Source organism: Onychostruthus taczanowskii, unplaced genomic scaffold, assembly GCF_017590055.1.
Source record: "Onychostruthus taczanowskii isolate IOZ18803 unplaced genomic scaffold, ASM1759005v1 scaffold31, whole genome shotgun sequence".
Classification (NCBI taxonomy): domain Eukaryota; kingdom Metazoa; phylum Chordata; class Aves; order Passeriformes; family Passeridae; genus Onychostruthus; species Onychostruthus taczanowskii.
In genome coordinates, this window is record NW_024500461.1 from 6,841,356 (window position 1) to 7,418,071 (window position 576,716).

Here is a 576,716-nt window from a genome sequence, read left to right on the forward strand (position 1 = left end):
AGGAGCATCAAGTCAGCAGGAGTCTGCTGAGGCACACGGGGTGGGAGGACTGCGGTCTCCAGTTATCAGCATTCCTTGGGTTGAGCTGTAGACAGCCTGGTTATTTCCCACATTAGCTACTCTGTGCAGTTTTGACCTTTCCCTTAATGTGAGTTAGCACTTTCTCTCTCTATTTAGCAGGCTGAATCTGACTCAAAATGCGTAATGAGAAGTACTTCAAATGAACAGGTTCCATAAAAATCCTTTGACTCTAAAATGGCTTAGTATCTCAGAGGTACTGCTCCTGACTTCACTCAGAGTGACTGTGCTTTTTATGGTGCATGCAGTTTTCTCATCTACTGCTGGGTGGTTTTGTGGCAAAAGCACTCAAGGGGCTCAACGTTTCCTCAAGGCTCTGCCTTTCTCTTTCAGCCATAACACCAAATGTGACACTTTCTCTGCAATAGCTTCTGTAGTTTTGAATAGGGAAAATAATACACTGCCTCTCAGAAGTATTAAAGGGCTCCGATCCTCCTACTTATGAAGTGCTTTCAGTTTTCAAGAGAAGGTGCTGTAAATGCAGATTATTTCTAGGTATTACTCAATGTAAATGAAAGAGAATATTTATTTTGCAGGTCTTGGATGAAGTGGAACAGTAATGTCAAATGTGCTGTGTTAGTAATAACTTGGTGAAAAGAAAACCAAGACCCAAGATGCTGGGATTGCTATCAAATCTATACACAAATGTATTTTTAAAGGCCAGCATTAGGACTAAGGCTCTGCCAAAAGTTAGATGGGATTTTCTAGGTTGTTGCTCTCCTGTCAAGATATATTGCCAAAAGGCTGATTTACTTTTACATCCTTACATTTTGTTGGTTGTTTAAATATTTGTGTGCATTCAGGAGCAGCAATTTCATCTCTGTAACAGAAAAATGTTGCAGCTGGCAATGGCTCTGGGCCAATAATACACAGGATGTTTGAACAGCCCTGTGTTCAGTGTTCCTCTGCCCCAGCAATCTGGATTATGTTTTTGCAAATTTATTTGATCATAGCGCTCATGAAAATTACAAATTAACGTCAGCAAGTAGGAGCTAACATGGTCTCAGTGTATCTTGAGTAGTTTTTGTCCTAGCTCTTTTCAGCTTGGCCCTGACCTGCTGTGCTCCTTCCCTTCTACAGATTATGCTCCTTTCCAGACTGACGGGGGTGGTGCACTACAGAAACTGCAGATACTACAAGAACTGAAGAACTACTCACTTTGTGTAATTTAAGGCAAGTGAACCCACTCGAGTTTCTTATAATGAGAGGAATACGAAATAATAATAATTCAGTGCTGTAGTAGCTGGCCAACAATCAAGAATTTCATTAAAGCTGTGAGCACTTTAGAATATACTTAGGTACATCCCAACTTTGCAATGCATTCCTATGTTAGTTCAAGCCCCCTCATTCACACAGCCATATTAATTGTTTGTGCTTTAGGGGAATGTGATTGTAAGATTCAGTCCTTAGATGAAGGGCGTGTTAGAGACTGAACACTGATACAAAGTGGCAAAATGAACCTGCTTAAGCCTGGAGAACTAATTTTTCCCACCCCCACACCCACATACACCCCCACCCCATCTTTAGTTTTCAACCACTTTAAAAAGTGACTCACTTCTGCTTTTGGAAAAATATCAGTCATCATCATGGATTTTGGCAATACTGAAAGAAAAGAACAAAACCGAAGAGCAACAAAAATTCAGCATCACATAGTAAGCTATACACACTGTGCATGCACTCAGATGACGTCCTAAACATGTCCGAAAGGCATGCAGTGAAGCCATTTACATGAGCAAGTCATTACCTCACAGTGTGTAAGTTTAGATGATGTTCACATATAGCTATCCTAAGGAAAACTGTCAGTTGTCCACTGAGGAGCTGTCCAGTAGGTTAGAGCAAGAGATATCAATAGAATCAGATTTTGCCTTCATTTTCATCATGACTGCTTGCAGGAAATTAAATTGAATTTGATGTAATCTGAAACACACCTTAGTGCCACTTAATTAAATGGTAATATATACTATAAAACACTCCCCAAAGTTGAACCTGCTATTTCATTTGATTAATTGAACATATAGCACTTCCTCCCGTGTTTCCCTACCCTCTGTAAAACAAAAATTGATCAATTCATTCATTATTGGCTCTTGCTACAGAATAATTCCCCGTCCTTTCTGATGCCAATATACAAGTGTTCCCATCTGTTAAAAAAACCCAAATCAACAAACCAACAATAGGAGGATGAAAGATATTTTTTATGGAAATCACAAGCTAAGAACCATAGTGTTTGCAGAGACCAGTACACTTCAAATTTTAACATTATCCTCCACTCCTGTGACGAGGTAAATAAACCCATGGCATCCTAGTGTCCCACCTTTGTGGCTCAGGCTGACCTCCACTCTGCAATTGCTGTACTAGTGGGTTTAATGGGCAGGACAGTTTGCTTCATCACATCCACCTTTCTAGCAGCTGGGCAGGAAGACAGTCTGCCAGCACACTCCCAGTTTGGGGCTGCTGCTGCCTTCTCCTGCCTTGGTGTGAGCCTGAGCGGGGGGCTGGCCTGTGTCCCTCCTCTGCAGCCCTGCTGGCACCCCCCAGCCAGTTCTACCCACTGACATGGGTGCCAGGCACTGCTCCTTCATCAGGAACAGCTTTAAATGCTTCAGCCACTCCTGAGAAGTAAGCTGCTAGCCAGGTGTTCCACTAGGAATGGAAATTTTGTAGTCAAGTCTGGGTCACAATACTTTTTTATAAGAAGAATAGAAAATCTAGGAGCAATGAGGATTCACAGAGATGGATTTCCCCAGACACTTCCCTCTTCCTCTCAGAAATTATGCCCAAATAGATGTTAAGGCTTATCTCAGATGTCCAGATTGATAGCTATAACTGATTGTACTATGACACCACTATGACAGAGCTTGGACTACTAGAAGATTTGACCATACTATTAGAATTTTACCTCACAATTAGAAGATTGCTCTGTACCCTTCTGAGATAGGTCATATGAAATCAAGTGGAAAGCAGAAAACATTGCAAAAAAAAAAAAATTCAATACCATAATAGTATTTTTGCTAATTATTTAAGAACACAAGCCCTCTAAGCCGTGTCCAACACTTTTTGTAACTCAAAATGCTCAGGTAGCAGCAGACATCTGACCCTGGAGTGGCAAACAAATAATTTCTAAAATGTGATATGGGATTTTGCCTCAAATCTCTGCCTGCATAGCATTAAAAACTTCATGAACTGGCAGAAATTAAAGGACCCCATACAGAGGAACTGTGATCATATTCAGTGGAGTGCTTTTGCCAGGTGACAAGATAGGGTAGGTGTGCAAGCTTCACAGAGCCCAATGCACAAGCTGTCTGATTTCCTGTAAGAGCACTGGTCCATTTAGTAAGTAAAGAGAGGATGGTTTATGAAAAGACATTGCCATGTTGCTGCAGTGGCAGCTCAAGATGGGAACAGCAGCACTGTTTATTCTTTTGCTTGAAAGACCACCTGTCCTTCCTGAAATGTAAAAATTGGTTGTAACTTAGTTTTGGCCTCTCTTGGGAGCCTTTGAGCAAGACCAATATGACTACGCCATTCACACAAGGCAGAGCAAAAACATGCAACTGACAAGTTGGAATCTTTTCTTCCTCACCTTGTGGAGAAAGCACCGAGCTCCTTTTAGCTTTGCATTTAAAAATTTAAGTTCTTGCTTTTCACAGTAGATCATTCACATCACAAAGTCCTCCTGTGGGAATCCCATCCTGCTGTGCCTCCTTCCAGGTGGGAATGGAGATGGGAGAGGAAATCCAGCATGATTGCAGAGGCTGCTGATGGGACAGCCCGTGACACCAGGCTCAGGAAAGCCTCCTCACGAGAAGGCAGGAGGGATACCAGCCTCCAGAAAAAAGAGACTATCTGTCCTTCTCCTCCCCTCACCCGTAGGACTAAGCTTTGGAGTAGGCAATGGGGTATTACTGCTTGAAATTCCCTGTTATATGCCCAAAATGCCACTAAAGGAATGCTGAGTTAAAGAAATTAGATTTGCCTTTGGTTTCCTCCTGCAAACCCTGCAGTTGTTCCTGTCTCTGGTGTAGTAAGAGCTATGGTTTAATCTAGTCCTGGCTCTTTCCTCCTCTTGGAAATAACATTGGTGCTCCAAGAGGATGCAAATTTTAAAGCCAGGTGATGTTACAGACAGAAAGGAATGACCTGGTCAGGAAGGACTAAAGGGAGCTTTTTTACCAGTGTGGAAGTACAGGTACACCTACAACAAATTGCAGCTACTGGATGAATTGCTGGTGCTAAAGATGTTCTGACACTGTCCAGAAGTCCAGCTGGAAGCATTTAACAGGGTTGCAATTTTCTCAGCAGCTACAAAGTGAACATGAAGTTTTAGCTGTCTTGAATATTGGGGTTATTCAGAAGAATCCAGGAGTCTAAATAGGTCGACATTCAATAATAGATACTTAGGTCATATGTATAACATTTATCAAGATGGCATCAAGGCACTGGGACGATGCCTTGATGCCATCTTGATTAATGATACATTGGGAGATGATGCTGAATTTTTGTGCTGCATATTCCAGAAAGATTGTGTGAATGTCACCATTCATGCATTGAGTTCAGTCTAAGACAGCCAATTCCTGCCATTTTTTCCTCACTCTGGAGCCTCCTGAAGGACACCTGTACTGAACACCCTGGAGACTTCCTGCAAGATGGAACTGGATGGGGATGACCTGGAAGAGGCCACTCACCGGGATTTCAAGTCCTGTATTTATACCATGTCTCACAGAAATCCACTTGTGAGCAGGGTGTGCTGGCTCCTGGGTTTCAGTACCAGCAGACCTCCTAATGGCAAAGCCCTTTCAGCTCTAAACCAGAAAGGCAAGAGATTTTAGTTGTCTCTGAAGGAGACAGCATTAAATGCCCTCCTTCTGTCTAGGTCCTTTTATCTGTACAAGTTGTGCATTTTTTCTAATGGGAAGAGGTGATATGTAATCAGAACTGGGTTTTGCCATTTTTTTTAGCTCGTAGGAATAAAGTTTAGACTTCCGGAAGGTAATAGTCAACAGATATCACTATCTATTTCACAGGAGTGAAGTACTCAAACGAAAGAGGAAAAAATACATAGTCTAAAACAAAGCTGATGATTGGAAGAAAAGAAACATCAAAAATACAGAATGTACCAATGTTCAGATGTGTTGGCTCATTTGTCAGAACCAGTGATTCTTGGATATAAAAATGACAGATTGAAGGGTTTGTAAATCGCTGTTTAAAGGGTCTGTTTCTTCCCTGTTATGGTGAACAGAATGCTGTGTAAACATCACCCAGTGCCAAAAGATTAAAATGTGTGGTCATTAGAAGAGTTTCATTATTTTTATGTACCACCATCATAGGAGCAATAAAAGAAAGTGATGCAGGAGTACAGGTGGATAGGGAAAAAATGGCTTAGAGGTGTCAAAAAAAGACTGACAACCAATGAACAAGTGCTGAGAAGTGATCAGACTAACAGCAAAGGACACTGAACTGCCTTCCCACTTAAGATGAAAATCCAGCCACAGAATCAGTGGAGATGCCAACATGGCTGCTACCCTTGACAAGCTACCTTAATGAGTCCAGAAAACATTTCAGCTGCCTTCAGCTGGCTCACTTTCCAGTAGACCACACTGCTGCAGACACTCACACACAATTGTGATGTGTGCAACAGAAAAAATATACTTGTTGAAAAGAGCTCTTACTGAATTTCACACTTTGGGCAGCTCATCTGCCACTGTAAGAAGATTAATTGCTTGCATGCTTGGTTATTCTTTTTAATGTTCTTCAGGAGGGGAATTATTTAGAATTAGGAAACAAAAACTGCTGGTCAATTTTGCAGCTCTGACAGCCTCTTCACAGTGATAACATTTTTGAAATCTGCTGAAGGGAAGGTCTCACCCACTGAATCCTGCATCTAATCTAAAATGGTCCATGCTAAAACTTCCTGTAGCTTGAAAACAAAATGAAGCGGGGAAAAAATAAAACATGACCAAGAGGAGAAAAAGGAGAAAAACATAGGAGAGATTTGGTTGTGTTATTAACAAGCCTTTGAATTGCTGTTTTTGACAATCACTTTTTGAGAAAAAAAAATTTTCTCAGGCCTATTTCTAGTATGTCTTACTGTCTTAGAAACTCATGATGAGGATTCAGATATCTGCAGGACAGGTGCCTAATGAAATACAAATGATCATATCTTTGTGGCTGAAGAGATTAAGCCAAATATATTAAAGTCAATAAAAATCTCCTTGTGTTTTCAACAGGCATTGAATCAGGCACAAAGTAGGTGGTGGGGAACTATGGGGTTTCTGCCACCTGTCCAACTCTACCACAGGACTTCCAAGTGATCGCAGCAATTAATTTATGCTTTATGCCTCAGTTTCCCTAGTTTTTCTTCTAAAGTTCCTGCCCAAAGGCATTGTCAGGCTTAATGGCTCATAAGCCTGCAAGGTGCTCCCGCTACCCAGCAAAAATCTTCTTTTATGTCTGGTTACACACTGAATGTTTAAGATATGACGGGCTGGTGAGCACAAGGGTTAATGACAGGTTCCCACAGATTATGTTTTCTCTCATGGGCCTACTTTGAACTTCACTCCCGTGTTTATTTAGCTGTGCGTATGTGTGTGCATGGCCCTGCATGTAGCAAAGGGCCAGAAGGGCCGAGCCCCTCCCTGAGGAAGCTCTGACAGAGGATCTGTGCAAATGTGCTTCCTCTTCCTTTCACTCCCCAACCTTAAGGTCAGAGGATCTGGAAAATCCTCCTCCACCCTGTGACTTGATCTGATGATTGTAAGAGAACTGCGGTTCCCCTGCGCCTTCCTGCTCCTTCCGCTCCCCACCCTTCCCTCTCGGAGCCTGGTAACCCTTTAAAGCCTTCTCCAGAGTGATGCCTATGGAGCCCAGGCGCTGGAGAGGGACACAGGGGAGTTGGCTGCTCGTGTTTTCACAGGATGAGCAGCCCTGGGTTATCCCAGGTGGAAGGCTGTTTCTGTAACCCCATGGGCCAAGGTAACATGTGAAAATTGAAGTTTTTCAGGGACATTGCTTCCTCTTCTCTGGCAGATGAGACAAGCCTGGAAAATGCATCAATTATTAACTCAATTGAGAGGAGCTAACTGCTTTTTAAAGTTTTTTTTATTTTTATTTTAAATCTCAGATTTTTGGATTCAGGACAAGTCAGGAATTCCTTCCTTTGGCTTCCAGCTTCACTGCAGCATGAGGGGCCCCATAGTGGCTAGTGCTGGTGGCTGGCACAGATGGGAGCATCAGGGCTGCAAAGATCCTTCTTCCAGGCTTCCTGCTTTGAGTGGAATGTTCCCATCAAGGTGCTTTCCCACAGCTGCTGGTGCTGCCCTGAAACAACTGCTCTGAGGACTCTTTGAAAGGCCTTCAAGGTCCCCCTGTGGAAATCACAGGAAAAAGGACAGGTGTTTCTCCATGCCCAAAATATGTGCCCAAGTTGGATGCCAGGCAAAACCATGAGCAACCTCAGCTCCAGGCACGCCTCATTCCAAGGCAGCACCCTTTCCACTGCCTGGATTGTGAATATATCCCAGCACTTGGCCTTGGCTGCCATTTTTAATGTAGCTGTAGTAAAATGGAGTGCCCATCTTCCCAGCCGAGAGAAGCCACATCCCTGTCCCACTGCAGCCCAGAGGGCTCTTCTCACCCTGTTCTCTGGAGGAGTGGGATCACATTCCTGCCTGTCTGCATGAACAGACCTCGTGGTGGTGATGTGATCACAGGTTCAGGTCCTGGGTTCACCTCTGTTGGCCGGTCAGCTGGGATGGCTCTTCCTGCATGCCTCTGCTTGCAGCAGCTGGAGGTGCAGGAAGGGACACTGGGGACAGGATGACTTGGTGTGTCACTGATTCCACCCTTTGCAGCTCTGGTTTCATTTCAGCAAGCAAACCACCCGTCCCCTCCAGGACAGGACAAGGGAGGTGGCAGTGTCTCACCTGCTGCTCGTATTTGTGGTGGACAGTCTAGACAGCACTTTCCAGAGATGCTAAATGTGTTCCCAAACTTTAACACACACAAATCTGATTATTTGGTATTAATTTAAATTCTTTTTAAGGAGTCATTTATTAGCACGTGTTGCTTTTGTATGCAGTCTGAATTTCTGATGCCATATGTAGACTTTACCTCCTTAAAAGGATCTGAAGGTGCTCCCAAAGGGCACATTCAATGTGCTCCTTCATTTCCCTGCTCAGTCTAGACTGAGCAAACCTGTTAGGTTCTATCAGTGCTTGCGGTCTGCAATTAAGAAAGCTGAGACAGATACAGGTTAGTCTGGCTCTTCTGCAGGTTGATTCATTACAGACTGACAGGTCAGGCTGCAAACAGCAGCAATGCTGACCCACAGAATAAGAACTTTCTAACACTAGCATTGACCCAGGTATATCACAAAGATACCCACGTAATTATGCCTCATTTTAATGCCTTTCAGTAAGCATATCTATGTATAAAGCATCTTTAATTTAAAGAGCACAAAGTGTCTTGGGTTTTATTCCACTCTGTTTACACTAAGGTGCTATTACTCTATGGAAGTGAAATTATACTGGGCTCCAGCCCGAAGAAAACCACAGGTGTTTGTATCCTGCAGCAAACATTTCTGGATTCCTACACTAATGTTTGTACAGGTAACCATGAAAGCAGTCACCAGGGGGCCACAAACCTGGATATAAATATATTCACAAATTTCACATTTCCTGAAGCAGGGACTGCTGTTTATTGTGTACAGCACCTGACACAATGTAGTTGTGAGCTGATTAGGGCTCCTGTGCGGTCCTGAAGTGAAATGGTAAATAAAAGAGTGATAATGATGTCTTCTCCTTTCCTTCTGCACAGCATTATTGCTGTGGTGTTTTGGTTTTGTGGGTCTAATTAACAAACCTCTGGACTTGCTCCTGAAGGAAAAGGATTTCAAAGAGAGCATGATTTGTCATTTGTGAATCCCATCTATTTTAAAACAGGGCATGCATTTCTTGAAAATTTTAAAGAAACATAACCATGGTTTTTACAATAGTAATGAATTCTGAGCAGTGAAAAAGGTCATATGAAAAGCAGTAGGATGACAGGATGCTGGGATAAAGCACTGAGCAGATTTACTTCCTAAATTAACATTTTTTTCTCTCTCTTTTTTTCCCCCTACTCTCTGTGGGACTTTGTGGAATAACAGCATCTTGTGCTAGACAAAGGAAATGAAAGAGCATTAAGTACAGGTATACTGGAAATGTGGTGGGACATTTCTAAAGAAAAAAAATCAAAAGATCTCAAAAAGGAATGCAGATTTTAAGTGGAAACACGCAATTCAGATTATCAGCAGCTTTACATCTTACTGATTTTTAGATGTACTGGGAAGATATTAAGAGGACAAGTGTATGTAAAAGTTGTCAAATATTATAAAAACAATTAAGAAATTAAATATAAGAGAAACTCGTGTACATCTCTCCATGCAAATATGAAGTAGGGCTATTACACCCATCTATATCCTGATTTTGAAGAGACTGGACCAAATTCCTCTCTATCACAATTTCATCAGTCTTCAGACATTTATTAAGCTCAGATTTGCCTGGTGTAAGTGCCTGAAAATAAAAGCTCCAATAACACTCGAACACAACAGATGTAAGAATGTTTGTTTTAATAACTGTAAGGGTCACAAATTCAAATGTTCAGTATGTGTGGATTATCTTTTAATTAAAGATGAGCTTTGCACTATGCAGAAGCTAAGGATTTGCTAGTACAAGCAAATCATTAGCTGCTGCACAGTGCAAATCAAAGATGAGTTTGACACGTATCTATGGCAAAGCATAAAATGTCACAACATAGACTTTGAAAATATTGCCAAGTTTACCAGAAATGTCCATCTACATTTACCACTTTGCTTTACTAGTTACACCCTTCTGCCTGATCCAAGGTCCCAGGAGGACTCTGCATTCAGCTGCCCCAGGCCAGGAGGAGCACTGGGGCACGCTCACAGTGAGACTCAGCTCCCTGGTTCTGGGAGTAATTTTTCTCACCATCCAGCTGTACATTTTGGCTTTATGTCACCATCCCCCTGTACATGTTGCAACAGGGGGTCAGCACAATTCTTTGCCTTTCCCTGTCTTTGACATGCCAAGGAGATGTCAAATTTGCAGTCCTGGCATCTCTGCCCATTCTTCTCTTTTAGCTTGCTTATCCACAGGACTGTTTCTAATTTCTTGCCTTGCTGTCACACTTACTGGGCACACCCATTTGTCCTCAGGTTTCTGTGGGATAAAAGGAGGATCAAGTTACCTGTTTTCTATTTCTGGCAAGAATTTCAGAGCCTTTTCCTGTCTCGAGTCCCCTGGACTCAGTAAGGATAAGCTCTTGCAGAAGAGAGGAAGCAAAGAAGACTCCCATAGCAACAGCACTCCTTCCCCTATCTCTCTGAATCTGTCTGTGTGCAACCTCTGGATTTTCATCTGTAGAATGGAAAAAGATAAGCTTTGCCCCATTTTCCTTTCCCACAGGCACTGAAAAATTATGAGGAGGGCTGGGGGATGTAAAAAAGCATAAATATAAATAGTTTAGGATAAACAGATCAAAAACAAAAGATAAAAACCCACAAACCAGAGAATACAGGGAGAAAAAAAAAAAAAAAGAAAAGAAAAAAAAGAAAAAAGTATGAAATAAGAAAGAGAAAAAAACAAAGGCACAGAAAAGAAATCATGATCCCAAGTATTTGCATAGCTGAGGCTTTCACTTCCACAGTAATGTGCACTTCCTAGACTGACAATACTGTGCAGGAGTGATCTGTTCCCCATAAACATTGATTTCACAAATAACCAGTTGAAAGGATCACAAAGACCCAGTCTTCTGTGAGGTGTCTGGAAATAGCTATATCCAAGTTACATTTCCAGGGAACAAGGAGAAAAAATCAATAAAGTGTGGTGCACTACAACATGTTTCCACATTCTGCCTGGGATTGCTCCCCAAGTACCTCCTACTGGGATAATTTAAAACTTTTGACATCCATGACCAGTGCATACAAATTGTATTCTCCTTTGCTTTTTCTTTATCATCTTCCTCCCAACCTTCCTCTTAGTTCTTTGGGTCAAAAGGGCATAACTTCCTGTCTGCCTCCTAAAGCCATAGTCTTTTTTATTTTGAAAAAATATTGAGTTGAAGACTAATTTTATTTTGCAGATAACTGAACATGAAAATACTTAAAATCCACAGGAACAGAATTGGAGATATTTTTTAATGAAAAAAGAAACCCCCAAGTATTCCCTAGGAATACTTGCAGATGTGAAAAAACCTAAATATGAATATAAAATAAAATAAAAGCCAGACCTGTAATACTTTTTTTTTTTTAAACGTATCCTCAAAATATGGAAACAACTCACTTGGAAAAGTGAAAAGTAAGGTGAAAATACAGTGTCATAGGCCTAAAAATCCAAAATAAATGAAAAGAGCAAAGTGACTGAGGATTTGGACAAGCCAAATAAATGCTGACGGGACTGGGGGAGAGCAAATAAAATAATCCTACCTACGGAAGGATAGTCTCTGCATGATAGCTGAAAAAAAATTGGAAAGATGACACTTCAAAAGATGATTTGCTATCTTCATCAGGAATTTCCTAAATTCTTACCCTAAACCGGCTGTAGTAAATAATTTTTGCAGCTGATCAGCATGCTACTTAAAAGGATGTTTGTTTTTTTTCTATAAATCAGAGGCCGAGGGTACTTTGAAGTTTCCAGACAGTAACACCACATAGACTCCCTTGCAGTGTGTGGGTTGTTTCCAGGCTGAAAGGTTTAGAAAGATGTACCACTGAACTCCTAAAGAGAAAATTCATCCCAGGCAATTTTGTAAGTTAATCAATTTAATATAATAACACAAACTGTTCTTTTTCTCACTATTTTGAGGAAGAACAGTAAAAGCCACACCTGAAAAATTGTGGGGTTAGAGGTTTCATTCGTATCTGTTGAACACTTAGCACAAACAGCTACAATTCTTATTCCCTCTAGGAAATGAATCCTCATTCTCAGTGAATTTTGATGTTCAAAATACAAGCTCACTCAAAAATCCCAAGTATGTGTCTGACAGAAAGCAGAGATTTGGCTGATTTTCTTCTTCATAATTTTAAGATATGTGAGATGTTGTGCACACAGGTACAGATTCTAATTCTTCAAATTAATTTCGTTTATAATATGAAAGATGTCAAAAAATGGAAAAAAAAGTGACAACAGTTATCATTTTACTTGCAGAAATCTTATTAGTACCATTGAAAAAAAAACAAAAAAAACAAAAAAAAAAAACCAAAAAAAAACAAAAAAAACCCCCAAACTTTTAAAATTAGGACACCAGTACAAGGTCTTTATGAAACTTCCTAAGCAATGATGACAGCCCAAAGCAGACATTTCTAAAATTTCTTCAGTTCATATCTGACAGACCAATAATTTTCTGCAACCTCTAATGTTGGACGCAGTAATGCACTGTAATCTCATACAATAGCACAATCAGTACAGAGCAACCCTGTGCATGAGCATTAATGTTAGTGAACACATAGGATATCCACTGGGTGTATAACTCACAAATATTTGATGGTACAAGTCTCAAACGAGTATATTTGTATACGTAGTGTAAACTGTTAAATATAACTGAACACAGCTTAAATCTCCCCTCCCCTCCCCTCCCCTCCCCTGTTTGCTTTACAGCTCTCTGGAGTAGACATTTTTCATTCTGCATTTGAGGATGCTGGTGATACTAGATGGGGTGTCTTTAGTCTCCTTTCCACTTGTTATTTTTTCTCTTCTACGCCCTGGAAGAATCCCATCCTCATCTCACAGACAGATGACTCCTTGTCATCTGCAGACAGATGACTCAGTGTAAGTCTTGCTTGAAGTCACTCAAATGGCAAATACCTGTTGCAGAGTGACAGTGTGATTGATATTTTACCTGCAGAGTTTGCCTATCCTTTTCTAAGCAATTTCACCGAAAAAAACCCCAGATAACACCAGAAGCCTTAGCTTCAACATCTGGAGCTCTACCTTCTCAAACAGATATTTTCCAGGCAGATAATGTACCTTTTTCTCCAGATCTGAGAAGGCTGACAATGCAAATCAATGCAAGGTAATATCCCCTGAAAGATAAAAAATACTCTCACAATTCGGCAAAGACCTTAAAACAGCTAAGTTCTCCTTTTCTGAAGCAAAGGACCATTATCAATAACTGCTCATCACTTCCTGGAACCCTTGCCAAGAGACCCAGAACATCTCAGTTTCCTGTTTGAACCCACTCAAACATTAGGCAGAACTTTGAAGAGAGGCCATGAAACAACAAGCATCTTGGAAAAAAGACACCACCTCTGTTTCCGTACAGTTCCACGGAAATGAAGCAGTCTTGTGAGAGGAAAAACTCATTAAGAAGGGCCAAAATGCTACAATTCCATATTTGTTTTGTGTGTAGACATCTCTAAGCTACAAGTCCTTCCTTAAAAGTAGCTAGCAAAGCTGCAATGAGGAAAGACAGAGGTGATTCTTGCTGGGAGAAAGACAGGCATCATAGAAGTTGCTGTTTCCTCTTCTATACCACACATCCTTGAGGGCATCTGTTTCTAGATTATTAAATTAATCTTCTGCCTGTGACTCATTTTTGTTTTTTCACAAACATAAATTCACTTGGCAGCTGTTCTGCTCTAGCAGGGAAAGTATCAGACCTCAAAGGAAGGTTTGTGCTGTGGGAGAGAAGTGAAGACTGTGGAACTTGAAGGGGCAGATGTAGCCCTGCTCTAAATATGACTTAGAGCCATGATTTAATGAAGTGGCACTTGAGTGCATGGAGGTCGTGCTGACCATACTAATTGGGAAAGCACAGGGAACAGGAAAGGAACTCTATCATCATCATGGTAAATGCCCAACTTGGACACCTTGCACAGGAGACACAGGTCATGATTCTGACTTCACAGTTTTCAGAACTACACAGGGCACTCATCTTTTCTTTGTGTCTTTACCTCAATAAGCTCCTCACAGAAACACACACATTTTTTTTTAATTGAATGAAATGAAACAGTTTTTCTGGAGTGAAGAAATAATTGTTCAGGAATGCTAATGATGAGGTTCAAACAAACAAACACACCTGAAAATGCAGCCTCTGAAATAGCTATTAAACATTCAAGACACTGTTCTTTACCTTTAGTGAGTCTTTCACTAGATCAGCCCCTTTCTATTTCCATGGAGCCCAGGTCTTATCTGTCTCATCTAATAAAACTGATCAGAAATGTAACTAATAAATTAGGGTAAAATACACATTTCTTCAAGTTTTCACCTATTTTAAATAAAACTTTTTCTCATTAGAATCATGATGGGATTTTACACTGGTGCTCTCAAGGAAAAAAGATGCCTGCAACCTCAAGGGGAAGGTATTGATCAGTTTGCACTGGTTTTGGGGTTAATCCAGAGAGCAGAACAAAATTATGTAAACTCTCTGATATATGGTTTCCTGAGGCTCTGACAGGCAAACCAAGATTATCAGGACAGCCAGAAAGACCAAAGAAGAGGGTGGTTAAAGTCTGTCTATGTTTAACTGGCCTAACACTGGTCCTGAGGACAGTCTGGTCTTGCCTAGTAGCCTCTTGTGTGGGTTAGACAAGAAGAGAGGAATTTATATCTCTGTGGAGCTGTGCAAAAAACCAAGTTGTTCCAGAAAGGAAGAGAAAGTGAAGTCTGGCTTCATATGGCTTTACCTTTTCTGACTGGAGTTCTTTGTTGCCTAATAAGTGCAAACTCCAATTGACTCTACTCATGATGAAGGCATTTATACCTTATCATCATGTGGACTCATTGGTGTCTGTGACTTGTTCAGTTCAGTTACACTTCCTCCTGATTGTAGCATTAACAGGGTCTTCTTCCTAAAAGCTAATTTTCACAGATTTTTTGTGGAGTTTAAAGTAATGTTCATCTCTACCCAACCTCTAGGTGTGTTGGGGCAATCTCAGAGAAACCTGCAGGTTGCGTGGAGAAATGATTGAGAGCAGCCCTGCAGAGAAGGATGATGGCTGCCAAAAAACTCAGCATGACTGGGCATTGTGAACTTGCAGCCCAGAAAGCCAATGGAATCCTGGACTGCATCAAAAGGAGCATGGTCAGCAGGTCAAGGAAGATGATTCTGCCTCTCTGTTCCATTGTGGTGAGACCTCATCTGGAGTGCTCCACACAGCTCTGGGCCTCTCACATAAGAAGAACATGAATTGTTGGAGAAAGTCCAGAGGAAGGAAAGAAGATGATAAGGGGACCAGAACACCTTCCCTATGAAGATAGGCTGAGAAAATTGGGGCTGTGCAGTCTGGAGAAGAAAAGATTGAGTGGAGACCTCATAACAACTTTTCACTCTCTGAAGGGGGCCTTTGGGGAAGCTAGAGAGGTAATCTTTGTTCACAGCTGCAGTGACAGGACAAGGGGGAATGGCTTCAAACAGAAAGTAGCTTTAGATTAGATGTTAGGAAAAGATTCTTTACTAAGAATTTACTGTGAGGGCAGTAAGACACTAGCACAGGTTGCCCAGAGAAGCTGTGGATGCCCCATCCCTGGAAGTGTTCAAGGCCAGGCTGGATGGGGCTTTGAGCAACGTGGTCTAGTGGGAGGTGTCCCTGCCTTTGGCAGGGAATTGTAACCACATGATCTTTAGGTCCCCTCCAACCCAAACCATTCCATGATTCTATGAATCTAAAGTTGGTCAGTTTGGCTGAAGTGGGAAGCCTGGGAGAGCCTGCTAGCAGGGAGAGCTGACAGACGCCATGCAAACTGTATGCAAATCAGTCACACACATTGGTTCTCTGACTCGCACTTGCATGGTCTGTGTTCAGAGAAGACTAATTTTTAAAAAAAATGGGTTAAAGTTATTTCAGTCTCTTTGGGATTGGGAAGCCAGTATTTACTTCTGAAACATCAACAGGGCTCTGAAATTTTTCGTAATTAGCCCAATGAAAATTCAGAGTAACACCAATGATTTCAGTAGTGTTCAGTTAATTTAGACAAGAGGGAGCCTGAGCAGAACAGGAGTTGGAATCAAATCCATTAACTACAGAAGCAGAATGCTCTAACACAATCATAAATATTTGCCACATGCAAAACTACACTTCCCACTGCTAACTGTGATCTTGTGATTTGATTAGAAAAAAACCCACTCCCTAATTTACAGTTTCATTTTATCAGTTTTAAACACAAGGGTTTTTTAGGGACCATTCCTTGCCATGTATTATCCTTGTGCTAAATTACCTATTATTAAAGGCATGATTTTTAGAGAAGTAAAGACCAGACAAGAACATTATCATATAAATAGGTATGATAAATAAAAAAAGGTTAAATTGATGTATACTTCTTAATTATGTGGTAATCAGTGAGGACACAAACATGAAATAATGAATTTTGCTGGTTGCGTTGTTATTTTGCTCTTCATGCTAATTATTTCCTGCAAGTCAAAATATTTCCCTTTTTTCTGTTTGGTTTTCGTATTTAGCACAAAAAGAAAGACAACCACCCCAATAAAATATAAACATTATCAGAAAAGGTAGAGGGAAAATAAAAAACTATAGGGAACTTAACTCAGCAGATCTTATCCATGCAGAGGCAGGAGTTTTGTTCTGGATTATTTTAAAAGTAAATTGTAAACCATCTACTTACTCTTTGCTATGTGTTTCAACAAATTGTCTGAGACCTCAACATATTTTTTAAAGTTTATGCCTTTTTACATTGTTTTTAGCTTGGCAGCCCCATGGATTTTTTTATTATTTAGCATACATGTACTTGAGTTAAAATGCTTGTTTTCTGATCTTCGCTGTCTGTCAGATGATGGAATAATTCTCTTCCATCATACCCAGCAACATGCCTTATTGCTATGGCTAGGAAACAACTGCTGAATAATACAAATGAGAAACACAAATATATACATCTGCATTTGTATGTGCATAGGGTTATAAAACTGGCTTCCAACATACAGAGGAAGAGTAAAATGGTTAAAGCCTATGCTGACTGCTCAGGAACATCATCCATTAGCATTGCCTACACTTTTAAAGTCCAGTTCCTTTATTTTTTTTTAAGTATTAACTTTTAGAATGAATTAGAACTGGAACTTGGATAAAGGCCTTTACTAATTTCTTTATTTATTACTGGGAGTTAGGAAATTCCCCTACAATTCCCCCAAGGATGCAGACAGTCTGGACAGACAAGTGAAAAGTGGGAGCTAATGAATATTGCTCCAGTGTCAGACAGGTAAAGCACTCCCCCCTTCCTGTTAATTCAGTCGAAACAATGAAGAGAAAAACCCAACCCACCCTTGTCTTGTTTGGCTTAGACATGAACCCTTGATAAGACTCTGGAAAACAAGAAACTTTGTAATAGATTTTAGCTACCTTTGGCTGACAAATTCATATGTCATAAAACTTAAAAATAGTGCTGCACTTCTGCCACTCAGCTTGATATGTTGTAGATTACAGAAAGTTACTGAGATGAAGAATTACATAACATTTTTTACTTGAATATTACATACTTTACATTTCTCTACAGAAAGGATATCCCAGCAGGAAGGAGAAAGGTGGAGCACAATCCCTGTAGCATTTCTTGTTCTGCATTGTACAAAACTTTGTAGGGACACAGGAAGAGGATACGGAAGTTTCTACAGGAAAACAGAGAAAAGTTCAAACATAAACAGTATCCAAAAAATTTACTAACACTTTATAACATTTCCTTTTTATTTTTAAATGTTTAAGGACAGTTACATTACAGCATAGTTTACTACACATTTCTATGTCTAAGTATTTTTACAATTTCTCTTATTATATTAATTGCAATAATATCTCAAAGCAATTTTTAAGATGAATTGTGAAAGCTCTATAAGAGTAACATATGCAATAATCTATTTGGGATAGCATCCTCCTTTTAACAGAATGAGCAAGTGTCAGACTAACAAGTTTATAATACAATCTATGCAGAACTTTGAAGAAACTTGGTATTTAACCAAAGTACCCCTGAAGAACACTTCCTCAACAGACCTCTGGAATCCACCACAGCCAAAAGAAACCTAAAATAACTTCTACACCTTTTACAGAAGGATGGGAGATCTTTCTTCAGCAAAGCTTAAGAGCATGCTTCAATCTAGTGTTGCAGGTGGCTGAAATATGTATGAGAAGGTTTAGCCAAAGACCTGTCCTATCACCTGGAGCAGCCAAGGTGGGATGTGCCCGTGGTGGGATACATCCATGTTAGCTGTTCTCATGGGCTTGTACAAAAAGGAACGTCCCTGTGTGAGCATCCAGGCGCCACCCTGGCAGTCATGCTCATAGCTCCTGTGCTGGGACTGAAGCCCCTTCCCGGCCGCGCTCTCCACACGCGCACCAGCTCAACCCCGCGTTTCCTTGAGCAGAGTCTCGGACGATCCTTAAAATAATTTCATCTTGGTGCAATAACTAATTAACAAAACACCAACCTGATCTGGCGTCTCTGGGGAGGGACCAGAGAAAAGGAGCCCCTTTGCTTTTATCTGCTCACGGCCTAGAGCGCCAGCAAGTCTGAGGGTCGTAGGTTTCTGCCGCATCTCTGAGCATCTGGTCCTGCGCCACAGGTGCCTGGGCCCTTTGTTATGCACTTCACAGCCCCCTGCCTGGGGCTCCAGCCACCCAGAGCTCAACCCGCAGCTCTACTGCAGCTGCACCCTGAGCCACCTGCATTAAATGCATTCCTCAACATGTTGTTGCTTGAAGACATTTCGTGTTAAGCAAAACACAGAGCACATGGTAAGCTCCTAAGAATTTGTTTAGTAATAATGGACTTCGGCTTGTGTTTATGGCCTTTTGCTAAGTCTGGCTATGAAGGAGCCTGTGGTTTGCATCAAAATAACTTTCCATATAAATGTGGCATCTTTGGACAGCGCCCAGTCAGGAGCACAAAAGAGCCAAGGCAATATTCACACAACAGTAGATTTGGTTGCACATACTCATTTCTCTTAGAACATCAACTACCACAAGCATGTGATGATAGGGTATCAGCTGGGATAATGGGTATCAGCTTTTCAGTTTGCCTGTTTCAGGTACAGGTAGGACAGTAGTCATGTTCTATTACACAGCAAGGGAGTATATAAAAGATGTATAAACTGGGAATTTTTTTGAGGAACAGGATCAAGTTTGCATTGCAAGCCTACTTTACTTGAGTTTTTAGAGGGATCAAAATGCTGTCACTTTAAAATTACTTAGGTGTGAGTTTGTCTACACTGAAAACCTTTCATACTTGCAGTTAAAATGTATAGCAAATAAAATCCCCTCATTAGCAGCTATTAGGAAAAGTGATTCCACATTTTAGCTGTACAGAAGGCAGAATATGAAACAAATATGTCTTCTAACCCTAAGCACACAGTTAGGGTGGCTGAGTTATGTAGAGAAGCTTCCCAGGATTCCTGCATGGTCAGCAGGGAGAAGCAGGCTCCTCCAGATCATTCATACCAGGGTCCTAAATTACATGCCTTGAATTATTTTCCAAAATCTTTCTCCATTACCATTCAAGAAAAAGGAGTGCACATGAACATGCAAAGTAAAGGTACTAAGACACATTAATTTTTAAATTCCTTTTTGTGTAACATGACTTAGAAAAAAGGATTTTCTAGCAAGAAGAATGGAGCTACAATTATGCTAATAGCCATCATTTCCCATAAGAAACAGGTAATCTGTGTACTTTATGGTCTGCACCAATGACTGGCTAAAGGGTTAGTTTTGACTTCTAAAAACTGAACATTTTGAAGACTTTGCTTTTCCAAAGTATCTTTTATATGAGGTTTATAATTATGGCTATAGAGTAGGAGAACAGGAAGGGCTTTAAGAAAACATCAGTTATTTTATCAAAAAATGCACACCACCAAGAACATGCGTAATTAACTTTGTAACTATAAAATAAAATAAATACATTAATTGGAACATTATAATAAAATACACAGTAATTAGAAGAGAAAAAAATATTGCCATTTTCACCTATCTGAATTTTTTTAAGTAGGCCTGTGCCCCAAAATGTGTGTCATACTGGGAAACATAAAAACTATAAGGTCACATGTTGAAGGTAAAATATGTTTGATTTCATTCACCATTTAAAAATTTTAGAATTAGTGTGGGCTAAGCAGAAGTGGCAGTGAGTTGTGCTCCACTTGACCAAAGGCATTTGAGAACAGTAAAAGCAGTTTAATTATGTTCAGATGCTATGGTGATATTTGTCAGTACAATTACCTTGGATCACTTATATTTAGAGATTAGGTTAGGATAAAATAGACAGATGGGAAATGGCAGGGGGAAGAGACCAATAAAATCCAGCTATAGTTTCAGCTCAGACCTTTAATTAATTAGCTTGGAAAAGGAATTACTGTAGAACAGATTGGAAGATTTGAGAGAAACCTGAAATAGTTAATCTTTGCAGTTAGATTAGACTTCATGGTTAGTCAGAGATTCATGGAATCCTCTTTCGCTGTTTTCATGGGTTGCTCATTAGATGCTCTAGGCTCCTTCAATACAGAGTGACACCACATTCCTTAAACGACAAAAAAACCATCATTGGCAATTACACTGCACACAGGATGTAATTCCTTATAAACCTTTCACTAAGAAGGCAAACCTAATGAAATTGTACACGCAATGATGCTTTTACTTGAAACATGTTGGGTCATGTGCTGTCTTCCACAGCACACAGGGAAAGCAAAACATTCAGGAAAGCAAAATGTGCCAGAGGAAGAGGAGTGTAAAAGCAGTCATTTCCCTCAAACACTCCTTCCTGATCAAGCACCACAGCCTTCCGGGGCTGGATAGGGGCGATGAGGTAAACCTTGGGGTCTCTAAAACATCATTCTCTTAAGACTGAAGGCAGATTTCTAACTGCAACCCAACAACAAATCTCATTCACAGACAGTCACGAGGGACTAGAACATGCTCCCTAAGGGAAAAAGAAGTCCCTGGGAAGACAGAAGAGGCTCCTGCTTCCCTGCCAAAGTCCTACCATCTGTACAGTATACTTGTTTCATGGTGTGAAGAAGCACTTAGCCCTTCTCCTGCCTCTGACAGAAAATATTTTAGGTTAAAACTTGCAGAATTTCTTTGTTTCAGAAAATGTGACATCAAGTTTAGAAGCTTTTGATGGCAACATGCAATTTTTTCCCACTAATCTGAACCAACTTTGAACAAGAAATTTCTCAAGAGCAAACACAGTTCTATTGGCATCTGCCATCCCTCTTCTAAAGTTCACAATTTTACTGTGGATAGCTCAGCAAAAAGCCAGGAAGAAATGCTTGTGGGAAGCACTGTGCAACCTGGTCCCTTGAGTTTCCATGGATTTAGAGTCAGGGTTATATGCTGGAGCCACAGCATTGCACATGGCGCTTTTCTTGCCAGTGAAGCTGCCAGTGAGATGAGATAAAACTGAGGACCTGACCATTTTGTGAGCAGTGTGGATCCCCCAGGGCTTTTTGCAATAATGAAGCTGTTGGCTCTAAAACCTGTGCTGGTTCAGCTACAGGAGAGTGTGAAAGAGAAAAGCCAAAGCTCCTGGAGCAACATCCATCACATTCATCAGTATGGATGCAACATTTGCAAGATATTTAAATAATATGTTGTGAATGGCAACCAAGAATCTTACATGAATTAGATTTATCTCAGGCAATTAGTTTTTATTTACCCAGTTTCCAAAATTCCCTGGACATTCTCCTGTAACCTGTCAGGTGGTTATTCAAGGCAGAATTGCTAGAAAATAAGAGAGGAGAATGGTTAGGAGTGCTTCTCCCACAGAAATATTGTGTTCATTGTCCTAAAGGCAGACACAAATCTTCCTCTTCACTGCAGAGCCTGTAATCTAGAAAGAAATAAAAAAAATTATTAGAGAAGATGAAACAATGTATGCATTCATTAAATATATTAGCACTTAAAATATTAAATGAAACAACAATTATTTCCAACTGCTTTCAACTTTGTTCTTGATAATTACATGTGATTATAAGCATCTATGTACACTTAAGGGAAATTGTATACCAAAAAGTGACATTACAATTATATAATTTAATTTAATAATTTAATTATGGAGGGACTCAAGGCTCAGATTGAAATTACACTAAAACCTAGACCAACCCATTTATGAGTCTCAGCCTGAAGAGCTTTAAAAAGAGATCCAGAGGACAGCAAATCTACCTGTACTTTTTTGTTTCCTTCTCTTAGATTGTTTAATCACAGCAGCACATGAGATTTATTAACAGTTTAAAAATGCAGGAGAAACAATCTGAAAAGACAGACAAAGCCTGGTTTCTTAATTGATGTAATCTAATAAAATGAGGCAGAATTATAGTCACTATTCTTAGGAATGCTTTGGGGCAATTTTTTCAGCAGGAGTGGTTTATAAATACAGGCTCCTTTACAAATCACTCTGTCTCTAGGTAAACAGAGACATCCTGGGTGCATATGTTTGTTCAAGGATTGTCTGAACCCATCAGATTAGGACTCTCAGCAGCAGTAACCTGCCTTACTGGTTGAAGGGGAGCCGTCTCAGTTAAACTTAGTCCTTTATGAGTACAACAGCTGCTGTCTGGACCAAATCTGAGCAAGGAACAACAATTTCCAAAGCTAAACCCTCAGATCTTCATAGCTTGAGGACAGAACTAAGGCTTCACAGTTAACAGTTGTAATGATATCATGTGCTGATGAATGGATGTGAAATGAGACACAGAAGCTGACTAGTGACTCTGCTAAAAATATAACCAGCATTTTAATAACTATGTCAACTGACAGGTTTTTTGAAAAACAGAAGAAGAAAGCTCCTACACAACACAAACACACTGTTTTTCTCATTCATCATCTTGTATTTTTGCATCAAATAATTCTTAAGGTTAACTCAAAGTGTAGATTAATCAAGTCAGGCAGATATTGCAGAGGAGAGTTTCAGCAATAATTTGTAAAGCACTGTGTTTTTATCAAGACACAGATGTAGCTTCCAAAAATACTTTTCCTATGACATCCATAGTGCTACGATCAGTAGCCCTGGCCAAAAGCTCCCATTTTCTTCCACTTCCTGCAGAGCTTTCTGAATTGCTTCTTTTCCAACACATCCCGGTGTCTTCATTCTGTTAAATGAGTTCCGCACTTTTTACTCCAGCTTTTGTAGGGTGATTATGAAGAGCCCTCATCCAGTAGTCATCTGACCTCCAGCATGGCAGCCCTATTTAGATTTCTACCTCACTAGACAAAAAAAGAAGATTGGTGTTACAAAAAACCACAAAAAAAAATAAAAAATGGTGCTGTAAACAGTTACAGCATAGGAAATTGGAGGAAAAAAAAGTTTTAGACGTTTCTAGAGACATAGTGTTATCTGTAGAAGAAAAGGACTTGTACTGTTTTTGAGAGTTTGTTTTTCAGATCTCCACACAATACCTGATCAAGGCAACTGTGGTATATCTGCTTCACCTCTTGGTCAGAAAGACAATAAAAGATAAATGTAGAAGGTGATTACTGGTACTCCTAGCTGTCAGTCCAGCACTTCATTTTGATACCATAAAAACTTCTCTGACTGCCCTGTTTGCAAAACTGGGTCTTCAGCTGTAGTTCCCTAAAAATCCTCATAATTTAAACTAGTGCTAACAGCAAGGACTTTATCCACTGTACACTTAATCTAGGAAATATACTGTCTGAAATTAAAGATTTTAATGCTTGTTTATTTAGAAAACACAAAATGATGATTTATCAGACCTCATATCTCTATTCTGAAATTCAAAATTACTTCTAGAAAGGAATGATTTAAGAAAAATAATAAAGTTCCATTATTTGGTGGGCTGGTACCAAGTTATTCTTGCTTCTCTATGGCATGTTAGAAGAGAAGAAGGAAGAAACCTGATGGACTTCCTCAAGAGACTGAATTTGATCCTATACCTCTGTTCAGATGCTATTGACTGTTGCTTAGTGGCCAACTGTGACAATCTCTTTGACTCCATCAAAACATACTTGTGTTCCCAATGACATTGCAAGCAACAAACCAGTAGAGTGATAAAAAATAATCACAGCTTCTATGTCAGTGCTCATCAAAAACAGTCTGAATAGCAGTTACAGTGCTGGAATGATAAATCTCATTACTATTAAAAGAAATAGCGGTTTTGGTTTTGAAGTATTATGCCTTGAACGTCACTGATGTTCTAGGCAGACAGAAGATAATGTCACTCACTCTGAAAATTTCCAAATAAAGTTAGAAATGCTGATATACGAGACACAAGAATACACAAAATTTACATAAACTCCTAATACTGGAAATGTATCCCTTTTAATAAATTAAACCCAACAGTTTATATCTGAGCTTGAAGGTCAAAACCTAAACCTCAGTCAGCTAACTACCACTGGTCTGACTCTTGAGATATCATGTGGAGTTCCAAGATGCAGCTTGTATTTGATGATTTGCAATAGGAAAAGGGGAAATAATTTTAAACTAAAAGAGGATAGGTTCAGACTGGATATAAGGAAGGTGTTTTTCACAATACCAGTGGTAAGACACTGGCACAGGTTGTTCAGAGACGTGGAGGTGCTCCATTCCTGGAAACATTCAAAGTTAGGTTGGAGCAGTAGCTCTGAACAACCTGATCAAGTTGATGATGCTCATTGCTAGGGAATTGGACAGGACGACCATCAAAGGTCCCTTCCAAACCAAATAAAACCGTTATTCCATGATGTTATGATGTGAGTGCTCCTTGATTTTTAACGTTATTTCCCTCGATTTAAGTCGTACCGTGTTGCTATCTTCTGTACTTTGCCGTCCCTTCGAGGTTCAGCTTGGCAGGGTGGCCAGCGAGCATCCAGTGAGCTACGGCATCCCACCAGCCCCTCAGCCCGCAGTGACCCCACCAGAGGTGCCCAACGCTCCCCTCCACGGTGACCTCAGCCCCAGCACGGTGGGACGAGGGCGGCCGTCTCTCCAGGGCCAAAGCCGTCACCATCCTCCGGGACGGCGAAGCACCGCTCCTACGGGGTTCATTAGCATCTCCCCGGTGTCCCCCGAGGAAACGCGGGTGCATTTTGGCCCGAGCAGCCGGGGCGGCCGGCGGGAAGCTCCTCCCTGGGGGTGTAGCACAGGAAGGGGTGGCGGTCGGGGGAGTCGCGGAGCTCCCTGCGAGCCGGCGGAGTCACCGCTGCCCGCTGTACTATGCGTGTGTCTTGTGTTACAGCCATGCTGCACATCGGCGGCCAGAGCGAGGGGCGCGGGGAGGAAAAGGCTGTTTACACAGACTGCAAACCGCCCGGGGAATAGTGCGGGAGAGGAAGTGAGCCGGGCCGCTGTCTGACTGCCCCGGCTTCCTGCTCGCTCCCTCTCACGGGCAGGCGCTCACACACACACACACACACACACACACACACACCGGCCCGAGGGGAAAAAGAAAAAAAAAAAAAAAGGAAAAAGGGAAAACAAAATCAGGATCTCATTACCAGAGCAACAGAGAGCCTGCAGAAGACTGTCAGCATGGAGAATCAGGGAATTTTACTCAGCTCCCTCTAGACTACCAGGAGAGAGCGGAAAAGTCCCTCAGCCGCTGGGTAGGTACAAGTGCTGCTGCGCCCGCCCTGGCTCCCGCAAAGTTTCGGGGGGCTGCGGGCAGGAGAAGGGGAGGCCGGCGGCTGCTGCGGAGCCGCGCTCCGCTCGCCGGTGGGGTGGCAGCGGGGACAGCCCGCGGGAGGGAGGTGAGGTGCCGGGCACCGCGGGGAGGGGGCTCGGAGCCCCGCACGGGGCCGGGGAGCCCAGGGGTCCTGCCCCGGGGTCGGGCCCGGGCAGCGCGGCGGTAACGAGGCAGAGGGCGGCCGCCGGGGGGGCGGGATGCCCGAGGAGGCTCCCGCCGCCGCAGGGGCCCCCCGGCCCGGTGGAGGGTTTCCCCGGGGGCCCTGCCGCCTCCCGGGAACTGCGGGTGCAGGTGAGGGGACGGACCGTGGCGGGGGTGGGGGCAGATGCGGGAGAAGGAGCCGGAGGGTGAGGAGCGGCAGGGCCGGGAAGGAGGCGCCGGGGATCAAGGGGAACCCCGGGACACCGCTCCGCCCGCAGCCCCTCGGCGGTGCCGGGGCGTTTCGCGTCCTGCTCCCCGGCGGTGCCGGCTGGCGGTGCCGGGGGGCCGCCCCCTCCCAGCGGCATCCCGCGTACGGCGCTCGGGGCGGCGGGGGCCGCCCGCTGCCTGTGAGGGCGGCGGGGGCGCCGCGGGGTCCCCGGCGGCGCTGCGAGGCCGAGCGGGGCCGTGGAGGGCGCGGGGGGAGGGAAGGGAAGGCTCCTGCAGAAACTGCAGAAGGGACTTTAAAAAAAGGGAAAAAAAAAAAAAAAAGGGTCGGGGGGGTTTCTGGCTTGTCTGGAAACAGCAAGACTAATTGCCATGCGCTTCCGGTTTGAAACTGGCAGCAGACAACATCTTGAAAATGAGTCACTGCAGCTCACAAAGAAACTCTGTGGTTTTCTCCCTCTCAGGTTTATGTATTTGCTCCTTTTTACTGTTTCCTTTGTAGTCTTCTGCCTTCTCCCCGGACCTCCCCCCACCCTCTTTTTTTAGCCACCCCCTGCCCCCAGACCCCCTTGGCCGACGTGGATAGTTTCCACCATCAAATGAAAAAAAGAAAAACACAAAAAATGTTTGTAAGGGAAAGGAAAAAAAAAAAAAAAGAGAGAGAGAGAGGGAGAAAGGGAGAGAAAGTGGAGAGTTGTTGTTGGATCTGGCTTTGCTGAAGGTTAGAGGGACTCTGATGCTGCAGGGGGAAAAAGTTCCCTGAATTTTCCACTGGCTGCAGGAAGAGAGCCCATTTAGTCATGGCTAAGTAATGTCTGCACACACACCAACTAATCTCATTAGGAGTTTCCGTTCCCTAACACAGGAGGGTTTTGTGAAGCCCTGTCAGCCTTTCTAACGTTGCAGTTGAAAGGGAGACAAGTTACATCTTTATTTACTTAGGAGTGTGGTGCTATGGCAATTTTATATAATGTAGCATCTTTTAGGTCATGAGGACTCCGAAAGTCAATCGCTGCATTTCATTTCAAGCCGAAAGTCGTGATTCGTCTCGTATTTTGCTCATACAGACTTTTCAATTATTTCAGATTAATTTATGCGTAAATATTTCCATAGGGTGAAGCATATAAATGGGGTAGCAGGATGTCTCTGTTATGATAAACATGTTCTATGCATGTCTGACAATTGCATGTAATTGCAAAGTTAAAAAATCTTGAGGCAAGATACTGAGGTGATGGCCATATTGGAAAAATGTATTCACCCACGTAGCCTTCCTGTGGTGGTGCTTTACGTATGTTGTTTTCAAGTGATTTTATACATACCAGTTTTGATTTAGTGGTTCGTGTAATTACTTTATGATGATTTGCTTTCATAATGGTCATGAAAGAAGTCTGTGTTCAGATGACAAAGATTTTTGCCATGCCCCACCAATCTTTAAATTAGAAGCAACAACTTTTTGCGGTGGAGCAAACAAAGAAAATGGATTCTTGCTTGCAAGTGGATTTTAGCTAAAGGAATTGTCAATAAATGAGAATAAAATTGTATGCATTAGGAAGTAACACTTAGCTACTTACTTGAATTATCATGTGATAGCATTAAACTAATTTGCAAATATTATGCAGAAAAACAGTGCTTGCAGTATATCACGTGTTTACCTCTGAGGATCTACAGTGTTTCCTGCACTTCCTATGTCCAAGTGGCACAGAAAAGTTCTTCATTAACATCACTTCACAGAGGACTTCTATTAGTGGATTAGTGACACAGTCTCCAGACACAGATGTCTCTTGATTTTCTAGTGGGGCAGTGAAGAATTTTTAGAATAGTGTATAAACCAGACAATGCCTAATCTCTGTCTCAATCAAATGCAGCCATCAGGAAGCAAGGGATTATTTTTCAGTTTTGGAGGTTTGTTTCTTTTGTAAAATTCTCAGTTTTAGAGAAAGAAGTGCAATACTGGACATAGCATTCAAAAACCTGTTGAATATGTTATGGAGCAGTTAGTGTGGTGTACAGCACCAAAACTTACTGAGGAGTGTTTCCTGGCTCTCACTATCTCTCTCTGAAATATGGACAATAAATTGTTCACTTATTGTGTTAAATATGCCTGGAATTTTGTGTCCTGTCCACTGAATCGGAGTAGATGAAGCACACACATTCATACATACTTACATACACATACATATATGTAGTTCATCCACAATATATAAATTTTGTATGTTGTGTTTGTTCGAGATAAGTGTGAAACATCTTGATGCCCTCAGGAAAACAGATGTAGTAATAGTGTACTTTGTGTTGTGTGTTCTGTGAGTTTGAAAGGCTGAATGAGAAGTTATCCATAGATGTGTTAAAAACACAACAAGTCTGGACTAGAAAAGAAATCCAAATATTATGTAATGCATGATAGTTTCCACTCAAATAATAAAAAAAGTATTAAAGATGCTTTTATTGTACATAGAATTTTATTCTTCACCGGTCTAAAAATGTATTAGGAGTATATATTGTCTGCTCAGTATTACAATCATTGCTTACATCCTGATTTTTCCTAATCAACTCTGCGAGTTGTTCCTAAAAAGAAAAAAACCCACAGGCTTATATCCTTTCTGATATCATTGACTCCACCTAGATGCAACAGCTGAAATAAGCAACTCAGTCTCAGGGGAGAAACTCAGCTACAGCCTTCCTTGTAACTGTTTATAACTCCACACACATGGACACTTTCATATGTAGAAACAAAAGTGTATTTTGTTTTATTCATTAGTGGTTTTCAGGGCTTACTGATTCACAGTGGTTCTTTGCTCCTGCTACTTAATGTTATTTCATTAAACTTAAGCCATGGGAAGAAATCAAGTACATAATTCCAAAGACTGAAGTGTTTCCCTTTTGCTGTGCATAAAATCCAATTATGTAAACTTTGCCTTCTTCTTGTGGTGCCCTTCTTGGGATGGAGGTATTCATGACAGAGTTATTCTTAGGGGCAGCTATTACTGGTCAAGTGAACACAAATATTGGTCAAAAATTGGTTCTGAAAGACTTGGCACAGAATGAAAGTAAATTTTCAGGTTCACCAAGGTGCACAGAGCTTGTTGCTTGCTCTGAGGCTCATATGTTTGCATGTAGGAAGGTAGCTATGTGCAACACAGACATGGGGGTCCATGAGCTGTACAGAAAATACAAACCTTAGCCTTGGGAGTGCAATCACATGACAACATTTTGCTTCAGAAAAAAGAAATAAGTACCAAACAGACATTTGGCAACTAAAGATAAGGGAGTGTGGGATAAGGGCGGGAGCACCAATACATAGTTACTTGTGATGCATGCATTTATTAAAAAGGATTTTAACTAGTGTGTCGGTGACATCATTTAAAATTTGTAAGTTCATGTAGTTACCATTATCTCTCTGAGTGGTTCTCTGCCATAATGCCAAATAATCTAAGATAATAAAGAACTGATAAATTAGCTACTACCCATAAAGATACGGCAGGTTGGACTCCTTTGTGCAGTGAGGGGATTTATCAGTCCATGGTTTCTTCTGATGGAGGTGGCTCCAGTGCACGACCTGCCTGGATGCTGCTGCTGGAATCCATTTTGGAGCTGTGGCACTGATTATAGGACAGTTATCCTGGGCCAGTTTCAAAGAGCACTGTTGGTTTTGAGCTGCTGTCTGTGCTTGGTAACCACACCCAATGGCTCATGCCACAGACTGTCAGTGACGGGCCTGTGGAAGTGGTGTTGTGCCGTGTATCCTTGGATTGATTCATCGTGGCTTTCTCCTCGGTGTTTCCCACAATAGGGAATCTCATTGTCTTGAATCATTAGACAGATGTTTACTTCATCTGTGGCTTGTTAAATGAATCAATGAGTATTCTGGAGGCTGTTGAGAGCTCTTGAAAGACTGAATATGTCCGTTCTCATGTTGAAGTATTTTGTTGAATAATGAATGATTAAAGATTTAGTCATGATTTTGAGGAGAATGTCAAGGTGTAGGCACAGGAAGTCCACCTCACAGCACCCAAAATACAAGGCTACGTGGATGGAAACAAAGCAGATGAAGCATGAAGTGCCTCTCAGCTATGCACTTCAGAAAAAGAAATTCATCCTTGTCCTTAAAACTTTCTTTAACATATTGTGATTTTATGTGCCAGCAATTATATCAGATTTCAGGTTCTTATGGGTTTGTTGTTAAGAGTGGATTTTAATCCAAAAGCTCTTTGAAGGAGACTTTCTGCTTTTCCAAAAGCAAGAACTAAAGAAAACACCTGCCCACAAGCATGGATACAAAAATATAACGAAAACACTACTTGGCAGCTGATTCAATGCCAGTTAACAATTGTACAGTCAGCTCTGCGTTTTAATTTTTTTATTAATACTGTGGTAGTTTTTTTGCACTACCAAAATGTACCCTGGAGCTGTTGATCTTCTTGGTAGGTGCAATTCCTGGGTAGTATCTCATATTATACCAGACAAATAAATATTTAAGTAACATTTTAAAGTTATATGGCAGCTAAGAAGGTAGGCGGCTAATTTTGCCATGCCTTAGGCAGGTACAAGTCAGCTGAAAATCATAGGGGATTTTTTTACTGTTATGGAGTTCTCACCACATTGTCTGATTTTCAGCTGCTTGCTCAAGTAGCATTGCTGTGATTGTCTACAGCAGTGGGTTTGTCCTTCTTGTATCTGTGGATCCATGATTATTTCTGAGCGGTTGTGCACACAGTGGTGGTGCTGCAGTGCTTCTGCCTCACTGGCAGGAGGAAGGGCCACTGACTCCACATTCATGGGCCAAGTGTTGGAAACTGTTCAACTGTATGATGGCAGTTATCGACACGGCACCTATGGACTTATGATGAACATAAACATCAATCAACTGTGTAAAGAAAGGTTTTTGAAGACTATAGCATGTGATCTGTCTTCATCTGAGCAGTTAGATACAGCTCACTATCTTCAGGACAAGAGTCTCTGTAGGAAGCCACAAACTTACTTTGTTTTGATTTTTTTAAAGCACTTAGGCATGTATTTACTTTTGAGTGTGTCAGCACTTCTGTTAATGCACTGAGCCTAGCTGCATGTTATATGTCACTAAGGCACTGCAGTGGCTCTTGCTTGCTCTGTGAAGGGTCCTCCTAGTCTTCCACAGCTCTGAATTTTGCAGTGTCAGGATGTACTGTGAATGATACTGCCCATTCCATGGCTACCCCAGACCTATTTCAGAGAGTCATTTCAGTCACATCTGTGTCTCTGCTTTCCAATTTACTACGCAGTATTTGAAGATTCAGAATGTAACTTGGATGATCTTTGCAGATACCAGTTTACTACATTAATGTGTTTTGGCTCTTGTGCAAGCAATACTGTCTTAGTTTTTTGAGCTTTAAAGTATACAATTTTCTTATCTTTGTTAGTGGCTCCTAACTTGAAGATCATTTGAAGTACTTTGAGGGGAAAACTCATGTCTCACACATTGTCTTTTATTTTTCATTGTTATTAAATAATGTAATGAATAATACATAATTTTTATTAATATTGCCAATCATGCAAAATTGGTAAAAGATTTATAGGCTCTAACCTAAGTATTAAGTCCAAAGTCCCATTAATACTATTGCACATGATGGGTCTTTTTCTGAAAACATTAGTGAATGAGCAAAAATGTTTGTGTAAAACATGCCTTTGCAGTTGTACACAAAAGCGTAGACTTGGATTATATCCTTCATCTAAAGGATCTAAATGTTTTTAATCAAATGTCCCCCTGTAAGTTTCCCATCCTTATTTTGCAACACGACTGATAGTTCATCTGGAAAACAGATTTCTATTCCACATCCATTTGCCTCTAATGTGGTGACAGCACCTCTTTACTACGTCTCTGTATATTTCTGCTTTTTTGTTGTTCTTTTTTTTAATGAAAATTGATCAGATATGTGTTTCAGTTTAGGCTTTTTGAGAAGGATGCTAATGTGTGTTATTGTTTTTAAATGTTTATGTTGTGGTAGTGTTGAATGGCCTTTGCTGTATCAAGTCACAATACAGCACAAACAAAAAAAATTGTAGACTGAAGTACCACCATTCTCTCTTCCCAGCAATTAAGAGTAATTCATGTGAAGAAACAATCTTTTAAAAGCATTTAGAAAATAAGAACAAATTCCTTTTGCAGCTCTGTTAGTTAAATGTGGAGAAAGTTGATTACCTTCAGAGAATTTCTTTCATGCTACACTAACATAGCTGAGATGGGACTGTGGGTTTAGATTCTGGATATAGACCTCTGTGAAGTCTGGTGACTCAGAGCAGACTCAGAGTAAGTGGTGTGTGTGGTCAGTTTAGCAAACTGTGAGTGTGGAATGGGGCTGGCATAGAAAGTATGACTGCAGACTCCTTCAGTACTGCCACTTCAGTGATAAAAACCCTTACAGAACAGGGCAGTTTGATTCCCTGGGAGCAGGGCACAGTAATGCTGACTGTGCAGTCTCATCCAAGCTGAGAAGAGGGAATAGAGTCTTTGCATTTTATTTAAATGTGTAATCTTATACAGAATTCAATAGGACACAAGTCGAAACAGTGGCTGTTATGTATCCTGAGCAGCAGAGACATTGACAAACCAGTTAGTGCATTGATGTCACTTCTAAACATGTGCAATGTGAGCACTCTGCATACAGCAAAGTTTGCTGTAATCATTGAAATAGTGTCTCATTTCTCTCTCATTCATAGTTTGCAGCAGATGTGCAAATTAGTTTAAGCAGACAGGACACAATACAGGGGAGTGACAAACAGATCTTCTCCTGGCTGAGATCTCAGGTACTCTACGATACATTCTGTGGGGTATTCCAGTGTTTAATGAATGAAGTTAGGTGAAACATGTAGGTGTGACGTGCAGGGCCTTGTTGGTGTAGTAGGAAAGTGAATAATGTCAGAAGATTAAAATATTTTACTTGGGTTTTGGTTTAGCTTAGTGCATGATAAACACACAGAAGTTTCATTAGCACTGAGAAGAATAGCAGATCTTTGAGATTTTTATGTGTAAGAATAGTTCTTAATTTATGTTTTTACTATGAGATAATAAAAATATAGACCTGACTAGTGCTGTGACTCGTTGCTCATTTTTTGTGGCTAAGGAACTTACACTCTGGCTTGTGCTCCAAAACCTATTGCAATAGGGCTAATGTTTTGGGAAGAAACTGTCCAAGTAAAATGATTCCATATTTGTAGGTTACCATCTGCTGAATTGTTTTACACCATTTTTGGTATAATGCTGTAACTGACTCCCCTTGCAAGATGACAATATGCAGGTAAGCCTGAATGTTATTTAATAGTTCAATGGCTCATTTTGCTAATCCAGCAAATTCTGAAAATCCAGTTTGCATGGTAAGGCAAGTCTGACTACCAGTCTATGCTACAATGATCTTGCTGTGCTTCAGGTTTCATGAAAATTGCCAGCCGCCTTGGTTTTCCCTAACAGAACTCCAAGGACTGTTTCCTGTCCTTTTGGCCAGTTTCCTCTCTGCTCACAGCATGAAAAAGACTTGCTTTTTTATCTGAGTTTTAGTCTAGGAAAAATCAGTGGCAAGGGGGAGATTAGTTTAAACATCTGAATATGAAATGCATTAAAGCAGCATTTGAGACAGCAGATAGTAATAGTACACAATTTAACATTTTGGAGCCACTGAATAAGTTACAAAGAATTTGGTCTGTTGTTGCAAAATGGAAAATTTTAATACTTCATTTAAAGAAGGGAATACAGATAAAGCATTTACTTTTGGGAGTAATCATCTCTTGATATATTAAGTAAACTTTCAGAATAGCTGCTGTTCCTGGAGGTTGGAACCTCTGCCTTCTTCAGCTCTGGAAGCATCAGAAATTTTATATAGGACAGTCAGGTAATCATGATCTGTGTCCTACTGTGTCTGATGCTGACAAAACTATAAGAGGAAGTCATATGGGAAAAATAAACATATAGGAGTGTTTTTGAAAGCAGGAGTCCCTCAGATTGCAGTGTAGCATGTTGCCAGCGTGCCACAGATGTGCACCACATGAGCAGACAGAAAGCAGTGTGAGGAGTCTGCACTCATTTTATGTCTGTCCCAAGGTGAAGGGTTGGAGCCATTACAGATTTATGTAGTTTTGTTTATGGCTAGCTTTAGAAATAATTGAGCAGGTTATTTTTTAAGCCTTCACAGGGAAGCAACTAGCCATGTTTCCTCCTGCTAAGGGCTTTTACTCCAGTGGGATTAAAACTGTTTCGTGAACTGCATCCTTACAGAAAATGTGAAAACACTCGTGTTGTAGAGGCGGTGTCATCACACCTCTGCTTGGCAGGCAACCAGTCCTTTGTTTTATTAGTTTGGACATTGCAGAACTTTCTTCCTTTGGACATCTGCCTCCGCTTTTCTTTGACTTAGGTAAAAAAATTAAAAACTGCAAACACTGTATTACCAAACGTACCTACTTGAAGCATTACTGGACATATGTGTGAGTGCTTTCTTCTCTGTGGTGGAACTCGATGTTAGCCCTTAATATTTTGCGAGAATTTGCTGCTGTCTCTTTTGTGTTGCTCTTAACCACAGGAGACTGTTTATTTTTTTTAAACATGCTCGGCCATAACAGTGGGTATTCTTGCTTGAGAAGGAGACCTTGTAAATTTTTACTGTAAATAATCTTTTAAATTAGAATTTAAAGTAAAAAGACAGCTGTTATGCCGGAGTAACAGAGTAGTCATACCTTGTATCACTCTGTTGAGTAGCTCATCCAGCAAAACCCTCTGTGTTTTTTTGGCACATCCTTAAACCAGTCTGTGTTTGTGTGGCAATATTACTGTAGTTTTGCAGTAAATTGGAACTTGTGCGCTGGGGCACCCCTGTGGCTTTCTCTAATGTTTCCACTGGGTGGTGCTGCAGGAATTCCTTTTTTTTTTTTTTTTTCGCTTGAATCTGTATTTCCCAGAAAGACGCCTCTAAAATATAATAGGAGGAAGTCCTGATTTAGAAAGTTTTTGCAGTTTCAACACAATGGAAGGACTTGGAGGATGCTCTGACAGGAAATGTCCTGGTTGCTGGATGTGGAAAAATTACCAGCATTCTGTATCATACACACAGTCGGTTCCCTAAAGTGTCCTGGGTATGGATTGCACATCTAGTTTGATTTATTACCTTTAATAGAGAAAGTTCAAATAAAACCAGGTATATTTACACAGTTAGTTCAGAGCTTATTTTTTCAAGCCCAATTAAATTAGCAGTAAGATCTCCTTTAATGAATATATGAAAGCTTTCTGAGTAAACAAATTGATATTTGTTTTTCCTCTTTTCTGGCAGAATCACTAACTCCTCACCAACCACATCCTATTTATCACCCTTGAAGCATCTCTGTTGAGAAATAAAGTGTTAGGACTGACTCAGCTTTTTCTTTCAAATAGTTCTGAGCAAACATTTGGGCAGATTTGGCAATTGTCTTTAACCTCTCATGATGTAGTCATAGTTATACAGATGAATTTTCAGTGAAAAATGTTATGGCTGACTAATTTTTAAATTATTTTAGGAAAGTTCCTTTTGTTGACTGACACTCTTGCTTCTGTAATTAGACAAAAAACACATGTGCTTCAATTTTTTAAATAAAAACTAAAATGAAAACCAGAAAAATTGTCTTAGAGGATTTATAAGCTCTTAAACTTTTCATATTGACATTCACTTTAGAACTGTGTTTAGGATGTATATAGACACTAACTTGTTCTGTATTTTTGTCTTGCATATACTCTTTGACATTTTATACAGCATGGAATTTATATATGGAATTGTTTGGCCAATTTCCAGCAAGAGTTTTTTTAAAAATCAATTTGTAACTGTTTATTTTCTAAGTATTAATGGACTTCAAAATTAGTTTAGTTAAGTACAAAAATCTCCATTTCTATTATTGAGAAATGGTGGTTAAAAAATAATGGCAAAACAGTCACATTCATGCACATGGCATTGCAGCAGTCATCTCAAGGGTTAAAATGAACCTGAGACACTTAGAAAAATAAAACCAGAGCTGCTATTACAAACTGGGACAGATGTAGGAGGCCAGGTTTCCTGTGGCCCATTTTCCAGTTTCCTGGCTGCAACCTGCAGAAATAAAGGAAGCCAAATGCTAACGTGAATGAGAAACTAACAATGCCCTACGTCACGCTGCTCGGAGAAACGTGCTGGACAGAATTAGAATACAAAAGCAGAAAATGGACGTACAAAAAATGTACACACGTTTTCTGGAGTAGCTGAAAGGGTAAAAAAAGGCATCTATTACTGAGAAATGCTGTGTGCTTGCAAAAGCACACATATGCCTGTAAGGGAAATGTAAGTGGAGGTGTGTGCCTGCTGTGATGGGGCATACAAAAAGGAGCTGGATCTTTTGCAGCTGCTTTGGCTACAGAAGGAATCAGCAGTTTCTTCATATGCTAAGGGAAATTAATTTCCCTGCCCTGACTCAGCCTCTTAATCCTTTTCATGTACATGTCTGATCACCATCTTTCTGTGACTACCTACATGGCGTAATGCTGGCTAACACATTTTATGTCTTCCTGATTTAATTGGTCACCAGCTGGTTTTTTTCAGCCTCTGGGCACCCCAGCCAGTCTGTTCCACTCAGCTGTGCCTCCTCTGCCCCAAGTCCCCTGACCTGGTTTATAGCTCAGGGTCCCAGATGTTGTTCCTTTGCAGACCCTCTAAAGCAAAAGGGACTGGTTTTGATCCTAGTGCCTGGAGGCATTCCTACTTTTAGCCTTCAAAACTTGTCCAATCAATGTTGATTGTCCAGGATCAGCAGTTTCTCTCTTTTAGAAAGGCTGTAGGGGAGCTAACATGGAGAAAAAAATCCAAGTAGGAAACCTGGACTACTTGGGAGAGCAGAGCTGTGTTACAGCTGTAACATAGTTGTGTGAAAGCTAAGGACCTCTGCAGAAGTCCTGAATTGCTACAGAACTGCTTTCCAGCTTTTTATGTGGCTTTTCCTATGCAAGACTCCTACAAAACTTGATGCTTCCAGGACTATCCTGCTTATCTCACAGTTCATGTCATAAATCTTTCCGATACTGAGATTTTGGTTAGCTAGATTTGTCTCTGAGCCTCCTGGTGTTCTACTGCTTCGACTTAAGATGCCTTGCTTATTTGTTTTATTTTGTCCAGCGGGTTAATAACTGGATTTTTGGATCTTAATGCCACCTGACTGACTGACATTTTGTCACATGGAATTTCATTTGTATTGTGTTGTTAAAAAATGAAAAAGCTTATACAGCTCATCAGCACATATATGATCATGTCTTTACTATTTCTAGTGTAACTTGCGTAATGTTTTTATAGTGTTATTTTCATGCTGGTTGAAGCCAGTCCTCATATGCTAAAGGAAGAGAGAGTATTTGGCATGTAGGCCCTTTGCCTAAGTGAGGAATTTGGGTAGACCCTTGACAGGAATATCTCTCAGATGAGACACTTTGTTCTATGGATGTCTCTGTCCATTTCCATTATCCTCTTAGGGATAGCTTATGGTGTTGACTCTGCTGCTGCTCCAGGTTTAGTCACTTCTGTTAGTCCCTCAGTTTGGTTGAAATAGGAGCAGAATTATCAGCACAGATACTCTGATTTGCTGCCTTCTGGCATCAGACCTAAACTTAAAATTTGGTGTATGGAGGGCATGTTGTATCACACCTTGCATTTGCTAGGGTTTGTATGGGTTGAAGCACATTGCAAGGAATGTAAATTGCTAATGCAGATGGTGTCAGTGTGGTTCCCTGTCACAGCTGCCAGAGAAATGGATTTTCAGAAAAATTTTTAGTCCTGAAATACCATTTTTGCTGTCTAACACAGCATTTCCAAGTATAATTTCTTCTAACTATGCCTGTGATTATTTGCGTCAGCAGTAATGGAAGTGATCAGAAAGTAAAATTACTAGGCTATCTAAGTCAGGTCAAACTAGCAAATTTTGTTTCATAGCTTAGAAAGCATCTTTGACTGTCAAATGCATTGTATAGATATTTAAAATAATTTAGAAATTGCCATTTAAATAAGATGGCAAAATCAGATATGTCAGAGTTAATGGATTAAAAAATTGACTCTTTTGTCTGTATGAATTTTGATTAGGCTTTCCATGACACAGGATATATGTTTCTAACATAGGTTGTGTTTCTCATGCTGTACCATTGATACATGTGCCTATCTAAATAAGGGGTTTTATAAAACTATTTTTTCTGCTAATCCATGTAATTCAGTATGTAGTTCCATGTATTATTTATTGCTCTGCATTCAAATCTTGTACTGAGCACAGAAGTAAGAGGAATATTTATTATTACTATTTAATATTAATAAAGAGTTGAATGAAATGTGGTCACTGTAGGAAGTGACCACATCCTAACAACCCTTTCTGTCAAAGTAAGGCAAGACACTGAATTCCCTTTGAGTCAGAAAAAATTCAAAATATTTAGAAAATACATACATGAAATATAATGTTTTCTGAAGATCTCCAACTCCTCACAGTCATAATTTATTATGACTTTTAATACAGGTACCAGGTTTTTGGTTGAATTACATGTCTTCTAATGAATCCAATACATCTGTAGTGATTCTCTTGCTTGACCACTCAAATGAGGCACAAATTAAGCCCTGTGTGGCCATTCTGTCCTCCCAAGGGGACAGTTAGTACCTTGTGGAATTCAAAACAGTTCCCATTGAGAAAGGCAGGTTAATACTTCTGTTGGCCTGTTTGGAAATTACATATTTTGTATCAGTTAAAAAATCCTGTCACTGCAGAATCTTAGATTTTTCTATTGTTGTGGGCAGAATGGGAGTTTGCCATGGGCAGAATGGGAGCTTCAGACAAAGTTTGTTAGAGAAGCCTTCCCTCTGACTCATGGGGTGCAGAAGGGACCCCTTTGCCTTCCAAACTCCTTCTCAGAGAGGAGTCCAGGCAGAGGATCCTCCTACAACTGTTTCCCTGCAAATCACATTTTACAGAATAGAAATGAGATTGATACCAGTTTACCAAATTCAAGAAATCTGAGATTTTACTTCACCATATATACTTACGCCAAGGCTTCTGTTATAGGTAGTTACAGCTGTGAATATTCAGTGCAACTCGGACCTGCACACCTCAAGTTTGGTGGTTAGAAGAGTAGGACCATATAATTAATGATCAGCTGAAAATGTAATTAGCATGATTTGCCTCATGTAGGAATCATACACAGAGTTGCTGTACGAGCAGTATGGCAAGCTTTATACAGGAACTCAGTGGCAGATGGAGGGATGAGGCACAGTGCAGCATTGAGCTGTTTTAATCTCATTTCTGTAGGGGCAGACTTGGGTCATACCAGTAAAGATTTATGCATGTACCAACTGAGCACATTGATGCTGAAGTCTGAGGTACACAGGTCCTTTATAAAGCCTGTTCAGAGCCACAGGCTTGGGAGAGTTTGTGGTCAGGCAAGATAGGTTGTGAGGAGCTGCCTAAATCTAATCCCGCCACAGCCATCTGCCCTGGGTCCAGCACCTGAAGTGACCCCCAGAGATTATCCATGGATCTCAGTAGGAATAACTGAGCCACTTCCAAAAAAGTGGCAGTAACCTTTTCTGTAATAACCCGATGGGAGTCACCCCTCCTTGCTCACCGGGACCTATGGTTTATGGAGTGAGTGTTCCTGTAGGATTCTCTCGCCCAGGCTTGTGCTGTTCTTACATTTTACATTATGCCTATGGCTGAGTCACCTTGAGTGCACCTTGAGTAGATAAAATGGAATCCAAAACTATTTACATTTTACAGATGATACACAGCAGAAAACAGATTCATAATGGAAAGTGTAATACAAAGGTAGCTGTAGATTACTCTGTGAGTTTTCATGGGCAGAGGTGAATGGGCATGGAGCAGGCTGCAGCAAAATGTTCTTTGCTTGGTGTTGAGTTCCACCTAACCTCTCTTCAGAGCCATGAGTGCTGAACTTGTAGTTTAAGATCTGGGCGAGAGAATTGTTTCTCTGGGGTATTACACTGTTTTGGGTGATGCTATAGTGGTGAAGTTTGTATTGGTTCTTCTATAATTCTGAACCCTCTTTACTTTCCTCAGCTGAAGTTCTGCTGACAGGTCTTTGTAGCATGGGATAAATTTTAGTACAATTTTGAAGAAAGATAATTATATGGTACTTGAAATTTTCCAGAGCAACAAAAGTTCTGTTTGTGATTTCTTATTAGGAAGAGTTGTATGATGCAAGTTGAAATTATGCAGGGTATGGCTGCAAAATATGTGATGTAGAGAAAATAGAATTATTTAAGAGGAATATGATTGCATATAAATACACCTTTTTTGCAAAGTAAATTGCAAAACTTACAAGTATTAGAAAGTATATACATATATGATGTGTATCTGTATATTTACGATACCAGATTAATAGGGACACTTTATTATCTATGAAGTTATAGATAAATAATCTGTTAAAGATGCTAATGTCTGCAAAGAGGGTGTAGTTTAAAGGAACTTTTACAGGTTCTAAAGCGAATAACTGTCAGGTATATTTAATCCTAGCTATGAAATTTTTTTCTTGCCTTATTTTTTGTGGAAAAGCATTTGTATAAAATTGTGATGAAGCAAATGCAAACGTTTGAAAGTGCCAGACCTTCCATACAGGCAGTTCTGTTTCCAGCATCCCTAACAGTCCTAGGAGCCTCAAATGACCTCTGAAAGTGCTGCGTAGTCATGGTGTCACTCAGCTGGGCATCAGTGGTTTTGTCTTTGTCCTTCAGACGGGACTCTCAGTTAATTAGAGAAATAAGGATTTTGAAGAGATAGTGAAATCGTCATTGATTCTGCCAACCCTTGTTGGCCAGCTTACTTAAAAAATTACTTGGACCAAAACATAGCTCCAAACCCTGTTTTTCCACACAACTATTGACGGCGTTCTCTAGTATCATTAACTTGCTTTACACTAGTGTAGCTCATGCAATTTGTTTTTCTTTATACTCGTGGACCTTATGCACGGTGATTTCCTTCCTGCTGTGGCAGACCTGAAGCTGTTCCCGCAGCGTCCCTGTGTCCCGTTCCCTGCCGGGGATAGCTGGAAGTCTTGTGCCCTCTTGTGGTACGCACATCCCGGGAAGCGGCAGGCACCAAGCCTGCCATCCTGTCCGTGTCACCTGCTAGGGCACAAACAACAGTGTATTGGGAAACAAAATGAGCGAGGATGCTAAAAATCGTGAGCTTGTCTAGATAAAGACAAAAATACCTATTGTTTCATGCACAGAGGTGAGTCAGGTAATAATTAGTCCCATTAGCACCATAGTAAATTAATCAATACCAGCAATAAATCTCTGTGACACAACACATCCAAGTTAAGAACGAGAAGAGGCCAAAAAGATTATTTGATCCAGTGTTAACATGCTAAGGCTGGGAATGTTTTTGAAAGTGGGTGAAAATCTAATTTAATGATTCTGTAGTGTAAAAGGTCAACTTGAGCTGTATCTTCATTAAAATGACGAGTTGTTAGCAGCTGTAATGCTCCCAATTTTTAAGTTGTGTATATACCTGTGCTGAGTTGGAATACAGCCAGCCTTCAGTTTATCCTTTTATTGCAGTGCCTGAACAAAAGGCTTCTTCTAGGGAGGGCTCAGTAGCACAGGCAGTTAGCAGAGGAAACCGATACTTAAAAAACCTTTAGCAGAGAAAAAAAATTCAGCCAACCTCAGATGTAAGACTCAGGCACTGTTAAAAATATTCCTAATTCTCAGTAGTACGTACAATAATGAAAGAAAAGATCCCTGTTAAAGAGAGGTTCTGGGTAAACATCACTTACTTTACTGTGCTTAAGTGTACTGAACTTCCAGCTTTTTAAAAAATGAAGAATGTCTTTTGAGCTATTTGACTTGGCAAACAGAAGCAGTAAGATTAATTTGAGGCCCTGGAAAAAAACAAAATAGGCAAAGGCTGTCTGGTGGTGGGAGGGATGTAGCTTCTTATCCTGTAATCAAAGGCAATTGCTCTAGTCTTCTCTTCTCCTCCCCTTTTTCACAGTGACGTATCTGAAGAAGTCCAGTAAACTCCTCCTGACAGTAAACAGCAGGTTTTTAGTATCATTTCGGTGGATAGTCATATTAAGTCCTTTTGTGTTCCTGCCTTATGTGTTCCTTTGAGGAGTGATTGCTTACAATGAATGCAAGATGCCAGAACTGGCAGTGACCTTGTGTAATGTGAACTTTGTGGGCGGTGCTTTTCTAAATGCTTCCTCTATTTTATGTGACCCTTCAGAGAACAGCAGTGGGAAGAATACTGGAAAAGCAGTGGAAGACCTGTAGGTCTTGTGGATGTTTGCTTATGAATGATGTGGTAGCTTCCTTTTCTCAATTATGTAGGATGACTCCTGTAAAGAACTTATTACTGAAATGAGCGTTGGGTGGAACACCTGCTCCCAAATGTTTTTCACTCTTGTTTGAAAAACATTTCTCTCCTTTGTCCCTTCTAGGTATGGAGAGTGCAATCACTCTGTGGCAGTTCCTTTTGCAGTTGCTGCTAGACCAGAAACACGAGCACCTCATTTGCTGGACGTCTAATGATGGCGAATTCAAGCTACTCAAGGCAGAAGAAGTGGCTAAGCTGTGGGGACTCAGAAAAAACAAAACTAATATGAATTATGACAAGCTGAGCCGGGCGCTCAGATACTATTATGACAAGGTAAATTTTGTTATTCTCATGCAGACTAAGAAAATAGAAATGCTACCAGATAATATTTCTCCTCTCCGTGGAAGCTACTTAGAAGTTCCTCTAACTAGTCAAGATACTAGAAGGAAAAGATTTTAGAACACAAATATACAAATATTATAGAACACAAATCTTGTGTATTCACATTTCTTGATTTTAGACTCCAGTAAATTCAAGGAGTTTCCAAACTGTTTCCACGCACATTTTTGATGAGTATTATATTGTTTTTACTAATCGATATTAAATCTTCTCAGGATTAGTTCTCCTTAAATGGATATTTTTCAATAAGATATATAAATTCCAAGTTATTAGGTTTTACTCTTTCCTATATTATTGAAGATTAATTATTAATAAAAAAAAGACTGTTACAGGTTTTGTATATTAAAAAGGAGAACTTCATAGCTGTGCTTAGTGGCCTGTTTTCCTCTTGATTTTCAGGAAGAGGGGTGAGATGAGATTATACAGTGAGTTATGCCAGTGTTCAGCACAATTAGGCCATGTTTGCTGCCTGCACAAGGCAGAGGAAAGTAGATACTGTTTCTGGACTGACGTTAGAGTGCTGTTGTCACCTATTATTTGTAGTGCACTAATTCTTGCAGGGCACAGTGCTATGCAGTCAATCTAACACAGTGATCAAAAACCATGGTGACTGCAAATTAACAATGAACAATTGGATGATCAGACTTTCCATGACCCACAGGGGCTTCTTCTCCTGAAAAACATTTCAGTTTCAGATTTAGAGATGTTAGTGTTTTGTCCACTAGAAGTCAGATTTTCCCACTTGATATGTTTCAAAGGTGGCCTGATGGAGAAGGCCTGAAAGGATTCGGTGAGGACAGTGCAGTGCCTGTTCCAAGCGGTTGGTGTGATGCATCCCCTTAGCTAAGTGCTAAAAAGGCTTCTGCTCAGCATGGGGAAGCTTGCTTCATTATTTGACTCCAGCCCCTCTGGTTATAATCTTGACTGGGATCAATGGAGACAGAGTGCCTGCTGGCATAGCCAGGCAGAGCCCAAATATGCTGTTAGTGACTGAACAGACATTGCTTAAAAACAAGGAACAAGATATTTGTAGCACTTACGCTTTGAGATCTCTCTGATCTTTTGAAGTAATAGAATATAATGGCTCCTTACCTGAGACTCTCTTGCTTCTTTTATTCCTTAACCTTTTTTTTTAACCCCTGTTCTGTTTTCAGTTCCCTGCCCCCAGCACACACACACCTTTGTCATCTGTTTTGTCTCTGCTCAAGCAGCATCTGCCAGAGTGGCTGTAGAGTTTCTTCATCACGGTTCTGGCTGAGGCAGCTGCTTGCTGTTTGTAGAGATGGTCTTCTGTCTGACAGTTTTATCTAAGTGTGGCACAGGGATTATGTCCATTTTTTCAGGTGTTCTGCAGTCCAGTGGAGGTCATAGCTCCTAGATGAAAGAAGGATAAGTTCTTTCTTCCCCATGTACTGCAATCAGGGTTTGAACCCCAACCCAAACCTATGGCTATTTCTATTTAAATTAAAAGAGTAACTCCTTTAGAACAAAAAAGTGGGAGCTTCTCACTCTGTGGATATAGTGTTTCATGACATGTAGGTTCCCAGACAGTGGAGAAAGATGGATTATTGGGAGAGTGCAGAGGGACAGAGCAACTGGCTGCAGGTTTCAAAGTGTGAGAGAGAATGGTGTAAGATAACAGAGAGTGAATCCTTGTGGAGTGGCAGGGTGTGCTCAGCAGTGGGTTCAGTCCTGAACGCTTCCTCTGCCTTCAGTTCAGTCTATACTGCATAGCACAGGAGGGAAGAAGTCAAGAAAGGGAGGAAGGGCTCCTTGACATTCTTCCTTCCCCCCTGCAGAACAAAAGGGGAAGGACTGGGGAGGTGAAAAAGCCTCTCTCAACCTTTAATGCTCTTTTCCTTTAGACCATTCACCAATTTGTGAGATAAACCTAAAAGCAGTCTAGACTCTGAGGTAACTTTAAGGAGCCTTCTGAGATCCTTGTCCCCTCTCTGCTTGTATGCAATGATGGATGTGTTGGCAGCTGGGGGTGCTGGGGCAAATGGGATGCACACTGAACAAATGTGACAAACACTGAGCTGCAAAAGGGGGAGTGGCAGCAGGAAAGATGAGGCAGAACTCTGGACAAGACTTCACTTGCACTATGGAATTATTCCTATGGAATATAGGAATTTATCTTCCTATAACCTAAGTGATCTGGCAGCATGTGAGTTTGAGATAAGGGTCAGTGATTTTTTAGAAATTATGGTGGCACATGGGCTGGACCTTCTGTTCTTGGACTGCCCTCTGCTCTTACTGCATATAGTTGACACTGAACTAATGTTTCATGGTCTATCTTTGAAATTATTCACCATGGAGAAATAAAGCCTGATTGCTGGATAAATGGGGGTTTATGAGCTCTGCCTTTTGCTGGGGGGAACACTGGCTTGTTAAAATTCATCATATGATTCATCTGAACTTAAAAGTAAATTAATTCCAGTACTGGAGAAAAATAACACAATTAGGACAAGTTTCTTAGCCTGGCTTTGAAAGCAAGCATGACATGCTGTTTGAGGCTGATGGCTAGATTTATGTTAAATTCACATAAAAGGCACCCCAGGAAATGTAGAGTATGGCATGTCTTGATTATAATTTGCTGCCATGATTATAGTTTCTAAATGTTTGTAGATAATCTGAAGACTCCATTTCCTGTTTCATTTGTTCCCCAAATTCTTCCCCCCTCCCCCTTATTTTATTTAATGCATTTCCCCTATTGCCTCAACAGAGCAGCAGCACAGATGACAGATAACACTGAGGAAAGGCATCCTGCCCTCTACCTATGGTTTGTGTTCACCATGTCACACACTTTTGCCTGTCGGAAATCTCTTGTAATGCTTTCAGGCTAGGAAATGCTTGAGCACTATTCCCATACAGAGCAGTTCAGCTTGAAGTAAAATACCTATGAAAGTAGGGTTGATAAGTTTCTTTTTTTCCCTCAGGTTATCCAGTTATTTTGTTTTTATGGTAGCTGTAATGGCACATATCTTTTGGAAGTCACCAGGGGTTTCAAGACTACTGAAAGTCCCTATGAATATTTCACAATGACACCACAAGAGAGAAGCTAGTGATTTTTCCCATGAGGTTTTTTTTCTGAGGGAAGGAGGGTGAATCCAAGAAATTACATGCGGATACTGACATTAATAGGATGTAGAAGTTGTTGAATTCAAGTCCTCAGAAGTTAGGAAATAAAAGAATCACAGTTCCCTGGATAACCCCAATGTTTGCATGAGTTATGCTGCATTTTTAATTACACAGTCACATAATGTTGTGATGAGCAGCAGAGAATATTTTTGCATCTTCTCTGAACAGTACGTGGCCCGAGGCTTTACTCAGTGAGTGCTATTCAATCTGTTTCAGTTTTAGTTTCAGTTGATGGCTGCCCACTTGTTTAGATGGTTTGGCAGTATGATTTATAGTATTAAAATAATATGGGTTGCTTTGTGCTCATTGCAGTGCAGGGACAGGGCTTCTCAGGTGCTCTCAGGATTCAGAGGTGCCAGTGCATTCACTCCCTCCCATAACAGGTCAAACCCTGTAACCTGGTTACTAGTTTGTATTTTTAATGTCCAAGTGTAGGTGGAAGCATGGAAGTGGGGTGGAAGCATGGAAGAATTGTTTTGGGTGCAGGTCCCTTGCTTGGGTGCTTTCTGAACTTCAGGATATAAATGAGGATATACTTCAGGATAATGAAAAATATTATTTTACTTTTGGGAAGGTCTTCTGTAAGACATCTCAGGGGAAAAAGAATCCTACAATGAAACAACAGCAGTGTGATTGTGCTGGAGTACCAACTATACATTATGTAGTGGTGCAGGTCAGAGGTGTTACAAGGAAATACTTTAAGGGACATTAGAAAGAACCTTTATAGAAAACTGGAAGGAGCTTCATCCAAGAGTGATTTGTAGAAGTCAAGAAGGTGCTTGGCTGAAATGGCATAAATGGTTATATAGTGCTATCCATATGGAAAGATGGGAGTAAAGGATTTGATACTCAGTAAGAGGTGATGGGTAGAGGAGAAAGCCCAAGAACACCTGCCTCAAAAAGAAACATAAAATTGTTCATGTTTGATGTGAGAGGAAAGGGATGTTCAGTGACCTGCAGTAAAGAGAGTGGAGAACCTGGTCTTAGGTGCTAGCCAGAGAAATAGCCTTTATCTTCCAGCTGGAGGTAAGTGAAGAAAGACTGAAATCCTGCTAAATGGGAGCCTTGATCTTCTGAAAGTCAGTACAAGTGCACAGTGCAGTAGCACCTGTGCCTGCATCAAAAATGTTACAGAATCTGGCTTCTGCACACACAGTGTACAAAGCATTACTGCATAACCTGTGATGCTGGCAGAATCTGCCTGCCTGCACATGCTGATGAGGACACACTCCCATTTTTCAGAGCAGACCATCGTGCCACAGGTACCTCCTGCCAGCATATGTACTTCAGACACTGGAGTGTGAGCAGCCCTCTGTCTGGGTAGGTGTCCCAGTAGCTGGAAGCAGCCTGGATAGAGTTCTGGGAGGAATTCATAACCTGTGTTCTTACATGTGTTACAGTAAGAACAGTACTCTTCTCAGTACTCTTAGAGCCAGAGAACTTGCAACACATCCAGGTGGGACTTAGGAGCAGCAGCTACAGCTCTGGTCTTCTTTTCTGACCAGGGATGTTTAGTGCCTACAGACAAGTTCATTCTGCTCTGTCATAAATTTTGACATCTTGGGCATCCTGATTATAGGTCACTTCCTGGAAAGAGGGAAAAATGGTTTTCCTGCTCCTGAGATCCCTCTTTAGTCTGAAATTTGACTAGGAAGTGAATCCTGTCTCCCAGATCAGTCTCCCAAGTGGCTCCTGCAGCCAGCAAACTCGCTAGCAAAGAGGTTTGGGCCAAGCCACTAAAATGCTTCGGTCATCCTAGTTTGCTGTAAATGGCTCAAACTGAGCAGGAGTCAGAGCTGATAAAAACAAAACATGAACACATGGTAGGTTTTAGTGGTGCATATGCATAGTTGCCACAACCCCTCCCCAGTATAGTCTAGTTGAAGCTGCAGGGACAACAGAGGAGAACCATCCCTGCAGCTGGTGATTCAGAGCTCTTGGGTGAGGCTGCTTTTGGAAGGGCTCATAAAGCGAGTTCCTGAAGTGCTGGGGTGTGAATGAGCCAGAGCTCCCTAGCATGGCTGTGTGCTGGAGCAGGCAGCAGGCGCTGCAGCTTTCCAAGCACTTCTCAACAGGGCAGGCTGGGGTGGGCACGTTTGCTGCAGTCACTGTTTTGTACTCTGGGGTAGAGGAGGGGAAGTGGAAAGTGTTCAGGAAGACAACAGAAGAGGGGCATTCCCTGCTGCCTGCCCTCTCTCTGAGTGTCAGAGAGTGCTGTCTATTGGTAAGATTTTTTTTTTAAGCTCTTGGACTGCAGCCCCTGCTCTTGTCCCTGTTGCTCGTTTCTTCTCTGCAGCAGCTGCATGGACCTAGTCCTACCCTGGCTCCCTGCAGCCCTGGCCAGTAGCCACTAGCACTCATTGCAAGGCTGTTCATGAGGGAATATACATAGAAAATTCAAGCAACAATAAAAGAGGGCTAAATGTTCATATACAATTACTTTCCTGCTACCAAGCAAGTGGTCTAGTCTTCCTGCAGATGCAGGAAGGCACAATTCTTTGCCCTTTCAAACTGCTTGTTGTGCTGCCTGTCACTGTCTTCTGTGGTTTGAACTGTCATAGCTCAGAATGATTCTGACAGATCACTTTGGTGATGGTAAAAATATGCTGCTTTTTACCTTCAATTATTTGTCAAAAGAATATGGAAAAGTCAGTGCCTTTCTGAGGCACTTCATTAATTTCTGTCCTTATTTTCTCTTGCATGCCGGTGGAGATTTCCTCAGGCTACACATTTAAGAGAAGCCTGCAAAGTGCTTGAGGGATCTGCACTTGAATCTTTTCATCTCCAGCCATCGTTAAGTGGGCCTTTGCTGCAGGCTGACAGAGTTGGAGGAGCAGCACTGCAATGTTCTTAAAATATAACTGTATTTAATAATAACAAAGGAAGTATAAACTCACCAGTCCGTTCAGTTGCTTTTTATAGTAATGTTCCCCCGTTTCAAGCCTGCATCAATGTAAAAGTGCAATCCTTAAATAAATTGAATCTTGTTCTTCTAGGAGTCACATTTTCCAAGGAGAATCTCAGTTGCTAGTGCTTGATTTAATAATAATTCAAAGTAGCCAGGAGCAGAGGGGAGGCATTATTTTAAATTAAAATATAAATATATATATATATATATATAAAAGAAAGAAAAAAAAATCCAGTTGGGATGGTGGTTTTTTTTTTTTTCATATGTGAGTAGTTGGAGATTTTGCTCTTTGGAAAGAGAATTCAATATCAAGAGTGAAGAAAAAGTGCAATCATCCAATGTTGCACCTAATTAGCAATGAAGAAAAAAAAAAAAATCTAGGCCAAGCCCAAAGCCATAGGAATTAAAGCTCATGCAGATTGAGGTTCTGTGGGCTAACTGTTTGTCCCGAACCTGTGGAGGCCAAAAAAGGACACTGCAGCATCTGCCAGGTGTGTAGATGTGTGTACAATTCAGCATGAAAGAGGGCAGTTTGTGCCTTTAGTCTGAACTTGCTGAATTTAATTCTTCTCTTTGCTACAGATCCCTGTTATCAACTTGGGAAACAACATTCTCTGTTTGTGCCACAGCTCCTGACCTGTGATGCAAAGCTGCATCCCAGGGTTCTTTGTGGGGTTAGTTTTGTATTCAAGAAGGTGCCTGAATTAAATGCCAGGACATTCAGACAGATGAATTACAGAGTGAAGTAGCTCCGCTGAAAGAGAGAAGAGGTTCTGATATTCAAGGTCAGATTCTTCTTTCACAAAACGATCCTTGCTTTTGTGACTGAGCAAGGTGTAGTGCAGGCAGTACAAGCACCCAGCACTACTTGTTTTCTATATATAGAGAAATATGATGTCTCTTTTCCTTTTCCTTAATTTTCTCTTTCATTTTCAGTCAGTTTAACAAATATTTCCACTATTGGTGTCAGAAACTATGGTAGAATGAAAAACCAATTAGATTTTTAGGAAATTTGTAAATATTTACATTCCCATATGTACAGCAAAGCAGATGTCTGCAGAATACCAGCTGGAGGTACAGCAGATGTGCTGGACTAAAGGGAAGCCTCTTGGAAAGGGTTTTTCAGAGGCGACTTAAACTCTCCACCAGGGGTTTCAAGAAGAAAGAAATTAGCACGGAAATCTCAGGATATATATATTGTTTTGTTCTGCAGCACTTGGCTTAGGGTGGTAAATGTTCCAGTCCCTAAGCCAGGCCTGTGCCATGAAATGCCTTTGTGGAGGAGCTCACATATCCTTAGGAATTGTGTTAGAGCAGGCAGCCAGCCTGGGTTTGCAGGAGGAGCACTAGGACTAGAAACAGGCTGCTCTTAAAAAGTCTCAAAAGGAATCAGTTCTTTACATAAAGGGGACACTTAAAACAAAACAAAACAAAACAGTTCTACAAACCTTTGAGAGGTTTGTGACTCTTTCAGTAATTAATTTCCACAGTCAGTTTAGACTGATGAAAGCCTTCTGGCAGCACCACTGAGCATCCTGAGCCTAATTCCAGCCTGGAGATGGTGCAGGGGATATTGCAGGACACAAGTACATTTCCAGCCCCTGCAAGGGGTTGCATTTTTCACAGATGTAAGTTCATGATCACTGACAGAAAGACAGTCACTGTAAGTTTAGCTCAGTCCTTTCCTCATGTGGTAAGGAACAGGGGGTAAATAACTGGTGCCAGGAGGCTGAGGTGGTTTTGTCCCTTGCAGGCATTCTGAGAGTACTTCATCCTCAGGTGTTGGTGTCAGTTTTAGGAGGCATGAATGAAGGAGTTAGCATTTATTGCAGAATGCAAGTGGTGGCATGGCTTGAATCCACAAGGCAGCAGAATTGCTTTTACTGGAAAGAAATTATTCCCAAGCTGCTTCAGGGGAAGCAGAAGTCAAAGAGGCCACCAGTAGGTCTTTGTCACCAAATGATGATGGTTTTGTTGGAAACCATGAGGAGCAAGGAGTGAACTCCCTGGCTGAGCAGAGAGAGGCATTGGAATAAGCCAAGGGTGATCAGCATTTGGAGGCCCACAAAACGACCTGCATAGCTTTATGAGGGAGCAGTGCCCTTGTGTGTGCAGTACTGGGTGCCTCTGAAACGCTGACCTTTCTAGCACCTTCTTTGTATTTGCAGAACATCATCAAGAAAGTGATCGGACAAAAATTTGTATACAAGTTTGTCTCTTTTCCTGAGATTTTAAAAATGGATCCACATGCTGTGGAAATCAGCAGAGAGAGCCTTTTGCTGCAGGACAGCGACTGTAAGATGCCTTCGGAGGGCAGGGATCAGCACAAGCACAGCTTGTCAGCACTGAAAAGCACAAGCCGTAATGAATATATCCACTCTGGCCTGTACTCCTCTTTCACTATCAACTCTCTGCAGAACCAGCCAGACCCTTACAAGACCATCAAAACAGAAAAACTGGAGAAGTCAGAAGGAAACACACCAGTTGAAGAAGTCCGAACTGTTATCAGATTTGTGACAAACAAAACAGACAAACAAGTTACGAGGCCCGTGGTGTCGTTGCCTTCTACTTCTGAAACAGCAGCTGCCTCTGCTTTCCTCAACTCTTCAGTATCAGCTAAAATATCTTCCTTAATGCTACCCAACAGTGCCAGCATTTCATCTCCATCATCGTCCTCCTCCAGATCACCGTCTCTGTCACCCACCTCACCCCTCCCTTCAGAGCACAAGAGCTTCTTCCTTGACTCCAGTTGCCACGACTCAGATTCCCTTGAGCCTCTGAACCTCTCCTCAGGCTCCAAGGCCAAATCCCCATCTCTTCCCCCAAAGGCTAAAAAACCCAAAGGCTTGGAAATCTCTGCCCCACCTATGATTCTCTCCAGCACTGACATCGGTTCCATCGCCCTCAACAGCCCCGCGCTTCCTTCGGGATCCCTGACTCCAGCTTTCTTCACTGCACAGGTAAGACCTGCCTGTCTCCAGGCATTCCCTCATTGTGGCCAAGTGTTAGTTCTGTGGGTCTGTCACCATCTGATGGGAAAAAACCCCAGCATACAGGAAAAAGGGATACACAGCAGTGCTCTGAACAAGGGGTGGAAAGTAGGTTTCTCCTGGGGTTTGTTCCTAATTGAGTGGGAAGAGCCATCACAGTTCACAGACTGCCTGAAAGAATGAGGAGATGAGCAACCATTAGTGAATTGTTTATCAGTTCAAACCAGCCTCCAGATCTACAAAACAAACAGGAAAAAGCCAAAAAGAAAACCACAGGGGTTTTTTAAGTCACAACTTGATCATATAAGATGCTTGGTTAGATTTCTCTACTAGGTGTTGCATCCATTCAGTGTGACCTTTTTGCCAATTTCCAAATATAGAGCACATTAAGTGGTTTCTAAGACAGGCTTTGAAGTCAGTTTTAATTTCTGAAGTTGTACAAATTCACAGAATACTTGCCAGAGCTTCCCTTCAGCAGAGAACTACTGAATAACCAGAAGGTTATTTTGTTCTTTTCAATAACATATTTGTGGTAATGTCAGCAGCGAGTTCTCATTTCCAAGCTAGTCTGTGAAAAAAAGCCTAGGAGTTCAGAGCAGAAGAGTAAAATCACATAGATATGACTCAGTATGTTCATTGGTGAGTTTTGTCTTACAATACCACCTCAAAATTAGACCAAAAAAATTCCAAGAATAAAATTATCCCAATGTGGAATATCTCCCAAGATCCCTAGCCCTGAAGTATCAGTTGATGCAAATACTGGCATTGAATGTAGCAAACTGGACAATAAATAAATGAGGACAAAGGTGTGTTACAAGCCTCTCTCACTTCAGACTGCCTAGAAGACCCATTGTATCCAGAATCCCATCACCTCTTCCCTGTTGGAAGGCGTTGGAGGTATTTGATGTGGGCAGCACTGTGTGCCTGCATGGCACAAGGGCCTGGCAGAAGGGAGTGTTGGCAAGTGCTCAGGCACACCTGTAAGCCACCAAGATACAAAGCTGTGTCACCAAGAAGAGCAGTTTGTGGGCTGACACCTGCCATTTTTGACATCATAAAGCCTTTAAGTGAAGTTATGTTTGGCAGGAAGAAGTGTGGCAAACCAAAACTGAGATGCATTGACAAACTTACAACCTCTAACTGTGGTATAACCACTGTATTTTTTTCGTAGGGAGCATATCTGACAATATCAGATGCCAACCAGACACAAAGTGTGAGTTATTTCAAACCCACTTTAATCTGCTGCTGCCCCCAAACCACAGGATGAACAGAGATTTGTTTCCTGGTTTTGTAATTATTTCTTTGTATATGTAACTTTCCCATGTACCTATGAACTGGTGTACTTACTGCCCTGAAAGATGTAGAAAGGAATTATGTTGAGGATTGTGGCACTGCTTTAGCAGGAGGGATAGCTAAGGCTGTGATGTTATCCAACTTAAAGCCATCACAAATCTTTTTCACAGGTTGTCCTATCACAGAAGAGGCATATGGCATCTGTGTAGGGTAGTTTCTGGGTCTAATTATTTAAACTTTTGACTATATAGCAACATAGCTTTTATCCTCACCTTTAGCCTTCTTTTTCTAGTGTGGATAAGAAGTACCCTGCATCCTAAACACTCATCCTAGTGAATATAAAATAAAAACTACATAGCAGCTCTATTCATATACCTGTAATATCACAATGCAGAATAGCTAAAGCCATAATTTAGACAGGAAATCTGCTGTTCATCCCATTATCCAAGGAAGAACATGCATCATATCTCAAACATTCTCTGATTTACCAGATCCCAGTGTGAAATACCTGCTGCCAGGGGCAGGTGCAGAACAGGATGTCTGCTCCAGGAATGATGTATGTTCTGAGAAGGTCCTGCTGCCTGAGAGGATATTTCAAATGGCTTTCCACTGTGCCTGCTGGTCATGAGGATTATCCTCAGGTGGAATGCTGTGAAAGGGCACTTGATACACACAATCAATATTAGAACAGAAATGCATGTGTGACAGCACTTGTGTGCTTTCTAACAGCTAGAAGTGACAAGATTGTACTTACACACATTGTCACAGAAGTCAGGAGCCATGAGCGTCATTGCTTAACATATTCCTCTCTGTGCAATGAATTATTTCTATTTAAACTGTGCTTAGATTACGATGATGTTTCACAGTAGGCACTTCCCAATGGGTTCCACATCTAATACCAGATGCATGGCTGCATGTGGGCAGAAAATGAAGTGACACATCAATTTCTGTGTGTAATTTAGGGATAGCCTGTCCTGTGGTGGTGTTTACACTTAGGTTTCCTCTGGGTGGTTTTGATACTTGGCCGATGGCAATACTGAGAACAAGCCTGGGATGCCCTGTGCTCTTTTTGCATTAAATATTAAACAGATTTGGAGGCTTCATTTGGCTGGCTCTTGGTTCTGGCAGAACTTGCAGACATTAGTGCTCTGCTCATCAAAGGATATGAGCTTTTGCTTAGCACTGTTTTAGGCATGTTAGCGTGCTTCCAGAGATGAATGGAGGGCAACTCAGTTTTTCAGGTGTCTCTGAGGACTTGCTTTGGCTGCATCTACGAAGGAATAAACATTTCCAAGTCTTCCTCGTTATTTTCAGAAGACCTCCTCAAGAACTGCACTTGGAGTTCTGGATAACTGCAACTTCTTAGAGGAAAAAATAAAGAATGGAGGCTAACCACGGGAGTTCTTCGTACAGTTGCCACAGTACTGTGTCCTTAGTTGAATGTTGTTGGGTCTAGCTACTTATATCTTTGGTTTTAAGGTTAGTAGGCTCTTCTGTAAGTAGATCTGAGTATTTATCCTGACCTAATTCAGTGTGTTGTCAGTCTCATAAATCTCCATCAGTATCCGCCTGCCAATGCAGCATCAGCTTGATATGTGGCACAGGAAAGAGGCTCTTGCTGGTGCTGCCGATTTCCTTCCCCATGAAAGCACCATGCCCCTGGGAAGAGTGTGTTTGTAAAGGACTCTTGACAAGTGCTCACTTGTCAAGTGTTTTTTTGACAAGAGCTGTCACTTGATGAGATCAAGACTGACATATTCTCCTTGCCAGGCCTCCATCCACTCTTTGCCCCTTTTGTTGGCATGCAGATATATCCCAACCCTGACTGGTACTCCTGTGACCAGCTGATTTACTGCATCACCACCTTTTGCTTTCCAGGTGATAGCACAGGTTTATTACTCCTTGGGGTAATACTTATTTATTCTTCCATGGGGTTTGGTGTTTTTGATCCAAAAACAGCACAGTGAAGGTGGCAGGGTCCTTTCCCTGCACATTTCTCCACGAACCCCACTTCATCTGAGATTCCTTAGCAAAACCATTCAAGAGCAGCCAAGGTCTTTGTATTAATGAGCCTTTCAGAATCACCAGGATAACTAATATTTGCTGCTCCTTGTCTTTCCCATCTCTTCTGCTGGTGCCAAACGAGCAGTTTGACCCTGTTGTGAGCTGCAGTGCAGTCCCGTCACAGCAGGTCTGTGCTCCCGCGCGCCTGCACTGAGCCCCAAACACCGCAGCCGATGCCTCGGGCACCGCTCGGCAGAGGAGTCTGACACTCCAAATGCACGGGAGGCATGGCAGTGCCTGGCTGAGCCTGCTGCCTGCAGGGTCTGCCAGAGAGCGGGTGTGATGGGCCCTGCTGTCAGCAGCTGCTAAGGGAGACCCCCGGCTGCAATTGCCCTGTGTGGGAGTTTGTATTTCTGGCCTGGTGGGGAGCACCAGAATACATGACCTGCTGGTTGCTACAGGGAGATGCAGGTACTCTCTGTCTTTGGTCTTCTCTTTACATATTTTAAAATCAGGACAAAAGGATGCCCCAGTTCAGCAGAGCACTGAGACAGCAAAGCATATGCTTGCTTGCTAAGTGTGTACTCAAATTCCATTAAGTGCTTTGCTAAATAGGACTGATTTTGATAATTGGCATCAAGATTACCGGCAAGATTAACTCATTATGCCAAATACTTTTTTCAAAAGTGTCACATGTTCTTTTTTTGGCATGATAAAAGATATTCTGGATACAGAATAATTAACATAATTCTTCATCTGAATGAAGATTTGCATGTGCTCTAACGCTACCTCCCCTCTAATTGTGCTTTAAGAATGCTGTGGGCAATCCCAGCAATTCTTGTGCCTCGTGGCACTGAAAGGAGGCACCTCTGAGCTGGGAAAAGCCTTGGATTCTGGGTTCTTGCCATTTTGGTTCTTCTCAAACAATTAGCTGTGCTCTCTGCTGTCCCCCTGGGCACCCAGCCCATACACCTGACTCTCTCCCTGTTGAACCCTCTTCCATTACAAAGAGGTGCCATCAGGGGAGTGAATGTCAAAGGCCAGCAGTGACTCTTCCAGCTCCACACACAATTGTAGTAATGCTTCAAAAGCTGCAGTCAGGTCAAGGAACTGCTGCCCTTCAAAAGGTAAAAACTGATTCTGAAGGGGAGACTAGGTGGTGTTGGCAGGCACGGGGGCACACATGGTATTATTCTCTATGTTACACAGTTGCATGAGTGTGGTTCAAATAAGCAATAACTGTGCATCTCATTAAGCAAACAGAAACTAAATCAACTTGCTTATGAAGGAATACAAAATGTGCAGGTATCCAGAGACAGGATGCAGGGCTGGATAGGCTGCTGCTGCTGACCACGCTGTGTATCTGCATTCACTGGAAAATACAGCCAGTAGCTGCTGTGTAAGGCTTTAGGGGTGGTGAGTGCTGCATGGTGCTGTAACTCTGAGCTGTGCATCATGGAGTGTTTTTTGTCTTGCAGACCCCCAATGGATTATTGCTGACCCCCAGCCCGCTGCTGTCCAGCATTCACTTCTGGAGCAGCCTGAGTCCTGTTGCTCCCCTGAGTCCTGCCAGGCTGCAGGGACCAAACACTCTGTTCCAGGTAGGTCTTCCCAATGCACAGGTTCATTCATTGCTAAACACACACTTACGAAAGAGACATCGTGGGAACATCTCTTCACATCAATCTGGAGCTTTTCAAACAGATCAAGAAAGGCATTAACAGGCACTTTTACAGAGGTCTGCTTACTTGTACCCTCTTCCAATTCTTGGCAGCACAGTCAGAACCTACAGGGCAGTGTCTGCTGCAGAAAGCAAACATATATTTCCTTCACACATGTGAAGGAAAGAGAAGTAAATGCTGGACCTGGAGAAAGCAGGTAACAGAGCTCAGAGCTGCAGGAAGAGTGCAGACCACTCTGACCTGCCAGGAGAGGGCTGGAACACGGACTCTGGGAAAACCAAGACAGTTTGGTTCTCACCCAGTGAGGTGGGTGTAGGTTTATCCTTTGTCCTAATGAGCTACTTCTCACTCAGAGAGACAAGGCTCTCTGAGCCTGGAGGCTCTATTTCCAGTTCTCCTGCCAATTACCCATGTGTCCTCAACCAAGAACACACCACTGAGCATGACCTTGCCATATGTAACAGCAGAAAGGCAGCATTGTGTCCACTCTCTCCTGAGTATTGGCAGAGTAAAATTCTCAAAGTTTTATAGAGATCTGGTAAATACAAAAGTTACTAAATAACCCACAATAGCCACAGCAGTCAGCTGCAGCATTTGCCTGAAGCTCAGGAAGAAGACAGTGGGTATTTGCAGCTCCAGCTGTAGCTGCTGCAGAACAGCTGATTCATTAAGTCACAGAAGAAATTATGTTGATCTGCTGATTGGCAAGGAACCCAGTGGCCATCTGCACAGCTGAAGGTGCAAGGACACCCCTGGAATGGACACCCTTGGAATGAACACCCTGACAGCTGTGGAGGGCCAACACTAATAGAGGAGAAGGCTACTGCTAGACAGGGACCCTGTATTAGTCTCTGAACCTTCAGGAAGGCTGACTGCTCAAATTCAGAGCTGGGCTTCAGCTCAAGTAGTGGCTCAGGTACTGGGATAGTCAGTCTTTCTACCTCCAGCTGCACATGATGCTCAGGACTCCTTATTTGTGTTTTCAAGAAACTCATTAATCCCTATTGGACCTTAGTTTTGCACACACGGTTAGAAACAGCCAGACATTTCACCTGAGAAGTGCCTGTGCCGAGACCTGGAATGAGCTTGACACGTTGGCCGTTCCCTGGGGGAACTGAAGGAGTGGCCTTGGCTTTCCCTGCTGAGAGACCCAAAGGGCCTTATAAATGATGTTTGATTCAAGCAAAGGCCATGATGACATGTTGTAGAGCACAAAGCCTTGTTTTAACAGAAACAGGAAACGAAAACCACAGCTGAATTCTGGCCAAGCCCACCTAGAACTGATGGGTCAGCCAGTGTAGGCGTCAGGGTAAAGCTCTCCTCAGGCTGCCTGCACAGGCCAGCCCACACTCCATGCATACCCAGGGAAGAGCTTGTAATCAGGTTCTGCATTTTAATGAATCTTGGCAGAAGTGATGGAAGCATTTCCTGGGGTTTGGTGTGGTTAAAGCAGAGGCATCAGCCAGTTTGGGCCACACCAGGAGCACGGTGCCCTGCAGCACCGCGCTGCTCGGCCCGGCTTTACACGGAGTGCTGGAAGACAGGTATCACCAACTACCGTCTGGGTGGAAGAGGAAACTTGTTAGGAGCACGTCATTATATGCATGTGGAGGGCGTGGTCACACCACAGCTGGACTGATCTGATAAGGGGTAAAAATACACCAGATGCTTGAAGTTGTTCAGCTCTATCTTCCTCAAGCCAACAGAAAACCAGCAGAGCTCATGGAGCTGGGCCTCGAGGCCAGATCAGTATCTACCACTGGGATAATTCCTGCCTCCTGCTGCAGCAAGTTTATACCACCTACTTGCTTTACTTTTTCTCAGGTCAGATGTTAAGAACTAGTCAATACCCACCCTGCAGGCAAGGTGCAGTCACCATGCCATCATGAACTACGACTATACAGCTTCTGTAGTGGATAAGTTTTTTGCACAGCACTTCTGAAGCAGCAGGTGACAAAAAATGACTACACGTTCTGCTTTGCATGCTGAATGGTGTAGCTAGTTTGTAGTTTCTGAGTAAATACAGAAACTGTAATTACTTGAGAGTAATTTCCCCCAAACTTTGTATCCCCAGTTGTACTTTTTCTGCCCTAAAACTACATCTGAACTTTCACTTTTGCCAAACTCTTTCCTGCATAAAAGAAAGACAAAAACAATGTATTGTAATTAATAATGTGTAGCCTGAAAAAATATTTTTGGAAACAGAATGGACAGCAAAGATTGTTTTGTAGTGTTTACTTTTCCAGGGTGATGATAAATGTATTATGTGAACTTTCATATAAAAAATAGCCAATAACAGATTTTTATATCCTCGTGCATTTACAGATTATTCAGGTTTTGTCCTCTATCTTGCATTCCTAACAGCTGATGCAGGCATTTGGTAGATGTCTTACTGTATAGACATCACAACTCTTGAAGCCATCTGGAGCCAGTTGCTAATGCTAAAGCCATGTGGCTTCTTGGGCTGAATGTTTTGAGATGAACACTCATTTCTACCTTTTGGCCTCTTACAGTTTCCAACTCTGCTAAATGGTCACATACCAGTGCCACTCCCCAGTCTGGACAGAGCCTCTTCACCAATACTGCTTTCTCCAAATGCTCAGAAATCCTGATGATGCCTCATCACACCAAGGATGTATTGGTGGATTTAACACTTCATTCCTATGGGCTAGTTTTTCCTGTGTCATGAGAAGGACATTGTGAAACCCTTTATTACTTTGGTTTGCACTTTTCATTACATGGATAATATACTTTTATTATGTTAGCATTTTTCAACAGTGTTTATATATAAAAGTATATATAAATCTGTTATGCATTAAATGAATTATAATTTTTTTTATATCATAGCTCTCAAGTGTTGAACACTTCTGTTGTTGATGAAGTACTTTTCTTAATGGATTGCAACAATGTATCTATTAGGGATGTGAAGCTTCTTTTTAATCCCTTTTTCTGCGTATTATGCATTGCGCTTGTGTAAACTATAACCGGCTGTGCCTTCTTTTGCATAAAGTCATGTAAATGATTTATATATTTTCTAGTATTAAGATAAAAAGTTGAAAGAAAAAAAACAAGTATTGAACAGCCCTATGGTAGTATTTCAGTATTTTCTCCACAGATAGGCCATATGATGCAGTGTATTAATGTAACTTTATATTAAGTGCTTTCAAATTGTATAAAAATAGCCTTATAATTTTCCTTTGCTGAAGTGGAAAATATAATCCTTGTTACAGCCACGAGATGTAGTTCAGAGTAACAAAGCCACATTTACACTTTCATGCCCAAGTTCTTCTGTCAAGTTGCAACAAGGATGAACTGGGCTGTGTATGTTCATCAGATGTTTCCAGGATTTGAGAGTACTTCTGTACAAAAGGAGACCTTGCTCAGAATTTATTTGGCCTATACTTCTTATGAACTGTCAACATTATGTCTGGAAAGAGTGCAGGTAATCTTTGTCCTCCCAAGGAATGAGGATCATTCCCGATAATTTCCAGGTGCTTTTTTCAGCTGTGCCAAGTGCCTTCTACTACTTCCCTGGAAAGACTATTGTAGCTGCTCAAGCTCTGAAGGTCACATTTCCCCTTCCCCCAAAGCTGGAAAAGTTACAGGTCTGTAAATTGATGCCTGGTGCTTGCAAAGAGGCAGAGACTCTACATGTGGGATATTTATGTATAAACAGCTGAATTCTGGATGAAAAAACAGCACTGTGTTACTATATACTTGCAACTTGAATTTACTGGGTATGTCCTCTACCTTGAAGGGATGGTTTAGTCATCTAAATGTCAGGTTGGGATTAGGCCAGACTCCCTGGCACCACAGACTCTAATCCTGGCAGGGCTGATGCAAATTTTCAGTTTCCTGATGTGGCTAAATTGGCTTGAATGCAGCTTTACCGTGTCGGTTTTTCAGATGAGATCTTAAAAGCCAACCCCAAATCCGATCCCTGTTTGTGACAGGTCATTCAAACCTCAACTTTGCTTTCTGGCCAAGCAGCTGGCCACGGTCTGTTCTTTTTGAAATGTATGCAGTGAGTTGTCTGCTGATTTTCTGCTTGGATGCATTTCAGTGATGATGTGTGTAGTTATTTGTAAAGTGCTTTTGGATCCTTCAACCTTAAAGGTGCTAAATAAACATTTTATTAATGCAGTTCTGATGTTGAAAAGCCATTTTTGGGGCAGAGGTGGTTGACAAAAGACAGCAGGAATTTTCCTCAGGCTCCTGGGTTGCACAACCAAAAACTACTCAACAGTTCCCCTTGCAGTGATAAAAACCTGCTGCAGCCTGTAGGTACCAGCTGATAAAGACAGCAGTTGAATGCCAGACATGAGGAGAACAATGAAGCACTTGGGACATCATTTGCTCGACTCAGCGTTTCAAGAGCTCAAGATGTGCCACCCCACGGAGTCAAAAACAGAGGATGAACCTACGCTAAACTTATGAGTGAATGCAAATTTTACACACAGTAAAATCAGAATAGGTCGGAACAAAGGGCAGTGTGTAACTGATGGGATTGACGAGGTTAGTGGAGATAAATCACAAGGGCTTGCAGACTGAACATTTCTCTTCCAGTGCATTCCTCCCAGGTACATGGAATATTTTTCAATACGTTACAGAGAGGCAATTATTTCACATAGAGAGCTGACTCCTGCCTCATTTTTAAAAACCCATGAATATCTATGTACACCTGTAAGGCATGAACAGCAGCACAGAGACTTGTCTTGGACCACTTGTACCACTGTGGCTAATGGCAGAACCCGACACTGAGTATGAGTTTAAAAAGATGAAAACATACTAATATGGAACATTACACTGCAAAAAAACAGTGACCATGAGAGGAGGGAGTATGTGACAGAGAAGAGATTCTTAGAAGTACCCAGATTCCTATGATTTTATTTCTTCCAAGGTTTTCCTAAGACAGATTTTTTTTCTTCTCAAAAGGTTCAACATACCCACAGCTTCCCTCCCACCCTCCATCCCTTAAATGATTTTGGACTTTTTTTAAAGACAGCAGAAAACAATAATTCTGGGACAAAATCCTATTTGAAAAAATTACTGGAAAGGATCTGAGAGAATCCAATAAAACAATGGAAGACAGAAAGTGGGAAGAAGTGCTGTCTTCTCATCTCTGAGAGAATAAAAATAGCAAGAGAACACATCTTCTGCTAGTTGTCTTTTCAGCTGAAATAAATAGGCTGTCAAAATCTGCCTTCTAGATTGGTCAATAATGTGGAACAAAAATTTTTGCTATTGGGAGGTATTTATACAAATACAGTCCAGCCTCTCAAGTCTAACACTTACATGAAACACTTGACTGTTATGTCTTATGCTCTCAAGAAAATACTCTATTGGTAATCTACTGAATTTTATTAACAGGTATCTTTTTTAAGTGTAGAGAAAAATCAAATAAATGTTTTTAAATAAATACTGTGGCAGTGTCAATATTTCTGTGGCAGGGAGAGCTCAAAGCCAACAATCCTGGGCAACAAAATGGGAGTTATTGTCTTTTCAGTATTCTTGGTAGTAATTACAATTTGATCATCCTTGGGGGATTTATTACAAGATTTGCACTTCATTCGTGCTTCAGCAATACACAAAAGTTCCCAGCTACTGCACAGGCTGGGTGCACAATTAGGGTATGTTTGGCTTACCTGCACCTTGTTTCTTCAGGAAAGCAAGTATCCTCCAGAAGGGCCTCTGCAACAGGGCAGCTTTGCCAAGAGCTTGTACACACCTTTGGCCCTGGCACAGGTAAGTAGCTTCAGTTCTAAAGAAAACGTCCAAGGTGGAGAAAATAGTGATAGGTGATAAACTATAGCAAAAGACCTGACACACATCCATGTTGTCAAGAAAGAATGATTTGTTTTGTCTGACTAAAACTGGTCTCATCAGACAGGCTCAGTACCCATCTGGAAATACCTACCAAAGAAGTGAAGAACTGTCAGTAAGGTTTCTGTTTAAAGGGAAGGTGGTCCTTTCCAACAAGACTACAGGGTTAATTTTAACAGAACAACCCTCTGCATAAAAAGGCTGTGTGATCTCATGCCTATGGGAAACATCTTCAGAAGCCATCATGACACCCAAATGAATTTAGAAAAGGCACAGTAAGTACAGGTAGTCTTTTATGTAAGGGCATTTCTATTCCCTTCTGATCTTCAGACTGTCTGTATATCCTGTAGGATAAACAAACACAGGCCTCAGATTTAAGCATAACCCTCCAAGGTCATCAGAAAACTACAACTTTTAAAATCCGTTTTAGCCCCAAACTGTAACTGCTCTTACGACTTAATGCGTGAGTGCTCGGCACAGATGGAGTACAAACCTATTTCTTGAGGGCAAAGAGACTGACAGCACCAATGAGAAGCAGTATGAATTTATTTAAATGAAAAAAGCAGAATGAACCTCAAGCAAGGACTCTGAAGCAATCAGCATCATGGCCTGCCTTGGGTAGGGGCTGCTATTTGAAGAAAGATTCCTAGGAGAGAGGATTTAGGATGTGCTGGAGTTCTTTTGTGAAAGATTCCCATCAGTTCACATTCATTCTGCAAGAAGCGCAAATGCATAAATGTAAACTTAATTATTCCTAACACTGCTCCAGGCCAGCTATCCCTCCTGCAAATCAAATAACAAGACAGCAAAGAAAGGAAAAAACAGTCTTTTTTTGAAAAAACTCAGGGTGTGAAAGAGGAGGGGCAGGTGACAGCGCCGACGCTACAATGCAAGGCTTGGAGGGAGGCGCTCTAGAGGAGCACATTGGAGGACAGACAGGGAAGAGCATTTTCCCTGATTTGCAATCCACAGCCGTGGTAATTCCATCAGCAGAAAGATCCCACTGCAACAAATGAAGGAACTTCACAGCTCTCTGGGGAAAAATGTATTCCAAGGCAGGGCATCTGAGCCAAGTAAGACTCATATTTCATTAGGAGGACCGTGAAAGTGATGCGCTCAGGCAGGCCTGCTTCTTTGAGCTTGGAGGATGCAGCCAGCACAAGAAATTCAGCAGTTCTTTACCACAGTAGGACGTGTGTATGTGTGCATTCAGTTTAAGTTTGCTCTAAAGTTACAGAACATAGAGTTTAAGGGATTTCAGAAAACATGCAAAAATAATTGGAAATTGTGCATGTTTTCGGCTGACATCAATTTTACTCAGTTAGTTAGACAGGGACGCTCAGTAAAAGTCACGTACAATAGATTAAAAAAACCAATGTAGAATATATGAACTCTAATCCCAGTTCTGACAACAGGTTCCCACTATGGCTGAGAACGGGACTATGATTTTTGTGCAGCTGAGCTCCACAGATGAAAGAAGGTGCATGGCAGAAATTTCAAAGCCCATGTACCTGCTTGGCTTTTATACTTTTCATGATCATCCCACCCATACAGTCAGAGTTTACCTACAATGTTCCAGCTGATACATACTTCCTTTATGTTTCATAATGGTACTTGTTACCTTGCCAGTCTCCTCAACTGGTATGACATGGATACTGGTGACATACATGGATGTGCACAAAGGCCAAATGAGAGCATTAAATCTTTAACAGCCCAATCTCTGAAAATATAAAAACCCCCAAACGGCATAAAATAAGCATTCAAGTTCCTTCCCAAAATTAAGGCACTTCACAGAGATGTTACATTTGTTTTAAAGCCAAAATATCTGAAGGTAAATAACGTACTGAAATTTGCTAACAAGGTGCAAGAATTCCTTCAACTCTGTTCATCAGACAAAATGATCGTGTCACAGGCAAGGTAAGTTCTGATTTCTCTTCAGTGTCATCATGTGTTGTAGCTCTGTATTTCCATACTGTGATTTGTTCGGATTTTTTAAAGTCTGACCTTAATTCCTAGTATTTCCCGGGTTTATGATACTTAGCCTGCGGGTATTTACAACATACCTTTAATATATTTTGTCCTCAACAACAGAATGTATTCTTAACCTTAATTCCATTTTAACATTGTAGGACAGAAACAATGTACCTTTATTACACTGCAAAACTCACACACAAACAACCAGCAAGCAGCTCAAAGAATGCTACCTTGCAGTTTTTCAAATGATTTGCAAATACAAAGTATGTTGATTCTTTAATAATTGTTTATTTTAACTTTTATTGCCCAATTCAGGGATACACTCTGGCTACTTAATGCTGTGGTAAAGCAGCACAAAAATAACACAGCCATGTTGAGAAGCACGTTCCACTAGAGCATTGCTGAGCTGTTGGTTTGCCCCTTCCATCTCCCACCCTTCCTGTCCATCCCCATCCTCCACCCACCCTCTCTCCCCTTCAACCTTCACCTGCACGTGAATGCAAGCACATCACCAGCACCTGCCTCTGTCCTGGCTTCCAGCCCACCTGACTCTGACACACACCTACACCCACACCTTGCCAGCCCTACCCTGGGCTAGGCAGGACACACCAGTTATCTCCTAAAAATAACTACCTAAAATCAGCCACGACATGCAGGCCATTTCTCATTAACTCATCACTCATCGTCAAGCAAAGGTGGTCATACCAAATGCTGAAAGTCATCAATTTTTAGTGACTCTCTGCTTGGTTTTTGACACTCTTGAGGTCTTCTCCCAAAAAGGCCAACACTCCTACAGTTTTTGGGGACAGTGAAACCAAGTCCGTAGTACCTGACTCTGCCAGATGGGAGGCAGAGCACAGAATTCCATAGAAAGAATGTCAGAGATGCCCAGCAACCTCAGACTTGCTGACTACTGCCCCAAACAGGCAACTGCCACAGAACTGTCTCTGCTGATGCACGAATTTCAGTAACAGACAATTTTAAAAAGCCTCAAACTGGCTTGACAACAGATGCCAAGTTTCTTAAATATGTTCTTTAAAGCTACCTCCTAATGAAAAACACAGATTCACTTGTAGGTCCTTAGAAAAAATTTCTTTATAAACAGACTGCTTTAATTTTACAGAAGATCTTTTCATCTGTAACAAAAAAGCTGAATTCCTACTTAAAATGGAACATCCTTTTGTTAGCTGCGTCTGATCCCTTTCTAAGTTTACTAATGCACTTCATTTTACCAGGTAAACCTTTAAGTCCTTTACTCATTAGTGTCACATTATTACTCGTTCTTTTATGACCTATGAAGTACTACTGTTCTAGAAATGCTAAATCCCACATTTATCCACAGTGAACATTTAGTCTGTCTTCACTACTTCTGTAAAAAAAGATGTTTTTCTGACACTTCTTTCTTCAACACTGTCACGTCTACAACGTCTTTCCTACAAAGTTCATCGGTATAAAATCTAGATCAGATCCATAGCAACTATAAAAATATATATAACAACTATTTCAGGACAAGGTTTTTCATCAGTGCCAGCGGTGCCTCTGCCACACCCGTAGCGCTCGCACTGGGATCAGGGGAGCCCCGCGCGCGTCCGAGCCTGACGCTGCGCTCCCAAGGCCGTGTGACACGCAGGGCTGGCTCACCAGCAGTGAGACTGGACCACGCCACGGAGATGGTCCCGAGCAGCCTCAGCCACGGATGAGCCACGCCACTGCCACTGCCTCTGCAGCAAAGGAACCAAAGGAGCGGCCAGAGGTGACCCTGGGGGCTCGCACAGCACACGGACCTCGCTAAACGCTGCCAACAATGCCCCAAGAACCGCAAGTTCACTTAGTCTGTATTTTTAACAACACAGGGCTTTTGTTATTATAAATTTCAAAACAAAACCAAAGAATTCCACATAATATTTATACTTTCAAAAGTACAATATTAATACAGGTCGGTCAGTTAGAAATAACAGCAGTTTGTTAGATTTAACGTAAAACCGGTTTACAAATGCTGAAAAGCAGTAGTGGTCCAATAGTCACCGTTACACATGAATTTCTCTCTTCCAGAAAATAAAATTAAAAAAAAAATCCCAATTCAAATTTACTAGTATCAATGAAATATTAATAAAACACCCCCAAACATGCCACAATCACTATTCACAAATAAAGTTAAAATGAAATATACAAAAATTCACTTAATACTGTTAAATAACAATAAACTACAAGATTTCCTGAACAGAAATGGTAGGACCCCTGAACGTTTTACAGTGAATGTCAGGAAAAATTAAGTTACCTATGACTATTTTCATGATATACCAGCCAAAGATTTACATGACCATTTCAAAATATACCAATAAAGATTTACAGTCTCTTTAAGATGCACTAAACAAATAGGTTCATAAAGGTGAACACAAATGCTTAAAAATACTGTAACCATCACCAAAGGTGTACTTATGATACTCACTGAGATGCATAAGCATAGTAGTAATATGTTTACTATCTCTGGAAAACAGGTAACATCTAAGATCTGAAAAACTCTCTAAGTTCCCATTGTAAAAGCTCTGTAGCATAGTGAGTTCTTCTCAAGTACAAACTTGCATCTTTCCAGTTGATTTCAAGTGAATAATGCATAAATGGGAGAGGAACAAAGTAGGAAAAGTGTGACATTATTCCCGTATTTGTGTAATTAGTTGTCCTGTTCCTCTGTAATGAAAAGTAAGCCAGGGTCCAACATATATGAATTGTCCTTTTACTATTTGTATTTCTAAGTTAAAAAGAAGGTAAAAAAGTTATTGTTTCTGCAGGCCCCATATGCACAACAATGTGCAAATATGTTATGCTGGAGTAAGCCTGACAAAACGTCCAGCCTCCATGCTCTAATTTATCAATAACTAACATAGGATCTGAGAGCAAATCAAAGTTACTTTTCACTTGTTTGAATCAACCTTCACACTATGTGCTTTTCAAAAACATAATATGCATTATAATTTTTCAACTATTTCAACACATACTTCCAATGTTAAATAAGGAATTAAGTGCCAAGAACTTAGAGCATTAAAGATGGCTCACCTATAGCCAAGCAAAGCTATGTTTACATTCCAGGGAACACTGCAGTTTAAGAAATACAAAAAAACCCCGCAGCAGTAGAACATTTTATCAAGAGAAACAGATGCATTCACATATTATAAAGCCATTGCAACTTCTTCAGGCATGGAACTGTTGTGTTAACTATACAGACAGTAGTTATTTAGCAGCAATGATTCCGCAATAAATAATGCACTGTGTTTCTCAGTCCTGCACAAAAATTGCAGCTACAGTTACATCAACAGCTGTAACCTACTGGCTCTAGTGGCAGAGGAGACCTTAAAACCAACTGTACAAAAAATTGTCACACTGTGACAACAAATATAAAAACATAATTTGCAGGTTGGAAATAAAAAGACTCCACTGTTAAGAGGACAGTGTAGACAAACTGCGATTCCAAGTCCACCAACAGAAAGCACTGCCTTTGGATCCGAGTCCTTGATCGACAGGATAGGCTTGGGCTTGACTCTGCACTGCCCCCTTTAGAAAAGCATGCTCTGCCTTCTGTTCTTCCCATGTCCTGCAACACAACACGGACCATGGTAAGAAACCGAAGCATTTGCACAATGGAGCATTAAGTTATTATCCACATCTTCATCCTTCTTCAAGGCAACACCCCTTGTGCTTCAATCAGCATCAGCGTCTTTCCTTCAACTGCACTCACTGCATTGGTTTTTCACTTGGCCACTTCTAACCCCCATACAGTACTGGTATGAAACTCCAAAATGTTCTCACCTTCACAGTCTCTGCCCATCCCTAGTAAAACTCACATTTTTCTGTGCACTTAGCTTGTGTGTCTCTACAGGAATCTCAGTAAATAATTCTGGATTTTATTTTTCAGTATATTCACACAAATCAATTTAACAAAGCATTTTTCAATTCCAAATGCCTCTGGCACAGCATTCATTTAGCAAGCATGAGAAAATATCAAGCTTTCCATACCGGTCTCTGGGTAAGTGGAATTTCGAAAGCCAGGGTCTTTTTGCAATTGTATCTCTTTTAGACTGAATATTGAAACACCTGGAATGTAACAAAGAAATTAATTCATATACAAATGTAAAACTATGTTTTATTGACCAAAATTATATTCTTAATTATATAGTTTAGATTAAAAAAAAAAATCCAATTCACAAATATTTAAGCCACTAGATATCAGACTTCTTTAATACATTAGAAGGCTTTTCCTTTCACAATGTACTTATTTTTAATGCACTATCTTAACAGTATTCTGCTACTTTACTACTCCTCTTACTTTCAGGCAGAGTGTGTATTCTTGTTCCGAGACTTCTGAAGTATGCATGTTTCATGGCCTCTTCTGCTGAAATTCTCTTCTTTGATTCATACTATTAATAGAAAAGCATACAAGTGTGTTGGTTTCCATTAAAAATCTCTTTGCATCAAGTGATTTCATCAAAGGGAGAAAGAGTTCTATCTGCTTAACATTTCCCATCATTCACTAGGACAATTTTTTTCATTGCTTTCATTTCACACATGACTATCTAATGGTTTATCAAAATCAGTACTGTCAACGCATAACAAGATTGCTAAAATAGTAAAAATAACTTCTGCAATTGGATACAGGTCAAAACTACACCTAATCTTTATTTATGAATGGTACAATGATTAGGTACCTCCTGCTTGGCATCTGTGCAATTCTAGGCAAGGGTGCAGATGTTTAAAAAGCTGCACACAAATAAGTTACAGTGCTGCATCTACTCAGAGATGCAGGAGTTGGCATCTTGCTTCCAGCTCATTTTTAACACAGATTTAAAGATTAAAGCTACATACCACTTCAGCTTTTGAATACAGTTGCAGATCAAGGCGTAATATGATACCTTACTAACTCATTCTCTAGTACCAAGCTCAGTTAATCATTAAAGAAATTTAGCATTTGTATTTAAAAGTCCTGATCTAATACCATATTTCACAAGAGATTTAGTTTTTTTCAGGGCTAACATAGAATAATTCTATTTTTACAAAAGGTAGTAAGAGAAGAAATCAGTTCTGGGGGAAAAAAAACAGCAAGCATTAGTTTTTTTAATTCTCACACTACAGACTTCTTCTCACATCTGTCATCCACTACAGACTTAGCTGCACATTCCACTCTGAGACAGAACTAAATACTTTGGTTTCTAATACGTTTTGTTTGTCAAATATTACAACTCGAAACTTGCGCTTTTATGAAGCAAAGCCACAAAACACATCTTACTTGAAGGAACTTCGCTATCAATTCAATTCCTTCCGTGTCTAGCCTAAAAATAAAGACATTTTAAAAAGTTAAAACAGTTATTGAATTGCATTTACGAAAGTAAAACCGCAGAGGAACTGAATTAAATGATATCAAACGTGAAAATTGTATCTAAACATAGAAATGCTTTCACCTAAACAACATTAACTCATGGTAATGTAAATACATATGAGTCCTAACATCTCAGAACAAGACTATTTGGAGACACACAAATCCTTAGTTCGGATTGTCATTTACTAGACTGACCTGGATAATTTATTGAATATTTTAAATTGTTTAAGATTAATACTACTCATTTACTAGAGGGATACAATGTTAGATCTTCCTCAAAGTAGACAACAAACGTCTTTGTTATTAAGTTTATTTATAATAACTGCACAGACCCTTCATCTTCCTCATTATGGTTTTAAAATTATTACAAGAAACTGCTCAAGGAAACCATTTTAACAAATGGCCTGGATCTAGTATATAACCAGAAGAGAATTTGTGTTCTTCAGGAAATGCTGTGTGAATTCTCCACCTATGGAGACACCATTAATTGGAGTTTATCGTTCCACAGGTCATTAAGGAGCTGTGGTACCTAGAATGATATTAGAGGAAGTAATCACATAGTACCAGGTTCTGCTTTCCATTATCATCTGCCCACACTAACACAACTGATGAATAGTTTTAGACCATTCAGTGGCAGATTGTACTCGGAAATGCATTCCCACTTAGGAATATGCAAAGCCACAGGGATGCTTATGTTCTATTAATAAAACCCAAAGTACCTTGGTGCATGGTTGATGAGAGGTTGTGGTTTATACTTAGGAAAGTTGTAGTTTCTAAATTCATCACTGGAAGAAATGCCTGGCCATGTTTCCTGACATGGAGTTCCTGCATTCAGAAACAGTAACAAATTCAACTCCAAAAATGTAAACAAACAACTTTGACATAAAAAAGAATTTAATCCTGTAATTTAAAGGAGAAAAGGGGGAAAAAAACCCATTCAATATGGCTTTGTTGTGCAAACTCAGCTGTACAGTCAGCTGAATAATTTCTTATCACCTTGATTACAATGCAATATATACTACTGTTCTGAGATAAAGATCCAAAGTTCTCATACAAATCTTGTGCGTTAACATTAACATTACTAAAAGTATCCATTTACCAAGAAGTCTGAAAATTAAGTGCAGTTCATCTTCAACAGTTGAACCAGGAAAAAGAGGTCTTCCTGATGCCATTTCAAAAAATATGCATCCGACGCCCCTTTATAAAGACAGAGAAAAAGATAAAGCAGAAATAATCTTTTAATTTCAGCTTGTAAAGGCTTCCGAGAGTATTCTTCAATTAAAACAAATTATTGGTTGTTAGCCACACACTACTATTAAAATATTTAAAAGATTTATATTAACAGAAGAGCTGTCAAAGACTAAATAAAACCTGTGTCATAGCTATATTATATCCTCTTCCTTCAGATGCTGAGTTAATGAATTTTGTTAAAGTTCATGGTAAAATACCATGTTACCCTGTCATTAGGAGAAGAAGACTTGCTTTTTTCCCTAAACGCAAAAATTCAAAGGCTGTGTATTTGAATGTTACTGTTTAACAGCAAAGCTGACATTTTTTCAGCTTGACTCAGAACAAAAATTTGAGTTAGATAAAGCTATACAAACCACATGTCAATTTGAGTTGAATACTCTGAAGATCCAAGGAGAACATCAGGTGGTCTGTACCATAATGTGACAACTTCATTGGAATAAGTCTTTGTAGGAACAGACTTCGCTCTTGCCAATCCTTGATAAAAAGGGAAATGAAGAGTCATGCACAGCTTGCTGAAATCCTTTTTGTATGAAATTGACAAACTATTTTTAGGACCTCATTATACTTGCTAAATACCATCATTATTATACTTGCCATCTCTTAATGTTATTTAATGCCCTAATGAAGAGATTTCTATTGCCTTTTAGTATTTATGGCAATCTCACGGTCAGCATTTTTAAGCAGAGGAGAAAGGTAAACAGATAAAAACCTGGACTAATCCTGTATATTTCATTAAATAGCATTAGATTGATATGACACACCTCCCTGTTGTGAAAACCTTCTCCACTGTTTCTGGAAAATTACATTGCAAAAGGCAGAAGGCCTAACAAACTATTAACGAAATGGTGGAAACAGACCAAACCAGTGTTGCATCAGCAGGGGTTTTCCATCCTAGCATTGTCAATTTGTCAGCAATATCTCCAATAAAATTCAGGTCTATCATGTTAGATGCAATCTTCTGAGCAACTTTCATTTACACAGAAGGGGTAAAATCAGAGGCACAGAGCACAACTTTCAAAGGATCTTCCAGACACAGAAGGTAACAGGGAAATGTGGATGCCCCCCTCTACTGTAAATCCCAAGGCATTTGGTGTATCAGTGATAGTGCAACACCTGACAATTTAGCACATGAACAAACCCTTCCTCTCTCCTGGCATGGTTACCCTGCTTTAGAATGACTGTGGAGTGTTAGGACAAGCAACATGAGCTCCACCTTAAGGATCTGACTAACTGTCAATTTCACAGGAAGCTGTAAAACTACTTCCAAATTGCAAGTGGAGTGACAGTGTTACCTACAGAGGGATTACACTGATTACTTATGCTCTGTAAAAGGCTGACCTTCATTTTCCATTTGAGAACATCCAAATTCACTACAGACCCAATCCACTCATTTCTACTTTTAAGGAGAAATTATTTTCCTTTGCTGAGAGAAAGAAATAGTTATTACAGAGTAATTTCAGGCCATACCAAAGTCTGCAAGCTTCAGTTCTCCTTTCTCATTAATTAGTAGATTTTGCGGCTTCAAATCTCGATGTAACACCTTTCTCCTATGACAGTACGCCAAACCACGAAGAATCTGATATAAAAATAGCTACAAAAGACAACATTTATGTACGTTAGACAAAAAATTGTAATCTACACATTGCATGACTAGTTGGGCAATGGAGAGTTATGTACTGCAAGCAGGACAAAATGACTTCGCTAAAAAGTGAGTTACTTTCCTTATGAGCAAATTCTGGACATCATCATTATTGTTCTGAGATTTAAAATCATTTTATGCTAATGCACTGCCTTAACACCATACTTTACAACAAAGACATTGAGAGTAATTTGTTCTGTTTAACTGAAGACAAACACAGGGCTGTTTATTTTTAAAGAGCATTTACCACTGCTCTTCCCCACACTAAGGTCTTTAAAATAACTGTCTCTGACTATATACTCAAGTTGCCTTTGGCCACAGAGCCCCTTCTGGAAATGCAGCTCAGCAGCGTTTCCATCCAACTGTGCTGAACCACATAAAGAATGTCTTGGCACGCTACTGGAAAAATACACACAGATTCACAAGCTTAGAGAAGATAGAGAAATGGGTAAAGGAGGATTATTAAAGCAGCCCAACTGCCTCTGGTATTTATATTCATCCCCTCACCTTGACACACACACGTTTATTTTAATCCTCTGGAATAGCAAGCCAAGCAAACAACTTCAGTCATGCATGTCAATGGTGCACATATATAGATATAAAATTAGTATCAGGCAAAAAAAGGTTTAGCAGTGGGCAGCCAAGCAAGTTTAATGCATCACTGCATTAAGGACTAATACTTTGCAGTTTCTGTATGTATAAAGGTCTAATCTCAAACATGGGACTTTTGGGTAGCTATCGCTGGCATTTACTACACAGCAGTACTCAGTCAGCATCAGTAATCGAATGTGCAACGAAAAAATACGAAGCATTGCAGAAAGCAATGTGACAAATTCATCATGTAACAGGACCTCTGAGGAAAAATACTGAAATGTTTTTATATGATCATATTCTGATAAATCCATTTATTTTTGCACCAAGTGACACTACCAAATTCTTTTTCATAAACTGGACAAATACACAGCAGGTGTAGTTACATCCATCTGTTCTCAGTGTGCTGACATGGGATTCATCTGTGCTAGAAAAATAGGAACTGGGATTAATTTCTTTCTCTTTGCTTTCCTTTCTGAAGAGCAGAATGAGAAGCAACAAGTCTTGTTCCATCTACTCAGGCCCATACTGTTGCAGGGCTGTTGCAGGGGTAGTCAGTCCCAAGTTTTATTAGCTCGACTTCAATAGAAGTAAATGGCCCTCCCTAATGTACCCTGGGACTGCAAGGATTAGTCCAGAATGCAAAGCACATTACAGAAATTGTGAATCTTCACCACAGTTGGCAGGGATCCTTTTGGAAACGCACAGGATGCCATCTATTAGCTCAAAGTTTTGGTTAAAACACTAATACCTACAGAGATCACACACACCTTCATTTTGTCAAAACACAAAAACCTAAAATTAGCCGAGGAGTGTGAGGAAGTGATGTCAGGGAGGTCTCTCAAACGTTAATGATGACTCAAACCCCCACAGTTATTGTAAGGTAAGCTACCGCAGCTAGGCAGCTGTTCTGGTTTCCCAGTGCCAAAGGTACTGACCATATAAATTTGATCTCTGAGCATATCCTTACACCACAGGCAAATAAGGAAAAACAATTCCTCTGCTTAGCTCAGATTCTGGCTTGTTCGCTAACTGCACTTATAATAAAAGTCAAGTTCCCACTTACAGCTTTCCCTTATTTTTTTAAGCTTAAAGCACTGGTTATGAACTTGCAGATAATTAAAAACACAAGCGTAATTATGATTTTTGGTTGTCTCTCTGAAGTAGAAACAAATGAAAGAATTTCCCTTTGCAGACTCTCAGAGGAAGCAACAGAGCAGGTTATGGGCAGATGTCTTTCCCTGGAGGTACTTACAGTAATGTGACAACAGAATGAAAGGGAAAGGTCTCCAAACAGTAATCAATATCTAGCCTGTGTGCCAAATCACTTCACTCATTTCACAACAGTACTGTACTCTGTTTGGAAGCTTGTCTCTAAAGCCCTAAGTATTAAAGAACACTAAGAGTTCTGCCAGTTTTCCAAATAAAAGCCTGGTTTTTACAAGAGAAATAGCACCTGACCCTGACTTAGTTTCAGCAGGCCAGATTGGAGACTTGACTCACTTGACCTGGCCACAACCATAACTAGAAGAAAAAGCAAATCAGGCCCTAACGAAAATTTTATTTCCATTTTCTTACTAATGGAAATATGAAAATTACTCATTCTTAAACACATATTTTTGATTTCTTACTCATGTGGTGGGCAGTGGCACCCAAAAACACATTCATGATTGAGGCCACATTTTCCTCAGTGTCCATATAAAAGTCTGAGGCTATATCAAGACTTAGTAAAAGAGTATAAAATAATGGAAGGACAATAAGTCAAAAGATTATGAATGTATTATTTTTCAGGAATTTTAAAATTTTAGATATGTAACTTCAAAGAGAATTAAAACACATGAAATTATATAATCGCTTCTTTTCAATGTTTTAAACATTTAAAACAAAGACATCATCTGATGTCAATGTAGCTAAGTCAGGCTAAAAAGGAAGTTAAGTTTCTTTATTTTATTTTTAAGGAGACTAAACCTTCTAGATCCTGATTATAAAGTTCTCTGAAATTCTTAGGACAAAGCTGGAAGGTGGCCACTGTCACCAAAAACACTCACCTTTACATTGTGCATACTCATGATGTTACCACAGTCATCCATGTACTGCTTCAGGTCCTTGTCCTATCAAAACACCATCATCATGGTTCAGTAAAATTGTGCACAACAAATCACACAAATATTACTTATTGTTGGAACTGAAATGATTCACCAAAAAAGATTTCTGCAGAAGATACTAAATGATAAAACCCTAAAGCCTGGAGACAAATACCCATGGTTTTCCAGAGGATAGAAATACTCTTTTCCCAGCAAGCTGTACTGTCTCAGGCAACACTACTTGCCATTGCCTTCTCCTCCATCTATGTGAGGCACATATATTCTCTAATTATAATGAAAGTCAGCTATGTCACAACAGAAAAATATCATAGGAACAGAAAAATATCATTGGAAAATAATGTGATTACCATTTTATACAGGTCACGATTTTGGACAAGCAGACAGTCTGATCAGGCAGACCACCAGTATCTGCTATTAAGGAAACTCTGAAAATATCACAACAGTATTTACTAATTTACAGCCATTTAAGAACTGAATACACTGTTCTCATTTTTAGTTGAACGATTGTAAATGCAGAAGAAAACTGAAATAGTCCTAGTAGTTTAAAAAAGAGCACAGCATTTTGCTGTGTTTCTGCTTCTTAGAAACAATAAATCAAATGTAAAGCTCACTAATTGTTTAAGCACTTACCAGGTATTCAAAAACAAGAGTCAAAGACTTGTCTGTGTGCACAATATCATGTAACGTAACAATATTTGCATGTTTCAGATCTTTTAATAATGACACTGCAAGAGAGAACAGGAAGAACTAAATAAATAAGTGCAAAACACATGAGGAATAAATGCAACTTCTAGTTAAGACTATCCATATAAGCTATCTGGGGTTCTTAAATTAAAGAGCTATTTTTAAGAACATAAAACTCATACAGATCAAGTTAATAAAAAAGGTATTTAATCAAAACAACAAACACACTTGAGTAACAAGCTTGTATTTCTTAAACTATACATTTCAGACAGAAGTAATTCTGTAAAATGTATTCTGAGTTCCTGAAAGTTACTCACTAACAGCAGTCTAATTAAGTATTTAATCATCCACTTGTAATACTGCATTTGAGATCACAATCACCCCCAATAAAGTAAATAAATTTGAAACAAAACTCTGAATATGCCTGAACTGTAACTTTCCTCATCAGTACTAATAGCAATTTCACTAATGTCCCATGTAGCCTATGTATTTCCAAGTACTGATGGTGATTTGGTCAAAAAGAAATCCAGAAGCATCTGAAATTCTAAGAACTAAAAAAAAAGTTACAACCTTCTCTTATGGCTGTGCATGGTGCTCCCTCTTCATGTTCCAGGCGGATTTCTTTCAGAGCTACCAGATTCTCTGTCAATTTACTTCTCCCCTTATAAACTGTGGCATAAGTACCCTATAAAATGGAAAAAGAAGGGAATTTTTACAAGTTGTTCCTTTATCAAAACATTAGTTAAATAAGAAAATATTAACTTCTGATTGAGGATCTAATAGATTTCATTCTGGATATGAATAGTTTTTACATTATATTCTTTTGACATATGTAAAAGTACAGAAGTGTTCTTTTAAGCACAGGACTGAACTCACAGAAACCACAAGGGATGTATATGCCTAACAGCTCTGAAAGTTACATGGACTAAATACCACAGAGCTACCAAAGAAGTCAGATCAGGTAGCATTAAGTTCACTAAGTTCACTGCTGGGATCATTTACACTCCTCAAAGTCTCTATCTCACTACAGATACCTAGCTCGGGTATCTCTACACTATGCTGCAGTTATGTTTCCAAAGGCTGCAGACATAGTTTTCCACAAACTCAAAGAAAATATGTAACTCCTTTGGATAGCTTCTTGTCTTCATTACACATTTTCAGACAGCAAGGGATACAAAACTCTAGAAGCATATTAAATTAAGACAAAAAATGCTGACAGTACAGTAGGCAAAATGCCACGAAAAAGCAACGAAGGTGCAGAATCTGCCCTGGATCACTATGGTACTGTAAGACTCTGCAGAGGATCTGGACAGGTTGGATCCATGGGCTGACGACAACTTTATGAGGTATAAGAAGACTGAGCACCAGGTCCTGCACTTGGGTCACAACAACCCCAGGCAGTGCTGTGGCCTTGGGGAAGCGACTGGGAAGATGATCCGAAGAAAAAGATTTGGGGGTGCTGGCTGACAGCAGCCGAACATGAGCCAGCGTGTGCCCTGGTGGCTAAAAGGGACAATGGCACCCTGGCCTGTGTCAGCAACAGTGTGGTCAGCAGGGCCAGGGAAGTGACAGTGCTCAGTACTTCCGAGTGACACCTCGAATGAATGCTGTGCCCAGTTCTGGGCCCCTCACTGCAAGAAGGACACTGAAGCACTGGAGTGTCCAGGGAAGGGTAATGGAGCTGGTGAAGGGTCTGGAGCACAAGTCCTATAAGGTGAAGCTAAGGGAGCTGGGGGCGTTCAGCCTGAAGAAAAGGAAGCTCCAGGGGATCTTACTGCTCTCTACAAATGCCTGAAAGGACCTTACAGCCAAGTGGGCATCAGCCTCTCCTCCCAGGTAACAAGCGATAGGACAACAGGAATAGGCTTCACGTTGCATCAGGCAGGCTCAGATTTGATAACAGGAAATTAAAATGTTTTAAATGGAGGACTGACTGCAATATTCAAAGCAGAGATGCTGACCAGCCCTGCTTCTTTCTGCAATGTTCACTGCATCCCATTTCAGTGCCCCTTGTCCATTCTCAATTCTGTTGGTCAACCTCAATCAAACTGGACAGGAATGACGCTTGGCCCCTCCTGAACGGAACTGTTTCTCTGGAAGTCAGAGGATGACTGGAGGGGGAAAGCTGCTGCCCCCTCCAAGTGTTATGTACTTCCCTTGGCAGCACCTGGCTGGCTGCCCAGCTCAGGTGTGAAGGCTTCTTTACCAGAACATGCACACTGCTACTGCCTGCACCTTCCAAGCACTGGTCTCTAATCCATCATGAATGTTCCAACACCTAAGTCATGGCAAGAGGACACCAGACTTAGTGTTATCATCAAAACCACACTGTTACCATCAACAGAATGATTTTGTCTATCTGGAAAAAAAGCCAGCCTACAGAAGAAGGTCACAGCACACTTGCTAATGGAGTCTTGCTCTTCCCCAGCTCTGACAGCTTTCATGCTTTATTTTTTTGCTTGTTTTTTATGCATAAACATTTGTATAATTGTGACATTGTTACACATGTTGAATATGTTTGGTTTACTGAAAAAGTAAATTTAACAGGTATTTTCAGGATCTGGAAAATTTCAGTTAAACTTACACAAAATTTTACATAGGACATTGTCATCATTCCAAAAGAAAGCTATACGTACCTCTCCAAGCTTTTCTAACTTGATATAGGTTTCCATTTTTCCAAATCCAATTTCTGACTGCAATGAAAAGAAATGGTAAATTGATCACTGAAACCAAACACTTCATTTCTACATCATTTAATGAACAAGCTAAATTTAATTTCAGAAAACTACCTGACAATACTTGACTAACACTGCACAACTCCAATATTTTGAAAACAAATTAGCACATTTTGATATAAATGCATCCCAGCATCCAAGCCCAGTGCTCAGCCTGTTGGCCAGTCTACTGTGTATCCTGGAGGGATTGTGAACTGAGTTACGCTTAGACCAAAATCCCACTTTAACCCACCTCCTACTTGGGTTTTCTCTGCTCTTCTGATGTGATTACTACTACTGAGGTTGTTACAGCTTAAAGCATGGAAGTAATCTCAAACTAGGCCATCCTTTCTCTAGCTCAGCATAACCATGCTGCTGCTTTTTTCAAAGCAATCTTATTTGTTCAAGATCTCAGCTTCAAGTTTCCTCTTCCATTCTGACTTGCCAATGCCTTTTGGACTGAAACTTCAGCAAGAAAATCCCTAAGCATCATTCCTCAGCAAGCTTCAGCTTTGTCTCAGCAGTTTGCAATTCATACCTCTTAACTCCAAATCTTTGTGTACTTTACTTGGATTTATTTATTCATCCTCTCTTTTTTTGTCACCAACTTAGCTCTTCAATGCAAGCCAGAAGGGTGTGCCTGCTTATGTAAGACATTTACTTCTGAACACTGTAAGATCATTACTCTTTTCCTGTTCAAATCCACTGCTACTCTCATATAACACAGTTATCTCTTAAAATTATTTTCTCCTAAGACCACTGTGAGTTACACCAAAGCTTTCTATTGTTCCTGCAGTGCTGAAACTCCTGAATGCTAAAAGTAAACATGTAAACGTGAATTCTTGAAACAATTTACAGAACACATATAGCCTGTACCCTGCCAAACCCCCAAACTTACAGGCTTCACAAGGTCATGCTTTACTGACAACTGAACACACACTGCAACAAGAGCCAGGTTTTCTCCCCAGCAGCACCCCTCCCTTCATTTCATAGCTCTTCACTGGCTATTTCTTTCCAAGGAACAATCCTTTGACCCTAAGCTGTCTTCAGCACCTAGATCCAGATGTCACACGCTGATTTGCTCCTAAAAATCTGATGGATTTTAAAATTTTTTACTATTTCATGGCAACACAAGGTAACATAAATACTGTTGACTATATTAAGATTTGAGAACAATATAATATGAAGAGAAAAAAAGTTTAATTAATACTTTGTTTTCAGAACACATGTATGAAAATACATCTGAACTAAGGGTAAGATCTGGTCTTCATATATCTAGGGGGAAAAAATAGGTGTATAATTACATTCATATAACATTAAGAGCAATTCTGCTTCATTAAACTAGTGTTAGAACCGAAATATTTTAACTGTATAAGGAGACTTTAGCATCACACACATTTAAGAGCTTGTCAAAGACAAACCCTTTATCTCAAAATACAATCAAAGTTGATATTTGCTACCCTTGTAGCTGCCGTGAGATTTTAAACATACCACTGATATAGGTGCAATGTTAGCAAAATAAATATTATGTTTCCAAAGTGCATTTTGACCTAGTTAAACAAATATATCTTGAAGTGAGTATTAGATGGTATTAGAATTAAAAAGACAGGTGGCTTAGTTTATTGGAGAAACTAAAGAAGAATACATAGCCATTGGTCTTGCTACCACCAGTCTGGAATTTAAAAGTCAGATTTCTAAGAAACCTCAGTGTTTTTCATTAAGACTCACAAACTTATTATCTGTTTAATAGGAAAAATCATACAATATTTCCTACATACAGAAGACAGATATTCTTCAAGATCTGCTTTATAATGTGTTTAAATTTTTGATCACATCTTGGTTCCTTGTCACTCTTAAGAAAAAAAAGGTTTAAATTCCTCAAACTAAGATCAATTTCATTTTTAGTTCAGAATACTTCTGGAACTGTTTCATCTTTTTCTGCAATATGCATCTATCTTGCCTTACACAGAAAGACTGATGCACAGTATTTATGGTCTTTCACTTCTAGTGACTGTGCAAGCAATACTGTACATGTATACAGAAAAAGGAATCACTGTAAAAACTAGTTTTTCGCTTGTATTTCAAAGAAAAACACCAAACCTAAAGTATAACAAGTCCTCACCTGGTACTTTTGATAGCCTTTTCCCTTTGATCCCTATTAAGTCTTGAAAAGAGACATGCCTTTGAAGCAGAGCACAATACTCATCCATTGTAAGTAGAAGTCTGCTAGCAGGCAACAACAGTTTAAGAACAGTGAGTCCTTGGCTTTCATTTTTGAAAGCTTAGCTTGAAATCATAGCAAACGCATACCTGCATTCCACAGCAGTGCTGGCAGGTTTCATTTTGGACTTTAAAGTCTTTAAAAATGAAAGCATTTTAAAAGGCGAAACCAAACAACCTCGTGATGGGAAGCTGATTCCAAGCACACAACACATTCATTAGAGGGCACTGTTTTTCTGTCAGTCTTCTCAGAGGTAAAGAAGAGAGAACTTCAACTGCTCTCAGGGGTCACCGTTAAATGAGCAAGGGAATTCAGATTTACAGGAAAAATTCTCCCAAATACTTAACTCTACTGGCAAGGTTCTACTGAAAAGGTATTTTGCCAGCATCTGAAGAGAGGTTTAGGGAAGTCTATTCCTCAGTTCCATGCTACAGCAGCAACTAAGTGGTGAATGAGCAACAAAATTCTGGCACAAGTATTTAAGCCTGACACATTATCATTACTTCCAGAGATTCACTCAAATATTTTCGTTTTTTAAAATATTGTTTTTGCAAAAGGTGGCATGCAGATCAGAGCTTTATTAGTCCAGTACACTAATTTTTTTTCTTTCAGGGTAAAAATACTCAAACACTGCTTTGTTATATACCTTATTCACAATGAATAAAGATATTTTACAGTCAATAAACCTATTTCACTATATGCACTTTCTTATTTGTTTTTCAGTAAATAAGTAATTAAATCAAGGAAAGAACAATGTGCACTTCATAAACCTATTCAGAATTTCTGTGACGAATTTCTCACCAATAAATTTACTCAGTATGTCAGTACCAGTCTAGCAGTTCTTTAAGACCTCAACACTAAAGAACACTGATAGCTGAAACTATGACTGAAACACATCCATTCTTTAAAAAATGAGACAATGTTTTTTATTATTCCAGGGATGTGCACGATTTATATGTACAAATATCCAAGTTTTCTAGCACTTATACTCTAATTATAGTACAGGAATACTCATTCTGTCATCTCCAAGGAAAAGACTTATTTTTTCAAGTAACCAATAATCCTAAAAGGTATATGTGAATTTATATTTATTGCTTCGTTCTTTTAGGAAATAACATATGCTTTAAAAAAGAAAACAAAAACAACAACAACAAAAAAAAAAAACTTCACAAAACACCCACAATTGTCTTCACAGCAATTCTGAGAAAAAATTGCTAACAAATGCAAAAAGAGCAGTGAGGAGGACCTGCCTTTATATTATGTTGCTTAGGGCCTTCCTACCAAATCACGAGGGGACCCAGCCTTGACCTAAGACTGTGTGGCCTATTTGCTCAAACAGATCATCCCTGCTCTAAAAAGCAGAAGGATTTAAGTATGTACTTTGGGAGTTGAGTTTAGCCACTGATTTTAATAGGCCAAGACCTTCACTGAGAAATACGAGAGCAAAGAGTTAGCAGAAGAAAAATTATTCAAAGCGTGAAGTTCTTAATTGGATTTTGACAAATACATGTTGATGATCAGGAATAAAAAGTCCAAGCGGAAATGAAGCTGAAATGCACCTATGGAATACTGGCCTGTGTGTTCAGTGGATTCTGAAGCCCCGAGAGGCTGGCTAGAAAGGCAGGTGCATCACACTTACTAGGGATGCCCGACGAGAACGCCGGCTCATGGGCTGGTCGAAGGGCGGGCTGTTAATCTGCAGCTTCTCCAGGTAGCCATCGGGTATCCGGATGTCAGCAGGCAGCGACAAGCGCTTGTTCAAGTCCTGCAGCAAATGATGTTAGAAAGAGAAGGGACAAGTCGAATTCAGAATTTCCCAAAACATGTAACATCTGCAGTGTTACTACAGAAAACTGAAATATTTATACAATGAAAAATAATCTCACAAAAATGGTTTTAAAAGCATATTCTCTTCTTAAAATACCTCAACTTGCTTATATAACAGGTTAAAAAACCTGTGCAAACTTATTACTCTGACAGAGGAATGAAATATTAAAATGCAAATAACTACATTGTGGGTAAATGTATTGAGTTTACTCAAATAGTTATAGAGACCTGGAATATCAGAAACTAAGAATTCAGAGACTTGTGGATGCATTTCTTTTCATACAGCAGTTACTTTAGTATAAGAAGAGGTTTCCATAATTCAAAATGTATTACCCTCTCTTTCTCTCAACTCCAAAAAAGCGACAAACTTAGTCCATTTTTTCCAGTCTCACAAAACAGAATCACTTCATTATTAGAGCCAATTATTACAAATATTATTGCATTTTTAAATTTATGTAATTTGTAAATTATGTAAAAATGATGTTAAAAATATTACATTATTATATTCTTATTTTGTGACTCTTTACAGGATCTTTTGAAAATGAAAATGCTATTACATGAAAGCTATTTTCTCTGCATCACATTCTGTTTTTCCCTACTAAAGTTTTCCAGCAAAAACATACATTATTTCTAAGACAAGAGGGAAACAAAATCACTTAATTTTTTACCAAATGGGAGGGGGGGGAAGAAGACTTGTTTCTGCACATTCTTATTGTTTTTATTTTCAGTTTGGCTTAAATCTCAAACATGGCAAGAAACACAAATATTAAATATTGTCTCAAAATGGCCAGTCACCATCTCACGAGATAAAAGGACATCACAACCAGACTCACAAGAAATGGTAAGTCATTTCTGAAACAGCAGGAATTGTTTTTCAGTGTAGGTAGTTTATCCAAGTAAAGAAAGTCATGCTCAACATCAAAGTGCACAATCCGCCCCCAGAGATCATACCCTGAAGCTGAGGACATCTCTGGAGGCACCACTGTTTTCACACTTTTCTCCAGCACAAGAGTAACTCTGTATTTCTGCTGGTAGACCTGAGATTTAATCAATAGTGACCTGGGGGCAGTAAACCCTTCTTGAAGGTACTCTTCTGTCTTACCTATCACCTCCAGCTGGGCATCCTGAGCTAACACAAATGTTGGCAGCTACATCCCTGTTTGGTTCCCCTCAGGCTTGACCATGTGCTTCTACTCATGTCTGCAGCAGCTTTGAACTATTTCAGCATGCTAAATAATCAAGAAACTCTCAGGCAAAGTGCATAGCTTCCTGCCAGTTTTGTGCTCCAACCAGGTTCAGTGTAAGGTCAGACAAGCTCACAGCCTGAACGCAGGGCAAGGGAGGCACAGCAGGACAAGCCCGGGAAGCCGGCAGCTAAATTGGCTTAGGTTGACAAAGAACTGGATCTTCAGACTTTTCAAGACTTGAGATCTTGGTGAACAACTTGCTAAGCTTTCAGTCATGAGAATGTATTTGAACCGTGTATATACATGACCTGTACACATACCTGGAGCAAAGGCTAAGCAGAAAACAGCCGTTAAAGAGACAGACTTTGAAACACCTAGGTAATTTGGGAATCAGTTGAATCTCAGGTAGGACTGAAGTGCTAATATATATCTCCCTGGATGATTTGCATATGCTATTCATGATGGCTACCCCATACAGGCAGAAATTTTTGAATAGAGGCCAGCAAAGCATGAATTTCTGGCAGCTGATCCTCCTGCTCTCCTTTCGCTTCTCACACATCCTTAGGTACAGAGCACAAAGCCTGTTAGCTTCTGCTTTGCTGCCCAACATGAGCTTCTTTACACAACTGGAAAAATCAGTGTCAATTTTTTACCTAGTACAGAATTTTTAAACTGTCTTTAAACAAAAAAAGTGCTGTTCACAGAACAGCAGCTTTGACCAACATTTTGAAACTAAATTAAAAGAAAACAGAGTATGGCTCCATTCTGGCATACTTTCTGGTTTATTAACTCATTTTCAACTTGCATATTTTAAATTTTTTAAAACACTGGCAATTGTAAAACTGCCTGTGTGGTTTTTGGGAGAGTGGTAGAACCAACAAATAGGACCTGTAAGCATTCCCTAGAGTAAAACAGTATTTTCCACTACAGTATTTTCCTTCTTTTTGCCAGGCTCTGCTAATGCCTCTCTCCCACTGAAGAGGGTTTCAGGTCATGGAAAAAAAGCTCAATATATCCTATAATCTACAGCATTCTTCAGAAAATTCTGGTAGCTGTTCACAACAGTTGAGCACAAAGGAAGGCATGCCATGTTGACTTAAAGAAAGCAGCTTTGACATCTCTTGGAGAGTAAAACCATGAAACTGCTGGAACAAGACAGGGATGACAGGAAAAGGATCAGCATCAGTCTCTACCTCACCTTCCTAATGTAATCCCACATCAGCACTGGGCCAATATAGTGGCTTTTTGCTTTTATTCTGATGGCTCAAGAACAATTTGAAAAACACCAAAAGAACAAAAGAAAATAAAAGTGAGCTGAGTTTTTCAATGTAACTTCCTGAACTAAACAGATATCACCCCTATACTATAAACTCTGTGACAAAATAGCTTTTACCTACTCTTGCCTACTAACTCTTGTGGCACAGAAACCTGTTCTAGTGCTCTCACTGTCACATAGTCCCATTGTCCTTGTTAACAGGAGTGTTTATAGAGATTTTAACAGAAAATGTTTACAGTGACGTTGAAGTTACGGACCTCAACTCAAAGGCCTCAAGAAATCCAGACCTGATAGTATCCCAAAGCTCTCCATATGCATGCTCTCTCCACTCACAGCACTCATGGCTGGCACAGCTGAAGTGGTGCTTCAAACTCACCTTCACAGCCTCCAAAGAAGCATTCCCAAGCATACGAAGTTGATGGGTATATAAGAAGAAGGAAGCAAAGGCAGCCTTTAGGGCTGCAATGGCTATTTGAAAATAATGCCATTTAGTGTGCACTGTGCCTGCCACCAGTGAACATGAACCTTTTCACATCGAATGCGAGGGAAACAAAGAAAGTCTAAGATTCTACACAGTTGCAAAGAATCCCTTACTTTGAAGCCCAGCTATCAAAGAAACAAGATAGAAATATTTTAGACATGGAAAATATGATAATGCGAGGTAGATGTAATTCTATTGCAGAATTCCTATTCCTTCTCAAAACCTCTGCCTATGCCATTTTTGCAACAGGCCCTATGACTTTACTTCAGAGATTCATGTGACATCCTCAGTTATAAACCAAGACCTTCAGCTGCACACTTCCATTTGGTGCTTCACAGCAGGTAGTACAGTCTGAGTCCAAGTACTTACTGCTGGAAAGGCCAAAATCTGTTCCAATTTGGGTAAACCCCCAAAACCAGTAATCCACTTTTACATAAAACAACAACCCTCATCTCCATCCCCTGCAATGTCTTTCTTTAAAAAAACCCTGATCAACACACTCCAACTTGAAAAGGACTTTTTTTTTTAGAATTAGAATACCTGATGTTTGTAACATTTATTTCCCTACATTTGTAATGTAGTAGACAATATATGACAGCAATTGCTCTTTTTTTCTCCCCTCAGAAAAAAAAAAAAGTACTAAGTGCTGAAAGCCTAAATTTTTCCCATGTTATAAATAAAATCAAAACAGTACCTATTCTCCTTAACTTTCTTGAGCTAAAGAAAGGTTCTTTTCTGTGAGAAAACCGTAATGATTTCATGGAAACTGCAGTAGGTAGTTTATAGATTTTTCTTCCTAACGATTTACACTACAATACTTCCAAAACTCATGCTTATTTGGCTATGTTAGAATGTCAACCAAGCCAAGATTGCCTTTTTAAAACCATACATTAAAATTGCTATCTACCAGCCAGAAACCTTTTATGACACCAATATTTGAAAGATTATGGAATTACATATAATAAGTCTTCTTTGTATTACAATTTTCCTTTACCTAACTCCCTAAAATAGACAAAATGGAAGAAAGTAATTTAGACTACAAACCCAAATACCTGAAAGAAGGAAATTATTATATTGCATTTGTCTGTACCCCCTTAATTTCTCCCAGTTTTGGCAATAATTGAAGCAACCACCTCTTGGGAAAAGCAAGCAATTATAATTAAATGCTATACAGTAACACAAAAGGGGTTTCATTAGATGTGCATGAGAGGAATACGCAGAACGTTTCCTAGTGGCTAAATAGAAAAACTGGAAACTAAAATTACATCAGTCTGACACAGCTGAAAAACCCAGTTAATTTAACTGAGATAATGTTAAAAGAAAAGCAAGAACCTACCACACACCTACCAACTTTGAGCCCTAACTGCTCAAGACCAGGCAGCCTGCTGACACTCGGGCAGCCTGGTCATCCAATAACGGCAGCAGGACACCTGCTCTCCCACTGTGGGCCGACCCTGGCAACCAGTCTTCACCCAGTGGAGCGCTTGCTTTCTGCTGCCACAAAACGCAGAGAAGACTGAAGGATGGCGAGGAGACTTGTGGGTGTAGGTAACAGCCATTTAACAGGGAAAGCAAAAGCTGCATGCCCTAGCAGAATGGGAAAAGGAACTGATTCACAGGCTCCTCTCAGCACGCAGGTGTCCAACGGCTTCCCGGAAAGCTGGGCTTCAGCATGCACATGGCTCAAGAAGTGGAAGACAAATGCCACAGCCACAAATGTCCTCCTTCCTCCCTCCTGCTCCAGCTTTTATTTTTTGCCGAGTGCCATGCCAGATGGCACAGAATAGCCCTTTGGCCAGCTGGGTCAGCTGTCAAGCCCAGGGGAATGAACCTGTTTCCCTGCTGGTGCTGAGCAGCCTTTAGGGCGAGTCTGGCCTTGGCGTAGGAAGCCTGGACCTGCCCGTTCCATGAAGTTGCCATCTCTGCTCCCTCTGCTGCTCCTGCAGCCACCCCAGGCAACCCTGCCATGGCTGCTTCACCAGCAGCAAAACCTGCTCCTCTAAACCACATGGCTTGCTGCTGTTTTGGTGTGACACCAGGCTGGAGGGCCAGCAACAGCAGAAAAGAGATTTTTAAGAATTTCTAATTGTCTTAAATCTCTGTGGAATTCTGTGAAGCAATGAGAGACCTTCTGGACAGAGGACTTTGTTCACACTTATTTCAATGATCAACTGAATATAATGACCTGCTAGCACTTCCCATAGAAAAGAAAAAACTAAAAAATTTAAACCAAGGTATAAAATACCTCGCTACAATGCTGTTTAAAGAAGTCACAAGGAAAGATGTAAAATTAATGGCAGCACTGAATTTTCTCTATGCTCTTTGAGACTGTCAATACTACAAAGTTAGAAGTCCTTTTTAACACTAATTTTGCATCCCCTCATAAATCTTCTAAATTTCTGAAGGTAGTAAATTAGAGCAACTCCCTATGTTATTTTATATATCCTTTTTTAAGAACAATAGATCTGTAAGCAGTGTACACAGACCATCAATTCTTAAGAGAGAATCTGGGTACACTACTTGTAACTCTTAAGAAGCAAGGGTTTACTGGAATGCAAAACCTTAGCTTTTAGGGGCAACAAAATACTTCAGGTAAAACAAATAATCTTTTAGAGAATTAAAACTATATTATTTTCTTGTATTTCACTTAAGATTTATTTTTCCAAATGAGGTCTAATTTATGAAAAAGCTTTTGTCAATTCATAGCATTTTCTAGTTAATTCTTTTATGCTTAGCTTTAGGGTCAACTTGCAAAAAAATACATCAGTATTCAATAAATGTGCTACTCTAAATGATCACATACCTATGGTTAACTGTTTGTTATTTAATGAGCTATTTTTTGATCCAGTTCCAGATTATACTCTGGAGAACATATTCAGCCACCATTTGATTTGTTAGGGGAACTGGAATGCTTGTGGCATTTTCCTCCTCCTTCTAAACTTAAAGCCACATTTTCTACCCTCATATGCAATGCTTATTCTCAGTTTTGCTTTACTACTGGTATTACTGGCAGAGAACTGCATCTACTTTTATAATTTGTCTGAAGTGAGTTTCACATCTGTCCTACTGTGCCTCATGGCAGATAAACATGTAAGCACTTGTGACAATAACACCACTTTGTTTTCCGTGGAGATAAACTACCCTAACTTGTGTTTATCTTTGTCATCTATCTCTAATGCCAGCCACAGCAAATGCTCTAAGAAGAGCCACACTTTGTCCAGCCTTTTCTTTCATCTGGCTAACATCCAACTGTGTTGCTGTAACTTGATGTGGAAGTTCCGTCTACCACTGACTACTGACGCTTAGGCACAAGAAAAGGAGGCAGGAATTCCAACTTAAATTGTGCAGGTTCTGTGAGCTGAGGAATTTGACATTTTACGTAAACAAACCTGTCTTCTAAATGAACAAACAAACAAAATACAACCCTGCCCCCAAACTTGGCCTGTTTTCCACACATATAAGTAAATTCCAAAAATCCTAACTTTTTTTTATTTCACTACCTCTGGTCATCTTCTGGATGGCCTCAAATCCTACTGCAAACATCAGCTTCTTCACTTGCCACCCATAGTAAATCATTCACAAGACTTTAATAGTAGAATTTTGTTACCTCATTCTGTTTTTCACCTCTGAATGTCAACTTTTTCCTTAGCTACCTGTCCTTTTCTCCTATTTCCATAATACACACTTACCAGCTCTATTGCCTTTTATAATTGCCTGACTTGACTCATTTAATACTACATAGTGCCACACTGTGACACTTTCCAGGAAGTCTCATTCCTGACCAACAGGTAATTTTCACTCCTCTTCAACCCTGTCAAAAAAATAAACTTATTTTTATTTGTGGAAAGAACACTGTTAACACCTTCCACTTTAAATCAGGTATCATAGTAAAAAAACTTGTGGGTTTTGTTAATTCACCTTTTTTTTTTGGCCAAGATGCACTATACATTTTAGTTAATTTCACTGAAGTTGATAAAGATGATTCTAACTCAGGATAGACAATTTTTGAACTTTACATATTAAAACAGCTCTAAAAAGAAGTAATTTGAAACATTCACATTTTTAATGTGAAGTATGTCTGTCTTCTGTCAAGTCATTATGTCTTTGACTTACATAGCACATTTAGAAAAGAAACACTAATATTTATGATGAAACAGAAAAAAATATCGTTAAACATAAAAAATACATAACCAGAAAATTGCCCCAAGGAAGGCTTTGTTGAGGTCTTCCCAGTCCAATTTTAACTACACTACAAAAAGCAAAAAATGAAAACCAGACTACTTTTATTTTTAACCTGTAACAAATGTGCCAATTTGCAGAGTGCTCCTTTCTTGCTCCAACAGTAAGTCTCTCTTGTACCTACTGGACTACTAGTGCTGCTGATCTTTGAACTGATAGGCCATTTCAGACGGTTACCACACTCACAACTGCAACTGCAGCAAGAGAAGGAAGGTTTGTGTGTCCTGTCAGAAAAACTTGAAGGGAAAACCTTGATAAACATCAGCCTCAGTTCACTCTTACTGAACGTTTAATTTCGCAAACCTAGCAGCTGAGTATCTCCAAAGCCATTATTTCATTGCCTGTGGCCAGATGTTCCCATTGCTTTCGGAGGAGAAAGGGTTGGGTGCAAGAAAGTCTCATAACTACCCCTTCCAAACAAAGGAACTAATAATTCAGTGATACAAGGTTAGGAGCCAAGGGGAGTAGGAAGCTGTCTCTGTCACTGGATGACACACACTATACTGCCAAGCTACAGTCATGACACACCAATCCTTATTGCTTTGGCTATTCCATTTATTGGTGAGCTACATTTCCAGACCAACCATTACTTAAGGTATGTACTTACTACATGGCAACAGACAACTTGCTGGTCACTCCTCCCTTAAATTTTAGTTTATCTTTTGAGAGCTGATTCTGCTAAATTCCATCCATGAAATTTTGTTACAGCCTCACAAAGAAAAAACAATTGTTCTTCTAAGTCTACAGACATCAGTCTGAAGGCCAAACAATTCACTATGGATTAAATGAAAATGCTCTTTTATAAGCATGGGTCTGAATTAGTCTTCTCACCAGCTTTAGTGAGCACCAGTGAGACATCTCAGCTGCAACCACAGGCTGCTCACTAGTAACTCACTGTGCTTTTGTTCACTGGAGAATGCTTAATGACATCTAAGATACTGCATCATATAACCCTCTGTGCAACACAATTCAACTTCATTACATGCCTACTGTAAAAGAACCTCCAAAACCAACCAAATTTTTACACTATTCTTTCCTTGCATATTTTAACTAAGAACGTGTATTATGTGCTACCTCATGGTACACAAAGCAAACAAATTCATTTTCAGGCATTAGCTTGTGCCAGTAAGAATTTAAACATTCTAATATACAACTCTTAAGCATGTATTTACTGAATCATTTTAGTATCAGATACCATGTGGAGTTTTTTCTGAAGGTTGCCTTATCAAACTTCAGTGCATTTTTTTCAAATGACAGTGCAGTTGAAGCCAACTGGATCCTCTACAGAATTATGACATACAAGACTGCTAGAGGCAAAAATAAATATATAAAAAACCCAAAAAAAACAACCCCAAACCAGAGAACATTTTTGCAAAAAACTATTATTTGGTTACAGCTCTGGAGACCTTCAAGGTCTCTAAGAAAAACACCAGCATACACATGCACCAAAAGAAACCTATAGCATCCTTGCAGCACTCTATTTTAATACCTTTATAAATAGGCTTCAATTGCTGTAACCAAAAAGACTATTTTAACAGCTGGGATGAGTTATCTATACTGGTATTCCTTATATGTATATAAAGCCATCATCATTCCCCCATACAACTGACAGGTTTAGCTATAATTTCATTATGATGCATAAAGTGCATTTTTTTCTGCATTAGCAGCGTGATTTATATATGAATATTAGATTTTTCCTTTATACTTGAATGTTGTTATTGTTACAATTTTACTGGAAACATTAAATCACAATTATTCAATTACTTTTCTGCTGAATTTGAGGAAAGGGTCATCAAAAAACCTCTTCTGTTAGCAGCAATAATGAAAATATAATCTTAAGATCCATCTACAAAAGATCATTGCTAGATCTCACACGACAAATCCGTGCGGGTTTTCAGCAAGTCTGTTGAAATGCAGCACAATTTAAGAAAGCATCAATTTTGAGTACTGAACCAAGGGGCTTTTTTTACATTTGGGACAGAATTGACCCTAAATACAGTGGAATTCATTAATCAATTAAATCAAAAGGTTTTTTTCCAAATATGCCAATCGAGTACAGAAAGCACTTTCAGGGATTTTATCGTGAGATTGAGCCCACAGGCCATTCCAGACTCAGAAGAAATATGAGTGACCACAGACAATGCATGTTCTCTGCCTCCTGCCCAACGTAACACAGCTTGTCAGATTGGATTTTGACATGCCAGGCAAAGATAAGGAGCCAAGTGTAATCAGTGAAATATTATTATTATTATTACTACAAATTCTAGGGTTAAATCTCTGGTTTGGGACTAGGTGTCACATTTTCCCAGAACATCTACTATCACCAATCAACAAAGCAAGGACTTGACTGCCAGTAGCTGAAGAAGGTTATTGCCAATATCTACAGTAGCTATGGCCCTCAAATAAGAATGTAAAATAAATAATATAAAAGTGAAAAAATAAAATTATAGAAATATAATAAATATAAAAATTAAAATCATAGAAACCAGTATTGCAAACAGATATCTTTGTTTTTGTTTATTTTAGCACCATGAAAAACTTAGGAAATGTGCTAAGCGTCTTTTCTGTAGTATTTGCAACAATTACTATTTTTGAAGGCACATAATTAGAATTACAGGCCAATAGGTTTTTTAAAGCAGGCAAAAATATGAATTCTGAACACTTTCTTTGCCAAAATACTTTCAGTGAGAACTTTCATTTCATGGATATGCTGCTTAGGCTACCAACTAGCTGAAAAAAACCTGCTCTTTCGCACATTTAAAAAAAACAAAACCACAGGTTGTTATTTTATTTACTTTATCTCTACCATTAATTTTACAGAGAAAGGTTTAAACTGTTCAGCACAAATACAGTGTTCACAAACTGCCTTCCAGGAGCTTCTATTCACATCCAATGAAACCAAACAAAACAAATACATGTGTCAGAAAACCAGTTTTGAAAAATATGAGAAAGGAGAAATGAAAATCAAATGTGAAACATTAACTTTCCTTTCAGCAAGTATATAAATACACAGGAAATTTGTGACAGATTATACCAGAAACACTTGAAAATTCTTCTTCTGTTTTTTTTTTTGGTTGGTTTTTCGCTTTGGTTTTGGTGTGGTTTTTCTTTTGTTTGTTTGTTTTGGTTATTATTTTATTCCATCAGAAAGCTTGTCACAAAGTGAACTTAGAGAATATAAGGAAGAATGTAAAAAATAATAACAACCATGAAGATATCATGTCTGATTTTGTCTGCCTGCTAAATGACCACCTATCAAGGTAGCACTCCGTAGCATTAGCCTCAGTATCAACCCTGCTGGAGTTCAGGGTCTGTGGCTGTGTGACTCTGCTGCAGGTGCTGGGCAGCAACAGAAGCTAAGAAAGCAAGCTCTGCCTCACTTACTACTACACCTTCCTGATTTTTAAACATGGATTTCTGTATGTTTTCATCAGTTTCTGTAATACAGTAACAAGAGAAACTGCGCTGAAAGGAAGAAAGGTACTGTAGGTTACCAGCTTGTAAGAAAAACGAGGCCAAGAGGCAGGAAAAGGAGAAACAGAACACACCACTGCAAAAACACAAACTTGGACCTTTAAAACAGTTCTGTGTAGTATTAATTACTAACACTAGCATTTACATCATCAAAAACGCTTTAAGCACCAAAAAGTAAGTCCCATGAAAAAAGTGGCTAATTAAAACTATGAATATGAAAATGAGAAATCTGACCTTCCTGGATTAAAGTGTGGTGGAGTACACGGTATGAAACTGCACCTCATTACTGAGTTTTCATCTGATGCACTTCTCTAATTATGAGAGATGTGTTTTATAGATGACTGAACACATCCAATGTGATATTCCTAAATGGAACCCAACACACCAAGACACAAAACCAAAAAAGCATATAACCCATCCTTATAGAAAGAACACTGCTTAGTGCAGTAACTTTTCTAAAGGAGTATTTGCAAGTGGAATGCAAGAACTTTAGCACCAGAAAGACACAGGTTCCCAACAAAAGGGCAAAAAAAAAGCATTAACTGCTGATAACAAAGGTAGTTACCCTTTGAAAAAGTCTAGTAAAAACCATGTTAAAGTCATCTGTTGCCTAAGCTGAAATTCTTTTACTTGTTGTAGCGTCAGTGTTCTGTAAAAGAAATGAGTCTGCCAATTGAATAGATCAAAAGGAGGTCCATCAGCTTAATCAAAACCACACTAGTAATTTAGAATATGCACTTGGGTTTCTAGAAGGGGCCTTCTGAAATCATCAAAGGTCATGGAGATGTGAAAGCAGAAGTTTATAAAAAGGGTAACACATTTTCCAGAGTAACCTTGAAAAAGGTTGAGAAAAATGATACAAGCAGGACTGAATGGAGATAGTGCAGTGACCACTGAAAAGCAAAAGAACTCCTGATTGTCTTCAGCTTCTGGTTTTTTTCTGTCTAGTACCAAAATCTTCTGGTAGGTGATCACATGCTTAGATTCATAGACGTGACAATCAGAAGAAAAGCTACTGCTTCTCAGGAGTCAGAGAGAAGCAAGTTCGACAAAGCCCAGTAAATATGGCACAGAGAGCCCTGTTGCTGCCAAGCACAGAAGGAAGGGGGAAGGAAGAAACTTTGCTCAGAGAAGGCCACAAGTAATAATGCAAGGAAGGCTCCTGGATGGCCAGATATCTAGGACTGAATGCTCAGGCTATCTTGGATAAAGTGGCTTCCTCCTTCCAAAACTAATGGCAGAAGAAAATACTGTACTGCCCATGACCAAAAGGCTGGGTCAGTACTGCATCCAGTCTGCAGTTCAAGCATTTAAACAATTGAATGGAGCTGAGAGTGCCCTATTTGCACATGAGAATGGGGACCTGCAAACCACATTCTAATCTGAAGCCTGTGAACAAATTCTTAACACTTTTATCAGCTGAAACATCAATTGATTTTGTGTATTTTTCTTAGAAGAAGGTATGCTTGCCCAGGTGGAACAACAGCACACTGAGTTACTCAGGTTGTGTGTCAAGACCCCCTAAGCAGTTATACCCTGGTAAAGAGTGAAGCTCAAAAAAACCTTATTTTTCATCTACATTCTCACTTTTGGAAGGTGACCATCGCAACACACACCTGCCTACAGCATCAGTTTGTAGCCTTTGTATTTCCTTCTGTTCAGCTACAAGTACTAACCCTGCAGCTAATCCTCACAGGTGAGAATTATCCCCTATAGCAGTGTGGTGGGAGCAGTCTGATCTGGAACACACTTCTGTCACTAATGTGACAGTCAGATGGATAAGAACTGTTTCTCAGGATAAAATATCTGGGAAACAGGCTGGTGAACAGTAGGTTATGGCCCTCTGCCAGTTCACATGCTAAGATAGCTAACAGACCTTGGACTTCTGGGAAAGGGAAACAGATGTTTCAATTTGCACACACTGTTTCTCCTTATTTTTTATCCACCACAGCTCTTAATGATGCACTCACTATCCACTGCATGGGCACAGGGCCCCCAGCGAACACTTACAGCTTGTAACAGGATTTTACATTAATGCATTACTTCTTTATTTATAATAATTCATTACTTCTTTTCCAGCAAAATCAAACAGAAAATGCTTTAAGCTATAGTTCCATGATCTGGAAAAATGTTTCTCATTGCATGACGAAAGCAGCTACACTTAAAATAGAGATATACATGTAGATATTCTTAAACTGTATCACTGACACTTTAAAAAAACTTCTTCTATTTTTTTTTTTTTTTGGACAAAACAAATCTTAGTACACAATCATTAATATTAGCAGGAGAGTAGAAGACATTTAAATTAAAACCTAACAGCTGTTAGAAGCCATACTCTTCACACCTACTGTCAGCATGGTTCCCGCCTGAACGAGTGGCAGGAAGGAGAAAGAAAATGAAAAAGCAACTGCTTTAACCGACAATTTGTAGCCTGTGGATTACAAGCAAAATAAACTTTATCTAGCCAACACAATGAGACTCTGGTATTTTGTCTTCTAAGCACATGATAACAAGGAACAATAATTAAAAAAAACCCAATCTCGAACCACAACTGCAGCATTGTTGAATTCAGAAGCAACCACATTATCATCTGTCACGCTGGCCTAAATTGTAACTGATGGGGGAATGGGGGGGTGGATATAACAGACTGAAAGCTGGTATTTCCATGGCTGTGACTGCGCATGGGAAGTTTTCACCCCAGAAGACTTTTCACTGCAGAGCAGGGTTCTCTCTGTCACGCTGGCCTAAATTATAACTGATGGGGGAATGGGGGGGTGGATATAACAGACTGAAAGCTGGTATTTCCATGGCTGTGACTGCGCATGGGAAGTTTTCACCCCAGAAGACTTTTCACTGCAGAGCAGGGTTCTTTCTCGTTGCACTATCACCACTTCATATTTAACATGTTTCATACTTAGGTTACATTGCAGTATGATGATTTCCTATCTAAAGCAGGACAATTTAATGTTATGAAATTTCTGCTTTCTATTGCTATGGAGATTCTGCTTTAACAAACACATTTTTCATTTCTCTCTCCACTCTCTATTTTGTATTTCTCTATATGAAAATTTTGGAAAGATCAAGTTTTATTTCCCAACAGAATCTTTTATATATTCTGAAGCAGAGAATATGTCTGGTCTTCGACAACATTTTATTTGTAGCTATACATTATTTAACTGCAGTGTGGATGGGCACTAAAATCAGAATGTGTATTCTAATGGACAAAATGTGTCAGGAATAATTTTTTTTTTTTTTTTTTTTTGCTAATTAGCACTTTGAGTACAGTATGCAATTTTTTAGCAAGCATTTAATAAAACCTGGTTGGGTTGCTAATTTTCAGAGTTCTAGAGGAAGTTCAAGCTGAGCATAAAAAATTTGGTTATATACACAAAATTCTTGTAACTAAAAAGGATGTGTCAAAGTTTTTACCTGATTAGTTATCTTCAAAATGAATTAGGACTTCTGTCAACTCAGCAGAAATAACCAAACGTATATAACCAAGAAATAATGTACGAAACCACAATAAATACAGCAAATATTGGTCAAACTAAACCCAAGAAAGGACCAGCCATAGTGTGACAGGCACATTCATCTTAGTGAGGAGGAACAAGGAATATTACTTTATTGCCATTATCAAACTATGGATGTTTAATCAAATACATTCTACACTGGATTTCAGCTGGGGCTAATGACTTCAGCAGACTACAGCAAAAACATTCTGTCACACATGTACTAATTTACTCCAACCTGTAATGTATAAGCATACAGCTATAAGTCATTATAAATGGCTATAAAGGGAGTATGTCCTCAGGCTACCCAATGTCTAGAGACAACAGATCACCATCAAAATAAAACTGAAATAATAGAAACTCACTTCACAACACAGATTGCTTCTTTCTCTTTATATATTCACATTGTTACTACCGAATCAGCCAGCTCCACGGCACAAATCCCACAAGGCACAGAAGCAAAACTCTTTACAAGAGGAAAGAAACCTTGCTTTGGTTCCCTCAAAGGTCAAGGAAACAAGTGATCCCATTCCAAAAAGAGCAAAATGAGTAAAACTGGGTCTTCTGTAGATTTACATCTTTCAAAACACGATGGATATTGTGGTTTTTAACTAGCAGTTGATACATTAGCAATGTCTCCCAGTGCAAAGATTTTTTCATAGAAATTAATAGAGAATAGAAATCTGAGATTTCTAACCATCTGTCAAAACTGACAGAAAATGACCCATGGGATACACAGAAGGAGGTAAATACAGGCAGACAGTGTAAACCCTTAAAGCCTTTTCACTTAGGAAATGAGAAAGTTGACTGAAAAGATTATCATTAGAAAGGTATTTTAACCAAAGCTATGAGATTGTTGCACTTTCCTCCCTCTGGATTATCATTATAATAGTTATAATGATTATATTATCATAGATAATATGTCATTATCATTTTAACCAAAGCTATGAGATTGTTGCACTTTCCTCCCTCTGGAATGCACAAACAGGTACAAGACCAACCTAATCTGCTACAAAGTACTTCTAAAAAGCAAACTTAAGTCGACCAAAACCATATCTTATTCTTAATATTCAGAACTGAGTTTGTTTGCACACAACAGCATGGAATCTAAAGTCACTGTATCAATACTAACAGTGAGGGAAACATTACAATTCTCACAGAATATAGATGAATAGACGCCAAAAAACCATTTGCTCTCTCATTGGCTGAGCAAGTCAATGAAGAAATAAGGCTAATTTCAACAGTCAGAAGCAAGCATTTGGAATTTGGAGGAAAGTGAGAAAATCAGCATTGCATAAACAAAACTTAAAAGCTTCCCAAAGCCTCTTAAACAGTAATATTAGAATTGTTTTAAAATTGAAGAGGCAAATGAAAAGATGCTTTTAGTTGAAAAAAAAATTCTGAAAAATTACACAGGAATTCCCTGACCTTTACTATTCCTGAGATCTTTACTAACTTCTTTTTGAGTTCTTGAATTCCAATACAAAAAGAATCCTTTAATGGTTCTTAGCCCCCTCAGGAAGACTTGACGGATTTCCATTTCAGTTTGTTAGTTTCATTATGAATCATTAATTTCTTTTATTTTTTCCTGTTCTAAATATGCATTTCAAAATGGAGAAGAAACAGACAATGAACAAAAAGTAAATAATCCTTTTAAGTAATTTCCTTGATTTTTAGTTTCTCCTGCATACATTCTGATAAGCAGGTTTTCACAAATGAGTTTTTTCCCTAATTTAAGTATCCTGCATAAACCAGTAAAACCACCTTTGCTCTCACTTCAGCAAGTAAACTTCAGCAAGCAAAGCCAGGAGAACAAATAACAAAGAAATTTAAGAATTTGAATACAAAACCTCCCAGGTGCAAGAAACTATCTAAATAATTAATATAACTAATTCACACATTTTTGAAATAATATCTGCACTATATGCTTGGAGTTCCAAGCATAACGGAACGCTTCACAAATAAAACATTTTTGGCATGGACTCTCTACTGTAACTTATCCAAATCAGTTTCCCAATCCAGTATTTGCTATGAACCTTGAATGGAGATTCAAAATCTTACAGCTTAAGTAAGCTATGCTTATTGCTATGTATACTATAAAGCAGCAACTACAAAATTCTACCCACTTCTGTAACAAAGACATCGTTATAACTGTAACTTTTATACACTCTAGAAAAAGGGAAGTGTTCTGTTTTAGTTCACCAAGGGAAATGACAACAAAGCAAGCACAAGGGTGGCTAGTATTCATAATGACACCCATAAATAAAGGAAATTATGTGCACAGTTATTCATAAGGTACTTTTCCTCCTTTTGTTTACCATCCTGTAAAGTTCCGTTCATGAAAAAAAACAGGAAGAGAGGAAAAGGCTGAAGCAGTCAAGACCATCGCTGCTGCTGTAGCATTAGTTTTGCAAAGACTAGAAAAACAGTGTTAAGTAAAAAATGTCTAAACCATGTATCATCTTGAATACATTCAGTGGCTTGCACACAATGCAACAGAAAGCTGCTCAAATGCTACACTTAAGAAATTCCTCCCAAAAATTCAAGTTTCAAAATATATTTGTATTTTCAAAATTAACAAAATTACATAAACAGTGCAAGGTAACCATCCTTCAGTGTGACAAATGCAGACAAATTTAAATAGTATGAAAATAATGCTCTCTGCATGAAATATATGGCAGAATGGTTGGTTAAAGTTAATTGAGAAGACAATCAGTGACAACAAACAATTCAAGCAACCCCCAACTCTCTTGTCAAATAAATGGTCCTTGTATGAAAAGTGAATTACCTCCATTGAGATTCGTCTGTGTATCCGGTTTCTGAGACAAACTCCTGTGGGAGACTGAACTTCATCAGATGACGTTCCAGAAGCTTGGTCACTTTCTCCATCTGACCCCATTTTCAAATTTTCATGAACAATATCTTAAAAATAATCCAAATAATTGAAAATAGTTAAACAGCAATGCCTCAAACAGCTCTTTTTTACAGATGGAAAAGAATTGAATCATTACTGTGCATTGAGTTACACAGTGAAGTCAAAGACTCATCACAGCCATGGCAGTCTTGATACATACTTTTTATGACTCGGTAATAACCACAAAATGAACAGGATCACTTTGTAGGAACTCCATGCAAACTTACTTGAACTGCAGCAAAACTCCATTTTCCAAAACCACAGGCAGACATACCAACCCCAGTTGTAATTCCAAAAAGCCAACTCCCCCTCCCGGCTTCAGTTCCTAAAATCCCTCAGTACCACTTCTCTTTTAGCTGTTCTTGGATATGCAACATTGCTGAGAATAATTAACATTTTCAAATCAGACTACCTAATGCTGGTAACCCAAATGTATCTTCAGAAAGCTTTAAAGTCCTACCAAGAGGTAGAGGAGTATTTTCAGAAATGGCAAATACAAAGCTTCAAACAGAAAATCCTCTGGCATCCATGTGTGAAGGCAGATGTATTATAACCATCTAAATCAAGGTCCACAACATACAAGTGCATTCAGTAAAAGACTTGACTTTTAAGAGCCATTAAGTGAAATGGGTGACCTCAGGAAGGAATTTACCTAACTGCTTGAGTTATGTGATGCAGGACCTTCATGTCAACTGAAATTGCTAATTTTCACACAATCCTTAAGATTCATGCACATAAATCTTATGTATATCTTATGTACACATACATATATACATTGCTTTTAAGAACCAAAGGATTTTTTAGACTTTGGAGACAAACACTGTAGTGAACAAAAGAAAATCAAGGCAGTGTCATTATAGCATAAAGAGCCAAATGATTTGCAAAAGCACACATGGAAAAGTGGTCATACAAGCAATTCACTATGAGTAATGCTCCATCATCAACGTCAAACTACCTGAACTCCAAAACTACTCCAGAAATGAAATACATATAAAGTAGGTTCTCCAAAAGACACCAGTTTCCCTGCTGTTTCCTGATCCTTGTTGGAAATCATTATCTTCTACAAGGTGTAAAAGAACCTGAGGAACAACTAAAAAATCTCAGAACTCTATCCCTAAAAAATTATAATATTAACTAAACACACAGAGATCAAATTAAGCCTTACCACCAACACACCTGAAAGTATTTAACATTTGCAAAGCAGCACAGCAAATTTAGAAAGCCCCCAAAAAAGAGAAATGGCAAGTTCCACCACCATCAACAAGCAAGAAATTTGGATTTTCTGGGAAAAAAAAGCACCATTAGGGCTATGTTTTGTTATCTGCACATCTTCTAAAATATTTGTCTAGCTTGGCACACATAGAATCATGCACACTTCAAAGGAACAAATTCTTCCTCAGTACAAACAATTTCCTTTTATGGAAAACAGAATGGATATAAAAAGAAAGATTAATTTGTAGTTTATTAGCAACACATATTTTAACTCAGAATACTGTAATTAAACACAAACAAAGCATGCATCTCACGCATAAAGCAAATTTTCCAGCAATGATGCAGATTTATATAGGCTTTCTATTAAAAATCCACACTGAATCAGAATTTTCCCTGCAAGTCATACTCAGATTTGGGCTAAATTAAAAAAAAAAAAAAATTAACCTGCACTCCTTATATAATAAGCAAACTTATGATTTCAAACAAGCTAAATACTCACTTTTAGTTTTTTAGTGCTTCTAAAAGCAGGGCAATTTGACCCACAGGAAAAAAAATTCAGAAAGTGGTTCCTAAAGATCAGCCTTAGCTTTGAAGCTAAGCAGAAAAAATGTGACTCCCTTTTTCTAAGTCTCTAAGAAATGTCTTATTCTCTGTAGTGACTTGACAGCTATCTTTTTAAAAATCTCTAACAAACTGTGGAAAATTTATTTTATTAATATAAAAGCATTACTGAAAACACTACTTGCAGCAAAGCTGTTATGCCAGCACTGTTATATCTGGTATAATACCACACTCAGCATAGCATTTCTTTACAAAAAAACCCTCTTTTAAAATACTTTTCTGAGAGGTCATGTAATCCAATTTAGCAATTACAGCTCTTTAGATTCTGTTAGTAAAATGAAGTGTAACAGCTACTGAAAATTGTTCCCAAATCTATTTATCCTCATGTTAAAACTAGCCCATTGGTTGGGACCCAAAGTCTACTTTCTTTATGGAAGCTAGGCAAGGTACAATTATCACAGCAATCTCACAAAATAAAATCCAACAGAATTAAAGCAGTATTGCATTTTAAGCCATGGTGCAATTACATAATTTCATTTTTAGAGAGACTGATACTTTCAGTAAAGAAATTATGAGACTGATACTGTCGTATTTTCGACATTTAATTCATAAAAGCATTTGTATTATGAAATTACTAGTAAAAAAAGACAATTCGAAATGCAATACTCAGAACTACATAGAGCACCCTAGTTGACAAAGATCATTCTTCTTCTACTAGAAGACTGCCTATGTAATAACCCACAACTAAGCACTATTTCAAGAACCAGTACCGCAAACCCATATATCTGGGACAGATAATGTAGCTGATTCTTTTCTTTATAAATCAGGAATGTGAAGACAAAGAGGGTCTGTACCATTGAAGTCTAAAAATGCATTATTTCAGACTTATATAAGATGATGATTTGAATACTCTTGTGATATGATTAATTCTGGTAAGTCTGGATAAGTTATATATCCAGAACCAAGAAGGTTTATGCAGGGTACTGGCTGCAGCAAGCAAAAATCTATCATTAAGCACAGGCCTTTCCAATGGGCTAAATACCTAACTGCTCCTATCTATAAGGGTTTGCAGATGTTTTAATTATTTTCTAAACAGATGTAATTTTAAGCTTTTTAAAAATAACTTGACTGTACTGTCATCTGATATAAATGCATCCTTTTATTTGATTCAATTACAAAGGCATTAGTAGAGCCTTATGTTCATTATTTTAATGGCATAAACCCCAGACTAAGGCATTAACCCAGACATTTTAATCGTTTTTACACAGGTGCACAATGATGCTTAAATAAGCAATGATGAAAACCATGCAAATATCTCCCTGATTTCTCTAAGCCTTTCTATAGACAAGTTTACCTGCATGAAAGCTTGCTTGCATAGTCTTCAGAGGTTTTAATAATTCAATAATGTATTGAATTGCTTTCACTGCAACACCAAGCCATTCACTTATATAGATATTTATTTTAATGTACCCCACATATCTTATTAAATATCCAGAATGGCCATGTAATGAAAAGCTAGGTGTAGATGACTACAATATAACAGGGAAACTACAAAAGTACGTTTAAAGGAAAAGGCTGTCCTCATTTTTGCTGTGAGGAACGCACCGCAGAAGAAATTAATACAGGGGACCTGCGGTGCAGCAAATGAGAACTCTTCCAAGTGAGCCATAATCAAAGTCACTAATTAGTACTGAGTCAGACTGCATGATCATTCCACCTTACTTCAAATTATTACAGAAATAATCATGTGACTTGCATAACGGATTTCTTCCACGGTGCACTTTTCCAAGGCATACTTTTCTATGCAGTGGCTACACCATAGGATTCATTTCAGTGATAATATAATTCAAATTGAAGAAGACCAGAGTGAGAAATTGCCTTTGCCATTACCATTACTGCACTACGAATTCTCCATAACTGTATCAACACAACTGGCAAAAGCAAGGATTAACTCTCTCCTGGCTGTTACTGCAGTTCACCAGCAGGGCCAGCTACAGCTAGCTCTGCATGTTCCAGAAGCCTCTCTAGAGGTGATGTTAATATAAATATGGAAAAAGGACAATTGGATTCATTCTGCATTCAGCCAGGTCAGGTCCAAAAAAAGTTTATTATATCTGGCTTCATCATGGACTGCAGCAGCTAAATGTTTCCAGAGCTACAAGACTGTAGAATCACCTAGAGTCTGAAAATCACCTCTATTATTTAAAATCATCCTGGTAACTGAATACTGAATTTAAAAATTGCTAAAAATTTTTTTAATGGCATAGCTCAAAAATTTTTCCCTTACACAGCATTTTACAAAGCATAAAGCTAACAGAGAATTTTCAAGTACAAATTATTTTTAAAGTATTTTGGCATTTTACACATTATCACAACTGCAGAAACTCAAGTTCAATGCTCAAAAAGCAAATGAAACTCCAAATTCCTCCTGGGCCTCTCAATCAATTTTTATAGTGATAGTCTCACTCAAACACAGGCAGGTCTCAATTTAACCTGGCTTTCTTCAACAAAATGACCATCCTTTACCTCCCATGACTTTGTATTTCAATGGTATCTTTCTGATACCACTTTTCTACCTACATAATAGAGGAAAAACTGTAAAGAAAAGAGGGTGGATGAAGAAAGCAAAGGGAAGTCTCATGCAGTGTAGCATATTTGACTATTTTGTTTCTGATGTCATTATCCCAACAGGGAAAACCTCAGCTTCCTGATGAGCAATAACCATTCCCATACAGCAGGAACAAAAGAAAGAAAGATGTGAAAAAGGAGCAGAAAAAGGAATTATGATTGCATATACTTGTACTTGTTTTTTACCACTAGATAACATGCACAAGTAGCTTGTATTTCCATCAAATAAGGACTTTAAAAAAAGGCATTATCTTACCCAAAGCAAAAAGATGTGTTTAACATAGACATACAGAGCAACAAGGCCCAATGGAAAGTGTCCCCGCCCATGGCAGAGAGGTTTGAAGTAGGTGATCTTTGAGGTCCCTTCCAACCCAAACCATTCTGTGATTCCATTATACACTCTGCATGTACATCTATTCCATACTACTTAAAAAATTAGAAACTGTTGTTAAGGGCAACACAAGTGAGACAGTACAGGCAACTCTGTACTCAAACACATCTTTGCTGCTCCTGTACTTAGTTTACATATATCTAGTTTAATAAATAAACTATAAAGACTACATATTCAGATAAACACAGATTTCTCTAACTACACAAATTCTTTTTAAACTCTCTCTTCCTGCTAGATTCTTGGCAACTTAACTAGAGCTTGGTTTGGCAAAAAATGAAAAAGCAAATACTGTTTACAGTATTTGAGTGAAATCAGAAACTGATACAGTAGTCAAACCATGCACACTTAAAACCTGTTTTCTTGTGTGATAGCAACAGCTGCTAGAGTAAAGTCAAAAGGATATACACCTTGTTTCAGCTGGAATGGTAACTCAAGCAGTAAAAATGGATTTTTAGAACATGATGAGTGGTTCCAAAGGAGCATATAAGCTGTTTGACTGCTACCTTGAAGATTCATAGCTTAATCTCAGAGATCAGTTTATCACACTTCTAAAGGAGGGCAGGAGATTGAAAAAATAATAAAAACTCTAATTAAGCTGCGACTTGCTCTCATTTTCCAGTATTAATTAATTAAGCATAATTTAAAAAAACATAAAAGCAGGATAAAACATTAATGGTGACTGGAGGCAGCAACATGACAAATTACTTGAAGAAGGAAAACTATTTCATAACTTATTTGCTTCATGGAAGCAAAGAAGCACAAATATAGCTCAGGACCACAACAAAAAGACAATTACAGCTGAGTTGCCTTAATTTGTCACTGAAAAAAAAATTTTTTTCTAAAATAATGAAATATAATACAGCAGTTCTTTTAAAATTCCACATACAGGATGATTACCCTCTGTTTTTTTCATAGTACAGTTATTGTGCTTCTTGCCAGTGCTTAACTGAGGTGGATACATGGGTTCCTTGCAAAATATTCAGAAAGAATATTTTGTTACTTTTGTAACTTTTAAAGTTGTATAAAATTCATGGGTGTTTTCTGTGTTCTCTTCGAACTGCTTTCTTCCTGAAAATCTTAACAGACGTTCAGTGCTTTAAGAACAAATTTCTTGAACTCCAGAAAAAATTTCTGCACACTCAGGGATTTACTAAAGCAGTATCTGTATCTCTTGCTATGAATCAATACCGACATTATTTTTCACAGAAAAATTCTTTGAAACAAACACTGTAGGAAATTACCTAATCTGCTCCCATTTCTGGGCATTGCCATGAAAGAGCCGAGGCTGCCCCCTATGACGCTGTGTGGTCTCCGTAAAGGGGGCTTCTTGAAAGATCCCGTGTATTGGTGGAGAAATGAGTGCATGCTGTGAGATGTTGGAGGCCTGCCATTCTTCACAATGGGCTCTACAGTTCACAAGGATCAAAATATTCATTGCCACAAGTAAGGAGGATTGTCAGGAACATGCCAGAAGAAAAAAAAAAGAAAGAAGAAAAACAGTTAGTAAACAGGAAATCACCAGTCTGGTAAAATTATCTTTCATGCTAACAGCAGACCACCATACTACGGCCATTTCTCTATTGACAAACAAGTACAAAACATGGCATTAAGTGTTACCCAAACTTAATTTTACTAAATCCTGTCACTCTGATGCTGGACGAGTACATGCCCTGAATATACAGTCTTAGAATGTCAATAAAACCAGAACACTGTTATTAGTTTCTTCTGTCTTACTGCACAGTGTTTCATCTTTACTTTTAAACAGGACAGCTGTTAGATCAACTATGATGAGCAAACCCAACTATAAGCCTTCGAAAATATTCTCCCTCTCAAAATTCTTGTGGGTCACTAATACCAAAGCCTTGCCATTGGAGCTCTTTAGAAATAACCATACCTGTCTATACCTCCCAGAGTTGTCATGCCATAATCCAGGTTATTAACTTACAGGGTATAGAAAAAATTAAGCATTCAATTTTTTATTTTGGCTTTCTACTGGTTTGTGTTTCAGATGGTTCACAGAGATTTTTTATAAAAGAAAGTTATTATCATCGATAAGCACCTTCCAAAAGAATGAAGCGTTAGAAATTTTTCAATCTCATTTACAAGTGTGAGCAGTATTTGGGTATTCATGTTCCCTCAGCAACCTGATTCCTCACACATGGACTAGCCCTCAAGGATAGACATGGTTCTGGAAGCAGGCTAACTCTAAAAACATAAGGGGGTTTTTTACCCCCAAAAGAAGCAGAACAGATGCCCACTTGCATTGAATGTCACGACAGCGGACTTAGCAGAACCACCAATGAAGTCATTCATACAAGAAAATAAAGACGAAATACTCTCACTTCAGAAAATGAGATCAGAGTCATCTGGCAGCTACATGCAAAATACTCTCTCTATACTAGCAAAAAGAACAGCAGCTATGCCCAAAGAACAGTTAAGATTCAAGTAATTTTGTTTTTTCCATTATTTCATTCTTATTTACATTACAGGTTCATGTTTGGTATTATTCAGAAGACAGAAAAAGCAGCATCCACACACTGAGCAACCGCAGTGTGAGTGTTACTGAATGGAGCAGCACCCACCAGAGCCACTGCTCCCAGGGTGTGCTCAGAGCTTCACTCATGCCTCTTGGGACAGGGAGCACTCTGGGATGCTATTTCATCACTCCACCTTATATACCCACATGCAGAGATCTCAAAATCTTGCTTTCCCTTCCAAAAAAAGGGAGTAAGAAAAATATACCTGGGAGAACATATTTTATGGAAAGAAGAATTTCAATGGTAAAGGAAAGGAACAGCAACAAATGCCTAATAACCTAAGGAAAACAGAATCCTGAAGGAAACACCCTCTCTCCCCACATATACAAAAACCTTCTACATACATTATTATTAGTCTGAAATAGAGACAGAAGTACACAGACAGAATTACCCAAGGACAGGTCAATGACCCTAAGAAATAATTATGCAAGGAATTTTTTCGTATAAACATGAACAACACAGTGAGATAAAAAAACCCAAAAAACATTAACTCATCTGCTGCAGGGAAAAAAATAAAACCCCTGGGGAAAAAAATATGCTGCAGACCAAAAACAGAAAGGACATGTCAGCACTGTTACAAACCTGCCTGCATCCCTGCATTAGCATCCTTCTTAAGCACAGCATTGGAGTGGGTGAACATGAGAAAACATACACCATACATCTGTGTATATGTTTGTGAAGTATGACGAGGGTATCAGAAAAATTAAGCATTCAATTTTTTGTTGTGGCTTTCTACTGGTTTGTGTTTCAGATGGTTCACAGAGATTTTTTAAAAAAAAAGTTATTATCATCGATAAGCACTTTCTAAAAGAATGAAGTGTTAGAAATTTTTCAATCTCATTTACAAACCTCTGCATATCTCTGTCCCAAATGCTCATTTCTCTTGTAATCTCTTTTGACTTAAGAGTGGTACCAGCTTCTTTGCTGCATGCCTTTAACAACAGATTTATCTTAGGGCAGCAGGCAGCAAATTCTAGATCAATTTTTAATTGATCTATTACTGCTTCCACATGACAGGAAACAGGCTCACATTCAGCACAACTACTCCTTTTGATAAGTTAACGTCTGCTTTTTGCTTTCCAACTTTCTTGTTAATTTGAATTGAATTTGATTAAGTTTCTAGTCTAAACACCTCACATTGAGTTTACATGCAGTGGTGAACAAATGAATAGTACCTTGTATGTTATGGCTTTTGTCTACTCATACTCATGCTAAAAGCAATCTACTTTCATGAACTGTGCAGTATGCAAAAGAGGCCAGAATTTATGAATACATTGAATATCTATGTAGAAATTGAGTTTTATGTTCATTACTAACATGACAGTGTGATGCACAGAGATGATTATTGAAAAGAAATCTGTTTTCCTCAGGGCAGTGGTAAATTTGCATGTATTTTTCAGTCTAAAACAAAATTCCTAAAATATCCTAACATATGCAAAGTTCAGCTCAAATATAAGGATAAATAGAGATCACATTAATAAATAAATTTATATAAAAATGAAAGATAAATGGTTGATATAAGGTCCAATTATACAGAAATAACTTTTGTCATCATAGGCAACTATTACCTTCCTTTACTGTCCTAAGTACCATACTAAATTATGGAGCGCATTAAAAACTTTGCAACAACAATTTAGGTCAAGTAGTAGGACAGGCAGAACCACTGGCAGACAATGAAGTGAAGGTTACAGAAACATCCACATGACACCATATTTCTGACTAAGACAAGTATTAATACTACTTGTTTATAAGGGGGGTTTAAAATCCTGATACATGTTAATTTACAAAAAGGAGGGATTGCACAGCATAGGACAGTATAACACATGGGCTTACATTTTGGAAAGTGTATTTGTTATAAACAATTCAGTGTGCATTGCTGTATGCTAGGAGTTTCTAAAGCAACAGTTGCATGAATTCTGCATTATGTTACCTCCTCCCTGCAAATGTGACAGTAATAGCCAAGAGCTGGAGCAAATATTGAAAATGATCAAGCAAACCTTTGCTAGAAATTAGTGTACAAAACTGTTTATTACAGTTTTCATGCATTTATGAGATACAAGAGTTAAAAAAAGTGCTTTTTAAAAAGCTACTCAACTCCCTCTCTCTCCCCAAAGACTCACAAGTACTTCTTTTGAAGTTACAATTTCATTTAGTTCACATCCATTTTTTCCAGAATTATTAATATGTCGAATCACTGTATTTAAACTACAGCATGGCAGCTTTAAGATGCAAGTTTAGTCAACTGTCTGGCCTTGAATAACATGTCTAAACTGTAAAGTTATATGCCTTTACTACATATATCTATAAAAACTGCTTCTTATAATTTTATTTCTGTGATTATAGCTTTGATTCATCTTTAAAAAATGTTTCCCCTATATAAAACTCATAAACATACCTTATTTCAGTGTCACTGTACTTGGTAAATATAACTCAGTATCCTCATGCTGCTGTTGGTTTAATGCTCAGCTACAGGCAAAATGAATGATGGAAATTAAAAGGCGAGAAAAAAAACACTAAAAAATTCACTGTGCAAGTGTGTGGATCTACTGCATTTTGAGATCATGCACAAATCTGGTATTCCTCTCTCATGTAGATTACAACAGCAGAAGCATGACATAACCCACAGACTCACTGAAGGGCTGAAGAGGGCACCTAGGAATCCGCTGCATCCAGCACCTCCTTCAGCACAAGAGTGAAAAAGCCAGCCATGGCAGGTTGCATACTGTACACAGAATGATTCTTCTGTGGAAACACCCTGCCAAAGGATGCTAAAACTATCCAAACTTGCAAGAGTCAAAGGGAGACTGAACAAGCAATCTGCTCAGGGTTACTAACCACGCAGAGACTTGCCTAGTTCAGTAAGTCTCTGAGCTAGAAACTGATACAGTACACTGGGGAAATGATGCTGTACTTTGTGCTTGTCCTCAAATGTCATCCTCAGAGACTGGAGAACAGACAGGCAGAACTCCAGCTGTCCTTACAGCACAAGACTTCTGCAGCACCTGGGCACTTCACTTGTGTTGGCTGTCACTGGCACAACCATTCCAGTAAGGGTCTTATTAACTGTTTATCTCCAGCTCTCTTTCCTCTCCCTACTCTCCAATGTGTAGCTCCAAACTGATAAAACAAACTGATATGGAAAATAAGCTAAAAGAGAGACTTCTCTTAGTGGTTCTTCTTAAACTCTGTTTTGTCAGCTGTTATTATATTCTCTTCTTACTTTGGCTACAACATCATATAATCTTAGACTCATCTTCCAAGGAATACCATTTCAATGCTTTCATTTCTCAGGCAGCCTACTAAGCTATCATGCAAATCTATTCTTTAGGTGTGAAAGAAGTTAAAAAACATTCTCAATGAGAATATTTGTTAATATACTAATGTACAGGATGACCAGTTTTCTTTACATTGTCCCTGAACAATTCTTGCAATAGACACCTTTAAAAAAGAACATCCACATATCCACATTAATTTTATATCTACAAAAACGCACACCCCCTATTTTAAATGCCATGTCCATGTTATCTTGCTTAAGTGTGCACCTTCAGCAAGGGTTAAAATTGAGCAATGGTGACTGTGCACTGTTGTACTACTTAATGTTCAAGTTTGGTGAGTGCTAAGCTAACTCTTTATATAACTTGGATAATTTTCTTGTACTTCTCACATTCTGTCATTCAAACCTTCATTGCTATTGCCATAACCCAAAATAAATACAACAGCAGTGTTCAAAGAAAGTACTGTTCAAAATACAATCAGCCTGGCTTAATAATGGTTGAAGAGTTGCTAGATCATTAAATGTTTTGGAATACACACACATATTTTAAGAAAACATTGCACCCTGTGAGGTACCACTGCTTTACTAAGTTTGAAATAATGCCAACACCACTGCTAACAAACATACAAAAACAGAAAACAACTCAAATGAGCCACTGAAATAATTCAATTGTGAAGTGGCATAAATGTATGTTTCAATGTAAGTGGAACTGATTTTTTCTTACTTCATAATAATGAAACCTGGCAGAGTCAAGTAGAACAGCAGTGTATATAACCAAGAAACCTGTCCAAGGAATTAACTAAACCCAACAATTTTATAAAGATGCCTCCTCTTCTTCCTTTAACTGCAATTTAAATTAACCAAAAACCTTGACCTGAAATTGTTCCTGAGTTAAGCAATTTTTCAATTAATCCACAAGGTTTTTTTCCTCATCCATCTATGATAATAAAGACCCACACTACCACTTTCTTTCCTGTGCTGGATTTACTTAACTGGATTTACTTAAGCTGAGCTCCAGAGAGCCTGCAGAATTGCCTGGCATTTCTTTGCACAGCTTCAGCAACTGACATAATGTCACACGTCAGTCAGCTGGTGGATTAAAGAGAGAAAGTGTTTTCATTAGGAATGTAAATGCATGTTAAAACACTTTTTATGAATATATATTATCACATACTCAACTAAGTCTTTCTTTTTTTACGGTCCATGAGTATCACTACTATGTGACAAACAGACCAAGCTGTTTTTCAGATTTCACTGCCTAAATTTTGCAATGGTATTTTCTTAAACTAGCTTTAATAAAGAATTATATTACCAGCTATACAAGGTGACATCTTCCCTTAAATCAAACATGACAGAGCTGAGTACGTCTGCAAAAAAAGGTTTGATTCCACAATCACTATCCATTCTGGACATGTAAACCATATAAATATGTATTTTAAATTCACATAAATAAAGTTAAAATACACATGTGGAGATTTTCTAATCAAAGTAAGAGATACTGGAGACTTAGCATGTATGATTACTGATTTGGGTACAGAATGGGGATTGAATCCAGGCATGTTCCATACTCTAACTAAGAATGAATCTTTGTGCCTGCCACAAGTCACTGCTTCTACCAAAAATGTGGATCAAGGTTCTACTCCCTGCCCCCCAACAAGAAAGTAATGTAATTTTCGTTTAGGTTTTTGCACTAGATCACTATGGGGTATATAGAGCACAGCTGCTGGCAGAAGGATGAAGCAGAACCTCACTTGACACTTTTAGCTGTAACTTGACTTTGGACTGGCTCAAGTGCAACAAAATCTCACTAAGTGTCTCGAGAATCCACTACTGGATTTTATAGGACAGGACTCAATGCACTTTCTTTCCATCACCTTGACCTCAACTCTTGCTCCAGAAAACTCCCAAGGGTTTTTTTTTTTTTTTTTTTTTTTTTTTTTTTTTTTTAATAATTTCCAATTTGATAGGGAACGGAAAAGTGTAAAAATCTACACATGTGAAATTCAATATTCATTCTCTGAACAGCTTTGCATTCATGAAGCTTCCAATGCATCATCATAATCTCTTAAAACTATTTAGGTAGGCTCCTCAAACGCTACTGTCATGTAACTTACTCATATTTCAGCATCATCTACTACACATTCCTTTACCTGATCTGAATGTTAGGCTCTGCTAATGATTACTCAGTTTTTACATAATAAAACCTGATTTTTTTTTGGACTTGAAATATAAAATATTTTGAACAAACTGCTGAAGAAGCTGTTGTCAAGAAGCCCTTTTTTTCTGTAAAAGATCTAGAATGTAAGTAGGTGAATTTCTGATATTATAGAATTGGCATGCTGCATGGTATAATATTTAATTACACTGCTGTAAGGCAGCCAGACCCACTCAGTAAAATTAGTTGATTGCAGGTGACAGCTTCCATAGAAGCTACATTTAAATAACCCAAAGCAGCAATATGCTTGCTATATATGTACTCTCCAGGAGCTGGATGAGGAACACTACAAATACTGTGTATTTATAGATTATTTTACAGGGTTGTTTCCTTGCATTCTGTTATGTGATACCCAGGAAAATATTAAGTCACTCTAAAAACAGAGCACCCACTCAATACCATTTAAACCAGTATTTTTCATTAAACAAGAAGATGAAATTATCAAACTGTTGAATATTACAATTTTAAAAACTTGGCAAAACTTCAAGGGATTACTCCCATTGCTCAAATTAATCCATTTGAGTACAGCAGTCATTCCAGAAAAAATGTTCTTCACCTGCACAACACAAGGCAAAAAATATTGGTAGAACATTTGAAAAAATATGTTAATATAACCATGAAGAAATACAGTTGTCAATTTCCTCTGAGAAATGAAGTACCTCAATTATTAAAATGGTAGTGTAAATTCCTACAAACCTCTTTCTTTTTAAATTTAGGACAGAAAGGACAGAAATTTTTCTGCCTGTTTGAACTACAAAAACAAACTACAAATACACAAGGCAAAGAATGAGATCAAGACATCTAAAAAACATTATAGAAAGCCTTTCAAAGTTACTTCATGCAGAGTGAGGTTTTGCCTTCAGTCTGGGTATGAAAACAATAAAGATCACAATCAAGTGAAATATATTCAAAACCAAAACCCTGCCTTGAAGATTTATTTATTTCATAGTGCTCAGAAGATAATTCTCAGATAATATTTTTGGTCATCAGAACCTACACCGGAACATAAGCATGGTAGTTCTGTACCTCAAATCATATTAGGCGTAACACACCATCAGTTTAAAACTGTAACTGCAAAAGGCATCACACTACACCAAATTCTTCAGGAAAATGTTTCAACTACAATTTAATTCAATGCAAGTCAATACCACAGCCAAGATACAAGTACCCCTGGCCTCTATCCTTGCATTCACACAGACAACTCCCAATGCAAACATCTGTGAGACCAGGCTGCCAACCAAACCAGAGAACAGAGGATCTGGCTCCTTTTTGCCCTACTTTCAGAAACAGTGTTGCCTAGTTATCTGTATTTTTCTGTACTTAACGACTCCACCTGAATAGCATTTGAAAAACATCTCTGCATATTCATCAGTGAGCCTACACTAACAGGAATCTGGTGTATTTAGAGAGTTCACTTCTGCGTCTAAACATTATGTTCCCTGCCAAACTTGTATTCTCCTTCTAAGGAAACACTTATGAGTGGACAAAGCCCCCACACAGCCCTCCAAGACTATGGGTCTCTGCAGCATGCTTTCAGGCACTGAATTTTCATGCTCATTTCACTTTATAAGCACTTCCACATATGAACAGAGCCTCTAGGTATTGTGGGAAGAAGCAAATTAAAACAGAAGGGAAGAAAGAACACTATGTTGTGCAGCATACGTGGGATGGAGAAACCATACTGAACAGTAATAACAAAAAAGGATGCAGACCACAGCACAGAAGGGTACATACAGACTATAATAAAAACATTGCCAGTACAGTGTAAGGGACAGTACAAGGATCAGCGTTTAGCTGTGACAGCTACCAATTACTCACAGTAATCTGTAGCTCTTAGAATGAGCTCTAGCAGTTCAGGGGATTTCTTCTCCCTCTACCCACCCACATCTTCATACTGATACTTTCCTCCAACATCAACAGAGAAATTTTACCAATTTATTACCAGTAAGCATTTCTGTGCTCATATTTTCAATTCAAGAACACTGTCTTGAAAATATGTTGCAACACACTGTTTTCCTTCCACACTCAAGGAATTACACATAGCAGATGGAATGGGAATTTCTCAGCTCTGTTGAAGATGACATGAAATGATTAAAACTACAAAGGCGTTTGGATGTTCTGAGACAGTATCGCGATGTGTTAATTTTTATAAACATTTATCCCTCTTATCAGAGTATTAACTAGTCATTAATGCCTTAAACCTAAAAAACACTTACGCACTTTACCGTAGTTGATCCTTCCATTATTACTCACACCTGTAAAATTACAAAAAAATTATGCAAGTGTTCATGAGACTGGATCCTATGATCACATCACTGAGCTAAAAGAGACCAAATGGAGATAAGTATTATTTTACAAATTCATGTAGCCATTTCTATCAGAACGTCACCTTTTTTTATTATGTACATGTGTATTTATCTGTACCAAAAAAACCAACAAAGTAGAATGCTTTCCAAGTTACTTGCAAATTAATGCAAGAGCTGTGGCTGTATTTTGGAATGCGTCTTGCAATTATTCTTAAAAGCATGCTTGGAGTTTGTGATAGTGCATTTCATAATATCAGACAATACAGCCACATTTTTTGCTTTCACTAGAGATCATATGCGTTTGAAGTATTAGCATAAATTTTACACTTAATTAGGCATTAAATATGCATGATTTGGATGTTACTTCTAGCCAAATTTCCTTAGTATGCCATTGCCAAAGAAAAACTGCATGGGCAAATTTAGTTGTCAACTCCTACAAATTACCATTTAATATTGTTAATATTAATTGAAATACATACATTAAGGTAAAATCTAGAATTAAAAAAGCAAGCATTGTTAGTATGAAAAATTAAAAATAAACAACAAATCCACCTAATTGATTTTATATCTTGAAACACCAGAGACCAAGAAAAGCTTTTGTCCTTAGATGAAAGACTAGCCCGAAGTATACTTCACACAGTCCACAGTTCATAAGGCTTCAGATATATTATTAGGTATTTCACTGGTCCCTCTATTTTTATGGTTTATGACCTGATTTGGCAGTGCTTACTCACCCAGAAGCCAATTATGATGAACATAATTTGTATGAAAGATTAAATTATATAAAGGTTTCTGGTCACTAAATAATTTGACTATGTTCCAAAAAACCCAATTCCAATGGTTATTCCATATTCAGTGCAACAGCTCTGTGCTACTGCATTGAACAATATGGGTTGAGCCCTGCTAATCCCATTTTGCTGCTCATGGATGAGTGATGCATACTGAGATTGTACTGACATCACACGATGAAGGAGGCTGTGTATTAAATGAGGCTGCATACAAAAGGGGAGCTGATTCAGTGGCACCAATGCACTGCAAAGACATCAAAAATTATGGATCTATTTTTATGGCTGTGAACTACAAATGGGACAATTTGTTCTGCATTAGGAGTACTGTTCTTTGAGTCTTGAAACAACCCACTCAAAGCTGGAGCTAATGACAAGGTGGGCCTCTGGATGGAAGCTGCAGTTTACTTGAAATCACAGGCAATTGTTTTGGAAGAAAAAACATTTGGCAGGGGGCTGAACAACACAGGTTCTTGCAAAAAGGTGACCATAAGGAAAGGTCCCTAATACTAAGTACAAGTGATCTACGTCTGGAATGGCAGTGCTGAACTGCAACTCATAATATTAAGATTTTTACAGAATATATATATATATATATATATATATATATATATATATATATATACACTTATTTGTATCCATATTCATTCAGATGGAGGGAAGTCTGGATTCTAGGTCAGAACACATGTGGTTTTCTATGGACATGGTCTCTATGATCTCCATAACCCAGTAACACAGCTGCTTCCCAGGAAGGAAAAAAACTAACATGTATAAAATTATAACTCTCAGCAAACACAGCCATCAGCACAGAATGACAGGAGACAAGATGAGCGACTTGCTAGAAAGGAAAATTTAAAACAAAAGAATTGGACAATAACAATGGAATTAAATTCTGCTGTAAAGGCCTTCGGTGTTCAGGATCTAGTCTTGCCTTCTGACCCGAAATGTAGTTTCAATCCCCTTCAACTCTTACTTCCCAAGTTCATCATGTAATGTTTGAAAATAAAGCACATATGAAGAACCACTTTCTGAAGATTATTTGTATCCTTGACTCTGACTCTCTGCAGATTAATGTACTGGCATGCCTCTGATTTACTAGACAGTGCTTTTTAAGTTTCTTTAGGAACAGATTCAAAGCCTTTTAACTGGGCACATTTGTTTCTCTGTTCCACAGGGTAAAGGAGCTGTTTATTCTTAAAAGCAGAACTAAGGAGATGGTTACTCCTGCCTCCTGAGATCAGCACCACCACAGTAAAGGATGCACTTTCAAGATATTAATGCAGCTATCACTTATAAAATATTCTTCAAGTGACTACATCCTCTCATGTGTCTCAGTTGGGTAATTACAGTTAGTGCAGGCTTTTTAGAACTGTGATTTTGTAAGACGCCAATGAAAACCTTTCTCATTAAAGCACTCCTTTGTAAGCAATTTTTTTAAAATGCCCACTGAAGGATGTTTTCCGAGCAATGCTCTTTACTAAACTGATCTTTCACCAAAAGAGAAAAATAATTTCTTGGCTGTTTTTTCAACAATCATTGTTACCCAAAGCCCAATCCCTGTGGTCTGTCTGAAAAATACTCTTTCCAAAATATCTTCATCTGTGGGAAAGCCAGAGCATCCTTTAGAAAAGCAAGACTAGCTAGAGCAACAAGCATTTTCCAACTCTACTTTCTAAGAAAAGTAGGGTCGGAAAGGAAAAACAAAGGACAACAAAAATCCACAATGTAGCATCCTGTTCACATCTGCAAGATCAAAGACAGAACAAGTACTAATAACTGCATTCTGGAAAAATCTGAAAAAAGGTAGCAAGTGTAAGTAAAACTTTTTTTAATGACATGAAATGATGAGTTAAAGATTAGGCATAGCAAAGTACAGTTTATATTCTTTGTCTTCTTTCAAGAGGTTCTACAACACCTTGAGTGTGTCCAAGAAGACTGTACTAAGGCACCAACAATGTTCTGCATGTATAAGCATAGCATGTATCATTATCATAATTTTAAAATGCAAGATTCCCTTTGGCCAATGAATTACCATGGAAAGTAAAATAAAAAGAGCACTAAAAGTAACTTGCAATTAGGAACATTTTCTTGAGTTGTATTTTTTATTTATTTTAACACTTTAATCTACTGACAAGATAAGCTCATCACAGTTTGGTGACAAGCATGCAGACATACAACATTACTCTTTGGGATTATTCTCAGATAAATATTACAAGCTGCAAATGGTTTTATAGATGGTTTAAGATGGCATAAGCTCATGCTTCTGTAAACAAGATATTGTGTTCTCTGTCCCTCGAGCTGACACCCAGCAGATGGTCCAGTTTAAGGTAAAATCCTTTTATTCTTCCTGGATTCAGTTTCAATGAATCAATTCAGCAACCCAGTTCAGTACACTCACTGATGCTGGTAAAAATTTTTTTATGCTCATTTCTCAGCGTGAAAGTAACATTCTTTGCACTTATTTACATAATGAAATCAATCTTGCAGAAGTATACACAGGTCTGAAAAAATATGCATCAGTAACAAAGGCGAATACAAGTGAAATCATGTGGGACAAGCTCAGTGTCTCAAAAACGACTTAACAGATATCAGTGCAAAAATACTGCAATTGTTGCTGCAGAGTAGACCTGTTACATCAACATACAAAAAGTTGTAATAAACCTTGTCTCCCAAATTACTGGGCATGGCCCATATTAAAAACAGGACAACAGCAATGAATATACCACAGATTAAAGGTAAAAATGAAAAATGTTATTAGCTTTGTTTCGCCAAAGGTAAATTCTGCTTCCAAAATCTTGGTATGCAGTGTATCTTGAACAGAGTTTTAAAAATCTGCAGGGCGAATTCCATTGTCTCTACCTCTGCTCAAATTTCCTGGCCCTGTCAGTTTTCAATGGGAAAATTCAGAATCCTTTATTGTTGTGAAGTGGGGCAAAAATAAAATTCAGATCTCTTGATAAACAAAAAAATCTTAGATACCAGCAAAGCAAAAAATAACACTAATCAGCACTGAAGATGAAATATGACTTAAATGCTGCAGCCTGGGAAACAGAACAAGCAACAAAACCTCTTCCACTCATTACTACTGCAGATTGCATCCAAAAGCGGCATCGTCACTAATGCGGACTTTACAGAAGCCAACACATTTATGGGATCAGCCAAAGACTTATGTAAGAATACAGAGACAAGCTGGTTATCCTGAATGTTTCTAGTTACCCTCATACTGGTGAAGAGAAGTATTTCTGAGAGACAAGAAGAGATGACAGAATTTAGACTACTGCACTGCATCACCAATGTAAGGTAAAGGGTTTTATATGAAATGCTTAAGCAATTAGTCAATAAAATCACTAAATGATTTTGAGAAGAGACTGAATTTGAAGCCATATGAAGCTGATGTGAGACTCACGAAATCCATACAATGGATTTCAATATACTGCAAGAGCATCTATAAGCCTTGGTGCACATGACATAAAAAGATAAATTTAGGTAGCTTTCAATAAATGCATAACAGCTCAATACCAAAGCAAACCAAACCAATATGTAATACCATATCAACCTGTTGAAAGAACTAGGATAGTGGAATGCAAGAAAAAAAAAAGGTTAAGGAGAAAATCCCTGGAAATGTGAAAATTGAAATAAATCCCAGCATTGCTCACTTGAGTATCAGGGCCTGACAAAATTCTTACATTTTCTACAAAGTGAAAGACATGCTTACCGTTATCTTTGCTGCTGTTTTCTTCAATTGTCATTTGTTCTGCTAGCTCAGACAGCGATTCATCAATGGTCTGGCTTCCTCGCAAGGTTAAGGAAAGTCTTCTCTTAAATTTTTTCATTCTATCGATATTGAGTCTGGCTTAAGGAAGCCTGAAAACAAAAATAAATAACAAAAAGTGAGAAAAAATTAGTTAATCAGAAAAGGAAGTTTAATTGACTGACATAAAAATGCAGGAAGGCCTGCAGAAAACTTGGGCAATATGCAAGTTATACTTAAAACAACATCCTTGAAGCAAGATTACTTTATTGGACTGAAGGTGAATGCTTTGAGAGGTTGATGTCCATACACTTTTGCATTTTTTATTTTTATTTGGATAAAAAAGAACCTTTGGGTTTGTTTGGGTTTAAAAAAACCCAAACAAACAGCTAACTTCATAACCAATTTTACAGTCCAATAATAAAGGAAACATTCATCTGAAAACTAGATCAGTGTGTGCTCTGTGGCCTCCTCCACAGTGTCTTTCACAAATCCCACTAAGCAGAAGGACACTAACCTTTTCTCTTTTTCAGCCAAATTTTTTTATTATGAAAGCTTACTAAATTCCTCTATATTTTACCTTTTCACAAACAGAAGGGGACAATACTGTAAGTCTTAAACACAAAAGAAGTTCTCAATCCCATCTCACCTAGAGAAGAAGGACAGCCAGGCTGTGATAACAATGGCTAGAATGGATGTTTCTGTTGAGAGCCAAGCAGTAGGATGGAACTAGGAACAAAGCAGAAGGCACTTTGTCCCTGGAGAGTTGTAAGCAACAAACCATAATAACTAAGGTCCAGGTCAATAAACATGCCACAAGTCTGAGCTGTTAAGTGAACTTTGTGGTGTGTCATACATGTGCCCTTGCGTAACAGTACTCCTTACTCTTTCCTTACTCCATATGAACAGTTTACCCTTGATGTTATTTCTCAATAACTTGTTCATCTGCTCATAGACTCCAAGAATCACGTATGCAGTGTTCAACACAAGCACAGCATACTGAAGTCTGAAACGCTCACATACTTTCCCCACTCCCATGAGCTTCTTTGCCTTCCAAAATTCATAATTCACATACAAAGTCAAATTTTCCTTAACGTCCTCATTTAAACAGAGAAATGCAACAAGCAGTACGCCAAAGATCCACATTTAATAACAAATTGTGAATACAATTTTATATTGCCAGCATCCCATTCAGCATACACATTTCAACAAACTTACTCTTTTTTAAGCTGCTTCATAATAAAAAGGAGAACAAATTGGTAGAACAAATCTGAAAGTGGCTGCTTGTGGTAGCAGAAAGCTTACATAGGCTAAACTTTCACAAGATTAGATTGCTTAGGACAGCAAGTAACTCATTAGGGGTGGATAAAAGACGACCTTTGGGATACGAGCTCCAAAGTCTGAGACGAACAGTAAAATCCCTGGCAAAGCAAGAGCTGCGTCCAAGGGGAAAGAGGTGGATTACAAAACAGGTTAACTAACATCTTAGACAATCACAGCTACTATAAAGCAGAATTAGTCAGGCAATAGGTAGAGATACATAGGAAATAAAATATACTGCTGTAGATACAGTTAAGCCAGCAGTGTCTAAATCGCCCTTTAATGCATTGCTGTATGCGCAATAAATCCACACCTTAGTATGAATAATTTTACTCTCCCTAAGTCAAAAGCAAGATATTCTTATTGTGAAGAAACTGCAGTCAGATAGCAATCCAAAGGGAACTTTTCCTGTTCAGAACCAGGCTACAAAGATCTTACTTGAAAGAGTTTTATTCCTGCATTCAAACTCCTTCAAAAGAAACTGCCCATGTTTCTGCAAAACGGCCAATTTTGTACAAAAATTGGAAGGACACATCATTTATGTGTAGTTTACTCAATTCTCCCATGATGTTTTTTGAAACCTGCATCTTCCTACATGTGTTATTCTCAAAAAAAGGATACATGCAATTTTTAGCTATGTAATGCCCTAAAGCTAGCTGACAGCACAACAATTTCTTTCCAATTTTCCACTTGGGCAGTAACTGAAAAAACAGGTGCCTTTAAATGGAAACAGGCTGTTCCTGGCTTTTGATCCTGCAAGTACTTAAACCTACACAATTTTTTAATCAAAAAGAAGGTCTACTGCTGAAGAATATTACATATAAATTATCAGATATATGGATTAGAAAATCCAGGAAACATTCTAAATCTCAAGCTATTAAAAAATCTCAAAGTATTTTGTTAACTATAATTACAACATTTCTGCTGTTATGGCACGCTTTCACAGAATAATGAAGTACCATTTCTGCTAACATTCAGAATTAATCCATGGCTTGATTCTCAAATAATTTAACAGTAAAAAGGAATGAGGAGTGGGAATCCACATGTGACGGAATGCTTTCTTCTATTGAAACGTATGTCAGCTTTTTGAAGGAAAAGATGCTCATCCATATGAAACCAAATCTTTCTCCCTTAAGGCACCAGTATTCTTGCTAGTTCAGAATTGAAAAGAAAAAAAAAAAAAAAAGAGGAAGTACTGTCTACTGTCTAGCACTTAGAAATGTAGAGTTTTCAACTTCTTTATTCTCATGGCCAAAGTTGCAGAACCTGCTCAATATTGGAAGTTTAAGACAAGACATCAGTGAACAGAGCTTTGAAAATATGATCCGTACAGAGCTTTGAAAATATGATCCGTACAGAGCTTTGAAAATATGATCCGTACAATCCAAAACTAACACTGGTTCTCTAAAATTACAGCACTTTCACAGAAAAGTCCAAATTGTCTCATACTCATTTTCACTTTCAGTTAATAGCAGATGCAAACTTCTTATCTCCCTTTAACAGTAAATCTAGTTTAAATCCAAAATGGAGTTACTTGATTAGTAATATACATGTAGAAGCAATGTTTCCCCAAATTCTTAATGACTGTGAAAAGAATACAGTTATCCCTATATTTAGTTCTAGAACAGCACCCACAGGCTTGACTATTCACTACTCTGAGTAAGTCACACCCAAATCAAGTATTTCAGATGTCACAGTAGATAGATGCATACACTTGAATACAACTAATGCAAATTCTAGTCTTCTGCAGACAGAATGAGGACACGCAATCTGATACGACACTATCTGATACAACCTACAAAAGCTGGCAGAGACATATTTGTTCAATCCTTATACCGATATGAAATAAAGGAAGCAACACTGTATTAAAGGAACTGCTGCTTCTTACAAACAATCTGCAGTCTAACCCTGAAAAAACTGTTCTATTGGTCTTTAAAAGTAATGTAAGTTAATCCTTGAAAACAATGCTAAAATCTACCTCTTCTATTTTCCAACATTCACTGTCATTAACTCAGTTCACTTCACTAGTCTTAAACCCGTCTTGAACCCAACATCTTTTAAAAGTGATCTTTATAATACAGTGCTAAAAACAATCTCAGTTTTTTAAAATGATCCAGGTAAGATTAGATTTTGCAGGTGTGTTTTGGTTCACTTTCTCTGATTCACACCAATCCTTCCCACGATGCCTGAAGGACAGCACTTCTCATTTAGCACATACATATGTTCACAATACCCAGGCTGTACTGCAGACAGACATGAAAGCACTTTGCTTCCAAAGCAGTAACTCAGCTACATTCTGCACTCATACAATCACCAAAACTCAGAGGTCTTACACTGCCAATGGCTAAGATTCTCAAAAGCCCTTCCAGTTCCTTCAATTTCCCAGACTCTTTGTTTCTTGGAAGATAAAAAAGTAATGCATTAAGATCTTCATACACAATTACTATGTGTTCTTAATCCTTGTAATTCAGTTAAAATTTTCAAAACCAATAAAGCTATTTAACACTTAAATTTCAGTCAGTTTATTTCACGAGGGCCACAAATACCCAAAAGCTCACTAAGATTTTGCTGATTCAAAGCCCTTTGAAATCAAAGGGAACCTGTCCTTCAACTTCAATTGGCTTTGGATCAGTCTAAGTGCTGACTCTTCTTTTTCCTAAGTTATATTGCATTGAGGTCCATCTACATAGAGATTAAGCATTTTAAAATTACTTTTCCACTTAGATAGACACTGAAGCTGCAGCCAGACTGTTTTTACAGGCTGCTTTATAAGACAGAGGGTATTTTCCAAACATCTAAAGGCAGTTCTTGTTCTGGAAAACTCACCTCTAAGACAGCAGCTGAAGTGGGAGGAAATGAGAGGATCAGAAACCTTAACAGCCTGAGCAATAGCATGGATGCAGCACAGCCCTTACAGATGTGTTAGCAAACTAAAGCCCAGGCACAAGACATCAAAGAAAACAGGTAACAGCACTATATATGAACTCCTTGTGTCAGAAAGAGAGGCCTGAAAAACTCAAGAGTGCTGCAAACAGTATTAATTACAAACAGAAATAGGAAACACCTGTAAAGGATACTGTCCCCTTATTCTAAAAAGAAAACCAGCTTTCCACTATGTTAAACTGTTCTCAATCTACCTGAATTTAAAAAATAAACATAACCATTGACATCAGTATGTTGCACATCAAATACAGGGGAAACTATTAATTACACTGATGAGAAATATATGGATAATTTATCCAAAATAACAAACAACCAGTTTGAGCACTCATAAAATTCACATATAGTACAGATGTACCTCCTTACAATCACAATTCTACTCTACAAGAATGGATTACAAACACACAATTTTAGTCATTGCATCTATTTTTTTGCATCTGTCTCAACTCACATTTCTTCACATCAGGAAAAAAAAATTTCTACTGCATTTTTCCACACTTGGCCTTTGGAAGCAACTAGACTCTCTTGTCAGGAGCACAGTTACTTAAAAATTTACTAGCTTTATGCTGCACTGAGTCAAAGAACTGACACTGTACCAATATAAGCGACACCTGACAAACAAAGCCTTTATTACAGATGAAAGAAAACTGAGAAGTCAAATACCTCAGCTTAGTCTGACCTCCCCAGTGCAAAAAAGGGCAAAAGGACCCTCACAGCTTTTTTCTTTATGAACAATATTCTATATGGAACTAAACTTTCCCAGTGAAGCCCTTTTTTATGTACTTACAGAATCACAGCCAAACAATTACTCAAAATTGGAGGTACAAAGGTATTTACAAAGGTTAACTTCTTATCTGAAGATAGTCTTACTAGTTAATGTAGGCAAGTAGGCTCCTCCCTAAGTGAATGAGAGCATCTATATTCAGCTCCTGATCTAGATCATCAACTGGAAGAACCACTCCAAAGAGAGGAAACATACAGAAATTATCCTGTCCTAATTTAATTTTGAATAAGAATACTTTTCCTTATCTTCACGCCCCTCACCCCCAATCCCTTTGCCCTCAAAGAATAATGAAGGACACAAATTAGTACAAGGGGTTTGTAGCTTGTTTTAAATTAATCTTTTAAGTAAAATTGCCCAAAAGATCAAATTTTACAGTCCTTCTTTCATACCCTATGCTTATCTTCTTTCTCTGGACTCAAAAAGATTTACTTAGGTAGCCACAGCAAGTTTACATTCTTTAAAATGTAGAGATGTATTCGCCCCCACCTAGATTCAAGCAATATGAAACAGCAAAATCAACAGAGATGTACAATTTGATAGATCTCCCTGGATTAGATACGTCGTACTGATTAATAACTCCTTGTTAATTATCAAAGGCTCTGTTCTCTCAACTGCCAAGTGAAAAAACACAGTATGAGTCTGGTTAAATTGGCTGACATTTAAGCCAAGAAAACAAATGAGCTGACTGGCAAAGTTTCTACACTTGCTGTCAGACCCATAAACTGAAAGGCTCTTTTCTATTGAAGGGGAAGGCAAAAACTAAAAGGTTACATGGATGTAACATAAATACTACCGGACAGTCACAGAACTTCTGATCTCAAAAGATGTAATGAGCACTGGAAACCAAAAGCAATGTCTGTAATTTTTTAAGCTTTGATTAATAATCATAAAGTCTTAATAGGGCCCTCAGGAAAAAATATTTTTTAAAAAGAGTTGTGCACACAAAGCTTGCTGCTCCTTAATACTCAGATTATTTTAGCAATAGATTGACAACATTGCACTATCACTTCTGAGACAATCTTCCCCAGTCTTGCAAACAAGCAAGTCTTTGGAAGAACACTGAATTCCTTCTAGGTTCAAGAAGACAATGTTGGTTCTAAGACTGAAAAGCATCTGCAGTCTTTTGTGAGCCTGAGCAATTGTGTCAATAAAAGGCACAGCTTTCAAGGCTGCTTTGTTTTTTTTTTCCATCACAGTTCAGGCACCAAATGAAACGATCTCACACCAAAGAACCTTCTCCCAAAATCCAGCAGCTCTCAGCCCAGAACCACCAGTCCTCTAAGCATCTGAACTCCCACACAAGAGCCTTCAACACTTGCTTCTTATCGTGTTAACAAAAAAGTTTTACTTACAGCCCAAGACCTAAGGCAATGAAAAGCTTTCAACTTATTCTGAGGTTCTTGAATCACACACTAAGAGACAAAGACATCAGAGTAATATAATTTGAGATAAAAACTAAAGACACACCTGTTTGGATGAACAAAGAACAAGGCTACAAGTTTCTAAGCAAGACAAAAAACCAGTTTGGCCTTTTTCTCCTAGAACAGAAATTAACTGCATTGAGGAAGGTGTTGAGGAAACCTTATGAAGGAAATTAACCACCAAGTGAGAACTCATCCCTGGAAAAAAAATTGTAATTGTTAAGACTGAACACAAAATGAAGACTGATATAAAAAAATTAGTTTTCAAGCTCACAATTTTTCTTCAAAATGTCAAATATTTTGTTTATTACTTGTTGAACCTCTATACAGGTTCTGTATAGTGTGAACATAAAAAAAAACCCATCAAGCAACCCAGAAAGTCCTCACAGTAAAGCCAATCAGGCAAATGTCAAATCAAACCCTTCCGTAACTACTGCATGTACAGCTCTGTGCCTAAGAATAATATCAAAGAAGCATGAACAGTTTAAAATCATACAACTTTGGATGCATTTCTCTTACACTTTTGAGTACATGTAGAAGACAAAAAAAAAAAAAAAACCACAACCAAGCTAGGAAAACCAAACTCTTTCACAGTAATTGACTGTTTGTTTTTGAATTATTTTTTCTTAAGGAAGAATGATATAGCAACAGAGGAAGAGTTTTCACTTAGTGAATTAAAGACCGATAAGCATTATGGTACAGAACACATTCTATAGTATTGATGACATATACACCTATTTTTCTAACAGAAAACAGGCCACATAGAAGATCTGATACACTGAAGGCATTACATAGAGACACAAAACAAGACATTAAGAAAAACAATTGTATGATAAAATGGACACTTTTGCGACATTTAATGCCTAAGATTTATCAGTCTCTTCTGTACTCTGTTCTTCTAGAGATTTCTGATGATAATAATACTGTCAATAGTATATATCTACTAGTCCCGAAATAACAGAGAAATAGAATAACTTCACCACAACTAAGAAAGTAAGTACTGACAGACACAACAGCTGAAAGTTTCTTATAGTCAGGCTGAGTAAGTTTAATAGCTCCACTGAGGTATTTCAAAGGTAATTCCAGGAACAGTAAATAAACTCATTCTTGCAATAAATAATCTCTGAACTATGGTTCAAAAAATTGTATGAATACATGAACATCTTTTACCCAAACCTATAAACTTCTCTGATATGATATTTTTTAAAAAATTACAAATTATTGTCTTTTCTTCCCTTCTCCAATCCTGTCATTGGTACAACTTCAGAGATTCCTCAGTAACAGAAAATCTCTGAACAGTTAGTAAATTACAGTATTTCCCTGCTGCATTAATTTTTACATAGCAGTCAAGATTCTCCCAGCACGGCACTATTTTGTTCTGTTACAGCATTCAGACAAATGTCTGTCTGAAGTGTTCATGCTGTCATTTAATGGTCAACCAAATATGCACATCCGAATATAGATCATTTCAGTATTCAATGCCAAGGATACTAAACATGTAAGGCACTACTCCTAATGCAATTGATTGTTTAGATGACAACCTGGGAAAGAAAGTTTTAACATGTTTTTCCAGGCAGCTTTGCAAATAGCTGTGTTGGCAACAAGGTGGTGGCAGTATGCCCTACAAAGCAGGAGAGGAAAGCATGAGGCTGCTTAAGCTAATTTAGTACCTCCATAGAAGCAGAGTACTGATCATTAGTGCACATCAAATCCAAGGTAAGACTGTCCTTACAGGGAGCACTATGATAGAACGGTTGTGTACCAGAAAAAATAGCCTGAAAAACTGCAGTTTTGCCTAAAGCCTATTTAGCTTAGCTAAACAAAACCTGGGATCTGAAATAAAACCAATCTGTGAACAAAATAAAGGACAGCAGCAAATGCTGTTAAGGGAAGATGACAGGGGAAAAGAACAAATGGATAGGAAATAAAGTAAAGCAGAAGTGCCTTCTTCCTCTGCAACAAGTTCTGGCCCCTGTGACTCCCACCACAATAACTACATGCAGACTCTTCTGTCTTGCTCCTGCACCAACATACTGCTCCCAAATTAAGTTACAACAGGTGACAGCCTCACAACAGATATTTTTCGGGATTCAAGAAGCCAGGGAAAAGAAAAAAAAGGTATGACTTAATTTAAACATACGAAAAAAGGCAACTGCCATACATCAAGCTGTCAGAACTGTCACTGTTGGCTCAAGAACAAGAACTCTAAATGCAGACTAACAGATATTAAGATTAAAGATCTCTTGGTATCACTTGATGTTCCTTTTCTTTGCCAGAGCAGATCATTCGTCCCTGCATGTCTTTTACACACAATCTTGCATATTCCTCTTCCTCCAAGTAATTGAGGCTGTCCAGAAAAAGGTTCCCAGATTCTGAAACTAAGCAGAACAATGAAAATACCAGTACGTAATCTGGGCGACTCCAGTTAATCAGCTTGAGAGGCCACTCCCCTCCCAGACTGAGCAAACAGTCTAGCACATCAAAGGACGCTTGCTCAAACTTCACAATACCTCCTTTCAGCATAAACAATTCTCTACCTGAAGGGATCCAAGCAAGGCTTCTGGACCTTGAACAGAGACCAGAGGAAGATTAAGAAACAACAAAAGGTTATACAGAACTGAGTCAGTGACAATACTTCCACTTTGACTCAGTAAAGGAGACAAACAGCAACCACTAAAATAGAAAATTGTGTATCTGCAAGTAAATGTCAGACCAGTAAGACAGCATTAGTACATAGGAAACCTTGGAAAGTAACAAGTATTAATGCCAGTCAATAACCTTAAACCTGACCAGAATAGTTAGGAAACACAACCTGAAGGACATGCAGTCTTCAAATTCAATATAATTATAAAAAGGTGAAATAGCTGCAACTAATGCCAGGCAAGCAACACTGATACCATCAACAAAAGCAGAAATTCCGTAGGATCCTCCTGCAAGCTACATTTTAAAGGCAGAGTAAGGACAGATGCATATTTTACTACAAAATTTCTGTTAAGAAACAGTCAAATAATCAAACAGGATATACAGAATACTGTATATCCAAATATATATATTCCAAATATATATTTGTGCTAGGCAGATACATTTGCCCTCTTTTGTTTCTCAGGCAGAAGAAAGAAGTGAAATTTTACATTCATGTTCAAAATAATTTCTTTCAAACTATAAACACTATCATTCTTCTGCTGTTAGAGCCTAATGCTTACAGAGTCTCATCCTGGCAAGGCCAAACAGTGAGCCAAACCCTTGCATAGCAAACTACTTTCCATTCTGGGTGTTAATTGCGTTGCACAGGCTGATACTGCTATTACTGTCAATGATCTGGATAAAGCTTCCAAACTCTAAGATTTGTCTCACCAACAGAAAATGTTTTATAAAAAGGTGAATTTAAATTTTTAAATTTAAAATCTCTAGATTTTAATACATAGACTAAAATTCCCTACAGAATCTTACTTTAGTATCATATAATTTTATAGTCTAATAAAAATCAGTACTGAAAATAAATTTTTCACTTGGAGAAGTACTGGAGCAGTTTTGCTGTAAAACTCTACAGGAGGGAAAAAGAACCCTGTTATTATAATGTCACCAGATGACATAACTCTCAAACTAGTCCAGTTGAGCAAGAATCACAGAATGGCTTGGGTTGGAAGAGACCCGCAAAGGTCACCCAGGCTAACATCCCTGCAATAAAGAGAGATGTTTTCAACTGGACCAAGCTGCTCAGAGCCCTGACCAACCTGATGGTGCATTTCCAGGGATGGAGCATCTACCACCTCCCAGGCAAACTGCTCCAGTGTTTGACCACTCTCAGCACAAAAAATTTCTTCCTTTTATCCAGTCTGAATCTTTTACTTTAAAAGATTCTGAAATTCTAATCTGAATTTAATAATCTAATCTAATTCTAAATCTGAATTCTTTTATTTAAAACCATTATCCATGATCCTATCACAACAGGATCAAGCACAATTTGGACCACTACCATTCTACAATGACAGAGATGGTCAATTCCTTCCTCTCTCTCCTACTACATTCTTTCAGCAATTTTGTTCCCATAATGCTTTTTCTTTCTGCAATCTGTATGCTGGGAAGAAGAGACACAAAGACAATCCACGCTACAGCGGCACTAACATTCAAATCTAATAAGGCAAGAGTAACAGATGTGTAAGAGCAAGAGATGTTACCTTAGTAATTTTATTTTTTTTTTTAATCTACTTGATTCTTTGTTCCTTAGCCTCTTTTGGAACACCTTGGTTGGTTTTTCCCCCTGTATTCAACCCTTAAATATATAGTACTTACTCTCAATATACAAAGTCCAAGTGATGTCATCTGTCATCTCATAGAGTAAAAGATCATGTTTTGACTGATATAACGGAAGGCCTGCTGCTTTAAAAGTTTGGAATATGCTACTCTTTCACCAAACGACTATTTCTATGTCCAGTACTTGAGCTGATCTTGAATTACACAGTTCAACAGCCTTGGAAAACAGTATCCTTTTGCCAAAATATTCTTTAAAATAATATTACATGCATTCTAAGGGAATGCTTGTATTTGCGTTACCACCCAGGTATGCTGCCTTTCAACATACCAAAGCATGCTGAAGAGTACCCAGAAATCTTCCCACTGCAGTTTATTTCCTTTTGGTAACTAGGATCCATGATCTTGAAATCAAACAGTCCAAGAAGCTTCTACTTTTCACTTGTAGTACTTGTAATTCAGATTTATAGCTTTACTCTCTTTAAAATTAGTCTACATTACTATTTAATAGAAGACAAGACCTTCAGAAGAACCAGCCATCTGTCTTGTTAGTAAAGCATAAAATAATCAGGTGCTACCACAGTGAAATTTACGTTGTGCATCTTGAATACAGTTTCAACACAACACCTAATAACCACATCTATCTTTAAAGTAAATAAAGCAATCTATGTGTTTTAATTAATAAAAACTAACTACACTTGCTCTTAAAGAAGGTTTCTTAACTAAAAACGCCCAATCCTTTAAGATTCTAATTATGCAATTATTTCACTCTTACATTCTGATGAAAACTTAAGAATAAAAATCTGCCAGACTGTTGCTGTGAGTGAGTCTTAATTTTTTATCTCCCTGGACTCTATATTTTTAATACATTTTTGTAACAAGACTTGAGAATGAAACTTCTCATCAGCTGAATGGTAAACCAAAATGGCAGAGGCTTCCATTAGTAGAGGCACTACAACTGTTTACTGAAGAAAACTATAGGTCTGTTTCACAGAGAAACAAAATATACATGCACAATTAGGAAATTTCACACTTGTATTTACTAACAGTAAGCAAACCTTGCTAGTTACAAAGAAAAAGTGGTTTTAGGGAAGGCTGGGTCATAGCAACCATGCAACAGGGAAATAAAAAACTGAATTTTCTGTCTACTGCCTTCCAGTACATAAAAGTGACCTACAGGAGAGCTGGAAAGTGACTTTTAACAGTGGCACATATTGATAGGACAAGGGAGAATGACCTTATAGATGAAGAAGGGTAGATTCAGATTAAACAGTCCAAAGAAATTCTTTAAGGGTGGTGAGGCAGTGGTCGTCCAGAGAAATTGTGGACCACCCCTGGAAGTGTTCAAGGCCAGGTGGGATGGGGCCCTGAGCAATCTGGTCTAGTAGAAGGTGTTCCTTCCCATGGCACATGGGCTGGAACTAGATGATCCTTAAGGTCCCATCCAACCCAAACCATTCTATGATCCTAGAAAATCAAGAGAGCTTTGGACCTTCACAACTTAGCTACTGCTACTGTTGGAAAGAGGGTCCAAAACGAAGCTATTTATCATGAATAAAGATAAAATAGACACAAATAGTTATGTGGTTATGAAGTATTTCCCTTCTGAATTCATTAGTTTTATTAAGAAAAGAGCAGTAGGAGAAATTTGATGATGGCAGCACATGTGGCAGGCATGAAGTTCCTTCTGTCTGATGAATTGCAGCAGAAGCATAACCACCTTTGCTTGATACAAAAAATACAAAATATACTCTAGTTAATGAAAGTGAAGATGATTCCCAAAAAACAAGACCACATTTGCTAAATTAAACAGGGCTTGCTAAAAAAAAATTCAGAGAAATAATTATATATATATATATAAAAAAAAAAAAAATCTTGGTATACTGTTACTGAAACCAACCAAACAAAAGAAACTGAGCAAAATCTCAAACAAAAATCTTTGAAGGTTGCAAGCAACCAAGTAAACATAAAAGAACTGCACAGATTATAATGTTCTCAACACAATCTTAACCTCATTGTGACATCCACCTTAACAGCTCAACCTGTACTTTTTTGCAGTCCACATTATAATTTATATATAAACTACTTCAATTGTCTTTTCAGTTTATCAATCTTCAATTCCACCACAGCATATAAGCTACTGAAGAGAAATTATGTCCTATCACTATGCAGTCTTAGGGAAAAGAAAAAAAGAATCACCTACTTTCATTGTTAGTATCATACCAATATTTAAACATTTACTAAAAAAGACTGTGAAGCAGTACACACAACTTTTTTATTTTTAGGCAAGTTACTCTGGAATCTACAATTAAGAAAACTGCAATAAAACAAGTTCTAAAGCTAAACATATATTGATGCTTCCATGATAAAGCAACTATAACACTGGAGAATGAAGTTTGAGCAAGGAACTGCAGCAGGCAATGAATGACAGACAGATGCAAACTGAAATGATAAGTGAGGAGAAAGTGGAGAGAAGCCTCATAAGGTATCAAAAAGCAGTGCGAGAAAGAACTAGAGTAAGCTGTATGCAACAAGTTCTCTCACCAGTAAAGACATAAAATGACAAAGATCTGATCTACATTTCAAGACAGTAAACTGGGTATTAGGCTGCTTAATTACTAGATCAAAAGCCCACACATTCACATGATGCACCGCACTAGAGTTTTCCAGCTTTTCTGTATGAATTTGTTCAAAACACTCCAAGCGTAACTCCGTTTCAAACCTACGCTGAACAGAGGATCAACTGTGCTACCACAGCCACCACGAAGCTGAAAAGCAGCATTGTTGCATGTTCTGATCAAGTCAACAGAAGTGTTATTATTTGCTTACACTTGATCTGGATCAAGTTTGCACCAATGGGTGATCCTGCAGGGAGAGTAATGAACAAATCCACAATTGCTGGAGGTTCAGCTGGCAGCTGAGGTACAGGAGCCCACAAAGAGTGAGCTGTACTGACAGCTTTCCAGAGTAAAACAGAAACCACAAAACCCTATGGCTCCCTAAGCAGCCTTATTTCACACATCAAAGAAACAAGGATTTGCAAGAAGTCCACTTATGGGTTCACATTCTTATTTTGTATGTTGTTTTAAAAAATCTTCTCTGCCACTGAGTAAAATTTTTTCCTCTTTTTTATTTCTATTGTTGACTTAATTACTCTCCCACTGAAGTCATTAAAATTCCCATCAACTTCCCTAAGAACCATCAGACAAACCTAAACCACCTCAGACTAAAAGCCTTGCTTTAAATTTCATTTGCAAATGGAACTTTTCAGAAGTTTCCATCAGGTCATGAAATTTTATTGTAAAATATGAAATTCTGTTTTCTAAATCTTTACTTTCCCATTTCTCAAGTGTTTTTAAGGAAAAAAGTTCAAGAATCACTTCTAAGTTTGAGAACCAAGACCATCTTGAAACTAAGCCTTTGTCTTGCATAGGAACAAGCATTGTTCAGTCAAGAAACCATTTTCCTCTTTACTCTGACAGTGTCATAGTTTTTGCTTTTTATTTAACTTTACAAAATGAGTCAGAGCTCTATGAAGTGTCCAGCCTCAAGAGGTTGTTTCTTCAGAAATCACTCCTAAGAAGGCCACAAAAGACTTAAGGACAAAGTCTAGGCTAGTTCGTAGTTGTGAAGCCTTCTTATAAAAATAATGCAAGAGAGAATAAAAGTGAAAATATATCTTCATGCTATTGAAAATATGTTAATGGTTTGCCTCATCTAATCAGTGAACCCTAAAGTGCCTATGTCAGGTTTTAATCTATAAAAGGGAATGGCACACAAGATTTCCAGTCCTTCAAAGATCTCTAGTTTTCTTTACTGTGCACAGGAAGCCTTAAGTCAATGCAGTGTTACTATCTCCTAAAAATAATTTGAACATTTAGTCAAAGGAATGATGACTACTGATACCACAGAAACTGATCTCATTCCTCAGAGACACAAATATATTAAGCAAGCTCCAATTTGGTATGGTCTTCATTTATTCCATCCTCAAAAATGGTGGAAAGCCCAAAATGTGATGAAACAGGAAGTCAGGCCTTGGGAAATTGAAGTAAAGAATAAAGTCTAAAAAGATATATCAAAAGCCTTAAAAATCCAAAGTGGAATCTTGTTTTATTCAGAAATAAGGTAATATTCAAAATGGTTTTTTAACAGAATTGTAACTCATCTCCTGCAGATAAACCAACAACAATTTTGTTCTTTTTCAGAAAGAGCAAAAGACAGAGCTGTGATTTATAACAATGCCAGCACAAAACCAAAATCTAACTCTTACACAGAGTAAGAAACACAGAAGTATGCAAACCTCTTACTTACATTGCCTAGGTAAAATTTTCCATGTGTACTGCAAATAAATCTACTGGTTTTGGTAAATCAGATATATTTTAAAGCAAAGGCATAGCACTTGAAAGTTACTCAGTTTTAATATCATGTATTATTTTGGTCTTAAACAGTTTGCTCTGAAAAATTAATTCTTCTAGTCTGTTTTTAACACTACACTTCCTTGCCTGTAAAATTAATGCACTCTTTTTAACTATGAAGTAGATCACTAGCCAGACATTACTCTGCCATCTGTTGTCCAGTCCTTTAGTTTAGATGGCAAACTGAAATTTCACAGAGTAGAAACTACTGAAAGTAAAAATACTGAAGTATGTTATTATTTCTAATTGTCTTGTATGCTGCAAAACAGTTCCTTCAATTTAAAATAACAAAAAGAGAAAAGCTGAGACAAATATGACTCAGCCAATTTGACAGGAACATTTGATATTTTCCATAATTTCAGTCTTGTCCCAATGCATATTTATAACTGGTTTTGAAGCAACTACAACTAAAATTTCGGATATAATAAGATACCAACCAGCAAGGAATTTTTGTTTGACTCCATAAAATATTATATACATATGAATACACTAACAGTTGCACAACAGCACACTGCTTAAGCATACATACTGGAATTCATTTTTTGGAATCAAGATTGATTCTTCTTGACTATGAAAGGTAATACACTACAGTAAAGGGCTGTATGGCCATCACTGATGATTTTTTTGTTTACTTTCACAATGCTTCACATTTTATAAAACTATTTTAACTTCAGCAAAGGAACAAGACTACTTGGAAATAAATGCATTATTACTGAAGGTACAGTTACTTGAAACATTTGCAGTATTTGATCCTAATAGATAAGAGCAGGTATGGCTAAACAATAGATAGAAAAAATATGTAGCAGTATAGACACATTAACCAACTACTAGATCCCTGGAAGTGGACAGTTGCACCATTTTGCCACAAATGGATAAATTTAACAAGAAAAATATTAGTATGAAAAAAATTGTAAATTCACTGTACTTAGATGCCCACTGTTGAAATGTATGCCACCAAAAACAGTACTTCTGGAAAGAAAATAATGTAAACAACGTATCCATAAACTAATCTTCAAAGAAGGATTTGCTCTGGATAAATGTATGTATCAATCTTCAGTTCCCTGCAGGGATCATTTAAGTCATCCAGTAAACAAATTGGGATCCAATGCTAGGATCAAAGTTTTCCAGGAACTGCAACATGAAACACATTCAAAATAGTTACAGACCAAAATTAAACAAAGAACAGTATAAACTGGTCAATAAGTCAACACTACAAAAACATACTCATTTTCCTGACAATTTTCAGGATTGCTTACCTAGCTACAAATTCAGCTACTTGTCCAACATCAAAGCATAAAATATGAATGTTCTTTTAGAATCCAGTTTTTGCATCTTTTCCCCCATTATATAATCTATTATTATCTTTTTAATAGGATTGACAAATATTAAAGACATATTTAGAACTACAGAACAAGAAATTCTATGATTGTATGAATCTTAAAATTATTTGGATTGGAAGAGACCTTAAAAATTATCTAGTTCCAACTCCTCTGCCACAGGAATGGATAACTTTCACTAGACCAGGCTGCTCAAAGCCCCATCCAGCCTGACTTTGAACGCTTCTAGGAATGGGGCATTCACAGCTGCTCTGGGCAAGCTGTTCCAGTAACTACCCCTCCCCACAGTAAAGACTTTCATCCCCATATCTCATCTAAAATGATTATCAATTTTAATCCATTCCCCCTTGACCTGTCACTATATGCCCTTGGAAACATCTCTCCATCTTTCTTGATGTCTCCCTTCAGGTACTGGAAGGCTGCAATCAGGTCACCTTAGAACCTCTTTTCCAGGCTGAACAATCCAAATTCTCTCAGCCTTTCCTCGCAGGAGAGCTGCCCCATCCCTTTGATCACCTTGGTGTCCCTCCTCTGGACTCCCTCCAACAGCTCCGTGTCCTTCCTGTGCTGGGACCCCACAGCTGGATGCAACACTGCAGGGGAAGTCTCACCAGAACACAGCAGAGGCAGAATCCCCTTCCTTGTCCTGCTGGCCACACTCCTTTGGATGCAGCCTAAGGACACAGCTGAAGTTCACATCTTGCTGTTATAACAAAGGAAGAAAGTAAATGCTTTTTACAGGTGCTCCTAGTTTGATCTGGATTCCATTATGATGGACACCACTCAGAAGAGTATTTTCAGAATCTAGAGTATACCTTAGAGGCAGCAAAGTTTTTTTGTGTCTTCACCTTTGTCTCTCCTTTTTTTTTATATTTTAATAAAAGCATCAAAAAAGGAAATTGTGAAGGCTCTTGAAACTTGCGTGCAAGTTGAATCTGGCTGTGAAGTAAAAACTACAACAAAAAACCCCAGTGAATAACCCTCCAACCTTTCAAGTAAAATGAAGAAGACTGACAATGGATTTAGTCTCTCAGCCCTCCATGATCTCTACAGAAAAATTCTCATCCTTAAGACAGTCTTGTTTTTTAACTGCATGTGTTTACAGTACCATGAGTGCCTTTAAAAAATCCATACCACTAAGCCAGCATCATTTAAAAATACCCTCCTTATGTAAGAGTACTTTAATATGCATTTCTGCTGTTTAGCTTACTCTTCCTTGTGTGTCAAAGCTTATTTCTGATTGCACCAGATAGGCGAGGGATTAAGTTCTTCTGAACCAAGGAAGGTAACCTTTCTGGATATAAAGAAATAGATGTAGTCAAATAAGCAAAGTTACAATGAAGGTTTGAAATAAAAAGAACAGAATACTAATCTGTGACAGGCTCTTACCGAAAGCATCAGAAATTGACTACTCTCTCGTTACTGCTTAAATCTTGACAAATATTTTTAGCCTTTTTTCCCACTTTTAGCTTTGATTTTAAAAATTCCCACTTTCATGCTAGCCTAGTTTGTTTAAGTATCAGCTATAAATTTTTATTAGAAATAAAAGTAACCAAAATAGCACAATTACAAATGAAAACTTGCCAAAAAATGGGAAGAATTTCACAGATCTATTTTTAACGTTGAGAGATGCTAAGCGCATTACGTAGGAAATCTTACCCTTTTCATGATACATAGGAAGCATGTAAGAAATCCTATAATTTTTCTGAAGTTCCCAAACTTGAGTCAGGTAAGTTATTGTCAAAAAGAGCTGAAGAAATTAACAGAGATCCTAGCAAAGATATACACAATCAAATTTTTTTGAAAAATAAAAATCACATTTGATTTAGTTTTTCTGGTGAAAATATGCAACTTGCAAATCTAACAAATTGTAACTTAGCAAATCTGAAATATTGAATCAATTTATCAACTAACAAAATGTTCATGAAGCCCGTCTTCATTCCCAAGAATCAATAATTATCATATAGACAGGAAAATCAATAGAATGTGTTAATATTTCACCTTAACCTTAAAAATATGAGTTTTCTGAATCTAAATAAATACAAACCCCCCCCCAAAAAAAACCCAAAACCAAAACAAAAAAAAAACCAAACCAAAACAAAAAACTAAAACAAAAAAAAAACCCCAAAAACAAACAAACAAACAAAACAAAAAAAAACCCAAACCAAAAACAAAACAAAAAAAACCAAAAAAACACCCCAAAAACAAGACAAAAAGGAGTACTTTTTCTTCCCTCTCCATTTTTGGTATTATTTGTCTTTTCTATATAAACTTACATCTAAATCTTGCCATTAGACTGCCAATATCAAAGTCAACTAAAGCTAAAACTCATTATGCTTGTGGACACTGTTGTCTAGAGAAAAACAAAATAACAAGCTAATAAATAAATGAAGAAAAGCGCAGAAGTGGCTTCCTGAAAACCAATTACTTGGCTTTCCAGACTGGGGGGGAGAGGGAAGACAATAAAAGAAAGGCTTGGTTTACAGGCAAGAAGTTGTACGCAATTTTCTCATTCAGTAGAATAAAGTGTCAGCAATGCCACACTGTTTTCTAACATAACTCTCAGCAATGATTCAAATGGAGATCGTGACCATTTAAGCTCATCCCTAATAAGGATGCTTTAAGATGTCTGCCCCCACAAGAAAAAAACCCTACTAGTGTAACAACAGTGGAGAGAAAGGTGTATCAAAAGGATTGTCCAATATTTCTCCTCATGTAACATTTTGATACTGCATATTTCAGGACTGACAGTGGAATACTTTCATTTTAGATTTGAAAACTTGTAATATGATAGCAGGTGCTGACAATCTAATAAAATACACAGTTTTAAAACAAGCCCTTGTTTTGCACTGCCTCAGCAAACATCTCAACTTCAGTGTGACATGGACTATTTTTACTGTGTATTTAGACTGTATGTCAAATCGTATAACAAATAGTTGGGGTGAGGGGGAAATAAACTGACCACTTACTGTCACAGATCATGAAACAGACTAATTGTTGAAAAAACCCATTGACTCCAGTCTCAAAATGTTGAAGTTAAATGGAACATTGAAAAGTGAAAAGTTTTTAACCTGCAGGGAATAAAATACTTCAAGTCATGGAGGGAGGCGGCTTTTAAGACTTCATAGAAAATTTTATAACATTTTCTGCAACCACTTCCAATGAAAGGCTTCTGCCAGTAGCAATGTGCATAACCAATTACTCCATGGCCAGTTCAGGTATCACTGCTGCAGTGACTGCAGTACACAGAAAACAATGAAAAATATATACAATCCACCACAAACTATTTCCCCTCATGCTTTTGTTTAAATTGTTGCCACCTATACTACCCTCACAATTATGCTGAGGCACAAATAGAATTATAAGCTTTCACAGTTTAAGATTTTACTAAGTTTTTAAGTGCCTTAGCCTCTTGCAATGAAGCAACCAAGGCATAGGTGCTTCAGAACTGCAGGTAGTTTTCCATGATGCCTTAATCAAATGTGTAACATCAACACATGCACATACCCTCTGCCCAGCAACAGAGGTGTTGCCTGGCCCCCTGAAGATAGCACTACCAAGAAGAGAGTGATTTTCTTACCTAAAGAAAAAACTGCTGTCTTCCAGAATCAGTGATTAATCTGGCCTATTTGTTCTCACATTTACTTTGATTTTAGCTTCTATCACTTTCTAATTTTCTCTTTTTTCCCTGTGTGTAGGAGGAAATCCTACCCTCTGCTGACAAAAGAGATAGTAGGATGTAGCCATTACTCATGAACTAACAAGACAAGATCCTCTTCATAAAGAAGAATTTGAGAGAATCTCACCAAGGAGAAATACACACACTTTGCTTTACTGGCAGTAGGGATGAAAATACATTTTGGACTCCCCATGATGCCTCTGCCATCACATATCTCACATGCTGGAAATCTGGATAAGAAAGCACAAATGCTGTACGTGTATTCAGAGCATGTTTCCTAGACTCATCCCAATTAGTTCCTTCCCTTCTGTTTCCTATCACTTGAATAAAAACATTGGGAAAGATCCAAATAATGACATTTTGACAGTATAAAAGCAAAGACAGTCGAACGTTACCAAAGTAAATCTGAAACAAAGCAAGCATAGAGGAACCTCTTTTCCCACCACCTAATTCCCCATTATATGCTTCCATGATGAACTTTAATCCGGTCCTTGGAACAAAGACGGTATGACTCCCATATACAAAAAATTCTGTAGGTACAGATCAATTACCTTCCTGAGAATTAATCTGTACCTGCAGCAAGCTTGAAGAACTTCACTAAGTATGAGAGACTAGGAAAAAAAATACTGAGCCTGCAAACCTAATTACATGCAGCTTGCAGATCCCTGATGCATGTAGAGGACAGCACTCATGCAGATACATTTATACTGCAGCTGATAAAGCTATGCCTGAAGAGCAACTTCCCCCTTCAACATGGAACAATTTAAATAGTCACATAGTTAACTTCCAAAGTAAAGTAACTAAACATCCAACTACCTGATAACCTACTAGAAAAAGCTTTAAGCTTTGGATTTAACAAAAAATTAAAATTAGCTACTTGTCTCAAATTAAATATCATCAGAAAAAAAAAAACCCAGCAGGGTTCACAAGCTGAATGTCAGTGCCACACACAGAGCCACAATGCCCTAGGAATAAGACTGACTGATCTATATGAGCTGCCCTTTCCCCCACATCCACCTTCCACACTTACTTATCACTCTAACCACTTTAAAATGAAAAACTCTATAATTCTATCAAAGAATCTCCCCTCTACAGGGTTAACACAAGTACCATTGATTTGCTTTTGAAATATGTATTTATCATTAAATTTGAATTTTAAATATTCAGATCTGATTTACAAAGTCAAGTTGGAACCAACTCTCAAGCCTATTCTTGCTACACATACTGTCTACATGCTGTGGAAATCTATTACAACAGAGCAACACAAACCAGGTATATTGCTTACTTCCACACTAGACTAACTCTTGCTTACTACTGAAATATGACAGAGTTATAAACAAGTACAAAAGTCAAGCAGGAAATAATTTTACTTGATTAGAAATTCCAATATAAAGAAAATTAACCTTATAAAGGCTCATGAGTATCCCAGAAAGATGATGTAAAATATCAAAATGCAGTAGTAAACCTTCATTTGGTATAAGACTTTTGAGATAAAACCCCCGAATCCAAAGATTAATAACTAAGCTACATGTGTGGCATCCTGCTGCAGCTGGCATATACAGTGAGCAAAAAAATTTTGTAAGCCAAACCTGAGGATTTATAAACACTTGAAATAGCTTGTATCAGCCCTTTGAAATAAATATTACTATATTTTCTTTACAGTTAAGAGGTGGCAAAGAATTGAAACAGACACTGCCTGTCACAGACACTGGCAAGACACCTAAAGCAAAACTTTCCATTCTCAGATGAACAAACAAATCCAGTTGTAAATACCATGCTGAACCCCTTGGTACTTCACAATAAAACAAAAGCAAGAATAGCGATCAGAGTCTGTTACTATCAAACCAGTATTACTCTATCTACGGCTCAATGCACTTCTGAAGCTTAATTTCTCGTGCAATTCATGTTTTACAAACCACCACCAAAAATTCTTATTGAATGTATTTCCTTAAGACAGCACAATAAGCCCAAAACCCAGCTTTCCTGGATGTGACTTAAAGTATTGACATAGTTTATTTCACAATTTATTACGATAATTGAGAAATGGTTCAAACAGTTGAATTATGTATAACACTAGCTGACATTTATTAAAACAAGATGAGATTATGCATTAGGTGTAAAGGTAGAATGAATGTTTTTATTAATAAGGCTTGTAATGAACAGGTTTTCACTTCATTTCTGACCAGAGACAAAGTATCCTCTGTGAGAATTACCTAATTTAATCACCAAGTCAACCAAAAGACCTAAGGATTTCCCCTTGTTTTGTAGAACACTGCATGCACTTTGCAGAGCATCTTGGAGGACAAATTGAAAATGTGCCATTTTTGGAATGTATAGGTGTGATGAACAGCAGTCTGACACATTAGTGCTTAAGTCAATGAGCATATACAGGAAAGAACTTTGCAGCAAATGTTATGAGCTCATGTTATGACTTATGTGAATGTTAAATGAGATGACAGAAGGGAAGCCATGGTAGCCACATCACTCTCCATGGCACAGCCAGGCTATGAAGAGCCTGGTCCCCACCATGCCCTGACCCAGTCAGTCTCATACCCTCCAGGACAGGAATACCACTCCCAGATACCCGTGCTCCTGGAGAGACACGACCTCTTGTGAAAAAGACTCAAACTTGGATTTTAGTTCAGATTACTTACGTCGATCTGATTGTATAAATAAAATCACCTATAAGATATTGTTATTCTCTTAAATGATACTAAATTAAGGTGCAGCATTTTGTTAAACATGGTACAGATGACGTTAATTTTAGCATTGTTCACCATTTCATACAAAGAAAGTTCACTTCCCCCTTTAAAATAAAGAATTAATTTTGAATAATGACCAAAAGCTGTTTAAAAGCAACTTTCTCTTTAACCCAACTAGATTTAATCATCTGCTGTTTTGAGACTGGATATCTAAATTTAAGACATCAGTTTCTTTCAGAAAAGAACAGTATTTTAAATTTATTTAGTGCTTGTATTAAACTTCTACTTTAGCGTGACAAAGACTTTAATATTCTTTATTCGCACAGCAGGTAATTTCAAAAAGTGGTCCACGCAGCTGAGAATGTAAACATGGAGATATTGCTGATGACAGCATTTAGGCCTTAGGAGAATTCATTTACTCTCTCAAGTGCTGCTAGACAATTCTGGATAATGAGCAGCAAAAATACTGAATGAAGTATTTATGATTTACACAGTATAAATCATATTCTGATATGCCAGACATGCATTTATAACATGCCCAACACACATTAACTAATCATGAAGTGTGCAACAAAAGTAACTGCAGAAACTGCTGACAGAACATGCTCTTGCATGTGTGAAGAATATGTGGTTGCCTTTCTTTACATCTCATTTGCTATATAAAAATTTCACCCAGGCATAAAATTGCAATTTTAAACCTCCTCCACTCAATATGGATGAAAGTTTCACTAAGAAAATACCTGAAACTTTCAGGGCACCTTTCAAGTAAGAACACTTCCAAATACATCATAAATAGGATTTTCAATAATCCAAAATCCTAAATCCACATTTACTGGAGTTACTTTCAGACTCCTTACGTGAAATATACAAAGGCCTACTAATGCTTAATATAATGTTAAATACTTTCTATTTCTATAAGGTCAGAATGTCTTTCTATCCATCTGCCTTTCTCTATTCTATTAATTTAATTAACATTTAATATAAATAATATTTCCTCCTTTTGTTTGAAATTAACATTTAGCTAGAACACCATTTAAAAAACAAAATTCAAGATAAAACCCCCTTCAATGTAATAGTAGACTGTCCCTAAGTAGCACTTCCAAGTGACACGGAATTAAGTATTTCTGCAGGACAATCTTGTACTGTTTTCACACATAGGTTTTCCCTCATCAGAAGGTACAAGTTTCCATCTTTATTATAACAGTACAAATTCGTATGGCTCATCTCACAGATTTATTTAAGTAAATAAATTTCTGTGCAACATACGTATCCAAACCCAGAAAAGAGTAAGGAAAACCTGGGCGAACACACTCCAGTAATACCAGATTCTGGATGAGTGCACGGAACATCATGCCCTACCTGAAAAGCTCTCTTTTGGTCCTGGTTAAGCACTCCCTCCCCCATTTCTGACGCCTTCTGTCCCCTCTGCTACCCAATAAAACCACTGCTAACCCTAAGGTTTGGTTCAAAAATACAACAGAGCTACTCATCTGAAGCAGGCAAAGGGATATTATTAAAAATAAAGATAGTATCTCTATGCTGTAAAACAGTGCAGCTTTTCTGTATTTCAGACTGCTTAATCAAAAAGCTTCCTAGACTTTCTGATACAGAACCATGATAAGTCAATCCAACTGGAATATTACTACCTAGCAGAAAAAGCAAGGCTTGTGCACACTGTAGAAGGAGCTTTGACAGGAGTTAAATGAGAAGGCCATCATAAATGTCTCCCACTTCTGCACAAAACAGAACATGTTATTTTTCAAAAGCCTCTTATCATCACAGAGAGGCAAACATTTATAGTGTAGAACATAGCACAAGTAACAGAGCCAAACATCACAAAAAAATTTGGAAGAAAATTAACCCACGTGGTTTTCTTAATCCCTTTCAAACCTTTGATTATAAGAGGAAAAAAAAATCTATTATGTCATGAGGATCCACTAACAGTTAAATATATTACCTTTGGGGAGTGGCACTTCTCATAAAAATGACTATACTGAAAAGGAATTTTCTCTGTCAACAATTTTGCTTCCTGTGCTTTATCAGACGTTTCAGGCTTTTTTCCTCCTTCAGTGACAAAGACCTTTGTGGTGGGTTTTTTAACAGCCTACTATTGGAAGCCTTGCATATCAAATGTAGCTAAGAGGAAATATTCCCTATATAAGACAGTTAACGGGGCTGTTTTCCAAGTCTGTGTTTTAGATCAGGCTGGAAACAGTAAGGTTACATATTATGTTAATTCTGTATGAGATATGACTGAAGAGGCCCCATGCAATTAACTACACTGAGACATAAAGCATTAATGTAGATGAAATAATCCAGGTTAGATTCATTTACATTGGTATAAACAGACTGAGAGCAAGATAACATCTAACCATAGAAACAGGAAAAACTAGGCCATTCTGTTAGTATAAAGGTGGCTTAGCAGTATTCTATACATACACTGTCTTTGCTTCTCCTGTAGTTTCTTCTCAGAAATATTTACTAAAATCTATGCTACTAGGTTTTCAGACACTGTCAGGGTATTATTTCTATTGGCAGGTCTCTGCAGACAACTCCAATAAGGCTGATTTTCGAAGCATTCTCAGCACCTATACCCTTAAGATCTTAAAGTATCTTAAAGAAGCCTCAAACTAAACAACAAAAAATTGACATAACCCATCCCTACATGCTTTTTTAGCTAGTGATGCACTATTTTTCATGTCTAATGTCACTACACAAAACCTGTTACAGTTACATTTTAAAATACCTTCAACAACTTATCTAAACTAGCATAGAACTTGGCATATAATGTCAACCAATCCAAGGAAATCATTCTCAAAATTTAACCAGAAGAAAATTTCACATTCTATCTTTCAAGTAAAAACACAAAACAAACAACAAACTCCGAACTAAGATACAATTCCAGTTACCAAAAGCAGATATGACAATCCAATCATGTAAAGATGTAAATTTACCATTAACTTAATGCAGTATAGTATAATTTAAAAGTCAAGAATGAACATCAGCTGCAGGTGTAAGATATGCTCAAATCTTTACTTGTCTTACTTTATCACAGAGCACACATATTCAGAGAACAAGGTTCTCCTGCTACAAAAAACCAGATCATTTTTATTTCTCCTTGCAATCCTAGTTTCTGAAATTGCCAGAAGACATAGCATTAACACAGTTCATTCGGGAACCTATTTCAATATTAAAATATACTATCACTACTACTCACATGACTAGAATTTTAAAATGCTAAACACTTGCCAGCAGCAGTGATGAATAAAGAAAAATCTGCATGTTTTACTGCTTACGTAGTGAAAGACCTAAATGCATAAGTGGGGGAAGCGGAAGGGGGTGTGAGTTGACACTGATCATCTTTAGGTACCTGAAGCACTTAAGAGATCACACCAGCGCTGGAGACATCTTACAGTTTCCCACCAGTAAGAACATGCTTGGCTCCATCCCCCAGCCAGTCTCTCTCTTCCTTCTTCACCATCAACTTTGTAATGCAAACAGGTGTGAAAACCTCTTCAGTTCACTGATGCAACAAAAATGATTTGGAAATAAGCACTTAATTCAACTCAAACTGTAATGCTGCATTACAAAAACAATGGTTCTCATGGGCTCCCTCCAAGGTAAATGTGGAAAGAGAGGTGGCTCTGCATTAAAATCTTTGGATTACCCTCTGAACCATTTCTCTGTACTGGTTACAGAGATACACATTTAAAAAGAAGGCACAATGCAAATCAGTCAATCTGGCATAATTCATATTTTAGATGTGAATAATTTATTTACTGAAAAAAATTTCAGGTTTTATCTACCCATTACTAGAAACAGATGATTAAGAAGAATATAGGTATTTTATTAAGATGCAGCTAGAGGTGAAAATTATCACTAGCTATCCATTCATGCCCAAATTAACTTTTAACAGTGACAACCAACTAATGACTTAAATCCTTCAACTAATGTCTACCTCTTCCACTACCAGAAATATTCACAACTACCAGGAAGCCAAAACTTATTATGTAAGACTAACAGGAGCAATTAAAAAAAAAAAAAAGTCCCTTTTAAAGAAAAAAGGCTCAGAACACTTAATTAACAGCACTGAACACTTTATACACAAACCATACTCAAACACACTTTAAAATACTAAGTATTAGTAACTAAGATGACTACCAAAGCATATCAAATCCCTATCTTCAGAACTCATAATCAGCTTTGTATTGCTTCTAAAATACTAAAATTGCACAATTCAAGAAGAAAGGCATATAACTACTGAAGAAACTAATTACTATACACCATTATGTCGTTTCTCCCATGCAGCCCACAAGAGGAAAAAAAAAAAAAAGACTATGCTTAATAACCAAAGGCCACCTTGTGACTAAATACATTTTAAAGCTATTTTTTGGCTTATGGATCAAACATTTTTGATTTTCAGAATTATACTGAGATGTATCAGAAACAGGCCTCCAAAAGACATTTAGGTTAACTGTATTCCCTGATAAACAACCCAGAATTACAAGCAGCAGGTTTAAAAATACTGTGACTTGTGCAAATGGGAACACTGTTAAGCTCTTTATCTTGTTTAATCCTGAAAGTAAATAGCATCAGCTTCAAAATATTTTTCTTCTTTGCCATAACCTACTGAATCACATTTACAAAGGTAATGAAACATTATGGAAAATCTCACATTTTTTGAACTGCCTCTAAAATTGCTTTACTGAGTATTATACAGGTCATTATCCTCAAGACCACTGTGACTGTAAATTTCACTATAAATTTCAGTGATTTAAATCCAAACTGTGGCTTCAGTGATGCCAACGATCTCATCTCTCCCGAGGTTCAAATCTTCAGAAACAAAACAAGAACCCTGCACAACTCTACTACTGGGCCCATTTTAAAATATGAATACTACAGTTAAGTAATCTTTTTATTGTTGCATCTTCCAAATATTTTCAAATTCCTACTGTAGTTCATTTTCAGCTTTTTTAGTTCAGTTTTTAAATATTATTTGCAAGAAAAAAATGTAATTTTTAGTTTCCTTAGATGTTTTTCATCCAACATTAATTATTTCTACACCAAAAATCCTATTTCATTTCATAACTCTCACCTCAAACATGTACTCATACTAAAAATTAAGAATATATTTTATAAGATGTATCAGTAATTGTTTCCACGCTTCTTACCCAGTACCAAAGTAAGTTTCTGAGCTGCTGTTTTAAACATGATTTTTAAAAGACTTTAATGCAGCATATATGATTGATATATTTAGCAGCTGAGCACCTCCTTTCCTCTCTGTACACAGGAAGTTTCCCCTCCCATCTGCTCAGGATATTTAAAAAAATAAATAATGACAAACTGCTGTTTTTCCATTGATGCTGCAGAAAGTGACTATTATTTACCTGTAAACATGAAAGTAACGTTGAAGCCAAACACACAAGGTAACCTGCACAGGCTCCCTGACAGAGTCACAAGACACCTGCTGGTACCAAGGCAGGAATGTGGGGATGAGAGCAGCAGCCAGCAAAGAGGAAAATCACTGCAGCTTTGAGTGGGAGCGCCAGAGTTATGCCAGGCTGAACTCTTCTGTGGAGCAAATAAGTTAATTCATGGGCAGCAGCAGCCCAGGCTTTGTCTCTCATAGTCATATTGGAAGTCTTCAGTTTTATATTTGGGTTTCAGAGCAAACATAAATAAGGTGAATTATGAAATAGACCCATGCTTTAGAAGCAGATGCTTGAACCATTTAGTACAATATTTATGAGACAGCTTTAAGACTAAACAGCAGCTAAGCAGGCAATAAGCTCCCTGCACACGTAGGTAACTTATTACTGTTTATAACAACCAGATCTCGACAAAGAAAAAGGACAGAGAAGATGCACTGGAAATAAACCAATGACAGACCGAAAAAATCCCTTTTCATTTTTCCCAGTTAAATTACATACAGCCACATCTTTTTTGGCCTACAGAGAATATTTATGAAAGATACACTGAGAAACTCAACTTCGTTTCAAGACATACAGAAAACTGATGAAATATAACATATAATTATTATTTCATAACTGTTTTCCCTCCTCCTGTGTACTACTAATTATATTATTGATTACTATATTTTCAAAATAAAAGCTCTCCCTAAACCCCACATACTGAATGCAGATCAACCCCTAATATCTGTTCTGTATTATACATGAGGAACTATTCCAAACCTTTACAGAAAAAATACCCAAACTAACAGCTAATATTAATAGCTGCATATATTTAATTTACTTATCAAACATAACTATTTTATTTTAAAAGTTAATACACTTATTCAATCTTTTCTTTTAAAGCCTGATATAAAATACTGCATAAAGTAAACAAACAGGAAGCTGCCACTTTTCCAATCATCCATCCTGCCCTAATGACCCATTCTTCAGTATCTATTGTTTTCCCTATTTTCTGGAGCTACAGAAATAATGAGCACTTTTCACAGACTTTCACTTTATTAGTGGCAATGCCCAACAGCTGACACTGAGCAGGTTTCCCAGAGCTTCTTCACCAACGTACTTTGACGATGAGGAGCCCTCATCACACACAGTTACGTAACTGCAACTATTTATAGGCAACCACTTGATTCACATTATCCAGTGGGTTTTAAACCATTTCATATATTGTCATTTGATCTATCATTTTAGTTCCATAATGCAAATGCCACGTAAGAGCCAAGTAAAAAGTTTCAGTGACGCCTGTCTGCAATATCAACAACCTACCACGTGAAGTACTTAATCTTATCAAGAGAACCAGACATTAGTTTCACAAGATTGGTCCTCTATAAATATATGCTGAGCAACAGTTGTTTTCTTTGCTTAACCTCCTGTTCTACCAATATCCATTACTATGCTTATAACTAGCTCCTAAAACCACTGAAAGAAACCTTAGTTGTGCTAAAATCACATACTTTCTCAGTGTTCTGAGACATACTGAATGATATGACCAGCATCTCCACTCCAGAAAGTGCCCTACCAACTTGTACAACTCCTACCTCACAACTTCAGTGCCAGCTGTTCAACACCTTCAGGTTCTCTTAGGAAATGCCTCAGAACCACATACGACTATCAGCTGGTTTACTTAAGAATATAGCAGTATTTAATGAACATCAACTCATTCTAAGAATATTCAAATGCTTACATTTTCTTCAGCTTTTCTAACTGGCTAATGGCTCTCTTAGAACACAATTTCATCCTCAAATACACCTAATTGTAATAGTTGGTGACAGCATAGGCTTTCCTCATCACAGACTTTGGCCTTTCTTATCAATCATATTAATTGATCTCAGTGTCAATTTCTTTATTTTTGTAAACTGGCTTCTTTACACTTTTTGTAAACTAGCCTATAGACCGTAACTTTTTAATCCAAACAGTTTTCTCCCAATTAGAGGACAATGGTTTTGCTGATGACTAATATCCCCCTTTGATAATTCTTAGTAATCCATATTTTGCAAAGATACTTATTTCAGTGAACACCAAGTAACTGCAAACGTCACAAAATGTTAACTTCAATGACTGCTGTATAAAGACACCTTGCACATACCTGAACAACATCTAAACAAAGACGCTTCCATATCATAAGATGACAGGAAGTCAGAAATACTTGAGAAAAGACATTTCTAAAAGACTATACAGGTTAGGACAGTTGACTATGATATTACTGTCTCAGTACAGCTACATGCCTGCAAAATGCTCTAATCAACCAAGTAAAGAAGAGAATGTCATGATTCTGACAACTTTAACACAAATTCAAAGTCCAGGATACTTCCAACTGTCCTTACTGAAGCTGACAAAATGCAGATGTTAAAAATCAGAGACTGTTGTGAAACTCTACCAAACCTTTAAAAACAGCAGCAGTCAGAGAAGAGAGTACAATTACGAGGTACAGATAATAATTAAATGAAATATGATTAGAGGGCACAGAGTAACATTCACTTACGCAAAATCTCTAAGAAGTTCAACCTAAAATCAAAGATAGGCAAGAACTGTAGCTAGGAGTGCAACTGAAAGACATGTCATTTCTTTGTTCTGGTATAATAACACAGCCCCGATCATCACAATGTATGCAAAACTAGTTGTTCCAGAGATTATAAATAAAAAAAGAATACAAAAAGGTCATAATCAAAACATAAGATACAACTGTCCTTCAGTTTACTGCATTTTCAATGTATTCCTGAAATAAGCAAGCAGAAAATTGTCCTGAAATTCAGAGAAACCTTTCAGCATTTAGTTAAAAACATAATAAAGTTGGTATTTTTCAGTCTTCTTAAAATCATTTTGCCTAATTCTGTCTTACTATGTGAAAAATTAAAATGTGACTTGACAGCTGTTTCCTCTACTGATGCATTTACAAATGCTACTCTATCACATTTCTTTTTTTTCCGCCATCCATGCTTAGGCACAGCACCCCAATAAACTGATGTTTCCTAGTGAATGACATTTCTAATCCTTTAAAAGCAAGCACTACACCACAAAAGCCCAAATATCCCATAAAGCATGGCTGCAACAATTTCCAGTATCAATGTGTCTATGATGTTTTATAACACAGCCAGGTACAGACTATAATGGTCTCCAAGGATGTGGCTAAAGCCTTACTATCCAAGGACTGATGTATTAAAAGCTGATTCAACAAAAATTACCTGATTTATGCACTTATTATGTTCATTGTTTTCTATATTACACGATCACAGAATTATAAGAACTCTTTCCTTTTCCAATGTTCTCGTGTTCCAAGTTGGCAAATCAGCTCAAGTACAGGTCTTGTCTATTCCTCATGACTATCAGTGGTTCAAACTGCTGTTGGTACATGTTCTAACGAGCCAGTTCTTACTAAACTGTTGACAGTTGACATCACTGCTCAAAGAAGTTCAGGAAACCAACAACTCTGGAAGAATTGCCAATCCACCGAGTTAGTAAAGAATGAGTATCTATGAATTTGTATTCAGTATAGAATTATAAAAAGTCATTTATCCAAACAAGCATTAACTTTCACTCTTCATCAGATAAAAGCTGTCAAAAGTGCATCATGACTCTTCATAAAATACACAGGAAAAAAAAAAACATCCCACACCACTACTGGGTGTTCCTGGAGAAAGCTCTGTTTCATGGGGAAAAACATTATCAGGGCCCAAAAGGAATAAATAACAGAATATAAAATATTCAGAGTTTTAAAAGGCCCCTAGGCCTAGACTTATTGTAACAAGCTAATTGTTGTCTGATGATTAAAATAAGTAAATAGAAAATACTTTTACCTCTATCATCCAAGTTGCTACATCAGTATGTGAACAGGCACCAAAAAAACCCCCAAATCCCAGTTCTTAGACTAAGAAGGCAAAAGCCATTGCTGTAATTATGTGCATTGCAAAATAAGGCAGTGATGGCCAACAATACACTCCTTTAGTTTGTTCTTTAGATGCGAACTATAATTGTCATATAAACACTTGGCATTTTAGAAGCATTTTTACATGCTGAAGCTGTAGTGTATTATATAAAATTCTGAACTGCTACGATTACAGTGGTGTCCAGCTGCCTCAATAGCTATAAAAGGCTTGCTGAAGAAATAAAAAAAGAGTAAGCATTAGAAAGCATGCAGCTAAAAAGTTAAGATAACTTAAGAACTGTAAGCCACATTTAGTGAGTTTATGCTAGAAAAGCTTTGTAATAATTGATCTTGATTTTTAGACATGATCTTGTCCATTTTCACATTATAACACATAATGCATTCAATAAAGACACAACTAGTACACACAACTTTTTAAAATACAGCTCATTAGCTTTCTTGGACAAAAAAATAAAAAATTATTTGTACGGCGAATATCAACAGCTTCCACTTAACACGAAAAGAGGGTCAAGAGCAAACTCACGGAAAGATTTTAATGTAGACTGTTCAATGAACAAGACTTCAACAAAGCCTTTCCCAACTGCACTTTTTAGGTGCAATTACTCAAACATACTGCTGGACAGAAACTTATTAAGATGAGTATAACATTCGTTTTTTGGTTTTTTTCCCCCTAGCAGCAGGTAGTAATTTAAGAAATTACAAGATTTGGATGTTACTAGGCCATTCAAAATATTCTGCATCCTTTTACTGTAAGAGCTCCACATTGTGACAGTAACACATGCAGAATGAGCATCTTAACATCCCTGTCATAAGCTATACCATATTTACACACTGCAGTGTTAGGCAGAAATTGAAGCCAGAGCCATTGAGGGGAAATATACAGCCATGATCTGTTTCTCAATTTAAATTATATTTGCAATTATAAATTAGGTATCTCACTACACGCTAGTGGCATTTTACATATTAAAAAGATCAATTAATGCGCTACATTCTTAGCCAAGCCCAAAATAAATGACTCCCCACATTCAAACTATAATTTGCTTCAGACAACATGGGCTCTAATTTGCAAACTCTTCAGTACGGATGTAGGCAGAACCCACCTCATGATTTGTGTAGAGCTCCATCCTGGGTAAACACACAGCTACACAGCACAACATGCAAATAAAAGGTATGAACCTCATTGCGTTATCCTTCCTAAAGATTTTTGTAAGTCAGACTCATTATTGTCAAAGCAGTATGTAAATTATGCCAAAAAAAAAAAAAAAAGCTTTCATCTTTCCAATTTAAGTGGCCCTTTTAATGCCAAGTTAACATTACAATGGTTTATCTATGTTGGAGAATTAAATTCAGTTTGTTCTTTCAAGCACAAACAATTTTAAAGGAAAATTTTCTCCATGTATTCAGACATGTGATTTTATGTTTTCATATCTGTTACTTCTACATTAATTATTCAAAACAAGCCTCTCTCATGTCACTTACGGAAGGGCAGATGTAAATAACAAGAGCTGTGTGTGAATATACAGAATTCTTATAACAAAGCAATATGGCAATTTCTTTAACATCTTAAGCACATAAAATACCAGATCACCTACTTCTTTTTTTCCCAATTCTAATTTGAAAAACAAATCTGAATTTGGTACTAAGTCTAATTTAATGAGTGTTTTTTTCTCAGTATTTAACCTTTGGTGACATAGTTTCCAGTTCAATTAATATGACAAAAAAGTGCGGGGAGGAGAGAAGTAATGGAAGAACGTCAAACCAGGCTTGCTCTTGTATCTATACCGTGATACCTACAAGTTGCTATTGATCTTCTGTTAAATTACAAAAGAAATTATTCACCAAAATAAAAAAAAAGGAAAAAAAGAAATGGATGCTTTTTATATCACTGAGTTTGGATTGTAAGTCAGCCCCGTTTTGCTCATAACACTCATAACACTGTTAACAACCATTAGCAAAGTGCCAAAGACAGCAATGAGTTTAAAACAACTAGAGCCAGCTACCAAAATTGCTGCAGGAGAGACAAAGGGGATCAAGGTCAGCATTCTTCTAGCACAACAGCTAATCCACTCATATGAACATGGTATTGGCATGGGTGGGCGTAATACATTTGCAAGAAATACAAAATACACATGATCCCACCTGATTTTCCCCGTCCTTTCGAGAGAACCATTTTGCTCTCACTGGTCTCAAGCCATTACATATGGGAGCGAGCAAGGGGAAGGAGGAGTTCACAGAAGTTCAGGGTCAGACAATGTTCACGTATCCTGTCACCTTCTAACTCAAAACTCAGAGCAGAAGAACTCTTATGCCACGCACTAAAACCTACATATTTCGGGTGTGCGTGTGGGGGGAGACCTGCAATAGGAGCGATGTGTCATACGTGCGGAGGCTGCGAGCAGAAGAGCTGTCAGGAGAACGCTGCCTCGCTTGAAGAGGAGGAGGCGGCGGGGAAAGGACGGTGACGAACGCAGGATCACCAAAAAATCCGGCAGTGCTCAGGGGCTGCCATCCCCGGCTCACCCCTCCGGCCCGGCTTCGCTCGGCCCCCCTCGCAAAGGGCTCAGCCTCTCGGAGCTGCCCCCTAGCCCCCGCGGAGCCGCTCCCAGCCGCCACCGGGCAGCGGAAATCCCCCGCAGCCCGGCCCGACCCTGCCCGGGGGCGCCGAGTGGCGCTCCCCGCGCCCGGGGCTCTCCGGCAGCCCCCGGCCCTCTCGAGGGGAGCTTTCCCACGACCACCATCACTTCCCGCCTGCTCCGGGGCCGCGCTGTCACCTCACCCCCCCCGACGTCCCACGCACCGCAGGCCGAGAGCCAACACCCCGCCGCGAGCCGGACCCGCACCCCTGGGCCGGGAGACAATGAGCAGCCACAACTCACCAGCAGCGCCGGAGCTTCGCGGGTCCGGGGGCGGTTCCTTTGCCCCTTCTCCTTCCCCTTCTCCTCCGCCTAGGAGCGGTATCCGGCCGCCGGGAGCCGAACCCCCCCTCCCCTCGCCGCCCGAGAGCCTTCGCCGGACCGCCGGCCGCGCTCCCTCCCCGAGGAAAGTCACTTTATTCCCCGCTCCAACATGGCTGCTCCCCCCGCCGCCGCCGCCGCAGCGGCAGCCTTCTCCTCGCCGCGGCTCCCCGCCGCCGCCAGCGGAGAGCGGCCGCAGGCCGTGCTCGGGAGCCGCCCGGCCGGCCGCTGGCGGTGCCGAGAGCGTCAGCCGAGCCGGGCCGCGGGGGTGTGCGAGGAAGGGGCGAGCCGAGGCGAGCCGGGCTGGGCTGCGCGTCCCCGCTGCGGGCTGACGCCTCCGCCCGCTCGCACTGAGCCAGCCCCGCCGGCTCCGGGCGCAGGAGGGGCCGCGGGGACGCCCGTGCGCCGGCGACACCTGGTGGCCGAGGCGGCCCCGGCTGAGCCGGCGGCTGCGCGGGGAGCGGGGGGGTCAGGGCGGAGCGCGGGGAATGCCCCGAGCGGCGGCGCGGGGAGCGGGGGCTGCCGCAGCGCTTTTCTGGGCCGCCCTCCCCGCTGCGGGGGAGCCCGGCCGCGCCGAGCCGAGTGGGGCGCTGCTGCCGTTCGCCGATCCTCCAGCGGCCCTGCGCGGCCGCCTCCTCCCGCGGGAGGAAGTGGGTCTCGTCGGCAGAGGCTCCCGGGAAGCCGACCCGGGGCCCTGCGTGCTGCTGGCCGTCCGAGGGGTCTCCCCGAGCCGTTTCGTGTAGGGCAGGGTAGAAAGTGGCGTTTGCTCGCTTCATTTTTACCGGTTCCTTGGCAGCGTTTCCTCTTGGGTTTGCAGGGGGATTTAGCTCATCTCTGAGGCGTCCCCCTGCTCCCCCTTGCTGCGGCTGGCACATTAGTAACCGAAGTTAAGGGAAGCCGGGTGTCTCTTTTGATCAATTTCTAACTCATGTTTTCCGTATTTATTCTTGTGTTTTCTTTCCTTTGTCTCCTGCGTTCAGCGGTGCCCGTACCATCCCCCTTGTCCTCCTTGTGGTCGCTCTGACAGCGCCAGCCGCGCTGCCTCCCTGCGCTTAGAATCCTTCTCCCCTCAGCGATCCAGTCTGTGTTTCCTCACTTCTGAGCCCTTTCCAGCCCTGAATTTCTTAGGCTTTGTGTGTCACCGAAGGAGACCTAGAAGGTGAGCTAGCTGCTCTGCACTATGTTTTTTCACATTTCCATCACAAAGAACAAGATCTGTCAGGAAGGCCAAGTCTGAGCTGATTTTAGCGACATGGTTTTGAATTAAAGTACCAGGGCATAGGTAAACTTGGGCCAGAATTTGGAAAATGGTTTGCTTTTTTTCCCTTTGGACATCTGCTGATCCTTGCTGCCTTCCTGCTGTCTTGCTTTTGTCAGTTCAAATTCGGTGTCATGGGGCCCTTTCCATCTTCATGCAGCCCAGGGTTATGGGTCTTAGCTTCCCCACACTCCCGTGAATGCTGAGTGAGGCCAAAACTGCTTCACTCTGCAGGCAGGTCTGTACTATGCTGTGTCTACGTGGAGACTAGAGTACATTTTAATTTGCAGAAGCAAGCCCCTGAGCTTGAGGAACTCCGTGTGCAGCTTATTCAAGCCAGGCCTTCTCCACAGTAGGGCCAAGAGGGAGCTGCCTTCACAGGAGCAGTGCCAGCCGAAAATTCCCCTGCTTCCAGCTCTGTTGACCCTTCCAACAGCACAAGCAAACCAGAATACAGACAAGTATGTTTCCCAGTAAACAGAAGTCAATTGCTCTTGCCTAAAAAAGGAGTGCAAGCATGAAACCACTTCTTAAATGCACAGAAATTCGCTTTGCCCATGCTGATGTAAATTTCTAGTGAAATCGGTTTACAATAAAAAGAAGTAAATATGACTCAGAAACAAACGTTCTGTTTATACAGACTAAACATGATTACCACGGTGTTTTTGCATGTTTTCAAGATGTAGGATAGCTACCTTACATTTGCAAAACTTGTGGGATTTTTAATAACACAGAGAAAGCAGACACTCAAGCTTTGAACTTTCTGGTAATGCAAAGATACCCCTTACAGATCTCCTTTAAAGCTCAGGACCTACCAGTTCCTGCTAGACCTACCAGTTCTCCTGATCTTTGAATGCTAACTAGATGATGTATGTTTTGTTTTATCTTATTCAATTTGAAGGCTATTTTGGGTACGTAGTAACATTAGAAATGATAGTGTGCAAGTTTATTATGTGCATGATTTTTAAAACAAGCTTCTGAGACAGCACAGTAACGAGTGCAGCATGTCCATTTATTGCAGCACATCCAAGTAAATGCTGTTCTACCTATGAAGTACAGAGAGAACGTGGGTTGGAAGTTTATGAAGCCATGTTTTTATATATTAAAAGTATCAGTAAAATATGCTCATTTTACTTGATTCAAAAGTCTGCTGTTGATACTTCTGTTATTACAGGAAAAGTAATTATGGCAAATAAAGGATGAAACTTAAAAAATGAGCAGTTAGGATGAGTCACCCAAGAAATAAGGGGTCAACACTGATTGCAGTGTAATTAGAGTATTTTAGGGGTTTCCACTTATAATGGGGAGAATTATTAATTTTTAAGAGGGAAGAATTTGTAATGGTAGAACACTTGATACCCATTTGGCCTTTGTATGTGCCACTACCTCATGACCTCAGATGAAGATTTTCACATCTGGGCAAAAGACAATGCAGAAGGAAGACAGAGTGATAGACTTAAGTTTGAAATGTAGGCACTGGTTTTGATTGATTTATCCCATGGGTCTAGTTTTATAACTATAGCTATTGATTTGTTTTATTATTTAGTGGATTATGTAGCAATCAATCATATTTCCATCTAGCTAACCATGATGATTAATATTTTAAACTAGTTTTAAGATGGATTGGCTGGTGAGTGCAATAGGTCTTCTCTCTAATCCAGCTAGAATGGAATACACCCAGATTTCATGGAATGAATTATTGCCACTGGACAATCTGATGAAATTTACATCAGCCATCAGAATCTAAATCCAGCAGTAGGAATACAGTGCTGTCAGGGGACTGAGATTTCCTGCTTTGAAAATGAACATTTTGGCTTTACCTCTACATTTCTTCAAGAAAAGTATGTAGTTATTCTGTGGCAGTAAAAGTATGGGAGTTAAATCAGCGGAGTTCATGTAACGGTAGATGGAAACCCTACAGAAACATGCATTTTAACACAATGTATGTGGAAAGCAGTTACTTCCCTGCCAAGAGGCAAGCTCAGGATTCCGTGTCACTGCATCAGGAGTCAGCGACCTCGCAATCAGCAGCAGTGTGGGAAAGCATTGTGCTAAACTACAAGGGATGTGTTCGTTTGCAGGGGAAGGACTGAAAGCCTTGGCAGGTTATTAAAAGAGGAAATGATTTCCAAATACAATATTCTGTTTTGAAATGCAATTGTTTTTTTCTATTGGATGCCAAGAATTTCTGAAGAATGCAATATCCTCTAACTAATTGTATCTGTGCTCTGAGAAAAGAAACAGGGCTATTGTTCTCCTCACAGCACGAGCTATTTATATGTTAGTCTGTGCAGCACTCCTTTCTGAAATAATTGTCTTCCACCTATGCAAAACTCCAATCCATTTAAAATAATCAAATTAAGATAATTTCTTGCTTTCTTACATCAGGCTGATATTCATATAAAGCATTTTCCAGGTTACTTTGATTTAGTACAAGGCCTCTAGGCTAAATACAGTACAATTCTATTACCTCACGGGACAACCAAACCCCTTCCTTTCTGATGAATGGAAGCAGGAAGTAGTAACACGAAGGAGGTACCCCTTGAAAGAATCAAAAGGGCTATACTTCTGCTAAGAAGAGCTGTAGCCATTTCTGCCATGATTTCTGTAACTGATAGCTGGTCATTGTTTTAGTTGCAATTTGCTTTAGCTGTCTATATTTCACATAAGCACATTGTGGAAAGTTACTATTTGTTCTTGTAAACCTTGTTTTTGGCAAGCAGGAAAGAGTTATCAAACTGAAAATAGTGGGATGTTCATTATCTACACTTGAGATTTTCATTTGCATAGCTATACAGGTGTTTGGAGACTGATTAACTGCTGTAGAAATTACTAGAAGACTAAGCACATTACCTATGCTTAGTTCCTATCTCTATATTACAATTTTTTAGCATGTAAATATTTGTAATATATGACATGACATATACATATGACATATTGTCACTGTTTTCTTCCTTTATATTACTAAACCTTTTAGTTCCTATATGTAACATCACAATATCCTGTTACAATGCTACTTAAATATTGTTTCTCATTTCATCACACCTTGCATCTCTAAATTTTGAAGAATATTTATCAGTCATGTAGTTAATGATTTCAGTATCTTTACAATATCAGAATTGATGCTTTTATTTATATCTGGCATTTGTGGTATTTGTACATACAAAGTATCTACCAGTTGTGTATATTTTTTTGATCTGGAGCACTGCTTAAGTGGAAAATCTAGTTTAATTGCTTGTTTTTTCTTGACTGTTTTTTGCTTCCAGATGGAGATTCCTCCAGCTAATGTAAATGAAGTCTTTCCATTGACTTCAGCAAGAGTCAGCTTAGTCCTTGTAGAATGAAGTTAATAGCATGGAGACAGACTCTTTTTGTACAGTTCTGCCTGGGTTTGCAAACAAACACTAGACACTCCTTTATTTTTCTACTACTGCTCTGAAAGACAGGACATCCTGCTTTTCAAAACAAAAGATATTAAGCCTACTTCAACTAGGTCAATTACTATGCTCAGATAGAAAATGGTGAGGTATTTTCTGTAATTGTCTAAAAATTAGGTTTGTGCCTTGGACAATACATCACTATAATACTCTAGCCTAGTGAAAGAAAGATTATTTTATTCTTTTTCTTAACATTTTGTTTACATTTTGTGTTGGAGACTAAAGGTGGGGAAAAGAATTTGAGCAAAACAATGAAGATCTGCAGGTAATGAAAATTGGTCACTTGTATGTGCACACCTCTGCTGCTTGTCCCTTTCAGGTACCATTCAGGGATACAATTCTCCCTTTGTGAAACAGAAAGCTGAAATGGCAGGGGAAGAGGCTCCTATTTTTCTCTGTTTCTTTCATGCAGGTTCAGTGTCTCAGACCGAATAGCTTCTTCATGGCAAGTAAATTGCTTCATAGAAATTTGCAGTCATTATTCACTGAATTGATTAGAAATGCCATCAGTGAGTCTCAGAATCTTTGTATCATTGCCAATTCGAACTACTTAGTGGATTTGAAATTAAAGCACAAAATACACAGAGACTCCTGCAGTTACAAGACTATAGGTGTCAAACATCTTGTCTTTCCTTATTGTAATGGTTGCTCTCTCCAGAGTGTTTTGGGACTTAAATGATATTGCTTTCATTCATAACAGCTGATTACTTTCCTGTAATACTGTTACATAAAACTTAAGTTTGTTCTAGCAAAGATGGTAGCTGTTCCAATGAAGATGAAACCAGATCATTCTCAAATTTCTGTTTTTAATTCTGGAGAGGAAGGTGTAGAGAGACACGGGAATAAAAGAAGTGGGAGCAGAACTAAAATCCGATGTAGAGAATATGAGGAGTATCAGAAAAGGCACATGAAAATGGAACCAGTGTGCATAGTGAATGCTGGAAATAAAATGAGACACAGGAAATCTAGGAATAGAATGAAATGAGCTGAGGGAAACATAGGCAGTACTCAGCGAGAACTGAGTACTGCACACTTTGCTTTCTGCATGTCACAGGTCAAGGGTACATGATATATTGTTCATGTGCAGAGACTTTCTTATATATTCTAGAGATCCATGTGCATGCTCAGATCAACTACATTTTGGAGTTTTTTGTGCACTGGCAGCTGGTTGGCTGACTGCTTTGAAATTTATAATGGCAGCTTTTGAGATGTCAGTAGGAGATAGGCTTTACAAAACAAGCACTACAGATAGAGAAGGGGGATGGGAGGAGAGCTGGGATGGATGAAAGAGAATACAAGAGAGAAGAAACAGAAAGTAAATTCAGGAAATTAGGAAGGAAGTAGATGTAGGGCTTTATCTGTGAGTCTAGGCCAAAGGCATTTTGTAATCTTAACAACACTTAACTATACAGGGGAGATAGGTAGAATAAAGATGTTATTTTTTTAACTGCCCCAGCTAGTTGCCCTACCCTTCTGCAGAAAGTTGTTACACCCTGAGGGAGAGGAGACAGAACCATATCTATTTCCCTGTATAGTGTGGCAAGTAGCATTAACCACCAGTGAGGACATAGAGGCAGGTGAGTCAGATGCCTGTAGTTTCTTCTGACACACCTCCTAGGGAGGATACCCTCTGGCACAAGGGAGGGACAAAGTGCTGAGGTCTGTAATAACTTTTTAAATTGCAACAGCTAGGTCAGTCAGGCTTTTCTTAACTAATTTTTGCTGTTCTATGAATCCTACTTTAGGCAGCCATGTGTGTATTTATATGTTGGTACTAAATTTGCAAGACTCCATCCAAGTAAGAGAGAAAAAAGTGTGGCATAAAACCAGAAGAATATAGATGGCAGCTCCTATCTGCTCATTGGAAGAAATGCTTCCTCTTAGGTACCAGTGAGAAATTTTACATAGCTACATGTGCATTTAAGGTTGATAAGACAATTGATTAAACTGGTATGTAACCTATAGAATTGTTCTGACACTGAAAATACCAAAGTGCATCTTCAAATGAGGTTAACAATTTCTAAAGATACAAGGATAAGAAAAGAAGAGGTAACTCATAAATTCCAATTGATTTAAGTGTGGAATTCCTCACCAATTTCTTTTTGTGTAGCTGCTTGCTTTGCCAAATTGCTGACTGATCAACTAAACTGTTCTCTAAGTCAAGCACAGCATATTTCAAGTTCTGTTTCAGCACAGTATAAAATAATAGAGCTATTAAAAAACCCCAAAAAAACCTCAACAACCTCCTCAAAAAAAAGCAGGAATGCCACAGTCCCCCACATATCTATTAGTTGTCATTTGTAGAGTCTAGCTGTTACCCAGAACCATGTTAAAATTAAATGGTGAGCTTTATTTAACACACTCATTTGTTCTTTCCTTCTTTACTGTTCTTCATTTCAAAGCTCTTTCCTTCACAACATGGCATATTCCTGGCCATGCAGATACTTATACTGCACAATTATACTTACCTTTTAAAAACAAACAAAAATTCAGGTGGAGATTTTATAGCTCAAACAACATGCATGGCTTTAGAATTAGTTAAGTATTTTGCAGGACAGATAGTAATTTATATCAATTTATAGACCATACAGAATTTAGGATAAATGTCTACTAGAAATTTAAAAAAATAAAAGAAAAAAAAAGAGGAGGTAGCTATGTACTCAAAATTCCATATTGGTGTGCTTTAATCTTATTATCTTCATTCAATATTTTGTTTTGAAAAATTAATTTACCTTTTTTATAATTCATCAAAACAGTTTATTTTGCCCACCAATAAGCTCTCCATAGAAACAGTTGTATCTTAGTAACGTAACAAGAATAGAGTTCAGGGAATACACTGCATCTGTATATACTGCCCTTAAAGAGCCATTTCTAGTTAGAAGGGAAGGTGAGAGTCTCTTTCTGCAATTAGCAGAAAGCACAGCACTGCAATACAACATCTCAGTGCTTCCTAGGTTGATCTCCTTAAATATGAGACATAGGTCATTTCTGCCTCTTGCTCCTTGCCCTTGATAGGAGCATGTCAGCAAAGATGACAGATGGCTGTCCCTTACAGCTGGGGCTTTATTTTTTGGGTTTAGTTTTAATTGGATGCTTGTTGATGAAGTGTGTGAACACTTCTTGCTTTTGGTCCTTGTCAGCTAAATTCAAAACTATTTTACTACCGCCCCTGTTTGTTTGTTTTGGGTTTTTTTCTGTCCCAGGTCTTTCTACATAGAAAAATTTTGAAATTTTTTTTTGCTGGTATCGCCTTGTGTGGATCTGTAGCTGCTCTGTAGGACACTACTTTTCTAGACTCCAGATGACTCTAGCTTTACCAGCTCTCTTCTCATTGTGTTGCCTCTCTCCTTCCTGCTTTTCCTGTGCTTGCTGTAGGGTTCCTGTTTGTCCTCTGGCACCTTTGTTCTCTCTGTCCCTCACAAAGCTGAAGTAATTCAAGGGAACGGTTACAATGACATTTGAGCTTCTCTGCAGCAATGTGTTGATATTTACACTGAGCTGATTATTAGCAAGTGGAGCACATGACAGCCTTGTAAAATCTGCTTAGTTTAACCAGTGCTTCAGGGGAAAAGAAGCGGGAACTGGAGTGATGCAGGGGCTGTGTGTCGCTCCTTACATGGTTGGTGGAGGCTGTGCCATTAATTTGTCTGGGTGGTAAGGGTTGAAGCAAGCTTTTCAGATGATTCCTACACTGCTTTGTAGTTGTTATTTGCTGCATATTCCCTGCCTTGACTGGTACTCTTCTCTGCTTCAAAATAAAGCAGACCATTTAACACTAGGGTAGAGTGGAGGGTGTGCTAACCCCAGCCCTCCACAAGAAGCTTTTAAGATGTCAAATAACAGAACATCCTATCCCAGGTTTTGATTAAGGAAAAGAGTAGTTATCAGCTTTGGTCTCAGGCACAGACTAACTGAGGGAATGAAGGCAGAGGCAAGACACCTCTTGTTTCAGCACACAGTTATTAAAAGAACATGTCTGGAGGCAAAAAAGAGGCCCAGGAACCCAGAGAAACCAGACAGATTTAACAAGAATTTCTCTTACCCTCTGTGTGGGGAGGCAGAGGGAAAGCATCTTGCTGAAACATGGTTTTAGAAATTTTGTATTTGTGTGGTTAATCTAAATTTGCAGCAGTAGCAAGCGAGCTATTTCAGAATATGAAATGGGGACACTGGGAGGGGTCTTTTTTTATGTTTCAGGGAAATGTTAGGGTACTGTGAAGTGCCAGTTATTTTTTAGGAGGATGAAGTAAAAAAAAAAAAAAAAGCAGCAGAGCTTTGGAAGTCATGGGGGCTTTGACCCCCCTCTCTACTAACCTATGTATGCCCACCTAACCCTAGAGATACTCTTTTCTCGCTTCTCTTTGGCTATGGTATCTCCATGCTCATGTCTCAGGCAGCTGTTGGTCCTCATTCTACAGCTTGCATCATTTCTGCAGCCACAGGTCACTTCCTGTACCTTCACGCGGGTGGGAATGGGGCAGGCCAGGGACCTTTTCCAACATGGGAATGGATGTGGGAAAAAGAATAACACAGAGTGCTGATAGAAGAGCAAGAAGGCCTGCAGTGATATTGAAAGGTGGTCTATGTGGAGGGAAGGGATTCAGTCTAAAGCAGCTCATCTTCTCTCCTAGGCCCTAGCAGAACCTGCAGATTGCTCCCTCATCAGCTGTCCAAGAAGGCTGTGTCCATATTAGCAATTCGTTTCAAAGCAACAGTGTGGTTTGGAGGAAAACCTTAGCATTGTCTCCACTTACCATGTGGTGTTTCAGTTCTCAAAATAGTTTTGGTGCATACAAACCAAATTCCTTCAAGAGGAAATGAAAACAAGCTCTGCTTCCAACCTGCTCCACATGCACCCTAGCGCTAATGGGGACAAGAGGTTCCAAAATAGCGTGTGAGCTGCATCATCACAAGGTCCTCTAGCACATACCTAACACTTCTTCTCAGAAAGCTTTGAAACACATGTATAGCGGAGGTGTTTGGCTCCAGTGACCAGGCTAAATATAATCGAGAATAAACCCCCAAAACATATATCATGGAAAAAATGATGTGCCTTAGTGTCAACTATTTCATTCTACCAATCCAGTCCTTATGTGCTGAATTACTTTCTTCTGAAAATACTGCTTATTTTTTCCTGTACCTTGAGCTGGCTTTGGGAAATGCCAAATTTAACCTAAAAATGTACCCTAGAATGTTTCTTGTATCTGGCAATGGGGATGCCCACACAACTTAATTATATATGTTCGCCCTTTAATCACTAAAGACAGCTCTCTAATCACTGTTAAAGAGCTAATGTTGCTCATCTTAACTTGAATGAAAGACATAAAACAAAACCTGCCAGCAATCACAATTGTAGGTATGCTGGTACTGTAGCCAAGGATACAGAGAGAGCTGTGGAATTGTACTCCAGGTTGGGTAAAGGCACATAGGCTGAAAACTGCACTCAGTAAGATGCCTACTCACCAAAACAAAAAAGGCAGACATAGCTGCGTGAATAATGGTGACAATGTCATTCTCTCCGGAGTGGAAACTATTATGTGCCTGCTGTAAGGGTAGAAGAAACCAGTGTTGAAGCCAGAATTATGAAAGACGTAACAGTCTACATTTACCAATATAATTATAAAATTATATAAATTCTTAACTGTTGTATTGTCTTTCCCCCCCCCCACTTTTCCTATGATTTCCATTTATTTATGGGGTTCTTTATTTGCACAGCTCAGTGGCAACACTGATGTAAGCGTCTGCAAGTACCCGGTGCTCTGTGCTGCTATTGTCACTTACAGTCAAGATTTAGTTACAGCTGCTCCCAGGAGCCATAATGTGCCCTCATCCCTCACATATCCTACTGTGAATTGAAAACATGTTCTAACAAAATGTTATGAAATTACATGCAAGTTTATGGAGATATTTTTTCATATGGAAAATTTTAGTGTTCTTTAACAATCTGTAATTTGTACAGTTTAATCTTTTTTTTTTTCTTGCCATGTCAGATAAACCTAGACATTCTGCTCTCAGATGATAGCACGTTTGGAGATATGAGAGAAACAGGGAGCTGCTGGAACATATTGCAGAAGCCTAAAGCACTTAGCAACAGAGAAAGTGTGGGCTGCAGCGACAGAAGCCGGAATGTGGAAACAAGTGACATCGAGGCGGCTGTTTGGGAAAGAAGAGCTTTTACTTTGTTTATAATTTCAGTAGTTCTAAAGAACTTGGCAGTGTGGGAGGTCACTGCAGTCTCTGACTCTGCACATATCCTTTTCTGTGTGCCTGTTTTTCAAATGCCTGTGATAATTATTACCAAGAGTGCTGGATGTTCTAATTTCCTTTTGTATTTCCTGTTTCTCAAAAACTAGAGAAGTAAAATTAAGGTATTTGTTTTGCATCAGTTTATTCTGTTAAGACATACTCATATGGCAGGCACTGTGAATAGTTTTTTAAATTATAGTGATAATGTCTTCTGGAGTGATACAATCATTTACCGTGATGCTTTTTAGTGCTTTGCACTAGAATATCCTGATAGGGTGCACTAATGATAGTGTGGATGTCAAATAACTGCTAAAGAAAACTGCCTGAGGTGCTGAGCAGGGTAAATTGAGTAGAGATAAAATAAAATGTTTTTCTGACATCACGGTGACTTTTACAAGGGCATTCAGAAATCAGTGCATTTCTAAGTCCTGCAGGTCCTACTGAGGTAGAAATTATCTGGAGAACTTTACTCACCACTTACTGGGGATTGTTTTACCTAATGCATATGCACCTGTAAATGCCAAAATTTCCTTTCCTCTGAAAAGTTATTGTGCACATTAAATGCAGGGGCTGCATAGCTCTAAGGTTGATAAAAAGGACTTAGGCAACACAGGACACTTAAGGAACTTGGAAGCCTTACCATAATTGTTACATTTTGTATTTAGTGAAGGTTGAACTAGCCATTAGCTTGTATTTTATTTTTCCTCTCTATAAATATCTCTTGTGGTTTGCATTATTCAGTAATCTAATTGTGTCTGCTTTTGAGGTATTACCACTTGAAAATAACAGTCAAAGTAAATGATAGAGATGTACCAAATTATTATAATAGAGGTGCTACAGGAATTCACAGAACAGAAAAAACCACAAGAAGTGAATTTATATAATAATGATACCTGAGGAACTATTAGTATTGAAGTTTAACAAATTTATCTACTCACTGAACACTATGGTGTTGAATAGCTTCAAGCTACTGTTGATATTCTTTAACTCCACAGGTGACCTGTCATTGGGTAACTGGCCTTTTAAAGAGAATTGGATTTAGCCTAACTACTGATATCAACTATTTACTTCCAAAATGCTATAGCAATTTCAGTTATTAAAATGCAGTAATCACCTCACATTAGATGGCAAATTAAAAAAAAATAGAAAAGTAAAATAAAAAATAATAATAAAAAAAAAATTAACACAAAATGCAGTCACCAGGCCAAAGCTGTGTAACAAATGTATTACTGAGAAAGTTAATAAAGTACACAGACATCCCTGGGCTGTAAGAGAAGTGTAGTGTAGGTGTTACAAATCATCCAGGCTCCAACAGGGTGAACCTGAAAAGTCATCCTATGACACTTACAAACAGCAACATCTTCAAGCCTTCCAAAACACACTGGGACCTCTTACAGCTCACTTATGGAGAGAAGATCATCTTGATCTGAACCTCCCAAGGTCCTTCTGCTTAGGAACAACTCTGAAAATACGTTCCAGCACTTGTAGCCTCAGGGCAAAACACTGTCCCTTGAGGAAGGTTCTCACAGCTCCCTGTCTGCAAACTTCTCAGGGTCAAAGCGCCAGACTGTCTCTCTCCTTTTTAATGTCTCACTTCCATATTAATAGCTCCAGAGTCCTAAGGAGGAAGTATCACCTGTCGAAGGAGTTTAAAGACCTGAAATTCCAGCACCATTGCTAAAATATATGCCTTGACCGACTCCCACTTAATGTTTTTCCTTTCTTCTTGCTTTCTTCCTCTATTGCTCTCAGCTACTGCCTTTCTCTTATTATAAGCAGGACCATTATCTCTTTATCTCAGATCTCTGTTGTACCCAGCATACATAATTGCCACCATCAACCCTTAGTTCTCTGACTCAGAAAATATAAGTCAGAGGCTTGAGGGAGCTCCACCTGCACTGCAGTGATCTGCCAGGGCCCTTCACCTTCCCATTCAGCACTCCCACTCTCTGCCTTCTATTTCAGTTACTGCTCCAAAGAACAGCTCAGATAATGGAAACTGTAGGAACAGTAAGGTTAGCCACCACACTTGCCTCTTCTAGAAGTCTTAATTTTTGTTTTTAAAAAACTGCTCTTCCAAGTGCAAAAGCTTTTCTAAAGATAAGAAAAAAAATCCCCAAACCAATCAACTCCTTCCAAGCTCCCCCTCCCCACCAAAACACCAAAAAAACACCTTGAGAATTAAGACTTTTTTCTCTAGAAAATGAGCCTGGAACTCCCCTTTTAATGTCTGAAGGCAGCCCACATCACTATGAGGCATGGAGCTGGAGCTACATACTAGTCAGTGTTGCTGTTATCAAAGGTAAGTTTATTCAACTTTAGATCTGAGAAATAGAGGCTAGGGACTAAAGTTGCCACAGCTAACTTTATCCTTTTCTTGGCCCAAAACCCATGACAACAACAAACATATATGAAAGTGAAAGTATCTCTTTCAGGAAGGATTCTGAAGAAGGTATTATTTTTAATTTTTCATGTATTTTCATCTTCTGTCCAGACTGTCACTATCCTGAGCAACCTCTGGAGATGTACTTGAGAGACCTACGGCCACCAGTGTTAAAGGCATGATTTTTTTTCCTCTTAAGGGAAGAGTGGCCTCTGGAGGACTCTACACTTAAATATCACAGGCACTTAGGATGCTGCAGACCATTTTCCTTTCATGTCCCTTCACTCCTTTGTTCTGTCTTTGCCTTCTTGCCTCTTGTGCTTTCTGTGAATATCTGTATTCTATCTGGGCTCCCTCCTCTTCTGCCTTGAAAAGAGAGTATCAGTCACATGCTCTTTTCCATCCTGTACAACTATAACAGAAGTTGTACTATCATCTACTATGCTTCCTTCTCCCTGTATGCCAAATGCCACATCTTACAGCCCTTGAGCTTTCCAAGGCAAATCACAGTTTCTGCATCCCATTAACAATAGTCTCTGCCCTCCTGTCATCTCCATGCCTGTACATTCCCAGATCCTTCACTCTGTGCACCTGTGCACCTGTGATACTGGCCATTAAATGTGCATCCACAGTAGGCAAAGTAGCACCCGATCAGAAATGCACAAACAGCATGGTCCCAGATACACTGAGTCTGGAGACAGACTGTTCTGGTACATCCTGCTGTACTTACATTGTTCTGGTATTTCCACAGTGATCAGTGCTATGCCAAGTGGCTAAGCCTGATTAGAGCTGGCTCAGATGCTGCATCTGGTGTCAGGTCAGAACTGGCAAGAGAGTCATCTGACCTCTCACTGAAATGGGCATTTGGCATCATGGCTCTGATCAACTCATTTCCTTTTCTTCTTATGCTTTCCTGAAAACACACCTATTTTCAATGTCCCTGAATGATCAGACTCCTACAAACTATAGATAATATAAATGCTGAAAAGGGCTAGGTGGGTATTGCTGGGACAGCTGAACAAACAGGAGGAACACTATTACAGTAGGATAAACATTACTCTCAGACATGCATCTTAGTATGTGTTTTAAGGAAGTTATTATGTGTTTTCTTGAGGGACCATGCATATCTGCTGCATGCTAAGGGCAGGCTCTCTGTTATCTCAGCCTCTGAAAATGATTGTAATGAAACAGTGTGAACAGAGCCATCACACTGAGTCCTACAGTCAGTGACTGATCTGCTGCCTGCCAGCCAAGCTGCACAGACACAGTGGTCTCTGGCTGAGGGGCAGCATTGCCATGTAGATGGCCTGTGGAGGGTAGTCTAGAAGACATGGAGGCTGCAAGGAAAGTAAATGATCCATTAAGTTTATCATTTTAAAGAAATAAACCAAAGATATAAAGAAAAAGATGAGAACACTTTTTGTAACAGAGCTTAATGAAGTCATCCTTTTTTCTTAACTAAAATAATGAGATGAACAAAATAGGCCATAAGGCCCTATTTGTAAACTTTAACGTGGAAACTGATATGGTACCATACACAGTGCACGGGCATGTTTTCTAAGGTATTTGTAATCACTGCAGTTTTGTCCTCCATGTTAATGGTACTGAGGAGACACTTGAGGAAAATCTTCACCTCCTGAAGACAAACAGAAGATGTAGTTCTGCAACAAGTAAAAAATGTTTAACTTGTGGCTTAAAGTTTGTAAGAATTTCCCTCTCCTCTGTCAACAAAGTGAAGATAGCAGTGGTGTCTTAGGCTGTCTTCAAGTATAGATATTTTAAAAAACAACTCTCCAGAAATGGCTTTCAAATAATTGGTTTTCATCCTGCTTCAAAAGATTTTTTTTTCCCAATTAGCAATGTAGTCTATGGCTATAAAAGAAAAACAGTGTAATCAGAGCAGATCTGTACTGTGAAACAACTAGTCACAGGGACCAGATATTCACATAATGCACATTTTGGGGATTTTACCTAGTCTGTTCCTGGACTGAATGTCTGGTATAGATGGAGGATGTCAGATGTGCTCGTGGAGTGCACACTTCAGCTTAGTTCATTCAGAGCGACTCCAGCCTGTGCACTCAAGATCATTCCGTAACAACAATACTACAAAAGTCTGCTCTTTATCACAACCAAACTACTAATGTAGACGCACCTCCAAATTATCATGGAATATTTCAATTTTTAAATCTAGTGATTATGTTTCTGATGACAAAATTATATCTAAGTTATTTTCTGTGCTAACTTAGATGGATGTATAATGCTTTACTTCAGAGGAGTTCTGCCTTCTTCAAGGAGCCATTCTGTCAGCCTTATAATGGAATTATATAGGCACAGCATAAAATTTTCTTCTTTACGGATAATATATGAAGCAAGTCTATTGCTAACAATACAGAAGAAGGACTACAATCTACCCATTTACTTTGATTCTACGAAGGTAAATACCATGATTTTGTCTCTAAATGTAGTAAATATGCCAGAGTATATCAAGTGGATCCACTGAGTAAAAAACCAGCTATTTTAATGAATCCATATCTAACAGATGAAGAGCCATATGTCCACCTGAAAGCATTTTAGTAAAATTTTCAAAACTTGCTATCAAGGTTTCATCTACATTTGCGAGGCCAAGATCTAGCCACTTTTTATAATTGCATTAATTAAACATGGTAAAGTGCTAATAGCAATTTCTGTTTTTCCTAAGGTGTCATCATGTAGAGAAAAAATAATTGTTCACTTTTGTTAATTTGAAATTCTGAGGGAGCAAAAGGGTAAAGATTACAGTTTTAGTTTTCTTTTCACATGTATGTAATACGCAAAACAATGACTAGTTCTTAATTTTCTAAAATTCTAAAGTATTAAGATAAAAGTTCACAATTGCATAATTACATATATCATTATTAGAAATAATACATATAAAAATCCAAATTGTTTATATTATTAAAGAATTAACTAGAAAATATAATTACATAGAATATTTTTTTAAGTATTGAAAAATATTAAAAATACAAATAACTATGTAGAAAAAAAATGATTTTTTTTTCTACTTCCTTGAATAAGCAATATTTAATAACAAAAAACAAAACTACTCTTCCACATTGTGTCATTTTCTACTGTTGCCCTCCAGGCTGCTAAATCTCCTAGTCCAAGGTCAGGCTATTGTCCAAAACAATTTCTGTCAGCTGCTTGAAAAAACCTCAATCAGCAGATAGTTTGACCTTGGAGTGAAATATTCTTGCAAGCAAGTGCAAAACTAGTAAGAATGGAAAATGGAAGTAATGGTGTCAAAAAGTTTCAAAATTCATACCGTAATGCAGTCAGAAAAGGCCTGAACAGAAATGCATTTATCTAAAAATACTGAAGGGCATAACGAGCTTATTTTAGGTGTCCTTTTGTTGCCAATAGTTTATTCCTAGAAGAGTCTATTTTGATCCTGTGAGTACTCCCAGACCAAATGCACAACAGAGAAAGAGTCACGATAAGGATGCATTTGGCTACTCAGGAGTTATATATACAAACAATAGTGTAATTTCCCCAGGATCATTTCTACCTACAGCATTTGCAGCAGCTCAGAATTATAAACAGCAAATGTGCATCAGGAGAATATGAATAAAAATGCACTGTCATACTTGGCTTCAGGAGAATTTGAGAAGATCTTCAGAACTAATTTATTTCTTGGAATAGGCTATACTTTCTCTCATTTAATGTTTGGCTTGAGGATATTTATGAAATTAAGAAAATGTATTTTAACAAAACATGCCACCACTTTTTTTCCAAAATCAAATGTAACTATGAGATGCCTACCTAGCAATCAGCTTAAGCTGAATGTAGCTAAAATAAAAATAATTCCTACACTCCATCTCTGCTACTTCACATTTCATGGCAAAAAACTACCTTGGCCTTCTCTGCTCAATAAATTGGATGTTTTCTTTAGCTAGGGACTCTCTTTAGCTTTTTTTATACATACATGTAAGCGTTCCACATTTTTAGAGTGTTTCTAAGATGCAGCTTCCATGCACATCACAAAAAATCTTGTGCATACTTTCACTTTTTCATGATTGCAAGGGATTTACAGGGCTTTTATGCAAGATATCTTTACAGCTGCTCTAGACTAGCCTTAGGTGTAGCTTCTTGTTCAGAAGAACCCCTACAGCTTCCTGAGATTTGGGACAAGATCTTTAAGTGAGACATGAACTTTCCTCCATAGTTTGTCTAGTGAACTGAAAATAGTATATCCTCAGATGAAATATTTGCAGGTTCCTAGAAGCCTTTGCAAAATAATCTCATCATCAGCTGACATCTACTTGAGTAGACTTTACTTGTAAACTGGAATGAAGCATGTCTTATAAAAATTAAGAGAACAACATGAACTGTAGGCAAACTCTCTCCTTGAAGCACTATTTGAAAAGTTGCTCACGAGCTTTCATATTTCCAACTGCAACCTTTGGTACATAAGTCCATAATGAAGATCTCAGACCTCTTACAAATTCAAGCAGCTATATAAAACCCGTACTGTATCTCCCTCCCCAAAGACTGCTTAACCCACTCAATGCATAACGATACAACTTGAGGGGGTGAGTCAAACCTCACAGATTGTTCACACAAATATTACACACTCCTACACCTTCTGTGCAGTGGGGGGAAAAATAGCTGAACAAGATCACTTCTCCCAGATTTCTCCCATTCTCTGCAAGTCAACTGAGATTAGTTTATATGCCTGTTGAGGACTCTCCATGTGTGGAGACACAAGGCTTGACTCTATTTCAGAAGGTTGATTTATTATCTTAAGAAATATATTATATTAAAATACTACATTAAAACCATACTAAAAGAACAGAGAGGAAAAGATCATCAGAAGGCTTGAAAGAACAAGAATAGAATAGAATGCATAACAAAATCCTGTGACTGCTCACAGCCTCAACACAAGTGGCTGTGATTGGTCATCAAGTAAAAACAATCCACATAAACTAATGAAAGATGCACCTGTTGCACTCCACAGCAGCAGATAGTTATTGTTTACATTTCTTTCCTGAGGCCCTGAACTCCTCAGGAAGGGAAAATCCTAAAAAATGATTTTTCACAAAACATCATAGGTACATATGCCTAAGAAAATTTTCCTAATGATAAAAACTTAGAAACCCTTTTTGTGAGCATTCACACTCAGATTTTAAAAGAAAAAAACCATTTTAATATACTGTAACCTTGAAAGTGCTCACATCATCTTTAGAGTTTGGCAGTGAAGCCTTTCATAGAATACAATGAAAACACAGAGACAACTGTCACCCCAAGCTTGAACACAGCTCTGTAAGAACCTGGCACTGGCATAGTTCTCAGTCACTGCAGTTCTTTCCTGTGTTGATCACTCTTTTCCCTTCCTGATACAACACTGACGAACTAGATCAGAAAGGAAGCCAAGAACCTTTTTCAAGTAAAAATTTAGCATTTTCTTTCTCTTAGCATTCACTTGCATTAGAACTGTTCCAGATCTGCTTTCATTATATATTAAAAGATCATCAGTTGCTTGTCACAAAAGACACGTATGCCTCAGCTATTGTTAATCTATGTCCCAGAGTTCAGAGACCGTGCCATTGTCTGACAAATTTTGTATACTGCTCACTGACAGGAAGAGCACCGAAATATTTTACAAATATGTGTCACTGTCTGAGTAAAGGACTTGAACTGCTGCTTTGTTTGAAAAGCTGTATGATGTCCTAAGTAAGCCATTCCCAGCACCTTTTCACACTTCCCTACCTTTGCAATCAGGCATCCTGGTAGCTTCCTAGTTCAGGACATGTTTCTTCATGGTACAGCAAAAAAATACAAATGCTGTCAAAAGAGGACAGTGTATGTCTCAGCTCCTTGATAACTTTCCTATGGGAAGGTAGTAACTAGCCCTTAGATAAGGGTGGGAATCCACAAATTTTGATTGAATGTAAATGCAGATTTAAGTAAGGCATCTGAGTCTAGAGACACTTTCAGTAAGCTACAAGCCGCTTTACCAAAAACAGCCCAGAAGCAAGGAGGTGGGAAGGAAATGCTGACTATAATCTCTCATAGCTGCCCATAAAGGTCCAAGATTCCCATGTGTCTCATTAGCTATAGGTACAGACAAGTGCCACAGGGGGTGATAGCAAGAAGCTTGCAGGTCTGCTGCACTGCTCTGCTTCCTGTACAGTTAGTTATTTGGAAGGTACATAAATTCCAGCATGTGTTTTGCCTCTGTAAACTCAGCACAAGTTCTTATTTTTCCCCCTGCCATCAGACAACTTCTTCATATCTATAAAGTGCCAGTGCTCCTGGCATTCAGCAGCTTAGTTCACTTCTTCCTGTATGATGGCTTTTCATGGAGCTTTATCAGGTAACTTAGAGCCATTACTTTGATTTCCCTATAGCATGTGAATGGCAAATGCTGTACTGTCATATAAGATGCTGCGTTTCCTTGACCTTGTTTTGCTTGACTAACTCACAAAGTGAATTTCTCCGTAAGAATCACTACACACCTTCTATTGCTTCTTTCTCTAGATTTTCTTCTATTTTTTGCATCCAACAATTCATTCCTACTCGAAATGGAATACCCTACCCAAAGTGGATTCCCACTGGCTATTAGGACCAGGCAGGCATACTGCAAGTACAGTAAATGCAGATCTCAGTTCTGAATATGTAGTACATAATTGTGTTAAGCATTATTTTAAATTCTCGTGTCTTCATTAGCCTATCAGCCTGAAATACTAAGTGATGGCACAGAATCATTTCAGCTCAGACTATTTTTCTTGAAAGCATAAAAGAAGAGATGACATAAATGTAGCTCTTTCAAAACTCTGGGGACTGTCAAGTTACCCTGCAGAAGTATGGTAATAATTCTGAGGCATCCATGACTGCCTCTTGTCTGTGAATATCAAACAGCAAAGTCTATAGGCACCATAATTCAGGTGTATATTTGCTACAAGCATCCTAGAGACAGACCTGAACATGCATCTCAGAATTATCCATAGGAAACAAACTTTGATTGATGTACTAGATAGGGCTCAGCAGACGTTACCTCAGCCCCTGTACCAAGATATCACTGAACACTCTTCCTGCCCAGCTCTGCTGTGATCATGCAGTGTTTCCCCCCTTTGTTTGCTCTTAGTAAGCACTGCTGTTCACACAAGTGGAACAGACACACAAGAAGTAAGCAGGCAGCTTGATGAGTTAACAGCAAGGTTTTCCTTCTCTACAGGTCAAGCATACTCTTGGCCCCATAGCCATGAGAGCAGACACTTCCTATATGGGTTTTTACTAAGTTAACTCTTTGTGGGTGCTTCTATTTCTGAGGCAGCTTCCTTCTATCTGACCTGGTGGTATTAAAGCACAGGTTGCTATACCCTCTCCGTTTGGGTCAGGGGATTTACCTAAGTTCCATTTCTTGGGATCGTGTCCGTGCCAGTGCTCCATAATCTATCCTACTTTCTCCCTAATGTTATTATAGTTCAAATTACTATCAAAATGTTCACCTACCAATGATAAATAAATCATTATGTTTCCAATCAACAGATCACATATTTTTAGGGTGTGGGGGCTCTAATGTAATATAATTCAAAAAATTACTACAAACTTTCCAAGCCTTACAGGTATGCTCTATCTTTTGAGGAAATGATCCTATCATGATTACAACTTCAGGAGCTATCACTCTTACTGTTTTGTATACACCAAGCTTTTCTCTGTAAAGATCAGGTTATATGAGTTGAATGCTTCTGGAGAATCTACATTCCTTCTGAACTTAAAAAGTTCTAATCATTATCTATAAGCCTTTTTGACTTTTGGACCCAATTAAGTGTCCAACACCCTAAATGTTAGATGGAGACTATCTGAAGTTTAAACTCCAGTCTTCCCCAGAATAGTATAATAGGAATCAATATTGTAAGCATACAAAATTGAAATAACATACATACTGTAGTGTTTGTGGTAGTGTAGTTCCTTGCTATGGTCTACCCTGGATGCTGAGAGGGTCAGAACTGCCCTCCATACATTAAACCTCCACCTAGCAGGGAATGCATACTTTGATCCTGTCGAACTCTGACCCAGGAATTTTAGACTAAACAATCTTCATCTGCTGGCTGACCAACTACACCCTGGTTAACCTCCCAGTGGTTAAAGCTTTATCTTTGCATAGTTCTGCAATCTTGCCCTCTGGGGAATGGCTATCCTCCCTTTCCCCTGTTGTTTTCTGTGACTCAGTTTGTTTCTATGGCTGAAAAGCTAATGCAGATTGCAAATGTTATATTCACTCCACCATCTGCTACCCAAATATTAGAGATATGTAAAGTTTTACTCAGCAGTCTCGTTTCCAGTCTCTCAAGTTCCCCTTGAAGCTTCTAGGCACTGCTGGTGTGAGAACAGCACTCTCTGCATTCCATGAATGTGAATATCAGCCCTTTGGGATGCAGCACCATCTAGTGAGGCAAACTAGCTCAGAACTTCATAGGGACTTGAAACGGATGCCACCAGCAATACTTACAGTGGCACAGGCCACTTTCCCCAAGAGGCCAGTGTTTTATTAGTCATCTGGAATCCATTACAGGGAGTTCTTTGGTTAGCATGGCAAAGCACAGGCAAAATCTGAATGTTGCAGTTGCTGCTCTCCAAGCCAAGTTCTCATATTTCATTTGTTCTGTAAAATTTGTCTCTGAACACAGTGATTTCTAAATCTCTGCTTTGCCATGTCTTTTCATTGCAGACTTCATTTTCTACCTCCTTCACAGATACCTGGGGAACCCACTCCCTCTTGTACTTTGTTTAAATTTGCTCCCACTTAAATGCATAGCCATTGTCACTAGATCTTCCCATAATCTCACAATACCTGTTGGATAATGGATCCACACAACTCCGAGCAGGTAACAATACTAAATGAATGTGTAAAATGAGTCAGACACGTTAGTCATAAATTAATCATATTTTTGCATCTTCCCAATTTTCCAAGGATGAATAGTATTTAAATGATTCCCATGTCATTTCTTTGACTTTGCTAATGCAGTATTTTCTGAGTCCAGTGATTCAGCGTGCTGATGCTGTGTGTCTCCAGCTGTTGGAAGGATAGTTATTTTGCTGTCATCTGTGAATGCACTTTTCAAGTGTTTCTTCGCTTTACCCATCTCTATTGATCCTTTTCCTTGATTCACTGTCGAGAAACTGCCTCCAAAGGCCCTGGTTGCCAGGACACTGCTCACTTACCGTATTTCTCTCACTTTCATATTTTCAGTTCAGCTGTCCCTTATGCTCATCGTGATGATGAACATGGCAACAAAATCAGTTTCCTTCCCATCCCTCCCAAACCTCTTTACCACAGCGTCTGTAAAAACCACACATGTTGCTATAAGCACCTCCTATAACATAAATACGGGCTGGTAGTTTCCTACTTTTCCACCTTTTCTGTTTGTTTGTTTGTTTGTTTTAAAAGACATAACCATTTAGAGGATAAGCACACTTTTATCTTTTATGCATAGCATAAAAGACTGTCGCTTGTGCAGTAGGCCCAGCGACACAACCAGTAGGTGCTGAGTGCCACCGCGGTGAGACAGGCTGTGGAAAAGCCGCCCTGTGCGGTACCTCCCGCCTTGTCCCGGCCGGCCCCGCGGGGCCGCGTTGCCCGGAGACAGCGACGCGTCCGCGCCCGGGCCGAGCCGGGCATGGCGCAGCCCGCCGGGCCGCCGCCCCCCGCCGCCGGGCCGCAGGCTCCGCACGCCGCTTTCTTCGGACCCGTGGCGCGGGGCAACCCGGTGGTGGACAGCTTCGAGACCGAGCTGCGGCGCGTCCTGAGCTCCCTGCGGCGGCTGCGAGGCGCGGGGGAGGCCAAGCCGCCGCAGCACGACCTGCACCGCCACGGGTAGGGCTGCGCCGCCGCCCCTGAGTCCCGCATCGCCGCCCGCCGTTCCCTCTGCCCCTGCCTCAGCTCCCTTTCTCGGCCGCACTCCTCCTCCTTCCCTCCGTTCCTTCAGCCGCCCCGCCGCTCCCGGGCTGCCTTTCCCGGCCCGCCCGGCAGCAGCGGGGCGCCACGCCCGCCCCTGCTCGTCTCCCTCCTCACGCCGCGGGCTGCGCTGGGAGTCAGCGCCCGCTCCACTGGCAGATAGCCGGGAGTTTGCTCGCCAAACAAACTTCCCCAGCAGTGTGCCAAAGCACCGGCAATCCGTTTCCTTTTTTTTTTTTTTTTTTTTTTTTCGTTGTAACGAAAACCCCTTGGAAATCTGAACACCGGTTTGGTTTTTTTTTTTTTTTTTTTTTTCCCAGGGCTTCCTACAAGTCAGTGCTTTAGGGAAAAAGCACAAGGGGCTGTGGAAGTTGGCAGCACCATTGTTGGTTCTGTCAGAGCTGCCTGAGCTTCCTGGTGGGAAAATCCCTTGACACAGCTGCAGGGACTGGCAGCCCACCAGCGAGTGCGGCTGCTTGCTTGTGAGGGTGAGCTCTTGTGGTCACGTACGTGCCTTCAAAAGTAGGGCTACGCGAGGATAACAGCGCACAGCTCTTTTTGTGCATATGTCTCTGTCTACGTTGGTGTATTTTCACACACATAGATGCAGGCAGAGCATATGGCAAGTATAATAGTGCGTATTTGTTTGCTCGCAGACATGCATATCTGTGGGTATGCGTAAGTCGAGATTTTGTAATGCAGTTAAGATAGAGCAACTGGAATCAGTGTATGATTCATAGTGCATGCATATGTCTTTTACAGACTGTGCATTTCTCATGTAGCTCTCCCTGCTGCATTTAGGCACATTGTGATACAAGAGCTCAACTACTTATTTTAAGGTAAATAGTTGATTTTCTATTGTTGTTATCTGAATACTACTCTGTTCTAAGTTTACAGGTCTTTAACATAAGCCCCACAAGTTTCCCAAGGTATCAAAAGTTCCTTCAAAAACAGCATAGGAGTTAGGTTGCAGGGTGGTTACCTTATCGCTTATGTGCAGCTTCTGCCCTTGCATATTTCACTCAGCAGTTTCCTAGAAATAGTCCACAAATCACCCTACTCTGAAGTAGGTGTATACATTTTCAGAAGTTACTCAGATTCTGCAGCTTGACCTTTGTCTGAGCTAGAGATCTTTCCTGTTCTAAGCTTTCTGGCTTCCTGATTTTTTTATGGGGTATGCTCATCATCAGGTCAAGGTCTAGGTGGATCATATGGATATCAGTGTCCACGTTTTTGTCTCTAGTGTTTTGAATCTTGGTATGCTGGCTTTTTATATTGCTTCAGCAGCTGATTTCAGTAGTTTGCTATTTTGGAACCTTTTTGTAGTTTCAGACCTTTTTATTTCAGCTTTAGCTGATAGGTATTATTATATTGAAAGCTATTCTCTCCAGGTCCACTTAGAAGAAGTAACACTACCAAAATTGCCAGCAGTGGTTCTTCTATGTGTTCTTTGTATCTTCTGGTCACGAGGTGGCCATGCTGTATCTAAGCTGTTTGCAATATAGTGCTAAGTTACCAGTTTTTGTGAACAGTGTCTCCAAGCCTTTTTTGCTTTACCTCTCAAAATAAGTAAGTTCTGTCTTATTCAAACTGGTATTTTGTAGATGTGACCCATGACCGTGCATACCTTGGTTGGCATGAGAGCATTTTCACATCTGAAGAAATCTGAAGTGTTCATCATGGAGATGAGAACTTACTCTGTACAGGCCTTGATCTCAGAAGACTCTGGTGGTAATGAGCCCTACCAAAATTCCAGGGGATTAGCAATATTGAGTAACATGAAGCTCCCAGTAGCTGTGCATCCTCAGGGTTTCTTCATTTGTATAGGGACAGCACAGAGGTAAAAGACTGGAATTGTCATTATTAGCATATGTTCAGGCAGTCAGCAAAGTCAAGACTTTATTTATTTGTGATTGTGAAATTTCAGGGTTTTTTCTCACTACTGCTTCATTGTTTGATAAGTCAAAATTGGAGCATGTGCTGCTTGCAGAACCAGCTGTAGTCTGGCTGGTCCTAAGAATTTATGAAGGTAATGACTGTTACAGATGCTTTCCTATATGCTCTAAAGACTTCTTGCTATGCCATTTTTCAGTCTATCTTTTGTAGCATGGATTGAGATCAAAGTGTTCTTGTTCTTCGAGCAGCAAGAAAACCAGCTTCCACTTGGCAAGTATTTTCAGTTTAGAAATATAAAATTAACTGCTTCATTCCTCCAGCTCTTTCTATCTTTGGTGTTTATAGGTCACGAGAAAGGCCATAATTTAGGCATTTAAATGTTCTAATGTAGGAAACACAAATTACTGAGGACTTCTTTTTTATCACAAATATTTTCAGTGGGAAATAGCAATCAAAAGTAATTTTTCCTCAGCTAAACAAGAAGTTGTTTTGCTCCATTTCTCTTGGCAGCAGGGCCATCAAAGCTTTGCCTTGAACTGTTGATTTTATCTCATGTTGTGCGGCTTAGCCACCCTTATTTAATAAGATGGCTTTTGATCAGTATCAGAGAATTCTTTATACTTTTAGTAAAGATTCTAGCCACGTGGGTCTTATCCTGTGCACACAATTATGGGTTGACCTTAGGGAATTTTTTTCTATTATGGATGGCAATAAAGAAATTTCACCTCTGAGCTTCAACAGTCCACCAGTTTTTTTTTAAGAATTCGCTTACTTAACTTGTTACTCTGGTGTCCTAAAGGCTGTTTAAAGGAAAGGCTGAGGAGCTCTTTAGGAAGTGTCTCACTCTCCTCTTTTGTCTGTGTCAAAGAAACATTCCTGTGTCATGAACTCACTTGTAGTTAGTCATGGCATTGTAGCAGATTCACTTTACCTTAACTTTTCCACTGAAGCTGAAGTCTGGTCATGTTCATCAGTACTTTGCTAAACTAGTTTTTTACAGATTTATTACTTGTTTATTATATTATATTATATGGGAATCTCTTGTGTTAACATGAACGTTTGAGAACTTCATCCAGGGTTATTCTTGATATCTCTTTTCCCTCTTTTTCCCCTCTTTCCCTTTTCCTGCTAATATCCATCAAATCTCTTGGTCTCTGAAATTTTCCTAAATTCTTCTTTTAGTAGTCCAAGGGAACTTTGCTCAGCTGCCTAACAGATTCCTTTGCTTTGGAGTCTCTTTGCAGATACTAGCTGGAATATTTTTCTCAGTATAAGAACTCAATACCCACCCAGGCTGTTAGTTGTTATGGATGGACCAGGAGGGGCTCATTCCCATCCATTTGGAAAGTACCCTTCATTTCACTGGGCTATGGTTTCCTTAAAGAAATTCTCCTTAAAATGCCTTAGAACATTTTATTCTGGTTGTTGCTTTTGGCCTAGTTTGTGCTGTTACTGCATTTTTCCTTTAGGATACAACTCTAGGATGCCCTACTTATTTCCTTGCTGCTTACATTCAAGAACTGAGAATTGTGCTGAGATTATACTTTTAGAAAAAAAAAGAAAAGGATTATGACTGTTGCATTTCTTAATTGTTAAGATAACTTTGGCAGATTTCTCATAAAGCCATCTGTTTCACCTAGAAATGTGAAAGTGGCTCACAGCTTTCTGTGTGGAAAAAATACTGTTTACTGTGCTTTTTTGTTTTAATGGAAGTGTTCTTATAAGCTGAAATGAAGAGTTATATAAGAGACTGTGAGAATGCATTCCAAGTGCTTGAATGTCAGAGAACAGTTTAAGAAAGTGTCTTGTGTTCTAACCTACCATCCCAGCCTTAAGAGAAGTTGAAAAGTTCCAGCCACCTCACAGCAGTAAGCATGTGGTTTATGCATGACAATTCAGCTAGAAGGATAGTTTTCAGATGTTAATTTCTTTATATGTTAATTTGTATTTCTTCAGTTGTTTTCTTTCCTCATAAATTGCTACCTATAAAAAATTTGGCTGTAGCAGTACCACAAGGCACTCTGCTGGCATTTCTGTACAAGTGGTTTGTTAAGAGAATAAATATGAGAGATGCCTGGTACTGTGAACACTGTCCATACTGGTAGTGATTTGCTAATGGGATACTTTTTATGAAAAAGTCCCAGTGCTTATTGGCAGTCTGTCTGATCAGTTATTGTTTTCCAGCTAGAATGTAGTTTTCTTAAAGAAGTATAGTGTGGGGAAGTTGTACACATGAGGGCATGAGGCCATGAAACCATGGCTGGTAGGGACTGTAGTACTGGCATGATGTAGTCAGTATCTGTAGCAGAGAGAAACTGCTTAGAATCATTACCATTTCTGGGAAGCTTCTGGTTCAGCAAAATAGGCAATTTGTTACACAAAGATATCTTGATGACAGCTGTGGCTAGAATAAATAGACAGAGGCAACAGAAGAGCATCACAATTATTGCCATAAAATCCTCTCTGTTTTAATAAGTGTGTCATTTGGTTCTCTCTGAAACCTACCCCTTACAATTTAAAATTCCTGAACATTTCTTCTTTCATGACTCATGGTGTAGGTCTGTATACCATGAGCTTTCTATACCATAGCTCTATATACTCTGTAGCTTTATGGTTTATTCCATGGCTACCAGCTTGGAAGGTTGCAGCCACCTGACCATGCATTGTTATTTTGGGATTTTTTTCCTGCTCATAACATTTTCCAGTCCAATAATTGCTGTGAACTGTAATTCATTGAGTCTAAGATATCAAATTGTTTCTTCCAAGAGAACGTCTCAAATACCAGCTGAAAGGTGGGACAGATTTTCTGCTTGTGACTGTGCTTGAACAACACAACGGGATTATTACTGGGACATTTTAATAAGAATTTACATGGGAGAAAAGTCATCCTATTTAAAATGCATGATAACAACTAGAGACAGAAATGAAACCCATAAATGTCCTTGTCTGCCTGTTAAATCTGGTTTTAATGATCACTTCTTTTGAAATATACAGAAGTTCAAATAGATTTGGAAGAAAGGAGTTTTCAAAATTTGAAGCTTTCCTGATTTGTTTACTTGTTATGACAGGTTTACTGCCAGTTTAATCTGAAACCTTTTCTCCTATATCTATTTATTTTTTTTTAGAACAAACACTTTGTTTGACATTTGGATCAAATATAAGCCACGACTACCAGAGTGGTATTACAATGAAAGACTTGTGGAAGTTGGTGATACCCTTGCTCAGATCAAAGTAAGTAATTTGAAATCAGAAAAGGTTCAATCATAGCCTTTGTTTCATTATGTTTCTATGCTACTTTAATTTTTAATCATATTTTACTGAAAGCTATTTAGAAAGTAGCAAAAACTTTTACAAAATAATTCCAGCGACAGTTTGTTTGTATTTTTTGCTTTTTATTGTAAAATTGCCCTGATTTTTGATACATTTTCTATATCTGTATTTTCTATGTGCCCATTGGCTTTTTAAACACCCCAAAATCTTTCTTTTTTTGTTTGATGTTTCAATATGATAGTGTACAATATCTGACTGTGCCTTTAATGCTGTTAAAGTACAAATTGACAATAATAGAGCAGTTCCACTGACTCAATGTTCAGTTAACCAAACGTGAATAAAAAGAATTGTCAGGAGACAAACAGAGAACAAGAACCACAGTGCAATTATATATTGTATGACTATATGTATCAGTGATGCTGCATCTTGAATTATGTGTGTATTTCTGGTCTCCCCAAAAAGGGTAGATCACAACTAAAAGGGATTCAGGAGCTAGATTGTTTGAGACAGAGTATTTGAGAGGTTTCACTATATGATAACTATTTTTATGCTTTTACTTAGTCATATGTTATTGACTACTGTTGGAGATGGGATGCCATGCTAGTAACTGTTATGTGACTCAATAAGGCAAATATATTTCTATATACTATTTGTTCTTTGTGTTTGCTGTGGAAAAAATCCAAGGGTGAGTCATTTACAAGCTCAGTGATATTTGTGTCAGAAGGTCATGTCATAAAATCTGGGGCTTTCAAGGGTAGTTACTAAACAACACTTAGAAGCAGCTCAGACATGTATAGTTAGAAAGCCAGTTCTGTACCTTCTACTTATTTTTTAACATAATGGGAATAAAAGAAAATAAATAAAAAGAAGAAGGCATAACTGGAAATGTATCAAGGTGGTTTGAGGGGCCATCTTTTTGAGACACACATCCAGTGAAACTGTTCTTTCACTCTTATGTCCTTTGCTTACGGAGTGCAGCAAGGAGAGATGTTCTTTGTGCTGTTAATGGAGAGTGTTTTTTTGTGGCTGCCTGGTGAGCTTTTCCACAGGCCATGGCAAAGGCAGGAGTATCATGCAGACGTTATGAAGTCTTCTATATCCTTCATTGCATGTGCTCTGAAGAGTTCCACAAAAGTGGCCTGCTCCTGAGTAAGAAACAGCCAGCTGAAGCTGAGTTTCAGCAGCACTCAGCACTCAGTGGGAGGCAGAAGAAGGAGTATAGAAGAGTCCATAACTGTGGAGCCATTACAATTGAAGGTGCAGGGTCATGGTGTAGGTTTAGACATAAAGAAATTCTTAAGGAAGCTTGAACTGCAGAAATTGTTAATAGCATTGCCTAGACAATTCTGTTTATGTTATCTTCATGTTTATGTATTCGTGAGGTTCTCATAGCTTCCGGGCCCTAGGAATTGCTTGAAACATCACATGAAGCTTTTAGTGCTTGGGAACTGCTGCTCTCACAGAGTACTCAGTAAGGTTATTTCAAAAGTATCAAATACTGCTCTCTGTACTCTGAATTGCCTTCCCAAAGCAGCACTCCAATATAGTTTGTTCCTTATGTTCAAGGTGCTTAATGACCTGACCCTAGATTGCCTGAAAATAATCCACATTTCTGTGTAACGACTTCTGCTTGCAACTTCAATCTTCTGGTGTAATATATTTTTCTACAGTAAAGTTATCGGTGTTGTTGAAGAAGTTGTTTTGCTGGCCAGCCTAATACTTTCAAATTTTTTGGAACTCACACTTTTAAGTGCATTTCTTTAACTTAATTTTAGAATGAAAACCTAATTTTCATTCAATTTTTTTCCCCTGAAAATAAATAAATAGAAACAACAGGGGATGGATGTTGCAAATTTCAAATACATTACAGGAGGGATGAATGTGGTGTAAAACCAAGGTCTATGATAGGTGGGGTAAAGCCTATTCCATAAGTACTCCTTTTGACTCCTAGTTGAAAACTGGTGTTGAATATTTTAAATTTTAATCTGCACATCACATAATACTTAATGACATGTAGTCCTTAAGAAATAATTATTGCATATGAATAGTCAGTGGGTAGGCACCTGCTTAGCTTTCTGTCCTCCTGCTATATTTTTCTAATGCCTTTAGATTCCTTCCTATAATACATCTGCTATGTGTTTTTTAGGACACACCTAAATTCATTAAGTCATATATCTGGAAATTATTCTATTAGTCATCATATGATCAGCACTGACTTGTTTTTTCCCTGCCTCCCATTCTGCCTGTATCTGCCTGTTGTCTTTGGTCACATACAAGTATTTAAAATGGTTTAGGAGAGAAGTTACCTTTTTGTTATGTGTCAATAACTATCTTAATGGTATTCTGATCTGTGGCTTTGGATTCTAAGTGTTATCACAGCCTCAATGTATGTATTAGATTACACAACTGACTGACTGCCTGTAGCTGTCCCTGGAAAGTCAAAATTTCTATGAATGGCTGCTGCTTTCACACAGCAAATAGGACAATAGGGCCATGTGAGTTAGACTCCTCAGATGATAAAAAATTTAAGGTGTTACTGTGGTGGAAAGAATTTATATTGAAAAAAAGAAGGGTATACAAGGAAATAAGAATTTTGTGTGATTAAATATTAAAGGATCATTTTTACCAGTAGTTTGTTACTTTTTCCTCAATAATTTATTTAGTGTGAGTGCTGGGCTTAGTGAAATTGGTAGAGAAACCTAAATGTAATCTTGCTGAAGGAAGTGGTGGTGATGATTCAGTGAATGTCCCTTCCAGATCTGAGTCAGTGCTGAACCATAGAGTCAGCATGATTTTAGAGTGGTTCGACGTGCTGCTGGGGAGCTCTGTTTGGAACGAGACATAAAGCTCAACATCCTCTTTGCTAACAGTTCTTAAAGACCCAGTGGCAGTTTCTGGTCTATTGATGCTGATTTCTTGGCCATATGTAAATTCTAGTTTTCACTTGTTCCAATCTTTTAAAATTCATCTTACTTTTTATTTAAAGAAAGAAAAAGCTTTGACAACATGGAAACAAGGGAGAAGTGATTATATCTATATATTGCTTATAAAGGTCTACATTATGAAGTACTTTTTTCCTGAAGTGTAGTATCATTGTCATTACTGTTGTAAAACTGTAGAGTATTCCACCAACTTGTTAAGTTTATTACATTAGCCCAGGACACTGCTTTATAATTGTTCTCTGATATGTCATATTTATGATTAGAATAAACAAAACTCACCAAAACTGACGAAGCACAAGCCATTCTTTTAAGTATTTCAGCCTTTCCTATGTTGAGTGTTCACACTACATGCTGGATATTTGTATGAAGCTGTAGTGCTTTACTTCCTGTTGCTCCTTCATGTTGATACATTTTTCATAAAGATAATAAAAAACACGTTTTATAGAAATAGAAATGAAATATACAAACTATAAAAAGAACATATGTTTTTTTTTTCCCAGGAATATAAGTTGGCAGTTCTACAGTGTTATGAAAGATACCTTCAGCAGTTCGTTTCTGTAAACCTTGATGATGTCATGGATGATGTGCAGCACTTTAAGTCTGCCTTTTTTCCAAATGGCGTTAGAGACAAAAATGCAGCACTTACGGTAGGTTTTGGGTTTTTAAAATTTTTCTGGACAAAGACATTCACAGATTCAAAGTAAGTAGCCCATTTCATCTTCCACAAATGTACTTCATATTAATTGTATATTAAAATTAACTAATCTTTAATAGTTTGTTGATATAAATTGCATTGTGATTTAATGATCGTTTGTATGCTATAAACATCTTGAGTTGGTGTAGATTTTTAAGAGGATATATGCCTAATGCTTTTGTGGCAGAAGCCAACCACCATCTTTTAACCATTGTGTTAAAACAGCAGTTTTCTCTGAATGTGGTGTTCTGTAACTACTTACAGCTGTTTTTGCTCTGAAATAGTTGCTGTTGTCCACTGTCAGAATCAGGATGTGGGCAAAATTTGATAAATGTCCTGCAGTTTTGGAAATTTCTGTATTGTATAATCTAAGAACCAGGCAGAATGCAAGTCAATTAAAACATTCTCCTGTATTTTGTACCATACGTGTGCAAAATACTACTTGTAATAAAAGGTCATGACAGTTGGAAAGCAGTGTTATGTTTTTTACAGCTTATTTGCTCACTATGAACAAAAAGGGCAGAATGCTGAATAATTTTCTAAGTGCTTTAAGCTTTAGGAAGCTGAGTGACCTTAAGAATGTGTTGGAATCCTTTTGTCTTAATTGCTTATAAGGTAGGGACTTACAGTATACCTTTTGTTATTTGTGGAAGAAAGTGTTTCAGTTGATATAGAGGGAATGCTAAAAACATGTTATATTTTACTTTAAGCATTTCTTTGCTGAGAAGCTCTCCTTTTGTACACAGTGGGTATTTTGAATTAACTAATGCAAGTTACTCTGTGATCAAGAGCAGCAAACAGAAATGGTAGGCAGCACCTGTGTATTGAGCTAATCAAATTCACATCCTCGAGTCAGAGTTAGAGTGTAAATAGGTGTTTAGTGAGGAGAAGAAAGCAGTTTGCTTAAAAGCTAGAAGCAGATATCATTATAGAAGAGATACTTTGTATTATTATTTTTCTTTTTAAAATGTGATTCAACTTCCTAGAAAGAATATGATCAAAGACTATGTTAACACATTTTAAAAAATGTTTTGTAAATAGATTTGAAGTTCCAGAGATGGTCTCCTCTGCTTTCTGTATGTCTGCCTAGACTTTGAACCAGTCCTACTGGTAAATGTTATGGCAACTCTATACTAAAATGCCTGTTTTCTAAGTTAATGTTTACAGACCGAGATATCCTTAAATTTTCAGATACGAAATTTAGTTTGGCAGTTATCCCTACAATTGGAAATGGAAAATGATAATGTGTCAAATGATTAAATCCTAAGGCTTTAAATGTAATTTTTTTGCCATGTTCCCACAGTTAGCTTTTTTTTTTCTTTTTTTTTTTTTTTTTTTTTTTTTTTTTTTTTTACAATATAACACTAAGAAATGGCATTTCAGGACTAGAAACTTCCAGCTTCAGTCAATCAACTGCAACAAAATAATAAAATTTCAAATGTTACCATGTTAGGAAGCTTTTGAGATAATAATAGGTACTGTCTGGTCATGTCCCACTTAGCCCATTTTTTTCACATTGTTTGTTCAGCTGATGCTGTAGTCCAGGCACAAGTGAGGTCACATTATTTTAGGTATTACAAGGAAAAGAAGGAAAAATCTACCTGTGGAAGAGAAAAGTAGCAGATGAGAGTGAGAAATAAGATAGTGGTGATATAGATGGAGAAGTGTAGAAAAGTTAAAAGTAGCCTTAGTTTATGGAAGACATCTACAGAGATGCCAAATGGCAAAGCCAGATTCTTTGAATAGAAGATTAATGCCTCATTTCCCTACACCCCTTCCAGCACTCCTAGTGCACTGGGTGCATTTTAATCCTGTGACACAGTGGACACTGACTCACATTCATGGTACAGCAACCCTGAAGCTTTAGCACTTTCTCCATATTCTAAAGCTCAGTTCAATGTCATGCTGATTTTTTTTGCTGTTATGCATGATCGTTTCTTACTTATCATTTTGTTGTACTTTGTTGATGAAAACTGACATATGCTTACATTAATTAACTTTATATATATTTCTATGTGTTTTAGTTCCGTGCTTTGCAAGCAAGAAATGTTTGCATTTATCAGATGGTTTGCAGCAGAGACAGAAATCTTCAGAATGGAGAGTCCCTGCAGACTTGTCTCAATGCCTTGACCTCATTACGACTCACTATGCAAGTGGCTCTACCTCAGGAGAATTTGTGTTGGCTTATCTACAATGGTACCTCAGGCTTCCCATTTACATTTCTTTGCTAAGCAAAGCTGTGAAGGGAAAATTTTATACTCTTTATACTCTTTAAGGTCAACCTAAGGGTCATGAATAAATCTCTAGTTAGTCTTCAATCACAGTAGGGTTTTTTTAAAAGTAATTTTTTGATTTTCTAATATAAGGGATTTTAAAATTAAGATTTCCACACTGTACATTTTCAGGTGGACTGTTGTAAAAGCATCAACTTTTTCATCATGAATGTGCTTAAGAGTACAAATAAAATCAAAAGTAAGAACATTTTTGGAGTTCATCCTGATTAAGAAAAAACACTCAAGATTTTTCTATCAATAAAATGTTTGTTTTGTTGGATTCATTTTGTCTTGTTTCTTTTGGTTACAGGCCATTTTTTGTTGGTTTTGGTTTGGAGGTTTTTCTGCTTGTTTGTTGTTAGGTTTTGGTTTTGTTTTTTTTTTGAAAAGGGGATTGCAGATCTAAGAGCAGAAAATTATTGTCTGCCATTAGATCTTTGTGTTTTTGAAAGTACTTTGGAAGGAAGAGTTGATAATAGAACCATTCTAAAAATACTATATGGCACTTAAGGATTTTGATCTATGTATAAGATTTCAGGGTGCTGCTTGTAAATGCTTGTATTAGGGAAAAATTGAGAAAAGAGTAGAACTTGTGCAAACTAGATACACAGCGAATGATTTATCAAGATTTTAATTTCAGGAACAAAACCAGTCTATTTTTTGCTTTGAAAGGCAATGTTATTTAGTCAAAAATAAACAGACTAGTATGAATCTCACATAATTGGAATATTGAATATTCTGAATTAGAAGGGCTGTATGAGGATCATCAAGTCCAACTGTTGAGTGAATGGTTCGTAATTGAACTCACAGTCTTGGCATTGTTAACACCATGCCCTGACCAACTGAGCTACTATGGTCAATTGTTGCAATATAAATTGAGAAGATAATAGGTTCTTAATTTCATTTTGAAAAATGTACTTTCTCTGAGCTATGATTGGTAAAAATTGTTATCCTTTTGTTTTCCTGGGACTGCTGTTGCCCTCAGTCCCTACTTTTGAGGTGTGTTTTTTGATTGTATGTTTCTATGGGAGAAGAATTAAAATTAAAATATACTCACCTGCCATTCTTATATCCCACTGCCTGTGTGGTACAGGTCTCTGTACCAATCCTAGCCAATAATCTACTCTAATTATAAGGAGGCAGTAATTCAGATTTTCCCTAGTTCCTGAGCATTTTTCTGCAATTTCAGACAATAGATTTTTTGCCTCATTACACATTTGACTGATAAAAGAAATCTTCCTAATACTTGCTCCATTTGAGCTTATTGGGATAATAGCACCCTTCAATGACAGTTGACATTGTGATGCCTCCTGCTGCCACAGGTGTCTCTTTTTGAACATTCATACAGACAGAAGAATGGGCTTTTTTTTGGTCTCCCAGAACCTCAGCGCCTTTTATACTTTTATACTGGGTTTTGAAAATTTTATGATGTTGCTTGAGTCAAGTACATTTTTGACAGGTTTTTATTTCCAAGTCATTTTGATGCTCTTGGAAACTCTACTCGCTTTCAATTTGCATCATGTCACTTGTCATACTTAATGTAATATTGGTGGTGTCTGCCAGGACAGATGGACTAAAAGAGTCATGTAAGGTAAGGTCTGTGAGGAGAGGTAGTATTTTGTTTTAAAGAGCCTGGCGTTTGGCGATGAAAGTAAGATTTATCTCTCTAGCAGCTACTGAGTAAAAAACGGATTCAGTAAATTTTGAAAATTTCGTTCTTATGAAATCTTATTATTATACTGCTTCACTCTGTAGGTATTTTTGAGACTAATATTGCAGAAGAATTGAATGGTTTCATCTTCTCTAAATTAGAAGTACAGAAAAATCATTAGTTTTTCATTTGTTTAATGAAGTCATTAAATTGTTCTTCTCTGGAAGTAACAACCCAAATGATAAGAAAAAGATTGAGTTGCTTAGCATAACAAATTTCATGTGGAATTATAGAATTTACCTGTTTGTTTATTTGAATTTATTTTTGCAGCTACTATCCATATTTACACCATATGCCGACATTTGATGGTGATGGGTCATTCTGCTAAGGTACGGCAAAATAAATAGGAAGCGTTGTAAAATTTCCAGAAGTTTAGAAAATGCACCTTTTGGGTTTGCATATCAATATACCCTGACTTTTCAATTTCACTGGCATTGCCAATAGTAGTACTTTTATCACAAGGAAATAAGATGTCTGTGTTTCAAAGTGGTTGACTTCTAAGCTCTTATGCCTTCCTGAGTCTGCTCCTTCCTCAGCTGTGGAATGGGGCCCAGCGTAAGCTCTTGCTGGACATTGAGATGCCATTTGTTAGGCTGTTTTGGAGGATTCCAAGTACTTTATTTTGGACATCTGTGTTCAAGAATTGGTCTTTTCCTTCTTAAAATGTGGAAATGTGCTGACACCTGGTGGCGAGGGTTTTAGTTGTGAATACTTGATAAAAATAACCTGGCCTTTCCCCCACACCTTTTCTTATTTCTCAATGTAGTTTTTGTTTGTCTTAGCTTTACTTTTTTCTCTTAAAACTTGAGCAGAATTTGAATCAGCATTAATACAATATATTTTCTTATGTGTTGTTTTATGAATCTTTCACTGAGCAGGAAAAATTTTTGTCTTTGAACATCTTCTGTTAAAAACAGAAGTGATTTAGCACCTCCTTTAGCATAGTCAGGTTTCCACTATACAGGAAACAGAGGGAATTGATTGTAGGTATTTCCAATTCTTGAAATCCAGACTAAAAGAAAATTTGTATATTGGCTTAATTTAGGACAAAGGTTGTGCACATTGTGTACCTCAGGGAACAGCTGACCCAAATAAAATAGCAAGAGAAAGATACAGATATTGTTCATTCAATCAAGAAGGACTAATTGTTAAAATTAGACTGCTGCAATGACTATGTTGCCTGGCAAGTTAGGAGCCAGGAGTTCCATGGGTATATATTAATCTAAGCACAGATTTTCACTGCAAAAGACAGACACCATTGCATCCCAGATAAGCTTGCTGATGCTGTTGAAAAATGATCACTATAGCTGCCAGAAAAGGCAGTTAAAAATGAGTACACTTTCTACAATTTGTAGTGGTTTTTTTTCCCCGCATCTTTCATTTTGTCCTGCCAGGTGAGGATAAGTCTTTGTATCGGTCCTTTAGTAATAGGTAGTATATTTATGTAGGTTAAGATGCATTAATTTTGAAATTAGATCTCTTCAATACAGGTCCTGGAATACTTACTGTGGGCCAGTATATGTATGGAGTCATCCATTCCACTCTTATCTGTGCATTATTTGACATGGAGAGCCACCCTATATACGGCAGTTTCTCAGTGTTATTTTGATTGTCAAGCCGGCATTCATGGAGAGGTATCCTGATTTACCTTACAGAGCATTTCAGATGCAATCAAATAGGAAATATTTATTTAAATATTCCTACTTGTTATCAGATCATATGTATTTAGAGTTCTGTCCATATTCCAAAATTTTACTGGAAAGTGGAGATGTGTTCCCACATGTAAATGCATAATCAACTCAAATGCAATAGCACTCATGTATGTACTCACAGTCACAAACTTCTGGCATTAAAAACTGGCCAGATCCCATGCATATGTACAAAAAGTATTTTGCAAAGGTTTTGTTTTCCTTTTAAATTGTTCAGGATCTAACTTTCATTGGAGATCTTTGCAGTTGTATAAATTCAGGAATGATTTCATTCTAAAATTAGGTATCAACATACAGAATGTGAACACAGAGTATTTGTATATATATTTTTTAATTCTTTGGACAGATATTTGCTCGCCGTGGTTTGATTAAAATTGATGAACTGAAGCAATTAGAAGATATCAGTTCTTCTCTGGAACGTACAGAGACAGAAAAGATTTTTAGAGAGGCCACTTTAAAGGTATCATTCTGCAAGTCATTATGAAAAAGTAGTTACGATCTCTATGAACAGAACATGTAACATAGATGATGACTTACTTTTTTCTTTGTGTCAGATGTCAGTAATGATTTTCAGGAGAGCAGTGTATGAATCCAGAAGAAAGTCAAACAATGTTCGACGTGAGTCAAAAGTTAACCCGAGAAAAGCAGTAAATGTAAGTCTGACATTTCATATAATCCTTCTCTTCCTTTACTCTTGTCATGTGAAGAAACCATGAGTCTTCTAAATACACGTGGTACTATACACAAGCAGAAAGTTTTATCTTTTCAGTTTAATAAGTAACAGAATTTATTAATAAAACTCAGAACAAGCTTGGAAGTAGGGAAGATGTAATAATTATTACTTTAGAAAATTATCAGGAGAGATCTGCATGGATCTAAACTACATGGCTTTAATACTCTCCCACATAATTTCTATTGTACTATTTTTGAAGTGAAATACCATGCAGCAGTGTGTCTAGTTGCTGTGAAATGATTAGTCTGCCTAAGTGCTGTACCCGCTTAGCATGAGGCTTTGTTATGCCTTTGAAGCATGACATTAATAACAGCAATGTATTTTACAGTATGTTATTTTCTGTTTTGAACATGTTCTTGCTTTCTGATGGAGAAATGTTTTGGAAAAAAATCTTGCTTTGTTGCAAGTAGGTTTAAATATCACAAAGCTTAGATTTATCTTTTCTTTCTTAGCTGTCATGGCCTCGCACTGCTACTGAGCGGCTGCTGGTGGCGATGTTTGATGGTGCTGCAGCTCAGTTCCTCGCCATCCTGGAAGCACTGTCTGATCATAGCAGGAATCTATTGCCCCCTCATCCTCCTGTTTCTGAAGAAATGCATATTCGTGATGTCACTTCTGAGCTTTTTTCTGCAGGCCTAGAAATCCTCTCAGGTAACAGCTTAAAGAAGCAAAAACAGTTGCTGAGGAACCTGGACCTTCATTTTATTTTGGTGTTTTTCTATAAAAAAAAAAAAAACAAAAAAAAAAAAGAATGTGCCTGAAAGTATGTATTTGATTTATAGCAATAACACCTGTAAGAGCAGGTAGTCTTTCTTATCTTCACATAATAGAAAATAAAAATCTGAGTTGATCTCTATGTGGTCTATTATAATCAGTAAAAATCTACAGCAGTTTATGCATTTATTTTCTAAGTAAATTGCAGGTCACTTTGTAGGGGCCTTTACAGGCTTCACTGTCCTATATATTTATGTCCAAAACAGTGTTGTTAACACAGTGTTTTCTCTACTGCTGAGCAGTTCCTGCACAGCCTGAGAGAAACTAGGTGGGGGTGGGCAGCCAGGCAGGGTCAAAATAACATGGTATTTGACATATTCTATTTTTTAAAAAAATTCCATTCAAAGTTAGGTGAAAGCACTTGAGAAAAACACTGGACTTGATGGTTCCTTGTGGTGATTTTGGGGTCCCCAGCATGAAGGAGGAATGACTGAACCTGACTCCATGTTCCTAGAAGGCAAATGATTGATATTATATGATATATTATACTATTATATTATGTTACATGATATGATATTACACCATATTACATTATATGATATCATATATGATATGATATAGTATTGTATTATATTATATTATAATTTAGGATAATTTATTATATGATATGATATAATATGATATTACAATATATGATACTATATTACATTATATTATATGATATATTACACAATGTTATATGATATATGATATGATATATTATATGTTATGATAATTTATTATATGGTATGATATACTGTATGATATGATATGATATATCATATTATTATAGAGAAAGGATACAGACAGAGGCTACAAAGAATGATAATGAAAACCAGTGACTCCTTCCAGAGTCCTGACTCAGTCATTAAGTAAAAGCAATTCACATGAAGCCAATCAAAGAACCACCTGTTGAATAAACAATCTCCAGACCACATTCCAATGCAGCAAAACACAGGAGCAGCAAAATAAGATAATTATTGTTTTCATTTTTCTCTGAGGCTTCTCAGCTTCCCAGGAGAAGAAATCCTGATGAAAGGATTTTTCATAAAATATGATAGTGACAGTGCTTTCCACACTTTTTTTTTGCTGGGCTCTGGACTGAATATAGTCCTGGGTATAGAAGTATTTTGTCAGTAAAAGGATTTATAGAGACCAAGTACACTTCAGAATGATATTTTTCTTGGTATGATTACTGGCTAATTAGAACGTAACAAGTCTAATAGATAACAAATTGACTTAATAAGTTGTCTATGTTGAAGGTGGAGAGAGCAATGGCACCAATCACTTTGGTATAATTAATCCATCATCCTCTCTTCTGCAGTTGATGCTAACAGGTAAGCTAGCTTGGAATTTCAAAGGATTTTTTTACCCAGTGATATAAATACTCAGTGGGCAGAATTAATTTTCGTGTTAGTAACATTTCTAGACATAAAGAGTCTGCAAAATTGTGTCCTCTTGGAGTGGTTCTGTGCAGGGCCAGGAGCTGGATTTTGGTGATCTAGCTTGTGGTTCCCTTCCGATTCACAACAGTGACTGTGGCATATTGTTAGGACTGCAGAAGACTGCTGAATATATTAGCTAAAACACTTGCTGGGAGTTCCAAGGACCAGGAAGTCTATTTTCTGCTTTACTGTGGTCTGGATAAACTTGAAAAGTGAGAAAATAAGCTTCCTGCGTGAATATGAACATTTCCTGACACAGTAATGAGAAACTGTCTTGAAAGAAATAGTATGTGTTTCTATGCAATTTTTAAACCAAATTTTGGATAATAAGGGTCTTTACAGGGTGATAAGGCCTTCCTGCAAGGACTAGATCCTTGGTGTTCTCTACACAGGTATGTTAATATCAATAATTGTAGAGCCTCTTTTGAATGTAACAGGACACTGTGATAAAGTTAAGTGGCCATGGTGGTATTTGTTAAAAGTTTGGATTTGATGATCTTGGAGATTTTTTCAAACATTTATGATTCTGTGGTTGCAGATCCATCATTAAAGCAGCCTGTAAGCACAGACATTACTGTGAAAAAATAAGGCTATTGTTTCTTGTAAAGTTACTAAAACATGCTTCGAGATTATGCTGACTACTCAAAAATGTGTGGAGATTTATCTTTATATTTATCAATACCCAAATGATGAAAATAAATGAAATTAAACTTTCAATAAACTTCTGAATACATATATATAAAACAGAGAAAATATTTTTTTCATCACTGCAGGAGAAAAAGGGGTGTCTGGAGAGGCTGCTGTGAAATTTGTAAAATTAGCTTTCAGCTGTGAAGAGTGGAACGTGTTTTATTCTGCTTTTGAATTTGTTGATAATTTTCTTCAGGTAATCTGAATATGATTGAGATGTTATTTATTTAATCTTTTCCTATGACAGTAAGGAATATTCAAAATACATATTTTAAAGACCAATTTCTATGGTTGTTTTAATCTCATTTAGGGTCATGATGACCCAACATGGAAGAAAGCTGAAATAGAACTCAAACTTCTTACATTGATGCAACCTATAGTATTCCCAGGAAAATTTGAACGTAGTTTTTCTATTCGTGATGGTGGTAATATCAAAGAAGGCAGCACACGTCAAGGTTCTGAAAAGACACAGACAATTAGAAGTGAGTGTTGTTCAGTTGTAGTTGTGTTTGAATTTCAAATATTTTTGCAGCAAGAGGTTTTGTTAATTATTTAAAAACTATGTAATATGGTTCATGCAGTAGCCTATGACAAAAAGTAGTAATTGAGAAAATGCCACCTATTTTTTCCAGGTTTCTTTTGTCAAAATATGACTTTATACTGTTTCCCTTAAGTGGGAAATGCATGATATATATTAAACATGCATCAAGTTATAAGCAAAGATGCAAAATGATTGAATGTTTTCAGACAGATTTTCAGGGGAAAAGTGATACAGATCTTCGAGAGTTTAATCTGTTCTTATACCTAATTTATGCAAAATTTCTTTACATAGAAGTAAGAAAAACTTGTTAGAGCAACTGCAGTTTAATTCTATGTCAATCAAAAGCCTGGATATGTCTTGAAAACTTTCCTAGAAATAGAAATGCTCACTTTTCACAGAAGCAAATAAACTTGGAATTATCTGTCCCTCTCTGAATTTAATGTTTCTTAGACCATGTTATCTGCTGGCTTATATTAGTAAATCTGTTGACTCAAATATTTTACAAACTTAGGTTTTAAATTAGATATAATATCTTGCCTTTCCTTTCCCCCCCTTTTTTTGTAAATGCTGAATGTAGAGGAATCCTTAAAGCCTGGAGATCCTTTTCATGATCTTATGATTTTGGCAACAACAGCATTTTCCTATGTCTCCACATTTGAGCAGGTAATAACAGAATTTGAGATATTTCTTCTCAATGTATCACTAAATCTGTGATGAATACCTATAACTGAAGACCAAAGGAATCAGTTGCGTGACTAACAAACTTCAAGAATGTAGAAAGTGAAAAAATGCACTTATGAATGTTACCAGCTTGTGATTTAAAAAATGATTTATTTTTAAAAAATGCTCTGTAATCAGTTACTTTAAAAATGCTTGTTAGACATTAAATCTATATGGAAGACTATAGGGCTGATTGCATGTTTCAGCTCATGAAGCAGAGATGGAATTTCTTTGAATGTTAGATTTAGGTGGGCAAATATGCTTAGCTGTGGAAAACACTTCTGCAATATTTATAGAAACGGGGAAGCTACCCTAAGGAATGATAACGCATTTTTAACAGCACCATATCTGCAATTTAAGGTAAATTCTCACTGCAAAAACCTGAAACAAGCAGCAGCAACAACAAAACCAATGAGAGTGGGACTCTGTGCTAAAATCTCCACTGTAGAAATAATCTCATTGTATATCTGATGATTTATTCCCTGAGTAAGCACTTTTACTTGCTCAAACTGAGATTTCTCCTTAATCTGCTACTGAGAGGGGAAGAAATTATAGTGCAGCGTTGCCACTACTAGCACTTACATTAAAATAGTTTGTGATCCAAAAGACTAATTACAATTTTTCCTTAGAAAAAACCTGTTCTGATAACATGGCATGTATCTTAACTGCAAAATTTATTTTAGATATAATTTGAATATTGCCACAATTTGGATGTAACTGGAGCACACACATTTTTAGCTTTGGTATAGTATATTTAGCCAAAGAATCTTGCCTTATGAGGTACCCCACAGATACCTTTAGATAGCAAGATTTGTCAGTTTTTAATGTGACCTCTGTATGGAGGTCAGTTACCTGGATTTAAACCCTTCTGGTTCTTCTACACTTTCCTGCAAATCTTCTTGATCTTCTGTCCAGAGAAGAAAAACAAATTTGCCCCTGATTAACAGAGCATTCACTGATGGCGAAGTTACATGATATATAGCTGAGGCAACCTAGCAGCTTGCTGCCACCAAACCAGTGGCAAAAATAATTTAGATTTACATTTTTTCCGTTTTTTTCTCCCCCAAGTTTCATTATCAATATCCCATAAATCTTATGCTCAAACGTATGTGGGAATATAAATAGTGTGGATAGATCAGGTTTCACTGCACCTGAGATAATAGTTCAACTCTGCTATAACTGGTGATAAAGAGTGTACTGATCCTTACTCACTGTTCAGAATGTGTTTAACACGTAGATGGACTCTATTGCCTTTTCAAATATGTTAATTAGGAGGTTAACTGACTAGAGTTTTGAATGTGTTAATTATTCTCTTTGCAAGACGCAGATAGGGTTTCTTCTGCAAATATTTTAATATTTTAGTAAAAATAAAGTTTCTCCAGAATCTGTTGATTTCAGCCTTATAGTTAATTTGCTCTCTCATGTAATTTTCATCTCACTGATTTCCTTGTCTGTGTTACTTTTGAGAGCTTGTCAATTAAAAAAAAGAAATAAACTCCCCAAACCTCTAAACCCACTTATATTGTTGAGAGAAGAAAAGCTTGGTACCAGAAATTATTTTAAAAAATTTTCTATAGCTTTCAAAATGTTGTCATCCCTTATAAGAAAGTGACATATTTTATTTACTTGTGTTGAAAAATATTGAGACTGTTTATGTACTGGGTTGTTTGTGTGTTTATGTGCCTACCCATTTCCACAATTATATTGTTTTTTCTTTCCAGAATGTTCATCCTGACAAAGAAATACTCGTTGATGTAGTAATGTGTTTGTGGCAGAAGTGTAAAAAGGAACTTCAGCAAATCCAAATGAGTGGAAGTCACTGCTTAGAATATATCCACAAACACCAAGCTTACCAAGTACTTCTTCATTATAATGTATTTCTCTTAATGTGGGTGCAGTCTGTTACAGTAAAGGCAGTGAAATACTGCTATCTAGTCTAAGTACTTTTTCTTATGGTAAAGTGCAGATAAATCTACTTCAAAAATGTGAATTATGTGTACACTTTGAAGACACTGTGCTCACATATGCCAGTACCAAAATATTCTCTTAGTCTTTTTGCAGTAAAGTAACCCCACTGTCTGCCAGGGGGCCACAGTGGTAAGAAGCTAAGTTTGTGAAAACATTTGGACAGGATGTAAAAAGAAGAATTTGAGATGTTGTGGGAGAAAATATCAATGTATTTCAAGAAAATTCCCTAAATCAGTTGAATGAAGTGGCAAAAACCTTACAACTTAAGACAAGGGAGATGGGAATTAATGGTAGAATAGTCTTCAGCACATGGATAGAGTCACCGCCTTACCTTGAATTTGTCCTGTGGGTGAGAGGCTCTTAGTGAAATGGGCTCTCTGGGCTGCCACTTGGTGCTAACCAGGCAGTTTCTGGAGGAGTTAACTTTGTGACCCTATATAGTAAAATTGTTTGGAGGTTCCCCAGAAGGTTATTTTGCTCTGTATGCACAACAGTAGTGTTTGGGTCTCTTTTATTCTAAGTGGGAAGACATGGAGATAAATGAGAGGCATGTAATAAAATCTTCTGGAAGGCTTACTGCACTAGAGCGGGGTATAAAAATTATGGCTGTAGAACATTCATAAAACTTTCCAAAAGGAATGTCAGGAATAATAATGTTCTAAAATAAAAAAAAGTCTGGTGTCTGGAGGAACAGGAGATATGGAGCAGTATAAATTCAGCATCTTAGTCTGGTGACATTTAAAAAAAAAGAAGCCAGATCCAGGAAAGGAGTTGTGTGCATGCTTGTGAATATTTTTAGACAACTTTGAGGGCAAAACCCTGTCTACCTCTTTAATACATAAAGGTCATCTAAAGATTTGATTTATCTCTGTCTTGATTATTTTTCTCCCCCATTTCCTAATTTTTAGTGGGTTCATGTACTCTGGATAATGAATGAAATAATTAAGAAGAGCAACATAGCAGACACTAATGTAATGTTTGCGGAGATAACTTTATGTCTAGCTGCAATACTGGAAAATGTAGCTGATTCTACAAGTGAATCTAAGGACAGAGAAGGTAAAGCTTTCAAGAAAAATGAGTTTTCTTTCAAGAATGACTTTTAAGATTGGAACTTTTGTGAGCTGAAAACTAACAGGCATATTCAAAAAGTACTGTAAAGAGATTGTTGAGAGTAGAAGAACAGTGTTTTTAGTACAACATTTCACCCATTATTGGAGCTAACAAAACCTGTTTTTCCAAGGATTTATGATTTCTTCCTTACATTTCCAGTTCTACCAAAGTAACCCTGTTTTGAATTACATCTCTTATTACTCACTTTTCTCACAGGTCTTGTACATGTCTCTTAGCCCCTTCAGAGTAGCTTCAGATTCACTGCTATTTTCTCTGAGTATGGGCAAGGCAAAAGGCAGTACATGCTGTGGGTCATTTGGAGATTTCAAATGCTGGTTGATTAGTTGCAGGCCAAACAAAAGGGGAAAATATTTAGGTCATACTGAAGCTTTTGCATTTATTGAGTCATCAGTTTGGTTTTCTTCTCTACATATTCTTGAATAGTAATTAAATTGTTTTTGAAGTTGAACTTGGCTGACATTATTGGGATATGCTATCACAATCGCATTAAACAAATTTCCTTCCAAAACCTGACTAATGCTGTAAAATATTAATATTTAGACATACTTTAAAAGCTCTCTGTTGTGTATTTTGGAATATGAATCATAATTCTCATAAATGTTTTACAGTAACTAGAGAGTAAATGTTAAGGATCTTATTAGACCATATCTAGAAACAGAAAGAAATTATAATAGTTTTGCACTTTTGAAAATAAAAAAATATTGGGAAATTAGGATTTGTTGTTGAGGTAGAGTAGGTATTGGTTTTGGTGGTGTTATGAAAATTATAAGGTTCTCAGGAAGACTAAATGAGAGCCTCATTGTAGAATTCCTTCTTTTTCATTCAGTTTAAATATGTCTTTTTTGAGGAAAAAAAAGCTGAATTTGAGTCATTGGTCAAAACAGGCTGACAGGCAGGCACATGCTTGTGTTGAAAAGAACCTATTTACTAAATGAATACTGAGTGAATACATATTCTCTTTTTTATGAGGAAGAGGCAGTGAACAGGCAAAAACAAGCATGCAAAAGTGGCACAGGAGTGACTAGAAGGTTGTTCCTCTGAAAGCACAAAAAAAATTATTTCAGCAAAGAAATGAAATTAGAGGGTTTAACCAAGAACTAAAAAATTGTTTTCTCTTGTTTTGAAGAGGGAAACATAGGCTTCGGTGCATTCTTTATAAATGAAAGTAATTTAAACAATCAAACCAAACTTTTAATGGGCTAATACTGCTTCAAGAAATATTAAAATGAAATAGTATTTATCATAATAATATTGCCTCTTATTCTTAAAAATTGTTCTATAAGTGAAATTGACTGTGAGTTAGGTAATAATACTAGGTTGGAATTGATATGAATGCTACAAAAATACAAGGAACTCCAGAATGAGTCCTAGTTTCATTAGCTTGGATATGATGTGGCTATGAAATATGTGGTACCTTTAAAATACAACATTATTGGCTAGTAATATCATGCATTAGTGTAACTGTACTTACATCGCTGTGTGTCTAAGCCCTGGAAAGCTCTTCACAAAACAATATCATTACCTCTCATAGTCAAACACTGAAGAACAGAATTATTGCCAGACCCCGAAATTAGAATTAGAGCTGATTAAATGGTACTAAAATTTTCTGGATTTGATTTTCACTTCTGCTTTTTTTTTTCTTTAAAAAAGGAGGAAGTGATTCTCTTTTGCAAGATGAAAGCTATGATATGCCTGAAATACTGATGGTAATGTCCAGTTTATCTTCATTGATACATTGATTTTTAATAGAATAGGAGTACTTCTGCTTGAAGCTTTTTATATGATTTTGGTATAGTTATGTATTTAGTTTTACAAAGATGAAATATTTCACTCAATCCTACTAGTGCAGAAGAAAAAGAGCAAAAGATAGTTTTTCAAATTAAATGAAATTTGAAAATTTTCCCTGTGTCTTTTTTATCAATCTTTTCCTGGAAGGGATTGTATTTGAAAGTTTTTTTACAGCATGAGCAGTGATTTCCACTGTACACCTTTTTATGGTAGTCTGTAGTACCAGCCTTAAATGGTTTAATATCACATTTTATTAAGATGGTGGGAACTTTAGTCCTTGCTTAATTTAGGAAAATATTTTGGGTTGTGTTTTTACTTCCTTCTTTTTGTAAGGATCATGTGGAATAGATGAAACATCCTGAGTGTCCTTGCTTTGTTCAGCACTTTTGCAGAATTTTCCAGTCAAATGACTTACTAAGGACAAATGATATGTGTTAGCCTGAGGATTTAGGAGTGTTGTCAGTCATGTGTCTTAATGCTTACACACATGGACAGGATTCAGTTCAGTGCCAGTCTACTTAAAAGTGATGTTTCCTGAAAAAACTGTTTTCTTAGTAGTGTTTAATGGACTATTGAAAAACTGCAAATACTATGTTTTCAATTAATTCTTTAAGTTCAATTTCATTCTGCTATAAGCTACCTCTGAGTAATTTCTTTTTTTTTTGAGCTGAAGAAAAATCAGTCCTACTTGAAATTCAAAATATTGACATTAGTATATTAAAGTATGGGAAGCAGTATCTATGTAAAGATTATCTGACAGTTTTAAACTTCAACAGCTAAAAAGAAAAGCATGTTACTTTTGATCGTCTATATTATAGTTTTTTAAGGAAATATGTTTATATGGGTTTTCATTTCAGAAAACACCTACAGAACAATTACAAATTGCTTATGAAATTCTTGAAAAAGCAATAGATGACATGAACACATCTCGGTTAAGGACCCTTTTGCCAGATGGAAAGTCGATATTTGACAGCTGCTGTACAAAGGTAAAGTTTATGAAAAGCTACACTGCAACAAAATCTATCAGTAATATATTATATTTTGATGACACAAACCTCATATTTTCTTCATACTTAGAAATCTTAGCACTGTCAAATGTACCTTATCTTCCTGGCCCATGTAAGAAGAGAATAGAAAAAATATATCTCTGTGTATTAGTGTTGTGATTTAACCCCAGCTGGCAACTGAGCCTCTCACAGCTGCTTACCCAGTCCCTCTCGGTGTCCTGGGGAAAGCCAGAAAACTCATGGGTTGAGATAAGGCCAGTTTAATGGGGAAAGCAAAAGCTGTGCACACAGGCAAAGCAAAACAAGGAATTAATTCATCACTTCCCACGGGCAGGCAGGCATTCAGCCAGCTCCAGGAGTCCCCATCTCACGTAGCTTGGGTGACTGGGAGGACAAATGCTATCACTTGAACATCTGCCCCTTCCTCCCTCCCCAAGGTTCATGTACTGACTGTGGTGTTGTAGGGGCTGGAACATCCCTTTGGTCAGTGGGATCACCTGCCCTGGTTGTGCCTCCTCCCAACTTCTTGTCCCTCTCTCCCTTCGTATCGCAGCCTTGATGCTGTGTGAGCATTGCTCATCAGTAATGAAGGCATCCCTGACATTATCAGCATTATTTGCAGCACAAATCCAAACCTCTGCTCCATACCAGCTACTATGAAGAAAACTAACTCTGCCTAAGCCAAAGCCAGCACAAGTTGAAAGGGCATTTTTGTCTTTCAATAATAAACAATGAACTCCTTTGGCCTTCTACAACATTTTCTTTTGAAATAATGATAGTATATTAATTTGTTATATAAAATAATAGCAGAAATCCTTTTTTATATTTATTGCTTGCAAGTGTTTGTTATTAAAATCAATTTTTGTTCTTGATATGACTTCAGATTTTCTAAATATTTTCATTCTATATCAATACGATATTTGTTGTATGGATTGGTAACACAGTAAAAGATAGTTTTTACAGTTTTGTCTTTACTATTGATCCAGTTTTCTATTGATTCTCAGATTTTATCTAGTTCTCTTTGTCCATTATCTGTGCTCGCTCTGTCTGGTCACTTTCCTTTCCATGCTTTCTTGATTGACAGCATGTTACACAAATATGACAAATTTCATTGTTTGTCAGTTTACTGAAATAATATCAATAAAAATACAGTAAACTAAGTAGTGGAAGTTTGTATTTGCTTAATTGCCACTTCCTATTTATTAGGTGGACTCAAATTATCTGAATTTGAATTCTGTTTTGGGATGTGGTGATGATAAAACTGGAACAGATAATGGTTTTGTAACAGATTTACACTTGGAGCTCATTCAGGCCCAACATCGAGTAGCTGTGAAAATTCTTAAAATTACACAAGGTAGGTTTCAATAAAATTAAATAATCGTCATAACTTGATTAGAATATGTTTTGCTAATATGTGCTATAGTACTAAGAAATAAAGGAGTATCTGCTTTCTGGAGAGGAGCTGATGTTCGGCAGTTTGTATACCACGTATAGACAGAAATAATGTACTGAATTTGCAGAATTTAGATTTACATTATACTAGTCTGCAACTTCAACTCAACCTGTGGGAGTTAAACTAATGGAATTCATTCCTAGACAGTTGGTTGTTGTATTTTAGTTATAATATTTTAGTTACATATTTTAGTTATTATATTAACTTTTACAATACCAGAAGAAAAATGTTCTGCAGATTTTTTTTCTGTCATGCAAATTTTCTCTCTAGAGAACGACTTGAATATTTTATTCAGTGCTCTTCGTAATTGGAACTTCTCCTGTGAAGTTGTCTCTGTATGTCAGCAGATAGTCCATTCTTGCCAAATGGCTTCTGAAAAAAACTCAGCTTGTTCTCTCATTCTTAGTGTTGTTTTGGTTTTTTAAAATTAAAACCTAGTATTAGTTTGACACTGCAGAGCTACACTGTGCCCTGCTTGCTATGATCAAACAAAACCTCTCTTTTTCTGTGGTGTTAATATAACTACAAAAGATGTTATGCAGGAGGGTGGAATATTTTTAGTGGCATGATCTGTACAAGAAATTCTGCTTGAACCAAATAAAGAATGTGAGATAGAGCAGAGTTTTACTATAAGACTACATATTAACCTCTCACTCAAATTTTTGCAATAGCACTATCAAGTAACTCAGTATTTCTTTCCCACACAGGTGCTCCAGTTGTTGACAGAAGTCCTAAGTCTAGTAAGTCTCATGAGAAGAATATTGAAGATTTCCAATATTTATCAGGTAAGACATTACTTAAAATTTTAGAACTATAATAAATTATTACCACGGTTTTATAAATGTCTTAAAATATCTGTTTTTTAGAGGAACTTATAATGAAAAAAATTAAAAGGAATAAGCTATCCAGAGCAATCTTTTTGATGCAAAAGGCTGCACAGAAGTTCCCTGAAGATTTAAGTACTACTTCCCAAAGGCAGCTACTGGAGGTAATAAGAAAAACCTTATGATAGAACTTCTTTACCTTTAGCACAGTTTTTCATGTTCTGTGTAATTAAGACGCATAAAATGCTTCTTATAAAAACAAGAAAAATGGAAGGAACTTGAGAGTCATCGTATATTTTTAACTTCTATTGTCAGTTTTTTTTCCTGAAAAGTTTCAAAGAATAAAGTGATCTCAAAACAAGAAAAGAGTACATCCCCAAATTTTGTGCATACATACAAATTTCAGGAAACCTGAGAGTGGATAATATCTTTTCTTCTATACTGTATCTCCTGGACTTTGCAGTTATGAACGCAGACCTTGTCAAAATGTCATTCAGGTTTCCTTACTGTAACCTTTGACATTGTTCTTTTTCCCAGATCTCCAAGTCTTAGAATACTTTAGCTGGTGATGATGACATGGGCTTTATTTTATTAATTCTAAAAAATCAGTTTATATATTGGGATTTTGGAATCTATTGGAATTAAAAGCAGAGTCTTCCTGGGTTCATTTCAGTCTCTTGAAATCAATGAAAGTATTTCCATTGACATTTGTGCCAGCATCTGTCCATGAAAATTGCCTGCTCATCAACAGGGCTTGAAATTTCTTTATAGTCTGTACAACAGATAGCAAAATCTGTATTTTTCACTATATAATATATAAAAGTGTATTTTAATGTTACTAGAAGTTGTTTTCCTTTTAAGTGCCACAAATTTGGAAGCATGATAAGTAATACATATATTTATCACATCAGAAGTATGCAAGAACTGATCTCTAATATATTTGTAAAATATGTGTTATTTATGAAAATCATATCAAATGTTGTGATATGGTATGCAAATGGTAACTGTAGTCACCAGTGAATACTTACAAGCATTTCCCAAGAAGTATCTGGTTATCCCAAACAAACATTTACCAAGCTCTTACACTGACCTTCACTACCTTTTGCTTCTGTGCACTTTTCACCAAGAAAGATGTAGATAAAAAAAATATAATATATCTGCAGATCGTTGGCAGAAAGCATCAGAATTCATTTTGTCTGGACAAACTTGGCATGATCTCTTCTGATATTTGTTTTATCATGAACTATTTATTTATATGCTCAAATAGTTTTCCTGCTTGAGGTGGATGGTGCTCACTTAATAAGCAGCATATCCATACTTTTATTTTCATTATTTTGCTTTTTTTTGTATTGTAGAGTTTTATATAGAATTGCATCTTCAGGTCTTTTCTCCTGTAATCAGCACGATATGCTACAAATCTGTTTTTGCTTGTAGCAAAATAAGAAGCAGTTTATTTTATTTTGAGAAGCTTACAAATAACCATTTCTCATGCAGTAAGCAACTGAGTAGATATGGAAGCTTCTGAGTCATATGTGTTTACTCAATGGCATCAAGCTGCTTAACAAGCTGCTGAGCATTTTTTTTATTTCTTTTGCAGTTGTTTGATTCTTCCTGTCCTACATGTCTTGTTGGACATCCAAGTTTTTACAGAATTGGATACACTGGTAGTTCTCATTGGCCAGTTGTTATATTGAATTTATGTGATTAAGTTAATATCATGGTATAAGTCTGTGACAGAGGCAGGGATAAAATGTATTTTATCACAGGTCAACATTCATTTGGGGTTTTTATGGTGACATTTGGCTTCCTCAACTGCAAGATTATTCTTGCTTATCTTGCAACGCTACCACATTTATTATCTTCCAAATTCTGCAATTCCTGAAGTACAGGTCATGCAGTACCACTCTCAGTTGCAACACCATCTTTATTCAGCCTGGGAGCATTTTCACCCTTGCACTAATCAGAAATATATCCTCAGACAAGAATGAGTCCCTGATACTTTTAATTAAAAATTGTGTCAGAGGACTGCTTACAGTGGAGAAGTATAGTTTTAAAGGAAGCAATAAAGCTTCAAACTGCTGATTGCAAAAGTTGAATGGTTGTGTGATGTAAAGAGTCACTCTATATCTTGTTCTTTATCTTATAGCCATCCTGTAATGTGTCTCACTAGTGCGGATGCAACCCTAATCTAAAGGGTGAGGGAATGAGGTAGAGTGGTAGGGCTGTGAAAATGATTAGCTATGCAAAAAGGGTCTATTAAATCTTAGCTCCCTGTTTCACTCATTTAACCATAAACCTGAAATATTTTCAGAATTTTTGGACATGAGATTCCAGGCTTACTCAGTCTGTGATCTGACCCACTACGGTGTAATCTTCTAAATGTATGAGGACAGAAAAAGGAACTGTTAAGGTGCAAGATTATAGGATTGTCACTGAATTACCAATAACTTGGAATTTATTTTTCATTTTATCTTTCAGACTCAGCTCAGCCTAAATCCTTGGTCCAGTGTAGGGTACTAAAAGGTGTCAAATAAAATTTCTAGTTGTAGGAATGTGTCATTTCTTGTCTCTACACAAAATGTAATCCTTGTTCATGTCAGTGAGTTGGCCTTTTTGGCTTTGATATGCACTGAACAGCTGCCACAAGTAAAGATGCAGAAATACTAAGTTTTTAATATTAGATTTCCAAGTTAAGTTTCTCTTGAACTGGCAGTGAAATCAAGGTGAAGAAACCTAACAATTTGCTATTCAATCAAGTAAGAAAAAAGTGTAGCTTTAATCTCCAGCCAAATGGCCACATAATCACTGTATTCAGGATGTCCCCACATCTTTGACACCTGACTGTCAGTCAGCTTTCAACTATCTACAGTCAACCAAGGGAAAAATGGCTTAGCCCTACTTTTTCTGGACCCACATTCTCCTCCTTTTCTTTATTTGTAGACTTTATTTTTTCCCTCTGTTTCTGAAGTACAAAAAATTCAGTCCCACTGCTTCTACAGCTCCTCTAGAAATTCCACAGATTAGGTTTCCAGCTCTCTCGCAAATATGAGTTGGTATCTTTTTTGTTTCTTGTTGGAGTTAACCACTGGCTGACACTGATTGCTAATCAACATCATATGTGATCACTCTCTTTTCCTTTAGGTTCTTTCAAAATTGGATATGCTTCTTTCATAGGTAGCCGTGCATTCTCTAATTATGAAATTAATCTGCATATATAAGCTTACACAAAGTACCATTCATCCTCATTTAGGATGTAGGATAAGATGAAAAGCTACTGAAAGTTTTCTACATAGCAGTGAAATTTTCTATGACAATTTGAAAACAATGTATAAGATTTAAATCTGTCTGATTGTTATATTTTAATAGTTTTCTCTTTTGTTTTCATTTCCATCATAGGAAGCACTAACTTTAATTGAGCAAGTTGAAGCTGAACAAAGTGCATTGTATCACAGTCTCAAAGAAGCTACGAGCAGCAAGAAAAAAAGCAGGACTCCTCCTCCTCCTCTGTTACTTTCTAGATCACATTGCTCCATGACATTTAAACCAGCCCCATTTGATTCAGACATTCAGGTAATGTTTTTCATGATGACTGCATAAGAAATAGCTAAACCATACACAAGAGGAAAAGTTGTTTCAACAGTGCTATACCAACACATTTTTCTTTGTTCCTGAGAGGATTATGTTCTTCTGACTTAATTAAGTATCCCTTTTTTTTTTCCCTCTGTGAGTCAGTTTTCCTCTGTGACTCACTGTTTTGATGTTCACATTTGCATGAGACTTTCTTAATCTCGTGCATCATGTTCCTTGGTGCTTCTGTTGTCTAATACTTACCTATTCCACTAATCAAAAGCAAATTTTCTTGCTTAGGGATTGACATACTCGTAGTGACCCTCTGAAGAGAGACAAGACTCTTGCATCATGTGATGCAAAAAAGGACCATACTGATGTTGCTGTTAATGAAGTGTTGAAGTGACACAGTTCAGGTGGAAATAATCCACTTTTTGTCGAACATTTAGAGTCACAGGAGTATGTGGATCCTCGGGGGTATTAGGAGAGGTCTCTTGTCCAACTTTCTGCTCGAAGTAGGGTTGGCTGTGAGACTAAAGCACTTTGCTCAGAGCTTTATGCAGTCAGTTCTGGTTCTGCAAACTTCCAAGAATGGAGACAGCTTCTCTGGAAAATGTGTTCTAAAAGGATAACATGTTCATAGAAAACTTTTTTTCTTATGTACAGTTGGAATCTCCCTTGCTTCAATTTAGATCTGTTGTTTTTCCTTCTCCTACTATGCACTACTGTGGAAGGTAAATGGCATCTACTGTCTCCCTTCCTTTGCTAATCAAATAATTGTATCAAAGAGAGGCCAGTCACGGTGGTCAGCCCTGATTTGCCCTTGGTAAATCCCTTCTTACTGTTCTAAATCACCTTATTCTCCTGCCCTTGTCCAGGAAGGATTCAAACAGGCTGAAGCATGAAAAATTCACTAGCTGCAGTTTTCTTGAGAGAGAAATTTTCATAGTGATTTTGCAAGCTTCTTCAAAATAATAATTTGTATATACCCAGTAGAAGCTCAAATCTTACTAATTAGTGGTAAGAATATTTCTGTGAACAGATGTTTTATAACCTGCGGTTTTATTGCGGTTTTATTGCCGTTTTATCAGTAAATTTCAAACAGTTTAATTAGGGAAAAGTTTATAATTTTTGTCTTTACTGAATCTAAAATAAAATTTTAAAAAACCCAAACTTTAAACTTTGGTGGCTTATTTGTTTTAGTGTGCGTTCCAACTCAATTTTGTTTGCTACATGAGAGTGAATGCAGCATCTTGGGCCACTAGATGGCGAAGTGTGATTAGTATTATTATTTGAGTCCTGATAGTCTAGAAGATATTTTTTTCTGAAGTTAACACATAGCTGCTGAGCAGACAGGAAAGGTATTTTTTTAATGTAGAAGTTATTAACTGAATACTTTAGATTTTGTTAGTTTCTTAGGATAAATGTGTGCCTCGTATTTAATTAGACATCTATAGTTTTGTACTAGGAGTCAAAATACCTGTGAGACTTTCAGATCTTAAGGCTCATTTGCTGAAAATAGTCTCCTCCATTTCAATAACCCTTGTGAAAAACAGTCCATAGGGAAACACCAACAAATGTCATCATTTAGACTTCTGTAAGCCTTTGATACAGTCCCACATGACATGCTGATCTCCAGATTGAAGAGACATGGGTTTGATGGATGAATCATCATTCAGTGGATAAGGAATTGGCTGGATGGACACAGCCAGAGTTGTAGTCCATGGCTCTATGTCCAGGTAGAGGGTGGTGATGAGTGGGATCCCTCAGAGCTCACTCTTGGGACTGATGCTCTTCAGTACCTTCACTGCTGACAGACAGTGAAAGTGAGTGCAGCCTCAGCAGGGTTGATGGCACAACAGAAGGAAGGGATGTCATACCTGCATTTCTTTTGCCTGTTTTTAAGGATCTGTCCTCAAGTAGTTTACTAAATTGGAACCCACTGCCAACTTTAGAAGAATACAATGGCAGGGATAAGAATGAAGGAAGGATGAATAATGGATCTAAGTGACTTTAAATCTATGACCTGTAGAGTTTGTGCTTTGGGATAGCTTTGAGGAATAGGGTAACTCAAGGTGGGGTTAGGATAATGGAGAATGATCTGTTTTTATTGCCACTAGTAGTACATCTAGTTTTCCAGCTAAATAAATTAATTGATGTTTTTAGTGCAGTTAGGCTATACTTTTTTATAACTAAGCCGAGTTTTTTTGCAGAGACTGTTTTCACAAAATTTGTACATTCTACATTAGGCAAAAATTGGAAATAATACTTTGCATCAACTAATATTGTTCTCATTTTCTTCAAAGGTTTCATGGTACTGTATTTTGGGCTGTGTAGCAGGAGGAAGTAATACGAAAGTAAGGTTAAATAACAATAAACTTCAAAATTCAGGAGAACAGGTAAGACAGAGGTAAAACTTGTTTAGTTAATTCTCTCTTCCTGTTAAAAAATCCAACTCTCTGAATCTCTAACCGACACATTTTTTAAAATCATGTAACTGGCTAAGCCTTTGACAAACTCTTGTATCTTTAGACCAAAAATCTTCCAGGAATCTTGTTTGAATAAGAAAATAAATTACTAAAAAGCTTCAAGATTTAAACAAATCTGTATCTTGTTATAGTTGGTTTTTTGAGTGATATCTAAGAAATGCAAAAGTAAAAGGAAGTATATGAAGTATTTCTAGAGTGTGCTCCAGACACTACTCTTTCCAGGAATTAAAAAAAAAAAAAAAGAAATTCTAAACAGTTAAAAATTCATTATTCTTCTTAATTGTGTAACTTCTATCAGCAATTTCTTCTAAACAAGACACTGCCTTACTTATTGCTGGCAGCATGATAATATAACTTTTTCAATAGCCTTCACATTCAGACACAGTTTATTTCTAAGTTCATGCTCTTTCCCTTTCATTCTGTGAACAGGTGGTGAATCATCCCATACATCTTTAACTACTTGTCACTGATCATGTTGACTGTGCTGGTACTTCTACATTATTTGTTCACTACAATTTGACCTTTAATTGTTTTGATTTTTGTTTGATTGTTTGTTTGTTGGTTTGGTTGTGCATTTTTAGGTAGGTTTTTTTCTTTCCTTTGGATCCCAATCTGATGTTTCGGCACAGACTGAGAAGGTTCTGGTTTTCATTCACTCATGCCTGCTATTGCATTGTCCTCCTGTATGACAACAATGAACCATCCAAATACTGTGCATTTTGTAATTTAAGAAAGAAGCAAGAAAACTTCAGCATGTCCACATCAGCTTCTGTAATCTGAACTTCACTGATCACCTCAGTGATCATTTATGTATCTGGAAATCTTTATTAAGAGTTCTGTTCTTTGCAGGGCAGGTCTCTTGTGCTTTGTGACAGAAGAATGATGTCAACCTCTTTTGCCTGATGTTTCAGGCTTTCCTGGCTTTGTAAGCAAGCTCTATGCTAACACTGATAGACTTGTGTTTGGTGATGGAGAGGGAATCTGCATCCTTCGGTCCCCTGGCTCCTCTCCTTAAAGGAAAGTGTATGAAAAGAGAAGATGTGTGTAGCTACTGGCAGTAGAGGCTTTGATGTTATTCCTGATACTCTGATCATCAAATCCACAAACACAAGCTTCCTGTGATGTTTAGTGAGTTAGTTTCAATATTCCATCCCTTATCAGGATTAATTAAGTGTTTGACAGGTGACTTTCACCCTACTGCCTGCTGTTTTTTCTGTGAATTTGCTGCAGTCCATCCAAGCCACTGACCTTCTTAGCTCTGACAGGCACTGGAGACACACAGACCTGAGGTTACCCGTACACTTCTGCAATGGAACTCCTGTTTGCTTTAGGATATGCTGATCTGCAGACAAAGTCTCTATCTGCTGACTTCAATAAAAAGTTTAGAGTTCTTGGGGATAGAATGATCTATCAACTTATCATAAAGGGCTGTTGCAGACTGTTGTACACTTATTTCTGGTCTGCTGGTTCAGGGTTCAGCCCCAGCATCCTGAAGGAATTTCTGTTGTTCAGAGGTCTCCTTATGAAGGACAGACTGTTTGAATAAGAGCATTGTGTTGCTGCTGCATTATGATGATCTCGATTCTCATATTATCCTTCCATCACTGGCACTTGTTTCAAGACCCTTGAAGTCTTGAAATCTTCCTTGTGTAAGTCAGCTTGGTCACAGAGAGGAAGGTGGAAAATCCTCTTAGGAGTGAGCCATGATGTTAAAGTGCAGGTATACAATTACTTGAAGGAAAAATTAAGATCTTGAAAGTTTGTTGTTTGCTTCACAGACTCTGAAGTGCTATTAATGGTGCTGAAAAGAGCCAGAGATATCTCTGCCTATATCTGATACAAGAAGGTGGCATGTATGAAGGAGAGCAATATGGTCTTTGTCTGGAAGCACAGCTCAGGGACAGAGCATTTTAGCTTAGTGACTGGAAGCATGGACAATCACTGTGTGAATGTTCAAATGGACACAAGTGTCTTAGAAAAACATCAGATTCTGGTACTTAACTGTTCTCTTAGGTTATGTGCCCTGTGTACATATCAGCATTCCAGAGAAGACATCCTTTTTCTCACCTATCATTTCATTGTTTTCTCATAGTTTTCAAGAATTTAATACCAGAATCTAGTACATTACATGCTATTAATCTGGATTGTACTTTGATTGTATCCAAGATCATTAAATAGTTTGTTTAATAATTAAAGTTTAGAATTTGATATTTGTTTTTGGTATGTAAAGTGAGTCTTAACTAGAAAAATATTTTTATTGGTAGATACCAGCGGATGGGAAAATTCTCTTAGAAGTACAAGGGTTAGATGCCAATGAGAAATACATATTTGCCGTGGCAGCATATTCTTCAGATGGAAAACTTATTGGGGATGCCATTGGGCAAATGACTAAGCCAATCCTTGCCTATCCACCCCTTTCTGCTACTACTGTTCGAGCATATCTAACTCAGGTAGGGTTGGAATACGATAATGAACACCTACTTTCATTTGGTTGTAATTATTTGTTTTCAGTGGTTGTTCTAAAACTGCATCTGGTAACAGCCTGAGACCTCCTTGTGCTTTGATAAGCACAAATCACAATTTTAACATAAAAATAGTATATCTAACTAAGTTCATTCTTAATTCAAAATTATTGAAAATGTCAGGTTAAGTGGAAAGGACTCAGATAGCTTTCTTACCCATCTCTGTTTTACAGTCTGCATTTAACTTTTTTCTTTTTTTTTTTTTTTTAATAATTTGAGGTTTTTATTTTTGTGATTGAGACTAAGTACTAGAAATCCTTTTGTTAGTCATTATGGAATAAAAAATGTTATTGAATTTAGCAGATATCAAAGCCAACCATTTTCATATTGAAATTAGTTTTGTAGTATCATGTGAAAGACCACAAAGGTTGTCAGATGATTATAATTTTGTATTCTTACAAAAGGATATTTAAAACAGATTGTGACACAGAGAAAAGTGAAATTGTCTAGCCCTATGGATAGATCATGGGGAAGAGTTAGAAACTTTCCCAAAATATTCCAGTGTAAGATGTATCCCCGTGAATTTATGCCTACTTATTTGGCTTGGTTTACACCCTGTTATTCAGAGCAGAAGGGCATTCTGCAGTATTAGCAAAAGAACAGTGAACCTAGATGAATTTATATGCCTTCAAGAACTGCAGCAAAATGCCTGTAAAGTTTTCCGCACTGGGCTGTTAGAGCACTGGTCAGCAGTCCAGGAACCCCTTTGCTTTCTCTGATGCTAAATCTGAGCCACACTAATATTAGCAGAATCTGATTATTGCTGCATGTATTTTATTCAACTGTGTTGGGATATTCTTAGAGAAATTGTAAATGAACATATATATATATCCTGTAATTTTGTCTGGCTTGGTTGTTCCATGAGCATGTCAACTCACTGTTTGTTTGTTTTGTAGGTAGCCTATCAGACGGGCAACTTTAAATTAGCCAGAGCAGCATTTTCACCAATGTGGGATTACTTTGTTTCAGATTCTTCTGCACTGCCTCCCAATGCAGCTGTAATTTCTGCAAATAGTAATTTGGCTATATCTGGAAAAAGGTAATTGGTGAAACAAATTAAAATAGTAATGAATTATCTAGAATTATTTTTTAATTATAGATGTGCACATTTTATTTAGAAGAGTTCCAAGTTGTGGAATTTTGTTCAGTCTTGTGATATGAAAAACGTTCTGAAAAAAAGGTTTATAATTAGCAGAGGATTTTTGTTATTTATGACACTGCTAACATTTACACACCGAATTCTTTGTAATGGCTGTTTTCTTAAGATAACTGTGAAACATTTCCACAGTGGGTACTAGTTTTGTGTGGTGCATTTTCATATACAAAATGTATCATATGCACTGGGTGCTTGAATTTTCAATTTATAGAGCAATAGATCTCACAAATTGTGAACATTTTGTCAAGAACACCAACCAAACAGGTAAATTCTTGCTAATTTTGTTTTGGAGTAGCTATGTAATGTGCCAATAATCATTGCATATGCTAAAGGTCTTTAGAAATATTTAAGATTAATTATTTTATGAAAAAAAATCATAATTATAGAAGTTTTTCATCACCCAGCTAGAAATACTGTGCTTACATTTACTGAAATTCAATAGATCCAGGTTCAGAAATATATCAAAACTGAATTTATTCCCAGATAAAAGAATTGTCAATGAAATAACAGACATGAAATATTATAAGAAAAATAATTTTATATGTAAGTGATTTATGATTTGATAATGAATTAACATCCAATATAACTGAATAGAAATAATCAACTTCAGTGTCTGCCCTTCAAGTGCCACCACATGCCTGATAGCAGGCAAACAAATGCACCAAGGGTCTCGATGTTACATGCCATAGTCATAGCAGCACTTGGGATTTACAGCCTGTGGATTGCATTGATGCTGTCAGAAAATCACTATATATACTATTTCATGACTATGTGGGGTTTTTTAATCTACCCCTGGCCAGTCAACAAAGCAGGAATAGTCATTGTGCTGTTTTCTGCATTTGTTTTGTCATTACTGTTTTTTCTTATGCAATTTTTTTTTAATACATCCATCTCTAGGGGTGACATTGTAATGAGTCTATTTTCAGATAAATCAGATGAAGACAGAAAATGTTAAGCAGCTGTGCAAAGAAGTTCTGGAGATTTTACTTTTCTGACAGTTATGGCCAAGCCTCCCCCCCACCCCCGCCCTTTTTTTTTCCCAATTAACATGGAAGATTCTCACTGCTGCGGTATCAAGCAGCTTCAGGTTTACGAGCAGTAGGTAAGAAATTGGACTCGCTAAAGGGACAGCAGAGGGAGCTTGAAGGAAAGGAAACCTGTGTTTCCAGCCAGAAGCCTTGGTGGTGGTAGCTTGGTAATTTCAAGTGAGTGAATGTGTCTATTTGATCTTCCTTCTCGAGTTTCAGTCTCTTTCAGGAAATACAATCGAGGAGAAGAAGGAATTTATTTATTGCACTTCAAAATCATAGGATTTTTCCTGTAACAAAAATATTCAAAAATACAGCAAGTACAAATGCTCCTCTGTCTCCAAGGAAGGGAAAAAAAACAACCAAAAATATCTTGACAGAAAAGCAGACAAAAGAGAAGGGATTCTTTTGAGACTTGTAATACAAGACATAAGTGTTGAAAAGGGGTCTGTTAGTAATACTTAGTAATGGACTTCACAACTGAGTGCATCATTGTCAGAATACAGAAGAACAATGTGTAAAAGGAGACAGTGAAAACAAGCTGTAGCATCTGAAGTTTTCAAAGACAGTTCAAAATTAGTTTCATTGGATTACATGATGCAAATAAGGAAAAGTTGTCTTAGATTAGTAGAAAGTGGATAGCAATTTCAAAAGCCGTCATATTTTTATTTATTTAGTTTTTAATTTAGAAATTTTAAGCAAATTTTTCAGTTTTCTATGTAACTGTTATTTCTAGAAGAAGTTATAGTAATCCATTTTGTCCATAATTTTAAAACTAAAGACTTCAGTTTATTATAATGCAGTGTCAGGCATGCAAGATCTGAATCATAACTAACATGATTTTGCTGTTCTTTTGCTTTTGTATTTTGTAGGTTACATTTTGAAGCTGTATCTCAGACTTCTCCTATTACCTTGCACCTCTTTTTGCGGAATATATTTGCTGTTTCTGATATTAGTGTCATGGAAGGAGCACTCTTCTGTGATTCCATCTGTTCCAATGAGATACTTTATAAAGAGCAAGTATGTGTGATTTAAAATAATATACTGGATTATATTTTACTTTTTCATCACCTTTATTTCATCATTGCAAGATAGATGTGGCAATCAACTAATCCTATTTACAGAATACTCCATTTTCTGTGGGTTACATGGCCTTTCTTTCTGAAGTATTTCAGAAGCTGTTGGTTATTTACATCCTGCTGGAAAGATGGTTTCTGAGTCAGTTATTTTCTAATCCAAAGCCCATTGAGGAAGGATTTTTCTTGACTTCAGTGGTGGTAGACTATAATATAAGAAAGAAGTATAATAATTGTTATTTTTGTCCCTTTAAGATCTACCTTGAATTTTTGATTTTCAACATTTATGCTACCTAATACATGTATTTTAATTAAGATGTGACTTCTAACAGGGCTTCTTGGTTTCAATATAGTAATATTTCATTTCAGAGTTTTTTAATAATATAATGGCATGTTAATGACAAAAAAGACCCTTTCTTTTTTATTTGGATAGTCAAGCTTTGCCTCCTATTTTATTGCATTCCTATTCTATTCCTTTCTTTGCTGAAGTACTTGTAAAAAATGTGAGCAGTTGATTACTCCATGACTTTACAAGATTAACTTTCACTTGCAAGGACTGCAGCAGATAACTTGAAGGGAAGGGAAGGATTTATCCTTCCTTTACCGACTCTGAAAAGCTAGCATGTGAAATTTCCACTCCACATAGTTTGAGGTTATTAATCAGCCACGATTTGTAAATCATATGGGCAAACTCAGAGGGCACAATTAGATCAAGAGCAATCATTTCCTTTAGTATCAGGAATAAAGTGTTTTGTAATATACTTCTAAGAGGTGTAAATTTAAATTCATTCTTAAACTTTCATCTTATTTGCTGCTTATCCTGCTTTTTAAATGGCAGTAACATCTGTCTTCTTCCACTCTCAAATGATTTAAACAACAGAATGAATATTTAAATCAAAATGTGTTTTTCTTTTACAGGTAGCTAGATTAGCAGAATGTGAAAGAATGACTGTGGCAATTGAACTTAGCAACTGGTTGAACGATCCAAGTTACGCCCTGCAGTCTGTTGTACAATGTTATGGTCTCCTCGCCCCACTTATTTATCACAAGATTTTTTTAGTGCCAGTAGTTCAGGTGAGAGCATTTTAAGACAAAGCAGCTGTCAGGTCCTGCATTTATAGTTATTCAAATTAAACTTATAATAGGCAGTACAGTTGGAGAGCTAAATATCTAGGCTCTGACTTCTTAATAGCTGAGGAAAGAAAAGCCTTTTGGAGTTTTATACATCCCCAATGCATCGAAGTTCGGTGTAAGCTGCACACATTCTGCTCTCAGATATGGTGAAGTAACTGCAGAGTATCGATTGTTTCTTCAGGGTGATTGTTGGTATTTTAAATTAGCAGAAATTACTATGTAATTTCTACTTGAATGTTATTTGCAGATGGCAACTTTGAGGAAAGAAAAGCAGCATTTGCCTGTGTTTTTTTTTTTGTTTGGTTGTTGGTTTGTTGTTTTTTTATTTTTTTTTAAATTCAGACTGTTTGCTTCAGATAAAGTTTTGTTTTCTTCTTAAAGAAAAGAAAGCTATTCAGTGTTTTGACAATGCAGTCTTTAGTTTTCAGGCATGTGCTCCTTTCCAGAAGCAAGCACCTTCTCTTCAAAAACAGAGTACATTTTATGAAGCAGCAGATGTAGTTTTTAGATTCAGCAAGCATACAGTAGAAACATGCAAATGTTTTTCCTGTAGTTAGGTAGCCTTTTTAGGTAGCAGCAATAAGAGTATATTTGCACTGTGAGAAAGGATGAGGTGACTGCACTGCAGGTGAGGCACAGACCAGCAGCATCTGAATATGGCAGACAGAACAGGGTGGTGGTAAGAGGATTCAGAACAGCCCAGGGAACGTGAGGTTATTGGGCTGGCCGAGGGTCCATCCAAGAGAAAAAACCAGGAGGTGCAGGAATTGAAGCTAGAGGCTGGAGACAAGGCTACAGCCCAGGTCCAAGGTCCATCCAGGAGAAAGAACTGAAGAGCAGCACAGCAGTACCACAGCTCAAGCAGGGACTGAAGGCTTGTGCCTGAGCTTGATTGCCACTCTTGGGCTCCTGGGTAGAGGGTATGAGGAGAGGTCTCAAGTGAGGATGCTCAGGGAAGGACAGCTGGAACACTTAGGGCCCTGAGAAGTTTTCAGGAGTGATTAGGGAAAAAAAATAATTTTCTTGCTTAAGATGCCATTGGCTGTGGTGTCCTGCTAAAGGTACAGCTAGCCACTGGAAAAAGTGAAAAATAATTTAGCCACATGCTCTTTTCATTTCTGATGGACAAAAATGGGGAAAAAAAGTATTTTTTTTACAGCTTACTGGAAATACATTTTTTTTTCATTTGAAATTCTTGCCATCTCAATATATTTTTAAACAGTCCTCCAGTAGGATTATGTTCTTAAATTATTAAATTATTCTTAAATATTAAATTATTCTTAAACATTCTTGGATTTCATGTTAGTTAAATCAGCAAAAATATCCATCATGTATCTATATATTAATATCTGGGATTTTATGTGAACATGTCATTTATTCCAAAGGGCTGGGGTTGAAATCTTGACATTGTTCAGTTAAATGGAAATTTAATTATTGGTATTTGTACAGCTAATGTTTTATCCTGTGCATTAGATTTCAAAGTATTTTTAAAGTTCACCATGAAATACAATGGGATCTACAGAGGTACAAACTTGTAAGTATGCTCCAGACTATAATTTTGTTTTAACCCTTGTATTTACAGATCCTCATTAAATGCTTGGCTGTTCTCCAAGAAATTCCAAGTGCTGCTTTGCAAAGGAAAGAGGAAGGATGTTATGAGAGTATTCAGCATATGATAGCTTGTGCTTCATATCATACAGCAAAGGTATGGTGTGTGTTTTTGTGGTTACAGCTTAATTTGAGATACAGCTCTTGTCATTTCGAGGGGAAAAAAAAGAGATTTAGTAAGCTGGCCTTCAGAATGCTATCTTAGAGAGCTAGCATTCTTAAACAGTAAAGGCATACAAATATTTATTAGTATTATGAATCTGCATTTTTATAACAATGACATTTTGACTTTTTACTATTTATTCAGAAAATAGTCTATTAGTCCATGTCATCAGATCTAAATTTATATGATTGTGTGTCATTTTACATTTAAGGTAGTACTATTTTCAATGAGACATACATGTAATATATAAGTTTGAAAGTTTATTTATTGCAAATAAGCCATATTTGTAGTTTTAATCAGATTAACATACCTGTTTTAGCTGCTAATTAGATACAAGAGACTTTATACTGTTTAGTCTTGCATGCTGGCAAAAATAAAAACACCTTGACTTTCAAACATAATATGTATCTGTAGATGACATTTGTGATTCAGATACTCAGTCTATTTAGTGAGATAAGGAGAAACAGGTACTGGATTTTTTCCCCTCATGTATAGGGACATGCTGCAGTTAATTACTTGCTACTATAAATGTGCAATACTGAAAAAGCCAGCTTTCCTCTAGCTTTGGGTGCACCTCAACTAAGAGCTCGTGCTGAAGCTGAGCTGTGGCTAAGGATTTGAGGGGTTGCCCTGTGTTGGTTCTTTATAGGAGCAGAATCTCTGTGCTAACCTCACAAGATCAGATCAGAACCAAATAACCCTAAAAATGCTCTGCAAGGCCAGCATGGCTGTGAGACCAGGAGCCAAGGGCAATGCCATGGCTGGCAGAGCAGCACTGGTACTGAGGTTCAGCCAGGCATGCACATTATCAGGCAAATTTGTTGTGATGTGGCAGGTCAGATTTGAAGCTGGGAAGGCAGTCCACAGGTGAGGATAAGGCCTGGTGAGGTGGCTACGGTCAGACAGAACCCAGCAGGCTGGTCCATCATGATGGGAACAGTCTGAGGTCAAGCTCAGAAGTTGGTCCGTGGGCCAGGTGCCGAGTCTAGTGGATCCATTGCCACACCCAGGCATGACTTGCACCAGGCTGGAGACCAACATTCCTGCCAAATAGGAGCCAGCAGGGACTGTAGGCTTAGACTTGAGCTGAGAGGCCCCACAGGCATAGGCCCCACGTGAATGCTATCAGGGCCAATAAAGCCTATTAGAAGCCTTGAAACCTTGATTAAGTGTTTGTTTGTTGTTGGATTCCTCAGCTAATTGACTACCACTTATATTGCTGATTTTTTTCCCTTAGCGATAGCATTTCAACAGGATAGCATGCAAAATAGCAAAGAGAATGAGTGAATTGAAAACGCTTCTCATTAAAGCATGGTATATATTTTTCTTTTGACTTACAGTCAGGGCATGTACTGTGTTTATCCTGAGGTAAATCTGTACACTTACTTAGGATCACAAAGGCAAAGATCCTAATGTGAAGTTAGCTTGCGCATAGCAGAAGCACTTGTGCCTTTTGAGCTCTATCTAAAGAAGATAAAGCCATCGAAAAACATTCGCTACACTGTTAATTTATAAATTTTGCAATTTGAAAATAAATTTCACCAGTCATTTCACTAATACAGTTGGGATTTTAAAATGTGTGCTTGATACCAGAGAGGCAAATGAGGATCATTTAGTTACCCTTTTTGTTCTTTGATAGCAGTACTGCCTGAGAAGAGGGAGAGTGTCAATCACAGCAATAGATACTTCTGGGTAAATCTTTCTATTCTCTGAGGGATAAGGCTAAGCAGAATAGAACACATGGATAACATCTGCAATTCCAATTATTTTACATGTCTACAGTCCTGGGTTTTTTATTAAAAGAAACTTGAATATTGAATAATTAATTTATATTTATAATATTCATGCATTTTGACAATTACAAGTAGACAGTAATGAAATATTACATATTATGTAAACAAAAAGTGTATAACAGATTATTCTTTTATAGGTACTACATTCATGGAAAGAGTATGAACTTTCAGCAATTATCATTAACTATGGGAAAAAATTGTTGATCTTACCAGGAGTTTCACCTGGCCAGTCAGGAGATGTGAAAACTGAAAAAACACACACTGGCAAAGAGGTAAAGGTAGGTGCTCTGTTTTTTACTTTTTCTTTTCTCTAAATTCTGTATTTATTATTTTGAAGAGTAGATTTATTAATTTTTTTGTTCTAGAATCGTAGAATGGTTTGGGTTGGAAGGGACCTCAAAGATCATCTAGCTCCAACCCCCAGCCTTGGGCAGGGACACCTTCTACTAGATTGGGTTGCTCAGTGCTTCATCCAGCCCAGTCTTGAACACCTCCAGAGAATGGGAATCCCCATGCTTGACAAAATATGCTGTGCTAAAAAAATGACGAACACAATTCCTATTTCATCAGAAATGAAAAATAATACAATTTTGATGAAATTATAAGATGTAGATTTAGAATACTTGTGATCTAAGCTAAACTCCATTATTGACAATCTGGTTTTAGTTAAGTTAAAACTAAGCTTTCATAACAAAGTATTCAATATTTCAGAGACGTTCCTCAAAGGCATCCCATTTAGCTGCAATGGCAAAAGCAGCAGAAAATCTAAATAGTCTTGAATCAAGTCTCTTCAAACTGACAGAACCAGGTGGGTGGACTGTTGAAAGATGTCTTACCACGTCTATGGAATTTTCTATGGTTTGTTTGTAAAAAACTACATTTACTGAAGTACTTTTATTTCTTCTATCTTCCATGATGACTTAACCAAAGCAATAATGATCTTGGTAATGATCACCTGGCAGTGATGTGTGTATTCATATTTTTTCTAATTTCCACTGGAACACTAATTTCTTCTTTCAAAGGAATATTCCTTTGTGAATGGCTCTGCAAATATTTATGTTCTTCCAATCTGTTTAAATTGGATTCCCTGTTATTTAGGCTTGCTTTATCTTCTTTAATCAGAAAATGCAGTGGCAAAGACCACTGTCCATTTATAGCGTGTCTTAATACCCTGCCAATGCTGGTAGTAATGACCCCTGCAGGAAATTTTAGTGGAGAAAACTCTCCCTGAAGAAAGTTAACAGAAATTGTCCTTTTTGGGAGGGAATTGCATGCATACCAGTATTTAACTAATGAATAAATGAATGAATAAACATATTCATTATTTATGAATGGATAAACATATGTTAAAATATCTTGGAGTCTGGATCAAGCACAATAATTTTATGGCTAATAATCCTGCCAAAGTTAGAAGAATTAACAAGTAAGAATTATAAAGAAAATTTGGTTAGAATTTAATCTCAGAGACACCACTGATTTGTACTCCTTGGAGCCTGGATAGAATGTAGAGTAGTATAGGTTAGAAGGTATTTATTCCAACCCCCTTCTCAAAAGAGGTACAATTAGATTAGCTTGCTCTGAGGCTTGTCCAGATTTTTAAAAAAGCTGCTTTCTGGAGAAAGAGATTTCATAACCTTTATGGGCACCCTGTTCTGATATTTAACCACTCTTATGGTTAGAGAGGTTTTCTTTACATGTGTTTGGAATTTTCTGATTTCCGGCGTGTTTCAATTGCCTATTGTGCCATCAGTGAGAAGAGTCTGTCTCCACATTCTCTATTCCCCCTGTTAGGTAAGTGGAGATTCCTCTTAGATTTCTCTTCCTAAGAAGAGAAATAATAATAATAATAATAATAATAATAATAATAATAATAATAATCCCAGTTCCCTCAGCCTCTTCATGCACTATAGCTCCTTGTCATCTTGGCTGTTCTTCCCTCGACTTCGCTGTGTTGGTGTCTTGTACTACAGTGCCCAAACCCAGGCACAGTAACCTAGACGTGGTCTCACAAGTGCTGAATAGAGGGGAATAGTCATGTCCCCTCACCTGCTGGCCATGCTCTTTCTAGTATAGCCCAGAATGCAGCTGCAAGACCACACCACTCATGTTCCAGTTATCATCCATCACCTCTGTACATGCATTTGTTCAGAAGAGAAAGCATTCTTGTGAAAAATAGGATAAGGGGTGATGGAAAAATTCCATTAATCTGTGAAATAATCTTTCAGTTTTGCTCACATTGATGCCTACATTCCTGCAGAACAAGTCACATAAGGAAAAAGTTCTGCAAGTTAATTGAAAGTCATGTTAGTTACTTAATAGAAAGTTAAATGAATGGATTGTTAGAAAAACCTCACATATTCAATAGCTGGCAAATAATTGATCACTAAAGTCTGCTCTGCTTTTGAAATAGCCTATTTGTCAATAGTTTCAGGATACAAATTGAGAAGAAGCCTTTTGGTGTGGCCATGTAAAGCTTACAGCTGTCCTTACAAATATGTATTAATGGTTTAGGACAATGTGCACACCTGTAGGGCATGCTGTTAATAATGCTTTGGAAAAAGCCTTGTCATAGGAAATCCTTATAATTGGATCAACACTTAGCATTCCACTGATGATAGTCTCCAAGAAAAATGGAAAAGAGCTGAATCTGCTTCTTTCAAAAGAAGAGGAAACAAAATTATTTCGTACACGGTACAATTTAAATTCTGAAATTTCAAATATTTTCCTATTAAAAAATTTTGGGACATATTTTTCTTTGTGAAAATGCTTATTTGGAGCAACATATTTTTGAACTTGTCAAATGGGAGAGAGTACAAAGAAAGGATGTCCTAAAAAGGAATTTTTAAAAAGTCTGCTTTTCCTGCTGGCTGTCCTACTTAGTTGGACATTATTTACATTCAGCAGTCCTAAACTGATTGCTCTCACTGGAGGTTGTAGCTATTGATCCACAATTACAACTGGTTCCAGAGTGCATTTTTAATCTTGCTTTTTTCAGGGATTTGTTGCATTGATGTTTTTCAACCACAGGACTTGTCTAAGCACAAAATTTGTAGATTGTTTTTCTTTATTAAAGAAAAATAACAAGCAGTATGTGTAACATTGTTTTGGTGCTCGTCAGCTGATGATGTTTAATCAGCTGTTGTGTTTAACTGCCAGAAGCTTGAATCCAAGTTATTGTCCTATATATTCTGTATAATGTTCATATCTGTGTATTCCATATAAAGTATATTATTTATAGAATATAACTGAATAACATCTATTTTTGTTAATATTTAGCTTAAGAAAAAAGAATCCTCTACCTACTTACATTGTACGTACACAGAATATGAATGTAAGCATTAGTCAATAGCAGTATCATGGGATCTGTTCTTGCTGTATAGCCTTAAATACATTTTTGACATGTCCTTTCCGCACATTCTTCTCCACGTATGATTTTCATGGCTCTTTAAGACCTCTGATGAACTCCAGACATCCTCTCTCATGACAGTGAGAGATTTAAAAGCAGACTCACTCTGTGCTGGAGAAGGATTTTTTTTGTTAGTTATAAGTGGAGTTTTTTGCATATTCTCACTGCTTTTCATAATGGATTTCATTTGGTTATTGATGCAGGTCCTGGAAAACAGCTTACAGGAAAGGAATCTCCTTTGCTCCTCTACCCTGTAATTTCATGTTGGACATCAGAGAGTGCTTATCGAGAAGGTAGGGTAGTTGGTGTTTATATTAATTGTAAGGGCTCCTTTACTTCAGAAGTTGCCAGTAAAGCAATCTCATTCCTGCTTGGAATAAGCTCTTGAGAATGTTACCTTCATTTGGTTCTCCAATATACAAAATCAAGTGAAACATAGCTTATAAAAAGTTCTCGGTATAAACACATTGAGAAGTGAATGCAACCAATTATTTGGGGTGTTGTCATGGATTGACTCTGGCACAGTGCCAGTGCCCCCATGAAAAGTGTATTTCCAAAATGGTTACTGTGAGATGTGACCCGGGAACAGAACAAAGCAGGCTCTAACTTTGGAATGGAGGAAAAAGACAACACTTTATTAATCCACATAGACACAAAAAGGAAGGGAAAAAAAACGTAACAATCCACAATGGAACACTTTCAAAACACTCTTCCTCCCCCCAGTCCTCCAACACTCAAATCCCCTCTAACACATCAATTCTCAATCCAATACCCTCCTTTCACACAAGCACCCCCCCATGCTAAGTATGTAAAATATTAATATTTTAAATTGAATCATGTTTGTTCTCTAATAACCTTAGAAACAAGTAAATTTAAAAAATGTGCCAAGTTTTCAAAGATTCTCTTTGTATGGAATGTTCTTTTAAAATTGAGATACCCCATTTCCACATTAAATTATTTCACTGAAAGAGGAATTCACAGAAATCTGTCTCTATATTGTTTGTAATTCTAAGAGTATATTAAATAGAGTGAGCTTATGATTCTGTATGCCAAATCAAAAGAAGCATTTAGCAACTGCCATTGTGTATCCCTGATTTCAGTGTCACTATGAGTACACAACATGACATAAATAAGTGCTTTGAGGCATATGTAGCTGTACTTCTGGCTGGATTCAGTATTCTGTTAGAGCATGCACACCTATGTTATTTGTTACCTTATTGCAGTGCTTAAATTCAGAGGCCAAAGACGTTTCCTTGAGTTCTTCGTTCAACTTTTGCGCAGAGTCCTGAATGAAGAGAAGTTTGAATGTGTTCTGGAGTGGGCAGAGAGTGTGGAAAATAACTTGAAAAGGTAGATCTCTGTTACAGTAGTAGTGTAACACCTAATTAGCCTACTTAGGCTCATGAGAGTCACAGTTACAAAAGAAACTCTTAAGTTTTACCCTTCAGAAGACCCATCAGGAGTAATTTCCGTGACTCCTAGAACACAGAGGATTACGCAGCTATTATTGTGGGGTGGTGACATAGTTTGGGGAGGTATGATGAGTTAAATCCAAAGCAAACTGATCAGGGCCTACTATAGTGTCAAAAAAATTCTGTGCGGAAAAGATAAATGGAGCCAAAGTGTAGACACTTACCTGAGAAGATCCCGTTTTTAAAAAAGCACATCAGTATTTCTAAAATATGAAAGGCAAATAATCAAATCTAAAATATGAAAGGCAAATATCAGTGAAAATGAGATATATATTTTAGGGAACAGGAATTGTGGTTACAAGAGACCAAAACAATAGGACATGAAGAAATTATTTGCAAAATCTGTAATATAATTTGGATAATGAAGAAAACTATTTTATTTTACTGGGCATTAGGAAGGTGATTTAGTTGTTACTCATAAATCCAGACTTCTATAATAAACCTTGAAAATTAACACTTCCTATTTTCTTAAGAGGATAAAGAAAAGAAAGTCTTTTGAATTTAAAATTGCAAATGAAATAGGAATTGCTTGATGTGCTCTATATCTTCCCAAAGATAATCTTTTACTATGAAAGGAGTTTAACATGATTATGATTACAATGATGGTTTAAAAAACATTTTTTTCAGGAGGAATGAGACTTTCCTCGGTGCTGATGGAATTTCAGCACAAGTAAAATCTCTCACTCTGGGAGAAAGCACAAGTGCTGCAGGAGTTCAGAAAGTGAGTTCTATTTTTAAGGAGTTGTATATTTTTACTGGGTAGCAATACCATAAGAACAAAGTAAATTTAAAAAAATCATCTCATGAAAATCTCATCTAGAGACATCCACAGTTCCTAAAATTTGGAATACAAACTTAGTCCTCAGCTGACCTCTGCACTTCTGAAACCAGGAAGAAAAGTTGGCATGGGATTCATCTGAAAGACCAACAATTGTGGGAATTTGAGATGAGTCAGAATAAGGAATTCCGAAATCAGAAGAAACTTGCCTTTCCTTACTCCCTTTAAAAGAACATGGTGGTAATAGGAAATGTCTTGGGTATCATCACATTCAGAAAAGGAGATCAGCTCAGGCCTTTTTGTGCAATGCATACTTAGACTTTTTTGTGAGTAATTGTTCGTGGTTGACTCCTTGTGCAGATGTTTTAATTGCACAATAAAGGATTTTTGTTCAGAATTAATTTAAAATAAATTTTTATTTTACTGGAAGATACAAATAATCTCAATGGATTTGTATTATTTTGGAGGAAGAGTTTTCTCCCTCATAATCCTCTAGTAATGTTGAAATACTTCTAGCATCTGAGATAGATTTTTAGATAGATAGAGAGGATAAGGGTTTTTCTGTCTCCATTTTTGCATTACAAAGTTTTACTGTTTCTAATATTAGGAAAAGAATTGTCGTTATTTCTGTGATGAAAACACTGGTATATAAAAGAAAATGTTTAGAGACCTGGCTGACTTTTTTGTGTCAGGCATTTGACATGTACTTTGCAGAAAAATTGTGACATTTTCAGGAATTTTTTTAGGTATTTCTTTTGCAGTGTTATTTTGACAACCATTTCCAGGATTTATTTTTTTATGTTCTGTTCCTACATAAGCCAAACTGCTCTATACCTCAAGTGGTTGGTAGTGTAGGTGTAAATAATTATTTGAAGTATATTTAAGATTTTGATGCAAGATTTTTATTTTAAAGGGAAAGAATACCCCACCTTCAAAGCAACCAAAGGCATCACCTTCAAATAAACCAACAAAAAATGCTGTGCCTAAGACAGGACCTCTCAGAGAGTATTTTATGAAAAATCCAGATGTAATGAATTCTCCAGAAACACAAAAGTAAGGAGTCGTCAGGCTCATATACAGAAAAAATATTTTGACTGAAATTTAGTTTACAATTAAGTGTGTATTTTATTTTTTTTATTGTATCAAAAAGACTAAGTTATGCGCATCCCTCTCTGCACATTTTTCTGATGCAGTTTAGTATAAAATTGGTTTCCACTCAAGGAAACAAAATGTGTTGCATTTCTGTTTAATAGCTGTTAACAATTTCAAGTCTTTGTATTAATAATCAAAAATTGTATTTCAGTTGTGTTAGCTTGAGCATGTTGATTCATCAAGGTGGAAAAGCTCAGGTAATCTGTGTATTATAGTGCTTTTCAAACTGTGTTGGCGAGTTTATCTTTTACAAAGCTAATAAAATATTTACTACTAAATATATTTATTATTAAATAAATAATTTAGTAGTAGTAGTAGTTTCAGAATGATTTTTGTGGTCCTTGTGCTAGACTTTTTGGACTATCTGTTCTGCACCTTCCAGAAAACTGGTTTTTGATTAAAAAAAATATCACTTCTTCTTTTGGCAGATATTTGTTTATGTTTGGTTAACTTGCCAATAACATTACCTTCTGACCTAAAAGAATGTGTAGTGTTCATAACTTGGTCCTTTGGTCACTTACGATTTCAGTAATTAGCAAACAGAAAACTATAAATATTTGCATATAAGCAATCATGTAACTGATTCTGGAAGTGTTTTAAATAACCTAAAAAAAGTTTCCATATAATCTAAATCTTCACCTAAACCATCCAAAAATGTTATTATTCCTCTTTGCCAGAAGAAACCCTACCTTGCTTAAAATGATTTTCATGGCTTTCAGCAGAAGGGGGGATGTTAAACCTGTCTTGGGTTTTTATCAGCTGCTCTTTTGTGTCTTACATAACAGTAATGCTGTATAGCATAATCAAAATTGTATGTGGTATACTATTCTGCCCACATTTTAAAGGTGAAAAACAGGCAGAAAAATAATTTAGATTAATAAAGAAATCAGTTTACAGTTAATTTTTAAAAAATGAGATTTGGTTTGAATATAGCATTATATGTTTGTGAAATAATACAGAATTTTTTAATCTCTCAGGGAAACCTTAAAAAACTTTGGCTGGAAATTAAAGGCAGGAATCCGGATTTGAAATATTGTGTTCTCTTCATACTGGATGTGCTTAACTACCAAAGCAAAGCAATAAAAAAAAAAAAAATCCAGATTTATAGTATAATAGAAGACCCTCCTGAATTGACTTGGAAGCACATTATATTTGCTATAATAATCTGTACAATTCAGGGACAAATAACTTCAAAATGATCTAAACTCTTCAAAGTACTAAGACAATTATCTTATAGAAGCTGGTAAAATATGGAATAGGATTTATTGTGTGTTAAGTACACTTAAAGAGGGAAAGCACTGTTGCTTTTCTTGACTAAAGCAAAAGTATTTTATTTAGAAATATGTCATGTGCTTATGTGCTTATGCATATAAATCTGGAGATATGCAAGGGACTATTGGCGTATCTTTACCAGGACATTTTTTTCTAGAGCTTCAAGAAAACAGATTTTCATTTTTTACTACTTCATATGTTTTTGTTTAGGAAAATTAGGGATAAGTTGACGAAATTAGCTCATCAAACGTTAGTGATGCTGCTGAGTAAATACGTAACTCGGAGTCAGTTCTGTCAATTGTGTCTTGAAGAGATGCCCTGGAAGTCTCAGATGAATATCTATCTGGCAGTTGCACACTACCACCTATTTAAAAGGAACCTGGAAGAGCAATATAACATTGGAATTAGTGGTTCACAGCATCTGGACAGGTACATCTTACTGCACAATCAGTGCTTGCTATTAATAGAGATAATTGTGTTATTGCTGTTAATGCAGACAGATCTGAATTACAATATATTCATAGGAACAGTTCAGCTTTTAAATAGAAATTACTTTTTACTATGTGAAAAGTTTTGCTTTCCATCCTGTGGACATCAGGCACAGTTTTGGTTGCTGACTTCATTGGTGAGATGAAAGCTTTGAAATATACTACACCAACTTATTTTTTTGTTCCTTATAATATTTGGCTATCATTCATTATTTTTTATTCCTAAAGCTGCTGGAAAGTAATCACTTCTGAGACACTGAATTTTGTGTATGTACATAAAAAAAATCTTTTTCATACTGTACATGGGGGTTTTTTTTGTGTTTTCTTCTCTTTCTCCCATTCTGCAGTTACAATATTTTGGATCCTGAGATATTCTCATTAAACAATTCTGGCACTGTACTGGCAAGGGAGGCTGCAGATGATAACTTGGGAAAACCAACAGCTCCTCTCCTTACAAAGTCAGAAGAGACTGAAACCCAAACATGTAAGAATTTTTATTGGTGCACAGCTGAAATCAGTTGCAACTTAACTTTTTGTTTTTCTTGGTTTCTGTCTGTCTTGATCTCCATCATTAGTTGTCCACCTCACCTTTGGAAAAACAGTCAGTCTTGCCAAGTTAATAGAAGACATTTCTAAGTTTCAATTGTCCTCCATATTTGTTTGGCATACCTAGTATAAAAGAAGTGATACTGAATAGTAAGTGATGTGGCATATCTAGTCATTCTGAGCATTGTTTACTCTATTAATAAATATGTTACATTTTATCAATCAGGTATTCTTTATCCTATAATTTATTAGTAAGTTTGTAAGTTTAAAAAAGAATAATGATACTAGCTTTAATTTGCAGATACCACACTACCTACACATATTAAATTGATAATATTCTCAATTATTCTGCATGCATTGATAATTTCTTTCAGTTTCTGAGGTTTGTAATTGGTTGGTAGTTTCCTTTACATTTCCTAGCAGGTCAAAATTTTCCTGGGTTTTTCTGTAAGTAGTTTTTAAAATTATAGACTGAAGCTTATTATTATCTTTCAATTTTTAAGTAGAATTTAATTTTCCTTCTCTACTGCTTTCTCCCCAGTGTTTCCCTGTGTCAGATGCTACCTCAGGAACAATTTATTTTCTACCACTTTTATTTAATTTCTCTGTCTTTCACATTTAACATTTATTATTATTCTAGCTATTTTTACTCTATGAGGTTTCAACAGGGAGCCAAAAGGCTCCTATCTCTGGGTAATTGTGAAATGCAGGACTTTGATTTCCTCAGATGTCAGTGGTAGTGTACAAGTCAGCACAAAGTCTGCATAGGCACCAGAAATTCAACAAGTCGTCACAGGCCTGGTCTTTTCAATGGCTCTACAGCCATGGCTGTAAATATCAAACCCGATAAAAGTCCTCTTTACTATCTCCTAGCATTTGCAACAGTTATGATTAAAAGAATTATGTAAAATGTGTAGTTTGCCAGAGAGTTCAAGTATTATATAGCTTGGAATTAGCTTCCGCCTGAATCCTGTAGTTCAGATATTACCATATTCCACTACCATGAACCTTTGCCTTTCCTCTTGGAGGATATTTGATAGTGAATTAAATAATGAAGGAATTCCACACATACCACAGAATTTATCAGAAATCCTTGTTTCTTCCTAACATCTCTTTTAAGAGGTTTCTGTTTAAGAAAATTCTTGCAAGCTTGCCAGGAGATTTCTTGTCGTGGTGATTTCTTCCTAGAACTTAAATGAGGATTGTGTTTTGACTTTGAGACTGAAAGCTATTTGTGAGCCATTATTATTTTGCTCAAACTTGTTTTCATCCCAATTCCTAAGTAAAAGCATCTTGTATTTGAAATACCATAACCTTACAAACATGATAACCTTAACATTGGCATTTCCTAACATTTAAGTATTTAGCTGCCACAGGAAAAACGTATCTGACTGTTTTTTTCTTTTTTTTTTGAGAACTTAAACTCAATTTTAAGAGTTTAGTGAAAAGCGAACTTTTCATTTTCAGTTACAGGTAAATCTCCTAAAACCAGAAATAAACAGAGTCGAGGTCCTCGAAGTCGAACAGCAAAGACTGAAAAACAGGACCAGTTTCCATCAAATACCCTTTTACTGAAGCATTTTACAAGCATCTTCTTGCATTTGAAAAGAGCAATGGTAACATGTGGTTGGTTTCTTATTACACTATATATTTCTAAGCATTAGTAATTAATGCATTAAGCATGTCTTGCAATACTTACTACTTTTTACATGAAAAGACCTCAGAAAATTTAAAAAAAATCACTGTTTAAAAGTAATGTTTTTTCATCTTCTGAAGAATATCCAAGTACAATGTATGAAATGTCAGCCATATCACCTATCATAATCTATATTTCTATCAAACATTCAATAATTTATGTAGTTGTTCTATTTTTCATTCCACCTTTGTAATTTTCCTTCTCACGTTTGTTGAATTTTTCTGAAAATACTTGCAGATTTAACTTTCTTTTTACAGGTCTTAGTGAATCTCACACTAGAAACAGGACAACGAGTGGTTGAAGGGAAATGCAGACTAACTACTCTTCCCATAAAACCTTCTAAAACCAAGTAAAAGCACACATATGGTGGTGTGAATTATTTTTTATTTCTTATTCTCACACCAAAACCTACAATTAAATTCAGTCCTAAATTAGTCCTTCTATGAAAAGGTAAAAAATAAGGTTCTGTAGTGCCTAGACTGTAATTCTGAAAGATTACTTATGCCTAAGTTTTGCAATAAAAGAATGAAGCTTTTAATTTCTGCCTTTCCAAGGTAATATATAGTGCCTAGGCACTATATAAATATAGTGCCTAGACTGTAATTCTGAAAGATTACTTATGCCTAAGTTTTGCAATAAAAGAATGAAGCTTTTAATTTCTGCCTTTCCAAGGTATATTTATATTTTGAATGGTATACACAGGTTCTTGCTCACCGTGGTGGCCACTGGACTTTGCTTCAAAATGCTTGTCGAGAGCTTTGGAACTATACTCAAGAATGTCAATTGATTGCTAACCAGTCACATTCCCATATGGATGCATTTCCCATCACCTGGGATTTTCTTTGCAATACCATCTGGTTGCCATTTTATTTTGCGTCAGACATGATCATTGATATGATAATTGACCTACAAGCAAGCAGTTCTCTTAAGGTAAAAATTATTTTATTAAGGTAACTCTTGATTATCACATTTTCTCTGGAGAGAGTTTTCTCTTTCTTGCATTATATTCTGGTTATCTTCAAGTGCTAACAAGTCTAACAAGTTTTTTAGATGATTACAGTACTTTCTGATCTCTGTAACTGATTTGTCCTGAAAGCACATTTGAAAATAACAGGTATAATAATGTTTCTTCACTGTAGATTGTGGATCCCGAAGGAGACTTTTGCATTCCCAGTTGTTTGGGAGGTATTGTGGATGAGAATGGTGGTTCTAGTCTTCATCCCCAGCCTCCCATGGATGATGTGAACGTGGTTGACCTGAGATGGATATGTAATCTGTTTCTTAAAACAATAGAATTGTTGTATCAAATGAAGAAATGGGAAGCACTGGTGCACATAGCTGTTCAGTTTAACATATTTACACAGTAAGTTACACCAGGTTTAATAAAAACGGAAGAAGTTAACATTATATAGTTTAATATACCATTATATTGCTTAATTACTACACTTTGTTTTTTTTCTAGTGAGAGGTTCACAGAACAAGTGAGTCCACTGCTGGTGTATGCTCAGAGGCAGCTGCTGGAGAGGATACAGCAGTTCAGTGGCTCAGACAGCCATGAATCTCATTTCACAAAATATCTGTCTGATGATGCACAAAAGGTGAAACGCAGATTTCTTGTTGGGGCACTGACTCTTAATGTGAGCTAAATGTGGAGAAGCACATTCACTGATTAGCTTAATATGCTTTCTTATGTGTTCCCAAATAGTCAATTATAACAAATTAATGAACATAATTGACTGAAGTGCATGAAAAGGCTTGTATGACATGATTCCAAGAGCAGCAGGTGATCCAGAGGACATTTCTTCCATGCACAACATACCCATTCTATATAATAAGCCTAAGTCTAATTTCATGTCATTTCTTGATGCCACTCTTTTAACCTTAAAATATTTATTTGGATATTGCTTTGTTTCTGCATTGGAACACTGCTCCAAAAGTTAATAAAATTGAGTTAAACCAAACACTGACATTGCGGATAAAAAAACTTTTAAAAACTTGATTATCACCAAAAGGACCCCTAAGCAAGTTCCTCTCATTAAAAGCCATGGCTCTATATATTTACTTAACAGTGCCACTTGGAAATTTTTCATTGAATTATCTATTAGAAATTAGAGTTTTCCATTTTTTAAATGTAAAGTTTATTTCTAAGAAGTTTTGCTGAAGTCTGTCTCACTGTGGATATTTTTAGGATGTTTCTATCAGTAAAGAAAGGACTTGAAGGAGAGGAGGGTGAAGTGGGATTTGGAATATCAAAGAGGTTTGTTCTGAACATGAACATGGGGTTACCACAGCACAGCGGTGCCCAGGGCATGCAGGGACTCAGAAGGCATCCGTGGCTCACAAGGGCAGCTGAGGAGCTCTGTGTTCTCCATTTCCTGCTGACTCTCTCTGGCCCAGCCATTCAAACATGGTCTTTGTCTATAGAAGGGCACCATAGCAAACCCCTTCACGGTGCTGATAACTGAGCTGTGGAAAGTAATCATAGTTTTGAAAGACAGCTTACAGATTAAAGACTAGGGTTAGCTAATAGTAATAAGGATTTCAGGTATGAAATTTGGAGTTTATGGTTACATTTCATAAGTAAATGCCATTCAGAGAATTCTAGAACTAGTTCTGTTGGTCCTTCTGCTTCTGAAGTGGTGTAACTACATTAACAAAATAAAAAGTCATTTGTGGATTAGTCCTTTATAGAAGTCTGTAAGTTTGCTTCTCTGCCAGAGTTAGGCTGCTGTTGCTACTTGCTTTGGAGCTATTTTGTACCTCTGTATTTAGCATTCCATTGTGTTTCCCAGGCAACATGTCCTTTAGGCATGCTTAGTGACAGGTTCTGTGCAAGCAGGCATTCATCTGGAGAAAAAAAGGTGGAATATTTGCAGAACATCAAGGAGTTGCTAATGATTATGGCAAATACCAAGTGAGAGACGAGTTTAGTGCAGTAACTTTGAAACACTTATATCCAATATTTAGGTGTGAATGTTTCACCTCTTACTGACAGGAGTACTAGTTATGGGCCACTGGTGTCTTTCTTAATTAGTCCTCTTTTTACTTTGTCATATGACTGAGTATATAGATATTTAACTGTGAGAACCAAATGTTAATTTTTCTTAATATTATTCAGTTCTTATTAAACAAATCCTGCTTTTTAGATGAGATGCAGAAACTACATAGGGTACAAATTACAGCTGCCTGTTGCTCGTTCTGCCAGTGAAGGGGTTTTTCGTGGATGCTTTTTCAATCTTCCAAAGAATACTGATTCCACAGGTCAGAGCACAAATCAGTGTTGTGTGTTCTCTTTTCTCCCAGAGTTTGGTCTTTGTATCATACTGAATTTTTTAAAAATTCTGTTTCCTTTCCTTATCATAGTCTTCCATTTCTCCTACAAATTTTCTTTTATTATAAACTGAGCTTTGTCTTCAGATTAGTGTTCTTGATATTTTGGATGGATTGTAATGTTGTCAAGATCTTTCAAAATATATTCAGACTATGTCTGAAATCAGAGAAAAGCAGGTACCAGATAACCTACAGCCTATGAGGCAGCATGTTGGTCTTGGTCCAGTTTTGTTATTTTCGGATATCCAGCAATATACCCATAGGTTAATGTGAATCAGCATTGTTATTGACAGAATTAATGTTCCTGTTGGTTAATAATTTGCTTTAATTCATAAAGCAACAGGGAAAAAGGGGGAATATTTTAATATACTTTAGTTTTGGATTTATGAAAATGTTCAAATATGTTTTACAGGGTGATTTACTGAAAATATTTATTTACATATTATAATATTTGTCTCCATAATTACTAATTCCTTTTAGATCACAATCAAGCAAAAGCCCTAGTTTGTGTGCCTCTTGATGTGAATGATACACTGAAATGTTTTAAAGAAACTCTAGAAAAATCTAAATATCAAAGCAGAGCACTGAGACACAGCAGGAAACTACTTTCATTATTTCTTGCACACACACAAGGTAAGTGATCCATTGAAGTGTTTCACCGTTAATAAAGTGTATATGCAGTTAAAATAGCAAAGAGTGAAAGGAACAGATTTTTCTAAATTCAAGTTTTAGTTACTGACAATTAGAAAAAATATAGAATATGAAGTTAATTTCGAAGTTCTATAAGCACAAGCTCTAAGCCTTATTTCCTATGATTTGTCTAGTAGTTGGATGATAATTTGTTTTTCATGCAGCTGTGTCACCTGTCTGTCTGCAGCCATACCTCTGTCAGAGGACTGACTGGCAGATCTTCCCAAATTTGTTTTGCCTAACAGAGCACATACCCTTTGGTTGCACTGACCATTGAATTATGTCCAATGAGTGTAATTAGGAGACACACAGAATCAGAGCATAGAAAACCAAATGGAAATAGGGTACACAGGAATTTTATATTTGTTTGATTAACATGGTGTGGAAATATTTGGGGTGCTAGAAATAGTATAATACTTTTCCAAACTGATCATATAAATCACTTTTCTAATCTAGAAAATACTGGAAGAGCAATTAGCAGTCATATCTCTTCAAGCAGAAAGCTGAAATTTAATGCAGTAGATGAAGTGATATTTCTACCGACACCATGTGACCTTTCTCAAGAAAAATATAATTTCTCCAGTACGGTTGAAAGTAGACCAATACCAAAGTCACACCTTTCAGTAATTATATCTTCCTATGAACAAACTATAGGTAATTTTTTTTCATAAATTTCTGCTTACAGATAAGAAGTAACAACATTCTGCCTATCTGTGTATATATGTTTATTCTGTTGTTATTTTTCCTCTGTCAGGCAGCTGTAACTGTCTGAAGGCTGGTTTCCAGGGATGTTCGACCTTCTTCTTCTTGATTGAGGAAATCTGCATTAGATCCTAGTTGGTTCATAATTGCTATGGTTATCTCATTTTATGAAGAAGAATTACTTCAGTGGTGTTATGCTGATTAATCCCCAATTCAGAATTTGATATAATGTTTAGCAGATTAATTTTAATTCCATGACAGTTTTTTTTCCTAGCAAACAAGCTTTAGATTCTTTGCATTTGGATATCTGATCTAGTTACTTGGCTTGCATCTTACATTCTGGTATGGCTTTACTCATATAGTCCCAGCTCCTCACTATTTACCTGATTTTGCTGTGTGGCTAAACAGGTCAAGTGTAGTAGCTCTAAGTGGTTTTATTTGCAGCACAGGTTACAAAAATGTGTCTGTGAGAGTGCTACTGGGCTGTATGCAGGCAGAGTTGTTTAGCAGGGCCAGTGATCTGCTTTCCAGTTTATCTTGTGAACAGGAAGAAATTTGAGAGTCTGACAAAACAAAAATACAAACGATTATGTAAACAGGTCCATATATCTTATTTTTGCTTTCAAAGTTAGTTGTAATAAGAAATGGTACATTTGAAGGTAAAATATACAAGACCAACAAATTAAAAAAATATTTGTGCATTGAATTACATGTGAATTCATGTCTACTCATGCCAAACTTGTTCAAGGTTCCGTAACCGATTTAATGATATGACAATGTGGGTTTTTTTTAATTGATTAAAAACAAATTACAGGAATCCTTGAAATGAGTAACCAGAGAGACCTCAAGGTACAGGCTCTACATGAACTTGGAAATCTTCACTTTTATATTGGAAATAAAAGGTACATAGTTACTGGTTAAAAAATGAGCAGAGTTTCATTTTTTTAAATTGTCAGTCCTATTTCTCTCAACTGTCTTGTAAGTTCTTGTGCTGTCCACTAGTCCATATAACTTCTTTCATCTAATTTATTATTAGCTGTGTTTTGAGAGGGCTTTTTCCTATACATTGTTTATTTATCTTAACTACCTAATTGCCAGTAAGCAAATTAATTATATGTTTTTGTGTTTTAAAGAAGTAATGTCTATGGCTTGAGGATTTAATTTGAGTCCAAATAAATGTCTTGACCAGGAATGGTATCTCTTTTTTTTGTGTTGTAGAAACTGTATTTCAGTTTTTGATCCAATCAGAGTTAGTTAAATCTCAAGTAATAAAGGAAAAATGAAGCAGGTCTTATCTTCCACTTTGGAAAATGTCAGCAATGTGATGTTATTTTTTATTACAGAGCTGCTTTTAAATACTGGTGTCAATCCTTTGATGAAACACTCGACATTGCTGATGCTCTTAACACCTGGCAAGAGTTAAGTTTTCCAAAAGATGCTACAGACTGCTTTGCAGTTGGAAGATCAAATGATGTGAGTCAGAAATTTCTTTCTCAGGCTGGAGCTTGGGGATGTTTACATGCAGCAGTCCTAGTGGCTAAGATAGCTCAGTAAGTATCTTACCCATATGTGTATTTCTATAGTATTTTAAACAAATTGCTCATCCAAGATATGAGGCAACTTCAAATTAATTAAAAACCAATAATGAGTCGTTATAAAAAGGACTCATCAAAAGCAGAGTAATTTTTCCTTTCAGGGAGAAATTTGCTTCTTTGGAGAATATTGTTTGTTCTCTTTTCTAGAGTGCTCATCTTTGATCATAAATGCAGCTGTATGTTATATGGAGAGATCATTAAAGGAAAACAAAATGATAAAAAGTCATAAGTGCAAGGATTTTACAATTGTATTGATTTTCAATCAAAATGTCACATTTCCCAAGTTACTGCACATATTAAATATTAATGTATCTTGAGGTCAGATTTACGGCCTAAAGTACTAGTTTTATGATGAATTATAACTAAATGAAATTTGAATTACTGTATAAAAATCTACCATCAATAAATATTTCCATCCAGTAGTCCTTGACTGCTGGTAAAACACTGTGAATGTATTCTGAGCTGTTCCTCAATGTATGTACAAAATATAAATCTAGAGGTACCCAAGACAGCATTAAATGACCTTAGAAACACTATAACCATGAAAGGGCAGAGTTCCATCCTTAAGTAAATTGCCTTACCTGTGAAGCAGGTCGTATTAATAGCACTGTAAAATATCTGTAAGCCAAGGTAGCTTTGCAAGTACTAGCATGGGTATTTCAGGATGAAGTGGCATTGCCACACTTAGAATTAGCACCCAAAAGGAAAAGGAGTGAGTTTAACTTCATTACAAATGACGTCTCTTCTAATCCAGAGCTGTGGTTCAGTCTTGGGTCCAGTTTGGTGAGACCAAGTCCCCAGCTGCTTTTACAGGTGTTTGTGGCACCTGTTTGCTGCACTGGATACTATCCCTTGCTGCTAAATATGTCCATTCCAAATCCTGGCAGGATTTGGAGGGAGCTGTCTTCCTGGCTTCTCTCTCAGGTGGTTCTTTTGTTTAGACCTGACTTGGACAGTTAAACAGCTTTCTCTTGAGTTGCTCTTTCTACAGCAACTTGGTCATAGGACGTAGAAGGCAGATTAAAGGATTCTAATATTGAAGTAAAGATTTCTAGGATTGTTAATCATAGGAGTATCCTGCTACCAGGATGGTTTAAGGCTCTGGTGAGGTACTGTGGGAATCATTGCATTCAGCTAGATACCTGCCATGTTAAACTCCATGTATTAGTTATCTTTGGCTTCTTTTTTGGAAAGAAATACTTTAAAGTGTGAGTTGCCTAATCTGCTTTATCTTTTTAGTTTTCTATGAGATGGAGTTTGCCCTTAGATTGCTTGTGTTTCTCCTGTAAGTTTGAAGATAATCTAGACAACTCCCTTTGTCTAGGTATGTCTTCAGTCAAAAATGTCTTTGCATGGTGTGGCTGAGCACCTATTTAAAAGCAGGCAGTTGTTTTCCAGTAGGAAAAACATCTAGATTGTGTTAGTATTATTATCACATTAGACTAAAATCCTAAGGATTTGAATAGTTTATATTGATGGGTACATTCATATTTCTTATTATTTGTTGTGCTTTAGGTATATAACAACATCAAAGATGAGATTAAGAACAAAATACTGCTATTTTTCTGCAACACTTTTTAAGGTAAGAATGCAATTTCAGTTCATATTTATGAAGTTAACAAATTGCTTCTAAAATGACCCTCTGTTAAAATAATTCTTTTTGTGTTTTGGTTGTAAAGGAAAAATGGAGATCAGAGGTAGTTGACAATTTATGCATATTAGATACAATGTTTTTATTCTTTGTTTTTTAACATTATTTCTGTATTATAGCCTAAAAATTATCACTTCAATAGGAGGCTAGAGTGTCTCAGAGAAAAAATACTGAAAAGGGAAGATGACTAAAACATTTGATAGTCAAATATATTTTTCTTCTCTGCTCAGGAAGAGCTGGATGGCATCAACAACAGCAGAGTGCTGTCTTTTAGATCTGTAGAGTCTTCACAGATTATCTTAAATTTTCAATCAAGAGCACAGACTCTTTAGAAAAAAAGAAATTTTTGAATATTTTTTAGCACTGAAAAATAGTAGTTTGTAATACTAAAATCTGAACTCTATAATAATAAGTTTGCTCTAAAACCAGAGGATATTAAAAATGATCCCGTTTCACTCACAAAGAAAATAAGATCATTAGAATTAAGTTTGCAGACTTTCAGAAAAAAAAGACCTATAGAGAAAAAAAAACAACGTTTCAGTTTGCTTTTAAATGGAAGTTAAGATGTCAGTGTCAAAAGTAGCACAGGAAAAAGAACTGCAAGTATTCTGCCAGTTATGCTCTACTGGGATCAATGGTTACTCATCCCAGTGCAGCTTCAGGAAGTTATCTGGCTTCTTCCAAAACCAAGCAATGACACCATCTGATATCTCGTGTCATGATTGTGACTCTGAGACCTGTCCTAGGCCAAACTGGAAAACTTGTTAAGTTCACCAAAGGGAGAACAAGTTGAAGAAACAAAGGTAAAGGAAAATTTTGACTTGTTTCTAGCTCTGTAATTGCTGAACAATTACAAAGCTGAACAATGGTGATTCCTCCTTTTGACAGAAACGGTAGCAAGCATTTTGTTCCAGTTGTATAACAGTAGAAATAATTGTGACTTGACTGAAGTGAGTCTGATATTAATTGGATAGAAGCAGCTTGCAGGGTGATTGTCTTGAAAAATATAATCAATTACTGTCACTACACTGCAAGAAGTTCAAGCCATAATTTGTTCCTTGAATTGGAAAGCTTCTATAACCTTGTTTAAATTCCACCTCTGGTGTAGGCTTTAGGCTTGTTAATATCTCCGAACTGAGTGTAAATGCATATTTCTCTAGCACATCATTGCTAATTATACCAAGATAAACACAATTGGGAAGGAATATCCAACATCAGATACAATGTTAGCATTCTTCCCTTTTTAAGAGAGAACATTTAAATTATTTCCTTGAATTTCCTATCAGTTTTTAGTTATATGATTTAGGCTATGCTAGCTGACCTAGTTAAAGGTGTAGCTAGAGTGGCCATATATAGTCAGCAACTCTCCCAGAAATTATTAAATTTCATATTAGCTTTAAATTAAATTATTTAAGCTGCACTAGCTGATAAGCTGCACTACCTGACCTAGTTAAAGGTGGAACTAGCTTTTAACTGGCCCTAAAGTCTGCAGCTCTCTCAGAAACAATGGGAGGCATACTGTCCTTATCCTATTTACAGCTTGTTTATTTCTCCATCAACTTCACACATAAAATATTTTCTCTAAAAATGTATTCAATATTGTGGCTGGAAACAGCTGAATAATTAAGGCATTGATGGAGTTGTGCTTATGAAGTAATTTATGAGTTGGAGTTTATGGTGTCTCACTAATACCTGTACACCTTTTCACAAATAATTCATTGTTATTACTTTCAGACCTTGTTTAGAGCTTCCCTTCCACATCCAGCATCTGACTATGACTTTGCACAATATGAAACAAATATTCTTATTCCTGGTATTGACCTGTTCTCTGATCGCTACAGAGCTGATATCTCTACTGTAGTTGCAAGTCTGAATTTCATTATGTTTGAACTACATTGTGCAAAACAAAATTTAATAGTAAGTATTGTTTTTATGATCTGGAAATTATTTTTAGGACACCTAGTCTTACTTTCTTGTGTGGGTGTACTTACAAGATAACCTCAGAACTTGTAGCAAAATATCCCTATGGCTAGGCTATGTGGCACTTAAGGTATAGCTTGCTGCATACAAGTTTTAGAAAACAGAGGAAAATTTTGTATTCTGGAAGATGACAACGCATGCTTCATTTAGCTTAGGCATTTTAGAGGAAATTTTCTATTATATGCTACTTAAAATACACACTACAGAAAAATACTTTAAATGTAGCATGTCCAAAATGCTTTCAATACTTCAGCTTCCAGTAGATAAAAGTCCCTTCTGCCTTTGTCCTTTCATTGTTCTCTTATTTCTCTGTATGAAGTGTTTTTATAACTTCCCTCCTATGCTGGTCATATTCCTATTTCCTCCATTTAATGTCTGACCATTTCCACTTTAATCCAGCTTCCTTCAAAGGTGCAGTGCTGTACATTAGAATAAACAGATTGAATTGATTACTAGTGCTGAAAAAGGTGCAATACTCTCTCTTTTCTAATTTGATCCTGTATGCACCAACAGAATTTCCTGTCAGGGGATTATTTTATACCTCTGTAAATCAAGCATGACAGAAAACTCTCCATCTGAAAAAGTAGATAGATTTTTCCTGCTTTGATGAGTTGAATCCAGTTATGACAAGGTCCTGCAAGTGGCAGAACCAGTGCCAGGGAAGAGAAAAGATTGCAGGGCTGGCAGCAAGGAGTAACAAGGGTTAGGAGGTAGGAATGGAAGAGGAATTAGGCAGGAGGAGGCAGAAAGATGTTATACTTTTTTTGTCAGCAAACCATTTATTGGATTGATTTCTTTTGGAACTTCAGGCTAACTGCCATTGTTGCTTTTCCCCATCCTGCATTACTGGAGTTCACTTTGTTATTTGGCTTTGTGTAACTGTCCTGGCTGTCCTCCAGTAAAATCCAGGAGCAGACAATTACCTGGAGGCAGAGGCACTTAATTTGACTGCTTGCTTCACATGGCCATGCACATCTTTGATACTTTCTGCACTTTTGCCAGCAGAATATAGATCCAGTTCATGGATCATCGTCAAAGCAATTGCAGTTTTAGCTGAATGAGAGCTTCATTTCCCCTGAATGCTTGTTGTGTGGGAATGTTTTGGATGGTGGGTGCTAAGTTGATTTGACACTTAAATCAAAATATATCAAGATTCAAGTTTTATTAAAAATAAAACTTCAAAGACTAATTTTGTTGAACTACTTCAGATATCAATAGGAAACTGTATGGGTACAATTAAAACATTTGCCTCAAGCATTTGTAATCCAAATTCAGAAGTATTAAGCTACATTATGAAAACTTCAAGCGAATTTGACAAAAATCTAACAATGCTGTTAGCATTTTCTAAGCTCGGGGACATTTTAAAGTGAAGAAAAATGTAAAAACTGAACAGTAATTAAATTTTCAAAGTTCTTTCATTTTCAATAAACACATAAATCTGTTAGGAAAGAATCTCCTTTTTCAGAAATATTGTATAACGATAGATCATAGAACCATAGAATGTTTAGGTTTGGAAGGGATATTTAAAGATCATATAGTTTCAACCTCCCATGCTGAGGGCAGGGATGCCTCCCACTAGAGCAGGTTCCTCAGCACCTCATCCAGCCTGGCCTTGAACACCTGCATGGCTGGGGCATCCACAAGCTCACAGGTAACCTGCTCCAGTGTCTCACCACCCTTGCAGTAAAGAGCTCCTTCCTCATATCTAACCTAAATTTCCCCTCTTTCACTTTGTACCCATTACTCCTTGTCCTATCACTACAGTTCCTGAGGAAGAGTCCCTCTCCAGCTTCCCTGTAGTCTCCCTTCAGATACTGGAAGGATATACAGTGTCTCTATAATAGAGACACTTCTCTCTTTAATAGAGCTCCGTTTTAAAATGGTTTTTTTGTTAGTTGTCCCTACAAAAAAATTAAAGTTAAAATGAATGTAAATAAATTTGTCAATAAGTCTCATCACCATCAACTTTATTTTACAAATGGTATAATTTCACTTAGTTGCAGGACTTCATTGTGTTTATTTTAAAATCTTACAGAATTCTATTCTTCTGTTAATTGCATTGAAAAAAATATGGCATCAAAATGCAGACAGTTTTAGAAATCCCTTGTATCAACCTATTTCTGGTAGGTTTACTCTGTAATGATGTGGTAAAGTACCCCACCTTGAACACAGAGAATAATTTGGATAAACTTCACTTCCTACATTGTGAATCACGTACAAGGTAGTATCAGGGGTTAGCTTTAGTGAGCTGAAGAACTTTTTAACACCTTAATCTTTCAGAAACAATAAAAGAAGTAGTGATGGTGTGTGATGCTCAAGGCAGTAATTTTATATTATCTATATACTTTGGATATGTAATTGCAATGTGTATTTCTATAATTGTACCCTGTATGATGTTTATAGCTGCATGACCTACTATTTTGCTACAGATTTTACCTCTGTTCACATTATACCAATATATTGTATCTGAGATTTGTAAGGACCCAGTTAAATGTATTGAAGGAAGAATCCTCAAGGTAATCAAATAAGCTTTCTCTTTCTCAAAACACATCGTATTTCAAGTAAGCTTTTCAATTCTTTGTTTAATGTACTGAACTTAATAGTCATATATTTCTACTATTAAAAGTAATGCTTTAAAGTTCAGCTGTTGCTTAGTGCTTCTTTGCACAGCAGATGGTAGGGGTACTGTCTAAATGCAATTATTATTTATATTCTCAATTTTAGTAGCATGCAGAGTAATTTACACAGTATACTGTTAATTTTCTACATAGGCTGTTGAGTGCTTCCACAAATTCTTTCTACTCTCTATTTAATGAAGAGGAGGTTTTTCTTCTTTGGTCCAGACTTCTCACTTGGTATTTCCTATCGTGTTCCACTTTTCTTTTAAATATTTTTTCAGTGCACAATGTGAATGACTTTTTTTTCCCCAGATGTTCACTTCTGGATGTGTTCTTACTATCATGGTAGAACAAGGTTCCATGAAATCTAGGAAAAGATTTTTGTCATTTCACTAATGTTCACCTTTTGTTGTTGTTTAAATAATTTGGGAGTTTTGGGGGTTTTTTCAAGGCATCTAATTATGAAGAGTTTTTAAGAGTATTAAGCGTCAAAGTGATATTGGTTTTAGATATTTTCAGGAAATGTTGATATGGGTTAGGTAGAGTAGCTGAGTACTACAAGACTAAGATGAGTAAAATCTACGAAACAGATTTTGTTGAGGGGCTGATCTTGGACAGGCAGTCAAAACTCTTACCAGATGAAGCAACTTCTTTCCCTTTGTCAGGAGGAAGTTTTTAAAGAATTTATTTTTAAAGGTGAAAGACCCATCTTTGAAATTACTCGCTATAATATGTAAAATATTTGTTTCCATTGAAGATCATTCTTCATCAATGTACTATTCTGGTAGCCCAATCTATTTGAAAATTAACTTTAAATGTATTTGATTTTGAGCAAAAAGAATAATGAATAACATTCAAATCAAAGGCTTTGTTATTTTTTGATAGATTAAAGTACTTACAGATTTAGGGTTTTTTACGGAGGCATTTCATGAGCTGTCTTTGCTTATTTTGGGAGAGAAAATTCCATGGAAAATACCAGCAGGATACAGATGTACTGAACAAATGCAGGTAAACACCAGAAAAGTATGACATGGAGCTGTAACAATCCATTTTCTTCATGAAACTGCACATACTCCATATCTGCAAGTTGTTACATGTTCCTAAGAAATTCCTAAGTTTCTTTCAATAGATTAATCAAATAGTAGGCTTTGAATGGCATTAAAATCTCTCACTAAAGAGCAGGAACAAAAATCAATTTTGAAACGTATGTTTTATACACTGAGTACTGCAGATACTACTGTAGAAAAAAACAATGTGTGATTTCATGTGCAGGCATGAAAAGTATGGATAAAGCTGACGTGGGGTCTGGGGACCTGGGGAGGGTGAGGGCAGCCTCAGGAGATGCTGTGCCATAATGGCTCTTGCTGCCCACAGAGCCTTGAGCTCACATCACCCCAGATCAGTTTGATTTCTCCTCTGTCTGGTCACTAATGTGCTACAAGTGTGGGAAGCTGTTAACAGTTGACCGGGACTCTTGTCTTGCTGTGAGCATACCTGTGCAGGCAGATCTGGCTGTTGGGCAAGCCTCCCCCATGACCAGCCTTTCCTTGCCAAAATAACCTAATGATTTAATCCTGGATGAATGTAATCAAGGTCTCCCTTATCTGAGTGGTGCTTTTGGGTAGGTGACATGACAAAAGACTTCTGGACAGAGCACCAGGTGAAATTCAACATAAACAGTAGGAAAAATTTCGTCACCAAAAGGGTTGTCAAGCATTGGACAAACTTCCTGTTTGCTTTCTTTACCCAGTGTTACACACAGTGAAGCAGAGCAAATTGAGTTTCATGAGCTGATTTGAAGGGAAATTTCCCTCCTCCTACCTCTATTAACTCATTGGTTTTATACTCATGTTGTAACACATTACTTTTGTTTTTTTTTTTCATTTTACAGCCCTCACAGAAATTTGATTCCTCAAAATCTGTCATGACTGATACAAATTTGAAGGTAAAAAAAGCTGAAGAGGTAAACTGTCTTAAGAGAAAATATCTTTGTTATCATTAAAAAATCCAGTAAATAGAAGACATATTCTTCTCAATGGATTACTGTTTCCTAAATTTTCCATTTTATGGCTGATCTCTCAAAGGAAGGGCAACTACCATTTTCACCATTTTTCAGATGGGAGATTTAGTGTGTACAAATCTGTGGCTCTTCTGTGCAAAACACACTAATGGAAGTATTCAGGCTTTGTTGTGATATGGAAGGTCAGGTGCTTATCTTGCTAAAATACTGAGAGTGTCAGGCTTTTAATGTTATAATTTATATCAATCAGAGTTGTCATCATAGATTTGTCCTAATTCAGATGGGGGTTGAAGTCCATTTCTGGGGGGGGAAAAAAATTAAAATGGTGGCTCTATAAACCAATGTCTAAACAGTAATTTTCTCATTTTATTTAAAATCAGCTACTCATCACTAACTTCTTTTATGTTTTTCAGTTTTAATAATTTCCATTTATTAAACTTCTCACAGATCCATTGAGCTGGTAGGGGTAAATGTTAGCAGAATGTGAAAAAGTTGTACCATTAAAACAATTGGTAAATTACAATCCCTAGCTTTTCCCCTCCACTTTTCTCTCTTGTTTACAGTAAGCTTGTGTGTCTCCTACAACAGTTGGTATTACAGGATGAAAATGAGAATTGTGTCTTAACAGCTTTTGATCTCACTAGTTTCTGATTTATTTTGAAGTTGTGCATTATCTTGAGCTTTTGATTTGAATGCTTCACAGTATATGTGGCGCTGGTCTCATGATCTTGCAAATCTGTGTAGACTTTCAACTTCTAAATTTATTAATCTGAAGTGAAACTATTAAATTCATGACAAAACAAGGACGCTATAATGAATAACAGAGTCTATGAAAAATGCTAGAATGATGATGCAATACAAGAATTTTTTTCCTTTCTTAACGGCAGACTTTTCTTTGAGATTTTTGAACTACAGATTGACCGACAATGCAGAAAACTAGAACTTGCAGTGATAATAGCTATAACTTCATAGATGCACCTTCTGCTTGAAAACCAATCTCTGAGGCTCATTCATAATAAATGAATATTGAATATTCATAAAAATGAGAATATTACTAATATTATTAACTTTAATTGTTCATTTGTATCACTATTAATAGAAACAGAATATGTCTTGAACAAGAAAAATGTAAAATGTGTCATTTCAAATAATCCCAATTGTTAACCTTCTTATAGGTACTGGAAGATGCATTTAATTGGAGTCTGTCTTTAACAGTGTCGCCACTGTGCAACCAGCAAATTAGGAATAAATTAACCTTAGCCAAAATGCATCTCATCATTTGTCTTTCTGCCACAATAAATAATATACCTGAAAAAGTTGAAAAAAATTTATATTCTGTTGACAACAACAACTTGCCAGAGCCAAGCAAGACTGCAGCATCAAATCTAAAAGGTAATTATAAGGATGGTGGAAAAGTTTATTTATATTGTTTCAAGCATTTTTTTTTTCACTTTTAACTGCATATGAGTTAATATGTCATATTATGAACAATATTAATTTTAAATGTTGCTGAAAAATTCAGTCATTATTGAAATAAGCAGTAAGACTTGGTAAGGTTCTTTTATTATTATTCTACTACTATTATTATTATTAATTTGTTCCATTATTAGCTATTTTGATGTTGAAAGTCCCAGTTGTAAGTAGAGAGAAAAGGACTATGTTCTTCAAATTACTGAGAATGCTTTGGTTCTGCATCTGTTATCTGAAATTTTATCTGCAATGCTTTTGACAGCTGATGCTGATCAGGATTCAAGACAACAGGAACAGAGAAACAGAACAGTGCATCTTGTTGACCATAAAGATGAATTAAATATGGCCATGCTGAAGGTAATTTTAATTTTTAGGAGAAAAGGATTAAGAAAATCCAGATTGATCCAAAAAATAGTGTTAATGCTTTCAATGTAACAGAGATTATGATGAGAGGATGGTCTGAAAAAGGAGACTAATATTTCTGTTTCTAATTTGACTGTAGTCTTACTAGCTGTGCATGAAGGGTTGACTATTTGGTGCAATAATTTTTCATTTTTGGTGCAATCATTTTTCAAATGATGTGACATATTTCCACAATTAGATCTCAGTATTACTATTTCAGCATAAAGGGTAAAGACAGTGGAATTTCAAGATAAAATCATATCCTTTCGGAGGGTTCCATCTGTAGAGCATGTCAGAGACTCTTTGATGAGGCAATATGCTATATAAATAAAAAAACCATTCTCTACCATTCTCATTTGTGAAATATTTCAAATTTTTCATGTAGTTCTTTCTGGTACTTTATTTTGAAGAAAACATACCACAGCTTATTAGCTTTGTTTGAAGGGGGTTTGTTTAGTTGGATTTTGTTTTGTTTAATTGTAAACTTTATGCTTATCAGTTTCACATTACAAAAAGCCCAAAATGAAGGGCTGACATATTCAGAGAGGCCTTCCGCTTTGGAAGTATCCACTTTTGGCCGTTGTTACATACCAACAAATACAAAATGTATTTCTGGAGAAGGGAGGATGATTTTGTGTGGCAGTTGGTATAGGTTATACACTAGAAACTTGAAAGTTTCATTATAATTTGAAAATAGCAACTTGAAAATAACTAAAATATAAATGTTCATTTGAATTGAATAAGGCTCATTTAAGAGGCATAATGTATTTCTTACTCTTATTTTTTCTTTAACTATTCTGTTCTTTTGGAGGAGTTTTTATGGTTTGGGTTTTTTGTGATTCTTTTTTAGTCGAGCTCTGAATTTTAATCAAAGTAATGTATTGGATGATAGAAACCTTTAAATAAATTTTTAATTCTGCTGAAAGCTCCACAATTGAGATTTAATTTAAAATTAGCTTCTTTTTAGATTTTTTTTATAGCTTCCTACAGATTTTTTTATCAGAAAGACTGTAAATTATAGTTGAACTTTCAGGATACAAACTGCACACAAGGATATCAAAATATATCTAATAAAGAATGTAATATTTCTTTTGACATCTTTGATGTTGTTTTTGATGTTGTGTTTATTGTTTAAAATTACTAAGCATAGTGAGAAGTACAGTATAACATTATCAAGTATAGCTATTAGATAAAGAATGGGAAATTAGTGAATAGCATTGCTAAGCCTTAAAACATATTTAAGCATGCTTGGCAACAGTACATGCATTGCTAAGATGTTGCTGATTTAAACACAGTGATTCTGAATACCTAACAGAAGCAGAATTACCACCCCACCCCCATTTATAGAAAAGGCCTATTGCACTTAAGTTGATTTATTTTAGGATGCAGTGATAGCAGGCTATACCGAAAAAAAAAATACAAATACTTCTAAAGAAAATTTTTGTTCCTTTAGTTTTTGAAATCCTACAACCCTATGTTCTTTAGGGGATTTTATTGACAGAAGCTGAAGAAAGTCTTAGCTGTCTTATACAGGACATACAGGAAAAATATGATGGGGACATATCTCGATATTCTGTGGAAGATTTAGAGGCTCTTATTGAGGCCAAACTTGAACTTGCTTCTATTTCTCAGCAAAGGCATCAATCACCTCTCAGGTAAGTAACACTATGAACAACCTTACCTTGCACAGCATTCACCACCAATCATTAAAAAAATAATTTCTTTATTACTACATCAATATAGTAAATCTTAGTAGTTATGTGTAACAACTCCATTAGTATATTAACAAATGTGAGATACACAGGCATTTAATTTTTTTATTGTTGCTTTCTTTTGCTTTTTAAAAGATGATCAGTTATAGGGCCAGAGATTCCGTTGGCCCAGAGAATCAGTTGCAATTTTTCTGTGAGATGTTTTTGTGATAAAAGTGTTGTATAAAACCAAAGAAAATTTGCAATCTTCATGGTTTTGGTTAAAGTCTGGATATGTTAGATCATGCAAGTTCTTATCAATTTAAATTGTACAGCAGAGCAGTGATTGTATCTCTGAACTACTGAATTCTACTTTGTTCTAGAATGCCCCATGTTTCTGTCCTAAAGGAACATTTCTTCTTGATGTACTTATTGGTTTAAAATTAAAACATCAAAATTATATTTTTTAAATTACAGTGATTAAAAAGCATTGAAGTAAACATTAACAGAATAGATTTCAGCAGCATTATGTTGTTAGTCATAGAGTCTAAAATACTGTTGTGTTATTTCTATGTATATGTCTGCCTGATATTTTCTCTAAATTAATGTTCCCAAATTCTGTGATTTTTTTTCTCTATGGCTGAATCATCTCTATGTATCTGTATATGTCTGCCTGATATTTTCTCTAAATTAATGTTCCCAAATTCTGTGATTTTTTTTTTTGAGATTCTGATTTCTTTTGGAGAATTTAATGAAGTTACAGTTTTAAAATTCTTGGAATATACTTGACGTACAGAAATATATTAACTCTTTGTAGATGTTAAATTCCAAGCATTGTTTTGGTTTTTTACTTAGGAGGATTTGTTTGTTTAGCATACCTGTAATTTTACATTAATATTTGTAAGAAGGATGTTAGTTTAACAATGCATGATAATTTTATCAGTGTGAATCTCTTTTTATCTCATCTTTTATTAGATGGAAAAAATCTTTGAGTGTACAAATTGTGAACTACAGATGGAGCATCCTCAGGTGTAGCACCATCACCTGCCAGACTAGATTGAGATTTGGTACAATATAATCAGTATTTGTCATGTTTGTTAGGTCTAATCTAGCTAAACATGCCAGAATTGCTACAATAAATCTTATAGCACAGTAAGCATAAAAAAAAAGAATAAAAATAACCCCTTTCTTTCTTGTTGAAATAGTGGTGAAGATTGCTGATGAAGTGGTAGGTGGCTCATCAGGCCAATAGATAAATCAGTCTCAATGGGGTTTTCTTACCCAATTAAAAAAATTGTTTATTCTGTGACAAAACAAGCCACCTTCCTTCTCTCAGCTGAACACTGTCAAAATCAATGCCTTTTAAATAGCACACTTTCTTTTGCATTGTTATGGTACAGCAGTAAAAATAATTAACAAGGACAGAAGCTTCACGTGCTGTACAGCCTTACTGTACTGAAAACAGTAACAGTCTGCAGTGTGGTCTTTCCCCCAGGTTTTATGTATGTTATTTTAAAAGAAAGCTGTTTCCAAAAATTCAGATATTAGGACTGTAATAATTTAGCAATAATGTCATTAGGGAAGATGCAAAGTAAGAACTTGTAGGTTATTTGTGGACATTTCTCAACATGAAATGTTAATCCATTTCAGTACTTTTTGAATTAGATTAATTTACTGTAAAATGTCAAGGAGAAATCCACCAGTTGCTGACAGTCACCTCATCGTACTTTTGAGTGTCCTGAATTTTTTATAAAGTCACTGTGCTGGTGATCAGGGAGCAGAATGCACACTTCTGAAATATCCTGTGTGTAATCTTAGCTTGATACTAGGCTTGGTAAAACCTGCATTAGTAGAGTCCTCTCTCAGACATTCTCACCCTGCCGAAGTGATTCCAGTATATGCAAGACACTTCAGTGCAGGACCCTTCATTTTGCCATGCCGTTTATATCCTAGAGATAGAAACTAGTTTATATCCTAGAGATAGAAACTAGTTTCTCTGTTGATTTGTAACTTGTCTCAGATTGAAGAAAATTTTTTAGAATATCGAGGATTTCAATGGATGTCAAACATTGTATAGATCACTTTTTGTGACTCTCAGATTTTTGATGGGTGTTTGTTTAGTGGGTCTTATATATTGATAGTGGTCAGTATCAGGGAAAAAAAAACATTAAAAAAAAGGAAAAGTTTGGGGGTTTTTAACCTATTTTGCAGTTTTATTGCACTGGCATGGAAGCTGTTGATATGTCTGCCTCAGATACAAATGAAACATTTCTTCAGACAGCTGAATGTTTCCTGCCTGCCAGCCTGGAAATCAAACTTTGCATGATATTACAGAAATTCATCTTTTTTTTTCTCCTTTGGCGAAATGACCTAGTGGTGAAATTGTTATAGTCAGCTGTACTTTCCTATTTTGATCATCTTGTCACTTTCTGATTCAGCTGATAAAAGGATGTGTATTTTGTCAAGGGAAATATATAGATACATCACTCTTGCTGACAGCAGAAGAGGGTCACAAAAATTTCATCAAGGGAAGCTTCTGCATTACAAGCTTCTGTCTTGCAAAAAAATGTATGCTTCAGAATAACTTTATGTATAGGATTAATCCCATTGATCTCAAGGAGACTACTTACATTGTGTCTGTCCTATAAATGTGAACTTTTTAATTACCCAAATGTGTGCTTCTCTGCTTATGTGAATAAATTGTGACTCAAGGCATATATGAATCTTTGGGCTTGTGGTCTATATTTTAGTTAAGAAATTTATGTGTAAGCATATAGGTAAAAATAGGCTCATTTTCAATATTGCTGAATGTTGACAAGAGCAGTTAACTCGAGGCAGTGGTGCTGAGGAATTTAGTTTAGTATTTGCTAATAACCTGTATATACTCCTAGGTGCTGTACCTTCTCCAAGGTATTTGAGATGTGAACCATAGCATCTCAAGCAATGTTTGAAGTTAGATTGTGCTTTAATTTTAACTTTGATGCCTTGGTTTCAGGGGACAACTCTTAAAAGAAGCTGCTGGGGTACATCATTGCATTATCCTTTTTTCTGTTTGCTTTTATAAGCAAATTCTGTTTCACCTTTTCTGTTCTTAGAGAGAAACTTATCATCCAATAGAACATTGATTTATTGTGTTTTCATTTTGTTGAATAAAACTGAAGTAAAGGGATGATGAAGGAGATTCATGAGGATTGAATTCTGAAATGTAAAAGCTGAGATATTAACGGCTTTGGTTCTTGTTGTTACTTTGGGGTCTACTTGTGCTGAATTGGTGTAATCCATCCAGGTCTGCATCACAAAAACAACAAGGAGGATAGAATCAGAAATGACAGGAAGACTTTAACTGCTCTCTTATCTTAACAGGAGGTTATCCATCCTGTGGTTATACATATGTTGACAGATTAATGTGTGTAACTTAGAAGTAGTTCAGCTCGTGTTCAGAATTCTTGGTGCAAGATCTTTGCCTTCACAACCATTAGTCTAGAACATCTCAAAAGCAGTAAATTCACACAGACCCTGAATCTTTCTTGCATTAAAAGATCTTTGCATTGTTCTGACAGTGTAAAAAGAACTTAAAGGTGTTAATAATTATTTTCTATTTTTTAATATGCTTCATAACAACCAGTCTTTGTGTAAAGAGATTGTATGTAAAAAACCAGCATAGATAAGATCTTTGGTTATACCTTTTTAACAATTAACCTAATGAAAAATGTCTTTTAAGTAGTGAGCTAGGCATACTCTTTGGTAGCTTATAATTATTAGAAAAATGGTTCTGTGATCAGAGAACATGTAGAATTGTAAAAAAATTCCAAACAAACAGCACCCAAAACCAAACTCAAAAAATGTTTTAGAGAAGATGTGGGAAAGTAAAGATTTACAGAGGAAAATGTGCAATTGGAAACCAAGACAAAGGAAAAAAAAACCCCAATACAAAGAAATATTGATTTTGGCACTTCTCAGAATATTTTGAATAGTGTGTTCTCTGGACAACAATTCCTAGTACGAGAGAGGTCTTCTTCTTTTGCAGATGTCTTCTTATGAAATAATTGTATTCACAAAGTCTGCTGCTGTAGATACACATTTTTGTACATGTAATGAAAATTGAACATTTTCTGAGGATATGTGAGTGCTTATAAAGACTGCAAAAAAAGAAAAACCCAGTAGTTCATATTTTAAGAAACATGACAATATTTTGAGATCTAAGCCCATCATTTTTTGACTCATAGGGTTGAATGCTGCACCAGCCCTAATGGTGTCTGTATCTTTCAAAGGTGCTGTTCAAAGTGAACTCCAGAACAGAATTTAGGATATGGGTCAGGGAGTACAATAGATGCAATGTCATGAGATTTCTTACTGATGAGGTTTTGTCTTATCATCTTGGTGGTGTTCACTAAGATCCTGTGAGTATCTGACCATGTGAGTTTAACAGGAGGATTAATGCATAGCCTGTAAAAGTTTTAAGGAGAAAGGTATTAACCTTAGTTGTGGATGATATCGAACTCTTCTAATATATCTTGTAATTTTCAGTATATTTACATCTTCTAATTTCTCAGAACTTATCCCTGATGACAGATATGCTGTGGTTGGTCTCGATCTACTGATTTGACTAGATCTACAAGTTGGACTTGACAATCTTAGAGGTCTTTGCCAGGCAAAATGATTCTATGACTCTGTGTGTAACTGAAAATTACAATGGAGTTCTGTTTTGATTGCTCCAACAGAATATGATATATTTGAGCTTATATGCTATTGATCAAATAATAGAATCATTGAGCTCATCAAGTCCAACCATCAACCCAGCATCACCACTGTGACCCCTAAACCACTAAATTGTATCACCCAGATGCCTCTTAAACTCCTCCAGGCACGGTGACTCCACCACGAACCTGGGCAACCTATTCCAATGCCTAACCACCCTAACAGTGAAATATTATCAGGTTATGTCTGTTATTGGCAAAATTTATTCTCTTAGTGCTCTTCTGTCACTTTCATAATGCAATGCCTACAAATTCGGAAAATAGTTTGAGTGTAACCATGTTTTACTGAAGAAAAAATTGGTAACTGGTGATTTACATCTCTGGCATAGTAAAAAATGAAGTTATCTACACTAATAAAATCATAAAGTGGAAAACATAATTAGTATTTTTAAAATAATATTGCTCTATACCACAGTGTTGCTTTGGCTTTCTCTGCAATTCGACTTCTCCAAGATGCAAAAGTTTTTTGCGTGGATGTGGCACATTTCCAAGAAAAGGATGAAAGGGAGTGTTTGGTATGTGTGGGTATTTGTTTTAAACTTATCTTTCTCTGTATATGAATCTTTTTTGTATTACATGTTGAGTGATTTTCATAATATTAGAACATAGCAGTCATTTGTATTATGTGGTAACCATTAACCTGGGGAAAAGATGATCTTTGACATGCTTCAGATACCTGCTTGCTTAAGGTGTGCTCATTGTGTCTATAATAATCATTATAATTTATATGAGGTTAGAAATTACAGTTTTTATTTCTATTACTCTCAAATGGCAGCACTGAAAATCTTTTGTTTAAAACCCCTCAAGCAAAAAGGAAGTGAAAAAAATAGCTATCAGCTGAAAATCTTGTATTATCCAGTTAAGGTGCTTTAGATTTTCTGATTGAAAACTGAATTCTCTTTCAAAGAGCCAGATGGACCATTTCACATCATTGTTGTGTTCCACATGGAGCAAGATTTCAGCTGACTTCTGTTGTCCAATATCAGGGATTCTGACCTCTGCTTTGGAAATCAAGTTGGTCACACACCACACAGTCAGTCTTGAGTGCACAGTGAGTCAAATTGACTCACATGGACAAGCAACACTGTTTATGTCACATATCAGGGGCTCCTGTCTCTCTGCACCTGCTCCTCTCTTTTCTTAGGATGGTCCTGTAGCCAGTAACTGAGCTATAGATATTTTTTCCTCATTTGTATAGATGCAAATCAGTCATGATGATTTTTTTGTATGAGTTAAATGCAAGTGGTGCATTATCCAGTGTTTGCGTGCTGAAGCAAATAGTAGAACATGGAGTGTAGAATTTTAGCAATAGAAAGAGTTTTTAAAATATATGAAGATAGCACAAGGAGTTGAGCTGAGAATTCTCGCTAACACTTGTACTACTACATTACACTCAACAGAAACATAAAAAACTAGAAATTTCTTTCTAGTCATTATTGAGATACCAGAAATTGATACTGATGTCCTCTAAAATTAGACTTTCATGTGGCTCAGAAGTTTGTGTAATCTTCCTGTTTGAGGGGAATATAATCAAAACTCTTAGAATTATTCTTCATAATAAATATAGTATATAGATATATTTATGGAGTCTCACATAAAAAGTGGTTTAATATTCAATGCTAAAAATTATTTTATATCTATTAAAATTTAAAAAATAAATTGCCTCCTCTTATTACAAATATATGTATCTAACCTTCAAATAAACTTCTGTTTAAAATGTTACTATTATTTGTAATATATTTGTAATAATTTATTTTAGACTGGTGCTGCCCTGTTGCCTCGTTTGTGGTAAAGTATGTTACTCAGACAGTAACATTTTTCTTGCTTTTGGGACTTAATAGGACTCCACCATGGAAGTTGTTTCACTCCCTCCCCAGGTAACAGCCCAAGGGCACGTGAATGTACATTTGTGGCTGAGGTGTCGAGCAATGTTAGTGACTGCACTCGTGACACAGATACATGGTGTTGGTGGCATGAAAGGTACTACACTTTCTTGCTTTAGATTTTGGGGTTATAATGGGCAAATGAGCCTATACAGACACAATTCTTATTCATCGTTAAAAAATACTGACATTAAGTCTGGGACTGTATTATCACTGAACAATTATTTTATTACATTCATCCAATCCAATAAGGAAAATATATTTATGAGCACATTCTCTCCTAGAACATGAAACCAGAAAGTATTATATTAATTTTCATTTAATAGTCATTACCTTTTGATAACTGTGCCTAAAATTTCAAATGTTCTAGTGTAATTAAGAAAGTATGGTCATTTTAAAAAGTGCTGTTGCTGAGTGCTTCTGATTTTAAAAGCCTCAAATATTTTTAGTTTTCTTTATCTCCAATAAATGAAATATCCCTACATAGCTCCTAAAAATGTTCCAGGTTGTTTTTTAAGGATTTAAGAGAGCGATTGCAAAATACATTTTTTGAAGTTTGGTTATGAATAAAATGTTTTTTATTCCTTGGTTCTGTGAACAACTCTGACACTCACTTAAGTACCAAAATCAGTCTAAGTCTGTTGCCAAACTCTTACTTAATTATTTCTGGATAATTTCTCTGCAGGCTGTTTACTATTTTGCAGTTTTAACTGAAATCAGATTTTTGGATAAGCAGAACAGATCTCAAATACCTTAATATTTATGTTGGTGGCTTGCATTAAAAGCATGCATTTGGATGAACTTACATCTAGAAACTGTTTAGAAGCTGTTTAGAAACGAAGTGATTTTTCTTTCTTTTAAAAGTAAATTTGACACAAAATTGATGACATGGTGCACATGCATATGGAATAATGTCATGTTTTCTGTAACTTCTTAGTGTAGAAATACTTAAGAAAGGTAGAACACACAATGAAGTATTTTCTATTGTATTTTTGCTCTTCATATGTTCTCTCCTTTTAGGAAATGATGTAGCTGAGCGCAGAAGTGTGATAAAAGAAGTAATATTAGAGGCAGAAGCCTTTGGTGATGTTGAGACTCAGGCTGAAATGATGCTGCAAGCTGCTATTCTTGACCTGCAAGAAAAACGTCCCGTGGCAGACATTAAACTTCTTTTGCAGGTTTGAACACAAAGGAAAAACTGTTCACTTTTCTTTGACTAATTTTTTGTGTAGTCAGGACAGCTGATGGCAGCATTAAATAAGTTTGAAATAGTGCCTCTAAAATTGATTTTTTTTTCACTTTGTGTGCTTTGTCCTCATAAATAGAGAGGAATATAGTAACTACTTTGGTTTATGTTGTCTGTGTCCAAACAGAGTATCATCGGTTTACTCCAAGAAGATACATTTATTTCCCTGCCAGCTTCTTTGACTCTTGTGAAAAGCATGCTTCTGCTGGCAGACATACTGTCACGGCAAATAGTAGAGGACTCAGAACATTGCTCTTCTGCAGTGGAACCATTTAACTTGCTTGTTGTGGCACACAAGTTTACCATTAAAGCAGTGAGTACATGTCGGTGCATTTCCAAATCCTTCCAACAGCCTGAATTATTCATCTTGGAAGCTATTTTATCAGTTATTAAGTGATCAGTTGAGTTTTAAATACATTGGAATAATGTGAAGAAGTCTTTCATTTTACCAAACTCTTTATCCATACTCATTATGCATGTTCACATATGAAGTCTGGTGTTTTGACAGAATTTAAAAATATTGAATAGTTGCAAAATACACATCCAGATGTTAAAAAATAAATAGGTAGTTTGACTTTTGAGGAGATGCAGAACACACTTTTCCCATTTGCAATGAGGGATGTGTTCAAACTCAACACCTCAGGGAGAATGCAGATCTCATTAAATTCCTAACTCTTAAGCATCCAAGAATTTAGCTTTGTGTCTTAGAATAATTTGAATCAGGACAATCTATTTAAAGTAGCATGATATTTTAGGTTGATGGATTGTTACAATTGGTATGAAGAAATAATTTCCATGTAAAAATTTAAATTTGTAATTAAAAAAATAAATCTAAAGACATGAACTTTGTGAGAGCACTAAACCATTTACCTATTTGGGATCCAAAACCAGGCATTTTTATCTGAACTTGGTACAGGTTACAGAGGAAAGTTTTTAGATCAAACTCTTTCCTCATATTTTCTAAAATGGAAGTTTAATCCACCAAAATATTTATTTCCCTAAGCAGTAAAGAATCATATGATTCACTTCAGACTCAAACTTCCAACTGTGAGACTTGCTAACCTTCAAGTGACTTGACACTTTACAATGTCTCCCCATTGTCTTATCTCCATGAATGAAAGGTTTGACTGGCCCCTACATGCTAATTTCTTTTTCTTTTCTGGCCTTTGCTGGATGTCAGATTTCTTTGTAGAAATGACAGTTTCTTGCCAGGGCTTGGGTTACTTGTGAGATCTATTTCTAAAAGACTGATTTTAGTGAGTTTTCTTTTAAAAACCAAAGTCTAACATTACTAAGTTCAATCAAGAATTCATTAAAATTGTTTGTTTGCATCACAAGACTCTTCTGCAAGACAAGTACACACTAAAGTAAAGGAATTCAGGAATATTGAATCCTTTTCTAGTGCTCTTTCCAAGACATTTCAGTTTCTCAATACCTAACTTACTTTCTCAAACTGCTATTTAATTTGCTGTCTGCAACTTGATTTTACTGAGCATGCTCTTTTCATAGATTTTTGATTGTGGTGAATCCATTGAAAGGCAAGGAGAAGACAGCACATTGACTTGCCTGGTCTTACCCACGAAGAATATCTACCTGCCACATATTAACTTGCTAGCCCTAGTCAAAATGAAAATTGGTAAGAAAAACACAACTCATTATTATTTTTAAATGTTAGTAAATTTTCACTCATATTTTATGAATGGGTTGATTGGTGTAGCTTGGGCTTCTTTTGTGTGGCCTAGGTAAACCTCAATGGCATGATAGTGAACACTATTATAGCTTTGTATTTATATGTATCAGTCACTTGAATTTTTGAGAATTGGATAGTAACAGTAAATATGTAGCAGCATTTCTTCTCAGGAATTAGCTTATTTTTGCTATCTGCTAAATAATTTACAAATAACTGTTTAATTTTTTTCTTCAGGTAATATGTAGCAGCATTTCTTGTCAGGAATTAGCTTATTTTTGCATAAATTGGCTGTCTGCTAAATAATTTACAAATAACTGTTTAATTTTTTTCTTCAGGATACACATTAGCTGAAAAATTAGCTTCTACAGCTGCAAGACATCCCTTGCAATGGCTACATGCTCTCAGGCATTTAGAATCAGCATTGAATCTTTGCAGAGCAGCTGCAACAAAAAAAATAGATATGGAAGCTGAAATTCTTTTTCAGATAGGTAAATAAACCCCTGTTTGTACATCCCAAGTGCCATCCTGGGAAATGTTATGCATGGTGTCTCTGAAAATGGAGACATTTTACTGTAAAACTAGAATAAGTTTGGACATATCTCAGTGTCTCTAGATGCAAATCTTTCTCCTGTGTTTAGTGCCACACCACAGGAGTTCAGGATGCATTATTCTACAAATAATTTCAAAACTGAATTAGAACTACTTTCATCTGTATGTTATCAGGGATCCAAGGGTGTGGCCAACAAGATTAAGAACATTATGTTATGCACCAGGAAGTATTGGTTTATGAGGACCCCAGCCTGAAAAACATTGAAGACTTTGTAATGTTTCTCTTAAAGTGCCATTTTTTGGAGTTAACACTATAAAAGAAAATGTGACAGTGTAAATAATCTCCTGTTACTGCAGAGGCTGAGAACTCCAAGTTGTGCAGTATTGAACGTGCTTCCAATCAGGATGCAGCACAACATGCAAATCCCGTCGGTGAAAAAAGTTTACTCATTTTGGTCTTTTAGCTGTTCTTGAGCAAAAACAATGCTATTCATTATTTCTACTGCCAGACAAAATGCATGTTCACATAAGAACCTCTTGCTTCACTTTCGCAGAAAGGTACTGCCATCACAGAAGATGCTGCCAACAGACTCTTCTGTTACAGCAAGCTGGCTGCGTTTGTCCTGTGGGATGTGCCCAGCACAACACGAGCCTGGGGGCCACTCTGTGTGTGCAGCTCAGCACAGAACAGGCCTGTGCCTGCTCATTACCTCCTCACATACCGTGCTCTGCTAGCTGGGATCGGGAAATGTTAGGGGTCATTGTGATTCCCAAGTTCGGTTATTTCAGCTACTCTGTGAAGAGAACTGTTATACAAGCATTGTGCATTACCTTTTAAACAAACTGGAAAAGATCTTCCTTAACAGCGGGAGAATATATCATGTATTGTGTTGTTTAACTTTTCTGGAGGGAAAAAGATTGGGTGGGTCTTACAGAAGAAAAATTATAAACATCTTGAAAATCTACTTTCTGTATTTCTTTCTAAGGTAAGGTAGAACGCCAGATAACTGAAAGAGGCAATAACAAGTCATCTCAAGCTGTTGAAACCCTGTTGGAAGCTATTAAGCTCAGCCAGCAACATGGTCAAAAATATGAGTAAGAATCTAGCTATATAACTTTGAAAAGAATTTAAATCATACATGAATATAATTTTTAAACAGTTTTTTGAGATTTAGTCTGGGACTCCTGTTATGGAGTATCTTTTATGTTTTATTTCAGTAGAGAAGAGCTAGTGGATATTTATTCTCTTATTTAAAATAAATGATAAGAACAATTAAAAGCATTTTTTAATGCTACACAAAAATTACAGCTTTCTGTTCTATTTCCAAATTTGTGCCCTATCTGTCAACACTGAGAACAGAGCTATCAATTAAACAGGAGGTTTATTCATATTTCAGAATATGAGCTATGGTCTGCCCCCTTCCAGATAACAGAAATCCAGCTTGAAAAGGTTACCAGCCAGAAATAGTCAGAAGAGCAGAGGCAGAAGGAGCGTAGGAAATGTGTTTGTAACAGATATCAGGACAGTGACTTTGGCATTAGTTATCAGCCTAGAAGATGCCTGAAGAGCTGAGCCAAGACAGCCAATAAATTCTGTCAAGCAGCTCTGATACATTGGACTTTAGTTTTTTGTTTCTTGACCAGTCTAAATGAATAATGTGCCACATCTAGTTAGAGACAGTGTAAAGGCAGCAATTTACCTCGCTTGTTTGGGTATTCTGTTACTTAAGTTAATGAACCAGAACTCTGAATGTAGAAGTAGTAGCATAGTAATAAACCTCAGCAAGCAGCCAGCATGATGGAAGATGGTGCAGAAATGGACTGTGGTGAAGTTTTGCAAGTTTAATTTGCTACACTCTCATTTAATTTGCTACCATCTTTCTAAAAGAATGTACAGCGACATCAACGGACCATGGCTTTCTTGTTTTAGAGAACTTAACATCCTGGTCACATTTATACAAGCCCTGTGATATCTGTGGTATTATTTAATTAAAGTTGTTTCTTGATGTCTCACATCCTTTTTTCTTAGCAAGACTAGAAATTTAACTAAATTGTTGCCAACCAAGTGTAGAATTTGCCATCTTTTCAGCTAGTTTGCTCAGTCTTTAACTGTGCAGTACTCTGACTTTTGTATTTTGCTTTACACAAATTGTACTAAAGCTGGAATTTATTTTACCATATAAACAACCAGCTCTGTGCAATATGTGTCTGCCCAGAATAGTAACGATGTGAGCAGGAGTTTGTTGCTATGCTTGGGGAGGTTAATTCATAAGTGAGATTGGAAGAAATCTGCAGAGCCAGGGGGAATCTGCATAAGAAGACAGTTATAAACCTATTGGGAACAGAAACGTTGGAGAAATTCTCCAGGTATAGTGATTTTCAGCAGGTTGAGGGGAATAATTCTGCCTCTCTGCTCTGATATGATGAAATCCTTCATGGAGTACTGCACGTAACTCTGGAGTTCTCAGCACAGGAGAGACATCAGCCTGTTGGAGTGGGTCCAGCAGAGTCCCACAAAAATTACGAGAGGCTGGAAAACCTCTCCTGTGAGAAAAGGCTGAGAGAATTGGAATTTTTCAGCCTGGAGAAGAAAAGGTTTCAGGGTGACATTTTGGCAGCCTTTCAGTACTTAAAAGGGGCTTATAGGATGGAGATAGTTTCTAATAGTGCTTGGAGTGAGTAATGTTTTTAAACCAAAAGAGGGTAGATTCAGACTAGATATTAGGAAGAAATTTTTTACAATGGTGATTCACTGGAATAGGTTGCCAGGAGAGGTGATAAATGCCCTGTACCTCAAAACATTCAAGATAAGGTTGAAGGGTGCTCTGAGCAACCTGATCTGGTTGAAGGTGTCCCTGCTGCTTGCAGGGGAGTGGGACTAGATGACCTTTAAAGGCCCCTTCCAACCCAAACTATTCTATGATTCTATTATTTTTGCTTAGTTTACAATACTACTGTAAAAATCACTGAAAAGAGATGGAGAGTGGGAATAGGTGAGCACAATACTACTGTAAAAATCACTGAAAAGAGATGGAGAGTGGGAATAGGTGAAGATGTTCTGGTACAGAACTCAAAACTAAGAAGGTTAGTATCTGAGCCCAGTTAGGAAACATAAGGCTGGTTTGGTCACTGTTGGTATCTTTGCTGATTATCGGGAGAGTTTGACTGGGGACACAATTTGATTGATATCTAAATTCAGCTACCTATGTTTCAGGGAAACCAGGGCAATGGATAAATGCCTTAACTTGAGCAAGGAAGACAAACAGTACAAGAAGATCATTTCCCTTGCAGAATTAGGGTTTCCTTACTAAAAATTAGCAATTTATTTATGGAATATTTGTTTCAAATAATGAAAACTATATTTGATGTACTGTTAAATGAAGGTGTTATTTGTTAAGCACACCACAGCGATGTGTGACTTTAAAACAGGAACCCATGGATTTCTGAATTCCTGAATTTCTGACAGAAGTTGCACTTAAAGTAGATTATGGGGGCTGGATGAATGATTTATTTGGTGAGGTATCTAGCTAGTCCTATGCAGGAGACAGATTTTATCACTGTAATGCTTATTTTGATATTTAAACTGATTATTCTGTGTGCTGTTTCTTACAGGTTAATCAGATGGTCGTACCTTGAAATAGCACTATTATATTTATATTTTGCTGAAAATATTGAGGATGAATCAGAAACAGATAATTCAGTACCTTCCAAATCAAGTGTATGTTTTCTATCTTTTGGACAGTTGCCCCTTCAAAACAGGAAATATGTATTGTGCCATATTATTATTTGCAGTGACTTATACATCATACTGATACTAAAAATCCTTCTAGAAAAATCACATAAAGAAATCATATAATAGAATTTGATCTTGTTTGATGTTATCTCTCACATTTATTGCATTGAATGATAATATTTTAAATATTTTTCTATATAAAATAGGAAGAAACAGAACCAGCAGTGTTTTCATTTCCCATTATGTACAAATTAATTTATACCTTGGAAAATGTACTTAAAATTCAAACCTGTTTTTTTAAATGCTAACTTCATCAAATCTCAAATTTTCTTACAAATATGAATGACAGCATGAGAAATAGAAGTGTCTTTAACCACATGAAAGTTCCTGTGAGCCATAGATGGAAAGCAAAATGTGTAATATAAGAGAAAAGAGATAATTAAGATTCTAAAAAAGGGACTATGATAGCAACACTGTATACAGTAGTGACCACAGTATAAGCTGCTCTGAAAAACTTTTTCCAGGAGCAGCCAATTAGTATGCTCTGGATTTTTTTTTTTATTATTTTTAGCAATTAATGCATGCATTTACATTCAATGCCAGTTTTTACAACTTACAAATAAAACAATTACTTTATAAATTGGAGGACTTTGTTCTATGTTTAGAATGTATTTTACTTTAATATATTTGTAATCCTGATTCTGGTATATAATTTTTAGACCTCTTCTGTAGCTCGTTCCTCTGAGGAGGCTATGAAATCAGAAGTCTACAAAGCACAAGCCTGGGTTGCAATAAGAGCAGCTTCACAGGTTGGTGCAATATTCTGAAGAGACAATATTTTATTTTTTTTACATTTCATCTTATTCTACTTACACAAGCAAATAAGGCTGTGCAAACAAGAGTGTTAAGGTTTCCTGAAGTTTCTGGCATAGTTCTTGTTTAATAAAATTAAAATGGACACTGAATAATACATTTAATCTTTCTTGGACAGATATGACTGTGTTTGCCTTAACTTTGATTCAGTGCAAATAAAACGGCACATGACCTGATATGTGTGCACATGTATTTGACATGTGGACAGACATCAGTTGCATCCAGATGAGGATATCTGGTTTGAAATCACTATGTAGTAATTAAGCTGTCAGCAGTGATTATTTATTTTGATAGAATGTGTACCTTATCAGAAAGAAATAGAATATTTTCTTAACTTTTAAAAATATAGTATGTTGAATAATTAATTTTTTGTCATCTTCCTACTCTAAGATATTGACATCTATATGAACTTTATAGTGAATAAGTCCTGAATAAAATAAATGTTATTTTTAGGTCAGTGAAGCTGTGCTTGCTTCTCAGCTGTTAATTGGAATGAAGAGTGTTAAAGAACAGAACATGAAGGATGAAGTGCAACAAAAAATCCCAGAATTTGCTTCTATGGATCTTTGTTCTTCCTACAGAGATTTCATATCTGGTATTCCTTTATACCTAGTAATATCAGAAAATTAATAAAGAATGATCTATATATGCCATGTAATATAGTAATACATTGAATATCTAGTTTTAATTTATGAAAAATTATATACCAGTTTTGTAAAGTAAAAGCAAAAAGTCTCATCATGCATAGCAATGCAAAATATTAAGTAGAGACTTCATAGATCATTAAATATCAGCCTGTGCATGTGTTCAATATGTTAAGAAAATTTCATTGTTTGCATACTGTGGCTCAGAAAGAGTGCACATACTGCCATAATTTTGGAAAAGCAGATGGTCCTTTATTACAGACATATAAAGTAGATATTGGCCTCCCTATCAGTCATCACTGCTGGTTTTTTTTTTTCCTCCAAACATTGACTTATAACTGATGTTTTTCCCTAGGTGTATTAGCTTTCCCTTGGAGAGTTTCAGTTTTGCTCTTGATTTTGCAGAGAGATGTTGGTGTTGGATAGCTTCTCTCACAGCATCATCCCCCAAAAAACCCAACCCAACCAATGAAATAAAAACAAAATCACAAACAACAAAACTCACCAAAACTGACAAACTGAAACTCTTGCAAAGTGTTCTGTCTGTGTACTGTATTCTAAAAGTCAAAGTCAGTAAAAGAAAATTTTCACTGTCTTTCCAGTACAATGGATTATTATGTAGATATGCTTCCACTAGCTTGGTAGAACTTTTCCTGGTTTATTTCTAAATTATGCATTTATTTTTCAGCTAAAGGAGTTGATGAAATGGAAGTTTTTCATCTAAAAAAAACCTCAGCAGTGAAACTAGGAATGCTGAGATAATGACTGCTAGATGTTATGTAAACACTAAGGCAAAATATTCATGTTTATTTTTAAACAAGGAACCATTAATTTAGTGATAAAATTTTGGTTCAGTGACTTAATTTCAATTATCCCAAGTGACTGACAACGACTGAATTGCGCTGCCTGATAGGTGCTGGCAAAGCTGAGCCACGTCTGCACACTGTACAGTGTTTAAACATATGTGTTTTGATTGGTTTATGAAAACAAGTGTTGTATGCTAAGACTTTCCATCTGATTGTTTTGTACTAGCTCCATTTGCTTATAATTACAGATAATTTCTTTCTTTTAGCAAATCCAACAGGTGTTTCTCCTGATAGTTCTGTTAGCCAATACCAAGAATAATAGAAAATGTAGAAAAGCAATAGTAGGCAAAAATACAAAAATGTAAATTCAAATGTAAATTCTCAGCATAGCACACGAAATATCTTCTGTAAAACTCTTGGTAAAAAACATATTTAAATTTTCATATATAAGAAAATATGGCCATTTTGACATTGACAGTGAAATGTCAGGAATAACAGAGACATTCAGATTTTATAGAAGCACTCATAATTATTGTCTGGAAGTTTACTGTTAGGAATCACTCTAACAATGTTTGTTCGATTTGGAGTGAGAAACAGAGCTCAAGAATTGTGCTTTTGAAAGAGCCATGTACTAATACAGTGAAAACCAGTATTGAATGTAAGCACTGATGCAGTGATATCTGTACTGATAATTTTTTCCTCTTTCTGCATAAGTATAACTTTTAGGCAGCGCAAAAGAAAATATTATCTTTTGTTTTATTTCATAGTTAAGAGCGTATTTCATTGAAAATGAGCTTAATATCTAAAATGGATGAAGGATTAAAACTAACTATGAATACTTCAGAGTACCTGACTCTTCTGATTTTGGGTCAACATAACTGAGAAGTTCAGCTGTCTCAGTTATGATTGATGACTCCTTGTGTTGTTTCCATTTAGTAAATAACTAGTGTAGAAATAATGGTTGCATATTCATATTCAGAGAGAGAGAGTGCACCTTGCTCTCTACTCCTTTTGAATTTCTTGCAAGGATTAATAAGATTCCTGCCCATGATCTGAGAAACAATCTTCAACTAATTTTAAGGCTATTTGCTATTTCAACTCTTATTAAAAAATAGTAAAAATCATTTTTGTTGTATGAAAAATATAAGCAGTTTCACAAGTTATACTTCTAGTTACAGATTAATCAGTTCCAACACAATGCAGAAATAGCTTTTGAATTCCAACCATTTCGTGTGAGTTCTTGAACTCTTATTGGATTGCAGATGGATACAATGTTGTCTCTGAAACTCCCGAAGTATCCTCTCCTGAAAACAAGGAAATCACAGAAGACTGTCAGAATCAAAGTGAAGTAACAGAAAGTCTTGTCACCAAGGCCAGCCAGAAGAAAGAAACAATAACATGGGTTCTCATGATTCGCTACCACAATCATATGAAAAGAATTTATAACACAAACTTATTTGGTATGCATTTTTAATTCCTTCTAGAAAACTGCTATAGGTGAGATACTGTTCTTTGGGGCAAACAGTGTCAGATTTAAAGGCTGTCATCTAAAAAAGCCTAATTTTTAGTTCCTTTGAATTATATAAATGCAAAAAAAAAAAAAAAGAAAAAAAGGAAATCCAGATTTACGTCAGTTTACACATGCTGCAAGTGAATATATTCCTACCTTTCTTCATAGTTGTTCATAAGCCTCCACAATACAAGGAGGGCCTCCCTCAAAACTTGTCATTAATTGTTATTGTCAATAGTTATTACTTAATTGTTATTATCTTAATTATTATTACTATATCTGAAGTATTTCTAAAAAATTGATAATCTATATTTATTTTTAGTTGTATAAAAATCAAGCTTAAGTCACATCATAAATAAATCTTCAATTTGGGGTTCTGTTTTGGAGACCTGACTGTAGGGTAAATTGGAAGGCTGAGCATTATTACATGCGTTTTGACTGAAACCCCAGATGTGATTTGCAAGCTTGGGTTATTTCACTGCAAATAGAACATGGTAATAGATAGGACCTTTCAAACAGACTAATAATCCCTTAATTGCAAGGCCTTAATACTGTGCACCTACATGTGATGGCCAGCTTTTGGATTTACAAGTGCTGACCCAATAGGTGAGAACATTGTGCATGTAGGTGTTGTTTAGAGAGAAACCTAGCAACTCTGAAAATAACAGTTCCAGAGAGGACTGGGTTTTCTCCCTGCAACATCAAATGAAACTATTCTGGCTCACCACTGAACTGTAAGGAAGGTATCTAGAATTAGGTGTCAAAATGTGCAATCTCAGCTTTAGTTACCTGTTGGGGAGCCTAGGGGGAACCTCAGCTGATCAGCCCCTAGCTGTCTAAACTCGGGTCTTAAGAGCTCTTAAAGCTTATTTTGACTGTGTTGAATAAATATGTGTTTATTCTAGTGGGTGCTTAGGCCTCTAGAGAACATACTGATGCTTACACTTCAAATTTAAGTACCTACACCTCAAAATTACGCCTCCCATTTGATGCTACTTTATAATGTCTGGAGAGAGTTTGTTTCATTATCTGATCACTGGTGAAAAATTACAAATAGCATAAGCTAGTAATATTTAAGGGCAATCAGTATAATTGTTGGAAATGCATTTATGTGATATTGAATCTATTTACATATTTTATGATGCTTTCAAAATTTATGAATATAGTGTATATGTAGTAATTTGACATTTTAATGGCAAATAATGATGTAATTTTTAAAATCTCTTTAAAAACTGCCCCTAACCCAGGACCTGGATCACTTTCTGCAAGAGATGGACACCTTGGTTTGATTTCTGACACAGGAGTTGTTCTACGCATAGCAGAAATGCATTCCTTCTTTGAAAAGAATTTGTTTGAATATTCATTCTGTTGTCTTGAGAATCTTCCAGAAGAACTACATGATGCAGAAATGCCACTCAGTATTGCAACTGATTCTTCAGAGGTACTTGTATTCTTTCTGATGTTTCAAAAATATTATACTGGTATTTCATTCAGATTCCTGGTAATTACAATATTGGTAATATTTCTGGAGCACTATAGAAGAATGAAATTATATGCAGAGGATCAGTAGAAAACCAAAATCCTGCGCATGCAGTGAATTATATAGTTAACAAATGCAGATATCCTTGTGTTATTCATTCCTTCAAAAGTAATCTCCCTCCCATAGCCAGTGTATTTAGACCCTAGAAGATTAAGTAGAATGATATTTAAAAAGGTGTTTTTATTGGTTAATAAAGTTGGCTGTTAGTAAGAGCTGAGATTTTAAATCTTGTAGAACTTCATCTTTCATACCAAAAATGTCCTGTTTTGTAATATGTATGTACAAGTCTCTATATTTAATTTAGTCTATAATAAAAACATGACTTTCAAGAAATATGTATGTTATATTTTCTCAAAATTTTTTAAGGTCTTGTGTGCCAATTTTTTCACTAATTATCAGCTGGCTAGAAAATAAACCTTTTTAGATCTCTGGCTCATGAGCAACCTATTTGAGCTTTCAAATGTAGGCAGCTCAGAATACATTACTCAGATAAATTTTGAATTAGAATTCTGGACTCTACACTGACCATAGCACATGTTTTGAAAATGGAATGAAATTTGTCTTTGAAGATCCACTGTAAAAATAATGGTGTTCAAAGTTTCTCAGTCTCACTTCTCACATTAATAATTACCCTAATACTAAAAATTAAAATGAAAGCTCAGTCTTTCTGGCTTATTTTTTAGTTATTATATTCAGTATTAAATGGAGACAGGGGAGCCTTGAGGAGGGAGAACTTGGTATGTTATAAAAATGAATAAAAATTCTTCTGTGAAAGTAGCTTGTCTAGAGTTGGTGAACTTTCTGCAGTGTTGGACAGCATATCATTACTCATTTCCCAACAAAGAGCTGACTGTGCCACTGAATAAATTGTAAATATATGGTATGTGACATTTATAACAGCCATCATATATCAAAAATTATTTTCCTCTGTCTGCTCGTTTTTTGACATAATTAGTATTACAGTATCCTAGAATAATAAGCTTCAGAGCTCACTGTCATGTTCATGACGGGTGCAAGCTGCATAATCATAATCATGTGTTAACTTCACTGTTGTAGACAGCTAACAAGCATAAAGCTCTTACTTTTTTAATTCTAAGATTCATTGATTTTTATCACAACATTTTTAGAAGCTTTAACTATCCAGAAGGCTAGAGATGTTATTTTAAAAATGTAACTGTAATTGATTACTTTGAGTTTTAACAGTACAAGTAGACATACTTTTGGAAAGAATGAGTTTTATGTATGAAGTTGTTTCACTTATACCTATCTCTGTAACCTATTTTTGACTCTAGAAAGTCTGCTGACCAAAGAATCCAAATTACATTAGGTCTGTAATTAAAATTCTGGGCCATGTTACATTCTTCATGCTTGTTTTTTGTTCTGCTCCGTGATAGTAAGTAGGTCTGGAAATACTTGACTAAGACCATTTGTTTTCAGGATTTTGAGAAAGTTGAATAGACAAGTATTTATGTATGTTATTCAGCAACCTACCAGTTTGACAACAGCAGTTGTAATGTCCTTCAAAAAGATTCAATATGACTAGAAACCCAAGGGATGCAGTTCAGTGAAAAAAAACCCCATAACAAACATTTTAGAAAGAGATCTATAGCATAAAATGGAATTTTAAGAGCTCTAGTTCAGGGGCAGAGAATAAATTAGGTCCCATGTCCATATATGTATTTTCTCCTAGTTTTGTTTGCAGTCCATGCTAGCAGGACAGTGATTCATTACTGAATTAGAAGAAGGCTGTAGTGCGTGGGTCCTCAATGCCTCCAAGCTCATGGCTTACCATGGGTTATGGCCACTAAAGCCACATCCATGTGCTCCAGTTTATGACTTCCACACACCTGGATTCATTCTTACCTTCACTTCTACTAAAGTTTCATGTGGGATGGTAATGGGCTTAATGGCGAAAAATCAGATTATTGTGAAAAATCCATCTTGTGCTCACTTGGATTTACCGCCCTGTAGTTGTCATGTGCTGAATTTTCTGTAGAGAAAGTAGGTAAAATTCTCAATTTTTTTAGCATTGAACATTCAAAATTTGAAAAGAACTCACTCTCCACAGAGCTGTTTTCAGTCTTCACATTTTGGAACCAATGATGGAGGTATTAGGACTTTTTCAAATAGCCTCCACATTCCCTGAAAATGTGACTGTTTGACCCGTGTTCTTTGCAGATCTGTGTAATACTTTAAAAAATAGAGATGGTGTGTTACTGTTCAGCCTTTAAATCTAATATTTCACAGTTTTAAGAAAAGGTTTTGTTCATGCATGAATGTTGGCTGACAGTGTTCCTGCATTAATTCCCTGGTGAATGACAGCCAACAGTAGCTATTTGATGAATGCCCTGCTAATGTTCCATATGTATTTTATAAAATACAACAAATCCTCACAAATTAAGTGATTGAATTTTCAGCAGGTGTCACCCTTTGTTAGTTGCACAGCTGAGAAAACAGATAGGTAAACATAAATAAAGCATTAGTCTAACATTCAGGATCCTATTTTAATTATCAATATGTGTACTTGACAAATTATGATTTAATCATTAAATTTTGTATTATCAGTATGCCAAATAATAGATTTGAACCGAACCCATAATGCCATAATGTTTTTAAGTCAAAGGCAAAAATCATTGTGACTGTGGGTGTCTCTAAGACAGCCTACAGATTCTTTGTATTACCTTTAGAAATGTGTAAGCATTGAAAGACTTAACCTGGTAAAAAGGACACTTTTAAAAACCACCCATTTACCTAAATAAACATATATTTATGCTGGAATGAAAGTCATACCAATTCCAGTAGACACTAGATTATAACAGATTTTTCCTCTTTCACTACAGAAAATATAGTTTAAACTTAACATTTATTTAAATGATATAATTTAAATATTATTAAATATAATGATTTACTAAAAACTTAAAATTTATTTTGTGTTTCAGATGTCTCTTGATGTTTCTGAAACTGCATCAGAAGTGTCACATGTGAGAGTAGCTTCTCCAGCTTCTGTCACTGCAGAAGACATTGAGAAGACAGAGAGTAGGGCAGCATGTGCTCCAGATAAGGAAATTAACATTCAGTGGTATATTCCTTCTATGGCAAAGCCATCAAAGGATACAGAAACTAAGGTATAACTAGAGCAAAGCAGTTCCTTAGGTAGTGGAGCAAATTATGTCTCATTTCCAATGAATATTTGTTACCAGCTTTTTTTATAGAATTATGGTGATAGGAAGAATTTATTTACTCTGCTGCAAACCTGCTTTTTAAAAAAACAGAATGCCCTGGCAGTTTTTTGTTGGCAGGCCAAAAAAACACCTTTTTTTTTCCCATATAGAGCTTCCAGGCTATACTGTATTTATGCCTGTTGTAAATCCCTGATGTCTTCAAGACCTCCACTCTTTGTTTGGGTAGACCTGACTGATACATTTGAATATTAGTTTGGTGGGAGACTCTTGGAAAAGCAAAGATACACATATACAGGGAAAATGGGATTTTGTAAGCCTCATTTTCCTAAAAGATCAGACTGAACAGTGAAAGATAAAAGAAATGAGAAGGTTGCAGGAATGTGAGAAACTATGACATGGAATTTGTTTTATCTTTACACAAGGGAACAATGTGAAGGTAAAATTTCTGTTACAGCAATAAAAATCCATGCTCTTACACTTTCCGGCATAGCAGATCTGTTTCTAAATTTCTATTAGACCCATTTATCTTTATTAGGAAATTGATAGAAGCACTGTGAAATTAATGTAAATAATGTACCTTTTAATGTGCTTTTGCAGGTTACTTTAGCATGGCCATACAGATCAGTAGAGGACCAGAGAGAACTCTTAAAACCAAATAATGCATGAATGCCATATATTTCACATTTTCCATATAGTCAAAATATTCAGCTACCATTAGGAAGCATATTTTCAATTGCACTAAATACTTGCAGTGAAAGATGAGAACATTTTACTTAATTTTCTTATAATGGTGTGGTGAGTTATGCACACCTCATGGATTTAAACCTAGCATGATGACAGCCATGCATATGATTGACCAGGATCAGGACAATGCTGGGATTTTGACGGTGACATCGTGTGGTATACCTAATTTTCAAACCCATAGTAATAATATCCAATTAAATTAATTAAATTAATCTAAAACCTATAAAAAGTGAGTGTAGTACAAATTCATATGAAGTCACACTCCTCTCTTTTTGAAGGTCAGTTATCTAAGGCTTCATCAGTACACTGTATTTGATATTTATTGTACTCTTGTATCACAGAAATAGCTCAGGTCTGCTGCATTACAGTTCACCCATCCCATCTCTTTTGCAGGTTTTGTTGCTTTATGCTTATAATACAAACCCTATCAAGATTAGTGACATCACTTCAGCGTCTATGTTTTCAGGCCGCTTGTGGATTCCACTGGCTAGGTAAATAATCACTGACTCTGTCCTGTTATTTCATGCTGTATTAAAGATCAATCAGCCATTTAGGATGAGGGAAAATAAAGTACAAAATATCAAAGAGCTGTAAATCTTTAAAAGCATTCATTTTTGCTTTTCAAAGATTTTTCACTGTAAAAACTGTAAGATGTCGTACATGTGTTAAACCCATCTAAACAGTTGCTTTTTCAATGCATTCATTAGCATTTTAGTTTTGATTCTTAAAGAACCAAGTAAAATATGCTAATTATATTACACTGGCATAGCAATGTAGCAGATCTAAAAAGCACTCCCAGCAGTTATTCATTCCCATTCTCTCAGTGGATCATCTACTTTCTCCATCCTATATTACAACTCTGAGAAAGGAGTTTTTCCTCAGTTGTAGCACTGGACTCTGCCCTTAATTTTGGATCCTATGGCATTTTTCATTATTTCTTTCTTGTCTTTCATCTAGTCTTAAAATTTTTGGAACCGCTTAGTGGGTAGAAGGGAAGAAATAATGGGCAGCCTCTGCCACCCTGGTTGGATGGAAAAGCCGTCTCTTAGAGAGGCATTCCTAAAATAATACCTCCCATTTTTAATGTAAAAAGCTAATGCATTCTATATCTCCACTTTATTAAATGGAAAACTTATTTTTGTAAAATTATGAGATCAGTCTTGAAATAAAAGAAAATGTAGAGTCTAGTCAATATGTAATAAAAGCTAGGTCAGCTTAATTAAAACCTGGAAGCAGCAAATATTGTTGTTTTACAGCAGTAATAATTAAAAACTTCGTCTTCTTTTAGACTTATTTCTGTACAGGAGAAATTGTCTGATCTGAAGGAGCAAGTTGAAATATTGATGCACAGTTCTAAGAGATTTTCAACTTCAGTGCGTACAAGTATTCGTGAGAAAAATGAAACTTTGAAAATAAGTCCTTCATATAAACCCAAAAGAAGTGATGCAAAAGTGCATCTTGATGTTAAAATAGAAGTAAGTGAGAAAAGCTTGGCTCTTATATATGTTTGACTTGATTGAAGATGCCTGTTTTGGGGAAATAAATGATGGCCAACTTGGAAGGCAGACTTAAGGGCGGTGTTAAGCTTCCCTCACCTCTAAAAAAAAGTTGAAATACTTTTGCTCTTTATTTAGTATTTAACTTTTCCTTATATATTGCTTGTCACTTTAGAAAAAAACCCAAGCATTTTCAACCTTCTACTTGAAAATAGAGACTACCTCTTCAGGTACATAGATTTGGAAACTGATACATAATTTATAGTAATCTACATCTGAAAATCCTTGGCAGTGTGCTAAATTAGCATGGTGATCAACCCAAAAGAGCTTTTTAAACACAGTTCCTTCAATGTAAAATGGGCAGTGGTGGTTTCTGAAATAAGAACCTGCTAATAACATTATTGAGAGATGACTAAAATTGGCACAGAGTTTATTTTAATTTTCTCTATGCCATCCTCTTTTCTTTTCATGAGCAAGGTTGAATATGGTCCACAAGCCAATACTTTCCCCACATACACACACACACAAAAGGTAATTTCAGAACTTTCCATGTGCTCTGTTTGAGATAATGTCATTGGAATAGAATGTTGCCACAGCGTAAGTGCTGCTTGATAAATGCCAAGGCAAAATAGACGTTTATTTTCAAACTGGGAGACATTTATCATGTGACAGGATTCTCTTTATATCTATTATGTGAAATGATTAATGATGTAGAGGCTGTCATTTTGTCTGATGGATGCTGTGAAACAGTGACAATTGTGCACTATGCCATTATTACGAGGCTGTATTTTGACCAGCTTGGAGAACAAATGATATTTTGGCCAATCACTGTGTTCAGGAGGGTAGACAGAGCTGTCTTTTAGTGGGGGTTTCTAATTACCTGAAGGTGTTTGCTCAAAATTTCATTAATATATGTCAGTAATTGGTAAAAAAATGTTTAGAATACTAATAAGATTAACATGCCATGCATTATACATGTATAAATATCATCTTGTCAGGGTGTTTGTTTATCATATCTTCAGTAAACACATAGCAAAAAGTATGCTCAGTCACTGGATTTAAAACATGAACCAGGAGCAATTTTGTCTCAGTAGAAACTGCAAGATTTGGCCATTTTGTTTGTACAGGAAACACTACTATTTGTGTTGCAGAAAATTTATATTCATCAGCTAAGGTTTACTTTGCTGTGAATTCAATTAGAATAACCTAAACCTTGAATACTCTGAAAAATTTTGTAAGGCTGAGCCATCTGTTAGCTTATCGGAGGAGACTGATAGTAGAGCATATGTTTGTAGTACACAGATAGTACAAATTTTTTCTTGTTTTATACCATTAGGAAATTGCTAAAAGGTATTTATCTGAAGTCAAAGCACTGCTGTCTGTTGTTCCAGCCCCATCCGCTCCATTAACTGAGGTATGTTGTTCTCATTAAGAGTAAAAATCTGTTTTCTAAAATAAAACAATTTTTCAATTAAACTGAAACATGGATTTTACCACTAAGCATCTTCCCATTTTTTCCCTTATTTTGTTTTGGTTTTATTTTATCATCTTTACAAATAAAATACAAATGTGCATGATTACAAACTGTGAATATCTTCACTGTTCATTAGAATCAACTTTTCATACACATAAAAATGTAATAAAAGGGGATTTTTGCTCACAATGTTTAATACAGATTATCCACCCCTCTCTGGTCATTGTTTACACAGACTCCAGTGAATTTTCATGATGGAATCACCAAATGTAATTTCTTTCCATTCTCCCATTTTTGCAGTTATTCAGGCTTGATTATTCCATTTTCTTTAGCTTTCTCTGCCTTGCCCATGACATGTTTTGAGAGATAGCATGCCATTTTTTTGTCCATGCTGATGGACAAAGCATCTTATTCATGCTGTTACCCAGTGCAGTCAGTATCCCAGAGGAGACTGTGGGAACTGGCCCTTGGTGGGGAGCAGTGCTGTTCAGTGTTCTCAGCCACCTTGGGGACATCAGGGAAGGACCACAGCTGCCAGGGCTCAAGGGACTCCATGTGAAATTCTGCAATCCACTGTAACATATCACTCCCTCACCTGATCCTCAAATATCTCGCCAGTAATTGCTCACAATGGAACGATAATGGAAAAGGCATCCACTGGCACCAGTCAGAGAGCTCTTCCTAGCAGAACAGAATGTGACTTTTACCTGAGAACAGCTGGGTAGTGCCTGTTATACCAGAGAGTCTGTCCTGTGTGTCCTGCAGCCCGGTCCCTGCAAGCACACCCTTCCTTTTGCACACATTGCGCCATTCTCGCCACCCCTCGTTATCCATCCTGAAGTTCTCTCTCAAATGACTCCCAGGCCTTCATATCACACAATCTGGCTTTATCAATGCATCAGAATACACCCACATCTCTTCTGCAAAGCTGTACTTTTCTGAGTCCCACTGAAGTATCTTCCATGGTAGGAAGATTTGATAGATTCCTAGGGAAAGATAGAAACTTTCACAGAATCATGGAAAAATTCTGAAACTGTTTACATTCTTGTGAATTCCTTTCACTTTGCCTGCTTCTGTTTGTGGATCTACGATGGAAGTGAGGGAGCAGATTTAGTGGTGTTCTTCTATTAAGAATATGATGTTTACTGCACTGTTTTATTCTCTCTACATTCCACAACCAGGTGGAACATCACAGAACTTTTCATCATGAAGTTTCAAATACAAATTTCAAACTAAGATGCTTTGAGATATGGTAGTTTTGGTTGAGCAGCTGAAGCCTAATCCTTCAAGATGCTGAGTATCTTTGTTCTTCACTGAAGCCAACAGAACTTGTAGGGTGCTTAGCACTTCCTTATGTATAGCATATTTCAAAGTAGCATTTCCAAACTTTCATATAAGCTGTATGTGTGCAATACTTTGTCTCAGCCAGAGACAGAAACCTCAGGGAGGGACTATGTCCACCACAGAATACATTCCCTTTATTTTCAAGCATGCAGGAGAAGGCTGCAGATACATTTCTTATATGTACTTTTTCACCATTTTCCCACCAAACACTTTTCTGTTGCTCATCTTCTGGTGAATTAATTGGGCAAAGTCAGTTGTAATTTGTAGTCTTTTTCTCATTGTCTGAGCTGTCACTCTTTGTCGTGTTGCCACTCTCTTCTTTGTTTTTTCTCTCTGTGTGTCTCTGTGTGTCTCTGTGTTTTTTCTCTCAGTGCTTTTGATTCAGCCCTGAATTATATTTATAAATGGAAAAAGTGCATTTTCATTGAATTATTAATGTAAAATGATTTGACTCTTCATGTTTTAAGAATAAAAAATTATCAGCCTACTTGTTTTTAATGCTGTTTAATGTCCTTGAGGGAGATAGAGTATAGTGTTTGGAAGCTCCAATCTTAAATGTTAGAAGTAAATTTATAAATAAAATAATTGCATTAAAAATTAACCTCCCTATGTAACTTATTCCAGTCATCTTTGTCTTCAATTGTTTTTTGTTGATACTTAAATCAGTTAAATAGTTCTCCGTGTTCAATGGACACTCAAACCAGTTTATGACTGCCCTCTATGTCACCTTTCACTGTTAGCTCAATTCCTTCAATTTTTCATCTTAGAAAAAGCCTTCCAAATCACTAGCCATACTTGCCACTCTTCATTTTACCTACAGATGACCATGATAAACTTTGTGAGCAAGTCTGTTCATAAAGGTTTCCTCCCTTGAATCCTTTTTACTAGTTTCCTGCAAGAGATGTAATTAACCACAAATTTATACCCAGGCAATAAATATTTCTAACGTACTCATTGGTTGTAGTTCAGAAATCTGGCTTTATATGAAACTATTGGTATGTATGTGTATGTGTATTGGTATATACATGTATAAATTTAAAAAAAATATATATATATATATCTGTATATTGGTATATATGTACTTTTTGGTACCTCTAACCTTAATAAAGTTATTAATTTAGTATTTTTTTTTTCAGATCCCATTTGATGTTACTTTGCAATCAATAACAAATTTGAAAGATATGTTTGATCTCGCAAATGGATGTGTAATAACTGATGGAAGTCTTTTCAATTGGATCATTTCTCTGCTTCACTAAATGCTATTTTGCAATAACTCAATCAGCTAGTAGCTGAATGTTACAGACTTAGACTTAACTTCTAGTGTTAATGTAAGAATTTCATTTAATCACACCAGGATTTGGCTCCTGTTATGTTTTATAATTTTCACTTTTAGGTTATTTCCAATTATTTCAGCATTAGTCGTTTTTAAAATAAAAATAATTTCTTAGGAATTTAATATTTTGTAAGTAGTTTCTTTATAAGAGGATGCTCTAGCTATTCAAAAATTTTTTATTGCTTAGAAAAGCTGAATAGGTTTGTAGCCTTCTAGTTCCTCTAGTGCTAACAGATATTAATTTTTCCCCTTGAAGTTTTATTCTTATCAGCAATTTTTAAATTGCTTTTGCAGTTATCAAAAGTTGGTATTATTTCTGAAGTTGTGAATTTTTGAAAAATCACTGAGTTTGTTCTTTTATTCATCTATTTGGAATCTATCATTTCAGGTTGTTGAGGGTGCAAGTGATCATTCAGATGTCTTCATAATTTTAAAGCTTTTTTCAAAAAAACCAGACAAAACCCCCCGACAAATAAACAACTCCCCTCCCCCCACCCCCAACAAGGCAGTACAAATAATAAAATGGTACAATACAGAATATTTCTTATATAATTCTAAAATGCTAAGGGAACCTTTCTGAATGTTGCTGTTAATATTATTTTAAAGTACTCAAGAAATACAAATGAGTCCTGACAACAGGCACCTGAGGCAATATGCTCGCGCATATACTCCATCTTAATGGGTGGAGTATCTGAAACTGAGAGGGAGAATTTGACATGAACAAGTGAATTAGCAGACCAGGGAGGGTTTTGCTCACATCCCAAAGCCAGGCACTCCTTTGTTAGTTGTATTGATTTGTTTGCAACAAACAGCAAAAAAACCCAGGACATTTGGGCAGGAATCCTGTGAGACATGTCCTATAAGTAGTTATGGTTTTTAATTTCCAGGAAAATTCAGCACTAATGGTTACCATTCCTGGGCTCATTTCCTGTGAAAAATGCCAGTGCCTTTCACTTCCCTTCCCTGTACTGTAGCCCAGTGATAAAACAATAAACTTTTTTGAGCTATTTGGAAATTGCAGATTTACCTTGGCTTGTGCTTTTCAGAAAAATGTTACCTGGTTGAGTTTCTTTTAGGGAGGAAGAGGGAGAGAGAGGTAAAATTCTGAATAATGGGTATCCTAGATGTGATCAGTGCAGGAAGAAAGGGAATAAAGTTCTCTCCTATTTCTCTTCATTCCTATAAAAGAAAGAAGACTGGATGAATTTCTGTTATGTGCAGCTGTTTAAAAGTTGTGCTGTTTTTTATTTTGTGGAATGCTCTAGGTAGTAGGAAAATTAGGAGAATAATGATACAATGATGAAAAGAAAGGAAAAAGTAATTGACAGGGCAGTTATTTTTGCAAGACAATTTTAAAACTGAGTTAGTATGATTATTTAACTCGACTGCCTAACAGCCGGTTTGGAGGAGACGCTCAGCATTATTCTTTCATTAAAATAATTTATTATTCTGCAGTTGTTCAAAAAGCAGGAAAGATAAAAATTTACATTACTCATTTTTCTTTTACAAGGAACAAGTAGGGAGTTGCAGCTTTTAAACAACAAACAAACAAACAGGGTGTTCTGTCTTTTGTTGTGTGTTGTACAAACTAAAAAACCTATCTTTTTTTATTTGGGGTCACCTTGAGGATTATCATAGGACTTTTATGCAGCTTAATTAATATTTGTAAAACATGCTATAGGCATCAGATGAGAATGGAAGTGAAGTTCTATTACAGACAAGGCATTTTTTCAGTGCTGCCTGTCTGGACCTTGTTATATTTCCTATACTTGAAAGAGAAATATTAAATAAAAGCCTTTACCTATTCATTTAAAATACATTACTATACTTACTTTCCTGTAATACATATTTTCTAAGATTTTTGTTTTAAAGAAAAATATTATCCTTTAACACAGCACAGTGAAATAATAACATTGAAATGTTGACCTCACTGTATCCATAGCAGCAGATTTTATTCTCACAAGCACAAAGTATTCAATGCAGGTTTAAGAAGATAAATTGGAAAAACATTTTTCTTTTAGCATATAATTAAACTCTTTAGTTAAAATCTGCCTGTATAGAGGGAAGTTCATATCTGAATGTCTCCAGTAATCACACAGAAAAGAAGTATAAAAGCAATTGTAAAGCAAATTGTTTCTTGATTATGTATTGCAGTAGTTGGGTGGGGTTTTTGTCCTTACCAGTAAATGGAGACTAAATATGTGAAACCAGAATGGAGACTTCAATATGTGAAACCAGAATAGATTTGTGTCAGCACCATGCTGACTTAGATTTGCATAGAATACTTGTCTGTGTCACTGTCTCCAAAATTAAAAAGGAAGAGGAGGAAGGAGGATTTCACTTTGTAAGGGAAGACCTCCCTGCTATGGCAAGTTCTTCTCTATGATTTGCCCCATACAACAATGCCAAAGAGCTACTTACCATACTGACAGCTTTGAACCCCTGGCATGTTTGCCAATTCTTTTCAAATTTTAACTGAAATATTTCTCCATTCTACACCTGTGGAAGGAATGGATAATGCTTCCCTATGTGACAAATCGTGGGATGGGGCAAGGAAAAAGAGAGAGAGAAAGAGAGAGGTAGAGGGAGAGCACACTGTGGGGAGAAATTGAAAGATTCTGAAAAGAATGACATTTTATCTTCAGTGCATCCCCTTGGATGAGGAACAAGAAAGACCTATGCAAAACTAAAGAATAGTAAAAAGAGGTGTTTGGGGTTTTTAAATTATTTCAGTATTTTCCATTATGTGAACTGAATGAAGCAAAAATGTTGAGAAAAAAAACAGCTTCTGGTCCTGTAATGACAAATTGGATCATCAAGAACATGCTGGAGCTCAAATGCAATTTGAACAGGGAGCTTAACAGTGAAAGGTCTGAATGGATTTTGGAATATTTCAGTTTTCAAATACTGTTTCAATATAGTTTTAAGTTATGTTGGTGCCTTGAAAGATGTTCTATATTCAAAGCATTCACAGGATTTCTCATGCCTACAAATACAGAGTAACTTGAAATTATTTCTGGTTAAATTAAGTTTGTGATGTGGAAATCAGTAATTTCACACAGATTTATCCAATTGTATGTGACTGGTTTTTAAATTCCACTACAGCTCCAATTCACAATAATTTTTTGTTGTCCAAAGTATATATCCATTTTCTGGATTACATCAATCTAACAAAATAATCCTAGTAATTACCCTCACTATGCCTCAGTTTCTTTATCTGAAGATAACAGTAATCCCCTCATCAGTGAGGGATTTTACACTTTCTGCATCAACATTTGGAAAATATTTTCAGATCCTTGAATGAAAGAGGAAGGCTGTTTATGTTATTATTCAGTTGTGACACACTGTAATGGAACAGTCATTTGTTTCCAGTCCATTTCAGTGAAATCCAAGAAGGAAGATTCTTTAAAAAAATAATGATGGAGTTAGAATTAATTGTTGGCTAATATGCTGAACTAATTAAGCCAGCAGAGAGATCCATTTATGCTTGCCAAAGGTTTTCTTTGAGTTAAAGATACTGAGATCATCATTAAATGAGAGAAGTGAAAATATGAAGCATAGGTTAATCTTTAAAACAGAGTGGGTGAAAGGGTCCAGAGGCAAGTGCTGAAGTCAAATATTTACCACTGCAATTTAATTTTCCACTTTGAAACCCCAGAGATAATTAGAATTATTCTCATTTATCTACCATCTCAGCATGATTTAGGATTCTACTTAATGTGCAAAGAAAAAAAGAAGGGCTCTGCTGAAGCAAATGGCATCAAAACTCTCAGTGTGGAACCAGAATGCACTAGCTAAGAAATAATCACAAGCTGACCGAGCCAGCCCTATGGTCCTGTGTGGAGGGTGAAAGTCTCTGAAAACACAGAGCACCTACAGGGCTGGTTTAGCTCCAGGCCAGACATTCAGAGTTGAAAAGTACATTTCAGCAGCCACCAAAAAACTTCAATGCCCTAGGCAAAGCTCCTTGCTTCTTGGCAGTGATGCTTGCTTCATTCCATGTGAGATCTGGCATCATACAGCTGCTACACAGCAGAGATCTTGACAGTGAAAGTCAAGATCCTGTCCATCATGTGAAATTACTGTATATATTTCATCATCATACAATGTGCAGTGTATTAATTATCTCTGTCACATTCCTATGATTCCACTACCAAATGGGATAATACCCACTTTAAAGTGGTTTCCAAAACACTCTTAAGAAACAATTATAACCATAAAGAAATGCAGGCCTTTTTTTCCCTAGTGTCCTGATGGGTCTCACTCCCCTGGAACTCTGTGGCTCATCCTTCAGAATCTAATGTCACTGCCCCTACAGTGAAAACCTTGTTTACGGGCAAAGAGGAAACCTATCTATGTTTAAAGGCAAAAATATATTAGCATAATTGAAATTGTAGCCTAATCCAAGAATTGTTATCAATCCACATCGGTCTAATTATTATGGGAAAAGAAAATTTCTAGGTGCAAAAGGTTTTAATAATAATAGTAGTAACAATACAGTTAAAAATATTATATAAACTATTTTTGCTCTCTTCACTTGTGTATTGCTCACACTTCCACTGCTTTTACATCCTTGCACAATTGCTGGGAATGCCCTGTCTTGCACAGGAGGCCTTTCAGCAACACGACTTTGGCTTTAAGGATTGGGCTTTTAGCTGCAGTCCTTTCCCCAAACAGGATACACCAGCGTGTCCCAATGGTTCCTGACAAATACCAGGAACAAGCACAGCACAGACACTGGCATGAAAAAATGCCAGCAAAGGTCCTACCAGCAGGAACAACTGATTTAACTGAGGGGCTGTTAGAAAATGAAGCACAACATGCCAATCATATTTACTTAAAATCCCCCAAATTTTTAATTGTTCAAGGCTTCAGGGCTTGTCAGGCAGGTGCTCACCTGTCTGTAAAAACTGTTGTGCTCCTCAAGGAGATAAGGAAAAAAGCCAGAGGATATGGCTGTGGTGAAGAAAAGGCTTTGGGTTCTCTCTGTTTAGATTCGGTTTTAGATTCTGAATCTGTTTAGATTGTCTCTGCTGAAGCTAGGATGGAATAGCAAGTGCTGGCCTCAGAAGTAAAACACGACAGGTTTAGCAGCAAATTAGGACTATGAAGTGGAGTGAGGGTAGAAGACTTGCAGGAACACTGTGGATCCCTTAACACTAAGCTGAGAAGGCAGGAGGTTGAAGATATAAATTATGAAGATATAAATTATGACTAATGATTGGTTAATGAAGATTAATAGATGCAATAAATACATGATCCTCATTGCTGTAGGGAAATAATGGCATTTTCGGTAATAGTGGCATGATTTCTCCTGATTCTGAGTTCACTTCTACAGACTAGATATTAAATGAACTTGGCAAATCAAGACTCCACAGCAAAGGGAAGTAAATCAGGCATTTCAGCTCGACAGGCTCTGAGGGGCCATAGGGTAAAGACTCACTCAAAGGCAGGTCTCTACAGAAAGTTTTGCTACAGGTTAGTAAATAATTTTGTGTTTAGGGGTAGAAAGCAGGAGTGCAAACACGTATCGCCTTAAAGGAACTGCTACCTTTTATTTTACCGGATGAAAATAACAAAAAACTCCCGCCTTCTGTAAAATTCAGCATGACCGGGGTAACAGTTCTATTGCAAGTCGGGAAACAGACGCCGCAATTCTCTATTGCTTGGTGTTACTCTTAGTAATGTGTTAACCGCTGTCCTTTATTTCGCTCTGTCGCCATGGTGTCCCCGTGTCCCGACGTTCGGACACCCCAGATGCCGGCAGCGCTGGATGCCTTTCGCTCAGCACTGGAACAACTGGATGCCTTTTGCTCAGCACTGCAATCTGCGTTTCCAGTTCAAAACGGGGCAGAGGTGGTGCCCCTCGAACCCAGTCTCGGCGGGTTTATTTTGTGGCCGGTGCCCGGGAGCAGCTCGGTGCCGTGCGGACTCAGGGCTCGTCCCGGGCCGGCCCCGCTGAGTGCTCCGGGCGCGTCGCGGCCCTGCCGGCCGCGGGACCCCTCCGGGCGCGGCGCTGGGCCGGGCCGAGGGGCCAGCAGCGGGGGCTCGGCCCGGTGCCCGCCCCGCCAGGTGCGCAGCGCCGCGGGGAGCGCGGGAGAAGGGCCGGGGCCGGGCGGTGGCGATGCCGAGGGGCGGGGTGCGCCGAGCGGCCTCCAGGGTTCAATTGCGGGGCGGGAGACGAGCTCTGTGTGAGGAGCGGCTCCGCGAGCCGCTGCCCGGGGAAGGCTATGCGGACCCTCAATTTCTTGTGTAGTTTTGCGAGTGTTAACAGTCCCGGCGGTAAGAATGAATGGCCTAAAGCTGTGTGGAAGCGTCCCGCAAACTTTAGAAGCTGTGGAATGGTTGCGTTCTCAGCTGAAGCGAAGGCTCACGTTTACAGTCCTTGTTTGTTGATAGTTTAGAATTACCAGGAATAAAAACCGAGAGTCACCGTTTCAAACCGGGCACCGGTTAACCTGGCTTTAAGTCTTAAAAGGTGTCAGTCAAAATAAGTAGTAGTAGTACATTGTTCTTGGCCTTTTTGCTTCTTAATGTTTTGTAAGGTGCGATGGAAGGTGACTCCTTGTCGCTCGTATTCTGCTGTCAGAGGTTTAGTTTAGAGGATTCTCGCATGTCTTTGGAGTGATGAGATGAAGGCTGAAGCGAGTCCTTTAGGTCCGTGCTGCCGGCCTTGCCCCGCAGTTTGATTCTGGTTTGTATGTCCCCATCTGCTGGTGGGAAATGGCTCCTTCAGACACTCAGGGCTTCCTGGTAGGCAGCTGTGAACTGCGGGCATAAAGGCTTCCTTTTAGTCTCTTGGTGCCGGACAGGGGCTGGCTTTGTGAAAAAGAAACCGTGCATTTCCTGCCAGAGTTCAAGCAGCAGAAGCTTGGAGTGTCTGCTGCTTTCACTCGTGTGAGCAGCTGAACGGTACTAACTGTTTAACTTGCCAAGTAAACGTTGCAGTTATCAAGAAAACGTCAGCTGTACCATTTAAAATTGTGTCATTTTGAATTGTTAGGTTGCCTGGTTTATTTTTTTATTCTATATATTTTCACTTACTCATTTATTTTTGCCAGAACAGGTGCAGCCATGCAAGAAAGCATACGTTTTGCATCATCAGGAGATGACATTAAAATATGGGATTCCTCATCTTTCACTGTGGTGGAGCAGTTCAACCCACATACGCCCTCACACCCAGTCAGTTCACTGTGCTGGGCCAGCAACAGTATCCTTTACAGTTTCAGCCATATTTCTGTGGGTGTTCTGCAAAATTCCAAGTTTTTTTCCTTTCCTTTTTTTACTGGAGTGTTTGTAAAACACAGGCCTGATGCGTTTTGAAGCCTTGCATAAAAATATTGGTATGTATTTTGACCAAAGTTTTGTGGCTCCCTGTGCTGAAGGGATTTACAGAATGAGTTCATGATGGTAAATAATTGTGAAGAAGTTTCTCATCTTGGGAGCCAGCACTTTTCTAATGGCTGTAATAGGCCTGAATTGCCTGCCAACTGTAAAGCTTACTCATTTGTTTTTTCAGTGTTTGATTATGATACTCGCTTTCAAGACAGGGCTTAATTAACTGACAAGCTTGAGCAAAGCAACTGCTGGTAGTAAAATTCTGTACATAGTACAGTGAGGAAAATCGCAATCAACGATGTCTTTTTTAATAGGACAGCTTCTTGTTGGTTCTGATAGTCTTTGATAGTGTCCACTTACCTCTGAGCACTGGTTTTCTTTCTATTGCTTGTAGCAGTTAAGAGGAAGCACAAACATATTGTTGTGGAGGCTAACATTCATGGGATGGAGGTGGTTTGTCATCAAAATGCATCTGACTCATTTAGGTCTTTCACCCCTGACTTGGAAGCCAAGGAAGTCTTGGATAATGATAAGAGGGGCCAAGTGTTAGATGAAGGTATGAGAAATCTCAGTGGGCTGCTAGGCTTGTATAGCTGTCACAGGAGAAGGTGGTGGTGCCTCATCTTGGTGTAGAAGGAGGACAGGATGCTGGCACACAGCACATGAGTCCTGCAAGTTCTGAATGTCTGTCCTCAAAGTTAATGCATGAGAAAAAAAGTTACACCAGTTGGAACACAAATATTTTTGGCTGTGGGGCTTGCAGAGAATTTGAAGCACAGATATAATGTTTTCATGTGTATGCATACACACTAGTATGTGTTTAGTAAACTTTATCTACAGACAGTCTGTCTTATGTGCTTTCTTATTCCAAGTCTCCTCTTCATCTCCCAAGGCTAAAACAATGACGTACTTTATAGACTGTCAGCTTGTTAGGGATAACACATTAGTTCTGGTTACACACAGTTCTGTAAAATGATACAAAAGTGTCTTAAAATAATGAAAGCAATAGCAAGCACTGCTCTGCCTGCTGGTTCTGTTGTGTTAAATCCAGTCAATTAACCTGTGTTCTTCTTTAATGAGCAAATACAAAATCACAATGGGCATTGGCCAGAGGACTGAATGATTACTCCGTTTGTTTGTTGGCAGTGCAGATGCAGTTTTCCTGCTCTGTAATTCTATAAATGTTCTTATTACTTTGGGGTGCTTGGTTTCATAAAAGGTTCTTTTTGGGCTTTTGTTTTTCTTTTCTCAGTACAGAGTGGGAGAACCTGGCAACTGCTCTTTGTACTCTAGAAGCTGTATAGTGAGGTAATCTAACATTTGTCATGACCAGGACTGTTCTTTAAATCCATAGTCTGCTAACAGCCACAGACATTCCTTTGAACTAGTGATAAATGGGGCTCTTACTTGGGGGTGTGGGGAAACAGAATTGTAGACTGGATAAGCTGCCTTAGTGGTAAAGAGCTCTTAAATAATACCTGGCAGATATTTTTCATCTTTTCTATCAAAGAAATTGCTGTCTGTCTTGTATTGGCAAGTAAGAGCTGTAGTTAATTCAAGAGCTTCTTAATGAAAGCTTGGAAAATAGCCTTATGTTTCTGTTTCTAAGTCCCTTCAAGGTCCAGTGCTTTAGACTGTTCAGCCAACCTGTCTTCTGTTCAATAAGGGAAACTTCCTGTTGCTTTTATTAATCACCAGTATCTTACAATTATGTTCCTTAACTTGTGACAAAGATAGATACCTGGCTACTGCTTCTGCTGCTGGTGATAAAATAGTTGTTTCAAGCTGTAAAAGCAAACCTGTCCCACTCTTTGAAATAGCTGAAGGAGTAAGTATGAGTAATGCTTTTCCCTCATTTTTTCCCCAGTTCACTTGGTATCCTGTGTGTCTCACATCTGTTCTGCATATTGGGATCAATGTAATTTTAGTATTGTTAGAATTGTGACACATACGTAAAAACATTTCCTCGTGTATCGATAAACACATATAAAGAGTGGGGCAATAGTGCTTTTAAAATACTTCTGTCAGTAAGAAGATACAGATGCAGTTATGCAAATGTGATAAGCTGAGGCAGTCGGTGGTTCAGATGTGACCTGATGTGTAGGAGATGGAATAGCTCAAGTTTGAACTCCATTTTCCAGCTTGTGCGTGCCTATGAATCGTACACTGGAAAACAAGAGTCGTTGGAGGGGTTGTTCTTGGAGCATACATGTGCCAGCTGGTATTGCAAGAAACAAGAGAATTTGTGTTGTCTTCAAGGCTTTTTTTTCTCTAGTTAAAAGGAAGTGTGGCACTTCAAAAAGCTGGACTTAGTTTTAGAAGAGTCTCTTCACATGGTCACTTAAATGGCTTGTTAGTGTTCCAAACCATTCTAATTATTCTCCTTGGATAGCTGTTGTAATGCTAATTTGGACTGGAAATTTTCTGAAAAGTTGTTCAAACCTTGCATTTAGGCTGCTGAAGTGTTGCAGCAAACCCTTTCAAAGGTTGAGTGTTTGTCCTGAAGATTTCACATTTGATCTATAAATAATGCAATCCATTGCAATTTTATCATGTCAATAATTAGATGGACGTGTTTTTTCTTCATTCAAATCTTGAAAACTTAAAAGTGAATTTTCAGCTTGATGGAACTGAATAATAATTTGTCCTCAATGTAGACCTATCATTAAGATTGACCTTTTTTTTAAAAAAATGGGTACTTCAGTGATTATTTTAAAAAGATCCACTTAACTGAATTATGAGGTTTGCTGCTATAATATTCCCTGTAATGTTTAGAGAATGTGAAGTATGTAACTTAGACAACTTCTTGATTTTCTTCTAACAGTTTTTTTTCTTTAACTTAGGATTTCTTTAAAAAAACCTAGGTACCTGAATAAAATACTATGATTGCTCCTTTTGGAGTTTTAAAGGGAAAATACTTACTGGAGGAAAAGGTGCCAAAAATTTTAAAATGGCACGGGAATGAGGAAATGCGAGTATTTTAAGGTTTATTAATTAATATCTTTATATGTTAAAGTATATTAAATATATGTCCAGACTGGACTTGATTTTAAATGCCTTTTGATAGGAAATGGGTGTAGAGTATGAATAGGTCTGTCTGTCAGTGGGACTGTTTGCACAGATGAAAATGGAAACACACATCAATATGCTTTGAAGTAGATTTGAATAAATCCCTTAATTATCTTTAGCATACATTTTCTTCTTTCTGCATTAGGCAAAACAGACTTGTGTGAGCTTGAATTCTAGTTCTTCGTATCTTGTCAGCGGAGGCCTTGATAACACAGTTAATATCTGGGATTTGAAGTCCAGAAAGATTTACCGCAGCCTAAAGGTAAGTTTGGCTGAGAAAGAGCTGTAGTTTTTCACTCCCAGGTTTTGCTGGCAACTGTAAAAAATGTACTTTCTCTAAGTCTGGTGTCTGTCTGGCTCAAGGTCACAGATAGGAGCTAACACACATCTGAGTCTCGTTCAAGTTTCTGTTCTTTATGTGCTGTAAATAGCAAATTTAACAAGCGTGTGTAACTTGGTCTTTTCAGAGTACAATTCTGAAATTAAATTTACAATTTAAACACATAATAATATGTGTTGAAATTTCCAGAATAGACTTCTTATTTTTGCAAATTTTTGTTGGTGTTGTCTGATGGGGATTTTTTTCCAGGAGTTACATTCCAGATAATTGCTGTTTCTGATACGTTGAATGAGAAAACACGTTCGTATTTGTGGAATACTGTAGCAGAACTAAAGTTGTGCAAAACTGGGATATGGTTCTCTTCTAACTGATTCAGTATGAATTCTCTAGAATTTTTTGTGATGCATGAATTGTAGGATGGCTTAGTGTCTTTCCCACATGCCTTCAGTAGATGGTTTGCCTTTGTTTAGCGCCGCTTTTTAAGAGGCTATAAAACTTCAGCTTTGATTTATCCTTTTTTTCTTGGACTTTCAGAGTTACAGTTGGAAACAAAACCTCTAGGTATCTAATACAGTACTTTAATTATCTACTCCTAACTTTTGGGTGAGAAATACTCCATTGTCTTCTCCTACATAGGAATATAGGGGAAAAAAGAATATGTTCATTATACACAATATTATCACTACAAATGACTGTACTGAAAAGCTGGTTAGTAAATGTGTGTGTTAGGTCTGAAAGTGACAAAAGGGGAAGTTGTCAGTAGTACGTCAGTTTAACTTATATAAAGTATATTCAAATATCACTGGTTTCTGGGAGACTTCACTTTTAAAATAATGTTCATAACGCCTGTGGTAAATATGTCTGTGGTTGTCATGTTAAAATATTGCATATAATTATATGTTCATCTTTACTAATTCATTAAAACCACCCAATGCAAACAATCAGAGAATGGTTATGATTCATCTTTGGTATGTATGTTTTGGTGCTGTTTCCTGTGATATTCTATAACAACTCTTAAGTCTTTAATGTTACAGATAGTCAGAAAAAATAAGCTGAAGTTTTTTTGCAAAAGCATAAATTAGGAAGAATGTTTTTAACAGTCTGCCTCTAACCTCCCTTTCCCACAGGAACATAAAGATGAAATCACATGTGTTGCATATAATTGGAATGATGGCTATGTTGTTTCTGGATCTTTGAGTGGCGAAATCATCCTACACAGTGTTACCACCAATCTATCCAGTAGTCCCTTTGGTTATGGCAGCAGACAGGTAGGCTGTGTTAAGTTCCTTTCAGGTACTAGCCTTAATTTGCAATCTTCAGAAACTGAAAGTACACTTCAAGAGCTTTTAAGTTTTGGTATTCTGTTTCATTTTAATTTTTAAGAGTGCCCTTAAGGAAAGGAGAAAGCAGACTGCTGTGTGCATTATAGCCTTAAATACTAGGTAGCATTGAAATACAGATTTCTCAAGTGCCTTTTTTTTATATACAGGATACAGAAAATTTTACTTGGTAGACACTGGCTCCTCAAGAATAAACTTATAGGTATCTTAGAAGTGATTAAAACACAGTTGACTTTATAAACCAAAGCAGGATTTCAATTCACCACTCAGTATATTGTTGCAGAGGGCAAAGAGTTCTAACTTATTCAAAGCTATCTGTACAGAAGGGGTGAATACAAGTCTGTATTTGGATATAAGTTTATTTAATCTGGAGATTAAAATTGCACAGATGCTCAAAGAGAAAAATAATGAGGTTTTATCTTACCTACTTAGGTATTTAGTTAGTATTTGGGAGAACTAGTTTGAAGGAAGATTGTGCGTAAGGCAAACACAAAGCATATGTACTACCTAAGAACCTTGGTAGGGTTTGTCACTGCAAATCCCTTCTTCAGACTCAAAAGATATTAAAAGAATTAGTGGGTATCACAAGGGGAGTTCCTTGATACAAGAGCATTTGCTGTAGTAAATGAGCTGTGTTGTCCCACTGGAAATTCCAATGTGTGCTCTTAGTGTGAATTGTCTTGTCTTATGGATAGCCACGTATTTGAGTTCTAGGCATGCTTTCATTTTTTAGTGCTTCATTTTTACAGAGATAGGAGCTGCCTAGAGGGTGCAGAACTGTTACTTTGGTCCTAAACCTGACCTTTAATGTTGCAAGGAATGCTGAAGTTGTGACTTATTCCTTTTCTGTTACTGCAACAGCTTTTTCATTCTTAGATTGCAGATAGTGTCAAATTAAATTCTTCTCCTGTCTCGCATGAAGAGTAGAACGTGGTGAAAAATCTCTTACATTCTCACAGCATCTCGGGAATGATGGTATACTTTCTGATGAAAAATCTCTGTTAAGTTTAAACTATTTCTGCTCCTAGGTGCTGCAGTGTCTTTGATCCATCGCCAATCTCATACTTATATTGAAGCAAAATTGTACTTCATACTTGGTTTGATCTTAAAAATCCATCTGTATAGTCAGGTCATTTTTCTGATTTGATTGTTGCCATCTTATGAAGAGTGTGTATGTGAGGCAGGAGCAGGGAGGTCCATGGCTGGATTATGGAGCTGAGGTGAATATCCAGAGTGCAGACTATGCTTCTAGTTAATTGGAAAATGAGGAAATTCTTGTGAGGATGATTTGCATGGACCTGTTTGATATATTCAGTTCTTTCCACCAGAAAGTGATTAGGAGTAAGAGATATGCCATGAATAACTATTTTGTCAGATGAAATCAAGAAGTCTGCTGCAAAGCTGAGTGACCTTTAGGATGGATAAAGCTATTTGATGTGTTAAAGTAATTGCAAACAAAGAGCTCCTGTTCACATTCTAAAGGGTCTACAACATTTTCTTAGGGAGGGCAGTTATTTGATTATAGCTTTCACTTAAAGTGGAATTGAGGTATGATTTTGGAATGAGATCGCTAGTTGGATGTCCCAGTTTACCAGCTTGTCTGTGATCCTAAAAATGTTCTTTACTTCTATGTGCAGAAATGGCTCTATCATTGTTTTGGGTATTAATTGGAGAATTGATTCTACAGTGAAGAAAATATCTGAAGAATTGTGTAATTCTGTTAAATTCAAAAAGCATTTACTTGATTTATACTTAGGGGCTGGCTTTCCTTAAGAGTAAACTTTAATAGATAAACAGTGTATTATACTGTTTGATCCTGGTACTAGTTTTCTGGCTAAGGAAGGGTCACCACACTGTAGTGACTTTTTTTAGAATTGAGGAATGGGAAGTCTAACTAACCTTAAAAATTTTAGCTTGTCTGTGCTTGATTCAGCATGCTGGAATGCAGTTTCCGTGCCAGTTAATTTCTCATGTTGTGTAGATTCTACAAGTAGTAGAAAGCTCAAGGTTGCCGTGCTTTCTCTGGCTTTAAACAAAATTCTTTTCATAGGAGCGTTGGTCTATAGTCTGTTAATTGATTTTAATTTAGAACACCTTTGTATTTTATTAGAATTGAGTTCTTGCAGAGTTGTTTGCAGATCCCATAATTTGTCTTTGCTATTGGCATTCATTTAGACTACCAGATTCTTATCTGCTTGCTGTTGTGAGGATAAATTAAGGTTTGTTTCAAAATACAATGTTTGTTCAAGTCTTCACTGCCTGGTGCAATTCTCCTAGCAACAGGATTTAGTTTAGCTGTTTGAACAGCTGGCTAATTTGTAAAGGAGTCTGATGGATTCTGGCCACTCCATATAGTGAAAAGTTTGTCAGCTTTTAAAGCTAAAAGTGGGGAGCAGTGGTAATATGGGGAATGTAGACATAGGAAAGAAAACAGAGAACTTGTCCAGACCTGTGAGATTAAGGAGAGGATAAAGGAGAAAAGGAAATGGCTGACTTGGTAAGATAGCAAAAGAGGTTTGAGAAGACCTAGAAGTGAGTAATCTTGGGCAGAAAAACAAGAATGAGAAAATGAAACATGAGCAGATGCCAGGGCAGTAAGGAGGAAGGTATTTGGAGGTAAAGAATTGAGAGAACTGTGAGGGTCAGGAATATTTCCCATGTAGATTCTGTTTGTAATTAAAGCTGTTATTCCTGAATCTCTCAGTATTTTTTTCAATGTAAACAAACAGAAAAACGATGATAAAGTTGTGTCCAGTAGAGGACCATATTAGTGATGAAGAGTTGTAGTCGTTCCTGTGTGAATATGTGGTTGAAGGTGCCACCTCTTTAAAGCAGGTTGAGGCAATTTGGCTTCCAGCAAGACTCACAATACAAGTGCTGGAAATGATGCTGGAGGAATATGGAGCAACACATATCTCCATCAAAAGGAAGTTAAAGACAGAAGTAGGATAAAGGCCAGTACAATGTGTTGTGGTGTGGTCTATGCCAGAATAAAACAATAGCTTTTTGAGAGCATTTTCAGGCAAATAAAATATTTCAGCACTCATTGGACTGGACTTGAGTAAAGTACTTGATTCCGTGCTTTGTGAGAAAATACTAGATAGGATGGCTAAGAAACTCATTATATTGATAAATCAAACAAATATTTTCTTTCGTTATCTGTCTTTCTTTGATATTTTCAGTAGTGCTTTATGATAGTAGAAGTAAGGTCTGCAAAACTGGGTAAGGGTCTGTAGCGCAGGTCTTGTGAGGAGCAGCTGAGGGGGTTGGGATTGTTCAGCCTGGAGAAAAGGAGTCACGAGAGAACCTTACTGCTCTTTACAGTCACCTGAAAAATAGGTACTAGCAAGGTGGGGATTGACCTCTTCTCACAGGTAACAAGCAATAGGAGAAGAGAAAATGGTCTCAAGTTGCACCAGTTTAGATTGGATATTAGGACAAAATTCTTCTCTGCAAGGGTAGTGAGTGAGGCATTGAAACAGACTCCCCAGGGAAGCGTAGAATTATCATCCCTGGAGGCATTCAAAAAACACACAGTATTTAGGGACAAGTTTAGTGGTGAGCATGGCAGTGCTGGGGTAAGGCTTGGACTTGATGGTCTTTGTGATCTTTTCCAGCTTTAACAATTCTGTGATTCTAGGTGGAGCTATGATGAAACCCAGTGGGAAGGCATTTGCCCATAAGAGAGGATTGTGCCAGTATCAAAAAATGATTAAAACTATAGGCACAGGAATAACTGTGACAGAGTAGAAGTCAAGATTCCAGATTTAGGAGACAACTGAGGCTCTGTATTAGAGTAGGATTTTAAAATTCCTGAGGGAAAGTAGTTGGATTTCTTAATATAAAATGACAATGATTAAAGCAGACTCAAATAAGAGCAAAATATTTTGAGGATCATAAAAGACTTTAGTTGGCCATATTCAAGAAGGATTCATACTGGGAGAGTTGCAAAAGACTGATGGTACTGAAAAAACAGTCCTGGGGGACTCTGATTTTTTTCAATTGCAAAATAGGGCCCGAAGGAGAGCGAGCTCACTGTTCTTTAAAACGGGATAGCAGCACTGGGGAGTTAGGAAACTGTTTAAGTGTAAGGACATTATGGCCCTAGGAGTGAATTGGTGCAGCTGGGTCATAAGTAAAGTTAATCAGGAAATTGAGTACTGTAGTATTAGGGCAGTGAGCTTCTGAAACATCCTCTGAAGCAATGTGGTGGAAACAAAATATCTTTTCTGAAAGGCAAGTCAAGTTCCTGATTCTGCTATAGCAAAGCTGCCTGTGATAAAGCACATATTATCCTCTTCCATGGTCTTGGTCCACAGGTTGAAGTCTGTTCTGCAGGACCTACATACTTGCTTAACTCTGGAGTCAGTGTGTCTTATCAAATTGGAAGATATACAAGTACCTCAAGTCAGTGAAGGGGAATTAAGTTTAACATTCTTGGCAGAAGGCTACTTGGTGAAATAATGTACCTTTTCACTCTTATAATTTTAGATGTGTTGTGGGGATTTTTTGTATGAAGGCATGATATTTGCTGAAAATTTGAGAAACTTTTCTGGAAGTTTTAGTTTTCTTCTTAATTTTGCTGATCAGCTCCTATGGTACCCCATAATAGTAGAAAAGGAAAGTCTCACCCCCAATAGCAAAAATGGCATTTTAATGTGAAATTATTTTTTCTGGTTTTACTATTTATATTTCAGAGTTGGAAGCCTTTGTAGATTACTTTAAGTTTGTATTCCTAATATGTTTGTGTCTTTAGAAAATAATATAATATTTAATATTGCTATTAAAATTAATTTTTATGTGTGTTTTACAGCCTATTCGACACTTGAAATATTCATCCCTTAAGAAATCCTTGCTGGGCACTGTTTCTGACAGTGGAAATGTAACTCTCTGGGATGTAAATAGCCAGAACCCGTATCATAATTTTGAAAATACTCATAAAGCACCAGCCTCAGAAATCTGCTTTTCTCCAGTCAATGAGCTGCTGTTTGTAACTGTAGGTTTGGATAAAAGAATTATTTTCTATGATGCTATAAGTAAAAAGTGAGTATATGAAAGATCTTTTGATTTTAGAAGATTGCTTATTTTGGTTTCGTAAACTGAAAAAACATGCCTAATTATGACATTAATTATTTCATTCAGCCCCCATGCAGAATGGCTGAAGTGCCTGGCATATTGCTACTGGAGAACCTGTCCCATAGTCTGTTTTGCTTTCTAAGTTAACAAACAAAGAACTGAAAAACGCCAAGGCATGTGGGAGCTAATTGAAGTCCAGTTTATGGGTGATGCTTTCCAGTGCTTGTGCATGGGCTTTTCTTGTTGGTAGAGAGCAGTTAACTTCTGTGAGGGGCAGTACAGCCTGTGCCAGCCACCTGAGCTTAGCTTGCCTGCTTTTCTAGTTAAGATAAAAGATGTAACTGTGGTGCACAGAACTGCTGAGATAGGGGGGGAATGTTTGATGAAGAAGCAGGAAGGATGGGAAGTAGGTGGTGGGGCTGTGTAGTGAGAGGATGGGATGGCAAGTGGTTTTTGGGACACTGGTTTTAGCGTGAGTAGTGCTTTTGCTCCAGCTCCTTCTAGCAGCAGGAGTCTGTTTGCATTTTGGAATGGTGCAGTAGAAGGATGCAAACTAAGACCTGAAGTTTTTCCTAGAGCTGTTGGAGGGATAAAGTTGATAGGCTTGGAAAGTTAGAGGATGAGAGGATGTATATAGTATGATTGCTGCTGCAAATGATGATACCAGTAAATAATGTTGGCGTTTGCCATTAAGAAGGCAATGTGATCCTGTTGTCATGAAGTCTGTTGGGGCATAGGCAGTTTTTTTCTTGTTAAGTCTGAATGCTTAGTGTAAGCCTGTTTCTTAAACATTTAGTTCACTGAATCTACTTGGTACTGGAGAAGTTGAACTATTGACCTGTAGCAGAATTATGAAAGTGTATATATATATATATATATATATATATATATATAATTTCTTTTAGATATTCTGTGTTGAAAAGACCAACTTGTGAATTCTAAAAGCTTCATCCTGTCCCTTCTCATATTTGAAGGTTACTGAAAACAATTGTAGCTGATTTTCCTCTGACCACAGTAGACTTCATGCCTGACGGTACTACTTTGGCTATAGGATGTTCCCGAGGAAAGATCTGCCAGTATGACTTAAGACAGCTGACATCACCAGTGAAAGCAGTTACTGCTCACAAAGGCTGTGTGAAATGCATACGTCTTCAGTTCAGCAGCACTTTTTCCAAGGTACTTTTAGTGTTCAGTATGCAGATTAATGAAAGCAAAGCATAAGCTTAAGTTTTGAAAAAAGTTTAACATTCACTTCCTAAGCATTACAGATGCCAACAAAATGGGATCATACCAATGTAGGAATTATAAACTGCTTAGTCTTAACTGCTGTTTTAGGCACTATTAGTGTGTAATTCTCCCCACTCCTGGCCTCAGTGTAGAAATAAGTGGAACTTGCAGTCTTCTGGGTTTTCTGGTGTGGATATGCTGCCTTTGCAGATCATGCAAATTATGGCACCTCTGGTTATTTGTAGGCAGTAGCAGAAAGGTCTGTAATGGCCCTTCTGCTTAAGGAGAAGACACAGGGCTGCTCATCTGAAGATACTTTGTATGTCCTATATATGGACTTTTGCTAGCACATATAAACAATGTAGAAGGTAATTAAGTAATAGAGAAGACTTAAGAGGTTCTTCCAAGACTTAATTAGGCTCTACTGTAATCAAGAAACCCTGTGCTTCCATTTAGTGGACACTGAGGGGACCTTTGAAATGGATTCTTTTACCACTCAGAGACTTTCCTTCTCCTCTAGCATGCTTGCTGCTAGTGGTTAACTATTCCTGTAACATTTGGAGTCCCTAATATTGTAATCTCTTTTTTCTGCTATGTCTAATCCTGGGATCAAAATTGAATCATGCAGGGTCACTCCACTGTTAAATTGTTACTATCCTTGTGGAGGTCCTCACAGATGTTTCCCATGCTCTTTGAAGTTACATGAAGATACCTCTTTTTTATATTTATAAAGGCATATCTCCTAGGCAACCTTTGCAACTTGAACTGATTTTTTTTTTACTGTTTTTAAAAAGGAAAGTATATTGTCTTGTATTTTTTCCTTTGGGCTGAAGGAATAATAACTTCTTGTAATTGGTTCTATTTTTTTCTTCAGTCTAACATAATAGGTTCTTCAAATAAACCTGTGTCCAAAAGAGTAGAAGCCAAAGCTGGTAGTAATCCTGGAGGAATTCAAAATACTGGCATCAAAAACATTGCCTCGCAAGCATCAGCAACAGTTTCCTCTCATCTTACATTGACAAATGAGAATAAGGGAGGAGAGATTTTTCAGGAGAAAACAGGTAATGTTGTGTTCCTACTCTTAGAATAGTTGGCCTAATGGGGAAGATGGAAGCAGTGTTTCATGTTTTGACCATTACAGTATAAAAATTTCACTGAGGGAAGGGCATTTGTTAGGAAGTACTGTGTTTGTGTACCTGCACATACAAATACTTTTTTTCCCTCCCCACTGTGTAGCACATTCTATGAGACTGTAGGAGGTAAATTGGGTCCTACTGTAAGCTTAAGACACATGAAGTCTTAAAAGTGTGGTGGTACTGTGGGACTACCTCTTGCATTCTGACTTGTTGCAGATTATGTACCTAATGTAGTTTCTGATGCAATGTCTGCATGAACTGCAGAGCTAAAGATTTGTAATTCTCGTAATTAACAGAAATAGCAGACCTCATCCAGAAAAACAAAACCAAAAAAAACCACCCAACCTAACCTAGGAAAACACAGGGGAAAAAAGCAACCTAGTCCAAAAACCCAAGTGACAACTGAACTGTATTTTTGTGAGAGGCATGATTCCAGTATCACATGGTAGGAAAGATGTTAAATATAGTTACAAGTATGATTAGTTGTATAACTGTACTTGCTATCTATGCCTCTGAAATTAGCAAGTTCTTTGTAAGAATTCTGAGCATTCCAAAACTGCCACTGTGTGACATGTACTCTAAATTAAATTTTGTTTAATTCAAGAGTTCTGAAAATATCAAATCAGTAACACTGCTTGTTTGATTCTTTGAAAAAATCCTCAATCCATTTTAATGTAACAGCACTTTCCCCCCTCCCTTTTAAAATAAGGAGAAATAGATTTAGTAACAATAATTAGGCAATAAGCCACTGCAGTCCAGAGGGATGTGTATTAATGACCTCCCTTGGGTATGCAGTGAAGTATGAGGTGAAGTAGGTTTCCTGTGTATGCAAGAAGTGTTGCTAATCAACATTACTGAATGGTGTGGAAAATTTTATTTTGCTTAAAACATACAATTTATTACCTTTATTTGAAGATGTTGTGGCTGTTACCCCTTAAAGGGAACCGTGCATAATAAATAAGTGTTTTAAGAAAGTAAAGGCTTACCAAACAAAACAGTTTTCCTTACTCTGAGTATTCAATTTGAAAGTAAAAACCTCTGAATACTGCAGAAGATAGGGTCTTTAAGGTTAAAAATGGGAATGGATGAGATACCACAAATTTCATTTGTTGTCTGGAGTTTTTCCTAGAATCTGTTCATGGGATTTAACTTTGGAGAAATAAGGGGCATTCAGTAAAGTAATCTGATAACATATTTAAACACAATTGAGGCTTTTTGTCACAGGTATTTTTAAGGTACAAAAGTATAAATGAAGTCAGAATGTGATGAGAAACTTGGATGTACTTTGAGCTGGCTTCCCATAAACTCCCATTTACCAACTGTTCTCTTCTTTAAGTACCTTACTGCATTTGTATTTCTGGGAATGGGTAAAAGTGCACGAGATATTTTGGCCCAATTTTATTTTACATTTTTTTGGCGTAGATCCTCTAAATTCTGATGCACAGGTTGATACTGCACTTCTGATTTGACTCAGTATACCAAGTATTTACTTAACTAGCAAGTTCAATCCTATGTTGATGTCACAACTGACACATCTGAAGGAGTGAAAACTGTAATATATTAACACATTTAAATGTGAAATCTTAATATGACTCAAGTTCCACTTAATGTAAATACTTGGACATGATTAATTGCAGTCACCCACACAGTCATATTTGGATCACTTCAACAAGTAATCCCATCTAAAGAAGTAGTTGTAGGTTTTATGGACATTTTGTGAAATTATGAAAGTTATTCTGCTGGTTGTCTGAGCAGTTTAATTCTCTTCCTAAAAACTGTAGTTTGAATAACTACTGGGGATTTTTTTGGGCTTAAGATATGCTTCCATTCTTCAGACAACTGTCCTTGTTGCCATGCATATAAAAAGCTTTTTCCCACTTGGATTAGGTCAGGGAAGGGGCTTGAGGGTAGAGTGAAGAAAGGTCTAGGAACAAGTTTGGTTGGTTGTTTATTTTTTGTGCCTGCAATTATAACTTCAATTTGATTTTCTAATACTAGAATACGTACGCTAATCTTCTAATATTAGAAGTAAGCAGAGAATGTACTAACACTAGATAAGCTTTAAAAAAGGTGTTTCATATAATTTCCCTTGGAATGCTTAATGGCCCTAGTACAGCAATTTTTTTTTTCTTGCAGAACAAATTTAATTTTTTATCATCTGAATGTGGTTACCTTATTAGCAGAAGGTTTAGTCACTAGTTTCACTTCACCTGATCCACCATAAAATTGCTGCGCCCATCACAGAGATTTCTCTGTGCATGAGTGGGTTCTCCAATTCTACAACCCTCCTCTTGAGCTTTTAGTTGTAGTCACCTTTGTTGACAGCCTGAATGAGGAAGTTAATACTGACCCTCTAACTGGCATCTGCAGACGTTCTGAAGCGCTTACTGGACTTCCCAGGTATCATGCTTGGTGTGAGATTGTTTAGCCATAATGTATGTTATTTTTGGAAAAGGTCAATTACTAATGGAATGATCTTGCCCTTTGAAGGTTTTCCCCATAGTTCCAGCTTGGATGTCATTCCATCTAAAGAGGCAGATCATGGGAAAAGTGCTGAATTAAGCAATTTTGATGATTTTAGTCGAAGTAGTTTAGGAGACGTGTTTTCTCCAGTCAGAGATGGTAAGTTACTAATACTGGAATTTGTAAAGCATCATTCCTCTGCATGTAGTGTGAAAAAATGTCACTTGTGACTTACTAACTGCTGTACCTACTTTATATTTTAATTTGTCTTTGATTATGAACTTGATGCAGTGATACAAATTTTTCTGTGTTCTGCTGTTTTGTAGATATTATTACAAATAAAGTGACTGAAGATCCTCAAGGAAATGGTAAGCATATGCCAGTGATAGGTCTTTGGAGGTCTGTGCTAGTTTTCACATGCTGATTTTGTCATACCAGTGGAAAAAAAAAAACCAAATTACCAAAGCAGACAGTGAAACAACTTTTCTGGGAATTGTCTGACACATTGAGAGACACAACATGGTAACAGGGAGTCAAGAGTGTGGTCATAAAATGATTGGATTTTTTCCTTTATACAATTTATAGTGATACACAGAAGCTTTTCATGTTTTATTACTTTGTAAGGATGGGGACACCATAAGTTGTATGGAAGGATGTAGTTTTTTGTGAAGTACATTTTTTTGTGATTTCTTTTGTCAATCAGTTTTCTATGAGTGTGCAGGCATTTTAACTGTGGGATAGATGTGGTGTGTGTGTTTATTGACCTGTGTGTTTCATCTTTCCATTTTCATTTTAGGCCTGGATTTCCAGTCCTACCTGTTGGGTTTGGATTTTCTCCCACAGCCAACCATTGCCTTTCCAGTGAAAAGAAACCTGGTGGGCAGTAGTGCACAAGGGACACAGTCTAGCCCATTACATGCACTTGTGGGATCTCCAATTAAAGAAGAAGAGGAACATCCAGAGACTGACTCCAAGAAAATAAGTCTTGGGAAACAAGAATCTAAAGATGTCTTAAAGCAGGTGTTCTTATTATGAGTGCTCTTTTTAGAATCTTGACAGAATATTACTGCCTGAAGAAAAGAATACTGAATGCTGCCCAATCTGATTTTATTTTGCAACTCTGTTCACGCACTGTTAACACAAATCCATAAAACCTTGTGTGATTTAGATTAATTGGCCTTCAGCAATGGAATATAAATGTATGTTTGTCTTAAATAAGATCAGGTTATATAAGTTCCCATGAAACAAAACAGGTAGCCTGAGGAGTATTTGGATTTTTCTAGAAAATCAAGAAGGATCACTAGATGATTGTACCAGTATGATCAGTTGTTGTTTGTTAGGTCAGTTCCACTCTCTTCTTTCCCCGTTCTCCAGCTCCCTCTTTTTCTTGAGATATCTTTGATATGTCTCTGCACAGAGCTTAGCTACTTTTGTATTGCTCTTGAGAAGTCTAAGTTTGCTAGGAGTGATATAACTTAGTCACAATATTTTTGATGTGAAAATTAGAGGCCCCCGCCTTTTGCACTTGCTTCTTTATGCCTACTTGAGGCAATTTGGAATGTTTTAGCAATCCATTTTTCAGATATCTTGCTAGGAAATGAAAAGCATGTATTTCTGAGCAGATTCCTAAAAGCAAAAATGTTTGAAGGTGCATTTCAGAAAACTTAGTCTTCAAGTGCAATTAGACAATTGTAACAAGTAGATTTAATGTTTAAAATAAAAAAAAAATGTTTCTCTTGTCAGGTTTCAAAATCAAGCTTATCGAGCATAGAACCTTCTCCACCATCATCTACTCCTGATGCAAATGAGAAACCAATGAAGAATATTCAGGCCCATCCTGCATATGATCTACCAGTAAATGGTACTACCTCAACAAGTAAGTTGATAATTTTGGCCCTGTCCTAGGTGTGGTTGATTGTAAGTGACGTGAAATCTGATAAAATGGACTTGATCTCGGTTCTTTAAATCAAGTCAGCCCTCCTAAAATGTCTCTAGTTGCCTCTGAAAAAGTCTCATTCTAAATCTGATTGGTTTTTTTTTACCAAGCAATATTTGAGGTAAAATTAAATAAATAATTATTTTTTAGAAAGTATCAGTGTAATGTGGTATATGAGTGGTTTTTATTTGTCTTGAGGGTTCTCAGTATTTTATTTTCAATTGTAAAGGTTCAAGGATAACATCACCTGTCACTGCTGGAGTTGCAAGTTCGTTGTCAGAAAAAATAGTAGAAACCATTGGAAGTAGCAGAACAAATGCACCTCTGACAGCGCTTCAAATAAACTTCATTCAGAATATGATACAAGAAACAATGGATGACTTCAGGTACTGGTGTTCCTGCAGAGTCTTTTGTTTTCAATGACATGTTTTCTTAATGAGGTGTTTCAGCATCTGCTCAAACAAATTTCTCTTTGGATTAGAAAATGACACCATTTATAGCCCTATTTCTGAAAAACTAGGGATGAAACTTAGTTTTTACTAGCTCTGATGTCTAATTAGACTGATGCCTCTGAGGGCTGTTGGTGTATGACTTTGCTGACGTTTCCAGAATGAGTGAATATTTCTCAGATGGTAAATTCAGTCTGCATAGCAAGATCTCTACTCTTTTTCTGAAGCTTTGCACTGATTTCTTTTCCTTCTTGCTCATCTCCCTATCCCAGCAGGAGAAATTTCAAGTTGACAGTGAGGAGAATTTGACATAGCCAGTTGACTTGTGTTGTTGTTGTTTTTGGCTTTGATTGTTGTTAGCTTGGCATGTTAAGGTAAAACTGTGTATTTCTGCTGGTGGAGCTTTGCTTTGAAATCACATCTGTGCTGTAAGTGATGGTTGGTGTCAGCTTACCTTGTGGATGTCTAACCAACATAGCAGTTGTCTTGAAAGAAGTCAAATTAGCATGGTTCTATTTAGGGTGGAGTTTGAAGAAGGTGAAAAAGTTAAGAAAATCTTATCTAGGGCATCACTTCCCTTCCCATGTTTAAGATGAAGTAGGTTGAATGGAGATGGTGGAGAAGAATTGCAGGGCAGGGGGACTGCTGCTGTCTTGACAAAAAGCAAAGCAAAACCAGTTTAGTAGGTCTGTGTACTATGGCTGCTCTGTATCTGCCAACAGAAAAAATACATTGAATGTTATTTAATGTCTTTACATAAATGTAGTATGGTAAAACTCCCCTGGGATTTTTTGGTAATAAACACATATCTGATGAACACATGTAATTGATGTAACTTAAAATGCAGTCTATGTATTGCAGATGTGTTTTCTTTAAAATCTATGCTCAGGCACTCCAGAGCTGGAAATTATGCTTGCCAGTCTTTTACTTCCAATACCTCAGATCTGGAGCCTTAAATATTGTGTGTCTCCTCTGGCCTATACTTTCTGGAGTGGCTGGAAGGCTCTGCTGGCCCTTTTCCCAGTTTTTAGTTACAGATACATTTAAACTGATTATGAAAGATTGTTAGTACTGTGGTCAGTAAGAGGGAAGGGAACTGTTGTAAGCTTCCCATTGATGTAACTACCTTTCACCTGTTGGAACCTGAGGAAAGGATTTTTATCTTCCTTGCCTGAAATTCATTCCTCTTCAAGTAAAAGGGAGTGGGGGGCGGGGGAAACCACGAACCTTCAGGAAAGGACCAGGAATAATATATAATTCATTTGGCTCCAAAAAGATGTTTGTTTCTTGATCTCCCTGTCTTTGGGAGATAACCTACATCTTTGGATTTACAGGATGCTAGCTGGCATATATTCTTGATACACTCGAAGAAGTAGGAATTCTGTAGCACAATAACCTGTGGAAAGTGAAGATTGCCTTTGGGTTTGCTGTATGTTTGAGGAAAGGAAAATGAAGTAAGATCTGTGTGTGTCCACTAAAGAAACACCTTACTTTGTCAGACCAGTGGTACCCGTAGCACAGTACTCAATCCCAGACAACTGCACTGTGCTGCACTGTGCAGGAAGAACTGGTCAGCTTGCCTGCTTTTCTGTGAGCTGTTCTCCTGGTTCTTCCTCAGCTCCTGGAACTATTGTATTAGTGTCATGATCAGAGGCTATTTTCAAGCCTGGTTTTGGTAGTGTGGAATGGTTGTCCATGAATTAACAAATTCATGTCCACTTCACAGACAACACTGCCACTGCTTTTTGTGTAGATTAACCTGGATTATTCCATGGTATTGAGAATAATGTATCACTTACTCAGTTGATGTTTTGGGCCTTTTACAAAAGACTGTTGAAAGTCATATATTGAAAAGGTGTATCTTCAAGTACAGATAAATATCCTTCTCTGCGGTGCTTATGATCAAGGGATGAAAATTAGCTTTGAATGGTAAAAATGAGAGGAGCTTATAGCTTGCAAGTGAAAAAGAATATTGATATTACCATGTATATATTTGTTTCTAAATTGAAAAGTCCTGCATCTTCTTATGTGCTGAAAAAAAATGGTACTTATAAAAATCAATATCATAACAAACATATTCCAAAATAAGCTGTAGAAGATAATGTTTCATGGTCTAAGGGTTCTAGACTTCTGATGAGAGTGAAGGGGAGGAATTGTGGAGTTTTGGGTGCTGAGGGTATGAGAGAGGCTGCTTCCTAAGTAAGTCTGAGCATCTTCCTTTTGCAATTCTTCCCCCAGAGAAGCATGCCATCGAGATATTGTGAATTTGCAAGTGGAGATGATCAAGCAATTCCATATGCAGTTGGTATGTACAAGGACCATGATGGGAAATGTATTCAGTGTTCAATTTTAGTAATACTAAGGCATGCCACCTTCTCTCAAAACTGAAAATATATTTTGTTTATTAGGACAAAGGGAGGATTTCATGTGAAGGAGGGGGAAAGTAGGAATGGGAATCTGTTAAATTGCTTTTTCTTTTGTTAATAAAGGGAATCTAGGGGTTGAGTAGTATGAATTCCATATTTCAGGATATATAAACAAATTCAGCTGTCCTTCAGAAGGGGTAAGGAGAAGATAGATGGAATTCAAATAGAAAGCTTTACTTGTAGATACTGTATATGTACTGAGCTGTTCTGTATTCTTTAGCTTCACCTTTTTATGAATCTTTGTTCTTTTGATCTGCATTAAAAAGACCTTGTCTGGGTGCTGAGCATTTTAATGGAATCTGCATTAGTAGACTCTCATCCTGAAGAACTGCAAAATATCCTTTGATAAAATATTCACTAATGTATTAATGATCAAAATACTGTATATCAGCTTAAAAGGGAAAATCTTACTTTTCTTATCAAAAGTTTTTCAAAACAGAATTATCTACGTTATTTCATTTTTAAAAGAAATATGAAAGCCAATAGGATAAATCTGGAATTATTAACTTTATTACTACTGATTGAGACTTTTTTCTTTTCTGTAGAATGAAATGCATGCTTTACTTGAAAGATACTCTGTAAATGAAAGCTTAGTAGCTGAAATTGAGAGACTTCGAGAGGAAAACAAAAGACTGAGGACTCACTTCTGAAAGATTTACATTGCTAATTTTATTAGCGTGAGCTCACTACAGGTGGTTTGTTGTCTCTGACAGATCATCTGTCATCACTGAAGTATTGTCTGAAGACCTGTTATTATTTTGAACACGAATCTATTCTTCTAAATAACTGGTGTAAGATACTTTGTGTAATTATACAATTTGTAGCAAATAGGCACTGTATAAAGAACATTTGCCTCCTCATGCTGACCACCTTGCAACTTAGCCTTCTAACAGAAAAACTCCAAGGGCAAGTACAGTACTGGAGTTTTAGCAATACATAAAGTGCCTTTTTGTAAACAAAATCAAACCAGGACAGATGCTTTTAAAGAACTTTTTTATATATACCTACTTTTCTATCTGCTTCTTTATTCTACTGATGTCAGAAACAATCACTACAGCTTGCCTTTCAGATACTTTCCTTGAAGAAAAAGGGGAGTGAAAGCTCCTGTTTTGTGCACAACATGGAGTCTTGTTTACAAAGAGCTGGAAAGTACAGTAGTCAGTTAAGTTGATTCAGCTGGCAACTCTTCTGTCCTGAGTAAAACTAGAGCTTAAAAATAGTCCCAAATTTGGTGCCACAGTCTTTCTTACTGATTTCATAAGTTTGTTGTTGCACATGCTACATCAACTGCACAGTGAGATTTTTTTGCTACTGCTTTGGCTATGAATCTAGAATTCTTTTTATTTACATGTATTTGAATGTTGTCATAGCTTGTCTGATTTGAATGCAACTTTTGTCTTCAAAATGTAAGTATATTAATAATATAGCCATTAATAATACAGCAGTGTGTAATTGAAATCTTTCAGTCTGACTCAAGCACCTTTTGTGCCCAACCTCCTCTGTATTGGTAGTGAACAACACTTGATATTGAGCAGTCATGTTGTAGTTTTGAGTTTTGTTGGTTTAGCGTTATTGTGGCCTTTTTCAGATAGCTGCATACCAAATCTATTATCTTCTATTCTTAACAGCCATTAAAGAGCAATCATTACTTCAGTAACAAAATAGTATCATACTGGTATGTCAACATTTCTGAAATGAAGCTCAGTAGGAAGTCTTGACTATTGAAGTGATGGGATATTTGGCTTGGCCTTTATTTTGCCAAGAAGATTAAAACTTCAATTTTAAATTGCTTTAAAAATCAAATTAAAATTTTAAATTGAGTTAAAAATTTCTCTGAAAGACTTCTTCTACAGGTGCTTCTTGCTATTTAAGTTTTTCTGGAGGCTTCTTAATTTTCCCTCTAATATTTGCTTGTTTCTTTTCACAAATTCAAAACTCAAGCAAAGTCTGAAGAACATGGCAGGTTAATTATTTACAACATCTAGTGTTTAAATCCGCTATAACACTGCTACTAAATGAGTAGATAAATAAATGAGAGCCATGATATATAGTGTAATTTATTTTTATATGTTGCAAAACTGAAGAAAAGCTTCAAACGTCTATAATGTTTCCTTACCTTTAACTTTTTTTAAAAAAGAGACTTCCTTTTTTGATGTCATTTAATGAAATACAGTCTTGTAGCAAAATGAGGGTGTTCAAGTAGCCTTTAATATTAGGGAAATGACTTTAAATGTCTGTAGTTCTACTGCTTTTAAAAGCTTTTAAAAATATTTCTATATCACATATAACTTCATATTGAAAGGAAGCAAAGAAAGTTGGGGTTTTTTTACTAACTTAACACACAGTATAGAGAACTCTTCATTAAGTTCATAGGATGATATGTAAGCTTGACACACAGACCACGCAGTTCATGAAGACAGTAGTAGCTGAAGGTAGCAAAAATATCTTAGCATCCTTCTGTGTATGCTTTTCAGTGTTAATGAAGTAACCTTGCATATTTCCATTGCTTAATTTGTTCAAGTTCTGAACTCTTGCTGGTGTACCTGGATGACAGCAGGGAGTTAGAACATTACCTTGGGTATTTTGCTTATAGGTCATTTATTTTCCTGACACCAAACTGTATAATGTTTTTAATTCCCAAATGGAGGTGACTATAGCAAGAGTGATTAAAAGGACTTTTAGGGCTTTTGTCCATGTCTCAGGATTACTGTAGTGCAAGTGGCTACACATGGTGTGTGGAGATCCACTCTGCCTATCTCTATAAGGGTATGTTTTGCCTTGTATACAATCTGATTTGTATGTTAAAATAAAGCTTGTTTCAACCCTTTTGAGAAAAAAAGCTGTGGTGACCTGCTTAATAAAGAGAACAATCTGTCTTGCAATTGTTATGCCTCATCAGGCACCATCTACCTGTAATTCTGTAGTAATCTCTCTTCTGCCTCTGTGGGTTTGTATAGACCATCCAGGCATTTCCACAGAAATGTTCACAGTACCTCATGCTCTTGGAGTAAAGGACTGATGAGCAGTTCCCCCTTCCCAATTGAAGACTGTTACAGTCATGCCAGAGAGATCATGTTCATAGCTAAAAATGACGTTCAAACAGATATTTTGGGTAGGAGGAATAAAGTTGTTTCCTAAAATCCTGGTGAGTTGGTCATCCTGTGTCTTATTCATGTTAAACTTATGGATGTTTAATTTTTTTAATTCCCTTCTCTCGTGCTAATGCAGACTTTCTGTGATGAGAAGTTTATTTGCAGTATCAAGGTATGTAGGGTTTGAAAACTGATTTTGACGAATTGATTTATTCTCATAAAAATGGAAAATGCCAGCATGTTCTTATTTCCTGGCATCACTCCACCAGTGCCTGATACACACACCGTGTTCTTCATAAGCACGACAAGGATGAATTTGGAAGTTGCACATTGCCCCTCCTGCAAAGGAGCATGGCATACTAGAAGAAAGAACATGCTTTACAGACTGCATTGCCAAACTGTACAGTTCCTTGCCAGCAGATATTCTAGATACTAAAACTGAAGATGCAAAATGGTTGTAGATTTTTTTTTATATAAAGGTAACAGATCTGATACTGCTGAGTGCTGAAGGCTGACAGGGCCTGTGTCTGTGCTTTCCACCAGTGCACTTGTGTCTGTATGTCATTTTGGTGCTTGTCAAGCACCTTCTGGTCAGGCTGAGTACAGCCATTTTCACATCATCTCAGGCCATGCATCTGGGCAAAGGTGATAAACAAATTCTCAGCTGTGGGAACAATCTTGTACTCTTCCTTGAGCATCCTGTACCAGGCGCTGCCAAAGTTACAAGGCCAGAGGGACAAGAGTAAAAAATTCTGAGGTGTTTTTAGGATTAACTGTGAAATTAGCTGTGATTCTGGATGTCTCTCTCTAGCCATGGAAGTACAGACAGTACTGGTGCACTTCACAGTTTTGTATTTGTCTGGCACAGCTTTAGGACAGGAAAACTTAACAGTGGAATCATACTCAATAACTATTTTAAAAATCATGGAAAGCACATCTCTTGTCAGCTGATTTTGGCAGTTGAAATGATACATTTGTGGGACTGAGAGCCACAATCCTTCAGATGTTCAGATGTGGACAATGTCATATCTAGTATGGTGTGTACCACAGTTGCTAATAACATTTTTTGTTACATAGCCACTTGTACTAATGTTAGGGGCTTATATGTGATGTTTCCTTTTTTTTTTTTTTTTTTTTTTTTGTGTGTGTGGAAAGGTATCCTAGGGCTAGAATGAATAATATTTTCAAAATAAACAGAGAAATTTTTGAGGCAGTGCATATTTAATAAACTGTGGATTATTAAGAGCACCTTTGAGATGGCCGGGGGGGGGTGATGACCCACAAAAACCTATTCTTGGTCCAGAAGGCACTTGATTTTGAGAGCAAGTTAAGAATCCACTAAATAGTAGAAACTTACAGGTTATTCTGTCTTCACCTGGATATAAACATCAGCTGACTGAAAATGAAGGAAAGAGAAGTGTAGACTGCTGATACTTATTCCTTAGCTTCATTACTACTCAAAACATCCAGACCTGAACTCAAGTAGGAAGTAGCATTCCCCTTTCCAGAGAGACTCTATCATGACTGAAGATGTTTGGTGGAGTAACAACTGTCCTGTTTATTTTGGACTGTGCCTATGCTGAAGTTCAGGCCTCCAAATGCTGTTGCAGCAGAAACAGTAATGCCCGTGTTGTTTTGGGGCTAAATCATGTTAGAATTTTCTGGCTTGGGGCTCTAAAATTGGTTGATGAGTGTCGGAAACCAACCACTGTCTGTCGCCCTGATTTTTTAAGATTTTCTAAGCCTTCTGATGTTTGCATTCTTGTATCAAATTTTCTCACATACTTTCTATAAACAACTTATTGTTTTGCATTCTTTTATGGAGGAGGAGAAACTTGATGGACTGTTGGTTTGTCCAGTGTCACTGGAGAGGTGGCACTTTCACTCTCCAACCTCTCTAATCCACTGTCTCCTTTGGAAAACTATAAACGTTGGAGTCAAAAAATAAACTTCCCTTTTTTCCTGCCTTGAGAGCAACAGTGTGTCTGCGTCATGTTGTCTTGTGTCCTATAGTGACAACTGTCCATCACGTACTGGAACAGGAGTTCTCTGAAACAACTGCCAAGCTCTGTATTACCAGTTGTACTATGTAGCCATTGGCCTAGCTGCAGACATAATTTTGGAGGGAGTTTAAAATTGTCATTGTGACTCTGAGGATCACTTGGGATGTGTTCTGGTAGTAGAAGCTTCTGTTCTCCCTAGCAGAATATTTTTCTCCTTTAGTTCTATCATGTGTGAATTGCAGGAAAAATGCTCATGCCTTGAGCTCTCTCTCTTGAATTCCTCATTTGTTCTCTCATTCTAACTAAAAATACCAAGGCTCATATAATGGAAAGTTATTATGGTTCTTTTCCAATATCTTACACCACAAAGTTCTGTCTCTTTATGGGAATCACTGAGAGACAATGCTTTTTCAGCCTGTTATTTTGCAGGAATGATAATTTTGATTTATTCTTTTCATCCCTACTTGTTCTCTGAGTAATGGAGAAGGAATGAAATTACAGAGAGAAAAGGACGCATGAGAAAAGAACACAATTTCCTATACAGGTTATCTACATACAGGTGCCTTTACTGGTTGTAAAAATACACATTAACTAACACAGGGCAGAAGTGTTCCTGAATTAATTTAAAAAAATTAGTACTATAAATAAATATTAGTGCTTGGTTGCATTACTCTAATACTACTTACCAGAATGCCTAATACCCAGAGGTGTCCAGCTGGTGATATTTTTTATAATTACCAGGTTGCAGAGGGTGAGCTGTGTTTTCTGAACAGCAATTCTTCATGTTTTCATAAGGTCTTAGACTGGCCAATCAAAAACTAGGGCGAACCAACTCAATTCATCACTTTCAAAAGTTTTGGGCTATGTAGATGGAATTGTCCCTCTAATTTTGTAGCATCTAAACTGAAGCAGTTCTGGATATCTGCTGTTCCAATTCTTATCACTGGAATTTTTTATGAGTCAAGAAGCTGATGCAATTTATCCAAGTCCACCTGAATAAACAGAAGGGTGCAAGATTTACCTAAAGCTTTAAGAGTCAAAGCACTTTGGTCTGCCACTTACTGCCATCCACTCAAGTTTTAAATTTCCAACATTACACAAGTGTCTGCATATTTTATCCTCTAGTTTTGTTACTGAAATACATCCTCTTGACAAGAGAAGTCAGCAAATTAAGGCAAGCTTAAATTAAAGAGACCCTATGTCCTCATGCCATGATACTTAAAATTATTTCCTTTACATATTTGTCCAAAAGAAATTGCATGTGGTGCTGGAGGTCACACTCCTGCTTGTCCCCATTGGGTGGGGAAAAAAATGTCACTGCACTGTGTCCAAAATACTTGTCCCCAGAGTCCTATCTCTTACCAGCTTCTCGACCTTTGAGAAAGCTGTTGACTCCTGCCACTCAGCAACAGCAAAAAGAATTGCAAGTTTCCATCCCCTGGAGGCACTTGGCCCCACTCCTAGAGCCCCTCCGCGGTGGTGCTCAGCACTGTCTCGTTCTGCCAGTGCCCATATCCCACTGCAGGGTGTCCTTCCACAGGGATGTGCTCCACCAGATGCAGGTCACACCATTAACTGGGACTGGCTTCACATGCCGTGTATGGGGAAAGCTCACGAATATACATAAATGCCACTGCTTGTTTCCATGGTAACTCTGATGCTTCAGAATGGAAAAGACAAAAAAGCCAGGAACAACAGGAGACACGCAGGGAGGTAACAGCACTTCAGTCACATATATTTGAGTTGCCCTGTGTATTCTGCAATGCCAGGAATCCCAGGTATGCCAGACAATCATGCTATGATCATACACCAGTGATACTATGATTTCTATATTTACCCATCTCATAGTTGATTTGATATTTTTTGTAGTCTTGGGGTTTGTTTTGAAGGTTACTGTCTACACCAGCTATTAGGCAAAAGCAGTGGCATCGGTGTGACTGCTATGTGTCCTCTAAGTACAGTATCAGTGGTATGAGTGCTTTGAAAGCTATGCCACACTTTTTAGAAATACAGGGATTTATGTATGAAACCCACATGGGAGTACAACTGGGATCAAACAAGATAAACATTACTCCACCTTTTGAAAAGTGTTTGTCTTTGTAAAGTTGAAAAGCACTTTGATCTCATTTTGTTAATTGACAGTGCTTAATTGTGTTAATAAGTTTAATGCCTAGTCATGTAGTGTTTGCATTCATTTCACTGTTGAAAGCTGGTTTTGTTTCCGTTTCACTTAAGTGGCAATTGTGTGGCAAACTCCGTGGGAAGACTAATCTTGTACTGAGAGAATTGGTAGCTCATCACCACCACCACCTGATCATCATCATCTTGTCAAGAGGTCTCCTCAGGATAAGGTAAATGTTAAGGAAACTCTCCTGTCCGAGCATCCAGGAGGTGCGGTGGCAGTCACACATGCACCACATGAGCTGGGACCTTTCACAGCTACGCACCCCACACTCAACACGGTCACAGTCGCAGCAGCTTTCCTTACCTCCTTACCGGCTGGTCCCTAGCTTTCCTATAGCAGAGTCTCAGACGTCCCGACCCTTAAAATAATTTAGTCTCGGTGCTATAACAAAATAACAACTCGAGCTGGTGCTTCCGAGGAGAGACTATGAACAAAGGAAACCCTGGGCTTTTATCCCTGGAGAGTCTCAGCGCATCAAGCGAGGGGATCGTGGGCTGCCGCCGTGTCTCTGAGGGCCCGGTCCCCTGGCCGGCGCCACAGGTGCCCCGGCCCTTTGTTACGCACAGGGTTGGCACTTCACGGCCCCTTGCCTCAGGCTCTCTCAGCTTACAAACCGGCCTACCTGCACTGAATGTATTCCTCAGTAGTAAAGAAACCAAAATATTTGGTATCTAGTCCTCAGATTTCACCGACGATTTACTCTGCTCGTGACTTTCGCCTCCTTCCATCAGTTCAGTCTCTGCATACGTCGTCGCACCAGAGTCATTAGGGGAGTGTGAGGATCTGTCTTTCTGAGGGAGTTGATTGCTATGCTGTCAATCAGTTCAGCAGTGTCCTTTCTGGACAGAGAGTGTGACTACCGGGGAGAGTCTACATTGCAAATTACTGTGTTGTGTTGTGTCTTTCCCAGGAATAACACTGAGCTTGGGAAACCCGGACTACTTGATCATAGCATGCTTAGGAAGGAGGGAGAAACAGACCTAATGGTGCCTGAGCAATTAACCTGATTCACCTGCTAATCTCCTTTGACGATGGGGACCTTGAAGCTGATCTACAATTGAAGAGAAAACCCGGACAACTAGCGCCTGTTCCTCTCAGCTAACACACTTTTAAAAATTCCCTCTAATGCCTCCATTACACAGCAGATGAGCTGTTTCATATTTTTCTTCACTGAAACTGCTCTTCCTAGTAAATTGATAGGTAGTAGCTTAACCTAGGGACCACAAGGCTTGGCTAATAGAAGTCAGTCCAGCTGCATCAGAAAAGATGGAGACATTTCTTGCCACTGTTGCTGTGTGTTAAGAGCATCGAAGAATGAAAACAACTCTCAGAGGATTTACAGCCCTTACCACACACTGAGTCACAGCACTGAGGATTCAATAACAGGAGCCCTCCAGGCCCTTGAAATGCTTCTTTCAATGAGCATCCACTCCATCACACCAAGGCTAAGCGTAAACAAACTTTTCTATCCATATACTTGTCTCGGCCACATATTGGGTTTTCCTGATAATGCCACGGCAAACTCTGAAGGAGAAAGCATTACAGCTACTCCTTGTACTATTTCTGTATCGGGGATCAGATTAGCATCCCCGAGGGTGGGATAGCTTAATAAGACTTCAGGAGGCTTGTCTGAGGGCTCTTTTTAAAAACAAGAAAATAATTTGGTACCTGTGGGGTTGTGCAATGAAAACTGACATGGAAAAGGTGGAGGGAAGGATGGAGCTAAGGGGCAACGTGTGGGAGCTCGCTCAGCTTTACGGGACATGAGACACTCAGGCCGCGGCCGCGGAGGGGGCAGCAGATCTGGCTCTCTCTGCTGCCGCCCACCTTTCCCGGGGCCGCCCGAGCACAGCCTGCTCCGTGCACGGAGCTGGGCTGACAAGCCCGGGATGGGGGCGCGAAGGCGGCCCCGGGAGCAGCGCACGGGGCCCTTCCCGCCGGCGCTGACCGGGGACGGAGGGCCGGGGCCGCTCGATGGCGGGCCGGGAGCGGCAGGTGCGCTGCCTGCCGAGCACCGCTCCGCGGCGATCCCGCCCGTGCCTGGCGAAGAAGGCGGCCGCGGGTCCCCGGCGCAGCGCTATACCCCGAGGCAGGGCCGGGGAGCGGAGCCGCCCCGCCGGAGGCTCGGCGTGGCCGCGGATGCGGCGGGAGGCCGGCAGTACCTCCGGGCCCCCGCAGAGGGCAGGGCCGCCCCGCGCTGGGCCCGGCTCGGCCCGGCCTCACTCCGGGCGGCGAGCGGGGCGAGCCTCGGCCGAGCCGAGCCAAGCCGAGCGGTAAGTGACCCACTGGCGTGGGCCGGGACCACCGCGGGCCGAAGGCCGTCCCGCGGCCCGTGCCCATCCTCCTGAGGTGGGCTCGTCACGGCGGTGGTCCGGCGTAGCCAGATAGGTCCGTTTTGAAGAAGCTTGATAAATAGGTTTTCATCCCAACAGGTTACGGTGAAGAGATGAAAAGCGATTTAAATTTCATTTCAGAGCTACATGAAAGCAATATCCCTTTAATGAATTTTTTTAACTGATAATTATTCTCGGTAATTAAGATATGAAATATTCACTAGGACCTACATTACATTCTAGGGGCAGAAGGAAGATGTGAAAGAATAGGATGCTATCAGATGACCTCTTTTGTGGTGGCTCATTTCCTTCTACTGTGAAAATAGTAAACTTCCTAAAGCTAAAAGCAAGGGGAAAAGTAGTTTGAACTATTTCAGTGAGTATTTCTAACCTCTTAGAGGACCAGACCTTCTCTAACCCAGTGTTGTCGTAGCTATGCATCTCTAATAGGAATGTGAGACTTCACATGACCCCATAGTCAGAGGTCTGAGTGACTTTGACATTGTGGGGTGCCCTGCTTCACCTCCCTGCTGCAAGAAAATGTTACTAGTGGAGATCAAGACAGCCAAACAGAAAGATTAGTCAGTATTTCTGTTTCAATTTGGGAAGAGCAGGGACTAGAGGTAAAATTCTCCTCTGTCATGATAAGTAGCCTATGAACATGTCGTCTTTGTCATAAGCTTTTAGTCATTGTTGAATTCACTTTCATTTGCCAGGAAAGTTACCTTAAGTCTTGAAATAGTCACCTCAACACAAGATCTGACAGCTGTTGGAGAACAGCAATCCTTGCTAATGCCACACCTGTGCAAGATAACCCTGAGAGAGTGCTAGACGTGACTCCAGGGTGGCTGGGCTGTATCAGCATGTGTGCAGGTGCAAACTGTGGGGGAATTAAGGCTCTTTGTAGTTCAGTCCTTTCTTTTAAAGGAGTGAGAACATACAGTCTCCTCTTCCCATTCCCTTTGATGTGGGTTTTGGAAGAATTTGGAGACGGCAGCACTCATCTGCAAAAGGATTCTTACGAACCTTGATGGCCACCTTTGCGTGGACTATATACATATATATGTATATATACACTTTTTGTGTTGTTTCTGGTCCTGTGAATGATGCCACTCATGGGACAATCTCATTTGTTGCCTTTCAAAGCTTGGCTAGAAGCCATGGAGTAAGGTAACTCAGTGTTGTCAGATTTTAGCAGTTTTTCATGTGCCTTGCAGCAGAGAACCCGGGTCTGCCAGGTGCTTACAGAAGCCAGGTGGCAACTTTAGCTCTTACCTTTTATACTCAGATGCAGTTAAGTACTTAAATGTCTTGGAGTTTTAGCCTGGATTCATGTGCTTATTTTTACTTGTTGGAAGTTCAGGCCAGGCTATTCTTTATAAGTTAAAGTAATATGATAGGAAAAGAAATACCAAGATTAGGGCCAGATGACCTTCAAGCTACAGGGTGTGGAATTGTGATTAGACTTGTTATTTGTGGCCACAATGTAAGGTATCAATTGGATTCTGTATTATTTTGACTACCTTGTTTGTGTCTTTTAACAATAACAGAATTTCCTATCTGCCTGTGGTCAGTAGGAGTGGAAATAAGAAGTAAAGGCAACAATGAGGTTTTAAAGCCTCTGACTCACTAGCTGCTACCCTTTTAGGCTTCAGTGCACAGCAGAGCATGTTCCTCAGAGACAAATCACCTTTTTCTTCTTTTGTAGCTGTTTCAATTTGACAAGAGTTCTTCTGAGATGGTGTTTATGTGTGAAACGGCTGTAGTTCAGGAAGGGAGAGGAAATTTCTTGTTAATTTCTAAAGGCAGTGGACTCTGGTCATTTGCACGTTTCTCATGAGTGAGTTACATGGCTTTGTGGATGCCATGAAGGGTACTGGTTTCTCCTGGGGTAGACTGTTAGTTTTGATAGCATACAGCTGTGGTCCTTGGGTAAAAAAAGTCTCAATAAGTGGCATAGATGTTATAGATACCTTTGTTTCTCTGCTCTTCATTGAGAGAGAGACTTCCAACCAGTTGTGTTCAGTGCAGAGCTGAGAGATGGAGGCTAGAGCAACATCCTTGGGCAACATCCTGTAGAGGGTCTCCTCTTCATCCAGTGAAGATGTGTTTCTCTCCATCGAGGGTATGACTGGAAGTCCAGGTCAATAATTTAAGAGCTCAGAGTTGGGTAGTGCATGAACATCCTGCCCTTCATCCATTTGCAGGCACATCCAAGTTCATTTCAGGCTGCTGCCTGCGCTGAACATTGCTGTAGGGTTGTGTGCTTAAAGGAGTGAGGGCATGGGAAGAGCAAGGGGCCTGTGAAGTCATGAAAGAGTGATTTTCATATGACTGAAATACTTTTCCTTCCCTTTTTCCTATTCTTCCCTACAGTCTGTGGACTGTTTTTATCTTTAATTTGTTTACTAGTGGTAATGCCCATTGGCATTTACATCAGAAAGAAGGGAACACCCACATTTCATATGACACTGAGCAAAAGCAGTTTGAGGTTTGGATTTTAATAATGTTGGTTAAAGAAGTGTCTGTGCACAGTTCTTTATAAGACATTGGGAATATTTATTTTTAAAATATTTTTCTTCATGTTAGCTACTTTGAGATGGCTTTTATTTATTCTTCATCTATGACTGTACTGATGTTGAACTTCTGCTTTATTTATTTATTTATTTATTTTTTTTTTTTTTTTCCTTGAAAATGTAGAAGAGGGCTATTCTGTTTATTTGGAGAAAAGCAGTATGTTCCTGACTAATAGGCTGAAATAAAGCAGTAAATAACATTGTCAAAAATTTACATAGAAGTGTGAGACACGGTATGGTGAGTGATTATTGAATAGCCAGGCCAGAAGGAAGGTTTTCCTTGTGATTATTGAATAGCCAGGCCAGAAGGAAGGTTTTCCTTGAGTCTGTTGGGTAAAGACTTGCTTTAAAAAAAAAACAAAACAACACCAACTTATTTTAAAACAGCATAATGAGGAATTTTTCACATTCAATGTAAATTACTTTCTCTTGTTAATCTTAACTGTTGTCTATAGGAATATGGTGTTATATGACAATTAATTTGGAGTTTAGGGCTTTTGTTTTTCCTTAAAACAATGTCTTCTCAAGTGATGATATTTTCACTGTGTGCATTTTCTGTTGAAACAGAGGAGAATGACACTTTGTTTTCTCTGTATTTTTTTCTTATTGTGCATTTTGGATGTATGCTCTCTTACTTATTTCTGTTTATTTTGGCCTCTGGTTGCCATGTAATGGGGGATCAAGCTTGAAATGGCTTCAAGAGACCATTTCTTCATGTGAAGACTCTCCAGGGCTGCCAGGAATAACCAACAATTAATGCAAGCACTGTTCTAATACTTGTTTGGAGTTGAGTCACACTGATGCTTGTAGCATGAATTTGTAGCACAGGAAAAACAAACATTGTGTGCTTGGCACCAGACAGCTTCAGGTTGGAAGAACCATAAGGGAGATATAAGTGGGTGAAACCCAGGAGGAGGTAGTAAATAAAACAAGACTGGATGGTAATCAGTGTTTGGTATGAGAGAATTAATCTGAGGAGGTGTTGAAACAGAGGAAAACAAAAACAAAGTCAAAAGTATGCTTGAGACCATATGTGAAGGTTGATGGTTATTTGGTTTGAAATGTATTAGGAAAGCAAGCAGAGATGAACCTGTGGTTTCAGCTGAAAATAAAGTACCTAGCATGTGGCTGAGGGAGGGCTGAGTAATGAACCTCTCATTTTATTGAGCTGCATGAGTTGGATAAACAACTTGTAAATAAATTTGAAACAAGTATTACCCCATTTTAAGGAACAGTAGCTTTTAAAAGTGAAACTTATGATGTTCATTGTGTTCCTTGATTGCTTGGCTGAAGATGAATGGCTGGATTTTACTCTGAGATCATAAAGCTGCATTATGTGTTATCCTGAAATTAAGGGAAAGGCATAACCAACAGGTACAAAGCGTAGGAGTTTCATAGTCTGGGAATAACTGTGATAATGGAAAGACTCAGGAAAATGCTTTAACTTCTAGACAGTGTTTTACTGTTTGCTTACAGAGAATAAGTATAGTCTCACTGCTACAACACTGGAAACCATGAAAACCACCAAGGCTGAGGTAGAAAACCTGTGATTAATTTTATTATCTTAATAATCATGTGGTGATTCACAGAAAGTGCCGGGGATTTTTTCCATTTCAAATGGATTGCTATTTTACTTGCATACATTCTAAGTAATAAAGCTGAAATTATTTGTAACAGAGCTCAGCTGAACTAGATGGAGCTATACCAGCCAAGGATTTGTTCCAGTTTCTCTTCTGTATTCATTAGAACAATTGGGAAACTGTTATTTTCATGATGTAATGCACTGGTTGTTTTAAGAGCTAATTCCCAAACAACGTGCTAATTGGCCTGAAATAGTGCAGTGCATGTGGTGCCCCCTTGGGATTTGAAGTTAAGGACGATCCTGTTTGTTAGTGGCTTCAGAAATTAAACCTCTCATGAGTGTTCTAACTGTGCTTTTGTAAGGACTGAGTGAATAAGTGCATGATAGTTCCAAACGCAGTGTTCAGAGCTATTGTTCTATATTACATGATTGCTGGGCAAATTAGACTTGCAGTGGAAATTTCCTTGCAGGCTACTGTGCTGCAGTTTTCAGCTCACCAGCACAGGGTTGCAAATATGTGATAGAAGGTATGACATCTACCCTGGTTTAATTTTGCAGTAAACTAGAAACCATTTAGCAACTTCTGATGGAAAAGCAAGACAGATATTTAGAAAGAGGAGAGCAACATATAAACAGAGGCTTGAAACTTATGAACTGAATTGCATTTCATGTAATTTTTCTGTATGTTCTATTGCCAAGGTGCTGTGCTTTTATATTGACACTGCTTTACAACATTGCTGAGTGGTGGAAGAGGAGTTGGAAAGAGTTTTGACTTTTTACAGCTTTGTAAATGATGGTGAACACTTCAGCAGTTTGGAATTTAGATTGACAATTTTAACTGGATGTGCCTGAGCAGCTCATCGGGGACACAAAATTGATTAAGATCTTGCTACCTCCCCACCTGCCCTCCCTCATTTAGGCTTCTGCATCAACTTGATTAGCTGAACAACTCTGTTCTTAATTTTTCAGATTTGCTCAGGATGTCTCCAGAGTAGGGAAGATGATATTGTGCTGGATTTCATTTGATCCGTGTCGGTGGTTTCATGACTGTGAGAACAGGGAATGTGTTTTGTTTTCAAATTAAAGGTTATGTTTTTGTGTGGTGAGATCCCAAACTCAAGGAGAAATTTCTGCAGTGATTTCTACAGTGAGCTAAGACCTACTGAGTGGTTGTGGGCCAAGATCAATGGTTGCATTCCTGCTGCTGAGACTCTCCTGCCTTGGGACTCATCTCTGGGCTGAGTCTACCACGAGAGACATCGAAGGTATAAAACTGGTGAGTAACTAGATGCTTTACTGATGAATAATGATTCAATTACATAACTTAACTATAATACCTGCTAATGGGAGTGAAGTGCAGAGTAAAAGAGGCATTGTAGGCCAGTATATGTGAAATGTGAATTAATTCAAACAATGTAGAGAACATTGGAGACTTCTGCAGTATTTTTGTGAGTGTTATATGTGCCTCATTTTAATTGCTGGATGTTATTCTGCCAAGCTGCATGAAATTAAATAAAAGGAAACTTACAATGGAACAAACAGGAAATGAAATAATAAGTGGAGTAAGATGTCTCTGGAGAGAATGGCAAGGGATTTGCAGTAATATTTGAGAAGTTATTAGATGTGAGAGTCCCACCTGTGTGCTCCAGCAGCCTTGTTTTTCTTACACCCATATAAAATTATATAAACTACATCATGGAGAGAAGTGAAGGTGGGAAAGCCTGCATGCATGAGAAACAGAGGCTGGATGCAGAGGCATTTGGAGGGGGATACAGAAGGAATATTATGTGGTATTTCTTCCCCTCTCTATACCCCTCACTACAGCAAGTTTGGATTGGATGGCACATAACCACAACAACTGAAGAAACATTAATTTGTGAATATTTGAGTCAATGAAGTGTGGTCTCCTACAGTGTTTTCTCTGCCTATTCACTGAAGTTGATGCACATCATCCATCACTCCCCAGCTGCCCTTATACTTCAGTATATCTCATTTTGCTCTTGCTGCTCACCATTACTTGCAGCCCCCTCATGCATACCTGAAATCATGGAGCAGAACTCCAGCTCTGCCTCCTTGAATTCTGTGGGCCCTGTGCTGTAGGTGGTTGAACTCATGCTAGGCTCAGAATTTACTAGAGAAGCACTGTCAGATGGCATGGTCTGTTTTTCAGCCAGTTTGGGAGAGGGGCTAATTTTGGCTAACTTGGTATATTGTGGGCAAGATCTTCTTGCTATGCAGTCACCAGCAGCAATAAAGGCTTTTCTGGTTCCGTCTTCTGTACTGTGTGGGTACTACTATTGTTTTTAGACTCTTTCCTCTAGTGCTACTTCACCTCTAGCCTTGCCATCAAAAATGGAAGCACTTGCATAGGCTACTCATCATTACATTTACTGTTACACTGCCTAACCCTGGTCAAATGGGAGAAATTTGTCCCTTCATAAGTGGAATTTTAGTGTAATATGCATTGGCCAGCCTTGGTCCTTCTTTAGTGTGTAGGCTTTGCAGTGCTGCAGGTTGGTCAAAGCAGTGTGTTTTCAGCATGCTACTGTGATTTCAAATATACAGAAAGAACCAGTCTGCTGGTTACCAGGCTGGCATATACTATCAGTTTTTTGAACACAGTGCCTTCTTTTTTTTATCTTTTTTCCCCCCCACTTAATACAATGGAGTTAGCATTTTTGCTGACTGTGGCTCCCACTAGAGCTGATATTTCTGTTCTCTAAGTCTCATTTGTGGTTTCCATAAAGTTGAAATTAGTTCTTGGTGCTGATTATGTTTTTTTCTGGCCTAAAATTTCATCCCAATTTCATCTGTACCAGATAAGCCTTCTTGGATTTATTGAATGTTTTCAAAAATTATAAAGAAAGCATTCTCTGTGAAGTTTTCTTAATTTGAAATAGTCTGATGTTTCTGCTAGAGTAAACACCTTTTGCTCTACATGTAGTCAGTTTTTTGATATGGGACTCAGGACATCAAAATAATTTGGCTTATTGAACTGTAAGATGGGAATACTCTTTTTCTGTCAGGGCTGTGAGCTCCCTCCTGGTAAGCTGTAGTAAACTCTTAAATATTAGTATTGAAATTTTTCATGCCGTCTGCCTTTTTATTTGACGCCACATCAAAATGTTTAGGGTTATTTTTAAAAATGAATGCATGGGGGAAAATGTATTGTTTTGCCACTTGCAAAAGCCCCTTCTGTCATGGCATTGCAGGGTAAGTTTGGCAGAAGTCGGCATTTTTAGAGGAAAATGCTCTGCTGCTTTTATTTAATTCTTGCCAAGTTTAGAAGCCTCTGAAAAATGTGTCAGTAATAAAATTCTGGAAGCTTACCTGTCATCTCTGTGCAATTAAGGAGCGGATGTCCCGTCCTGGCTGAGCAAGCAAGAATGTTGGAGCCCAGGGTTTCAGTGTGTTTGAACAGACCTCCCTAAGCAGCTCCTTGTTGCTGCAGGCTCAGCTTAAACCACATCCTGAAATGAAAAAGAGCTTCTGTTTCCAAAGTACCTGGTGACCAGCAGGCTATTTAAATGCAGATGAAACACATGGCAGGCTGTGTCAGGAGGTGGAAAGAGGGAAGGAAGGAAGCAGGAGGAATTTGGACATGGATCCTGGTGACTCAGGGGTGGGAAAGGAAGTTACATGGGAAGATAGGAGTTCTACTGGAAGATGCTGTGCTTGCTCAGAGATGTCTCTGAACCTCTTTTTTAGGTCCTCAAGCCTTATCCTTTCCTGGTTTCTATAAAGAGCTACATGAGCATAGGATCCCTGTGAGAACCTAAAGTCTGTCTTATGGAGCAGGGGCTGGGCTCCAGGTTTTGTGCATTGGTTTCTGCTGGTCTGCATAACACAAACCCTGCCACCACATTTGCACTTGGAGCTCTGTCACACAGAGATTAGTGTCTGTTGGCACTGAGATTGAGACAATGTTTGTACTTTTTGTCTTGTAAAATGTTCATGTGTACCTTTTTTCAGTTTTGAGTTTATATATATATTTACTCCATCCTTGCATTGTTTTGGGAGAACAAGTTGTTAGAAGATGTAAACCTGAGACATGATTTAAATGGCATGAAAGTTATTCAAAATAGGAATTGTCTAGAGGTATTTTTTTCTTATGTCTTCAAATATTAATTCTTTGATTAATATTTTATGTGATTGAGTTTGTAGTACAAATTTTACCAGCTCCATACAGGAGGCAGCAAATACAAATTGTGTGATCTAACAGCTCAACAGATCTAACAGCTTTAAATTCCCCCTACACTGCTGTGTTAGACATCAGTTTCACAGACTGTCCTCATGGATCCTGCCCACCTGCTAAGCCTCACTGCTTCATCCATGGCTGCATCATTTCTAACCAAAGCCTTGAGGCTTCAGTGGGGCTCCTGTCAGGAACCATATGTATACCTGATAAGTCACAGTCACAGTCCTGGAGGGCTTGCCACCTGAATGGAGAAAGACACAGCAGGTAAGTGACACACCCAAGCAGAGAAAAAAGAGGAGGCAAGAGTGGGATGGTTTGGTCAGATGTGGCTTGGTTTGGCGTGGAGTTGGTGGGCAGTGCTACTCCTTCACCAGGTTCAGTCTCTGCTGACACTGTCAGGTGCAACATACAGTCCTCTGCTGGTGAAGCTTCTCCGCAGAATCAGCTTGGCTTCATCCTCACGTCAGTCAAACAATTCCCTATGGTTCCTTTTACTGAAAAGCTGCTCTAGAACCAAACCCTTTAGCAGACAAATCCTTGTCATTTTCAGTTTCAAGTAATTAAAATAATTTGTTCTGATATTAACAAATGGCCGTGCATTCCTTGTTGTCCTCTGGTTTGAAGGACAGTTTTGTGTTTTTCATTTTGGCTTAGACCAATCACAGTGTTTCTTGCATGAAAAGGCATGGCTTTTATCTTATGAGCATGCTTACAATGAAGTTGCTGCTGCTAGTGTGCCTCTGTAGACACACCTGACATACCTTTGAGCTTCCTCATTGACACACTCTTAGCAACACAGTTGCCACAGTTTAAAGGTCATTACCAGGTGACCAGATTAATTTTGAGTATTCTAGTTTTTGGGATTTTTTTTATAGAACCTAGGTTTCTGGAGATTGAAGACCTAAGTCTGCTGTAGAAAACTTGTGGTCTTTAGAATTTTCAGATTCTTCTTTAGAATTCTTTAGATTTGCCTCTGGTTAATGGCAGGGCCCCTCTTCAAAACAGTTCTGAAAGCAGCATCAGTTTCCTGGTCTCAGGATGGAACCACAGTGATAGTTTGGAATCATCCTGCCCTCACAGTTCTTACAGGCATTGCATCTTGCACTGCTAAACCATGTTTTGTGTTCATTGACATGCCTTTCTTCACTCCTGATGTTCAACTCGATCCTGAAAGACCACTTTGAAGGACTTCCTTAATAATGAGCTTTTTGCCTGGTAATTTCCCTTTGCTCCTGTTTATCTTTTAAATAGTTTATCTGATTTATACATCTTATACTTTTGCTGACTTCTCCCACTTTTTCCAGTTTAGCCTGTGGAGTATTTTGCCAAATGATTTATTAAAATACAAACAAATTGCATTCACATTTTTTTTGTTGGAATAAAATAGAAAAGATACATTTTGGATTAGTATGCTATGATCAGTCTTCTGTAATGTATTTAATCTGCTTTTTTCCCCCATTATTTTGTCAAGATCTGTGTCTATCTGTAGATGACTGATGTGTCTGTGCTACCAAAATGACTTTTTTCCCTCTTTCCTTCCAAGTATAGATACCATATTTGGCTTTCTTCAGTCATGAGGTACTCCCTCATTTGATGGATTTATTTAATATCTGTGCTATCAGACTTAAAATTTCATGTACCAGTTCGTTTGGTGTTCTGTGATTAAGATGGTTCTGCCACCCAGACTTGACAGCAATAAGCTCTTTGGATTTTCCTTCTATCTCAGTAATTTCTATCCCTGAGAACTCATTCTTATTAGCTGTCATGTGTCTGCTCCACTGTTCAGCATCTGTTTAGGGTTTTTTGAAAGTGAATGGAGATAGTAATTTCTTTTGGGAGGTATGTGTACTTTTAACATGAAGTCTGCCCTACTCCAGTGAAGAACTTAATGATTCTTTCATGTGCTTACTGTGGTAATTCCTTTGCTGTTGTGGGTTTTTGTTTTATTGGCAATTTTTTTTTTGCTTGTTTCTTTTCGTATTTAAAATGTATCTGAAGGACTGTCTCATTGCCTGTATTCTCTTAGCAGTCTGGTTCATCTTCAGCAATACTGCTGCTATCTGTTATCTGTCTCATGTGCTTGTGGGTTTTGGGACAGCAGAACACATTCAGCAGTTACAGTTTTCATTGTGTAAGACCTCTTTTTACTGTTTCTCCTTGAAGTTATCTTGTGCTGGACCCTTCTCTTACCAGATTTTCTGCCCTTGGGGTAAAAGCTGTTATAATAAATCTGTCACTGCTTCCTTCAGGAAATTCAGCATTGCTGCACGTCTTGAAGGGTCTCTGCTTTTTTAGTGACTTTGTGGAAGTAAAGAAAAGGATTGTGGGAGAATAGAATGGTGATGTAGGTTGTCTTTCAAACAATAAAAGAGAAGACAATAAAAGCATTTATGTCTGTAAAAAGTACTACAGACTGTAGGTAGAACATATAATTAATCTGAAGCTAGATACATTTTAGTATTGGGCCTTTTGTCCCCTACTGAGGAAGAGGCTCAATATTTCTGAAGTATTCCAAAGTAATTCCATTGCCAGTGACACAGATGATAAAACAAACCCCATAGTTTTACAGTGGTTTTCTTGGGGAGAATTTAAATTGATCTATCTTTCTGGTTTCTTTTAGAAGTCTAGCAATTAGGAGCTTTGCAGACTTTCAATGTCAGCTTTTTCTTTCTGAAGATAGTTCACATAACAAAGAGTGACCCAGTCTTGGAGTGGGTGCAGAAGCAGCGTGGATTTTGAAAAATTTTAGCCAGCTCTAATTGCTCCATGCCAAGGATGTAACTATACAGTGAGTTTTTGAATTCATCTAAACTGCACCAATTAAATTCTGTGTGGACAATTCGTGAACTCTTTGTTATCTTCTGAAAAAAATTGAAACTGCAAAGCAGCAGGGATGTATTTTTAGTTGTCTTCTAGTGCTTCTGCGGGGCACAGGTATTAAATAAGGGCACCTTGCTTAAAAGGGCACAGATAAAATTGTACATGGTGTGCTGCCATTGCTAGCTTTACTCAAAAATCTGTGTCTGCTGCCACGTGTGAGATGCACTTGCTGTGAACCCTCCACCTGACAAACTGTAGCAGTCTGGAAGCTGAAGCAGTGTGTGACCTGAGGAGATAGTGCTGAGGGGTGAAGGAAGGTGTCCACATCTTTTGTCCTGGTGCAGGGATACAGTGGAGTTCCAGCTGCCAGTGTGTGATCAGACAACAAACAAAGTAGAGCTGCCCTTGTGAAGAACCTGCTCAGGTCTGGCAGGGTTTGATAGCAGCCGTGGGATTCAGGCTGAACTTAGCCCTTCTGGAGTCATCTCAGTAGTACTGCTCCCTGTGGACATTGCCTGACCATGTGGGTCTGATAGGGCCACACTGGCTCCACAAAGAGCTGCTTGGCTTTTGAGGGTGTCCATTAGGTTGGAGCACTAGACTTGAATCCAGACTTTCATGCTATGCTAATGCCAAGTTAGCCAGTCTTCCTAGAACTGGAATGCTAAAGTGCAGATCCACTGGTGTCTTTGCAGGCATCAGAACCAACCTGTTAGGACTAAATGAGGGCAGGAGACCCCGTGAACCTGAGCTGACTCCATGTACCTTGTGATTTTGCTCAGAAAGCCACAGCTTTTTACCATAAAGGTTTGGTACCCTGGTACTGTAATCTCAGTTTTTAAAAAAATTAATTCCCAAAGTAACCAGCTGGGGAAAGCAGCATTCCCAGGGCAAACTGCAGACCTTATAATACATAGGTAGGTTGGATTAGCTGGAACTACATGTGCAGCAGGTGGCTGTTTCACCTTGCCAAGGCTGGTGTATGTATTTGTGTGATGGCATTTTTTTAAGATGACATTCAGTTTGTTCTGGCAGGTGGGGGGAGCCTATATCCAGAGCTTTAAGCTACATGTTTTTAGCTATCTGTTTACTAAGTATTTGGGAAAGGAATAAATGTTTTATTATGTGTGTCTGTGCCATGATGATATTATAAAAAATTCTAGGTAGGCTTCAAGCATTCTGCTGCTTGCTTACTGGGAGCCAGCAGGACTAAATAAGATTTTGCCTGGTTTTTCACTATAGATGAAATCCTAGATGTCTTTCTATATTGAGAATCATTACAGAAAGCAAATTTAACTAGCCCCCTGCTACTGCAGGTCCTCCGTGCCCATTTGACAGTGTTCTTGATTCCTGACTCTTTTGTTCCTCAGCAGATTTGTGTCTTCTATTGTTCTGTTCTATAACTGGAGATTTTTTTAGGGTGTTGGGAAGTCTTAAGTCTGTGCTGAATCTGAGCATAAAGAATAGATTGTGAATGCAGAAAAAATGGACTTGTTTTCCAGTTACTTGTTTTCCATTTGAGTATCAAAACGCAGTTTCAGCATGTATGCACACTGGTGTCCTACCATACCCCTTCAGGCATGAATTGACATCCTTACTTAATTTTTAACTTTTTTTTTTTTGTTTGTTTTTAATGTCAGTCCAACTGACTCAGTTTCAAGTTGACTAAATTTTAGCCACTCTTCTCAGCCAAAACTATAAAATCAGTTAGCTGCCCCTCTGGATGATTAGGTCAGACATGTTAGGGAAACATGATGAGAAATTGTCACTGCGAGTGCTGCAGCACTCATCATCTTTGTGTGTGCATTGACAGAAATGGATGTCCAGGGAAAACAATACCTTTAAGAGCTCTTGGTTGAAAATATTACCTTTACAGGTGTCTGCAACTGTCTCTTGCTGTGAAGAAAGATATTTGAAGTAACTGCAATTCTTACATTTTCAGACACTGAAACTATGGAAGACAATTAGATTTCATAGTTGGCTTATTTTTTTTTCCCTGTTAGTGGGAGGAAATAGTGGAGCAGTTTTGTAAACACTGCTAATGCTCAGTTTCTGGAGTGGCACTGGATTTGATAAAAAAAACTTATCAGAAATCCTCCAGTTTAACTCTGCAGGATTCAATAGAACTATGAGGTTGATTATGTAAAAGGTATTTGAAAGGCTGGAGAGGATGAACAGCAATGTTTACTCTCTTTCATTAAAGAAGAATCAACAGCAGGATGCAGAACTTAGTGTTTTGCAATTCAGGCTATGGTAATAAATTAGAAGATTAAATTACAGCAGTGCTTTGATTTAAAAAACAAAACAAAAAACCCACCCAAAACATACGGAAAAGTGGTACTATTGGATATTATAATTTATTTTGCCTGAAAAATATCACTTTGAGCTATAAACAGTATCATTTATGAAAGAGAAGTTGCTGAGTTGTATTTATGTTAGTGTGAAAATTTAATTTCTCTTCCAGTTTGTTTACTGGAGGCCATCACAGTTAGTACAAGCAGCTATGTGTGTGTGATAATGACTAATAGGATGGTTGTTGATGGTATTGAATGCTTTAAAGCTGTTAGTTTAAATGCTTTGGGTTTATTATTAAAAATGAGGAATTAGATTCTTAAATAGATAACATATATAACCTCAAGAAAATGAAATACAACATACTGGAGTCTTATGGAAGCTTAAGCTAAAATTGTCTGCCAACAAGTTTTTTTTAAAATCAGATTAGCTCTTAGTTGAAGTCTCTGCTCTACAATGTTTGGATTGCCAGAGACCACTGGGAATATCTCTTTCCGTTGTAATTAAGTTGAACAGAGTCATGTTTATGTTACATCTTTGAAAGCCCTGTAAGGGGCCTGTAGAGCCCCCTTTAGCAAGGGAAGTGCCTTTGAAGGCCTGTAAGAGCCCCCTTTAGCAAGGGAAGTGCTGTAGGCAAATGCAGTGGATATTGATACAAATATATGCTGTTTAATGAAGAAATCTTAGAGACCAAAGTTCAACAACTGCAGAAGTGAAATGAGAAACACTTGGGCAAGTGCACCAACCTAAAACCTACATAATTGATCATGATATGAGCACAATAACATAAAGGTTAAGAAACACAAAATCTCATAAAGCAATGTCTCTGAAGTGGCTGGAGCAGAGTGGGTAATTATTCACAGGCCTATGATCTCTCCAGCACAAACTGTTCTGTGCTGCTACTGAGGTCAGCGCTGCTTAGCCTTTTGCAGTGCTACTGCTGTAAACGCAGTTGAGAAATTGTGGTTATATTGTGAAGATGAGTGAATTTTAAGTTCAGTAAACTTTCTCCCTCATCCCTAAGAGCTAAAATGAAGTGGTGTTCTTTATGGTCCTATTTCAAATGAGGTAACTCTTCTCTTGCTCCTTAATATCCCCAGAGCTTTATTGCTATATCACAAGGGTTGTTTTCCTCTCTTAGCCCACTCTAATCTCTAATTTCTTGCGGATGATGTCACAGCATTTGATTTTTGGCTGAGATTTGAGACTTTGATATGCTGTTCAATCTCTATCTCTTTCCAAGAACTTCTAGGTGTTTAACATTGCTCTGGGTGTCCCTGGAGAGTTTTGAAGGTGGTGAGCTGCAGTGGTGGTCTCTGTGAGAAGGACCCAGAGGCTGCTCCAAGCTGTACATAGCCAGCTCCAGTGGACTCACCACAGGACACAGCAGAACCCATCAGCCACAAGTGTGGCACCTCTGTAAAACCTTTAAAAAGGGGCAAAAAATGGGGGACAGAAAAAGGAAGGGGGGAAAAGTGTGACTAACAGTAGAGGGAAACAGAGGTCAGAGAAGGAGGAGGCGGACAAAGAGGTGTTTCTTGATACCTTAGCAAATGCTGTAGCCTGAGGAGGAGCCCACATTGCAAATTTTTTCCTTAAGAACAGCAGCCTTTGGGAATAGGCTGGGCTGGAGCAAGGGAGAAGAGCAAAGAGGAAAGGGATGGTAGAGAGGAACCCTTGTGTACTGACTGTAATGCCCCTATTTCCCCTGTGCTGCTCAGGGGTTGGAGGGTGGAGGAGTGTGAGGAGTGAAATTGAGTCTGGAACAGAAAGGAGGAAGGATGTTGTTTTAATGTTTGTCTGTGTTTCCCTTGACAATAAATTGAAGGAGTTTTCATCTGTCAAATCTGTCTTGCCTGTGAAGGTAATTGGTAAGCAATACCTCTGCCTTTATCTCCACCCACAAGCTTTGTCATCCTATTTTCTCCCCCTTTCCTGCTGAAGAGGAGTGAGCAAGCAGCTAGGTGGGCATTTGGCTGTTTGATGAGGTTTCTCCAGCACTTTATGTTTGGTCTTTATGGTTTCTCCAGGACTTTATGGCGAGTCAAGATGTACATGGTGGTCTACATCCTAATGACAAGAAACTTTAGTTGTGTGTTATGCCACTGTTTTGCTGTTAGGCACAAATATTCTGTGAAGAGCAATAGGTGCAGAGAACTCGTTGATTCTTTAAAAATTACACTATGAAATAGACTTGTTGAATTTTAAATTTCATTACATTTTATTTTATCTGGAATTTTGATAGTCTGTATCTGCCCTGTCTCTTATCTGCCCTCCTTACTGGGTAGTGGCCCAGGCTGTGGGGTGAAAAAAATTAATTCTACTGTAAAGTCTCTGTGGCTTCAGTGAGCTTATGGAGGCATTAACCCTACGAGAGTCTCTTTGCATGGTTGGATCTTTGATTTTAACAAGTATTTATCCTGAATTCAGTATCAAGCCAGGAGAGACATTAGGGGAGTTTGCAACATGAAACAGATGGCTGTTTCTTTGGAGGAAGCTAGTCTGAGAATTGAAATTCAGTCTAATTAAGCAGTTGACAGGTTGAGTCTCTCATCTTTTCTGGGCAGGCTGCAGCAAAATTAAAAATGCGAATCCTGGAAATAGTTAATTAAAAGCATCATTTTGGCCATGCAAGTTTCTTCACTGAACTGAATGAGGTTTCTTCGGTGATCAGTCACCTGTGCTGAAGTGTTTCCAGGGTTTGCATTTTTTGTCTGTGAAGATCTAGACTAAGGTTCTTCAAGCTCAGGGAGTCTAATTTTTGTTGATTTTGTGATACTGAAAGCCCAAAAGTCACACTACTGAGAAATACATAAACACTTTTCTTCATCCCCACGAACTTCAACACCTTAAGTCTGTTTTTAAGTACTCAGCTATTGAGGTGCTACTCTTAACCCTAGAGAAGAACTGTTGAGATTCTTCCCTCCTACCCTTAGATCCTGGGTGTGCAGATTTTTCAAAGGCATCTTTGTTTTTATCAGGTCTTTCAGAGGCACCAGGACAGGTGAGTTATCTAGCCACTAGGTGTTTCAATTACTAGAAGTGCTTATAATACCCACCACGTTCCTCTGTATCTTCTGTACTCAGTGAAAAGTTTGAAATTGAATAAAACCTAAATAATTTCAATTGTTTTGTGGAGATCTGATTCTGAAACATACCTGAAAATGTTTTTTTGAGGCAGAATAAGTGTTGCTACACTTTTGGGCAAGGGTAGGCAGTTTGCTCATAGCTGGAAGCAGTTACAGTATAGAAGGAGGATGAAAAGCACATGAACTTGTCTTTTCTGTTCTTCTTTGCCTTTAAAAAGCCCAGGTGTATCCATTAAAATACATCTGGTTTTATCTTCCTCGTTTTGAAATCTACGAATTTAAAGTGATGACACTTGAACCTTTTGCTCCTACTTTCAGTCCTAGAAATACCTGTTGCAAAGACCATTTCTCCTTTATGTTGCAGAAAACAGAATGACAGTAGCACTTAACATTTTCCATCTACATGAGGAAACTTCAGCATTTCTCCCTCTCATATTATGGATGATTGTCATGGGTAAAGTGGAGATTGAGGTTTGCTGAATTATAAAATGCAGCTGTTTGATCTTGTATGTAGTGGATCAAAAAGAGCCATTTCTCATTATTTTGTGCTTTTCTCTCCACATTTTGGTGCAGCTGAAATGTGCTATTACTGTGAGAAGTATGGAGGAAGCCATAGGTTTTCTGTCCTCTGGCAGTATGTATAAAATAAAAATGAAGCATTAAAATTAGGATGTGGTGATATATATTCAAATCTCTGTAAAGGTTTTGTTTTGAATAAGTACATTTCAAATTGTCTCTAAGAACATAAAGACATTTTAAAATGTGGTTTCTATTTACTTGTGCTCATTTCTTTTATTAAAGGTTGTTGGTTAACATTGTAATTCATAGTTTGTTGATAAAACAATTTAGAATGTTCTGCAGTGCTTTCCACAGTTTAACAAAACAGATTTAAGACGTTGCTAAAGGACTGGTATCTGTCACTAGAGCAATGAGGTGAGAATTACTGCAAAGACATGCCTTGTCGAAGTACTCAGCTTTCTTGCTGAAGTGGTTGTATATCTGATAGAGTTCTGATGCATTTCTTCATCTCACTTTTGTTTTTATAAATGTCTCTTTCTTGGTGCTTAGTTCTTCTAAATGTAAGGTGTAGGAAATGGAACAGATGTTTGTATAACTACTTATTGAGCTCATAGAAGAAATGCGTAAAATGGTATTTTCATTGTTATAATGAAACTATAATTACATTTGCTTGTGAGGTTTGAATTAGGTTCTTAACAGGAGCATGTTCAACAGGCAAAAAAATATTAAATGGCATAAAACATCATGTGATATTCGAATAATGAAAAATGTATCACTTAGCAATGTTTGCATTATTCAGAGTTATACACATACAAGTGTCTGCTCTAATCCCTTGCCAGTATGTTGTCTTGGTAACCAGCTACCTGCACACCTGCTCAGCTTCTGCAAGTGAGGAAAAATGGATGGTTATTGGCCACAAATATATTGAAATGGAATATAAAAATCCAGCAGAATGTTAATATTTAATAAGGCTGTGCCTTGAAACTTCAGTGTTCTAGCTAGTCTGTAGCGGCAAGTTTTATACCTGAACAAAAAGAGATTTGACATCATTTGTGTTCTTTCTGTAAAGCAGGAAGAAGTCAAATTCAAATTCATACCCAAAGATCCTATAACACAAAGAAGAACGTAAGCAGTATGTATATTAAAAATAGTGGTATTCTAGTGAGAGTCTATTGTCTGTTGAGTAACTGCTTTGGAGTACGTAATAACTGCAGAGGAATTAATCCCTTTTCAAAAAACTTCCTGTTTGCCACTGAACTGAGCTATCAGTTCCATACAGGTACATGGACCTGAAAACCAGAAATGGGTGGCAGGGGACTGGGGGGAGGAGGGCAGGTAGATAAAATGCTGTTATGATTGGACCTGAAAATACCCTTTCTTTGGCTGAACTTCATTGGCAGACTTTTACCTTAACTTGAAATAATTTCTCCTGCTTGCTTTATAATTGCAACCTTCTAATGAACATGAAGAACTTAACACTGGGATTTTAAGAGCTGGTATAGAAGGCATAAAGGGCTCATATGGGCATTTTTATTTTTCAACTCCAACTTTATGAATAACTGTAGAAAAATGGGATTTTTGACTAATTAGTATTTTATAACTGTAGCTGGAAAAATCTAAAAAGGCAAAAAGCTGAGTAAAATATGTACATAAAATATAAGAATAGGTACCAAAACTTTTTTTATTTTTTGGCATAGGGGTGCCTGGTGCACAGCTGGAGCCAGAAATAAACCAGAATGGGTATGGGACTGTATGATGCATGAAGCTGTGTGCAAACTGATAGTGTCCCAGTAAGAAATGTCTTCCCAGTGCATGGACAGAGTGAGCTTGTACTTGCCTACTGCTGTAGTTGTAAACCTTTGCTGAGAGGTATCTCTCTATACAGATATATGTATAGTCAGAGATGACAAAGAAAAATTGTAATCCTAAAAAAGACAACCACTTGATGTTAACCAGATGCATATTTGGCAGGTTGTCTCCTGGGTGGGATAATGCATGTCACTCCAGCATTTCTTGTTGAGACTATTCTAGGCATCCATTGGTAGGGTGTTACCTGAATCACAAAGTGGGACCACATTGCTTTAGAGGGATTTCTCCTTGTAGTATAAGAATTGGATGTGTTTTGCTTTTTTTCTTTCTCCAGTCTTTTTTATAATGCAGGGTCTTACACACATTTGTGGTACAAAGAGTTGAACTGTGTGAGCTGGTAAGGTGGAGTTCAGCCTTTAAAAAAAAAAAAAGGCAGAAAGCTTTTATTCTAAATAACATGTAAAATATCCTGAGTTCAAAAGCTGGTTTTAATCTTTTTGTTTCTGCTTGTGTTTCAGTAGCCTTGACAGCACGCTATGTTCTGCCCACGCAGAGGAAGGATGCTTCATTGTCCTAGTGTGTAGATCCTATTGCACAAGACACATGGCAAAAACAAATGAATCACCACAGGAAAAGTTTTAAACTTAGCTATATTTACTCCTGTGCTTACTCAGAAGTTGATCTAAGATGAACTGGGCCTCTTTTTAGAATCATGTGTATGGATATGTGTGTAATTTATATACATAAAATATAAAAATGGTGTCCTCTAGATTTCTCATTAGCTGCTCTTACTATTAGCTGTTAGGTTAAGTATTAGTAAAAGTCTCTAAGGGTAAATTTGATGCTATTGTATTGGCAGTTCTGAAGGCTGGAGTTCACAACAGTTTTATATGAAATAAAATTTGCTTTTGTTTTGTAATTCTCTTATATTTTAGGAACATACTTTTCCATGCTTTTGGCATCAGCATGATAAGCTTGGACAAGTGAAAGGACAGTTGTGATTGTGTTTTACTTCATAGATTGTGTAACAAGTCCAGAGATTTTGCTAATTTAGATTTACACCTCAGGATGAAAGTGGGTTTACTTTCACAGCAATGTGAACTTGATAAATTGACAACATTTTGAAGTGGAAATTCAAATTCTGTATTACAGAAGTATGAGAAAGGATTGCTCTCTCTGTTAGACTGGTTATTTCGTTATTCCCTCTCAGCCATGTGGGAAGGGTATGTGCAACACTGAGTCTAGTTAAAATTGCATGCTCACTTGTGCTGCTCCCCTCTGCTCAGCGCTGGCGAGGCACAGCAGGAGGGTTGTGTCTAGTACTGCCTATCTCACTCCAAGAGAGTAGAGTGTGTCCAGCAAAGCATCGTGGAGAGGATCAAAGGTCTTGGAGCATCTGACATACAAAGAGAGGCTGAAAGAGCCAGGAGCATTCAGACTGGAGAAGGGAAGCTCAGGGCAATCTTATCCATGTGTGTCATGGCCCCATGGGGAAGTGAGTGAAGCCAGGCTCTTTTCAGTGTGCCCAGTGACAGGATGGGAGGCAATGGGCACTAACTTTGAAATAAGGCAAAATCTGTTTGAATAAAGTAAAGATTTATTCTTTTTGGGGTGGCTGAGCACTGGACCAGGCTGCCCAGAGGGTTTGTGACATCTCCATACTTGGGAGATACTCAAAGCCTGATTGGATGCAGCACTGAGCAACCTACTGTAGTTGGCCCTCCTTTGAGTAGGGGGTTGGACCAGATGACTTCCAGAGTTCCCTTCCAACATGAATGCTTTTGTTAAATTGATCAGAAATAAATTGCTAATTGTTTATAGGTTCTCTTTACTCTTTCATCCTGACTGATGGTGAATGCTGTTAATGTAACACTGGCATCCAGAAGTTATGTTTAAAGGCAAGAACTATGCATCAAACAAATGCTTTTTTCCAACATGTTTGGATGGTGCACTTAAATTCTAGGGTCCTTTGATTCCTAAAAGCTGAATATATACTTGCTTCATTGAGAGCTTCAGAAATTAGTCTGTCCAGCACACTGAAGTGCTCCACCGGCACACAGCTACGAACAGAGAGCACGGCAGTGTTGCACAGGTGACTTTGAGCACAGGTGTGTGTCTAACCTTGGGAAATTCTAGTTATTATCACCCGAGGACATGATAAATTCCCATCCAACAGCACTCTGCCTGTTGCTGGGTAAAGCAGGCAAGGCAGGGTTTTAGAGACTGCCAACCCCATGATAAACGCAAAGGTTTTTTTTTCCTACGTTCTGTTGAACTATTTCTGCCTGCATCTGTAATTAAAATATGAAAGCTTTTAAAATTGTCTGTTGATCATAAACTGCAGATGCCAAGGGTCAGATCAGAAGGTAAACAGTTAAATAAAAAGGGTAATTATTTAGGTCTGTATTTCAGAACCAGCCTCTGCTGTTTCATCTTGAGCCTGCAATCAGCAGCAGCTGTGAGGGAGAGGGAATATGAACATTATTATTTTAGTGTAAAAACCTAGTTCTGAATAAACCCTTTCTTGCAGGTGTGTTTCTGGGCACCAACAGAAAATCTCATTGTAAAGACTTAATACCATTTTAGTATGCAGGATTGTCATTGAGAGTGCACTCTGGAAAGGAGCAATTTGCTTTACTAAGGGTAAAGTGCTTTTCAAGCTAAAAGCAACAAAAAAAGCCCAATCAACAAAACAAAACAAAAGCCAAAACAGAAGTCATGGGTATAGTGTCTGAAATGCTGCCCAGGACAGAAAGTTTTTTCTAAGATGGATGTTAGGTGTGTATATATCAAGAGGAATGTATATTTTTACAGTGGTGATCTTTGAAGTTCCACTGTACACACAGAAACGACTGGCAGCTTCAGGTGGGCATCTTTGGCAAATTAAAATTAATTTGCTTCCCACAAGTCATCATATTGTTGGGTATTCCTCTGCAGCTTTGCTCAGATTTTAAAGAACATTGAGATTATTGGAGTGTTTTGATGGATCTCCTTCTGGACTTGTGAACAAATAAACCTCTAGAAGTAACTTAAGATGCACTTTGTTCCAGAAGAGAACTTCTGAAGTGATGCATAATGGGGGAAAGGGTGTGGGTAGATTAGATCTTTGGACTTCAGCTGTTTTTGAGACATGAGGAGGTACTAGTGATTATTCACAGGTTCTGTATGCACAGTATAGGAACAGCTTTACCTTTAAAGCAGTTGTAAACCATGCTGTAACACAGAGCCTTTCTGAAACAGTGAAGTATAAACTTCTTTTCTTAAATACATTTTAATCCATGTGATAATACTTGTATTAATCAAAACTCCAAAGATGAAATTTGGTGGCTGTGCATGGAAAATTGAGATATGGGAAGAAGTGGAACAGTCAGCATGCTGTAATTTTGGTCAGTGGTGCAGAAAGTGATGCAGGTGTGAAGATCAGGTTCAACAGAACTACCTCCATACCAATTTTCTATTGGACTAATTGATGTAAGGGAAGTAAGATTAGCCTTCAACTTTTGTGTGACGTGATATTTAAGCACGTATTTGCGTTTCTTCCTGTTACCAAGATATTAGCAAGATAGGTGATAACCACCAAATTAGAGCAATTTTCAGTGATGGCTGTATATCTGCTGATTGCTGCACTGGAGTGGCACATGCCATTAGCTGCACAGCTGTCCTCTGCTCCCTCCTGACTGAACACTCCTCTGGTGCTGGGATCTGCCACCCCACATCTGACAGTCAAGGGTGAGGCTGGTTAGATATTATTAATCTCTTAATCTTATGGATGCATTAGATGTGCTGGCCTTATTTCTTCTCCATTTCCAGTTACTTAAATTTGACATTACTGCCTGAAGGATGTTTATTTTCTTTAAGGAGAAATGCTTTTGAAAAAGAGTTGTTTTTTTTTTTTTTTAAAGATGAGGTCTTGAGTGAAAATAGCACTGCTCCTATTTTACTGCTGATTGTACTGATAAGCTTTATATATATTTTCTTTGGTCATCACTGTGGTAAATTTGTTAGGATTAAAAATGAAATTATCTGTACAATCTGTAAAAGAAAAAATGACAGTTATGAGTTTGTGTCAGTCCATGAGCAAAGTCTGAGTGAAATGTTGAAGGTGGAAAAGTTTTTAACTGCTGATTCTAGAAGGTCTTTGGTTTGATTTTGAGACCAAGCTAAACTTTGATTTTAATGCTGTATCTTGTAACCACACAGCACAGCTGAAGCCTTTATAAGTTGGTGTTATTTTACTGTAGTTATGTTCTTCCCTGCACTGCTTTTCTCTCCATGACTACTGTGGAAATGGTTGATATAAATCACTGGTCATGCAATGGAAGCAAAAATGGTACTTTCAAATGAAATTTAAATGTTTCAAAAAGGCCATTGTTTGTGGAAGCTCTACACCTTTAAGTCACTCAGTTATAAAAGTTAGTTATATTGATTCTCAATTAGCATATTTATGGGATATGCAGGGATATTAGCAGACCTTGAGAAAGCATGAAAAAATCTCTCCCCCCCTTTCAGATTAGCATATAGTTAAAATCTAATTAAGGCAGTACCCATTATACAGGGTCATAATTTACAATTTAAAACAATTGCCTGGTAAAATAACTAAATATGCATTAAAAGAAACAAAAAAACCTTAGGAATTCATGACCTTTTAAAATTGGAGTAATCAATCCAGACTTGTTTTCCACTTTAATGAATCCTGGCACCTCAAGTTTAAATGCCAAATGGTGTTTCTTTTCTCTCCTGTGGGTCTGAGGACATTTGTTGTAGAAGTTAAGCAGAATGACAGCTGGTTTTGTCTGATGGGCAGAGCTCGTGATTATTCTGTTTTTACTTTCCTCCATAAGAAGTCGCTAACAGAAATTCACTTGGCTGCAGGGTAGAGTTAATTTGTCACAGGTATTGGGCTGATGTAACAGCAGTGGAAGGCAGCAAAATAGGGAGGGTATTTTTCTGTGTGGGCTCTTTTTGACTTGCAGATGTCAAACATTTTCCAGTAAAGAAGTTCTGTCTTAATGCACTAAAATTTTAAGTAATCATGCTGTGTTTGAAAAAGCATGTTCACAGCTAAATATTAGAACAAAGAGAAAATTTGAGAGTTTTTTCCCTTATGTGTCTCTGTTGCATAGTCAAATATTTCAATGCTATTGAAAATAGTTTTGCTTATGAAACAGTGTATCATAAGATCTACTATTAATAAAGTAATATTCTGAGAGGAAATAGCAAACTTGGGGTTTTGGTCGTATCCCAGATGGAAAATCACATTTTCTTTTTCAGGGTGTAAATTATCCAGATGCTTTTCCCCTCAATTTGAGTAGTCTAATGCTATGGTCAAAATTTCCTTGTGATTTTTTGCAGTTGGCACTGCACCTTGGGAATCTCAGCATAAGGAACTAGCAAAAGGACAGATGAACAGTAAATATTACTTCAGAATGGCATATGACAAGGCAAATTAGTTTGATAGTGGCTTGCATTTATTTAGAATTCCAATTCACTATACATACCTCAATTAGGAAAGAAAATCTTTCTTTTCAAGAAGTATCTCAAAGAGCAAGATGTTTAGAAAGTAATCCTGGCACCAGGGTAACCTTTACCAGTTTTGGTAGCACATTAAATATTTCCCTAAGTTTGCTTTTATTTTTTGCTTCTTATAATCTGTGTTCTTGATGGTAATTCTGTAATACACAACTAGAAGCTGGCATGCCTTCCCACAGCTTGATATAAATCTCCTCTGATACAAAATGAGTTGAGCTGCAGTGAACTTAAATGCTAATGCTGAAGACAGCAGGCAACCTGCTGTTTAGTATCAGAAAGTTTTAACTTTGGCTTACTCCCACATCTTCCTTATTCCAGTATGAGTTAAAATGGCACCTTACCATGTCTGTTGACAAAAAGCTGTCCTTATTTGCAAACAAAGTAGTTGTATGATCAAAACACTCACTAATAATGAGCATTGCACAAAGTTGTACACACCACAGTGCAGGCTTCAATCAGCTAATGAATAATCCCAGTCCTACTTAAAGATATAAAAATTATCAAATAGGTTTGACTGTATGGGCATAACGTTCTGTCTTTAGAAGAAACAGTATTTTTCTCAGCCTCATAACCTGTATACTGTCAGAATGTATTCGATCTATAGTACTGCATATTTTATGACATAATTATTTTCTGCAATACATACTATTCATTAATTACCTTTAATTTTAAAATAAGGGCCTTGCAATGATAAGGTATCACAATTTCCTTCCTTTCTCCACTATATAAACTTTCATGTAACAAACTGAACGAACTAAATAACAAGGAGTCTTCATTTAAGTCTTTCATAGGCTTAAATGTTCTAAGTTGTTCTCCTTTACATCTAATCAGGAGAAGAAAATTTTTATGTCTACCTTTTTTGCTACAAATCTGATCCTGCTAAATAGTTCTGCTTCTTAAACTTTGCAGGATGTAGATGATTTGCTATATGTGGGAGGATTCATGAGAAATGTTTCTTAGTTGGGGCAGGTGTAGTTTATCATAGTGGGCTGCCTTGTGTCCCTTCCACCTATGGAATGGGGGCATGTAATCCTGATCTGTCTCCACAGTATCTGAAAGAAAGTGCTGAAATCAGGCACTGCGTCTGGTGAATGTCAGACCTTGTAATGGGGAAGATGAAGGGCTAAAGAAACATGAAACTCTGTCTCATAGCCAGTGGGGTGTTTTGCAGCTCTTGGTTGGAAGCTGTCATTTCTTGGTTTACTGCACAAAGCAGGTATAGATTGACACTAAAAAATATTGCCTGCTTGCTTGCCCTTGGTATTACTTTGTTTTCTTTATCACTTGAGGTTCTAATTCTTCTGTAAGACTGAAGTAATGAGGTCTTAAGTCTTCCATCCCCTTTTTCCCACAGCAATTTTTCATCCTCTATTTCTAAATCCCATTGTTTAGAGCCTATGAATTTATGTGGGGTTATGTGTTGGGCAGAGCCCATCATGTGATGATCATGTGATTGAAGGGAACGTGCTCAAATCTGACCCTGAGCAGGATGAAGAAGATCCATCTCTTGTGAGAAGGAGGTTCTTTAAATGCATTGGGAATTCTGTGGTGTGCTTCTTAGTTCATTTAGAAGAGTTACTTATAGCCCTGGGCTAAGCTAGTTGCAAGGCTGATTTATTTATATTTCTGTTATTCATCTGATAGGGCACTAATTTTATATTAAAATTAAATCCTTGGTTTACATCGGGAGATTGAGAAATGAAAAGTTTTGAAAGTATAATGAGACTCTCCTACTCTGTTATTTTTTTCCTAGTTTTTTTGTTTTTTTTTTTTTTTTTTTTTTTTTTTTTTTTTTTTTTTTGTTTTGGTTTTTTTTTTTTGGATATTACATTAGTGAGCTGTATTGAGTGCTAATTTTTTTCAGTTTTTTTGATTATTGTTCAGGTTGTATTTCTCTGAAGGTGGTCCTACATCCTATATAGCTGTAATTTTAGCTAAGGTTTTCTGACCTGTTGGTATTTGCCTCCTAGCAAAAGTCTCACCTTGGGAAAAGAAGGCTTCTCCACTTGATTCTGATTTTAATCACAGAATCTCAGAGTAAACTAAGTTGGGAGGGACCCACAAGGATCATCTAGTCTAATTCTTGGCCCTGCACAGGACCGTCTCCAAGAGCCATGTCATGTGGCTAAGAGTAGCTGCTATTCTGAAATATTACAGAAAGGGTAAGAGAGTTTCTTAGTCAAAGTCTCAGTAAAGCATCCTGTTCTGTGATTGACAATGTCTTGCAAATAAGAAGGAAAAGTGTTTGTGTCCTTTCATGTTGCATAAATTAGTGTGTTGCTATAATTTTTTGAAACCAATATGTGTTTTATGGTCGAAATTTTAAATGTTTTGATGTGCTATACATATGGACAGTGTCCCAGGGTATTGGCATCATAGTTTAAACAAATTATGGTAGTTACTGTGGTTTAATAAATTGTTTTGAGCAAATTGGTTTGTTTGGACTTTGTAGACCTGCTTTCAGCATGTGGGATAAGGAGGTGCAGCTTCATGTTTTGTTGTTGCAAGTACTGGAAACAGTTTCAAGAAACTGCAGTGAGGATGTGATGAACAACAAAAAGATTGAACGAAAAGTATCTGTGCAGTTTTCTAATTGCAGATGTAAGGGTTTTGCTAATCTGTCTGCACAGATTACTAGATTGGACGGCTGGAATGGAACAGTTGTCTATATTCATTTCCTCTTTGATGTTATCTGCAAAATGGGAGATACAGCTAACTTTTCTTGTTGTTAATAATATTTGTGTTATTTCTCTGGCAATGTTCCATATTAGTTGTTAATGTTCCAATTTAGCTATTTTTAAAATAGTTTTTCTTATGTTGGAAATGATGGAAACATGATGCTTTTGAATATTCAAACAGTGGTATTTTCCTTCTATTTATAACGTTTCTTTGGTCATTGGATCCTTGTTCTGAATATATTTATTTATTTTTGAGATGTTTGTAAAGAACACCTCCAGAGATTGTTAACATTTGTCAGCTCTTGGAATGACAGCTCCAGTCACTACAGAAGACAAGTAATTTTCCTCTTGAAGAAAAGGGATGCTAATCTCCACCTACAGTAACATGTTTTGAGAAACATAATGCACTAAGAAAATGTACCAATTACTTGGCTGAAAATTGCTTCCCTTCTGCAAAATAGACAATCATAACATTTTTGGACTTTTTTTTACTAGTTTCATAACATAACTCCCTCTTCTACAAAGTTGGAAACGTGAAGTTTTAGAGCAGACTAGTGTTCTAACAGGTATGGGAGCAGCATTGTACTGTGGCGTGGCATTTCAGATTCTGAATCATGTCCAGGCTCTGTAGCTGGAAAACAAATAGGATTTGATTTATTAGGAAAATTAAGTACATATATGCTCCCATGTGTTTTACTTACACAGCCAAAGGGTGATTCTTACACTGTTGTCCAGGATGGGAAGTTATTTTTTAGGTGTGGTTTCTTAACTGGCTTTCAGAAACACATTACTGATTCTCACCTGCAAATAATGTGGAGGCTGTAGGTGGAAATCATATGTATGTGCATGAATGAGTGTATGTCTCCATATAATTATTGGCATATACTAAGCCAAAAGACAGGAAAATGGCAATTATCTTAATAAAGTTGCTTAATTGCATATCATGAAAATTTTAATTTACTGCAACCTATTGAAACTATCACTGACCTAATAAAGATTATACCCTTTTACTTCTATTGTTTTCTGTTTAAATTAGCAGGAGTATATTAAAGCAAACTGCTTAATTGTTGAGAAATTAGATTATTTGGGATGTAGAAGGAAAACAAAAAGATGGTAATATAAAAATTGACTCTATTTAATAAGCAGTTAGACAAAACTGTATTTTTTTAAGATGTTTTGTGCCACAGGCTTATGACATTAGCAAGTGAGTCATATCAAGTCACTTTATTGAAAAGACTTCTAATATTTCAGCTGGAAGCCATTTGCAGTTATGTCTTCTGAAAATACAGAACTCTGCTGCTTTCATTCCCAGTCTTGTGGGACTCCAGTGGGGCAGAAAGGTATGCAGTAAGTGGCCTTTAAGGACACGGAGGAATAAAGGAGAGAAAAGGCTTAATTACAGCTCATTCTGAAGGTACACTCTTAAACTAGGACAGTGGATTTCTGAAATGTAAACAGGATACTGTGGCTGTGTCCGGCCCCTTTCCTACTCAGTGCTCCATCCCATCCCACCACTGTGCTTTCCTGGTGCTCAGACCCACCTGTGAAAAATGTCCCTCCTGTGCCCTGCTGCCATCACTTGTCTCTCCATCCCCGTGTGAGACCTTGCTCTGTTAGCAGCACAGGTGTGAGCTGCTGCTGCCCTCTGTGAGGGAGTTGGCAGAAGGAATTGCACAGGTGGGAGTTGATCAGAAAAGTTTGGGATGAAGTTCAAGTCTTGTGCGGAGTTGCCAAAACAACAGGTTTCTGGTTCAGAGGCAACTAGGAAAAAAGTCATGCTAGCATAAAGGCTGGAACATCTGTTCAATGGCTTAGAAAAAGTGTAATGTTCGACTTCACTAATGGCACTAAAACTTGCTACCACTAATGTGAATGATAAAGAGTGACTCACTTCAATGTCTGATGAGTTTTAAGAGGGATGATTCGAGCTGGAGCTCTGCAACTACTGCACTTGAAGTCATGGCACTTTGCTGGAGAATTCCAGCAGGACAAAACCTATTTTGAGGTGTGTTGTTATGCATGGTTTTGGCATCTGACTAATCCAGTTCTATTTTTTGTTACTGGCCCTGGTTATTGCCTGTATTGGTATTGTGTACTAGTGCTTAACTCCATCATGAGTACTAAAATGTCTCAAATGTTAAAGTTTTATTTACATCCTCTTGTACTTGGCTTGTACATGGTGAAATACACAGCCTAAGTAAAGACTTTGTGTAAGGAGGATTGTTGTATTAAATGTAAGCATGGAAATCCAATTAACTTCTCAACAATTTGAATTTTTTTTCCCAAAAACACTCTGTTTTTTTGGTTTGATTTTTTTTTCCCCGCTCTGAGCGATTTTCATCATCCCTCTCTTACTTTTAAGCTAGTTGTATCTTTGGAAAAGTAATAAAAGCTTATTTCCTTTGTAACTTGGTTTGTATACTCATGGCTGTCACATTAATCTGGTGTAAGTATTAGATTTTAATAAAAGGCTCTACATAGTAAGAAGAAAGAGCCTTGCTGATATTATAGTGTATTTCGTATAATTTAATTTTTTGTTTCTAATATTTATGCTTTTGGTATATTGTGAGTGATATTGGACTTTGCCAAACATCTTTTATAAAAAAACAACAAACAAAACCCCAAATACAGGAGTTACATAGAAGCAATACTAAGACAGTGACAAAAGAGAATCTCTGAAAGGGTAGAAATCTGCGAAGTGCTTCTCTTTTGCCTGGCTTTGAGATTCAGGGAATGGAAGTGAACATTAACAGTGAACTAATGTTTTTTTTTATTAGCAATTGCATTTTGCATTAACAGTTTCAATTAAGTTTTGTGTATTTGGTGGAGTTAACATAACACAGCATTTGAGAATGGATTGTGGGGGTGTGGGTGTTAGAATCCCCTTGGAAGATTTCTATGGGGCATGTTTGTATAATTAATTACTACAGGTGGGCTAGAGGCAATCCAATGGCTTTCCACATCTTGATAAACAAATTAATCAGTTCAGGTTGCTTCCCACCTTTGGGGCTAAGTTTTGGCTGGTCTCATGATTGAGACGACAGCTACATATTATTGGGTGAGGCAATAATGGAAAAGAATATGGCAAAAGAAAAGGATAGTGCTACTTCAAACAAACAAGAAATTCCCATATCCTGTGCTCTTGCAGGCAAGAAAAATTTGCCCATTAGTAATTCCTAACAGTTATTGCCATTGCCTTATTTGTTATCCATCATATAATTTCTCATGGCTTTTTTCTAAATTACAGTATTCTAGTTTTAATGAGAAAAAGGGGGAACCCTTCCTCCCTTCCCAAAGAAGCAGTATTTTTATATGTAAACTTGATTTAATGTGTATTATTGGGGAAGGGGAAAAACAAGAAGAAATTTGGTTGTCTGTAAAATTTCCTGTGCCCACCAGTTCACAAATCTAAACCCTGCCATTACTGAATGTTCAAATTTAATATGGCTCCTGAAGATCCTAGTTTTAACACTGCTGATTATACTTGCCACCCCAAATTCCACTGAAGCCAATTTTTTTCAGTACAGCACCTCTGGAAATTGAGATAAAGGTGTTAGGTAAACTTAGGCCATGTGCAGAGTAACAGGCTTGTGATACCCTCAGGCTGGATACTGTGATTAGTGCAGATGCTTTTTTCCTACTCACCAGGCTGGACCTTGATCTTGTACAGGCTTACAAAAAAATGAGCTTGGGCACGCACCACAGGTACCCAACAGCCTACAGGAGAGAACAATGGCATTTGCTATGAATTCCCAATGATTCAGTTTATTATTAAGAAAATTAGGTGTGGATTTCTGTGTGTACACATCCATATGTGTACTCTGTCTAGGGTTTATGGATGCTTGTAAAGAGTATATGTGCTTTTTCTGTTAAAAAAAGGTTTTGGAGATACCTCTCGCTGTTTACAGGCTCTTGTCACTCTCTTTATAGACATTGGTTTCTGACCTTGGGAAATTTGCTGTAATTATTTAGTAAGTGTAGTGTGTGAAGTAATGTAGAGAAAAAAAGCCCACAAAGTCATAATTAACTACAGCTTCAATAAGTTCTACATGTTTCTAAAAGTCTAATAGCAGAGATAAAGTCTGCGGCTGTGTTGCTTTTTTATTCCTCTCTCTTTTTCTTTTTCTTTTTTTTTTTTTTTTTATTTTAAACAGAATTAAGGTTATTTGAGCAGCATTTCTTGGGATATGGCTTCTTGGAAGTGTCAAGGTTTAAAAAAAAAAACCCCAAACAACAAAACAACAAGCTCTAATTTTATTTCCTTTTATCTTTTTCGACAACAAGAATTGAAGACTAATTGTTTAGTTTTTCTAACATACTTTCATAAGAATTTAAATCCAAATACAATTGAATATATTCTTGAGAGAGATTTACTTTTGAATTATGTTTTCAGTTTTGGAGGTCTCAGTACTCTCTGCAAAGTGACTACTGCTGATCCATTCCAATTTCAATGAAAAATATTTCTAGTTGCTTACATCTGAGAGTGCACACCACATGTAGTTTTTTGCCTGGGAGCCTGAAAAGTGGAATTCTTGTATGTGAGGGAGGAAGGACAGGGTAGAAGTGTCACATATAGTTTGTGTCTCTCCTTTCTTGGAGATGAAAAACTGCTTCAGTTTCATCACAGGCAGATCCAGTTTGGGTCAGGAGACACTACTGTTGTTGCAGCCAAGATTTACATTTGCATTTTTCACCTGGTATTTTGGTTTCTGGTGTTCTTATTGTTAAAATTTAGTTTGGTAGGTAAGGCAGAATGATGCTGGTTAGGATGCTTTGAGTTAGTGGTTGTTGGGATGGGAATGTGGCTTTTATCTCTTCTGGGAACTTGATATGACGGTCAGTGTAGTGTTGTAAAAAAATGGCATAATGACGCTGAAATATGTATCTTTGGGAACATTAGGACATATCTCATGATTTCTGGGCTAATGTGGGAGAGAAGAGAAAAAAGCAGCAGTCTGCTGCCCATCTTAAATTTCTAAGTGCCATACAAGATATGCAAGAAATAAAGAGGAAGAACTGTCAAAGTTACCCGCTATAAAAAATCTGGTAAAGTGATACAGGGGCTTGAATATTTATGTTGCCTTATTAACAGGAGTGACATTAGTCTGTCAAGGTTGTACATGCTCTGAGGTCCAGACTGCCACTTAATTTGAGCGTGGATATGTGTGGATAATCATTATAGGTGGAAAAGGGAATTAACGGTGATCTTCTCACGTAGCTAGCACGATTACTGTCAATGAGTAGGTGTAGAAAGAGGAAGAAAGAGATTACTGTTTTATTGCCTGATCCTGATGAATGTTATCCCATTTAGAGAAATGGGTAAAATATTCCTGTTGAAGAAAACATTGACAGAGTTTTCAGTGAAGATGGTGAATTTTCAGAAAGATGGAAAAAGTAAGAGAATGGAAGAGGAAGATCAGGGAGTTGCAGACAATTTACCTAACTGAAGTTAAAGTAAAGTGCTGGAGCTTACAATCTTTGACAAAATTAAATAAATCCAACCCATACAAGGCATCTTGACTGAGGGCAACTCTTTTAAAACCAATCTAATTTAATTTTATAAAAGTGGCAGGCCTTTTAGAGTCAGAGAGACTATAGATGAGATGCAACTTGCCTTTAATACCTGGACATTTCCTTTTGCATGCTGCAATTTTAAGCAAAAAAAAAAAAAAAAAAAAAAAAGGCATGAGAGATGAAACAGCTGCAAACTGAATCAACTAGTAGTTAGGAATCTGTGAAGCATCTGCTGTTGAATAGGGGGCTGAATGTGTGTCTGGAGGGTTTAGTTTGAGACTGCTCAGCATACTTCTTTACTTGGCAGGTGGCCATGAGGAGGAAACAGCAAGAAGTTTGGAGGATAGGAATAGGATGAACCTGCTGGAGCAATAGTCTACAAAAAGTTGGGAGAAATTTAGTAAGGACTTTTGCAGTGTGCTACCCTTTGGAACAATTAGCTGCACAATCACAAGGTGAAGGAACCCTTGCTTAGAAAATACTGAAGAATAGCTTATGGTAACTGTATTGGATACAGTCACCCTAAATGTGAACCCACACTGTTCTGCTGTTTAAAAATAATCTATAAATAGCATTACAATATGTTATGTATAATAGGATCTTGGCAGAACTTCTATGCCATGTTTGGGGCACTGAATTTAAAAAAAAGTGGGATAAACAATGGAATCAAGAAAGTAAGAAAAATAGAGGGAAGAAAGAACAGTTACAAGGCCTACAGAGAGCAGGAGAAGAGAAAAGTTAATTCGGATTGAGAGAGATTCAGGTTAGATGTTAGGAAATTACTTTTTTGAAAGTGACTGAGGTAGGTGACCTCATCTAATGGGGAATGTTGTGGAGATCTCTGCTGCTGGAAGCCTCAGTTAGAGAAGCTGTGTGGGTCTGTAGCAGAAGTGATTGGTTTTACCAGGGATTACATGACCTCTTCAGACCTTTTTAATATGTTGTCTTGCTTTCTGGAAAGTTTTATTTGAAGGAAGAAAAAACCAACCCAAACAACCCAGAGCAAAAAAATCCATCTATGAGTCAACCAAAAATATTGTAGAGCAGTACACCTCAGTAAGTGGTGTGGCCTTTTAATATGAGATTGCTTCTGGGATTTCTCACTCATCTGTTTACCAATTACCATCATTATTCTGATCATTTTTTCCTAGTGGAAAGCAGAACAGAAAGTACCGTACATCATGAACTTTCTTAAGGGAAATGTCAGAAGTGTCGTTCATTTGGGAAATTTAAATGCCGAGTTCTTTCCCTGGACTTCTCTGCAGTGTGTCATACAGGGCTTTAGTCTTTCAGAAAACAATGCAACATAAAAAAAGTGCTTGAGGTGTCAGCTTTTCCATTATCTCTATTGTTAACTGCATATTTTGTTTATAGGGACCTGTTGTAACACAGCACAGTCCTAATATTTATTATTCAGGAAGCAGCATTTTAGCTCATTTACATGACAGGAAACATTTTAAAAAATCTTTTATGTTGATTTACTGTCAAGGCAGCAAAGCATATCACTAGTAATTTTATTGCTGTTATCTAGCTAAATATTACAGATTTTATTTATTTATTTAAATTACCTGCATAATATTTGAATGTGTATCACTATGCCTCAAAAATCTTTTTGAGTAATTTTTATATTAGCATTCTTCCTTGGTTTGCCATTTTCAAATGACTGTGCATTAGGTGATAAGTTACAGATTCAAAAATTTTAGATGGCACACAGAGTGGCATAAACATTTTCTGAAAAATGCATCCTTTTTACTAATCTGTTGCCTGCCTACCTAAGGAAATGAGGCATATGCCACTACTTCATCTCTATCTGTGCTCTAATAGCTAATGCATATTTTTGCCCATTTAAAGCAAAATCTTAAAAATGTTGAGGTTTTAGAGATTGCATGAAAATTGGTGTTGACATGGAGAGGAAACCCATGTTTATGCCCTCATTGTGACAAAGAAGGGAGACTTCTGCTCTTATGACCTTTGTTTTCAGTATGTGCTGTTAGAAGCGGCCCAATGCATTTCTGGGGGAAAAGGGAACAAGAGTCCTGTGCTCCTCTGAGGAGCCCAGGATTAAACTTGAGTATGTGGTGCTGCGTGTATTTTGGGCAAGAATTGAGCAGATGAAGATCAACTGGCTTAGTCTGAAACAAGAAATCTATAGGGACTGGGTGTGGCTCTGGGCATGTTGGGTGGATATGGGCTGTTACAATGACAGATGTCAGGAATATGAAGGAAAACTGAGGTTTGAGGGACATTGGAGACACCAGGCTAATTAGTTTAGCTGCTCAAAGGACAGTTAATTAAGGTCCTTTACTTGTTCTTCTGTTCCAGAAACTGTTCCTCCTATTGACTGAAATACAGTCACAGATGACAAGATGTGGACTGCAAATTAATCCAAAAATACTTTATAATATTCTGATTATTCTTTGGTTGAACTGAAGAAACTTCTATAATACAGTACAGAAAATTTTGTGCCCTGCATTCCATTTCCCTTCTGAAATTGTTCCAGGCCACTATAGCACTTGTGTGGTTGCATTTACCATTTTTTTACCCTTTCCTTTAAAAAATGTTAGTCATCAGTCGCTCTTCCATAGCAAGCATTAGAGAACACCTGAGGGGCAGTAGGGCAGGGGAAAGGTTAAGGCAAATGTTTGCAATCACTTCACTGATAGAAAAGTTCAGCCTTACAAATCCACAGACAAAATTAAAAACAAGAAATGAGGCATAACACATTACTATCTGTATCTGACATATGGTATTAGGCAGATTGCTTATCTGATCTCATTGGCCAGCTGTCATGGGATGAGTGGAGGCCCTGCTTTAGCCTCAGAACTTGATCACACTTGAAAATGAAGGAATCACTCTGCAAGTTCTAATGATGGCAAACCAGATCTATTTATAAAAGTGAATATTAAACAGACAAGAGATAACAGATGAAAGATCTTAATTAGAATTACTTACTACACAGCATAGAACTAAAGAACTACAAGTAAATTACAATATGACATAAAACAGTACTCTATATCAAGGTTCCTACATTAAAACTAGCAAAACAAGTAGTATTGATTAGGAGTTGAATGTAGCTTACCACCAGAGTGATGATAATGTACACAGAGTTCTTCATTTAACCTCTTGGGTGTAACAGACAAGCAGGCATCCCTATTCAAGGGAGAAACTGCACAAGTTTCCAATAAAATGTTTGGAAGATTGCTGCTTTGTGAAAGTTTGGTGCAGTTTATAGTTTGTCAATTCTGATGTGACCCCATTCACTATAACTGTGCCCAGCATGTGAGCCAGTTGCTCACCCACGGCATCATGTGGTTATCCAGCTGTGAGCTGGGCATCTTGTCCAGAAGGATACTGTGAGAGACAGTATCAAAGCTTTGCTGAAATCCAAAGAAATTACATTTGCTGGCCTTTCCCAGATCATCTAGGTGGGTTACCTTGTCATCGAAATCAGGTTCAATAGGCAAGACTTTCCCTTCATGAAGCCATTCTGGCTGTGACCAGTGTCTGGAGATGTTAATTGCCATAGCCAGGATTATGGATTCTTACATGGTCTGCAACCCAGCTGAATCTTAAGTGTGTGTAATAGCTGGGTGCAGAAGTGTTTTGGGCCAGGACTAAGCAAAAACATATCAACTGGTTTAACTGAAAAAATCTAATAGTGTCAAAGCTTATATTCCTGTTTGTTCTAGTTAAAAGAGTTGACTTTTTTTCCCTTTAAGAATAAAAGGCAAGGAGTAAGACACAATGTTGTTGTTAAAAATTCCTGAATCATGTAACTCATCTAGAAGGTGTTATACCATTTAAATAATACCAGAAAATAATAGTCTTTTGTTTGAGAAAGGTCTGACATTCTAGAGGGCTGGAGATGTGATCTTCATTCTGCAGGAATATCTCCATTCTATCTCCAATTTATAGTAAATTACTTGCCATATGCTCTGACTCACTTTCAGGTGTTCTCAAGGTGAATTGTGTTACACTTGCTCTTCATAGTGCAAACTGTAATAAAAGCATGTCTCCTGAAAAATGCATAATTCATACTTATGATCTAATGATTTACATAAAATGAAGTCAAGGACCTAAGTCGTTTATCTTGAAGATATCTGCTCTCTAAACAAATACAGGACCGTGAATAAGATGATTAGCTACCCAGGTGATGGGCATCCATGAATGCTTGAGTCCTTGACACCCTTGACTCTTGGATGACATAAACCTACATTGTTTCCTTTTCACAATGCTGATCTATATGTTGGTAACATTAAAAGATATCACTCGCACTGGCATAATCACTAATAATGTAGTTGAACATTGAAGGTAATTCACAGTATGACTTTGGATTGTTCAGAAATCTCATAGAATATGATAGCACTCTTGCTGTTCAACTTTGCATATCACTGCTTTGAAACTTCACAACAAAACTGAAATCAGTGAGACATCTTATATTCTGCCACAGGTCATGACGGTGTTGCCATGAGGTTAATTAAATTGTATAACTGCAGAAGCCGAACACTAGATAAACATTATTGTTTCTACGCTGGGATGATACGACCTCTGTTACTCTTCTCATCAAAATATCCATGAAATCTATTTCCTGTGACCATCGTTCAGAATTGCTGGGACCAGGACTCCTCAAAGAATACGAGAAGGCAGTAATCCAGTCATATTAGAATTCTGATTCATTGAACTCTGCCAGCCTGAAGAGACAGTGTGATATAATGAGGATTTTTATTATTTCTCCATGTTTCAGTGTGAACCACTAAGCCTCAGTCAGATTCTCTTGTGCTTCTTCTATGTTTTCTTCACTTCTAGGAGAAATTGTTTCTACAAAGTGCTTATACTGGGTCTCTGCTCTGAATTTCCTCCTGGAGAAGCCTTTCTTTCTCTGTTGAGTATTGAGGAGCCACAGGATACCAGCTGCCTCTGTAAGAACCTTAGCTTCAGTGGTGTGAATACCACCCCCTTTGGAAACTTGAAAAAGCTGTTTCTCAAGATGGGATTGTCACAAAAATCTTTTTTTTTTTTTTTTTTTTGCATTTTAAAGTGTGTGTGTGTATATCCTGGGCTATTTTTGTTAATATGCTTATATTTTGAAGTAGTATTTGTGCAGTATCAGTCCAATCCTACTATAGTGTCAAAGGGATATTAGGAGTAGAAGTACTGTTAATTATTTGCGGTTTACTGTTAAATATTGTACTGAGGAATATTGGTTAATACATGTAGCTGAATGAGGTTTGTTGCAGATAGGTTAGTGCAGGCAGGAATTAACACAAAAAGCATTCGTAAGAGAGGTTCTGGGCATGGTGGCCAAGTTACTGCTTATATTTAGTTGCTCCAACATACCTGTAATAAAGGCTGTGGTGTTTTGAGATCTCATTCAAAACCTGTTGAGTAAGACCATGAATGATCCTTAATGGACTATTTTTAGTGCTTTAACTATCTGATAACCAAAAGGCTGGAAGAATCTTTCAGAAACTTATCTCCAATTAAACAACAGAAAAGCTGTTGCCTATAAGGGAAACTTGAAGTCAGCAGCTAAATAAATCATTGGAAAGAGCATTTGTGGCTTTATTGATATCCTGTACTCAGGGAATTTATTATGTGAGCAGAAACAATTTCCTATATGGACCCTGACGAGCCACGATTGTTGAGAAAGCCTCAGGTTTGTTTTCAGCTGTATAAAAAATCAGCAGGTGAAAGTATTTTGGACAGACAACAAGTCCAAAATAGAATGATATAGATCCCATAGGGAATTAGTCCCATGATAGTCATGTAAAGCTGCAGAATAAACGTGCTCTGTCAGTAGTGAGATACAACTGAATCCAAAAGAATAGATCATGCAGCAAACTGATACCATAATCATGAGCACAACCCTGTCTTACAGCATCCAGCTTGGAGCACAACTTGAATAGATCATGCTGTCTTGCTTTGAGTAAACTCATAGCAAGCCTGAAGGCTATTTGCTTGAAGATCTAAGTGTACTTCAGCATTGTCTGGTTTTACTACATTTCAAGCTATTGGCCTGACCTTTAATCCTCAGTTGGTCTGTCATTCAGCATTTGAAATATCTGGATACTTGGTTCAGATTCATCTGGGGTAACTTTGATCCTAGATCAAAGATACAAGCACAAAACGGTTTTCATCAAAATGTTGTGGTGTATTTCAGAGATGTGTAGGTAGATCAGGTATTCCAGCTTGCCTGATTTTGTCAGATTGTAGAAGAAAAGTATTGGAAGTTAATGCTCCTTTTCCAAAATGCTGTTTACCAGTTCAAATACAACTTTCGGTGAACATATCCTATCAGGTGAAGCTGGGAAAAGGCTCTTAATGTCTAATTAAAGTCTTGTAGTTTTTTAAAGCTCTGCCTTTTGTTGCAGTGGGAAACTCCCAAAACTTCTAAATGTTGAAATTTGCAAGCAAAAGTTGGACAAGCTTCTGGGACCCTGACTTGAGGGAACAAGTTCCCATAAAGTTTGGTCCTTTTCAAATTTTTTTTGTCTCTTCTTCCCAAATTAATTAAACAGTACAAAATTTTAGTTGGCTGTATGTAGGGTGGGATGTTTTTGTTGTGTTCGTTTTGTGTGCTGTAAATTGGGTTTTGGCCTAGTTTTTTTTTTTTTTTTTTTTTTTTTTTTTTTTTTTTTTTTTTCCCCCCATGCTCTTTTTTTTTTTAAAAATTTTTTTTTTTTTTTTTTTTTCCCACAGGATCCTGCTTCTTCTGAAAATGAATAGTATTTTCCTTGGCATACAATACTTGGGTTTATGAGAGACACTTTAATGCCAATATTCTTCATTAGAAAAAAGGCTCATGAACTCTCAAAAATAAGGTGTCCTATCTGGAATGCTATGTATCACAGGTTAATGTCCGCCTCTGCTGAATATGTGAAAGTTAAAAAGTTGTCAAATCAATGGCTCATGGCAGTGTGGTACTGAATTGGTGTTGCCAGCACAAATGAGAGTCAGTATTGTACCTTAGGAGCTAGAAGGCTGTTAATCCTGTCAAATGAACTGGTTTCAGCCATGGAAATGGTAGAAGGTGACTGTGGCTTTGCTTTGGTATTTATAGGTTCCAGTGCACTCTGTTGGGGTAGAACTTAATGGAAAGACTGCCTACAGTGAAAGGAAAGTAATGGTCTTCACTGGAAGCCAGAAAGTAAGACTTGGGAATGACCATTCTATACTTGCCTTATTTCATATGTTCCCTCTCCAAGTATGATCTCTTTTCTGCTGGTTTAGATGTCCTCTTGATCTGAGAAAAGAAAAAAGTTAATTGGATGATTTTTGAGAGGTTCATCATTTATACTGGGCCTGCCGTCTTGACAGAGCCTGATCTGGAATGCTGGATCTCAAAGGTGTAGGACCCTGATAAATTACAGGGACATCACTGCTACTTTTCCTGGCCAGGCTCTAACCTGCCTTGAGACTGGCCTTCCAGCCCTTTTCATCTTGGGCCCTTGGAGTATGGCCTCTGAGCTGGGTACTGATCTCCTTAATACTCAGTTCTGTACTACCACTGGGACCTTGTTGGTCTGACTTTAGGATATCACCCTTCTCAAGCTACAGTGTGATTGCAGTCCAGGAGCTTGTTGCTAGCACTGAAGTCACTTTGCATGCATTGGGTGGATAAATTGATGCAGTGCTTTTGACTGGGCAGTGTGTGCTTCCAGAGAGAGGCTGGGTGAGTCCATTATCTGTATGTTATCTAGTTCAGAAGCAGTCATTAGACATGGGGCTGGTCATATCACCCTGTCTTTCTTTCGTATTTGTGTCATAGTAGCAATTTGCTCAGATGAAATTAGTTTTATTGTTCTGCTTGCTAAGGATGAAGCTCTGAGTCAGGGAGAAATTTTCTCTCAGCCTCAATTAGGGTCACCTTTAGTGCTGTCCAGTGTCTGTGCTCAGGTTGCAGGACTGTGCATCCAGAAGCTGTCTTGGAGTATACTTGGTAGCTGAGCCTCTTGGAATTCACAATTGCTCCACCTTAGGTGTGCAGGGATGACCACAGGGTCTCCTCAACATTTTCTCCCACTGGAGGTTGGACAACACAGAAATTATGTGAAGAAATTGAATTCAAAAGAGGAACAAGACAGATGTCTCCTCTTTGATACTGTTTCATCAAAGAAGCAGTACAAGTGGACTTTACCTCCAAAAATTGGTTAAAAATGCTCATCTTGAAGTGTAATATGTAATACTCAGGCTGTAGTATAGACCCACCCTCTGCATGGGCTTCCTCATATGGGTTTTCCTCTGAAGTAGAGGGTCCCTTATGGCACTGGGTTCAGTTTGGCTGCTTTTTAAACTGACTTTCAGCTTGTGCTTTTTTTTTGTTTTTCTTGAAGGGCTAGCGCATCTGTAATTCAGTGGATATTTATTTGAATCTCATTGTGTTTGTCAGTTATTATGAAAAACGGAAATGTACAACAGTGAGCATGAGGGCAGAATATTTTATTACCAGTTCAAGTCCTGTGCACCTCTCTCAATAATCCCTCTCCTGACATACTTTGTGGGGAAGAAGAATAAGATAAATGTGCTTTTAGCGGTATTTAGTGGTATTGGTAGAAATATTTTGGAATTTTGATGAAGAACAGTTGAAACTTACTCTGGTTTAGGCCTATATTTATTCTGCTTTGTCTTCTGTAACTAAAGGACTCTGTAAGGTTTCCCTCTGCTCTTCTTTCTCCCCAACACTTTTCTCTTTTCCTATGGGTATTTTCTGGGTAATTTATGTTTTTGGAAGTTTTACTTTTGAAATGGGATTACAGGTTTGGCAATACCCATTGAACATGTAATGAAAAGAAATCCTACAGTGGCTAGGTTTTGTGTTTCACCTTATGAAAACAGTCTAAAAAGATCACCAGTTATTGAAACCAACTGTGAAGCAGTCCTCTGAAATTGAGAGGTTACTTAAAAATGTATTTGTATGATTAAGACTTTCAAATTGGTACATCCTACTAGTCACATAGTGTTAAAAGGAGTTGGGATTCAAGAGTTTGGGTTGCAACCCAAACCATTCTAAAATTTGTCCGTGGATTTTCATGTGCCTCTGCATCTCAACTGTTTTTGTTTACAGCATGACACATTTCAGTATCACTTTGAAGTTGTGGTAGCAGATGCATCCTTTTCCACTGGGTGACTTTGGGAGTAGACCATGGCATGCAAAGATCAGGTATAACCAGGAGCTGACACATTTTAATAGTTGGTACCTTTTCCCTGCTATTTGAATATCACTCCCTCAAAATATTGGCTGATTATTCTTTCCTGTAAACAAGGGCATAGATAGAACTTTAAAATGCTCTTCCTTTTGTATGTAAAAGCATAAATAAAAATGTGCATTCAGACAAAATGTACTTGAATTTTAATTAAATTCAAAGGTTTCTGTTTTTCCCTAATAGTACTTCTTGTTAATGAGATAGATGAGTCTGCTTGGAGTCACAAATCTGTTTAGGAGCAGTGGGAAGTTTCAGACATAAAAGTAGCTCATTCTCAGTACTCAGCAGGTTACTGTACTTGTTTTTAACAGCAGCTTTTCTAGAAAATTCTTCACAGAGATATGAAGAAGTAGAAAAAGAAGCATTGTTGAAAATTATGGTAAAAGGGTAATATACATCCTTATCTCATTTCATAATCAAATCATCTATATTTGTCTTCCTGTAATTTCAGTAGTTCATCACAAGAGCAGTCATGGATCTTGTACACCTTTGGAGTTCTCTGTTTTTTGCTGATCTGTTCTTCAAAAATATAAACATAAATTAATGCCCTTTTAATGTGAGGGCCATCCTCAGGGAAGAATGCTTCACATATGATCTTAAGTTTGAATATCTGTCTAAAAAGCTGTGATTAAGCTGCGTGAGTTGTTTTTAGAATTGAATTTTAGAATGCGTGAATTTTAGAATTAGCTGTCCTTCCAGGTAATTTCCAGATTCAAGTAGCATTGCACCAGCATAGGTTAGATTCACATTGTCCAAGGTATTCTTTCTAACTGTAGGAGTGAAGGAAAGTGAGCAGCCTGGCTGGAAGGTGGTGGGGTAACTGCTGTCTTATATGTGCATGAGTTTTTGTATACCTATGGAGAAGAGTTTGAGCTTCAGGATATTACCACTTTCAGTGAAACTTCATTTTTGAAAGAGTATTCATTTCAGGAAATGAAGACTGAAATTCAAGTAGAAGTAGAGGAATGAGGGCAGAATTACAAGCAAATGGCAGAATTATAAGCAACCCTTTGATGTTTTCTCTGGTGGCCCACCTACCTGTACAGAAACACAGTGCATAGGAAGCAACAAGGAATACAAAGTCTGGGTAGCACCTGGGTACCTCTTCAGGGGCACAAAAATGTGGTATGGGATGGCTCACACCATGCAGACTCTCTTGGAAGTACCAGCTGCTAAGATGTAAGAAAGGCTTGTGCTCCAATGGTAGCTTGAATTTACAGATCCAGATTTGCTTTGGAAGGAGTAATAAGCTGGTCAAGATCAAAGGAGAGTCCAACATGAATGACTCTCAGTGAACATCTGACTGAGTGGGAGAAGAAAGGAATTATCTGAAACCTTCTTTAGAGAACGGGAGGAAGCTTGATTGAAAACATTGCTTCTTGTGAGCAACTTGGACCTGTCAATATCTGCTGGAGGGCATAATGTGATGTGGTATCACCGAAGGGGTATCGGGGACAGGCAAAGGTGGTGCAGAGGCTTCCATCATCAGAAGGCAGGAAAAGACACTTTATTATCAGAAATCTACAGTTCTTATAGAAACAATGGTGAACCTAAGACTTGACTGGCCTTTAGAAATCTTCTCTCACACTATTGGTGAACTATGAATAGCATACTCTGGAGAACCATATCTATAAACAATGGTTACAGAAAGAGAGATAATAATTGTTTGAATTATTTCCTCTAAGTTTCCCACAGCTTCTAAACTTCTGTGAGAACTATGTCTCTCTCTGTTCAGAGGATATGTAATTACTACAATGGGGCACATGACATCAAGGAGATTTTTGTGATGTGTTGAGGATCTGTTTTAATGCAAGTGCTGCCCCATCAGTCACAGAAGGTGATCTGCTGCTCATGAGTAAAGAGGACCTGGTGAAGTGTGGGAAGGTCAGTGGTAGCTCCAGCTGCACACCTGTGAGGTGGTGGTGAGGAAGGTAAATAGCAACATTAGAACCCTGGAGTTCAGAGTTCAGTAACACCTTGGTGGCTAAACTGATAAGATGCTGATTAGGCAGACTAAAGTAGCTGGAAAGCAAACTTGACTGCTGGACCTAAAGGCTTAGTGTCAGTGTGAAATCCAGCTGATCACCAGTTGCTGGAAGTTCCATAGAGCTCAGCATTGGAAAGGACTGGAGCCAGGATTTCTTACCTCCTTCATAACAACCTGATTATGGTTCTGTTGTATGCAATCTCATCAGTTTGTTCAGTGTTGCTCTTTTGGAGGGAAGTGGTTGAGTTGCTGGAGTGCAAGGCTGCTCTTCAGAGTGCTCTCAACAGGGTGAAGAACCTTGCCTTCAGCAAATGCAAATTTCTGCAGTTAGGATGGAACAACTGCATGCAACACTACAAAGTGAGGGCTGTCTGGCTAGAAAGCAGCTTTGCAGAACACCAAGCTAGAAAGGGAGCAAAAGAGCTGAGGGCTGGACTGATTAAGTATAGAGACTAGAAGACTGAAGGGAAAGTTTGAGATACAACTCTAATTGTTTTCTTCAGTTGTCTAAAAGGAGCTTATAGAGAATTTGCGTTCAAAACTAGATGTTCCAGCACCTTGTCCAGCTGAATCTTAGATGTGACCAATACTGGGGAATCCACACTTCCCTGGGAAGATTATTCCAGTGGCTGCTCGTTCTCATTGTGAAAAACTTTATTCCTGTGTCCAACCGGAATCTCCTCAGGAGTAACTCGTTCCTGTTACTCCTTGTCTATTACACATAACTCCTTATAAAAAGGGGGTCTCCCTCTTCTTTGTAGCCCCCCTTTAAATACTGAAACATGGTGATAACACCTCCCCTATGACTTCTTTTCTCAAGGTGAATAAACCCTGTTTCAGCCTTTCCCTTCATGGCAGGCTTCCCAGATATCTGATCACCTTTGTGGCCCTTCTATGGTCCATGTTCAGCCTGCCTCTCTTTCTTATAGTGGGGACCAAAACTGAGCGCAGTATTCCAGGTGTGGCCTGACAAGCACTGAAGTGCTCTACACAGACAATTTCTTCTTGCAGTTCTTAATACTTTGTCAACACCTATAAATTTAGCATATCCAAAGAAAGCCAAAACCAAGTAGTGACAGCAAAGACATGGATAAAATTTAGGACTGACAATCTTGCAGATACACAATTCCTTTTAAAAAATGAAATCTGTTAAAGAAATTGAGAACATCACATTTGTTAATCAGCATTGTGTTGTCACTCTCCATATTTATGAAACACATTTTTATAACCATGAAATAAATTAGTAAATTAATAAATAAAACCCCTTGGGATTTAGATTAGTAATCAAAGCAATTCAGCCAGCAGATCCATACCAGATGTCAGCAGATTTTTTTTTCAAACCATGAAAGAAGTGTCTTGAAATTTGTTTTTACTTTTCAGATACTCTGGGTGAATATTTCTACTTTTACTGCTACTTCTTCTTTTGCCAGGAATGTGATTCGATATTATAAAATAGTGAAAAGAATACCAAGAATTTCCATTTCTTTTGTGCTAATATATTACCATGTACTGGAAGTGGGCACTGGCAGGGCTAATGTTGAACCTGAATTAAAGGACAGTGCTGTCAGCCATTACTCCTCATTCCTGCATTGCTTAAACACTTAAAATTTTCTGATGTTGGATAACAGGCATCTAAAAGTTAAGATGATACCCTCTCCTAGCAGAAATTCTGTTTCAGAAGAAGGATTCTCAGGAAGTGTCTGCATTTTTGAAGATATTTGAGATGCTGCATTGTATGTCTTTACATCCAAAGATGATCATCTCCTTCCTTCATCTGCTACTTAGGCAGGTTTGAAAACAGAAAAAAGGTAGAGACTTTACTTTCACTGTTGCCTATGCTGAGATATACTCAACACTCTGTACTTCTAGGTAAATTTGCTTCTGTAAGTCCCACTAGTTAATAGGTTTGGGACAATAACAGCTGCAGTTATTTTTCCTGGGGATGTAGTGATTCCTGCTCTATCTCAAAGCATTTCAGGCACATAGAGTGCTCTGAGGGCAAAACTACAGGTATTGTACTAAAGTGTGCAAGTCAGCAAGCGTGCTTTGTGTGTTTTAGCTCTGGTGATCACAGATGCCCATCTATAAAGGGGGGAAACCTGCTGCCTGTGAAGTGTTGACTGCACTGTTAATGCTACTGATGGCTTCAAGGTGTTTGTGCCTGCCTGTGAATGAAGATAACTGGTTCAGTGGAGGGTGAGAATGAATGATAACAGTGCAAACCCAGTGGTATTTACATGATGTTGAGTTTATCTCCTTTTTACATGAACTAACCAGGTAATTTTAGGGAGATTTTTCCCCTACCATCATTTGGTGTGCTTGGACATTGCTCTGCCTCATTACCTGTTGTCTTTGACAGCCCTGAAGAGATTGATGTGATATCTTTTTGAAAGGTTGTGCCAGACGTTTTTCCAGCCTGCTTTGTACTTCCCTCAAAGTGCTATGGGGGTCTTGGCTGCCAGGTTTCTGGCAGAAGTATTTTTTCAGGCAGATGAAGCCACTCTTGAGGGATAATGGACAAAAAGAGAGGGAGCAGTTAGAAGATAGATATTTTAAAGATAGATATTAAATGCTAATAGTTCCTTCTGAGTCCTTGTAGAGAGTCATACCACAGATTATTTGATACAGAAGACCTCTGTGTTGCAAAAAATTGGAAAGCTGCTTTTTAAAATGAAAAAATACTAGGATTTTTCAGTCATTACTAAATGCCAAAACTTTTAGTAGGTCTTTATGTCACTGTTGAGTCAGAAACTACACAGACTCAGATCAGAAAGCTAAGGGCTAAAAGCCATCCTGTTTATTGAATCCTCTTTTATACCTTGGTTTGCTACAGGTGGACCTGATTGGTCATTGAATAAACACATTTCACATGACTGGCTAATTAAGAAGACACCCCTTTGGTGTAAACAACTTAGAAGAAAAACAACTTGTTATAAACACCGCCTGCAGATTGTTACCATTTGATTATCATCCTTTCTCTCCAGCTCCCTAAAGCTTCCCAGACCGGGCCATGGGGAAGCTTATCTAGCTTTCTCTCTCTCTCTCTCTGACCAGGCTGTAATAGCCACATCTTTACAACTCACAATACGTCATTGTGGAAAATATTTGAAATGCCATGGAAGGGAGATTAATTGCACTTTGACAAAATTTAAATATACAGTTGATGTGGGTAAAGATGGTTGAGTGGTGTCTCTCAAATTCAGCCTCAAAGAATTTAAGTTTTTAATTTTCTTTGTATTTTACTCTTCAGATTTAAGAAGAGATTAATTCCATATGTGGTTTCGCTCAAATGTCCTATCTACTTTTGAACTTGTAAAAAAATTCACTTTCCAAATTGGTTCCTGAAGGCCAGATATGACCTTGATGCATTCACAAAGATCCAGACTCCTGTGTTAGTTACATGGAGCACGAAGGCATTGCTTTCTAGGGAACGCATCTTCACTCTGCCTTAGCTGACAGAACTGGTCATGGAGTCACTAATCATGGATAATATTTTTAAGGTCTTGTCTTATCTAATTCACTTGGCTTAATAATAAACAATCTCACTTCAAAAATGTGTTTTAGAGGACAAGAGTGAAAGAATTTTCATTTGATTTGGGGTTTTTCCACCTTTTCTCCTTGGATCTGTGTGAGTTGGGACCTGCATCTGCACTGGGGAATTACTTAAGTGCCCACTTGTAAGTACTTGTGGATGTGCTTCCTACCTTGACATCCTTTTGGCCCACAAGTGGAATATCAAATTATAGACAAGAAAAATTTTGTTTGTAAACTGGGGACATCAGACTTGTATAAACTTTGACTGGGGATTAGTGTTTCTTGGTTGGAATACAGACACGATGATTATATTCATGCAGTACTGAAAATGCACATACAACACTGTAACCAAACAGAAATATCCCCACTAAGATGGCCTCCCCAAGTCTGTTAGATTGTTGTTTTAAGTCAGTTTCTCTTAACTCATTATTAATTCTAGCTATGGTGCTAATTATATTTCATCATAAGGTTTGTGTTTTGAGAGCAGATTTGTGGTAAAACTATGCTGAGAACTTCTCTGCTTATAGTGAATACTTTTCCTGCTGAGTTTGATTTGCATTTCTGTTTATCTCTTCTGGTTCTTGACATAGACTTTTAAGAAGATATAAATCAGCATTTCTGCTTCCAAAAAGACTCAGTGAATGCTTTTGTCATTCTGCATGCTTCGAAGCAGCATTAATACTGAGGGTGCACTGGCTTGTTCATGAATTCAAGTTGATTAGTCAAGTAGAGAGTGCAGTTCTTGGTTTTATTTAGAAAATGACTTTTTTTTTATGAAGGGCAAGGAATTTATTTTGAAGCAACAGCCAAGATACGGATAATATTTTATATGTTTGTACATTTACACACCATTGTTTATAGGCTGGATGTAGCCCTCCCAGCTCAAAACTGCAGTATCTTGTGTTAGACATGAAGCCTTGCAATCCAAACATCCTCTTCTGAAAAACTTTGCAGAGAATTATATTGAGTAATAAAATTTGGGTTTTGTGATACTGTGCAAAGCTAATCTTGAAAACATAAATTAGCTAAACATTAAGTATTCAACACTTTTTTAACAAGAGCTTTTTCAGTTGAATGGTTTGTTAAATTTTGCAGCACTTCTGAAATAAAAGCATCCACTGCATTTTCTCAATTGATTATAGAAATTGGTAAAACTTAATGTTATGTTCAAAAGAAAAATCTAGAAGCAAAAGCTCACCCCAAGCAGTGGTTTGATGGAAAACAAACATTTTGAAAACAATTTAGTGTTATGGGAAGAGAAATTATGCTCAACACAGTTCCTTTTGCCATGTTGACTGGCATCTGATCTGTGGGGAGCAATTTGCCTGTCCTGCCAAGGAGAGAAAAAGTATGGTAATGCACTGGCAGCTGTTAACAGCAGCTACCAGAGGGATATAGAGAGAACACACAGCTTTTGTACAAGCAGAATTACGTAAAGGCTCCATTCCCCTTAGTTAAAGATCTTAACCTTTTCTGTCTCATAGTGCTAAGAATCAGAAGGCAGAGATAGGGATATTCTGCTGTTGTTTTGTTGGTCTCTCCTGTTTCTGAGTCTATGTGGTTATTGCAAGCACAGCTGAAGAGCAAGCTAGCTGACATTTAAGTAGAGCAGATATTCACCACCAGTTTTCCTTCTGTGTTACTGCTAAATGGAAGTGTTGCTTGAATTAATTGTTTGTGGGAAAAGATTTAAAATATGAGTTCATGTCATTCATGTCTTTGACTGCATTGAACTTGAAATTGAATTGATGTCTTTCAGTAACTTTTATCTCTCTGACTTGTATTTGAGCACTGTGTGTCCACAATGATGAGAAGGTGATTAGGCCATTGCCATGCAGACCCCATCTCTGTGTGCTTAGCAGAGCTCAGATTTGATTCTGCTGCTGCTGGCATTATTGTGTCATTTTTTCTTTTACTTTCCTCTCTTCCTCATCATTCCTCTGTGGCCTGCCATGGCTCAGGTGCTCAGGTTGCTGTTAGTGTCCAGGATTTATGAGCCATCTTTCATAGCGGGTCTCGCATTCCTGGCAAGAACTAGATGGATGAAGTGTCCTGGATCATCACTCAGTGCTGGTCTGGTCACGGAGAGCATGTGGTTGCATTGTATGGCCTGATTATTTCTCAGGAAGTCCATTCACTAGCAAAGAAATACTGAAGAAACATTATAAAAAAAGTTAAAATATTAACAGTGGTGATTTTTCAGTTAAACTTCAGAGAAAGTATGACAGTATGCTCCCATCCATACAATAAAAAAGAACCCTCAAGATAAATCCACTGCACTTGGAATTGTTGCCTATGTATGCCTGGCTAATCCTGGGGATCACCTGAGCAAAGACAAAGAGAGCTCAGCACAAAACAGCAGTGTGCAGTTCCTTAAAATGATGTTTTTGTCATGTGTTTTAGCCTACATTAAACTCTTGAATCATTTCACATTGTAACAAAACATAAAATATTCTTCTGGCTATTTAGTTGTGTGTTTGCATATGTTTTTAATTTGTTTTTGTGATACACAAGTAAACAAAATAGACAATTTTCTGAGTATTTTGTGTAATGGCAGTGCAGAATGTTATGACTCTATCTACTTGGCAAAATGTCTTGCTGAGATATAAATAGATTTCTAATGGCTGTCAGGCTCTCTGCCCAAGAAATTTTATGTAGATATCTCATTACAGAAATAACATCATCAATAAAATAGCTGAAATATTTTGAAAACGCGGGAATATTTTTTTCATCAGTAACTGCAAGGAAAATAGTTACCATATGCATAATTTGAGGCTGATTTGAAAACTGTAATTTATCATAATTATCTGCATATTATAATGGCAAAACACGCTTAATTGCTTTTGACTGGACTGGTATTATGATGAGAAGGAAAGTTAACAGCAGATGGCCCTACTGTCAAAACTGTAGTCTCTTAACCCAAAATGAAGTAGCAGACTGAACATAACATGTTTCTGGCTTCTTTTTCTGATTTTCATCAGTAAGTATGAACTAGCATTTGGTGGGGTTGTGAATGTTTACAGACCAATAGAAATTAGCTGGTGACAAAAATAGCAAAAAAAAAAACTCGACTAGATAGGATTCCTCATCACAATATGACTTAGATTTTCTAAGGCACATAAGGTTGTTTAAATTATTAAACTGGTCTGCAAAGCAAATTCTTTCCAAAATATTAGAATGGATTATAGCACTATTTTCTGCCCTTTTACCACCATATGTGCATCTTCTACTTTCATACAGCAGTGAAAAAAGAAGTGTTTAATGTTCTATACCTGTCTGGCTGTGAAGAAATAAATTAACAGTTGAAGAAATAGATAATTTTGCAGTGCTTCAAATAAGTTCAGCTTTGCTGCATCAATTGCAATATGCCTGAAGGATTTCTCTTGTATTAATCAAAATGTGCATGCACAGATGCAGTGCTGTAAAAATCCCAGCATCTCTACTCACAAAATGCCTGAGAGACCTGAGGAATTTAAGATTACATTTGTACAAAGTTAAATTACAGAATGGAAGAGAGAGGCAGGTTTGGTTTTGTTTTTTTTTTTCTTAAATGTCTAGCCAGAGAAAGTCACAATAAGCAGGTGGTATATTATCCTGCTGGATGGTCAATGAAAGTAAATTAGCTGCTTCAGCTGATAGAAGGAAATGCTGGCCTGATCAGCTTAAATAAAGGTGACATGTTATTTGTGAAATAATGTGAATACCGAAATGTGGTTTAACCCCTAAGTTTGTGTGTGTATTTGTATGTATGTTTTGTCTGTGCTTCACATTATAGATTTTATAACAGTTAATCTCCTAGACTAAAATAATGGGTGAATTTATTAGAAAGAAGAACTCATTACAGGGAGAGATTTATTATTTGCTTTGTGTCAGAACTGATGTTGCTCAGATGTGCTGATTGATGGGACAATGTGATTTGTTCATCATAGTAACAACACATTAAAGGAAAATAGTGGGACAAAGATACTTTGCACTTTAAACCTTTTTCCCTTTTACAGTCCAAGCCTAACAGGAAGATTTTTAGCAGATATCCTATTTTTTATAGGGCTAACCAAAATAAATCAGTACATTTTAAAGATATAAATTAAATAGTAAGACATACACAGTTTAGAAAAAAACCCTTTGTGTAGCTATTTTTGACACTAAGACGATGCATATTTAAACTTTTTCAGTACATCATCATTTAGTAGTGATGTTTCTGGAAACTGACAGCCAGTTGCCAGTTACAATCTGTTTTATGCCTATTTCAGGAGGCTGTTAGCTTTTTAATCTTTAAATTTGTTCCTTAGGCTGTATCATCTTGACCCTGGTTTCAGTTAATGCCGATACAAAACTTGATAACATTTCATGGTGTATTGCAGGTATACAGGGGCACAGTGCTCAGACTTTCTCTGCTCTTTCAAAACCTGAAAGGATATACTTTGAATAACTTATTACACATAGCAATAAACTGTGTGCAGTGTGTATATAATTTTTATTTAGCCTACTGTATCATAGTAGACACAAAGATAGGTATTCTTGAATACTCGAAATACTTGATACTCAGGCTTTTTGTAAAAAAACCTGTAATAATTTTCCTATTCTTTATCTTTCCTTGGAATCATCCTTTTCTTAGTAGGAAGTTCTCAAGATAGGTTTTCTTTGAACATCTAGTAATCTGATATTTTGCTTTTACCCCATGCTGGTCTTCTGAGCATCCTCTAAGAAGGTTTCTGTGATCCAAAGTAAAGTTCCAAGTTCATAGTAATTAAAATATCTCATTATTTGAATCTGATTCATGTACTGTTGAGGTTTTTTTGGGAGGCTTTAATGAATCAAGTTTGAATTAAAATGAAAAAACTTGATGATTCACTTATCTTTTGCTTATTCTCTACATTTCTTTACAAGCATTAATGCAGTACACAGGGCTTTTGGAAGTAGGTTGAAGAGCACAATCTCACAAGAATTTTTAAGATTTTACCTGCTATATTTTTTAATGGATTCCTTATACAATTCCGGGAAAGTTCTCTTTGCTGCTAGAGAATCATATTTTTCATTCTGTCTGTGCAGTTTTGCTATGCTCTTTTGCAGTCACCAAAACATGAGCAAAGAGGCAAAAGCCATTCACAGAAATGCATCAATTCTGATGATTTAAAATTTTGCCTATTGTTTCTCCTCTACCATCATTTTTCATATTGCTTTTTTTAAAACCTCTGTTAAACTAATTTTTCACTTTTATTTATTGTTCATCAGTGTTTTGCTCTCATTATAAAGGCTATATTCCCTGTCTTTTTGTGAGTCAGCAGAGGGGTGAATAGTAGAACGTGTGATAACTATCAAGATTCTGAAAGCCTTTCTGTAAAGAAAACACATTTTTTGTTTGTTCAGGTTGACAGCTGAAGTCTTGAGAAGTGAAAGTAGAGGAGGATATCAGGAAAGGAGTAAAAGGCTAGATATAAATAGACAATATATTCCAAATGTTACAGTGAAACAATTAACAGAATCATTAGAGAAAATTTAAAATAGTAAGGAAGTCACTTTGAAATTGTGGCTTGACATTTTTAGTCCAGTAAAATGTTCTGGCACGGGTTCAACAGTTTGATCTTGCAATGAAACCTTAGGTCTAAAGCAAAGGAGTAGACATCTCCATCAGTGTGCATTTACAAAGAAGTCTTTCTTCATGTAACTAATTAGAATCAAGTATCCTGGTATAAGGCATCTAAAGGTATGTACAGTCACATTTTGTTTCAGCCCTAAATAGTACTTTTTTTTTTTTTTCTCTGTAGAATTATTGTTCTTGCTTCAAATATTAAATCATGGTTTAGCTGTAAGAACTAAGTGGCTTGTTTTTACTACTGCTAGATTATTAAGTTGGTGAATTTTTTTAAAGTTGATTATGTGTTTTCCCAGTTCTTTACATTTGAACTTTAGTACAGGGGGAAAACAGAAAATATATTTATTGAAAATGAGACTTAAATTGTTAAATGCTTGAAGAATGTCACTGCAGTGTTGCACATGTCATCAAACCAGCAGATTCTGGCACTACAGATGCCACACAATTCCTCTAACATTTTGCATTTTCCTGCTGGAACAGGCAAGCTCTGAAGGCCTGCATTGACAGGTAATGAGATCTAATAAGCAAGGGGAAAAGGGGTAGGTGGGAATGAAAGGGAAAGGGAATATCCATATTCATTATTTAATCAAATAAGATTCTCTTGGTGGATTTTGGGAATACTCATTCCTTGCTTCAAAAGCTTCTCTGTGATAGCTGTAAACAAATTACCTCTACGAATAACTTCTTAATCAGGGAAGAGTAGAGCTGTTCTCTACTTGATCTCTCCCATTGGGTGGTCCCAGTCAGAGAGCAGCAGCCTTCCTTCTGATGGCTTGGCTTCAGAGAGGCTATATGATATTATGCTGACAGCTGTAGACCTCTTTTTGTTAGGGATAACAAACACCCTGTGCTGAGGACAGCATCAAGCCCAGTCTGCAGTATGCCCAATTAGAGAAGCTAAAATCTCATTTGTTTCACCATGGGAGTCTCTGAAAGCACACCGTTTTGGCCTCATTACAGTATTTTTAACTTTACCAAAACAATTTCATTATGGAAATTAAAGAAGCTCATTTAGTCTTAGCATTTATGCTTAACTTAATAAATTCCACAAGTGTATCAGTTGCCCTAGTGTGCAGGTTTTTTGTTCTTTATGTAAGAAAAAAATTGCTTATTTGCAGAGACTGTTTCATAAAGGAATGTGCCATTTTTATATGCTGGTTATTTATTATTAAAATGAACAAATTTCTGGACTTCACTGTAGTCATTTTCCTGTGCTGAACGTCTGAGCATTGACCAGCATTGACTGCTGTACTCTACTATGTAAGTCAGGGAAAAGATGTCAGGTGATAATCTCTTTTAGTCCCTATCAATGTGGGCTAAGGATAGGATACCTTAAGGTACAGGTGAAATAGCTGTTTATCCCACTAACTATGTGTGAGATGCTTTAGTTTCCCTGAAATTTTTCTTTAAGTTGAAATAAATCCATAAAAGGGGACTGCTATAAACTGTGCAGTTACTATATAGTTCTGAAAACAAACTAAATTGATTGTAAGCATCTGTTTTTATGTATTTTTTTTCTCCTTGGAATATGTCCCAGTGGCGTGTTCTTTGTTAGAATGATCCAATTTACTTAATAAGCTATAAATATGTTAAGCTCAAGTCAACAAAGGTGTTTTCAACAAACACAGCAGCATAAATCAAACTTTTTTCTTACAATTCTTATAGGCTGCAGTAGGAGAAAGGTAATCAGTATCAGTGGTGCACCTGGGGCTTTTCTGGTCTCAGGTGCCAAATTCTTTTTTCTTGCTGCTGGAGCGGCTCTGTCACCGCTGCTCCATTTCACTTGCTGTTGCAGACAGGAGCTGGAAGGAAATAGGAGTGAATGGGGCAGAGGCAACCTCAATCCACCACTCTTCATCTTTCCTCTACTCTCACTGGAGCCACCCCATCAGCTTCCTCAAAATCCCATGGTTAAGATTTATTTAGACTTGTGAGAGGTGTCTTCTTAAATCCAGCTTAAATAACTGAGTCGTTTTTCAGAGAAGCAGCTGTCCAGCTTGCTTCAAAACTGGGCTGTGTTTAGTGGCCATAATAATTTGTTTCTCCTATAGCTTGCTTTTTCAGTTAAGCTATGGCATTTTCCATAGTAAGAATGTGAGCTGTCTTTGTTTTCTTTTTGTTTAATTAGGGCAAAGTGATGTAAAAGATTGTGAGAACATTCCGTTTCCCTTAAAATAATTGGACTTCAGTTCTTCAAAGATGGGCTGTTTTCTTCTCTGCTGAAACCCCAAATCCTTACATTACTGAGAGCTGAAATGGTGAATTTATAATTTTCATCCCTCTTGGCCCTCCAGCAATGTGACAAGGAGTAGAAGTCAGACTCATTTAAATAAGTGAGCATAAATAAAACTATTAAAAGTGGAGGATTGGTGCAAATGGCTAATCTGCAGCTGGCCTGCACCAGGTATCCTCTTACAATACAGATGTACAGTGTCAGTCTCTCTTTGGTTCTCCTTTGGAGACATTCAATACTTGACTGAACATGGCCCTAAGTGACCTGATGCAGCACAAAAGTTGGCCTGGCTTTGAGTGAGGACTGGGTCAAGATTACATCCACAGGTCTATGCTGTGGTTCTAAGTCTAGGAGGGAAGGACTAGCAGATGCTGCCCATCCAGTTCCAGTGGATAATTTCCTTGGAAACATATTTTTTCACCAAAACTTGCTTTAAACAGCTGTGTGAAGCAGGGCAATGAATAAGTAGTTACTGGAAACTAATTCTGTGATCTCCTCATGGTTATAAGCTGGCACTGCCATTAAAATCGCAGCAATGATTTTTCTCTTATTTCCTCCCCCCCATTTCTTTCTCTTGCTCTTCTGCTTTTCTGTGTAGGCATCCCATACCCCTACCTAGTTAATGCACTAACCACTGTGTAGCTTCATTATGGACAGAAAAGGGGACTGATCTAGCTGAAAAATCTATTTTAATGGACTGAGTTTTAGTTAGCTTTTTTAAAATTAAAAAAACCGCAAACCTTGGCAGCACTGTAAATGTGTGTGAGGGCATGGATGTCTTGGGAAAAAACTACTCTGGGAAATTTGTAATATTTTGATTTTTTTACTATACGTGTAATAAAACAAGTTATACAAGGTGAATTGTAGTCTTGGAGATCCTTATTTATTCATGCAAACCTAAAGAAGGGAATGAGATTCCTGTTGAGTCTGAATAATGGCAATCTTCAGTCATTTGGTGTCCTCTGAGACGGACTTTTGTTCACTATTTCAAATGTCATTTTGTGTGTTAGAAAATATCAGAACTCCATCTTGCATAAGCTGCATAAAAAATACAGTTTCTCTACCTTTCTTTCAAAGCCAATTAAAGTGTAAAGCTGAAATAATACAATGTGGTTAAATTATAGATCAAGCAGTTGTGCAGATGTATCACTGAACGGTGCTTAGTCCATTTTATGCTATAATAAACTACAGAAACGCTGTGTTTACTTCCTTTGTAAATCAAGCAGATCTTGTTTTTATTGCAGAGAGTGGGAGGTGAGGTAATAGTGGAGTGGGAGGATAATTTAGAATAGAGGTACCTGCAACATGCAGATATAGTGCTCCAGAGTATTAGGATATGTTATGTTCCTTTTGAGAAGTTGTTTGTAATGATTGTTAATAGCATCCCACAAGAGGAAGCAGATTGTAAGTATACTGAAATCCAATCAAAGTTGTGATATAAAGTTCAGGATCATTTATATCGGATGAGAATCTTAATAGGAGGGCAAACAACAATTTTGCCAGGAGCTCAGTCCATACTTCTACAATTTATTGAAGTTGTGAGTGGTCTGACCTGTCTGTTTTCTGGAAGAACTCTATATTTTGTAGTTATCAGAAACTGAAAGGGTGATAATATGGAAAAAAATGTGGAAAAGAAGATAGTAATTCTAACTGGTAATGAGGCCGTGTGTTACAGCCAGAATTTTTTTTCCAGCTGACATATAACAAAATGAAGAAAAATGGAAAGTAAACATTCGACTTCCATCTAATTTTTCCTTCTAGTTAGGGTATCCCATTGTGGTTTGACAGAGTTGGCATCCTTTAACACACCTCTGTTTTTTCAGTAAACAAGAGGCTCTACCAGTATCACTGCTTCCTCTAGATCAGTTATTTCATCCCCAGGAAAGAAAGCTGCCTACTTGGAACAGATTCCTTAGTATGCATATATTTGATCCGATACTGTAAATAACTTCACAGAGTCATATTTTTCTAAAGCAGCACAAACTGAGGAGAGCTTTGAAAATTTGAAAGGACATATTTTGGCAGGAGAGAGCTAATGATAATAATAGATATATGTACTCTAAAAAAAATCTATATGCAGAGAGCAATCATAGCAATCTGGTAGGAAATCTACCTATCAAAAAAATTGCTGGCTTTTAACAAATGGCTTCTAGGCTCATCTTCGTTGTTTTTAAAACTGTTGCTTTAACTCATTCTGGTTTCATTAAGGAAAAAAGGTTAGCAGTGCTGCAGTAGTGTTTGTGGTGTCTTTGGGTTGAAATGTTGACATCAGAATTGGTGTGAAATTTAGCATGAGTGAGTGAGTATAAATATATTTATACACACACCTCTGTGTGTGTATGTATGCATATATATATGTGACATCTAATAGCAACATCAATGAATGAAGTAATAAAAACTTGATTTTTTGAGGAATTCTGACATAATTTCATTAGATATCTTTGAAGAACAGAGAGACAGAACTAAATGCTGACTTGCCAGCTAGGCCCCCAGTTAAGAAGACTGCTGAAAATGTGATGTTAGATATAATGAGCATTGTGGTGGTGTTTAGATACAGCAAATTTAGCGGCTTCTTAAAACAAAAGCCTTTCCTCGGAACAGGTGTGTCCATGATCATGTGGCTTTGGAAATGAGTGGGAAAGTTTACCTTTTTGTATCCTACTTGGAGAGGAATTGCAGCCCTTCCCCTTCATCTGATCACTTGCTCTGTTGCAGGTCTCCTCACCTTTCCCTCTCAACGTGTGTAAGTTCAGGATCACCTTGATGTCTGTACCTAGAGTTGTAGGAAACTGCTTCTGTTGTGGTTATGCAGTAACAGCTGGGCTGCTTATGCCAGCTTAATCAAGGCTTTTCTCGTCCTCATAAAGCTCTTCCTTGGTATATTCAGGATGTATATTAATCTGCCTTGAAGCAGACAACATATTGAAAACCACTAGGTATCTAACAGGCTTCCCACAGTTATCCCATGTGTTTACAAAAGACAAAGTAACTTTAGAGGAATCTGTTCCTTGTAAGTACTTTCCAAGCAGTGAAGCACTAGATTGTCCTGTAATGTATGTCATCAAATTAAAACAATTTTACTATCAAGTCTTTGATTAGGACACTCAAAAGTATGCATATTTCATGGGACACGTAAGTGTCATTGGATATGGTGAAAGGACATCCGCCAAGAAATGTAAACATCTTTTGTAGAAGACAATGAAACCTCTTGCAAATGGAAATAAACAAGTTCAATAAACAATAGAAACTTTCACCCAAGTGTATCGTTAGTTGCAGCCTACAGATTCTTTTTCAAATCATTAACTGTGTCTCACGGTGTCTTGCAAAGAAAGAAATGGAGGATATTGCTTAATGAGCCTTTCTTTAAAATATATCCGACAGCCAAGCTTCTTATGATTGGCCAGTTTAGGAGTTAGAAAATGGTTTAATTTAATTCATCCGCTAGGGCTTTGTAAATGAGTATATATGTATATCTGTACTACGTGCAATGGTAAAATTGTCAGATGTGTTATGTACTTCATTTACCATTAACTCCCAGCTGCCCTGCCTGTATTTTGCCCATTAATCTCTCATGGACTTTAACACTTCAGACACATGCTTCTGAAGAGCTCTAATAACTATCTAATTTTATCTATCAAAATTAAATTGTCATATGAATAATTCTTTTTTTTTTTTAGCAACCAGGGATGAATTTTCTTCAGAATGTGTATTGTATTTTGCTGTTGTATATGCAGAGCCAGACAAACATGGGTATGCTGTTACTCCCACCTGTTGTCAAATCCAGGATGATGTTTTATTCCGAGTTTATGATGTTCCAGTTTCTATTTTTTGGTCTACCTGGTTTTAAAAACAAAGGATTTATGTGATGTGTATGTAGAAATACACAGAAGTAGGCATATGCTATGAATTAGTACTCAATTTTTTATATAAAACTGAAGATTAATAGATTTGCCTTATCAATTAAGTAGGCAGCATGAAGACATCATTTTAAGAGTTGCTTTTATTTTTTTTTTCTCCAAGATAAATATTGATACCAATTTGTAATCCCTTCTGTTTTCCTGACTTTCTTGGAACTATTTAAAAAGGAAAATCCTTTCAAAGTATATAGTATTTGGTTTTTTTACCATAAAGCCACAGGTCGTATTAACATAATCAAAGGAAAAATTAGGAAAACCATGACTTTTCTTATTACTTAACTCACTGTAGAGTTTTTCAGTGTGGCAAATTACACTTTGTTTTGGGAAAGCTGTCAGGAGGAGGCGTGTTCTGGGACAATCATCCAAGCTTCTCCCATGAAGGTGCTCATGAAGGTAGCATTTACTGTTGATGTAAATGCTGGAGTTGTGTAGGATAAAAGGGTAACTGAGGTTCCAGGGTTCTGCAGGGCTGAATCCACCCTTTTTTCCACCAGCTGGAGTATAAGCAGACGGTAAGATAGCCCTGGCACACGGGTGTCAGCTTTTGCTGGGAGCTTCCCAGGGCACTGAGTTGCAAGCAGTGATCTCTGCGTATTTGGAGTTACAAACAAGTTTTCATTCAGTGTGCTGTTACCTTTCTCTTCTTTCCTGTTCTCATCAAAAAGGAAGATGTCTCAGAGAGAGGAGCAAATCCTTTCACCCTAAAGTGATGTGAGAATGTCTGTACAGCTGTTAGGTTTATGTTATATCCCATCTCCAGGAGGGATGCATAGCAGATGCTTTGATAGAAAAAAATCAGCAGAATAAACAGTCAAAAATGTTTTTCAATTTTTTTGTCCTCACTTCCATAAATTTGATAGTTTGATAGCTTCAGGATGGTATTTCCAGCAGAAGAGGAGGAAGGTAGTAGAGGTGTTTATTTACTTATTTTATATTTAACTTCCTTAAATGCTACCCTGATGATTGAGTCATCAGTTGTTTGAGGCAGAGTTTTTTTGCAATTTATTTTGCATTTTTAGTTTGATTAATATATTAGGTACAATAAAGGTGAGAGCAAGAAACTTGAAATGCTTTTGTGTATGCTTTGTTAATTTTCACATTGAATAGTTAGGTATTTTTATCCTAGTTTTTTAGAGCTTCTTATTTAAATTTAAATAAGATATTATTACTGATTGTTCATTTGTCTAATGTAACTCATGTTTATTTGATGCTTGTAGTATATGATATTACTCATTCTCACGTGTGATTATTAAACATGTGATTTTAAATTGTAGAGAATTATTGAACAATGGCTGTTAGAATGGAAGTTTTCTGTGTTATCATTATTTTATATTCAGGCTTGAATTGACAGCAATATGAACCAGAAATGTTTTGACATTTGAAGGTTTTTTCCTTTTTCTGCCTGATTGAAATGGTTGTTTGCTTTGAGTGGCATTTCTGTACAAGTCCCTGGTATACCAACTCTAGAAGCTCTGATCAATTTTCAATTGAGTTCTTTCAGGCATCTCTGAGTTAAGTTTTATTCACTTTGGTGATGACTGGAAGAGTAGAATAGCTTCAGCATCAACTTCGCTGTCTCGATGCCTGCAGAAGCTAAACCAGTCAGTGGTTACCCTGAATGAATGGTCACCTTTCATCTTAAAAGCATCACCATCCCCTTTGTCATTCTAAAATGTTAACTCTCATAATGATTAGTTCCTCAGTCTGCAAGGAAGGAATGATTTGCCACTGTGAGGAGATGATTCAGGTGTACAGAAGCCCACAGAGGAAGGAAAAGGGGGCCAGGCTTCTGGCCAGGCTTCTGGCTTCTGGCATGGCCTATCGGTTGGAAGTCTGGACAGAGTTACTATGAACTGGATAGAGGAGGAAATGTGGAATGGGGGTTTTGGACCCTTCTCAGTGCAGTGAGGGAAAAGCAATGGCATGGGCAGCTGGTAGGATTAAGGATGCTCAGAGAGAGAGTGTGTCCTGCAGAAGGCAAGAAAGCAGAAAAATCCTAGGGCATTTAAACTGACAGCATCTACTTTAATTTTAGACAAGGAGTGGGATATTACAAAGGCTGGTGGAAGATAGGCGACTTCAAACTGGAATACTTTTGAAAAACAAATTCTTGGCTTTTTAGACTTAGGCACTTGAAGTAAATTAGTTTGGGTGATTTCTTAAAAATGTGGATCTGGAAGTCTTCTGCTTTTTTGTGTAAAGATAGATGATGCTGCTGCAATCCAACAGTGGCAGTGCTAGTGGGCAGAGACTGCTGCTATACTCATTGTTTGTCCTTTCTTTCCCAAAAGACTTGTCAAGAAGACTGTCAGGAAGATTTTTATCTAACTGGAACCTTAGTTGGCTTGTTGCAACTCTCCCCTTTGGATTTGGTGATACTGCTCAACTCAAAAATATTTTGTAGCCCTATTTGAAGCTGGATTTTTCTGTTTCAGCTTTTACAGAAGTCTTGTGGCTCTGCCAGGTATTTGAAACCCACAGAGTTTGTGAACACAGTATTTGTCTTTGAGGAAACAGGTGTTTTGACTTTTTGTTGCATGATAGAGCTTTGTAGTTATATTTTATTATGAAGTACAACTTTTCCTTTAATGCATTTTCTCCATCTGAAAACTGTCTGAAGCCAGAAAGTTACTTTTTATTGATTTCATACACTTCTGAGAACTTCAGGTGGCCCTCACAGATTTCCTTTTTTTCTTTCCTCTCCCGCCTCCCTTTTAACCTGTACAAGATGCATTAAATCTATGGGAAGTGTAATGTGTGAAGTCAGAGTTTACAAGGAAAGGAATACAGAAATATTTGATACTTTTGGGGTTAATATTGTGTCAGTGTAATTTTAAAGAGTTGGAGAACTTTAAAGAAATGTGTGTAGGCTCTTCCTAAGCATTATTATGTAACCTAAAATTTGTGTGCACAATGTCTTTGTACTCTAAAGTTAAAAACAGTAATTGAAGTTTGCAGAACAGAATCAGGAAAACACTGTAACTGTAAATGCTTCTGGTGTCAGTTTTTGGGATGGTTTTAATGATCTGTAGCTTGCAAATAGTTGAAAATTTTGTTCTTTTTCTTCACTGAAAAGAACAGCTTGCAACAGTGGATATGTTTTTCAGTTGCATCAAGTGCACAATTACTAAAAAAGTATGGGAAGCCTGACAGTTTTACTTCCAGCAAAGCTGACCTTTGGAGCATTTTCTTAAAGGAATTTTGTTTTTTAACAGCTGAACTGAAAAAAAAAAATCTCTCATGAAACAGAGCCAACAGACTGTATTGCTAACCACATTCCTTCCAAACTTCAGGAACTTTGAGAAATCAATGTAGTTTAAGTTTCTAGCAGTGTTATTTGAGAGTATGGAGTACAGCTCCCTTTGTTCTAAATGCAATATGAATTATCACTGTCGTCTCTCTCTTCATGGGTGCAATGCTCTTTCTTACCTGGATGTAGCTATGACTTATGTATTAACCTGAACAGTTTAATGGTGCTCAGTCTTTACAGATTGTTGTTGTAGGTTAAGAAAGAAGTGAATTTTTGGGAGGTTGTGGTCAAACCAATCAGTGCTTGGATTTGAATATTGGCACCTGGTTTGGCCACTCGAAGGAATGGACCGCCTCTGAGACCACAGGGGGTTAAAAGCAAGAACTCCCAGGAGAACTCTCTCTTGGTCCCGGTCAGTGAAGGAGGTCAGAGCTCCCCTGCCCAGCTGGGGGCTGGCTGGGACAGAGGAAGCCATGTGGCCGGGTGAGGTAGGCCGGAGCCTGGGGCTGAGGAGGGGGGTGAAGGCCTGGCAAAATGGAAGGGTGGAAGAGCTCTGAGAAGTATCGGCCCTCCCCCTCACACCCCCTGGGAGATAGAGAGAGCCAGTGCCTGTGCTGCCATGAAATTCGATATCATGGACTGGCAGCACTGCCGGCCAGAAGGAGAAGTGGGGGATACGGAGCGAGAAGGTGCTTGGTCGCTGTGGGAGTTCTGGGCAGACAGAGACGAAGATTTTAACCCCTTTCTGGAATAATGGAAACCTTACAAATAGTGATCCTCCTGAATCAGAATGAGGAGAGAGAGATGAAGCATGAGGAAATGAGCAGGTGTGATGAAAGTTGGTGCATGTGAGAGATGTTGGAAGAAGTGGGAGGAGATGATGGAGTGGCCTTGAGCTGGACTCTTTCTTGTATGTCCATGGACAGACCCATGTTTTTCCTGTGACACAGAGACTGCGTTTAGGGGGAGGCAATTCTTTGGAGCCAAGAGTGAAGCAGTGGCGTGAACAGAGATGGCTGAGGAGGGTGTGGGATGCCCTCTGTCTTCAGTGAAGAGGAAGATCTCTGTTCATGAGGCCCCTCGGCCCCCGGGGGTAAATTTGGGGGGGACTGGTGTCCCGAAGCTGAGAGACTGCTGCTTTTGGAACTGGGTGAAACATCCTTAAATGGGGAACCCTAAAGGCAGTCCTGGTCCATGTGCAGTGGTGAGAGCACTGGACATGTAGGGAAGAAGTCACGAGGGCAAATGCTCTCTGGACGGTGCCACGAGTGACGTGGAAACACAAGAGGTTTCAATTGTGTTTCTGGGGGAAGCCTATGGTGCAAGGTGAGACTCCTCTCTCCCTGATGGACTTGAGAGTTGATTATTTGAGGGGTGATGATGGACTCAAAGTTGATTATCTGAAAATGGTGACGGGGTGGAAATCTAAGGTGTTATTTCATACATGGAGGAAATGGGGGGGAGGAGGAGGAATGTATTTGGAGGGTTTTCATTCTTAGTTTTGTGTCTGTTCCTTTTTAGATGTTGTAGTTAATAAAGTTTGTTTCCTTTATTCCTAAGTTGGAGCCTGCTTTGCTCTGTTCCTGATCACATCTCACAGGAGCCACTAGAGAAAGTGTATTTTCATGGAAGCACTGGCATTGTGCCAGCCTCAAACCATGACAATGGTAAACAAGTGTCGTGGCACAGAGAAAGATGCATCTGTCAGGAGTGTAGAGCCATGCTTATTTAATTGGTGCACATTCCTGTGACAGGATGAAGGAATACCATTAGGTTAGGAATAGAGTTTCTATTGAAAAACCAAAACAGTCCCTTCCTTTATTCCCCAACCAGACAAACAACCTCCTGCAAACCAAACAAAAACTTCACTAAAATCTAAAGTGTTGAGAAAATGCTTAGGTCAGTGTTGTATTTGTAGTGCTTGTATAGGTGAAAACCAGTAATTTTCAGTAATTATGTACTCTCAAGATAATTATTTTTACTGGAAAATATGAATATGAAAGTTACTGGATAGACGCAAAGAATAAGAGTTAAAAGGAAGCTGACATGATTTTTTGAGTAGAATCAAGAGACTTTCAATAAAATATGAAAATTAACTTTACTTAACCTAGGATTTTAATTATTGAAATATTCTTTCTCATCACTGAAAGGAGTGAAATTATGTAATTGAGCACTGCCTATTTCTGTCTACACATGGCATCTTTTACCTTACCTAGGAAGCCTACAAGCTTTCTGGTTATATTCTATAGTGTATGTAATATAGTTTATATTTATAGATTGTCCTGCTTTAGAGCAAATTTGGAAGGAAACCTATGAAAGGGGTCCTTCTAGAAAGCAAATCCAAGTGGCTGCGCCCCCCCCACCAGCTTGGGAAATATTTTCTTGGAGAAAAGTGGAAAAAACTGTTTATTTAACAAGCAAAGTACTCACAAACATGAAAAAATTAAAAACGTTAAACAATGGATCCTCTTGCTGCTCCGAAGGGTGGGCAAATTCAGAAAGTCCTTGTTATTGGCTGTAGCTTGGCTTACTCAGTCTCTTACCAGTCCCACCTGTGCTGGTAAATGCCAAGTCCCAGGCCCTGGTGGGCCACAGTTGTGGGCTCCTGGTGTTTTTCTGGGTTTTCAGTCCAGAGCAGGGTTGATCAGCTCCAAAAAAGAAAAGCCACAGCCCGGGGAACTTCTCTGCCTTAGCTAGCTAAAAACTAACTAAAAGCAAAGGAGAGCTCTGTCCTACTGTCTGTGCTGGAGACAACACAGTCTAGCAGCAGGAATGTGGAGGAGTGAGTGCAGTTGCTGGAAAAAAAACTCTGCACTTCTTCTTCCCCTTCACCCTCAGAACCAGTCGTAAAGGTGCAAAAGTTAATATCCAACATAAACAGAACAGGCAACTGGGGTTACAAGCACCATGAAGTCACCCTAGGACATAGATACATATATTATATTTTCCTGGAGAATGAGGAATGGTGTCTAAACACAAGTATATGCAGGAAGGCATTTGTCCATACTTGCATGTTGCCCATACTTTGTGTGAGTCTAATGCAGCCAGGAAAGTTAGGGTTCAGAATCAGTGACTGTAATTTCCAGATCCTCTGGTTACCCCCAGCCCCACATGTGTGTTGGGGCAACGATAAAAAAGACCAAGACAGGCTCTTCCCAGTGGTGCCCAGAGACAGGATAAGAGGCAAAGAGCACAAACTCAAATATAGGATGTTCAATTTAAACATAATTTTTTACTACTGTGGCAGTGGTCAAAGACTAGACTGGTCTGCCCAGAGACCTTATGGCATCTCTCTCTTTGGAGACATTTAAAACCCAACTGCACGTGGGGTCGGCATGCTGTAGTTGGCACTGCTTTGAGTAGGAGGTTGGACTAAGTGAACCTACAAGTACCCCTTCCAGCCTCAGCTATTCTGTGTGCCATTTTCATTTTATTGCAAACAAAATTTTGGTTGCACTTGCTCTCTGATTCCTATGTTCCTACACTGTCTTTTCACATAGACTTGAGAGAAATTTTGCTGCATACTGAAAAGCTGCACTGTTGAGGGGTTTAGAACTGCTTCTGTCATATAGAGTAGTTAAAGGTTGCCATTCATTGAGAAATATAATATAGCAGTAAAATGTGTAAAGGGATTTGACTATAATTTTTGGAAGCTCAGGAGTCACGGCTAGCTACTCATCTGTCCATTTTATATGTTATGCTACCAGCATGGCTGAGCTTTCATGTTAGCATTTTGTACAGATCATATTTTTTCTCTGAAAAGGTTTGCTGGACTGTTCTCGATGTGTTAGCTGGCAACAGAATTTTAAACAGTCTGCTCTATTTTTTCAGCTAAAGAATACATTCACATTGACAGGGTCTACACTCCTTTCTAGAAAGCCTATACTTTAGCCATCCTTAAGGAAAGTCCAACTCCGCTACTTAATCCATTATCATAAAAGGTGGGACCTCATTAATTTTTGTCATGGGGAAAGAGATTATTATTAGGATAATAAGCTTATTATTCGTTGTTATTAGGATAATAAGCTGTGTCAAAAGGATGCACTTGATACTAAATAGGGTGCAAAAAGTAAATTCTGCTTAAAGAGTAGGATCCATTAGTGTTTATTGTATAGGGTGTATTCTCTGGGCAATGTTTTGTCATCTGGAAATATTTAAAATAGACCCTATTATGATCATAGTAAAGCTTCAAGAAGTTGGGAGGACTTTGAAATTATAATAGCCACGAGGTAAAATACCCCACTGAATCAGAACTAAAGTAACAATGTATTATGAGATCTTTGAGGGAGATAAATGTAATTTTCTGAATATACATATTGAATATATGCACACCTTCTGCTTTGTATTGCATTTTGCAGGGAGATGGGAATAAGGCATGTGAAATTCCTATCCTTAGTCTGGTTACCCAGACTAAGTGGTTATTGCATTTTCGCAAGGGGAAATTGTATGGCTGGATTTAGTATCTTTGAATTCCCTTCCTGACACCCTGTTCCGTGGCATACACATATTATAAATATTTTGCTTTGGCCTCATATTTCCTTACTCCATATGTTAGCTAAAATGTTGTGTTCAGTCCTCAGTTTTAAAATGTGAAATGTTAACTGAGTATCTGACAGTGACAAAAGATGATAAATCCTCTTTCTGTTGGTATTTTGCGTTCAAATGGAACAACTTTCTGCAGAATTACAGAAAGATTAGATGCACTTCAGGTCAGATTCTGGATTTAGCTTGTTTATTTAGGGATAGGAATAGACATGTGAAAAAAAGACAGATGCTGGGGTAGAGCATCCATCCACCTTTCTGTAGCAAAGCTCTTAAGCTTCATGTCAGTTAATCCTGAAGCAGACAGCTTCTCTTTCAGGTCTTTGGCATGGTGAGAGCCATTGGTAAGGTTGTGGTGACTTTACTGTTCCAGTGACTCATCCCATGCAAGGGCACAGGGTGTGTAGGGGCAGTTTGGAAGACACTTCTGTAAAAAAAGGCCTGGGCTTTTTATTGGGCAAGTGAACACAAGTGCATCTGTGTCACGAAAACTGGCCACATTTGGGGTTGTAATGGGAAGAAGGTAGAGAGCAGGTTGAGGTTATTTTTTTCCGCTTTTTGTTGTCACTTGTGAGCTGCATAAGTGTGTGCAGCTTTGGGGTTCAAGCACAAGAAAGATTTTCATAGGGAGTCCAGCGTGTGGTCACCAAGGTGAGTGCTGGAGAAATTATATGTGAGGATTTGTTCAGCCTCCCCAAGAGAAGGTTTGGGGGTGATCTTATCTTCTGTTATCTGATGGGAGGTTATAGACATGACCTCTGTTAGGATTGTGCGGTAATGAGTAAGAAGCAATGGGCACAAGACAAATCTGATTAGTTATTAGAAGGAAATAATTTGTCACATGTGGTAATGATTAAGCACAAAAAAAAAGTGCCCAGCAAGGGCATATCCATCATTGGAAATGCTCAAAGCTTAACTGAATATTGCTCATCCCTAATAGCATGATCTAGCTTTGAAGTTAGATTTAACAACAAATTTGAAGGCTGATTTGGGGCCAGATTATCTTCCAGTCTACATTATTCTGTGATTCCATCAACCACTTAGGCCACCAATAGCAGGGACAATTCTTATGGAATTAAACAGGAAATATTCCCCTTTCACAGAGAGTATCACACATCCTGAATGCATTTCAATCTCTTTCCTGTCAGTAGCTTCTGGGGTACTAAAGAGATGGACTGCATGTTCTCACAACAATAAATAAGAAGCAAAATAATTTTGGTTGTTATTCAGTGGTTTTTTTTTTTTTTTTTTTTTTTTCTTTTTTTTTTTTTGCTCCATGTTTCACATAGAATTTTCAGACTCAATATTTATCATAGGCAGGTAAATTTTGAAATTGCATAATTTAAAAAATGCATAGAATATGGTACACCAAATGCTTTTTAGTTTGTACTGACACAGAAGTGAATTCAACTTCTTTGTTGCTACAGGAAGCCCATCAAGTACAGCTCATGCTCTTGTATTTGGCATTTCCTTACATGTCTTCTTCCCAAGCATGAAGGATATCTGGCTATATGCAGGAAACATTAATTGGTTGATTCCTTCGTTGGTTCATATTTATCGTAGATCAGTGACTTTCCCATTCTTTTTAGGCACACTACTTTATCCTGCTTTTCTGGACTGGTTCTGTTGCATCTTCTTTCACATCAATTACAGATGGGAATGAGGAATCAATTACTGTTATAATTTATATAGGAATATATGTTAATAAATTCCTTTAGTGCCCCAATGTTAATAAGAGAGATAAACCTTCACAGTAAGCCAGTGTATGAAAGCAGGTGGGAACTTTATAGACTAAATTAATTTAGAATGACTTTTTAAAAATAAATGGGTATTTCTCTTTTCTCTGCTCCTGCCCTTTTTAAAGAGTGAAATATGTATATATGTTCCCAGCTGCCTTGATGAATTTTCCTTATTTTACCTTTTTTATTTTTTCCCCTCTGGGAAAGCTGACAGCAGTGGCTGAATATATCTGTGGGTTCATACAAAGTTTGCAGAATTGGTTTAATGGAGGGAAGTAACCTGTGTTTATTGGGAAAGATCTAATGTGTGCCCTCAGTAATGGAGATAAAGGCACATGGTACTCTTCACAGTTCTTGGAAAAATTAAGGATCTGAAATATGGCATCAGACATTTGTTGTGTTGGTCCATGTCCCCATTTTTCTTTTTCTGCCTTGTCCTTACTTTTGTACAGAATTGCTGCAAGTTTGAAATATTTCCTGTAAAATGAGAAATTTCATTTTGAAGAGTTTGAAGTCTGCATTCATAGGCATTTTTTGTAAAAAACGAGCAGTGGGCTTACAAGCCTTTATCTCTTCTGCCTCAGCCTCAACCGGGGCACATGCAGCAGCAGTAGGTGTTTGAATAAGGCAGGAGCATTGAGGCAGCTGAAGGAGGGGTGTGAGGGTGACATGGGGTGGGTGGGCAGACCTTACTCAGGGGCTGGTGGAGCTGAACTTTCTGTAACAGAGACATTAATAGTAACTGGAGTCTGAAATTGGATGTAAAATGGGAATGTTCCTGGGAAAGAGGAAGAGGGAGGATTTTCCTTTCTAAATGTGCCAGAAATAGAGGATGTGGCTAAGCTGTCATTTCACTTTTAATAGCTGAAATTGCCTAACTTATCAAGGTGTTGCAATATGAGCGGCATCTTCTGTTTACCTGTGCTGTTAGCTTTTCAGTGCTCAGCTTCTGCTCCTTGTTTCTCTTGCATTTTCTTTCCCCATCTAATTCTAGCCTCTTCTAACTCCTTCATTGTCTGCTCTCTCCCTGCCCTGCATCCTCTCCTGGGTCCTCTGTGTTATGGGCTCTGTCAAACCAGAAGTCATATATGACTTGGAAAGCTGTTGGGTAGGTAAGGCCTTTATTTTATAAATTATTGCTTTAATTTGCACACCCCTGTTTCTTTCACTTGTTCCTTTTTGCCACAGAAAAAGTCTGCAAGATCTTAAATTCTGTGTTTCTGGTTTTTTGTCTGCCCAAGAGAAACGTTACTCTGGCTGTCAAGTGCTGTCCTAAAGCCAGTGGTGAATGAGAAGTAGCACATCAAAGAGGTCTGGGGGAGGCTGTTCTCCACACCTGCCATTCAGGGCTCATTACCAGCCGGAGTTATTTCTGGGTGCACACATTACCATCAGCCAGACCCTCAAAGAATCAGGTGAGTCTCCTGCAGGATGGCTGGTCCCAAAATAATGGCTGCTTAGGAGGTATTCCAATAATTTTGAGAGTCACTGAGAAGCTGCATGGAGAGTGAGGCACACCTGCAGGAGGTGCAGGCGGTGCCTTGCTGTGGTGTCTCCTGCTGAAGACTGAGAGTTGGGGAAATTGTAGATTTGGCAGGGGCAGCAGAACAGGAATATGTTATCTTCCCCAAGCATGCAGTTTGAGACAAAAAAATAGGCAATATGTAATGGAATTGGTTATAACTTTAGTATAGTCAGCATGAATAGATATTTAAAAAGTGCACGAATTAAAATGAAGGTGCTAAAGACATTGACTGTGGACTTGAGGTCTGTAAAGTTTCTGTAGAACCTTGTAAAATAACTATTGCAAGTAAGCAATAAAATGTAGCAGTACAGTTTAAAAAACTGCATCCTAATCTAAACTATTTAAATGTGTGCATAGGCAGATGTAGCTGGAAATTCTGTTTATTCTCTGAACATAAACTCTTTGTTTCAGTAGTCCACCATCTGTCTTCCACTTTGATGTTCTTGTCTGTTTCAGTTAAAATTGTCAGGGAGCAGCAGGAGTTGGTGGATCCCAAGGGATGGAGAGTCGAGGGTGACCCTCACACCGGTTTCACAGTCCCAAGGGTCCTGACAAAAATAAGCAGCCCTACTTAGTAGTGATATTTTGCAAAGGTAATTATTGGCAGTGTTTTAGGCAGCTGGTTTATGCTGGTGTGATCTGGGGGTGGTTCCGAGGGTAGGCTGGTTCTGCCATTCCCTCTCGGCAGCTGCACGCAGCCGTTCCTCTTCGGGACTTTAACTGACCACTGACCTCAGCAGGCACTTCAAAAAATTCAAAAAATACAGATGGTCTCCATATTTTCTCCCAAACATTTGTTATATTGGGTTTCCCCCTCCTGGAATTCTGATTAGTTACATGAACAGAAGTGACTTTGGTATTAATGATGCCATTATATACTACACTGAGTCCATTAATATATTAATAATGCTGTGTCTTGTTTGTTTATAAATGAGGCTTACTGAGGGCTGTTTCAGATGAAAAATATCACTGATTGCTTGTAATTTAATCTAGTGAGTTTTTATGTGTGTGAGGCAAAGTCAATTAGCCCTAGCTGAGATATTTCTAACTTCCAAGTTTAATACAAATAATATAAACCTGAAAAAGAGGGAAAAATATTGCCCAAACTCTTTTGTTTTAAGAGCCCCTTTTAGTAGTTATTTCTGTTTTGAAATATGGCTCTCTTTAAGCCTTCTTCTTGTGTGTCTGAAAAGAATATTTTATTTTTTGTATCTAGTCCTAAATTTGAAATTTTTTTAGATTGTGTTGACGTGGACTAGCACCAAAATCTGGAATTTTCCTGTAATGCAAGATAAAATGTCATTAGGCAGCACAATTTGTCAACAAAAGCCTGTAAACTGCAAAGTTGTTCAAGCCTTTATTTTCTTCTTTCTTTGTCAGCTTTTTGCATTGTTGATTGACTTGCTGTAGTGCTGCTGTCAGTAGTTTACCAATAGCCTGGTAGAATCTCATGACTGGCATTTTGTCTTTTTAAAAACCATCTCACTGCTGCAGTAGAGAATCTGAACCTCTAAATCAGCTATCAAAGCTGATAGCTTTCTTTTATTATTAATATGCTCTTGGGATAGGAATATTGAACAATAACTGGGACCAAGTAAAGTACTGGAATAAGCCTGGAAAGGTCAGTCCCTAGGCAAGAGGTCTTTCCTATGTTATCTCTATTTATTTCTATGTTCTAATATAGTAACATGCATGAATTTATAGTTTTTAGTGGAGTTTAAAGTGCTGCTATTTAAAATATCAGTAATTATTTGCAAACCACACCTCAGCAGCACGGGTGATACTCAGCTTAATTACTAACTACTTTATTTTAATGTTTTTACATTCTTTTTGTTAAAAGTGGCAACAAATATTGTGTATATTTTTCCACATAATGAAAGAAAAATACTGAATATTGAGAAAAATGTGACACTTTAATTCTATAAATTTATTTTTTTTAAATGTATATTAAATGAATTTTTTTTTATGCCTAAGGGATCATAGGTGAAGAAAGTGATGTCAGAATTTGAGGGAAACTTAGGAAAAGTTTGTGCATCATAGCAAGCAACTGCAACATGCACAGGAAATACTTCTGGAGGAAAACGCCTTTAAGGACTGCATGATGATGTGGGATATCAAATGTTTTGGGAGTAATTTTTAATCTCTTGCAGGTAGGTGAATTGTTGTGGCCAAGGACCAGGAAAGCTAATACAAATCTGTAGGAGTATTAAGTGATCATAGAAGAATTCTCTTTTTTTAGTCCTAAGTAGTAATAAAATAGTGCACTAGCTTTTATATAAAATATTTTGGTAATTTATTGCTCTATTTATCTGATGGGAATTATTTAATATGTTGTTTTACTGACTACTTGCATTCTAGAAGATCAGGAAACATAAGATCATTTAAAATTTTTCACTACTCAATCCTCAAGGTATATTTTTCCTTCTAGTAAGAATCTGCATATGTGTGTCACGTGTGCCTGAGATACCAGTGCTAGTATATTTGTTAGATAATTTAGAGGCTGTGCATTCCTCATGCATTCAACCCTGAAGGTCACTGCTGATCTCTGTGTGTATGGGAAATAATGAAGTATAGAAGACACATCTGGTTTAAGCTTTCAAAGGCTAATTATCCCATAAAGTAATCTATAACTAAGTGGATTTTGTGAAATTATGGGAGGGGAGAAAGGCTGCAGACAAGAAGTTCTATGAGCTGAGAAGGTGGCAATGAAAATCAATTCTTCAGCTGAATATTTTTTCTTGAAATTCTTAGATTTTTGTCAATGTTCAAAAATAAGATCATCCCAGAGGACATATTTAACAAGGCAATGAACAGTTATTTTTTAAAATCCAGAAGTATTTTAACACCCCCAACAATATGAATTTAGAAATTTAGACTCCCTTTTATGTCACTGTGTATCTAAGTTGCATGCATGTATTTACATTATCCAGGTGACAGCTGGGTAGCATGTCTTGCTAGAAAATGGCAGGAAATATTGTTTATTAGCACTGCTTAGAACTGAACAAATGCTTTCTACTATATTGTGACAGCTGGAAAATATCATACATTTACCAAGCTGAAGACGAAGCCAGTCTTCTTGATTAACCATTTAATAGTAAATTTAAATGCAGGCATATTAAGTATTATTTAGAGGTATTGCATGTTCTACATCTAATTTATAAGTCACAGATTCTAATGAGATTTCAGAAGAGCCATTCCTTTTTATTAAACTCTGTACTCTTTAGTATCATTTTGCCAAACAAACTGAGAAGCCTTATCTGCCAAAACTTTTAATACAGCACAGGTTTTTTTTTCCTAGCACCTAGCAGCAATCACCTTGGGAAATCTGGGATGTATTGGAACAGTAAGTGTAGAGGAGGTGATTTTTCTTTAGTGGAGTAACCAAGGAAGGTGCAGGAAAAAAATGTCTTGAACAGGTAACATTTTGGGAAGTCTCTTCACAGTGACCTATCAGTTCCTCTCTCTCCAGAGAGTAGTTTGTAGTGAAATTATTTCTTGCAGAACAGCCCATTTCTCTTGGCTACATTGCTCTTTTTGTTGCTTCTTTTTTTTTTTTTTCTTTCCCATGGGTGAGATGGAGAGAAGAAACTGTGGTGGAAAGGATTAAAAACAGGACTAATTTCCATAAGCTAGAATTCACAGATGGGAGAGGAGGGTTGTGGATAGCCCCACTCTCACTGCTGTAGAGTACATATGCACAGTATTAGTGTATCTCATGCCTGTATTGTACTGTAGGTGTATATGAGAGGTTTGTTTACCACTTATTCCATTTTCCTATTCGAGCCAGGTCCTCACTGCTTTTCTATCTTGATACCGCTACTTGGGATAAATGCTCTGAACTTTTCTTTAAAGGATATAAACCATTACAGGGCTGTATCCATATAAGAAGAAAATACTTAGGATTAGTTTGGAATAAAGCTTTAGCCAGTCTGTTGAGATTATTTGTAATCCTCTGTGTGAGATTTGTGTTTAAGGATAATACTTATGTGTATTTGAAGTTTTTTATTGTTCAGCACTGCTTACTCTGTACTTGTGTGATAACATTTTCAGGCAGGTGTCTTTGCAGAACCTTCCCACTCAAGTTTTCAGCTTTAATGCAGCTATCATTCATAACTGTTTTAAAAGCTAAAAGCCATATTTAATCTTCAGTGATATGTAATCCAATCTAAAAATGAATGAAGTACATACAATGAACATTTCAAGGAATATGTAAGGCTCTCTGTAATTTGAAAAGTTTCTATTGTCATGAATTTGGGGGAGTTACATTTCTTTGAGTTGTTGGGAAGGACCAATCAGATCATGTTAGGAAAGTGGTGGAATAGATTTTACTTGCATGTTAGCAAATTCAAATGGCTGATGAGAGGTGCAATAGTTGGGTTTTCGAAAATTTACCATTATTCTACCCAGAAGCTTTGCAAGTCTTTCAGTCCATTCAGCTGGAAAATGGAAATCTCTATTTTTCAGTAACATTAAAGATGCACTTACCAGATCAGGAAAGCATCTGGCAGTTAGTAATGTTTAGAAAAGCTGAGATTAGCAAAATACTTTGATTCCCACACAGTTGCACATTGCCAGCCAGTTCTAGACTATGTTGGACCTGATTTTTTTTTTTTTTTTTTTTTTTTTTTTTCTTTTTCTCCTTGTCTCTGGTGTACTTGTGGTTCAGAATCATCTATGAATTTGGATCATGAGTGGGAAATGCAATGATACCTGTTTCATTCCATAAGATAAAATCGGTAGCTTAGAGCAACATGTACATAAATGTTTAGTGATTAAAAACACCTCCACAGACCCCAAACTGCACCCAGCAAAGCCACAAATCAGCCAAGCTCTTTTGACTCCAAAATGACCAGAGTCCCATTTGCTCTCTGGCTGGTGTCTTTGCTATTTCTTTTTCTACAAGGCTGTCCACAAGCGAGGAGAGAGAAACTGTCTGTCAGCAGCTTCCATTTCCACATTTATTAGTTCTAGCATAAGCCCCACTAGTATTCAGACTGAGAGGGGATTTTAGCTATCTGCTAGTGATGATTGTTTGTTCTTAATCGTTTTATTCTTAATTAAGATACAATCAGGTGGTCCAAGCACAAGAACTTCAAGGCTTGTAGTAGCTTTTTTGTCATCTTAGGCAGGTTGTATTTAGCTTCCGAGTGAAGCTCAGAAGCACATGGGACTATGTGAAGTTCTGCTTGTCCTGTTTTCCCCAGTGCAGTCCTATTTGAATTGGGTACAGAGAAGGCTCCCCCACAAAGGGAAGAACGAGGCTGTTTATTTTATAAAAATAAAGGTGTTGAATCTTTCATATGCAATGCATATGCCTTCTGCATACCAACTGTAGGACATTTTAGGCTTTCAAAAGTGAATTACAAAGATATCTTTGAAGTTGGAAGACATTTAAAAGGTTTTTTTTTTCTTTTTAATGCTTCTGTTTTCTGTATAGCGGCATCTTAATTTTTTCAGCATTCCTTGTCATGCATTCCTCTTTCCTTCACCAGTAGAGGGTTTTATAGTGCATCTAGTCAAATGTCAGAAGGTGATGCACCACTGAAAGTGTGTCAGGGAAATCTTTTACTGAAGGTCTGTTGAAAAATACCTGGAACAGCTGCAGGGGAAGAAGTATTGTCTCATTCTCACTGTTTTCCTTGACACACAGAAATCATTTGGAGCTTTGATGAGTTCAGAAAAATTCTGCCAAAACCTAGAAATGGCACATAAAGCCACAAAAATAATGGTCCCCCCTTTACTGAAATATGCTCCTGATGTGAGAAGAATATGAAAACAGCTGCTTGTGGGCTGGCCAGGGGTCGCATGGGGTCAGCCCAGAGCCTAGGTCATCAGGCAGATTCATGGTTACAGGTGTGGGCAAAGAGAGAGCCACTTTTTATGTGTCATATTGTGGCCAACTGAAATGTCAGATACCCTCTGAACAGAGCCCTCCCCTTCACTCTCCAGCTTGGCTTTTCATGGGCACAGGCATTTACAATCAGCTCTGAAACTTGTCTCTCTTGTTGCCCAGAAGCTTGACTATGTATTTAAATACTAGATTTCAAATGTCTGTATGGTGGTGTTCAAGGGTGCCAGGACAGGGGAAGAGATGAGAATCTTGACTCCATGTTTCAGAAGGCTGATTTATTATATTATGATATATATTATACTAAAATGCTATACTAAAACTATACTAAAAAGAATAGAGAGAAAGGTTCCATCAGAAGGCTAGAAAGGACAGGAGAGGAATGATAACAAAAGCTCGTGACCCTCAGAGTCTGACACAGCTGCATCTTTGGTTATTAAGTAAAAAAAACTCACATGAACCAATCCAAGATGCACCTGTTTGTAAGACCACATTCTACAGCCATCAGATAATTAATTGTTTACATTTCTTTTCTGAGGCTTCTCAGCTAGAATAGGAGAAAAATCCTAGCAAAAGATTTTTCATAAAATGTCATGGCTACACATCTGCATTTAAAATACAATATATAAAATCTAATTAATATGAAAACATTAAGTGATTTTTGGGACAGAACCACACTGATGCTTTCCTATGTATTAATTCTGGAAGGTGTAAAGAGCTCATGCCTACAGCAGATTATGAGGGCAGAAAACTCACAAAAGTTGTGTGTCTTAGAAATTTGACAACTGCCAAATTTTTCAGGCTCTTATGAAATGCAATAAAAGCTGTTTGTAATAAAAGCAAGAGGTCATAATTTTTCCTAATTGGCTTTTCTATTTAATTTGTGGTACATTAAAATAAAGGCTGGTCTGGAGTTCAATAGTACCATTATTTTTCCCCATGATTGCTGTATTTTGAGCAAATCTCAGGGCAGTGTAGGTAGAAAGAAACATTTTCCTTTTGAATCTTGTAGGAATATCTCCTTTTCCTTTTTTCTCCACCAGTTCCATCTGAGTGAACTTGATACATTTTCCCAAGGAACTAAATTCACTGAGAACTGAAGTTTACTCTGGAACAATTTCAGAATTTCCCCTTTTTTATTTCTCTAATGAAAAAACAGTTGCTGCCTTTTTTTGTCTTCTTTTTCCAGAGAAAATCAAAGGATCAAAGGGAGCCATTTGTTAAAATAGGAGATTGTCCTGATGTTTTAACCAGATATTTTTTTCTCTTCCCCTACAACAATTTACCGTGACAATTTGCTGTGACATTGTCTGGCTACACCTACCCATGCCAAGAAATGCCAGTTTTATACTTTTACTATGATTTGTTTATAGTCTTTGGAGTATTTTAGACTCCCTTAGACTCCAAATAAAGTATTTATTTAAATATAGCATGTGCTATTATCTTGCATTTCTTGTAACATTACCAGATAAATCTGGCATTCTTTTGTCCTCTGTGTATTTATATTTTATTATATTGCAAGTTGTATTAGCCTCATTACGTACCACGCACCGAGAATTCCTAGTGCATTTGCAGATATGGTTGTACTATCTCAAATTGTTGTAGCATAAATAATACTAATACTGGCTTGCTTGTCCTTTTAATTCCTGTACTTTTGACAATTAGTACTGTTTTACCACTGATTTTTAAAAAAATTTTTCCTGTTGATTAAATGAATTTGTCTTTCTGCTGTGTTGCTGTGGGGCAGGAAGATCTGACTGCTCCACCAGTGGAGGCTGGCTGAGAGCCCCACGCTGTAACAAGGCAGGTGACCATCACAGCAAGGAGCCAGGCTGCTGAGTGATGAGTCAGGGCTGGGCTGAGCCTGGAGACAGTGGTCAGGCTCAGAGTCTGAGCACTGATTTCCCAGCAAGTCCATGGTGACCTGGGGCATGTCTGAAGCTGAGCCAGAAGGTCTGGTCCAGAGTGAAGGCTGGGGAGGTGGGAGAGCAGTGCAGCAGTGAGGGAAGCCAGTGGTACAGCCCCAGCCAAAAAGCAGCTGGGCAAGAACCTCCCTTCTAGTTTTCTTCATGATGATGCTTCTCAGCAGCATTGATGAGTTTGGACTCAGTTGCTAAGCTGGACTTGGCTTAAAGCCCTCAAGAAAGATGTGTTCAGAGCCCTTACAATGGCAGAGGTTTAATTTCTTCTCGCTGGTGTGACTTCTTCATCAGAGGATCATGGAAGGGCTGAGGTTGGAAGGGATCTCTGGAGGTCACCAGGTCCAACATCCCTGCTCAAGCAGAGCCACCTAGAGCAAGCTGCCCAGGACTTTATCTGGATGGTTTTTGGGTGTCTCCAAGGACGGAGATACAGTGAAATTAAAAGCTCTATTGAAACCTCAATCATCGGTACCCAGGAGATAATTAGCTCGCTTCCAGCAGCCAGGTGCTTGTAAGTGGTGCATCCATGTAGTTTTCTGTATTCAGTACATGGCAATTCCTCTGATAAACCCCTAACCACAGCTGGAAATGCCATGCAAGAAGTGCAGTAGACAGCAATGTATTTTCTGTTTCTCAGCCCATTTTTTTTTAACAGTTTCTTCTCTCTCTTATTATTGGGGTTCAAACATGACTAAATCTTTTTCACCTCCCACCCTGAGTTAGAGACCATTAATGTGAGGTTTTCTGTGCAATGATGAGGTACCTGCATGTCTCCTTTCTTCTTAGCTGAGCTTAGAAACCCATGTGATCAAGAAAAATATCAAAGGTCAACTCTATAGTAAGACACTAATCTTGAGTGTTGAATTAACAGCTTCTTAATTCTTAGGACATTATGTTGCCACACGGTCAGAGGCATGTTTGTGGTTTTTCAGTTGTGTTCTTTAGAAACTGAAAATAAATATTTGATTAATTTTGTGTTAAAACAGATTCTGTTTGAGCTGTATCATGTTTTTTTTTTTTTTGTGCTATTTATTTTTTTTTTTTTTTTTTTTTTTTTTTTTTTTTTTTTTTCTTTTTTTTTTCCTGGCTGTGTGCAATCTGTTCCTCATGCCATTTTATTTCTGCTTGCTGTCTCTCTTAAATTCCACATATCAGCCTTTTAACCTGTATGCTTTCTTTGAGTAGAGTGGTTGATGACCTCTTAGATTTACCTTCATATTTGGATAGAATGGGTCTTTATGTCACTGTCTAACTTGATGTTCAGCCTACTTTTGTCTTTGAATTATCTTTTTCTTGAAGACTTAACAAAATGACTACCCAGTAACAGACAAAAATTAAACACTAAAAACCACCGATCCTGGTTCTCAGCACTGAAACTTGATCATGTTTCTTTTTTTGTCTCCTTTCCAGCCTTCATCCAATATTACATAAGGAATTTGTTGGCTTAAATATAATAACATGAATTGGAAAGAGAATAGATATGCATATGTTTCTGGGAGGAAGATTTAAAATATGGGTTTTTTTTATCTTTATACTTTTAATCAGGAAATCTGTAAGCAAATAATTGCAATGAGTCACCAAAAAATTTCTTAAGAAAAAAACGAGAAACAAAATGCAGGATGGATGCTAGAAGATCATGGTGGTTCAGAATTTCCCTTGTTAAAAACAGTTTTCCTGAACTTTTTGTAGGAGAATCCTCAGTAGTCAGGCACTGTGAGATTGTAGAAGGGATGGGCTAATGGACTGGGATTTTATCTGCCATGGAATTTAAGTGCCATTTCTTGTTCTGTACTGTAGTATGTTGTAGTTGAAATCCTAGAATGCTAGAAAAGTTTAGGCCTTCCAGAGCTGTAAAAAGGATATTTTAGTCCTTATTATTTAAAAATGCTCAGATTTCCATAAAGATAATGGTTATATATCTTATAACACTAAGCTAGGGTTGTTGAGAATATTTTTGTGGTTTTTTGTGGTTTTTTTGTTTGTTTGGTTGGTTTAGTTTTGTTTGGTTTTACCAGCACTTCATGTCTAGAGGAAGCCTAGAATACTATTGGAATTTAATGATTGAAAGGATTAGGGCACCTTATGGTGTTTTGTTTCTACTAGCATCTATTTAACTCCTGCATACATTTGAAAAAAAAAAAGTTGGGATTTGTTAAAGCTCAACCCGTCTCCTTCCAGTATTGTATGTCTTGCAGTGTGAAAGCCTTTAAATTGAGATTTGAGATTAAAATTTCAAATGCTTAAAATTTTTTTTTTAAAAAGGAAGAACTAAAACTAGATTTTTTTCTAAATAAATAAAGAAAATGCTTTAGGCAAAATTCCAGTTTAAGAAAGCAAGCCAAAATTTGACAGTTCTCATTTAGGAAATATTTTCTAAATGAAGAATTGATGTTCATTTAAACAAAGCCATGATTCCTTTGGAGACAAGGTTGTTTTGACAAACCATTTTAATGTTATGACAGCAAACTTTTAAAAATTAAATTCTTCTCAGATGGCATCCTTAGATATCTGGCAGTGATTTATGAAACTATTGTGGAGTTGTTAGTTAACCAAAAATTAATACTTGTCTAGCAGTAAAAGGAAGAATTTGCATTGCATGATTATTATTAATGCTGGTATAATTTTAAAATGGAAGAGTGTTTGAATGGTCTTATTCCACGCTGTTAAATCCAATCTCAATATCTTAATTGTTTGTTTGTTTAATTATATTTAGATTAAATTCAAAACAGCCAGCTGATCTTAGCAGCTGGTAAATATTTACTGCTCGTTTGCCAAATTCCTCAAAGCACAAATTTCTGCTTTCTCTGTGTCCTAATATTTAATAGATAAGAACTCACTCCTCTAAAATAGCACTGTAGGAAGTAGCAGGGGTGGCAGGGAGCCTAGACATTCTAGATACTGCTTTTGCACCTGAAAAATGTATGTGGAAATTTTGGGAACATTACAGGGCTGGATATTCTGTATGTTGAACATTAAACAGATCTCCCTTGAAAATACACCAAGACTTGAGTGAACAGGTGGTAATTATTTGTGTTTTTCCTGGGGTGTACCTGTGCCCATGCTTGTCACAGCTCTGTTTAGCACAGCTTCATCCAACTTGCTTGGTATTTAGGAAGCAATAGGAATATTGGAAGAGATGTGAAGTTGTATTTGTGTGCTGAACCAGTCAGAATCATACAGCAGTGAAAGCCACCTGACATTTGCTTTAGAAAGTGCAGAGGAAAGACATTTACCTTTTGAATCATCCATCAGTCATTTGGTATATGGATGTATCTGTTCTAGGAAAACATGAGTGTTGTTAACCAGTAAAGGGTGCTGTGTGTGTGCAGGAAGTGGCAAGAATTATGTTTTGGGCTATTGCACAATATATCTCTAGGCACATGTTCCATGGAGAAAAAGTATATTTGAGAGGTATGTGGCTTAGAATGAGCAATTAAGAAGATAATGTAATTGGTCATTACAGTCCAGCAAACCATAAAACTCTAAGAATATGCAAAGGGATGTAAGTGCATTTTTTAATTTGTTTTGATAAAGAATAAAATTAATGTATGAAATTTAGGGGACAGAAACATTCTGCCAAGAAAATAAAAATAAAATAATCTGCTTGGCCCCTGAGCAGAAGGAATGCTTCATGAACTTGAAATTTATATTGTATTTTTTGTGGTTTTGTTTTGTTTTTTCCCCACCCAATTGCTTTTTAAGTGGGGAGCAGGTTTGGAACTTGATTTGGTGTTTTTCACAGAAAAAAAACATCCACTTATTTATAGTTAAGCTGCCAATTATATGAAGTGAACAAACTTAAAAGTCTAAATAAACTTGTAAAAGTTTTAACAGTGTACCTCCTCTTACCTGCAGTAATATTAGATGCCACTTTTAACACTGCTAGTTTGCAATATGTAAAAAGATCTAGCTTTCTTAACAAAGGGGATGTTCACAGTGTGTCTTGGAATTCAAGAGTCTGTATTTAAGTGGGAGAGATATTTTGGGGTCTTATTTATATCATCTGGAGCTGTGCATTAAAAAGAGAGGCAAACAGTTCCCAGACCTTACAATGTGATAAAAAACCAGAGGGGACAACTGATCTCTTTCCCGTGTTATTTTCCTCATTCAGGGAAGCACAGGATATTTTGAATTATTCATGAAATCCTGTATGTTATTGACTGTCTAATCCCCTGTCTTGCAAACTTTTTTTTTTTACTTCGTTTAAAATATGTATCTGCTTTCATAACAAGATTATTTACTTTTGCTACAGCTTGCTTAATTCTGGGTGAATCTGGGTATTTACAAACTCAGAGGAATGGTCATAGGGAAATGAAGAGTTACTGCCTTTGCTTAATATTTCATAAAACAGTGAATTGCATTGAGCCTCTGAGAGCATGAAATTTCAGGTCCTGACTCTAAAAACATGTCTACAAAGAAACTTTCACTGAAGCATTCATTCAGAGGGGTTTTCTTCCCTTTTCCCTTTTGCTGTTTCTTTCATAATGATATGTTAATGCTGATCCTGCTCTCCTGACTGGCACTTCAGTGCCTCAAGGCATTTGGGTATGGGTTGTAACACCAGTAAATTGCCACATGTATGGAAATTGCCCATTTGCCACCAACACCATATCAGAGAGGCAGCAGGAGGTCCTCACTTCCCTTCATATGTGCTCTTAAGTAAATGCTTTTATTAGCAGGGAGCTGTGAAGGGGAATATCAGGTTTTAGTCTCAGGCTATTTTGCTGAGAGCTTTGCTGTCAACTTTTTGCAGTGCTTTTTGGCACAGTCTCAACATTCAGTGATAACCACTTAATTAGCTTCTGTTTAAAAACTAGTTCTGGACTCAGGATACTGTATTTCATGGCCTGTTTGAACTCTTGTTGCTTGTAAATGTAATGTTTTCAAAAATACATGTGCAAAAGGTCATAATGAAAACTGGGTGTGTTGATTTACCTGAAGTAAGGTATTTTTTACAAATGTTTTATATGTATTTCATACTCAAGTATTAAGTTCATGCTGTGCACTGACTTTTTAACATAGTAACTAGACAATACCCATGAGTTCATTTTTCTAACTGGATTTTATTCTTTTGTATGTCTTTCTGAGAAAAAAGTTCTTTGAAATGATAATTTATCAATGTTATGATTTGAAAATTATATACAAAAACCACCCCAAAACTCCAGCAACATAGATGAGTAATTTGAATTGCCCCAGGTTTTTATATAACTTGTGTGATTATACTGCTTCAGGCAAGGAGTAGCAAATCAGAGGTCTTCCTAAAGCACTTCATCACATAAAAACTGTAATTAAGCAGTGGCTAATATTTCATTATATAATTTATTTTCTCCTATGAAACTCATTTGTTTATTATACAGAAAATATGTGTGATTATGTTGTGCTAATTATTTTCTAAGTAGTAAAAGAATGTGCTGCTAGTGGGAGGAAGTTAAGTTATTATGTACTGGCTTTACTCTCATCTTCTGATGTAGTTTTCAGATTGAGTCTGGATTTTAAACAGATAAAACAGCAGTTATGTACTTACTATGTAAACCATTGGGAGATAAATAGCAGGATTTATCCATAACTATCTAATGGAGGAAAAAGGGATTTCCACTTGCAGAATATTGTTAGGATGATTAATAAGAAAATCACGAGATCCAGAAGGAAAAAGTCATAATTAGGAGTGTTGAAGACATTCTTATGGCAGATAAAAAGCACAATATAATAGGAAATTGGTAAAGATCCAATTTATGAAAAGAAGGCACAACTGTGTAGTATATAAAGGAAATGACAGCACAGAATTTAAAAATGGGAGTTGGTAAAGTCTCTTGTTAACCCAGGGCAATGTAAAAACCTAGACTAATAAATTTGTTTCCTACATTTTAAAATCTTCCACATAAAAAAAGATTAAAACTACTTTGGAATAAAATAATAATATCTTGTAGTATCATCCCTGTTAAGTCTTTTACACATGCATGTGTAATGTGAAAAGTTTTCTCAGGATATTTGAGAGGGTACTTCTGGAATAGTTGACTATATTGTTAGAAATATGATAAATTATAGTTAACATGCAACCTGGAGATCTCTGTACATTACTAATATAGAAAAAAATTTGTATCTAGGACCGTAGATTTTGTTTAATATTGTGGAGGATGAGAGCATAGAGATTGTGACAAATCCTTGCTCAAGGCTTAAAAAGTTAGATGACCTGTAATCTGAAAGAACTGACATGCAACAAGAAGTAAAGTGTGTAAAGAGAGAGAAATATCCTTTATCCTCTTGGAATTGCTGGAAGAGCAATAAATGGGGCTGATGTAGTGTGCATAGGACCTTTCACAGGCCTCTAGTGCTCAGCAGGATGGCAGATGCTCCACATGCTCTACTACTAATACAGAAACACAAAGAGAGCAGCAATTGTGTTTGGATGTTGGAGTACACATTTATATGTCAAGGCATGGTCCCATTTAATGTTTGGGCAGACACACTGCCTGATTATGGTCTAATACAACAAAAATAATAGAGCAGGTGAATACGCGGTTTCCTCTCTAAGATGGTGCGGCCAACTTTGTGTGGCTCACATCGATGTTGGCATCCCTTCCTTTCTTGTGATGTTTCAGTGTTACTACTTTGTGTCTTTGGAGACAGCAGGCATTCCTGTGGAACTGGTAGCTGGTAACTGGTAGAGAGGTGCAGAAGGCCAATAACAGCCAATATAATGGCATTCACATAAGCAATAACTTTGGCATGTCTGTAGAATAAAGCAAAGATCTCCTCACATGACTTATTAACAGTGAACAGACTACCCCTGGAAGTGTGTTACATGTCTCTGTTAACATGGGTCCTGGCAAGTTTCTCACACGGGTCCAAGAATGGCAGTCTTTCTTACATGATGCTGTTGTTGTTTGTGAGCCATGATGTGATTGCAGCACACCAGCCATGCACAAGCACCATCTTCTTGTACTAGGCTTGCAAGTTTTGGTAAAACCAAGATCCTTGAACAGCTAAATCATGCAGTAGCTGTTTTGCTTTGTCTTTTCAGTCTTTGTAATGCCACTATTGCCAGTGAACTCTTAATCTGCCTGCATTAATGCTGTAACACATCTCTATTGCCCTCCATTGTCACCTTTCCATCAGCTGCAATAGCAAAACCAGGAGGCATTTATGCATCAGAGTCATAACATGGTTCAGTAGAAACAAATAGAAGGAATTTATGTAGGAAAAAATGTCAATTCTAAATGTGTCTGTGAGCTAGAAATATCTTCATTCAAACAGGGCAGGCAAGTTCTCTCTGAAAGCATCCTAAGACAAATATTGGCTTTAAAGAGTGAGGAGCACATTGAGAGAGATCCCTAGGAATCCTAGCAACAAGCCTGTTACCTAAGATATCTGCTGGATGCAATTACACAGGTGTGGGTTGAGTGCTTCTCTGCAATATATCTATTCAGAAATGAGCTTGCTAATTCTGGATGTTTATTATCAGTTAAGTACATATCCTCCTTGGGTATAACATCTGTGCATAATTTCCTTATCTGTAAATAAGGGATGTTAAAATATCTTTCAAGGTTTCTGGCAAGTTTTTCCTCTGGTGCTTTCTTCTCAGTTGCTCAGAATTTTGACAACAGACTTGCCTGAAATTTTAGTTCCTGATCAAGATCATTCTTATTTGTTTAGTACATTCAACATTATTGTTCAGATAAAAGCTTCACGTCCCTTTTTTACTTCAACATTGTTGAACATTAATAAATCAAGTTTTGTTTTTGAAAAGGCTGTATTTCTGTTAGTTTTCTATACAAAACCATTACTTTGGGTCTTTTAGTATGATGATGAACACAGTAAAGTTGCAAACCATAATTTTGCAAATATCAGAGACGCAGAAAACTTTGAAATTATTTGAGTGTGTTCTGTTGTACGAATGATGACAAACAAAAGTAATCTCTTCCCCCTTCTCTCTGTCACCAAAACAGATTAATGTTAGATTCCCCAAACTCCTTAGAGGTAGGAAGCCAAACAGAAGCTCATTTTGTGACTCAACTACATGTATTTAGGCTACAGAAGCAAGATTGCTGCTTCATTTTAATGACAAACCAAAATAAACCCCATTTTTAGACATCCAAGTGGAAAAAACCCTATGTGAATGAAACACTAGGCTTAAACTATCACCACCTAAAAATAAACCACATCCTATGTTATAGAAATGATTTTCAATCAGCTTCTGAATATATTCCATTTTCAAACAGAGCAATGGGAGATTTATCTCTAGTAGGCCTCGCTGGAAAAAAAAAAAAAAAAAAGAATGAGGGGAATCAAAAAAACCCTTTGTAAACCTTTTGTAAATTATGAGAACTTTAACTGGAAGAAGAATGTGAAATTTTTTCCTCCCACTAAATCTCTGGTTTTGCAGGACTTTTGAGGTAAATAAAAGCATTATATAGAAATGCTATGAAATAGCATAGCATAGTTTGAATATTCTAGAAACCCAAAAATGTGAAATGAAGATAGAGTGTGATTTGTAGCTGAAATTTTAAGTAAATGTATTATGTTTATTCTAGTAGTTATTAAGAAGCAGCAACACAATAGGTTCATACTGAGAGGATGAATGTATTGAATTAATTTATGAATTTAGGAGATTAGTTGGGTATCATTATATAATTGGTTGCAATTTTTCATTTCCTAGTGGTCTTTAGCAATAAAGATGGTTTTTCAAGCTATTCTTTATAATTTTATGATAATTGTAGAAAATTACTATTTAATTTTTGGTTATGCTATTTTTGTTTTCCACTCCAATTTATTTTCACTTTTCTAATAAAATGAGAGAAAAGAAAAGAGTGACCTACAAAGAAAGAATTGGGACTTTTTGCTTATTAACAATGGAAGAAAAAGTAATTTTTCTTAACAGTTGTAATGCAAATAAGGTTTCATTTAGTCAGTTCTCTTTTTTGTCATTGACCAGAAAGATGAAATGAACTTTTCCTTTGTTTCTGAAATGAATGTGTATTCAAACCAGAAATGGTATTCAAAGAAGTGTGCCCTACATGTATTTCAGTCTGCAATTCAAGAAGGAAAAGTATTTTGTCTTTAAAGGATACTAGGTTTTGTTTTTCATCTGGCAATGTTAGTATAAAGTGAATGCTCAATCTTTTATTGAGGTTTTTATCCAAGTCTAGGTGAGGGGACAGTTTTGTCTGTGCAATGTGTCTGCTGGATTTCACTGCCTGTGCATGGGCAGGGCAGTGGTGAGGGTCAGGCTTCATTCCAGGTTAAGGGGTGACTGTGGTTGGGTGGTGGATTTTGTTTTTCTCCCTCTAAGCTCCAGGCTGGCTCTTGTACTCCTTGTCAAATGCTGCACAGCACTGACAGTTTTGTCAACAGCTTTTATGTTCTGGAGGCTTTTGCTCTTTCTTATTGATACTTCTCAAGACAGACTTTGAGCTATTTTGGAGTAGTATCAAAATGTTTGTACTGTTCTTCAGATGTTCCTTTGCCAAAACCACACTGTCTGTCAAAAGCCTCTTTAGGATCCTGGATTCTTCCATTTTCATTGCTTGCCCAGACTGATGCAGACTGGAAGCACGTGAGGTTTTGGCATTAGATGGGCCACTATGCGAGAAAGCACAATTTTTTGTCACGTCCTAATTGACACCTGTGGCCCACTGCAGAAACACACCTGACATTATCTGAGTTCTCGGGGAAGAGTTACAACCCAAAGCTGTGAAGGAAGCCATAAAAGAAGCAAATGACACCTGCTTGTTGCAGGAGCCTGTCAGTGGCCGATCCCCGAATGACTCTGTTTGTGATAACACTACTGCAACCTGAGGATAAACTTGCTTTCGAAGCTTGGAAGAGATTTTGTTGTCAACAGCTCCTGGCCAGGGGAGACAGCAGCCAAGGGGGAGTCTGTTGGTCAGTTTAAATGTAATTACCTCATTCTCCTCAGCCTCCTATGGAGGCTGGATACAAAGTTTTTGAAGACTGTTAAAGAACATAAGTACCAATTCAGTTCCTATAAGGGTCCACGGTTTCCAGAGTTGCCGGCTGTCAAGCTCCAGGTGAGTATTAGTGACCTTGGGATACAGGATGTAGCAGGTGATGGTCAAGTTTATGGAGGAAGGCTGTTAGTACTGAAAATGAGGCCACAGATGAGATGTAGACAGCCCAATTTAACTTAATTTGTGACAAACTCATCAGGAATACATGTGGTTCTTAGTCCAGTGTGTTTTATTACACAGAAATGGAAAATGGATAAGGCCAGAGAGATGCATTTTGACAAAGATCTTACAGAAAGCTCCTCAATTTCTAATTGTTTTCCTTCTTATGACTCTTCATTGACAGATCTTCAGCTGGCAGGAAAGATGTGCAGGATTTTCAAATGTGTTTTCAAGACTCAGCTAAACTAATCCAACTTAATTACCCGCCATTGAGGCAGTGTGTTAGTCCTGTTCCAGTCCTGTTGTCTGGTCTCATATTCTAAGTGAGCGTTTAGCTTGTCTGATATAGTCTGCAGTTTGAGGGAGTTAAACCTGTGAAACTTGGGAGGGATGGCAGTGGTGATGTTAGTTTGGTTTTGTGGGGGGTTTTTAAGAGCTGCTTAGTTTGCGTGCCTTGAGCAGATGAATGTGGCAGTGCTGAGTGCACAGCTCGCCGTGGCTGTCTGTGGTCGTCAGACTCACTTGGCTGAACAGTGAAGCTGCATGCAGAGGTACCTTTGTGTCAGGGAAGAGAGGTGTAAGGTGTGAGATCAACACCACTGGTTTCTCAGGATAAAAAGCAAAATTCATCTGTAATGATTGTTGACTGAGGGGTGATCATTATCTTTCTTCTTTACTGGAGCGAAGGATTCTATGTATATGATACTGTGAGTTAGAGAAAGTATAAAACTAGAAATGAAGAAAGTAAATGCTAAATCAACCACAGAAGATTTTTCACATATTGCAGATGTTTTCTTTTTAACTTACCTTGTTTTTCTCTCTTTTGTTGTTGACTTTCTGTTTTTTAACAGTTTTTCTTTTCATCTATCCAGCATTATCATCTTGCTAACCTAATGTTCCATTTTGCAGTTTATAATTATCAATCTGTTCCTTCATTGCCTGTCTTTCCTCCTTGGGATTCTAATTGACTTTTAATGGTCTATTTCTGCATTGTTTTTTTGCTCTATCTTCTTTTACTTTTCAGCTGCTTACTTTCACATGCATCTGGTCATGTCTTAATCTGAACTGTAGTCTTTTCCACCCCTCTTTTACTGATGTAAACACCCTTCTCTTTTACAAGAATTCATGACTGGTAGGTTCATTATTTTCATTCTTTTTAGATCTCTGGCTAAAGTGCAGTTTGGGGTTTGGGGTTTTGTTCAGGACTGCAATGGATTTCTTGACTGACAAAACACAAATGGAATCTTTTAGCAAAATGTGCCCCCATCTCTCAGCTAGAAGCTGCAGCATGGTAGAGGTGTGTACCCAGGCATTAATGCTGCCTGAAAATTATCCTCATCCAGTGTTTCAGTGAAAATCTGTAAGGCAAAGCAAAAAAAAAAAAATCTCTAATACTTATTTGGGTCAATTCACCAAATTAAAGTTACAAGTTGGTTTTCTTAGCAGTAACATTTCCAACAGTGAGAGCAAGATGAGGGCAGAGCTGCTGTTGTGAAAGGAGCCCTTGGGGATGGCAGCCCTTGGAGACTCCCAGTCCTCTGGGGCTGGGACTCTGACCAGCCTGTGCCAGGGGGCCTGGTAGGGTGTGGGGGCAATGACAAGTCTGTGTGGTACCTCAGGGGGGAACCCTGACTTCCACTTACGATCCTACAGCATGAAATCAAAAGACAGTTCTGTTACAGCTCTTGCAAAAGACAATGGCAGCAAGAACGATTTTTTTTTTTCCCAAATCATTTTAGAATAGCTTTCTAAAAAATATCTTTTTCAGCTCGTTTCACTGATTCTAGTTTTAGATCCTAAGCAAACACTCATAGTTCACATTGTAAACAACAACAAAATTCCGATGTTTGGTCATCGTCAGATAACATGATTTTCAAATAGTCTTCATGCTACAGCCAGCAAGTTCAGCAATGGGCCTTGATTCCTGCCTTTCCACTGACAGAAATTTGTCTTTTCCAGTGGTACGTAGCTTTCCTTTTTGTTGCAGAGTGGTCTTTGGTATATTAAATCTGTCTACTACTGGTTCTGCATCTTTGACTAAAGGAATTTAATGACAATGAAGGAATACAAAATGAATCTATTTCTGTCAGGGTTTAATCTAGGAGAAATTTCCCTGTAAATGCTCAACCCCCCCCCCCCCAACCCCAAAAAGACAATGATATGAGTAAGGTAGATGTGAATAAAACAGTTAAGGATGCACCATCAGGACAATTAATTTTCATTTATGTGGTTTATCAGTGTATATACGCATCAAGATAAAATACTCATATACAGAGTAAAACTGTGTTAGATGAAAGATTTTGTATAGATACAGCTTTTAATAGTAAATTTTCCTCCTAAATTTCTCTATTGAGAAGGTGCTTGAAAATTGGTTTCTCCCTTGAATAGGGACAGACTTGCTAAAAAATCTTGTGAGAAGGTAGTTTTGTGTGTTTTAGTAGATCTAGAACATGTACTGCGTAAAACTGGAGAAAAGTTACTTCAGAGGAACTTGTTATTTTAGCATAAGGCTATAGGTAAGGTGCAAGATGTTGTGCTGTGCTGCAGCTCTGTAATCTAGTGAAGTAGAAGGCTAATAATAATTCAGAGACTTTCTTTTTGTTTGTTTTGGATTGCGTAGAGCTCACTTGGAGCTTCCATTAGCCCTTCACTGTTTTGTGAACACCACGGTCAAAATAACAATGACATTTGCAGGATAAGTGCTTCACTTGGAATATTCAAAGAAGCAGTGTTTTCACATGTCAGCAGTCTACTTAAGCACCCTACCTGAATGACTGAATAGCTGAGCAAAATGCAATCGCTGGAGCATTGTCACAGTGATCATGCTGTAACACTATCCAACTGTTGTATCCCTGTTACCTCTCAGACATCGTCATTACTCAGCAGGAACAAGCTGTGGGCGCTGTGTGAGACCTGTGATAATCTGATCAACTTTATTTTAATGTTTGCCAGATCATTTTGTTAACTCTGAAACTCTAATTCAAGTTTTCTTCAGTATATCTTATACCTTTATTAACTAATCATTTGTTAAAAAGGAGAAAATTATCAGTATGAAGTTGATAGTGCCATCCTTACAGGGATGTTAATAAGAAAATCAAAATCCTCTGGAGGTAGTTCTAAGCTTAGTGATATTTTTAAAGCTTAACATTTTGACAGCTATCAATTACTATCTGATCAAAGGAAGTGCATTTGATAAAATTTAATGGTTTGGAAGTCACTTTAGTAGTAATTAATCCTTCTTGCTTAAGCATTTCTTAAACTCTATAAATCCACTTGACTGCTTTAACAACAGTCCTGTTATCAGCTTCTTGGGGAAGTTCAGGTAAGTGTCCCTGTTTTGCATGTATACTTTGAACAACTTATCTTTAGAGATATTGTTTTTAAATGGGAGAAAAATAAGAATTTGCTTGCTTGAAAAAGAAGTCTGTATTGTTTCTTCTCTCTGCAATACACTTCCTTTTCAAGTTGACTGGAACAATTTGAAGGGTAAAGCTAAGGGGAAAGACTAGTTTACTTGCAGTTTATATAAGCAAAATGGTGCAAGCTTTTCTATAAAACTGTAAAGTAATTTAATGATGGTATTTATATAAATACAAAATGTTATATGTTCAATAAAATTTTGAGGAGTTGTCTAGGTAAGTCAACAAGAAAGCAATTTTCTTCCACTCCAGTTAATTTGTTCACAAGGAACATATCTTCTGAACAAACAAGCAAATCTAATCCCTATAACTTGAAACATAATAATCAGTTTTTAATATAGAAGTGTGTAGGAATCTAGAGTTCTGAAAATAACACCACATATATCATCTTAGATTTAAGGCTCAGGCTGAGAAGTCAAGTCACTGAGTCTCATGTCTCCTATCCAGACTGAAGCAGATAGCGGCAAATGCACAGAAGGTTTTCAAAATGCTCAGACTAAGTGCTGACAGTCTCTTAAATTCACAGAACTCGAATGGGGGAACATATTTGAATTCAGTCTGACCTATTTGATTCTTACTTCTAAATGAGGTTGGTTTTGTGTTGTTTAATAAAATAGAAAAACCTTCGGAACAAAACCTGACATAAGCTTATGGTTTAGATAATGCACATTGTTAGAAACATGACCTGTTTACTTCTTCCATGACTCTGAAGAAATTTGGTTGAATTAGCTACTTATCTAGAAGCTGTATCTCATTTCATGAGGTTTTTTCTGTAGGTGGTGCAGACCTGTATGCTTAGTTTCAGAGATGGCAAAATTAGCTATAATGCATGTGCTGTGTATTTTCACAGGGTCTTGGCCTTTTTCAGCTGAGCTGATGTGACTGTCGTGCTATTGAAGTAATATTATGTGAAATCTTGCATCCAATTTAAAAGGTACTGTTACAGGGTATTTGATTGTAACTATGCTACAGCCACCATGATCTGTTTCAGCACTTGAAGCAAGCCCAAACTACTGCAAAATTATCTCACTGTTCATAGTTTCCTTAAGAAACAAAACACGTGTTGAAGAGTCTTTGGCATATTTAGAGGTTTAAGATATGATGTGTGTGAAGGTTTCAACAATAAATAGACTAATCTGCTAGGATTCACAGGAGGGGAGAAAGGCAATTGTTAGTTATTGGGATAAGATGTTTGATTTAACACTTTAATAAGTAACCTCTGACAGATGTGAAGTTTTAGAAGAGTGTGCCAAGTACAAAGTCTGTATTTGATACAATTTATCTATTTTCTAATTTCCAATAGACATATATATCAGAGAAAACAGGAATTCAGGTTTAATATGAAGACAGCTAAATAGTAATGGGACTTCAACATGAAATCTACAATATTCATTTTAGAAAGGCCTTCTCTGACTGGTGTAGCAGGTGTGCTGTGGGTTTTTCCCTTTTTTTATCCCCCCCAGAAAATGTTTTTAACAACTTGTTTTTTAAGCCAATATAAAAAGAGGAACATATCTCCATTGCATCAAACAAGAAAAAAAAACCCTCAAAATGATCTCTTTCCATGTACGTCTGTTATGCTTTTTAGATTGAGTGATTGGGTGTTGAATTTTAATTTCAGGGTAATTGGCAATCGTGCTAAAGTATATGTTTGGGGTTTTTTGTTTTTTTTTTTTTTTACTAATTGTTGGCTAACTGATGTTCCCATCACTCAGTCTACTTTATGCAAGCACATCCTTGTTTAAACAGAAACAGAAGTCTGCAAGTCCAAAATGGTGAAATTTCTCCAGTATAGAGCAAACTGTAGAATAAAGAGGCATCACAGTAATGTTAAATCACTTGCAAAGAAGCTTGTATTTGGTGGTGTAAGTCTGTGTGAGGTGTCTTGTAAATCTAGTGGTTGATTAGAGCATTGTATCTGAAACTTTTATTTTCCCAATGAGTTTGAAGGCGCTTGCATTTTTCTGACTATGAAATATGCACATGGGCTTTTTTAAGAGGGTATTTGTTTGAAAACTTACCATCACTGACAGTAATTCAATGATTGCTCACTACAGGATTCTAAAAGCAGTAAAATAACAATTAGAGGCTGAATGTTCTCTAAGGTACTTCAGATGGAATTCTATTGCAGGTGGTAGATAAGGAAAAAGCCATCTTTGACATTCAAAAAGTAGCAAAATTTTTGTTTGACTTCAGTGGAATTAGATCTATTTTATAACCCATGACAATGTCTTAAGGTGAAAATCTGTTTCCTACATGAAACTGCCTTTACAGGCTGGAATCTTCAGGATGCCTTGAAAATTGTCCAGCAATTAACCTTATTAGGGACTACAAAAGCATGAGTTTAAACATCTGTTTGTTTGAGATGTTACAACAGAATTACCTGTCATGTATCCTTATTTAATTTTTTTTTTTTTTATGGTAGCAAAAGAAGATCACTGAAACTTTTGTCTTAACATTTGTCCATATTTAAAATTTCTCTCACATGACTGATCAATAATATACATCTTAAATCCATGCTTTTAGACATGTGGAAATACTACTGTGTGGTATCAAGTATGCAGTCATGTTAAAGTTGCTAAAAGTCACTGCAGTGAGCAGCCTGTACACACCCCAGTAACATGCAGCAGATCTGGAGTACTTTGTCTGACCGAATTCCCTTTGCACTACAAACTTGGCTACGTATTGACTATTCTTCAGGAGTAGTCAGCATGGATTCACCAAGGGCAAGTCATGCTTGACCAATCTGGCAGCCTTCTGTGATGGCAGGATGGGTCCATGAGGGGAGAGCAGTGGATATTGTCTACCTTGACTTCAGCAAAGCTTTGCCGTAACATCCTTGTAGGTAAGCACAGGAAATGTGGGTTAGAGGAAAGGACAGTGAGGTGCATCAAGAAATAGGTGAATGGCAGAGCTCAGAGGGTTGTGATAATCAGAGCAGAATCCAGCTGCTGGAGGTCTGCAATCAGTGACATTCCCCAGAGATCAACACTCTGTCTGGTCTTACTCAGCTTGTTTATCAATGACCTGGATAAGGGGGAAGAATGTACCCTTGGCAAGTTTGCTGGTGATATGAAACTTGGGCAGTGGCTCATACACCTGAAGGTTGTGCTGCCAGTCATTGGGAAGCTGGAGAATTGAGCAGAGAGAAATCTAAAGAAATTCAACAAGAGAAGTGTGGCTTCCTGCACCTGGGTAGAAATAACCCCAAGTACCAGTACAGGCTTGGGGGCTCACCTTCTAGAGAGCAGCTCTGAAAGAAGGACCTAAGAGTCTTGGTGGATGACAAACTGACCATGAACCAGCAGTGCCCTTGCAGCCAGGGGTGCCAGTAGTGTCCTGGGGTGCAATGGGAAGAGTGTGGCCAGCTGGTCGTAGGGTGTGATCCTTTTGCTCTACTCCACCCTAGTGAGGCCACAGCTGGTGTAGTGTGTTCAGTTCTGGTTTCCACAGTTGAAGAAAAACAAGGGGCTCCTGGAGAGGGTCCAGTGGATTAGAGCTGACTGGGGGTCTGGAGCATCTCTCATGTGAGGAGAGACTGCAGGAGCTTCTCTTAATTGAGAGAAGAAAAGACTGAGAGGGGATCTCATCAATACGTGTTAATATCTGAAAGGATGGTGCCAGACCTTCTTCTGTGGTGCCCAGGGACCAGATAAAGAGTAACTGTTGTAAACTGAAACCTAAGGAATTCCACCTGAACATGAGGGAGAACATCCTTATGTTAAGAGCACTGGAACAGGCCTCCCAGGAAGGTTGTGGAGTCTCCCTGTCTGGAGACATCCAAATCCACCTGGATCCAGTGTAACCCGTTCTCAGCTATCATGTCCTGGCAGGGAGGTTGGGCTACAGGATCTACAGAGGTCCCATCCAATTATATTCTGTGATTTTGTAAAGTGCCTGTAAAAGCTATAATGGCTCGCCTGTCTGTAACCCTTAGCAGTGTTTCTTAACTTTAAGTCCTACTAGATTTCAATTAGAGTTTAGATAATTTTTACTGAAATAGAAGTTTATCTTTATACCATTGAAGCATTGTTGAAAATGAAGTAATGCTAGTTATCATACAAAATGTGGTTGTTGTTTTTTGATGTTTGCTTAATGAACAATACGTGTTGGGGAACTCTGAAGAGATCCCAATACCACTATGTGCCAAATGGCACATTTGGGTGCACCAATTATCACTTGCTTTGCCCTTCATTCCTCTTGGAAAAAGTTATTTTCACATGAGAATGTTCTGTGCTTTTTGTCCCGAGCTTCTGTTTGTTCAATGAAATGTAGGACTCCACTAGATTTCATTCCAGTGGGGGTCTTTGGACCCTTTAGAGCCAGTAGAAAGCAAAAAAGTGTCTCAAGTTTGAAAGGCCTGAGGAACTGTAGTGCCCAGAGTGCTGTTGACTGAGGGACAATTTCTTGGAATAGTTTTGTTCTGAGAAACAGATTGATCTGGTAGTCCTCCAGTACTATTGATGTATCACTATCTAGGGGAAGTTTCAAAATGTTTAATCAGTAGGGCTGGAAATACTGAGTCAAAAGAACAATAATCTATGTTTAATGCCCTAGAAATTCTCAGAATATCCAAAAAGGTTTATTGTAGTTCAAGTCTGATTCTTCTGTCCCACTGTGACCTCTGTGAGGCTCCCAGAACATGTAGAAGCATCACTGAAATAAAGTTCAGGGCATATTTTGCCTTTTGACAGACTACCCAGGCAACTGTGCAGATTTTGCTCTGCAAGAACTTGCCATTAAAAATGCATTTAGTAGGCTGAGACATATGGAAGCTATAACACATCTGGTCCCTAAAGCCAAATTGCATATGAAGCACTATTGGTCTTTTTTCATTCCTAAATATTCTCTACTCTGATGGTAGATTAAATGGTTTGTAATGTTTCCCAATATGTTGATGTTCATGTAAATCAACACATAATCTACCAGCATTGTATAATTTTGTCTAGTGATATTTCTCACTATTGATTTTGTATAGCTTTGAATGCAGAATACTGGAGGAGTGATTACCTTAGTTACCATTCTTTTAGTTTTAAAACATGACGTCATTCTGATCTGTTTTTATTTCTGGTTTAAAAACTCCATTGCACAAAACAACAGCTGACAGTCATCTTAATGAAGAATTAAGACTGAGGATATGAGCACTTGCACAAGTGTAAAAGATACTTGATGATGTATTCTAACATTCCCCAAGCAGAGCATTCCTAAGAAATAAAACAGAATCATAATGTAAAAGATAAATGTAAAAGATAGTAAAGAGAGTCTGCAGACTTGATATACGGATATACACTTTCTCTTGCCTGAGGCAACTTACCAACTATAACACTGAGTAACTAACTGTACTATTTTTGTTCTCAGAAAAGATTATATTTATAATCAAATTAAATTTCAAACCCATATTTCTACCTCTTGGATAACTATGGAAAATGTTTTTGAGGTTGTTGGGGACAGCAGTGGCAGTTTATAGAATTACAGGAAGGTTTCAGTTTGGCAAGACCTTAATGGTCATCTGTTTCCAACGCCCAGCCATGGGCAGGCACACCTTCCACTAGAACAGGTTGATCCAAACCCCATCCAGCCTGGCCTTGAAAACTTACAGGGTTGTGGCATCCACAGCTTCTCTGGGCAACCTTTGCCTGTGCCTCCCCACTCTTGTAGTAAGGAATTTCTTCCTAATATCTAATCTAAACCTGTTCTCTTGAGCTGTTACCCCTTGTCCTATCACTGCATGTTCACCCTGTGCAAGAGAACATGAGCTGATCTCTCCTGAGCTAGCAGTAATCACTCAGTTCCAGGCCTCAAAGGCAGTGTAGCTACAGCAGGAAGATGTAGCGCATGAAGGTTTTTTCTTCACGAGTTCTGAGGGCTTCAGATGCAGAGATGTAAAGTGTTATAAGCCCCCATGACACTGATAGATTTTGACCTCCTTAAATAATACTATTTGCTTACAGTGTCTGCTCAAGAGCAGATGTAGCACATTAGGATCCAAGCTTGTCACGAGTCTAGGATCATACTGACAACATGGCTTTTCATCTCTTAAAGAGGACTGATTTAATTCACTTGTTAATTAAATGAATGTTAATTAATTTAATGAAAATAGTGTAGTTTGATGTTGTGACATGTTCTGGCAGGATCACATTGATGTTGCTTGCTCCCTGATGTCCATTCCCACTGTTGACCAGTTTTACTGACAGAAGTATGGTGTAGTCAGTGCAGTGACCAAATTAAGGAACTGATCCATCTGAAAAGAAACCTGGTGAAATGAGACATAGTGTTTCCCATATTTTAGTATTTCTTATACCATACAAGACCAGCTTCCCAGCCTTGTGTGCCCTCACAGAAAGCTAAGAAATTATGAGAGGATGGGAAAAGCAGCAGGTGGAAATTTTATGAGGAAGAATTTTGTAGTAAGAGATCACAACTACAGATGGCAGGGACTGCAGAGCTTTTTTCCTAGCTCTTCCACTCAGGAGTTGAGTGACTTTGGATTTATAACTTTCCTGTTGTTTGTAATTATTTTAAAACTCTACCAAAATCTGAAGGAAGTGATTTTTTTATTGGAAAATGTTAGGTCAGAGGAGCGCAAATATTTAAATTTTACACAGGCTTTTACCAGAGGCTGTGTTTTGCTACAGTGGCCTACATGAGGACTACGGTCTACCTTAACTTTTCTCCATGCTTGAAAGTCATAGACTCATAGGATGGTTTGGGCTGGAAGAAACCTTAAAGATCATCAGCACTTGGTCTTAATTACAGTCTCCTGAAGTTTTTGCATCTCTCTGCAAGCAGCCTAAGAAGTGTGGGAATCCCAGTTCTAGCAAGAGGCTTTCAGAAATTCTGTGCAGTTACCCTTTCTCATCATGGAAAACAAGTTATATTCATGGGAATCAAGGCAGTGCAGTTGTCTTGGCAGACTGATTTTTTTCCTTAAATCAGATGGTTCTAATATTTGATTGACTAGAGAAGATATATCTTTCAGAATATTTTAATTCCAGGAACAGAAACTCTGTTTTGATCATCGTGATTTTATGCTTTTACTCAAGATCTCTATGTGGTTTTAGTATGTTTTTGGTTAGTTTATGTTCCTTCATTCATTTGCTTCCAGAAGTCCTACCTGAAGATGTCATATAAAGATCAGTTCTGTAAGAGTTTGAGTAATCCATTTTCATCATCCTGTGTGTTATAGAGCTTTCAGGTCATCATTGGAGTCCTTCTTTTCCTTTAGCTGAAGCTGACATGCCTTAATCTCTGTACAATATATGTTTGAAATATATGTATTTTTTTTCCTCTCAGACAATTATTTTTATGTTTCTGTGATATCCCACTACTTACACTGGGTTTTTTAAAACATTATTTCATATTGTACATGGATGACTGCAACCATGATTGGCTGACCACAGTTTGACAGAGCATATCTTCTATATGCAATATTTAAAAAAAAGCCCAAAATTTTTTTCTTCTCTCTAATCTAGTGCATCTGCAGAGTGACTCATTAACTGCATGTGAAAGGAGGGATGTCAGTAGTCTTTGGCTGTGTCTGTATGGAGATCTTGGCATTCCTTGTATAGAGCTGGAGGTGACCCTGTATGTGCTTACTCTGGGGCAGGAAAGTAAGATGAAGGTAATGGACCAAGGACCTGGTCTCCTGGTAGAACATACACTGTGTTTCCTGCAGCCACAATTCCCAGTGCTTGTTTCTTAGCTCTGGTGTCCCAGCTGAGATGTAGCATTTGCTCATGAAGTTTCTGTGGTCTGTATTAGGACAAGGGAAACCAAATCCTAACCACAGCTGGGCTCTTAGGCTGCCTGTGCAGGTTCTGAATTAGACTGAAAAATGCTGGCCTATTTGTGCTGCAAGATGGCTAAAAAAGCTTCTCTTCATAATTTTTTAACTGTTAGCCTTCCAGCTGAGATGAGAGGTGGTATTGGATGCATTGTACACAAAACAATCAGGTGTGAACAGAAAACTGACGCAATAGGAGTTTGCCATGGAGAAGGCTTAGGTGAAGTATGTATTTGGGTAGTCCTACACAGAGATTTTTATCTTCTTTGGGGCTTGTTTAATTTGTATAGTAAAGAGCTGATACAGTTATTCTGTGGATTTTAGTGGTTTTATAATGGAAAAGTCTTGTAGTAGGATTGCTGCCTTTTTTTTTTTTTTTTTTTAAGGAATGCTAGTAATGACTCTCTGCTGTGGTGATCCATTCTTAATTTATGTAACAATTATCAGCTTAGACTTGAGGCTGATTTATTCCACTTGCAAACTGTAGCGTATGGGAAGTTCTGCACAGAATGGGTTATGTGTAGATCCATGGAAGGACACAGATTTGTTGTGGAAAATGCGAGGATAACTGCCCAGGCTGTTTTGTGCAATGATTGAAGCAGTGGTAATTTATCACTTTGGGATAAATTAAATTTTTTATCCACACATCACTCAGAATTGATTTAGCATAAAAATGTCAAACTTACTTTATTATCTTGCTCTCATCAACATTACCTTGGCTGTCCAGTGTTACACTGACCTTCGAAAAATACATTCAGTATGAGCAGTTGAGCTTGATTGATGATGTGTGGATTTTTAACAGCAACTGGGACTGGTAACTACGTATAACTGGGCATGAATTTGTTGAGTGATAGAAACAGTAAGAGATGTATGCACAGTGTATATACACACTTTTCTGTGGACTGCTGATATTGAATTTATCCCTGTTCAGTTTATCACGGTTGCAGTTCACTTTCTGATATTGACATCACAAATAAGTTTTATTTACTATTTTGTTATTTATTATATTGTTATTTAAGGTATCTAAATACACTCAGTTGCATCTGTCTTTATTCCTAGTACTACAGATTTTGGATTAAAAGTGTAAATTAATTTAGTAAATTTTCCTTTTCTCTCTGTTCCCATGATTTTTTTCTCGTCTTTTTTTGCCAGTATCCCCAGTGTTCCCTTTATGCACTTTTCTCTCATTTTTAATCTTTGTTATCTGACATCACCCGAACACAGTAAAGGGAGCTGCTTTCTATTTCTGCTGAATAAAGCATGGTTTCTGGGTAGTTTTATATATTTACAGAGAATGGTCATCACGTAATTTTGATTTTAAAATTGCAATTCTACGCTGATAGGCACTTCCACAAAGTACTTTATTGCCCCTAAATGTGTTCATTTTGTGAAATTATGTTTGTATCTGGATGCTTTAGTTTATTTTAATTTATATTGCATTATATACATAGCTGCAAGTTATCCCTGTGCAAAATCTTTGGAGGCTCTTTGTGAAGTGGAGATGAAGTGGAGAATGCGGTTTGAATATGATGAAATTACTACTCAGCTGTGCCAGAGTATCACCTTTGGAGATGTGTTTCCTTTTAATTAATGATGTAAAAAAGGAACTGACATTTTGTGCAAGATCCTGAGAGGAGCTAAAGAATCTGGTGCTTACTCTATAGCAAATATTGTATTTTCACTTATAAATGATGGATCCTTAGGAGGCAATAAACACAGAATCCCACCTTTGGTGCTGTTTTTTTAGGATTCATGCGGGAAGTGCACTTCAAGACACAGTGCCACAAACAAAGCTGCACGTCCTGAAGAGATCTGTAGAGGTGTGTATTCCCTGAAATGTTGTGTAAGTCCTGAAAGCTGATCTTTGGTAGGTTTCTCAACTGTGTGAGATCTTACATTGTGACTGTTCTTGTTTTTTAAAAGCTAAGGTATTTATTTATTTATTTTACTTGAAGCTTTGAGCTAGGTATCCTAGTGATTTCTCTAAGCTGCACTGCTTCTAATGTAAGGACCATGATATTTGTGAGGCCTGGAGCATACAGCTTATGATTTTTGAAGCAAGGTGTACAGTCAGTTTCTTTAATCATTTTGGTTTTTAAGCTGCTCTGTGGCTGGATCCCTGGTTTCCCTGACTTGGGGCTTCAAAACTTTCTGCTTCCCTCTGGGTGAACAGGATATCAGTGAATTGGAATAAAATTGTTTTTTGCTTTCTTTACAACTAGATTGGACTTCCAAGTTTACCTCAGTTCAATTGTTTCTCTGGCATCTGTCACATTGCTTTTGCTTTCAATATTTTTTTTGCTTCCCAGCCAAGTTAGTAATAAAACTTGAAATCTTTCTCCTCGTCTGAACCCACTTGGTGCTTCTATAGTTTTCAAATTTGTGCTCTGTACTAAAGTGTCTCTGTAGTGCTTTTAAATTTAAGTGGTAGTCTGTAGCTATAAAAAGTCCCTTTTGTGCCTGCCTATGCAAAAAAAATGGGCAGAATTAATACTTCACTGATTGCTGTGAAAGACTGGATTAAAGCCTTCTAGTAGATGTCTTCCTTGCCATTTCCCCACTTCTCTGGCCACAGCTAACAACATAATTGCTGGCCTTTTGAACATAGGCTGAGATTACACAAAGCAACCAGACAGAGCTAATGGTTTGCTGCTGCTGAGACTGCTGCCTTCTGGCTTTCTTACTGGGAACTGTGAACCTGATCCTGGGTCAATCACAACAGTTCACGGATACAAAATTAAACTATGGGGAAAAAAATCTAGATCAGCTTACTTGAGCAAATTGGGTCAAGGAAAGATCCTGACTGCACTCCTGGGAGCTGAGGAGTTCCAATGAAGCATAGATCATCCCTGACTACTTGATCAGCATTATAGTAAAACCTTGCTCTTCCTCAGCAGATTCTTAAGATGGCCAGTATGACAACATGGGCTGGGACAAAGCTGTGTCTATGAGGTACTTTGGTTTGGCACTTAGTGCTCGCAGAAGTTTTCTACCTGTTTGATTTTCTCTGATTGCAGGTAACCAGATATAAAGCTGTGATTTGAGCATACAAAATCAGACCTCCTCACACAGTGGGTTGGAGCCAAGAACTCTCTGCTATCCCTGCATTGTGAGAATGAATTCTTTGGTTGCAAACATGGTATGTCTTTGTGAGTGGCAAATAAAACCTAACAGCATTCTAAACTGCACCAGGCATTTTTTAACTGGTTTTATCCCCCACCATGGTAAAAGTACATAATTCAGCAACATGAAATAAAACATCATTTGCCATGTCACCCTGTGAACAGTGGATTGCTTCTTCCTACTGGGGAAAAATAGAGCTGAAATATTTAAGCCAAAAATATTTAAATTGAAAGTATTTTGCCTTTTAATGTTAGGTACCACTGTGATGATCTGGCCTAGAACTCTCTATTTTGTCATTTGGTTTCTCAGAAGCAGGGATCAGAAACACTTCCTTGTTTTCTAATACTCCAGCATAATAATCTAAGTTTAAGAATTTTATGTTTTTACTTTAACTCATAACAGCCTTCCTTTTGTCTGTCTCCTCTGTGTAATCCTACCAGTAAGTGCACTAACAGTGTGACCTGCAGGCTGTCAACCAGATGATCATCACTTAAGTCCCTACTTCATTTTACCACAGGAGCTCGGTCTACCATATTGTGGCAAAGTGCTGGTATTAAACTGCTGGAATTGACCCTGTTCCCTTCATGGATCAAAGCAGGGCTTTTCACTTCCTTGTCTGTAGCTCTACAGTTCTGGTGTCTGTTTGGCATATGCTAGTGCCATATGTGAGAAAGGGAGGTGTTAGCTTTTCCCTCCTCCCTGTGCGTAACCTGGGAAGCCACGGGTGATGTCTTGCGTGCATGTGAGAAGTACCGGCTGCAATCCATGTGTGATCAGAGAAGGCTGAAGTTCTGTGCTGCAGTCTCACAGCCTTATACACGGCTATTTAACAGCCCTATCCTGTTTTCCTCCTTGCTGAAGGATGTATTTCAAAATCTTTAATACATTCAAGGGTGGTTTTGTGTTCCGGTTTATTTTGTTTTGTTTTGTTTTTTCCTACAAGTCTGTTAAACTATGTTTTGAGCTGTTATGTTAACTGCATGAAGCTCACTTATTGATACAGAAGTGGCTGAGGAATCAGTCTGTAATGATGATTCAAACCAGACATCCTTCAGAGTTCTTTTTTGTCTTATGAAATAACAAATATGGAGGTATTTTTTCTATAACTGACAGGACAGTACAGCAGAGGGAATGAATTTTGGTGGTGGGAGGGGGAGAAGGATGGTGGAGGACATGAAGCTGTTGCAATATGCAATGCTGAAAGAAATTGTCTGTCTCTGAGTGTCACTTAAGTAGATAATCCATTTTCTTAGGAGGTTTCTGGCACTTAATGAAGAAAGTTCACAAAGGTGGAAGGCTATTACACTGTCATCAGGAGTTAAAAGCCATCACTGACTCACTTGGGGGAAAGGGGCTTTGAGCTGTGTGCTGAAGTCTTGAAATTCTTCTCACCCTATGCCAGCCTGATTGATGCTACCAGAGGGGAGTGTGACGTTTCAGTTCTGACTTTTTGTTTGATGAATTGTTAAAATACTTGTTTGATTGGTTTTATTTCTTAGAAGGCACATTTCTGAGTAGGGGATCCTACCCCTGCATAGAAGCAGGTGAAAAATGAAAAGTGTGGTTTCTGATAGAGAGACCAAAGCCCAACGTGTCCACATAGAGCAGAAGGGGGATGCTTAGGGGATGGAGCTGTCATTTGTGTGCATGTCTTCCCTTTGTTTTTTGTGCAGGCTTTGAGGTATAGCTAAGTGTTTTGTTTTTGCTTTTGATCTCATATACAGCACTAACACAATAAGTAAATGATGGTAAAATTTCTTTGTTATAAAACCTTTAATTTCAGGAGCTGCATAAATGCATTGTGGTTCCTCTTTTTAATTTTTATTTTATTTTATTTTATTTTAAATTAACTAAACTCTCACAGTCTAATAAGCAGGCATGCTGCTTGAAGTATAGCTGTTAAATTTTTTTTGGTTTCCCTACACTATCAGACTTTAGTGCAAATAATGCTTGGAAAAGTGTGTAGAAAAGCTTCTTCCAAACACATCTTACAAATTATTTGACAAGAAAATCTCTCTCTCTGCACCATAGAAACTCTGACTTCCATCAGTGAAAATTGTAAAATGATGATAATTATCTGGAACTTTTTGGCTGTGCCATAAGAGAATGATAGTGTCACCTCACTAATAATTTTATTTTCAAGCTGATGATGGACTTTATAGACAAGAATATATCCTTTCCATATGATGCATGTAAAATAAATTATTATGTGCATGTATCCAGGTATCTTTTATAACTCCTGAAATTGGAAATAATTGAAAAACACCTGTTTCACATCTTGGCAAAAAAATTTCTGTCTGTAACTTAGACCCCAGTGAAAAGATTTTGATGTTCTTAAGAATCCTCTACATTCATAAAAGAGAAACTAAATAGATTTTTTGTGGGAAGGAGCCCTGATAAAAAGAAGATGGTTTTGATAAAAATCATGATAAAAGAAGATGGTTTTGATAAAAAGAGAATATAAAAATATTCTCTTTCTATGAGAATATAGGGACAAAAAACCCCCAAACCTATAAAAGTCTAGGAAGAATGGGGCACCATAACACAGTCATAAATTTATTATTTTTTATTTTAAAAGTGTTTTTTATTAGTACATTTTGGGCAGTATCTAACCATGAAAGAACATATTACTAATAAGTTATTTGATTCGTTGGTACTTTTGAAACTGTTGAAAGTTGTGTTTGCTGAGGTTTTAACATGTTGCACATTGAACTTGTATGTCCTCTGCCCCTCCCATTACACTGAAACTGGGGAGGGTGGGGCAGAGGAGGTGGAGCTGGAGGTGGCAGGGAGTTATTTTAAAGTAAAACTGCTACGGATCTATTAGCAGCTATCTAAAGGTCTTTCAAGTTCATAGGGAGATTTCCACTGGTTATATGTTGTGGATGGGATGCTTTGTGCATTCTTTCTTCACTGTGTCATTTTGTGTCTTTTGCATAGTTAGTGTTCTTCATTAATTTATTGCCTCTTTGCTCATATCTGTTACAGGACAAAGAATGTACTCTTAGTACTTGTCACACAGTAAAATGATAGCATTTTGTCAGAACAGGTTGTTCTTCCATTTAGGTGCTTTGGAATTCATGCAGATTTTGAAAATATGGATTATTGTGACCCTCTGAGGTTTCAGGAGGAACTTTCTGCACTTTTCCTATAATAGTATTATTTCTTAGTAAACTGTAATAAAGCTGCAGTCTTTAGACTATAAAAATAATGCTTGTCATCTGCTGGTTCTGGAAAGTTTAAACTGTTACCTCTTTTTCATTACTGTTTTTCCACCTGAAGAGAAGCTCATATGTGTATTGAAGAAACCTGACCTTACAATTTAAAACTCAGAAGAAGGGAAAACAAAACCTGGCCAATTGTCTGATTATACTTAAGAATGTCCATACTGCTTAATTTTAAAATGTGGGCAGCTCATTTTTCTTACCCTCCTTCCAACCATCACATGTGTGAGGATGTGATGTTTCATATGTGCTACATATGTGGTGCATGATCATGATTTTACTATCTCCTCGTCACCATTGTTTTCTCTATGTTGTGAGATTTAGGTTTTTAGTCCTTTAATTATGTATCTTTTGTTGGTGTGTTTTATTTCTCATTTTGGTTATTGCTTCATTAGTCTTCTGATAGAGAATGAAAAGTTTTTCAGTTTGAAAGAGTAGAAAGTGAAAAACCAAAGGTTTGATTTGGGGAGCTAGCCTCATGATCAAGGATAGATGGAATCTGTGAACCATGGAAGATAAGAACTCAGAAAACTATGAAATTTGTAACCCTGTTGCATGTAGCATGAGTAAGGTGTCATATGCCCAATCATAACCTAGAAGTACATTTTAGAAAATCAATATTTGGTAAGTAAAGGACAATTGAAAAAGAAATTATCTATTTGGTGATAAAGAGTTTAAAGTATTTCTAAAGACAGTATATTTTATGTGTTATAAGTGCAGTTTTAAATGTGTGCCTCATGATTCAGATTACCTTGCAAGCAACATGAAATGCATCCTTTTTTATATGTCAGTCTTCAACAAAGCGTTGTTTACACCATGGATCAAATATGTAACATTAAAATTCATTATAGCCATATTACCCACTCTCATTATATGACAGAAGTGTGTCAGTGAAATTAGCAGCCACAAAAAAGACAAAGATTTTCTTACCTATTAGTTGGAAGGTAGCAGCTGTTTGAGTAATTCCACAGAGGGATAACAATGACCAACTGACTTGCACGTTTTAAAGAAAAAATGATATCAAATCCTTTGAGGATGCCATATGTTCTGGGCTTTGAGGCAGGCTGTGCACGCTATCATAGCAATTAGACAGACTGGAGACTCTGCTAAAATTTTATCCAAAATGCCAGCAGAGAAGTATTTCTTGGGGCTTTTTAATTGTGAACAGACATACTTATGCTCCCATTGTTTATTAGCGTATAAGTTAGTTAAAGTGTAAAATTTTTTCCCAATCATTTCCCATAGGGAAAAATGTATAAATAACCTGGTTTGGTGTGGGTGGGATTTGGGTTTCTTATTTATTTTCCTTTTAAATTATGCTTGAATTTATTTAGGCTTTTTTCGTTATGTATGGTGGTTATCCTTTTGCTTACAGAAGAGGCTGTGAAATAATGTTGCTTAGAACAATTCTAGCTTCTTTTGTCATCTGTGAATGAGGTCTGAAGGATGCCAAGTCTTCTCAAACAAACTTGGTAATTGCCACCGGGAGTTGGGCCATTCAGATGATCAATGGATCCATCTGTGTGTTCTGCAGTTTGATATTGAACTTCTGTAGTTTGATGTGACTTCTTGCCAGCCCTATTGTGATTTAAGAACGCTTGTATTGACCAGTTTACCCAAATTGGGCACATACAGATAATCTGTTCTGATGTGGAGATGGGTCACCTGCCAAGCTTCGGCTGGCTAAAAGGAAGATGCCTGTATCAGAAAACATCTATTTGGAGCCAGTAGGAAGCAAAAAGGCCTGTTAGCTGAAACTGCTGTGAAGATGTGTTGAGTCTCCAGAGACCCACCAGGACACATAACCCTCTGTTAACAAGCTGAGGGATGGTTTGTCTGTGGATACCCATATGTATTCAGAGCTTCTCTGTCCATTTTGAAGGAAGGCCTTTTTTGCTGTGCAGGCTGTATTATTTCTTTGCCCAATGACTGTCAGCAAGATCCACACTGGCACTTGTCTTTCAGTGTCTTGGTTCTGTTTGGCAGTTCACAAAGAGCTTTTCTGACTCTATAGGCATTTTGGCATTCAGCTTTTATTTTATTTAAAGCACAAACCTTGTACATGCACAAAAGAACTCCTCAGAGCTTTATAATTCTGGGTCATGGTGCTTTCTAATGCAGTATTGCAATGTTATTGTATTGAGTACTGTGGTTCCCAGGTCCCCTTGTAGCCCCTCTCCTCTCCCTGACCCTCATCCAGAACTGTATTGAATCCCCAGGCTGATCTCTGAAGTCAATAGAATTATTTAGGTTTACTGTATGATGAAGTTAGGGACTAGGAAGAAAGCAGTAAACCAAAGGCTTGCCTAAGAGGCTGTGCAAAACTACAGGTGTGGAGTATGGAAGCATTTGAGGTCTGGGATTTTGCGATATGTTAGATTTACTATCAGGAACAGAATAATAGTTCCTGTGGTTTTTTGTGATAGAGTGAAAAAATATAAAATTTGAATCAATAGTGTCCATCTAATTCTAAAGGCAGTACAATATGAGAGCTAAATTACATATTTGAGAATAAAAGGAAAAATACTTCCTGAATGGTTTAGGCTTTATTTTTACTTTTTGGGGTCATTTTACCCCATAGAAACAGACATTTGAAACTGTGAAGCATGCCATCGCAGAACCAATATTGATCAATAAAAATGAGCATGTTAATCATAAGTAATGAAATCACAGTCATGTGGTGAATACAGTTTTAAACATACTTCTGTAGTTTATCTGCTTGTCCTGCTGAGGTACGTGCTTGTGTACACTGCAGAAGCTCAGTAAGTAAATAATAATTATTGCTGTACTTAGGATATATAAATTAATTTGGGGTTTGTTTTTCCATTTGTTTGTTTAAAAGAAACATCAAATAATGTTTGAAATGCCTGGTATAAGAGTGTAATATTCTACATGACCTCAGTATTATGCACCCAGGTATTTATCTGCTGTAAAGGGATGAAAGGAAAGCTTGTTCCCTTAATTTATATGTTAGGAGTTTCTGCATTTTCTTTCCTGACTCTCAGATGTTGCGAGCACTGATATTTCTGGAAACGCCACAGACTGTCGGTGACTGGGGACATGTGATGTCTCTGGATCTGTCTCCATGACTGTGGCATCAATTCTTCAGGGCTCCTAATAGTCAGTCAGGCTGAATCAAGGAATCTGCTATTAATCGCTATTCCTTTGAAATGCCTTTGCTGCTGCTGTGGAAAAAAAAAAGACAGGGATGCAGACAGTCCTTGAGCACTGGCATTTCTATTCCCTTCTTTATCGAGCCATGGCAACCACAAGGACAGGATTCTGGGACATCTCCACTCTAATGGTGCTGTCTGCCATGTTTCAGCCAAAAACGCATCTGACAGGAAGGTGGTGGCAGGAGGTGTTTGCTCTTGAGGAAAAATACAGTCCCAAAGGGAAGGGGGATGAAATAAAAATCCTCTGTGCTGGAGGCATTGCGGACTGAGAAGAATTCTTCACAAAGGGATTTTTTAACTTTTAGGGAAAGGTTATTGCTGTTTGTCTCAACAAAGTGATGGTGGACTATCTCTTTCACTTTTTACTTAAGGTGTTATTTGCTAGTTGTATATCAGTCATTTTTATCCTCAGGAAATTGCATGCAGTCACCTCTTACTCTAAGTCACGGACCCAAAGCAATGTAGGGCAATCTGGTAAAAAGGATTAACTTTAGGTATTGTGATATCTTCTTTGTTACACCTGAGAGGTCTTTCCTGCTGAAATTAAATGCAATTGAAGTTGCTGCCTGGATACCTCACAAGCACTGTGCATCAGGCTGGGAGGAACTGCTTGCAGCACTGCTGGTAAAAGGGGTGTAGGGGGAATTTTGACAGCTGGGTCCATTCACAGCTGGGATCTGGGAGTCATGACATTTAGGGAAAGAGATTTGTACAGGCCTACTGGCTAACAGAATTTGGTGAGGTCTTGACTTCAGCACAGCCTACAGTCATGCTTTACTTTTAGTTTGGGAAGCCCAGGATCCTTTAAAGGTGAGCAATCATTAAGAAAATAAGCACATGAAGCACTTTACTGTCTCCCATTTTACTAGGTGACCTATACAGAAGCAGGATTGTATTAATAAGTAGCTGGAAGGGACTTTGCCTATTCTAATAAACCCAGGGGAAAAGTAGGCAGGAGAAATCAGTACAGGGGTAGGGGACAGACACAACTGAGCACACATCTTATTTTGCGTAGCAGCTGTGTTGCTTTCAATGCTTCCTTAAAAGTTCTACCCCTTTGCCAAGAAAGTAGAATAAACCTTAAAATGAATGTAATAAAAAAAATTGTGTTGGTATCCAAATGAATATAGAGAGAGCTGTGCCTATACAAATTTAGGTGTAGGTAAAGAGGAATAGGCATAGTGTGATAGGCAATGTGCAATATTATCTGGGAAGTTTGTGATTTGAATTACAGGGTAAAGTGGTGAGGTATATACAAGAGGGAACATCAGAGGTTAATATTTTGAATATTTTAATTAATCTGTAAGATTTTTTCCTAGGATTTTTAATAACTTGCACTGTTTTACTTTTGTTGTTCTTTACATCTGCTGTTTTAATTGCAACAGCAGTTTATGCTGTATATAAAAACATTAAATGTTTTTGCTCAAACAGTGTTTGCTATTGACACGTGCTTCTCTGTGTAAAACAAAATTAATATATCAATAAAATATCAATAGAAAAGCCTGTTCAAAAAGCAGACTGATTAATAAATGGTCTAGTGTTTCAGCACTTATGGGTACCATTTCATTTTATCTCACTCTGAATTGACAGGTTATGACAGGCAATTGAGAACAGAATGCAGTTCAACTTCTTTTGTGCCAATGATATGTCTTTTAAGAGGTAAAATACTTTAATTAAAAAAGACAGTTGAAATCTCAGCTTAAATTTTCCTTGAAGTGTCAGATTTTGTTGTTGCAGTCTTAACCATTACTATTCTTGTCTTTATATGCCCAGTTAAAAAACATTATTTTCATTAAAAGTATCTTTTTAAAAATTTCCTTCCAGATGTTGTATTTATTTTACTGATCTCCGGAAGTAAAAAATATCAATAATAATTCCCTGACTACCTGTTTATTATTTCAAATTTAAACTAGCTTAAATTAGGCTTTCTCTTGCACATGTTTAAAGAAATAGCATATCACTAAACAGTCTGATCATAAATTAATCATATTATTTTGGTATTGTAGCTGGACATGACTACAGTAAGAATTGTTATATGTTGTCTAAAATTTTCATATGAATTAGGAGGTTTATTAAGGAGCTCAATTTGTTTTTAAATAGGTAAAGCTGGTGAATTTGCTATCAGATAACCTGTACGTGAATTATTCCCTATTTTTTTGGCTTGGATGTCACATTTTAATTTTGTTCTCTAAGAATAATTATTTTTAAAATGTTCTTTTGCTGCAGGACAGGTAATCTGGGCACTAAGCACTATAGATCATCCTCTTTGTGTCATCTGCTGACAACCATGTCAGCCCTCTTTTCTCTCAGCATCTAGATTGATCCTTTCCTCAGGTCACCCATCATCTTTCTTTCTCTCTTTTTATGTCTCAGAAACAAAAGGAGAACGGGAAAAAACCCTTCAAACAAAGGAGGAGCAGGAAGGCCAAGCCTGCAGTGAAGGGAGTGGGTAGAAATGCAGTGGGAAGGGCAGAGCAGGCTTCTGACAGTTTGTCCTGAGAGACTTCCAGCTCATTTTTGTGATCAGGGCAATTGAGTGCCAATAAAAAAGTGGTATCCAGATTTCAGGGAGTCAGGTTTTCCAAGTGTCTGTTTATCCCATCATCTCTGTCCAAGCAGCAGGCTTCTTAGCCTTGCAAGAGACCTGGACTGTGTGCTTAGCTGCCTCCCTATCTGGACTTGCATCTGACAACAAGTAAAGATGGCCATATGCAGACCATCACTATTGCTTTCAGTGTGCATCCTTCTTTTAACAAGGTTTGTTACTGGGTTTGTGGACAAAAGCCCTGCTATCCATATTCTGTCTTTTCACTGGCTCTTTGTGATTAGGCAGAGAAGTGTTTCTGAAATAGGCAGCTCAGACATCAGAAAAAATGACTCTGGTGATAGAATTGCTTCAGCTGCAGTGGAAAAGATCATTGTACTTTGTTTTGAAAGCTACAAGAACAAAGAGTGCTTTCCCTGTAATAAGGCCTGTGGCTCCTTCATTCCTCTGCACATCATCACAGAAGGTCAGGCAAGACAATGCAGTGGTTACTTCTCTGGGTCTTTGATAGTTCTGTCACCTTGGTTTCTAGAAATTGATGAGTCTGGCAGCTCATTCATTTCTGGACACTTTAAAAGACACTGAACATTTGTTTTAGTGCCCTGTTCTTCAAAATCTTAGGTGACTTTTGAAGGTGACTACAAGGAAGATGAGTAGAGTCGCTTTGTGCAGCTGAGTTTTTCAGCTATTGCTTGATTTAATAGCAAGAAGACATAGACTTTGTACATGAATTCTTTCATTTTGCAGATGAGAAGACGGTGTAGCATTGCCAGCTTCCAACTTCCTCTTGAACAGCTGGAACTCTTTTCCTTTGGAGGCTATAAAAGTCTGCATGCCCAAGATACTCTCCCTACTACTAGCCTTGCAATTAAAAAAGACTTTGAAAAGAAAGAGAGGTTAACATCTCAAAGCTTGCAGAGCCTGCTTTTGGTCCTGGAATGCTATTGTGGGAGCTTTGCTTTGGTTTCAGATTCCCAGAAAACTCTCCATTGACAGTGGTCTGTGACTTTTTTAAAGTAGCATAAGAATTCCTGTTATCTCATGGTAATAGGTTAAGAAAGTTCTGAGCTATAGTAATTTCCCTCTTCATTTTCCCTGAGATTTCTGTGTTTGTAATTTATTGAGTAGATTTGCTTTTCTCAATCATTATTTTATCAAAATTTGTTGTGAGTTCCTGTCTTGTTCCTTCCCTATTGTGCTGGCAACTTCTGCAGCTGTTGCCAGTGAGACTTTTGAAAGCTTTAACACTTGCTTGGAAATGTTTGTGGTTAATGGCTATGGTAAAGGTGACTCAGACTTGAGGTTCCTATTTCAGGATGTGTGTGAAGGTGTTGCTATCAAGGAGTCTTTGATAAAAGGCTGGGTAGCTTTTGGCTGGGGAAAGGGCAGGTGTAGGTAACCATGCCTCAGGGCAAGAGAAGCACCATGTGAGCTCCCGGGGCTCCTCCTTGTGTTTCTTGTGCCATTCCGTGGTTTTGCCCCATCTTACTTGGGGTCAGGCAAGGGGATTCCTAGGCTGTTGTCTTTTCTGCCAGCATAATTTAGTGTTACAACAAATGAGTGTTAAGCCTACATCTCTAAGTTGTCGACTGAATGCTCTGAAGGCTCTTTATCAGAACTGTTGTGTGGAGAGAAAGGACTTGTTGCTCAGTTGTTGTTTTATTTGAAAATTTTATCCCTCCTGGACATGGGGGCTGTTCCCAGCAAATTTTAAATCTCACCAACACAAAAAGCATTTGTGGGACTTGGAAGGAGGGGATCACTAGGAATATATGTGTATTAGGAAAGTGGTTTCAAAATTGTTTTGCCTCTGTGCTTTCTGATAGATGGCACCATATTGCTAACTCTGAACTGCTTGTATGAGGAGGGAAGGGAACAGACTATGACAAACAACTAGTGAAAAGCAATTTTTCTTTGTGTCAGTAAAACTGAGTAGTTGAGAAACATAGTAGAAGCTCTTTTTGTGAGTGGTTGGTTTCTAATGTGCATTTGTTATTTTAATTAACACTTTTTTCAGCATTAACAAAGCCCAAAAGGTCCTGTTGATGTCCAGGAGAGGCATAAAGAGAGACAAACGGATTAATCCTAATCTTGCCATTGTGAAAGATATTTTATATATAGTCACTATGATCTCTACTCTGACTTTTTAATCCGAGGTCCTGAGAAGTGAATAGCAATTCTCACTGTTCCAGAATGCTTCTGCAAATCCATAGATACATCTTTTGCAAAGGTTCCCTTAGAGCCCCCTCCTGCCAGACATCTCTGAGTTAACTTATAGCAGCTGCCAGCATTGTCTGCATTTATTACTGTGTAGTAAAAATGTAAGAAATGTGATTATGGAATTCCCTCATGGTGGAGGGCATGTTACCTATTTCCTTGAGCTTTGCTGGAGTTTAGATTTTTTGGGTTTGGTTTTGTTTGGTGTTTGAACTTGGGAGAGAAGTCTGGTTTGACTGTATTTTTTTTGTTTTTTAAAATAATGAAGAATTGACTAGCAGTATGGAAGCTGTTTAAACTCCAGTTTATTATTATAATTCAGGGAAGAACAGATCCTATAGTTTCCAAAGCTTATAACTTATCTGAGAGTATCCAAATTTCCTCTGGTTATGTTGACCTGGGATATATTTGGGATCCTTGTAAATGCCATCTCATTTCTGTTGGTATGTGTCAGGGTTCTGGTTTTCGTACATTCATTATCACCATCTACATTAGCATTTAAGCAAGTTTGCCAGATGGGATGGAAGGACAAAGGAAAACATGTAATGTGTTTCTTGTTCTATCTTGCCCTCTATAGGGGTAGCAGATCATGGATTTCATTCAGGTTCATTTGAATGCTAAAATCTGTGTTTGGTTTGATAGAGATAGTTAAGATATGTTAGCTTAGCTCCCCAGCTGAGTGCAGGGATATTTCTTCTCGTGCAGTAGAGGAAAGCAATTTTGTTCTTTTCCTAGGACAGAAAAGGGGGATATAAACATTAGAAAGCCTGTGAAACAGATGGTGATTTAACTGGTAAAGTTATTACAGATAGGATGGCAGTCATTCAGACAGAAGATGTGCAAATCATAATAGCTTCTCAGGTGCATATGCATGATATGAGCTGTGTTACAGAGCAGGTCAAGCAATCAGTTTTACATTCATATCCTGAGCCTCAGTCATTTTTGTTAGATCACTCTCCTGTGAGCTGCTTATTCCATCAGGGCATGGAAATTTATTCTCAAATGAAGAGCGTTTGTTTGGCAAAAGAAACAGGAAATTCAAACTGGTTTGACCTGTTTCCAGATGACCAAGATAGAATTACTTTTAGTCTAGTTGGGGTATGGTGGCAACTTATTCTTTAAAATACAAATGGAGCTTTTAACTTTAGTAAGGTAACAAAAATATTGCAGGTGTTTTTATGTGGAAAAGAACATCCATAATATTTTCCCACTGTTCTTTCATGTTTCTAAGGTGCTTTTCACTAGAAATATCCTAGTTTTCTTTTTAAGCTTTTATGTATAGGTATGGACCTGCCTATTTTGTCATTCTCTGTAGAATCTATTCATTAGCACAATGTCATGTAGATGAGTCTTAAAGTTCTTTGGATAAAGAAAGAAAAAGAACATTTCCAAACACTGAAACATGTATAAATGGATGTGCCATCATCTCCTTGAAAGTGCAGAAAGCCTGCAATAGGAGCTTTGATCTTTTGGACCATTCTTATTATCTCTTTGGAGTGTCAACACTCAAACTGTGTGATAAAAATGTCAGTGGCAATGTTATCCATTTTTGTGTTGATCACTTTCACAGAAGTATTCACCAACTGAGCGTATTTCTCAAGCCCAGGTCATATTTGAAGCACTAAATCCTTCATCCATTTTTTCTGTTCAACTGCCAAAATTTCCTCTTGTTACAGTGATGTTGACAAGTCACTCTTAAAGCTCAATTTGCTTATTTAATACAAAATGTAAAGCAGATGTGTTTATGCATTTGAATATGAAGCTCTGCCTAATTTCTTTTTGATTTAAAAAAAAGGAAATTAGCAGTGACCTCTGTGATGAAAATGAATTGAATCTGATACCAGGGAATATTTTACTGAAAGTCTTTTCAACTCACAGTTCAATAAAATTTGTCAGTTGCTGTGTAAGTATTTCCAATTTTTCAAGTAAAGTACCACAATTACAAAAGACTTTGACAAAAATCGGAGCAGAAACTATTTAGTCAAGTTCAGGGTCAGAACTGACAGCTGAGAGCATCTGTTTTAAGGCAGCTGATGATCTAGAAAACCTGAGCAAGACTTAGATGTGTGGGTGCCAGGACCATGAGTATATGCCTTCTCAAATGCCAGCCTCTGGCAGGCATTGTCAGTGCTTCTAGGTTTGACACACTACAGACACACGGGAGTAACACAACCGAGAGCAGCTTCCTTGCCTGTGAAGTTACTCTGTGGTATTTCAGGGGTTGAAAGCACCAGGTGCTCAGGATCCCCAGTAACTCTCGTGCCATGGTGCCCCTCTAGCTAGGGGCAACCTCCTGCAGGGGGTGGGAGGGGAAGATGCACTAAAGGAGGCCTAGGATAGTGAGCAAGCTGCCTAGGACTGTTATCCCAAAAAAAAATAGGTACCTGTGGGGGTGATAATTATGAACAAAAGTGACAAAGGAGGGGTGATTAGACTAGGCTTACACTTAAATAAGTGGAAGTCAGCAGATTAGACATGTAAGTAAAAGTTAGCAGAAGCAAAATTGAAATTATCTGCTTTTTTCCCCTAAACATTGCATAATTTTTATCTTTGACTTCAGAAAAGAGCAACTATGTTATTGTAGGACCAATAAAATAGGTAGTTTTGAGCATATAGCAAATCTATTATATATGTTCTAAAAAGAAAAATCTAAACAAGGCCTTAGTAAGACAATAGGACACACACATTTAACAGAGAATATAAATATTTAAGGCTTGAAAATAATTCAAATTGGAATGAATGCTAGAAGGGTTTACTAAAGGTGCATTATGCCAGGCAGAGACATTCTCTTTGCTAAAATTAATGAATTTCTAGACCAAGGAAGTCTGCTTTACATCATCTGACTGTACTGGGTATCTGGTAATTAATAGCTAGGTGTTAATAATCAGAAGTGGAGAACTGGGGATCTGCATAAGTAATATAAGTGATTAGCTAAATGAAAGACAGCACTGGTGAGTGCTGAATGAGAAAGTACAGGGTTGTGTAGGCATCCCTATTGGAGTTCATGGAGGATGAGTTTTGTGATCAGTCTTAAATTTTTCAAGTGACTTACTTGGACACTGAAAACGAGAGCAAGTTGATGAAGTTTTCTCATGAGGAGGAAGAGAGCTGACTCAATTAGTTGATCACTGAATGACTAAGCCACTGTTATTATACATCCATTTAAAGGAAGCTGGAAAATCATAAGATGCATTTGGATTTGATTCTACCCCGCTATATTATACCAATTAAAGCACGTTTCATTTTTTGTTACCCAAACTGCAACAGTTAGAATTAGTACCATAATATATCCTTTTATTTTGCCAATGAGAACCTTGCAGGTATGCAAAGACATATCTTGAATACTTTGCATTACATGCAAATGAACCATGCAGTGCAGTCATATGAGAATTAAAAAAAAAAAAAAAGCTGAGGAAAGTGTTTTGGGAGACTTTACCCTGTCTGTATGATGGCAGGAAGCAAGGATTCTTCTGCAAATTAAGCTGACTACCTCAGATTTGACACAGTGCTGAATGGTTTGCAATGCAGACTTGCACACCCCTGCAAACAAGAACATTTTTTCCTGTAGAATCAATTTGTGGGAACAGATCAGAGAGAACTGGAGAGAAATGGTACAAAGGGGAGCCTGAGAGAAGAGTGGTGCTGATAAGGAGACAGAAGGAGCCAGAATATCAAAAAGATGGAAGGGAGAATAGTATAAAGATGAGCAGGGATAAGGGGTGCATGAAGGAGGGGATGAAAAATAGAGGAGAGGGCATGAGGGAAGGCAGGCAGAGGAATGTGTGTATGAATGCCAGTAGGAGCTGCTGAGAAAAGGCGTATGTGCACTGCAGTGGCAGAGGAAGATGCAGGATGGATGCATGTACTGGGGGGAGGGGGAGAGGCAGTGAATATTCTCAGCAGGAGGGGGAGAGAGATAGATGGCAAACATACACAGAGGAGTGGTGGGGAGAAATAGTGGATGTACACAGCAGGGAGAGAGCAAGTGAGAGAGAGACACAGCAGATGCACACAGCAGGGGGGAGAAATGCATAGAATGAGGAGGGGGCAGCACAGGGAAAGTATCAAAAAGCCTCAACAAAATTTAAAAATAAAAGAGTAAGAAATAATAAAATTCTTGATTTGAACATTTATCATTATTTAACACAGGAAATCAAGAAGAGAATTGAAGAGAATTTACATCAGTTCAAAATTTTAATGACTTCAAATGTTAATAGTGTTTGGTTTGGAATAAGACTATGCTTGACTTAATGAATTCCTCTTCGCATTTGCAGCGAAGCAGATGTCTGCTTTCTGTGTCTGACAGGGGACCCAATCCATTGCTTTTTGACGTCAATGGGACTGGGGCTTTTTCAAGGGCATGCATTTATCTTGTCAATGTGGTCTAACCAGCCAGCCTCGCTTCATTGCTCCGGTCTCACACAGGTGAGCAGGGTGGGTGGGAAGTATTGTCACCTAAACTTTCCGAAATCTAGCAGCTGTCACATGCTGCTCGGTGCTCTTATGCGTGTTTGGGCACTGATCCCTGCTACTCAGAGCAGCATGCACTTGAGGGGAGGCTGCTGTGATGTGCCTCTGTGTGGGGCCCATTGAGGTATCTAGCACCAGCCCAGTAGCACAGACAAGTTTAGACCACCTTATAAGTATGAAGCAGCATCAGGAAGAAACCAGTCAAATAGTGAAATAGGTAAAGGGGCAGTTTTTGGAGGATCCCTTTTTCTTATTGTATTAAATGATGTGTAACTTTTCCCAGATTCTGTAAAAAAAAACCAAAAAACCCAAGAAAGATGGAACAATTTGTAGGAGCATAACATAAACTCCACTGGTATGCATCTGGAGAGAACACTGCCACTGGAGTGACTTTGTTATTACACCTATACACAGAGCTGTTTCTCTGTGACTGAGCTGGCAATTCAAGGAAAAAAAAAATGAAATGGAAAAAGGGACTCAAAGGGAGACACTTCTCATTCATGAGGAGACAGTGTTGGTACAGCAAAGGCATGAGGAACTGGAATTTGAAGATGCTGTTTCTTAAAAAAGCAAGGTTTGCTCCATAGGAGAGGGGGTGTACCTGAGGAAGAAAAAAGTGTGGATGAACATTTTGGTTCATTTTTGTGGGTGGAATCAAAGGAATGTACTGCAGTTGGGCATCAATATGGGCTGTTAGGAAAGTCTCTTACTCCTTCAAGTGGTTTATAGCCCCTAAAATGATTTATTGCCATTGCTGCAAGGAAGGCTCTAGATAGTGCTGATAGCATGCTTTTGAAGGGAGATGTACTAATGTCCAAATTCAAGGGACAAAGAGAGTACAGCCAATGTATCCATGCAGGCACATACCTTTGATCAGAGAATGAGGATGTGAGGTTTATATATCTTCAGTGAAAAGTAGAATAGTGATTGGATTACTCTAAGGTGGAAATGTGGTAGAAGACACACTCAGAAAACAATAACTGTTCTTATTCCTATCACTGTTTTCCTCCCTTCTGAATTCTTACTTGTTCTGAAAGCTTGCAGAGAAAAGATTTATTCAAGTTTCATTTAACCTCTGCAATATGTTCAGTGGTTGCTGCTGTCCTCCTACGGTGTAAGGAGCTTCATGGAGTGCTGTGCTCTCTGGTCAAGCAGATACAACAAAAAGAGAGAGAAGGTGGGTGAAATATGTGGGTTTCAAGAGAGAAGATGTGTATGTCAGAGGCTGATGTCAAAATGCCAGTGTTGTAGATGATACTGAGAAACTAGGAAGTTCTAGAAGGGTTTGTTTGTCTTGTCCAGATTTGGAAGGATCTCGCTGCCCATTTCCTTCTGCCACGGTGAAGCCCGTTGTGATTTGACAAGCAATGTGGAAAAGCAGGGAGAGAGAGTCTCCTGCCAAAAAGGCTCCTTGTCTTTTTGTGCAAGTGGAACCAGAAATAAATATGGTTGGACTGATGCATTCAGTTAAATTTCAGTATGTGTAAAAGGGCAGTTCAGAGGCAAGCTGGATGTTCTCCTTCTGTGTACATTGGTACTTGCTCTGAGGGTCTCTTGGAGATCTTAGTGTGACTGCTGTATGTATTAACTGCCTGTGAAAACACTTCCATCAGTCTTCTGCTAGCTTAGTATGATGAGTTTTTGCTCCTTTTTCTGAACTGGATGAATAGAGGGATTTTGCTTTGGCATTTCTGGAGTGGGGAAAGTTTCATTCTGAATTGCTGTCGCGGCCATCTCCATCCTCAGGGGCTCTGTTCTCTGGGAGCATCAGCTGAGGCTTCTCTCAATCTGGGCTCACGCTGTTTTGAATACAGCAGGGCATGGCTCAGTCACCTGAGTGACTGAGCACCGAAATGAGTGCTGATGACTAAGAGCTCTCTCTTGCACACTTTTGCAACCACATTTTCAGAGTGTTGTTGGGGTTGAGACAGAGGGAAGGACTCGTACCACTCCTGGGAACTCTGTGAAAAGTTGTCTGAACCTGATGGGAAGATGCGTCTTTAAGCTGGGTCCAGTACACATAAAAGACTAAATAGTTGATTTTTGAACAATCATAAAATAGCTAGGATATTAATATTGTCTCTTTCTGCACTGGTAGAGTAAGTTTTGACTCTCTTCTTAGAGGCTTTAAATTTCTATGTGGTTTTCAAATGTAAAAATCCTGTTAGTCCAGATGTTCGAGCAGGGCTTGGAAGAAATCCCCCTTTGCACTCTGATAATTCTGGTTTGTGACCAATGTTAGCCTGGGAAACCAAGGGTTATCTTGGGCAATTCAAGTGAGACAAGACAAGCTGAATCTTCTTATCAGAAACCCAACAACAACAAAAAGACTAAAATACAGGGAATCAGTAAATGGTGGTGATTTTAAAAAACCCCAAGCACTAGATACAGCTTCAGTGGGCCTATTATAAAAGCAAAATCTTAGCTGATAGTATCAGATGGATGACAGCTGATAACTCTGTGAAGGGGAGGTTGCCACTGTGTAGAACACCTGTGTGAATGTTGTGGGGACAGGAGCACAGTCTGGCCTCAGGTACCACAATTGCTCTGTAATTCTCTGATGAAGTCTTCTCTTTTCAATAATTGTTAGTTTAGTTTCTTTAAGATATGCTTATATGTCAATAGCACAACAAAGTGTTTTGTGACATATATTCTCCTGCAAATGTAAGTAACACCTCAAAACCCATGAATCTTGTTTATGAAGTGACTGCTGTGAAGATTTAATTCTGGAGGGACAAGCTTTAGTAATACCTGTAAAATACTAAAACCTTTCTCTTTTTCTTCAGCTTCTCTATTGAATTTAATTTTACAGAATATCAAATTAGGTGCTGTTTGTTTAAGTACTTGAACTGTAGGGGTTACATGCCAGATAAAGAAAAGTGTTTTTAATATAAAATAGTACAAAATTAAGTCATTTAAAAATGAGAATGAAAACTGAGAAAAGCTCAGTCCCCTTCAGCTCTGATTAGTGGCTGCATGATACTTAGAGGGATAGGCTTGAATATTAATATGGTTGATGTGTCCTATCTTCAATCTATTATATAAAAATTGGAATTAGGTGTAAAGCATAAATCACCTCTGATTTTGTCATTTCATAAGAAATCCTGGGTATTTTGGAATTTGATTATTTTTTTGAGGCATGTGTGTTGCTTGTTTTTACCTTCAGCATTAGCAGTGTTGTGATTTAAATTATCCTTCTCATATTCAGAATGAAATTAGAGGGCCTTATCTGGATGTTGATTGCAGTTTTGCTGATTTTTGTTCAGGACCGGGTAGTGTGCAGACATAGCCTCTTTTTTCCTGTCAACAAACAGAGGAAAAAATATATAATTCTCACATATGATGAAAGACTGGAAGGAAAAGACAGAGAGGAAGGAAGCAAAAAGTGAAATGGTAGGTAGGGTAAAGAGAGGAGTGTAATGCAGCTGAATTTCTGTGCATTTATGCAGCACAAGCCAGACTTAACACAGCAACATGACAAAAATGTCAATTATGACCATTTCACTGCTATGGAACTAAAAGGAAAGGCCTGCTCAGCTCTTGATATATAGCAATATCTTGATTTCAGTTATGTTATTGAAGATGAATTTAATGTAATAATTACAAATGTATTAAAAAGAAAGAAAAAATGAAAAGTTTATACGTGCTCTTTCAGACCTATCTCACCATCGACATCTCACTTGACAGTTGAAAGCAGTTAGAACATACCATGCAATTTTTAAAGTATTTTTAACTTCATTATTAATGGAGGTTTTCTTGGTCTATATTTACATCCAATATTGATACAAGATGCACAAAAAGTATCTTAGTGACCTTACTTTAAAATACTGTTTTGGATATGTTTATTCCCCCTCTATCTACCCCCNCCCCCCCCCCCATAATTATGAATATTGTTTACAGATTTGGAGAATATTTTCCTATCCTATTTTAATTTTTTCTCCATCTAGTCATTGTATTCAGTGTAAGAACTTTCTAATGTCTTTGTGTCTAGGGGCTTGGCAGATGAGGGCATGATGAGAGAATTCAGTGCATCATCTTCGTTCTTTATTGTTTTTCTTGTGACAAATCTTTAACAGACTCCAGAGAAAATCAGTGTATTTGAAAAAAAATTAGACATCTCCTCCCCTAGGATTTTTTTTTAGAAGATGGATACAATATTGACTTCCTGATGTATGTTAAACAGAAAAAACCCCCATTTTTACACTCTTAGAAATGCATGTTGTCTATGTGAGCTGCATTAGACTGGAGTAGGATTGTAGCAAAAGACTGTATTTAGTATTCCTCAATTAATGACTTACACCATATTAATGTATCATATTCAGTTCTGATAAATACAGTTTTCCTTATTTCCTAAATGTACTTCCATTTAGGAATTGAGTTAAAAACAAATATGACAGTTACAGATGAGATAAAACTCTGACTTTGGGCACTTTTTGAAGAGTATATGACAATAAAGCAATCTGTTAGTTGGGAGAAATTCATCCTACTCTGTTAATGGATATCTACTTGGGTCCTCTCTTGAAAGATACTTGTGATGGTCTGGGAAGAAAAAGAAAGGCCCAGTGCAACACATGGCTTTTGTGATGTCTTGTGGCATTCAACTGTTTTTGAACTAAATTTGTGTAGTAAAAATGAGTGTTTCTTTTCAAGAGGCTGAAAATGCATTACTACATTCAAAAATTACTTTTTGTTTGGTTTTTTTTTTGAGAAGAATTAGCCACTAATTTTTGCTCTATACCATGTGTATATTTATTTATTTACTTATTTTTGCTGATGGACAACCTACCTTAAGAGACTCCTGACCAACTGTGAGGTCTCAAGCAGTCAGAGGGAAAGATATCATGTCCTGTATGGTTTCCTTTTTTCCACCAGTCAGAGCAAGGGTGAACACTTATAAATACAGTATAAGACATAAGGAATGAGAATAAATAAGTGAAAACCTGTTAATATGCCTTTCTATGTCAGCAATAGGAATTGCATTTAAAATGCTCCATGCAATATTGTATCAAGAATACAAAAATGTTGGAGGGAATACAAAAAAACCTGAGCATTAAAAACATTTTTAAAAGGCAAAAGCAAAAAAGGCTGAAATTTCTTATCATCAAATAGATAAATTTGGTAATTATGGTTAGCATCTTTTATTAATAACAGATTATTCAGTAAAACAGGAAGATGAGGTGGTAAATTCCAAATGTTTGAAAGAGTTCTTTCAGAAGGCTTCTGTGGCATAGTACTAAAAGAAAAATCAAGTTAATCAAATGTGGTATAGTAGGAAATAGTTAACATATCTTTTAAATCTAATTTACTTTGAAATTCAGACTATTTGTCAAATTCTTTACCAAATGGTCTTCAGAAAAAAGTGAAGTCAGTGTACTTAAATGATTTGGTCTATAAGGGCAGGCTGTGCAGACTGGAATTTTTAAGAGCAGAAGGGTATGGATATGGGAAGTTCTCTGGTAGAGATGAATACAGAGATGGTTGCTGCAGAGGGGACAAGCATGGTCCTGTGGGCTGGTAGGCTTAGGGGAGAAAAAACCCCTAACCCACAGCATTCCTTTTTTCCTCTGTTCCATAGAATTTAAGCTGTGGAATGCCCTCTACTATTTTTGGATAGTCTAAAGTACAAACTGATTTAGAAAGTGACTGGATAAACAAGAGAGAACTGGCTAATGAATAGCTATTGAAGGCAATTGTGTGGACACACCTGTGACATGTGAGATACTATCCTCATTAATTACTGACAGGTATTTTGCACATTCCTTGACAGTAGAAGCTATGGAGATGGACTGACTCTGTACTAGATGGACTAATGTTCTGATCTGCAGTTGCATTTTTCTAGATTTCCAATTTGAATATGAATATATGTACAAAAATCAACACTTTAATATTTTTCCAGAGCCTAATAAAGGTCAAAAAATCCACACTGCAGTGTGTCTCTGTAAAACACTCTGAATGAAGTTATGAGTTGCTCTGTGGTTCATTGCCTGTGTTCTACTTGACAAAGGTGATAAAGTTTTGCTAAACTGGGTGGGCACAATAAGGTTAACAGCAGTTCTTGCTCTGGAAAATACTCTAGGATGTGATGAGGATGAATGTTTTTTAAAAGTCAGCCTTTTCTGTATAAGGGGTATTTATATTAAAGCTTCTGGTGGTGATTACATCCCAGTTATGTTCTGCCTGGCTCCTGTTGACTGCATTACAGAATGACAGTTGAACCTCTGGGTGCTTTATAATGTATATACTATTGGTGCATGACATGTGGTGGAAAGCAATATCCTTCTGCATCCCACTTTTAGACTGAGGAAACAAATGCACTGTGCAGTTTTGAGTAATTGTATGTAGTCTCCTCATGAATCTGTGTCTCTGCCATTTATTTAAGCTTAAGCAAGTCTCTGGTCCCCTCCAATACTTCGGATTTTCTTTTAAAGTTCTTTGGCAGAAGAATTCTTTCTCCCTTTCTTCCTGCCTTCCTGCCTTCCTTCCTGCCTTCCTGCCTTCCTGCCTGCCTGCCTTCCTGCTTTCCTTCCTGCCTTCCTTCCCTGCTTGTCAACCTATTCAACTTGTCGTTTCCTGAGAATACAGCTGGGGAGCAGTCAGAGCAGGAGCCTGCTATTGGGGGCCTCCTGCTGTATGCTACAAATGAAAGGAAGGTTCACTTTATATTAATCATGTTATCTTATTAACTAAATGTTTTGGGTTTTTTTGCCTTATTTGATTAAAATATTGTTAAATTATTTGTTTAAAGCATAAAAATGGTTTTCAGTCAATTAATATATAGATCTAAGCACAACAGTCTTTGAAAAGGTATTTATTTTAAAACAAGTATTATCTAGTTTAGAAACAGTAAATAAAAACTAATTTCTAACATATGGATCTGGCCCTTCAGAAAATACACCCAATTCTGAAATGTTGGTGCATTAATACTTCTGAAGAAACTAAAAGCTTAAGGAGTCACCAACTTAATATGCATAGCAAGTAATAACCTGTTTGCTGCATATGACTTCAGCAACAGAGCCAAAGAAGATGGTTTTGTGCAATTTTATCAGCACAACATTTAGGCTTATACTCAAATTTTCAGTATAATGTCATTTTCATTGGCTTCTGGACTGAAAGTGATACCTATGCCCACTTAGATGGTGGTGGACCCTAATGGTGGTGGACCCCAGGACACTTGAAAGCTTTTGTGTACTTAGGCCTAATTAAGAAGTATTTGGAATACAGTAGGGTGTTTCTGGCAAAGTCAAATATGTTACTGGTTTAACAGATCTCAAATTCAACCTTTTTTTTGGAATAAGAATGTGTTTTTGCAGAGTGGCCTGCTTTTTACTTGCAGAATGTTATAATTGTGTAAGGACTCTCTTGTATGCCTTTCCTTTTGAAGAGAAAAAACAAGCAACAAACAAATATATATCCCAAAACTCAAAAGAGACTGAAGGTCGTGCATAACTTTTAATGGATGAGTTATGCTTTGTTCTGTGGTTAAAAAGGAAAATTGAAACAAAAGAATGGCCACTTAATAGAACAGAGGATGTTTAGGTAAAATAAAGTCATTTAATCCATGATGAAGAAGGTGCCTACTGTCAAGCAAGCAGTGTGAAGAAGCCATAACTAATAACTTATTTGTACCTGGGTTATTAGGATAAATCTGCAGATAAGGATATGTGTATAATGGAAGCTTCAAAAGCTGCAAATCTGATGTGATAAATGATTCAAAGTGCAACACATTAGATTAGATTTTAATGTTTGTAAAATGAATGAAACAATACATCTATATGCCAAAACCATATTATCATAAACATATTTGCCAAACTATAAGACATAAATTGCACTTAAATTCAGTAATCTATGATGGTATGCTTGAATGTATCTTTGTGATTAAATGTGAACAATTGCTCCTTTAAGGTAAAGGTCTGTGTATGTGTGATTAATCAGATTGAAATGACAGGGCGGACAGCTCATGCCATGCCTGGTTATCAGAGTGATTGATTTTAGTCAATGCTGCTGGATGAAAAAAAAATCTGTTAATAACTACAGCTGCAAAACTCCTGATGTCACTGGTAGCACAAATCACTTCTCACACTCCTATTATCTGGCTCATTTGCAGATACGGAGCACACAAACCGATCCATTGGAACGCAAAATTATAACGTACAGATTTATGCAAGAGGGATGGCTGCAAAGTGCGTCGCACGAGCAGTGTAAGAAGCTGAAAATTGCTGCTGTTGTAGCTGTCATAGGCACGTTATTTTCTTTGGTGTGTGTGGAGATTTTGCTGTCAGGCTTTTATCCTCTGGATTGTTTGTGCTGTACCTCTCTTCCTGCTTAAGATAGAAAATCAGGCACTGAACCTGGATGCTATTAAGTGTTCTTAGAATAGTTCTTAACTAAGTTGGCTGATTTACGCTTTCTGATGAAGGAACATTTGGTTGTTCATTGCAGGCTCTGAACAAACATGTTTTTCCAGAATCACCTAATAAGATTACTAATTGCATTTCATCAACAGAATTGTTTATCATAGGTATATTCCTTCAATCTTATATTTATCTTTTTAGTTGTGTTTTTATTTTGAAAGATCTGGAGTTTATCTGTGTCAAACATTGTGTCTTATCTGCATTTTGCAGAGGTTAACAGGGAATGCTGGTGTCTTACGTACTTCACAGAAGAAGGGGAACAGCAAATAGTCTCAAGTATTTGATAGGATTGTTATCCTAAATCCAGCCCCTTACACAGCCTTTCTCCATTAGCTGTCCATCTGCCATTCCCCACTGGCCTAAAGCAACACATTTGATATACCTCCAAACATAAAAATATTTTTGGGTTCTTATAGTCCCTTGTCCCTCCAGAATTCACAGATGCATCTATTTTCATGAAGTGCATACAGTTATGGTCTAAAATGCTGGAGCTCTTGATTTTTTGAAATGATAAAAATAATCCTTTGCTTTTTCAAGCTTCTCCCTTCTGCTCTGTAGGCAAGTCATTCTACTGCAAAAGTATTTATATGAAAAATCCCAGACTCACTAATGTGTATGCTATTTCATCACACTGCTGTTTAGTTCTGGCAGGAGACCAGAGTGTGCTCATAGGGATACCAGTTAGCCCCAACATCTCCTGTATGTAAATGACAGGGGGAAAATGTTCCCTTGAAGAAAGCAGAGATGATTCTCGCTTAGTTGGATATTAAAGCACTACTGTCATTATTATTTGTTCTTATTTCTCCAGAGGATCTGTGTCTTGATTAGGATTCTGTTGTGGTAAGTGCCTCTATCAATCACAGGGAGATCAAGTCCTTGTCTGAAGATGTGCATATAAAGATACCCCATACAATAGCATGCCTTGAAGGAGCTTGATGGTAATTTCATAAGTGCCAAATATATTAATGTGAGTTCAGGTAGACTGGCATGTTTCTGAAGTCTGAGATATTTCAAGATAAAACCTTCTATTTATTTATTTATTTTAATTATTCCTATGATTCTCCCAGGAATAATTGTGATGCAAAAACAAAGGACTTACCTGACTTTCAGATTTGTGACTTTCTGAACTTTGGATATTGTCCTTTAATATGTTGAGTAAGGTTGTGTAGGAGTTCTATGTTAGGTGCTTTCATCAAAGGAATGAAAAACTGAAGATGAATCCTTGTCACTAGTGCAGTTTACTTAGGAATTTACTGAGGATTTATCCCTTAATCTAAAGGTCATAACATTTTAAATACCATGCTTTTAATATTCAGAATGGACCCAATTGCCCTCTAAGCAGCTGATAACTTAGAAATGCTGTTAGCTACAGATACCCATATATTACCTTCCTTCATTTTCCTTTCATAGAAATAATGAAACTTGAATTTTACTGCAAATATGCTTTTGTCTTTTGTTCAAGCAAAAGAGTAAGAGTTGACTATAAGCCTGCTCATATGTGGTGTTCCTGAGTTCACTGCTTGATTTATTTGCAGATAGAGCAAACTAAGAAGATATGTTTAAAATACTGCCAGTTGTTTTCATGTGTAAGAAGAATCCCATCCATGAAGGAATCTGAACTAGGAGGACAAGACAGGAGTTCTTGGCTGCACTCTTTTGCTAACATCATTAAGCAATTGATAAGATTGTATGAAGATGCACCACCCAAGGAATTTTAGATAAAACGTCACAGTTTGACATCGAATACAGGGCATATATGTACACATCCATTCCATTTCACAGAGCATCCACTGTCTCCAGGCACAGCTGCAGGACTCTTCATAAATAAATAACCTCGTGTAAGACAGATTATGTTCCTCGGATATCAATCACTCGTAAATATCGTGTTCCTCCTTACGATGTAAGAATACTAAATGGAAACTCATGAAGATTTCAGATTGCCATTATATTTACAGTCCTGGGGCTTACTGCTGAGAATTATTGGATGTCTTTGCCTCTGAATGTGGGCTGAATGCTGCAGTGGGATACTCATTCCTAGCTTGCCTCTTGGATTTTCAAATCAAGGTTAATCGTACTTCTTAAAGCCCTGCCTCTAAATCACTGTAAATATTGCAAAAGGATTCCGAACTTTGTCAGATGGGGCCAGTGAGGGAACAAAAGCCCAAACTCATCCTTTCCTGATTCCATATCTAGAAAATGTTTTGGACCAAAATCTTCTTAGTATTTTTGATTACATGGAATAAATGTAGTGGAGGAGTTGGAGGGAAAAATGTCAAAAAACCACCTAGAGCATTGGAGTGCTTTCTAGTATCTGCACAGTGAAAGGGCAGTTATTTCATTCCCTTTCCTTTACTGGGCCATTAGCTCTTTTTCTGTCAGTGGTCAGACATTCCCCAATTCCAGCTGCAAGTAATATATCTCTCCATGCACTGATATCTAGAAACAGAGTTGTTTTAACCCTGAATTCTTGCCATCTTTAGAGGCAGTGAGTCTTATTTCTTTGCAATCTGTTTGCAATCTGATTTCTCTGCAATCAATTTGAATGCTTCCCTCACAGTCCACTGGCCAAAATAAAGGTGAGAGATTGTTCACAAATTCAGGAATTCTCTGTTGGAGATTGTCAGTGTTTTGAATGAAGCCACAGTTGGGTGTTGTGAGATGATTCTAATTTTTTTTTCAATGTGAGTGCAGCTCCTGTTTCATTCCTTATTAATTTTGTCTTATTTATAAATAATCCCAGACAAATTTAAATATTTCTTTTTCATAGTCTGTTCCATTCTGTTTATTCTTACAGGGAAAAATATAGTTAGAATATACAGATTCCCCTCCCCCCATTATTTACTATACCACAGATTAGCTTGTGATCATTTTTTTGAGCTCTAAGGATAAGGAAAAACTCAAAGCTTGCTAAATACTCTTTGGGTTTAATTGTTGTTTTTAATTATTGCTTTTATTAGGAAATATATAAAGGGATATTTATTATCATTTACCTTCTTAACATAATTGCTCTTATCTTAGGGTTGGATTACTTTAATTCTGTAGCATTCTCATTTAAATAGAAAAAGTATGATCAAAACAGAGTAGCACCTCAGCAGAACTGTATCAGCAGAGCCAAAATGACCTTGGCCACAATGTGATCTGAGAGGGGTACACAGCATTTCATTACTCTGGTTTAATCCAGGTACCCTGGAAGTATTCCTATGGAGGATACTTAGCTGAAGCAAGCAACCAGGAAAGAGAACCACTACAGCTTACTGTAGCCATCTTTATCCTTAGTGAGATTTAATGTAGTGCAGTAAGATTCAGGCTGACCGAAATTCAGATGTTTGTTGAAGGATGATTGTTTTCAACTGGCATATAACAAGTATGACTTTTTCCTAAAGTTTTTTTTTTTTTCAATTTCTGTATTGCATTAAAGCTAGAAAAAATTAATTTCCATGTGCATCTTAATTTGTAATTTTTGTGGTAATGCTCTGCTTCATACAACAGCATGATTAGCACACCGTGGGCTTCATAACACAGCCTCCTGAATTTTCCAAGAAAACTGCTTCAGTGTAGGGGAAAGCTGATTATTTTGTGATTAGTTTCTATTACAGAATAAATAATTTCCAGATAAAAAGTGATTCAGCTTGCCACAGAAATGCACAGTGTTTTCAAACGTAGAAATCAGAAGATTATTTTTACTCCTTCTATGAACCAGTCACTAGGAGAAAACCATTTATGAATTGAAAAAGGGAGGTAGAGACTTTTTAGAGGTGTATTCAGCCGATTTTGATTATCTTATATTATCTTAGGTATTTTCAAACATTTTTCTTCAGTGGATTCATATTTCAGACAGTATTTCTGACAATCTATTTTATGCTTCATTGACCACAGGGTTTGAAATTCTAGTTCATATTGGCACAGTAGTGTCAAATTTGTAGTGATAAATGGATAACTTTTTTTTTATTTTAAATAGGTCTCTGTTGTTTAATTTGAGATCTGTAATTTTTTTTTCAGTTCATTACTTCTGCTATTTTTCTGTCTAGGAAAAAGTGATTAAAAGAGACAGAGGGATCAAGGTGCTTTAGACTTGTCCATGTGAAGAAATGGATTGTCCAAGGGAGGGTAAATGTCCTCATGCCGTCTATTCATTTTCCCTTAACAGAATTAATGTTATAGTTTTCTGAATTTATTATTTTTTAGTGAACTGACACTGCTCCTCTTGGGAATCTGTTTAAAATGTGCAACCCAGGATCCATTATTGGGTAGTACACTTGCTAATGTTATTTTCATAAGCAGAGATCTTTTATTTAGGTGTATTCTGAATTAAATTTCTTGACTTTCAAAAGTGCTGCTAAATTATAAAGTCCTTACACTTAAAGTGATACTACCTCCTATCCTTATTTAAGTATGTTCCACTACCTAAATGTAAGAAGGACAAAGCTGAAGAGGAAATTATGCACTGAGAAAATGCTTTTAATTTAGCATGTTCTCTATTAGTCTTTATCAATTTTACAAAACACGCTATCTCACCATATCAAAATGGGCTCTGAATCTCAAGTTAGTCATGTTGCTTTCCTTGATGTATAGAAATTTGCATTTTATATTACTTATGTAAGAGAATTCTGACCTCAGTCCTTTAGATTGTGTAGATTTTTTTTCCTTTTTTTTTTTTTGGTGGAAAATATTCCTAGATTTTCATATGTTGTAATATCTGGGAGAGTCCATTTTTTATATAGACTGCGATTAGATAGAGAGGAAGCAGAGTGGAACTGTAATATGTCAAGAGGAAAAGAAAGGAGTTGCCTACCTGGGGTCAGTGAATGGCTGGAGAGAGCTGAAGAGTTCTGTGTTATATCTGGATACAATAGAGAAGAGCAACTATTCCTTAAAGTGGAATAAAGAGCTTTCTTCTGAAACTGGTGAGTGACAATTTAAAGGCACTGTGTGATGAGGAATAGGACTATTCCCCTTATTTGGGTCTTTGGCTTATATTTTCTTATGTCTATTACATTTCCTTGTAGTGTAATACAAGGAAGTACATGTATTACATTTCCTTTCCATGTAATACACTTTCCTATTTTATGCTGCAAGCTAAAGTTCCTGCTTTTTGGGTGTATCAAAGCTATGTTTTCACCAGGAAAATCTATTTGGTGTGTGTTTTGATAGCCATTTGTCCAGGAAGCCATGATAGTGAATCATAGGATCATAGACTATCCTGATTTGGAAGGGACTCATATGGATCAACTCCTGACTCCACATGGGGCAACCTAACAGTTAAACCTAATGTTGAAGAGATTTGTTCAAACACTTCTTGAACACTGACAGGCTTGGATCCATGACTTCACTGGTGAGCTTGTTTCAGTTCCTAATCACATTTTTAGTGAAGAATGTTTTCCAAATAACAAAGAATACCATGTTGGAAGGATTTTCAAGGTCAAACCATTCTTAGCAAAAGCATTGTCTCAACAAAATGACTCAGTACAGAACATGTCCTGCCAAAGTGTCCAGTGTTGGGGAAATCACCACTTTTCTGGGGAAGTTATTCCAATGCCTAATTGTTCTTATTGTGAAAAATTTTCCTCATGTGAGCAGTTAGAATCTCCCCTGGAGTAACTTGTACACATTACACCTTGTCTTTTGCATGACTGCTTGTAAGAAGTGCTATAGAAGAGCTTCCTTTCAATAATCTGATTGTTTCTGGAAATGCTAAACTGTTACATTATGGTACAAACAGAAAATCTTATAGTTAAGTAAAGATGAAATGTTTCAACTGGCACGTATTGATGTGCAAATGTGTGTATATATACATATTCATATATGTAAAAGACAGTCTTATGTATATAATACTTATATCATGAGTAAGTGAGCAATATAAAACTTACATTATGGACTGTGATAATAATGTCCTAAAACTTGAATGGAAATTCCAGAATAACCAGGTGACACTTTATCCTGAAAATTCTGGTGGAAAAGCTACCATTTTACAATTTTCTTTACTGTTACAAATTCAAGAAAGTTGTCTTTCATTAAAAGTAAGAGTAAGGGGTAAATAAAAGTACACAAACCCCTTCTTTTTGGGATTTTTTTTGACAGGGCTTACTGTTGGATTTCAGAAGGCATGGGCATTTGAGGAAGTGTTGGTTTGTATTCCAAAGTGTGCTGACCTCACCACCATAAGCTATTGACATCATAAATTGTCTCTAATATTACTATGAGATCGCTATCCCATTCTCAGATTTCATTATAGTTGGCCAACAAGTTAAAAAATCGCTGTACCTTGAAAAAAAACATGATCTCATTAAGCTTAGTTTCCTAAGAAATCAGGCCAAAGTGTCAAGACAAAAAGATATGGTGCTGTTAAGGAGGAACTGTAGAAATGTGTTTAGCATTTAGTGTTTTCAAAGAGAACTAAAGATTTTTTTTGGGTTGGGAATGAAGATTGTTTGCTGGTGAATTGCATATAAAATTCGTCAGTTGTCCTCATGTATTTTGATACTTGTGAATTTGTAACATAGGCAATGACACTTTAAAACAAAATGATTCTCCTCCTCTTCTTTTTCTCACTGATTTTCTTTAACTTCATCTGTGTTGACAGAAAGGAGTTGGAAGGAAGGGAATTTGGATGAATTTATCATCATGATGGGAGAAGAAAGGCAAAGAAGAGCTTCTAATGTTTTAGCATGCATTAAAATGTTAATAGACAATTACCATAATTAAATAAAAACATTCTGGTTTCTTAGTAGTCTGCCAGTTTTCAAAAAGCAAGTATTCCTTATTGTGTCTTACTTGAGAGATATAAATCAATTTGTCTACTAAATCCAGGAGATGTCAAAGCACATGTTTTATTTATTATGGTGTGCTCATCTATTTGTGTTTTCCTTTATTGAAAATGTGGGTTGGATGGAGATTTAAAATTGTTAATTTTCTACACTCTCTCTCTACTTGAATGTCCTTTATTTTCATGTGCAGTCAAAGAAGCATGAGTATAAGCCTCCATGCTGTGCGTATAAATAACTCCTCTAGCAACTGGAAAGAATTAAAACACGGCATTAGCAGCAAAAGCTGCATTAGTTGGAATGCTTTTCCCAGGATACACTAACTGATAAACTTGTATCTATTTAAGAAAGATCTAATTAGGATCCTTTTGTTACATAAACTAAACCATATTATTATAATGAAACATACATAAAATAATGAATAGAACATGATTTTTTATAATTTCATTCAAATGAGATGACTTAAAGGTAATTTCTACATTTTAAGCATTTAGTTTCATGATATTTCCTAGCAATTCACCAATTATAATACCTCAAATGTTTGCCATTATTAAGAAACATTTAATGTAAGATTAGATTAGCCATAAATATTTTATAGGGAGAAAATATATTATTTCAGGTACATCCCAACATCTTTATGCCTGTAATTCTGTGCATCTGCATACAAATAAAAGGGATGCTCTGTTAGCATATTGCACTCCTACTGCATCCTTCTGTTGTGGGTGAGTCAGTCTTGAAACGATCTGAAGATTGTCTTGATTTTGCTTCCAAAGTCTAAAGCTAGATACATTTTGGGATGACTTTTCTTCCCTTTGTCTGAACTGTCATCTCAGCAGCCTTTGGAGTTAAGTTGTGTCTGTTCCCAGGCGTTTGAACATCTGTCCTTAACTGTCCACAGCGTGGTTCTGCCTGACACAGTAAGGGACAGGTCTGGCAGCCTCCTTGGTGTTTTCCTAGACCACTCTGCCATTTGGGCGTATTTTCTAATGAAAAACTGAAGTACTACGATGTTAAGTGGTGGTGTTGGGTTTAGAAGGGCTGAGGCATGGAGGTGCTTTGCGCAGTACCTTCAATCACCTTTTGAACTGTAACACTGTTGAGGCATTGGTTTTCCTTCCCAGGGAAGACAAGCCTTGCACCATGGCAGTCCCATATGAGTAGGGGAAATCAGTCTTCATGAAGCAAGCCAGTAAAGGGGAAAGTGCAGAGAAGGAAACTGCATTTCATTTCATATTTAACTGCCCATTATGGCAGGGTGGCTGCAAACATAAATATTTTCATTTTTAGGCACACATTTTAAGCAAAATAAAAGTGAATCTTCTGAGGAAATGAGACATATTCTATTTTCTCTCTTCATTTCCTTTGCCTTTTGTGTTGAGGAACTGCATACCAACCTGCTTCTGGTGCTTTGTGCCTACATCCCTCCTGACTATACTCTCATTTTTATGACCCAAACAGCAGTCCCAAAAATTCCTTTCTCAGGGGCTTAGGGGATGTATCTGGGTTGTGACTCACCTGCAGCACTCCAGGCATCCTGTTGGTTGGTGACCACAGAGCTGCAAGGACACCCTGTCTTACAGCAAACAGCTTAACTGAGGAGCTCTGGATGGGAGCCCTAGGCAGGAGCTGGACATGGGCAGCAGCAGCTGGTGCAGCTTCCTAGAGAACACTCACAGTTTTACAGAGCAATAACACCCCTCAGAAGAGGTGCTTGGTAAGATTGCTCTGCTGTGTGTTTTAGGAGTGTTCTTCACTGTAGAGGTTTAATAAGCTTGAAGGAATCATAGTGTCTGCTCTAGAGCCTGCCTGCTCCATTTATTCTCTTGCTACCTGAGGACAAAACAATGATGGGTGATTCTATTTGGATCACACATTAACTAAATTTCTATCAATGACTTAAAATAGAAGTAATACTAGCTGCTAAATAGAGAATTGTGTTTCACAGAACCATGTAAAACTATCTAACCAAATGACATTAGCAATAATTTCTTAAAAGGTAATTTTTTAGCTTTTGTCTATCCTCTTTTTTCTGCAGTTTTGTGCATCTATAAATTCTGCCAAGTCTGTTTTTGTTGACAGGCAATATTGTTCTTCCTTTGAAAGTTTGATTTGCTTCCTATGAGATTTCTTGGCATATAGTAGAAGTTTAGTTATGACTTAAGCTTAAAAAATCCCACCTGGACTTTTTCATTGCCTCTGTGATAACATTAAAGATCTGTGTGATCCACATGCTACCACTTGGGTGTTGAAGCAACAGCATTTCTTTTTAAAAATTAACAGTTATTAAGAAATATAAAAGACTAAAATAATAAAAGATAAACATATATATATTCTCATGTAGAACATGGAATTATTATGCTTTAAAATAGTTTTAGCTGTATACTTCGTAGCAGCTTTTTAAAATTTATTTTCATTTAGCTGTGGATTCCCCTTTAGCATCCATACAAATGCAAGAAATAGTCCCCATTCAATCCATAGAAGGCTTTCATGAAGTTCTAAGTGTAAGAATAGTGTCTTTTGTTGGCAAACACATATTGGAAAGAGAGAGAATAGGCTGGCAATGTCCTTTCTTGGTGTTCAATGAAATGCTGTTAAAAATCATCAGCAAGACAGAATTTATGTCCTTCCAGCAGATGCAACAGATATACAAAGTTGTTTACAATAACACCATTTTACCATTTATTTCCCTTTTTTCTCTTAATGATAAACACACAATTTCTTGTGTAAAAAGACTATTTCTCTTCCTCATATGCCCTGTGAAGTAATAACAGCCATTAGTTCCTTGGTGCCAGTTCTGCTGGTACTAATGAAATCTCTTCTACTGATTTGTCTTGTAGTTAATTTTACTTTGGAGCCTTGGAATGACATAAACATTGATTGAAATTTCCATAGGTTTTGTGCCTGAGCTCTTTCCCATGTTGTGTTCTCTGATGAATGCACTCAGGCCACAGCCTGTCCCTCTTCAGGGGTGCGTGTTTGAGGTCTCTCCCTTTCACCTGAAGTCTCTTTTGACAGTACCTGGGGGAACCGTGTGTTTAACCTCTCCACCCCAAAGTTTAATTTCAGCAAAACTAACAGTTCAGAAAGTGATTAATGAGGGTGGTAAGCAGGCTGACAAGGCAGATAGTATTGACTTCATTAACCTGTTTAACTAGGGAACTGGGTAAAAAAACCCATAAAAATTAAATGTAACCTCTAATGCTTCCTTGTCATGTGGTGTAGAAAGTGAGAATCACTCACAGTAAATTATAGTTCCAAAGAAAATGTATGCCATTATGATAAATGTGATATAAATAGATAGGTAGGCTGGTTTTCACTACTGCCTTTTACCAAGTCATAGTCCTGCTCCAGACTGGCTGTACTGTAGTGATACATAGATAATTTCTTGTAATGAATGAGCATAATTCTGGTGGAACTTGGAAACTGGTAGCAAAGCTTGTTTTTAAAACATTTATTTCTCTTAGTGATACAGTAGAAGCTGAATCTAAAATAAGAAGTCTCCTCCTTTTGTCCTTCAAATACTTTTGGAAGGAGCACAACATTTGTCTCTAACATCTTATAGAGGTATAAAAAGGCAGATGTCCCTCTGTTTGCAATCTCCATCCTAATTAATTAGAAAAACTGAGGAGCTGTTTGGGTTTGTACACTTTTTGAACAACAAGTTGGAGATTAGCAGTCTTGTCTGTGGTGGTGCATCTTGGAAGAGAAACAGAATTGAAAGGGCTCTTACTTTTTGGTTAATTTTTTTATAATAAAAGTAAATTGTTTTGAAACTCAAGTCAGGAAATGGAAAAAGGAATGTTCTCAGGGTAACACTAGCTCAGCCTCTTTGCACAAATAGATTTTTTCCCCCAGTAGATTTCTAAAGCTTATTATATTACCATTTGTTTTGCACTGCATGGAAGAAATTCCCTTCCTTGCAAGGTATACACTGCCTTCTGTACACTGTCAATAGCTAAACAGTTCTAATAGCAATGATTAAAGGATCAGATGTACAGTTCAATTAGTAGAAGTGGGTTTTAATTTCCTGAGTCTTGATTGGGGATGATATTGATGTAACCTTAATTTTAACTGTGTATATGTTTTGAAATGTAAATATAAAACAATGAATCCAGAAAATGTCATCAGGCACGAGTGAGATGTGCTCGACTGCGTGTCCCTCTGACGCAGGAGCAAACAGCAAAGAAATAGGCAGCTAAGTCACTCGATAGCCTGTGCTTCACTCAGGTCTGCATTGCAGCCTTATCTTCCTCCCTTTCATCACAAACAGCTCACATCTCATTATCCTCCCAACACACACACACAAGCAATTTTGTTATCAGCCACAATTATTATTTGCCAACACACTGAATAGAAATCAGAGCACTGAAATTTATAAGTTAAAATTGCCATGCAGTTCAACTACGCTCTGCATGTTTCTGCTCACGAGTTGTGCTGACCAGTGCAAGCTCGGCAATGAGACCGTGTAGAAGGGCTTTTTAAAGTTCTCCACGGGGTTTTTCTGCACTTCTGAGGACCGAAGAGGTGCCCTCAGCATTGAGTGTGCTGCCCTCTGCTGCTGCATCCCTGCTCGCTGTGGCCTCTGCTCGTGGGGACCCGGGCCAGGAACCTCTTTGCGAGACCAGGGCTGATGGAGATGCGGCCAAGGCAGAAGCAGCAGGATGCAGGGCTGCCTACAGCACAGCTCGGGAACACACCATGGGCTGGAGTTTAAATGCAGCTCCTAACTGCGGGGCCCAGGCAGCAGCACTTTTGCCAGCAGCCAATCCCGGGTTACCCAGCAGGGTTACTGGAGCTTGGTGAGCAGCTAAAGCCCAGCATGGACCAGGAGAAAGGCTGCAGGATGTGTCTGTGCCTCAGGCAGGGCTCTGTCGTAGCCTTTCTCTCTAGAGAGGAATGTACCAATGTAAATAGACTTTAATTACTGTCTCTTCATTCCCTCTTGAGAAATGGTGAGAGAATGCAACCAGCACATGTGGCATTGGCACCAGTGGGAAATTATCCCAAGTAGCATTTGTCTCTTGTTGGCCGCTTCTGAAACCTATACAGTGAGATTTACTATCATCAGAAAAGAAAATGTGGGTCTGAACATTGCAGATCTGATGACAGTTCTGATCTCACTGACTGTCAGGAGAAAGGGAGGAGGTGATGCCTTGTGTGGGAAAATAGAGGTGAATGAAAACTGAGCTGGAGAAAAGTCAATTCTGAGAATGCTTTAACACTCTCAAGTCTTTTAATAGACCTATGGCAACTCCAGAACTTCGGCTTGGATTTCAGAAAATAAGCTCCCATTCAGTATTTGACACTTCTGCTGCTCCCTGAAATTTTAAATTTTCCCCTCCTGTGTTAAGGTTCATGAATTGCAATAGCAGCCTAAATATTTCACCTTTTTTTGTAATTTTGTTTCTGCAGGAGCTGGGAAGTTGAATTGTTTAACATATGAAAAATGAATAATTAAGAGACCTTGATTCCTTCCTTAATGGATGTGAATGCCAAGAGTAGGTAATAATGAGGAGGAGACTTGTATTTGTTGATTTTTGTTAAGAAATGCAAGGAAGAAAGGAGAGAAAAGTGTTTTTCTCCTTTGTTTTCACTGGAAAATAATAGCAAATGAGCTGCAATGTAATATTACTAATATTGGTCAAAGAAGAGGCTATATTACCTCAGTTCAATTCCACAGGTTCATTAAGGAATGGCTAATTGAAGGTCAAAGTTAAAAAACTGTGCCCTCAGGACCCTTTTTGTCCCTGCAGTTCATCCTGTGGAATGGTAGCTTTTACTTCTTCTAAATATTAATAAGGTGATCCATTTTATTTCCTAAAAATGAATTAAAGATGGTGATTTTTATTTTTTTTAATAATAAGACAGCAGAAAGAATATTAGAAAAGAACAAGTCTAGAGCTGTTATTTGGGTATCTTTCTGTCTGTGAGGAGGACCCCTGTGGTGTTGTATTCAGAGACATTTATTCACTGTCTCAAAATGAATCTTTTCTGAAAGATCTAAATTTCAGTTGTCAAAACTTTCTCCTTTCAGATATAGCAACTGAAGATTTTAAAGCTATGGGAATAACCTTTAGCTTGAATTTAAATGCATATCTCTAGGGACTTCAAACTCAAATCAGACTGCTTTCTACCCAACAGATTTTGCAGGTAATACAATATAGTTAGAAATTCTTTTCAGAGCCAGGCCTTGCCCAATCCACCACCACACACACTATGAGTAAGGTGAAAGAAGAAACCTCAGTACTGCAGGCAGACACAACTCTTTTTGTTTACATTCCCTTGCATTGGCTCTTTTTCACTCTGCATCAAATTGCATGTCTTTGGCAACAACTGGTGCTTGTTTCCATCTCTCTTGTAAACTGAGTTACTCATAAGTGTCTCTTGGTTTCATGGTACACAACACTTTTGCTCCAACTCTTCTTCCCTTGTTTTGTCTGTGTTTCAGATGAGGAAATCTCTGAAAACACAGGCAAGTCATCGCAGCTGGATGTGGCATGACAGTTCTGTTGGCTGTGAGCATGCTGAGGAGCTGTAATGCGAGGATTATACATCTCTGTGCGATGTAGATGTGTGTGTACAGGCCTGGCTATGGCCTGTGTGTGCTTACACACATGATCTTCCCTGTGCAGGCTGCCCTCATTCAGGCACTGCAGCTTTTCTCCTACATGAGAGGTTTCTGGAGCCGTGGCTGTTCATAACCATCATTGAGCATTAAGGAATGATAATCCAATGTCCTCACAGGCATTCATTATGGTTCTGGTTTCAGCTGTGTTGTGGATGCATTGTGCTCATCTCAGGGTAAGGACTTTGCAGCACTGGCTGCTGTTAGATATCAGACAGGAGATGGCCTTGACAGGTGATGTGCTTCTGTTTCTCAGAAAGCCAACATTCTGAAAGAAGCTTTGCCCAGCCTTCCAGCTGCAGTGCCACAGCAGTCATATTCCAGGGTATTGGATACTGTGGGGAGTGTGTTAAAATGCTTACGAGTAAGATATATAAGTGTCATTAACTGACAGAAATTAATCAGTTATATTTACATGTGTTGAAAAGGAGCAGCCTAAACCAGCAGTTCATCCCATCATGGAGAGCAGCACAGCCATGATGTACTATTCTACCAAACCACAGAACTCATCCTATCCAAGTCTTCACTTGTATCACACAGTGCAGTGTTTTTTTATCCAGCATACACATTAAAAAGGAACAGAAACAAAACAAAAAACCACAAACCCTCAAGGTCAGTCAGTCTAAATAATGACAGGCAATACAAATGCATTTTATACATAAACAGAAAAGGAGTGGGGAAGGTCTTTCTCATTATGCCAAATGGCAGTCTGGCTATGATTTAATGCATTTGAAATTAAGTCTGTCTCTTCAGCTGTACATTTTTACTAGGTCTGCAGAACAGACTGGCAGACAGTGTGAGCAGATGCTTCTGGTTGGATCAGGATAAATTTCTTTGTGCTGGCTTTTTCGTCTGATAAAATCTTTGGAATCTTTTTGCAGCAGTGAGCTTTAGGTGTTTTCCAGGTGAAGTGTTGGACCAAATGAGCCTACTGGTGCATCATTGTAAGGAGTCTGCAAAGGCAGCTTCTGTTTAAAGATCTCTGCTTACTGCATAGGTAAAGAACTCTATGACTTCAATATCTTTCTTGTTCTTTCCATTTTCTCATGGCACCTAAAAAAAGTCTTTTATTTTTGAGAATTCTTGTGATTTTTTTTCACCCAGTCAGTGCAACATCTGGTCCTTTAGGGATTTACAGTATGTGAAATCAACACCTTATTTCATAACCAACCTAAAGCAAAGGAGATTATGGTTTGGTGGTTTTTTTTCTTCAGAATTAGGAGAAGTATTGACCTACTCTCTTTACTGCTGCTTTGTGTGCGTGAGGGTGTTCCTGGAGAGTTCTAATGGTAAGATATTTATCAATAGTCAAACTCATAAAGTCCCAGATCCTTGTTTCTATCCCACAAGTAGACCCTGACAACAATGACCTTTTCCTGAATGTGGGGAAAACATATCATGCAACCATTTATTATGAGCTGTCATCTATCATACTTCAATACATAGCAATAAAAAAGCACCTCCAGAATGACACGAGGCACAGTATAGCCAAAACTATGGCTGAGTACCATTGACTGAACATATTAGAGGTGTAATTCATTATTGTTGATGTGAACAGCTTAAAGTCTTAAATTTTAACTTTAAACAAGAAAATTATCTCTGAAAAGTGATTACGCTTCCCAAAAAATTCAAACAAGGTGAATTTAATGGAAAAGAACAGAAAAATAAACAAACAAAAACAAAACAAAAAAAAACCCAAAAAAGAAAAAGAATTTAAAATGCCCTTCTTGATAATTCTGTATATGCATGATTTTTCTTTGTTCCTCTTTTTTGTTCCTTTTTTTTCTTTTTTTTCTACTTAGAAGCTTTGTTATCTGGGTCTTTAGTTCTTCCTGCTCCTTTCACATCTTAGCTACTCTTTCAGCAAGAGTTTATGGCCTGTGAGCCAATTGCCTTTTTCTTCTTTAATTATGGAAGCTGAAGGCCACTTTGTCTGCCCTGAGTGCTTAATTGAAGGAGGACCGTGCTTACTTTTTTGTTCCTGCCTAGCTTGCCAAGAGTATGGTGCACTGCACAGAAGGGACAACAGCTTCTTTGGTGATTTCTTTTTAACTAGCATCCTGAAGTAAAAGGGAGAGCCAATAAGGAGATTATAGTACTCTGTCCCTTATTTAGGAAGGATTGTGATGCCTAGTCTATGTTAAGTATGTGTAGAATGTTCTTCAGCTTTTCTTTTACCTTGGTAGAAGATATGAAAAATATTTTTTCTAAGGAATTCACTTAACATATCCTGTGTCTCTCTCTTTTTCCCCATACTAAAAGGGGGAAGGGGTTATATTCACAAAGAAATCCCCTTTCTACTCTTTCATCACTAAGTGATATTTTTCCTCATTAATTTATTTTCAAAGTGTATATGTGGTCACTTTAAGCTGGTTTGCCTTTTGTAAGCCATTCCTATATATCAGTCAGAATGTGACTTTGAACAATAATTATCTATAGTAAAGTTTTATTATTTATTGTTCTTTGTATATTTGCTCAATTTGATATCTGAATGAGTCATTGTAGAAGGCATGTCTTTAAAATTATTCAATGCAGCAATAAGATTTCCAAGTAGGGAATTTGAATTACTCTTACAGTATTTATGCTAAAATGACAATCAGACAGTCTAGTTCTACCCTGAGATATTTGCTAAATTGGTACTGGGTTTGAGCTTGGCTCTGACTTTTCAGGACATGCAGATTTTATGACTGAGTCATGAAGGGTGAACTGTTACATATCAAAGCTTAATTATTGCTTAAGTTTATCCTTCAATCTTTCTCTGATTTGCTCATACTAAAGGAAAAATATTTCCTGTTCTGATGCCTTTTATTTTCCCAGGAACAAACCCAATGATGGCAATGGAAGCTGTGGTTGCAGTTTGGTGACAGAATACAAAAAAAACCCCAAAGTGATAATTAAGTTATGCTATGAATATTGGTTATAAATTACATTGTCTCATGTAAGCACTTGGGACTTCTGTTGTCTTTTTCTTTTTAGTGCATCATTTTTTCACAACATTGGAAACCTGGCCATGTGCAGAGATTTTCTTATCTAAGGATACCAGCTGTTTACTGGAGGATGAAACTAGTTGTTCCTTTCTCAAGCAATGTCTGTCACAAGGAGACAAAAATGTGTGTATGACTTGATTTGTTTTCATAATGACGAATGTAGTTTAGTTAGGAAATTGGTTATAAAAATAGAAACCAGGCTTTGAAAAGCAATTTGAAGATATGGTGTAGATCTGTTATGATCATTTTAAGGCTACTGAGAATATTTCACTTACGTAGTTAATCTTTTCAGTGTCTAGCAATAATGTTAATGTGGGAAGCCAATGTTGAGAGTAGGATGCACGCTTGGCTGATATGCACTCAAATTATATCCTAACTGCTTAATGCATTATTTCCATGGAATGAGTACATAGAATGCAAATGTAATATAAAGCTGAGACATTAATCTTCTTCAGAATATACAAGTATCAGCACAGAGAAGCAGTAATCTCATTTAGGCTTTCTTCAAATAATGTTGAGAGAAGATTTTGACTCTCCACTGGTTTAGAGGCATAAGCAACCATCTGAGAGTCAGGATCTATCAGATTCAGGCTACCCTTGAATCATGTTTCAAATCCCAGCCTTGAAATATCTCAAAGCCTAGGCTGAAAGAAGTATTCCTTGTATCAAGGGAGTACTGTCTTTGTATGACCCAGACAGGGACTGGGCTGTGTGTCATGCTATTCCTCTACTCCTTCACGTGGTCAGTGTTGCTCACTGCTACTCTGTATTAATTCTGACCAAATTAAGGAAACATCCTCTCTGTAGCTATGGAAGAACTCTCTACCTGTTGATATCAACAAACTACTTGGTGTTTATTTAATAAAATGTATGCACGTTGCCTAGGCAGACCAGTTACTTCAAATTTGCCCAAGGATTTCATAATGCTCTGAGTGCTCTGCTGCCTTTGAACATTCTTCCACTGAATGAGGAAATGAAGCAGATGTCATTTAAACAAACAAATATATGAGAAAAGTAAAATTATCTTGGTCTTAAATATGTTAGTTTGCCTTTTGGCATGCTAGAATTGTAAAATTTCAAGTTCTCTTGGTTCAGTTTTGTGTTTATACATTGTCTTCTATGGTTTTTTTCCTCTCTTGACACATGTAAGACAGAGGCAAGAGCTGCACTGACAACAGCCCTAGGAGGCGGCAAGTATATTTTAGCACGGGACTTGCTTTCTGTGATTTGATCTAATCAAAATCAGTATTGACATGCCTGTCTCCACTTTGAGTTTTATTAGTCCATATAAGACTTCTCCATTTCACCTCTTTACTTTGCTTGACATATTTCATGATTGAGGCATAAATGAGTCCATATCTGTAACAGAAGATAAATGTTCAATTTTCTTTAAGAAAAACCCCAGAAATTTTCTTCTTGCTTCTAAATCCTATGTGTGAATACATTGACACAAATAGCACTTTACTTTAGCTGAGGAGACGAAGAGAATGTCTACAGATTCTTTGCAGGCCGAGTCTCTCTCATTCTATGAAGACTCAAGACTTTGTCAGGTCTCTGCACTTCTCAGGTGCAGCAATACCAAATTTCAAGGCACTGTTCTGGGATATTTGGATACACACTGTTGGACATGTAGGACCTATGATGCCTCATGGGTTTTTTGTTTGTTTCCAATTCTGTAATACTGTTTTGTCACAAGAGTACAAGACTTTGGGAGATGGGAGAGGCTGCACATAGAATTAGAGGTGATTGCCCGTGCTTTATTAAACACCAGTTTTTAAAATCCTTTTAGATAATGTCTTCAAAACATGTTGAAGAATTTAATCTTAACCATGTTTAACTTTAGATGCAAGTGGAGATCTGGTTGTACGTAAAAGAATTTAAACCGAATTGTCATACTAACATTTAAATCTTTTCTTTCCGGCACAGCACCACTGTGGGTGTGTTACATAAATTGCCACAATGGAGTGTATTTCAGATCCTTCATCTCAGAGGCCATCTGTCATTGAGAGTGGCACATTCACCTGCCCATCACTTCTGCAGCAATGTGTGCACTAGACAGGGCACATCCCCATGAAGTTAAAAACAGGAGCAGCTCTTCATACAGCTGACTTTGGAAAGACTTAGTAATCAAGTCACACATTCAGATGGGAGCAAACACCACAAATAGATTGTTCTTTCTGTCTAAAAGAACAACAAGTGCTTTCTGTTTTGTTTCAGAAAAGAGCAAACTAGTTCCCTGAAGGATATTTTTCTACTCAGTAGAATCCACTGTTGCTTCTGTGAGCTCATCTCTACTGTCTCTGACCCTTGACAGATAATCACAGAGTTCTAATAAGAAAAATTATCCTCAAGTCCTTGAATGGATCTAGACAGGATTCAGCATTTTTATGATTATTAATCCTTATATATTTCTCTCAATTTTCCTTCCACTTTTGTATTTCCTTTAACTTGATGAAGTGGAAGTAAGACAGGCATAATGTTGACAATTTTTAATATCACTTGTCTGGAGTGTTTTTTGGTTTGAGAATACGTATGCATTTCTGTATTTGTCTAACTTTTCCTTGTTCTGTGTTTAATGCAAACTGCGTAAGTAGTTGAAAGGGGAACTTGACAGTGTGGATGTGTACTCACAATTTGCTCAAAGAATTTCAACTATGGGTCAGAGATTTTTCTTTCTAATCAGTGACAATGTACATAACCTTTCTGTCTGCTGTAAATGTTCCTGTCTGTAAAATGAGGCTTTACTTGTCTGCCTCACAGGCATGTTGAAGCTTAATTAGTGTAAGTAATAAATGCTAAGTATTATTTTAAAAGATCTATTGCTCTCTAAAATGATCAAGTTTGGATCTTAATTCACAGCTTTATGAGCTAAGGTTTAGTATTGACTACCTTAGATTTTCACAAAGCCTGTCCTGAATTTAATAAGGGATTTAACAAAATAACTCTTGAAAATACTTATTATTCGTCTTAGTAAGAAGCTAACTTGTACTTGCATAAAACTCTTAGAGCTATGCACATTATCAGAGTTTTCTTGAATGACAATCTTTGAAATGCAAATGTTGTACAGGTCGTCCTTGTCTGAAGAATATATGGTTGTTATTGTATTACCATATGTAAAATGTTTTTCTGCAGATATTTTCTTAAATTATTTTCTTCAGACTCCAGTATACAGAAAGAACATTACTTAAAAATCACATGCATTCTTCCAGCATTTCACCAGTGAAAACAAATTACACAGTGGAAATGGATTCTGCTTTTCTAAGTTGGGGGAGCAAAGACTAAAATATTGGAGTTTTGGGGTGCCTGGACTTGTGCCTTCTCATGTTCAATCCCTTTCTCAGCACTCCATGGAAGATAAGCATTGCAATTTTTTCTTCTCTCTTCTTGTTTCAAACCTGCTCAAAGAGGCAGTACTTTGGGTTTTTGTGGGTTTTTTTTTTATTAATATATATCAGAGGTATTTCTGGAAAATTCTATCAGTAAAGTTAAAACATGCAGCATTACCCCAAGGAGCAATATGTATTCTGCAAAATTTAGAGAACAGTAAGAGGAGCATTCTAGAGAAACTTTGTCTATTGTAAAGTTAGTTCTGTATGTGTTTTGAATGAGATTTTTCTTTTTCTGCTCTTACACTTTTTCTTGCTGTTGTGGTATCTAATTAAAATCAACCTTACTTTAATGAGGGATTTTGAGATAGTTCTTCCCATGCATTACACTAATCTAAGTTGTCTAAAGCTCCAGGATGAAAGTGTGGTTGCAAATGTCATTATTTTTCTACAATGTAAGCTTCTTTGGTAGTGTTAAAAATCATCTCAACCTTAGGGTTCATGTCAAGGCTCTGGGATTCTCCCAGAAACTAAGAATCATAATAAATCTTGTTCCAGTGTATTGTTTCATAGTTATAAACTTTTTTGAACTTGCCAGTGTAAATACACAACAGTATGCAGGAAACACTAAAATAAAATCCACCACAGTTCCCTTCATTTTAATCCTTCAGACAACAGTTTAATGTTTACTTGCTGATGTGCTGAAATTCGTCTTGGTGGTTGTTTTCAATGCATGCATTGAAGTAACTTTAGATAGTTGCATTCACAGCTGTGTCAGATGATATACAGAAGTGGTCATGCATAAACTCACACAAATGTTCAAGTAGACATGGCTTAAAAAGGATTTATCTCTTGGTGGTTCGTTGTTGATTTCCAATGATAAGGTGCCCTTGTACACTGGAGCAGTTTTAGGTCCAACAGTAATGGCATTAGTTGTTAGTTGCGTTCTAGCAAAAATTTGCAATGTCTTTTTGTGATGAAGAATGAGGTACATTGAAAGATTTTGTGTGTAGCACAGTTCTGTCTCTCCATCTATTTGAAAGGGAAAATCTGTGTGCACATTTTCTGCTAAACTGTCATAAGCAGTTAGTTATGTCCTTGATTTACAGCTGACACTCTTCTGGATGCATCTGATGCTTTCATTCATTAAGGAGGATTTCCAGCAAACTCTTTTATACCTGCATATTTATCAAGTTGAGATGTCACTGAAAACAAAGCTGCAAAGCACTTCAGTATTCTCTAACACTGACCCAAATGAAGTGTTTAACTTTAGGAGCTTTAAACTCACTCTGGCTTTGTGCTTCACCCCCTGTACTTTGCTATTTCTTTTTTCAGTAGGAAGCAAGTGACTTCTTAGATTCCACTTACTGTACAAGAGAAATATCTTTGTGATCCTAAATATAGTCTAAGAAGAGTCTGCCTTATTTTTATTTCTAAATATATATTTAAAGATCTCAGAGGACACTTTTGGTTGTCTTTCTCAAAAAATGATGGATACGTTAGACAGGGAATTCCTCATGCTACTGGCATTGGTTCTGACAGATAGAAAATACGCAACTGGCTTCTCATGCTGGTGGGTAAATAAATCAGGAGTTTGTTTGGACAGGAGCAAATGGGATGAAAATGCATTGAAGAAGTTCAGAGTTAGCACTAGGAAAGGGTTCCTCGCCCACAGGGTGTTTGATCACTGGAATGGAGTTCTCTGGGAAGTTGTCATAGCACCAAGCCTGACAGAGTTCAAGGAACATTTGGATGAAGCTCTTAGTCATGTGATTTAGTTATAGGTAGTCCTCTGAGGAGCAGTGAGTTGGATTCAATGATCCTTATGGGTCCATTCCAACTTGAGGTATTCTAGGATTTAAGACTGCAGAGTTTTTGACTGATTGAACTAGGACTGCAAACTTTAAAATATTTTGTAGTTCATGTCTCACAGTAGGTTGCAGATTTTCAGTATTTGATTAAGCACATTTTGTGTGGAAGATGGTTTTGGAAAATCAGAGAAAGTAGCAAATTGCTTTCCTTAGAAGAAAAAAATTAAGAAAACACTATACGAGTGAAAAAAATGATGCTTCTTTTATCTTTTAACGAACATGATCCCTCCCTCTGTGTTGAGAAAAAGTATTTTTAATTTCTTTTGTGGGTAGTTTTCAGGCTAATAAGCCAGTAATTATATAGCCTCTTTCTTTAGCTATGTACTCCATTCCCCTGCCCCTTCCCAATCTAATCTGGACGATGAGAAAAAGGGTTTCATTGCTGAAGAACTTTTGAGGAAGGGGAATTCTCTGTAGAGTTTTTTTTTACTGTGAATTTTATGAATAAATGTGAGATCTAAAAGTGTCTACTGCCTAAGCTAAAAGACAGTGTCTGTGTGAGGTCTACCTGCAGAGTGTGACAGGAGGAAGGATTGTCACACTCTGAGCTTGACCTATTTTCCTTATTTGATGAAGAGAATGAGTGAATGTCCTGGATGCCCATCAGCTGTATGACTGAAGAATAATTATATTAAAAGAGATTTAACTAAAAGAGTATAGCAACAAATATTTACTCACTTTAGTTAGCACATTCCTGCTGTATTTAAGAGTTTTCTCTAAGGAGAATATGCAGAGCTGTGTGCAAAGAAGCACAAAATTATTTTTCTAATATAGACTGTCAGTCAACTCTTCATTTCAAATGCCCTCTTTAGTCTCCAACAGTTAAAAAGAAAATAACTTAGTTTGTGTTTTCCTTCTAAAAAAGTAAATTACTGAGGGTAACTTGGCTTAGGGAAAGACTGGGGATAAGTTCAACCGTTTCATACAACCTCCAGAAAGTCAGTTGCCTTGTGAATCTTGCAGAAACCATTTGAACATCTTATATATGTAAAGTTTGGAAATAAAATACTATGAGACCATGATTTAGTGTTTTTAGGTAGGATGAAACCATCTTGAAAGATTTTTGTTTTGTAAAAGACAAATTTCTTATCCCTTCAGAGAAAAAGCTTATAATATTTCTTTTTATTGATGAGTTATTTTTAAGGATCTGCATTTCCCCCTTGTTGCATAGAAATTTTCCTCTGTGATTCAGGTTTGTGCTGAGGTATGTGTGCATACAGGATTTTAAAATAACTATAGTGTTTAAAATAGGGGGTGTGAAAAGTCACAATCTTATTGGAAATTCAGGGTTCTACTCAATAATATTGAGCATGGGTTATTTATTTTTTTTTTCCAATGCAGGAAAAATCTGCACAAAGACAGTATTTATCACTGTGAGTCAGATAATGTTGATTACTTGAACACAGTGCTTAATACACTCATTAAATGATCCTTGAGAGGGTTCTGGGGGAAAAGAGACATGAAGTGTAGGTTCAGATTCTGTCAGGTTTGCTAAAGGGGCAGTTTAGTGGCTGCTTGCCAAGGGGTAACAGGACTTTAGGGAGCTCATCTAGCCCACCCTCATGTCCCAGGGCAGCAACAGCTGTCCTGGCACCTTTCCAAAAACTGCTGCATCTCTCTGTACCAATTTTGGCCAGGACTACTTGTGGAGTATTTCAGTAATCAACACAATCTTAGTAACTCTCAGCTTTTTGTTTATATCTAGTTCCTCACTTGCACCTTGCTGCAAATTCTTTTTTCCAATAAACTTTATTGTAAGTACTACCATACTTTATGCTCACAGTTAGTGCCTATTTAGTGGCTGTGGATCCCTGTCGATTTTAATATTCCAAAAGCAAAAGTCAGTTTTATAATTCACTGTATAAATAGATGACAATAAAATAGGGAGCTTGTTAGCTTTCTGTAGATAATCTGTTTGGAAATAAATAATTAATTGGCATAAATGCAACCAAAAAGATGTTGTCTGTTTTTTCTTTCTCTCTCTTTCCCCCCCCCCCCCAAATTAAAATATCTTGTGAACTCTACTGTTTTCTGTTGGGTTTTAAGATATTTGTCCATGTGAATTTTGCGCTAACTTTTCCATTATTGTATGAAAGTAAGGAGATTAATTATTTTTATAGTCACCTGGAAAATTTCCAACTCAAAAAGTTTTTGCAATATATTTATTTAATCTTTACATGACAGGAATTCAGTATCTTGAATAAGTTAGACCATTTCTGACTCAAAAGTATAGAAACCCATGAGAGTGAAGGAAATGGCTGGGGTTAACCACACACCCAGTTTCTACTAAGCTGGTTAAAAGAGGGGTAAGGAAACACTGTGCTTGCATTTTGCAATCTAAAGACTACATTTTTAAAGGTATGATAACTGAATAGAGGTGTTTACTTAGCTGAGTTCTGTTTTGTGGAGAAGATGGTGGTCTCATTTATTTAGCGAGGGGTTAAACAGAAACTAATCCTTTAGGCTTAGTTTGAAAGGTGGTTATCTCTCCAGCAAGAGAGAGTATTGTTTGCTTTGCCAGAAACAGTGTAATTCTTCCTTAAATCATTCTGTTCTCTAAAAGAATAAACTTCTTAGAGGAAGAATATCATTGGCAAAAGCAATGTCTTTAGAAGATTCCCAAAATTAATGAATGTGCTTTCATTTATGTCTAACAAATATAGGCATTTTGCTTGATGTAGGCTGTATTAAAACTTTTTGTGAAGAAAGTAATTTTTTTGTGTACAAGTGCTCTAACAGAAGTATCATTGGTTATTGGAAATGGAACAGAAGTGTGCTTGGCTCAAGTTAATTACATTTATTCAAATGAAATACTATTCTACTGTACTCTTCAGGACAAGCAGAGAAAATACCAAAACCTTTTTCAGCCAGTATTTTTCTGTTTCAATTATTTTTGACAGTTTGTGTTGCATGTGTGCTTTAGCTACAGTGCCTTTATATTGACAGTTGGTAGCACAAGCCTTTTAAAGCACAAAGGGTAGCAGTACTTCAGCCAATCTGTGATAAAAGAGAAAAAATGAAATCACTATGGAAACTGCAGGAAGAATCTAAAAGCTTTCTTTATAAAGTAAACGTCTGATGTTTGTGACTGCGGGGGCAAAAAATTCATAAATCTGTACGATGCTATCATCTCTGATTTGTTATCGCAGCAAATGCCAAGTCTAAGCAGTCTGACCTTAGCCTTATTAAGTGCTTTCTTTTCAGATACAGTTATTATTTGACAATAGAGAGACTGCAGTGCTGCAAGGGGGAAAACTAATATATTTAAAATATGTGTGTGTGTGTGTGTCTACGTGCGTCTGTGTGTGTGTGTATATATAACTATCCATCTTTTTTACCCTGCATAGCTTACAGAATTGAGAGCACCGAGTGTGGGAACTCAGGGACTACTATTCTGAGCACAATTGAGAAAACTATGTTTCGTCCCATTGCATGTGCTTGTCTTTGATCTCAAATTGAAAATCTCTCAGCCTCTTCCTCCAATCCAAAAGCAAATAAATACAGAGAGAAAGAAACCTCTCTCCTCTCAGTACACAGGGCCTCCACAACTGAAAAATGAAGGTGGCTGTAAGAGCTCTGATGAACCTGTTTGGACAACAGACAGCAAAAAAAAAAAAAAAAATACCTGTCTTGGTGGAGGAGTTTAAGAACACTGCAGAGATCATCAGACAGTACAGAATATCTTGGCTCACACGGGCCATTCTCTTTATCTCAAAACAATACCAGCCAAGCTCCTCCGTTCCTACAACTGAAGAGCTGCAGGAGCAGGAGGACAGTAACTAATACAGCTTTTAAATATGAATCTCCTTGTCTTATTAAGAAAAAAAAAAAAAGAAAAAGAAAGAGAAATACATTAATTCAAAGCAAGGCAAGATATCTGGTAAGTATTTTTATTGTATTTGGCTGTTTGAGATGGAAGATTGTTTTTAGTCATAAGTATCTGCTGTGAACAAGATCTGAATGAGTGTGGGGTTTTTGTGAAGTTTTTTAGTTGTATAAATATTTCATGCTTATTTTTGCATCTCCAACTTTGATAGTTTTTGGATTTCTTTGTTTTGCTCTTGTGCTGTTAATAGTGTGCAAGCTTTCCAAGTCTGGTGTTTCAAGATGCTCAAAAGAGCACTGTTGTTCCCCGGCTCTTGGAATACGAACATGCCCATGAGTAATACATATTATTGTATATTATTTATATATACATGCACAAACCCAGGCTTTAATATTTGTTTTAGTATGGCAAATTTCAAATATACTAATAATGACCCAAGCCAGGCAAGTATTTTCTGACTGTTTTAAGCTCTCAAAATGGTGTGAATGCTTTAACTCTTATTCAATAAGTTTATATATGAAGATTTAATCTATGACAGTTGACAGGCATAAAGTTATTTGGCTATAAAAGTGAGAGGCCAGAAGAATTCTTGATTATGTTCAGATTTCATAGTACATTGGTGAATGCTACTATAGAGTGTGCTTGTGTTATTAACAGAAAGATTCCAGGTTAACAGTAGAAAAATAGAGACAATACAATTCTGTCAGGAGCAGGTCAGTCTTTCAGTAATAAATATAACTCTAAGAAAATATATAGTTTGACTTATTGACTTCATTGCAGCTTTTTATACATACAATGAAAACCAATTATCTGTGGAGGAAATTTGACTTTGTGGAATGGAATTAAATTGCTTTTTAAAGGGTTGCTTAAACAGCACTAGCTGGAGGGAAGTCCAATAACATTTTTAGCTCTGAATTGTAATGACTTTGCTACATTAATAAATCAGGTTGTGTTCTGGCTTTTATCAAAAGATTCCAAGGAAGAAAACTATCCACGGCAGGTTGAAGCCACAGGGGCAGTTCTGAATTGCCTTTCTCCATCCAACTACTTTACTTCAAAAAGTGTCCCTTCGAAAAACAGCAACTCCCAGGGATCAGTGCTTAAAACGGTAGGTCCAAATCCATCCAAGGTGATGAAAACAAGTGATAAATATTAATTCCTGCTAACAAGTAAATTGGCAAACTGGAATATCTGTAGTGTAGTGTGCTTACTTAAATCACTGTTCTTAAGGAAGCAAGGAGAAAATTCCTGTTAATGTTCAACACATTTATGGTGGTGTTGATATTGTTTAGGGGATTTGGGATATGTTTTGTGGTTTTTTTATTTGTTTGGGGATTTTTAAAAGACAGTATCTTCTGTTTATTCTGTTTGTCTCTTGTCTTGATCTGGAACCGGGTATGAGATTGACTTTAAAAGTAAACTTTTTCAAAAGAGATAGTTTAATTCACTCTGTGAATATGCCCTGTTGCTGTAATTAATGTACTACTAGTTAGCCAGGCAAATGTTTGGGCTCAGTGTTGAATAGAGGGAGGTTTTACAAAGTATGTATTTGGGACTCAGAATCTGAAACTTTACAGAAAGGAAATTATTTATTTGAACAGTGCTTTGGTCTGCTGATGTTAGCTCTCATGTAATCAGAGGAGAAAAAAAAAAAGATACTGTCACCTTCTACTCATTTTCTCCAACAGATCACATATCAAAAATGTAATCTGTAGGAAGAATGTGAACTGGAGAAATCTACCTCTGCTGTTGGTTTCCTATGCCTTTATGCAGAATGTTTGTAATTGTCTTGCTGAGTTGTAATCCCTGACAAAGCATCTAGTGGAGAATGCAATACTCTAATTATGTTTCTGTGAAAGAGTTGAGGGGAAAAAAAAGTTGTGCTCTTTAGAAGAGCATTTTAAATAAAACAAATTTTTTAATAACGTACATATCAAATTTTGGGAATGTTAAGGTTTCTTTATCAACTGTAATTCCAGGTTGTTTTATATTGCCATATACAAACATAGTTGAATGTATGTTAATTGCAAGTTCTTTCCTAAACTACATGCTTTACTTGCCTACATCCAAAATAGGTACTGGCTTTGGTCTAAATATTTTTCTATCTTTATGTTTGCTATCTTACATTTTTCAGTATTTTCTGAGACAAATGAAGTCTAGTTACCACAAAATAAACATGTTTTGATAAAAAAATAAGTCAATGTTTTCTTGTATGATGTTTTACAGTAGCTTTTATGTTAAGGAAATGAAGTTCAAGAATAACAATGAGTTAAATTTAAATTGCACTTCAGGAAGATTACCTCCTGTTATGTTCTCTTATATAGGGAACTAGGCACAAACAATGTGAAGTTGTAAAACTGACTTTTGATCGTGGAGGGAGCTCACTTTTTATGGATAGGTTTGTCCACAAAGTGGGGCAAAAGGTTAATTGAGGTTGCATATTTGAATACATTATGTGCATTTCACCTCTGTGAGAGAGTTACTGAAACACGGGTTTTTTTCATATATGGTATGAATAATTTCTAAATACAAAAAGTATTTATGGCAGAATTATTAAAATGGAATCTCCAAAGGAAAATGGATATGTGATACTGGTGTGTGCCTTTGTTTGCCAAAATGGGGCTGTGTGGGTTAGCTGAAAGAAATGACTCCAGCAGTCTGGTCTCAATCAAATTTCTCAGATGCAGAATTGTTATGCAAGACATACCTGACTTTCTTTATGTTCTCTTTTTGGGAATAAAATTCAAACTGTTCAAATATCCGATGGTATGTGAGATTAGTTACCCAGTGTTGTGCCTATAATGCCTGCTTCTAGTAGATGACTTACACAATTAAAGAAAAAAAAAGGAAAAAGCCTTTCTTTTCCTCCCCCTTAAATGACCCCTTTCCCCCTTTCACTTAGTGATTTTTTTTTTTGTTTAGAATTAAAAAAAAAAAATAGGGGAGTGACAGAATAAGAATTAGGGTCAATCACTGTAAACAAATGTCATCCTTTACATAAATCCCACAACTTATACTTTATACTAAAAAATCTGTTGCTGGTGACTTGGGGTAGTCTTGACTGGGAAGAGTGGCCATTGCCCTTCTCAAAGGTTACCTCCAGAGACTGTGAAAGTCTTTGGGCAGAATACTTCTCTCCAAAGATGAAGAAAGACATTTTCTTCATGAATGCAGGCTGGGGATTGCTCCAGTAAAAATGGGGAGGGTTTCTGAGGAGGAGCAGGAGGAAATCACACCTTCGTAGCAAGGACCAGGTTCTCTGTCTTCCCACAAAGTGCCCAGTTCCAACATGAGCTCCCTCCACGAAGTTTTCATTCTCCTCCTCCCATTGGTATTTACCAATGCTTGTGAATGGCCTGTGTGCCCGTGGAGATACCGAGCCAGCAGCAGATGTGCACGTACCAGGATAACACAGCACTGGAAGACATGTGGGATCCTGGACTCAGGGTGAAACACCCCAGGGTTATTACACTTAGCAAGGCCTTGCCAGAGGTTGAAATCAAATGTGGCCATGCTCAGGAGCTTGTCACGTGGTCCTTAGCAGGGCTCCAAAACAGGCTTTCCATGGCATGGTGCTGCTAGTCTCTGTTTGGCAGCAGGGTGCACGTGCTGGGCAGGGTAGGTGTTTCCAGGCAGTACATGTACTCCCACAGGCTTCTGTTGTTGCAGCTCCATGGCCACATTCTCACCAGTTTTTCCCTGCTGTACACCAGATGCAGGGGATTTTCCTGGCATAGATTTCTTTAGAAATTCTAAATTCCATTTAGTGGCAGGAGTTTGTTACCGGTTTACTCAGAAGGGAAACTGGTGCACAGTGCTTAAGAATTCATAATAAATTAATCTTTTTTTTTGTTTAAGAACACTAGTAAATAGCAAACATATTTATAACTGAAAGCTATTTTCCTACATAGAGCCAGGCATTTATGTAACCTGATGATAAAAAGCACAGTCCAAAGAATAAGTCTATCATTAAGGACCGATATTCCAATTGATATGAAAGAGATATGCTGGAATTACACAGCATCAAGGTTTTTGAATGCAAAGTCCTGGTTCTTTAAAATGCATGGAGTAGGCTAGAGGTATTCTGCCACACAGGGTGTGTTGCACTGAAAAACACTGGTTTGCTTTCCTGTTTGTCTGTTTGTTTCCTCACTGCACTGGAAGAATTGTGAATGGCTCTGAATGCCTGGCATTTTGAGAGGAATGTAATTAAATTCTCAAACATGCAGAAAAGGTTGCTTTGAACCACTTCAAAGTGACCATTGGCAACTTTCAAATTAAATCACATGCAGTTTTTTTAGCATGTCATTTGGAAGTTGCTGATGAAATGACTGTTTATTTGTAATGGGTAGGAAGGCTTCTCTGAGTTTATAGGGTCTGTTAGGGTAAAATACTGCTTTTGACATCATGTCTAATTTGCTCTTGTGTTAGCAATCTCAATTTTAATTTTTTTTCACTGTGCATCTTATAAACCTGACTTTATTGGCACATGAAAATGTTGCTGGTAATCTTCAACCTTTATGCCTTAAACTTTCTTTAAAGCAATCCAAGCAAACCAACCTAAGGCAAGTATACCCACGCATATACACATCCTACTACAATATGCCAGAAATGAAATTAAGACTGACTTACACAGAAGAAGGGAAGAAAGTGTTTTAAAGCTGAAGTCTGCACCTGGCTTGAACTTATACAATAGTTATGCAGAATGAAGCACACAGCTTTTCATATAAAAATGCATTAGTTCCTAAAAGTCAAGCACAGAGTGTGTCAGGATATTTCCTCCAACAGCTTCATTGACCCTGTTTTTGCAAATAAATGATTAAGCTCCGTGTCATATAAAATTAAAGCAAAAAAAACAAACCAGAACTTTTTGTACAAATAAAATCTCCCTATAGAAATAAATAACTACTATGAGACTGAAATTAGTATCTCTGCTTTTTATGCCAGCTAATTACTATCTACTTGCTCTAGCACAATTTGCTGCTGGAGATGCTACCTTCATCTTCAGGAAATGCTTAAAACGTATGTCTGTTGGAAAAACTGCTGAAGCTTTTGCACTAAATTTCTCTGTTTCTCAATACCTCGATTATTTGAGCAAGGATGTGTGTTATCTCTTCCAACTGTTTTATTTCCCCATGAATTATGAAAATTCAGAGGAAGGCAGAGCAGGACTTATTTCCCTTACAGGACTGGAATCCTGTTTTACTGCTGAAGTGTGCTATTGCTGCGTTGTCCAGCACCAGACTAGATGAGATTTCAAAATGAAAGTCAATACTCCTAAATTTCTATAGCATTACTGCCTACGTACATGAAACATTTTTCTTAACAAAGCCAGAACAATTTACTGATTTTCTTTTTTTACCTTCCCTGTCCCTCCCTCTCCAGGGCAAAAGGAGATCTTTGTAAAAAGTGCACGGCTAGTAAATAAAGAGTTAAACCGAAGGCAGGCTCACTGGTTTGTTGAGATCTGTCAGAGTCTGAGTGGCTGGCTACATATCTGTCTCAGGAACAATAGCTACCTGTATTCTGCACGGGCTGCTGGGCAGGCACTAGCAGTCTGGAGAAGGTCTGCCTCCGTTAGAGGCTTTTTAGTGGGAATCCCTAATGACAGCCCTGCTTCTCATTGGGAGGGGGGAGAGAAATCTTGTCTACTCTGTTGATGAGGGACAGAGCTTTGATCATTTTCATTCAGCCTTGACTTGGCCTGAGGTTTGGGTTCCCAGTCCTGAAGTCAGCAGGCTCTCTTTTCTCGCACGCACACACACCCGCACAGCCACACACACCCCTTTGCTGGTCTGTGCAGGCAGATTAGTGTCACGGCTGTAACTGAGGCACAGAGCAATAAACATAGCAGAACCAATCTCCATGGTGGCAAGAGGGGGCACTGGAGGTGACAACAATGGAGAAGGATCTTTCTTCTGACAAGTTTTAGGTAAGAGAGACTATTTATACCCTCTGCCAATTATTTTATATTATAGCCTTCTAAATAAGTTAGAAATTGGTAGATTGCAAACATGCCTTGTTATAGAAATATCTTAGTTTACTGCCGTATCCAGGCTGTTACTAGCGTTTAATCTGTAACTGCCGTGCTTTGTGCTATGAGAATGTTTGCAGAGAGCTGACAGGCTTTCTTTTTGTGCAAGTGGTGGCTACTATAGTTATGTTCTTGCAAATATAAGGTCTCTAATATTTGCATTTTTTAAATTTATTTTGGCTGTGTTCAGATCATGCTTAGCTATCATAAATATCCATATCTGATAAAATGTTGTGTAGCTGATAGCACACATGCAATAATAAAACAGTGCTCCCTCAACCCTAATTTGTAATTATTTTTACACCCTTAACTGCACTAGGGTCAGAGAGTTTTAAAAATTAATGAGGTTCCCTGCTGAGTTCACATAGTATAATCTACATGAGTTTTTGCTGCAGAGGGCTGAAATTATTCCTGCATGTTTTAATTAGGTGTAGAATTTTTGTTTCAATATATTTCTGTCAAACACTCCTTTAAACATCAATTTATGCAACCTGCAGTAAGAAGGGAATGACAATCCATTTGTAATAATGACAAAGTGGGCATGGGAAATACAGGGCATACAGTGGCAATATAACACAAACATTTGCTGGATGCGTTTTTTGATTTCATATGTTAGATCTGTGTTAGATTCCTGCAGCTGTGATCAGCTTCACCTATTTACAAATAACTACTGCTCTAGGGAGGGGAAAACGAGCAATAGTGCTTTGTGTGAGATTGGAGTAATAGGCTACCAATGTGTTTGGAACATTAAAAAGAATTGTTCAAGTACTTGAAAAGATATATAAAGAGAAGAGGAAAAGTGCAAAAAGAGGCAGTAAAAATGAAATTGTGTACTATCCCTTTTCCTGGAAACACGAGACAGATAGTATCATCAGTGCTCCTGGAAAGTAGAATTTGCTGGATATCCTCAAATAGAAGGGCTCAAAGGAAAGGGGGAGGGAGCTGTTTACTATGAAATTTCCATATTGAAATTGTCAGAGTTTCATACCACAAGGTTTAAAGTGTTGGTTATTATTTATTATAATCTGCTGTGCAATATGTTTAAATGGCAAGCACTTTAAAGCTGAGTATAGGGTAATCAGTGCTAAAGACATGTCTTCCATTTGCAAGACCCACTCTGAGCTTCCTGTGATATATTGTTATGTAAATATGGTGCAGCAAGGGAAAGCAGCACTATGGAGATTCAATTTACTTTGAAAGTTGTTCATTATGGAAGGGATGAATGTTATTTATTGGATGTGAATCAAAGGCTAGAAATGACTTTTTCACTGTGAAGTCTATTGTGATGGGTGCAGCGTGATCTAATCTTTTTAATTTTGGCTTTCACACCAGTGGAGATGAAAAGAGATCTGAGCTCATTTATTGGTTGCTAAGTCTTACTGAAGGCCTAAGTACCATTCTTGGTTGCTATGGCCAATATGACCTCAATCTATGCAGTTTTAGGGACTTAAGCAATCCCTTTTTTATTTAGGAGCATGTACCTTGATTTATGTCCAAAATTGTGCCTGAATGTCTTTGTCTACATGTGATAAATGGTGGTGTACAATTCATCAGTTCTTACAAGTAAACACTGCTGTCCCACTAAAAATATGTTTTGTTCTGAGTTAATGGTATGGAACAAGCCAGTCTCCACAAATAGCTATCTTTTATTGTAGAGAGCCACTGAAAGTTGGAGCAAAGTGAAGGAAATTGGCATTCATCTTCTCTGCCATTAGCATTTCATTTGTGCTCACTGGTGATGAGACTGTGTGTCCATGGACAATGAAAGGCTAGCATTGTGTTTCCCCGCCTGAATATATAATTGACCAATTATGAATTTTCTTATTCTGAACAGATATTAAAAAGACACGAATATGATGTCTTATGCTGTTTGTCTGCCACTTTCTTATTACTGACTGCAAAACTAATTGCATTCAAATAAACTGTGTCCTAGCTGCAGGAAATTCCCTGTTTCCTAGGCAAGTTCCTTGTTTTCGAGTAATAGCAGATATATGAAACTTCCAGACATGTACTACTTGTGCGCTTCTTAGTGGTGCTTAGTCTTTCATCTATATTGGAACTTCTTTCAGTAGGAGCTGTTCTAAGAGGTAATTGAGAATATAGAGTGGTTTTCATGATATGAGTAGTAAATTTTTTTGCATTGAAATTACTTGTAGCCATTCAAGATGTACATGCACTGAACAGATGTGATACGGAATAGAGAGTAGCAAAAGCAACATATTTTGCTGGGTTTTTTGGTTATTATTATTATTATTATTATTGTTATTATTATTATTGTTATTATTTAGTTTTTTATTAGGGATTTATTTTTAGATATAGTAGTAATAAATATATAAAACTATTCAAAGCTGGATGTTAAAATGGCTCCTGCAAAATTTGCTACTGTAGATTTACTAGTCCGTAGAGGGAAAAGTCAGATCAATTGCTGATCTTAGTACTTGACAGTATTTTAAATATATTGCTTAAGAACCCCAAACTTTTTCTTTTTAAAAATATAAAGAATACCTGGGTATAATAGAGTTCAGTATAGCTTTGGACAAAAGTCATTCTTCATTTGTATGCCTTTTAAAAGTAGAGTATTGGAAGAAAAAGGCGTATTTCCTGAAGCCTGATTTCCTTTCGTAGCTCATTTTTAATATTCGGCTACAGTGAAGGTTAGTATTTTAATTGAGCAGTTTTTAGTCCTCCTGAGGTGGATTTTTAACATTTGAATCTACAGTGGTGACAGATTTTCCCTGTATACTCAGTAGATGATTGTTGTTGAAATCAATTCTCAGAGATGGAATTTACAAAGGCTTCTGGAACTACTGAGCTGCTTTGCAGCATCAGATTGATAGCAGAATTTGCAGAGGCAGTTCCTTGGGGTTAGTTCACAATACTGCTACTGCTTCAGGGCTTTTAAGAGTTATTAGCAGCTATTCCTAAAAATAGTCTGGGATGTTAGTTACAGAACTAACCTGGATTTTCTTTCTATAAAAGTGCTTTGCAATAGTCCAGTGTTCACCTACTGACTGCTTTATACAATAAGAAACTCTTAAATTAGTCGTCCACACTTGGAAGTAGATTAATGAGATTTAATGCTTATGAGATAAGCACTACCAAACAAAAAGACTATGTTTTTCGTAGAGAAATGTCTTAGAAAAAAACATTTAAAAATACTAATCAAGAGTACGTTGTTGTTACTATAATGTGTTTCAGTGTTTATTGTTTCTGTAAATGTAAGGAAATAATAGCTAGTTTGCTGATCTTATGAAAATTTTTCATTTAATAAGACAGCAACTAAAGAAGCTTCTTTGAAGGGTTTGTATCTTTTGTCTTTTGCACACTTGTTTTTAGGTTAACTGGTTTCTGCATGCTTAGGCAGAAATTGCTTTTGGAATAAATGTTTGTAAGATCAGGACACACAGTATATCCTTATTCTTCTTGTTAGGATTTGGTCATCTAAAATGCAAGTGTATTATGAAATACTCACTTCAAAGCTACAGAATTCTGCTTAAGAGAAGCGAATGCAGACATTCTGTCTTTGTATTCCAGTAGAGCATAATAAAAAAGTGTGGATTAACTGGGAAAAATGTCACTACACCCTCGGTGGAGTGCCTAAGTGAGAGGAAAAAATCCTTACTGTTTTTTGGGAGTTGCTTCAGTTTAGGAAACTAGTTTCCTTTACTGGTAGTATAGTTTCAGTTTTTGTACCAGACTTTCCATTTATGAAAATGTATAGGTAAGATCCATCAAATTGCAATTTGTTGTGAAGAAACAGGAAAATTTATAAGCTTGTTTTAATCAGTGGTCATATGTGAAGAAAGTCATTATAATTTCTTGTCAACAGCTGCCTTTTTAGCTGATTTATAGTCCTGGTTTTGAAATAAAGGTAAAGCAGTGAAAAATCCCTGCATTTTTTCTCTATTAAATACATGGTTTTGCATTTAATCTTGCCAATAACATGTACATATTTTGTATATATTCATTATGATTTATAATAATTCACTATGAACTATAATAATTCATTAATAGTGAATAGTTCACTAATAGTGAATAGTCTGCTTTGTAAGAAAAATAAAGGATTATATAATAATATTATGTATAAATAAGTACATGATTATAAATCTTGCTGGTTTCTTTTTCTCTCCCTCATGTTCTCCTTGAGAAGTACACATATTCTCTCACATGTACCTAGAGTGAAGAAGCTGTGACATGTAAAACCACTTCCCATGATTTTCTGACTTTTGGATAAAGTCAAAATTTTAAGTGCAAGATAATTATTCTTTATGTGCAAGAGTAAATTTCTGAAAGGAACACTAATTTTGACTAAGTTTTTTTCTACACTTACAAGGCTACAGGAGGTCATACAGTAGTAAAATAATGCAGAGGAATTATAAACTAAGTGTGTTGGGTTTTTTTCCCTTTCCTTTGACACAGTTCACACACTGGGGACATCAAATGAGGCAGCTTCCAGATAAGGTCTATCTTACCCAGCCTGCTCTTGCCCCTGCCCATAAATCTTGAGCAAAGTGTTTGGTTTATGGGTAAAAGCCCTTGGTTCCTCTTCCCTTTAACTGGGACAACAGAGTCACCCACCTGAGGCTGGGGGCAATCCCCTTGCTCTCACACAAGCAAACACCACATATTTGTCTCTATCACGATCAACATTTGTTGTCACACACGCATTTGTATCTACCCAATTGATCTAAGGCTACTAATGTATTCTTATTCTTAATTTCTTGGTGTAATTTACCATAGCTCAGTGTCTGACTTTCCACAGTTCTTGCCTCTCCTTTGAGGTATCTTATTGATTCAAGTTTTATGGAGGATTGAAGCAGTGTCTCGGTGGCTCATGTTGTTATTTTGCCTGCATAGGAGGAATTTCAAATTTGATGATGAATAGCACAAACCCCTTTAATATCTGATGGTTGATCCAGGTGTCAACATGCCATCCCTTCTCTCCTTCTCATCATCATGTCTATTGTCTGTGTATCACTCTGCAGACCAAAGATACTTGAGAACAGAGTAATTTGGATTAAATAATCCAGTATTCAGTAACAGTCTTCCTGTGCACTTAATGAGATGGGGTCCTATCCAAAACAGGAAAAAGATAGCTGTGTAATGAAACGTGTTATAATGCGGTCCAGTTCTGATTTCATAATCAACCTTAATTTTGGTTCCTCTCTTATTGTTTATTTGAAAATTCTGTACCCTCTATCATAATCATTAATATTAATTTCTGTGGTTTTGTAGAGAGAGATTGTGTGTATGCAGTTAGCTTAAAGTTTGTGAGAATTGTGGCTTTGAATGGCATCCATTTTGTTGAAATGAACTGGCAACCAAAATACACCCACAAGGTTGTCTGAATATTATTTCTCATATTGTTTGGTTTGCTGTAAATCAATAGATTCTACCAGAGCCTGGCTGAGTGAGAACACTTTGCTTTGTCTCTCTCTATCAATTTCATCATCTTCAATCATCTTGATGATACTATTGACCAATTATATAAAAAAATTTCAGGCCTCAAGTACAGGGTGACATGTCATTTTCTCTTCAGAATGCAAGAAAGAAGTAGTTACCACCTCTTGGCTGGAGATATTTTGGGCCACTTACTCTCTAACTTGAGTCTGCTTGAACTGCAGGCCAAGCTGTCCTCCACTAAACTAAATACCTTTGTGATGTGGAGCACCTGAGGAAGGGTCAGCTGGCTGGCAGCGCTGTGATTGTGTGCATGGAGGAGTGAGCAGGAGCATTTCATTGCAGCAGCTGTGCGACCTGGGCCAGCAATGTCACGGAAACTGCTGGTCCTGTCTCCTCTTTGTTGAAGAAAGGACTTGTAAAGCTTTACTGAAAACTAATCTTCTTTTTCTTTCTCTGGTAGGGCTAGTTTTCAGCTGGATCAATCACTCAATCCAGCTGGCTGCATGGCTGCTCACATCCTGGTGCCTGTGTTGGAGGCAGCTCTAGCAGGGCACGAGGCTGGAGAGGGCAGGTCAGCCCTTTGGGCTGGGTCCATCCTGAGCCCTCAGCAGCAGCTAAAGCAGTGTTTGTGGACAGGCAGCTCTGTTACACTCCTCCCCCTCTTACTCCTGCATTTTCTGGAGCAAAAGCCTCCTGCCTTGGTGATTTTGAGTGTCAAATAATGTGTGATTAGAATGCTTCTCTTCTCTGCATTTGCGCCTTGAAAGGAATCTGATGCAGTGTTTCTTGCTCCACACTGCTAGTGCCATTTCTTGCAAAAAAAGCTTTTGGAACATTCTGTAGGTCAATCTGTTAGACAAAGATATTATTCCCCCAAACCTGAATGAGAATGTAGACCCCCTTGAATTCTAGTTTCAATTCTCAATGCTCTAGACATGCCATGCTGTGATTAAATTGCAGGTGCGCTACTAAAATTGATAGGTTACATTTTCCAGAGGTGCCTTTTACCGCTGTGAGGTTTTTTTTTAAGTCTGTGAAGGTATTTCCTTTAGCTTCTTCTGCTTTTGTTCAGTCTACTGTTATTGATTGCATGGGTTCCAGCCCTCTGCTTTAAAGAGATAGGAGAAGTTTGCTCTTTCATTTCTTGCAAGTAAATCCTCAAGCACTTCCACAAAATCATCTTTATCTTCAATAACAGCTGTCATCTTCCTCTGGGCCGGTGGCATCAGAAAATGGTGGCAGTGTACTCCTGGCTGATGGCAATGACTTGAATAGAGAAATTAATTTTTATAGTGCTATTCTCAGCTTTCAACATTAAATTTTTAAATTTTGCTACAGCAACTATACTATATAGGCAGCAACACGATCTTTACAAATAACTAGAGTAGCTATCTTTTGTTCATTACTGTTTAATATCTTCTTCTTAAAAATCTGTATTCCTGTTGTTGTGACAGGTCCTTTGCATCTAAGAATGGAAAACTAAGGCATCCAAGACCTTCACTTGGCCATCAGCTGGAAACCATAGATTTGAAAAATGATCTCATTGTTGGAAACTGAACCAGCCTTCATTTTGCTGTTTAACATTTGGTTTCCATCACTGAGGAAGTATGGTAAATTGAAAGAGAGTGAATGTGATGGGGGCACTGTTAGATTCTCTGTCAAATTAAACTATGAGCTTGGCATGTCTTGGCAGGGTTGTTGCATTGACACAGATGGCAACTGTACTGTCCCATACCAGGAATGCTGATTTGAGCAGACTGCTCTTCTTTCTATGAGGGGAATAGAAATTCACACCTAACATTCAATTAAGTGCAACAGACACTAAAAAAAAAAACATGTAATGCAGTATATTATTTCCTCATAAATTTTACGCATTTGAAAATTTTTATTAGAAAACAAACTATTTGCTAATAGGTTGAAGTGCATGGTTTTAGAAAATTGCTTTCTGGAAGAAGGAACTACTAAGTGGATCTGATAAAAAATGTTTGCCTATGTGAGTAAATGTGTACTGATATTGAAGAAAATAACCATCATCATGGCAAGTAACTTGCCATGATGATGCAACTGTCTGCACACCACTGCTGTCTGCATTCAGCACTTTGGTTCAAACTTACTGCACAAATCTGACATTTTTCTTTCTGTTTACCTCCTTCCATGTCCATGAAATGGACTTTAAAGCTAATATTTGTCCTTACACATTCTTTATATTTACAAAATCTTCACAATTCTAGATATAATAAAAACCAGTATACAGATATATTCTTTGCACTACGATAAACTTTTGGATTGTCAATTTGCTTTAGCATTTGATTGAAAACAATAGACAAGGGTTATCTACTACCTACTCTTTGTGTGTATATATTAATATATATATATATTCACATTAGTTTATTGTACAGCTTCTAGACTTATTCACACACACCAAAGCTCCAAGTCTCTTCTGTAATGCATAGTTTGATTTTTCAGTAAGTACGTATTTCATTTTTTCAGTAAGTGGATACTATATTCATATAGTACGTATTTCAGTAAGTATGTATTTCATATAGAGGTTAAGGCTTTAATACACTGGAAAAATAAAAAACCAGTTCTGTTTTTTCTAGATTGTTTGGAGTTCTGGCACACCGTGCACACAGCTCTTGAACAGAAACTGTCTGCAGGGCCTAATAACTACAAAGAGAAGTTGTGTTCATACACTGTTGCAGTAGTTCTCAAACACGGGAGGATAGCCCCTCCTTTCTCTGGATTTTCACGGGATGCATTTTGTCACCTCTTACTCAGTAGCGAGTGTTTTGTAGGCTCCCTTGCTGTTAGCAAGTTGCTAGAAGTTGCTATTGTGTTTTTCTTTCCATAACCACTTCTTCCTGTTTGTTAGCCTGAGAGCAGAGATTTTTTTTTATTTTAAGAACAATTTACTCAAATTGAAACGAGATTAGCTGGGCTGCCAGGGAAAACCATTCTGAGGGATTGTCTGCCTAAACATGCCCTCTCCTTTGGATGAGAGCAATTCCCCAGCTTAGAGGTTTTAGTAGTCCCCTTGGGCAGTTTGTAAAGAGCAGTAACTTCTTTTGCATTTGACTAGTCAGTTTTGGCCACCTGGTGACTCACAGCTCTCATCTCAAAATGACACTTCTTTGGTATATTCCAATTGGGATAATAATGATGGAAAAGTTGAAGCAGGTAAAAGAAAAAGTACCATTTTATTCATGTGCAGGCCATTCAAATAAATTAAAAAAAAATACAAGCTAATTCTCAGTATGTCTCTCTCTAAAACAAGTGACTGACATTAGAAAAAAGTGGTTTTCTTTCCTAGATAAACCATTTAAATAGAAAAACACCATGGAAAAAAGACTTTCCGAGTGTGTTTTCCACAGTAGAGGTGGTATTCTGATGTATCTCTGAATATTCAGACTGATCTCTCTTTTTTTTTTTTAATTCCATTTCCTGATAGTGTCCTGTGCATTTTTCTAGAAGCAGGGGGAAAGTTGGGCAAGAGTTTGAGAAGTGCCCCACTTTGCAGCCAGCTGGCTGATTACATGGCTCAGTATCCCTCCACCTCACTTATTTTCCATCTTTTGGGTTTTCAGTTTTAGTCTGAGGTGTTTCCTTTGTCCCAACCCATCTGTCCATCTCTGCAGGGTGATAGAGCAGAGGCAAGCAGCTGGGATTGGAATGAGCTGCAGTCTGTGCAATGGGTTAGAGGTGACTTCTCCGGTTTGTACACAAGATCTCCATGTGACAGGGGGCCAGCATGGGGAACCTCAGCACTGGAGGGGTGCTGCCATGATCCTCCCCCAGCCTGCCCAGCCAGGCTTGGCACCAGCCAAATCTGAAGACTTCAGGCTAGAGAGGCAGGAGATGCTCTTGCAAGGTTTCTATGGAGACAGAGGTGGAAGATGAGAGACAACTAATAAGAGGCCAACTCAGACAGCTCCTGGATAATGATTTGAAAATAAGGACTTTTAAAAATAGCCCTTTACCTTATTTTCCCCCACCTAATCTTTGTTTCTGAAGAAAGAAATCAGAAAGGCAGTGGGTTGCCAGCAGCAGTGAATGAGAGCTCTCACTCACCACTTTCATCTGTTGGCTGTCATGCAAGACCTGTAAGTAGCAGTTTACTAAAACTGGCTGCAGGCTTATAAAGTGTGTAGTAATTGTAATTTTGGACTAGAAGAAAATGTGAAATGCATTTTAAAGGTGTTTTTCCACCCCTGTTTTTGTCCTTTTGAATGCAGTAATTTCAAGGATGGCACAAAGGCTCTTTCTAAGCCAGGAACTCGCACTAGATATTAACTGTGGCAAAATGTACGTATACTTTACTGCATTCAAAATATTTTTGGTGTGTTTTACCCATATGGCAAACAAGATCTAACTTGTTATTCCCTTTAATCTGTATTGTTTCTCCATCCTTCACAGCATTGTCCCTATACTGACAACTTCTAATGTAGACATTAGAATGTTTTAGGAAAAAATGTATGAAGTTTTCCCAAGAAAGATCTTAGAAGGAGGTCATCATGTATCAATGAAAAAGGGAATTCTTTGACAAGGCTCTGTTTTACTTTTTTTTTTTCTTTCTCCTCAAAGAGTTTAGGAGGTGGGAAATTATGATTGTATAAATTCCTTACATAAAATTTAAAAGTTATACAACAGGCCATAATTGGAATTAAGGGTGGATTTTGTGCTTTCAGTCTTACGCTGGATTGATTTTTGCTGCTGTTACGTTAATGTGACGCTTGGATGCTTTTTTCTGTATTAACCTTTAGAAAACAGAAACTAGACGAGATTGCAACTCAGCTTCTTAATCAATTCTAAAAAATCTATTGAGAAATTAAAAACAAAGAAAAAAATAGTGCACTCAAGGGAGGTGGGAAGTTCACAACTTAATATAATGATCCATGCTGACGCTAAACCAGAATGAGAAGACCAGCTAGTTGATATCCTTTTGCATTTGTGTGCCTCTTCTCAGACTGGTGTCCTGTTCTATCCCCTCTGACCGATGCCTTAGGAATCCAGAGATGCTGGGGCAGAGGTTGTGTGTTCTCTGCCTTCTCTGTCCTGTCACCTGTGCACAGGAATATTTCTATTTTCCATATTGTACCCAGAGTATGATTTGCTCCCCAAGGCCGCTTGTGCATCTGATGGGCACGTCTATGAGCATGTGGCTGTGTGATGCTGCTGAGAAAACTCTCCAGAGAAACAAAGTGGTGGCAAAGATCAGAAATCAGCTGTTTGTGGAAACTGGGAGCACTGCTGGTTGATTCAGGTAAAGTTCAGCTGGAATCAATTCCTTCACTTCATACTTCAGATGAGAGGCACTTCTGAAATTTTAGAGAAAAAAATCTCTTTGTGTGGATAAGTGGGAGCAGAGAACAGTGTCTGGTTAATTTGAATGAGAAAAGTTATTTTGCTGGAAAAGGGCATAGGCACAAGTGGGGCATTTGAACTCTGTGCATTTAGCAAAAATTTTTTTCCAAAGTGTCATACAAAAATTCAATGACTTTTAGAAGAAGTTGCCAAAACTGAAGCGCTATTATGGTATCAACCAAATAAATTTGATTTACCTCTAAATGCAAATTGTTGGAAGTTATGTAGGTCTCCATTAGGCAGACATTTCATTATTTCTCAGACTTGATTTGGAAGCAGAGAGAGGAAAAGGAGTAAGGTGTTGAGGAAGAAGTAGCTAAGGCTTATTTTAATTAATAGTGATTTAAGTATGAGCAATTTACAGCATCTTAGTATTACTTACAGAAAAGAAGAAAATGGTTACTATCTACCAGGAGTTTTATTTTTCCCTTTGATGTACTCTGCATTACTTCTGTTGATCATAATATACTTAACAGTTGTGCTTGCAGACTTGAAAGTGCAACACATGCTGATTTGTCCTCCCAGAGGCATGCTAGATTTGACATGCAATACACAATTTGACTTTTTAAAATACTGTATTTGTCGCTGTTGAAAAGCTTCTAAGACTATAAACATCATTATTTCATAAAAAAAAACAACATCAAAACCAACTGCAAAACACATCAATTGCTACAGCTTGCTGTACATATACGTATACATGTATTTGTACATATACACAGGTACAAGTTTAGAATATTCATAAAAAATATTGAATGTTGAAACGGTGTAGGATCCATAATATGCAAAAGCCATTTTCAGTAGTTTTTTACTGCTGTAAAATAATCCCTCTGGTCCTAGAATTGGTCTTCCACAGCACCATTCCTGGTAAGTGCTGTTTTGAGTGTCTCCTAGAGATGCCAGAATAAAAGTAGGGTTATACTGCTATAGGTACAGAAGGCAGGTCACTTTCCAGGGACAGTCAATGAAATTTAGTCAGGTAAATGTGGAAAGTCCCTTGGGAAGGTGATCTAGACACTTAAATACTTCCTAAGTTTTATAGCATATTATAGAATTTCCTTGATGGCTTTTAAATCTTGCACCACAAGCCAGCAGTGGAAATGCTGCCAGAAGGATTGGTAGACACACCTATCCATTTGTGGAAAATAATTGAGACTGTATGTAAGTAGTGAGGGTAGCACCCATCACCACAGCCTGGGAACACAATTAATTCAAATATTATTTCAATGTTCTTTTTCTGAACTAGCCCTGCTGGCACAATTTAGGCTCAAACTTAATACATTTAATGATGTTTAATAATATTTAGATTAGTCCAGCTGGCATGAGTCACACTAAGAGAAAAAATAGATAACAGTTTTGATATCATTCACGTAGATACTCATGTGGTAGGTCCTAACACATGTCTGTAGAGATGGAAGTGTTAACTTATGGTAGTGCCACTGCAGGGCACTTTCAGGGTGTAGGAAGCAAATGTTAACTTTTTCTCTGTTTATTTTTCTGCTTCTGTGTAGGTTTTTTGGTTTGTTTGTTGTTTTGTTTTTTTTTTTGTTTTTTTTTTTTTAAATTTGTCCGGATGAGTTTTTCCTTTGTTGCTTTACCAATTTCATTGTTCTGGAATGTTGCACTCATGTGAGATAGTGCCCTTGGAGGGAGAGAATCAGAGAGAGAGAGGAGGGGGCTTTGAAGCAACTTGAGCTAATGTGATTCATCCCTCAAATTATCCGTGTTCCACAGGACTCTCTGCCTGGTGAGTGTATGATAGCCATCCAGCAGCATTTGCAACTCTGCAGAGGTTGTTTCAGGCAGAGGTCACATGTGTACAGCTTTTGATGGAAGAAAGGGGGAGCAACTTGTTAGAAAATCTATTTAATTTCCACCCCCCCCCCCGCCCCCTCCACATGTGGAATTCTCTCCTTAAATGATTTTTTCCCACTATTGTTTCTGTTTAAATATTCTCAGAAATGTAAAGTGCATTGACAGAGAGGACAATTTCTTAGTTTAGCAAATCTCACTAACCGATGCTGTTTTCTACTGTTCAATCTTATTTTTTTCCCTTCTTAAAGCCATCTCATTATAACTATCATATCTTCCATGTCACACTAAGTGATTCAGTGAATCTGGTGAAATATAGACAAATGTGTTCCCTTGGCCATTGTTTCAGTTATCATCAGTTCTCTCTAATTGAAAGAAATTGTGTCTTACTTGTAAACTTGATCATTCTCCATCAATTTCCTTTCCTTCCATTTTTTTTCTTTTTGGTTGGGCTCAGGATAAATGCACTGTGTCTCAGAGGGGTTTTTTTACCTCTTCTGAGCAGGTTGCTGAGCCATCAGCTTTCTTGGGATTGTGTATAAAGTGGCAGTTTTGGCCAGGTTTAATATTTGTTAAGGTACTAGCAGGTCAGAGGGCTTTCCTGCATGCTGATTTAAGTGCTCAAATGCCCACAAATGCTATGGTTAATTTAAATACTTTAAAAGTATAAAACTTTTTAAAGTTTAATTTAAATAGAGTCAGATCAGGAAAGACTTGTGGACCAAAATAACATAGCAGGGTTGACTGCTAGAGCAATCATAAGCCTCCTGGCAGGAGTGTGCTGGGAGGAGAGAGTTTCTTAGAAAAGGAATGTACTGCTGTGTTCCCAGGATGAATGGGCTGAAACAAGAATTTGGGGGGGAGGGGGGGGGCAGAGAGGGGAAAGAAGAGAAGTCTCTCTGTCCAACAGTTACCTGAGATTTCTCTCCTTACACGAGGACATTGTGAGGAGAAGGTGACCAGAGAAGAGCCAGGTAATGTTTCTTCTGCTTCTCAGGAAGAACAAGTTTTAAAACCCTTTCTGGCAGTGTGAAGCTGAGTTGTGGAACTCAGTGCCAGAGGAAATTAAGGAGGACAAAGGTGTAAGTTAAAAACGGAATTAGTGAGGTTCTTGGAGGGTAGACATCACAGTGGCTGTAAAATGTAACTGTCGTCATGTACCCTCTTCATTCAAGTTAAGTTTAAATCTCCAGTTTAACCAGAAAGTGGGAGGAATATGTCCTAGTTTTATAATCTTCCTTGACTGCCTGCTCTGAGCCATGGTCAAGGACAAGCATACAAAGCACTGGCAGGACTATTTGTGCAGGTCATAGGGCTTGGATTTTTTCTCCAGAAATGAGATGCTTATTTCCGTGTTTAGTTCTGTATTTTTTAAAAGTTGCATTGAAAATGAACTCTTAAATTATAGTATTCAGCCCGTGCTCTGATTTGCATAAGGAGGCAATGCACCGGTGTTCATTAGAAACCTGTAGTGACCAAAAATCTTGGATCTTTTACCAGAGTTGTCTTCTCTTCGTGCAGCTCTAAGTCTCTTGTAGGAATTCAATTACATTGTTATCACCACATTCCGCGCTTACAGAGTGAATTCAGCTGGGATCTTGGATCCCACTTTTGTGCTTCTACAAACTGCATCCTGTGGCTTCCTCTATTGCACTGGAGATGGTTTCTGTTCTTTAAAGTTAAACCAGGGGCAGCTTAATTTTGTGTCAGGATAGCAGATTTTTATGTCACGCTTGTAATTTTGTGTCAGTCAAGATAGATTTAATAGATTCTGACTCTTTCTCTCTCTGATAGGGGTGATCTTTTTTCTTTTTATATTGTACTGCACAGAAAGAGGGTTTGGCCGAATACAATCTATTTAAAGTTTGATTTTCTATTAAAAGTTTTATAATTAGGAAAGAAAAAATACCAGAAATTACTTGTTAGTAATTTTTTTTTTCCTATAGCTTCTTATCAATATCAGTCTTCAGTGTTTTCAGAATCAGCCCCTTAAAACATATTTGAAGCTTAAATTCCAGGTTTATGCTGGTTATTTCTGAAAAATGTGGCTGGCACTTAGTAAATTATGCTGTTGAGTTCTTCAGTCTTAAAACAAATATCTACCATGCATCTCAGTCCATTCCTCACTGTTTTTTCATTATGCTATTCTCAGTTCCTGGAAGAAGTAAGATAAGACTCGGAAGCTGGTGGGGATGGGTTTTGGTGAATAGGAGAGGCATTAATAGTACTGAAGGCTGATAGCTACTTTAGATTTTTAAAATCCCTTCTTGGACTTTGAAGTTTAGTTTATTTAGTAAAGGAAAAAAATGCTAATTTAATTAGCATTTTCATTTATGGATAATTCTGTTTCAAGTTGTCCCCTCCCAAGACTAGTTTTAATATTGGTGTGATCTGTTCCAAGAAAATAGAATGCAAAGATTGCTTTTAGGTTGTGGGTTGGGAATTTACTTAAACATGAATCCCCGAGGAGGAGAATCACTTGAGCTCTCTTTAGCTCTACCTTAATTGCATTGAAAAGTTTCAGGAGATAGTTATATGAAATATCCTCCATTATTTAGATATTTGTGAAAAATTATTTTAGATTAAAAATAGTAAGTTTACTTGAGTTACCAGTTCACAGTTTTGGATTGTGTAGAAAATAGCCCATATACTTTGGGATGAGCATTGATTCTCTTGGTAACTGACTAAATTATATTGAAATATATATATATAATTAGTACTGCATCCAACATTTTGGTGGAATTTTACCACTTAGATGTATGCCTCTTTTAAGCCTTGAACCTGAGTTCCTGGAAAATGTTTTCTGTTTATATTAAACAATACAGCAATATGGATTGTTAAAGCCCAGGGAAACATATCTTTTTGTCTTTATTGAAAATCTTGTTAGAATGCAAGTGCATATGATGGCACGTGCATCCTTTGTTTACTAGAATTCCAAAATCCAAGGAACACTGTTACAAAATTTTGCTATTCTAATCCATATTTGATATCTGTTTGCACAGCAAAATTTAAATCACTGAAGCCTAGAGATTCAGAAGTTGTAAGCTTATATTTCATATCTGGTTCCTCAAAATGCCTCCTTTTCCTGGAAGAAGATCTGAGATGATTCACATTGGTCAGAAACAGCCCCAAGTTCCCAAGCACCAAAGATCTTAGTGTTTCTTAGCTCTTCCTAGCTTGATTTCAACCTAATTTGGCACATAAATTGTAGTTGACCTCAGACAGAATAATTCAGATGTTTGAGCCTCTTAGATGTGCAGCCAAAAGCGAATTGTCTTGTTGCATGTATTTTTAAACATCTGCAAGCTGAGCTGAGAAGCAGAATGCAAATTCTAGGACTTGAAAATACCTGTGAGATTATGAAAATTCCTTTGGGACTGCAGGGAATCAGGGAATCCTGGTGCCTATGAACACTTTTTTTTTTTTTTTTTTTTTTCCTAGGCATGGTGTATTTAGAAATTTAAAATTTGCTTTAAATTCTGGTAACAGAAGTAAAAAGAACAATAGAAGCAGCTCATAAATAATTTAATAGTAAATGGACAGTCTGAGACAATAACTTTTGTTGAACCTTTTAATACCTATTCCACAAGGACTGAAGGAATTGTTTCCTGCAGTTTGTATTTCTCCCAGTTTTACTGGGAGACAAGAATAATTTTTTTGTTCATACATGAAAAAAAGTTGTAGCAAATTGACACCAGCAGAATTGGTTTTTTCAATAGCTTTCTTTTACTTAAGTAAGTACCAGTACACAGACAAATTATATTTTCAATAGATAGCAGAGGAATTCCCATGCCTCTTAGGAATAAGAACCGGCTAACTTCTCAGCTCATGCTAAGTGGAGTTTAGGTTGGGAATTTTGAGTACTCAGAAAATTTGGCTAATAAAAGAGATGGTGATTATTTTACTTAATTAAATGTTGAGTATATCTCTGTAAATTCCCTATTTTATACAGTAATTATTGCTTGAGATATTTAATTCTCTGGGTTTTTTTAGAAGTAGTGGGGGAAGCCTCAGTTTCAGCCTAAGTTTGAGGGAGAATTGTGTCTAAACACTGAGTTTTGAAAAGCTTTTATTGTCTGAAATCATGGGTTTGATTCTAGGATGGGATTGTTTGGTCCTGTACTAATATAAAGCCTATAAAATGGGTTCTGATGAGATTTTTTTCTTTGGAGGATGTTCTCATAAGCACCCATAATACAAGATTCTCTTGACTGACATGAAAGACATAGTTATTTTTATAACCGTAAGCTCTTTTGGCCAAACTTCTGTCTAGTCATTGGTCCATAACATACGCTCACCCTCTTCGACCAGCCATCCTGAACAAAGTCACATGTCAGTGGCTGTTGAAAAGACTAGTCTGTGCACTGATTCATAAGATCCTCTCAAATTTTTGAAAAGTTTCAATATGTTTTCAGAAGCATCACAGGCGTCAATTAAAACAAAAGGTCTCATGCGTTAAGGAGATGGGTGTGTGGCACCATGTTTAGATGACTTCGCTTTCTGTGCTATTACCCAACACAAACTGAGTAGGTTTTAAACTTGCCTTGGGCTTCCTTAGTTTATAGGGTCTTAGTCTATAGGGTTACTGGTTCTAAAATCTCTTGTGTTATGAAACTGAAGGCAATAAATTACATGGGCCCCCACAAGTTTGTGAGTTCACCTGGCATCCCCCATACAGGATCTGCTGCCAGTACGCATCCACAGATGAGACCAAACATGCTGTTATCTCTCCACAGAGTCCCCTTTTCTTCTGGAGATCTTGTTTTAAAAAATAGACAAATATTTTGGTCTAGGATAACATGGTTTCATTTTGAGTTTTAACAGTAGAAGTCACAATAGAAATTGCCACATGTTTTTCCAATGATATTGGGATCATGTTTGACTCTTCACCTTCAATAAGGAGGTATGCAGGAGCTGCTTCTCTAAATAGTCCCCTCCCTGATCTCGTTGGACTAGAATATATCTAACATCCCGCCAGTGATAACTGAGTGTGGTATCTTTTGCAGCCAGTGAAGGTAAGGAGCTGTGGTTATGATCATTTTCCCCATCTGTGTCATGGAAATTAGCTGTGGTTTTCTCCCACAGGCCTCAGAAAAATGTTGGCCTTGAGTTTTGGAAGCTTGAGATGGAGAAAAAGGAAAGTAAAGCAAAATATCCAGGAACAAAATCCAGATGGGAATTCAAGTGTATTTTTGAGCACTAGGTCACCATGTTTAGGAGCAATGATTTAGTATATCAGAAACGAGGAGTAAGCAGTGGCCTTAGCTGGTGTAATTCCAATTGAGGATAAGAGACTATTGTAGCTTTCTGACTATATACATTAAAACAGGTTGGCATACCTATACCTGATCCAGAAGATACATGTTAGAACTGTATCCTTAAATAACTTTTAACTTAGATAGGAATCTTTTAAAATCCAGGTTTTAAAGGTGACAATGATTCATAGGGATGCACATTGTCTGGGAAAGCAAAGCTCCTCTGAGACTGGCAGTTTTGGAATGTTGAGCTCAAAAACAGCTGTCTGAGCAGTGTTCCAGGAGAGTATAAACATGGAGGGAGATCTGCTACATCCTATTTGAAGAAAACAATAGTGTGGTGTGGTTTTCTGGAGTTTTCTTTCCTCAAAACTGTGATGCTTTTGATTAACTAATGTTTTTGATAATGTCTGATCATGAGGTAAACTGAAGTGTAGACCCTGTTTGAGAACTAGTTCAGCTATGCAATGAAGGCTAATTTACTGTGACTTCAAAAGGAAATTGTGTTTTCAGGAAAAAAAATTGGGATCTATGAAGTAAAGCTTTTATGTGAGCCTAAGTGTATTTTGCAGGTTAGCTGTTCTTGTGGGTGTATTCCTATCATGTCTGAAGACAGAAAGGAACATGTCTTTGTCACAGAGTAACTCCAACTGTATAATTTCAAATGAGGATGTCATCTGTATTGTGGAAGACACCCTTTTTGCTTTCTATTTTTCAGGACTTGCTGACAGAGCAGCAAATTTACCACCAATCACCTTTGTCTCACCTTGCACTTTCCCTCCACAGATGCAGGGGTCTTGCTGAGCCATTGCCGATGCTCGGAGGCTGTGCCGAGCAGGAAGATTGCAGCGAACCTCTTCCTGTGTCCTGGGGGAGCCAAATGCCAAGTGTGGCAAAGCCCTCTGGGGGGGTGACACAGGTGCGTGAAAAATGTTGGGAATGTGGCTCCATATTGATTTTATATTAATGTTTGACATGCAGAGTGGGAATAATATTCCAGTGGCAATTCATCTCAAGACATGCACTATTATACAAAACAAATGTCAGTGTTTGCCCTCCATGCATGCAGCCTTCTGATTAATGCAGATAATTTAAGATTTTTAAATTTAGGTTGTCCACTCCTCTTTCTTAGGAGAGAAAAATTAATTAGTGTTTCCTGAAATCATTGTTTGGAGAACAGGGATTTTTTTTTTTAATTTTTTTTTTTTTTACTCCTTTTTCTCTTCTTCAGAGACTTTGATCAACATTAAATGTTCAGGCTCACCAACAAAATAAATGCTGAGGTCTGATCCATCCTGTTCTTCTTCTGCTCTCTACCTTCCTGTATCTCTGTCAACCTTTCTGACGACTTCTTAGTGAGAGTCCCATTTCAGATTGTCAGTATCAGAGCACAGAGATAGAAGGCTGATTCTAAGCGTAAATATATTCTGATAAATCACAAGTCAGTGATTGTTAAAAGCGAAGTTTTGATAAAATGTGAGTCAAGTTCTGAAAAACACAAGCCAGGCCTCATAAGCAGTTCTGATACTTTTCATGAATATGCTGGTTTCTAGGCTATTACAATTATGATCAGGTACAATGTGAAACTTTTGCAATTTTATGGTCAATGAAAAGTGCACACTTCATAGGTAGAGACTGAAATCCACTATTCCTTTAGTCAAAAAATGTGCACAAAAAAAGGAAAAAAATATTTCCACACTCTGTACTGTCAGAGAACAAAGGCTGATGATGTGGGAATGCCCTGAAACTTGCAGAGAGGTTGTGTTCTACTCTGCTGAGAATGACATCTGTAAACATCATGGTGGGAACACTCTTCACTGATGCTTGGAGAGAAACGCCCAATTGACTTAATTTTATTGCCTGAGAAATAATTTGAATAATGTGAAATAATTTAATTGTCTCTATTCTGAACCTGAAGGCAAGGCTGAAAAATCCAGGGTATGAGTTTCCCTTGGTGACAGAAATCAACCAGCCTGGGGGGACTTGTATGACTTGTGCATGTAGCTGGTCCTTCTGTGATCAGGATTTGATTTTCACTGCAAATTTTCTGGAGCTGTCTCCTGTGGTCTTTATTTTCCTAGAGACAGAGAAAAATTAAAATGAGTAAGTTATCATGTCAGTAGGCTTTACGAAAGGAAAAATACTATTTTCATTAAGCCAAATATGTTCTTAGAAGAAATTCCTTTGGTCAGAGAAAAGATGGTATCCTCACTTCCAGTTTCCCCAGTGACTTAAGAAAACACACAGAAAATCCCCATTGTGAGCTAGGATGTTTGCTTATTTTATTATTAAAGAATATTAGTTCAGTCACTTTACAGTAGTAAGAAACTGTAGATACCTTATTATCTGCTCAAAAAAAAATTATTTTTAGAAAAAACCAGAAAAACTGATTTGTTCACGTAAGCTTAAAAAGGACATACCAGGTGGTCTCTTTCCCAAGGTTTGGGCAGATAATACATTCAAGGCTTACAGAATAAAGAAACATAAGCCTCAAGCATCTCTCCTCCTCATATTCTTCTGAATTACTGTACAGTAATTTATGTAAGTGGCTTCTGTTGCTCCCTTAATGACTACATCATTTTCTGGCTGTGCTTCCTCGCATAGGATCACAGGATGACTACACAGTCAGTCATATCAGTACTGGACTAGATAATCTTAGATTTCTAGACTGAAATATTTCAACAGAATGTGAAAAAAAGGGAAAAATATTATGCTTTTTCATGCTTGAACAAATATCACAGTGATGAGAAACTAGTTTTTAAGATTAAGGCAGTGGAGAGGTCTTGCTTGAAACTATCTCTTAATATCTTAGTTTTAAAATGATACCCCAGTACATTCCACAAAAATACTGAATAAAAATATGAATTTTGACCATTTTAAGTGATGCTGTATTTAAAAATATTTTCATTTCTTCCTTAGTAATATGCCAATTTTAGAAAAAATTAATATTCAGAGTAAGTTTTTGTGCAGGATTTTGAGTATATATTACACCAAAAGTATTGTTTTTTTACTTACTGGCAATATACTTAAGTGTAAATGGTATACCAAGTTAATTGAGCAATATTTTCTTATTACTTATCCTTTTGATCACCTAAGTTTTTTCCAACAAGATAGAAAATGTCTTTTAACTTTCAATTAGATAAAAAGATAAAATTATACCAATATTGCTTAGTGATACCTTTATTGAAATGGTTTCTAAAAAAGAAAATTAGGACTATTTAGTGTTTCTCTTCACCAAGGAAAACAATACGAGTACAGAGGAAACTGTTTATCTGGAGTACAAAATGCTTCTCTGATTTTAGGAGATGCAAATACCTTTTGTTTCATCATAGCAAAAAAATTCTCTTAGGTTGTGGAGCACAGTTAGCTTACAGCTTCCGGTCCAGAAAATTATTTTGAGATGCTGTTTAAGCAGTAAGCCTGTAATAGTTTATTATGTTGTGAATTTCCATTGCTCATTCCTATTGTGCCGGTAATGACTTTGGGGGCAGAGAGTGAAATGAAATTCCCCATTGAGTAGATAAACACTCATTTATTACTGCTTCTCTGGGTGCCAAATTATAGGCTAGTTGATAGTGAGAACCTCTATCAGTTTTTAGCCTTTGACTCCAGATGACTGAGGTAATCACATGACTCATATCACCTCCAAAGGAAAGGCTCCTCTTATGAAAGAGTGGTTGAAAGACTGTTGCTGCATTATTAATAAAAAACAGAGGCAACAGAGAATCCCTGATGTCTCAGGATGATGAGGTGAGACTTTGAATTGTCCCACAGGAAATGGTTTTATTTTATTTATTTTCTTCCAGCAAGTTTTGCATTTCCTTTGTTGCCACAGGCAGCTGTAGCGCTTTCATGTGTAGAGTACAAAATGCAAATAGCAACTCTGCAATTGATAAGTGGTTGGAAATGCTTCATGCCACAGAATGGCAAACCTACTTGGAATGTGTTATCTCATACATGCATTTCTATTTTGTAGTACATCTGCTCAGGGTTCCTGGGTAATCTTGACGAGCAAGGACGCTCTGCTGAAGTCACAATAATGGTGATATGGGATGATAAAATACTTGGAGCAAGCATCAAAATAAAGCTATTGCTTCAGTGGAAAAAAAAAAAAATCACTCTTCCTAATCGCATACACTTTGAATTGGTGAAGGGTATGTAGTCAGAGGCTCAGTGTTTCATTAATGATGGATGATGTAATTCAATAATGTAGTTTAAAATTAACATTTAGTAAGGACTCACCTGTGGTTAATTTTTAGTAATTTCACTTTTATTTTGATGATTTAGGTTCAATGCTCCAGGAGCCCTGCCTTGGGAACACTGTTTAGCAAGTTTAGCTGATAATGTTTAACAAGAGCCATGGGAGCAATGACACCTAATCCATATGAGATTTAAGGAGCAAGAGATTCCCTCCGATCTAGAACATTCCTATTGCTTATGGCTCACTGTCATTGTCGCCTCTTTCAAAAGGATCTTGTTATCTTCATAAGATAATGCTCTTCCTTCTAATTCAATGGATTTAATTTTCTTCAGGTGTATGAACACATAGTGTTTACTTTTGTTCCTCCTGACTTTGCACAGCAACTTGCAATGGGTGCATGTCAAATGTCTGTCAACCTAATTCATACTTACCTAATGAAATAATACTGGTTAGAAATAATGTCCTTGGCCAGGTGATATGATGTGGTAATGGTAAGTCACACAAAAAACAGGGCACAAAATTTAAATTAAAGAGGTCTGGTTTAGGGCTTTTTATAATTAAATTCATTTTAAGTTAGGCATATGTTTCTCTTTATTGCACATTCAACAGTTTTATTAGTAAAAAGTGTTGAGGTACTGTTTTAGTTGAAGAACAGCAGCACTCAGCAAGCTCTAAGTGCAGTAGGCTGGTACCATCTATGTATGTTGGCATGGAAAGGACCGCGCTGTGGAAGTTAACAGTGTGCTTGTACTTCCTTATCATACTTTAGTTGATCTATGACTTCCATGCAAGTCTGAAGAAAATCAGCCAGGATGGTCAGCATTCTAGAAAACTTTCCCCAAATCCAAAATCCAAAGAATTAGTCAATTGAAGAAAAGGTTTTGCATTGAGATTCAAATACATGAGTGGTTGTTGCAAAGAGGAAAGTACTAAACTGTCCTTTTGTCTATGGGGAACAGGAGAAGAATAATAATGTTTTTACATTCTAGTGAGGGAGATTTTAGTTAGACTTTGGGGAAACCATTTTAAGTGTAAAATTAGTGAAGCACAGCAGCTGATGGATTGGAGATGCTGCAGCGTTCCTGTTGAAGATTCTGGGAAGGAGTTAGGCAAACTTCTGTCAGAGGCAGTTTAGTGATCCTTGTTGTGAGCAGAGGGGTGGCAAAGATGGCTCATGGCATCCCACCCTGTCAGGATCAGCTCTGTTTTTATGCTGTCCTTGGGAGGCAGTGAGGTTAAAAACTTTGAATTGCTGTGGCTTCTTTACCCTGATCTGTTTTATGATTGTGTCTTTTACTTTGCTCTTGTTAGGGTATGAGATAAAACCTAAATATACTTTTGACCAGCAAGTTCCCACAGCTTTATTTTCCCATGAAGGGTATTAAATGAAAATGCAATATGTCTGTTTAATACTATCTTAGCCCTGGTTTTGGGTTATGTGGCAGTATTTTTTTTCATACGTTGTGAATGAAATCTTTTTCTAATAATTTGAAACAAAATTTGCATATTGTCATTAGATAAAATTAAATCCCAGAAATTTATAGGTTAACTTCCATTTTTATTTAAAGAAGATTTGTGGAAATTAGTTAAATTTGAGATTGTAAAATGCCCTTTTTTTTTTTCATACTGCAGCATAAATAAATAAAGTCTTTTTAATTCTAAATCTATGTAGCATTACATCATTTCCCACATCAATTTAAGCTTCTCTTCTCTAGAGAATGGTATTATTTACAGTAAAATCCTATGGTATTCAAAGGAATAAAATATGTCTTGTTGCAGCTGATGAAGACACTGTTTTCTAGAATGAATGGTAAAGTTCACTGGAGCATTAAAAAGGGTATTCTTGGTTTCTCATATGCAGATACAGCCTAAGCACTTGAATAACCAGCAGTGTCATTAGGATGTCTGCCTGTAAGAATATTGGTGTTGGTGGTGAGAAAATAGAAGTATTTTTTGCTCATTGCTGTCTTTCTTCCTTATTTTTGCTTAGTATCTGACCTTTCTTGCCTTAATATTAATTTGTCTGACCTGTAGTTTGCCTTTCCATTTCTTCTGTTTTTTTCAGTTCAAGAGCTGTAACAGGAAAATTGTATTGGAGCCCCACTAATATATTTCCTTTGAATGGTAATAGAATTTAACTGACTGATATTATACAGTCCTAATGAATTTTATTTACAGCATTGGGGATTAGAAAAACACTTTCTAACAAAAACCAAACCATTGTTTTCCATACAAGTGCTTGTTCTAATGTGCTCTTGGATTTGGAAAAAGAGCAGTGCAAAGTTCCATTAGCATTTTTTAATTAGACAAAAATTTAATTGTGATCTCAGACTTTGAAAAGATCTGCGGTCTTTCTGAGTGCTAAAATAATGGCATATATAGCTTCTGATTCTCTTACATATCTTCTTTGAAAAGCACAATTAAAAGTGTATTTTTCCTGCTACTGTCACCACACTGTAGTTCTATGACAATTTTAGAGGAGGAATTTGCTTTGAGTCCAACAGGATGAGGCTGAGGAGCTACACATGAGAGAGAATATATTCTAGTGGGTTTTTAATAGATTTTAAAAAAAACCACTGTTTGTCTTACAGAAACAAGTAAAGGGCCTCCAGTGACACATAAGATTTTGTAAGCACACTGAACTGGCAATCAGCTAATCTCTGGTGTCAGAACGATATCAGTAATTGGATCCCCTATGAAACAACAGGAGTCAGTGGTGGGTGGATTGTTTCTTTGCAGTGCAGTGCAGGCAGCTGAGTGCTCCGTGCTCAACTGCGAGGTTGTGGGAGCATGATTGCCACAGTACCAGGAGAATTGAGACAGGTTTTTAATTACCGCTTTATTGAATTATTTGGTATTATTTCTTGCAAGTGTGCAATGAAGCACCATGTGAGAATACTAATTTCTACTCGGTTAATCACGGGTAGTAGGGCTTCTGTTGCATGCTTGTAACCTGCTTGTGTCTTTTAGTTTTATAGTAATCATGAGAGATACCACCTTTACAGTTCTATACTTACTGTAGGTAAATTTTTGGGTCACAAATAGTATTGTTAATCTGCTTGTGATATTATGATTGAAAGTCACAGGAGAGATTTCAGGTTTTCAGGGTATCACAATGCTCAAGAACAAAAAAAAAATTCAAGGTGTAGAAGGGAGAAGTAAGAAATAATCTTATTTTCTGTTGTTTGTAATAAGTAGGCCTTTTTGACTCAACTAATTATCAGAAGCCCCTGTTCTGCTGCGAGTATTTTCACCAAGAGCAATAACTCCTACAAGACAGATGTCCTGATATTTTGAAAGAGTGGTTTAAATATGTATGTGTATGGTTTTTTGCATCTATTTGATGTTAAAATTAATTTTAGAGGCAGCCATGATGTAAGATGCTCTTGTTCTTTTACTGCCTCAGTCCATTCTTCTGTGAAATAGTATAACATATCTTCCAAACCATTTAGGTCCCTAAAAGGCTAACTTTTTAATAATCAAAGTACCAAATAAAGCCAAGTCTTTTAAACTGTATAAAAATGTTTACTATCACATTATGTACTTAGCATGACTTGAACAACAACTTCAAGCTTCTGAAGTTAATTTTTTCCCCAGCTTTGACATAATTTTCCTTCACCCACCACCTGCAAATGTTATTGATGCTTGAAGGAGTCAAAATACTTGAAAATTGTTTTACTATCTTATTCTAAATCTAGAAGAACTCAAAGTCAGTCCCTATTTAAATGATATCCATTGAGTGGAATTGGAAATGGAGACTATCCCTGTGGGGAATTAGGGAATATATAGGTAGAGAAATGCATAGAGAGAACATTTTAAAAAGGGTTTTATTTGTAATGGATGTTTGTGTGTTCTATGTTTATACTCTATTTTTACAACTCAGAAATGAACATAATTCCAGCATTTATCATCCATCCACAGTGACACTTTAATTGTTACTTTGCAGATCAGAACTAGGCAAATAGAGGGAGAACACTGTTGTGTCTTCTCTGCCGTGTGTCATTACTATCTGACTAACAACAGTAAACTGTAGTTTAATGCAGTTAAAGCAGGATTGTAACTGACTTTGTAAAGAGATCAAGGAAGGATGTTTTAAGTCCAGTAAGTTTTAATAACCTTTCAGAGAAAGAACAGCTTTTGATCTGATTTGGCAAAGAAAAATTAATTCTCTTTGGAATTAATTGCTGCTCTTCCAAGAACTGTTTCATGGAAGTTAGTTGCTTAAATGAAAGAAGTATGGGTGAGCCCAAATCAGTTTTGTCTTTTCTGCCCTCAGTATTAAAATAAATTAAATCAGGTGTATTTGCCTCATTCTTTTGTTTTGCCTGAATGAATGGTACACATAAAAGTAAAGTCTCCTCTTGCAGAGCCCTTAAATATCTGACTATCATTACCCCACTTTATTTGGGTTCTCTCCCTGAAGCATTGGTTCAGAGGGGGATTTGAGTTTTCCCTTGTCCTTTCCAAAACTGCCTTTGTGGTAGACACCGCACACTATTATGTTTTGGGTTTGGGTTTGTTTTTTTTAAGGTTGTTTCCTCAACTAGTACCTCTCACGATAATTTTTTGCAACATTTAAATGTTTTTCTCTCATTGTAGTTTTCTGTGAGAAGGCATTATGTGCAGGGCTTTGCTGCAGCCACTTTTCACATTTAGAGTACTGTTTTTACAGCTTATTTTGGCAGATTGAGCGAAGTGATAAGACTGCTATGTAAGAAAGTTAGAGAAATAGATCAGTGCTGTCCTTGGCACTGATACTTTTCCAAAGACTCTGTTTACTTATTTGCCTTTTTCATATTCCACAGAATGTCAGCATCACAGATTCAGGTCTTAATCAGATTCCAACTTTGTGGTTATCGCTTCTCTTTTTACATGTTGTTTTTTTCCCCACAGCATTAAAAGGTAGTTTCCTTATCTTATTTTCTTTGTGTGAGAAATGCCGTTTAGTTTCTATTTTACTTTGACCAATTATCCATTTTTTTCCACCTACTGTTTCTGTGGCTGGGTGTGCAATGAGGCAGCTTCCTGGTTCCCAGTGCTGGATTGCTTGACAGGCTGTGCTGACTAATTGGTCTCTGCCATTTTCTCTGTCTTTCTCTCCTTTCCCTTGCTCCCCCAGTAGGAGCAGAGCCTCACTGAGAGCAGCCCACAGAAAGCATTCTCCCTGAGCCTCTGACAACCACCTCGTATTCCGTGCTGTTATTAGTGAAACAAAAGCCAAAGTCCTTGTGTGGGCTTCCTGCAAGTAGTGAGGACTCAAACTGTGAATTAAAAATCTTTCCATCCTTTGCAGCTAGGAAAGAAACATATCAGTGATGCTTGAGGCACAGATCAGGCGGCTTTTTCAGAACACCAAAGAGACTGTTAAGTTTTTGATACAAGGTTTATTTTGTCCTTTCAGGAGAAGTAATCATAGCATGTCACATTTAGTAAGGTAATAGATTTAAGAACTGAATCACAAGGTAGGTATAAGTGCAGCACTCCATTCTCACACACTATATATATACTTTGAGCATCCTTCTGCTCTTCAATTTGAATAAACCCATATAAAAATGGATAGCTTTACCAGTGTTCAGAAAAGGAAGTTAATGCTTAAAGTGGTTTAATATTGTATTTACCTTCTTCACTAGAATTTGATTTCTGTTTGAAAATTATAGAAAATATTTCTATTCCTGGCATTTCATGACATCATTTGAACAACATTTACTGGTAAATTGATGCCATCGTAGAACAGAACAGTCAACTTTTTAATGCGTATTTCAAGTTAGGAATTTAATGTTTGATGTCTTCATGCTTGAAGTTCTATTTTAAAAAGTGTACTGAACAGAACACAGGAATTTACAACTACAGCATCTAACCTGTCTTGATTCCACCCAATCAAAATGTCCTGTAAGTATAACATGAATGTGTTTGAAAAATTTCAGCATTGGATAGCAAATCGTCTCTGGTTTTGCACATATTTTCTTTTGTTTTAAGAAGATATACGGTCCAAAGTTAAAGCTTTTGTGGCATCTTTATTGTCTATTTCCCTCTTTAAGCTGCTAACGGCTCTTTATTTGCTTCTATTTTTCTTTGGTCTATGGTTCTGGACTAACAGTCTATTTAAAACCTATGTATGTATTTTTTATTTCTGATATAAAGACAGCCTTAATTCCATGGTAAAGTATTTTGGTAATTTTGGGATTAGGTTACTCTTTGCTATGGCATATTCCTAATGTTCTGAAGTGCCATGATTAAATCTCATATGAAATAAAACTTTCCATATTAGGTTGACTCAAACTTTAAATTGCAGCAGGATAACATTGTTAATATAGCAAACACCTCTCTTAGAGTGACACACTTGTCCAAGTGCACTATGAACTGGCCTTGAGCTGCTACAGGTTGTGCAATTGACTTGTTGAAGGATGTGCTTAGCCAGATCAGTGTCAGTGTCTCTGGATATTAAGGATTTTCCTTGTACACCTTCTTTGATGTCCACAGCAAGTACTCAAACCAATGCAGCTGCACAATGGCAGATGGCCATCAAAGTTGTTGAACTTCTGGCTAAATACTCAATTAATTTTAATATTGACTCTTGGATCCATTCTCCCTTATCCTATTGACTCATAAAAATCAGTGGAAAGCATCAACAGAGAGGTCTCATTTACTTCTTTTTGGCCTGACTTCATGTATCTTGTAGGCATATGTATACATAAAAATAAGTTCCAAAGTATGTAAATTGAAGTTAATTGGTAACTTGGTTTAATTTCAGCTTTTTCAAATTTAAATTCACAAAATATTTAGGCTGAAAAATTTTTAAAATGTGAACAATTAAATTTTAATTGTGGTCACTCAGGATTAAATCTAAACCTGATTGCTAGAACCCTTAGCCATTGAAAACATTTTATTTACTAATTATACCTGTACAAAACTGTTTTTAAAATAAATGCCAATCTGCAGTTTGAGGTTATGGTGAATTTTTCACATATTTCAGTTGACTAAATGGCATATAACAGCTTGTACTGTACAACACCAAAATTATTTTCATCATTTTCTCAGTAATATACAGAGCAAAACTTTTGTCAAAGAAGTTTACTAAGTTGTGGGTTTATCTGGCCATCCCAGTGTTTAAGGAGTTAAGATCTGAAATCACTTTCCTGGGAAAGTGAGAGACATGATGAAGTGCATATCTCTGACCACCAGTGGCCATCTCCTCCACCCGTCTGTTCTCTGGGAGGAGCTGAGGTCTGGCTCATGGATCCCCCTGGATGGATACAGGGGGGCAGCTGGTGAACCCTAGGAAGTTGGTCCCTCCTGCTCAGCCGTTGTTCCTCTTGCTGATGTCTGTGGAGGCTTTCCTTGACTTACCTTGAGCAGGAGAGGGACACAGAAGAGACAGGACTGGGCTAGGCTGGAAACATCTTTTATGAGAAGACGAAAAGTGAAGCTTAGGGAGGAGGTGTGAGTGTTGTCTAGCCCATTCTGTCTGCTGTCAAATGCCTTTCTGTATTTCTAACTAGTCAGTGCAGGCAGTTTCCTTAAAAATAAAAATGGGAAACATTCTGGTGTATGTCAATGAATATGCAAACAGACAAGTTTGGGGATCCTTTGACTTCAAATCTCTTAACCAAATGAGAAGTGTTAGCACACTTCACAGGGGAAGCAAAACAGAACTAGGACAACTTATTCTTTGCTAGAAGGCATCACTGCTGTCTTTAATTGCTCATAGCTGTGGGTGTACATGACCACCTTTCTTTGCTGTTATTCTATAAACAGGTTTAAGGTAATGCCTCCCACAAAACCGGAATAGAAATTAATCCTGAATGAGGATCCATTCAAAGATTGCTCTTAAAACTAAATATAGTTTTTAAAGGGCATGTTATGCAAAGTGCCTATGATGGCTGTTCTTGCAAATGAAGGTAAGATTTTGAGAAGAAATTAGAAAGATTTTTTATTTGTCCTACGTTTTTCTTCAACACCGTGTGAACCCTTGTCTGCTGATCAGTTAAGTTCATTTGCAAATATGAAGTGAGGGGAAAGAGATTATTTAGAAGAAAAACTGTATGGTATAAAGCCTTCTATTTCATAAAAGAAATCAGATCCAAATTCAACTAGTAGCGATTCAGTAGTTAGCAGTCAACTGTTATTGCTTGGTCAGTAGCAAAATGAGAAATCGAGATGATACCTACTTGGTATTTTTGAAAAACTCTTTTCCACCTGAAGCAAATGTATTTTTTGATGTTACTGAACATTGGAGTTGCACGGGAAATGAAGCTGCAGGAATTTTGTAAAGGCATTTCATTTGTATTTATCTAATGCTCATGAGTGACACTTGTAAATGAGGCCAGATGTTAGATAGAAAGTCCACTGTTTTGGCTGCATTTAATTTTTTTTGTAGACATTCTTTCTGTACTGTTTAAAACAGAGTACGCTTTTCATTAACTTCGGTCGATGGAAGATCATGCCCTTGCATCATAATTTTATTGAGTCTTATTGGAAAAATTGTTCACATAGACTCTGGAAATGTTTCACATTTTAGATAAAACAGACTACATTATGATTATGTTTAGAGAATGAGGAAGAAGACTTTAAAGCAAAACATTCATATAGATGGTATTTGCATTAATGGCAAGTGCTAGAAAGGTTTACATGGTATAATTCTCACTTGATGACTGAGGAGAATAAAAAAGATGGAAGGCATTTCCAAGCCATTGCTGTTACTTGTTGGTCTGTTCTATGAGTACAGCAAAATTTCTGGTTGTTTCTGTGGAAATGACTGAAAAATATTTGTGAAATTAAGAAAAAAACATCTGAAAATTTACCATCTTCAGTAGAAGCTCATCTAATTTTAATATATGCTGTGGGTTCAAATTTATGTCCCTTTGTCAGTAAGCTAATCTGAAAGAGTTTAATTGGGAAATACCTATTACCCTTTTCCTCAGTGGGACTGAGCTTTCAAACCTGTTCAAATTCATCATCAGTCTTGTACAAATTATCTTAGAAAGCCCAAGGAAAATTCAATGGAAATGTTTCCCTCAGGATCCAACATACTGATTACAAAAAATATCCATGCTTAATACTGAATTTATGCTTATATCTTCGTAAACTTTTGATGAAAGAGATTCAGTGTATACTTGCATGTGGAGCCAGTGATGTTGCAAGTGCTTACAGCTCTGATAAATTTTGTAACAGCTTGTATTAACACCAAACTCTGCTTTGCACTTCTGAGAAAAATACATATGTAACTCCCAGGGCATAACATGTGTGTTCATTTTCACACCACACATGCAAATCTGATGCATCAGACTTGACAGTGTATAACAGAACATTTCCTATTTTGAACTAGCTCTGCTAATACTCTGTCACCTTCTGTAATAACCCTTTACCTTTCCTAGGGTGAACCACAAATGTTTGCAGTCATGAAAAGTTGACAGTGCCATGCAACACTGATTTCTTGTCATTACCATCAGCTGCATGATCCTGTAATGTACAATAACAGCTGGAATTCAGTTGTGAAATAAAGACCACACAGTTGGCTTTTGGGACCTCTTACACTGGTGTTGTGAAATTCCTATGGAGTATGACATTCTTTTTTTGAAGAATGCATAACTTTCTTACAAGTAGTGTTAGTGTTTGCTTTCTCTTAGGCTTGCAAAATTGTGACTGGCATGGTCTTGGTAGAAGCTTATTTTCCTTTTATCGTTTAACTTAAAATTTGCCATGGTGGAAACTTTACCTGATTTTTCATCAGGTTGAAGGTCAAATTCTTTTACAAATTGGGACAAAATTAGATTAAGTTCCCTATTTTTGGAGAACCTTAGTAACGTTAGCATTTTTTCACTTCCTGTATCAAATTTCTGATGTCATCAGAAAGGAGTGCAGCAGTGGCAGGGGAGACTCTAATTTACATGGGTATTTTTAGATCCATGACAGAATGGTGAAGGCACTAGAAGATGCAGATTTTCTCCAATGTCCACCTTATTGTAAACCTCTGTTGTCTGGTCTTATTTCAGCTTTACAGTAAAGGAGCTGTTAAATTCTGTCCCTTCTGTTCTGCTATGTTTAAACGTGTGTTTCCATGTAAAATTTCTGACATCTTTAGCATCTCATCCTTTTGCCCAAGAATGCTCTTTTGCACACGATAAAAAGCTGTTCCTCTTACTGAAACAGAGCTCATATGCCAGGCTTACTTGAAGTCTCTGGAATGACAGCATGAACTTTTTACCACAAACAATCAGCTGGTTGCCTTAGGCGTTTAGAGACGCGTTTGCTTCTCTTTGACATGGTGGGTACCTGTGGTCTTAAAATACATCCCCTTCCAGCTTTCTGGGAACCAGAGGCAGGACCCTGAAGACTGTGTCCAGTTTATATCCAGTGTAAAAACAGCAGATTTCACAGGAAGAATGTAATTCAGAAAGTGGTGCCACAGAATCCCAAAGCCGGGTGCCCCGTGCTGCTTCCGCCTGTGGTCAGCGTGTTGTCTCTGCAGTCAGTGGTGATGATGCTCTCCTGGAGGGAGGGATGACTGCAGCTTGCTTGTTGTGGATGCTGGGTTTATCAAGCCCTGCTACTTAAAAGAATTGTTTATTAAACCAGCCAAACAAGGGAATTAAACAGATTATAGGCTTATGTTGGAGCAAGTGAAAGACAGAAAGCGTGTAATTGGAAGGTGGAGTGTTTTGACAGCTTCTGCAGATGGCAATAGACAGAAAGGAGGATTATGTTCCTAAAATGTAACTTTTTTTAAAATAATGCTCAAATAATTCTAGCAGCTCTTTTGAGGGTATTGTATTTGGCATGAAATGTATGACTGCATCTCTTTCTAGGTATTGGTTATGAAAATTTTACTTGAGCTTTTGTTTTGTTTTATTTTTTCTCTTCACAATCAAATCCAGAACATTTTGTGAGCAGTCCTATTGTTCAGTTCCTGTACTAATTTTTGATGTAATGCTCTGATTTAGTTTTGCAATGCGGTGCTATCCTGAAGGATCATGAATTCAGTATTGCCTCAGAAACTTTGTTATTTTATCACTCAGCAGTGTTTCATATTCAGTATCTTGTCTGATGTAAAATATTTAAATGGAAGATTGTTTCAGAATACTTATTTTTCAGAAACTTATATAAACGTAAAAATAATACAGTGAAGAATTCATTTTTACATGCTTTTGGCTTTTGCCTTTTAAAACCAAAAGGATTTCCTGAGGGATATGCTTGTCTACATCTATTTTCTCTCCAGCATATGAAATGACAGGCTCTACAAAGTGCCCAAATATTAATTTTTGTGGCATGTCTGTGTATTCATCTGTCAACCTTCAGTGAATTTTCTGGTTTTCTATTAGCTTGTCCCAAACTGCTGGCAAGCGAAATTTCTCTAACAGACATCAATTCATTGCATTAAACTCCTATTCTACTCTGCAAGATGTATTGATTGTTTTTTTCTCAGCAAAGTGACAACTACCATTTTCATGGCAATAATAGAGATTGATTACAATTTTATGGAAGAGAGAAGGAGCCAATATTGCTGAAAGAACCTTGCTTATAAAAAATTGGAAAAAAAGATCGTTTGAATTAATAAAAAAAAATTAATTCATCTGTTGCTAATGAAGCTAAAATATTTTTGATAAAATGAAAACTACAGTAAATGCATGATCATTGCCGAAACCAGGCAGATTTAAGTGTGTTTGTAGCATTTGGTGCCTGAAATCACTTGAAGAAATGCTAGTAATCCATTCTGAAGGGCTCAGAGTATGAACTCTATAAAACTTTAACAGTTTTTCCTATGCATGTAGGTATGGATGATGACATATGCATGATCATGCTGTGTTATCTTGCTCAATGGAAGCTGAACCTGGAAGATTAAGGAAATATTGTTAGGCTTTTTTGTTAGGGGCATCTACTGAAAAACTAAAAGGAAGTATATTTATTTTTGTGTGGTTTTTTTGGTTGTTTTTTTTTTTAACACTAATTTCATTTACATCTCACATTATATTCTTTGCTGGAGATACAAACTGCAGGTCGAGCTCCTTTACTCTTCTCTCACACCTTATCCATCTAAATGAAGCTGGACCGAGAGACATTGAGGGACCGAGATGAGACTTGAGTATTTAGATTGACCTAGAGTTTGTTTATTCATGACATGGTGTCAAAGTAAAGTATAATAACAGAATTCATGCAGGGTATAACAACATATACAGTTTAGATGTGCTTTTGTGCGTTATATTGAACAAAACCTGTTAATAGATACTTTCATATAAAGCAGAGTTTTCTGTGTGTGATATGACTGTAAAATTCACTTCACATTCAAAAAACCTTGTATCAATTTTTATTCTTTGTTTTTATCTCAGAATATGTTTTTCTGATTGATGTACAATTGAAAACCAAGGTTATAGTACAATGCATGTTAGACTTTTAAACAAACTGTAAGGTAGGATGGAGAAGAAAAAAAGTTATGCAAATAACTCTAGTCACTGAAATGATGCTTTCTTTTGCATTTAGTTTATTCTGGGATTTTCTCCATTGGGAAGTATGAAGAGCTACAATTTTAGTCTAGGAAATGAAATTGAGAAAAGTAAGCTTACAGAGGTAAGCCAGAGCAGTATGCTAAACTAATTAATTCTGTGTCTCTTTCACACGTGAACATGTGAGTACAACTTTGACCATTTTGCTCCTGCCTCCATATAAAAAGCTGTAAATTATCACAGTTCTTATTTAGTGTTGGACCAAACATAAGACTTATTTGGGGGAGACACAAAGAAGAAATGTTTCAGAATTAGGTGTGAGGGCGTACCTTTTGCCTCATTTAGCTTACTTACATACATTTGGTATGTCCAAATGTTTGGATTTTTTCTTACAGTTCCACATTAACTATAAAGCTTATAAAGGATTTTTGTTGTGGGATTTTTTTTTTTACTTGAAAGAGTGAGATAATGTATTGTTTGCCATCTGCTAATTCTGTATACATATATGTTTTAAAAAATGCAGAGCAACAGAGCTGCAGATGTAGTGTTCAAATGTAAAAGCAGAGCAAATAAATGAGTACATACATCCCACTGTGGAATTTGCATAGGAGCCTAGTTGTTAAATTAACAATAGAGACAATTTCTGTATTTGACTTACCATGACCTTCTGTACTCTTCACATACTGTTCTAAAATTTTCAATGGTAGACTTTCAACACAAAAGTTATTTCAAAATTTTAGGGAAAACTGTTGAGCAGGAGAAGGTAAAATCATTACCTCATTATAAAAATTAATGTTTATGACCTTTTAAATGACAGCTGTAGGGCCAAAACAGCTGGCTAAACAGATTGAAATTTTTCAAAGTGGCAGTTCTCTCTTTGGAGAAAAGTGTTTGAAATGTCTCTATGAGATCAGTTGTGATTGAACGTATTGTGGTTTGCCCATGGACTGTATAATTTGTGATAGTATATCCACCAGCTTACTTGGAAGAGCACTTGGCTCAGTCTCTGCTGTATGTCTTATGTGATTTTTGCAGGATGTGCATCTGGGATTTGCAGGAGTCCAGGTCATTTGATGCTGGCTGTAAAGGGTAAAATGTTAGGCTTCCCCTTGACTAATTTACAGTGTGCTAACATGTATGTTTATGCCCCAAGAAGTCAGACAATTGGCACTGTTAATTATTTAGGAACAACCTCAGTTTTCCTTAAATTTTCTGCTTGGAAAGAAAGCTCTGTCTGGATGAGATTGAGGGGTTGCATTAGAGTTATGTGGAGCAGAGGAGGAGTGTGTGACTCCTTAGGTCGGCTGTAGTGCCGCACAGGAGTGGATGCTCTGCCACTGGTGTCTCCTTCGGTCCACGAACAGGTGGAGCTGCTCTTGTGGGAAACCTCTGCTGATCAGCCCTTAACACCCTCATTGCTTTCTCATGGAAGCAGGGGAGAAGCCTCAGTGCTGCACTCCCCAAAGAAGCCCGAGGGGCAGAGAATGACGAGAGAGATAAGGGTATCTCCTGCTGCATACTTCAGCCTTGCTCCTCAAAGCATGGTGAGTGTGGGCTCTGCAGTGAAACACGGCCGTGGTGAGCTCACTGCAGAGCTAACTGGATGACCTCCCACAGTGTGCTTCAGCATCTGATTTAGGCTACATCTATGATGGTGCTGTTGGGTGATGTGTAATGTCTGCAATGATACATTTCACTGCTCTTTTCCAGTACAAAATGCTGCGTTCAGAGGAGCTCTGCCAGCAAGCAGTGTGGTTGTAACAGTATTGTGCTTCCACACCATTTTGTGAAGCAGGAAAGTTCAGTGACAATTAAATTGTGTCAGAAAGTAGTTAAAATGCCCTCTGTGACTTTTTGTCAGATTTGTTTATAGCCAAGTAATTCTATTTGACTGTGCAAGACCAGGCAAATTCTTCTGAAAGTTATTTTAAATATTGTTAGCAACTTGAACCTATGTAATCATAAGTAATGTATCACCAATTAAACAACATGTGAAATTTCTTGCAGGAACACTGGCTGAATTGTGTTTTAGTGTCCTCATTTTAGCTTGAGATGATGAAAGCTGTGCTAGAAATTCTGCTTTAAACTGTGCTACACAAATTAATATTTTTAACTGATTTTGGAAGTATGATGAGGGAACATGCTTGTTTCTTATTTGAATTTCCACTTTGAAATCATTAAAACTGAATATAATGCTTGTATGTGATTGATGATTAAATCATCATTGCGTTTGGTAATTTTTAAATATCCTGGTTTTGTAGCGAAATCTTAAAGTATTTAGCCAGATCAGGGACTGTGGGATGAAACCCTCCTTTCATGCAGTAGGTGAAGGACTCTTAAATCAGTCTCTGGAGTTATTTAATGGTTACCAATTACTCCTGCATTGTAAACAATCGAAGTGCTTGTATCTGCAGGCAGTAGATAACCTGAAAATCAAATATATCAGCTCTGCTCAGATCCTTGAGGAGATTGTCCTGTCAGCTAAAACAAGAATAAAAGATGTGATTGTAAATAACATTTGTGGGACAAGCAGGCTAGTAACAATCATTTGAAAAATAAATATGGAACCACCTGTAGCCTGCATTGGACGTAAATTGTACATCTGTCAGAAAACAAAGCCCTAAGAAACTTGTAAGCTTTGCTTCCTGATTGTTTTGAGTTATGGTTTCCCATCTTATGATGTGAGCGTGTCCCTGACCTGTTCTTTGCAAGGAGGTGTAATGGATAGCACTGATCCTGTCAGAGGTGTTGGAAACCCCTGCAGTTTGGATTCTTTGAGTCATGGAGTAGCTGCTAGCCCTACATTTCCCTTTTTTTTTTTTTTTTTTTTTGTGACAGTACTGTGTTTTTGGCTACATGCATGTCATAGGGATTTCACTTTAATATAAGAGTTAATGAATGAATTAATTAATTTGAATAGCATTTCTTACCTCTTAATTTTTTCTAGTTTTGTTTCTTGTTATCGATGAGAAGAGAAACTAGTCATAAGCTATAAATTTTGATTAAAGCTTATCCCTAAAGTGGATGAGAAAAATTAAGGCTTTTATATAAACTTTTTGTAAATGCCATCAGTATTAAAAATAGTACAAATTTTACTTACCCTTAAAATTAATCCCACAGCACTGAAGTTATTAGAGATTTGGCCAGTTAACACCAGTGCTGGAGTACAAAAAGATCTTGCAAACCAGTAATATTGTGACAGGTATTATCATTGAGATTACTAGGCTGATCCTGCTGTCTATGGATGATTCTGCTGATAGTTTAAGTGCTAAGTTTTTTCCTTTGTTTTGAGAGAGTGAGAGGATGGTGATAGTTGCTTTATAGTCATTTGCAGTGGAAATATTTGGTAAATAAATGAAATGGAGGGGAAAGAGGAAATCTCTTGGCTACTGTTTTCTTGTATCAACTCTTTTTTTTTCCCCCTTAAAGATAGCTATTTACTCCATTAGTGGGATTCTTTCCCCTTGCATGCTGGCTTCCTGTAGGTTTCACTGTGGAGTAGCAGGTGTACAGTTCCAAAGTGTCTTTACAAGTGGCTCAGCAGGGCTTCCTGTGCCATACATTCACTGGAGACAGCTCATCTGTTTAATCCTTATGTTTTAGTCAACCTTTCTTATTATGCGGACAGGGCTCCCATGCTCAGCTGGATTTTGACTCTCAGAATGAATTGATGGAGCTCTTTGATCTTTGCTGTGTATTGCATCTGTTTCATCTTTCATCTTAATGCATGATCTTCCTAACTTCTAGCTAATGCTTTATTTTGTTTATTTTACCTTTTTCCACTTGAATGCATCCATTTTATTTTGTTCTTTTAGCACAACTTTTTATTTTCAATGAACTTGATTGCACAGCTTTAACATTATGATAATTAAGCTGGTACAGACATTTAAAATGCAGGCAAAGACTCAGAGACCCATGTCATTTTCAGGATTGGCACTTTGCATTTCAGAGCCTTGATCAGAATCCTTAAAAGGGATTAGTGTAATTTTTTACAAACTTACAGGTTACTGCACCTGGTGATAGTGGTGATAAATACTGGACATGCCAATGAAATAGGTTGGGACAGTACACACATTTGGAGCAGCCTGCTGCTGGGTATTGATGCCTGAACTACAGTGGCGTTGAGCAGTAGTGGGCTCAGCCTGACACATGGGTTTATTATATATTTAAGTTCATTCCTTCTGAACTCCTGTTAATTAAGGCACCTTCTTAAGAACTGTTAAGAAGTTGCACTTTTTCTTAATTGTGGGTTTACTCTACTCCAGGCAGTTTAAAGACATTCAAAATTCCATGTTCTAATTCAGTCAAATACTGAGCTACAGTTACATTTTGGGTTACCTTCCCCCCCCCGCCCCCCCCCCAAATCCTAAATTTAGGTATGACAACCCGCAAGAGATTATTCTTTTTCAAATGAAGCCAGCAAATTAACAATTTTCGTTGTACTTTTCAGTTGAAACTAGCACCACCAACAGAGCATTTTCTAACAGTATGATTGATTCCTCTACTCATACAATAGAGTTTAAATTCTGTTCTTAAAAAGATTTAAATCAGTGCTCAGCTTTAAGTGAGAGTAGAAATTTAATTTTTCTCATTATCAATAATGCTAGAGTGGAGAGAGCATTTTCAAATGAGCAAAAAAAAGGTCTACAGCAGCAAAACTCTTGAGCCTTTGCTCATAAGAGGTTTGATATATTTCACTCCAGTCTAGCATCTTACATGTATGGCATATTCAGAGCTATTCCCCATTTTGCTGCATATGAGGATCGTATTTTGTCCCTTTGGGAATAGCCAGCATTTGGACATTAAAGTTTTTGTGGGTTTCTTTTAATGCTCTTTCTCTGGAGAGGGCTTCTTGTGCAGAACTTCCACTTTTCTGTGGAAGTGTGGTGAAACCTGGGTAGTTGATTGTTATGTGATGGGGAAATCTACATTTAAAAATGGAGACAGATCCTCCAGAGGTGCTTCTTTGGTCAATGATATATGACCCATTCAGTCACATTACAGGAGAATCTTTTAGCATTCTTGTGCAAATACCTTCTCTATAAGTAGAGTGATACTCTACTTATAAGTGAGGGGGAAAAAAGCATAATACAGGAACTTTTGGGAAAGAACAATATTTTGAATATGTTAGGCTTTATTTAAAAGGAACCATAGCCTCACAAAATTATTTCTTTTAGGCTTGATTTCATTGTGACATAAGTAGATGACACTGTTACTAGTGATAATTTCTAGTGATAATGAAGAAGTAAAAAGAGAACTGAATCTGATATAATACAATGCTGTACAATACAATAATACATCTGCTGTTGTTGCAAAACATAAAATTTGATAATTTTTGCCTGATATAATAAATATCTTTCCCCCAAACAAACAATCTAAACCCTCCTGTCCCCCTTCCTCCAACCCTAAACTGTACTTCTCTTGCTGTTAGATCATCTTCTTTCAGGTACTTTTTGACATGAGACTCTGTAAGAGCTCTCTGTCATCTAATATTGGAAATAATAGATAACTGACATGGGTGGGAAAACCAGTTTAAAGGTATATAAGGAAGACATTTAGCTTTTGGAAAAAAACATGACTGACTTGGCCTCCTTGTTATCTTTTTGTTTTTTAAATTTGCCTTTGCAGCTGTTGCTTTTTTACCACTCTGAAAGGAATCAGTTGTAGAGTATTATCTGTCAGGAAATTAACTATTTGTAATGAAAGAAGCTCATTAAGTGAATTTAGAAAATTATGAATGTCGTGGATGCCTGTGTCGGGCAGTTTCACAATTTCAGACCTATCTTTGTAGAATCCAGACTCAAAATGTAACTACATTAACTCTATACTCTATTTTTAATGAATTTTTATCAGACAATTTTAGTGGTTTATGTTGTTGGATTTAACTTTTTTATTCCTGTCTGTTGGGTGGTTGGCTTGTGTCACTTTGATTGGATCATTGAAGTTACAACCTTTCTAATGGGTCATGTATCAGAGTTTGTTTCTGCCACATTATTAGTGTTTTACGTGTTTCAATTTTATTCAGACAAAATGGATAATTTTATGAGACTACTTCAGCTGTAAGTGCATTTTTTATTTTGGGGAAAAATATAAAATGACACATTAAACATAAGTACCATATAATCTAAAGAGATTGTGTTGCTGTAGCATGGCAGTATGTTTTCTCCAATGTATTTTGTGTTTGTTGTCTCCAGAACAAGGATTTGTTTAATTCAGTTGTTATTTTGGTCTGTGTGTGTTCCTGCCATCCCAGTTCCAGTTTACTGCAGGTGAGAACTTTTGCATAGGAGATACCTTCAGGCTGTAGAGAAGGCTTTTTAACCACAACATTGGGAATGAGTTTCCTGTAAAACAGTGCAAACACTGCCTTTAGAGAAGAACTATTACTAGCTCCTGGAGTTGTGGTGCTCAGGTGTCTCACTTGACCTAGCGAGAGGCTGTCATTCCTTTAAGACAATGCAAGTTTTTTTTTATTGCCTCACCTTTACAGAATGATACAACCCCCAACCCCATTTCAAATCCAGAAGTTTTAGTCTGAATGTTAATGAACAGCTTGTCTTTTTAAAAAAACAGGCAAACAAATAGTTTAGGACAGACTAATTTCAGCTCAGTCTTTCTTATTCCAACAAGCATTTCTGTTTCACAGATACATTGTCAGTTACTGAGTTTTTGGGTCATTCTGTTATGTAGGTAACAGAATTGAAATTCTTGTCAAATGTGTTGCATTAAGCCATCCTGGCTTTGTGATGTTAGCTTCCATGCCATGAGTGGGTAGAAGCTGGAGCGGACATCAGGAATGAAAATCACTCCTTGCTTATCCATAAATTTTTTCCTGGACACCTGCTACAGGACATTGTCAAAGGCAGGATGCTGGAGCATATATATATATGGTCAGTTTAAGAAGAGGCATGTAGCAGGTAGCAAAACAGCAGTGCATTGGTGAGACGGAGTGGCAAGGAAAAAACATTTGCAGCTTTCAGTCTTCTCGGCAACTGGCCGCAGCAGGACAGAACAAAAGTCCTTTAGTTCACGTGTCCTGACAATATTGAGGTGGGATAAACTGGACCTGTTCATCACGCTGCAGGTGGAGAAATGGTCTTTTCTCCCTTTTTCTTTCTTTGTCAGTTCCTAGAATATAGGCAAGATTGTTCTCCTTGCAATGCATTAATATTTAACCTCTGCTCATTCTGTGCTAAGGAATGACATAACATGTGGCCTCTTCACTTCTGCCTCATGGCGCTTCCCCCTCGAGAAGCTACGTGTGACCTTTGCAGACATTGCTCTGCACTGTGAAACTTTATTATTTCATTCTTTTCGGTGGAATATGTGTGCAATTTAAACTGCAGGCCAGCTGCTTCAAACAAAATTAAAATAAAAAATATCCATGGCTATTTCAGGTGCATATGAGATGCCAAAATAAGAAACCATACCATAAGGTCTCTGTCTGTAGTTGTGTATGCTTTTTCTTGGATTGAAGGGGGAATCAGTGTGCGAGAGGGTCAGTGTCTCACCAAAGCCTTACAAGCTCCTGTTTTCAGGAAGAGCTTCACTGCAGACAGGTTTTGGTCCTTGGACCCAGGCTCTGTGACTTGTTCCCTTAAAGCTCTGCACTGGTGTTAGTGTACCCTCCTGCACTGGCTTTGTGCCCTTGTGTTACACTTTTCCTTCTCCTAGTTTGTATTTTCTAGCAGAATCAAACATGTAGGCTCCTTATTAATTGGCAGCCGCTGAGCATTAAAAGTTAATTTAAAAGCCCAATGGATTGCAATGTGAAGAGTGCTCCTTTCATTACACTGTTCATTATTTTAAATGTATAATTTACATATATTATTGCTTAATTTCACTTAATTTTTTGTAATGAGGTACTGAGTGGAAGATTTACAGGATTTATGAGAGAACAATGGAAGGTTTATTAGATGGACATTTTTAAAGTTAAGCTTACAAATAAGTTGCATTATTTTGGTTTTTTTTTCCCTTTAGATAATAGCTCCTACTCTTTACTATACTTTTTTTCTACATCGGATTTTAGGGGTTTTTTTTGGCGTTTTGTGTTCTTCCCCCCACCCCCAAAAGGTAAGAATATTAAGGATGTCAAATACTGTGGAAATCCTGGAGTAAACCTGTCTTTACCAAAATAAACCTCTCTTTTGAGCCTGAACCATCATTATTATGGTCATGGCTTGCATTTTCTTCTTTTAAACTGAGTATACTTTCAGTTAACCTTGGCCTATCCTTTATCTCCCTCCTTTCTAATGAAATTTTTCTTTTACCTGACCCTGAATTTACTCCTCCTATATCAAGTATGTTGTCTAGTTGCTTCTGTGGAGGTCTTTGTGCACTTCCTTTGTGTATTCCCCTTGATATGTTTCCTTTTCTCTGAAATTGTCATTGTATGGAGGATTTGGTAATTCTAATATTTTTGTCTCAATGCACAGGGGAAACAATCCCTCAACCAAATATGGATGATTTTTCAAATGGCTTAAGAAATTGAGGGCAAAACTACTCAGAGGAGGTGCCCTGCCCTCCTGTGAAAATTACATCTCTAATTCCTTTAATTTGGATAATCTCATAATTTTTACAATTTATGTTGTTTTTGCTTTAGACAATTCATAGATAAATAGAATAATTCAATTTGGAAGAGACATCCAGAGGTCAACTAGTCCAGCTTCCTCCTTCAAGCAGGGTTAAAACTGAATTCAGACCAGTTTTGCAATATCCATGAGAGCTAATAGAGAGACCTAGTACATCCAGCGTATCAGTTGTTCCACCAGTATCTAAGTATGGAAATGGGTATAATAATTCATTCTCAGCAGATTCTTGTCATGCTGTCTATCCTAGTGATGACAGAGGAGAGCATAGTGACAAGCCCAGTTGCCTTGTTTGTTATAGCTAAGGGTACATGAAGTTAATTCCATATTTTTCCACACTGAACTTTGATGTAGTGAAAAGGAAAAAGTGTGAATAAGAGGAAAACCTGATGTAATTGTTGAAAATGGACAAAAGCATGTTCTTCTGGGGTCCCAACTTTGATCCTTCATTCCTGCATCTTTAAAATAATTGGTCAGGTCAGTATGTATCTGTCACACACCATCCTGCTTGTTTTCCAGTTTTTCCAGCTCAGACCTGTTCTGACAGCTTAGAAACCTAGTCAGGTCTACGCTGGTGGCTGACTGGAGATACTGCTAGAGGTAGACTTGTGTATCTGATGATTTTGGTTAACCTTCCAGAAAAATGAATTGGTCGTTACGGCAGCCTCCTGTTTTTGTGTGCTTCTCAAGTCCCTCATTCATTTGCTATGCTCAGTTATTACTTATTGCCTTAAGTCTCTGTGCTAAAACCAAGACTATTTCTTCATATTTAGTGCTGCCTAAATAAAGCAAGATCTGGTTTGAGTAAAGCATTAAAAATGAGAGCAAATAATTAATGAAGGTCTTCCTTCTGAGTAAAATCCTCTTGGTAGTAGATATTTTAAGTGATTTAGGAGTTTCTAACAGTGTCTGCCATTGCTTTGGTGACAATGTGTTGTGGATGCACTTGAGCTAGATCTCAATCTGTTAACAATTTGGATATAGAATGCAAAGCAGAACTGGTGTAGCCTTTAATATCTGCCTGAGAAGCTGGTTGAATACTTCAGTCATCCAAAATGAATGAAACAATGACATCACATTTTAGAATGTAATTTATTTTCTTGTCTTCATCCTTTCAAACAAATATCAGAAAGCAATTAGCTCTGTTTAATAATGAATTGCGAACACTATTAGTATTCCTGTATTGAGCCTCCTAAACTTTCCAAATGAGGAGGTCACACAGGACAAAAATTTGACTTCTGAAAGGTATAGAATGTTCTGCAACACTTCAATTTCAAGGGAGCAAGGTCAGGATGTAATTGTTGCTCCCACTCGCTGCTGTTTTCTAACTGTTGATATTTGCTGCTTGCATTTCAAAGAAAGCATGAAAATTTCAGCTGAACTACGTGTGACAACTTTCAAGAAAAAATGTATTGTTTTTAGTTGATTTATTTAAAAAAGACAGACTTTTATGATGTAAAGTCCACAAAATCTTCTTCATGATTGAGATGTTCTTGCTGGATACCACTTTAAGTAGAAACTAGCTTTCATTTAAGGTGAAGTAAACATAAGATCACTTTTTCTGAAAATAAATAGTTTTGGAAAAGCAGTCTTTGGTCCAAGTGCCAGGGCAGCCAATGTACCAAGAATCCAAAACTGATCCTGAAAATTTTTGCACGTCCTTATAAATTTGTATTCATTGCTTATTATAGTCTATTTAGTTAAATGGAACTGTCGGCAGGCATTTCAAAATGTATGAAGTTAGTTGGTGGGTTTTTTTGTACCAGAATGCATTATTCTGATAGCTTTTGTTCTATTGTAACGTTTGTTTCTACTTCATATGAACCACCTTCCACTACTTTGCAGTGCATTTGGCGTGTAAAAAAAAGGTCTTACAGTAAGAGTGCATGATTGTTTAATGCTGCTCTGAATGAAAAGCTCAAATATATTCCTGTTTCTAAACCAATGCTGAAATTCACCATCAGCTCAGATTCTGTTAGGATGCTTTTATATTCTGGGTTTGTAACATATTTGTGTGTTTAACCTTCCCAAAGCATAGGCTTCACTTGTGGGGTTTTATGTGCAATCAGACTAGTTGAGAGGAAGATGTATACAGAGAAGCCTTTAATGGTAGCTAACTGCTTCTGTGGGCCCAATTAAGGCTACCCAACTGTGAAACAGAGTCCCCGGAGTAACGGCGCGGTCTGCTTGCCTGGGTTGGCTGAGGTGGGGGGATGGAGGCCTGGAATAAGAGAATATCCAATGCAGCTTTGGAGAAAAAAAATGTATAGGAGTTTTCTGAGGGGAAAAAATTAAAAAAAAACCCCAAGAAACTCAATACAAAACAAAACTAAAAAAGGACCAGCCCTCAAACTTTTGGTATGCAGTATTAATAAAGGTTGTGGTCAGCTTTATGTATGCACTGCATTCTGGACTTGACACTGTAGTAGCTGTGCCTGAGATCTTGATGCGTTGTTGATCCAAAATCAATCTTGTTGCTCCTCAGAAGGCAATGAGAGATAATAAGTACTATTCACCTGATTGCCTTCCTGTTCTGAGACAGCTGGTGACGCTTGTCTTCCTGATAACCAGGAGTTTCAGATCTAAGGCAGGGATAAAGAAAAGCTGGGAGCTTGCTGAATCTAAATTTGACAGTCGATGGCTGTGTAGAGGGTCAGGAGGGATAGAATCTGTGACATGTATAAGAAAGGAACAAAATTTATCTGCTCTGGTTGCAATGATTAGATGTCTCTTTGTCTGGCTTTCTTTACAGTGGATGATTGATTGTACCCGCCAGCTGGCTAATATCATAATTAACAAAGTTGCTACCATGTCTGAGAAGTTTAAGAAAAAATTGCCGGCAGTATGATGCCATTGTCACAGAGATCACAAGCACAGCAGTGTTGACTTTTGCACTGGTGGAGCCGCAGGACTATGTAGATGTGCTGAAAAGTCGTTCGCTGGGATAACTGAAGGTATGTTTCTTTCCCTATACATTTCTTCACTGTTCGTTCTTTTGAAAAATAAAGTGCATGGTTCTTTGAGGATACCTTTCATTTCTGGGTCCCATGTGAAGCTATTCTGTCGTATTTTAAAGCAGCTGCAATAGCAATCTAGAGTATGTTTTATCAATGCGTCAAGAGGTGAATAATCAACACTGTAGTTCAGTGATACTCACCCTTTCTAAGTGGTCTTCGTTGTCTTGCTGGATGCTTTTTGCAGAAAATGCGAATGCAGTTGTTTTGTAGCTAATTTTCTCAGCTGGAAGTTGAGACATGCTGTTGACAGTTTATGTTCTAGGAACTCGTTGTTCAGCTTGGGTTTGTGTTTTTCAGCTTTTATTTTCATACATTACTTCAAGTTAGACTGTAACTTAAACGTATTAAAAAGTTTGAAGAATAAACCAGGGGAAAACCTGTGTTCTTGCATCCGTAATTCAGCATTAGAATGTCTTGCTAAAATGCTCTCTTTTGTATATGTGTATTTGTGTCTCTTTGTGTGTGTGAAAAGAGAGGAGCATTGATGATGTTAGCTGGGAATTCACAGCCCCTTTGTAAAATACTGCCTGAGAATCGCACTTCTTTTGTGTGTTTACCTACTTTTCCAAGTTAAACATTGTTCCACTGAGCTCTTCTTCTCTGAAATTGTATTTTACTGTGTGTGTGTGTGTGTGTGTGTGTGTGTGTGCACTGTGTGGTAGTTCAGTTATGCTCTGGAGTGTGTTGAAAATGCCAGCCTGACATATTGCTAATGAGTGTGCATATTGACAGTGACGGGGGCGTGTGTCTGTCTGTGTGCCATATATTAAAACAAAAAGAGGAGAGAGACGGAGACAGAGAGAGACAGAGAGACAGAGAAGGAAATATTGGGATTGGAAAGAACAGTTTGTTTACATTACGGTATGTCAAAATGTTATTATGGCTAAAAAATCCATTTTAAATAGAGACAAGATTTCTTTCTCGCAGGAGCTAATGTGACCATAGTAGGAGGATAAGGGAGACCCATTTATTTTGGTGGTATTAGTATTTTTCTGCCAAATCAATTCTGACTTTTTGGTACCAGCTTCTAAAATTTGGGAAATGAATTGTTTGTGTTTTGTTTTGGTTCTGTAACGAGCTCTTCCTGAGTTTTCTGTTGCTTCTCTCTGAGTCTTTACAGGTAAACTAGTTCTGAGCATTAAGATGGAATTGTTAGAGTAGACTTTTGAAGGAATGTATTGTTTAGTAGCTAGCATAGCAGATGTTTATCTAAAACCAACATTTTTGAAGGGATGTGCTCTTTTATGTTGGATAATTTTCTGTTTTGAGTTAAGCAATTTTCTCATTTTGAGCTGATATTATTGCAATGGTTGTTTAAAACTAATGCTGATGTGAATTTTTCAGAGAGACTTTGCAGTCCTCAATCAATTTAATAGCAGATAAATTGTTCTTAATTGGTAGATCAAATTTAAAGAACAAGCCATTCTTTATTATTATTTCTTTGTTTTTTAATGGGTTATACCCCAAAAGAGACTTCTGTTTTGTGAGGAAATACTTCTCTGCAGGCCAGAAACATAATCTCATCATCATTATTATTCCTATCCTCGGTAATGGATTTTAAGTTATCCTTGTACATCTATTGCTTTTCAAGAGCTGCTAAGCAAAATTAAAAATCTATATTTTGTTTTGAATAGAAAATGCTGTGAGCAGTGACAAAATAGATTAGTATTGTGATTGCAGACAATAGGGAAGATTAAGTTACTAAAACAGTATATTGTTGTTCTAAACTAAAGCCTGTAATATTTTCTGTAATTAAGACTTCGTGCATTGTTAGAACTCAGTTGGAGTATCAGATGGTTGTGAGGATTAGAGCAGACAACTAAAGCAATGTCACAGTAGATGTGGCTGGTTTTTAACAGGATTATCTTCTGAGATGTGTAGAAATGAGCTCTTGTAATAGTTTTGGAGGAATTAATAATTTTAGTAAAATGTTAATGGCAAATGTGCTAATGTAAAGAATTAGAAGATTAGTGATGCATCCTTTTGCATGGAAATAAGAATAATAAATGTCCTGCAGGTGACTGAAGCTACTGCAATTTTATTGGAGATTAAAGTTTGATTGACCTTTGCTGAGGTGATTAACCCTTCTGAAATTAAAAGCCAGTAGTAGATTATTCTGTCCAATTTAAATGCAAACACGAAAGATATAGCATACTGTTCTAAGTGTAAGAGAAAAAAAATGTTTTAATTTTCGTTTTGCACTCAGTGAGATGTGATTGCAGACAGCACGCGGCTGGGCTGTGCTGGAACTGGCCAGTGGCAACCTGCCTTTGCTCTGCTGGCTCCCGCCGGAGCGGCCGTGCCACGGGGATGCTGAACTTGGGAGCAGCTGCCTGCAATGAGCCTTCACGTGCAGGAATGCCGGCAGGAGAGCGTGGAAGCGTCAGCGAGGTAAGCGGTGCAGATCGCTGTGGATATGCTTGGTCTGCGAGCGGAGACCTCGGGCCAGATGATGCGGGCAGGGGCAGCGGGACACAGGTGATGGTTCCTGCCCAGCCTCAGGGGGTGGCATGTCCGAGATGGGTTGCTCACCTGTGAGAGCCACCACAGAATTAGAAATTAAGTTGCATCCATGTTCTTTGAGTTGATTTTTCCTTCTCCCCGATCCTTAAATGTCAGATGTACGAGCTTGCAGAGCTGTACTTTTGACTGACAGAGCGCTTCTTCCAGCACAGGCTGAGTGCAGGTGTGTGAATTGCTGCGCTGCTTCAGGGATGTGATCCCCATCCTTCCTGCAAGGATGAACAAGCGGCTTCTTAGGCTGTACGTTGTGCTGGATGGGTAGGATCAGGGCATGATCTTAGTAGTTGTCCAAAGCCTGTGGGATTACTTTGCATGTGTAAAGTCTTGCAGATGGTTGTTGGAGTTGCCGTGGCTATGCTACTGAACAGCATTTAAAAAAATCTAGAAACTTAATTTCCAATAGATCTTATACTGCTTCACATTACAGTTCCTATCTGGGTGTGCAAACTTTATTACTTAATATTGAATTGGAAAGACCTCAGTAATATGCTTGCTGAATTTTTTATAAATCTTTCATTAAAAGTTAAACACTTAGGAATTCCTCCCAGAGTATTGGCCTGACTCTTTATTTTTATTTAGCAGAAAAAAGAATGTCAGAGCAGTGATTTGTTTCATAATGAATTATCCTTAACTTCCGCAGAGTAAGAGATCAGGGTGTTGTTATAACGCAGCATACTGTCAAAAAGTCCTTCTGGAGGACTATAATGACTCTCTGAGGGCTTAAATTTACACTGACTACAGCCATTATAAATTGATCCAGTTCATATATTTTTGTTGCTTTTGTTTTATTTATTAGGAAATTTTATTTTTGTTAAAATCACCAAAATAATGGTAAATTAGAAGTAGTTTTGTTATTTGGGGTTGTTTTAACTTGCATGAACAAGTCCTTCAGTAATTACTGTCTCCTTCCTTCACCTGTCGGTCCAGAAGAGGGAGGCAAGAGAGTCAGGTCTGCACCCAGGACTCTTCATGGTCTTTGGCATACACTGTACTGGATCAGATTATGATGGATTTTTTTTCTTTTTTCTTTTTTTTTTTCTTTCTTTTTATTTCCTCTGCTTGAATCCATCTCTCCCTGACCACCTGAGAAGAGATAAAATAGCTCTTTGAAGGCTTTTGCTTGCATGCCAACAGCAGTGCTGGGAATTGGGCTGAAGGGCAGAAGGGCTTCTATGACTGTTTGGTCTTGTGTGGACTTTCTACCCAGTAAAATTTCCTATTCTTTCATGCAGCTGTAAAGCATTAAAATGATAATGAATGTGCCATCTGCATTCCATATTCAGTTTATCTCCTCACTTTTCATCAAGGAAGGTTTCATATTGCATCTGTCAAGGTAGGGAAGTCCAAGGAATTGCAGTTCAGAAATTAAGGACCCTGAGGTAGCAGCTCACTTCTGTCTCGTCTTTTCATTTACACTTTAAACAGCCTTCAGAGAGATGGGTTGCTGCTTCTGGGACCCAGCGAAGAAAGTGAGGAATAGATAAAAGCTAAACTTGTGATGGAGTGACCTAAATGGAACAGCTGGCAAAAGTATAGAGGGGATCCTCCAGGGTACTGAATTATACCTTCAGGCTTGGATTAGTGGGATGTTTAACAAAGAGATCCATTTGCCAAAAGGATCTCTGGCTGATTTTTAATTATGGAACTAGCACTTCCTTCAACATTTGCAAATTATTGAGCTTTTTTTACTCCTGTAAAATGTAGTGTACTAATTGTTGGCTTTTGGCTCTTGCTTTTCTCGAACTAAAAATTTTTGCATCATCTTGAATTAACCATTTTAATACCTCGAACATGAAGCATTTCAGCAGTTTTAATATTATGAATAATGAGTTGCATGTTCTGTGAAAAAAATAAATAGCTTCAAATATTTATTGTTTTGCTTATAATTCTGCAATGCTATTGGGTGCTTGTAATAGGATGAAACTTTTCTTTAAATTGAGGAAAACAGTATTTATAGATACTTTTTAGTCATACATATCCATTGTATTTTAATTAACAGTAATTGGGATGTAAAATCCAATTTTAAAATGTTTTTTTAGTAGAAAGATGCCTCAATTATTTTCCATATTTTACAGTAGAGCAATGCAGGACAGGAAAAAAATTGAGCTACATCTGTCAGAAACACTTATTTACCAGCCAACTTTCATAGATAGCATTTTCTCTTCTGAGATGGCCATTATTTCCTTGTCTGTTATCAGCTAATACTGCCATAAATTTATTAAACCTCTGAGGAAAAACTCCCTCCAAATCGCATAAAATAATGATGCTCTAGCATGATATAAAACTTTCAAATGGAAGGTGCATCAGGGAAATTCACGATGAGGTAATAACGTATGCTAAATACATATGTGTTCAGTGGAGATTCTCCTAACTGTGTCTATTTACATTTTCTGAGGCAGTCAGGCTGAAGAGACAGGCCAGTGTAGTAAAGTATTTCTGGGAAGTTTGTTGGAATACTATGCCTGATTGCTTTAGGCAAAAAAAAGTGCTATCAATGTGGCTGGTTGAGGCGGGAGGAGGCAAGGATGTTGTCACTGCCCTCACTTCCTACAGACCATAACACCTAAAATAAACACCGTTAGTCATTGCGCCTTTTGCGTTGCTCTTTTGAAAAAGCATTTATCAAGCAGGCTCTTTCAGAGACAGGTCACATCAGATTGTTTTGATGATCTTCACTGCATGTCAATGTTAACAAGTCACGTGAGAGATCGGTGAGGTGCTTAGCATGTGATATGTCATATAGGTGACTGTTTCTCTCTTGAAAAAAAGCCCGAAAAATGGTGCAGTTAAAACCTTGTTTGCTCCCACTATTGCTCCCAGTGTGAATGGCATAGGGAGCTACGTATATTTTTAGGTTGGTCTGATAATTGTTTAGAAATTACCTTGTTCAGCATTTCTAACGTTAGCAGTAGTCATTACAATTACTTGAAAAGAAAGCACCTCAAAATTTTACTTCTGCCACAGGCTTCATTTTTCCTCTTCCATCTCATTTTAATATTCTTTCAATATGTTACTCAGCTGGTAGCTAAATGAAAATTGGAGGTTTAATGCCATTTTAACTGAAGAAGTAAAAAAATATTTTTATAATGGAACAAACTGCAATTTTCTATATAGGGAAAAGTTTCTGAGTAGTGAGATATGCACTGCATTACATATAATTGGAAAACACACTGCAAGTTCAGTAGCTACATAGGCTTAGACCTTAAAGTTGTAAAGAAATCTTTTTCTTCACAATGATGTATTTAGCAGAAGATATATATTCCATGTTGCAAATCTGCACAAAATGTATTGCATATTTTCCCCCACAGTTAGTCTCAAATCAGGGAGAAGATACAAAACTGTAGATTAATTTTAGGCTTCTGTTAAAAATCAGCAATTGCCTAGGTATTTCTTTTCATCATGGAAAATTAGCTGCAAGTTGATAATTGCATTCCTTGTTCATCAGACCTGTGTAGCTTTCTGAAAGTGTGCATAACAGAGAATTGAATTTGAATAACTTGAATAGCTGCATATGAAAACTCCTGGAGTATAATGTTTCAGTGAATGTTTCTTCATTCCATTTGAATAGAAATTAAAATTCTCTTATGAATATGAAGTTTCTTACACTGCTTAAATGTTTGGGTTTGGGGTTTTTTTCTAGTTCTTGGAGGATTTCAAATTTTGGATTAAGTGAGAGAAAGGGAAGGAAAGGATGTGAAACTTTGTAGGTCAAGGCAGGATATTTTTGAGGTATTTACTACTTTACATTCTTGAAATGGATGGTGGTAAGAATGTCAAGCTTTTTTTAAAAGTAAATAAAAAATGCAGCTTCTTTGATGAAATTAAACTTTTCATTTAGTTGAGGGCTTTCTCATTAAAATTTTTTCTGCCTGAAAATGAGAACAACTCATACCATGATGTTCAACAGTTCAAAAACCGCTTGAGAGTAATTAACTTTTAAAATCACTAAAACTTTCGTCAGAAACAAATCCACTTTTTCGTGTAGAAGCACTGAGGAATGCATTTATGTGAAAAAAATATTGTCAAATTTCTGAAAATACAGACCAATTAGTGAGATTTAATTTAAATATTTGTGACTGACTATGTATCATGTATATGTTAGAGCTGATTTATCATTATATTCTTGCCTTATTTGCAAAAAGAGACTCCTACTTATTGAAATATTACTGAAGAATCTAGCTTTCCCCACAAATTACACATTTTTTGCATAAATGTGCCTAATTACCTGAATTCAGTTTTGATTAGCAGTGTTAATTGATGCAGCTGTGGATGGGCTCTGTTTACCTAAATTACCATGTGCAAACAGCAATACGTTTGAAAGTGAATATGCTAAACTGAAAATACTAATTAGCTAAGACAGATTGTTATTCAAGTCACATCTCAGAGCTTTTTAATGAAACCCTGAATGTGTCAGGGCTTTATGATATTCAGACAGAAATGTCTATATTACATATGAATTCTAAATTTAATTCAAGGGAACAGATGGGATGTTGACCAGGGTTCTTCTCCATCGCTTCCAGTATTAATGTGAATATTTTACTCTATTTTGAGTGTGTGTATGTGAGAGAGAAAGGAGTGTGTGTGAGAGAGAAGAGGGAGCCTCCCTCATTGTGTTTCTTGACAATGTGCCAACCAGGAACATCTAACTGGTCTATTTTTGACTGACATATTTGCAAATTATAGGCATATACTTTCCCAGAATGAAGATAAACAAGATATTTTGTGAATGTAATAAGGCTAGATAGTAAATGGAATAAAACCAAATAACAGAAAGATTAAACAGATCACATTAAAAGAACTTTTGCAGCAGCAGAGAGTTCTCCTTAAAATCCAGTTTTTTATATAATAGGACAATTGGGCTACTTGTTTCAGATTGTCATGGAAAGGCTTTTAACTGCACTAATCTATACAGGAAAACACAAATACAGCCTATTTTCCTAATTTTATTTAGAGCAGCACAGATTAAGGTATTCCATTATTGCACTTAATCCCTCTTGGTAGTTCAGTTGGATGCAAACCTGTAGATAAGTCTTAAAGTTGTACAAAAGAATATCAAGAGCATAAGTGTTCTTAGTATAGATCAGCTGCCACACGGCATATGTCCAGTTTTCAATCCATTTATTCTTTTGCTTCAGAGCTTAAATATTCAGGGGTCAGCTCCCATGTGAAATTCAGTAATTTCATCAGAAGCTTTACACACAGTGTCTTGACAAAATGAAAAGCAAGGTTTGTAAGTACTGCACCTATTTGTACCAAAATAATAATTAAACTTGTGATATTCTAATTTTCTTATTTGGACAGTTGTTTCACAAATGTTCTCAAGATATTTGTAGTGGTCCTGGTTCAATGGAGGTAGCTATGGTTATAAAGATTGTCAGATCTTTTGATCTCACCTGGTTGGAATCTATTTTCTTCTGTGTGTTGCAATGAGAGAGAGAACTCTTTTGACTCCGTTATTCCACCATTATGGTGAATACAAGTTGGCCTGGTTGCTTTAGTTTTGTGAACACAATGCTCCTTTTTAAAAGGTTCAATAGTTCTGTTTTTGTGTAAGTTGACACATAGAGCTGATGATACTTTCTACAAGTAATTATCTAAGGTCTTAAACTTAATACCTGAATCCTTTAGTCACGGCCTCTTGTACTCCATTAGCAGAGGCTTTACAGATGGAACATATTCCTAAATAAATTAGTTCCAGGTACCTTCATTGTTCAGCTGACAATTAACTCTGGCTGAAGAGGAGAACTGTAGTGGTACAAGTCAGATTTGGACCACTATGATAAAAAAATTGCTTCATTCCTATTACATTGCTAAATATGAGTGATCCTCTATAATGAACTGTCTCTTCAGCCCAGACATCTGACCTAGGAAAAAGCTTTTATCCCTAATAAATCACATTTATCAGCAGCTCTGAGTCATAAAATGTTATACTAGATCATTTAATGTCAAGTACTTCACCACCCTCAATAGAGCTTGACTTCTTTATGCAAGGAGTAGTTGAAAGAGAAAAAGAGAGAGAGAGGCATCAACTTCTGGAACACAGAAATGGAAAGAGGGAGACACACAAATCCAAAGTTTAACGTTTAGTTTAAGATGGAGTTTGAAAAAGTCATGAAAATTTGTGTCCAGACATTGATCTCACTAGCATGTTTCTGGAATAAATGATTCATAGACAAGATCTTTTAGGCAATTGATGATCTTCAAATAAACTGGTAGATGAAAGAAAGAATGGATTGGATTAACCCATAGCTTGAAAGAATCTACCAAGGCCTTTTTTTTCCCATAGAAAATAAAGCAGCAACTTCCACATAAATGTTTAAAGAAAGACAACACTTGATATAGAAAATCTCTCCAAACTTTGACCTTTACTCAACCATTGTTTGAGAGCAAAATCAGTGTGAAAGAAGTCTGCAGTATTTGCTTTTGGCCTTTAAAATAGAAGTTCAGGCCAGAATTTTGGTGACAGCAGTTAGCTGTTACTCGGGGCATCTGTATGGTACAGCTGCAAAAGCTGATTTAGCCTTGCAACAGGTTCTTGTTTCCAGTCAACAAAGTAAATGTAAAGGTGTGTGTGGCATCTTCTGACACCTGCTGTGCCCACGCTATGCATTCTACTGAATTTGTATAAAATCACTTACTGAAGAGATACAATAACATTTTTAAGATTATATGTTTATTTAGTTCCTAAATTTGCTAGTTTAAGCATAGACTAACCAAATAACAATAAATAAATACTTATGAGCTCTGCAGTCCACCCTCAAATAAGGACACATCATGCAGGACAAAGAACATAGTGTCATGACTAATTGCCTATTTTGCTTTTATTTCTCAAAAAAAAAAATTCTGCATCAATAAAAGTGAGTGGCTGTCAAGTTCCTATGGAAAATAGATCACTTTTGGTCAGGTGGAACAGAAATGTTTTAAAGCACATGTGAAAGCCATGGATATAAGCACCCTCATAAAATGATCTGAAGTGTCCTGGAGACTTGGTTCTTATGAAATGTACTTAATCTGAACAGCAGACATGAACCAAGGGGGCATAATGGAAAAGGAGATTCTTCCTCACTCAGCATCACCTTTACCAGTTTTACATTCCCACATCATGTAGTGACATTACATCTCTGGTCAGGGACAAGACCGTCTAAGAATGGAAATGGTTTCTAGCACAGTTTATTTGTATCTTTGATCTGAACTCCTCTGTTTTGCTTCTTACTTAACCATTCATGTTGAATTTCACCTTTTTTTTTTTTTTTCTTACAACAGAAAGATGAACCTGCTGCCAATGCAGAAATTCTCTCTTCAGCTCCACCTTAAATGCCTTTGGGTTTTTATTTAGCAGTTCACATTATTGGAATTCTTGTAATACAAGGTTGACTTGGAAAGAAAGATGAGACACTGTGCTGTCTTGGTTTCTACTTTGTGGACGAGTTGAGTGACTATATATATTCACCCCCTCTGCTGGGATATTTCCATTAGATTCCAGGGATTTTTTTGTTTCCAAAATCAGAGCAATGTTTCTGGTCTTCCAAGCAATTAATATGTCAGTTTTGACTCTGTGGGCTACCTCTTTGACTTTTTAAAGTATTTGTCAAAACAAGGAGACTGCTGTTGACGCTTTGGGGAATCTTTTATAGAGTCCAAGTCAAAAAGTATCTTCTGCTTTTATGGATAACTTTTGACATTTTTCATATCTATTCTAATTTCTAGCATTGAATTTTTGAAATCTGATGCATTCTGAAGTAGTTGGTTTGTTCTAAGTTTACTAGAACACCTCACAGTTCACTTATAAAAAATAACTTACACCTGTTACTCACTTGAGCTTTTTAAAAGTCAGTTTTCATATAAATCTATTTAACAATTAAATGTTCTCTATTTTTCAAGTTCATTGTACAACATTAAACAATTGGCATTCCCCTCGAAAAAGGGAAGCAGATATTACTCATCCTTTCTCTTTCATGTTGCATCTCAAAGTATCCATTGGTATGAAGGGTCCTTATTTAAAAATGCCTTCAGGACCCTGAAGAAGAGAAGTACTCTAGTCTCTTCCAGATTCTGTGTCCCCCCTTCTCCAGAGTCCTTTCCTCTTATAGTCCAGTTGTTATTTTACATTCACTGTTTCTGTGCTATCACTGTATCTCACCTCACCTTTTACCCTGGTCCTCCTTCATGTCTGTCCTTTTCTCCTTGTGCTTGGTACACAGTTTGGGTAATTTTGATTTTTCTTCTTGATCATATTTCTCTTCTACTTAAAGATCTAAAGGCTGACTATGAATTTTAGTTTGGTCTTTATTATACTGCAATTGCTCTTTCTTTCTAAGAGTGTGTGAGTAATGCTATGCACCTGATAAAAAGGGTTTTTTACTTTTGAAAGGCAAAACCAAAGTGTGTTATTCTACTAGGCTCCTCTAGACATCTGGGAGTGCTATCACTAAGGGTGATTTTTTTTCCTAAGTGTCTTGTGTCAGCATGGATTTCAAAAAATCTTGCAAACTCCTACTTGATCAACTATTTCTGTGCTATCACAGAATCACACTCACTTTGTACGTGAACTTTTCCATGCGCTTTTCTCTGCTAGATGTTCTTATGCCTCTTCTGCTCAGATTCAGCTTCAACCCTAATTTATTCATTCATTAATTTACTTCATGTCTATATTAAAGCCACCATATGTACGTCAAAAGGACAAGTCTAATAACTGTCTGTTATCTGCAAACTTCCATCAAATCAAGGCTGATAACTAAAAATTTCTTTTTCACATCACTGGTCTTTGTTAATTCTACTTTAAAATTAAATTTCCTAATTTTTTCTCTATTTTTCAATACAGACTAAATTGGTTTCAGTCTCTCGTATTTCTTTACACTAATTAGAAATAATCTACTTTTCATCTAAAATTGCTTTTGACTATCTAAAACTACACAAGATAATAAGGGAAGGAAAAGCAGAGTAGGTCAGCACCACCTTTTCTGCCACATTAGTGATAGTCTGCTTGTTGTGTTGTTGTTCATGTCTGTGCATAAATATGCTCAGAAAGGAAGACTCAAGCTATGTGAGTAAATTCCTTTCTTAGATAAGTCCATTAGCTCCTTTGTCAATGACATTAGAGATTTCTTGTCTGCTTTTCAACCTCACATAGCTTTGTTCTTACTACCTATATTCAATAGGCCCTCATTTATTATTGTATTTCCCCCATCTACATTCCTCATCATCAATGACAATGGTGCTGCAGCCCTTTCTTCTGGTAGATATTGTACATGTGTTTGTGTGAGTGTGCACTTGTGTGAACTTGTGAAGTCATACTTTGGGCCAGTTCCTCTTTCAGACAGAACTGGCATGAAATGAGTAAAGCCTCAACATAAGACAGTAAGTTTTCTTATGCTGGAATGTCTATTTATGAACTATTTTAGGTTTCAATCATTAGCTGTGCCAACTGAGAAGTAGAACAAACATTATGAGTGAGTTTAGTTTGATTTTTCCAGAGTGTGTATGTATGCACTGACTGATGCTTGCACAGCAGTCATGAACCAATCTGTGTGTGGCATTTTTATGTTGCCATAAACACAGAGCATTTCATTTGAGTGAGTATCTACTGGAAGAGACATGATTTTTGAATAATGGCTTTTGCAAGTCTATAAGTTCTCAGAAGGAAAATTGCAAGACCAGATAAAAATATGCCTAACTGCATTTAAAGCTGTGAAAGGGGCTGTCTGAAAGCTGTGGTTGCATAGTATAGCAAATCTGTTTCTATCTGTATTTGGCATACATGTATGTACAAATGCATAGCTCATCAAAATGGCTGTGAAGATCCCACAGAAAATTTACCAAAACTCTCACCATCTCTCCGTTTTCTTGACGATTCCACTTTGGTTGACCATTTTTGGGGCATTTGGAGCATATTCCAGTAATTGCCAGTGTCCTTTTCCGAACAGCCTAAAAAGTGCTTTTTCTCTTAGATAAAAATTGTCTGTATGCTTATTAGTCTCCAGAGTAGTATTAGACTGTGCTTAAATCAGATATTATTTTTATATTAATTTTCTGGATATGAGAATGGAAATTTTACTTTTGGAAAGAAGGAAGAAAACTCAGACAAATTCCCATGCAACAAAATACCGCTTTCCAAGCATGTGAGCTCTCAGTGTAAAATCAAATCTTGATATTATTTTACCCAGCCTTTTTTTCTTGTTGTTAGATTGTGTAACTTTTAAATATTTTTGTTTTAATTGTCCTTTTCCTTTTGTACCTATACAATTTGAGTCTGCTTTCAACAATGCTATTGTGCTCTAAAATGTTATGCACAATATTAACTCTTTCCCCATTTCCTCAATGTAGCATGAACTTTGATTCCTTACTTGTTCTATGTATTTCTCTATAAGGTCTCAAATTCTTTTCTTTAGAAAAAAACAACTCTATAAGTCCATGCATGTGTAAAGGAGAGATAAAAGAAAGATAAAAGTCTCTTTAGGCAAGAGACTGTGTCTCTCTTTCATTTCTAACTTCAGCTATAATGCCTCTGAGGGAAGAAAGTAGAGAATTTGTTGGGCTGTGGTCTGTGCTGGAAGGAGCTGGGCACTCCAGGTACTATTTTGATACAAATAAAGTTTAAAAAGTCCCATTCTTATAAATAGCCTGACATAGAAAGGAGGCATAAATATGAATGGTACTGTTTTAACTCTTGGTCTTGTTTGTCAAAGACATATATGCTGTAAGTGATCAAACACTGAAATGTTACAAGGCTGCAGTGGACAGCTACAAAAGAATGAAAACACTGTATTTTTTAACTTCATTGAAGGCTCTTCAGGGCAACAGATGCATCCATTCTAGCTTGTACAGTATAAAGTAAAATGACTTCTTGATGGTCCTGACCCCACCAATGGCTTTATTTGTAATGTATTATGTATTTATAGATGTACACATATTTGTATGTATGTATTATGTAATGGAAACGTTAATTTCACCTGAAAAACAGGGAAATTCAGCAAAAAGTAAGTGCATATTACTGCTTTCTAGCCTTTGTATGGCTGGAGATGGGTCAGTGCTGTGTCAGGACAGAAAGCCAAAAGAAGCCGTCCAAACCTCTTTTAAAGAAATTATTGAATACCTAAATTAATGGTAGATGTTAAAGGAAGTCTGCCCTTAAAAAGAGCTTTTCTTACCACAGCTACTAGGTTTAATGATTTCAGAGTTTAGTTTTTGGAGTAGAACCCACAGAGAGTCAACCTTACTCAGAGTAAAAAAAAGACATTCATCTATTAGGAACACAAAATTTGAAAAAGAAACATGTGATGCTTTATTGCATTATATAAACTCTAGTTTGCTTCATGATCTGAAAAACAGCATGACAAGAACCTTGGCTACATCTCCATTATACTTTTGTAGAACCGCCAAACAGTTCTACAAAACTGTTCTTCTGTATGTTCTGGTTTCCAAAACCAGTTCTAATACCAAGGAAAAAATATACAAAAGTTGACATTCAGTTTTATTAAATATTTATTTACAATGAGTACAACTTGGAGAGGATTCAACAATACACTGAACAAAGATACTTTCTGACAATTGATTTAAGTTTACTGTGGAAAAATGTTGAAGGGCTTAAAGTTCATTGTGCAATGCCCAAATCATTAGGAACTGTGTATCAGAGAATCCTTTTAAAACAACTGCTGATTGGAACTATATATTCACCTTTCTTCTTCGAAACACAGGAGAATTCAAGTGATAGCAACTGTTGCTTATCAAATGTTTAGATTTTCATTATTATGATCAACCAACACTGAATTGCTAGCTGAAATGCTGAGAGGAAAAATCAGTTTAAATTCCTCCTTTACCTATGTATATTTTTTGAGGTCTCTTCATTATAGCTTTAATAACAAGAAAGGATTTTCTTTCTTCCCACTAAACCTACATAAAATGTTATCTCTACTGCATTACATATGGTATTTTAATTGCATTTCATTGTTCTCAAACCTAATTTGTTGCATATTAAGTCTAATTATATTAGAGCTGGGAGCTGAATCACTGCTCACATGAGAGAATTTGGCAAAATATACTATTATGCATAGTAAATCCAAAAGTGGTTTTTTTTCCTATGTCTTGAAGGTCTGATTTATTTTAAGAATCAGTTGCTATTCAAGGCATAAACATTATATCTAGTAAGTGTATTGCAGCCTTTTTAAGAGTGCTTTATTTCTTCTGTATAACAAAAAATTACAGGTTCAAATTACACACATCATGGAGTGGCTTTTAAGAGAAAGCAAATGTTTGCTAAGTGATTAACTGACAAAGAATCATAGAGTCATTAAGTTAGCAAAGACCTTTAAGACCATCAGTCTTTGGGACCTATTCTGAAGGATACAAAACAGGTTTAGCTGACCCAGTATGATATAAAATGCTGAAATGTTTCCTATGTCTTCACTGAGAAACTTTTTATACTGAGCATAACAAAAAAGGCAAAACTAAAAGCACACAGACAAACAAGCTCACCAGCCTTTTCCAGTAGCTAAGTCCATTCAGAAAGAAGACCTGTTGGAGTATTTGGAAGTAGTAAAACTGGTAGCCATCACCTAACACTGCTTTCTGGAGTTAATCTTAGTAATTATACTCATATCCATCTCTCAAGCATTTCTTCCTCGTCTGTAAAAGTTACTTAATTCGTTTGCATGAGCTATGTATGAGCAACTTGGCCTGCTGCAGGTTGAAGTGATGCTGGAGCTCATCTAAAAGTAGGATTGTGTCTGGGGCATGCTCTGAAGGTAGCTTTTTGTTGTTCTAGTTTTGCTGGGGGTTTTTTTGTTTGTTTGGTTGGGTGTTTTGTTTTTGTTTTTTTGGGTTTTTTTGGTTTTGTTTTTTTTTTTTTTTTTTTTTTTTGTTTGTTTGTTTGTTTGCCCGGACATTTTCCTCTTAAGAAGAGGGTTTTAGCTTAGGCATGTCAGCTGGTCAGAACAAAACTGAAGAATACATGGGTGATATCTAATGTTGGTAAAGCAAATATGAGAATGCAGCCCTCCCTCAAGTTCTGTGAGGACTCTGGTTGTTGGTCAGGACAGACAAATGGCATTTTCCTTTGGGAGGAGCTTTGTATCAGAAGTGAAGGGCAGTATTCATTCAAGTGAAAGACCTTACAGGTAATACCTGTCTTTTAGCTCTCACAGTTATGTGCTTCCAACAGAAAAAAAAATATTGTGTGGATTCATGTTTTTTCAATTGGCTAAAATCACATGCTGGATGGGTTTCAGTAATCTAGTGTTTACAATACAAAGGCACCTACAGTTCTTTCACTGTTAGAACACAGAATTGCAAGTTCTTCATTTTCAAACTGAATATATATAAATGCCACAGTCTCCTGGTTACAAACAGAAAAACAGAAAGTAAGACATCCTACTGGTGGGATCCTGTTACACCAACTGCTGTTCCACTTGGATCACAACACTTTAGTCTGAAAAAGGCTGAAAAGGAAAGAAGTATGATTCCTGCACCTAACCAAACAACTTGTTGTTAAACTGTGGGAATATTGTTTAAAATGAATTCCTGATTAGAAGTAACCAAACATTTCTCACCTTTCTGGGCAAACTGTTTTGGTGGTTAATTAAACCTATTGTTACAATGCAAGTTAGCAATATTTTGAATTTTGTGCAATTTTACCATCAGCATGGCTAATAGTCATATGAGAAGCAAACAGTACCATAAACATTATTATAAAAAGGTGGAGAGTGCTGTAACCTGTGTGTAAGGGTTAAATAGGATCAGCTTCTCACACATTTTTGTCTTAGAGTGAGAGGGATGTCATATGGAACATTTTAAAGATCTACCCCTTCCATACTTGGTACAATGAATTAAAGTTACTTGTCTGTTACGAGTGCTGCCTTTGAGGAGACGGAGAAAAAAGGAATAGCAACAAAGGTAGTGAGTGTCTTGTAAACATGGAATGACATGGCATCGTGTTAATTTGTTGCAAATGGCATCAAAATATATTGATGGGGGAATATTTTTTTGGAAAATTGCGTTCGGACATTAAGTGTTTCTGTCTTGAACAAATATTTTTTCACAATGAATAAGGGTTTTTTCTGGCAAAAAGATACATAGGGTGCATGAGTTGAACTTTGAGCTTAAGTCAGAAGGACAACAGAACTTAATTTCTCTGGCACTCCTTCTGTTAGGAAAACCAGATTGTTTCTGACTTCCTTTCAGAGGTGTAAACTTCTGGAGGAGTGAATATACATATGCAACTCTTCTATTGCAATTTCATGTTACCCCCTGATGAACAGGGCTTGAAGGGAGGGAACATGACCATATGGAAATGGCTTTCTTATCCAATTGGAAACAGGTTTAGTCAGCTTGCAGGAGGGGTCATAAACCCCTCAAAATATGTCTTAAATAATACAGTAGAGGAACTCACAGATCTGTATTTTAATGGCCTTTAATTGCCTCTGCTCTGTATTCAGGGTCAGGATACATGGAATACATATGCTTGTATTATGAATGGAAGGAAAAATATCTTCTGCGGAAAAGAAAATCTAATGTTAATTAAAATTTTCCAGGGGTTGGGTTGGATATTCTTCTTTTGTGTTCTTAAATCTCTTTTGATTTTAATTGCATGACAAAAAATTGACTGTAATGTAATGTTAGCAAATGTTCATATTTGATTACAAGCATCTGTGAATGCCAAGTCAAAGAATTGAATTACTTTAATTGGGGTGGGCTTATTTTCTGTTTCTTCATGAGGTTTTTTTGTATATTGTGGTTTGTTTTTTTTTCCCCAAGACATCCACATTGGTAATAAAGCTTGTACTGTCAGTATGCTGAAGGTCATTCCTATAATTTATTCAGCAAGATCTGCTCCCTTTTAGGTGAAAATAAAAAAAAATCAACTGAGCCTACCTAAAAATGTCTAGAAAATCCTATTACACTTACTGAATTTCAGTTATGCATTTCAGATTCACATAGAATTCAATGAGTGCTCAGATCAAGCATGAACATTTGTAGCAAGTTTCCAATGTTATGCACAGGGTTTCCCTCTCTCCCCCTTTCTGTGCTGTCTTAGAGAAACAAGGCAATTCATCTCAGATATGGCAAAGGATAAAATGAAATGATTAACATTAAAACATACCTAATACTGTGTAATATGTTTTAAAACTGGAAACAAAGGTAGGATATGTCTTATCTGTCTGTCGTGACTCCCTGTGCATCTGTCTGTCTCTCTAGAGCAAGTCAATAAAAATGATTAGAGCTGGCATCTCACAATCGTACACCCTTAAAGCATGAAGCAATAATACTGTGAAGGAAATTTTTTTTTCTGACCTTTTCAAATTACATCCAACTGTCTAGGGAATTTCTCAGTGACTAGAGGTAATAAAGTTCAATCCGTTTTGCTGGTCGGCTTCAAATTTAGCTCCTCAGAAGCCCTAACTTATCTATTCTTTTTATCTTGGCCTTGGCATCTATTCAGTACAGTAATCCATGCATCTAATCTTTTTTTTCTCTCCCCTCTCAGGTTTAGCTGGTGGATCATATTGTGAAAACTGCAGCCATGAAAGGCCCTCCATTTACTGCACCCTTCAAAACGAAATGTTAGCATGGGAGGCTAAGCTGGTATGTTGCCTTTGAGAGGCTCTTGTTGAATTTAATTAGCTTTTAGATTTCATCTCCATCTCGCATCTCAGCTTTCACCATTGTGTGTGATTTAGGCTTCACTGACTTCCATTATTTAAAACTTTTCCAACTTAGCTGTGCCACTTTAGAATAATGAGGCAAAAGTAAAGTTTAAAGTTCATTGTCTTAAATTGATTTCTAATTAGTTTTTATGATATGAGCTCAGAAACAATAGACACAGCCTCTCAGTAAGTTAGGATTCAAGTGACAAAGACAAACAACCATCTCCTCATGTCTTGCTTCTCATTGTACTCCATGAATTAAAATGAGAAACAGGTAAATAATGTTTTCAGCAAAATATTTCTTAAATTATTTTAAAATTTATAAAAAACTGGGCTTTACTGCTGTCTCTTCCCTGAAATATTGAGTCAGTGTTTAGATATATATGTGATCTGCTGATGAATGATCTGCAGAATACTCAAAATGCATGCATATCTAAAAGCACCTGTAAAACACTTACTTGCTTTTAATCATGCAAGTAATACATTGGAAGACATATGAGTTCCATATTAGCTATCTTAATAGAGGTGCAAGGGAAAGGAGTAGCTACAAAATGATTTGGTAAAGATAGGAGATTTGGGGTTTTTTTCTTTTTTTCTTTTTTTTTCTGAATTCCTCTTCATTTTGATTGTCTCTTTTGAAGTGAAGAGAAACATGGTCAGATGGGTAAAGCACAAAATTGGGAGTTTCTAGATCTTGCCCCTGTGTGTAAAAGGGCTTCTGCCAGGGCTGTAATGTTTGTCAAGTCACTCAATCACTTTGTACCGTATCCCTGGCTATTGTGAAAAGCTCTTAGGGAGTGCTCAGCAGAGGATGAGCACAGGGTGGAATCTGACTATTTCACTGTGTTTAATTGATTCAGCTAAAATGAAATAGGTTCACTTTTAATCAAAATATATTGTGCTCCATTGATACTAGCCATGTTGAAAGTGGGATAATCAGTAATCTGAAGGCCTTTCATGCCTGAAAGAATGGCATTCTCAACAAAATTACTGCGGTTATCTTTAATTCTGAAATTAATTTAGGAAAAACAGTACCCCACATTCATAAGGCTTCTCACATTCACAGGTATTTTTTTAGTGTCCTTACTGTCACTTCCTGAAAAGAAATGTTGCTAAATTGACAGATCCAGTTACATTTTTAATCAAGCAGGAAAAAGCATTTCAAAATTCTTTTATTAGTTTACTGCAAAAGATAACATACCTAAATTTACAATATGCTAGATTGTGTCCTTGTTTCAGACATAATATGGAGGGACGTATTAGAGTGTACACAAACACTCAGTTTGGTATTAAAATAAAGTTAAATAAATGTTTGTGGGGATGTGTTCATTTACTTTTGCATCTGGAAAGCTCCACTGATACATGTAGAGTTATTTTTTAGTAGAGCCAACTGTTTTTCTGTCTACATGAATTAGGCTTCTCCTGACACTCCAGCATTCAGGTTGGTCTCTAGATATGGAGAGAAGCAACCCAAAAGGGTCCACAGTTTACCAAGTATCAGAGGTCTGAGAAATACCTCACAGAAGAAGCAAGTTTTAGCTTCTCAAAGCAATGTCACTGTTGTAATATCTATCTATATATATATTTTAAATTTTTTTAACAGTGGGTGTTTGAAAAATATACAATATCCCCCATAATATTTCAGGCAGAAATAGAAAGGAATGGGATAATTTTGAATGAAAGCAAGATATTAAGGTGGTGGTGATGTGGATTTTCTTCCACTGAACTAGTTCTTATTTACAGAATTCTTTCTAATTTGCACACCTGAATACTGGGTAGCAGCAGTTCTACTGACAGGTTTTTCTACCACATTGATGGTTTTCAGTGCAGAAGTATTGAAAATTAATTATAATTAATATTTTTTTAATTCCATCCAGCACAGTATATATGACATAAAAGGATCTAAGTTGTGATATCCAAATGCTTACATTTCATTTCTTGGAATGTCTGTGTGGACAACCATGAAGCTAAAGGTGTTGTTTTCCACTTGGAGTGTAGCTATGTTTTACTTACCTGGTCAAAGGCAGGCATTATGGATTACTGAAGTCCTCAACACCTCAGAACAATATTCTAGTTTTTATTATTACTGGGGAATATTGAAATCTCCTTTGCAAGCTAATCCATTCCTTAAAGTAGTTAATTAAAAACAAACAAACAAACCATAAACGTCTTTCAAATCAAACATACAACATTATGTCTTGTAGTGGGAAACAACAGATGTCCTGATGTTTTTCTGGTTTAACATCTTTATAGCTTTCCTTTCTATTCTGTGTTTCCTGATTTTCATAAATAGGGAGTACAATAATAGTATGTTAGGGGTAGGTGTATAAAAAATGGTGTTTCAGCTTTGCTTTTTCCTCTGTTAGAAAATACCTAGTTTAATAAAACTTTTTGAGAAGAAAATTCTGTAGATTGCATCAAAGTAACTCCTGTCCATGCATCAGTGGTGTTAAAATAGGAGTTTGCATTGTGCATCTCAAAGGGTTTGTGTGAATGTTATCGATACACTGTTGTTCACTGCTATTTATATTTTCATCATTAGTCCATAAAGTCTTAATAATTAACTCTCTAATTTCCCAGAAAACACATGGTAATTTGTTGAACTCGTTGAAGGAAAAAGGAAAAACAAAAAAAGCTGACCAATCTGGCATTGTAAGTTAATAGTATAGAACAAAGCATAGTCATAATTAGTCGAGAAAAGGACTTTCCCTGTTCATTCCAGTTCATAATAAAAAGTCCCTCACCAAAGTGACTTAGAAAATAATACATTCAGACTGAGCAGAATTACTGGCTAGCAGATTCTATTTATCTGTAGCTTAAAAAGCAGCTGCGTTTTTGTAAAAAGCAATGAATGTGGCAGTCCTACTTAAAGGTAGAAGAAAAAGAACACCCCTTGTTTTGTAATAAGGGGATTTTCAATTTAAAAGAGAGAGAGAGCCTGTTGTGTGAAGTATGGTTATTACATTCACTGTGTTCTATCTCACCCACCAGGAGGCTAATAACGAGGGAGTCAGTGAAGGAGACCAATGCCACAAGGGTTATCTCGCAGCCCCAGATGCTGGATAAGTTGAAGGAGGCAGAATCGCTTTTGGATGACATTCAGGAAGGCCTTGAATGATTATCTGGTGAAGAAAAGACTATTCTTTTCAAGGTAAACAGTCCATTTCATCTGTCTGCTGTTGGTGTTGGTGTAAAATATGTTTATATAAATACCTCTAAAGTTTATTTTTTATCATTTTTCAGGTTTTTTTCCCTAGATGCAGCAACGATCTATTAGGAATCCTTTTTGAGACAAAGGATCCACTCCACCTCCAACCTAAGGAAATGCTTTGAAGGAATTGACAAGCTCACTTTTAATCACAAGAGAGAAATTACCCACATGGAGTCAGCAGAAAATGAAAAAGTAGAGCTCGTGCTGTGAATAATTCCAGCAAGTGCCAAGGGGCTAGTTGAGAAATGGCTTCATGAGGTGAATATCTTTAGCTCTTACTTAGGGTTTGGTTACTGTATGATCATTTTCTCTTTTAGGAGCAATGAATATTATAAGTGTATACTAAATTGCTCTCTGAATATTTGTCAAGATGTTGACAGATTTCAGCCTTATTGTTGTTATTTATTGCAACTAATTTAGCATCTGCAAACATGCAGAAATTAATTCTAATAAGAACCTGTCTTGAATCAGGCTGTCAGCAGAAGTCGGTCTGTGTCTGAAACCATGTGTGTGAATATATGTTTGAGTCTACTTGTATGTGTTTTTGTGCTTTCATGGTGTAATGTCTGTAGTTCAGGAGGATAATATGTTAAAAATAATCAAAGAAATGTAAAATTTTGAATGCTTCCCTCCACCCTGCAGAAAGTGTGTCCCATTGTGTTGGAGGGGTTTAATATCCAATCATTTTAACAAAAGGGAAGAGAAATTATGTCACTGATAACATCCTAACCTTTCCCCTTTGGGCCTCTAATCTAAATTCATTGGTTTCAGTACGAAATTAGTTTGGTGACCTTTTTCGTTTGCTTTGTTTAACCTTCCTCTCCCAGCGGATGGGAATGGGACCTTCCATTCTTTTTTCTTTCTGGGCATTTTTCTTCCATGTGTTTACCTTTCTCCTGGGGCAGGATCAGTCTCAGGAATTCCCCTTCCCCTTTGTGCACTCTTGTGGCCACTGGTCTCGTGGTCAGTGGCTTGTGCTCCCTAGGCAAGGGTAAGTGACAGGGACCAGCACCCAGCTCCAGCAGAAGAAGTGAGGGGATTGCTGTTTGCATAGCCAGATGACTGGGAAGAGTCTGGGGGGGAATCCCTGGGCAGTGAAACCTGGAGCAGGTGGCAGGTTGAAGGCGTTTGCCCCTATTCTCTATTGTGTTCCTACTGGCTGGGTGAGCAAAGCCAGGCTGCAGAAGCCCACTTGTGAATCCCCTTTTCCCACACAATGAAGCAGCAATGTGCCAGCTTTGAATGGAGCCCCTTTAGGGAGTGACTGCACATGGTTTAAAATTATCCATCTGCATCATTATTCAGAATAGGGAAGGGAGAAGAGAAGGGGATAATTTAGGCAAGCCCAAACACTTCCCACCCTGTTCACTGTGTTGATCCACTAGCTTCGTTTTGGACTAGATTGCAGGCAAAGTTGTCTTCCATTAAAAAAAAAAAAAAAATTAAAAAAAAGGGACAGTGGAAGAGTGGCCATCCTGAGGAAAAAATCCAGATTCTCAAGCATATGATAATTTTAGTTTTCACTTTCTTCCACATATGAAACAGGGTTGAAGGAGGTGAGCAGCTGTGTTTATTTTAATGCATCTATTTTAACCCTCACCTAAAAACAAATGGGAAATGAGTGCATTAATCTGGATCAGATTAGTGTCTCTTTCTCCCTCAAAAGTGCAACCTGAGATTAATGAATATAAACTAGAGTTTCATATGCAGTCTTTAAGTCATTTGCATGTTTTATGCATGATAATTGAATTTATTTATGCACTTCCTTTCATTTAATGATTTCTCACTCTTTTCTATGCTATCAACATTATATTATGCAAGAAGTAGGATTTGGTAGGCAAGAAAGGATAGCAGTATATAAATCAAACCTGAGTTAATTTTGAGTTCTAGTGTCAACACTAGATCAGAATTAATATTGGTCCCATGCCAGTGGGTTTACCTGGCTGGGAAGGTGTAAAATACTTTTAGTAAAGCATAGATTTTAGCTTGAGACATTTCTGATGTAGCCTACTTTGCTTGCAAGTGCACAAGCAAAATTATTTTCAAATGGCAGTTAAATTATTGTATTGACTTTTCAATGACCCTAGAGACTTGTGTTGCTACTTGGCCAATTAGTAGTAATAAGAAGATGAATAGTAATTACACTAATAAATAACTGTGTTCAGACCAGGACCTCAGTATTAGAGTCTGGGTTAGAAAATAGGATATTTTATAATTTGTCTCATTTGGTCTTTCATCAGGAGAAATATGGACTTTGGAGCTATAGTAAATTTGTCATAGCCAAGAAGGAAAAAGTCCTAGGGACGAGAGGGTCATATTTGACAAGAGTTCTGTGACAGTAGCTGTTTCAGTGTCATAAGTAGGGAATCTTGTTCTGCTTCTGCAATTAAGCTCAAATGTCTTAAAGATGTCTTAGTGTTGGAGTCTGACTCTTTTTATAATGCATGTCAGGAAGTTACTGAGGAAAATTAGGAAAAAGATGCTGGTGGTGGTGCTTTCATAGCGTTTATCTATACCAGTTTCTTTTGTGTCTCTTGTCTTTCCTTATGTCTTGAAAGATGTATGTGGAAGTGATATTTTTCTGTGGTGTCCTGTCTTTTATCAGTGAATTAAATGGTTGTGTCTCGTGATTGTTTCTTGATTCTCGTAGGTAGGAATGTGTTTAAAGGCTAAAGCTTTGTTAATTTGTGATGTAACCATTTCAGTGTCTTTCTTGTCATTGAAATGTAGTTTAAAATGTTCAGTAATGTAGCATGAAATCATTGGTTAGTTTTGGAATGGTGATGAAATCATGTGAAGAAAATAAGTATTGCATCTGATCAAGATAAATTCACTCTAGTGTTTTATGGCTTTTTATTCCTATGTGATAGTAATAAAGTCTCATGTAGGGATGGAAGCCATGAAATACATTGTGAAAAATCATCAACTCAGATGGGGCCATCAGGATAGCATGCTGTAGTTGTAGAGTTATGGAGAATGATTGGAAGATGGTTTAGTGTGTCATCACTTTGACTACCATGTTTTTGCATTTTGTTTCTTCATCCTTCACCCATGTAGTTTGATGAGAGGAAATCAGTTTGTAACAAGATGAGCCATCTTTACCTCAGTGTTCAGTATTTAAATTGTTCATACATCTTTCATTTTCTGCCAAAGATAACACTGTATATGAAACCCTTAGCTAAGAATTTAATATAGCTAATAAACACGTGCCAAAATGAATACAAAGAAATGCCAACTAATTTCTAAATGCTTGGCAATAAGGAAGGAAACAAAGCAAGGTCTACCCTGGTAGCAACTGGTCCAGAGTCTTTATTTCCATGTTTAAGAGCAAATCTGAGATGTAACTAAGGATTTAAAAAGAATTATTTTCTCTTCTTGCATGTCTTTCTGAAAGTGTTTGTTCTTTTCCTCTCTGGAACTGGGATGAAGGCTGACAGTGGTGGGCTCAGAAAACAATTTCTGTCAAATTCCTTACAGTGCTGCTATTCCACATATTGCCTTACTGCTCTGTCTCCTTTTTGTTTTGTACACCAATTCCTTTGGGAATGTTTTGGGGAATGTTATTTGTTCTGATGCGACTATTTCCAATTTTTCTGTTGTAATATTGCTCTGAAGCATATGTTAATAAAACATTATTGATTTTTTGGTACTTTGACTCCTTTATTATTTCTCTTAGGTATGATTTTTTTTTCTCTCTCTCTGCTAAAAATACTGAATTTATTGTAATAATGGTCGTCTTCTGGTGAAAAGCCCCACCAATAATTAGGCAGAATGTATATTTCCCATTTTATTATCAATTTTAATTTCTTCTTTAACTCAAACAGCACATGGAGAAATTAACCATGATTAAATTCCCAGATGTTGTGTGGCAATTATTTCAGCCTTACTTGGGCTTAAAAAGGATAGACACAGGTTTGCTTCAATGGTGCCATGTGAAAGAAAAGTAAAAAATGCATAAAAACCTATAAAACACATTATCCTCAGATTCCCATTTAAAAAAGCCTATTTTCCTCCTCATGTCTTAACAAAAATTTTTCCAATAGTATCCAGGATGTACAGCTAAGAGAATAAACTGTGTTTATTTTTCAACTTTTTATTTGGCTAAAATAAAAATTGTCTTCATCTTTTCAATACCTACTTTGGTTGTAACTTTTCAGGGACCTGAGACAAAATCCTTTAAACCTGGGCTCCTCTACTCTTTTTCTCTATTTCTACCAGTTTAATGGTAAATTTCAATTAAACTATTCTGTTGGTAAATTTAATTTAATCTTCAATTTTTACTGCATACTATACTTTGAAAAGTAGTCTACAATCCCACCTGTAGAGTATATTTTCAGTACTGTATTTTGTTTCCAAATTATTTCAAGACTCAAAAGTTACAGCACTCCGAAATGACACCAGGGGTGAGTTCATCCTTGGAGACAAGGCACTAGAATGGTCTAAATGTGCTTCAATAACTCTCTTCATGAGATGTTTGCAGATTTAACTCCACTGACTACTTCAGAAGCAGCTGCAAGTGCCCACGAGAGTTAACCCTGGAGTTAATGAGCAATGTCCTGGAGTGGTCACACCTTAAGGTGTTAGTGGAGGAGAGAGTGTTACTTTGGAATTGCATTTTCTTTCTAGTAGTAGTTAATCTGTAGATGTTGTAGATAACCTTCTTTAATCTATTTTTTTCTGAAAAAAAATTTGTATTTATATCCTAATTATTTTCCTTTCCTTCTGCCTCGAGGGTGGAGCTAATCTATTTTTTTTTTTTTCCTGAGCAAGAAATATGCTTTCTTATATATTCTGAAATATGATATATTCAGATCTACTTCTTTGAATTATGCATTGTAAGACCTTGACAATCAGGTTTTAAGTGACACCTTGCCATGATGGCAAAGAGAGTATTTTTCTTGTCAGTGTCAAATTGAGTAAAAAGTGTATATGTTTAAAATGTAATCAGTTGTCAGAAAAAAGCAAGGTCTTGTCACAAAGATGAAATGTTGAAGTTACCTCTTTGTTTAATATATTGTAAATGTCCATATTACGTGTGTTCTTAATAAATTAACAGCCTTAGTCAAGAGCAAGAAAATGTTCTACTTATACCTCTAAAATACTGTCTGAGGTAGTGGACATACCAGCTCTCAGGGGAAGCAGCATCTTGGTAAGCTCAGATCCAAGCAGGATTTCCTAAGTCTTTCTTGAATAATGCAAACAGCTTGAGGGTCACCTAATTAGCTGCTTGGGCAGCTACATGTTTCGAGAGGATTTTTTTTTTCAACTTTGAAATTAAACACTTTGGCTTGACCTAAGTTTTCAATAGATTTGGTCAATCCTATGTGTTGTTTTGAATGAGTTAACTTGGTTACTTTTAGAACATCAGCAAGTAGGGAAGTTCCAAGAATCATTACAGAAAAAAATGTTTGATCTCTATTTGGGACAAATAGGTTTTTTGTTGTTATTTCACTTACGTTTCCTAGTGTTTATGGTAATTTTTCCTACCTCCACAAGAAAATATAGTGGGGAGGGTGTCTCCTTGGTATTTCAGCCCTGGAAGCACTTGTGCATCTGAAAATTGTTAGAGGAGGTATGTGGGGATGCCCTGTTCTGATAAAATCTGGAGACTGACAGTATTCTGAGGTGATACAAATTTGTTGCTTCATCTCTGGCCAAAGTTCTTGCATTTTCTGCAGAATTTTCTGTGAGTGCAGGTCTGGTCATGCTGAGGAACTCCCCACTTTTGGTCCATTCCAATACATTTCTGTGGGATATTTTTGCTGTCTTCATTGTAGTCTTTTTCCACTGGCAATAAGACAGGACCAGGAAACAAAATGTAGGGGGACAGGGAGAGGTAGGTAGGCAGTGGAGATGGGGAGCCAAAGAAAGGATCAGGGGGTTAGTGAAAGCTGCATGACTGGATTCATTCCAGCCCTCCTCTGCAGAGAAGCTTTTGTGAAACTCACTGTGGCTTCTGAAAGGAAGGTCCCTATTCATCCAGCCCCTGAAGGAGATCATACTAATAGGCACCAGGATCACAAAGACACTCACCACCTGCTGTCAGGAGTGCAGGTCAGGCTTTGTTTGCTGTGCTGAATGCTTTTTTTCTTTAAAAACTGCAGTGTAAGTATTATTTGGTGGAGTTTATGATTCTTTCATGTCAGCATTTCAAATTTTAAAAGACAAAAAAGAAAAACGGATACTGTCCATATAGTTGCAGGTAGACACAGAATGTACTTCTTGCCACTGACACAAGGTAGAGCTCATAAGAAATTTCTGGAAGGTGCAAAAGTGTAGATAATAAAACCATATCTCAAACAATTTGATTTAAAACTAAGACATTAAATTTAATGTATTTTTATTTTCATAAATAAAATTAGATGTTATTTAATTTTATTTATTGAGGATTATTATTTTGGCAGACAATATTAGTATACTCAAGTTTTCTAAGGTAACAATGTATTCAAGTGCTCATTGAACTTTTTGCCTTAAAACTTTTGCATTTAATTTCACATTAACAAAATGGATCTTTAATTTTATTTGGCTTGTCAGAATGAAAAAAAAAATCTACATTTGTAACCAGTCTATCAAATTTTTCCTTTGAGAGAAATAGAAAATAAATTAACTATAATATAGAAAATGTTCAGTGTAGACTGCTTCACATTCCCAAAATTTAATTTATATTAATCCAGAATTCCCAAGGTTGTTTAACTTTGTGCTGAAATAAATAACCAAATTTGAAATGTAAATATCATAAAGAATATGTGTTTGAAATCACAGGAGTTCTGCCAGTGGTGTCTGAAGTGTGTCATGAGTCTTGTATGTGAAACAACCAACAGTGTCTCCTTTTTCTTGTGACCTCATGAACCCCTATTTTAAGAAATTAATTTCTTTCTGTTTTGAGATAATAGGAAACTTTTGAAGGATACGTTGTGATAAAAATTTAATTAAATCAGTGCTTGAAACACCAAATGTAAATATCGGAGGTATTGCATGCTTGATCCAAGTAGGAGCACAGCTGCAAATAATTTGAAAACTAAACTGTATTTTTACATCAACACGGTTAGACAAAAATGCCTTATTAAGTAATTGCTATTGTGACATAAGCTTTGTGCAGTAGCTGAATTACTTGGCAGAGCTAAAACGTCAAGCTACCTTGGGAATCTACCACATTCTTTAATTTTCTGATTGATTAAATGGATTGTTTGACATTTTGGCAGAGCTTTGAAATCACAGCATAACAAAGACGCCTTTCATCGCTCATTATTTGCTCTCTTCAGGCTTAGCACAGATTCTTTGAAATGGAAGGTTTAAGGTGCTTCTTCCGTGGGTAATTTTTGTTCCAGTTCACATTTTTGCTAGGAGTGTCACATTTCCAACTTAAATTCCCTACTGTGTAAATGCAGTTCCTTATAATGACAGTATAACCTATGGAGATATGTAATCTTGAAAAACACTTTTATGTATCTCACAATGGTGGTACTGAAGAATTCAACACGACCTGTCTGCTATCAGAGAGGCTCTTAACCCTTCCACCACCAGCATTTTCTGGAGTGCAGGAAGCTGGGCAAAGTGGTGAGTGTTTTTGTTCAGGCTGTGACAATGTTCAGCTCTCTGCTGACCTAGGGGCAAGAAGACAACGTCATGCAGCAACTTTGGGGGACAGTTCAGAGACAACCAGGTAGGTTGGAGGCCAATTGACATTGTCACCTTGATACCAATGAGCAAATGCACTGCCTAATTGCACTTCATGTCAGTAGTGAGCAACAGTCAGACAAAACAATCTTACTTTCAACGTAACTGCGCAGTTCTCTCTGCTGAAAAGCAGCTCATGAGAGTACCTACAGGCAGTTCTGCACCATGCTGATTCTCAGCCAGTTTGGTGGAGCTGGATAGCAAGCACATAGATGAAGTGACACCGTGACACTTTCAGTGTCTTCTACTCATGCATTTTAATGGCAGAAATCCTTGGGCATGCTGAGTGAGGGACTCCTGGTTTTCAGCCTGTGTCTTTCCTAATACCACGAATACAGTTAAGTCAAATTGCTTTGATAGTTGCCCTCAGAGGGGTCTGCATGTCCTCCCTCACAGCTGTGGACAGCAGTCTGGGGCAACACAATCCTGAGGACATAGCTGTAACAATTCCACTGCCATGGTAAAATTTCTGTTCCAAAAAATTCCTTCCATGAGTCTGCATCAGTAATGGAGTTTCTAACATACAGCAATATATTTACATGGTCTTCCATGACCACCAAACATGCTTTTTGAGCTGTGATGGGCTCATGAACAGTTAGGATTGTGCACACTGCTTGCTATTCACAAAACTTCTTGCTAAGCATGACTTTCTATAATCCGTCTCCATATCTTGTGCATTTCAAGACAGAGAAATACCTTTGAATATGGAGAAGTGGGGTTATAAACTCACAAAAATTAAGGTGCAATTCTTTCCTTTTCCCATACCATGGGAAGAAGAAATGCTAGTCTCCTGTTCAATGACCAGGCACATACAGATGTGTCTGAAAGGCAAGTTCTGCTTGTGTGTGTCTAAGAACCCACATTTGTTTCCAGCCACTACAACTGCTTCAGAGGGGATGCTCACACTTGCCATGATTCCCTTCCTGAGAGTGAGAGCAGGATTCCAGTAATTAGGAATCTTTATCTGAGGTTATATCTTGAATTGGAATTTATATGGTAGCCAAGTCTGTCCTGACTTTGACAATTTTTCAAGCTGAGGGAAAACCAGTGTTTCTGATATTTCTCTACTGTCAACATTGCTGTAATAATTTTAGGTGAATGAACTACGTTACTGCATTAGTTTTGCAATATTATGTCCATATGATAGAATTATGAACAACATAACAACTTATGAAGCAACATACACAAAATCAAAGAAGAACAAAAAGACACCCAGTCCTCTGTTTAGAGGTGTAGGCACATACAAATCTCAAAAGAAGGGAGAAGCAATCTTTTACATGCATTTTGGCAAAGTCTTCTGCTATATATAGTAGGTCAGTTAATACAAGGTCCCCCGCTGCATCAAACCCAGTGGAAAGGGCACTTGGGACCTAACCTTCTTTATGGCTACAAAGACAGGTAGGATTTCACCTGAAGTGGAATAACTTTAGTTGGAAAGGTGAGGAATTTCCACTCCAGATATCCCAACTCACATATCCAATATGAGTTCAAGAGCTTTCAGGTAAAGCCTCAGCCATCCTTATAACTCATCAGCTGGATAAGTATGAACACCACCAGTATCACATCTAGAATGGGGTGTTTTTCGAAGTCAAAGGACTTAGAGTACAGCTCTAGAGTACATTTATGAGTTGTGCAGCTGAGGTTGGGATGTATCAGAAGGAAACAGTTAATATGTGAAGTTTAGGAATTGCTAGGTTCCCAGAGCCAGAAAACAAAGATATTTCTGTGCCTGATTCCTGGAAAGCCATGTGATCAAAAGTGAGATTTGTGGGAGCAAAAATGTGATTGTGCAACTTATAAATGGCAAGGCAGTCTGTGTATAAAATATTACACGTCTCTTCACGTACCATAATGGTTAAGGTTTTAGACATGTGCTTGAATTATGCCTGAGGTAGCTGCAGAACGGGTGTCTATAGCATTATAGCAGTCCATGTACATGCTTTTAGTCTGCTGCAAATTAAAGGAAATATGACTTTGTACCTCAGTGATTTCAATTTGCATTTGCTGAGGGCTGGCAGCGCTTACTGGAGTTCAGCTGATGTGGTGGCTGGATTATGGAGTTGAACTTGGGGCCACAGCAGGACACCAAGTGCATGCATGAATCCTGCATGTGAAGCAGGTTATAACAATGACAAAGTCATTACTGATTTGATTTAAATGAAAGAAAGCAAAATTCCCAAAGGTTTTACATCTTACCAATAATGAGATCATACGGCAGTTTTATTTAGTGTAAGACTGTTTAAGCCATGGCTCCGGAGATAAAGTCATCCCCTTTGGGTCACATATCTGCATCTGGTGTGCCTCAGCTCTAGAAAGAGAAAGACCTTCAGGTTTCATTGCCCTCAGAGCAGTGGCACATGTGTCATTAGCCATGCTGCTTAGGAAGACCTTGCTTAAGCACTGGTCTTAGTCTTTTTCAGTAATGCCACCTTGTTGTCGATTTTAGTTCTCACTTTGTTATCTCTATCCCTGTATTAGACTCAATACCACACCCAAATAGCTTAGATAAGCTCTATATTCGCTGAAGGAAAGTTCTGCCTTTAAATAGAGGCAAGCTGGTGCATGAAATTCTGCTTCAGTGTGTGTGTCACAGGTCAATTTTGCCCAATTTCAACCCTGTATCTTAAGCCTAAGATTCACCTTGGCTGATTATGCTTTGGCAAATATTCAGTTCCTTTCTTATGTTTTATGTTGCAGTACCTGCCTTTAGTTAGCTCAGCTCAGGAAAGCACCCTATATAACAAAAATATGGTCTCAAAATTAGTTCAGCATATAATTTAGTTCTGTTTTTTAAAATGTCTATAATATTTATGCTGTATTTTGCATTGTGCATGTATTTGAGAGTAAAAGCTGGATGGGTTAGTTCTATCCAGAGTAAGTGGTAGTTAATGAAACCTTTTATTAATAAAGTTTTGATAATTTTCTGGGTAATTGTACAGACAAATAATTCAGTAATTTGAAATGATTTATTCTGTGTATAATGATACTTTATTCCCTCTAAGTGCAGTTTAACACGTTAATTAGAGACTCAAGGGACTTGTGAAGAGTTATTCTAGTGATCATATGCTATTGATTCTCTAGGGACACTGCTTTTTTGGAATAGCACCTACAGAATGGTTCAAACCTCCAGCCAATATGTAGCATTGGTAATTAAAGATTAAAAAACCCAACAAAACAAAAACCACCCTCCATTCTGAGGTGGGTTTGGGGTTTTTTTTTTTGATTGGTTGATTCTGAATTTGAATTTTATTTTTGTATGAGAACACACCACATCATTTCATCCTGTCTTTCCATATGACAGTTTCTGTAAATTGCTAATCTTACAGCTCTTACAGTTGCAGACACCAGGGAGATAAATCTGGTATTAACTAAAATAGATCACTCAGTGTTGCTAGTCAATAATGCTAACATGTACCTCTTCTTTCGTCTGTGATATCATCTTTCCCACTGATGCCTCAATGTGGTATTTTGCAAAAGCAGAACACAAAAGCCCTGCAAGCACTTGTTCTCTGAAAGTAATATAATACATCTCATTCTCAGGTGTGGAAACATCAACCCCTGTGTCATTGCAACTATTGCTGGCTGACAAAAACCTCCATTTTTGTAAATGAGGAGGTTTGGTGGTTTATTTTACTTTTTGGTTTTTTTTAGTGGTTTTGTTTTGGTGGTTTGTTTTCCATGGTTTCTTTGTTTGTTTTCTTGGGTTTGTTTTGGTTTGGGTTGGAAAACTCTCTGATTGCTGCAAGCCAGAACTTCATGAAAACCTGACTCATTCCTAATGATTGGTAAGAGGTGACACAGCTAGAAGATTTGTCATTTCTGGACAGTCTGGGTGTGCTGGAGCTGTTATGATCCTTGTTTTGATGTGGTGGTTTGAGTACCAGCTTCATGCCATGCAGCTGGGAGCACCTAGTCACCCCAGGAAATCAGAACTCCCAGATCTTTTCTGTGCAGCAGGGAGGGGAGCTGCCCAGGTTGGCTGTCCCAGGTGTGACAGAGGCATCGCTGCAAGCTTCCTGGAGAGTTGTTACTGAGCAGGGCTAAGTCCTGAAGCGTGTGCGAATGAAGGTTCTCAGTTGTGATTCTACTCCATGTAAATGGGAAATTGAACATCACCAAAACACTGACAGTGCTATTGATCATCTGTGCAACCTGTGCTTCAGACAATTCTCCTGGGGAATCATTTGTTAACAGTAGTACATTCTGCCATGTCATATTCTACTCATGTGAACTGTGTACGTTTGAATGGAGGCAGAGGGAGGGAAAATTGAATGATTTAGTAATAGGTATGGAAACTGCAGTCATGCACAGCAGAAATTCTGCTGGTGAGTTTGCCACTTCAGTCCTGCCATATCTGCAAATCCAAGTGATCTCTTTTTAGACCAAGTTATAGGTAACAATTTGTTCTTTAAATGGTTTAGATTACTCTGAAATGTCACCTGACCTCAAAATTGATAGGACAATAGGTGCGTTTGAGGAGGCGTCTACTTTCCATTAGACAGAATTTTTTCTTTTCATTCACTATGTTTAGACCTATCATGCAAAAGACACCAAAGTCCAGAGGCATCCAACCCACTTGAGAAAACATGCTTTTTCCCTGGTCATAATACAGGATTGTCTAGTCCCGGGTTTCACTTTGGTGGGAACACCAGATCCTCCAGATAAAAAAATATGCAGTCCTTAAAAGCAATGTATATTGTATAATTTCTAAAATGTCTAATTGTGAATTTTTACACAGTTATAAGTAATATTTAGCATACTGTAACAAAAATGAGGGGATTCCAGATATAGCAGAGGAAATAGTGACATTAGAAGATATTTCAAAGAGTGCAGCAAGAAAAATAAGTCCCATGAAGCAGCAGCATGAGGAATATAGAGTATGTCACTTATTCAGTAAATATATAGATCACCATTCATTGGTATTCAAAATGTGCTAAACTGAGAATGTACTGATGTTATTAAAAAACCTTAGTAAGTTTTTACGCGATGGCTCATTAATGATTAAATCTGTCACATGGTTTATCCATATATAAATATCCATATAAATTGTGGATATTTATCATGCTGTTATTGTATCTAATACACTAAAGAGATGTATATATGATTAAGCTAGGAAAACCTCTGATAGCTGGTATTTTATCTTTTGGGCATTGTATAAAGGGAGCCTATCTAACCATGCATAAATGTTCAGACATTATAACCTGCAGAACAATATTGATCTCTCAAAGTGATGACAGGTGGGAAGAGCAATGAAAAATCAGGAAATACCCAAAGGGATGGAAGTTGTGACAGGTTTCCAGATCTTGCTTGCAGGGATTTCCCAAATCCATTGCCTAGAGCTGCTAAAAATGGGCAGAAATGTACTGGTGTTAATTCAGAGAGTTCGAATTCCTGAATCAATTCCTGAATTGACCCTATTCCTAAAACAGAGTGAAGAAGTACAATGGAATTTTTAATGTGTTTCAGTACAAGGTCTTGCTTGTGGGAGCATGCTGGGAGCTGCCAGCATGGGAGCAGGAAGCAGAGGTTGTCCAGAGGATGACCTGCTCCTAGATTATGTTTCCTTGTGGTTCACTAGTTGTTTTCCCCTGCTGCTGTTGAGAGTTCATGAAGGTGCCCTCAATAGGGGCAAATGGATGTAGAACATTGAAATGGGGACTAAACAAGGATTGCCATGAACTTATGTCAAAGCAGACAACAACATGAAAAGTGAAACTAATTGAAGAGCTGATATATAGGACTACAGAGAAAAAATGCCTCAAAAGTAACTTGGAATGCATAATAACCAACACCTTCTCAGAGGACATCCATATGTGCAGCAATGTTGGATTATGTGTTTGGGCACCTAACATTATAGTGTATTGCATTACTGAACTATGCTATTTTTTCATGAAGTTCTTAGACAATAACAAAGCAGTTGGGTTGAAAAAAACCAGACAATAAAAGCTTTTTACAGCCATTTTTCATCTCAAGCCCTCACTTTGTCTGTCCTACATTTTACAGTCTCCTCTTCCTCTGCATTTTCTTTCAAATCAGGGACAACTTGGAGGAGATTGCTGAAGGAAGTAAAAAGTACCCAGCCAAATGAAAACTCTAAAGTGAGTGTTGTTTTTGAATATATTATTCTCATTGAAAGCCTCTCAGAAAGCAAAATCAGATTTCTTTAAAAAACATTTTTGAACAAAATAAAAATCTCCTTTTTCTCTTGTGTTTGGCAAATTACCTTCAGGCAGTCTGATAAACAGAAGAGGAATTCTTTTACTGAAAACTCAGGAGAGGATTTGCTTGTTGGCCAATTTACCCACTAAGATATTAATTCTTCTGACCTTGGAGAAGAACATCTAAGCATCACTTCAGCCTAGAAAGCTGAAAGGAAATTTAATTTTATTTGTATTATGGAAATTTACATCCAATCACAGCTTTCAGCCAAGTGTCATGCTGAGCCTGACGTGTGCATTAAAATGGTTTGTAAAAGGAACAGTGTGATGGTAGAAAGATGTTTTTCTGAAAGGTAGCTGCAGTCATTGCTTGTCTCATTGCATGAGGCACAGTAGTGCTCTTAGGGCTCCAGGAGCTATAACCAAGGTTTTGCTGAGCACTTCCTTTGCATCATCCTGATAAGAATTTCTACTACAACAACATTTTTTTAGATCACTTTTATAACCAAATACTTGTGCAGCGAAGATTTTTTTTCCACTCTGGTGTTATATAGTTATAGTAAGAGTCAAGAAAAAAAGCCAGTGGCTCACTTGGTTAAATGTCTTCTGTTAATGTTGCTAGAACTTGTCCATAATTTTTACTGTTTGTGCTATTTGTTTTGGAACTGCACTTGTCTATTTTACTGAGAACTTTCCCCCTGCTCCCACCACCATGGAATAGTGTGGCTGTTTTGGTGATTATTGCAGACAAGTCCTAGGAAAAGGCTAATAAAAGGAAAGTAGATTTTCCATAGCTTGACCCTTTCCAGCCTTGCCTTCAAACCAGTTTTTTTTCTCAGGAGCAGTTAGCATTGGCAAAGATTTGCTAATGAAGATGGCAGCATAGACACCCAGCTATACCACCTGTGCTGAGCTTGTTGTCCTCCCACAAGCCTTGTAGAGCAGAAAAGCCCAAGAGTTGCATGCACAATGATACAGCTCCTTGTCTCTTCTCTTCTTCTTTTGCCTATGAATTACTGAGAAACCCCAAGTCTTTATTACCATTGAGTTGTGGTTGGTTCTATGCACCTCAGCTACACTATGACGCTGCTCTGCCTTGTGCCATTGCATTAAATTAATCTGGACATTATTCAGCACTATTTTGTTAAAGCTAGATCTACATGCTAGTGGAGTAGGTTTGAACTGACTATTCTTTCCAAATTAAAGTCTCAAATTGTCTCATGCTTGCTGAGCAATAGTCTTCTCTGCAAGCTTCCCTGATTCCCACTGATGACCAAAGTGGCCTGCAGGTAATTTAAAGAGCATGTCCTGACACAGTGTCCTGAGCACAGGGACAGGGGGCCCCTGAACTTAGCTGCAGAGCTACCTCAGTCACAGTGTGGGCTCCCCCAGCTTGGATCAGGGCAGCCGTAAGGAGCTGTGAACCACAGAAAAAGTCACAGTGCAGGCCACGTATGAGGCAAGAGACTCCTGAATATTATATAAGCTTTTAATGCTACTAAAAAAAGGAATGAACTAAAAACCTGAGGTTTATCTCACAGGGGTTTCTCAGAGATTTCACCTGTGCCATGCAGCAAAGATCCCACCCAAGGGATTCTTTCTCAAAAACCCCCAAAGGTAAAAATTACCTACCCTATCAAACACTGAATTTGAAGTTATTCTTTCAGAGGAGGTAAGCTATATGGCACTGTTGTTACAAAGACACCTCTAAAATATTTTAATGAACAAGAATTTTACTTAAAGAAGACTGCAGACTTGAACATAGTATTGTCTTGCCTCTCCACTGCAGAAATATAGATGAGATTTAAAAGCCACAGTAATTTATGAGCTGTACTTAGAACCTATAAAGGGATATCTTGGATTCAGAATTGTTTCATTCCCGATGCGATTTAGAAGATTAAAGTGTCATATTTTAGCACAGATAGATGATTGCTATAATTAATCATATACCATGAATTCTTTTATTTAGAAGTTACTTCATATAAAAGTTGAAAATATTTTTATACATTGCAGAATTAAGTAGCCTTATAATTATGTTTTATAGATATATGTTGATTTGTTTCATATTTAGAGGATATTTACTTTACAAAATAATCCAATATACTAAATGCATACTGCAAAACAATACAGTAATGGAGTGTTTGCTAATGACTTCAATTTAAGTACAGCCTGTCTAATAGCTGAGATAAGATGTTACTAAAAGAGTGTGCTAATGATTTGAAAATTACTACCAAAATTGTGTTCAGTCTAGAAGGGGTTGCAGACATAATTGTGCTAATAAATATCCAAGTGAGCCCTGATTTTGAAGCTTGTATCCTGATTACTATGAGTTTTAAAAATCAGACAGAGCTAAATCATGTCGTTGTGCTCACATGAATAGCCTCTCAGGTGGCACTGCTCATTTGAGTAAAGAGAGCAAAAACACCCATGCTAGACAAAAATGCATGAAACATTCATAAATGTTTATGCACTGGTTAAAACGCTTAACTGTGCATGTTCCTTCCAATTCTATCTATTGAAATTTGGTATATATAGAATCCTGAGTGTAAGTTTGTATATAGATATATAGAATTTTAAAATTTGGCTAAGACAGGATTCCATTCCTATCTGTACCTTACTGTAAACTTTGTGCATGTACCAGTGTCACTGTCACCTTTTAATATATTATTTAGGTGCTCAAAGTGCTCATCTAGGACAAGAAAAACCTGAGCTCAGTTTCTTCTCTGCCTGCATGGCACTAAAGTTAAGTTTTACAGCTTCTAAGAAAATGATCCAAAAAGCAAGCAAATAAAGAGGGTAAATCATAGCTTCTTATGGGAGCAATGTGTCAGTTTGACTACAGCTCAAAGCAAATCTGATTTTGGTTTCTGTTCTCTCTTATGGACTGCATATGTAGTTTATCTTAAATATGAAGAGAATAAAATACGTTAAATAGATCTTGGGACAGAAACTGAACCAAATTCATTGTTTCCAGTGAGCCAGCCTCAACATGACACCACCCCAGAGGAGCCTTCAATTTGGTAATTAGCTGGCAAGAAGAGGGCTGCCTATTTGTGCCCTCTGATGAGGCATGAGTGTGAGATGGGGTTAGAGCTGGATTGTCTTAGCAACACTCAGATATTTCTGGGAGTTGCACAATGCAAAATTCTGCAATCCCAAAGCAGATGTTTGAGAAGCTATGGTACTATTCCACAGCTGGACCAACAGTTAGTAAATCAGAATTTGGCATCAAAGTGCGAAAATCTCACAAAGATTTTCACAACCTACTATTTTAGTGTTGATAGTATTTCAGCCTGTGTTCTTGCAAAAACCACCAACCTGGGACTCTGGCACAGTGAATTTAATTTTTTTTCCAGTTTAGAAATAGAATTAAAACCTCTGCACAGCTGCTCACAAGATGCAATATTTGAAAGTGTTAGTTCTGAACTGAAGATGTGAAAAACAGTTTGTCCACCACTTTCTTAACAAGGTATGGATTGTGTGTTCCTTCTGCTCCCCACTGCAAAGTGAGGCAGTGGACCAGCTAACCTATATCTATGTCAACTCCCTTGCTGCAAATTGGTGGCTGAGACTCACTCCTAAGGTACTTTATTAGGACACCTGCTTTGCAAGCATGAAGTCAGTGGTGTGTGCTGGAGTGGTCTCGGGGGTGAGCTGGGAGGATGCCAAGGAAGGCAGATGTGCCTTTAGAGGAGCAAGTGAAAGGAGCAGCACTATGGTGTACCTGCCTTCGTATTCCAAATTCCCTACTACTGACCAGAGTAGTGTAACAAGGCTCCTGAGAGCCTCGGAGTGCTGCAGCTGCAACAAGGAGCAGTGGTAAAAGGCTGTATTCAGCTACAGGTCAGAGAGAGAAAAGAAAGGCTAAGCAAGGAATATGGGAGGCTTAATTCACTTGGCTGCTTCCCTTCCCATTGCAGCTGCTCTACTTCAGGTTATTTACCAGGCTTGAATTCTTTCTTTATTCGTCATTGTTGACATTGTAGCTAGCTTGCTTTGGGGTTGAAAGGAGCTGGAGTCAATTATGTGTCTGGGTGCTTTGAATGTCTTAAGTGTGGTAGATGGCTGCAACCCCTACTGCTCATGTCTAATGAGGCAAGGCAGAGACCTGCTAGCCTATGGTCCAGCAGAGCCTGTGGAAATGCCCCAAAGAGCCAAACAAAAGCAAACAGAGAGAGAACCGTGTCACCATGGGTTTGCAGGGCATCTGCAGCTGTAGCACTGGTGCCTTTGCCTCTCTGCCTGCTCTGGAAATGCCCCTGTGCAGGGCAGGGGCGCTGCTCTATGCCACCTCCAGTGCTGCCTAACACAGGCGGACTGTCTTCAAGTGGCTTAAAGCTTTTGGGCAGGTGAGTGTAATAAGAGTGACTGAGGTGCTGGGCTGCAGGTGTGGTACCCTGTCAAAGCTCCAGCAAGTGCTCATGGTGCCTGCCATCACTCACCACGTGCTCATCTGCTGGGTTCTATCTTGCCTCTGCTCACGAAAGCTTGGGCTGACACAGTGGTGGTTACTGATGGATACTTTACAGCATCATTTACCTCACCCCTGCTTCTAGACCTCAATCTCTTGGATTTAGACTAGAGAGTTCACATTGCTGTTCGCCTCCTCTGACTTCTCTGGCTTGGATCTTAGTTAATTATCTGTAGACAAAGCCACAGTTGATGCCTTATCAACTAGAACGACTGAATTAATCAGCTTTGTTAGGCAAAGGTTATGGCAAGGGGGTGACCATCCTATCCATCTGTTCACTCATCTCCTGAAGAGTAACCATAACAGAACTCTTAAAAATCCTATTAATGGATTATAGGTCAATAACCTAGACACTCTGATAGCTCTGCAAGGAACTATGGACAAAATATCTGGGATTAATGCATTTTCTGAATATTTTTATAGAGTCTTTTACAGATTTTTCCCTCTCAAATGCTAATGTGTTCTGCAAGTAGAAAGAAAATGGCTTTTTACCACTGTATTCTCTTGATGTGGCTAGGCAAAGCTGGGAGGTACCTAAAACTATGTAAATGCATTGAGCTGATCAATTCATATGTAAAGTTCAAGGAGAAAACTTTGGCCTTTTTCCTTCAGAAATAATCATCCAAGCCACAGAATTGTCTCATCCTGACGCATGAGGAGTTTCAGGCATTGAAATCCAAAAGTTCACCCAATTTACTACTGGTGATCAAATTGGCAAAATATACCAAGGAAACTTCAGCCAATTCACTGTGCAGCATGCCTTGCTGAAGTGAATCCCATCTCCCTCAAATTCTATCTTTCAGAAAAGTGTTATAAAAGTAGGCAAAGAAATTCTGTCCTTTTTTTTTTTTTTTTCTTCTAATTGTGAAAGCTTTCATTTGGAGGTGGCATTGTAACCTATTCAAATGTTAGGGCTCTAAACACAGTGTTTGTGCTTAGTTTGCAGTAAATACAGCTGTGAGGCAGGGTGACCATTTATCTCTGCTCTTTTTGGCCTTGACAAGTAGACTTGACATCTGCAGTTGCTGCGGGGTAGGACACACACCCAGAATAGAGTACAAAGTGCACAGAACAGTTTATCAAATCTTTGTCCCTTATGTCCATTAATTGAAAACGGAATACTAAATATGGGAAATTGAAGGTTTGTGCCATTGTGGAGATTTGTTGCTATTATCTTCAGTGATAAAATATTTTTTAAAGTACTCACCTTTCCCTGCTATTATTTTACAAGAAGCAAGGCATCTGCAAGGACTGAGGATGATTTGGACTTGGTCTCAAATAAATATATAATCCACATATTTTCTGGAACAAAAAGTAACGGACAGTGTTTAAAATACTGCATTTATGCTCTGGAAACAACAGTGGTGTTTTTCCAGAAGTTTTTTCTTTGGGGTGTGTTTGCATTTTTAAAATTCCTGGTTTTAAGCAGAGCAAGTTTTTCTGTTCAGTAGGTGTGCTATTTTCCCAAGGCCTTTCTGTGCTTCTTCCAGGCTTGCAGAAAGGACCCAGTACCATGCCATGCTTTTCAGTCTCTCAGGATGAATGTCTGGGCTCTTGCAGAGAAATTTCTTCCTCTTTCCTGAGGCATACCCCAGAGAGCAGTGATGCTAAGATTGCCTCCTTTCACAGGACTGCACCTCTACAAGAAGCTATTCTGCCCTAGTTGCTGAGGTTTCTTTTGCCACTTGCAGAACAAAAAAACATTTACAGAACAACACTCTCCCTATCCCTCAAGAGCAGAGAGTTCAAGGTGAGCCTGTAAAGTTGGTCACAAAATTCCAATTCTTCCTCCTCACCCAGAGGGGACATCATCAGGGAACAGACTTTTTTTTTTTTTTTTCTTTTTTTTTTTTTCAAGAGCAACCTGGAGAAAGTTGGCAAGCAGAGCTGGAACCAGGCTGAGGAAGTGAGGACACATGACTGAAGTGGCAAAGGTCCTTCTGGAGAGTAACAAGCAGTTCTAGCAACGCCAGGGCAGCCACTGTCTCTCAACACCACGTTGCTGAGGTGCTTCTGGGTGTGTCTGACCCAGGAACTGACCCAGACTGCTGAGATCTAGCTTTGAGGTGTGAAAAGCAATCATCATGAGCTCATTGGGCTGCTCAGGAGGCAGGATTCAAACACAGAGCTGTGTGGTGCTGCCGGGTTGTTTACTTATCACCCTGGCCTAAATGACTGCCCAGCAAGATCAGCACTGAATTCTCTTTATGTCACACATTACTTTAGGAAAAAAAAAAAAAGAAGTAGAGTCAGCTCGAGAACATTTGTACATCTTTATGATCTATAAATTGCACGCAAATTTTCCCTGAATATCACAATTTCTTTCCTGCCCTCTGATTTCTGGGAAAGGTGATGTAAGTTCTAAGGGATGAAGAAGACAGGTATTGACTGAACAGTTCTGTGCAAATCTTCCTTGACCAACTCCCAAAAAATTATGTCAGCAAGACAGTTTGTTTTGTCAAGATTTTGTTTTTAATCTGAACCCACTGATCTGAATGGATGTTTCTTTTTTCTGCTTTCCCATTTTAGCTCTTATCTGTCCCACATTCCTTTTGGAAGCATATGAGTAGCAGTTTCACTGGACAGTAGGACACAAACAGAAAGTGGCTTATAAAGAAAGATAATTTAGACAGTAAGAGGTGAGGGCAAATCTCTTCCACAGCCCCGCTGCAGTCAGTGTGCCTAGTTATGTGAACAAAGCAAACCAGATTTGGCTTTTGCTGCAGTCCCAGCCACCTTTTATCATTGGAGAGAGAGAAAAACACCATAAAATTAAATAGGTATCATCCTCCCTGCATTCCTAGTGTAACTATTTTAACTGGAATGCCTCATAAACAGATAAAGGCACTCTTGAGCTTTGGGATGATCATTTTTTAAATGACCATTTAGGACTGGATTATGGTTTTACATTTTTACCTTGGAGCTTTTAAGGGCTGTTTGGGACATTAAGTGCTAACATATCAGAGCTTAAACTGAAAGGCAATGTTGCTTGCGGTCGTACTGCCCAGCAAAATAATATAGTTTTGCTGCTGTTAATAGGTAAATACTTTCATTTGTGGAAGGAAAATGGTGATTCAAAATCATTTGATGCCCCTTAAATTCTCACAGCAGCTGGATATTGTGCATTGGTTTCTATAATATTCTTGTGATAACATTCCTATCCCGCAGGGGTCTGCTTGAACATCGGAGCACTCATCTTTTTTTAGTTTTGCATAATGTGAGATATTAAAATTAAGGCTGGTGTTTACTGTTCAGTTCTTACACACATATTCCACATTCACAGCTAGATATTATTTCCCTTGGAAATGCTTTCTGTCCCTGCCAGTTACTGAATGCAATCAGATAGCTTCGCATGGGCCAGCATACCAATTAAGCGCCATGCCTGGGATGCACGCTGCTGCCTCCGTCGGAGGCTCAATGGTTCATCGGCAAGTGAGCCGTGCACACTGATAAGGAGAAAGCCTGAACCCACAATGGAGGCAGAATCCGTTTCTCAAAAAAGCTTTCAGAGAGTGGTTTGAGGGGGAAAGGGGAAAAGGGGAAGGCAGCACATAAAATGGCTAGAAAAATGAAACAGGAGAAAAGATTAATGAAAGCAGGATCAGAAAAATATTCAATTAGAACTCGAAGGCCTGGTTGCATTTCTCTGTGTTATTGTACATCTTGGCATTACCCAAATCTGTTGCTAAAGTGTTGGCATTTGTCTTCATTATGCAGTAAGATGGTATAATGAATAGGTTACAAATATGATGGAGGAAATGCCCTGGAATTATCACAATGCCTGAAAATGAAAAATGAAAATGAAAATTTAAATTATTGGTGTGTGGCATCTGCCAAGTGCACAGACTGATGTGAAGAGTGTAACATGATTTTGTTCTGATGATGCCTTCAAAGTTTCTGTTCCCCCTTCAAAGGGGTTTTCAGGCTGAATCCTTCCTTAAAAGCCAATGTCAGGGATGTGATACACAGAGAGCAGCATTTGACATATTTCCTAGCTGCAAGGAACTGCACAGCCTGATACCTTAGGTCTGGTTTTAAAAACTTCTGCAAACGGCACTCCCCCACATTTCAGGTGGAGAGCTGGTTAATGTACAGATCCTGGGTTTAACAATTAAATTAAATTTGAGATGGGAAAAAAATATACTATCTCAGCCTAGTTAATTAGACATGATTTAGTCTTCAAAGTTGCAATGATCCATTTAGTCGTGTTACCTTTCAAACTCAGTTTTGCATTTGACTGATTATTATCTTCTAGAAATACATTTTCAGGACGTTTATACCTAACATTTGGCCTACTTTGAAAATGCAAGATTCTGAAAATTGGTACCAGTACATAATAAAGAATTTTATATTAGGACCAGGATAGGAATTAATATTTTACTAAAAGTTCAAATAAAATCTTAAATAACATTGAAGTACTATTTCAGTAGTAGGGATCATAGCCCTCCTCTTCCTGGATGTGTACTAACTTTAATAAAGCTTCCATGTGGCTTCAAGGACTGTCCACCCAGGCTGACGAGCATGCTTCCAAACACCTTAGGAAATATGTGTCATAAAAATAACATGTACTTTAGAAGAGGAGAATAAAAAGTCATGCAATCATCCAGCAAGAATGCAAACCTGAAACTGGAGGAAAGTCTGTCAGCTTAGTCCTCTGCTAGAGACTTTCTGTATGATCTTCAGCAGGTCTTGGTAGGTGCCTGGGCTTCTTCATGTTCCAGCCTGGAAAATGGGCATAAGGAGGAGTGGAGGAAGGAAGGCTGAATAGTATATCCAATCAGGAATTGGTCTGTCTAAACTGAAATTCTTGGGACACTGAGAAGTTAGAGCAGCGGGTTTGATAGAAGCAAGCTATTAAATTACTTTCTATAGGCTTTGAAGACTGTCACACTCTACCACAGTTCATGGCACTGCATGCAGATAGTGCAGTACATGAGAAGCTGTTTTCTACCTTGTGTGTGAAAAGTGAAATTCTCTAATAGAGATTTGTACAGTTGTTCATACTAAATTCTTTATCTTGTGTTGCTATCTTTGTCTTGATTAACATGGGTTACTTTGACACAGATCAAACACTTTGGTGAGATATCATTTCTATGAGAGCATATTTTTTTTTGTTCCATTAGATTTAATGATATATAGGTATCTTTGCTTCACTGTGAATGGTAGGTATATTTTAAACATGTAGTATGCTGAAGTTGATAGGATTGTCCTTTCAGAGGTTATTTCTAGTCTCATACTTCATAAATATTACTAGATTATTTGTGGTAATAAATAATCTGGTTTTAAAATTAAACCCATCACTGTTAAATTGCACAAATTTGAACCAGATGGCTCACAAAATTGATAACATGCTACCAAATCTCTCACTTTTCAGTCATTGTTGGGTTGAATCCAGCCTTGGTAACCAAAGGCTGGATTCTGAGTAACCAAAACTTGCTACTGTCTAACAGCTGTTTTGTGGCTTGGATATTTCCAAATGGACAGGTGTCCGCCACAGAAAAAAAAATCACCTGCACAAATAGAGGATTGCAGCAGAAGAGAGTTTATGGGCACTGGAAACAGGCTAACTTCTCTGATCATTGGATAAAATGTGTTGAAAAATGTTGAAAATTTCCAGAGCTCTTTCTGGAAGTACCTAAAATGTCTAAATCCTGCTGTACCCCTTTGGTGCACCCATAGCTGTGAGTACAGTCCTGTAATGTCTTTCATGAAGTGCTGGTCCACAGCAGCTGAACATGAGCCAGCTGTACCCAGGTGGCTGAGAAGGCCAATGGAATCCTGGCCTGGATCAGCAATGCTGTGTGGCCAGCACGACCAGGGCAGTGATTGTCCTCCTGTGGTTGGTACTGCTACAGCCCTACCTCGATTCCTGTGTCCACTTCTGGGCACCTCACTAAAAGAAGGATCTTGAGGTACTGGAGTAAGTCTAGAGAAGGGCAAGGAAGATGGTGAAGGGTCTGGAGCCCAAGTCTGATGAGGAGAGGCTGAGGGAGCTGGGGTTATTTGACCTTGAACAAACGATGCTCAGTTGCTCCCCACAGCTACCTGTAGAAAGACTGTAGCCAGGTGAGGGTTAGTTTCTTCTCCCAAATAAAAAATGACAGGACAAAAGGAAATGGCCCCAGGTTGTGCCAGGGGAGGTTTAGATTGGATATTAGGAAATATTTCGTCACTGAAGGGGCTGGTGAGGCATTGGAACAGCCCCCAAGGGAAGGACACAATGCCTGGAAGTGTTAAAAAAAATGCGGATGTGGCACTTAGAGAAATCATTTAGGGTTGAACACAGCACTGCTGGATTAACAATTGGACTCAATGACCTCAGAGCTATTTTCTAACTATAGTGATTTTATATTTCTACTCTATGATTCTACTCTATGTTGTAAATTCACCTAAATGTTGCCCTGGTTTTGGCTGGAATAGAGTTAATTTTGTTCTTAATAATAGTAGTAGCACGGGAGGATGTTTTGTATTTGTGCTGAAAACAGTGTTCGTAGATGTTTTAACTCTTGGATAGTGGTCTTACCTAGCCACATTCATGTATACTCCAAAGCAATTGGAGACCTGAGCAGGCAAGTGCAGCTGACTTTAAAGGTTTGTCTGACAAGACTTAGCTGAATGTGAAGTTTTGGGAGATGATAGTTACTGGTTGTGGCTGGTCACAGCTGTGGTATATGGCCAAAAGTTTTTGGTGCATTGCCTCCAGTGTTGCATTGCATCATCTGGTTGGACTTGATGACCTTAAAAGTCTTTTCCAACCAAAACAATTCTATGATTACTTCTGAGCAGTGCTCACACCGTGTCAAGGCCTTTCAGGCTTCTCACACCAGCCTGCCAGTGAGGGGGCTGGGGGTGTACAAGAGGCTGGAAAGGACACAGCTAGGACAGCTGACCCCACTGACTGAAGAGATATTCTATGCACTATGGTGTCGTACTCAGCCATTTACAGCTGGGGAAAGAAGAGAGAAGAGGGGGGATGCTTGGAATGACAGTATTTATTGACTGTTCTCAAGTAATCCTTGTGCATGACAGAGCCCTGCTCTGCTGGAGATGGCTGAGAACACATGCCTGTCCATGAGATGTGGTGAAAGAATTCCTTGTTTTGCCCTGCCTGCATGCACAGCTTTTCCTTTACTTATTAAACTCTAATTAAATGGATTCTCTTCCCTGTCCTATGGAGGGGGTGGGGAGGAAGTGAGCGACTGTGTGGTGCTTCCTTGCTGTCTGGAGTTAAACCACGACAAATGCGCATAAGATGAAATGCTATAATGCTTTCCCTCCCTTTGAAATAAAGCTCTGATCTTTACAGCTTACAAGTCAGCTCCCCGATGAACAAATAGTTCATTATAGAACTCATGTAATGGTGACAGTGTAGGAAAACATTTATAATGATAGGGATGCCAGAACTAAAGAAGCAGGATGATGTCCATGTTTTTTAATCATTATTTCTTAGCACAGTGGAACATGTACAAAAGGGAAAAAAATAGTCCCCTTTCTGAAGATGAAAACAGAGGGGAAATTTAGATCTATATTTACCAGAAGGATATGTGGTACAAGATCTAAACCTGTAATTCTGATTAGCTACCATTAATTCTGGGAAAACTTCGTGCAGGGTTCATGTGGTAGCCAGAAACACAGGAGTTCCATGTCCTTTTGCTGCTTTTGCTCTGAGTGCCTGTTTGTGTGTGTTTGAACCAGTCCCTCTGCTTTAGTTTCCTAAACATAGAAGAAGAAGAATATCACTTCTGTACCTAAGTGCAGCAGGTGAGTCAAGTACAAGCTTTGTGTACAAGTGCCTCACAGAGATGGCCCTGGCAGGAGATCCAGCTAGACAGAGATCCTGTTAGACCTCGTAGGATAGAAAAGATTAGTGAGTCTGGCTGCATTTGCTTTGCACTATATTTTTATTTATTTTCTTTCTCAGAAGTTCATGTTGATCCTGCACAGCGTGGCAATGGTGCTCCCAACCTGAGAGCACAACCTTGGCCAGAAATACCTCTGCCTGTGCTATGAGGCTCCTTCAGGGGTAAGGCAGGAGCAGGGATGGGTGTTTTTGTTCCTAGCATTATCCCTTCACCTTCTTGAGCCAGGGCCACACAGGACTACCTGGCAGAGCCAGCTGGAAAGGTGTTGATGCTGAGTTAAGAATGATTGTAAGCAACAGAAATCTGATCTGCAAATTTAATTTGATGTCTCCTTTCAGAAGGAAGGCACTACATTTTTAATGGGCACTACTGGTGGACTGAGTATCAAAGCAGTAAATGTGGCAAAAATAAAAAGTTGTATGCTTGTCCAGCCATTTGAGAATAATTACACACCAATTAATTGAAGAAAATGACATCTGACAATGTCAGTGTTCTGAAGTGTCACATATTAGACCCCAAAAACTAAATGAGACACATATTCATTTTAATTAAAATGTTATCAAGAGGTGCTGTTGACCAAGAAGCCCATTAACAATAATCTCCTTTAGTAACAAGTGAGCAAGTCAATTTATTGAACTGAACTAAAAAGCAAACCCAGTAACAGCTGCCCACTGAGCAAGCATTTGATCTTTCAGCTTTCTCTGATTAGCAGAGGGAGGCGTTCCCTGAATATTACAGACTTTTGTCTACTTTCTCACTACTTTGTGGTTACTTGTAGAAGCTGTCTCCATGGTGCAATCAGCATTTGCTCATCAAACTTAAAAGGGAGCTTTACTAGCAGATCCAACTTCAAAGAAGACATTTACAGAGAGAGCAGTTGCTGGGTACCATTATTTTCTTTTGTGCCTCAGCTGTTAAAATCTTTGCACAGGGTGGACTGCTTTCCTTGGAGATCTGGCTCTTTTACATACAGAGGCTGGTGCACAAGAATAGAGGGTTGCAACAGAAACAGGCTACTTGCAATGTAAAATTACATGGTTGCACAAATTTATGTTTTCAACCTAAATTCATTAACTTCACTCTTTAGGATTGATTACCGTGTGCTAAGGAGCATTAAACTGGCCAGATACTTCCTGAGCAGATTTCCACCCCTGTAGGAGATCTCAATATGAACATAAAGATGGCAATGATGGCCAAATTACTGCTTGTGTCAGGGAGCACCAGGAATTTCAATGAAGTACGCTTTCCTCTGCTGTCAGCATCAGGAACAGGAGCAGCCCAGCTGCAGCTCTCTGCCTGGGACATTTTGGGGAGCTACCACACCTGGCTGTTTCCTTTTGCTGTGCCTGTACAATGGTGCCAATTGTTTTCCAGCTGAAGAAAATTCTAAAAATCATTTCTCATGTTCCTTTTGCTCTTGACTGGAGAAAAAGTACAAAGCCTTTGCTATGTGAGCAATAGGTATGGGAGTTTTCCTAGAATCAGCCATTATTTCAGAATAAATTTTAATAGTTTCATGTGAAAAACCCCAAAAGCAGAGTGGACTTGTATGTCCAAAATACAGTACAATTGACAGTAGGGTAATTCTCTTTTGCACAGGAAGGAATTCAAAGCTTTGGATTCTTCCTGAATCCATCATCAAGCATCAGCTTTATTGAATGTGGGAGTGCATACCAAAAGCTTTCCAGATGCCTTTCTAAAAGTTCTCTTTTAATGCCTATGATCCTAGAAGAAGGAATTTCTGTAGCAATTCAGCCAACTTCTGTCTGACAGAACATTTTAGGTGGGAAAATGAATCCTGTCAAAAAAGCACTGATGCCTTTTAAGTCCTACTGTGGACAATAGACACATCTGTCACTTACTGCTCAGAGGGCATGCCATGTTGGGCAAAACTGAAAGTCAATGAGATTTAGTGTACTTCAGTCATTTTGAAAACAGTATCCAGTAACCACTGGTCCAGAAGTTCACCCAAGAGTACATTTAAAGTAGAAAGAACAGCAGCAGCCACTGAAATGGAAAAGATTGATGCTAAAATGGAAATAAAGTTTCTTATTTTTTCATGCTTAATCAGCCAACAACCTTCTTAGAAATGTATGAAAATAATCTTAAGTATTAGAATCTGAGGGATTCTTCTCATATTTTGTTGCAAATTATTTTAGAAGTTTTGGCAAGAAATTAGTGAAGTACTAAAGGAATGACTTCACAGAACTTTAAAATATGTTTTTAAAAATGAACTTCAACAGATTTTTTTTTTTCTTTTGACAATTTTATGGCACATGTATTGGCACTAGAACATTTGCAATTATTTCCAGTGGAGAAACTGGAGTGAGGACTGAGTAGATAGGAGAACTCTTGAAAGAATTAATGTAATCCTGTTATGTCTTATCTGCTGTCCATCAGCAAGGAAGGTTATTAGCTCTACAAGACTGTTATTCTATTTAAGGGGAACAGTATATTCAAACTTTAAATGCTATGATAAAATAGCATCTAGAAATCTATGTTGTATCCTCCACACGTTGTTGTTTAGTGAAACACTGGTGACTCTTCACTTGTTCGCACTGAAGTCTTTTGAAGGTCCTTTGAAAAAACATTTTTAATTGTTTGGAAGCAGATGCATTTCATAGCATTTTGATATTTATGTTTCTTCGTATCACTTTCCATGGATATCCCAATCCAATTTCAGTGACCAGTTTATTTCCCATAAATATGCATTTTATTTTCAGGACCAATGTGTGGCTCATCACACGGGGAGCTGGCAGCTCTTCTTACTGGGAGGATGGGGACCCAACCCAGAGATAAATGCCTTTATCTTCACCAGAATAAGTAACAGACAGGAGCAGCCATTGTCCCTGTCACAGCCTGATCTGTGCTGCAGAGATCCCTACTCACCCAGCCTGCACAGGGGTAAGTGGAAGAGTGAGAGAATTTGACTTCGAGGCTGCAGTGGTCAGTGGTCCCAGTGGGCTCTCTGGGCACAGAACAGCAGTTGGTCTGAACATGTTGCAGATGGTGCTTTCCTCCTACAATCCTTTCCTCAAGAAAGGATTGCCTGCTTAAGCCTGCCTGGTCATCTTTGGAAATGATAAGCAGCAATAAAGCTCACTGATGATCCAGACCATTTATTGTGGTTTTTTGGGGTTTTTTTGTGATGACTCAGCTACCATTTAGCAAAAACTGGTAGGAATTAATTAGGTCTGTTGCTCATAATCAATGGCTGACAACAAGTTATGTAAACTCTGCAAAATATACTGAGCATGGGAGAAGTTACTGCCTACAATAGATTTAGCATTTAAGTGCTTGCTTTTTAAATTTTAGTTGTTACTAAATATTGCAAGAGTGGTGGCTTAGCCAGGCATTCAGGGCATAAGTGCTATTGATAGTAAACACACAAATGGAGGTCCAGACAACAGGTCTGCCTTCAGAGGATCTTCTACTTCTTCCCATTTGCTGCATAATATGATGTTAATAACATAAATCAGTGTGTTTGGACTTTACAGGATTTTTTTACTTTAAATATAAATCAATGAGCCGTCCTAATTAAACAGCAGGGCCAAAATCTGATGCTGTTTCCAGAGAAGAATCTCATTAAGACGAATGTGCCTCTGTATTTTTAATTTTTTTTAATGGATGAGAAAGCAAACTTCAGAGAATAAATGGTGTTCAAAATTTTTTTGTCTCAGCCAAGTCCTAACATGTATGGAGGAGGAAATGAGACCACTGAGGATGAGTACTAACTATAATCAGGCACTGGTTTACTGGAGGGCCTTTGAAAATTATAATTTTATCCCTGTCCCCAGGTGCAGCATCACTGAGCTGGCGGTGCCATTCTCTGTCTTAGTCCTGAGCATTGATTCCAGCAATGTGGCTGTGGTCAGGCACCTATTTGTGTGGTCTGGTCAGGTGAGATGTTTTTTGTAACTTTTAGCAGTGACCAGGGATTGAAAAATATAAAACCATTCTCTTCATAGTATACTTTTTAATAAATGTAAAACATAGAGTATCAGCAAGGAGAAGCACTATCTACTTGTTCAGCCCAGGTGTAGCTCTCCAGATCCTCTCTGAGGAGCCAGGAATCCACTAAACTGTACTGAACAAAAATATCCAATGCACATTAGCTGCTTTTATTACAGCAAGTTCCTATATTGCCGAGAAAATAATGACCACAATGATAGTAAATGCAAAATTGACAACTTTCCCCATCATTCATGCAGTCTTTGGCAAGAAAATATGGATTGTAACCATGATGAACTGAAAACAACATTACCAAAATAACTGGAATTTTCCCATTACCAGCAGAAGTGCAGCTATTACAGTCTACTATTATGAGTGTAGTTGAAGGTGTAGACATGTTTTGAATGTACAAAACAGCCTCAAGATTGGACATCTTGCAAACAATATTTCTGGAAACTGCTTCTGTCTTAGTTTTGGTACTAATGTTAAAATATGCAGTTTGAGTCAAGCCAAATATTATTCCCTCTTTACTGCTATCTCTTTCTCCAAATATCTTTTGGAAATTTGTGGCGGGGGGTGGGTTTTGTGGCTTCCTCATGCTTGTTGTGGGGTCAGTGAAATATAACACACCATTTGGTAAAAATGTCATCACCTTTTAAAGTGCATTCACAGCCTGGGCCATTGGCTACTGAATCTGCTAGTGGGCCGGTAGGCTTTGTTTTCTCCCCTCTGTTGCTTCAAATCCAGGCTTATTTATGATTGTGGACAAGTATCTGTGCTGTCTGCCTGCAATGCTGTGGCTGAAATCTGGAGTTAATAATTGCTCTCAGCTTAGTGCCAGCCTTCACTTTCCCACTGACAAGTGTCTGCTGTGCTTTTGAAGATGGAAGGGGGAATAGCCCCACAGCCCTTCTGATGTTGCACTGAAGCAACTTCTCTCATTGCCTCAAACTACTGCAGGAGAGGCACTTGAGCTTCTGTTTATAAATGATCCAAACTTTAATTTTCCAAATTTCATGTTGACTCATGTTCCCTGGCCGACTGTCTTTTTTCTGGAAGGTAATCAGATTTAACCTCTCTCTTTCAGAAGAACTCATTTCGTTTGGCAAAAGTACACTTCAGGAAAAAAGAAAATAGGTTCTTAACAGGACATAACACCAGATGAGTAAATACTAGTTTCCACCTACCTTTGAGAACAATCATGACATTTTATAGTGAAAAAGAGCACTGGAACCAAACCATAATCTGAAGGTACAGTAAAGACTAAATATATCTTGTCTATGCAGCAGAAATTTTTTCTTTATGGCTCTGAAACATTTTGAATGAAAATAAAAGATTACATAACTTTCCCCTTTATAAGAGAATGTATTGTATTTATTTGATAGAGCAATTAGCACAGTTTAATTAATTTTCTCTTTTAAGAGGCAGAATTGCTTTGACTCTCAACAGTGTTTTGTGCTCTTCAACAGTGTTTTTTGTTGAATTTGACATTATCTGTCACCAAGGTTAAATAAGGGAAACACTGCCTACTGGTAATACAAGGGAAAACCTTTAGTTCAAAATCAATATTGTTTTAAGGACAATTTTATCTAATTAGATCGAGATGATAACATGACTGATCTCTCAAGAAGTAAATTAAATTTTATATATATGCAGAATTTTGCTAAAAGTATCATTAAAAAGGGAAACTCACCTCAGATCAGGCAATTTGAGTTGAAAAGTCTCAGCTCCTGACGGACCTGGTGATAACAGTGGCAGGGATTTTCATTTGCAAAATATCAGATTCTTCCCTAATCTATTATTCCTTAATTTATTTATGTGGGTGAGTGAGTGATTTAGATTTAAATATAATCTATTACCAAGAAAAGAAAAAAGAATATGTCAGTGCAATGATCTTACTGTCAATATGTTTTCTGTCATTAATGCCTGTCTGGGCTGAAGAAGAATGGGGTTTTTTAGTTTTGTTGGTTTTTTTTTTTTTTCCTAAGATGATTCATAATTATGTGATATAAAATAAAATTCGTAGAGGATTGGCTGTAACTTGTAGGAGTCTGTCTGAAGGTAGGTTTCAGAAGATGCTGATCAAGTGAAGACGCTAATGGCAGCTTTCTTAGGATCACAGAATCATAGAATATCCTGAGTTGGAAGGAGGCCACAAAGCCCCTCAAGTCCAACTCCTGACCCTGCACAGGACACCCCAAGAGTCACACCCTGTGCCTCAGAGATTGTCCAAACTGTTCTTGAGCTCTGTCAGGTTGGTGCTGTGACCACTGCCCTGGGAAGCCCGTGCCAGTGCCCAACCACCCTCTGGGTGGAGAACAATTTCCTACCCCTTTTGAGTCAAATATTTGTTTCAATTGTGGAAATACAGTGAGAGATGATGTGAATAAGTGGTGAAGTGATGAAGATGAAATAAAATAGATGCATTCTACAGATGTTTCTCTGCAGTAATAGAGATTCCTTTGTGTATGGGCGTTGAGAAAAAAAAAGAAACAGGCAAACAGCTTCAATATAAGGACATGGAGCTCAGCAGAATTAATGATTTCCTCTGGATGCAGAAAAGTGCCTTATTTTTCTGTGAGCCATTACTTCTTCCACAAGCAAAGAAAACTATTGAAAGTCTTATCCAAAACCAGGGACATGATCAGAAACTGTGCTTTAAATGAAGGGTATGATTTTATTGTCATTTGTACTGTAGGTAACCCAGATTTTTCAGCCAAGAGTTTTGACTGATTTACCAACAATGGATCAATTTTAAGCTTTCTTGTGCAGGCACAGCTACTTGGAGTACTGCAGGGTTGAGCTCAGCCCTTGTCCCTTGCAGAAGGAGTACATAGTATTTACTTCAGGATCTTTGTGTTCAATTTTTTCAGGTCTGGATGATCTGTTGTGATCTGTTCTGCCTGATCAAATGTTAAAGGCAACACAGAAAATCATTAGTATTATTCTGATCTAAAGGACACTGCTCAAAGTTGGATGTATCTATGTATTAAAGGTTTAGTCAATAAAAGAGAAAAACAATGTACAATTTCTCACAGTATGTGAGAAAGAATATGGTTGAATTTGTTGTCTACAACTTCTATTTACATTTGTGATTGAATTTCAGTAGCAGATGATTGCAGCACATAATTTAATAATCAGCTCTTGGATGATTCTGTAAATATAGTAAAGATCACTATCTCATTTAGGTGTAGCTTGTGGAGTAGATGATAAACAAGTCAGGGGACTGATAAAAACAAAGCCGTGACAGAGAAGGTGTTGGAGATTTTCTTGGGTTTTTAGTGAACATTACATCTGAACCCGAGTATCTCTTCAATCTCCGTCGGGTCAGAGGAAGAGAATCAAAGGAGAATGGGACTCCAAATCTCCTGAGAAATGAGGTGAAAAGGGCATCAATGAAACCAATTTCAAAATCAAATTGCTATAGGTTTTAGAGATACTGATAACCTGCTAATACTCCAACAATAAAAAAGCAGATAAACAGCACCACCTGTTCCTGTCTTTCCTTTGTCATCAAGAAATCTAAAGAGGTGCCCTCATTTCACTGGATATTTAAAATGCTTAGACATTCTGTGAGAAAAAGAGAAACAATTATTTAAGTGACAATCGTGGTGGCAAACAATCAAGTGAGACAAGGCTTTGGCAGGAAAAAAAATACTTTGCAGGACACACAGAGCTGTTTTTATTTCTTAATGCTCCCCAAACCTTTTTAGGTTAATAAACATTAACATCACTCCAGGTTAATATGGCTGTGACATTCACCTACTTTTCTATTGTCTCAGCAGCATTCATGACAGAGCCAGTTTAAGAGATCAAATTAAACGATGCCACCAAAGACGTCGGTTACTGCTTTCACCCTTCCCCATGGGGCTGTGATGGATGACGGACCACCTTCTAGACTGCAGATGAATCAGACCCTGCTCTGATGGTTGATTTGGCTTATCCTGAGATGGAAGTTAAATCCGTAATACACCTTCCTTTTGCTGTGCTGCCTTAGGGCTGTCTGCTTCTGGAACACAAAAATAGTCACAGATGCAGTGGAGCAGTGGCTCCACTTCTTTAGGTTCAGATTCATCCTCTTTGGCACATGGTTTCTGTGACCTTGGACATTCACTTAATCTCTCCATATATTATTCTTTTTTTTCTCTTTTATCTGTTTTGATTTTATAATCTCCAGGGCAGAGAAGCCTGTTGCTTATCACAGCATGAGGATATCTGGCTACTATTGTCATGCAAAGTAAATTATGAAGTGAAGTTACTAATACTAAATGACTTGTACTGGTAGACTTTTAGCATTTAATAACTCTTCCCTGTTTAAAACTGTATTCTCTATCCAGCTGTTTTTAGGGCAGTTTAAGACCAAAGGACATAGAGTTGAAACTGTAGTGGAAAGGAAGCAGTGACAGCTGCTGGGTTTTCCAGTAGGCCACAGAAATTGGTTGGGACTGTGCAGTCAATAGATTGAGCCTAAAAGTTTTATCACCTAGCCTAAAATTTAAGCAGTACCTGTCTAAGCTATTGACATGATGTTACAGTGTGGTCATAAAACAGTCAAATGCTGCCTCCAGGCTCACCTCCCATCTTGGCAGAGCAGCAGTTCCATGGGTCATTGCTACCTCCTCAACAATCAGCAAAAGTTGCTCTCTTCTTCTAGACATCTTTCCCTGAACTTCTGTCAAGACTTGACTCTGGCTATATATCTGAATGGCTGCTTTTTGTATTGCCCTGAGTCCATTTTCACAGCATCTGGAAGAAATTTGAAAATGCACTTTTTTACAGGTGCACACTCTTGGAGGGGGTTGGTGGGGAGCATCACTGTGTCTGGTGTTTTGCTGGATGCACTTTTCAGTGCCTTAATTTTCCCCTCACATCCCTGTTATTTTCCTTCATTTTCCTGTAGTACAATAGAATATACTATTTTGCAATTATTGACAAGCAAATGGAATAGACTTG

The 576,716-nt window shown here is 37.6% G+C and overlaps 5 protein-coding genes across 10 annotated transcripts; 4 read left to right on the forward strand and 1 right to left on the reverse strand.

Moving 5' to 3' along the window:
* The first annotated feature begins 25,158 nt into the window (after positions 1-25,158).
* ELK3 (ETS transcription factor ELK3) lies at positions 25,159-62,140 on the forward strand. Its single transcript, XM_041409814.1, has 5 exons — positions 25,159-25,588; positions 42,473-42,681; positions 50,965-51,756; positions 56,562-56,684; positions 59,279-62,140. Exons 2-5 carry the CDS (start codon positions 42,475-42,477, stop codon positions 59,375-59,377), a joined length of 1,221 nt encoding a protein of 406 aa, XP_041265748.1. The 5' UTR covers positions 25,159-25,588; positions 42,473-42,474; the 3' UTR covers positions 59,378-62,140.
* Positions 62,141-64,830: 2,690 nt separating this feature from the next.
* Positions 64,831-155,183, reverse strand: CDK17 (cyclin dependent kinase 17). Of its 3 annotated transcripts, none has more exons than XM_041409870.1 (18): positions 154,779-155,183; positions 119,667-119,815; positions 115,077-115,115; positions 106,076-106,240; positions 99,917-100,050; positions 82,775-82,900; positions 78,837-78,893; positions 76,771-76,885; positions 76,147-76,241; positions 75,460-75,522; positions 72,649-72,772; positions 71,535-71,655; positions 71,030-71,127; positions 70,650-70,755; positions 69,841-69,883; positions 68,884-68,974; positions 68,574-68,651; positions 64,831-68,151 (listed from the first exon to the last, which is right to left on the reverse strand). In XM_041409870.1, exons 2-18 carry the CDS (start codon positions 119,782-119,784, stop codon positions 68,114-68,116), a joined length of 1,611 nt encoding a protein of 536 aa, XP_041265804.1. In that variant the 5' UTR covers positions 119,785-119,815; positions 154,779-155,183; the 3' UTR covers positions 64,831-68,113. The 3 variants fall into 3 exon arrangements, with proteins under 3 accessions (XP_041265804.1, XP_041265805.1, XP_041265806.1); XM_041409871.1 differs by lacking the exon at positions 154,779-155,183 and adding an exon at positions 154,042-154,729; XM_041409872.1 differs by lacking the exon at positions 115,077-115,115 and having other exon boundaries at positions 154,779-155,180.
* LOC121338676 (translation initiation factor IF-2-like) lies at positions 154,969-165,813 on the forward strand. Of its 3 annotated transcripts, XM_041409875.1 has the most exons (3): positions 154,969-155,605; positions 155,837-156,015; positions 156,405-156,673. In XM_041409875.1, exons 1-2 carry the CDS (start codon positions 154,969-154,971, stop codon positions 155,878-155,880), a joined length of 681 nt encoding a protein of 226 aa, XP_041265809.1. In that variant the 3' UTR covers positions 155,881-156,015; positions 156,405-156,673. The 3 variants fall into 3 exon arrangements, with proteins under 3 accessions (XP_041265809.1, XP_041265808.1, XP_041265807.1); XM_041409874.1 differs by lacking the exon at positions 156,405-156,673 and adding an exon at positions 165,542-165,813 and having other exon boundaries at positions 154,969-156,015; XM_041409873.1 differs by having other exon boundaries at positions 154,969-156,015; positions 156,405-156,677.
* An 11,210-nt stretch (positions 165,814-177,023) lies between these two features.
* On the forward strand, positions 177,024-279,887 carry CFAP54 (cilia and flagella associated protein 54). Its single transcript, XM_041409744.1, has 70 exons — positions 177,024-177,047; positions 177,705-178,036; positions 183,139-183,244; positions 186,726-186,872; positions 188,944-189,115; positions 191,174-191,232; positions 192,394-192,537; positions 192,959-193,072; positions 193,167-193,265; positions 193,798-193,996; positions 195,361-195,435; positions 196,317-196,429; positions 196,544-196,715; positions 197,352-197,437; positions 199,216-199,350; positions 200,371-200,518; positions 202,244-202,299; positions 203,239-203,367; positions 204,595-204,742; positions 205,549-205,626; positions 205,708-205,829; positions 209,062-209,235; positions 211,539-211,631; positions 213,986-214,171; positions 215,140-215,282; positions 217,300-217,447; positions 218,422-218,577; positions 220,220-220,342; positions 222,339-222,473; positions 222,913-223,009; positions 225,811-225,900; positions 226,831-226,957; positions 227,707-227,800; positions 228,771-228,910; positions 230,492-230,710; positions 231,117-231,253; positions 232,783-232,931; positions 233,714-233,941; positions 234,151-234,374; positions 234,474-234,609; positions 236,158-236,272; positions 236,822-236,974; positions 237,488-237,685; positions 238,548-238,635; positions 239,077-239,283; positions 240,844-240,910; positions 242,714-242,896; positions 245,389-245,475; positions 246,463-246,585; positions 247,469-247,522; positions 248,773-248,989; positions 249,330-249,424; positions 250,955-251,124; positions 256,333-256,432; positions 257,759-257,897; positions 258,821-258,978; positions 259,174-259,359; positions 260,556-260,682; positions 261,072-261,224; positions 262,272-262,380; positions 264,898-264,985; positions 265,738-265,827; positions 266,345-266,486; positions 268,598-268,801; positions 270,099-270,292; positions 273,331-273,516; positions 274,711-274,808; positions 275,606-275,792; positions 277,150-277,227; positions 279,768-279,887. Exons 1-70 carry the CDS (start codon positions 177,024-177,026, stop codon positions 279,885-279,887), a joined length of 9,573 nt encoding a protein of 3,190 aa, XP_041265678.1.
* A 5,773-nt stretch (positions 279,888-285,660) lies between these two features.
* On the forward strand, positions 285,661-309,906 carry NEDD1 (NEDD1 gamma-tubulin ring complex targeting factor). 2 transcript variants are annotated; one of them, XM_041409828.1, is made up of 15 exons: positions 285,661-286,036; positions 287,031-287,174; positions 289,036-289,130; positions 290,517-290,633; positions 291,839-291,979; positions 296,865-297,094; positions 298,102-298,303; positions 299,229-299,415; positions 301,981-302,112; positions 302,280-302,321; positions 302,750-302,973; positions 303,697-303,829; positions 304,119-304,275; positions 306,577-306,643; positions 307,310-309,906. In XM_041409828.1, exons 2-15 carry the CDS (start codon positions 287,039-287,041, stop codon positions 307,412-307,414), a joined length of 1,968 nt encoding a protein of 655 aa, XP_041265762.1. In that variant the 5' UTR covers positions 285,661-286,036; positions 287,031-287,038; the 3' UTR covers positions 307,415-309,906. The 2 variants fall into 2 exon arrangements, with proteins under 2 accessions (XP_041265762.1, XP_041265761.1); XM_041409827.1 differs by having other exon boundaries at positions 286,021-286,036; positions 287,026-287,174.
* Positions 309,907-576,716: the final 266,810 nt, after the last annotated feature.

What these genes read in the sequence shown, in the direction of transcription:
- LOC121338676 (XM_041409874.1), top strand. Translation starts at nt 154,969, where the DNA reads ATGGCTGCTCCCCCCGCCGCCGCCGCCGCAGCGGCAGCCTTCTCCTCG.
- NEDD1 (XM_041409828.1), top strand. Translation starts at nt 287,039, where the DNA reads ATGCAAGAAAGCATACGTTTTGCATCATCAGGAGATGACATTAAAATA. An exon ending in TATGATGCTATAAGTAAAAA is followed by an intron (nt 297,095 to 298,101) that starts GTGAGTATATGA and finishes TCATATTTGAAG; the next exon opens with GTTACTGAAAACAATTGTAG. An exon ending in GATTTTTCAGGAGAAAACAG is followed by an intron (nt 299,416 to 301,980) that starts GTAATGTTGTGT and finishes TGCCCTTTGAAG; the next exon opens with GTTTTCCCCATAGTTCCAGC.
- ELK3 (XM_041409814.1), top strand. Translation starts at nt 42,475, where the DNA reads ATGGAGAGTGCAATCACTCTGTGGCAGTTCCTTTTGCAGTTGCTGCTA. An exon ending in TCAGATACTATTATGACAAG is followed by an intron (nt 42,682 to 50,964) that starts GTAAATTTTGTT and finishes TTGTATTTGCAG; the next exon opens with AACATCATCAAGAAAGTGAT. An exon ending in GACCAAACACTCTGTTCCAG is followed by an intron (nt 56,685 to 59,278) that starts GTAGGTCTTCCC and finishes GGCCTCTTACAG; the next exon opens with TTTCCAACTCTGCTAAATGG.
- CFAP54 (XM_041409744.1), top strand. Translation starts at nt 177,024, where the DNA reads ATGGATCCACACAACTCCGAGCAG. An exon ending in AAACACACACTGGCAAAGAG is followed by an intron (nt 222,474 to 222,912) that starts GTAAAGGTAGGT and finishes TCAATATTTCAG; the next exon opens with AGACGTTCCTCAAAGGCATC. An exon ending in AGGATGAAAGGGAGTGTTTG is followed by an intron (nt 256,433 to 257,758) that starts GTATGTGTGGGT and finishes GGGACTTAATAG; the next exon opens with GACTCCACCATGGAAGTTGT.
- CDK17 (XM_041409870.1), bottom strand. Translation starts at nt 119,784, where the DNA reads ATGAAAAAATTTAAGAGAAGACTTTCCTTAACCTTGCGAGGAAGCCAG. An exon ending in GTTCTCGTCGGGCATCCCTA is followed by an intron (nt 78,894 to 82,774) that starts GTAAGTGTGATG and finishes TTTTCATTGCAG; the next exon opens with TCAGAAATTGGATTTGGAAA. An exon ending in AGTTAGAAAAGCTTGGAGAG is followed by an intron (nt 76,886 to 78,836) that starts GTACGTATAGCT and finishes TCCATTTTATAG; the next exon opens with GGTACTTATGCCACAGTTTA.